At 44.0% G+C, this 576716-nt stretch overlaps 1 protein-coding gene across 1 annotated transcript; it reads right to left on the bottom strand.

Annotated features, from left to right (window-relative positions):
• Positions 1-177275: 177275 nt before the first annotated feature.
• KCTD3 (potassium channel tetramerization domain containing 3) lies at positions 177276-516873 on the bottom strand. Its single transcript, XM_078649783.1, has 18 exons — positions 516682-516873; positions 407235-407288; positions 401864-401909; positions 338953-339026; positions 326140-326198; positions 317162-317242; positions 305683-305859; positions 298844-298934; positions 277354-277544; positions 234134-234249; positions 223746-223833; positions 223520-223636; positions 220482-220652; positions 214676-214831; positions 193171-193267; positions 186062-186246; positions 185812-185950; positions 177276-178920 (listed from the first exon to the last, which is right to left on the bottom strand). The coding sequence occupies exons 1-18, from the start codon at positions 516771-516773 to the stop codon at positions 178341-178343; spliced, it is 2514 nt and encodes an 837-aa protein (XP_078505909.1). The 5' UTR covers positions 516774-516873; the 3' UTR covers positions 177276-178340.
• Between the last annotated feature and the right edge of the window lie 59843 nt (positions 516874-576716).

The following is a 576716-nucleotide window of genomic DNA, read 5'->3' as shown; positions in this document are numbered from 1 at the left end:
CTTGCCCACAATACCCTTGTGTTCTTGTCCCCCCAGTGTGTGAGTCGGACATAGGCTGGTGTCCCACTTGTATCACACCATGTATTACCTTTATGTTTCCATTATGAGAAATTAAACTGTCCGGTTGGACACTTGGAATATAGCACTATCTAGTCTATATTTATTTTGTTCTCATTCTTTCTTGTCTAGGGACCATTGTCTCTGTTGGCAAGTATCTACCCAAGGTCCCTAGTTTATTGCGCCCTGGGTTCCCTTGTAGTGTTTAAATAGTACGTAGCGCAATCTTTTGATTGCAAGGGTTAGCACCCCCACCTTCTTATTCAAGTGGGTTCCCCTTTCACGTCCCTCTTCCACCTCCCCTCTACCCTTGTGTATTTTTTATTAACTTTTTGGCTTGGGCATGTCAGACCACACGCCCCTATATAATGAGGATTACATCAAAAAACTTCTAGAAGGTCCATCTTTGCTTACTGAACCCCAGATAGCTCTAGCACACTCAACGTCCCTCTTGGTGACCAACTGGAGAAAATTAAAAAGAAGGTCATCAGATTACAGCTGATGATACTCTTACTTGCTGAGTACCTTAAAGCCAACATTATCCCACTGGGGTTGCAGGTCCGTAATAGACCAGGCGTCTTTACTGACAATCCCAAATATACTACGGGTTTTAGCTATATCAGCACCACTTGCTCGAGGCACTGGATGGCCTTGGGCATTGATATAGCCTCAGAGGAATTAAAGAAATTAGAAATTGAAATCGCAGATATAGAAAAACAGATCAATGATAAATGTACTGTGCCTGAGTGTAAAAAATTGTTGGATGAGATTGAGAAAACTGTAGGAGATTTCTATAGAATTGAGCTAAACAAAAAAGGAACTAAAGTAAAGAAAGATATTAAAAAAAATTCACAAGAGAGGGCCTATCCCTATCTAGCGAAAGACTACTATACAAATAGAATATACAGTGGTCCACAAAATCACACCCAAAGACCTTGGGGCAGATATAACAAACGACAAACCTTGGTCGGCTTCTCAGACATGTCGGCTGAGTCATCTGACAGCTCAGACCAAAGTGAAGCACCAGGTCCTTCTAATAGAGTTCCTTTTTTACCCAGAGGCCAACAGATCCCCCGAAGAGAGGGAAAACCAAGCAACCACAACGTTGGCCGTATCCACCGGGCGAACGCAACACCAGACGACAACACTACCAATGGTAGACCCACAGGTCCCTATAGATGCCTGTACTATGTCGGCACCTAAACCCCAACCTAATGATAATTGTCTTCCCATTTTTAATTTAACACAGTACTCGCTCACTATCAGTGAGTTATCATTACTTAGCAAAGGACTATCATTTGTCCCGACTGTTCGTCCAAACTATTTGGACGTTCAGACGGAACTATTAAGGTTCTTTAGGAAACTGAGATTACATGCCGTTTTTCTACTTAACCCTCAACCATTGTCAGTTGCCAACACACCTTTCCGACCAGCCTCTACCTTTTCACCATCGGGTAGTATGGTTCCTCCAGAAATCTTGACATTTGAGAAACTTGTCCTAAATGACCTTACAAATTTTGAAAAACGTCACTCTTTTATCCCATACAATATCTCCATGGATGAAAAGAAGGCAATTACTAGCCTTAAGTCCAACTCTGATCTTATCATTAAGCCTGCCGATAAGGGCGGTGGCATTGTCATGCAAAATCTCGAGATCTACAAGACTGAAATCCACCGTCAACTAAACAACCCTGAACATTATGTCAAACTCCCTAAAAATCCCATCTCAGATATACAGAAATTGATATGTGAGGTAACTAATGAAGGACTAGAGCTGGGTTTCCTCAGTAAAAAAGAACACATGTTCCTCAATGCCAAATCTCCGCGCACTCCGGTGATTTACACGTTCCCCAAAATTCATAAGAACGCAGAACATCCTCCAGGTCGGCCCATCGTGTCCGGTTGCGGATCAGTTCTTGAGCCTCTAGGTTTATTCGTTGACTATTTCATTAAGGAGTTTGTGCCAACTACTAAGTGTTACATACGGGATAGTATGCACTTGATCAATCTGATAGAGGAATATCCCTTTGACCCCACATCCAGTGTACTTTGTACTCTGGATGTGGAGTCATTGTACACTAACATACCCCAAAATGACTCCATGTTGGTCATCCAGGATGTTCTTAACAGACGTCCCCGGCCACACCTAATACCAACTTTGTTTATCATGCATCTACTCGAAATATGTTTGACCAAGAACTATTTTCTTTTCGATAGCCAGTATTATGGCCAGATTAAGGGTACATCTATGGGGGCTGTTTTTGCCCCCAATCTGGCCATACTGTACATGGACAGTCTGGAATGCGGCCGCATTCTTACCCGGTGTAACCCCTTCCTTAGTGGCATTGCCCTATGGAAGCGGTACATCGATGACATTTTCCTGATCTGAAGAGACTCAGAGGAATTGTTATCCCAATTCCTCCACTGGCTTAACAGCAATTGTAGTGGTTTAACATACACTCTTACCACCAGCCCCCTCCAGCATTCCATTCCTAGATCTTAATATACAGGTTAAGGATGGCCTACTCATCACGAGCCTATACAGGAAAACCATGGAACGGAATACCCTGTTGAGCTACATGAGCCATCACCCTAGGGCTCTTCGTGACTCACTCCCATACTCACAGTTCTTGAGGCTAAGAAGAAACTGTTACCTTAAGGAAGATTATTTCAGGGAGGCTCATACTCTTAGTGCCAAACTTAGCGCTAGAGGTTACCCACGCAGACTGATACAATCGTCACTCAAAAGGGCATGGTATTGTCCCAGGGAGGTGTTGTTGGAACCCAAACCAAAAAAAACACAGAACCGGCTGGTCTGTGTTACTACCTTTTCCCCTGCCTCCAACTCAGTATCTAAGAGTATTAAGAAGCACTGGCCAATAGTGAATGCAGGTCACCTTCAATTAGAAAAACCTATGTCCCCATTCAAGAGGTCCAAAAATCTGAGAGACCACTTGGTTCGTGCAGCATTGCCCGCCTCGGACCAAATGAACACATTGGACACTCTGTGGGATTTCCCACGTCTAACCGGGCATGTAAAATGTGGCAACTGTTCTATGTGTGACACCAATATTGAGGGCAAAGAATTCACTATCAATGACGTAAAGCATGTACGCAAGCAATTTTCTAACTGTAATAGTACAAATGCTATATATGCTATTGTTTGTCCATGTTCCAAAATCTATATTGGGCAAACAACCCAGAAAGTGCGAAGCAGAATGTGCCAACACAGGAGCCGCATTCGTTGTAGAACTCAGAATGCCCCGTTGGTGGACCATTTTATTGAACTCTCTCACACTGAACTGGATTTCCAGTGGACAATTATTTCCTTGATCAAATTACCTCCTCGAGGTGGGGACCTGCAACATCTGTTGAACAAAGAGGAACTACATTGGATTCTCAAGACCCAAAGCCTCCACAATGGTCTCAACCGGATGGAGGACTGGACTAAGCATGGGCGGATCTAGCGGATCTCGCGTACGCGAAATTGCGGATTTACGGATTCGCAATCCGCGAAGATACGCGAACTCTCGCGGATTTGCGGATTTTCCCGTTTTTTGTGTTGGCGCGCGTTCGCGACGATTTTGAGACAATTTCGCAATTGCGAACTTACTTTTCGGCACGCAACGGCCGCGACTATGTTGTTTCTACGTCTGGTTTATCATCACAGGTTCACAGCACCCTCTGTTTCACCACTGCCACCCTCTGGGACACCCATGCCACCCTCTGGTACATCCTCACTGCCACCCATTAGGTTTGTTTATCACTGTAGTTTATGGGGGGTGAAAAAAGCAAGCACACCTCCCCTACTTCAACTGCCATGAATTAATTGGGGGTTGATTAATGTGTCAGTTATTTAGAAAGTTCCAGTCTGGCTGGCACCTGCTTCCTTCCTTATCTGTAATTTGCTTTCTGTTGCAGTGAAATTTTTTTTCACAGGACCTTTATGGTCTCCTTGTAGCTATTCTATGAGCCTGCTGTTTGGGTCATAGCAGGGTCATAGAATAGTTGCAAACTCTGGAGGGGCCCCTCAGGAAGCACTGCAGTGAATGTTACAAATGTTAAGTTTGAACTTTTGCACCTGCTCATTGCTTTCAGTTTAGCAAAAACCGTTTTTTCTGCAATTTCCCGTGTTTTTTGGAGCGCGAATCCGTGCGAGATCGATTTCGGGAGCCGCGAATGCTTGCGAATACACGTATTTTTTTTTTGCGACGTGTATGTTCGCATGCTTTTGCGCGTGTTCGCGAGGCGCTTGTAGCTATACGTTTGCCAAGTTACCCTAGCGGTCGTACACGGGCGCGGCCGTCTTGTTTGCGTGACGTAATTCCGTTTCCGGCCGCTATGTGTAATCTCGCAAACTGTGCTGCTCGCTAGTACAATTTCGCGCGTGCTCGCGAGGAAAATCTCGCGCGAACTTACCCACGCGGTCGGGAACGGGCGCGGCCATCTTGTTTCTCATTCATTGCTATGGTTCTGGGCTTGCTTTCTGTATCCTCTCTGAATCTCTGCCATCCTTTGCTTGTTTGAAGTTTATTTAATCTATTTTACTTATTATCTATCCCTCTATTTTTCTAGCTGTATATTTTTGTGTTTTCTGCTACTTTTAGTTACTTTTAAACTACTTTTTTAAACTCTTTTCTTTTCTTCTTCACTATTCTATTTCTTCTTTATCATTTAAGTTTATTTCTGCCCAGACCATGGTAAAGGGAGCCGGGAAGCACCCTGAGAAGGGGAAGGGTCCCGCACCCCGTGCCCGGCTCCCGTGCGGGCGTTTGAGGGGGGAGCAAGTGGTGCCGCGGGAGATCTTCAGCGCGGAGGAAGTGGCGGCACTCATCTTCCACGTCCAGCGCCGCCTCCCCAAGACGATCCTGGGAGGCGGCAAGATCGCGACTGGCTATGGCATCCGGGAGCGCCGGAAGCGGTGGGAGAAGGTGTGCCGGGCCATGTATAAGCTCTCTGGGGTCCGGCGCACATATAACCAGGCCACCCACCGCTGGACCGATGTCATGGACCGGGAACGGGACTTGCTGGACGCGCTCGGCGTAGAGGTCCCCGGGCTTGGTGAGTACTAGTAGTAGTAGCTATTCATCACTACTCTGTTTTATCCGGCTCTGTTATTTGCAAATCTTTGTTCTTTACCAAGAGCAATAATGCTGCCGATTACATTGTAGGTAAATTATATTTCAAAATCTTCTATGCATTTCAGGTGCACTGCTCTCCTTCTCAGTAGCCTTGCTTGCTACTATGCTTATTTGTTTTGTACATTGTGTTCATTTCATTGGCCTGAGAAATTATGTATGAGTGTAGTGTAAAGATAAGAACTGCGTAATGCTAGACACTAAGGGTCATATTTTCAATTACCGGCGCATCCCTGCAAAGTAGCAGGGATGCGGCAGTAATTGTGTGCCATGCCACCACCACCCATTGGCCCAAAACGTCACAGAAGCCTTACGCATCTGTGCCGTAAAGGCAGCGCATTGCTGGAGTTGCGTGCCAACGATGGCGCAGCTCCAGCAATGCTCTGGGGTACCCTATCTCCCCAATGCTGCATCAAGCCGTACGTCGGCTTCAAGCGCGCAGGGTTTGACTCATGCATCATTGTCTTAAAAGTGACTGATTGACATCTTGTAGATTTCCCTCAGCCACTTTTAGGATTCGTCCCTGCGCAGGTACGCCCTCCCTTGCGCCGGAACGCCCCCTGATGGCGCAGGGCTTTACAACGTGATGCATCGCCCATAATTTCTTTTTTTTTAATATATACGCCGCACCAACACCATGGCGAGTCTTTTGTTCTGCCGCAGCGTCACAAAAGTCACGCAACAATGGAGGAAAATGAGCCGCAAGGGACTTCTAAATCAGCCCCAACAGACTGAAGTCCACTCCTTCCTTTAGACACATGGCTATAAGAAGAAATAGTGGTGGTGGTGGGTGGATTGATAGTTTGAGTATTCACTGATCTGCAAGCAGGATGGACTTTGTCTGTCACTTCGCGTGCTGCGGACTGCTGCCTGCAGTGCCAGGCCTAGGCAAACCTCTTTAGTAGTCTGTTTATTGAGTTACATAGGAACTTTCTAAGTCAACGGTCCGCAAATCAGGCAATACGAATAACGTAGTATACCACATGAGATAGATCCCGTGGAATAGTTGTCTATCTATTTGCTATTTCTCCAAAAAATGTTGTTATTGTTCTTTTGAAATGGTTGATTTGGTTGACAAATCTCATCCATGTTTTCTGGTCTTTCTTTCTTTCATGTTGTACATCAGCTCCCCCCAAGGGCAAGAGGACACAGGAGGAGGAGGGTGCTGTTCAGGATGCAGGCCAGGATCGGGCAGGCGAGGGCTCCTTTGCTGGCCCCAGTAAGTTTTAATTGTAATAAAGAGTACCTATTTTTTCCTAGCGTTCCTCATTCGATTTTTTCTAAATCGTCTTTGATCTTCTTGTAGACTGGATATAAATTCTTATCCTGGCTCTAATATGACTCCCTGTGGTATTACTAGATTATTCTTATTAGTCTGTCTGTGTAGCTAACTAAGATTGGACATTTGGCAATTCCATTGGACTCCCATTCTATTCAGCAATAGCTCTATGCACTGTCTCCTTACTGACTAGATAGTGTGGCAGAGTCATTCAGCTCCCGAAGTCACCGATTATTGATCCCCAATGATCTCTAGATTATCGTACGCAGGACAAGAGAGTACGGAGTCACAGCACAGTCAAGAAGTGTCAGAGGCACTCATGCTTGCAAAAATTCCAAAACCTTTAGCTCATCCACTCTAGTCTGGAGGACCAAAAACCACAGAGTCTATTTAAGTTTAAAAGCTTTATTAAAAGTAAACACATTTATTAAAATCTACTTTGTCATAAAACTATTTAACTGAAAACGGAAAAGTGGTTAGTGCTGACGATTAATTGGACACATTTCTTGTGGTCGAGCCGAGCTCTCACCTGGTTTGAACTTGATCCTGGTCGTGTTCTTAGGAGTCAAGCTTCTGTCTGTTAGGAGAAAAAGTGGTGCGTGTTAAAAATAAAAAGCAAGCATTCATCAGTTGTGCATAAAAGTGCAGCAAGACAACAGCCTTCCCTGGAAAAAGGGACATTTTTACTTTGGAGTAGACAGTCACAAATTATTACATTGTATTCTGTTTTTTTAACATTTCTCCTAGACCAAATATTATATAGTAGTGAGTGGTGTATTCTAACATTCTTAAATGTACTTTGTAGGTGTAACATCTGGTGACGGGGCCAGCGCGGAGGTGGCTGTGTTGGGCGAGGACTCGGAGGACTCTGGGGAGGAGGCGGTGCAAGAGCCGGCGGACGGTCCTGTGGGGGTTCAAACGGTGGTGGCGGAAACAGGTAAGCTATATATTCCTTACTTATTGAGATTGAAGACTGCATAGTGTGCTTTCTGCACGGGTGTATTACAAATCAACCAGGTAGTAGCCTCCTCGAAATGTACTTCGACTTAGCTGTGAAGTTTTTGGTGAGAAGAATCCCAATAAGTTCTTAGACGAACGTGATGGATGGGATGAACGAAAAGCGAAAGAAGGGTGTAAGTAAGTGGGACGCGAAATTGTATGATGGCTGGCAAAGAAGAACGATATGTGTTTGCTTGGCCCCCGAGGTGGCTGGGAAGGAAAGAATATGGTATGGTGCATGGCTGGGTCAATGATGAAGCAAGGATGGGTGGAAGGACAGCAGCCTGGGTGGGTGAAACAGAAACTGTATGTGTGCGTATACTTTGACTGAATGGATGCCTGGAGCATGGTATTCTCTGACTCTTAGATAGCACATGTGTATCTAGAGAGAGTAGATGGTCGCTGGATGAACTAAGTGTTACCTTGAAGAGCATGTACCACCGCACCCGCACGTCCGTTCCAGTGCAGGGAAGGCAAGGAAAAGAAATTGTAAATGTGTCCAATACTACCATGAATAGTAGCAGTACTTTGTATTGCGTCTGCAATCCCAGCATATATCTGGTTATTAGGGACACTCCGTACCTCTCTTAATAACTTTAGTTTACTTGTAGTACGTCATTCATGTGTGGGTGTATCACTGTTCACTCAATATTAAGCAAAGCACCTAAAGTCATCCCATATGTCATCAAATACGTCCCATGTGAAGTGATAGATAATCAAATTAGTTAGCTTCTTCATTTTCCTTTTCTAGTACTCATTTCCACTGTAGGGTGAAAGGTAAATTAATTAAGCAGTAGCCCTTGTAACAGAGTATTCTCAGTGCCACCCGTAATAGAAAAGTAATAGCTTCACCACCTGCATGTACTGGACCGGTACAGTAACGCACGTCTGTCTCACTCATCATGGTGTGCAACTTTTTTTCTCGGGTGCAAGTTCACTGTGCTGTCCATGTCATTCTGCCGGCTTGCATAGATAACGTACCAATTTTCCTAAACAAGAGAGAAGAAGAAGAATAAGACTGGTGTACTGTCATAGTCGACTGTAATGGAAGTCCATAGTGGTCGTAGAATTTGTTCATTAAACTACCACTAATGTTAGAGCAAGGATGCAGAAGTGGGAGGTTACATAGATACTGTCCTCAATAGTTATGTACTGTGCTTTCAATTTGCTACTTGTACTGTGACCCAACTTTCGGCTCAATCACTTTGTGTTATTAATGCTAAGGAGCATTGGTTACAGACTATGTCTTTCTTTCTTCATATAGTTGCTCCTTCCAAATCAACAACACGGAGGGAGCAGGCTAGAATGGCCCGGCAACGGAGGCTGGATGCCACTGTCGCCGAATATCGGCGGCTGGTGGCCCTGGAGGAGGAGGAGGACACGCAGTCGAGCGGTGCAACAACAACATCCTCGGCTGGGACCGCTGCATCCTCCTCCGTGACCCCACGGGACGCCAGCATGCGCAGTGCTCCAGCGGGACCGAGCCGGGCTAACAAAGCCAACCGCCACCGCCAAGCAACAGAAAAACCAGCTGCCCCCCACAGGAGCTGCAAGGAACGCCAACGCCGCCTACGAGTCCAAATGTCCAACCTGGAGCAGGAGGTCCAGAGGTATAAGAACTTGGTGAAGGGCCTCCGCTCCGAGCTTGCCACCCTCCGCAAGGAGTATGATGCCCATGCCGCAAAATGCACCAGCACCCTCCAGTAGTGGAGTGTCCCTTGCCCTTTTTTTATAGACTTTTGGGGGGTGGGATTTGGGAGTTGGGATCGTTTTGGGACGTTTCAAAGACAATCGTTGGGGTTAGGGTGGGTCTTGAGGGAGAATTTTTTGTTAGGGCTACATAAATATACATTTTTAAACTTTATCTGACCATACCTGTTTTTTACTGCTTTTCAGTCTGGTGGGTGGGGGACGGGGGTGTAACAGTAACTTTGTTTTCCTGAACAGTCGTAGGACTTTAGTAGTACAACCGTCAATCTCTTGTCTACTCCGAAGTAATACTCCATTATACTACCTCCCACCAAACGCTTATCTTACCTGTAATTTGTGTTAGAAATTAGGGCTAGGCCCAGGGCTGGCTCCACGTGAAATGGGGATTAACGTTGTCAATCCTGGGTGGGTGACATTTCCTCATTGCGGTGGTACTAGTGGTGTGACACAGTGGCAGTTGCATGCCTATGGAAAAAAAGAAAACGAAACCTTGTTTGTCCTTACTGTAGCATTACAACGGTTACGGTACGATCGAGAATATAGCAGGTGACAGTACACTAGAACAGTGCCATAATGTAGCCTAACAAATGGTAAAGTATTTGCTTGCAAGTATAACTAGTACTTGCGTTGAATTTATTTGACATTGGCTACTACTACTAGAAGATATAGTACTGAAGCTGAGTAAGTCTAGAAGATATCCTCGTATTCCTTCACCAGCCTGTTGCTATGACCTTATCCTCCCCAGCAAGTGTGTGGAATTATTGATGTCATTTTAGTCAGACATCAAGCAAAACAACACAGCCCGGGGGAAGAGGGTTAGGGTTTGTAAAATGGATGGGAATGGGGGTTTCTTTTTGGGTAGGTTTTGTTGAGAGAAGAAAAAAAAAGCAGAGCATGGACAAACAATAATTGAAGATAAAGACAATCTTTGGTTACAAACTAAAGCTAAGCACATGCAGTCACACTCATAGAATAAAACAATGGATACTGTATCTGTATTGCGTATGTTGTTGGAGTTGTCCTGTTGAATTTGGTAAGTAAGTTGCATGCAGCAAACAATTCCTCTTATTGGCGGCACTCCTCCATTCCAGCTGACGCTTCGTCCATCAATGTTGGTGACCACTGACAGAAGACACCCTGTCCACTGCCTGCCTGGCGGATGTTGACTGAAACCCGGCCTGTAATTATTGAACGGAAAACAGGAAGTGCTATTACAATACCACTGATAAATAAATAAAAGGTATGTACGCTGTGTGGTTCAAAAAGTGACACTTTGATTTCCCTAATAGACAGTACAATATTTTTGAAATTGCGTGCTCTGTCTGAGTCACCTTTTTAAGGATAAATAAGTATGGCCAAAATATTATAGCGGATCTTTCCCCTCAAGGTAGGTGTACTGTAAACTGTGTTTTAGAACAAAATTTGACCTTCCCAGCAATGCTCCCACCAAGACCCTTACTAAAGCCAGTCGCAAAAATGTAGAAGAACCCCAATCAGATCTCCAAAAACGATGCCTAGCAGAAAAATGGTTACAAAACGTACTTTGAAAGTAACAGTAGGCCCAAATACAGACCGTGGATTGTATTCAAACCACTTGCAAGCAAGCAAAAGTATCCATAGCCAGCATCGCTCCAACAGTGCTCTACAACACCAGAACTGCGTTGCAATAGAACCCCCCGAAACACATGCAATCCTGCTGCTAGGGCTAACCCTAACGAACCCTAACTTACAAAAAGTGCCAAAACTGGTGTTTCCTTATGGATTTTGTCCAAAACACTTCTAGCCGGTATTAGACCTTCCCAGGAATGCCCCAGGCAAGACCCGCCAACCCACCCGAAAAAAACCACCCGACAACACCCCCAAACAGCGAAAAAGCTAAATCTCATACTTACAATATCTCTCGGCCTTCGGTCCAAACGCGCCGCTGTGCAGCAAGGTCATCATCATCATCAATCATCATAACTCCTGTTTTCCACCACGGATTTCCTGAAAAGCAAATGCAATCAAGATTAGATTGTCGCAGCAGTGCTTCGACAGAGACCCCGGCCGCAACCCACCCACGAACAGCAGGAAGCCCCCCAAAACGCAACATTGAGCAAGATGACAGAAGAAATAGCAAAAAAAAGGCTGTTCCTTAAGGATTTTGTCCAAAACACTTCTATCCGGTATTAGACCTTCCCAGGAATGCCCCAGGCAAGACCCGCAAACCCACCCGGAAAAAACCACCCGACAACACCCCCAAACAGCGAAAAAGCTAAATCTCATACTTACAATATCTCTCGGCCTTCGGTCCAAACGCGCCGCTGTGCAGCTAGGTCATCATCATCAATCATCATAACTCCTGTTTTCCACCACGGATTTCCTGAAAAGCAAATGCAATCAAGATTAGATTGTCGCAGCAGTGCTTCGACAGAGACCCCGGCCGCAACCCACCCACGAACAGCAGGAAGCCCCCCAAAACGCAACATTGAGCAAGATGACAGAAGAAATAGCAAAAAAAGGCTGTTCCTTAAGGATTTTGTCCAAAACACTTCTATCCGGTATTAGACCTTCCCAGGAATGCCCCAGGCAAGACCCGCAAACCCACCCGGAAAAAACCACCCGACAACACCCCCAAACAGCGAAAAAGCTAAATCTCATACTTACAATATCTCTCGGCCTTCGGTCCAAACGCGCCGCTGTGCAGCTAGGTCATCATCATCAATCATCATAACTCCTGTTTTCCACCACGGATTTCCTGAAAAGCAAATGCAATCAAGATTAGACTGTCGCAGCAGTGCTCCCAGACACCAAAAATCACCCACAAACACCCGGAACCCCGCCAAAGAGCACCCCAAAGGCAAGCAAGTCAGCAAAAACGGCAAGAAATTTCCACCTCATATTTGGTCCAAAACACTTTTGTCCATTACTAGAGCTTCACAGCAATGGGCCCAAATCCGTCAACTCACCCGCAAAGAAGTACAACACCCCCACAAGTGCTGAGTCTTTCTTCATTGGACGTAATCCAGCACTCTGCTTTGAGGGAAATCGCAGTCTGGAGGAGGAGGATAGAGGAGCATGTTCTTCAGAACTTGTGAACCTGAGGAATGTAGACTGCGGCACCTTCATATCAATGAGCAAACAAGTGAAGACAGTTCTGCTGATGGTCTTGTTTTTGGGATTAGGTGATTAAAGTTTGAATTAAATTAACTGTGCAAAACAAAGAAAGAGAGACAAACAGGAATAAAAGTGAATAAGGACGAAAAAGAAAGTTATTGATTCATTGTCTCATTTTCAGGCCTCGGTGTCAGGGAATAAGAAGAAGATTTCGTCATCATACTCTGCGAATTCAGGCAGGATGAGGTCAGTGCCACCGAACAGAGAACAAATCCCCTCATCTACGTTGCCGTCCTCCTCGTCTTCATGCGGCGTGCTTTCTCGTACTTTGTAATCTGGTGGTATGAGGTGCTGATTCATCTTGATCATTGTCAGCCGCTCCACATTTTTGGGCGAGAGGCGGCTCCGTTTGGGAGTTACAATGCCACCAGCAGCACTGAAAACACGTTCTGAAGACACACTTGCGAGTGGGCAAGACAAATAGTTTATAGCCAGGTTAGAGAGGTGTGGCCACAATTGTTTTTTGCCATGCCAATACTGCAATGGCTCATCATTAAGAAAGACCTCTGTTGAGTCATTCAGATAGTCCTGCACCATCGACTCAAGGTCATCAACGGTTCCTCCACTTTCTTTACTTTTTGCTGTGCCTGTGACATTTTTTCGAGAACCATACCCAAGCAAACTTAGCCAATCCTCCACAGCAGCCACTGTTAGTGTTGTGTGTGGTGCAGATGATCCACTTGCCGGTGTCTTTAACGGCTGAGAGGTCACTTGTGCCCCAGCCACAGGTGCAGAAGTGGATTCTTGTGACTGGGGATGGCCTGCTGATGCTGATGCTGATGTACTGCCTTCTCCTTCAATAACCTGCCGTTCTTTTTCAAACCTCTTGGCTGACCAGGCTAGCCAATGTTTGTAATTTTGAACATCTTCATCAGCAAAAGGAAAGAATGCTTCACCTGCCAGCGCCTTTTTGTAGCGTGGATCCAGAATAGTAGCACAAATGTAATGCTGTTCTGACTTGATCTTTTGAAGACGTTCATCACCACGTAGGCACTCTAATAATTTCTCAGACAAAATAAAATGGTCTTTTTTTTGTACATCTTTTTCAAACTCAGAAGACACCGCCATCAGTTGGTGCTCCAGCATGCACAACAATGGGATAGCTTTTCCCAAATTACAGTCCTCCTGGCTGACTGCACGCGTGAAGAACTCAAAAGGACGAAGCATGTCTGTCAGGCTTTTAACTATGTCCCATTGCGCCGCACTCATCCGCAGGTCCTCCTTCTGAGATGTACCCTCTGTTATGTTATGTTATGTTATGTTATGTTATAGTGGCTTTTGTTGAGCGCACGGCTACTCAAAAAGAGTGTCCCGGCGCTTTTAATTAACGAGGCTGCAGTAAAACTAACATAACACATTAAAAAAGAGAATTACAGATACAAAATAACGAAACAAAACACAGGGGGCCTACTGGGAGAATAACCACGTTTTAAGGTCCTTTCTGAAGGCTAATAAACTAGAGGCTCCCCGAAGTGACAGGGGCAAAGAGTTCCACAGTTGGGGCGCCAGCAAACCAAAGGAGCGGCCTCCCAGGCGTGCTCGCTTCACTCGTGGAACGGACGCCAAAAGTAAGGATTCTGACCTCAGGGAGCGCGCCGGTTGGTAAAAGGTGATTCTCCTCTGGAGATACTTAGCCCCCGTCACATGAAGCGCTTTGTAAGTCAGAGTCAAGGTCTTAAAGGCGATCCGCTTACGGATTGGCAGCCAGTGCAAGGTCTGAAGCAGAGCCGTGGCACTGGCACGTCTGTTCAATCCGTAGATTGCTCGCGCCGCAGCGTTCTGCACAACTTGCAGCCGCTGTAACAGGTACTCTGGCAGGCCCAGGTATAGAACGTTAGAATAATCCAACCTGGAGCCTATCAGGGCCTGCACAGTCAGCCTCCTGTGCTCCTCCGATAGTAGGGGAAGAAACCTCCGGAGCATCTTCAGGAGGCCGAAACACATACCCGACACTCCGAGGATCTGGGCCTTCATTGTTAACCCCGTGTCCATCTTCACACCCAAGTTCTTAGCCAGTTGGGATGAACACAAAGGGGGGGACATGTCAATGGGCCACCAGGCCTGCCACTCTGGTTCCACATCGCACCCGAAGAAGAGTACCTCAGACTTATCGGGATTGCACTTGAGGCTGTGTAGATGGAACCATTGAAACACAGCCCCAAGGCAATCCCGGATACTCTCCCCCTCAAAGTCCTCTCCTCTCTTACAGGAGAAGAGGAGCTGGGTATCGTCGGCGTACGATACGATCCGGGCCCCAAACGACTCCGCCAATGCCGCCAAAGGGGTCATAAAGATATTAAAGAGGGTCGGGCTCAAAATAGAGCCCTGAGGGACCCCGACTCCCAAAGGCGGCATCACAGCGGAGTCTGGAGCGGCCCAGACCGTTTGCCGGCGGCCGGCTAGAAAAGACGAAAACCAGCTGAACACCGTTCCCCGAAGTCCTATCTCATGGAGTCTTGTGAGAAGACCATCATGGGGAACGGTGTCAAAAGCCGCCGACAAGTCCAACATCACCAGCATGGCTTTGCCCCCTGAATCCAAGGTCCCCTTGATTGTTTCGGAGACCTCGAGGAGCGCGGTCTCCGTACTAAGACCCGGGCGAAATCCTGACTGGGTGGCATGCAAAATCTCATTCGACTCTAGAAAGTTGGAGAGCACCGTCTGCACGTGCTTCTCAACAACCTTCGTCAGAGCCGGCAGCAGAGAGATAGGCCGATAGTTGACAGGGGCCTTAGGGTCCAGGCCAGGCTTCTTAAGCAGCGGGATGACCATCGCCTGCTTCCAAGCCTGCGGAACCACTCCCTGGCTCAACGAGAGATTTAGCAGCGGATTAGCCAGAGGATTAATAACCTCAGCCAGTTTCGCCAGAATCTTAGCAGGGCAGGGATCCAGGGGCGAGCCGGACTTCAAGTTGCTCAAAAGTGCTAAGGAGACGGGCGCCGAAATAGATGGAAATGCGCCCAGTGTGGGGCCCGGCATCGCCGGAGGCGATCGAATGGCCTTACTGACAGTCCGCTCCTCGGGGATGGTCACCGGGAAAGAGGCCTGTATCAGTTGGATCTTGCTGGTAAAAAAATCAGCAAGATCTGCAGCCCACGCGTCAGAGGACCTCTCCTCAGCAGTGTTTACCCGGGGCGATGTAAACTCCCTCACTATAGAGAAGATCTCCTTGCAGGAGTTGGAGGCAGCATCAATCCTTCCTGCCAGGTAGATTTTCTTACCTAGGCGAATGTCTCGGTGATACTCCTTGACCAAGTTCTTAAAGGCCACCTTCGCCTCCACGTCGTATTTTAGCCGCCAAGTTCTTTCAGCAACCTTGCACTGCTGCCGCTTAGCCGACAGTGCAGCGGTAAACCAAGGGGCGGAGACTCGTTTGGGAGTCAGACGGGGGACTAGTTCCGGGGCCAGGTCATTAAGCCTATCCACCAACCACACCTGCAAGGACTCCACATCCTTCGTCAGATCGCCGGAGAGAGGGCAGGGATGGTCCAGAGCTGCCTGAGCCAACATCTCAGGGGTCACTCGATGGTACGCCCTGTGGGGTAGGCCATGTCGCTGTGGGACGGCAGCAGCCAATTTAGCGGTGCCTTTGATCAAAAATTTAACCAGCGAGTGGTCTGACCATAGAACCGGGACAATCTCTAACCCCTCTAAAAGCGAGGTCGAGAAAACCTGATCAAGAGTGTGCCCCTTATTATGCGTCGGCTCATGTAAGTAGGGAAGCAAACCCAATGGAGCCGTAGCCTCAAAGATTTTAATTGCGGCCGCGTCCAAAGGATCGTCCATCCGGAAGTTAAAATCCCCGGCCACAATGCAGTGTTCTGCTTTCAGGGCCAGTCTCAGTAAGGCGGAATCTAGGTCTTCAAAAAACATTCCGGGAGGGCCAGGCGGTCTATAAACTAATAGCCCCTTCACAGATTGGCGCGGAGCCAAAGAAATAGTAAAAGCAAGGGCCTCCGAGCCACGAATATCCTCCACTGGCAGGATCGAACATACAATGTCCTTCCTCACCACAAGTGCCACTCCACCGCCCCTTCCCCCGACTCTGTCCTTCCTGAATACATTGTAGTCGGGAGGGATTGCCATAGCGACATCTGGATTCGACGCATCTCCCCACCATGTCTCAGTAAGCATGAGACACAGTGGCTTAGCCGTGTCCAGAAGCTCAAAGATATCTTGAGCATGTCTGCAGAAATAGTGATCGAGTACCGTATACTGCTCATACAGACGCTCAAGCATGTAGAAGGTTGAGTTCCAACGTGTTGCCACCTCCTGGATGAGTGCTTTCACTGGTATTCGACTTTGAAGTAGCAGCCTCCTCAGATGCTTCCGGGCCTTAAAAGAATGGCTGAAATGGTTGCACATTTTGCGGCAGGTGGCCATTACCGCGAACGCTGCACTGTCTCTATCACTCAAGAATTTTTGAACTACCAGGTTGATACAGTGCGCCAAACATGGCACTCTGAAATAGCCACCCTGCGACATGGCCTTAACTACATTGGCGCCATTATCCGTGGAAACATAACCAATCTTGCGTTTTTTGGGGGATAGCATTTTCAAGACCTTTTTGTCAAACTCTTCCAAAATGTTTTCTGCTGTGTGACTTTTCTCCAAGCCAAACATGGCTAGTGTTGCATGTTTCCGAGCAGCTTTGAAAACTTTGTCCGGGTCAACACCTGCGTTTAGCTTTGCTTTAACACCTGAAAAAGAGACCCAGTGTGCAGTGATGCACATGTAATCAGCGCCTGCGCCACTGGTCCACATGTCTGTTGTCAGATGTATTGTGTGAACAGCACTCTTCTGCAAAGCTGCCCCAATCGCCTCCAGCACATCTTCATGTAGTGCTGGAACCGCAACTCTGGCAAAATAGAACCGGCTAGGAACCTTCCATTTAGGGCAGAGCGTTGCCACTGATTCTAGAAAACCTACCGCTTCTACAAAAGAAAAAGGGAGAAGGTCCACAGCTAGCATTTTAGCCAGCTTAGTGTTATACAGACGCGTCAGTGGGTGGTTGCGTTCATATGGCACGTCTGAAGTAAGCATTGTTCTAATGTTGCCCTGGACCAAGCATTTACGGGCTGATAATGACTTCGTTGACCCAATTTTGCTCGCTGGTGAACTTTTGTGCGTTGGTGTCTCACTCGCTCCAACACTCTTAGTGTGCCTCACATTGGGTGTGCTGCTGACAGGGGTACTGGGTGTAAGGGAAGTGTTTGACACGTCTTCTTCCTCCTCGTCATCATCAGATGAAACATCAACGTTTCCTTGAATTCGGCCTTTCTTGATCGCATCTAGGTGCGCAAACCATTTGACAGTGTGCTGTCTCCTAAGATGACCTCTCTGGCCTCCGGTACCATAGTTGGTACCTGGCTTACCACGACTAACTGCAACCTTACAAAGGGTACAAATGGCAAACTTTGGATTTTTTTGACAAACAGTAAAGAAGTCCCAAACTGGGGACTTCAAGTGTCTGTGGGACCTGGAGGAGGCGGCGATAGTGGTGGTGGTGGTCATGAAGCTAATGCCAGATGAAGTGGAGGATCTGGATTGCCCAACTTTTGTACGTTGTGCACTTTCACCGTCACTAATTAAGGTCGAGGTGGATGGAGGTCTCTTCTTGCCAGAAAGAAATATGGAAGCGGGACGAGTTGGTGTACTACTTAACTCCAATGATTGTGGTGTTTCCACTGCCTCCTCATCGACAACATCATCATCATCATCACGCTCAGCAGCTCTTCGGGCTAGGGTCAAAATGTCTGTTTGCTGCATGCCCGCTGGGGCTGCAGTGACCTTTATGATGACTGGGTCGTCGTTGGCAGAGTCTTCATCAGCAGCAGTATCCGCCACTTCTTGTTGAGCCTCATCACACTCCATAACTCTGAGACTTTGGACGAGCTTCCTTTTACGCTTAACTACCTTTGTCGGATCATGGTGTGCCTCACTCTCAGACGGCTGTGGTGCTGGTTCCCAAGTTTGATCCGTATCATCAGAAGGAGGTGTGCTTGAAGAAGATGTAGACACCACCCTTGATCTCTTCCTTGCTAGGGGTGTGGAAGACAATGAAGGATCATCAGGAGGAGTGGCTTCCTCAAATGATACCTCGCCTTGATTGTCGATTTCCTGATGTGCCCCTACTTCGGGAGGAACAACTATTGTGGGCACTTGTGACCCTCCATGCACCTCTGCTTGCGCATCTCCTTGCGCTGCCTCTCCTTCCACATGTACTTGGGATTGTACTTGCACATGTGATTGTTGTTGCGGCTGTGGTTGTTCAACACTCGTCAGATGAGCTACAACAACCTGTGTTGATTGAGGGACATTGCTGCTGCTTTCTTGCGATGAGCCAACATCATTGGTCGATGGTGATTGAAGAACTATACTGGCTGCCTCTGCAGCACTCAAGGCCTTGGACTTAAGTTGGCCTAGTGGTGGTGGTGGCACTGAGCCCAATGGAGCGGGGGTGCTGCTGCCAGCTTGGTCCCCAGCAGATCCCGCTGCTGCTGCAGGCAAACTTTTTTTTTTACTCCCAAAAAAAGGGGCGGGCGGCACACCAGTGTCCTTGGTAACTTGCTTCTTCTCCTCCTTACTGGCACCTTTCTTGCTAGAGGAGCTACGGGTTACTTTTTTTGGGGCCATCTTCTTCAGAGCAGGTCAGCAGGCAGCAGTTGCACGAGTTGCAGAGGGTTCTGTGTCCAGACGTGACGTCGCGTGACGTTATGCTGCACACACACACCGCTGCAGGACTTCTTCCTGGCACTGGTGGTTCTCTTGAGTCTTCTTGTGCACCTAAAAGCAATTGAGCGCCTTGAGACCCTACGGGTATGTAGCGCGCTCTACAAGTGTCACTGATTGATTGATTGATTGATTCAGTTATACACCCCAAAAAATCGACAAAACACAGAAAAATGAGCACAATCCCATGCCATCCATGATGTTTACATTGAAGACACCCCACAGAAAGACTAGGGACATGCAAGTATGCAACACTCACTACCCCTGGGCATAATGGATGAAAAGTAGGCAAAATAAGTGCATGCCTCAGACACTGCCTCTCTTCAAAATGGCCCCTTACACCCCAAGCACATGTTGCCTGTACCAGCCAGCACTCAAGATGGCTACCACCACCACCCACATGGCCAGTCCACATCAACAGTACACCCCCAAAAACAGAAAAACAGCCAGAAATCACCACAATCCAATGCCATCCATGATGTTTATATTAAAGAGAGTGAGACCACACCACAGGCACACTCAGTCCATGCACCACCACCCCTGGGCAAAAGGCCACACCAGCAGCCCCCAAAAAACGACAAAAAACAATAAAATAAGCACAATCCCAGCCCATCCATGGCCTCAATTATGTTTAAATTCAAGAAGACACCCCACAGAAAGACTAGGCCCATGCAACACTCACCACCCCTGGGCAAAGGGCCCCACCAGCAGGCCCAAAAAAACGACCAAAAACAATAAAATCAGCACAAGCCCAGCCCATCCATGGCCTCAATGGTGTTTAAATTCAAGAAGACACCCCTCAGAAAGGCTAGGCCCATGCAACACTCACCACCTCTGGGCAAAGGGCCCCACCAGCAGGCCCAAAAAACGACAAAAAACAATAAAAACAGCACAATCCCAGCCCATCCATGGCCTCAATGGTGTTTAAATTCAAGAAGACACCCCTCAGAAACACTAGGCCCATGCAACACTCACTACCCCTGGGCATAATGGATGAAAAGTAGGCAAAATAAGTGCATGCCTCAGACACTGCCTCTCTTCAAAATGGCCCCTTACACCCCAAGCACATGTTGCCTGTACCAGCCAGCACTCAAGATGGCCACCACCACCACCCACATGGCCAGTCCACATCAACAGTACACCCCCAAAAAACAGAAAAACAGCCAGAAATCACCACAATCCAATGCCATCCATGATGTTTACATTAAAGAGAGTGAGACCACACCACAGGCACACTCAGTCCATGCACCACCACCCCTGGGCAAAAGGCCACACCAGCAGCCCCCAAAAACGACAAAAAACAATAAAATAAGCACAATCCCAGCCCATCCATGGCCTCAATTATGTTTAAATTCAAGAAGACACCCCACAGAAAGACTAGGCCCATGCAACACTCACCACCCCTGGGCAAAGGGCCCCACCAGCAGGCCCAAAAAAACGACAAAAAACAATAAAATCAGCACAATCCCAGCCCATCCATGGCCTCAATGGTGTTTAAATTCAAGAAGACACCCCTCAGAAACACTAGGCCCATGCAACACTCACTACCCCTGGGCATAATGGATGAAAAGTAGGCAAAATAAGTGCAGGCCTCAGACACTGCCTCTCCTCAAAATGGCCCCTTACACCCCAAGCACATGTTGCTGCCTGTACCAGCCAGCACTCAAGATGGCCACCACCACCACCCACATGGCCAGTCCACATCAACAGTACACCCCCAAAAAACAGAAAAACAGCCAGAAATCACCACAATCCAATGCCATCCATGATGTTTACATTAAAGAGAGTGAGACCACACCACAGGCACACTCAGTCCATGCACCACCACCCCTGGGCAAAAGGCCACACCAGCAGCCCCCAAAAACGACAAAAAACAATAAAATAAGCACAATCCCAGCCCATCCATGGCCTCAATTATGTTTAAATTCAAGAAGACACCCCACAGAAAGACTAGGCCCATGCAACACTCACCACCCCTGGGCAAAGGGCCCCACCAGCAGGCCCAAAAAAACGACAAAAAACAATAAAATCAGCACAATCCCAGCCCATCCATGGCCTCAATGGTGTTTAAATTCAAGAAGACACCCCTCAGAAACACTAGGCCCATGCAACACTCACTACCCCTGGGCATAATGGATGAAAAGTAGGCAAAATAAGTGCAGGCCTCAGACACTGCCTCTCCTCAAAATGGCCCCTTACACCCCAAGCACATGTTGCTGCCTGTACCAGCCAGCACTCAAGATGGCCACCACCACCACCCACATGGCCAGTCCACATCAACAGTACACCCCCAAAAAACAGAAAAACAGCCAGAAATCACCACAATCCAATGCCATCCATGATGTTTACATTAAAGAGAGTGAGACCACACCACAGGCACACTCAGTCCATGCACCACCACCCCTCGGCAAAAGGCCCCACCAGCAGCCCCCAAAAAACGACAAAAAACAATAAAATAAGCACAATCCCAGCCCATCCATGGCCTCAATTATGTTTAAATTCAAGAAGACACCCCACAGAAAGACTAGGCCCATGCAACACTCACCACCCCTGGGCAAAGGGCCCCACCAGCAGGCCCAAAAAAACGACCAAAAACAATAAAATCAGCACAAGCCCAGCCCATCCATGGCCTCAATGGTGTTTAAATTCAAGAAGACACCCCTCAGAAAGACTAGGCCCATGCAACACTCACCTCACCACCACCCCTGGGCAAAGGGCCCCACCAGCAGGCCCAAAAAAACGACAGAAAACAATAAAATCAGCACAATCCCAGCCCATCCATGGCCTCAATGGTGTTTAAATTCAACAAAACAGTTGTATCATGCACCCCTAACCAACCCTGGTCCTACTGGATACTGTGGCTACCCACAATATAATTTATTTAATGTTCTGAAAAAGTTCCAAAATGGTACTTGCAGCAACTGTAATGCCCCAAACAAACTTACTTGTGAAAGTTGATTTCTAATCCAAAAGTGATCCAAAGACAGTCAAAAAGGCCTCAAATCCAAATATCCAGCAGCACCCACAAAAAGTAATCCTTCCAGCTCCAGATCCAAATGAAAGTGACCAGGAGATGGACAAAGCACTGGGAGGAGCCTGCTGGACAGGAACAGGAAGTTGGAGACTGTGGGGCACCTCCTTCCCCCCCCCCCCCCAAAAATGGACTCCTTGCAAAAAAAAAGGCCATGCAAATGTCAACCTGAGGAGTGATTCTGATAAAATTCATAATTTTCTGAAGGTTTATCCTGTTTGCTGGTGATTTTCTTGTGCAGAATTGCAAAAGCTCTATTTCGCGAGTGCGAGATTGTTCCTTTCCGCCGCAACTACGTGTTCGCAATTGCGAACTCTCGCGAGGTGTGCTGTGCAAGGTGGCAAGCCGCGATTACGTATTCACGGGCGCCAAACTCCCGCGGGATCACGCAGCAAGATCCAAAATGGCGCGGCACTCGCAAAGAAAAACAACTCGGCAAACGCTAAATGACGGAAAGTGAACGCCGTGCACCACGCCGCGCGCCGCAACCAAGCAAAAAATCCGCCGCGAGCGGATTCATGGATTTTCGACAAATTCGCGAGAGTTCGCGGATTGCGAATTTGCCGAAAATCCGAAAAATCCGCGATCGGAGCGGATTTTACGCCCATGCTTAGACTGGACCTCTTTGATCTGAACTTCAGACCTCCCGTGTTGGAATATTCTTTATTATTCTAACAGTCTGACCCCCTGTGTGGTCACCGACTGGACTTATTTGTGCTAATGTACATTCATGACCGGTTCATTTCACCCCAAACAATGACTTCCTGATACTGATTTGTATTTTTATCAAGTTATATGCATAATTGTTACTTTGAACCATCAAATGTAATGCTGACGGTTGTTTGCATATATGTTACTTTCACTTTACCATCACACAACACTTTCGTTAGTCTGCCATTCCACTTCCTGATCACACTAGTATGTAAATATTCCTTTCCCATTCCCCTAGCCACACTCAATATGGCCGCCACGCTTTCCTGGTCTGTCCTTATTGGCCGGCTCCCGAACTTTCACTTGGTTCACACAGGGTGCCAATACCATGATGGCCGCGACCTTTCGCGGCCACTCCTATTGGCTGACCGCAAATCATCTGATTAGTCCGAGGTACATTACATCCGGGTCCCTACCGGTGACTACGGATCGTGCAGCACCAGCCACGACGCACAAGGACCCCGATTGAGGACCTGTGCATTTAACTTTTTCGGGTACGCGCGCTGGTAATTTTCATTCTTCCTGCTTTAACACTTCGCCAATATATCATAGCGGTCACGCCTTATTTATTGGGCTAATCCTTCCCGTTTCAGACCCTGTTGGACGGGACACCGCCTCCCCTGGTAAGCTTTTATATCATTGCGGCACACTTCACTTTTCTTCCCATTGCATCCCATTTACCCCCGTGTCTTTTTTCATAGATAATCGCTACTCCAGGCTTACACACCATTGTGAGCCACATTGATTCCGCCCGCCCTCCTGGTAAGCACTACCTTCCTCGGTCATTTGACCCGCTTTTGACGGCCAAAACCGCCGTCTTTATTCACCCGCTTTTTACTTAAACAGCACGACTTTCTACTTACCTAGTGTACACATCGCACTTGATCACACACGGTTACACAGGGTAATTGACAAGTTTATGAGTGGACCGCGCATGCACTACAGGTGATTTCTCTTACAACTCTCTCACCAGCATGTGGCAACTCTCGACGCGATAGTTTTTTGCACGTTTGGCATACGAACCATGCGCTCCTTAATATGGCAAACCTGATCCTTCTGTGTATGTTTTAGCTATACCGCCACTTGTCACTCTTTTAAACTACACTCTGGCATGGCACCTGATGTAAATAATTGCTGCAACCTATATAGGTTCAAAAAACTGACATGTCTTATCTTTTTATGTCTCCCCTTTTTTCCATTACCTCCCCCGTTTATTTCCCATTTATGTTGTATTTGTACTGGCAAAATACTCCCACAGTGTGGGCCAAAGCTATTATAATGTTTCTTTAGGCATACATTACTGTCCTGAGGATGAACCTTAGATTACGTATGGTTCGAAACGTCGTCGAACTAACGCACTAATTGTATAGTTGCTCAGTGAATTTGTGTATGCATATGTGTTTGCCGTGGATTGGCTGTATATGATTTATGATACTCAGATGACCCTACCTTGCCTACAATCCCCTTGTGTTCTTGTCCCCCCAGTGTGTGAGTCGGACATCGGCTGGTGTCCCACTTGTATCACACCATGTATTACCTTTATGTTTCCATTATGAGAAATTAAACTGTCCGGCTGGACACTTGGAATATAGCACTATCTAGTCTATATTTATTTTGTTCTCATTCTTTCTTGTCTAGGGACCATTGTCTCTGTTAGCAAGTATCTACCCAAGGTCCCTAGTTTATTGCGCCCTGGGTTCCCTTGTAGTGTTTAAATAATGAAAATGAAAAGGCTGCCAGAATGGGACTTTGGGGGCTCCTAGCAGGGCCCCATTCCCCCATTGGCTTCCGCTACGGGCCGAGAGGGGCACATGTGGTGCCCCACAATCATCCATGTGCCTGACTCCACACGAGCCTAGCGCATGGTGCATAGCACATGGTGCATGGATGTTTACAAACATGTCCTTTTCTATTGTGGCTTGTGCTGTAGCACTTTTGCGTGGCGCAGCACAAGGCGCAATAGAAAAGGGAACGTTTCCAACCGCCTCAATGGTGGTCACATTGTAATAGGGCAGGTGGAACCACCAACATATATGCGGTCGGATACCTGCCCGAAACGATGATGCTTGTCCGACCGCCATCATAATCAGGTCCATAGTTCCCACTTAAATTTAAACTCATGTTTCAAGTCACATTGCATTGGTTGAAAGTGCATTGCATGTGTAACTAACTATGAATTAATGTATCTATTTTTGATTTGAAGTTTTCTTTTTCTCATTTTTTCATGTAATTAATTTATCGTATCAAATGTACAAATACCAAATTGCGATTCGGTAACTTGTTTGCGACCAAAAACAGAATTGCTATTTGGAAAGGGTGTGTTCATTGCTACCTACCAAACAGGGAATCTAAATGGTGTGTACTAATGTTTTAGAACCTATTCAGAAATAGGAAAAGGTCCTCTTCCCATTGAGAATGTTTGAAAAATATTTTTAAGAGCAGCCAGCAGTCCTATAGACCAATGCCTGCACTTGAAAAATAAAAAATAAATGCTTCATTTAACCAAAATTTAAAAAAGCACGTCACATATTACATTAAGGAATTTTGAAAAAAAATATTACCTTATTGAAAAGTAGTCCTAGACATGGTGGCTTTTGGAAAGTGGGTTATTGGTAGGGGTAAATATGCACCTACTGAGTAATATGGCCACCAATACGGCATAGGTTGCAGAAAAGGTCTCAGTAAATTAGCCCCTTGCTCAACGCTTGGTAGCTGACAATGAGCAGACAGGCCTAACTTTGGAGACAGGAGTGTAAACCATTGAAAAATACTAATACATCAACTAACTAAGACAAATTACACAATATAAATTCCACACCAATGTATACAAATAGGAAATATGTTTAGGAACAAATAGACCTCAAAACGACAAAATTCCAATGTAGGGTGTAAGAGATATGAATTTTTAAAGATAAACCACTTTATAGTGCGTAAAAACATATAGACGGACATCTGGTTACACCTGACCGGGACAAAGTCAAAGTTCGAGACCAACCGCGATGAAGCCCTTGCCAGAAACACTAAGCGGGAAGCCCTGGTCAAACGTTTACCTTCAAACATAGAAACATTTCTTCCCACATCGCTCGACCCTTGGAGGTGCTTTCTAAAGGTATCTCTGTCTCTAAACCTCTCTGGCCCTATTATTTACTGGGGACTTATAGGGTTTTGTCATTGCCACTTGTAAGTGTACCCTATTAGATGCACCTTTAAAAACATATCACTGGCCCTGGTTAACAGAGCCCAGGATACAGTCAGAGTCAGTTACCCCCAGTATTATTCAGCAATATATTGGGATGAACAGGTCAAAAGGATGATTTTCTAACAGTGGTCTGCTGACCCACATCGGTCACCCTCCCTGTGATGGCAGCTAATAATAGTGGGCCATAAATTGCGACCTACCTCATTAATATTCATGAACTAGTTCTATTTGCGACCCACTACGAATCAGTAATTGGGAAAAAAAGGGCCTAATATATAACTTTAGTGTATGAGCAATAGCAATTAGCAAATTGTAATGCGATCAGAAGCTCTATTTGGTAGTCACTGTTACTAATATTAGTGTATCAGGCCCTTGATGTCTTTTATGATGCAAACTTAAACCTCAGTTTAGACATCCAAGCTATTATGAGATCTGCTAAATTTCTTCTTTGTTAGAACAAAATGTGAAACTAGCAATTGACATCACTTTAACCGCCTGGCTTGAGTACTGCTCTACCCTGCTCTCCGGCCTCCTGTAAACATACTTGCCCCACTAAGAGCTTTACTTTATGTTGCTGCCTTAAAGCAATGTGGTACAAAAGGGAGTGGTGATGGACGGAGCATCTGAATCAATCAAACACTCACACCCAGTCAAAAGATCTAGGTTTAATCCATCACCGTTCTTTAGCCCACTCTGCCACCCCAGTTCAGACATGGCTATATGCAAATCAGTCTGACCCTGTGCCTCATGGGAACAGTCCAGCCCGAACTGCCAAGCCATGTCTTCCCTGGACCGGAAGCAAGCTTCCGAGGACCGGTTTCTGGCATTCCAGCCGTCTTCAGCCCGGCTTGCTTGAATCCAGTGGCAAAGTGAGCAAGGGACCCACGTCTGAGCATACCCTGCCACTTGTAATTGTGATGACATTTTTATAATCTGCTCATAATAGAAGTACTGATAAAGTCATATATTTAATAATGTATGAGTCAAAGAGTATTTCATACCTAATGTACGACAAGCAACAATATGTACACTATACGCTTATTAACTAATGAGTAGGTATAACAAATACAGCAATTAAATTGATTTGCCATATGTGTCAACTTCCAAAAAGTATTACTCTGTTGCTCTCACCTTTTCATGCAGAACTCTAACTAAAATATTTTTGAAGATTTTTTGGGGAAAGTAAATTAAATAAACAATGACTTATCCTATCAGACAGAATGAATTATGAGGTGAACTTAACACAAAGAGAGACTCACATAAATGAGCAAGGGGTGGAATGGTGTTCTCTTATCCCAGCTTGATGCAGTATGTACATGCATTGCAGTCATCTAAGAAAAAAACTAGTTTAGCGACTACTCCTAGAATACAATGGTTACCTTAGTTGTCAATGATGATGATCTGCTCTCCTTAGTTTCCTGTCCCCAGTATCACAACGCGTAGAAACTAAGCATATCTTTGAGATATTGTGACTTATTCCACATGAAAATTAAGAATGTAACTGACAACATGTCGGTCTTTCGCAGAAAAAACAAGAACTATCTGAGATTAAAATTCAACCCCTGTTGTGTCCACATTTGATACTGAAAGTGTGTATGGCATAATTGTCGACCTTCAAGGTATAACCACGCCTGTAAGATTCTGGAAATAATTATTTGACTGAGATGTTCAACCAATATGGAAGCAAGGTATGGGGGGGCACCAATAAATAAAAATATTTCAAGTGAACACAAAGGAAAACATGCTCCTGCCACCCTGGAATGTCTTAAAGTCCCATCAATGCATGTTGAACAGTAAGAGGGTGATGGCATTACTGAGTTAGAAAAGTGGACCACAAAATTCCGGATGCATTTTAGGCAGCATAATTTCCAGGTCAAAGGTCTAACATCAAGTGAAGAATGTGCCGACTCTGCTAATAGCTGAAGAATGGATTCTCGTAAAAGCCGCTGAAACATTAATTCTTCAGAGAAACAACAGAAACTCAGGTATGCCAAGAGTCTAAACATCTTAATTCAGGGAGTCAAACAAAGATACAATCACTGCAACAATCATATATAGATACAACGCAAAATAGATAGTTATAAACGACTAAACAGGATCTGCATTCCTACAACATACCGGATCCCATTGCAGAGCCTTAAAATAGGCAATTAATGACCCAAAAGAGAATCAACAGTCACAGACTGGAGGTGAAAGCAGAGTGGCACAGAGAGATAAAGAATTTTTCTGCAGAATCACAGACTTCATGCAGTTTAGGTGAACATAAGTCCTGTCTCTCGTTTAAGACAACAGTGTTGTCAGTCAAGACTTCAGAAGGCTTGCCAGCTTTGACACCAACACAGACTCCTAAAACTAATAAGTAAATCCGTTGCAATCCCTTTTGGTCTATCACAGTATGGCAATGATTGCAAACCCAAAGGTCGTGCCAAAAAACATTACTGAATTAAAGTGAAGTTAAAGAAGCTCTTGAACCGACATCGGGAGTCGAAGCTGCCAGAACGTACACAGCATCAGTGTAAAGCTTCAGCAACCTTCAAGATGTGTAACTTACCACATCATCTCATTATTGCATTTATTTGATTTGAGTGATGATTTGGTTCACTTAGAAGCACCTACTGGCTAATTTAACCATTCATTTTGTGGAAGCGAAAACTTGTAATTGCTACCAATCAGACTGCTGTTTACTATCATATTATTAAGAGCACAGACCTAAAATTACAACTCTTTCATGTAAAACGATTCAGCCATTAAGAACTTTAATATATAAGCATCTGGCCCAATGTGTACAAAGAACATGTGTGACAGACAGTAAGGTGTGCAAACAACAGCACTTATCAACTGTTGGGCACAGAAGCTGTTTCACACTGAAAGTTGATGCAAATGCAGGTACAATACAATTTGTGTTGTTGAGCCGGAATGAAAGTGAAAGAAGTGGTCCCCCACCAATGTATGCAAAGGGAGCATAACGAGTGGGAACAGAGCAAACGCCCCTAGGATTCCGCATAAAACAAGATCAGCTCAGCTGATGTAGCCTAATCTGCCTTTGAGTGAAATCCTGGGACCCAAAAATGAGAAGCTGATATATGGCACGGCATTCACACATGTGACGTGTAATTTCTGCACATTTCTAGCCAGTCATTATTGCATCGAAATGTGTACTGGAGTATATGGCATCTGCATATTCCTGCATATTTCATGATTGTTCCTTGTGCTGCTAATGCAAAATCTGGGTCGATTGCTCATTCTTTCTAAGAATTTAGTATTGTTATGATGTGAAATCCAGTGTCAGTTGACAGCTATTTTTAAGTATGTTGGTATGCAGTATTTAACATTTCGCTCAACACAGCGCTGCAGATTTTCACTCAGCGCTTCACTGCGCCAAGATTAGTAAATGTGGGTGACTATTTTGTCAAACTAAGAATATTTTCCCATCCAACCTTCAACAAGGCACACAGAAAATACATACATTCTGGTTATGATCTGTTGAATCTGAATACCTAAACCTGACAACAAAGATGTAAAGGTGCATTTGTTTCCTCCAGCAGCATTTCTTCACAATTTAAGGTGCACAGACAGACAGACAGACAGACAGACAGATAGACAGACAGATAGACAGATAGATAGATAGATAGATAGATAGATAGATAGATAGATCGACAGATAGATAGATAGATAGATAGATAGATAGATAGATAGATAGATAGATAGATAGATAGATAGATAGATGTACAAACAATCCATAGAAAGTATTCAGTATTGTACGACGATTACATATGCAGAATAGGTTTATTTTCTTATCTTTCTATTTACACTAAAGGGGAACACATTTTCGCTTGTGAAAGTCTGTTCTATATGAAAGGCACACAGTCTGTCTTTTCCACTCACATTAGCCCGACTGCCAGGGGAAAATGCAGGCTGTGGATGAATTGATATGATTTGCTTGATTGTATCTTTTTATTTATGAGGCATAATTTATGAGCCCTGAAAAGCAAAATCACATGAGTGATGACTTGCTGCAGCCGGAGTCATAAATCAGGAGCAGTGAAAGAAGTGGTGATTCTGATCGAATCTATTGAATTAGCTGCTGCCCTTAGCCATTACAGGTATTGGAAAGACCTTTTAATATCTGCTTATCTCTCTCCCGGGAATGTGATAACTATCTCATTACACACCCATAGGAAGCAAATTATTACATTCCCATCTGTCACAGTTAAGCCAGTTTACAAGTCTTAATAACAGCTAAGGTATCAATCCCACCAAAGTGAGGCTTAACGCAGCGTTGTACGCAATCCACTTCCAATAAGCCACTTTTGTTGTTGACATCGTAACTTACATAAGTTATAGTTCAGTAAACTATAACTTGTGGATTTCAGTGTTTTTATATTTTTAAAGTTAGTTTTTTATCTCATTTAAACATCTAACTATAATGTCACTTTAAATTTTGTTTTTTTTAAAGTGGATTTCTGATTTTTTAAATAAACTAATAAATTATCACCGAACCTAACTTTAATATCACTATCTATAGCTCTCTATATATGTATATACATAAATATATATATCTATACATAAATTCACACGCAAAAATCAAAGGTTAAACATTATATATAGTTAGGCAAACTTTATTTATGTTTACCATACAAACCCAACTTAAACTACACTAACATTAGACATTGTACAGTTATAGTTATTCTGAAGAATGGAGTATCTGCAACATAGTGAAAGGGTTTTGCAATAGCCATAGTTGAAATATAGCTGACCAAACCCCAGAGGGGGATAGAGAAGCTGGTAAATGGAATCATTGTTTAACGTACGTTAGGTTGTGACTAATATATTTATATGTAGGATTCTGCGGTAAGAAACCCCAAAGTCTAAATACGTTATGAGTTATTGTGTTCTGTATTTATTTTATGTCAGAAATAGATACAACTAAAGAGCACCCGACACATGTTTCGCTTGTGTGGCCAACAGGCTAAGGGCTTCCTGAAGGCAAGGAATCTTGTGGATATATATTCAGTAGTCGTTGGATGAAACATTCTGTAAATGAAGAAACCTACATATATATACATATTAGGCACAACCTAACCTACATTAAAATAATATCTCCTAATTTGGTGGATCTTGGGTGTAGCCACCTGACAGGTATGTGCCACACAATTAATTGGGACCTGTCTAATTGTGCGTGAACCTCAGAAGCACCCACCCCCCCACAGAGCATACAATAGAGTGAGAACACACAAATTCGGTCCACAAATGGTCCCCGATTTCGCCTCTAATTCCGGCCACATTTCCACACTAACAAATAAAAGTTTGGGGAAGAGAGCTTCCAGCACTGTTGCCAAGCCCTTGTACACCACCCTCTTGTGTTGTCTCAAAGGGTGGGCAATCAGGAAGTTGATTAGGCGTGATGAGTTTCCAAGCATTGTTTCCCATCCGCAAGCCTAATATCCTGAGGCGGTTAGGAAATCCAGTGGCAATATTTAAAACAGGGTCTGGGGATGCACCTGGCCCAATATGTGCCAAGAGGAGCTTCATGATTAATTCATTGGCCGCTGGACACCTGAGGCAAGCCACAGTTTCCTATAGAATTATCTATGAAGGTCTGAGACCTTAGGGTAACATCCCGGAAGTGGTCCTTTGCATTGACACATATATCTGATAATGACACAGGTAGAGATTTACAGAAGTCAGAGCCAGTTGCGCCTCAAAGGATTTCACCCATCAATGCGTGAGAGTCACTTCAGTTTGGAAGCAGTGGAGTTCAATTTTTTTCATGAGTAAAAAGTATTCTTGAGCTGCCAGATAGAATTAGCCAAGTTCAGGGTGCACCATGTGGTGATGGAAATATCAATCCCACTTTGGGCAAGGTTTTCTCTAAATTCAATAGACTCCAGGTGTGAAGAATCAAACTAGCCCATGCCGGCAGGCACCCAAGCCACTTCAGGATGGTACTCCTGTTGAGTACTTCTCAATTGCCTCTAGAGATGTAGTGTGGATTGAATGAAACGAAATGACGGAAATGTGTAAAGTGCACTAACACCAAAAGAAGCATCAAGGCCTGAATGAAATCAAGCTTGTTTGTGGGGAAATTGCAGGTACGGGCTACTTTCTGCTATTTATGGGGAAATGGAGCGTTTGTCTCCAAGAGTGACAAACTATCCTCCAGCAAGTCAGCAGCATGGACTTGAGCTGAGGTGGTCATCATGAGACGACACGTTTCCAAGGGGCCAGAAATGGCATAAGTGCTTCCCTGCATAGTGCTAAGAGGTGCCTGTGAATCACCTACTGAAGGGCAGGATGCAGAATTCTTCAATATCCTGACCTTCCTTCCATGGATGGAGTTATTGGAAATTAAATCCATGATCCTGAGGTGCTTGGGAAGTGGTGGATTCATGAGTGATATGGAGGTATTTTGGCAATCTGGCACAAGTGACGTATAATGAATTATGGTTTCGCAGTCCTCAGTCTCAATGGCGGTGGGTGCATCTCTCTTAGTACGCGGCTTAGAGGCTTTATTCCCACACCCCCTTTTGTCAGCTGGCCAGTCCCCCATGTTCTCCCTGTACCCATGATGATGTGGGCTAACGTGGAGTGCCAAAGATGAAATCCAAGGAAAGAAGGACTGTGAGGAGGTATCTACAGGCCGATTGCAGTGTCGCTAAGCACGGTGCCTTAAATCTTAGTCTAGCGCCACCTCACTTCCCCAAAACTAAAGCAGTAAAAAAGGCATGGGGGGTACGAGCACCCTACACTTTGGAGCCCAAACTAGATTATAGAGAATTGTTCTTTTTCTTCCTAGGCCACTGCTCCTTGCAATGACTGGGAACACTAGCACCTGCCAATGGATGTAATCCAGAAAGTAAGTGAACTTCACACCATATTAGTGTAGAATAAAGGGCTCAAATTCAGACAGGATTGTACTTAGTGCAGGACGTAACGAGTGACAGAGAGCTGGCAAAACAAGTAATGGCAGGGGAGCACACAGCGAGCGTCAGACTGCAGCGGAACCTAGTCGGACCGTTTCCATCATGCACTGGCTCAACCCATGGGCGGCAGTGATAGTGCTGCTACACCTCACCCTGCTCACCTTGCCTTGCTGTTCTTGCTAAGAAAGTGTCTGGGACAAGATGCAGGGGACTCTTGAAGTCCTTGATGTCTATTCGGCCTCACTGCCATGGGCTACTGGTCATCCGACTCCCCGGATTACACGCTCTGACCTAGGCCCCCCAGTACCACCACTCTTGGCCACACCCACTCCTGCAAAACGCGAGAACACAGGAGACAAGGAGGGAATCTATGGGGCCCACAGGACTACAACACCAAACAAAGGGGTTGGGAAAGCGGGCAGTAGAAAGCACCTTGGGGGGATGATAAACCTAGCCAGGCCGGGCGTGGACAGCCTGGAATCCCAGGGCCAAAATGCCGAGACACCAAATAGGCATGCAGCTCGCTCACGGGTGGCTGCCATCAAAGCTCCTCCTCCTCTGACTGTTGTGTGCTAAGTTCATTACCATGGCAGGAAATTGCCTGCATGTGTCTTTTGATGCCCATAAATTAATAGGTCTGTGCATGTACACTGCAAAACGCTGCCAACCCCCTGGAATGTCCTTATTTCTAGTCCTGCTCCTTATGAATTCCGAAAATACACCATACTGACACATTTTTTCATATTTGTAATCAAATATACTAGAGTAGTATATAATGTTTTCATGCAAAGTGATCCAACATTAAGCTGTATATTCTAACAATATATATCATTTCAACCTTATAAAAGGACAAGTGGAGACCTTCTTCCCTTCTCTCCCAAATCTTGCTCCACTATTTCCTTTTGCCTCTCCAACTTTTTCACTTGACATTAGCAGCTTCTGCTTCTTGTTGGTGAGCGTCTTTGCTGTACACACCTTGTAGACACAGATTTGAGAGGCAAGTGCCACTGCTCTTCTGCTTCCAACATCCACGCTTCCCTGAAGCTCTTCTATTACCCTGGACTACCAGCACTGCACCTGAACCTTGGTTCTTCTGCCCCTCTTATCTGGGTGTGTTCCTTACAAAGTGTTGTGTCTTTAAATGTTTTGGGGTTCCTTTTGTTGTAAGTAAGCAGTACAAGCCTAGGAAAGGAGGTAAGTTGTAGAGGGAGACAGTTGGAGACTGGGAGCTGTGCTGGACATTGTTGATGGTGCCTTTTAAAAAATACTACAGACTCTACATCTTAACACAAAGTAAAGTAAGGTTTGCCTTTTCCTTGGTGTCTGTCTTTTTTCAGCGTTCTCACAGAACAGTAAGAAAATATTGCCTGTATGTGGTTATACATGCACAGCTTTAACGCTTTGGCTCTTGAAAGTTGTCCCGGGTTGTACGTAATGGCAGTGGTGGCCTGCAGGCTCATAGGTGGTGAGGCTGGCGTGGGAATCGCGCTGTGGGGGAGTAGCACGGGGTTGTGCGCAATGTAAAAAAATGTTTTACTTACCTTGTCGCTGGGTCCCACGTCTCTGCTCCTGTTCTCCTGCATCTACCTCCAGGAACAGGAAGCACATCCAGGCTCCCCTGATCAATCACAACGTTGCAATGCAGCAGTGTGATTGGTCTCAGCGCCGTGAAATGGCGCTCAGCCAGGAGCTGGATGGGTGGGCATGTTCTCCACATAGGCTGTAATGCAGCCTGTATGGAGAACAGGGAAAGTGCGCATGACTGATTTGAGCTGCCCAAGAGGGCTGACCAAACTGTCATTGCGCACTTAGGAGTGGACAAACCACTCCTCCCCTGCCCTGCTCCGAGAGCATACCAGCCCCGTCCACCCGCCATAAAGCAACACGAAGCATAAAATGATAATAACTTAAGGTTATTATCATTTTATGTTTGTACTTTTCACTGCTTAAAAGCAGTGGGGCGACGCTCCTCTCAACATAGCATTGGAGCCGTCCCTGCACAACGATCCCTCCATAATGTGCTACGGCCCGTCTTGCTGCAAACTGTTTTCGCATGGTTACTTGCAAGTGCACTGGATGAGTGAGCTTGTAGGAGATAAATAGGGCAAGCAAGCAGCTCTAGTCTAAAACGGGGGGTTGCTGTGCTTCTAACATGAGATGTGACTTATATCAAGGATGCTTAGGCCCCTATGTGAAAGTCTGTAAGTTGTTCTGGTCCTTGTCGCCCTGTACTGTGCTTAATAGTAGGGGCTCGGTCACAGAGAACAGCCCTCATGCAAGCTCCCATCACATGTATGAGTCATTGTGTGGGTGCATAGTTCGAGTCACTCCCTTGTTAGATTTGCATTATAAGGTACACTAAATTTCAGAAATCATGTTGATGTGTACTGTGGCCCTGCGGGAAATGCATTTCTCACCATGGCAAGAGTTTAGGAAATTAGTAGCTCACCCCAGACCGCCTCTGAGTCAAAGAACTCCTAGAGTGTTGTTTTAGGAGGAGGGTCCATTGATAAAATGGTGCCGCACTGAGGATTTGGTGTTAGGCTTTTGGTGTAGATTGGGATAATTTTTAGAAGAACAAAACTTCAGACTAAAGAAAAGTGAGGATCTATGCAGCAAGTAGATGTCGATATACAGTTCCACTCATGTGCTGCCTAATTTGCCTTCGTTTGAGCTGGTACTCTCAAGAGATACATGCAATTGAACTAATAATGATTTTTGTCGTTAATAGATTAGTTTACCTGTAGCAAACCACTGCAGGACCAAAACAGAGTGCCATAAAACTGATTCAGCAAGACACTATTAGCCAATGAAGAGCACAATGTGCTCGTTGGATGCATTCTTTTAGATCCAGTTGAAATAGGGATTCTGGAAATACTGTAGTCTACACATAGGTTTGCTGGAGCTCCTGGGGGAGCCTCTTTGCACAATTAAGGTGGATGAGTAGTAATGCCTGGGACAGTAGGATGCATTAGGGAAGAGAGTGGAAAGGAAAGATATGTCTTATTGTCTTGTCTTAGAAAGAAGTTGTCTTCATTACTGTATTCATTAGGAAAGTTACTTTAACTTGGCTTTAAAGAAAAGTCTACCTGAGTTTGACAAAATGGAGCAAAGGGTTACTGGAGATCAGGCTCTCAGTTTTGTCAAGTTTCAGGGTAAATTGGTTGATTATCATCTCTCAATCAATGGATCGTTTCAACAAGACACGTGTCAAAGATTTTGTAGATGGAAAGATTTTTTATGAGGATTTCAGTGTCATTGGCATAAATGAAGCCGGTTATATTGGAGGAGCCGATAACTTGTATGTCTAACAAATGGGGAATTTTCAGGGAGCAGGCAATTGTTGAGAGAATCAGGTGAGATACTTGAGGGCTGTGACTTTGTCTCCCAGCTGGAAGAGCCGTTCATGTATGATGAAGCGATATAGAGGGTTCAAAGCAGCAGAGATGTCACCTTGAAATAGTTTAGCTATTCCATCAGAGTCTGCTTGCATCTTGCTGGTATCCCAAAAGGATTTAATGGCAGATTTTCTGCCTGTATTTGGATAAATACACACTTGTGCAAAATCAAATAAGTTATTAGATTAAACCAACTCTAGGTGTGTAAGATAGGCAGCCCACTAGAGAGGTTTGGCTTTGAAATGCCCGTTGTATGTAACCTTGCACTGTTTAGGGTCTGAAAATCCCAGGATAGTTTTTCTAAGTGGCGGTTAATGTAAACAAAGTTAAGTTCCGCAGCAAAGTTCTAATTGTCAAAGAAGGCAATCATTGTGGGAAAGTTAGAGTTGCAGGTGGAGTGGACAAAATAATGTCCCTGAAGAAAACAGATGCACAAAGGTCTGTTGGATGGTCATGTGTAGTGGAGACAGTTTGGAAGATTAAGCCCAGTGGGTAGGAGACACAAGCAGAAAAGCGTTGCATACAGCGAAGAGAGGGAAACTAACTCCAGTGAATTAGGAGTTTGGGAGAGGTAAATGTGAACTTGGGTAGCAGAAGTGACAGTAGAAGAGTAAGGTAGGTGGGAGAGAGAAATTAATGGAACATAGGGGCTCAATGTGCAATTTGTTAGAGAAAATATCTGATAAGCAAAGGTAAGGCTATTGGAAGGTATGCTGGAGCCAAAGTGTGATTATTTGTAGAGAGTTAAGGGAGAAGAAATGAAAAAGGAGGAGAAAAGGAAAGCTTCAAGCAATTTATTGAAGTGTACTTGTGATGGGAACTAAAGCCCTCTTTGGGGTTTGATGAAGTAGGGGGAGATGAAAAACGCAGCCTCAAGTTCTCATGTGCTCAGAAGTGAGGACAATGGAAAAGTGGATGTAAATACACTTCACATGGATCAGGTCAGTTGACGTAGTGACCAAGTGTTTCAGGCCTCTGAGGTCATGTTGGGATAGGTTGGAGAACTAATTCATCCTGATAAAAGAGGTCTTGGAGAGAACAAGGGTAAGACACGAATGATGCGTTCTTGGGAGATTTAAACATCTATTGGAACAACACAGAAGGCACCTTAATCCGACTACACGCAAATCTCCTGGAAATTTAGAACCTAAATCAACTCTGTAGGGAACCAACTCATATCAAAGGCTCCATCGTTGATGCGATTATAACGAAAAATGACCTTATCTCCATCAGCACCATATTACCTATTGACTGGTCTGACCACCATCTAATTCTTTTCAACATCATTTCCCCTACCAGATCCCGCCCTGATGTTATAAAGAAACCAAAGCTGTTAACCAGAATTATCAAACCAGTCCGAATTCTTGAACTTGAATCCAAAATTTTTGATCAACTACAGGATCTCTCCTTCTTGTCCACCGCATAAGAGCTCACTCCACACTACAACTCATCGATATCGGATGTTCTCGACCAAGTGACCCCACCTAAACCAAAACATTTAAGAGCTTCAAAATCAAAAGCTTGGTTTATCTCCGATCTCAACAGCGAAAGATAAAAATTCAGGCAAGCATTAAGGACTTGGAGACAAAATCCCTCAACTTATCACCTATAACTACTTAGAACAACAAGGCTGTCTTACAAAAAATACATCTTTAGAGAAAAAGCCCCCTTCTTCCACAACCAACTGGACCCTGCAAAAAAAGGACCTAGGGAGGTCTTTAACATTGTTAGACAACAAACTATGTCAGCACCCCCTCCTGCTGTAATCGCCACAAACGAACAATGTGATGACATCGCTAGCTTTTTCGCTGACAAAGTCGCAAAAATTGAGCAAACCTCTCTTCCCTCCGTTCTTTCCAACTTCACCATCCCACCTCCCCTCATAGCTGATCTACCTCCAGAGCCCGATGCAGACCAAACAACCACGATAATAACCAACGACTTCCTGAATCTCACCAAAACTTAAAAACAACGCCAAATGGTTGGACTTCAAACCCTTGACTGAAAAGGAAGTCTTCAATATAACCATGAATCTAAAGTCAACGACCCACACCAAGGATCCCCTCCCATCCACGATGGTGAAAAATATCAACCACATCATCGCCCCGTTCTGGACTCTCATCATCAACACATCTCTCACCATGGGTTGTGTGCCAATCTCGCTTCAACTAGGACAAATCACACCCATTCCCAAAAATACCAGGGCTGACCCCAAAGATCTCAACAACCTCAGACCTATCTCCAACCTCCCGTTCCTTGCCAAGACTTTGGAAGAAAGTGTCTTACAGCAACTTAATGATCATATAAGAAAATTCTCCCTCCGTGACACTTTCCAGACCGGGTTTAGGAAAGGCTGTAGTACTGAAATGGCCATGCTGAAAATATCTGATGACAGCCACAGAGCCTTAGAAAAGGGTGACGCCTGCCTATTTATTCTACTTGACCTATCGGCGGTATTTGATACGGTTAATCACCCAGCCCTACTTGAGACTTTGAAGTTGTGTGTCGGTTTGAATGGCACTGTACTAAAATGGTTCTCTTCTTCCCTTCAACACCGCTTGCAATAAATCAAAATCAACTCTTGCCTGTCTAAACCCACTCGGATCAATCTTGGCATGCCGCAGGGCTCAATTTTATCCCCCTCCCTTTTCAAACTCTTTATGGAACCCTTAACGGTCATCTTGAAACAGGCAGAGATCAAATACCACCTATATTTGATACGGTTAATCACCCAGCCCTACTTGAGACTTTGAAGTTGTGTGTCAGTTTGAATGGCACTGTACTAAAATGGTTCTCTTCTTCCCTTCAACACCGCTTGCAATAAATCAAAATCAACTCTTGCCTGTCTAAACCCACTCGGATCAATCTTGGCATGCCGCAGGGCTCAATTTTATCCCCCTCCCTTTTCAAACTCTTTATGGAACCCTTAACGGTCATCTTGAAACAGGCAGAGATCAAATACCACCTATAAGCTGATAACACCCAACTTTACTACAAAATCAAATCACCCAGTGACATTCGACATCTCAACTACACACTGAACAATTTACAATCCTGGTTTTACGCAAATCACTTAAAGCTAAGCCCCATCAAGACAGAAGTTATTCTTTTCTCCCCTAAAGGTAACCAACTTCCAATACACAAATGTATCATCGACCTATATGCTTTAAAGTGCTCTCTTACTTTATCAAACTCTGCAAAATCCTTTGGCTTCGTCCTAGACAACATGTCAATGAAAGAGCACATCAAGAATACAGCAAAAGGAGCACTCTACACACTCAAAAACCTCAAGAAACTTAAACCATTTATTCCCGCTGATGATATAAAAAATGTGGTGCAATCTTTGGACTATGGTAATGCCACACTCACTGGGATGCCTAAAACTCACCTCACCCCCTGAGATCAGGTCTTAACATGGCAGCCCAGCTCATCTTAGACATTAAACGGTTTGAACACATCACTCCTGCACTCAAGAGCCTCAACTGGCTTCCTATTGAAGGAAGATGTACCTACAAGACTGCATGTATCATCCACAAAGCCCTTCACTCTCATACACCCAACTACTTAGTAAAACAAGCTGACGAAAGCAGGAACCACTAGATTATTGTGAAGCTCCAATGCTCTTCTGCTCCTACCTCCCACTCGAAAAAAGACAGCAACCAAGTCGCGCTCTGTTTCTGGAAATGCTCCAAGCATATGGAACTCCCTACCATGGGATCTTCGATGCAACCCTTCCTTCCCTTGCTTCTAGAGAAACCTGAAACTCCTCCTCCACAACAAATACTTTAACTCCTAGTTTACATATCTTAGTAAAGCATTGCTTTTTCAGACCTAGACCCTCTGTCTGAAGCAGCGTTTCTCTTTTTCTTATTGTGCTTCTCTGACTTTTAGATCCTCTTGAATTCTCTCTAGTATTGATCACTCTACTAGCACCTTTGATGGGTACCATTTGTTTATTGAACTCCCGACTCATATGTTCATTGCATGTCTGCATTACTGTGTTCCATCACAATCATGTAAATCATGTAAATCGCTTTGACACCATACGGGTATAGCTAGCGCTATATAAAACCTATATAAATAAATACGGGTAAGATTAAAAAAAGTATGTATTATTCAGTTGGGGTAATAAGCAAAGTAAGTGGAGGAGTAGAACTGTAATCAGGAGGCAAGTGTGTTGGGTGAAAGAGGGAAAAGTTGAAAGAGAGGATGGTATTAAGGGGGGTCTTAGTGTGATTGAAAAGGCTGGACTCTAAAAGGTGGAGATGGATGGACGAATGAGGGTTGCTGGAGCAAGACATTAAAAGAGTAGAGAGAGCAGGCAGATGGAGGTTAAAGAGAAGAATGTGGTTATGTGAAGAGGGGTAAGAAAAAAACGGGTGTTTGCTGGGAAAATGAGATGGGGTAACTAGTTCTAGAGGTATAACATGTTGGGCGTTGAACCGACTTAGGACAAGGAAAGGATCGAAGGATGAGCAAAGAAGATAAACACGAGGGGAGGAGGGCAAATTATCTGTCCACTGAGCCAGACATATTGTATGAGAATGGAGTGGATGTGCACTGGAAGTTGAAGCTAGAGTGTGCATGGGCAAGTGGGAGGTTGAGCTTACCGGTGAGATGACATTATGTGACGGAAGCCTGGATTTTCACTCCAGGGTTTATGTAAATGTTCAACTTTGGCATCCTCTATGCAGGTTGTTATGTGTTGGGTAGAAGAGAGAAGTCCCAAACATATACACAGAGAATTGACAGCTTTTTCTAAACTAGTACATGCTTCTGCAACATTTGAAGACAGGCAGCTTATATTCACTATATTCAGTGATACTCTTTTTGTCGATTTGAAATTGTAGCAATGATATCACCAGCAGTCTCAGTTTACCAAATTGCAAGGTTGCACAGGCTCCCAGTAATCCTAATAAAATGAAGAACTATTAAACATTGCGAGACTTGAGATACTAAGAATTAAGATTTGATATTTGTTGGACCAGGCCTTCTATGCAGCGTCACTCCAGTTTTTCTCTTCATTTACTAAACCTATTTTGTTGGCTTGTAGGACTCTGTGCACGTTATTCCTACTAATCTATGGTAAAGTTCTTTGCTCTCCCTTGGAAATGTGATAAAATTGGCAAACAACTGGTTGGTATGTTTAATTTACTTGTTATTTCCTAGTGCACGGTAGTGCATGTACCCAGTACCTGTCAGACAAATGCTAATTTATGGGCTGCAGCACTCATTGTGCCACCCACTAGAGTAGCTGTAAAACATCTCAGGCCTGCCACTACAGCTTTTAGTGTTTTAAGTGCAATTTTGACATGGCAAAAAAAACTTTTGCAAGTCCTAAAACATAATTTTTAATACTTACATGTCATCCCTAAGGTAGGTCCTAAAGGCTCATGGGGCAGGGTGCCATGGTATTTGAAAAGTATGGCATGTGTAATTAGGTTTTACATGTCCTGACAGTGGCAAACTCCTGACCTCTTTTTTCTTTGTTATACGGCTATCTCTCCCATAGACTAAAAATGGGTTTCCTTATTACTCTTAATAAGTGATAACTTCAGTTTGAGAACAGATAAAGAAATGTTGTTTCCACTCAAATTATTCATAATTTGAAAACCCTCTTTTATGGTAAAGTCCGATTTTAAGTTTTTTCTTCTGAAAATTACACTTTTAGAAACTTGCCACTTTTCTGCCTAAAGTGAATGTGCCTTCCCGCCAGTGTCGGGAGTCACAGGATTGTGAATGGCTCCCCAGTGATGTTTTATGAATTTCTTCCAGACATGGGGACAAAAAGGCCTTGGGTGTAGGGCAGGGTGTTTCTCTCCTGGGGAGAGTGTCCTGTGAGGGTTGCACTCCACCTTCCTCAACTTCAAAGAGTAACCTCAGGGCTTTCCTACCTCCTTCCTTACCTCTAAGGGTATCCTGCCCTACCACTGACAAATTCAGCTCACTTCTAGGCATGTCAGCCCTTTGTTACCCTAGGCAGTTTTGGGCCAAACCAAGAAAATGGGGATGGTTAAAAAAAAGAGGCTTCCCTACCCACAAGCTGGCACTGGGAATAAACGTGACACCTTCAGAAATGCTGATCAGAACACTCCGGGTTCTATGAAATAAGGACTGCCCTGCTGTCTGAATAAAGAAGATTGGACCTGCTTGCCTTGGACCACGACTCCCCAGAAGTCACTACAAGCATAAGTTAACTGATCTTCTGTTTGAGCTACAAGGATATAACAGGTCTCCAGAGGCCTCCCTGCAACTCCCCAGCTCACCAGCACCAACTGGACCTGTCTGAGCCCTGCTGGTCTCTGCAGGAGTGAGTCCTGGGCCTTTGGCAGGCATCAGAGTGCACCCTTCCTGAACTTGAGCTGAAGATACAGAACTTTTGCCCTGAGAAATGACCACCCATGATGACCGCCAATGCGAAGCTCCACCGGGTCCTTCTCTTCACTTCAACATTGACGGTCTGTGACAACTGCCAACGCAAAGCTCCAGCGACAACCTGCTCTTCTCTATACTCAGCTGATTGTCCTTGACATGCAACCGGCTGATAACAACCTCCTTTGAGCCAACGCAAACGGCAACTCCTCTCATGGACTTGAGAAGGTAACTCTTCAGTGAGATGACCCTGGCCCCTGTATCTGACCCATGCTCCATCGCGGTCAGCTTGAACTTGTAAATCCACCCTGATACAGTGCTACCAGATAACCGCGAGTGGCGCCTTGTGATTTTGGCGCTATTTTTCACCTAAATGTTAAAAACTCAAATATCCCATTCTACTGACTGTATTTTTGTATTTTTGGTGTAATTTTATTAATAACTTATACTCTCTTTTTCCTAATTGGTCACTACTGTTTGAGTGCTGCATACATTCTTTACACGTGGCTTTTAATTTAAGCCTGGCTGTTTTTGTGCCAAGCTACCAGAGGCTTAGGCACAGGTTTATTTAGTGGCTTTTGTGAGTCACCCAAACAAGGATTGTATTTATTACTTGCGTGGGGCTCCACCCACCCACCCGCCACTAATAACCCAATTTCACACAATGTTGTATAAAGTCATCAAGAACAGCCAATAATTTCTGGAATAAGCTGCAAGTCAGAATAGGCCTTGATTTCTAAAATTAGGAAGAGCTCTCAATAAGTAACCTTGAAATGTAATTTAAACTTGTATAAAGAGAAACGCATCGCATTGCTCCACTGCTGAGAATACTTTGGAGAAAAGGAGGGAGACATGGTTGGAAAAAACATAATGTGTGAAATCCTGCAGTCCCCTTCAGTGCTGGATATGAAGTGGTAAGAGAAAAGAAACGGTGTTGCGGAGAAAAATATGTGTAATTTAGACGTTTTGTGTTCTATGTCATCTACAAATGTGTGAGACATGTCTAGAGGAAGAATCTGGGTATCTTTCTTCAGATGTATGAGGTTTAGTAGTCTTTAAGTGCCTCTGGAAGAGAATGTACTTTTTCAGTGAGTACCCATGGCAGTGGATACTCATTATGGACATCTGAGGCCCTGCAGTAGGTATTAGTGGTGAAGGGTCATGTGATTACACTGACAGACAGGACTAAAGATGCTCCAGTGGATACCGCTGTCCATCTACTTCCCTTTGCAGCCCTGGATGTAGTTTCTGGGTGCAGCAAAGGCCCCTATTGGTGCTGATTATCAACGGGGTGTGCTTGGTCACTGTAGTGGTTACAGGTTCAACCTTAAATGGGAACCACAGTTTCAAGCACAAAAGTCTGGAGACTACATAAGCAAACCAAGTGACAATGGAAAGCTTTTTTGAGGGTTTGGATATTTTTTTGCTTTTCTATGCTAATTGAATGTTGAAGACTGGGTACTGCTCCAAAGTGTAAGATGTTATCTTGACTCTGAATACTTCATATTTTCCAAAAGGGTAAGCAATCAATCAAATGCATTTAAAATTACTCGCCCAGGATTACACTGTGTCTAGAAGGCACATATGTAGAATGAGAATTAAGTATGGTTGAATTTTGCGGATTTGCGGTCCTCGAAATCTCACGAAATGGCAAAAAAATCCACGAGTCGTGGATGTGCACAAATATATACTAGAGTACTGTCTGTTTCTACTCTACTGGCTAATCAGTAAATGCTACCTCGTTGGGTAAATGTATAGTGCTTTTCCTACACTACACCTGCGTAAAGGGCCAGAAGAGTTGTCTCCAGTGACCACGTGTGTCTGTATCTTTGCCACCGTGCCGATAGGCGCCGAGGTCCCTCGAGTGAGCTGTCCATCACAGTGGGGTAAAGGGCGGGAAGATGTTGCCTACCCTAGTGTGTGTGGTGCGTGGCCAAACGGGCGGGGCTTCTATGCGAGTTCACATGCCTCTTGTTTATAAAGGGTCAGAGGCCGATCAGAGCAGCAGATGAGGAGAAAGCCGCCTCCTGGTCACAGGAAGTACAAGGGGATTGCGCTCGAGAAACTTGTGGATGCAAAGACCTCCATCAAGGATTACAGCTAATTGTAGATTGTAGATCTGGGGAGAAAGCACACCTGCATAGCCTCGACCGTGCTCACTAGTTTTTTGGGCTGATTATAATGCATTACTGAATTTGAGATTCAACTCGGGCACCTGCTTTATTTATATCTGTAAGTGCTTCCTGTTGAGGTTTAATTTTTGTGACAGGAGCATCGTGCCAGAATAAATCCTGTCTGCATATTTATCCACGAAGATGCCACTGTGTTGTGCCATACCTCTACTCAACTGGAGTACTTTCTACTGGCTAATCAGTAAGTGCTACCTCATTGGGTAAATGACGTATAGTGAAAAAAAATAAAAAATCCACCCGCGAGCGGATTTGCGGATTTGTCTGCAATTTCGCGAGATTCGCGGATCGCGAAATTGCCTAAAATACGTGCCCATCCGCTGCTTCACCCAGAATCCCTCCCTCTTCCGCTGCTACCATGCTACAACCCACCATGACCTCAGCTCCAGCCACTGCTGGCTCGCTGCACCACACAACACTGAGAGAGCATTCTCTGTGCTTCTTGCAGGTTTTATGCACTTACCCACACCCAACACTCACCGCACTGACAGTACTCAAAACCCCACTCTCTGACACTCACACAGTCTTGCAGCCACCCACACAATAATCCACACATGCATGCATTCTCCTTAACACCCGCTCACTCACCAAACATGCCACAGAGATCTGAGACTTGCTGCACGACAAGGAGTAAAAGGATCTACCCACGTAACTGGACACCTCTAGACCCTATTTTCACCAACTTCGGCAATGTCTGAGACAAGAAACCTGCACCAGTTCCACGGACTGACCGCACCCTCATCCAGTTCAGCGTCTCTGTCCCAGCCAAAGCACATTCACCGTCACCAGACCAGCCTCCCAAAACTGGAACAGTATCACTGATCCCCTCTACCCCCACCAAAACAATGGCACAGCAACAGCCTCCCCAAAGCCATTAAGAACTTCAACAATTGGATCACCTCCTGGACCCCCCTAAACACAATACAACACGATCCATACGCCAGGCTAGTTGGTACATGGAAGAACTCAGAAGGAAGAAACACCTCTGCAAACAACTGGAACACAAATGGAGAATAAAGCAGGGCATTGCAAACAGAAGCATGTTCAAATCCATCTTGAGATGCTACCACCAAATGATTCGGACCACCAAACACTCCACTCTGACAGACCAAATTAATGCCCGCACCAACAGAGGCAAAGACATCTTTGCCAATGTGAAAGATTTCACCTCACCTTCAGCTGCCTCTAACTCGATCACTCCCTCACTGGATCTTTGCAGCAATCTCACTCCATTTTTCAGCAACATCACTACCATTTACAGCAACTTCAGCCTGCAACCGGACCCAACAGACCTCGCCAAACACGTCCCAATCTTATCCCAGATAACTAATGCTAGCCACATGGCATGTCATCATCCCAGAAGAAACCGCCACCACAAACCTTCTGGACACCTTCACTCTTCCAGTCTTCTACTTGCACAAATCCCATGCATATGGAAAACTAGATCAGGTTGTCGAACCTTCCCCTAAATTGCACCTAAAGTGTGGAATGACCTGCCACTACAGATAAGAGCCTCGTCCTCACTCCTTAAAGTCCACACAATTGGCTTTTTGAGTAGTCCCACTAGGCCCTAGGTGTGCCTAAACTCACACATGCTCAGCACCCTCCCGGGTGATATTTTGCTCTACTAATTTGCATAACATAACATAAAATACAAGCCCTGAGTCTGGGTGTCAGAAATTACATCTATCCACTTTCTTTATCATCTCTAAATGTGTTGCTACTGAAAGGCAACTGCTTCTGTATTATGACAGAAGAGTGGAATTTATTGAGAAGACAATGGTTTTTATCACTCTCTGATAGTTTGCTTCTTCACAGGAGAGAAGTGATTAGAGGGAATTACTAATTTGGTAGAGCTGCCAATAACAACTGATACCTGACTCTAGTGAAAACCATAACAATTCTCCGGCAAACCCACATGTGAGCATAAAACACCAAAAAGATGAAAGTAATTTTACTTTCACATTAACTGACATAAACCATTTCAAAATTCAGCTAAGTTTATACTGACCACGCACAGCCAAAAAACTAAATAAAATATCAGACAGAAGTTCCTCCGGTCCAGTTGGGTTCCCATATCCACATGAAAAGGTGGCCAAAATAAAGAAGTCGCTAAAGTGCCATACCAATGTTGGTTATCACTATAGCAATATGAATAACATCTGCACATCGGAAAAGGGAGTCACAGTTTAGGATTTAGGGCGCCATTTATAGTTAAGCAGAGCAGAAGCTCCTACATAAATTGGCAGAGCTTTCACCCTGCCAGACTTAGGGATCCCGTCAGGGAACTGGAAGGTTTCCAAAAGCAGGGTCCACCTTCAGAAACCCTTTTGAAGGAGGCCCACTCACCACAGGTCTACCAGGTCACAGCGGCAGGAACCTTGGGGCATATTACCAAGCAATAGCGATAATTATCGCTATTGCTTGGTTAGAGACAAAAATTTACCGCTGAGCTGCTGCGATTTTTATCGCAAATAAACCTTGGTATTACCAAGGTTTATCGCAAATGCGATAAAAATCGGCTGCAATGCATGAATATCGCTGAAAAGTCAGCGATATTCATGCATTACCGAGCTAATGCTCTTAGCCATGTTATCCACCTCCCATCGGATAACATGGCTAAGAACTGCTCAGGGCAGGTGTTAGCTTTTGGAGATATTCAAGCTTAGCGCGAATATCTCCATAAGTTGGTAATAGGAGATAGCGAAGTTAGCGACTGTTTCCAGTCGCTAACATCTTGGCACGCCCACTTTGCATGTCATTAGTGATAAATATCACTGACATGCAAAGTGGGGCCCAAGATGGTCGCTATCTCCTACTAGCTGTCGCTAAATGGTGTTAGCGACAGCTAGGTAATAGGGAGATAATTTTATCTCCGCTTTCTTGGCTTTTAAAGCCAAAAAGGCGGAGATAAACCCCCTAGATAATATGCCCCTCGTCTTTTTTTAGAGCAAGCTAATTGCACACATTTTCAGACGTTGGCATCATCCAGTATTGAGCTTTGCAAGAAGTGCATCTGCTGCGAGAGTAGATGATATTGGCAAAGAGATCCTAAGCCAGGAAGACAAAGATCTCTACACAGAAGGGGAATTTGGGGGGGCAGCTGACCGTAGGGAGGTCTCCCCACCCCCCGGCGGTTTGGGAGGCATGGGGAGAGCAGCCCCCGCTTCGTCCATTTTGTCTTTGGTCTCCAACAGAGGTGGAGACAATATGCTTTGCATGGCTCATATCGATTTATACAACGATTGAGAGCAGAATGGAGACTCACAGGAGGGGCTCTGTCTACTTGTTTTACTTTCAACCTTACGGCCGGTAGGAGACACCGTGGCGGAGTATGGTCTCTATGAATGGTGTGTTCAACTTTTGATGCAGTGGCAAGATAATCTTGGCCCTGAAGAAATTGCCTAAAAGTTCCTTAGGTAATGAAACATGTTGGCTTGCAGTATTGGTATGCATGTTTAGCAGCCACCCTTGCTTTTTAAACTGATAGGTTGCACAAAGTTAAAGAATAAAGTGTGACAGTGATGTGCATACCTATTCATTTTTACTACACGCTTTGAGAATTTTTCACTTTCTCACTCACTCACTGCACTTATTCTTTGTTTGGACACGTTTACTTTTGGCTTGATGACCGCCAATGATGATAAAAGGGCTTATCTGGTGAGTACCTACCAGGTATCCCGATGGTGGTTCGCCCGTGAGGGGTCATCTTGCCTACACACATTTTTTCACATTAGATACTCACTAGTTGTGTGTACATTCCTACAGACTGTCTTAATTGGGGTGGTTTTTATGGTAGTTGGCAATTAGACGTGGTACTCTCTACCCCAAATATAAAGAAGAGGGGAGATAATTGTAAAATTGCAATATGTTGTACACGTCTGAGTTTAAATAGTATTGCCTTTAAGTAACCGGTCATATTGCATTGATGACTATATGAGTGGAGGGCGACTTGGGTTCTGTTTTCCCTCTTTGCTCCTGTGTGTTTATATATGCTCCAAAAAAGTAGCCCATTAGTAGCCCAACTATAAGGACGGTGTGCGTTCGCTCCCAGCCACCATTTTAGGTTTGTTGACATGGTGGCTGGGAGCGTTGGTGGTGGATTAGTTTTCCCCTCCCTCCCTATTTTCCTTGTTTTTTTGGGGTATTTCTTCGGTTAGTTTTTTTTCATTTTTCTCCTTGGCTGGCTTTCATTCGGATAGTGAGCAAGGGGTAGCATGTAATGTAGCTTGGAACAGGTGCTGTGTGGGGATTATTGAAAGTTTGCTAAGGGCTGGCAGAAGTTTTTTGGTTATTGTTGAAGTTGGGTTTATGGACAGGGAAAGGGTAGGCAGGTTACTTTAAGTTCAGTTAGACAAGTTTGCGGATTTACTGTTGTAGCGAGGCAGGCATAGGATGTTGGTTAATTGAAGGGTATAATTAAAGGGTATAATTTTACTGCAATGCTTTGTAATGTTGTTTTAATGGTAATGTCAGGTTGGGGGCATGTTCAGGGGATCTTAGGGGTGGGGGCGGGATCAGGGGTCAGGCATTTGGAGTATTAGTGAGGCTTTAAGTTTTGTAAGGCCGTTGCCAGGGATTTTCATTGTGATGTTCACCTGTTTCAATAAAGCAGCCTTTTTCACACAACAAAATGGTCTTGTCTAGTCTGCTCCTCTCTCTCCCAAAGGAAACATCTTCAGCACACTCTATGGGAATATTCTCTTTGCCATTAATTTTCCTATCGTGTCCTTTCTGTCAACCTGCCTGACCCATGTCACCAAGATGCACATCTTTGAGCAGTATTATGTAACTCGAAAAGGGAAATCTCAGAAGACAAAATAATACAAAAATGAAAAAGGTAAACAACAAATCGAATCGTATTAAAATCACTTTAACTACCACCAACATGACTTTTGGAGTAGTTGCACGATGAGAGTTTGCACTGCAGCCTGTCTCTTACAGTGGCCCTGAATATGTGCAGCACCAGAACGTTTTTTTTGCAAGAGGTGATGAAATATATATATAAATGAGCTAAATTTGGTCAGGCGAGAGACACGCGGGGCTGTATTTTACTTCGGTTAGAGCTGCTCAGCATGAAAGCTTACTAAGGAATACGTACACTAAAAATCGCTCAGACAGTCTTCTTGTATTGCCATTTCGATCTATCATTCTGATTGATCACTGTGTAATTGGCTATTATTGAGCCTAATTTAACCCTATAGGCTCGCGCATCCATCTATTCTGTCTATTCCAGCTGACATTCTACAAATTACGTACTCATGCAAATGAGGACCCAAGGCAACCTTTTATGATATTCGTGTTTAATTATACAAATGGTTCTTGATAAATAAGATTACACTTGCTTCCATATGTTTGATGAATGCACAATTTAATTTTCATGCAGATTTGTTGAGGGGGGCATGCTTAATAATTGCTGGGTTTTTATGCACTTGGCAGCAGAACGGCCCCTTTTCAGAGGCTGGCAGAATTCGTGGGCAGAGTTCACGGGAGGGCCATTTTAATTAAGCTTGAATCCGGGGGCTCGATTGGGAAGTTGGGAGCAAATGCCTGTTGCTGCTTTTAACTGTTTCCTAATTACACGTTCTGTTCTGCTGGAGTAGCTCTATGCATGACTGTTTTCAGTCTACACACCTACAAGAAACACCTAAATCACAAAGCCCCTTTTCAAGTCAGAGGTGAGCACAGTGCTTGTCTCAGTCTTGCATTTCCTGCCATAGTTTTCGACTGACTGATGACTTGAGTAGTTCAAGAGCTGAGCAGCGGTACTTTACCACCTTAAACACAGGGACTATCAAGGCATGTGCAGCGCTTGGCGGGAAATTTAGCCAAAGTAAGGAAAAAAAGTAGCAAAATAACACACACAAACCAACCTAACAGCGCAATCAAAACATAAAGAGAGCATAATTCAACAAACGAGTCAAAACGTGAGCACAGAAGTAAAACACAACATCGCATTGCAATAATGCAGTACTGAGTACAACAGCATGCAAACAACAGAACACAGCACTGCCATAATGAAACGCTGCCCAGCAACTGTGCACAATTATTGTTGTCACATATCAGCAGCTCCAGAAACCTGTTTTGAATATACAGTGGTAAATGTTGTTTGCACTAAGCCCTAGTTCTTTTTAAAACAGTCAGCTCTCATTGTCTGTAGGTGAGACGAGCAAGCACAACTCACAATGTGTACTTGCATCATTGTGGAGAAGAGATGCGGTACTGCTCACCTTCCATGGAGAGCAAAGAGCCTGATGTGCGCCCCACATCTGGCTGTTTACTGCAGGCGGAGGTGCAGTGAATGTTATTTGCTTGACGCCCCTCAGAGCAGACATAGGGGATGAAGGATCATAATTTGTGCTTCTGCAAGCACATGCCTTAAGGGATTAATGCGACACTCAGATACTTTCACCTCGCCTTCAGGCTAGACATCGAAAAAATATTGGAATGTGCAGAAAGTATACACAAGTGGAAGAAAGTGTTTTAAATCTGGTCACGTATGGCAAGAAGGCACTAAAACAATTACATGTGCAAATTTAATGTGAAAACAGCAAAACACACTCATATTTCAAGGGTGTGAAGTTTAAAGGACTACTCCACTTGCACTAAGAAAGACTCAAGTCTGCTTGTAGCGTCATATATGGCTTGTGCCTTCCTGTTTTTTCTCGTGCAGATATTATACACAAATGTATTTAAACATTATACACAAATGTATTTAAACAGAACCATTGCACACATGTTAAATCAGTTAAGTGAGGTTAAATCTTGGTAACTGGTCTTTTGAGTTTGGGCCAAAATAGTTTCCTCTGTGACTGTTTGTGAGATGTAATAGGCAAGGCAAATAACACTGATGTACCCAGTTAGTGATTCTGTCCAAAAGTAATATTCAGCACAGCATTGAATTGCACTAGTACATGGAAAAGCCGAGATTTCCATTAAAGATAACAGAGCGGCAGAGGTCCAACAATAGATGATATGGTCATTCCGCTCCAACATACTGTCCAACATGGCTGTCTCCCTCTTTCTCTCACTTTGATTTAGAGCATTTTACAGTCAGCGGATTTAATGTTCTGATTGTATTATAGTCAGAGTCACTAGAATTATGCGGCAGGGGAGCACAAATTATGAGGCAGGGTTGACTGAATGATGTGGCAAGAAAAGGTAAATTATGCGGCATAATATGGCATTTAGATTGATATTATTGCTTCATATTTTGTAATTTTTACACATTAAAGGTTGTGTGCGTTCAGGATTGACTGCTCATGACAGGTTGGCCACAGGCAGGGCCCGCTTTAGTGCTGGTGCACCCTGTGCGACAATCATTTTTGGTGCCCCAACACCCCATGACTGCCTCCCTGGATTCTCTCACTACCACAGGTCAAAAGTGCGCCTCATCTCACCAATAATAAGTTATTGCTAAACACAGTGCCCCCTCCCTGAGGTCAGCGCCCCTCCACAGGTCAGCGCCCAGTGCGGCCGCACTAGTCGTACTGCCTTATGGCCGTCCCTGTCCACAGGGAGTAACTGAAGGCCACGCTATGTGGCTAAACCCACTGCACATGGACAAAGACCTGTGCAGAGGGGAAAGGAATTGACTGAAATACAGTGAAAATGAAATTTTGGTTACAAAGCAAAGCCTAAAAGCCACTGAAACGCACCAGTTATGTTTTGCCACTGAATCTGTAATTTCCTCAATAGAAATGCATATTATAACAAGCACACCAAATGCAATGTTTATATCATCTCAATATTTATATTAATAAGTAACTGCTAAAAGCATGACATCAATCAATCAAAGAGGTTTTCTAGAGCGCTACTTATCACCCTTGATAGTCTCCAAATGCCGGGGTGCTTCTCCGGGCCATCTGTTGAATAGCCAAAGTTTTCAGCTTCTTTCTGAACTCCTGGAAGGTTAAGACTATTTGGAGTCAGAGAGAAAGCTTGTTGCAGTGTTTTGAGGCTACCTGGAAGAAGGCGCGGCCACTGCTTCTACTTCTGAGCATGTGAGGTGTGTGGGAAGGGTAAAGGGACGAGGAGAGTAGTTGTCTGGTGGGTAGGTGGAAGTTGACTCTGTGGTTGAGGTAAGCTGGGCCATTGTTGTGGAGGGCTTTGTGGGTGTGGGTGAAGAGTTTGAACTGGTACTGTTTGTTTGCTAGGATCCAGTGCAGAACCAGTGCAGAGCTTTGAGGTGGAGTGTTTTGTGTTTCGCCTTGGGAGGTCGAGGATGAGCCTTGCTTCTGCGTTCTGTATGCTCTGGAGTCTGCTTAGGAATGGCAGGCCTGAGACAGGTTTGGAAGGCTGTTTGAGTGGGTGGCATAATCAGTGCTGCAGGCCCGCTAGCAGCATTTAATTTACAGGCCCTGGGTATATGGTATACCACTGAACAAGGGACTTACAAGTAAATTAAACATGCCAAACAGGTGTCAATCAATTATACCATGTTTAGGTAAGAGATCACATGCACTTTAGCACTGATTAGCAGTAATAAAGTGTGCAGAGTACTAAAGCCAGCAAAAATGTGGTCAGACAAAGGGGAGGAGGAAGGCAAAAATCTTGGGTGTGACCCTGCAGAAAGGGCCTGGTCCAACACTAATAGATTGTCAAACTTTATATTCTTGTTCCCTACTTGTATTATAATTTTCACTTTTCAGTTTCATTCTGGTGCTCCTATTTAATCTACCTGCCCATGAAACGTTACAGCACTTCGTCACAACTCCCTGTATGTTTAAATGAAGCAGGTGAACCAGTTCTTCCCTGAAGGAAGGGCTAAAACTAGTTGAATCATACCTTGTCTCTATAGGTGGAGAAACTTTTTCTCAACTATACCAGCAACATATAGTCCTGCAAAATGTATGTATTCATGAGAGACAGGTATTTGAAAACAGAAACTGTAACCATTGAGGGGGAGGCAGAGGAAGCACAAACTAATATCTTTCAGGTAACATTCAAGATACTGGAGGAACATTTTGGTGAGAGATTAAATGTAGTAGTAGAAAGACAAAAATTATTCAGCCGAGTACAATGTAAAAAGAAAAAGTAACCAGTTGCATTGTTGTTTTATGTGGGCTATCAAGAGCATGAAACTGTGCTGTACTATGTAGTTTTTAATTAAAGTCCAATTGGTGCAGTGCACAAATAATTTTTGAATTCAAGAAAATTACCAGCTCGCAATTCCGATTTAAGTGAAACAATCGATGTTGCTAAAAGTACCGAATTTACAGCCGTTTGTGTGAAAGAAATGAGGGTTACACCGGAAACAGTGAATGAAATTGAAAAAAAATGTGTTAGTGAAGGAAATGCTGACATCAAAGACTGAATGTTGTCCGTTAATAAGGATATTAAAGAGTTTTTCAAAAATATTTATGAGAATGGAGCTTAAATGGACAGTCTTAGCCTAGATGATATGGATGAAGGCGCAGCATTGTGTAAGATGCTACACAAACGTAGATGTGGGGGGACCCAGATAGTCCTGAGAGAGTCAAGAGATTGGGGTCAAGAACGGGAAGTAGAGAACAAGCTGGATGATGATGAAGATACCGAAAGAGGATGTTCTCTTCACTTTTAGGGGGTCCCATAAAAGAAGGACAAGATCTGAAAGAAACAAGAATCAACAATTCTGAACTGCATTGTGAACCACATTTTGAGGAATTGGAAAAACCTGACACAGACCTCAAAGATTGAATATAGAAGCAGTCATCAGAGCAAATGTTTCTGGAAACATTTCCTCTTGAAAAGCCAATATGCTAGGATGAAGAATTCTTAGGAATTCATATCTTATAAAGGGGTCTGAAAAGAGGTTGATCAAGGAGGCACCGATTGGATATCAAAATGCACTGTGACAAAATATTCAAAAACAACACACTCTGCAGGCATCCGCTCCGAGAATATGGCCATGGGAGTATGATTGTGTCCTGGCAGACCATCATGCTCTGGGACCAGCCCTTGTGGCTGAAGCCTATTGGTAAAAAAGAGTGACAGAATAGTGTGGCCATCCATGCTATCAAGACTTGTCCAAATACACCCTTGTAAAAAGCAAAGCACTTATCGAATGTTTCTGAGGGCAAATGTATAAGGTGGGGGGTTCCTTTTGCATTATGCTTCATTCTCTATGTATTTGGAATCGTTGCATGTGTTATTAAGAACCTTGGTGATACAATATAAGCCTTTCCATACAGACCACTATATATCCCATTCCCTTATTTTTTTATTTTTATTTTTTTTATTTAGATATCTTGTAAAGCGCATGACTCGCCCCAAATGGGGTATCTCCGCGCTAATGATTGTGTAGGCGTAAAGTAGGTGAGTTAGAACAAGAAGGTCTTCAGGTTCTTTCTGAAGCTTAAATATTTTTGGTTTAATCGGAGTGCCTCAGGGAGCTGATTCCACATTTTGGGTCCTAGGTGGGAGAAGGCTTTCCCTCCCCACTTTGTTTTCTTAAAGCGTGGAATTACCAGGAGGCCCTTGCCTTCAGACCGTAATTTTCGTGCAGGGGTGTAGGTGATCAGTTTGTTGGCTAGGTATGTGGGGCCTAGCTGATGGAGGCCCTTCAAAACTAGGCAGCAAACTTTAAAGTGAACGCGTTTGCGTATGGGGAGCCAATGCAATTTACGTAAAAGGGGGATAGATGGGGAGCGGCGGGGGGAATTAGTAACCAAGACGGGCTGCTGTATTCTGGACTACTTGGAGGGTCTGTAAGGCAGGGTCTTTGGCGGAGATTAGGAGGGCATTGCTAAAATCAAGTCGGCTGAGTACCAATACGTGTATAAGAGTCTTCCGGGTGGAGAGGGGAAGGAAGTGACACACTTTCCGCAGGCGACTCAAGGTGTGAAAACATGAGCGTTTTATCACTGTTTTAACTGTATCACTGTTTTAACTCCCTTGCTGAAGTATTTGGCAATATTTTGAGATAAGAATAACTGTTAAATTATAAATAGTCTGAATGAATGGCTATCCTTGATGAGTGAACTCTGCTACTACATCCATTTATTCTTGTTAGTAGTGCTTCTAAATAACTGCATTGAACGTCCAATCACTAATGTGAAATCCAGTTTTTATGCCTGGCTTAACAGCACAGCTGTTGCCAGACCTTCTGTGGTCACCAGAAAAAGAGGTTCAAGAATCACTACTTAGAGAGGGCCCTAGGCTCTTTACATGTTAGGCTTCCTCTCTACAATAACCTGATTGAGCAGGAGGTGTGTTCCACCCCAGAAAAGAGCGTTTGTTTTAGCTATACTCTTATGTTAAAAATAGTAGTCCTGGGTTTTTTAAGATGACAAAGCAATAATCACAGCTGGAGGCCTGATTAGTAAATTGAAAAACATTATGACTGATGTAGTGGGGCTTGTTTGTTTATTATGAAAAGATTGGCATGACTTATTTATTGGGAAAATCATATGCAAATGTCAATAGGTCTTTCAGGATTTATTGTTATTGCTTTGCTGTAAACCATTAGATAGGTATTTGGTTCCATGCAGTCTCATAGACTATCATGTTAATCTGTTTATTATGAAAAAATTATAGCAAAGGCAAAATGTTTGAGCTACTTGTTGTGAAAAGCATATATTAAGTTGCTACGCCTTTAACGGAGGATTGATATTAAACCGTCTTAAAACGTATGTGATTTGTTAGAATCTCATGGATTTCACCAGCAGGCAAGGATTTTGGTTTTGGTTCCTCTTCTGACAAACCCTGAGGGTTGGCGATTTTCTCTGTGGTTATCTTCTTGTGCCCATTAGCAGGAGTTATATATTCTTTTCCAACTGCAACTTTGTACATATCTGTAATTTTGTGATTGTATGGCTCATGGTTGCCTTGTGGGTGACAAAGCAATTGGCCTGCTTGGATTATTGAGAAACATTTAGCCTGGTGCCGCGGGCTGATCTGGTTATTATGAAAATCTGCAACAAAAGAAGTGGACCTGATTTATTTACTGTGAAAAAGCATATGCTAAAAAAGCCAGCAGACCTTTAAATGTGCATTGTTATTACAGGACATTATAGTTTGCAGTGAGATACTTTGTTACAGGAGTTTCCGGGATGACTTTTGTAGGCACAGCATTTGGTGTTGCTTACCCTCTCAGACAAACTCTAGGAGTAGAAGATTTGCACAGTGATAATTCTTGTCGGTTCTTTGTAGGGCTAGTTGGATATTTTTTTTATCATTTTTAAACAGACTTGTAATTTTATGACTGTTTGTGAAATGGTTAACTTATTGGAAAACTCAAGTTGAATACAGTAGGCCTGGCTGGCGATAGAAATTGGGTTCATGGTTGGCAGAGGTATGCACCCTATCCAAGCAGGAACCACAATCCTAGTCATGGTAAGTCAGTAACACACTTTAAATTACCTGTGCTCACACTCTGGTAGCTTAGCACAGAGCGGTCAGGCTTAATTTAAGAGGCAATGTGTAAAGTATTTGTTCAACACTTCAAACAGTAACAGAATGAAAACACCACAAAAAGACTCCACACCAGTTTGGAAAAATAGCTTCTATTTTTATCAACAAAATAAGACCAACAGAAATCCCATAAGTAGAAGTCAAGATAGTCATTTTTAAATAAAAAATATTTTTATAGTGCTTAGAGATAGATAGCCCCTATTGGGGCTATCTAGGCGTGCTTGACCGGGGCAAATCCAAATGTTCAGGCCAACCTCAATGGAGTGCTGGTCGGATACAGGGAAAAGCCTTGGCCTGCTGAACAGTACCGTAGATGCATCAAGGGTGATGCATGGAGCAAAGGAGGCGATGAGTTGCTGTCAATCCCACAGATGTAGGCGATGCATCTGTTCTGAGCTGTGCAAAGTCGAAGATGCATTGAGAGTAAAGATGCGATGAACATCAGGCAATGCATTCTTGTCGAACCAATGGGCTGCAGGCGATTCGAGCAGCACAAAGTGATGAGTTGGTGCAGAGCCGTGCAAAGTGGAAATGTGTCAGAAACAGGAGACAATGTGTCACAAAGTTGGCGATGCGGTGTCTGCGGTTCGTGCAGCAGCACCGATGTGATGGTGCCGAAGGAAATGGCCCGTTTCTGATTGGTGCAATGCCATCGATGCACAGATTGTCTTAGCATTCTGTTCTCTCTTCCAAGGGCCCAGGACTGGAATGGCATCACTTGGCAGAGCAGGACTCACAGCAGACAGAGTTCAGGTGCTGGTTGCATGATGAAGAAAGAAGTCTTTGATATCCCTTGAGACTTCAGAAAACAGGAGGCAAACCAAGCAGCCCTTCGAGATACTGTGGCTCTGGGATGTAGAGATGCAGGTCCAGTTCTTCTCACTGCCAGAGGCAGCAGGCCAACACAGCAAAGAAGTTCAGTAAAGTGGCAGTCCCTTCAGCAGCATAGCAGTTCTTCTTCCTGATAGAATGTCCTTAGTTCCAGAAGTGTTCTGATTTGGTGGTGTCAGAGATCCAGTACATATACCCAGTTGGGCCTTTGAAGTGAAAGAAATGTGTTGAAGTACACAGAGTCCCTTTTATTCCTGCCTTGGCTCTAGACTCACTATAGGGGGTACGCGACCCTTTGTGTGGGGACAGGACACAGCACTTTCAGGTGTAAGTGTCAGCTCCTCCCTCCCATCCTGCCCAGGTTGATCCATCAGCATGCAGATGGCCACTCAGTCACGCTTACCCTTCCTTTGTGTGTGGGAATACAGGAAGACAGCTGTCACCCACCCAAAACGTGTATTCTAGAGACGGGCAGAAAGCACCAAATGGTTACAGAAAATGACAACTTTATAAACGTGGTTAGTCAGAATTTCAATTTAAAAGCAATTTCACCATAAGTTGTGTTTTATTTGTGATTCCAAATACACTAAATTTGGGGGTCCCAACTCTTCCCATTTGGAAATTACACTCATAAGATGTAATAAGGCAATCCCAATGCTATCCTATGGGAGAGAGAGGCCTTGCAGTAGTGGTAGTGAAACACACAATTGAGACTATTTCACTACCAGGAAAAACTTGAAAGTACATTTCCCACTTTTTAAATACACTGCACCCTGCCCCTTAGCTGTCCAGGGGCCACATATAGGTAATAAAAAGGCAGGTTTAGGCCTGGCAAGTAGGTTAACTGGCCAGATTGACTTGGCAGTTTAAAACTGCACACACAGGCCCTACTGTGTCAAGTCGGAGACATTTTTCTAAAGGCTACTTAAGTGGGTGTCACAATCAGTGCTAACGCCGGTAGTTGTAGCAGGCCTTGGGCACATGTAGTGTACTTTACTAGGGACTTATAAGTAAATCAAATATGCCAACTGTGGATAAACCAATGTTAACATGAGTTAAGTAAGGAGTGCATGTAATTTAGAACTGGTTAGTCGGGGTAAAGTGCCAAGATTCCAAAAGGCAGCAAAAACATCAGTAAAGTTCGCGGAGTTGGGCTACGCAAAACTCCGCGAAGTGGTAAAAAAACCTCTGCCGCAGTACGCGGATCTCTGCGAGCGGGGGAGTTTCATAGAAAAATGCTGTTCACGGTGATTGCACAGTGCTGGATGCTTGTTTGCACCGTGTGACCATCGCGAAGCACCATGCACAGCACAGGCTTTCCTTTTCAGCCGCTCGAGTAGATTTTTACTCGAGCAGCAGCTATCTCAACGTGAACAGGCAGTTTCTCAATGCGAGGGGCGAAGAGCATACGCGACCACTCGCAACGAAAAACCTGACCCCCCTGCGTTGAGACATCTCACTGGGAGGTTTATTTTCCTCGCTCACGCTCGTCAACTTGGCGTTTGTGAATGCGAGCGAGGAAAAAAACTCCGGCCTGCGAAGCAGAGTTTTTGGGAACTCCACGATCTCCGCGTAACGCGGAGTGCAGAAAACTCCACAAACTCCGCAAGCAGAGCAGAGTTCAATGCCCAGGCCTAAGTAAAACCAGTCCAAAACAGGTGATAGGAAGATAAAATGTCAGGTGAAACCACATCAAGGATGCGAGGTCTAACAGTTGGTTATGTGACACATACAAAATAAAAGGCTATAGGCCTGCTTGGTTCTTTGGAAATTTTTAAATCAGATGCCAAAGCTCTGATCTGTTGATTATGGAAAGCTACAACAAAGGTAGCGAGACTAGATTAGCTTTTGTGAAAAGTATATGCTGAATTATATTGGCTCTTAAGGGAGGATTATTATTAAACTGCTTTAGAGTATGGAGTGTTGTGTCTTTTTAAAAGGAATCTCACAGATTACTATGGTGGGCAAGGGTTCTGTTGCTAGTTATGACATCTGACAAACCCTTGGGGTAGAAGGTTTGCAATGTGAAAATCAAATCCTTTTTTAAGACATCTTAGAAGGGGTGCATATTGTTTTGACAACTGTAATTTTTTATATGGTTGTACTTTTATGAATATTATTTAGCTGTTTTACTGTTTGAGGTCTCACTTCATAGCTTTAACTATTTGCCAAGACAGGGCTGGATTTAGAAACAAAAGCAACCCTGGCAAAAATATACAAACTGGCACTGCTTTTTTTCATTTCTCTTCCTTTCACTTTATCTTTTTCTGTCTGTTACTCTTTTCTGTCACCCTTTCGCTCGCTTTCTTATTATATGCTGAGAGTGCTTCCTGCAATAAATTCCACAGTGCAGGAGAGAGTGGCAGAGGCAGCCGAGGCCTTCAAAATGAGGCTTCCGAATGCTGTAGCTCCATGAGAAATGCCTTGTAATAAAAACAAATAATTAAAAAATAAATACATATGTATTCACACACATTGGGGCTTTGGTTCAGCCCTCTTTATCAGTTGGTCCCTTAGAGAGTCATTTACATTCTGCTTCCACCCATGAGTGCATTCACCAGGGATGGAACACTAGATCAGTCCACTTAAGCCCTTGGGTCTACTGTCCTCTGAGTGACAGTATTTTACATTAAATTCACAAACGCCTAAATGTAAGTGCACCTCAGTGCCCATGATGTGAGCCATTACTTTAGTTTTCCTTTTCTTCTTTTATATGTACCCTAGCAGTTCTCTCCTTCCACTTTTTGTATTTTGTTTTTTGTTTTAGAACACCCAGCAGCTCCTCAGACAGTGTTACGAGGGCACTCTCTTGCTGCTCGCTCCATCTGCGGTGCACCGCCTACCAAGCAACCACCACTTCTAAATTGGGTGACCTTCTTGGAATAATATTGTGCATAGTATATGTTCAGATGGAAATGTCCCTTTTTTTTAAAGAACAAACGTTATTAATATTTCCTCTGTCCACATGATTATCACTGACAATGATGTGATTATACAATATATGGAATTATATTGATCATCATGAGCTACAATATATATTTTACATAAAAAAGGATCCAAATATAATAGAAAAATTCAAACTAAACATAATAAAGAAACCACGGAATTACAAAACACTGAAGAATTTTCACTGGTATATGTTAGCGGTACTAATAACAAATTGTCTAATGTATCTGGTATTGTCCATCCCAATACTACAGCCGAGCAACTACGCATGCCTTTCCAAAATGTATCTAGAATCGAGCATGGCCACACTGTATTGATGAAAGTAGAGTCCTATATTCCGCAGTGGAGACATTGTGAGGAAGCAATAAGGCCTGCTTTATAAAGTTGCGATCGGGTGTAGTATCTTCTATGAAGATACTACACCCGATCTTCTTCTTGAAAGGATGGCAGCCCCACGGGGGGACTCCAGCGCCTCCCTCCGATCATCGCAGTCCAGGGAACCAAGGTCTGTTTGCCAGGCTTCCCTGAGGGACTCCAGTGTTGATGCGCTATGGGTAACCAATGTTTGGTATATTTTAGAAATGTAAGGGTCTATTAGGTCATCCATGAAGAGCTTCCCCTCTAGTGGATTGAATTCAGGAAGAACAGAGATTTCTTTAAGATGGGGGGTGATGGCGTGACAAAACTGTAGATACCTACAAAACTGGGAGTGTGGAATGAAATATTAATTTTGAAGATCAGAAAGGAAATGCCCCTTTTATGTAAACTGATGTATACCCCTGGCATGAGTAATCCAGTTGTATGTAATTTTCCTTCAACCCCCGGCACACAAAATTCTGTGCGCACACTGAGACTCAGTGCCTAGCACTGAGGTCAGGAGAGGTGCCAGTAGTGTACTCCTCAGCAGACCTAAGACTTCTGTGTGTCATTTGGACAAGAACTGTGAATGGTGGTGGCACCATACTGTGTTTGCTTAAATAGGATTGGCAGGCCTATTCACCAGTTGCAAGTGAGAGTATGATGCCCCTCGCTTATCTAAAGTTATGCTTACACGTCATGCTCAGATTCGGCACTAACAGTCCTGTGTTGAGTGCTTGTTTGTATATGGTGGATTGTGGCTGGACTCCATGTTTTTTTCGAGTGTGCTAAGTCTGATGCCAGTGGGATCTATTTTGAATTGCCCCTAGTTTGACATGGCGCATGATAGAGATTGTGATACAGCCTCCTCGTCCAGTGGAGGTGTATTGTCAGAACTACTGACCTAGAAGTTATAGCTCCAGACACTGAAGAGTGGGGGAATGGAGATATAGGTGTGTTTAGACATTCTGTGGTAACCTTTTTAGCAGGGGATTGGTGATTTATCCTGTTTTTAATTTGGTCTGTGAGAGACATTAATAAAGGTAGGGATTCTCATAGGTCAATTTTAATTCACATTTCATCTCATGCACTGCATTCTTTCCCCACACAATTTAACCGCTCTCATCTGGTAGTTGGAACAGGAGCTTAGTTTCTCTCTGGTCACTCTCATAAAACATCTATGGGCTCCCCCATCCTTCGGATGAGGTTGCAGCCCTTAGTGTCACTAGCCTGACAGCAAGAGAAGACCCAGATGATGAAGCATGTCACCTAATGGTGAGTGATGGAAATTCGTTGACCTTAATAGGACTCTCTTTTATAGTGGTCTTAATCAAGGAAGTTGGCGCATACATTTTGTTCTAGAGTTCACCGCGGTCAAAATATTGTTGTTAGACCCCTGGATATGTGTGTTATATGATATTTCAATGGGTGTCAATTAAATGAAAATTAATCAGAAATTCAAAGTTGAACATGGCCCCCAAAAATATGTTTGACCCAAATTCCCCCAAACCCTTGAGATGTCCCTGTTAGTCTATGGAACTTCCAGGCCTCACCAGAGTAGCAATCCAAGAATGTCATTGTATAATATCTCATCATCTCTTTCTCTAGCTTTGCCTTTTGACGTTATGTGTGTTTATTGAATTGCTCAAGGTTTGGGGAGTAAACTCAGCAGGCCGAACTGCCAGTTCCTGGAGTCGGTGTAGGACTGGACCCGCAGCTCCTGAAGGAATCGGCACCCCGGCGTTCCACACTGTGGCTTCAACTTCAGTGGTTGTGAACATCACTCCCCCTGTGAATCCCAATGGAATCATCACCCTCTACAGACTCTTCTCTACTACCAGCAGAGGCTCGCACACAGTGGTAAGTGCTTTAATTTCCATAGAAATTTCAAGTTGTATTCATTGTGAGAATGTTTTGAGATTTTTTTTGCTTCATGCTATCAGCTTATGTAAGAAGATTATTATCATATCATACATTAGTCTCTCTACTGAGTATTGTTGGAAATATTATTTAAAACGTGAATTTAACATATATGTATATATTACTGTAAGCATTCCACATCCGCTTTGAAAGTAAGTGTAATAATGTTGTGTTTCATTATTTACTAAAAATAGACTGATAAATAGAGATATGTTACACTTCAATAGGGAGAACCCAAAAACGGCCACTGGACCTGGGTCAATGTCAGTACAAAAAACAGGCGGTCCCAGTGGAGAGCCTAATCACCATTCAGCGCGAACCCTCAGCGTCTTGGCGCTGCAGGTTCGCACTGAATGGAGAAGCTTGATTTATTCTTCAATACTGTATCACATGGTTTCAAGTTCAAATCGGATTGAATTCAACTAAACACAAGCCTGCCAGCCAGCAGGCATTACGTCTTATAATTTGCACAAGACACAACGTGATTTATTCTGTTTGGGATCATATTTATATATGACCGCACTCACTGAACAGCAGCAGTCCACGGATGGGACTGGGTTGCGTCTGTTTTTTCTACCCCTCTGGCATAGGAGCTGAGTGGCCCACATTTATATCATGATACCACCAATAAAACGGTTGGATATAAGGTGTCTCCCTCAGTCCTGAAGAAGACACAGGTTTAAGGACTTAATTCACCTTGTTTATTGCCGGCGTCGAAACGGCGACTGTATTTCAAATGCCTGTAATGATTATGTTACACAGCGTGGATAGCAGTAATTTGTTACTGTATGTAATATCTGATTGTATATCTAAATTGCTTTGTGGCTTCACTGGCTATCAGACGTTCTTCTTTTTTTCAATAAGACACTGTAATTTTTGTATATACACTCCCCTTTTCACGCTTCCAAAACCTTCACAACGAGCACTTCCTTTGATCACTATTTATTTAAGATGCATGACTATAATGCAATGATAAAAAGAGAAGTGAAATTTCAAAATTGTTTTCCTTTAATTTTTAGCATGGGTGATGTGATGTTTGTGGATTAAGCTCTCCACCGGGACCACCTGTTTTTGTACTGATAAATAGAGATAGGCAGAAAGAACCACTACTGTGAGGCTCATTTGCAACTTGGGTGGCCAGTGTGTGTGGGTGGGAGTAGATCTAATTATTGGTCATTCAGCTGGCTTATCCGCTGCAAATTTCAAGTCGTTTGTGTGAAGACCACATTATATACATCAGGAATTAATTTTAATGTGTATCGTTATATGCTTTTTGAAGGTTTGCAATGCCAAAAGACAGTAAGTTAAGCAGATAGTCATTTAAAAAAGATGAGGACCCAGAATTTCCTGTTCATCACTGCTGTGTTCTTCCGTGCTCCCTAATCTTCTCTTGTGGACCATGTGCCACTGTATCTCCACTGGACTCTGCTCTCCTGCAGGACTGGGGGAGACGAAAGCCCCCCGAGTACTACAAGTGACTCAGGATCAAGTGTATTTAGTGTTCACGTGTACTATTTTAGGCCCTAAAGTAATCCGGAAATAGTCTAAAAATGAACATGTGTTTCACTTGGGCGAGCCTGGCCGTGGAGCTTTTTTCAAGGTAAATGTCTCAATTAAAAAGAAAAATAAGATCTTTAACCAGCAAATTAATAAGCAATACAATGTGAATGAATAGCCTGGAACTAAGCGAAGTCAGGAAGGCAGTTATGGGTCAACTTGTCAGTCCACACCCCGAAACGAAGTTCAGGTTGCAGGGATTATATTGTCTCACCCAGAATGCACAAACTGGATTTTCGTACCATTTACCAACACGATTCCTCACAGATTCTAATAGCTGTAAGCTTGAGGGAAAATAGTAGGGTCTGCAATTTGACATGCGAATAGCGCATGGGCAGATACTGTCCAGCATAGACTGCTTTTACAGAAGCAAAGAGGGACTTGCACCGGAAGCAATTAGCCCTGCCGTTCTAATCAGGGTCATAGCTGGTAGGAGAAGTGGGGAATGCAAACAGATCTAGGCAGTGAGGCAGAGCGTAGGCAAGGTGGCCGGGTAAAGTAGTGTGGAGCACGCAGGCGTGGAATAAAGGACATATTCAGTCATCTGGGCATGGAGGGACGGAAAGCAAGCACACGAGCTGGGAAAGGGTGCGGTTTTTGCCGCACCCAGTAACTACTAATAATTTTGGGTGTATATGGTCACATACCTTATGTTCTGAGTGTTCCTCTTGAAAATTAGGAATTAGCTGTGATTGGGTGTTTTCTATACAGAAATCCAGATGTATCAGAATACACTGCTTGTTAACTCCCCAACCCCTTTTGGTAAATTTCATCTGTCAAGATTTATCAGGAGAAAGTGGAGAAGCTGCTCTTGTTCACCACAAATCTCAGAATTGTGATCCCGCGCATTCACAGGTTTGCACAGAGATAGAATTGACCTATATCCCAATCATTTGTAATTAAAGGGACCATCCGGTCAATGATGTCACAATGCATTTCAACATCCCAGCAGTCGTCATTAAACCAAGCTCCATTCTAGAATGCATGTTGTTAATGATTGTTAGAGACGCAGGACTGCTTTTTCCCCCGCCTCACTTGATAGCCCCATTGAGGCCATAGTGGCTAGGAGATAGGTGGACCCTGAGAGGAAATATAACAATATCCCTTGTACGACCTAATATAGGATTGAGCACGTGCCAATAAAATAGTGCATCGAGCAGAGACGTGGTTTGTGACTGCTAATGCCTACTTAAACTGCAAAACTGCTTTCACACGATTACATGGCTCCGGAAAGGCCTCACTCGTGGGTCAGTTGTCTCTTTGCAGCTATGCTATTATCCATCTAAAAACCTATATCACGGAAAGTTTTCTGCAGCTGTTTTAAACCTCAAATAAGTACAGTTTTTGAAAGATGCGCCTGCTTCGCTGGACTTGCATCAGTAAAAGAAAAAGCAATGTTAATGTTGATGGGGGCCTGTCCTCACTCGAGTCTTTCACTGATGTGGGTGTAGTTCAGACGAAGATATCCATGCATGCATCTGAAAAAGACTATTCCCATTGCTAGAATGTTGTGGAAAGTATTATAAAAGAAGTGGAGTAAAAAAAGATAAACATGTTTAATTTGTACTTTTATGCCTAGTCCTCTGAATAAGTGAAAGAAAGTAGCATTTTTCCACATTTACTTTACAGCCCACTACATCTTCCAATAGAAGCAGTAATGTGCACTACACTAGCGATGGTCACAAACTTCACATCGAGTTTGGTTTGTGGAATATGCAATGCGTCCCTTATTGTTTTGTATCTCGTTCTTATTTTTGCTTGTTACCTAGGCACCTGTCTCTTTCTAAGGGGAGAGGGAATGATGTAGCCTAGACTCATGTTGTCACACTCTTCTCTGTTCTCCTCAGTTGTCAGAAGGTACCTCCAGTCAACAAACCTTATATGGACTCAGGCCCTTCACCACCTATTCTGTGGGGGTGGAAGCTTGCACCTGCTTCAACTGCTGCACCAGGGGGCCTGTGGTCCAAGTCACAACCCCCGCTGCGCCGCCTTCGGAGCAGGCGCCTCCACTGGTCAAAGCATTAACTTCGCGGTCTGCGACCCTTCGCTGGCGCAAGCCGGGGCAACCGAATGGCATTATTCAAAGGTACGCTTTTCTTCTTTTTTTACATTAGTGACATTTTCATCTATAGCTAATTAATGAATAAAATGTCATATTTGGCTCAAACTTTCTTCTCATTAATCTTATAAGCTGCCATGTCCATATTTAATCAGTACCTGCTGTTCCTCCGCACTGTTTGACTGGGGGTTGTTTGAGGTGATGGCATTTCTTTGCGCCGCAAAATTCAAAATTACCAGGAGATTGAATTGAGGATACAATAGATCACTGGTAAGAATTGATTAATTGAATTAATTGAAGTGTCTGGAACCTCTCCTTCTGTCTTCGTTCCAATAGCAGACGTTTTTCCATCTCTTTGGGTTGTGCACTTGCACGAAATGAGAGGTAGGAATTATTCAAAACACTTCATAACAACAGAGGTCGTAGACGAGACTGCGTCGATGCAAAGAGACGCAAAGTGACATAAAGCACCATGAAGCAGTGCATGCAATTTACTATTCAGGGCTAAAAGTGTTTTGCACTAGAAAGGTGACCTTTTGCAGTGAAAATACAGCTTTGCATGAAGATGACACCAAAGTGCATTACTGAGATATATTAGTGCAAACACCGATAGGTTTTAGGGCAAAACTTACATCCTGAGATAGCAGGGCCGGGCTTTGTGTCAAAAACTACCACCCATGTGAGGCAGGTGCAAACAAGGGAACATGTGCTCAATTCCACTGTATGGGGGATTTTGGAAGTTGTCTGTGCACAGGAATGTGGAGTGGACGGAAACACTTTCAGTGCAAATTCTATTCTCGACAGAGCACCTTCACCTCTCCATCACGGTGCCAGGCAGTGCGGTGCACAAGGCCGCCTCACCTGAGCCGTCAGTGCAGGGGATGAAAGAAAAAAGCCGTTCTTAGTAGGTACCTCTCGGCACTGGGTTTTCCCCAACAGAGAACAGCACATTTGGATGCTGTGCTGCTTTGCGTGAACAATTAGTACACCTGGGTCTTATTTCTTACATCTCCTCTGCCCTCTACTATGGAATGGGCAACAACAAGAGGAATAGTACCATGTGCACACTTTCCCAGAAAGGGCAAAAGCTATATGGCAAAGCTGGGTGGCGAGCACCAAAGCACTGACTATGGGTGGGCACTCTGAGATTCAGAGTAAATTAGAAGCCTGGATGTTAACTATTTGTCTTTACAATCACCCTTTTTCTTCAATCACATGAAAAATATTGATGTAGATATGTGATGCCTGTTGTATGAGGTGGTACAAAAGGGGGTGGTGGTGGACGGAGCATCTGAACCAATCAAACACTCACACCCAGTCAAAAGATCTGGGTTTGATCCATCACCGTTCTTTAGCTCACTCTGCCACCCCAGTTCACACATGGCTATACGCAAATCAGTCTGACCCTGTGCCTCATGGGAACAGTCCAGCCCGAACTGCCAAGCCATGCCTTCCCTGGACCGGAAACAATCTTCCGAGGACCGGTTTCTGGCATTCCAGCCGTCTTCAGCCCGGCTTGCTTGAATCCAGTGGCAAAGTGAGCAAGGGACTCACGTCTGAGCATACCCTGCCACACTTATGGCGGCCAAAAGCGGTACAAAAGGGGGTGGTGATGGACGGAGCATCTGAACCAATCAAACACTCACACCCAGTCAAAAGATCTGGGTTTGATCCATCACCGTTCTTTAGCCCACTCTGCCACCCCAGTTCACACATGGCTATATGCAAATCAGTCTGACCCTGTGCCTCATGGGAACAGTCCAGCCCGAACTGCCAAGCCATGCCTTCCCTGGACCGGAAACAAGCTTCCGAGGACCGGTTTCTGGCATTCCAGCCGTCTTCAGCCCGGCTTGCTTGAATCCAGTGGCAAAGTGAGCAAGGAACTCACGTCTGAGCATACCCTGCCACACTTATGGCGGCCAAAAGCGGTACAAAAGGGGGTGGTGATGGACGGAGCATCTGAACCAATCAAACACTCACACCCAGTCAAAAGATCTGGGTTTGATCCATCACCGTTCTTTAGCCCACTCTGCCACCCCAGTTCACACATGGCTATATGCAAATCAGTCTGACCCTGTGCCTCATGGGAACAGTCCAGCCCGAACTGCCAAGCCATGCCTTCCCTGGACCGGAAACAAGCTTCCTAGGACCGGTTTCTGGCATTCCAGCCGTCTTCAGCCCAGCTTGCTTGAATCCAGTGGCAAAGTGAGCAAGGGACTCACGTCTGAGCATACCCTGCCACACTTATGGCGGCCAAAAGCGGTACAAAAGGGGGTGGTGATGGACGGAGCATCTGAACCAATCAAACACTCACACCCAGTCAAAAGATCTGGGTTTGATCCATCACCGTTCTTTAGCCCACTCTGCTACCCCAGTTCACACATGGCTATATGCAAATCAGTCTGACCCTGTGCCTCATGGGAACAGTCCAGCCCGAACTGCCAAGCCATGCCTTCCCTGGACCGGAAACAAGCTTCCGAGGACCGGTTTCTGGCATTCCAGCCGTCTTCAGCCCGGCTTGCTTGAATCCAGTGGCAAAGTGAGCAAGGGACTCACGTCTGAGCATACCCTGCCACACTTATGGCGCCCAAAAGCGGTACAAAAGGGGGTGGTGATGGATGGAGCATCTGAACCAATCAAACACTCACACCCAGTCAAAAGATCTGGGTTTGATCCATCACCGTTCTTTAGCCCACTCTGCCACCCCAGTTCACACATGGCTATATGCAAATCAGTCTGACCCTGTGCCTCATGGGAACAGTCCAGCCCGAACTGCCAAGCCATGCCTTCCCTGGACCGGAATCAAGCTTCCAAGGACCGGTTTCTGGCATTCCAGCCGTCTTCAGCCCGGCTTGCTTGAATCCAGTGGCAAAGTGAGCAAGGGACTCACGTCTGAGCATACCCTGCCACACTTATGGCGGCCAAAAGCGGTACAAAAGGGCGTGGTGATGGACGGAGCATCTGAACCAATCAAACACTCACACCCAGTCAAAAGATCTAGGTTTGATCCATCACCGTTCTTTAGCCCACTCTGCCACCCCAGTTCACACATGGCTATATGCAAATCAGTCTGACCCTGTGCCTCATGGGAACAGTCCAGCCCGAACTGCCAAGCCATGCCTTCCCTGGACCGGAAACAAGCTTCCGAGGACCGGTTTCTGGCATTCCAGCCGTGCTCAGCCCGGCTTGCTTGAATCCAGTGGCAAAGTGAGCAAGGGACTCACGTCTGAGCATACCCTGCCACACTTATGGCGGCCAAAAGCGGTACAAAAGGGGTTGGTGATGGACGGAGCATCTGAACCAATCAAACACTCACACCCAGTCAAAAGATCTGGGTTTGATCCATCACCGTTCTTTAGCCCACTCTGCCACCCCAGTTCACACATGGTTATATGCAAATCAGTCTGACCCTGTGCCTCATGGGAACAGTCCAGCCCGAACTGCCAAGCCATGCCTTCCCTGGACCGGAAACAAGCTTCCGAGGACCGGTTTCTGGCATTCCAGCCGTCTTCAGCCGAGCTTGCTTGAATCCAGTGGCAAAGTGAGCAAGGGACTCACGTCTGAGCATACCCTGCCACACTTATGGCGGCCAAAAGCGGTACAAAAGGGGGTGGTGATGGACGGAGCATCTGAACCAGTCAAACACTCACACCCAGTCAAAAGATCTGGGTTTGATCCATCACCGTTCTTTAGCCCACTCTGCCACCCCAGTTCACACATGGCTATTTGCAAATCAGTCTGACCCTGTGCCTCATGGGAACAGTCCAGCCCGAACTGCCAAGCCATGCCTTCCCTGGACCGGAAACAACCTTGTATGAGGTGGCTATTTCTTAATACTTTTTACAGTCTGTAAATGCACATAAAACATATTAAAATTATACTTTAGCAGTATTTGTTTATGTAGAAAAATAAAATACAGTAAACAATAGTCATTTTCATAGTGTAACATTCAGTTGATTTAACGATAAGCATGTTGTTGTTCACGCTAAGCTACCTATCGAGAGAACATGCGCTTAACATATACACGTTATGTTATATTGTGCTGCTATGTTGTGATATGCTGTGTTATGTTGTGCTATGTTATGTTTGCTGTGTTAAGTTATGCTATGCCATGTTATGTTATTAATGAATCAGAGATCACACACAAAGAACTGGAACAATTGCCAACAATTAAACAGGCATTTCCAAATCCTGGTGTTGGCACAGTAGTCCCTGGCACTCAAGGGAGCTACTTCGTAGCTGTGCATCTTGTGAAGGGGCAGAATGTTGTCACTCACATTGAAGATATAGAATGACTGAAATGGGCAGACCCATTACTCGATGCTTTATGCTGTAGTGGGTAGAGCAAAAATGTGAATTACATCCCAGAAGTCAAATAGATAAAGACGGCTGGTTAAGACTATTGTAAGTAAGTGTATTACACTTAGAAGTTCAGTAAAATCAAAGTCTTGATTAACGTCCGATCGAAAACCTATTAAAAAAGTATAGATTGGACATAACTATTGTTTTAATTCTGTCTGAGAACGTGTTGCAATCTCGGATTATGAAGCAATCTTATTATATGCAATTGTGGATGCAGGGCCTGAAGTGTGATACTCATGCCAAATCTGAAATGGGTCCATCATCTGCATTGGAATTTCACATCAGGCAGTTACAACATATTTTCAACCACGAACCTGTGATCTAACATTAAGGAAGTATCAGCACAAATGTGACATATGATCGGATCACTGACTAAATATCGAGGGACAAAATATAGACTACCCAAAATATAGATTCCAAAATATCGACAGACAAAATATCGAATTCCTATTTCCAAACAGTAAAACAAAGTTCTGCAGCACACTTATAGAAAAAGTTATTTAAATGCAGGAGATGTCTCAATGGACATATAGTTCAAAGTTCATACGCGAAGAAGTGGTCCATCATAGTGTTATTCTTTCTTTTATTGTTCATACATAAGCCAGCCGACACGTGTTTCGTCGCAAGAAATCACAATATTTCCAGCGACTCCTCAGGGCTGTAGGTGGATGGCATAAAACTACAGGTCGCGGTGCCGGTGATAATTCCGACCCGGCTCCGCTCAAGACCGGGTAATGATGTAAGTTTAAAAAGGATTGTGCCAGTGTAGATCTTGAATATCTCCAGAATACGTTGTAAAAAATAGTAACTATAGGTATTTTTCTTCGGTTAATGGTGATGGTCACTTGGTAGTTGTGTGTAGATCGTGGTAATATTAAAGACTTGCCTGGAGATGTCCCCGAAGTGCGGGAAAAGTTACGCCGTGCACTACTTTCCAGTGCTAGCGTTTCAGTTCCGGGTGCGGTCACCCGGAACTGAAACGCTAGCACTGGAAAGTAGTGCACGGCGTAACTTTTCCCGCACTTCGGGGACATCTCCAGGCAAGTCTTTAATATTACCACGATCTACACACAACTACCAAGTGACCATCACCATTAACCGAAGAAAAATACCTATAGTTACTATTTTTTACAACGTATTCTGGAGATATTCAAGATCTACACTGGCACAATCCTTTTTAAACTTACATCATTACCCGGTCTTGAGCGGAGCCGAGTCGGAATTATCACCGGCACCGCGACCTGTAGTTTTATGCCATCCACCTACAGCCCTGAGGAGTCGCTGGAAATATTGTGATTTCTTGCGACGAAACACGTGTCGGCTGGCTTATGTATGAACAATAAAAGAAAGAATAACACTATGATGGACCACTTCTTCGCGTATGAACTTGGAACTATATGTCCATTGAGACATCTCCTGCATTTAAATAACTTTTTCTATAAGTGTGCTGCAGAACTTTGTTTTACTGTTACTTAATGTGTCCACAAAACACATTTTGAGGGGTTACAGGGTGTTGCCTCTCATCCGCATGCACCTTTTGCTTGAAGCATTCACTTGTACGTTAACCGAGTAGTGCGCCTAGAATTTCCCTCACGCCTGAAACCCTGTTCTTTTGAAGCCTATTTCCAAACAGGTAAGTACAAAAATATCGACCCCAAAATATCGTTTATATATATATATATTATAAAAATATCGAATTTCTTAAAATTAATGTAAAATTAAAAAAATTAATAAAAATAAATAGCTAAATATACTTAAAAATACTTAAATTACCTTAAAATTTTAAATAACTAATTTAACTTATATAAAAAAATACAATCATATCTGTTAAAACATATATAAATATATTAACATAATATTAATAAAAAATACACAATATTATTACCGTAGGATAGCGGAGGTGTAAAAATTACTATTCCCACTCCTGGAAGTGCAACAGTAGGGAAAGCGTTGGATAGCATAGGGGTAAAAATTACTATTCCCACTCCAGAGAGTGCAACAGTAGGGAAAGCGTTGGATAGCGTAGGAGTAAAAATTACTATTCCCACTCCAGAGATTGCAACAGTAGGGAAAGCGTTGTATAGCGTAGGGGTAAAAATCACTATTCCCACTCCAGAGAGTGCAACAGTAGGGAAAGCATTGGATAGCGCAGGGGTAAAAATTACTATTCCCACTCCAGAGAGTGCAACAGCAGGGAAAGCGTTGGATAGCGTAGGGGTAAAAATTACTATTCCCACTCCAGAGAGTGCAACAGTAGGGAAAGCGTTGGATAGCGTAGGGGTAAAAATTACTATTCCCACTCCAGAGAGTGCAACAGTAGGGAAAGCGTTGGATAGCGCAGGGGTAAAAAGTTACTATTCCCACTCCAGAGAGTGCAACAGTAGGGAAAACGTTGGATAGCGTAGGGGTTAAAATTAATATTCCTACTCCACACAGTGCAACAGTGGGGAAAGCGTTGGATAGCGTAGGAGTAAAAATTACTATTCCCACTCCAGAGAGTGCAACAGTAGGGAAAGCGTTGGATAGCGTAGGGGTAAAAATTACTATTCCCACTCCAGAGAGTGCAACAGTAGGGAAAGCGTTGGATAGCGTAGGGGTAAAAATTACTATTCCTACTCCAGAGAGTGCAACAGTAGGGAAAGCGTTGGATAGCATAGGGGTACATTTTACTATTCCCACTCTAGTGAAAATAAATTAATATAATTCACATAATCATCAATTAATCAATTAATAAAAATTAATTATTAATTAATTACCAATTAAAAATTAATTAACTATTTATTCAAAATAAATACCAATTAATTAATTAAAATATTTAATTAATTATAATTAAATTACTTCCCACCCTATTCCCCTATAATCCCGCAACCCGCTACAGAAAATAAAATAATTGTATTCACATAATTATCAATTAATCAACTAATAAAAAATATTTATCCATTAAGAATTAATTACCAATTAAAAATTACTTAACAATCTATTCTAAATAAATACCAATTAATTAATTAACATATTTAATTAATTATAATTAAATTACTTCCCACCCTATTCCCCTATAAACCCACAACCCGCTATAGAAAATAAATTAATTTAATTCACATTATTATCAATTAATCAATTAATAAAAAATAATTATCAATTAAGAATTAATTAATTACCAAATAAAAAGTAATTAACAATGTATTCTAAATAAATACCAATGAATTAATTAACATATTTAATTAATTGTAATTAAATTACTTCCCACCCTATTCCCCTATAAACCCACAACCCGCTACAGAATTAAATTACACAATAAATAAATAACATAAAATTAATTACTTAAAATAAATTACAAAAATATATACACTTTTCACACATATACTAACATAAAAAACACTTAAAAAATTGCAATATTATTAAAAATTCGATATTTTTAACAAACTATGTTATGTACTTCGATATTTTGACTGTCTATATTTTTAAAATCGATATTACATTACTTACCTTCAAAACGATATTTTTGATGTCTATATTCTGTCCATTCGATATTTTGTCCATTCTATATTTTGGACTCGATATTTTAGTTTGTCTATATTTTGGATTCGATATTTTGACCATTTACCATATGATCATATCAGCAGTGTTAGAGACTGATAGATCTACTCCTACTCAGTTGCCTTTTTCAGTTTTTTGCACAAGAAACAAACTAAGGAGCATAGGTACAAGCCCCTATCGCCATCACAACGTCACTTTCAGTGATGTTGTGGTGGCGATAGGGGCCTCGCCTTATTTATAAGGCAGCGTTAAGCCACTTAACATAGCTTAATGCTACCTTGTAAATATAGCTATGCTTAGCGTGAAAGGGATGGGGAGTGGGTGTTGCGGTTGGATTCCAAAGCAACGCCCACTGTTTTTGACGCTGCCCCCTATTTACAAGCACAGTGTAAATAGGAAGCAGCACCAAAATTAAGACCAGGAAAATCCTGGTCTTAAGTTGGAGAAACAAGCAGAAATTCTTTATTTCTCCTCGTTCTTGCTTTTTCCATCTGTGCTGCCTTGTGCAACACACATGGAAAAAGCAAAACGCCTTGGATTGTTTATGTGCAGGAAGGTGACCCTTCCTGCACATGAACATTACTAAAAAAAGACATTTTGTAACTTCCATGTGTGCTGCATTAAGCAGCACACATAAAAGTGACAAATAGCATTTCAGGATTGTTTAAGTGCAAGAAGGGACACCTTCCTACACATAAAGATTCCTCCCCTGCATACAGACACCCTTGCGCTATGGTGCAAGTGTGACAGCGTTGGCGCTTCACTGCTAAGTGCAGTGCCAGCGCAGGGGGAAATGCAAGGCTGCGAATCAAAAGGAAATCCCTGGGGAGCACTCGTTATTCTTTCATTCCACTATGGGCACACACACAAACCTGAATATGGAAGGCCCGTTAGCCACACTATAGAGAAAATATATTAATTTCCACAACCAAATTGAATCGTTTACAATCTATTTTTAATAAAACCATATACATGAAAAACATAAGCGCTTAGACATCATAATTTAAAATTTCAAAGAATTTCTTTGAAAACACAAGATAAAAGACAATTAATCACAATATTTCATCACAACGTGCGACTCAAAATTTAAAATTAAAAACAGAATAAAACACATAGGACATCTCAACAACTCATATATGAAAACGGTAAACAAGAACCTAATAATATACAACCCCTAGTTTAAATGTGGCTACTTGGTCTCTTTGCCACTACTTGTCTCTGGATCCAAGGGCTTGCAGTTTTTTCATCAATTTAAACAACAGTAACAGTAGTACATGTACATCAGTTGTTTATTGGGCCCTGGTTGGATTCTCTGTATATACAAAAATATACAAAAATGCGTCGACGCGTTTCGGTGCAGAACAAGTGATATTTTGGCACCTTCTTCAGGACTTCTTTAATCGGGGTTTCTCACTTGAATAAGTGGTGACGTGCACCCTCTCTGCGAATATATGAAGAGAAAGAATAGGGTGTCACTTACTTTAAGTATAGGTTATAAACCTCTAATGAGTCAAGGTTTTTTTTAATATAATAACATACTGTACAGTAATATCTCTCACATGTTCCCATAATGATGATACAGTTGTTCAAGTACATGCGTATTAACCAATTAGTCAATACTCGCTGGTTTTGGTTATATATGCAAGGCTGCACCATATCCTTGTGAATATGGTGCAGCCTTGGGTGTTGAAGTGGCAGAGTGAGGCGTCAAATCATGACTGCTATCGCCTCACTCCGCCACTTCCTTATACATATGCCCCCAAGAGAGTTACTGCTGTCGAATTACTTCTCAGTAACACAACCAAAGCTCTCTCTTCACACATGTCCAGTGCAAGTCTTGTGTTTCAATTATTGCGGATTAATTACAGTGACTCTCCCAATAAGTTGTTCTGATTCAGTGGCTTAATCTCTGAGTTAGCTCAAATCGTTAATGTGCTTGCTGCAACAATTTTGCCCAATTTAGCACTTTTATCCCTAATATTATTGCTTCTAACGTCAGTTCCTATAGATGAAATTAAAGCCACGTTTAACACAATATCTAAAATAGAGTTCATGCTACTGTATTTAAAAGAAGCTCATTTTGTTGGTGTGTGTGTGCAGTGCCTGCGAATTTATTTAAATTCACTTTTATAACTCTGCCTGTTCTAGCTATGAACTGCACATGCGCACAGCCTGTCCCCAACCACGGCAGCCTGTCATGAAAGCGTGTACACCTGGTCTACCGGAAGCCGTTTATAGTGGCAAGGAAGTGGAGTCCAACCTGACCATGCTGCGGCCTTACACCGGCTACAACACCAGAGTGGCCGCTTCTAATTCTGCCGGAAGTACAGCCTCGGAGTGGATCCATTTTGTGACTCTCAAAGAGAGTGAGTACTGCGTGCACGTAGAAATAAAAAAAAAAGGCTAACTGTTGCCTGGCGCCACAATGTGTTACTTCCTTTGAGGCAATAGGTGTGTGAAAATAAAAGCAAGTAGCATTAACATGTCAGTCGGGAGTAATTGGTGGATAAAAAATGCGCTGCATTAAGGTGTCAGAAGACCTGAAAAATGAGCGTGATGTTTAAAAAAGGTTAAAATAAATAAAGGAGGGACCATCTCAGATGCTCCAAAGATTTGTAGCCCCTTTTTAGAAATTTGACTGTACCCTATAAAGTGAATTTTAAGGACATATGTGTATATCATCCTAATGTAGAGAGGCCTGTAAAAAATGTCATCTTATACTTAGCAAAACAACGACCATAGAATTAACAGTGCTGTGTGCTATGGTTCGCTGCCAGGCAGATGAAAAATGGTCATGTCCTCGGTGTGAAAACACAGTTGCTTTCAGCTAATATAGTAGTAAAGGACCAGTGGTTGATGATATACTAATGTACTCAACTATTGATTGATTAATCATATAGGTGATTTATTGCACCTAAATTGCTGTTTATAGGGCTTTTTAACTATCTTTGAAAACAAACTAATGGTTCACGGAAAAGCTTTAAAATGAGTAGATGCTTAGGTGACATATTTCACTTTCCGGTTTGCAGAAAAATATATTAACTTCGTTCAGTCCCTGGGGCTTACTTGCAATAAATATTGATTTGATATGAAATACTACCTTCTGCTGCAGCCCATTAAAGACATTGTACCTTTTCTAAGTGGGGCATGTGCACACCCTGTGACACTTGAGATCAGGGAAATTACCATAGGCTCTCCCCGCCAGTAAACATCATACATACTAACAGAGTGTAATTTTGGAGAAAATCAGCCTGCATTATTCTGTTTATCATTCACTTAACCTGCTTTTGTTCATTGTTTGCAATGTTTTTTCATTAGAAATGAAGTCGTAAAGAAATGTGCAAAACTGCGTAATGACAAACTGTGCAAGACGGATTTCTGCACAATGTAATCATATACGGCCAGCCGCACACGCAGATAGTATTCACATGCCTGCTGGGCACTGTAAACAAACATTTATTCTGGTTTCCATGGGCAAAAGTTCACAGTGCTTAATTTGAGCCAGTGGTTTCCAGTGCTATGCACCAGCACTTAATTGTCAACACCAGTGCTTGTGACAGTCTGCCACAAGGTGGCGGTGTTTGAGTAATTTGACCACAACAACAGTTAATTATTAATTCAACATACCCTAAAATTTACTAATGCCTGGGCCTAAGCCATTCTCACAGCTTTGGGGGCCTGGAACAGTCTGAATTGTCACACTTGTAGGCGTGTGATGGTTAGTAGTTGTGTTGTTACTATCATTGGCAGTGATGGCAGGGGCAATGTGTGGTGCAAGCTGCAGTAGCTTCCTGATAAGAGACCTGGCACCTATTCTATTTTTTATTTTTTACAAATTATGCAATGTGTAGTACATCTCTCACAATTGTTATGGTCAACTTCGCCTATCTTTCAGCATCACAGCCCCTTGTAGTTGAAGCCATGGTTAATTCTTGCATATACTATAAACTTTGTCCTCATTCAGGGATATCTAAATGCTTGATTATAACGTGCAGATGGGTGGGAACAAAGGAATCAGGAAGGCTCTCAGCGGGAGTAATTTCAACCACATTATGGGGGGTGAAAACAGCCCGACTGGCATCTGATTCAAAGTTCTATGCCTAGTTTGTCAGTTCTTAGATGGGAAAAACAGGAGTTACCTTTGGGTGGAGTTACATCCGTTGAGCCACCACCAAGCGCTGGAATTAGCTGGGAAACCAAATTGCTAGCCCCAACACAATGACTGTCTCAGATCTTGAGTGGAGAGAAGCTTCTTTGTCTGGGGGCCACAGGGGCGGTTGCACCGGGCGCAAAATTCTTAGGAGCATTATTAGGGGGGTAGGCGCATTCTTAGGGGTGCAGAATTTTGAAAGAAAAGTGGAAGGATACTTGCCTTGCCCTGGACGCTGGCAAACCACGCTATGCCCCTGTCTTGACTCCAGGGTTTTGGAATGCTTTTCAAAATGAGGCGGACGCGAACAATGTGCAGGGGCTTTGTGCAGGTAAAGCAGGCTGATCTTTTGATCCATTCTGTATGGTGTGGTGGGTGGAAGCAAAATGTGAATGACAGTTTACTTGCCAGTGGATGAAGCTGGTTTGATTATAGAGGCTACTGCTTCCTCCTTTCTTTGAGTCACACCTTGTGTTTGAGGTGGAGGAATCGTGTTTGTGACAAAAGGCTAATTTTAAATATTTGAAGATCTCACATCCTTCCTGGTTTAAGAAAGTCAGAAAAAGGAAAGTCTTGGCGTGGACAGGTGCAGAAGGGCATAGATCAGCTTGCCATTGAAACCTCTTGGGCACACCTCTTGGGCACACATGCAGGGCGGCCACGCAGTTCTTATAATAATATGGATAAGTGGGCCTGCATCACCCACCCCAGGGCCTCCACTAGAGCGCCACTGACCTAAAGATAGCCACTATGAAATTGAAATTGAAATTGAAAAAAGAACTTGATTAAGCGCAATGCGGCCAAGCGGCTTCCTGGCGCTGGGGAGATGGACCAGACTCATGAGGAGGGCACGGAAGCACTAGCAGGGGAATGCTTGGGAGAACAGAAAAGTTTTGAGGGCTTTGCGGAAGTGGGTGTAGATGGGAATAGAACGAATAAACAGAGGGAGACTATTCCAGATCTGGGGAGCCAGAACCGAAAATCGTGTGCCTCCCGTTTTGGATTTGCGAAAGCGGGGGACATGAAGAAGAGAAAGGGAGGAAGAGCAGAGAGTGCGGCTGGGGGCGTGAGGAGTGATAAGAGACCCAATAAAGAGTGGGGCGGAATGAGTGTGAGCACGGAAGGCCAAACAGGCCAGTTTGAAAATAGATCTGAACTGTACAGGAAGCCAATGAAGAGACTTAAGTACAGGGGTAATGTGGCAAGATTTGGGAAGGCGAAGAATGAGACGGGCGGCCTGGTTTTGAATGGCCTGGAGACGGCGAGTTTCATAGGCGGGTATGCCCATGTACAGGCCGTTCCCATAGTCGAGGCGAGAGATGATAAGGGCCATGACTATGGTTTTAAGAGCATCCGTCGAGAAGTACCGAGAAATCTTCCGGATGAGGCGGAGGGACAAGAGGCAAGAGGACACTATGGAGCTAACTTGGGCATGCATAGTCAGATCACAGCTGACCTTGATGCCCAGGGTCCGGACAGAGGAAACCGGTGTAGGGGGGGGACCCAAAAGAGGGGGGCCAGTGAACCGCGGACCAAGGATTAGAGGGGCCACCCGTGAGGACAAGCTCCGTCTTGTCCGGGTTGAGCTTCAAATGATTGGAGCTCATCCACTCAGATATAAAAACTAAAGTAGAGCAGAACTTAGGAAGTGACACAGAGGGAGAGGAAAGATCAAAGACAAGCTGGAGGTCATCCGCATAGTTATAAACAGAGACCCCCAGCTTAAGAAGAGAGATAATAAGAGGGTAGATATACAGGTTGAAAAGAAGGGGAGAAAGTGAAGAACCTTGGGGGACCCCACAAGTAACCAAGCGGGGAGGGGCCGAAAAGCCTGATAGATGGACCGCTTGGGTTCTGCCCTGAAGAAAGGACGCAAGCCAGGAAAAGGCGACGCCCCGGATGCCCGCTGCGCTGACACGGCCAAGAAGGATAGAATGATCGACCGTGTCAAACGCAGCGGACAAATCAAGAAGAACAAAGGCCTGGGGAAGATTGATGTCTGCTTTCCCTTTGAGTTCGTCCAGGACTGCGATGATCACTGACTCCGTAGAGTGGCCTGGGCGGAAGCCTGCCTGATGGGAGGCCAGGAGGAGGTTCTCCTCGATATAGTTGGACAGGCAAGATGTAATATGGCTTTCCAAAATTTTCCCAAGTAGGGGAGCAAAGAAATAGGCCTGAAGTTAGATGGAAGAGTGGGATCCAAACCAGTTTTCTTAAGAATCGGGAAAACTATAGCAGCTTTAAAAGATGAAGGAACAGAGCCCAGAGCTAAGGAAGAATTAAGAAAAGCGAGAGGGGGAGCAGGGGAGCTGGTGAAAAGAATTTTAAGAATCCGTGCGGGAGCACAGTCCGCCGGAGAGCCAGATTTAACTTTTGTAAGTAGTTTAAGGAAGCAGTCCAGAGAGATGGGTGGGAAGTGATCCAATGAGGAAGGGGGCTTAGGAGGGGAACAGGGAGACTCAGCATGGAGCACTATGGGAATGTTGGCCTTAATGCTAATAATCTTATCAATGAAATAGTAATTGAGTAAGGAGCAAAGGGACTGAGATGGAGCAGGACTGGCATTAGTGCGGTCGGAGGTGGCTAGGTTGTGGACCAGGGAGAAGATTTCTCGTGGTTTATTGGCAGACTGAGCAACTTTTTCGGTGAAATAGTTTGTTTTTGCCGCAAGAATTGCTTTTTTATAGTTGTTCAGGAGGAGTTTATATTTAGCCCGAAGATTGGGGCAGTAGTTTCGTCTCCAATGGAGCTCCGACCACCTGAGATCAAGTTTAAGAGCTTTAAGCTCCTTAGTGAACCACTTGTGCGCGTCATAGGAGCGGGCAGATTTGATTTTTTTAAGTGGGGCAACCTGATCGCAGGAAGAGGAGAGCCAAGCACTGATGGAATCAGCCTGCGAGTCCAGAGAAAGGCCGGAAAGATTCGGAGCTGAAGAAGCCTAAGCAAGCGAGAGGGAATTGAGGTCAGTGTCATTCCAGCTGCGGGCTAGAATATTTTTGGGTAGAGAAAGCTTATCTACCGAAATCATATGGATAAAAAATGATATTGTGATGTATTCCTATAGGTACTGTATCGATTCCCCTATTCCTGACCCTGGTCTGGTTAATAATTAACTAGCAGCCATCTAACGGTGCAAAAACCGTTATCTGATTAAGCCACACCACGGCACAGAAGCACGTTATCTGATTAGGTCATAACGCATGCCATCTAATTAGACAAGCGATATTCCTCCAGCCCCTGATAAGGCATACGGAGTTCTCAAAACAAATCAAACCTACAGCGACCTGGGAAATTCCCATAGCCATTGTTTTGATTTCACAGAGAACTTCAGCACAAGAATGTGCGAACGAGCCCGTTCATATGACATCCTTATTGACGTATATATGTCCATCCTTACGTCAATCTCGGCACCTTTCAGGTATAAATATTACCGACATTGCCTTAAGCAAACACATGCGGTGGTGACGAGATCGGAGCAGCGAGACGTGCCGAGGAGCCCAGCAGAGAGCGAAGCCCACAGGCGCGGCCCCGCCTTCCTGACGCGCTGAGAACGAGACGCTGCCTTTCTCCTGCTGAGAAATCCAGCTCCGGCGCTTCCAAGCAGCCCTCGCAGGCAGCTGGAATATCAAGACCTGGGATAAGAGATACCAGCCCTCCATCATTCTAGATCTCAGGTACAGAACTGAATAACCCCTTGCAGAGAATTCTCGAATCAGTCCCTTGGCAAACAAACTTAACTTAAACTGCTACTTATCTACTCCCGCCCACGTATTAGGCTTAGGTCAGGTACACTGGGGTAGGCGTGGTTAGAAGCACCAGTTGAGTATGATTAGTCAAATGTATATATGTATGTATCTATTTTATCCATTTTAAAGTATCATATGGCTTAGAAACCATATCAATGCTTTTACAGTATTATTTTATAATTCTGTCTTTACTGTATGCACTTTACTTAACTATAAGTATTACAATAGTAGCGATTCATTTCTCTTGTATGAGAAAGGAGACTGATCAATAAATAACATCTTTTATTGAACACGCCCGTCTCTTCCTTTTCTCTACAATCTGGTGAAACTAAGAATGCACTGAACTGACTGAGTAAAATAAGTTGTCTATTGTTTTCACACGACTCTAGAGATACACTCTTGATTAGGGGAGAGCAAAGTTGTCATGTTCTATGGTTGTCAGAAACTAAATCCCTTCTTGTCTATCCAGGGAGGTTAAAATCCTCCTTGCCTATTCGAGAAAGTTTCTAGTGAACTCTGAGCTAGCTGGCAAACACAAAACTTTAAGTCTAATATCGTCGGTAGAAGACCTAGTTAACCTCTGCCCTAGGTCTATACTATTGAAGATATTATTCCAATGCGCAGAGCCTATTGGGATAATAGGAACTACACTACATGGCGCCCAACCGTTTGGATAGGCGATAAAACTAACGCAAGACATTAGAGTAACTCAGTCGTGCTTTTTCACACAGAACCCCTTTTTTCCCATAATACTCCAAAGACGTCTGGAGTGGGTGAAAGGTCATATCCGCCAAACCTCGCAGGAGGAGACTCCTATGTATGGTTCTTGGTTAATTCAACGTTGAAGGATACACTGTTCCAAAATATTGTGCATCTAATCTTTGTTTCCATAGAAACCTGATCTGCAAACAAACAGAATAACCTTCCTGTCAGTAAAATGACAGAAAGTGAAGAAGAAAGGGAGACAGTTAGACTAGCAGCTGAACTCCTAGTAGCAGACAATACTCTGCTGGAAAATGACCCAGATGCAATACTCATCCCGGTCAACATAAGGAAATCTATAACCCTAAAACTTATAGAAAATGGACTGACACCAAGAGGTGGTACAGTCATATTCGTAATTGAGGCACACGAATATCGGCAGACAGAGGTATTCTATTCATGGATAAACTTTCCAGCAGCAAACGCTGTAACAAAGGACTTCCACTATTACAAAATAGAGGAACCTCCTAGTGAGTACACTCCTTTCGAGGCAGTGGAAATACCACTCAAATTCCAAGAGCACCTGCTCTTGTTTCATGGCGCCCTAAAACATAATAATCACATCACCAGGCTCGGTCCACTAGGTAGACCAGGAGCAACGTGGCCGGTCCTAGCCGGATATACACCATATCCAGACATTGAAGAAATGCCTGCACCAGAGCTTTTAGCACAGCTAAAACAATTAATAAAAATACATAGACAATTAGTCCAATATGTAATGCGGACTTCAACAATCCAACCAGCAATTAAAATTCCACAGCTGACCAATCATCAGGGGAACACAAATAAAATTACACCTCAGAACATACAGTCCTGTCTAGGTAAAGTACCCGCAAAACGGGAACAAATTCCTTTCTGGCTAGCACAAAAAATCACTCAAATAGAGGCGGTGTTTCCAGATACCACCCCTGTTGAGAAACATAGGATTCTGACTATCTGTCTCCCAATGGGAATCGCACCACATGTGGAGGACTGTGACACTTGGGGAACAGTCTTTGCCTCCATTTACACAAAAACACATGGTGTACCATCCATGTCAGTAATACCAGATGTGCTAAAACAGATTCAAGATGAATACGGTCCAGAACCCGCTTTAACTCTCGGTATGAAACTACTGAAAGATTTCAAGCAGGTCTCTGCAATATTATTAGCCAACATAAAGGGAGAAGCAGCAAATGTGGTGATTCGCCAGAGGTTAAAAGAGACAAATATAGCAGACCAACCATCTGAAATTGCCAGAATCATAGAAAAATCCTATGAAGAACTAGGAAGAGATAGTTTGGGTGGAATACCAGTGAAACCTCAACTAGTTGAAAGTCCTGAAAAGGTATTTATAAAAAATAATTTAAACACTCAAAAAAAGAGCTGGGATGGAAATAAACAATCCAATCCTAAAGAAAAAAGATTCCAGTCCAGAGGAAGGTCTCCTCGGCGGAGAGAAAGATCTCCTGATCAAGGATGCAAGTCTCTCCAAAGGGAGCCCTCTGTGAAAAAATACAACCTTAGAAATAGGGATAATATAAAAAAACCTGATAGATATCAAGATATTGATACACGTACCTCTCAATCTTTTCAGACTTCCTCGCAGAAATCGGAAAGAAGAGGACGATCAGAACACAGGGAAGAGCACGTCAAGTCCAAAGACAAAGAACCTGCTCATCAGAATAAAAAATTACAATTTCCAAAAAAGAAGGTAGCCAGTATTAAAGTAATTAACAATGCCGAGAATACTGAGGACACAGCTGAAAAACGGAGAATGGGCTCAGACAATGCTAGACAGCGCAGCAGAAGTGAGCATAGCTCGCAAAGTCCTTATGAATCATCTGGAGACAGTGGACACAAATGAATACATTCAGGTGGAAACTGCAGATACCAGAGTTAGCAAACCTCATAAAACATATGAAATAACATTGCGTATAGAAGGGGATAAGACTAGAAAAATAAGGGGTCTATTTTGGGATAATCTCTCCAAGGGCTATGACATCCTTCTAGCTGAACAAGACTGGCCTCCAGAGTTTGTCAGGGAGTGCCCACATGGCGAAGAAATAATTATGCCTGCCTTCTCAAACCATATTCCAATTCATAAAAAATATACACTTGCAAGAAAGTGGGCAGTAGCTCAAGCCCCTGCCTTATATAAAAATCATGTGGGACGGGATGAGGACTCTCCTCCTCACAAAATCCAGTTAAAATCACAACCTACTGCACAGAGGCAGTACCCGATTAAGCAAGAAGCTAAAAAACAGGTAAAAGAGATCCTAGATCAACTTGAATACCAGGGGGTGATTGAAACTTGCACCTCACAAATGAACAACCCTTTGTTTCCTGTCTCCAAGCCAGACAATTCATATCGTCTTGTTTTGGACTACAGACACCTTAACTCATGTTGCAAAACATTTGCGGTACAAAACTCGCATAGTGCTGCACTAATGAATAACATAATGCGCAAAAAATACAAAACAACCTTAGACATTTCTAATGGATTCTTTTGTCAAAATATAGCACCAGAGAGCAGATATTTGACGGCGTTCTCAATAAATGGCACGCAAAAAAAATTCTGTCGTTTGCCCCAGGGGTTCAAGAACAGCCCAGGATTATTCTCAGCGAGAGTAACTGAATTACTACAAACATATGATGACGAGGCATTATCTTATGTCGACGACATCTATCTAACAGATGATGACTTGGATACTCACTTGAAGAGAGTGAACACCATAATACTTGGGTTCGCAGCAGAGGGTTACAAATTCAACTTTAAAAAGTCAAGAATTGCCCATCTAACAGTCCTGTTTTTAGGATATGAACTATCAAGTGAAGGCAAAAGCTTGGCTGACAATTTCCTAGAGAAATGTGCTGTAATCCAAGCACCTAGAACACTGAAAAACTTACAATCAATTCTAGGCTTCCTAAATTTCGGAAGAACATACATTATAAATTATGCAGAGAGAATTAAACCTCTCTATGATCTAATAAAACCAGATTTTAAAAGAATCAATTGGACTCAAAAACACACAGAAATTTTGAGATCCTTACAAACCGATATGTTAGTTAAAACAAAACTACAAACACGTGACAACACACGCAACCTTGTGATTCGAGTCATCCCAGGAAGATGCGGATTCACATACCTGACCTCTAATGAGGGAGAGAAGGTACCAATAGCATACAAATCACATTTGTACACAGAAGCTGAAAAAAGGTTCAGCATTAAGGAAAGCATTGTTCATGCGGTTCAAACAGCTGTATCAAAAGAAAAATGCCAAGCAGACGGTAGACAGGTTACAGTCAGAACAGCAGAATCAGCTTTTGAGGCATTAACAACACCATGTAATTTACCGACAACTGCACTGAATCCAGAATGGATACAATGGGTAAATTCTGTCGCTACAGACAAAGTAAAATACTATTTTGACCCAGAAATGAAGGAATTAAAATTTCTAAAATATGAAAGAGAATAGCCTCTGCCAATCGACATTCTGCCTTTACGACAGTACGCCTGTGTAATATATACAGACGGACATGCTCAACCCTCAGTTTGGGGAGAGCTGGCTTACAAAGCCACGTGCGAAATTGTAAAAGAAGTGTGGCGCGGAGGCAAATTAAGACCTCTACTACAAAAACACACTCAGTGGAAAATAATTCAGAACAACAAACTGAAATAATGGCATTAAAAATGGCGCTAGATAATGCCGATCGCGAATTCCCGACACTTATTGTGTGCGATTCGTATTACTGCGTCAAATCATACAATAACGATTTGCAGAAATGGATTCAAAATGGTTACAGAGATGACACAGGTGCCACAATAAAGCAGAAAGCGCTTTGGGAACAATTAGTTCTTTTAAAGAAAGAACTACCAAAAACTCACGTGATACATTCACTGAGTCATCAGCGTGATGGCGTTCACGTTGCAGGGAATTCATTGGCTGAGACAGCCACAGCGGTAGCAACTAAACCGGCCACCGTAGCTACAAAAAAGCGTACAGTAAAACACACTGACGGTGAAACTGTGCTGGCGGTGAAAACGTCATCAAAAGGCGACTGCTCAGCGCTACCGATCAATTATCCACTCAATTATACATACATAATCGATGCAAACTCAGTCCCTTTTGCTCGAATCCCTGGAGTGGGGGATAGAGTAATTCCAAACATGGACAGGAGAGGCTTGTTAATAGCAGACGCACATATGGGTGAGGGTCTCGGACACCTTAAGCTAAAAGATTCTCTGGAAGAATTACAATCAGTGTACTGGTGGCCAGGCATGAGCCTGCATCATCACATTTTTGTAAAAAACTGCCCAGACTGCAATAGAGATCACAGTGGCGAGCGAGGAGGACTATTGCCATGGCACTTCGCTCCAGAAAAAAAACAACAATAAGAATGTACCCATCACGAAAAAGCGTTATATTAACATAAGAAGACTAATTTTCACTTATGATGTAGACCCCAGCGCTCGGCTGACGTCTGGACTGTTATACAAGGATTTGCAAGTCTATAATGGCATATACGCTAGGAGCATGCTACGTTTTGAATACTGTGTTCCTTTTAGCCCTCAGGCTTAAAGGGAAGCATGACCAAATGAGCATAGCATAGCGGGACTCTTCTCACTTCCTTCCTGAGGGATACGGGATGGTGTAAAGAAAAAACCAAGACATAAAGCAATCTATAACGGAAAAGGTATTAGGTTCGGGTGCTGGGTGGGTCAAACATTTAATAAGTGTCCAACGTAGTCTAAATAACCTGCCAAGGAATTCTCTGAAAGGGTTCAGTCCGTACGAACTATTGTTCGGGACTAGAATGATGATCCAAGATCTTGATAGTCAGACTTCAGTGGTTAAAGACAAAAGCTTTGATATCAAAGATCGTTTGGCTATTTTACAGGACTTAAATGAAACAAGAAAAGACCTGAGCAACATAAAGTTGAAACAACAGCCAACAACCACTGAAGAGAAACCACCTGTCCCAGCAAGGCCTGTCTGGATTCCAAAAGTCGGGCATCTAGTCAGAGAAAAGATTGCGGTAAAGAAGGAATTTGGGCCTTCTTACAGAAAAGCAGTTCCTGTCTTGTCTATCAACGGGACAAGATCAGTAGTACTACCGCCCCTTGCTGGTAAAAAGGATAACCGAGTCATATCCATCGACCTGGTTAAACCACAATCATGTGGCATTAACAAACAGTAGGCCAAGTGGACTCCCAACAAGTAGCAGAACACCAATGTTTGCTACAAATACAGAGGCTCAAACTGGAAGACTGATCACATTTGGAAAATCTACAGTGAATCAACAAGGACTATGCAACAAAGCAATGGAACTTGAACCTCTTAAAACCCAAATTAAAACTTTTCATCAAGAAACAACAACCTATGATGATGTAACTGCAGACTTTGCTAATGAAACAAAGCAAAATCCAAAAACAATTGGAACAATTGACAGAACAGCATCCGGCTACTTCATCAACTTCGATGATTCATCTGAAGACCTGAGTGAAGCAAAGAAACAGCTATCAACAAAAACTTTTAAAGACAAAGCTAAGGAACTTTTTCAACAGCTGAAAGAAACCTATGTGATTTCTCCATGGATTGAGGTTTGGGTGGCCTTCGGTGCATTTATCCTCATTCTTTGGCTCATCATGGTACTATGCTTGGGACATTTCATTGAAGGAAAATATGCTAAAATGGACACAGCAAGCCAGAAAATCAACTTGGTCCTTAAACCACACACATCTTCACACATCGAGAAAAGAGAACTTTCTTCAGTGAACTTCACAGCCAATCCTATACCAGGCGGTGTAGCATGGGACAAAACTGATTATGAAATCTATGGTCCGGTTGAAATCCTGAAGTATCCACACCAATTCAAGATCTCATTGAGTGACTTTGTAAAACCGAGCTCCTTTGCTGATGATTGGGACTTTGAAAGTATTTATGATATGATGTCTGATCTTGTGATGTCTGCTAAATTTACAGAACATGATTATTTGCAGGGTTCGTCTAATTATGATCAGATGTTCTGCTACAACCAATATGGTAACCATTATCTACATAAATCTGCTCAACCTAGACATGTTTTAAATTATAACCAATGGGAACATTGTGCTACTCCTCCAAAAGACAGCTCAAAAACATTTTATGATAAATATTCATACTTTTCAGGGTTTAACAGAAGTAATGCAGAAACATTTTATTTCAAATTGTCAAATAAGACAGGTATGAAGACCATGCTTACAAACACAAAATTGATATATTCCGATTCATTCTTTGAACAAATGAATACATTTGGGTTTGATTTCTGGAACAATAATATTGAAGCAAAAACTGTTTGGGGTACAAGAGATTGGCAAGTACAAGGTATAGAATCATTGTTTAGAGCCTGCATGATCCCAGAACAAATTATATTCTTGAATGACACTATTCAACAAACTACCTGTCTTGGCTTAGCCAAAATCAAAGATTTGAACAAACCGTCTATTCCAAAGCCAACAATGAACAGTAATAGCTCTATAGATGATGAGATAGACGTAAACCATATATTAAACCAAAACAGAACACATCCTGAATGGAAAAAATGGTTGATCTGGCCCACAGATACAAATAACTGTCAAGACAGATTCCTGAACAAAAAACAGGGGTTCACATTGACTAGGCCAGACCCTAGATATTCCCAAAGACAACATCCAGGGATAGTAACCACCTACAGCGTGGGCAAGCTCTGCCTTCAATGGCTACAAACGTCCACACTGGCTGAAATTAAGCAACACCTGACTTTACTTACAGAAGGTGCTGACTTGCGTGATTTCATATTGGGACCACGCAAACAGCGTCAAAAACGTTTCATAGCGGCCTCTATATATGCAGCTTATAACGAAGTTTGGAAAGTAACTCAAATTGAGACAGCAGAAAAAATACGGGAAATTGACCGTATTAATTTGGAAAAATCACTTTCTGTGGTGGACAATGGGTTAATGACTCTGTCCTCCAGAATATATTCTCTGGACAGCATTGTGTCTTCAGCAATCGATATAATATCGCAAGACTTACTGATGTTACAACACGGTCAGTCCCAATTGCGTTCTATTGTACAGCTTGGCTGGACGTTACAAAATTTGCGTTCTGGCTATGTGCCTTGGCGTTTAATCAACACAACGTCATTATTTAATATCTTTAACCTTACTGATAAACAAATCAGTTTGGCACAGAAGGGTGCTGACTATACAATTCTGAGCATTGAAAAACTTGAGAGATTACCATTGACAATGTCAGAACGACCTGTCATTGAATGGATAATACATGGAATAATAAATATTCCGATAACTACTTTCCAGTTTCAATTCTGCCAAAAATATATACAGGCAGGCCAGTATGAAAGGTTGGGTAAAGGGTACATTAAGTCAATATGGAACTTGCCCTATACACACGAATGTGTCAGTAATAAAGGCCAAAAAGTGTTTCTCAGTGGCAATAATTGTGCAAGATCACTAAGTGGTACACTTCTGTGTCAGGGTATTAGCTTGCATGGAGCCTGTGAAGGGACTTCAAATAACCTTTCATGTTACCAGCTAGGCACACCTGCAACACAAATAGAACCATTCTTTAGGAGACTCTCGAACGGGAGTTACATTCTAATAGTGAATCGCAGATGTTGGAGTTTGCTGCCCGGAAAACCTTATCTCATAACTGTGACTAGGAACGTCATGTGCTGTGAACGAGTATTGTTCCCGAACGATTCTCCAGGCAGGGAGGCAAGGTTATGGCCCGATTTGAAAATTGCTTCTATTCGAATAGATACTTTAAGCAGAATGAAGACTGTGCTCCTACAGACGCCGAACAGGCTCGCGTCATCAAAAGAAACGTATGATCTCCAAGTTGCAAGGACAACAGAAGAGATTCATTCATTATTATCAACTAATTTCCCCATACATTTCGCAGAAATACTGAACGAAATCTTAAACATTTCTGATACCACTGGTGTCTCCAGTGTATTTAAAGCAGTGTTTTCGGGTGCTTTAACTCCATTCAAAGCCATCCTGGGTATTTTTCCAGACTTTGTCCATTCCATTTTTGGCGGACTTCCACTCCTTTTGGGACTAGTAGCGGGTATTCTATTTTTGATCCTGTTATTTCGCTATGGCAAACCATGTCACAGACAAAACACCTGCGACAAGGGAAGAAATGATCCTAGCCATTGGCTACCGGGACCGGGTAACTAAAATCCTTGGACTATCCCGGCTTAGAGACCTGAACATGACTTGGTCTCTTTCATTTAGACCAATGTGGCAAAGTTGTGTTATGCCTGTATTAAGGTGCTTGCTATGCGGCGAAGAATGCGTGTTGGACACCTGTCTGGCACTACAATCGGATATGCCAATGGACGCAGATACCTTGTTGGGTCCGGTAACGGCTCATGCATTGTGCTGTCCCCAGTGGCTACCAATCCTGATGACGGCATTCGTGGAGACTTCACCACTACGATTGAGGGGTAGTGAAGCACAAGATGAAAGCAACATCGATCAGGTACGACCTTCAGTCAGCTATGCTGATCAAAACATCAATGGAGGCAATCATGCTCAGGCTCATGAATGCATGGTAACAACCTTTTCCGAATTAGTGGAACTTACGCAAGAAGCTGTTGACAGTAGCAGCAGGAATAACTTTGAGCAAACTAGCACTCGGAGTTCCCTACATCCTGAATTTGGCCTTCAACATTTAAAAAGCGATATGAAAAATTCTTCTCATCAGTTTTTCAGACTGCAAGAACCTTTTTTCCCAATTCAAAAATATTTACGATTTTTGGGACACTTATCTTCTGCTTAAAGTAGACATTATTCTTAGAGAACTAAATTTCTATTTTAGGTAGTCACGAGACATTCGCTATCCTCTAGCACTATTATACATAACTTTATGATTGTGATGAAATGGTCTCGCACTTTTTTTCTGTATTAAGAGCCATTTCATGTGTGGTTTTCGCATTTATTCATGCTGAATTTAGAAAAATGCGTTATATGTTTAGCATTATTAGACTGCTTGTGCAGATAGTACACGTGATAGTACATGTGATTATGTTTCAAAATTTTCAGAATACATATGAATGTATTTTGGGGTGGTACGATATACACAAACGCTACTGGTTTCACTATGCCTAGATTTGTAAATATGGACATAGTCTACGTGGAGTGGGTGTGATGTATTCCTATAGGTACTGTATCGATTCCCCTATTCCTGACCCTGGTCTGGTTAATAATTAACTAGCAGCCATCTAACGGTGCAAAAACCGTTATCTGATTAAGCCACACCACGGCACAGAAGCGCGTTATCTGATTAGGTCATAACGCATGCCATCTAATTAGACAAGCGATATTCCTCCAGCCCCTGATAAGGCATACGGAGTTCTCAAAACAAATCAAACCTACAGCGACCTGGGAAATTCCCATAGCCATTGTTTTGATTTCACAGAGAACTTCAGCAAAAGAATGTGCGAACGATCCCGTTCATATGACATCCTTATTGACGTATATATGTCCATCCTTACGTCAATCTCGACACCTTTCAGGTATAAATATTACCGACATTGCCTTAAGCAAACACATGCGGTGGTGACGAGATCGGAGCAGCGAGACGTGCCGAGGAGCCCAGCAGAGAGCGAAGCCCACAGGCGCTGCCCCGCCTTCCTGACGCGCTGAGAACGAGACGCTGCCTTTCTCCTGCTGAGAAATCCAGCTCCAGCGCTTCCAAGCAGCCCTCGCAGGCAGCTGGAATATCAAGACCTGGGATAAGAGATACCAGCCCTCCATCATTCTAGATCTCAGGTACAGAACTGAATAACCCCTTGCAGAGAATTCTCGAATCAGTCCCTTGGCAAACAAACTTAACTTAAACTGCTACTTATCTACTCCCGCCCACGTATTAGGCTTAGGTCAGGTACACTGGGGTAGGCGTGGTTAGAAGCACCAGTTGAGTATGATTAGTCAAATGTATATATGTATGTATGTATTTTATCCATTTTAAAGTATCATATGGCTTAGAAACCATATCAATGCTTTTACAGTATTATTTTATAATTCTGTCTTTACTGTATGCACTTTACTTAACTATAAGTATTACAATAGTAGCGATTAATTTCTCTTGTATGAGAAAGGAGACTGATCAATAAATAACATCTTTTATTGAACACGCCCGTCTCTTCCTTTTCTCTACAATCTGGTGAAACTAAGAATGCACTGAACTGACTGAGTAAAATAAGTTGTCTATTGTTTTCACACGACTCTAGAGATACACTCTTGATTAGGGGAGAGCAAAGTTGTCATGTTCTATGGTTGTCAGAAACTAAATCCCTTCCTGTCTATCCAGGGAGGTTAAAATCCTCCTTGCCTATTCGAGAAAGTTTCTAGTGAACTCTGAGCTAGCTGGCAAACACAAAACTTTAAGTCTAATATCGTCGGTAGAAGACCTAGTTAACCTCTGCCCTAGGTCTATACTATTGAAGATATTATTCCAATGCGCAGAGCCTATTGGGATAATAGGAACTACACTACAATATGATAGAATGGTCAGACCAAATGCAGGGAAGTATAGAAGGAGATGAGATATTACAACAAGAAGACCAGATTTGGTCTAGGATATGACCCTGGATATGAGTAGGGGCCATGACGTAAGATGAAAAGTTCAGACTCTGTAGAGTGGCAGAGAAGTCTTTGGAGGATAAATCCTCCCTGGGGTCGCCTGGCCAGAAATTAAAGTCACCGAGTAGGACAACCGTAGAGTTGTTGACCACGAGTGTGGCCAAAAGATCCTGCAGAGCTGCTACAAATAGAGGCATAGCTTGGGGTGGGCGGTACATAAGAACAATGGTAAGAGGTGTAGGGAGATTAAGGGAGCGGGCCACTAAGTAGTCCACATTGGGTATGGGGGGGTGAGCAAGAAGTTGAAATTTCAAGGTGGAACGAATAATCATTGCCACACCGCCGCCAACCTTGCCAGCCGGGCGATCTGCCCGGAGGGCATAGTGGGTATCTGGGAGAATGGCTAGGAGGTCCGGAAGGGAATCGGCGGAAAACCAAGTTTCAGTAATAAAAAGATAGTCTGGGGAATCAGTGTTCAGTAAGTTGAAAAGTTCCAACTGATGCTTAACTGCAGATCGAGTGTTGAGCAGGTAAGCAGAGGCTAACCGAGGAATGGATGGGGAACAGATGGCGCCAGAGGGAGCGGTGGTGGGGGAGATGAGACTGCAAGTGAGGGGGGGTGAGTTGCGGGGACAAGAGGCGAGGATGCCGAAAGAGTCAAGGCGGCGCAATAAAGAAGATGAGAGAGGAGAAACAGCGGGGTGTGCAGAGAGTTGGGCTGAGGAATACACCAGGGAATGGGCAGGGTCCGTGGCCCCTGGTCCCGGCCCGTCGCGGACGGGCGCAGACGGGCTTGCCTTAGGCGCGCCCGCTGCGCCCGTCCGCTGCGCGTACGGGGGAAGCACATGCCTATGAGAGAGAAAACAGGGCGTGGCCTCGTTGCGGTGGGCGTGGCCAAGGGTGAGGCGTGGAGATGGCGGCAAGTGAGGGGAAGCCTGTTTCCGCGGCAGCGTTAAGCTCGGCTACGCGGAAAACAGGAAAACAAGTAAATGCCCCAGGAACACGGTAAGGATGGCAAAAAGTTTAAAATCACAATAGTACAAGTTTTAAAAACAATTTTAAATGGGTGCGCTAAGCTCCCGGCTGAGCCTCAGGAGTAACTGAAACAATCACCGAGCTCGTAGTCAGCTCGGACTAAGTACACAAGTGGGCGTGGCCTCGTTGCGGTGGGCGTGGCCAAGGGTGAGGCGTGGAGATGGCGGCAAGTGAGGGGAAGCCTGTTTCCGCAGCAGCGTTAAGCTCGGCTGCGCGGAAAACAGGAAAACAAGTAAATGCCCCAGGAACATGAATGCCCCCAGAGCCTGAGTTCTACTTAGGATCACAGCAATGTGCCCTCAGGCCCCAGTAGTCAATGATCCTACATGTGCAACAATCACCAGGGCACCTACCCTTGCTGAATGACTGTGTGTGATATGTTCCTCTAACTGACTGGCCATCTGACTGACTAGTTACTAGCCTCTAGTATGACAGTTTTGTGCTACTCAAGCATTACTCTATACCACTCCTTGGTCTTTTCGAAGATTCACGTTCAAGGATTTCTCAGACTTAATGCTTTACAGTGCTAGCTACAAAAAGCACAGCAGCTGTCATTCAACCCAATGCCCCAAGCATTTACTACACCTATAATACAATGAATACACCACAAAAAGACGGATTGGTGTCACTATATCGCGGATTATTACAACGCATTCCGTTACATCGGAATTTTTACAACGCAGGATCTATTACATCGGATGCCATTACAACGCATGGCATTACATCGCAGATGCTATTACAACGCATGGCATTACATCGTAAGTATAGGTAAGTATACTTTTTAAAAAAAATGTAATTAATTTAATTTAATTAATTTAATTTATTTAATTTAATTAAAATACATTTTAAAATAGTAGTTAATTTAATTTAATAAATTTAAATCTATTTATTTAATTTAATTTTAATAAAAATTGTAATTAATTTTAATTAATTAATATAATGAAATTATTTTAATTTAAATATGTTTAAAATTGTAATGAAATTAAATTAATTAAAATAATTTTTTTAATTTAATTAATTTAATTAAAAATGTAATTAATTTAATATAATTAATTTAATTTAATAAATATATTTTAATTAATTTATAAATGGTAACTATAATTTATTTAGCCCTAATCACAAACCCAACCCTTAACCCTAAAAACACCCCTGTACCCCAAAACCCAAACCCTACCCTGAAACCTAAAAACACCCCTGTACCCCAAAACCCAAACCCTACCCTGAAACTTAAAAACACCCCTGTACCCCAAAACCCAAACCCTACCCTGAAACCTAAAAACACCCCTGTACCCCAAACCCAAACCCTACCCTGAAACCTAAAAACACCCCTGTACCCCAAAACCCAAACCCTACCCTGAAACCTAAAAACACCCCTGTACCCCAAAACCCAAACCCTACCCTGAAACCTAAAAACACCCCTGTACCTCAAAACCCAAACCCTACCCTGAAACCTAAAAACACCCCTTTACCCCAAAACCCAAACCCTACCCTGAAACCTAAAAACACCCCTGTACCCCAAAACCCAAACCCTACCCTGAAACCTAAAAACACCCCTGTACCTCAAAACCCAAACCCTACCCTGAAACCTAAAAACACCCCTTTACCCCAAAACCCAAACCCTACCCTGAAACCTAAAAACAACCCTGTACCCCAAAACCCAAACCCTACCCTGAAACCTAAAAACAACCCTGTACCCCAAAACCCAAACCCTACCCTGAAACCTAAAAACACTCCTGTACCCCAAAACCCAAACCCTACCCTGAAACCTAAAAACACCCCTGTACCCCAAAACCCAAACCCTACCCTGTAACCTAAAAACACCCCTGTACCCCAAAACCCAAACCTAGCCCTGAAACCTAAAAACACCCCTGTACCCCAAAACCCAAACCCTGCCCTAAAACCAAAAAATACCCAAACACCCCAAAACATATACCTCAGTACACCAAAACATATACTCCTATACTCATTTAAAAAATTACTTAAATTAATAAATTTAATTTATAATATTTAAAAACATAAATAAATATTTTTATTTATTTTTATTTATAATTAATAATAATTAAATCAATTATATAATATTAAATAAAATAAAAAAAATGTATATACTTACCAATACTTACGATGTAATGGTATGCGTTGTAATAGCATATGCGATGTAATGCCATGCGTTGTAATGGCATCCGATGTAATGGATCCTGCGTTGTAATAGCTGCGTTGTAACAGCATTACGACGTAAAAGTTGCGTTGTAAGTGTGCATCACCCAAAAAGACTCCACACAAGTTTAGAAATTTAAAGTATTATAGTCTGCACAAAACAAGACGAAAACAATAAATATACAAGTTATGCAGTGTTAAACAAATATCACAGTAAATAACAGTGCTTAATAATTCTTGAGTGATGATAGAGCACTCACGTTCAATCAGACCAGTTCCTGCTACCTTAGTCTCAAGGCAGGGGCGAATTCAGAAGTCAGCCATAGCCGCATTTGCCAGAAAAAGTCCCCAGGAACATAAATGTGCAGCACGCCCACGGCCGGTTCGTGAGACCATGCTGTAAAGGTAATCCCATCTGATTTAGAGAGAGTACAGGGAGTTGCAAACACCTCTCGGGTCAGTTTTAAAACACAGTACCTGTTTCAGGTGCTCTGAACCACACCGAGTCAGCTGTCCTTGTGGCGCCAGCAGTGGAAGCAGAAAACAACGGAACAGAGAAGCACACTATCTCTCACTGGATCAAGTGCCCATGTAGACAACGGAACCGGTGGGCAATAGGCACAGCCTGCAGGGGTCAAGATGTAACTGCTTGAGTCATGCTGACAGAGTCCCACAGCAGTGAAGAGGTAGAGGAAGTCTTTGATAGCCCTCAAACTTTGGGGAACAGGGGGCAAGCCAGCAAGCCCTTGGAGAACAAAAATAGTCAAGCACCACACAAAAGTAATGCCGCTGGCCAGCATAGCCAGGCAGGTCACAAAGTGGCAGTCCTTCCTGCATCTTCAATAAGCAGCAGGACAACACAGCAGAGCAGTTAGGAGAGTGGCAGTCCCTCCTGGTAGCACAGCTGTTCCTTCGGGCAATGTGCAAATGTAGAGCCAGTGATGCCTGGGTACAGGTCCATAAAGTGTCTAATCTGAAGGGGTCAAAGGCCCATTACTTACACTCTTAAATGACATTTGTAGTGGAGGTGACTTCAAAGGAAAGTCTTTGAAGTACATAGTTCCACGTGAAGCCCAGTCCTGTATCTCAGGCTACCCCAGGGATTGATCTGTGCTTTGCATGAGCGCAGGACACTACCTATTGAAGTGTACCCAGATACAGCTGAGTGTCCTGTGTTTGGTGCTGTCTAGAGGGAATGTGCAAAGTGTAGCTGTCACCCAAACCCAGACGTGTATTGGAGACAGGCTGTAAGGTACACAAAAACCTAAGAGCAAAGAAATGCCCACCTCCTAAATGTGGCACTCCTAAACTAATAATGCCATATTCAACTTTACAAGTAAAGAGGCTTTGTAATTTCCAATCCAAAGATTTTAAATATCATGCAGCTACTCCTCTGCAATTAGGAATTGCAGCTTTAAAGTATTTTAAGGAATCCCCAATGATAATCTACGAGAGGAGCAGGCCTCACAGTAGTGACAAACAAAATTGGGCATTCATCCCCACCAAGATCTATAAAGCATATATAGGTACCTGTCCTACCTTTTACTTACATGGCACCCTGCCCTTAGGGCCACTTAGGGCCTACATTAGGGTTGACTGATATGTAATAAAAGGGGAGTTTAATGGTTGGCAAGTAGTTTTAAATGGCAAGCTGAAGTGGCAGTATACTCCACACACAGGCCTGCACTGGCAGAACTGAGACATGTTTGAAACGCTACTTATGTGGGTGGCACAATCAGTCCTGCAGGCCCACAAGTAGCATTTGAAATACAGGCTATGGGTATATGGGATACCACTTTACAGGGGACTTACTTAGTAAATCAAATATGTAATTTAGGTATAACCCAATTACAAACATATTTAAGGAGAGCACATGAGCTTTAGCACTGGTTAACAGTGGTAAAAGTGCTCAGAGTCCTAGGCCCAACAAAAGAAAATCTGCAAAACAGGAGGTAAAAGGCAAAACGTCTGGGGAAACACCACCCTAAAGATGCCAGGTTTAACACAGTCTAAATATTATCAGACTTAGGAAATGTTATGATTGAATCACTGTCATATCTGGATATCGCCACCAGTTACAATTTCCATTGGACAATACTGTAACAAATCGTTACTTTCAGCTCTAAGACTTCAGGTAATAAAACCTCTAAATTATCAGCTGTATCAGGCAGATTGGTCTAGCCTTGAGAATATTCTGTCACGTTGGAGCACGGCTCAGCTCCCTACCTATCGGGTGGCTACATCGTCTTTGGTATACACTGGGGATGGATCGACTGTCCCTCACCCTTTCAGCACATGGCACCTCGTACCCCAAGCTCTGGTGCCCTTTTATAATTCTACTACCGTGAGAATTCCTGCTCCAAATACCTCAGTCTTCTCCATTTAACAGAGGTTTCTCCCGATTCTCAACATGAGGGCTCTGGCTAAATTATGGTATTAGACCTTAGGAGACCCCGCCACTCTCTATCTTTAAAAAGCTGTGGTTTCCAGGGGGAGGGGGAAGTTTGGGGATGTTATGCTAAACCACACAAAAAGAGAAGACCAGGTCTAGAATGGTGTGCTGTCCTGACTGGTGCAAAAGGATCACACGGAAATGTGTGTGGGACAGTGTGTTGCGTTACACAGGGCTAGAAAAAGTCCCATTAGACCGCCCTCGTGGCGGCATATCATCATGTGGGAGCCGGGCAATAACACCGTATATTGCCCGTGCCATCAAGAGAAGGTGCCTGTAGTCACAATTCTACGCGATCTACAGTTTAGAGAAGAGGTGTGCAGTGCTTAAAGAAAAAAGTGCATGATTAAAAATGACTACCTGACCTGGAAAGTTTCCTTTAAAGGATAGGTGTAGGTGTCAAGATTAAAAACCCGCGCCTGGTAGTCTAAATGTAAGAGTACATTATGGCGCTATGCAGTATGGTCGGTCGACTAGTTTCAGCTAGATGGAGAGTTGCTCCAGCTTTCATCAGGACCTTGTGAGTTGATAAGCTACGGCAATAAAGTGTGAAAAATAATACAAAGTGCAAACACATTAGTTTCACACAGCAGCGTACAATATACTTCAAGAGGCAGAAACTTTAGAACCTCAGTATCCAATGTGGGCAGGAAGTCTTCTTCCCAGCTTTTTGTGGGTGAAGACCTCACCTCGCCCGGCAACCGCTCGGGAAATAGAGGCGTTGCTCTGTCCGTCGGTGCCCAACGCTCAAACTCGAGCGGAAGGGGAGGCGTTATGCTATTCATTTTTAGACACAATGTTAGACTGTGAATTTGTTGCTTTGTTGTTTCTGTTATGTTTGCTTGTACCCTCACGAGAATGTCGAACAATTTTAGACTTTGAATTTGTCGCTTTGCTGATTCTGTTGCATTGTACCCTGCATGCTGCATAATCTGTAAAGCGCTCTGATACCCTCGGTGGTCATGTTCGCGCTATATAAAACTTCCTGAATAAATAAATAAATTCCTGTGCTATTGATAGTGGGCCACTAGCTCACGCTACTGCTATTTTTCTGTGTTTTAAAATCAGTAAAGAGATTTGAACTCTAAATAATCAGCTATGCCCTGTAGAGCTGGCTATAGATCCGCTGTATTTGCATGTTGCTTCCCAAAGGTAGAATGCAAACTCTCCTCACATTCCATACATCATTTATGCAGGGAACTGGGTGTCATATCATACTTGCTGGCTTCTAAAGCAGACCAGAAGCTTCTAGCAGCAGAGAGCTTCTTTCAAATATAGCTGGGCCATGTAGGTCTGGGATTAAGTGAAAGCAAACAGGGTTGCTAAACATTTCTCCCTCAAGTCTGGCAGTCGAATGCTAAAGAAGCATTACTCTCCTAGGGTGTTCAAAGAGTATGTGCAGTTTTGTAAGCTCAACAAGCCTGTTATTGTGTGACTGTGTGATGGGTGAAAGCAGTGCTTCCACGGCCCCTGCCCTGATGTTGGGCCTGATTCACATAATGAACTTAAGACTCAATCCTAAACTTACTACTATTTTGGTATTCACAGAATGCACTTACTACTTTTGGCATTCACAGAATGAACTTACTACTTTTGGTATTCACAGAAGTTAGGATTTTGTCTTAAGTCTGTTTTAAGTCTGTCTTAAGTTTGTCACAAAATCCTAACTTCTGTGAATACCAAAAGTAGTAAGTTCATTCTGTGAATGCCAAAAGTAGTAAGTGCATTCTGTGAATACCAAAATAGTAGTAAGTTTAGGATTAAGTCTTAAGTTCATTCTCTGAAACGGGCCTGTTGTGTCTGACCAATCTCTATTATATGGGCAGTTGGCCCCATTTGATTGATCCCTACCTAACCAATGCCATCCCACAGCCACCTTGTTGTCATCCAATCATAGCAGCTTGCCATAAGATTGCCTCTTACCGCAGTCCCTTGCTCATTGAAAGATAGAGTGGCAACATATCCACACTTCTTTTTTCTGCTGCCAGCACCCTTCCTAGAGAAAAACAAAATCCATTAAGTACCACTGCATGCTGACAGCCCCTCGTGAAAATCATGCCTCCATAAATTCCCAAAGCTCCACCTGCCCAAGTTCTTCAGCCTGCTCTTCCTGCAGCCCAGGCGGTGTGCCTCTGTTACTGCCCCAATTCTAAACCCAGCCATCCTCCTAACTGTAAGCATCTCCACAACATTCCCAGCACCAAAGCTTCTGCCGCCATCCTCATTGATCAATGCTAACCCCGACGTTTCACCCCACATTTACTGGGAGCTACTATACGCCCTTACAGGACAAACCTCGTTCTTGCCTGACTTGAATAACCAGACCCATACACCCTCCGTATTCTTGTCTGTTTTTCGTTTACATTGTCTTATCTTATCCTGTCTGTAATACTGGTTCTATGGGGAGGACTTTGTCACCACTCTTATGGCTAACTCTATGTTTCTGCATTATGTTCCACAGGATGCCACAACCTTTCAAGCAAAACCCAAGTGCCCTGGTACTTGTTGCAGTGTCTTTCATTTCACATGTGTTTCTACTCATTGCATCCCACAGCACGAATCTCAGCACCCCTAGCTTGTCTCCAGGCTACCTTAACACCACTGCCATGGAATCAAGTTGTATGCCTAAGAAGGTCAAAGTCATCACTGCCCCCTTTGTCTTGTCCAGTGTACATGAAACCCCCAGTTCCTTTGTCACTTGTTCCATTGGTCCTATCAAGTGGGTACATTGGCTCTGGCTCCCCTTCCTTCTTACAAATATGAAAGAATCTGGGTCGTGCAGCATTTTGTCCGACAAAGCCATCATCCTCACCACCCATTCCAGGAAAGAATAGGCTGTTTTAAATACCACATAGACCACCGAGCGACTCAACACAACCCATCAACATAGCTTTGTCAACTAAAACAAATTCCATTTAACTGAATCCCCAGGAGACAGCAAGCCTACACGTCTTTCCCAGTTCAGCCCATACACTGCTGTTTCTATTCAAATCAATCACTTCATCCATACTTGTGTATAGAAATGAACAGTCTTCTTTTGAGGCATCTGAGGTGAACCAGTCTTTATTCCCCGTTTGTTTTCTTGGAAATGATCCCCAATAGTGATACCATCAGGATCAGTATGGGGATTTACTCAAAGGGTCCCACCTACTTTCTCACAACTCTTTCATCAGTTTGCCATGCTCCACATCATCTAATCTTCTAACAGACGTCAAGATGTCAGCCCAGCGTCATGGTCATGGCCTTGTGCTTGGAATCCTAAAACCACTCTGTGCCTCTGACATCCAGATATTTGAACTGCGACCCACGGCTGTCTGGATGCTTCTCATAGAATATGCTACGACAGTTCTCTTTCCTTAGCTTTAGATTCTTCCTTGCTACATACTATCCCGTGCAGCAGTTTAATTATATCTACTTTCTCGCTAGCACAGATCTTTTCCTTGATACTGGTCAACAAGTTACCACCCAAAGAGGCACTAAGCCGAGTTAGGGCAATTTTGTCAGCCCTGCTTCTTCTGGCTTTTGTTTTGCTATTCACAGGTCCTTGTCCGATACTCCTCAGCTGCCATCCCAGACTTAAATCTCTCCTTTCTCTTGCAGTGCTGTTTGTCACCTACATGTATTGAGTCTCCACGTACTTCGATCTCCATGTCTATTCCATCCAGCCTTCTCATGTCAATTTCCTTCACCTGTATCACATTTTTTTCCTTTTACAGTTCTCACCAAGAATTTGTACCTTGATTACCACTATTTTATCTGCAACCTCTGGAACTGGTTATCCTCCCTAACCCTTCCTTTGCTGTCTCTATGTCTGTCATAGTCTACCTTTCTCTAACCCACTTCCTCACCCTCACATGTAACCCACCAGTCCTCTGCATACTCACATTCGGTATCTAGAACCTGGGAACACAGAGACCCTGTCCACCTCAGACTTTTATTGCCTGCATCCTTTCTAACCCTGACTGCCCAGTCTCTCTGCTGTTCCCTTCATCTGATGGACGCAGTTGTAGCTCAGTGTTCGTCTCCCTTCTCTTCCTCTCCTGATAGCCACCATATCATCTATACCAAAGGGGATGATGGACGGAGCGCATGAGCAAATCAAACACTCACCCCCAGTCAACTGATCTGGGTTTAATCCATCATCATTCTTTAGCTCACTCCACCACCCCAGTTCAGACATGGCCATATGCAAATCAGTCTGACCCTGTGCCTCATGGGAACAGTTCAGCCCGAACTGCCAAGCCATGTCTTCCCTGGACCGGAAACAAGCATCCTGGGACCGGTTTCTGGCTAATCAGCCGTCATCAGCCAGGCTAGCTTGAATCCAGTGGCAAAGTGAGCAATGGACCCACGTCTGGGAATACCCTGCCAACTTAGGGCGAACAAAGCGATACCAAAGGGGATGATGGCCTGGCACCATGAACTGGTGACAGTAATGTCTTCCAGATTGTGCCAGGCAAAGTGGCATCAATTTAACCATTGGCAGTCCTGTCATTGTTGGCTGGTGAGAAGGTGTGAGCAGTACTTTAACTGTTTGCAAAGGGAAATGGGTCCTGTGACAAGGCCTTTCATGGAAGGTACTGCCTCCCTTATAGAACAAATCAGGGCACCAGGCATTAAAGTCATGGTTGGCCTTTCATACTGTTGCGGTGAAAGGAGTGAATCACCAGAGGGTGCATGCTTTGATGAACCTGTCATAACTGTTGAATTGTGCTCTAATATCTAAACAGACATTCATAACAAAAATTATTACATAAACATATCTCTTGGTTTTTATCCATACTGTAGAGTGTGCTTTATTAAATGTATTCAATAAATGCAAATTTCTATTACAAGCTAAGAAAGAAATTCAGATACTTTTTTTGTAAAATAGAATCATATCTTGCTACTGTTTCCTCATAAAGACGACCTGCACATTCCAAACAGTTCTGATTTTGAATAGTTCAATGCAGTTTAACCAAAGGCCTGTTTTACATGTATTTTGAACTGTTGATTTGTATGTTTTATTTTTCAGTGCCTATGTACAAAGCAGCATTTTCTGTCACAAGCAATGTGTCGACCATCTCATTGGACTGGAGTCACAGCTTTCATCTGAATGGACAGCTGAAGGAGTATGTGTTGACGGAGGGGGGACAGCGCCTCTACAGTGGATTTGATGGCACATTACACCTCCTTAAGACCTCTGATAAAAGTATGTTTGCTTTTTTGTGTCTGAGACTGATGATGGCCTTTATTTTCTATGAAAGGCATGCTCTTTAATGTAATCTACTCTCGGTATGTGAGCAATCATTCAGGTGTGGTTGGATGGGCAGTCAAAAACCCATGGTCTTTGAATTCAGGGCCATATTATGAAGAAAGGGCAATACATTATCGCCGCTTTTATCGGCAGGAAACTGCCGATAAAGCGGCGATAATGGGCTTGATAATAGGTCCTTGTGAATTCCCATAGAAGCCCAGGTTCTGGTGTTAACCTGGGCTTCTATGGGAATTCACAAGGGCCTATTATCAAGCCCATTATCGCCGCTTTATCGGCATTTTCCTGCCGATAAAAGCGGCGATAATGTATCGCCCTTTCTTAATAATATGGCCCTCAGTTTTTACAACAATGGCCTAGTGAGGTCTTTTTCCAGTGTTATCCCTTCATCTTTGAATAGAGTGGGGTGTAAATACATGCCTCAAATTTCAATAAATGAGAGTGAGTTTAAGGGGGTAGCAGGATAGGCTACTAACTGGAAGCACATTTTAAAACACCTCCAAACTGGAGCAGATGCTATTCATTTGCTTCATACATTAGCTACAAATTCAGAAGGTCTGGAGAGACAATAATGCAACATACCAGTAGTTCTCTGGTGAGCCAGGCAAGGCTTATCCCCTACAGACGTATTAGGAGTTGTCCTCCCAAGAAAAATTCAGAATCAATTATATAGAATAGTTAATTGTAGCACAATTTAGATAAAAATGGTTAAAGAGCTCTAGGTATAACAGGCAGTTAAAATCTGTTTGGTATTTACCAAAGACGCTCAATTCTTCCAAAAATATATATCGCAGTTTTTGCCACTTAACCCTTTCATATTGCACTTCAAAGGCGTTTTTAGCGACATTATTATGACACCTTAGTAAGACCTTCACTGAGCAGAGTACCCCAATACTTTTATACAGAGCTCTGTTGCCCCGACTAGGTTTGTGCTTTATGAACATGCACATATGCTCATGTGTAATCCATTTATTCATAAATACTTGGAAAATGCAGAGTGAAAATCAATAGTTATTCACAGATCCAAGATAACAGAGCCAGACATATCTGATTGGTGCATGCAGCATTTCCACTGTTCAATTATGTAGAGAATGTAGCATCAGACAGGTTTCACTAGCCTTAAATGTTCAGGAACCTGGTTGTATTAATGATATCCTAGAAAGCTGAAGCGTTGGTGTAGATACACCCACATCATAAGATCCAAAATAGTGTCTGCCCACTTGTACAAAGGAACCAAAATAAGCAAACTAGTCATTCAATTATCCCTCTGTTATAGATTTTAAACTTAGATTGGGCACCTCAAATAGTATCTTATGGACAGAAAACCATATTGGGAAGAGCTGGTTATAATATTGATCACACATCTTTTCAGAAAGTGATGGCGTTCCTTTGATAAATAAAAGAGAGACCCAAGTTTGACAAACTGCCCGGAGTGACAAGCACTAGAGGGCAGCTCTACTGCTGCCCTCTAGTGCTTGTCACTCCAGGCAGTTTGAAAAACACGCCTCCCGGTAACTATAAACATGGAGATTTCAGAGCCATCCAAGCAACGTGGATGTTTAGACATATGCCAAGCACAGCGTTCAGTAAAATGCTGGAAGTCAGCATGAGGGGAACTTTGTTCATCTTTGAATATGCACATCCTTCAATTAGCTCTTGACACTGCTGTTAGCAGGGATGTTGCAGGTTACCCTGAAGCTTCAGGCTCTACAGACTGCTGTAAAACAAAATCAATGAACTGATAAGGGTGCTTGAACAAAAGTACGCTCACTAGAAGGATAATCTTCCAATGGATCAGAAATTGAAGATGATCTTGAAATATCAGAGAATCACAAATTTATTGAGTCTCATTTCCTGATTGCCCTTGTACCATAACTGGTGGAGCATCAGATGGAAGTCACTCGTAATGATCAGGAAAATTTGACATCAGTTGGGATTCATGAAAACCAGCATGAATCTTGTAAGTATAAGGAAACTTCTACCAAAATGACACAGGATTGATTTGATCAGTTATCACAAATGGCCTTGGAATTCTGGTTGAAGTTTTACTGGCAGTGTATTGACCTAAAGAATGTGTGAAGATATTCAAACCTTTCTTTCAGGAACAAAAAGAACAGAATTTGATCTTGATTTGTCTACAGTTTCCTTAATCATGACTTTGGGCCAGTGTAACCTTTCTGGAACATGCTGCCTATGCTTCTGCAACTGGTTGAACTACTTAGTTGTTGATGGAACCAACAAATCAATACAATGAAAAGATGGAAGAAGTCCTGATGAAAATCTTTCATACAAATGAAAGGTGAAATCTTGCTAGTACTATGAGTTGAGTTATTATATGAACATTTTACAGTTAGTAAATAGGAAAAACAATTATCTTGAGTTGCATGACAGCATTGCATTGCATTACGGCAGCACTGTAAGATATTGCTCCAACATTTGATTTGTTAACTCATTTTGCCCATTTGGCTGCAGGTACTATCCTCAAAGCTTTCCAAATGCATGAAACATATAGAGTACCTCTATCAGAAATAATATTATGAACCAAACCAAGAAGATGAAAAATATCAGTAAAAAACATTGAGCCATTTTTTCACCTGTTGGTAAATTCAACAAACGAACAATCTTTCGAAAGGCATACATAGTAAGCATTATCACACACTATACTTCTGAAGGTGGAAACTACATTATAAAATTTGCAGGAATCACATACCACGGTTCAGAAACTACTGGTAATGGATGTAGTTATTGAAAAAGAAAGGGATTTATGATGGGTACAAAACTGACAGGAAAGCAATTATTGTTGGACATCAGCGCGAACAGTAGGACACCAAAACAAATTGTAAAACTCAATCGAAAGCAGTATTGACCTACGTATGATTCGAAATGTCAATGCTTACAGAAAGTTATTTCTAGTTTTGCTAATTTTATGTCAAATTTGGGTCTCACAGTCAACACCTCCAAAACTTTTATTTTAAAATGCGAACAAGGGAGTAAGAGTTCCCGCTCGTGTTTTTTTTTCTTGAGCAAAACCGCCTTGTATGTTCTAATACTTTTTCCTACCTGGGGGTCTTATTCGATCGTACTGGCGTATGGACCCAGGCTATTCACTCTAGGAAATTGTTATTTTTAAAGGCCTTGGCCGCTTTGACCAATTTTAGTAGGAAATTTAGTAAACGCCCGCCCCCAGAATTACTTAAAATGTATAATGCCAAATGTGTTGCTATTGCAACCTATGGGGCAGGCATTTGGGTTCACATCGATGTGAGCACTCTTCAGACGGCGGAAAACAAATTTCTCAGATTTTTATTGGCTGTTCCGGAATGTGTGTCCACTTTTAATTGTCATATGAAACTTGGTTTGCCGTATTTAACGGATGTAATCCGTATTCAACCAATTCTTCTCTGGTATCGAGTCTGGGCTACCTAGCAGACTGTCTTAAACAGCCAAATTATTACCGATTGTTGTGAGCTGGATGGAGTTTCTCGTATTGGTTGGCTGAAATATGTCAGAGACTTTTTGCACAGAATGGGCCATCAGGAATATTTTGACGACCCTTGTACTTTAGCCAACTTAGACAAGAAAGAATTTAAACAAAGTTGTTTTTACTATTTAGAAAATCTTAGATTTAATACAGAGATATCCAAAATCTCTGTCATTGCCCATCAACATATTCTGATCACTCCTAAGATGCAGCCCTATCTGAAACTGGCCACCTCTGATTACTATAGATTCTTGCTTACCCGCTTCAGGCTGGGCATTATCCACAGATCTCTCAGCTTTCCAGCCAGAAACGACTGGTCCAGAGTGTTAGTCAAATGTCCATGCGATGAGTCCTCAGCACAGACCACCATGCATGTCTTATTTTTTTGTACATTTTATCAAGTTCAGAAGTAGAGATGGATTCTCCCTGTTCTTAAATCCCTAGGTCATCGATTATGCCGCCCTGCTTTTTTGGTCATGCAATCGCTTGGGGACGAACTTTTAATTGTATCTATATCTACATTTCTAAAGTCGGTTTTCACCTATAGAAAGTGTATGCTCATGTGATACATGGTTTTAAACATGTAAACATAAAGATTAGTGAATTTATGCTGCAGTCCACTTAATTTTTACAGTGTTTGTATCTTTATATGTTATGTATGGTTTCCACTTGTAGAAAGTCTATGACCAAGTAAATTGTGGTTTTAAACCCGAGAATTGAATGACTAATCAGCATATGCTGATGTACATCTAGTTTTCGTTGTGAATGTATTTTTAAAGGGCATGTTTTTACTTTTTTTTCTGTATACGCTTTTATGATTATTCCACTAATAGTCGAATAAAGCTCGATTTGATTGATTGATTAGAAATGTCAAATAAGGACACATATTTTTGCCACTCAGCTGTGTTCACTTATTTTGAACACAAATAACTTTATGGTTGAAAAGTAATTTATTTGAACTAAAATAGTATTTAAATAAATGTCTAGCTCGTTAACTCTTAAACCATCTTAACTTTGTATAAGGACTGAACTATTCCAACTACTTGGGAAGAGGAAATTACTGGCTGCTCATGAGTAAGTGAGGATGGCAGAATAAAGCATACACCAGTGTACTATTTAAACAAGAAATATAGGTGATAGTGAAATTATGCTGAGCAAAGAAAACACATTTTTACTTAGGTACTATTTAAAGACTGAAGATTTCACAAAAACAGTAAATTCACAAAAACTGTAAACTCTGATGGTCAGTTTGAATTTAAGATGGTTTTCTAGTATCCATCAACAGATGTCTCCACTTGGTATGAGCCATCTTCATGGGTAAGTGTTCTCTTTCAGGTACTGAAAATGTTTGCTCTATTTCTGGTAAAACATGGGATAGATAAAATACAGGATGTACTTGTCTATCAACTTTTTGTTTGTGTATCAGAACTGCCCTGAAGCAGAACTACTGACGAGATTAGTCACACAATAAACTTCTTTGAAATATCAGGATGATATATTATTGGTGTGTGAATAAGCTTCTGTTTTAGCAAATAAAAAGCCTTTTCAAAGAATTATCCTCCAAGCTTAAGCCGTTCTTCATATTCTTCTTTATCACAAATTTTCTCAAACAGTTATTGATAAATTTGCGATAAAGGTTTGTGAATGCGAGGAATCTCTGAACCTCCTTGGTTTTAGTAGGTGAGGACAAATTAAAATTAGCAGATACATTTTAGGATCCAGAGAAAGGCCAGAAGCATTCAGTCTGAGCCCAAAATACTAAACGTCTTCTTTCTCAATCTCAACCTTATTAGGATTGCCAGATAAATGATCTTGCTGAAGTTTTGATATCACCAAACTCGCATATTCTTGATGTTAATTATGGGTCTATGAGAACACTAGAAAGGTATCCACGTGGAGAAATACAAACTATTTTAATATATATCTGATAATAATACATCCATGAAGGTAATCTATTTTAAGCCTCTAAAATCAATGCAAGGTCAGAGATCCTGGTCTTTCTTGAGTACTAAAATTAAAGGTGCTTCAGCAGGTGATACGGATGGTAAAATTCAGCCATTTTGCACATTTTGCTGTAAATAAGCCTTTAGAATACACTTCTCTCTCAGTTAAAGAATAAATATGCCCAAAAGAAACAATAGAAAAAAATAATTAGCATTATTCATAGAATTCATATATGAAAAAGCAACCAGACCCTTGTCTTCTCAGGAGAAGGTGTCCCTTCAAAATTTCTCTGACACTGTTTACCACAGGACAAATCATATGCCTGGGCCTTGCTTTGGATGCCCACAGATATGCTTGGATGCTAAAGGCACAGCCATCATTTTCCATGGTATAAGTTCACTTTTCCATGAACTGTGTCAAATGCACCTATATAGCATTAAATGCTCATAGAAAGCATACTATCATGTTATCAATCAGATACCCAGTACAGAAAAATATGTGCAGGCATAACTTTGTTTTCAGGTAATGCCCTAAACATTAAGTGCACTTTCATATTCACTAAGACCCAAAGGTGTAGGTTCCTTTGTTAATTTTCTCCTTATATGTTCATCTGCATAACCTTTGCACTAAGTGTAGCCCCATCTGCTCTGTCATAGACATATATGCTCATGTATAGCCCACTGTTACCTATTAAGCCTTATACGCACAGTTGTAGAGTCAACTGTTCAGCATAGCCAAATAGGTATAGCCCTTTTTGCCTATTATAGCATTGTGTGCTCAGTGCATCCTCCTATATTTACTATGAGCCTCAGATGAATATGTACAACACTCCGTCTGTTGTACTGGTATGGCCCGTTAAGAGCATGTATAGCCCATTTGTTAAGTTACAGTCTCATAGGCTCTTGTATAGATACACATGCTTAGTACGGCCTAAGTGTTAAAGGATAACCCCATTTAGTCCTCTACATTGAAGTTGATTATGCGTGCTAATACCATGGTCACTGTCTGCTCATGCATGAAGTAAGGTAACGAATGATGTATTTACAACTAAGCAGACATAAAATTTCATCTGAGTTCTCCCAAAAAGTCTATATGAATGTGAACTGCAAATAATACTTGAACACTAGAACATGAGTGTTTTTCAAAGCATGCATGTGGTTTACATTGTTACATGTGCTATAGAGAAAATCTGCACCTTTAGCAACAATAGTTTGAGTTCCTCTTTTATGAGCACCTTCAATTTCATCCCACACTACTCTGAAGGGGGAAAGTATAATACCTGCTCGCGGAATTTTATATTTAAAAAACATAGTTAAGATTTAAATTGCGAGAAATAACACTCAAGTAAGTGCTTCCTGCTCTTGCGGGACAAGTAGCCATGACTCTTCTTTCAAAATGAGCATATTTTGATGAGTATGTGTCAACTCAAGATTTTGGACATGTAGGATAATGACAATGAGAGGACAATGAAAATAGACTGCCACATAAATATATTTTATTGATGCAAAACAATATTGTGCGCCATCATTCTTAAAATATTCCCAAATGTTCTTTGGTTAGTGAGAAGCTATTGGTTGCTTCAAGTCGGGGTGTTTTTGAAACAGCATTTAAAAAAAATATGTTTCGTAACCTGTCAGTGTACTGAATAAAACTACTTTAAATGTGGCTTAAAGGGCAGGCATTGAACTCATCAAATGTTTTATTTAACACAAAAAAAACATACATTTAAAAGCTGAAATGTCACAAGATCCACTGAATATATTGATTAAAAAACTAATCCTGGATCTCCCCTCATCGACTCATTGAGGTCTAGTTGGATTGGCTTTTTAATGCGAAACATGAAAGGCTAAAGTTATCAAAAGTGGTTTGGCCATGCAATGATAAGTACCAAGAAATAGGTCTGGGTTAGGCAATCAGATGCTCTGGGGCAGTGATGGAATGCTAAATTAAACCAGAGGCCAACGAGGTAACACAGGTATGCAAAGATGAAATGTCTGATCACGTTTCCCCTTATACAATTGGTTCTCAGCAGTTGGAAAGCCAGGGTTTGAGCTGGCGATGCAGGAATTTAATAACAAGCATTGGCAAATCATATAGGTCTCGCGCATGCAAGACCTATTGGCTTTGCCAGTGTGTTTTAGACATAGCTTGGCTGCTGTTCAGCATGGCTAAAAGTTAGCGGTGTAGAGAAGAGAGACAGGGAGTTGCATAGAGTGGAATAGTGAAAAGTGGAGTACAGTGTTGTAGAGTGGAGCGGCAGAGAGTGTTGTGTATTGGTGTGCCATAGGGTGGAGCTGCGTAGAGTCGCATACACTGGAGTGGCATGGAGTAAAGTGGACTTTGTAGAGTTCATTTGCGTTGAGTGTTGCAGAGTATAGTTGCATAGAGTGCAGTGGCATTGAGTGCAGTGACACTGAATTCAATGGTGTACAAGGCAGCATCGTATCATGCAGTGGCATAGAGTAGAGTAGCGTAGAACCGAGAAGTCAGAGTAGAGTGATGTAGAGTTCGGTGGCATGTATTGGTGTGGCATAGTGTGGAGTCACATACAGTGGAGTGGTGTAGAGTGCATTGGCATTGAGTGTTGCATAGTATAGTGACGTAGAGTGCATTGGCATTGAATTCAGTGGTGTACAATGCTGGGTCGTAGATCGCAGTGCCGTAGATTAGAGTGGTGCATAGTGAAGTGCAGTGGTGTAGAGTGCAGTAGTGCCAGTGGTGTAGCAAAACTTGAGGGAGCCCCCCCTGCACAGTGCATAGAGGGGCCACCCTCTATGCAAACTTAGGAGCTCTCAGGCCAGGGTACTGCGCTGGGGGGAGCCTGGACCTGGGGGACCCCGCACTGCGGGGCTGTGGGGGCCTTTGTTACGCCACTGAGCAGTAGAGAGTGTAGTGGTGCAGAGTGTAGTGGCATAGAGTGAGGTGGAACAGCATAGAGTAGAGTTGCATAGAGGGCAGTGATGTAGAGTGCAGTGGTGCAGTGTGGAGTGGCATAGAGTGATACAGAGTAGAGAGGCACAGAGTTGAGTGATGTAGAGGGCAGTGGCGCAGAGTAGGGTTGAGTGGCATAGAGTGCAGTGGCGTAGAGTGCAGAGTAGAGAAGCATGGAACGGTGCAGAGTAGCGTACAGTGCATACAGTGGCATAGAGTGCATTGGTGTAGAGTGGAGAAGCGTAGAGTAGAGTAGTGCAGAGTAGAGTGGCAGAGTTCAGTGCCAGAGAAAGTAGTGTTGTAGAGTAGAGTGTCAGAGTACATTTGTGGCGAGGCAGTGGTGTAGAGTATAATGATGCAAAATAGAGTGCAGTGAGAGAGATCGCAGTTGTGTGGAGGTCATTGGCATAGAATGCAGTGGTTTTGAGTAGAGTGCAGTTGCATAGAGTGAAATGGTGCAGAGTGGAGTAGAGTGCCCTAGAGTTCAGTGGCATAGAGTAGATTGTTTCAGAGTAGAGTGAAGTGGCGTAGAGTGGAGTGGTGCAGGTTAGAGTGCAGTTGCATAGAGTGTCATAGAGTTAAGTGGTGTAGAGTACAGTGGCAAAGAAATCAGTGGTGCAAAGTAGATTAGAATGGCGTACAGTGTATTAGCATATAGCGACAGTGCTTAGAGTTGAGTGTTGCAGAGTAAAGTGAATTGGCGAGGAGTGTATTGGCATAGAGGGCAGGGGCGTATAGTGCCCTGTTGTACAGTGACGTATAGTACAGTGGCGTAGAGTGGAATTGTGCAGAGTAGATTTGTGTGGCCTAGACTGGAGGGGTGTAGAGGGCAGTGGAAAAGAGTACAGTGTATAGAGTGGAGTGGTACAGGGTTGAGTGAGAGGCATAGAGTGCAGTGGTGTAGAGTGCAGTGGCATAGAGTGAAGTGGTGCAGAGTGAAGTGGCATGGAGTTGTGTAAAGTGGAGTGGTGCAGAGTAGAATGCAGTATTGTGGAGTGGTGCAGAATAGAGTGGAGAATTCATGATGTGGTAGCAAACTGTCATTACAGAGAACACATTTGCAATTAAATTGACCATTACATTTGAACAGACAAACAGTTTTACTAACAAAACTATACAGTACACAGACAAAAATGTGTGGAAATTGCATCACCTAGTGTAATGTTTTGTTTTGATCATATTAAAGGATTTGTTTCCAACACACTTCAGAAATATCAAAAAATGTGCTTAATTTGTGTTCCTAATTCTGATATTTTCTGAAATACTTGCACAGTTTATTTAAATGCTGTCAAGTTCTAGAAGAAAACTCTTTCCTACCACCAGTTTCCAGCAGATGAGCCTGACATTTGACCTCAGTTTTTTAATGCACAGTACATGTGATGAGATATGTACAAGATTTACAGGCCTGTTTACAGAAAGGGAGCACTCGGAAGGATACTGTAAACAAGGTTTGGGCAAGGGAAGGTATGAACTCAAGCTGGACATCCTCAAACAAAGAAAGTCAGCAAGTAGAAAGCAAGAAAACGTAGGCTACAAAGACAATGGCAAGCAACGGGCAGAATGTATTTCTAGGCCAACTTTCTGAATTTCCCCTAGATGTTCTTTAGCAAACCAGACGCTACGCTGTCCGGTGGGCTGCAACACAAAATTTACTCTGCTACCAGAATCAAACTCTAAAATAAAAACTTATAAAAATGTTTCGAAACTAATATATGCATTTATTGGAATCTAAAACTGTGTATCTGTCTCTAAACTTTAACTGTCTCAAGCTCAATTTCCTTACTTATGTTTTTTAAATAAGTTTTTCTTCTAACTAGTTTAAAATCAATGACATTAATGTTACTTACAGTTATCCTTATTGTGGAACCATGCAGTAACACCGCGCCTGGTAAATATGGTACTTAATGGCATCCGTATTTACTTTGTGCAACATTACTGCACCAAATAACAGGACCGTGGAGGGACATGTAAAAATCAAAAGTTAATATGAGAGATTAACTAGAGGCATTTAATAAGTATTTGGTAAATATCCCTATCAATTCTGTTCTACCTTCCACTAATGTTTAGGATACAGTCATTATGGTTTATAATTATTTTCAGCATCACACATTAAATTAAGTTGCTTAATACAGTGAAGACACAATTATAAGAATTTGTGGGTGGTACACTGGGTTTTTGCAGAAATAGTCATCGTCTATCCATTTTTCATTCTCCATCTCTTTCAGTTCTTACTTTAATTCGCTCACTCTTACCTTTCTTCCATCTTTCCTTTTTTTCTCTTTTCCTTAACATATTTCGCTTTTTTGCTTATTTCCCAAAAGTTGTACACGTTTTCTTTATAATATATTGTTTTTTATAATTTCTCTTTTTAGAATTTTTCTTTCAAGTGACTTGCACAACTGATATAGGAAGCGTCAGCACACCTGTGGTCAAGTACAGCTCCTCAACAGGACTTGGTAAAGACATTTAATATTTATTTATGTTTGTTACTTAATACATTTGCAACAATATTTGTGTTCTGTTAGTATTCACAAAGTAATCGTGCTCTGCAATCAATTTAAAATTAAGTTTCAGGCATTATACCAATTTTCGCCAGGAGGCACATGTTCATGTAAGGGCACTGATGATGGTTTTTTTGTGTTTGTAAGTCTGGTCTAGATTTATGATTCTTGTGGCAATTCTCTTGTTTGAGAACACAATCTAAAACCTGGTGACTGCTGCATGCTCAGTACATATTTTCTACTGATAGGCAGTGAGGTTTCCTTTGTCCACTGTTTTGATATCTAAAGCAAAAAGATAAAGTATCTAGAAACTACATCCAAGGGAACCCAAGCAACAACCGCCCCACGTTGTTAAGTAACAGTTGCAACCTGCAAATGTTAAATTGTCAAAAGACGAAAGACGGTTCCCTGAGCATTACAAATTATTTCTGTTATATAATCAAATTTGAAATTGTCAGTCCATATATAATAATGATATCCAGTGTTAGTCCATAGTCTTTATTCTCATTTCTTGTGCTTTCAAGAAGACTTGTTTATACACAGTTTGGTTCTTTAACGACACAGCCAACAACCAACAGCCAGCACGTGTTTCATCTATGGCAAAATACCCAAAAGACTTCCTTAGGGCTGCAATAAACAGAGATAGTGCCAAATTACAATCTTCCACATCTATAAATATAAGTTAGGCCTAACCTCCACCAATAACGAGAAAAAGGGAGAAAGGAGGAAAAAGTGACTAAAGGGTAGAACTTTATTACCCTCTTAAATAAAACTTCTAAATTGATCCAGTTTCTCAATTTCTATAACACCAGAGAGAATTCCAAGTATAAAAAAGGTTTAAAATTCTTAAACACGTTTTTTCTATCAGCATAATCAACAACCGTCCTGCCTCATTAGACTAGATAAAGGCACAACATTCCTAGTTTACTCTCACAAATAACCAAATTGTTCTCTGTGAAAACACACTCACCCTGAACTGTTTCAGTATTGGGAATCATCAAAAAAGTCTCCAGGGAAATAGAACTAGTTACTAGCTCGGTCCCCCTATCCCCACAACTGTATATTTTATAACTTGATTAGATAATAACTATCTACAATAATTTCATAATCGCATTTACCAAAATCTAATTATTCTTATTGGAATATTCCACAAAATCATCAATCAGTAATCAATCTCTTCAAATTTTAGGATTCCCCTGTCAATTGTAGCCACAATAAAACCTAATATAAAAAAGAACAAAGCTTGTCATAAAATCTGTCCCATTCTCAGCGCCAGTGCATATTTCATAGGTCTATTTAGGACTTTTTCGGCTGCAAAATTTCAGCGTACACTTACCAGCATGACAAGGTAATGATTGAAAAAGTTGTCAGTCAGTAATACAATTCCTCAAATTGGATGTGTTTAAAACATGGAGATTAAAGGACCACATAATCATCCCAAAATAAATACCTTCTATATTCAATCAAAGCCAGAATTAAGAGAGTAATATATAACTCTTAACACAGATCATATGACCATATGCGCCTAACTTTCATAGTGAGAACCCTTTTAGCCGAGGCTAAAATACACCACTCCTCTTATAAATATCAATATTGACCTATTTGTCTCAATAAAGTAATGTCACATATTAAACATCTGATTTACAACAAAAAGAGGAGTGCCCCCTTACCGGCGTTTGCAGAGGATTTCTCTGTGCCAACAGTGAGAGGCTTGTGCCCAACCTGTGTGCAGGACAAAGCGTGTCCTTTTTGAAGACCCCTCACTCACCAACCTAGTTGGTGACATGCTTCATCATCGGGGTCCCACCCCGGAGGCCGAGTGCCAACGGGGTGTGCTTCGACACCTGAATACAGTGGAGCGGGTATTGTTTTTTTATATGTTGCAGTGAAAACAAATGATAAGTGGATTAAAAGGGGGCCAGTGCTACTCACCTCAAGACTTTATTCCTGAGTGACTGGGCACCCAGTAAAAGAAGTGTGACACCTATGCCTAATTAGGAAGACTCCGGTGTTCAAGACGTATAGTGTAATTAAAAAGCGACGTGTGCTATGTGAGATAAAATAGGTCTACATGTTTCAACCATCGTTCAATTGTGGGTTTTCGTCAGGACCAGTGAGCAACAGACCTGGGTGGTGCGCACACGCTAAGGTGCGTCCTGCCCTCGGTCAGTGAAAAGAAAGAAACAAAAATCTGTTTCTTAACAAAAAATGTTTCTTCTTCCCGGTCTGGAAGAAAAACCTGTGGAGAAAAACAGGTTGTGGGGGTTGGGATCACAATACAAGAGACAAACAATTGTTGTACATAAAACATATAATAAAAAGGTCGCGAAGGATACGGCCTAACTTTGTTCTAAACCTCGAGCTGTACGTCTACCCAAATAGAGCGGGGTGACAGTAGTAGGCTCAAAAGGTCGAATGACTGTGTGGTATTACCTCAGTCAGGTAGAGCGTATAGGTGCAGGGTATTAAAAATGGTTGTGTGGGAGATTTAAAATTTGCAGAGTTTAAACTAGCACATTAGAAGGTATCGCACTGAGCCACTAACTACTCGATTTACAGTCCGTGCAGCTCCCAATTATTTGGACATGGTATGCTTACTCAGATCGCGGAGAGATTCCGCTTCATGGGCGTCCGTGTTCCAAGGGCGATGCTTGCATCACCTGAGGAGTAATGGTGAAAGCGGGTACGAGAACATCGTGAGCAAACGGGGTGTCTACTCGAAAGGAGAGACGTTGTCATCCTTACGGATCACGTTTGTAAGGACTTACTTGCAGCTTCTGCTCCTCGATCAGTAAACCTACTTGGTTACCAGGACGGTACGCCCCGTGCGAATCCATCACCCATCTTAACATAATATGATGCGCTGCATGCTCAATGTAGTTCTCATTTCATTTCACTTGACATATCAAGTGAGATCGCACCTCACCGCATTATACCTTCCTGATCGATATTTTACCGATTAAAAACCCTAAAAATATATTAATAATCAGTTACACATAGCAGAGAAACAAAATTATTTCTAACTCTCACCTATATTGTAGTTCCAGAAATCACGGCGAGTACTGCCGATGTGTACTATGGCGTGTTGCATCGGCACCATTTTGCAGACGTTATTTATTTCCACAGGTTAGCAAACTCTAAGACTGACTAGAATACAATTGTCACCATCATGAATTCAGAAACCAGCGCCATCTATGAATGGTGTCATATTCAATATAATCGTATTGTTATCTCTGATGACCAAATATCGCTAATTTATCTCTACCGACCAACATAAATCATAAAGCGGGACCATATTAACTTATACTAATCATTTACTATGTTAAATTTCAACGTTCAGTTATTTTAGTAAGGTAGACCGACTACAGCGCCTAAAGCATCTCTATAAGCCGAGGCCACAGGTTCACCACATATGCCACCACTGCAAAGAAAATCCTATACTACAACAAAAGGTGTCACAATAACTCCACCTCTTCAAAATATAATAGCAACTCACAGAAACTCAGAGGGAGAGTTTGATTTAAAGATTTAGAAATATTGAAACGTTATAGAAGATTTGAAAGGAGATACAATACAACAACAACAAAAAAAAGAGAGAGAGGGGGAAATAAACAGAACAAATTAGATTCACTGTGATTCTATAACCTATTGATAATGAGTATTCAATCACTTATTTGCACATTGTGGCTACAAATCTCATTATCAAATTGATTATTTTCCATACAGTTATATGAATGACACTCAAGATACCCACTTCCATACCTAATACATGAATGTGATAAGTACACATTTCAAATCCACACATTGTTCACATTCCCATATTAATCACAGGTTTAGATGAAACTTTGTCACTATCCTTATTACATATATGTCAGCATTTCATAGATTTCAATAAGGCTACCCACTTGTCCCAGTTCTTCTTTGTACTTGGAGCTTTATAATTTTCCTCATTACATCAATATCATCATTTCATAGATTTCAATAAGGCCATCTGCTTATCCCAGTTCTTCTGAGTACTTGAGTATCAAGGGGCCAATAAAGCTCAAACAGCATTATACAGTAAGTTACTTATATTCAGCATCCCAGGAAATACTGTAACTCTGAATCAATTTTAGTGCAAAAAAGCCAATGAGCCAGTTCTCATGGTATATGTTTTTTCTCTCCAGTATTTTATGTTACAAACTAGCATTCAGCTTTTCTTAACACAACTATTGCATTGTTTTAAAAGTACATGCGGTTTTTAAAGGAAAGACATTTTTTGTTTGGGGGGTTTGCATGGGCCAACTGGCAAAACAAAGCTCCCTTTCCATCAAAATATTGTCCTGAAGAGTAGTCCTGAAAATTAAACATGTATTACCTTCTTTATAGGTGTATAGCTACAACATTTGTCTGTCTAGATTATGGCACTGTCTACAGGCATTGCATTATTGGAATAGAAGCCACACATAGACAAACAGTGAAATAATAATTTACCATCCATGCCCGTTGGACTTTGCCTGGCGGACTTCTTGTGGGTGCACTTTAGCTGTACCAGTGGAGTAGATGTCCGTGACAAGGGTGTGCGGAAGGCGGGCGTACCTGCAGTGGCGGTACCAGGTGTCTAGGTGAGCCCTATTCAAAGGGAGGGGACCTTGTTCTTCATTCTGGGATTGTGTTAGCCACTACTGTCTGGGAGATTTGCTTTAGGCTGTCAAACAGGGCTCTACCGGTCAGACTCCAGTGTGGTGCACTTCAGGTGTATCAGTCTAGGGTGTTGCCCTAGGTCCTCAGAAGTCTTGGTATGCCAGGCAAGGATTGGGTAGCCCTCTGCTAAGTGTGATGAAAGGAGGCAGTGTGGGCCTCAAGTTGACCTGTTGAACCTTTCTCTGGCACCTGATTGTCTTCCTGTTGTCAGTATGGAGCCTGGAAGTGGCTTAAGCAGGGCCTGACACAGGCATGTCCCACTCAGTGCTCTGCAGCATATCTGTTGACTAGTGGGGCTGGGGAGGAGTCCACAGGTGATCAGATCCGGTGGTGGAAACTGCCTGGAGTGACTCTTATCTTGGAGCACTCCGTAATTGGGCTGGGGTCCCCTAAGGGGGTGGCAGTGTAGACCAGACTAGGGGGTGAGAGTCAGGTGCTCGATAAAGGCTCTTGTGTAGTTATCCAGTTGAGTGTGGGTACTTGGTTGTGTAGTCTCAGAAAGGGGAGCAGCCAATGACTGATGGGACAGGATTTAGACCTGTCTGTGGTGTAGGCGTCAGTGCTGAGACACTGAACTCTTGCCAGGAATAGTGGGTGGACGAAGTGTTGTGTTACCCAGGGCAAAGATGGGCCTAGACTTGCTCAGACCATGAATGTGGTTAATATCCTGCATGCATCCGCTCTAGAAATATTAGTGTTCTTAGTGCAGGCTGGGTTCCCTGTAGGGATCGGTTGCCACATGGTTGAGTTAGGTGGATGGTCTTAGAATAGGGAGGCAAGTGGAAGGTCTCAGTGGTAGCGGACAACCAGTGAATGGTCAGAACCTATTGCCAGTTGTTACTACTGACTAGGTAAGGGTACCCATGAGTGATGGCTGTCCCTTCCCTATTTTCAGCTGGCATCTGTGTTTGTTTCAACTGGGTTCTGCCCATTCAGTATGCCTTTGATTTTTGGATCACCCGGTTTTGGACACTTTACTGTGGGTGAGTCTCACTACATGTGTCTCACTCATGGTAATTACATGGCAAATGGACTGCTTATTATCATCAGTGTCCACCTTTTAAGGTAAGGGGCTCTTGAAGGATTACACATGCACACGTGCACATGTGTTTGCACACATGTGAGGGCTGCATGTGGGTGACTACTGGCATGCACTGCCCAGTAACTGTGCCCAGGGAGCTTAGGGCCCGATGTAGGTAATTCTTATTTACCACTTCTTAAATACCGAATTTTACTGATTCGGTATTTAAGAAGTGGTAAATATGAAGGGGGGAGATGTAGGTATTTCCAGATGTGTAAATACCGAATCTTTAAGATTCGGTATTTACCGAATCTGGAAATACCGAATCGGTATTTCCTATTGATTCCTATGGGCTGTGAAGCCCATAGGAATCAATGGGCAATATCGATTCTGTAATTACAGAATCGGTAATTACCGATTTTAGCAAGGGTGCAGGGGGTGTCACTTTGACACCCTCTGGCACCCCAAAAATAGGCATGTGCGCCATGTGGCACACAGACATGCCCTAAGGGCATGTCTGTCTGTCACATGGCTAGGTGTACATGCACACATGTGCATGCACTCCTGAATTCGGTATTTTAACACCCAATTGGATTGGGTGTTAAAATACCGAATTTGTAGGGCCTTTGGGACTCTGAAGAGTCCCACCTACATCTGAGATTTACCGAATCGGTAAAAATACCGATTCGGTATTTTACAGAATAGGTAAATTTACCGATTCTGTAAAATTGTGCTCCTACATGCCAAATCTGTAATACCGGTCGGTAACGGCCGAAAATACCGATTTTCGGCCGTTACCGACCGACCTACATCTGGCCCTTAGTGCAGATGGGACTCTGCAGGATTAGATATTGACCTGGGGCGGGCCTTCTAATGTTAGTGTACACTAATAGGGAAAGTCAGTGGGATTTACTGTTTTGTCTATAGTGACATTTTATTATACACATAGGGAAAACTCTGCCTTAAAGTGCAGTTTCACTCCCCTTTGACCTATAAAGACCAGTGTCATATCCAAATGGGGAGTAACCTGTTTGAGAGCATCAAATCTGCAATTTTCACAAAGATAACTGTACAACTTATGGGTAATTCAGAATTGACACAGTTCTCTGGTTCAGCTCAGGATCAGAGCCCAGGCCTTTTGCTACCCTGCTGTGCCAGGTTAATTACATTTCTCTCCGACAGCAAGAAGAAAGACATCCCCACATAAAGGGAGCAATTAACAGTTATTCACTCAGTTTCTGAGGAGAAATGTAGTGGGATAAGGCATCTGAATCAATCAATCATACTGTACCAGGGATGGGCCTACCCAAGCCTACTCAATAAAGGTGGGAGCCCAGACCACTGGAACCAACACAGGAGTGGGCTACCCTCCGAGCTGTATTCTCAAAGGAGGGGACCAGGCACCCCCAACAAAACCAAAAAAGCATTTGGAATGTAATTGGTCTCGCAATTGCGAGATTTTGACCTATTGGAATTGTAAGTGACAATGTGCCCGATGTAGGTAGGCATTTACCGGTCGGTAACGGCCGAATTCGGCCGTTACCAACCGGTAAATCCCTTTTCCAATGTAGGGGGCATGTATTTACAGATTCTGTATTTTTACCGAATCTGTATTTACTGAATCGGTAAAATTACCGAATTGGTAAATACAGACTCGGTAAAAATACCGAATCTGTAAATGCAGATGTAGGTGGTGCTTTAAACAGTGCCACAGGCCCCTAAGAATTAGTTATTTACCATGTAATACTATTGCATGGTAAATACCAAATTCAGGTGTACATGCACATCTGTGCATGTACACCTGTGCCATGTGACACACAGACATGCCCTTAGGGCATGTCTGTGTGCCACATGGCACACAAGCCTGACATTGGGGTGCTACAGGGTGTCAAAGTGACACCCCGTTCCCCCTGGCAGGATTCGGTATTTACCGTTTCGGTAATTACCGAATCGGTATTTTCCATTGATTCCTATGGGCTTTAAGGCCCATAGGAATCAATGGCAAATACTGATTCGGTATTTACCGAATCGGTAAATACCGAATCTTACAGATTCGGTAATTGAAAAAGAAAAATTACCTACATCTGCCTACTTCCAATTTACCTACTCTTAAATACCGAATCGGTATGATTCGGTATTTAAGAGTAGGTAAATCGAGATTACCTACATCGGGCCCAAGTCTTTAATTTATGTGCTTAAAAACCTGCAATAATAAAAGGTATTGTCAATTACAATGCCAATAGGTCAAAGTTTCTAAAATGCGAGACCTATTGCTTTGCAAATGCTTGTTGTTTAAAGCTTTCACGTTAATAGAGGCCATGCCCCTTTCTTTAGACGAGCCATGTCTAAGGAAAGGTCCGCTGCCGCTATTAAAGTGAAAGCGCGGTATGGGGCGCCTTCACCAAAAAATCATTTGTTTGTCAAGTTCACAAACACATGCTTTTTTTTGCAAAAGTGGCCCGTGAAAGCGCGCATGGCGTGCTGAATGCTGCCGGAATACATGTTTTGCCCGCAGTAAAAGAAACTCATTGAAAGAACTTAGTAAAAGGGTCAGTCCTCATGGGAGGTTGCAAATGAAGACAAGGAGGTACTAAGGAGGGACATACAAGCCTATTTACCAATCAGAAGCCAGCATTTATGAAGGACAATGACACAAGCCAATGAAAAATTGGGCGGAGAGTGGGCGGGGCTTCACATCCACACTCGGATACACTATGCCTCACAGATCAGCACATGCGCTGCCCAGGCTCGACCTAATCAAGTCCAAGGGAGAAGGTGTGGCGCGGTGGCCAAGGCGGCTAACTCTGGAACCCGGGGGCTCACAGTCTGATCCCCGGCGTTGGTGGCAGATCAGCCCAGCGCCATGTGACTCTGGGCAATAGCTCGCTTAATTTTCCCGACGGCCCCCAGTGCCTTGACGTCCTCGGGCAATTGTTTACGCTTTACAAATACTGGATTTACATTTTTACATTTTACTGCAATACATCATGCCTCGCAGGGCAGCGCATGCTCCGCGTAGGCTCAACCTAATAAATAAAAATAGAAGACTGATGTAGTTTGAGAAGTTGGAAGTAGATAACAAAGGAGTAAAGAGAGGAAAAAATGGGAGAAAGAATTAATTATGGAGGTGGAGGACAAGATAATGATTCGAAATTAAACTTATAGAGGACATGGGACGTGTAGGTAACAGCTGACAGGAACTAGAGGAAAGGGAGAGGCATCACTTTCTTTTTAAATAATGTTTCAAGCTGTGGATAGAAGCATCACAGGATTTGAGCGAGACGTGAATGTTGTCCCATTTCCCCAGCTCTTAGCGTGTGCACTCTTTCTTGACATTCCAGCCTTGCGGACACTCGTGAGAGTTACTTGCTTTGAGTTTCATTCAAAGGCACAGTGACGCCGTCTACTTTGGTTTAATAGTACACATAGCCCAACTTTAATAACTCTGGCTTGTCCCCCAAAAATATGGCGGTTGTGCTGAAGAGCGAGGAAGGTGACTTGGTTCGTGTGCCAGCAGGAGAGGTCTGTGGTTGTGCGTCTCCTCCCACCTCAGCCGGCTTCTGGAGGAGGCTCCGCAGCTCCCTTGATGTCTTCGTGCAAAAGGAGGAGAGTGGGAAGGAGCCGGGGGAGGGAAGGAAAGGGCAGGGGGGGAGGATTTAACAAGCATTTGCAATGCAATAGGTCTCGCATTAGGAAAGTTTGAGGTATTGGTATTGTAAATGACACATTTTTTATTTATGTTTTGGTTTTGAAAATCGCGAAATTAATAGCTTTGTCATTTCCAATGCCAATAGTTTTAACTTTCGCAAACGTGACACTTGTAATGCAATATGTGTTGTATTTACATGACTTAGATGTATTAATATTACAAATAACAATGGCTTTTATTTTTTTTTATAATTAATACTTAAAAAGTTATTGTAATTTATAATGGCAATAGCTTAAACTTTTGTAAATAACTTTTGGGAAGATTATGTTTAGTGTATTTTATTGTGATGAAAATCCAAGAACAGATGTGAAATATTAACATCTTTTGTGCACAAATTGGTCCATGCGGCTGACCGAAGCATATGAACTGGCAGGACGGTAGCGCCGGAATCAGCTGTGCACATTTAGGGACATGCGGCGGGTAACTGAAAAGGGATGTGGCCGGCGGGATAGTAACGTCGGAAGCAACAGAGCCCGTGTATATGCTGCTAATATAATGAAGATGATACTAAGGCAGTAGAGGGGAAAGTAAGCCTGTGCCGGCCGCTGGGAGACTAATGACAAAAGCTCTTGGCATTGCTGTGGGGAGGGGGGGGAGAAATGCGAGACACGGCCTGGCGGCCGTGAGAAGTGTGAAGCAGGGGGCGGGGGAGCGGATCCCTTTGAAGTGAAGCTCTCGGAGGCAGGCGGCTCGGGGAGCAAATGTCGGCGTGCAAAGGGTGTATGATTCCTACTCTGCTATCGCGACTTTCAGCTGGACCGGCACACTATAGGGTTCGGTGTCTGAATGAGCTTAAATGTAGAAGAAACTGAGGCTAGGTAAAACTGAGGGACAATTAAATAAGCAGGGCAACTGCAGACCTATTCAATAAGAGCAGTAGTATGTCCATCCAGCGTGCCAAGCTTGTTAACAATGTTGGGAACAGAAGGACTTCTACTTAATTGACCCGATGTTCATTTCAGTGTTCTTGGGAGGATGAATATCGGCATTATCCCTGCCGCGATGAAAGCCTTTGGCCATCGGCCTTTCATAGATCTTTCTATTGACCTTTACTGAAGTCTTTTCAGATGTGAGTTTTGATGTACTGTGTGCACGTTTTGCAACGACTTACTCATATGCATAGATCTGTTTCCAATAAATGAATACTGAACAGTGGAGAAAAAGATGCAGGTGGCTAGTAGGAAGGATTTCCGCTGGTGAAAGCCAGAGCTCGGGGAACCAGTCACATTAATTATTTAAATGTACCAAACTTGAAACGTGTGAACATCGTATCATGAGAGCCACGTTCACTGGTTAGGTACTTAATGATGCCAGTATTACCTTAATTTAGTTAGTCCTTGATGCCGGTCCTGCTAAGGCTAATAAAAAGATCTGGGGTTTTCTTTTCACCTCCGAGGTCATTAAGAGATTTGAAGTCAGTACAGGGGACCCTTTTAGATTTTAAAAGAATATGTTTAACTAGAAGAGCATGTTTGACCTTGAAGAGCAAAGACAAAATGCTTAAACATATTGCAAGCTAAAGGGGCCTAAACTAAATACATTCTTCCTTACTGACTCGACAATTTTGGCTACCCCAGTTCTGGGTATGTAAAACGGAACAAATGTACACAGAAACACTGCTGAATCGTGAACAACAATCCAAGCCACGAAAGTGAAAGTTATCGGAAAGCAACTTAATGACCTGTGACTGAGGAGCCAGATGGCGACGAGTGCACGCACCCATGCACTCAAGCTTCAGTTCAGCTAAACTCTGGTAGGAAGCACTTTTTTTACCCTTTACAAAAAGTCAATCAAGCTGCTCTAAGCTCGACCAAAAAACGGGCCAAAGGCCGCGATTCCAATGGGTGCATGCGTACTGCCCAAAAAACACTGGGGGAAAGATAGGGAATGGCATGGTAACCTGAATGCAGGGGTGTGAGCCGTGTGAAGGGGGTCTGCGATGAGCACGAGTACCGGAGAAGCAGAAATGAGGCAGGAGATGCTGCGGGTAAGGGTGTGCGCGAGAGTGAACTGTGCACAAATTGATCCATGCGGCTGACCGAAGCATATGCGGCTGGCAGGACGGTAGTGCCGGAATCAGCTGTGCACATTTAGGGACATGCGGCGGGTAACTGAAAAGGGATGCGGCTGGCCGGATAGTAACGTCGGAAGCAACAGAGCCCGTGTATATGCTGCTAATATAATAAAGATGACCTAAGGCAGTAGAGGGGAAAGTAAGCCTCTGCCGGCCGCTGGGAGACTAATAGGACGTCACCTAAAAAGGACAGCAGGCACAGACAGCCCAGCTCTGCGTCAGAGGGAGACTTTCGGGATTATTATCAAACCCCTTGTGCCTCCGGTATGTCACTTTTTCCCATATTAAAAGTGATGCACCAGCAGCGCAAGAGGCTTGTAAATAAGCCCTTTGGAGACAATTTTTTTTGAGTTACGGGAAAAACAAGCATTGCGTAAATACACGCAGTACGTGAAGCGGGCACCATAGTAATAAAAAAAAAATTTTAACATTAAAGCAGGCACCGGACCGAAATACAGAGCGGTGCCCATGTATATAAAACAAGTGTGCATGACGGCCTGTAAAGTGCATGGTGTGCTTAATGTTGCAGGAAAACATGCCATGCCTGCAGTACAAGAAATTCATTAAACAAAATTGTGCTTACAGAGTAAATAAGACAGACCGTGTAACAACAGTGGTAAAAGGGTCACTTCTCATGGGAAGTTACAAATGAAGACAAGGCAGCAATAAAGGGGGACTAACAAGACTATTAACCAATCAGAAGCCAGTATTTACGATGGACAATAACACAAGTCAATGACAAATATGGGCTGAGAGTGGGTGGGGCTTCAAGTGCATACTCCAATACAGCCTGCCTCGCAGAACAGTGCATGCGCTGCCCAGGCTCGACCTAAAAAAAGCACAAAGAGGAACAGCCACACAGCGTAAGACTGTGCAGCAAAGGAGAAAAGGTAGTAGCTCTCCCCGGTGCAGCTGGATAGCTACTCATTATATATGCAGTGCCCCAGGCTGGTGCCCCCCCATAGTGCCCTGCAAGACCTTTTAATTTACCTAACTTTCTCTACTCAAGGTGGCCCCAGGATGGCAGGGGCACCACCCGTGCACTAATGGAAGTGTGGGGGGGGGGGTTGCAGCAGTGCAGCAGCTCCCTCCTACAGAGTATTTACAAGGGCCTGACCATATGTTTGCGGAGTCATAGAATCCAGGACCCCTCTAGGATTTTCTAATGTTTTTAAAGCACTCCCACGGCTGGAACTTCTGCTCTACAGCTGGTAGTGAACCGCTGTCTAGGGGCTTATTATATGGCAGCATTTATGGTGGCATTAAGCTGTTTAAAGAAAGTGCATGTTGTACAGTACCCTCTAGGGGCTAAGTCTATGGTTGCATGTTGAGTGATCAAATGTGACACCTTCCAGGGGCTGTTTTAATGGTTGTATTTTCATGGTTGGAAATTATATAAAAACATGCAGATACGTGTTGCTCATTTTAAAATGCTTTAGTGCTATAACAATGTGGATATGGATATGGATCACAATGACTAGGCTTTAAAACAGTTCTGAGTGGATTTATACATGATTATTATTATTGAGGATTGCATGCACATATAAAATGATATCTTGTGGTTTGTTGATCTTGAACCTTTGACCAAGCCAAGAGACTTATCTTGCATGTTTGTATGATCACTTTGGGGGATCTAAGGTAATTATGCAATGTTATATATGGTATTTTCTATCTACCTAATGTACATATTTGTAAATTGCTGGGTAGTATAAATACACTTTTTCTTTCTTTTCTTTTTCTTTCCCTAAAATCACTGACTGTACAATCATTTATTAAGTGTTATTATTCTGTACCAGTGAACGGTGATTACTAGCCCACACCTCCTCCCCTTAGTAGGCTTTGGACTACTATGCTTTGCTACCCTGAGAGAGTCATGCACTACAACTGGGTGCTTGATTCTCAATAATGAGAATTTGTGCTGTTATTACTCATACAGGCCACACAACTAATACCCCAATGTCCTTCACCCATCAAGAAAAAAATAATGGTAATCACTGTCACTGTGGGGCCGTAGCTTAGTAAGGAATAGAGAAAGTGCCTGATACCAGCCACACTGCTCCAAAGTGTGGCACTCTGCAAGAAGCATTCTAAAGACAAAGTACAGTGTTGAATGTTTCCTTTTTATGATAAAATCATGTCAAGTGAACCAATTGATCCAGACACCTTGAAATATATTAATGTGCTCACTGTTATGCCTGTTTTCTGACATGGTCTGTAAGCATCACCGTCACAAAATACTTCTACACTGAGTAGGACAATGATGTAAGTAGTACAGCATTTGGATTAGTAAAAACCATCAATGCACACCAGTAAGAAAATAGCGCTGGCAAAGCCAGCATTTATTGCTCTCAAGGAAGTAAAGTTCCATATATGATCAATGTATATATGAATTAAATTTGAAATCTGGTCAGCAGATAAGAGATTAGTAGTTTTCACCATTTTCTAAAACTTCTTTCCTATGCAAGAACTACTCTGAAACACTACGTATCCCTGACCTACTTCACATTTGTATCACCTCAAACTTTCCACATCAAAACTGGCATTCATTTTGGTTTTTAGCTGATCTTTTAATAACTTTGGAAAAAGTTTTGGAGTCTTCTAAATTAATGAAGTTATCAGTCTGTGAACTGGACATGGAAGTTACATTTCAATTTTTACTTTATAGAGCCTGAAACACAGAAATTGCGAAAATAAATGCATATAAGTATTTAATCATTTATTTAAATGTATCACTGTATTGATTTCCTCAGGTGAAAAAAATGCACTTCTCCTTCCAGTAACTTAACCCCTCCAGATAAAATAAAGAAAAAGGTGACTGTTCCAGTAAGTGGTGGGTGATGCAAAATTCGATTTTCTTTAACATTACCCCCGCAGGTGTGAGTTTACTCAAGTTCATGTTTGAGCAGTTCAGGCTAAGAGCCTTACCTGGGGGCATATTATCAAGAACAGCGTTAAACATTATTGCAGGTTTAGCGGCAGAAAACTGCAGCTAAAGCGGCGATAATGGGCTTGATAATATGCCCTTCAGAATTCCAATATAAGTCCTTGTTCTGATGTGAACATGGGCTTCTATTGGAAACCGGCAATAATTGTAATGCCGTCCTTGATAATATGCCCCTACAGGTGGTCATAGTTTGGTTCCATCCTGAAGCTTGAGTTTAGTGAATTCCAGTCTGTGTCTCTGGGTTCATAGAGATGTTCCTCCATGCTTATTCCTTCTGAATGCTCATTGAGTGAGGAGGCATGCCTGTCATTGCTGATCGCAGGTTTGTAATGGTGGGAAGTCACTGCAGGTATCCTGAACCTCTGCCTCAGCAAGTCTGCTGTATGACACAAACTGTAAACCAATTCTCCCATCATCTGGAATCAAATAGAGTGCTTTTAAGGCTGGTTTCATGTGATTGCCCTGTTGTGTAACCTGGTATATTGTGGCCAAGTGGTCCTGAGACCTTTGGAGCCAATAGAGCAGTTTATTTCAGAGCCCAGAGTTACATACACATAAATGGGCTCTCATTAACTCCACCCAGTGCAAAAAAGTGGAAGGATGCCATAGAGAAATATTTGGATGAATGCTGATTGATGTTTCAGTTTCAAACACTTTATTCGGAAGACATTTTTATCCATAAAAGTAACATACATATGACAAATAAACGTTTCCTAAAGTTAAAATCCTATTGATATGACAGAAATATCAAATAGCAGCGAATTTTAAAATTATAAAGTGCCACGTGCACTCACAGCATGTGTTAAAAATTAGCCTACATGTAAACAGGTTTCCATATCAGACAGTTTCATAACCAATGAGAACACAACTCTACACTGTCTGATATTATGATACTTCTTTTTAAAAAAGAGAAATTAGAAACAACCTAGTAAAAAATTCATTGGAATTTACAGAAGGATAAAAAGTGTATCATTGTTTGGCCAGTTTCACCATCACACGGTCACGGAATAGCAGCAAAATTTGACTGATACCCAAGTGGGACACACAATGGGTATTTAATAGTATCGGCTCGAAACCTAAATAACAGAGAGCGCTCCCATCTCCCACAAGGCTGTCCCAGATAAACAGGGGAGAAATTTAGGACTCTCGAGGACCGATATGCAGTGATCTGAGGTTTCCCTTCTGTACTTATATGGCGCCTTTCCCGCTCAGATTCATAAAAAATTGAGGCTAATTTTCTTTTGTTAGAACTTAAACATGAATTTTGCTCAGTGAAAGCTGCATGCCAATTTTGCCCATTTCTGATTCAACATATGCCAACCATGGAATTCGGAGACCCTTGTCAGATGAGATGCAATCAAGCATTATATCTCTAGTTAGTGGTGCCTTCTCGTTGCTTCAAATACACAAATGCTGATTGATGTGCTGCAGACTTCCACCTCCAATTAATATAGATTTATGCACTATTAATATTTCACAGAACCCTTGCATGTACATCATGGAAATCTCTGCAAATCGAACATTGCCACTATGCACACTTGTGACCTGCATACGCGGCGGACAATCTGCTAATGTATGAATGGCAGAAATATGCAAATGCATCCTGGCTCTCTAACAGCTCCATAACATTTGAGGGTGTGCCCATCCCTTACACGCACAAATAGGGGAATTACTTTTGCTCTCCTCGGGAGTAACTTTTCAGTGTGGAAAAAGACCTGCAAAACCATTAGAATTTCTGATAATGTACACATTTGTAGATTTTCGCCAATGTTTTCACTGGCGATCTGTCCAATTCCCTGGGCAATCTACTAAAAAGGCATGTTATCCTCAAGAGTAAACCCAGTTTTCTGGCAGAAGCGTCCACTCATAGGTCCGTTTTTAGTGTATGTAAATTGTACTCAAGTGCAAAAACTTTAAATCAGGCTTTCAGTATCAAGGGAGTAACTGCATTGTGTAATTTTTATTTACATCATACATATATACCAGGAAAGAAAACATTTAACAAATACATTTCACAAACCAAAGACATATTCTGATACAGCATATTATTTAGAAACGTATCCGAACATGTATTTTTAATAGCACCCATGTGGCACATTGCAGTCATTTCAAAACACTTGGCGGTATATACACCCAAAGAATATATGTATACTTTCTGCAACATGTCATCTGGGTCTGCTACCTGGAACTGAGCTGTACATAATAAAATGACTGAAGGTATATGTATAATGACTGCCTATCTCTGGAACTCCCTCCCAATTGCTCTGCGCTCTGTCCCCTCTGAACCGATCTTAAGCCATCACCTGAAAACTCTCATTTTTGCTGCTTAGGAATATGTTTTGTGATGCTTGTGGATTTGGGGTCATTACAGGAATCTTGCTGCTAGTGCCGGGACGATTCCTTGGAAGCAGCTGTGCGCTTTATTCATTTTATTGTATTGTATATAACCCATGTATACGGGACCCATTGAGACTAATTTCATGTCCGGTGGAATTCTGATTCAGTCACAAACAGGAGTTTGCTACCGAATTAGAACTCTGAGTTTTGTGGTGATTACCGCACTTCACCGGTATTTAGCGCGCTCTACGAATCAACATAACATAACATACAATTACATAACATCCACAAGTTTTTCAAAGCACAATTTGTTTCAGATAAAACATGGTTGAAAACAGCATCATTTTGAGTTTTTCCAGGTTGGTAGCAGGGATAATGTGGTATAGCTAGATTATCCCCGTTCTGAGGTTCAGAACCTGGGAGGGAGCAGTAATACTGCACTCAGTAAATACTACAACACTCCAGGACATTTGTACAAGCCCCTATCGCCACGGGAACGTCACTTTTTGTGACGTTTCCCCCGGCAATAGGGGCTTTGCCTTATTTACAGGGCAGCGTTAAGCCACTTAATGTGCTTTAATGCTGCCCTGTAAATAAGGCCCCCTTTCATGCTATGCTTCTCGTGAAAGGGGTGGCAGTGGTGTTGCGGTGGGCATTTCACCCCAACACCCATTGATTTTGACGCTGTCCCTATTTACAAGGGCAGAGTAAATAGGAGGCAGTGTCAAAATTAAGACCAGGTAAAACCTGTTTTTAACTTGGCGAAACGAGGAGAAATGCTTTATTTCTTCTCGTTTCTGCTTTTTCCATGTGTGCTGCCTTGTACAGCACACATGGAAAAAGCAAAATGCTTTTGATTGTTCATGTTTAGGTGACCCTTCCTGTACATAAACAATCCTTAAAAAGAATGACATTTTATAACTTCCATGTGCGCTGCATCAAGCAGCACATATAGAAGTGACAACATGGCATTTCAAGATTGTTTATGTGCAGGAAGGGGAAACTTCCTGTACATAAACAATCTTCCCTTGCATGCAGACACCCTTGCACTATGGTGCAAGGGTGCCTGCACTGCTAAGTGTAGCGCCAGCGCACGGGGAAAAACAAGGCTGCCCCACATCCTTGTAAATATGGTGCAGCCTTGCGTTTCTGAAGTGGCAGAGTGAGGCGATAAGCCATGATGGCTAATACCTCACTCCGCCACTTCTTTGTAAATATCCCCCTAAGTATCCCCAATCCTGGTGGTAGTATGAGTACACAAGTTTACCGCTGGAAATTTAGTGAACCCGTTTGTGTTTTATGCTTCTCTTTTCATTATGAGCTCCTATGTAAATGACGCCTTTTTACAGATTCTGACCTCAAGAAATGAAACCACTAACTTGGCTCTTGTGAGTTAACTGTGCTTGTCCCGTTCCAGGCCCTTTCCTGTCCGCGCCAGAAGCTAAGAACGGGACGGAGATCAGGAGGACCCACTTCTACACTGAGCTGTGGTTCATTATACTGATGGCTCTTCTTGGCTTGCTCCTGCTCGCCATCTTTCTGTCCCTGATTCTGCACAGAAAGGTCAGCAAACAACCTTATGCAAGAGAACGCCCTCCCCTGGTCCCACTTCAGAAGAGAACGTCTCCGACCAGCGTCTACTCACAAAATGAAACCTATACGGTACGTCTAACAAATTACAGCGGGTTTGACAGTACTGTCGATGCAATTATTTTTGCCTGGTGGGATGCAAGAAGTGATTGCACAATCATGGAAACCAATATAAGGTCAAGAAACTATGCGAGAAATTATTTCATGTTTCAGAGCCTTCAATTATTTCAGAAGTGTGACAGCTCCAAATCTACGCCTGTGCGTGCCCTAGGACAATTGCATTGTGCATCCTGTATGACAATCTGGAGCCAATGGGGTTAATAGTTGTTCTTCTATAATTATGCAAATGTTGCATGGATTGGCACTTTTCTTTGTGCGAGTCAGAAAGCTGTTAATGCACTGAAAGGAAAATACCATGGTTATGAAAGTAGACAGCCCTTCATGAAACAATCAGACAGTTTCATGCAATCTGAATTAGGGGTTATTAATCATATAGACAACATCTCGTGCTGTGCACGTGTGCTTTATGCGGAAGTGTAAGAAATAGAACAGCTTAGAAGGATTTTAACTTTCCTGTGTTAAAACAAGCTGCATTCATTGTACATGATAGTTAAGTAAAGAAACATATAGCAACATTTTAGCTCGAATATGAAAGAAATAATAGTTGACGAAAAATTGGAATTTGCATATTAATGTACATTCTTTTTAGAATTATTATGTTAGCTCTTTCCTCCAATAGTCTTCCTGGCCAAAAGTGCGCACACACGCATCCTGAGCGTGTTTGTAGAAGAAGCCTCCTGCAAGAGACCTTCAATATGATACAACAGAAGGAATCTTTTTTTGGGAAACGTTTTGAGTAGGAAGTCCCTGAATATAACTCCGTGACTGGTTATAGGCTAAGGGCCATTTGGACTGAAGCATTTTCCCATAGACACAGAATGGGAAAAAACCTTTGATACATCTGTCCCTAAATTCTTATAGAAATGTCAGCCAGTGGCAGTTCCTTTTTCACTCGGCACGGTAGCCACTACCGAATCAGACATCACATTTAAGATACATTATTGCTCAACCAATTCTAGGGCTAAATGGCTATTAAATAACAACAATACACCCAAATAGATGGAATGCACTCCTTTAGCAAGAAGAAAGTCCCAAAACATTCAGGTTTTGACAAGTGGTCAAACGATCCACAATGTTGATGATGCTGGATAAACATGTTCGAGGTTATTGATTGCAGTGACATGTTTGAGTATCAGAGTTCAAGCTATCAGCCTCCCCCCTCTCCCAATTACAGTATTCCTTGAATGCTGGCCATCACCCTCCCATGTAGCGTCCAGAGTACAAATGGAATGTAGCATATTTATCCAGTTGGAATACAGCAGTACCTATAGGCCTGGAAACCCCGTAATAAATGGAAGTACACAACACATATTATGCACATTAACTACTCACTGCAACAGGATCTAGATGAAATGCTTCACTGACCTCTATCCTTCACCCTGAACTGTGGAATACAGTGGTGGATTGTAATTTGTACGAATAGTGGGGAGGAACAGGTAGAGACACGCACAGTCACTTCCACTCATCAACCCACAAGCACCCACACATACTCATGCACATCCATTTACCAGCATGCACAGCCATACCCATGCACATGTGTGCAATCACACATACATTCATACATACTCATAGGCTCCCAAACATTCAAAAACAACATACACAGGTGACAGCAGAGGGAAGCAAGAAGGCACTAGAAGGAACTTGAGACTTCTGGCAAGGAAAGGAAAAATAGTAGATCCAATCTCTTCCTCTAATTGGCTAACCTCGTCATGGGTCCGCCAGAGAGTGGAGGAACATAGCTAACTGCTCACAGAGTGGGGTGGGGTCAGTGAGACTTGCTGACCACACTCCATTATGTGATATGGTGACATTGGTACACACTCACTCTGTTTAAACTTAAAGCACCCACAGCGACTCTATTGGTGATGCTCCATCTTGTCATGAAGAGGAGAACCTCACAGGGCTTTGCTGGGCAGGTATGGTCACTGCCCTCAGAGCTGTGAAATCTTCAGCCTTGCAAAGCTTGGTTCAGGTGCATTTGCATTAGCGCAAGCTAAGTGCCTGGCTCTGACATGGTGATTTATCTGTTAGCCTTACTTTTGCTGAGCCTGACAGACACTCATCATGCTTTGGAAAACGGAAGTGAAGGGATGGCAATTAGCAGGACATGCCTAGAATGACAACTCTTTTGCCTAAGTGAAGTTGTTCTGTAGTTGATAGCTTGGTTGTTAGAGTCCACAGGATCTGCCAGGGTCTTGGAGATTGTAAGGTGCGTTAAGAAATAATCAGTCAATCAATCAGATTACTTCTGAAGCACGACCACTCACCTGTAAAGGGTCTCAAGGAGCTGTGATTCAGTCGAATAGCCAGGTCTTGGGGTCCTTCCTGAATTGAGGCAGTGACGGTGGAGAGGCAGGGTGGTCCAGGTCCTTGCTGTGAGGTAGGAGAAGGATCTTCCGCCTACCGTGGTCTTGCGGATAGTGGGGCAGCAGCCGGTGCCAGTTGGGCGGAGAAGAAGTCTCTGGTAGGAGCGTGGAATGGGAGGCAGTGGTTGAGGTACGCCAGTCCCGTGTTGTGTAGGGCTTTATAGGGGTGTGGGAGGAGCTTGAAGTTGATTCTTTTGTTGATTGGGAGCCAGTGGAGGTCTCTCAGGTGGCCGGTGATGTGGCTGCCAAAGGGTTTTTAAGGATAAGTCTAGCAGAGGCATTTTGAATGTCCTGCAGTCTCTGGAGTAGGTTCTGGTTGATGCCGGCGTAGAGTGCATTGCCATAGTCAAGTCTGTTGCTGATGAGTGTGTGGGTTATCATCTTTATGAACTTGGTGGGGATCCACATGAAGATCTTTCATAGCAGACATAGAGTGTGGAAGCAGGATGATGAGACATCATTGATCTGGCGGTTCATGGTGAGCGAGGAGTCCAGGATGATGCCTAGGTTTTGTGCATGGTTTGTGGGTGTGGGTGGTATCCATGATCGGGGGCCACCAGGAGTTGTCCCAGGTGGAGGGGGTGAGGATGAGGACTTTGGTCTTCTCTGAGTTTAGCTAGAGGTAGCTCTCCTTGATCCATGTGGGGACAGCCTTCATCCCGCCATGGGAGTTGTTCTTGGCAACTGCGGGTTCATTGGTGAGTGAGAGGATCAGCTGGGTGTAATCAGCGTACCTAACGATGTTGAGTCCGTGGTTCCTGAAGATGGCGGTGAGCGGGCCGTGTAGATGTTGAAGAGAGTGGGGCTCAGGGAGGAGCCCTGTGGCACTCTGCAGCTGATCTGTGTAGTTTCAAAGTGGAACGCTACCTCTGCGTTCAGCCGGTGAGGAAGTAGCAGATCCAATCCAGGGATTTGAGATGGAGAGCTTTTGTCTTCCAGCAAATTTACTAGATACATTCCTGTCTCCATTTCTAGCCCTCTGTATCTCTCTTGATGTTGCGGTTTCTTGGCAAAAGAAATCAACAAAAAATGTCCATGCCAATTAACCATTTTCCTCAGATCTCAGCAGCTAAATAGGATAATGGAGATGGGCATTAGTGCAATTCATAAAGGATCCATTAAGAAATGCATCTCCACACTTAGCAGTGTAGCGCCAATGCAGGCATCCTTGCACCACAGTGCAAGGGTGTCTCGTGCAGGGAAGGATTGTTCATATGAAGGAAGGTGTCCCTTTCTGCACATAACAGTCTTGAAATGCCATTTTGTCACTTTCATGTGTGCTGCTTAAAGCAGCACACATGAAAGTCACAAAAGGGCATTTTTTGTAAAGATTGTGTATGTACAGCAAGGAGGATCTCATTGTACATAAACAATCCATGAAATGTTGCTTTTTCCATGTGTGCTGCACAAGGCAGCAGACATGGAACAAGAAAAAATGAGGAGAAAGAATGCATTTCTCTGCATTTTGCCAACTTAAGACCAGACGATAGGGGCTTGTACATATGCCCCATAGTTCCTAACGCTCTCTGAGCTGGTGCCTGATCAAGCTCTGAAAAGTACTTCCGTTCTAAAGTATGAGTCTGGAGAAAGAATGAAACGCTTTAATGCTACTCGAGAGAAAATGCTCAAACGCCCTCTCATGATCTCATCCCTCCTCTTTGAACCCTAGTTTGATCCAGTTGCTGAAATGTCGGAATCATCCAGTCACATCACTCTAAAAAGCTACACGGCGCACTCTGAGGTAACCTTGAGTAGCCCAGGAGGGCACAGACTGCAGTGTGCACCAAGAACCTTTGGCATGATCTGCTGTGTTGCATGACGACCTTCTGCATGGCATTTTTGGTGAATAACTGATGTGTGCAGTGGGGCACAGCACAAGTAACTGTTACACAAAAAAGTATCCATGACTCTGCTTAGAAATGTATGAAGGATAATCTAGACAGAGTATGAAAAATGGCACGTCGTTACACACAGAGTTGCATTTTTCATTGGCAATTGAGTGCATGTCAATTAATGAAATTTACAATTTCAAGCAAGACAAAAATGGTTGCTGTGCGTTTACATATTGTTTTGTTACGAAAGCTTCTCAACAGTTGCTTTAGTGATTTACTGTGATTTACTGTGCATCCAGAATTCCATCAAACGTTTATAACAAGACAGTTACTATTTGCATGGCATCATCTTTGTATATAATGTTCTTTTGAATTCTTGCCCCTTTCCTCAGTATAAAGAGCTCTCAGACACGTATAGAGGTGCCATTTTGGTTCCTTAAGGAAGCAGTTGTGACCTGACCTGACCTGACCTGGTCAGTGCCGGTCGCTCCACCCGCCGCATGGCCCACCTGCGTGTGCCAGTCCCCATTGCCCCCGCCACTGCCGCCACTGCCAGTAACTTTTGTTTGCTTGCCTGTATTCTGTATTGCTTGCCTGCATTGCCTGTATTCTGTGATAGTATTCTCTCTCTCCGTACTTGTGCCATTGTCTGTTGCCCCTGCCCCTGATTGTATTCTGCTATCTCCGTTCTGTTGTGCCCCCTGTTTGACTGTTGTGCCCTTGCTTGCATTCGGTCCTCTCCTCTCATGCTCCTGCTGACCCACCCCGCTCCCCGCTCCCTGCCGCTGCTCCCCCGCGGCCCCTCCCCCGCTCCTTCAGCCTGTCCTCACATCGCTCCCCTCCCCACTCGCCACCCCGCTCCCGCCTTCCAGCTGCTCCTCCCTCCCACTGAAGTACTTTGGTGGGGCCCGCGAGGCGGGGAGCTGTGACCTGACCTGACCTGGTCAGTGCCGGTCACTCCACCCGCCGCGTGGCCCACCTGCGTGTGCCAGTCCCCGTTGCCGCCACCACTGCCGCCACTGCCAGTAACTTTTGTTTGCTTGCCTGTATTCTGTATTGCTTGCCTGCATTGCCTGTATTCTGTGATAGTATTCTGTGATAGTATTCTCTCTCTCCGTACTTGTGACATTGTCTGTTGCCCCTGCCCCTGATTGTATTCTGCTATCTCCGTGCTGTTGTGCCCCTTGTTTGACTGTTGTGCCCTTGCTTGGATTCGGTCCTCTCCACTCGTGCTCCCGCTGACCCACCCCGCTCCCTGCCGCTGCTCCCCCGCGGCCCCTCCCCCGCTCCTTCAGCCTCTCCTCACATCGCTCCCCTCCCCACTCGCCACCCCGCTCCCGCCTCCCAGCTGCTCCTCCCTCGCTCCGCCCCTCCCACTATGCCATTTATGGCGGAGTCCACGCGTACGCGCGCAGCGTACGCGTGGCGTTCAGCGCCAGCGTTTGCGCCAATGGTGCCCCGAAGGCGCGCCAAAGGCAAGCCTGTCTGCGCCCGTCCGCGCCTGGACCTTGCCCAGCACCATACCCCCTGGCCAACGCAGATGCCAGCCCTCCCGCCGGACGTACAACGCCGCCACCCTCAGCGCACTCAACATCGGACGCCTCCCCGGATGCCACCAAGCCACACCAGGACGCACCCACGGACCCTTCACCTGCCAATCCTGCAAGTTCACCGGCATCCAGACCCGCAACCCACCCGCACCCACCAAGCCGAGCACCTACAGCAACCACCTGAAGTGCATCCTGCTGAACACCCGCTCCATCCACAGACACGCCGTGGAACTATGGAACCTGCTCGACACCACATCCCCGGACGTCGCCTTCCTCACGGAGACCTGGATGAACGTCTCCTCATCGCCCGACATAACCATCGCCATCCCGGACGGCTACAAGATCATCCGGAGGGACCGCGCCAACCAGACTGGAGGAGGAATCGCCATCGTCCACAAAAACACCATCCGCATCTCGTCCAACTCCGAAGACACCCTCACAACCGCCGAACATCTTCACTTCCAGATACACACCGACCCCAAGACCACACTCAGAGGCACCCTCATCTACAGACCCCCAGGACCCCGCACACAATTCAGCGAAGACATCGCAGACTTCATCAGCCCACATGCCCTCCCCTCCGCCGACTACATCCTCCTTGGGGATCTCAACTTCCACCTGGAGAACAACAACGACAACAACACCACCACCCTACTGGACAACCTCGCTAACCTCGGACTCAAGCAACTGGTGAACACCCCCACGCACTACGCCGGACACACGCTTGACCCAGTCTTCACTTCCAGCAAGCACGTCTCCTTCAGCCACTCAACCGGACTTCAATGGACAGACCACAGCTGCGTCCACTTCAGCTTCGGAAAGAACACCACACACCACCACCCGCAACAGGTTCCCCGCAGAAACTGGAACAAGATCACCACCGACCACCTCACCGCATCACTGAACCAGAACCCCCCCGCCAGATCAACGGACCCCAACCAAGCAGCCCTCAACCTCGCACAATGGATCACCAACTGCGCCGACGACCTCGCACCCCTGAAAGCCCACCCCAGCAGGCCCGAAAGCAAGAAAGCCCCGTGGTTCAACGACGACCTCAAAAACTCCAAGAAGAACTGCCGCACCCTCGAGAAAGCCTGGCGAAAGAACCCAACCACAGCCAACATGACCGCCCTCAAGCACGCCACCCGCAAACACCACCAGCTGATCCACAGCACAAAGAAGACAGCATTCAAGGAACGACTAGACAACAACGCACACAACAGCAAGGAGCTCTTCAGCATCATCAAAGAACTCTCCAACCCCAGCGCCGGAAACAACAACATCACTCCCTCACAAGACCTCTGCGACTCACTCGCCACGTTCTTCCATAACAAGATCGCAGACATACACAACAGCTTTAGCGAACAGACCACACACCAAACCACAGAACGAACGCTCCCCACCACCACCCTCCGCGACTGGACCCCAGTCAACACCGAAGACATCATCCGGACGATGAACACCATCCACTCCGGATCACCAACCGACCCATGCCCTCACCACGTCTTCAACAAGGCAGACTCCGTCATCGCACCCCAACTCCGGGACATCATCAACTGCTCCTTCAATACCGCCACCTTCCCGGAGAGCTGGAAGCATGCCAAACTCAGCGCCCTCCTGAAGAAACCATCAGCAGACCCCACCGACCTCAAGAACTACCGCCCCATCTCACTGCTACCGTTTCCTGCCAAAGTCATCGAGAAGACCGTCAACAGACAGCTGGCCGCCTTCCTCGAAACGAACGGATCCCTCGACCACTCACAGTCCGGCTTCCGAGCCAATCACAGCACCGAGAGCGCCCTCATCGCAGCCACTGACGACATCCGAACCCTGCTCGACAACGGGGAAACAGCGGCCCTCATCCTCCTGGACCTCTCCGCAGCGTTCGATACCGTCTGCCACCGCACCCTAGTTCAACGCCTCAGCAACGTCGGAATCCAAGAGAAGGCACTGGAGTGGATCATCTCGTTCCTCGCCGGAAGAACCCAGAGAGTCCGCCTCCCCCCGTTCAGATCTGAGGCCACCGAAGTCATCTGCGGCGTACCACAAGGCTCATCACTCAGCCCCACCCTCTTCAACGTGTACATGAGCCCCCTCGCAACCATCGCACGCCAACACAGCCTCAACATCATCTCCTATGCCGACGACACCCAGCTGATCCTCTCCCTCACCAACGACCCCACCACCGCCAGAACTAACCTACACGAAGGGATGAAAGAAGTAGCCGAGTTGATGAAGAACAGCCGCCTGAAACTGAACTCAGACAAGACGGAAGTCCTCATCCTTGGATCAACACCTTCTGCCTGGGACGACTCCAGGTGGCCCCCGGCCCTAGGCAGCGCACCCAAACCAACGGACCACGCACGCAACCTGGGCTTCATCCTGGACTCTTCCCTGTCAATGACCAGACAAGTCAACGCCGTCTCGTCTTCATGCTTCAACATCCTACGCATGCTCCGTAAGATCTTCAGATGGATCCCCACCGAAACCAGGAAGACGGTCACCCAGGCTCTTGTCACCAGCCGACTAGACTACGGAAACACCCTCTACACCGGAACCACAGCCAAACTGCAGAAAAGACTCCAACGCATCCAGAACGCCTCCGCACGACTCATCCTGGACATCCCCCGCCACAGCCACATCTCCAGACACCTGAAAGACCTGGACTGGCTCCCCGTCAGCAAAGGAATCACGTTCCGCCTCCTCACCCAAGCACACAAAGCCCTCCACGAACTGCGCCCCAGGTACCTCAACAGCCACCTGACCTTCTACACTCCCACCCACCAACTACGATCGACCAACCACGCCCTCGCCGCCGTTCCACGCATCCGAAGAACCACCATGGGAGGATGATCCTTCTACCTGGCAGCCAAGACCTGGAATTCCCTCCCTCCCCATCCACCTCCGCCTCACCAAAGATCACCTCTCCTTCAGGAAGCAACTGAAGACCTGGCTGTTCAAGCAGTAGCGGTCCCCTCCTCCCCCCCTCCCAGCGCCTTGAGAGCCTCCGGGTGAGTAGCGCACTATACAAATTCCTTGATTGATTGATTGATTGATTGAGTTGTGAAAATCCTAAATCTGAAAACCCATAATCTTTTGTAATGCTCATTAAATGCACCTCTGGGAAGCCATTGAAACTTTTGTTTCTCAACCTGAATCCATTTTAAGTCTACTCAGCTTCTCCTTAAAAACAGGACAGGTCTACCTCCTGCCAGGAATTTGAAATTCAACCTCTCACATTACATTGCTTGTACCTAACATAAGCATTTTTATCATTCCCAAGTACCTTCAGAGACTGCATAAGCCGAGGGAGTCCAACAGGTTAGAAACCTCACTAAACAGCTCAAGAGACCAGGAATACAAAACCAGGAATACAATAACCACTAATGTCAGTGTCTGTTTGCACCTAGAAAGTTTTCTTAACTGTGAGTAGCAATCCGGACAATTGAGCATATGATAACGTCACTGGGAACAACTTGCAATCAGATCATTGAATTACATTACCTTTCTAAAAGGTTATACATCAGAAGATATACCGCTCTACGACTTGCCTGCCAGGACCATTTTCAGCCTATTCAGCCCTTTTAACCCTGACCCTGTAAAATACCAAAAGGCACCACAATTTTTCTTGACCATCTGCCTGCTGTCACACACTATAAAGAGACCATGGGTTAAAAAAGTATTATAAAATCCTAACCCTAGCATATTTTAATTCCAGGAGGCATTGCTACTTCTTTTAACCCCTGTAACAATTTTTGAGGGTTCTGCTAATTCAATCACAAGGGTATTGATGTTTAGTATATCTGATCATAACAGGACCAATACACAAAAAACAAGCCTACATAAATGAAAGTGACTGCCATTTTACACATTTTTACACATTCTTCCTTACAATAAGATGTCGATGCTATTACGTATCCAGATACCTCCTAGTTTCTGTGAATTCTATCAGCAGCATCATCAGTAAACTCAAATCTTTACTACCCCTTTTGATATCCATTTAGGTCGGCAGTGCAAAAACAATTTAACTTGGCCAATCTGCCATAGTGTCATTCATTATAAGATTTTTCATTTCAACCCTGTCTGCAGGAGACGTTTGCGACATAGTTTAAAACATTATAGTCGTACCACTCTTCCAGAAACTACCACTGACCTGAATGTCCTGGCAAACTAAAAACCATTCTCTGGTCACTTTACTTTTGCCAAAACATGGAAGTGGTGGCCACCACATACTGCAGGCCTATTCAGAAACGAATGCAGGTGAATATACCTCTTTTTCATGCATTACTTTTCCCCGACCACGTTGTAACCACGCATAACATTACCCCAGAAGTCGTAACAATGACTTAAGGAGGGGGGGGCGCTGGATGTTGGAATATTATAATTTACTATTCCAACTCCAGTCTGTGAGGCCAGTAGGGAAGGTGTTGGATTTATTATCCAACACCTTCTGCCCACTCCGCAAGTCGTTGTTCCAACTTGCGGAGTGATGGTATGTGTGGTTACAACGCAGTTGTTGTAACAATTGCATTATATTTCCCTGTGGGAAAAACCTTTCGTGGCAAATGTTGTTTATCACCTCAGTGACTTACAGACCACAGAGAAACATGGTATTTTATGTGTACTTTTAAAGAGCACTGTCACTCATGAGGATATCCTGGCACTGAGTAGTTGTCTGTACCTAGCACGGCCTATGATAGGTTGTTTAATTAACAAGACAGGTCTTCAGATTCTTGTGGAATTCAAGAAAGGCTAACAGGTAGTGAACGAGTTTCTTGAGTTGGGGGTCTTTTCTGAGTGGGAGAGTATGAGTTGCGTGTCATCAGCATAAGAGAGGATGTTGTTGTGGGGTGCATGGATGAAGTTGGTGAGAAGGATCATGCATGTATTGAATAGGGTGGGGCTGAGAAATGAACCTTGAGGCAATCTGCTCATTAGTTTGCAGGCTTCCGAGGAGTAAGGCGAGAGTTTGTGTTCTATCCGTTAAGAAGGAGCAGATCAAGCAGCCAGTACGTCCTTGGTTGCCAATCTTTTGCAGGCACCTGATGAGGATGGGGTGTGAGAGTATATCAAATGCTGCAGAGAAGTGCAGGAGAATGATGACTGTCATGTTTCCTATATCCAGGATCATGCAGAAGTCATTTGTGGCTGTGGTGAGTGCTGTCTCTGTACTATGGTTGGGCCTGAATCTAGACTTCATTGAGGGGCTGGTGAGGTGCCAGTTGATTTGTTTCTCATAGACCTTAGCTGGGTATGGTAAAAGGGAAATGGGTCTGTAGTTGGAGAGCATTGCTGGGTCAGCTGATGGTTTCTTGAGGTGTTGTAAAGGTGCCAGTGTCCAGTTAATGGTCAAAGCTGCTCTATATGCAAGTGATTTTGTTGCAGAAGAACTCTGACAGGTTGTTGCAAAGATCTTGTAAGGGGCTGATACTGCTGCAGGTGGAAAGATACACAGTGAAATCTTTGATGATGGCAAAGAATTCCTTGCTTTTTTGTGTGTGTGCCTGTATCAATGCGGTTTACAAGAGCGGTACACTTGGTATTCTGTATCTGCTGATAGTAGTGCCTTAGGGTGAATTTGAAAATGTCTTTACCCGTGATGTCTTTACTTGTTCTCTGTTTGTGCTCCAGTTGCTTGTTTCATCAGTCTCAGTTCCTCTGTGTACCAGCTGGCCTTAGGGTTGGCTCTTGCTGCCGGGTTTTGCTCGAGGGTACCAGCTGTTAAGGTTCTTGATGGATTTTGGCAAGTTGCTGGTGTGCTTGGACCAGTGCATGGACAGGGCGTAAGTCCTGGTGTTGGTCTGTGGTGGAGCGGCCTGAGTATACTGAAATTGATGAGTGTGGCCTGTCATTGTCATAGTCGACTGTGATGTTACTGATTGAGGAGAAAATCAGATCAAGTAGGCGTCCAACAGTGTGGATGGGTTCGGTAACTTGCTAGGAGAAGCCAGGATTTCTGAGGTTTTCTAGAGATGTCAGAGAATTTGGGTTGGCTCGTGGTCTGCTTGAAGAAAATTAAGGACGCCAATGACAATGAAGGTATTGGTGTTGATAGTGATGGGGTGTGATGAAGTCTCTGATGTCACTGGTGACATTGGTGAGGGGTTATAGTGGTCTGTATGCAAGGGTTCTTCCTAGGGAACAGTTAACTGTAATGCATATCTTAAACTTCAGGTGTTCCATGTAAATAATGGTGGTGTCCGTGTATGTGGTGCAACTGATAGTGTCTTGGAATATGATTGCAACACTGACTCCAGGCTTGTGCTGACGGTCTTGCTTGCAATCCTGTAGCAGTAGGGATGGCTGTAGCAATGTCTGAAGCAGCAAGTGGGTTTAGCCACGTTTTGTCTGAAAGAGCATGTCCAGAGCATGGTCATACAGTAGGTCAAATATATCTGGGGCATGTTTGGTAAATGAGCAGATGTTATGGGGCGTACATGCAAGTGTGACGTGTTGCGTGAGTGGTCATTGGTTTGTGTGAGTGTGAGCAGGTGGCTGGTTTGTGTGAATGCAAGCGAGTGAAGTGCTGGGTGCTGTTGGTGCAGAAGTGGTGGATGTAGTTTATGGGAGAGTGCATGAGAACTTGAATGAGGTGCATGTGAACACTCCCTCAGTGTTATGAGGTGCGCAGAAGTAGCAGTGCAGTGAGCGATGGCTGGGTTTGAGAGCTTGGAGTAGCATAGCGGGTTAGCAGTAGGTATGGGGAGGACCAGGATTCCTAGCACTGGGCATGATATAGGTTTAGGTAGGCATGGTCAGGCTGGTCTTTGGCATACCCACTATGGGTGTCTGTGCCGATACTACCATTAAGTAGAGCGAGGAGTGCAGGGGGAGGTGTGCATGTGGATGATGGAAAATGAAGTCCTCCTACTTAGCTTGTTTTAAAGATGGTTTTGGCAGGACACCAGTGATATGACTTCCAGTGCAGATGAATGATGGTAAATGCAGGGATGTCACTTTCTGTGCAGATGGGTGATGGGAAATGAATTCCTTTTGCTTGGCATCTTCTTTCGATGACAATTTTGGCAGGAAACTATTCATGTTACTTCCCGTGTGTATGGATGATAGGAACTACAGTGATGTCATTTTTTGTGTAGATGGGTAATGGGAAATTGAGTCCTCTTGCTTAGCTTCCTCTTTTCAAGACGGTTTTGATGGGAAAACAGTGATGGCACTTCCGTGCAGCTGGATGGAGGGAAATCACTAGAATGACTGTGAGGAATTTAAAGGAAGAAATTCTCTCTGCGTGGGACAATGATCAAAAGTGTCCCTTGAGTCTGCAAGACCTGTCTACAGATTTTGAAGCAGTCCACCACAACATATTACCATGTCAACTAGATACTAAATTTCAGCTGAGATGTATCATTTGCCAATGGTTTAAAACATTCTTTCCAAACTACACCCAAGTGGTACAATATTCTACAGATACCAAAACCTATATTGCTCCATTTCTAGAAATCTTAAATAGCTACAATATTCAACTGAACTCTTGAAAAATAGAAGGAAAGTGTACAATTACATGACATACAATGCAAGTAATGCCATTCAGCTATGCCTGAACGGTACTAACACTGAGACACTTTTAACCATGTCTGACAGACCTGAAACTCTTACCACAATCTCAGCTCTTTCTCTCTACGCAAGCCTTCAAATGTAGACAGAAATCTGTGAGTTATCTTTGACACTGAATTACCTTTATTTACTTGAGTGAACTCTAGGTTTTTCTACCACCAATTTATTTAAAGTTCTCTAACTTCTGCATACATAGCAGTGGATCTCTCACCCATCAACTCCCTTGAATGAGTTTATGGGGCCCCCGCTAAAACCTTGAGTAAACTACACAAATACTTACTTCCAGCTCATTCTCTGCTTGAAAGGTTCCAATCACACCATACCAGCATTAAAATCACGCCGCTGGTTCCCTATCTAACAAAGGTTTGAATTCAATGTGTTTGCCTGGTGCACTTACTCTTCCTTGCCTGTGACAGGCCAAGGCTAAATTCCCAAACTATTTATTCAATACCAACTGACCAGATGCTTAAGGCCAACATCTCAGCATGGTCTCAAAGTGCTCCGGTTAAGCTTGATATAGTTTTGGGACAGGCCTTTGAATCATTAAGGCTCCTCTCCTGAAACTCTGTTACACCAGGTCTTTGCTATAAAACCAATATTTTAACTTTTTACAAACAACAGAAGAGCAACCTTAGACTCTCTTTGGTGTTCATTGATCACACTAGTGGGTTATATTAACATTCAAATAAATACGTGTCACAAAACTGACATGCACACTGAGAACAAACTTAGACATTTATAGTTTCTACAATATTAAGGCTATAATTAACAAATGAAAAATAGTTTTCTATGTGCCACAATCCATCCCCACCGCCTGAAGTAAAGTTCGTTTTAGGTACTTTCTCACACTCATTGTATCATTTTGACCTCTTTTTAAGCAAGCATATGTTTAAAGGTAGAATGGAAAAATACATCGAAAATGTTTGCAAATACCCAGAAAGATACAACTGCATGGTTGATTGCCACATTGGTAAGGCCAACACCCTCGTAACTTAAAAGGAAACGCACATTTTTTCAAACTCACAGTTACAATAGTAGAAATTCTGGCCACCTGGTGAATTGTTTGAATTCGTGAAAGTAATGTGCACCAGGAAGAAAATACCGTTACAATAGTAGAAATTCTGGCCACCTGGTGGATTATTTGAATTCATGAATGTAATGCGCACCAAGAAGAAAATACAACTTCTGAGAATCAGAATCTGTGATTTGAGATCCCAGATTACAGTTTAAACATTTTGCAAAACAGCCCCTACTTTATTCATTTTTTAAATGTACTTTACCTTAACTACCATAGGAATCTTGACTATCTGAGATAGAAAAGAAAACTGAATGGACTTACACCAAACATGGCATGAAAGTAGATTTTTACTCAAGGTAGTGCCTTTGATTGATTTACTCCTAAATCTGTTCAGTATGTTTTGAGAAATTAATGTTTTAAAAATGTTTCATGTTTGATTGAAAGTGTTAAAAAGAGATATCTGGACTGTTAGTTTGCCATGGTCAAAAAATCTAAGTGTGCTTATCATCCATGGATCCCTAAAAAATAAATCCGACTGGATAAGAGAGCTTTTTCTCTTGTCATCCATTTTGAGTTTGAAGACCCAAAGCCAAGTCTACAAACCCTAAGCCCTCTGACTGACTGGCAGCAACTAGGAGGAAATCCTGCAGCTGTCTATAAAGGACTTAAAGACTCGCCCCGTATTCTGAAACATCAAAGTGAAGGAGCCATAATGAGGCAGGGCAGCATCCCCTGACACCTTGTTCAGGTGTGAGGACATGCAAGGAAACCCCCCCATCTCTACTATTGCTAATGGGCTGTTATTTTCTTTGCACTTCTACTGGTGGAGAGGTGTCTATACAAAACTGTGTATCTGTCTCATTCATACACATAGGAACAGTTGTATGGCAAGGAAGTTCCAGGTGGTTGCCTTGAGCCGGGTTGCTTCCACAAACATGGCACCTTATCCAAGAGATCATTAAGAAGAACACAGTGTTCCTTTTGATTCATTAATCGCAAATCAGCATTCTTGGAAGTCTAAACACATGCTAAATCAATATCCCAAATTATAATCAATGAATTGGAGCAGAGAAAAAAGGCAATTTCATATGACATAAATGGACATATTGCATTGTCAATATTACAGTAGAATATCAACGTCCAAGCCAAAAGGTGCTCATGGTGGCGGCACAGTATAAGTGAAATTGTGTAACAGAAGTGAACACATGCACAAGAATAATTTATATACAAGCGAAGAGTCCACTGGTTACTGACATTTATCAATTCCTAAAGTTTATAACTTGTATGTAGACCAGTGGTGATCTGTCGACGTTTCAACCAACTAAAATGTTACACCAGGGCTTCTTCAAGACTAAGGAGAGGTAGCATCCTTATTCTATTGGCAATAATCACACTGTGCACCTCAATAAAGAATTGGCAGTGTTTCTAATCATATCTTTGTCATGTCAAATTCATTAAAGTATCATCGCAACTATGAACTCAGAACTACATCAGACAAAGTCACGGCCCTGCACCATTGTCCGCGGCTGGATTAATTCTTTTTAAAGCATTTGAAAAAACGACCCGCTATAGTTAATTTAAAAAGTTAGCGTGCATGCTAATTTTTGTTTTCATTAGCAGCTGTCAATAGAGCACCACAACCAGCAGAGAGAAAGAAGCAAAAATGTTTTGAAGGATACCTATTTTTAACTGTGTTTTATTTTGACTTCATATGAATATTTTCCCCTTCATGCAGATGATAGCAAAGGCGATCATGGAAAACGCGTCTCTATATTCTTGTTTTGACACAAACGTAAGGCTCCATATTGTCTACCAAAACGGAGTACTTGTTGTTAAGGAAAGAATGCAGAGCCCTCTCAGCTTGGACTGGTGAATCCAAAACTTATGAGGGTGGTAAACGTCACTACACATTCTTTAGTGATTATCATTGCCAAGAGCAAGTCACTGAATGAGATTTTCAGTTAAATCAACTAAATAAATTTTTTTACATGTTAGTTGGGCCTTTGCTTGCTTTATTAAGCATTTATAGATGGTTGACACCCTTCTAAAATACTTGTGATCTCCTTTTGAATTTGCTTGCTTAAGTTTACTTTTCAGAGGGAAAAATGCCAGTGGGTGCCGATTTTCCCATTTATAGGTCTGGCCTAGAGACAACTTTAGTTGCTGTGCCAGAGTAAAGTCATCAAAATATATTTAAAAAATACGTACACATCTGCATACATAAATATGAAGGTAGGGATGTTGGACCATCCCTCTTCATCCATTTTTGTGCTCAGCTGTCGTTCACGTTTTGCTTCCACCCATCACTGCATATAGCATAGGTCAGTGGGTCAGCCCACTTTTTAGCCATTGGCTTTCTTGCAATGTGAGTGATGCCATTTTGCTTGCTCATATATGCACATCTGTGTGCTACAGTGTCAGGCTATGTGAGTTGTCAGCATGGAGATTAATGTTTCTCCTCGTTACACTATCCCCTGGAGGCATACAGATTTGTTGCAATCCCAGATTTGCGTCAAATTCATGGATGGATGCATGGGAATGACCATGCTCTACCCATGGAATGCCTCTCAGCTCGATTAGTGAAGTAATTCAGCACAAGCAGCCGCTTTGTATTGCATTTTTTTCTCTACAATGCCACCAATTAAGGAATAGCTCTGCCTTGCATCACCGTGTGACGCAAGGACGATGCAACTCTTTAATGAATATGGCCCTACATCTTTTGCACCCTTGTGGTAAAAAATTGAGCTTTGGTAAAGAAGGGTGTGGTATCTCTATATTTTATCATTTAAAAAACAGGTTACTGCACTCTCTACCAAGTCTGCAAATATATACATCTTTAGGCTATGCCGTTTTTTCTTTTTATTACTTTCACACTGTGAATGTTTATTGTACAAATTTGTAAAAAGAAAATATATAAAAATCATTTGCTGGCTTACTAAGGCCAGACCTATAGGGTTTACTAATGCTTGTGCTAAACTTTGTGCTTAAGAAATTTAACAAAACGTTTCTGTTTTCACAGGCAATGCTTGACACAAAAATTCCCGGATCAGAAACAAACGCCCCTACTCAGAGTGAAAGGAATATGTCTGTCCTTCGAATTCCAAGCCAAGGTCAACTTAGTCAGACCTTTTCTCAGAATTCCCTACATCGTAGTGTCAGCCAGCTTCTGGATATGCCTGATAAAAAATCTGTAATTGATGATCCAGTGTGGGACACTATTCTTCAAGGTCATGATAGTGGCATGGTAAGTTACTGTTCTGCATGCGGTAAGGACACATATTTTAAACTGAACAATGGACCAGTCACAGTATAGCGCTAATTGTATGCTAATTATGTGTGCTTTAGTAAGAGCATTCCACAGTAATGTACACCCATGTGATGTTACTTTGTGCAAAAACTCCACAGCACAAATAATATTTGCGCTGAACTATAATGTGTTTTTGCGGTTGAGCAATCACTACAGACAAAGAAATGTTAACTGCTTCCCTTTTACACGTCATTACTTCTTGAGTACAAGTTTGATAGGCAGTTACCAATAGGTCAAACATGGTGGTAACCACTTGTATAGCACTAGGAGAGTGCAGTTTGGTCTCAACTCGTATTTTGAATTAATGCTAAACTATTCCCAAATGCAATTATTTTGGAGGGGTTATATTGTGTGTTTATATTTACTACTCAACTGGCATCAATTGTGTGTGGTAAACAGATTGTGTGAGAAATTGGGTTGCTTGTTTAGGGAGATGTGAGCCCTTCTCATGTAACTACCACATTCCTTGTCAGGGTGAACTAGAAAAGTCACTAAATTAACTCGAGCTTAAACTTCTGGTAGATAGGCACAAACGCAGTCAGGTTTATCTTTGAGGAAATGTGTAAAGTATTAATGTAGCACATAAAGTGAAAACAAAACACAAGAAAAATCCCATACCAATTGAGAAAAATGGTGTAAAATGTAATAAATGATTTGTCACCAAAACAACAAAAATACAATCAGTAGAATCTGAGATATGCAATTTGAAGGATTTTAGGTAAGTATGACACCTAAAAGCACAAAGCACCACTCACAGTTATGGTTGTGTGAGACCAGGTGAAAGTCATACGTTCAGGTTGACCATGACGGGGTGTAAGATGGATACAGGGGCCAAGGTAGTCCCGCCGTAAAAATTACATACTAGAGTCCAGCACAAAGAGTCCCATTCGCAGTTGAGGAGGCCAAGAGGAGCAGGGAGGGCATTACTGATGGTTGGTGCTTTAGCGCGAAGAGCAGGCCAGCATCGTGGACGGTCGTCGCTGTAGCTTTGCATTGCGGGTCACCACAGGCTGTCAGTGCTGTAGCATGAAGTGCAGATTTCGCATTGCTGGTCATCACTGTAGCGCAAAGGGTTGGATTCACCTGGGAGTGTTGGCGGACAGCAATATTTTGGCAAAACTGGGCCTGCTGCGGCTATGAAGAGCCCAAAACATCAGGATTTCTTCTTTTCTTGAGGAATGAGCTCAATTGATGCCACATCAAGGGTCCAGGACCTGGGAGGCACCTCTTGGGGTGATGAACTCACTCCAGTAGAGGTCAGCAGGACTCAGGCACGTCAAGTTGAAGGTCCAGTGTAGCAGGCCAGATAGATAGTTGCAGAGAGTTCTCAGGAGCTTGTTGTGTCCCTGTAGTTCAGAACAGGATGCCAGCTAACTAGCCTTTAGAGTCATGCAGTTAGCCTAGGATGAAGGGAGCAGGTCCTGTCTTCCTTCTCAGACAGCAGGGCAGGCCACAAGCATCAAGGCAGTCCTCTGGCGGCATGGCAGTTCTTCTATAGTGTCAGCAAGTCCAAGAGTGTACTGAAGAGAGAGTGGATGTGAGGGTCCCATTTTTATACCTGGTGCTAGCTTTGAAATGGGCGAAGCTTTTGGAGATGTCCCCTCAAACAGTTGTTTGGCATGTCCTGCCTCCATGTCCTTATCCTAGTCTGTCTGCAGTCACAATAGGCTAGTGTGAAGTTATTTTTATGTGAGCTGAGGCATTGTCTGTGAAGTGCAATAGTTACAGGTGGCAGTTTTGCACCTCTCATCAATTGTATGGCTATTTAGGAGGAATATACAAAGACCAACTGGCAAATACATCTAGTGAAGTGACCAAGGAAACAGGCTCCAGGCATCAAATGGTTAGCACAAGAAAATGCCAACTTTCTAAAAGTGGTATTTTCAGAATTGTAGCTTAAAATACAACTTTACCATTATAGAGGGTTTTGAATTACAATTCATCAGACACCAAACATGACATTTCTACCCGCTCCAAACAAAAGTTACCACTTACTAAATGTAATAAGGTAAGCCAATGATATACTATGGGAGAGGTAGGCCTCACGGTAGTGAAAAACAAATTTATGAGATTTTTAGTACCAGGAAATGGAAAACTTAAAAGTACATGTACAACTTTTTAAATAAAATGGACCCTGCAATAAGGGCTGTTTAGGGTCTATCCTGGGGCTATCTTATATGTATTAAAAATGGGTTTTTGCTTTACCAAGGTTGATTTGCCAAATCAAATTGGCAGTTTATAACTGAATACAGGCTGCAGTGGCAGACTTGAGGCATTTTTAGAAAGGCTACTTGAGTGGTAAAGGCCTACCAGTAGTGTTAATTTACCGGCCCTAGGTACATGTAGCACCATATACTCGGGACTTACAAGTAAATTAAATGTGACAATTGGCCTATTTTGGCATGTTTAGAAGAGTGAGCACAAGTACTTTAGTAGTGGTAAAGTGCACAGAATCCTAAAAGCGAACACAAACATATTCAGAAAACTGGAGGGGTGAAGGCAAAATGTTTAGTGTGTGACCCTGTAGGAGGGTCAGCTACTACAGATGTGAATACACAAATGTTTTGTATGAGGCACCCAGTTCCTATATGTACCAGCATCATTGCCTTCTGTTTTGTGGTTTCTGGTGAGTTCCCTCAAAGTATGCATGTACTACTAAATCCTCCAAAGTGATTCTTCAAGAGCACATGTTTTGAGAATTATAAGTCCTTTGTAATATGTCAGAGCCGCAAATTTAAGAGGTCCGGTTACCCACACATCCTGGCCAGAGTACTCAGGAGCGTGCTATGACCTTGAGCAATAAAATGCCATGCACTCAGAATGAAAATTTCGAACAGCGGATAGGAAATCTTAGAGGTGGTGTGAACGCCTGATTATAATTGCTTCGCCCTTTATTATGAGAAGGGGCTTCAGTCTTCGGAAATATTTAGAACTTTTGACACCGAAACCAAGGTTTAACTATCATTTATTGAACTAGTGTCAATAGTGTCCTCATAGAAAATATAAAGTGTAAGACTTCAAGAACAACTACAGCAAACAGACAATTGTTAATCACACACCACACAAAACATCTCACAGTGGCACAGTCCACTCACACAATTCCTACTCAGAACTTATGAAACAAAAACAAAGACTATGAGTGTTAGCTTGGGAAAATACGCTGGCAGTCAGTTGTCTAAATCCAATGTGACTTTGAACCCACTAAACGATACTCAATTCCCCCACCTTCAACAGTCCAAGCATAGTGACGTGCAATCCCTTTCGACTTTATATTCCCATTAAAGAATGTGTTATTCTATATAACCTTCTCTGCTTTTTAGGATAAATAATACCCGCTCAACTAGTATTTGCATACTGATATGTGTGTGTATGAAATAGGTATTAAAATGGTAAATAACCCATGATATAAATTCTAACCCTTTTTTCTTCTCTAGTACGCCGATGATGAAGACTTGGTAAGCACCATCAAAAGCTTCAGCTCAGTGACAAAGGAGCACACTGCGTTTACAGATACCCCGTTGTAGGGGTAAGATACACCTTGCAATATGAGAGGACTCAGCTAACATGCATTATTCAAAGTGCTTTTCCCTATTGCCTTTGTGCAATTTTTTAGCATGGCGTATGTGAAGACTTGTGCCTCAATATATGGTACCAACTTCAGCTCTTTTATTTACATAAACTGAACTTTAAGCCACAGATTCAATTTCAATGAATTTGTGACATGAGAGCATGTCACCCTATGATCAGTATTATTGCGTCTAAGTGGAATTTACACACCCCAGGTCCCATTCAAGGATCTGCACCTTGGGTGATCATTCACAGAATGCATATGAAGCAATTGTGGTACCTTTGACTCTCTCCCTGTTCACTGTTGACTGCTAGAAACAACAATTTGTTTCCCTTCGTGCAAGGTTAGTACCATCTGCAGCTTTATGGTAGGTTCACTAAAAATGTTATAAGCAAAATCTTAATTTGTGTGTGAGCACACACATACACAATTTACACCAATTCCATTTGTGTATTAATGGTATTTGTGTTTTGGAATCCAATCCTCAAATGTTTTTCAAATTACTGTTTTGGATCGTTATCAAGACGGAGCTTTAACATCTATCGTTTTCTGGATAAAACTTGATACAAATACTTCCTTTACAGCATTCCTTTCTCTATTAATTCCTTTTGAGGAGCAGAGTCTTAAAAATGATACTGAATATGGATCAATGATTTCTGGACGTATTAGTGTTCCTATTTAAAAAAAAAAAAAAATCTTATTTGCATGTCGTTCTACATATGATGTTTGATTCCTATATTGTGTGAACATTCTAAACGTTAGGAATACTTTATAATACAGAAAAGCATTTAGCTCAGAACTGTAATACCAGAAAAGTAATCGAAATACATTTTCAAAGTATTGAAAGCCATAAGGCAATATACTTGGTATAGAAAAAATTGGGTAACCCAGGTTTATAGTTGTGTTCTGAGTTAGGGCTTTCAGTTCCCCCCTAACAAACATGACAAGGTCACTTTCAGAAATATTTTTTTTAAAAACAATACTTCACTAAATTGTTAGATAAATTTATCCTGAAAAGCACAAAAATACTTGATCGCATTTTGCCTAAACTAATTCACTTCTAAAGGAATTCCACTTTTGTTGCCTACACCACCTAGACTTAGCATGTAACTTTTGGCACTACAAAAGAACACTCATTTGCAATTTGGTAAAGAGTTTTAAAGAGTGAGTGGTGTTTTGATTCTTCCTCATCAAACTCTGAAGCAGAGAACACATTTTACAAAAAAATAACACGCAGCCTTGTAGTCCAAAGTTCTCTCAAATCTTCTTCTTAAGCCATCTTTTTCTTAAATAGTCATTGGCAACATGGCCGACCATATGAAATATAGAGGTCTAATAAGTGTTGATTAATTAATGAGTTTGGGGGTTTCATAATAGATATCATTAATGAATTGATTGTGTACTGACCTAGAATGCAAGACAGAATATCAGAAATATTTCCCATATCATTTACATTATGAATGTACCTGGGATAACATCATTGTGGCTTTCCTTATCTTTCTACATTATTCCATTGAAAACATACACAGTTATATTTGAGTAAAATGGATTAGTTACCTTGTGAGGCAGGTTGCTTTTGACAATCCTTGGTGTTTGTTGAAAATTCAGAACCAAACTTGGACACTATGAAAAAGGAAGTCAACAGAATAGGACATTTCAAAATCTGTACTTCTTGGTAGTCCCAGAGGTACAGTGCCTTCATTTTCGACCAACACGAAACAAATCAGCAATTATTAACTCCTTAGCTATCAGCAAGCAACATCATTTGAAAAGCATCACTTCTGACTGTACCCCTACTATGTACAGTGGGTAGTTGTTGAATAGCTAGGCTTATGTTATACAAGTACCTTTCAAACATGAATAAATACAAACCCTATACCTACAATTAATTCAATTCTGCAACTTGGGGGCGTTTTATACAAGTGTCCCGGAGGCGCAACAGGTGTTTGTTCATGATTTGCGTGCCCCGGGGCACTTCGGTATTACAGAAGCGGACGCAGACGCTTGCACTACCGCTTCTGTAATACAGATAGTGCTGGTGCACATAAAGCGCGAGCGCTATCGTTAGAGGGTGTTCCCTCATTTGCATGGGGCGCGTACCCCATGCAAATGAGGGAATCCCTTTGCCTCTGTGTCCGCACCATATTTCAGATGCGGGCAGAGAGTCAAAGGAGCTCCCAGGTGGCGCACTGTCAGAGCGCCCCCTGATGTCAGCCCACTTTAACAGGGTCATCATCTTGCAGGCGGGTGTAGTCACTCACTGCACCCGCCTTCAAGGGGATATCTATTCCCCCTTCAAAGTGCCGGTGTGTTGCCGCCTGAACTGTGAATCACATAGCAGCTATAAAGGCAGCCTCTCTGTTTTTCACATGAATGCACTGTCCTGGGGGCAGCGCAAGTTCGCGGCTGCCCTGGGGGCAGCACATTCATCATAATACGTTGAATTTTCCTTCATTGCGCAGGGTTCACCTTTTAAAGGTGAATTCGGCGCAATGAAGGAATAGGCGGCACATGTATAATACCACCCTTGGTCTTTGTTCTGTCAAAATATAGTGCATGCTATTTAACATCTGCAGGCTGTTTCTTTGCATCCTTCAGTTGTTGGCATTAACACACCACCAATAATATCCAACTCCAACACCAATTTGACCTCTTATTACTTAAGTGCTGTGCAAGGAAAAGGAGAGGAAGATTGTGATGATCATAGGTTTCCCTTGGGCAAAATGCAATGCTCAAAATACATGAGGTGCTTTGCTGTCACAAAGGGATACCTCTGTTTTACCTCAAAACTGAACATGAGAGCATATACTGACGCAATTAGGAATTCAAAATGCATTGGGTGTAGATTGCTATGATGGACATGTAATCAAAAAAGAATAGATTGTTATTGTGCTATTTATTTATGTGTGTAAATTAATTTAGTGAATCATTTTTCTAAATAGTTTATTCAACAATGTGTTATATTAATTCTTTACAATTAAAAATATATTTTTAGACGCTTAATGTTGCCTTGTATATCTGATGTATGTCTTTTGTATGGGGAAAATGAATTTGTTTTTTCAGTCAATGTTTTTATAAAAAGTAAATGTGCTGTGAATTAGTCTGCCCTTGTAAGTTAATGCATTGTATGAGTCGAAGAAGTATTAATTCTAACTGATAACGCACAGAGCTTTGCTTTAATTATAATGCACATTAGAAATATGGGATACAGTGTTTTTTTGAGAATTATTTCTCCAGTGTTCACCACAAGTAGATACAATACTTAATGTTGTCTGTACGTAAACATTTTTGTATTGCAGAATATGTATTTCTTACATTTAGCTAAATTTGTATTTTCATGCACAAATAAAAAAATATTTTTCCTGGCACTTTGGTTCTTGAAATTTATATGATAATTATCAGCATGTACTAGTTTCAGTTCAGTTTTAAATATAGTTTATATGGAGAAATTAGTTAGTTAAACTTGTGCACTAAAATAAAATCTGCATAAAATAGAATTTGCTTACACAGTAGTATTAAAAATACATTAATTGAAAGACTGGCACTACCTTTGTGCATCAATTGAGCAACAGCCAGACAGATCGCCATATCATGAAAAAACATTTTTACCAACAAATTTATACTCAAATGTATGGTTTTATTGGTTCTTGCTCTGTCAGACCAAGAATATTAGAAAGTCCAAGGAGACATTACATTAGAACATTTACAATTAGGAGCACCATCATTCATGTTAATTGGTCAACCAGGGGTAACAAAGAATCTCGTCACTCAAAGAATACTTAGTTCAGTGTATATATATAAATATATATATATATATATATATATATATATATATAATGTATATATATATTTAATCAACTTGGCTCGTCCTTGTCGACCCCTGGCGCTTCTTGGACCGGTGCAGTATTCCTCAGCAGAGCCCCGCCGAAATTTATAAACACACCTCCTTCGCAGGAATGAATACACACTCGCAGGATCTTCCGTTTTAAATTTTAATCGTTCGCAATTTCCAGCATTATATAAATACCAGTATTGATATGATGCTGGAAATTGCGAACGATTAAAATTTAAAACGGAAGATCCTGTGAGTGCGTATTCATTCCTGCGAAGGAGGTGTGTATATATATATATATATATATATATATATATATATATATATATATACACATATATATATATATATATATATTATTATTATTTTTTTTTTTTTCCTGGAGATATGCAACAGTTCACTTCCAACCTTACGTGTTTCGGCTTTCTCAGGATCCTTGATCAAAGAGGACCTTCTCTCCGTTTTAGACTAACCATGTGTCCCTCGTAAATCAAACCACTTTTTTATCATAGTTTTCTGGTCATGTTCTTTCTGTGGAATGTGCACCGAAAACCATTAACGTCAATTAACTTTCAGAGCAGCATATTTGTATAGATCACAGTCCATTATTAAATGCTTCAATTATAATCATGTTTTCAAACAGTTCCAATGCGCATAAGATGTTTTTTGCCACGTAACTGGTGCCACTGCCTTGCTTTTACATCTGCTTATATGCACTGTTAGTCTCTTCAAAATCTGCGAGCAAGGAAACCAATATTCAAACTCGCTTCATTGTTCTTTTTACTTCTGATGTCATGGAATCTGCCCACTTGTAAGATTTTGAGGCATTCAGCTAAACAGTCTTATAGATCAAATGTGCCTTTGCCCATGATACAGTTGACATGTCACTCTGTAAAATATCAATAACAGACAACACAATGTTGTTTAAATTGTAAATGCAAGTTGATAACATATTAATACTATTATCTACAACAGCAGGAACTTTAAACAACGTACCTTGATCAATTTGTCTCAAGTGTGCAGCAGCTTCTTCTGGTATAATTTCCAAATCTTATTATATGTAGCATATATAAATCATTTAGAACATGGGGATTTGGAACCTGAAATAAAATCTGGTAAATGTATGTCTCCACACAAGAGAGAAAGGTGTTGCTTCACTGCAGACAGTGAATTTGAATGTATTTATTAACTGTACAAGTAATGAAAATCCTTAGCACTTAAAAAGTAAAAGGTAAAAGAATAGACAGAGTAAAAGTAGTGGAGCTTCAGATGGAATTTGGTTGATTTGCCGCCCCCCGCCCCAGGTGTTGTCGTGTGTCCTTGCACAGGTTTCTGGAGCCCCCTAATGCTTCGTAAGAATGGTCTACTTTTGGGTTCTGTAAGCCGTTCACCTTGGCACTTCAGTTAGAATCCATAATATGGCACAGTTTTAATGGGACGGGTGAGAGGGGACAAGGACTCAGTGCTTGTTGGGGGCCAGGCTGCTTTCTTCCCCTTGCTTTGCCTTGCTGTCACCATAGTTTGATTGTGCTCATTGGCAGTCTTTAGGGCGATCCTGATCTGATGCGTAGATTTTCCCAGTCTTGCTAGGGTTATCGTGGTTGTTGTGGAAAAGCACAAGGCTGACGCTTCACTGCACGACTTTGTTCCATTGGTGATACAAATTGAGCACAGAAGTTGCTGACGTTTGTTTATGAGATCGGGGCAGCAGCATAGGGATGCAGCCAAGATTCCCTCATGTAGGAGCACAATCTGCAATTTATGGATTCCCCCTGCGGGCCTAAAATTGGCAATTCCTAGTATAATACTAATATAATCTCATGAAAAGAATTTTGGTTCGGGCTTGTGGTGTGAGGGCCTCGCTTAGGTAAGGTTGTGCCTTACCTACAATATAGGAGCTGTTCAGCGGATCTAAGTGGGGGCTTGAGCGAAGGGATTTGAGATCAAGATCAAATGATGTTTCGTGCACTGGTCTATGTATAGCTTTTCTCCGGGCGTTCAATGGAATTTCCAGTAGCGGTATAGTCTCTTCCTCAATCTTCAGTGTGTTGATTGCTTTGCCAAGACTGGTGTGCCATGCCAAGCATGGCCCCTCGCAGATAGATCTCAATTGTTGTCTTGGAGAATTGGCTGGGCCCTTAGAATCCTTAAGTATAATTAAATGATCTCCCCTTGGTACATCAAGTTTGGCCTTACCAGGCCTAGATCCAGTCTTAGCCTTGACTTTCTCGCTGACCTTGGAATGAGGAGCACTGATTTATATGCTTTGACTTGGGCTGAGATGAGGCGGGCATCCTGTGACCCGGGGAAGGCCCGGTGGCCATAACTAATGACTGGTAGCAATTTCGCTTTTAAGGCGCTCAATATTGGTCCAGTAGTGGGGCTGATCAGGTGTTGACTAAATTGCTTTAACAGGTATATACCATTATTAGCCTTTGAAGACTGCTGTTTCAGGTGGACATTTGCCTTGGCCCGGTCCGTGAACCAAACCTCTAGGAAGTTATATGAAGCCACTGTGTTGATTTGCAGGTTTCCCATTAGCCACAGTGCTTTCTTTTTTAGATGGTACCTCCCAAAAATGACGACCTTGGTCTTCCCCAGGTTAACTGTCAGGTTGTTGTCATTGTTAAAGTGATTGTTAAAGTGATTCAGTGCGTTTAGGGCTCTTTGTAAGCCCACCTTCGTATGGTCCATTATAGCTGTGACATCGGCGTATTGTAGCACCGGCAGCCTCACGCTTCCTAGTCTTGGTGCTACTAGGCTGGCTCCTTTCAAAAAGGGTAAACCCAAAATACGTTGCTGGGACCTGGGTATAGGACAAGACAATGCAAAAGGTGGTCCCAGTAGACAGGTATTCAACATCAAAGATACAAAACAGTGAAAATGAGAAACACAGTAGTAAAAACATGTTGTGTACTTGACGATACAGTATTATTTAATCACACTGAATGTACATAAATTTGTAACAGTATTTAAATCAAACAATACCAAAAACGAGTGCCCCTAGGAGGGGAGTGGAGAGGGATGTGGGTGATAAGGTAGATATCTGCAGTGGAATATAAATGTGATTTATATGCCAAAGGAACTGTTTCACCCTCATTAAAGGTGACATATGTGGATCCAGCTGCACCCAGTAAGATGGTGAGATTTGTTGTATTACTATGTGTTTGCAAGTGTTGTGTTTCAAACAAATCAGATTGTAAAATTCGGAGTGCTTCTCTAAGTTCTGATTTCCAAAATGAAATGAAAAAATCAGGATGTATTAATGCATATAGGGGCTTTATGCGTTGTGCATAATCAGGTATGTTCATCCTGCCAAAATTCCCAAATCCCAGCAGAGACTGCAATTTTTTAAGTGTCTTTTGAGATTGCAATTGAGCAAAAATTCTCAAAACAATTTGTGGCAAGACTCTTTCCCTCATTGGTAAATTCATATCCTACGTAAAGGACACTGAGGAAAGGTATGTTAGATTTTTTTAAGTTGAGATTATATCGAAGTTAAGCAAATCACAATATAATGCTATCCACTCTTCCCAAGTGGAGGTTTATTTCATCGTCCGTCAGGTAGATATCATCCACATAGGACAGAGCATCAGGGTCAGTATCATGACAAATCAACACAACTAGACAAATAGGAAGTCGAGCATAGTGCATTTGAAAGCCTAAGGAGCTAAAGGTGGACCAGTCACGACTCTCAGGAGCTAAATTGTGACTGAAAAAAACCTTGGAAATATCCAAGGTTGCTTTATATTTTTTATGGACTACATAAATAATAAGAGCTGTACTATGTGTATTTTGTACTGCAAATGAGCGTGTATGACTGTTCAAATGTCTATAGTCTAAGAAAATGCGATAGGTCTTATCGGGTTTCAGAACAGTAAAAAGAGGATTATTGGTGCTCTAGTTGGGAAAGAATTTCCTTAACAGGTGCGTTAGCCTCATGTTTGAAAGGATACTGTGATTGTACTTGAGGTGTGGTCTGTATAGGATTGACATGGTAAGGGGAATCTTTATCCCAACCCGTATGGTTAAGATAAAGTACAGGGGCCAATGCAAGGGCCCATTCAAAGCATACGGTTAATTGGCTTCACCCGGCACAAGATGTGGAAAAAAAAGGTGGAATGATATCCTCACTCTGGGGGGGATGCAAGAACAAAAGGTGGGGGCCAATTGACCTCTGCCAAAAGTATGTTACAGCGGCTGCTTGTGGTCCGGTGTGACCCGGACAGGCCTGCCGCTTTAGAGTGGGGGATCGAGAAGCGGGCCCCTTCTGTCCCGATGGGGGTCCTTCCTCCCCTCCTTGCTTAACCAGCATGGAGTTTGGCCAGCAGAGTCTGTGCTCTGCACTGTGGAGGCGGAGGTTTGCAACCAGGACTGAGTTGCAACGTGAGCCTTCATGGCTGCTGATTCCTGCCAGAAGCTGGCACTGCAGAACAGCTGGATGTGGACTGTGAGACCTGTGGGACCATTTTTTACTGACAGAGGCTGGGGCAGGGGGGCCTGAGGTGGATAGGATCCTGACCCTCCGATGTGCCAGAGAGACCCTGAAGTGGGCGGTGACCCTGGGGAGTCTTGGAGGGTGGCAGCTCATGTGCCTCTGCCCCTCAACCGCTCACACCATAGCCACTGAGGAAAACATTTGAGCGTAGCAGAGCAGGTAGGTGGGAGTTGGATCCCTCTCTGTGCTGCGGCGAGGCCTGCTCCTGTAAAGGTCTGAGGTCAGTTGTTGAGGCAGTGGACTTGGTTTCCTCATTTTTCTGTCCCTCCTCCTGGCAGGGCTTGGAGAGTATGTGGTGAGCTCGGGAGGGATGCCATGGATGTGGTGTTGCCTGCTCTGGGGGCCCCCCTCTTGATGTTATAGTAGGGTGCGGTTGGCAGCAGCTTAGCTGTCCTTGCGTGTCGGCTCTGGGCTAGTGCACTGGCACAGCCTGAGGAGCAGGAAGATTCTGAACCTCCCCTGTGTCCCCGCCACTCCACCAATGCCAATGCTTGTGAACGTGCTTTGAATCTCTGGCTACTTAATCCCTGAGGGGGGGACTGAGATCACGAGAGTGGGGTACCAAAGACTGCATTGTTGGGCTGCCTAGAAGCACATCACACTGTGTGGCCTGTAAGTGGATTGAAGATTCTGCTGGCCCCTGTCAGCAGACTGGACGGATAGTCTGCTCTGGGACGGTACCCCTGAGTCATGGGGCATCATGGGGGATCTAGGCTGCATTCTCTGGGCCGCCAGGAGGTGAACCCCCCCTTGTGAGCAGGGAGATGGATCAAGTGAGTCATCCACAGGTGACAAATTTGACCAAAACAAGCGGACATCGCAGAGACATGACAAGACTTGCTCAATCGCATAGTCGCAGTGGTACTAGATCTGAATCTACCACAGGATGACCAGAAGAAGCTGGCTGGCTGAGTGACAGAGACAGAGGGTACCCTTGAGGAACAACCCAAGTTGAAGGCCATGGAGGGGCAATTTTGTACATTGATGAACAGTGTGGGACCTGGAGGAAAGGGCTGAAGACTCTGAGGGCCGCTCTCACGGAACAATATTCGGATTGTGGGGCTTCCGGAGAGAGCAGAGGGCTCAAAGCCAGTCTCATTATTTGAACAGTGGCTGGCACAGGTAGTGGCTCCATCGGTTATCACCCCACAGTATCAGATTGAGCAAGCGCACAAGGTCCCGCGAGAAGACTGCCATCGGACTCCTCCCTAGACAGGTGGTGCTTTGCTGTATGAACTTGAAAGACAAAGAGACAATACTGAGAGTGGTCATGGGCGTGGGCCCGCTGCACCACAAGAATGCCTGCATTTACATCTTTCCAGACTATACCCTCCTGGTGCAGCACAAAAGAGCATCCTTTTTGAGCATTAAAAAACGTTTGAGAGCGGTCGGCCTCAAGTATTCACTACTATACCCAGCGAAGCTCAAAGTCAATCAAACAATCTACTTCTTTACGGAACCATCAGATGCCTTGAACTGGGTTGAACAGAGACAATATGAATCATCCACGCCAAGCCAGTCAACAGGAACAGAGAGGAAGCAGTACACTAGATGGCGTGATCAGGGGAAGGCGAGATCCCGCACGGAGGGGGTTCCCTCACTGGAGCAGATGTGAGACCAGCAATAGTGCATGCTGTCGGGTGTGACACTCCTAACGATGGAACGCCGCTCCCCCTGTCTATCGGATTCACTTATGACTCACGCTCAGGCACCTTTTTTTTTTTAAAGGTTTTATAAAGCGCTCAAATCACCCTGGGGCATCATGGCGCTAACTAGGCAGAATACTACTGAGGGAGAAAGAACAGATAATAGAGGAAAAAGTGACTTTCAGCTGTTTCCTAAAGACATTGTAGCTTGTGATTTTGCATAAAGCATGCAGGAGCTGATTCCAGTACCTTGGAGCTAGGAATGAGAAGGCTCTACCTCCTGTACGGACAAGCCTGATGCGGGGAATCTGTAATAGGGGTGGGCGTAGTGCACGTAGCGGGGCAATGCGAAGCTCTGCGAAGTGGGGGCCCGCTACGCTCCCTCTTCCTGTTGACGCCGACTTCTTCAGACGAATGCACATGCGCGGGCGCCCGCGCATGCATATTTCCTGCGAGAAATGCGCATGCGCGGGCGCCCACGCATGCACATTCGTCTGAAGAAGTCGGCACGTCAACAGGAAGAGGGAGCCCCAGGACGCCGCATCCAAGGTAAGTTCCTTTTCTTTTATTTTGCTGTATTTAATCCTAAAAATATGTTTGCAGAAGAGGGCGGGAGGGAGGCAGGTGGCGGGCAACTTCGGGCCGCCACGGAGTGAGCGTAGTGTTGCCTACTACGCCTACTTTGTGAAGCGCGAAGTAGGCAACACTACGACCACTCCGTGGGCGGAGCGAAGTGCTACGCCCTCCCTTAATCTGTAAAAGATCCTGAGTGCTGGATCTAAGATTCCTACAAAGAGAATGTTTCTGTAGTTTTTCCGCAAATACAGGGGGCCATTCAGTGCATTGTATGTCAGGCAACAAATCTTAAAAAAGGATCTTTTCCTTACTGACAGCCAGTGCAGTTCCCTCAGCAGAGAGAATGAAGATGAGCCTGCAGGTTGATTTAAAATCATTCTGGCTGCTGTATTTTGCACTACTTGAAGTTTGGCCAGTACTGTCTCTCCTACTTCCACAAGCAGGGCATTTCTGTAGTCCAGGCGGCTAATTACCATGGCCGGTACTAATGTTCTACGATGAGGGATGGGAATGTAAGGTAAAAACTTGATCACCTGATTCACCCAGCAGCACCACCTCACTTATTCTGCTGACCGACAGCAGACTCTTTGGTCTTACATCCTACTTTTATTCAATTGACAGTGTTGCTGATACTGCCTGCCTTGTTCCTTTTGATGAGCTCTTGTCTATGGGTACAATTGTTGGCTAAGATTACTCTAATCCTTATTGCAAAATGTTGATGTTATGATGGATCGGACCACACTGACTGTGTGGATGGCTTATGGGCTTCCTGCTTTCCCTAACTTCTTTCCTCCTTGAAGGTGTTTGATCTATTGGTGTTGTGAGGGTTGGAGCACTGCCCTTCACAGCTGGTTGCCCCCCCTTTCTTTTTCTTCTCACCTATTTCAAGTGGTCCTATCCATCTCCTCTGGACTGGGGGATCTTGTGTGGAGTACTGGTGGGAAAAACTCTTGTAATGGGTCTGTTGGTTTATTGTTCGGGTGACTACCTATTTATGCTTACCCTGGGAGGGGAGTTGAAAACATGGGGGCAGATCTGCAAGAAAGTGCAGCAGCGCAGCACCGTATGCCCTTTGTCTGTGCCACGCTGCAGCACTTTCAGAGCACAGGAAAGCAACACATTTACAATGATTTGTCACATTCCTGTGCTCTCCCCTGCGCTGGCGCGCAAACAGCTGCAACGCACAGGTGGAGGCACCCTTGCACCATGATGCAAGGATGCCTGCGTTATGGAGAGATTGCTTTTGTGCAGGAAGGTGCCCCTTTCTGCACAAAAACAATCACTACAGGCATTTTCCTCTTTCAATGTGTGCTGTAGAATGCAGCATGCATTAAAAGAGGAAACAAATTAGGAGAAATGAAAACATTTCTCCTCGTTGCGCCTCGCTACGCCACCCCTAGGGTGGCGTAGCAAACTGACGCATTTCCAGGATTACAATTTCTCGTAAATCTGGAAATGTGTCTGGTTCCATGGGTATTGCATGGGAACACCCACAGCAACACCCATAGAACGCCCCTTTCACGCAAAGTGCTGCATGTAAAGGGGCCATATTTACAAGGATAGGAAAAGTCACGGATTATGGCTTTTCCTGTCCTTGTAAATATGGGGCAGAGAAAAGCGCTGCCAGTGCGTCACAAAAAGTGACGTACTGGTAGCGCAAGGGGATTGTAAATCTGCCCCTTGGTATTTTATGGTTACGCAGGGCATGAGACAGTCAACGCATGAGTGCCAAGCACTCCACTTACAGCTTATTATCCACAGAATGAGGAACCTTAGTGTCATCACCTGGAACGTACGGAGGATGGGGACCGCACGCAAGCGTCATCTGGTACACCAGTATCTGCGTCGGCATGAAACACATATTGCACTGCTGCAGGAAACACGTCACAGGTGAGTAGGATGTCCGCTTAAAAAAGAAGTGGCGTGGACAGTGTTACAGCACAACATACTCCGGATTTGCCAGAGGGGTGCTACATTTTCGTGGAGGATGACCGGACAGCCACTTGATATTCCTGGGTAGTGTCTGGGGGATGAGGCAGAGCTGGCCAGCTCTTGAACCTGGCTCCTGCGCAGTGTGAACCCACCTACACCTTTCACGGCAATACAACAATCCCCAATCAATACGGTCTTCACCCAGAGATATGCATTCACAACAAGCTACAAAGGGCTCTATCACCCATTTCCTGTTGCCCGTACAGTGCACATAAAAGCCTTCCTTGAGGACCTAGAGTTGCCCACTATTGTTTGCGTGGCCTGAGAGGAACTGCAGCTGCCCCTAAAGTATAAGAAGGTATACTAGTTCCCAAGTGAATGGAGATTTACCAGCCTTAGAGGGAGGACAGCTAGTGCAGACAGTTCGCGAGTCTCTTAAAATATCCCTCCCGAAGCCTTCAAAGACCCACTCGATGTGACACCCTTGTCAATGCTTTCCACAGATTATAAAATACTTAGTAAAGCAATCGCTGGTCGGCTAACAGCATATATGCTGATGTTTGTGCATAAAGACCAGAATGGCTTCATACCTGGTCGATCGACCACCCTAAACATACAAAGACTACATAGAGTAGGAGAACGGGCTCCACTCTATTGGCCTTTTGCCACCTGCTTGGTAATAGACCTAGAGCGTGTATTTGACACCACTGACTGGGAATACATGTTTGTGGGACTTACGCGACTGGGGCTCCCGAGGAGTCTGCTTCGACACATCAGCTTCTTCTACACAGGCCCTAACGCCAGGGTTAAAATGGGACAGCTCACCTCGGCCCCTTTTGTAATCAGTCAAGGCATGGGCCAGGAGTGTCCATTGCCCCTGCTTCCATTTGCAGGAACAGTGGCCCAGGGTCTGAGGCACTCGCGGGAGGAATGGGGCATACATATAGGCACTGAACTGCATGCAGTCTCCCTATTTATGGACAATGTCCTCCTTTACATACAAGACATCTGTCGGGACTTGGAAGCATTAACTCAGTGTTCGAACGCTTTCAGAATGCTTCAGGGCTGAGAGTGAACTGGGACAATACTTGCCTTTTCCCACTGAGACCGATCTGCCCGTCGCAACTCCTTATGGACTTCATGAGGTGCTAGGGAACCAACCGTGTTCCGATATCTAGACATTCGTATCTGCCAGCACCTCATTACGTGGTTTGCACGCATGATGGCCTCTAACTCCCAAGAGTTGATGAGGCCCACGAAACTGCATTGGGAGTGAGAAATCGGCCGACAGATCACACTTAATGAATGGGATAAGTTGCTCATCTCTCCCCGTAAGCATTCCTGCAATGCGAAATTTCAATATTTTCCACACAACATCTTATACAGGGCCTATATCACCCCCAAGCGACTGCACCAAATGCATTAAAACGTGTCTGTGTGACCTACATGTGATTCTAGCAATGCGGATATGGCACACACGTTCTGGAATTGCTCATAGGCACAAGCACTATGGGCGGGATTGCTTGGGATTTACCGATGGGGAGACAGTGGAGAGGCGCAACAACCCGGTTCATAGACTTAGTCCTAATTATAAGTAAGCGCGCAATTGCCATGAATTGAAAGAACGCCCACCTCCCGAGCATGTCCTACTGGTATGCGGCAATGCGGAAATGGACAGGGCAGGGTCCACAGCGCTGAGTAGAGTTGCAAATCTGCTCTGAGGGACCAGGGGAGGTGGGTCAGGCAGTGAGTTGTGACTCTCCTCTCCCCCCCTCTCTCATTGCACTCAATGCCATGCCTGGGATGCCCCTGCCCTTATCGAGCCTCGTTTCCCCTTGTGTATGTGAACAGAGCGGCGCTGGACTGTTGTATGTGCGCCTAATGCAGGGTGTGTCGGAATTGGGGAGCTCGATGCCTACTATGCACCTGCTGCATGGGACATATGGATATTAGATCACATTGCTTGGGGGCGAGGACATCAACCTTCCTTCTCCTTCAATGAAAGTCCTGATATCTCCATCCCCTTCTCTTCATATTCCCCACCCCTTGCTGTATCTCCTTTCACAACACATGTAGAGCACTGTGGTCTTCTTCCCAAACCTTGAGGGACTTTATCAGGTCACCCTTCCTTACCTTGTTTCTCAAGTGGATCCTTCTGTCCCTACACAGCTCCCGCAGCTCATCTCTTCTGAGGGTGAACAGATGGGCCATGCCGAGTTCCATGTTTTCCTTGCTTAAGGTGAGTTCCCCAAAAAACTTTCAAGACTTTTGGAAAACGTTGTCACCATTTTTTTAAACTTTTTCAGCAACTCTTTGACAACAGTGTCTCTGAAGATTTTGGAACTGGACTGCTGGTTGGAAAAAATAAGAATTACTTTTTAAGTGTCACATTGGGCAGCATCTCATTAGATTCCATCTCTACCAATTGTATGGTACTACTTAACAGAAGTTCTGGATCCCACAGCTAGCCACCAATGTGAGGAAAAGGGGTGTATTATATGATGTCGTTGTGTGACCTTATTGTGTAATGCATTACCATCCCCCTTATGACCAGTCAGGTATTGGTTGTTAAACCTTAGCTCTACTTTCAGTAGCAGTGGCTCTGAACAGTCAGGAACAGCCTGAAAAATCTGACACCAATTTATAAATATAGATTATATTGTTATGAATTTAAGGACATTAAAAATAAAAAGATCCACCAAAGGGTTCTGGAGAAATAGATTTGACAAAAAACAGTAAATCAACACCTTTCACTTAACTGAGAACAAGCATCTGGAACTTTCACGAATTTGACACCTAGAAAATTTTTCAAGGAAAACCTTTACAAGTTGGTATGGGGATTACTTGGAGTTATTTGACCAACCAACTCTATAAGGTGCCAGTGAAGGGGGCCAGCATGGTCCAATAAAACAGTTAAATCAATCCCGTTCCAGCATCAGTGGTTTGCCATTGACTTCTATGGAGTGGTCCTAATGTAAGGGATACAGAATGCTGAAATGCTCAAGGATGCTGAAGATGCTGCACAGTCGACAAGAGTCTTCCTAGGGCTACTCCTTGGTCCACAGTCCAGGTGACGGGATTCGGACTGTCAAGTTTATAGTAAACCCCAGCGAATGCGGAAGGTCCATCATAGCATGGAGGTGGGAGATGACTGCCTTGGACGGGCCTGCCTTCAACAGCTAATCGTCAAGGTAGTGGAAGACTGGGAACCTGGCATGTGAGCTGTAACCACCAACTTCACCTTGGTGAACACCCCAAGGGCACTGGAGAAGCCGAAATGGAGCGCAGCAAACTGCTGATGATTGTGGACCACTGTGAACCACAGATCGCGTCTGTGGGCAGGTAGGACGGGAATGTGGAAGTAGGCGGCCTGCAAGTACAACTCTACTATCCAGTCTCCAGGATTTGGGCAGACAGAACCTGAGCTAACATGAACATTTTCAATTTCTCCTTCTTCGGGAAGAAATTGAGAGGGCACAGGTCCAAAATAGTGCAGAGGCTGCTTTCCTTCCTTGGCACTAGAAAGTAGTGGCATTGGAACCATGCCCTACTTCTGATGTTGGCATCCCCTTGATGGCTTCTTTGGCCCAAGGAGCCTGAACTTACTGATGGACGAGGGAGAGGTTGCCCTAGTTCGGCCGCTTTGAGAAAGGTAGCATGGGAATGGAGGCATGGGTGGCGGGATTTCTAGCAAAAGGATGGAATAACCCTGCTAAACAATTTGTAGTGCCCCCTTGCGTTCTGCTTTGGACCCCCAGCAGAGCAGGTGATATCGGATCCTGCCTTCAACTGGGTGCCCATGATAGTACGAGGGCAAAATTAATTGGATTTGAGGCTACAGGCTTCCAAGGGGGGTTGCAGAAAGTGGACCTCATGCTGTGTGTCCCAAGAGGATTGTGTGGACCATGTCCAAGGCAGTACAGGGGCATCAGTTGGCCTTGTTGACTGAGAAGGTATGGATGTAGTTAGTAGCCCCTACCGTAGCCACAGAAGGGGAAAAACGCAGAATGAGTTTGGTTTGGAGTCATGGATTGGCCCAAAGACGTGCCATTGTCTCGGCTGTCCATAAAGCTCTCCAGCACTGAATCTGCCTTGTCTCCAATGGATGCACTCTAAGGTCATGTCTATAAGGGAAGCCTGGACATCCCCCAAAAAGCCAGTAGATCTCAGCCAGGCGTCACGCCTGAGTGCCACTGACAAATCGTTCTGCCTAGCGAGTCGTATCTAGTCTGCAGCAAATGATACACTTTGCTGTATCTCTGCAATCTGCATTAGCCTGTAACATTATGGCTCGGACCTCCTCCGAAACTATGGCCACTACTTGCATAACCGAATTACAAGCTGTTAGAACGGGGGGCCTCTAGTTGGCAATGGTATACACCGTAGTCCAAATAGGGGCCCTTGCTTCTAGTCAAGGAAGGGGGATACACTACTAAAAAAAAAACCTGCTCACCCTCTTGGTAGCTTGGCACGAGCGGACAGGCTTATTTCAGAGGCAGTGTGTAAAGCATCTGTGAACACCTACAGTAATACAGTGACAACACTACAGATGGACACCACACAGGTCGTGTTATAAAAATAAGTATTTTTATATAGACTTAACACAAGACAAACAAAAAAAATCCACAATACTGTACTCAAGATATGTTCAAAAATAGGTTATTCACTTAAAATCAGCCGTCCGCGAGGTGTGCGGCGTAGGACCCGGAGTCATACAGACTCCCAAAGAACAGTACCTTGCAAAAGAGATGAAAAAGAAAGACAGCTCAAGGCGTCGGGGTGGTGCGGCTTGGTTGGCGCAGCGTGGCGTTGTGACTCGTTTCCTTATGACCCCAGGGGAGGTGTAGACTTGGTTCCTTACTGCAGTGCAAGGGAGTAGAGACAACGGTTCCTCACTGCGTCGGGGAGGTGACGTCACAATGGCGCCCAAACCATGGTTCCTTACGATGTCGTGCTGTCAATGGATTTTTGATCACCCACGTCGAGGATCGGCTCCGCGATGTCGATGTCAGCTTCGGAGTCGATGCGGCCCAGCAGCAGGCGTCGGGACCAGGGCACAAGTCAGACCAGCGCTCCCGGCTTTGGTCAGGTTACGTCGTCGCTCCCTGGCGTCGATGAGGCACGGGGGCCGGTCTACGGTGCAAGTCGGAGCAGGGCTCACAGCATGGGTGCAGAAGACGGCATCACTCGCCGGTGTCGGTGTTGCAATTTCCTTCTGCAGCAGGTAAAACCGCAGTTCTAGATTCAGGCAAGCAGAAGGGGTGAAGTCTTGTGTCCCTGAGACTTCAGGCAGGAGGCAAGCTCAAGTTCAAGCCCTTGGAGATCTTTCTCAAGATGATGAAAAGCACACACAGTCATCTTCTCCTTTCTTTGGCAATGAAGCAACCACTGCAGGTCAACAGTACGCAGCATAGAGGTAGTTTCCTCCTTCAGTTCCAAGGTCCTTCTGCTCAGCAAAGGGTCGTCTTGATTCCCAGATGTGATCTAAAGTCCTGGGGTCTGGGCCCCACTATTTATACTACTATTCTCTTTGTTCTCTGAAGGCAGAGAGTGTCTGTGCCTAGTCCAAACCAATTCTGTGAAGTCCTGGAGCACTTTATTTACATGGGCTCCTCCTTTCCTTTGTCAGGGTGAGCCAGGGTCCTCAAACCCACCACAGGAGGTGGAGCCAACATTGCGGAAGGCAGGCCCAAACCCTATTCAGACCCAGGTGCTACTCATCCCACCACTCTACCTGCAGATGGGCTGACTAACCCTGCCTCCTGGAGTCCCCTGCCCCTGTCACTTACAAACCCAGACACACAATACACAAGCTAGCAGTGGCAGGCTGGATGGTTAGGCAAGAAAATACCTACTTTCCAAAAGTGGTGTTTTCAAACACAGAATGTTAAAACCAAATTCACTAAAAGATGTATTTTATCACTCTGCGTTCAGGCATACTAAATTCGTCTTCCTGCCATGTTCCCTGGGTCAGTTAAGATTATACGATGTTATAATCAAACTGCCCATTCTAGCCTATGGGAGCAGGTAGCCTTGCAATAGTGTAAAACGAAAATGGCTGTAATTCACTATCAGGACATGCCACACACATCAGGGCATGTCCTACCTCTTACTTACAAGCCACCCTGCCCACAGGCCTACTTTAGCAGTGACTAACATGCTGCAAAGGGAAGGTTTGGGAACTGGTAAGTGGGGGCATTTACCAAGTTGACATGGCAGTATCAGACTGCACACAGGCTCTGCAATGGCAGACCTGAGTCACTCTTTCCGCGCTGCTCCAGTGGGTGGCACACCCAGTGCTGCAAGCCCACCAGCAGTATTTGACTTACATGCCCAACATGTGCGGTGCACTGTACTAGGGTCTGACAGTAAATCAAATAAGCCAATCATGAAGTCACTAATCCATACATCAATTTATCATAGGGAGCACCTGCCTTTGGCACTGATTAGCCGTGGCAAAGTGCCCAAAGCGTCTAAACCAGCAAAAACATGTCAACAACAGAAGAGGCATAGCGAACAAATGGAAGGGAGCCCCACGCCAATGGTGCCAGGTCTAACACAAGCTATGTGGATGCATCAGCCCAAAAGGCATGTGATGTTCACCGACTGCATGCAAGGCTGGTGAAAGAAAATTTACTCTTGCTAATAGTGTCCAGCATCTTGCATTACTTATTCGGTGATGTGCAAGGGAATGCGCCACAGTAGACCTATGGACAACCCGACTCCCAGGGGTGGAGTGCTGTGTGAGGAATATTGAGTCTGCAATATTAGGGTGATGGAGGTGGCCAATTGTATTGTGCAGAGGCACCCTTGTGCACGGCTTGGCCCAGGTCCCGAGCAGGGCATCAGTGAGGGTTTGTTAAAAGGGAGTAGAGGCTATGAGGTGGTGACTCCTGGTGACTTCCTCTGTCAAGACATTCATCGTAACTGCCATTGAGGGCAGTGTAGGTCAGGACCTTAGCCACCCTTCTCACCACAATAGCAAATAAAGCCCCTTCCTCTGTAGCCATACTAACAGGAAAGACCAGGCCAGTGTTTTGGATATTTCCAGACCACTGGCATCTACCAGTTCCTCGTACTAGTTAGCTACTGCCTCATCAAGGGGGTTGATGTAACCATAAAGATCCTCTGATCCTTCACAATCATACTCCACTCCGGGCCTTTTGAAAAAGAAGGCACTGGATGCGACTTGAAAGGTAGAGTTCTGGCAGGAGCCAGAGTCGACGCCAAGCTGGCTCCATATCAGAGTTGGGTATGATTATGGGCTCACACAGCCATGGGGTGTCAGTGATGCTGAGAAAGATGCCGCTGAAACAGGATCCGGCGAACGGCATGGTGCCTTTATAGGCACCACGCATGTCACTCCAAAAGTAGATGAAGCCAACTCAGAGCCAAATGATACCACCTACCAGCACGCAGAGGTACTGCTGAAAAGGTTTCTGGATCCAGTCTGATGCCTGAGGAATATTCTAAGACAAGAAATATGCAGCTAGAAGTCTCTATCAGATATTATTTTTGATGATAGTCCTCACTATGTACTCTCTTTTTTCTGCAAATGCCACAAAGTCTAAAAAAGCTGGTTTTGGTAGAATCAGACATTCTGAAGTATTCTAGGATGTTAAGGGGTTTGAAATCCTCTTCAAATCCCATCTCATCAGTCTGAAAATATTCTGAATATCAACTTTTCTGAGCCAAGCTAAAGGGGACTCCTTTCACACAAGATGGGCCAGATTTATAAAGATGCCCAGCATCACAGCACCTAAAGTTGATGTGTTGCAATGTGTGAGAGGGAGAGAGGAGGAGAGCGCCTGGTCTACAGAAATCTGGCACTCTCCTCCCTTCTCCCTAGTGCCCACACACACACTATCGTACCATAGTGCAAGAGTGTCTGTGTGAGTCTGGCATAGGTTTTGTACTGGAATGGTCCCCTTATGTATAAAATGCAATGCTTAGACTGACTTAAAAACGTTTCTTACTTTGTAAGTGTGCTGTACAGTGCAGCACACATGAAAAGTCGGAAAAAAGGAGAAATAAAGGTAGTTCTCTTTTTAATGCCTGCTTTGAATTGGTGTTATTTTTTGGTGCAAAACCCTGTCTGCTAATGTTATTAGGTGTTTTGTGTCTAAAAGCATGGGTGGTAACACAGAACGCCCATGTATCACCCATGTAATGCCCCTCTTGTGCATAGGAATGCAAAGCTGTGGTTTCTGTTACTTTTAGGTAACTTTCTGGCACAAAAATCATACAAAACACGTTTTATGCAGGCTTGCACAACTTTTTTGATGCAAAGCCAGCGCAAAATGTTTGCAAATCTGGGCCGACGTGCTTTAAAAATCAAATGGATGGTGGCCTGTCTTGGTTTGGTCCTCAGTTTGTTTGCCTTTGATTGTCTGGAGTTTAGTTCTTTTAAAATGATGTGACTAGGTTGCCTAATAGCTGTGTTTTCAGCTTATGGGTTATGTCTAAAATGGCAAAACTATTATGATAATACTAAAGGATTCCCTCGATGACGGCATGATGCAAGCATGTGAATCTAAGAAAGATTAAATACCGTAGAAGTAGAATTTCCCTCAAGCTGGCTAGAGCTAGAAAAATCCTAGATCCCTCTCACTCATGGCCTCAGGTTGCATCTGTGCTGAGAGGCCACAACCCTCTGTATCACGGTCTAGACCCAAACACCATACGTTGCTAGCATCATGGTTTGTCACACTTAAGGGCCTTTGACAAGCATCACAGGTTCTTGAAACCGTAATTCAGAAAAATAAATCGAAAATACCCCAATATATATTGGTATCTGTGGCATCCGGAAAAAAAACCTGATAACACTGGATTGTACAGCACTATATTGGAGTTGCAACATTATTTCTGGAGAGGTTTTTTCAGCAAAAAAAGCTTTTGCGCCACATGGATACAAGGTAGGGTACTGCTTAAACAGTCCCATATCCTGCATGGTGAGAATTGTAAAATGAGGAATTTGTGGGAAGACCCATCAATTAGAAAAATACTTCGACTTTTTGGAGTAGGCAAACAGCTAATGAGGTTTCTGATTCTTTGAGCAAACGCTGTGTAGAGCTATGGCGCAAGTGATAGTTTGTGCTTTTATTTTACCAGCAAGACTTCTAACCAGTGGCCCAAATTTGCTGTACAGCATGAAAGGTAAGGATTCTGGCAAAACATTTGATGGAGTAGTTCGTGAAAGGCAAGCAGAGTAAGTAGTTCATTAAAAATGCAGCATTTATTTTTTATTTTCTGGTCCTTTAAAAGGTGTAAACATAGATTCATAGAATTATTTCATTTGGTGCTTGATTAAACGTTTAAATACAAAACCACTGTGAAAACGATAAAACCTGCAGACATTGTAATTTGTTTCGAACTATTACAAATGAAAGTTTGTAGTGGGGAGTTTCATGCTATCCAATGTTACAGTTAAATGTTTACCAACAAAAATATTTCACGTAATTTTTTTAACCATATGCCTTTTTCTCAAATAGCAGCTTTCGTTAAGTTAAATATTTTCTTATCGCAAAATCTCAATCCCATGCTTGCCATACTTTGTGCATGATTTTTTTAAATTCTTAAATATTTAACTTTAAACAATCGTAAAACCATTCACGACGATGACAACAAACATATCTATATATCTGTCTATATATTTTCTTAAATAAATTCTCATTTATACTTTAACATTAGAAGAACGCACGTTTTAAAAAATATGTTTTGCTGGATCTGGAGGCAACAGCAACTAGTCGTTTGGAAAATCTTTTTGGAAAATTGTAGCATATAAAATTAAGATATTTGAATTCAATAATATTAAAAAATTATAGATAGTCATCAGGAAAAGTAAACTCTCGCAGAAACAGGATCTGCCTTTAAAAGCATTTGAGTTAACCATTCTGATCTGTCTTCTATATGAAGGAATGGGTTTGCAGTTGCATATAATGTTAAGGAAAGACAGGTATTTCACAATAATTTACGACTGGGGAAACAATAATTTATCTTGTACACACACGTGTGCCGACCACACTTGCGCCTAGCATAACAAGCATGCCACACAGCAAATAGTTTGATGTCAGGTGCACAGCACTGGTAAAGTCTTGCTCATAGTAACAAACATACTTTAAGGGTTTGAGTTTAGACGTTCCATAAAAGGATTAATAAAAACAGCCTTATTGAAATATCAATTAACTTCTCAAGAATGGCATTTAAAATTCCAGTTCTTTTTCTTCCTCACTAAGTGCTGGATGACGAAATCATTGCATGCATTTTCGAAAACTTTTATAGTCACAAGCTGTAGTCCTGGCTGGAGGAGTCGCTTTTCTTGTGCCTTGGAGATGTGCTCGACTTTGTCGGTGATGGGGATGCTGTACCACGTGACTCGTTCCCCGCCTCAGAAGCACTTGGTGTTGGTGAGGCAGGCAAATGCGGTACGGGAACCACTTTTTTTCTCAGTAGGAAAGCGCCTTCAAATCCGCTTTTCTTTCTAGTGTCTGTTCTTCCTGGCTCACTCTCCTCCTCTGAGCCCTTTTTCCTCACATCAAGCATGTTCTCAGGTGTCTTTTGAGCTTCAGACCCTCCATTGGAGTTCCTGTTGGCCCTCACTTCAACAGCAGACATCTTTCTATGAGATGTACTCTCCTCCTGTCCGGGTACCCTCACTTCATCTTGCAATGGCAGGAAGCTGCTGTTTTCGGGAAGGCTGGGCTCAATCAAGTGCTTGCCTAGGTTAAAAGTCTGGAATTCTCTGTAACTGTGAAAGCTCTCTGTCCTCCGAGCTCTTGCCAGCAGAGGGCTCTCTCGGTATGGCCTTACAGAGCCATAGGTAGCGGTTTCATGGATGGTTTCATGATGCTGCAGTTGGAGGCTGAAAAAAAGAAATGAAAGTCAGGTAGATATAAAATGACCTCTTAAGCAATGATCTTGTTTTCCACTTATAGATACTGTACCGCAGATGTCTGACTGGCCGTGGTATGCAACTTTTTATGACTGAACAAATAAGGTATCTTTGCAAGCAGTGAGGTGGATGCTTCAAGTAGCCACAAATTGGCAACATTTTTAATAAAGAATGGGATAACGACTATAGACTGCTTAGATTAACAAGTTACTTACCTATGGAAAAGCTCTTTATGGTAGGGACGTTGTCTAACGTCAAATTCCTCACCTTTTAAATATTCCCCAGGAGTCAGACTGTCTGGATCTAGAAACCTTTCTGCAGTTCCTCTGCACACCAGTAGGTGGCACCATCAGTTACTTTCGATAGTGCCCACGCCCCCAGATGCAGAGTTCCAAAAGCGAAATTATGTAATCAGTGTGCAGATTCCTAGACTTGGAATCTTATTAATAGATAGAGTCCAACCACAGAATGGGGAGAAATGGTGAGGTATCTTGGGGTGGCGAAGTGGATTAGACAAAAGTTTTCTATAAGATCGAATGAGTAAAAGACTGTCACGCCGGACTTGAGTGTTCAGGCAGTAGAGCTTCCTAAATGTGTGCAAGGAAGCCCAAACTGCTGCCTGACAATATGCAAGGCAGGAACTCCGCGAGCTAACACAGTGGTCATAGCCTTGGCCATGGTACAGTGAACTCGCAAGCCGCCAGGAGGTTGCTTTATGGCCAAAGTGTTGCAGATTTTGATACAGAGCACTATCCATCTTGAGATGGTCAGTTTCTGCACCAACTTTCCTTTCTTGGCTCTGACGTACCCTACGAAGAGTTAGTTGATCGTCCACCTGGAAACGTTTTGTGAAGTCAAGGTAAAACGTCAACGCTCTTTTTGGGTCCAACTGGTAGAGTCTCTCCTCTTCTTTAGAGAGGTGAGGCCGAGCATAGAAGGTAGGCAGAGAGATAGATTGACCTACGTGAAAGGGAGTTACCAACTTCGGTAAAAAGGATGCTAGGGTGGAGGCTGTGCTGAGAGCACCTGTAAATCACTGACCCTCCTCGCAGATGTTATCACCACCAGAAAGACCATTTTGATGGTTAGGAGTTTAACGCCTTAACTGCTTCGAACGTTCCGCGCAAGTGCAGAACGTTCTAATAAACTTGCGGGGCCACGTCGGCCAATGGACGTGCGCAGCACTACAGAGGTAGTGCTCGCGACGGCCGTTGGCCGACACCCGCAGCGAACAGGTTAAGAACGGCTCAAAAGGAGCGCACATCAGGAATGTAAGAACTAAGCTCAGGTCCCACTAGGGCGTAATAAAGGGCGCTGGTAGAAACTTATGTTGGAGGCCTTTTAAGAACCTATGCAGAATAGGGGATTTAAAGTGAGATGACTGGTCTGGCAACTGCAAAAATGGCAAGATGGCAGAAAGATAACCTTTCAACTTGCCCAGAGCAGACATCTGCTGGGCCAAGGAAAGAATACACAGGAGGACTTAGGAAAGGGGTGCGGACAGAGGGTCAACATGTTGGTCTGTACACTATGCCTCAAACTTGCTCCTATACTCACGTTCAGACAGCCTGCCAGGTGTTGAACCACTAGGGATATGCCCTGGTGTTGCAGCTATGTACAGAGGTGCAAAGCCACTTGACAAAGGGTCTACAACCTCACTCCGCTTGGTTTGTTGAAATACCAAGTCGGTGGTGATGTCTGTGAACACCTGTACCAGCCTTCCCCTGATTGAAGGAAAAAAGGCTTTCAATGCCAACTGCATCGCTCGAAGTTCCAACAAGTTGATGTGGAGCCGGGATTACACTGAAGACCAGATTCCTCTGATCTCCACCTCTCTCAGATGGCTGCCTCCGTCCAGAAGTGATGCATTTGTCACTACCGTCAGCTCTAGCTGGGGAAGAGGGAGGGGTCTGCATCTGACCCAATCGTGGTTCCTCAGCCACCACTACAGGTCTTTTGCTGTTTCCTCCGACATCTAGACCATGTCGGAGATATTCCCAATGCTGTGCCCATTGGAAATTCTGGACCCACTGCAGAGCTCACACATGCCAATGGGCATGTGTCACACGCAGTATGGAGGAGGCCATGCAGCCTGAGTCAGTTGCACCAAAATTCCAGATAGAGGCTGAAACACTGACATCATAACCTGAATATCCTGGACTTCCAATGGAGGAGGATAGGTCCAAAATTGCACCATGTTAAGTACAACTCTGATGAAAGGGAGCATCTTAGAAGGAGTCATGCGGCCCTTCGGCACGCTGATAGTGAACCCCAGCAAATGCAGAAGGTTTCCCGGAGTCTGGATGTGGGACGACAGCCTGGGGTGAGTTCACCTTCAACAACCAATCGTCAAGGTAGGGGAAGACTGGAACCCCCTAACCTCTGCAGATGAGTTGTGACCACTGCCATCACTTTCGTGAACACCCGAGGGGCGCTGGTAAGGACAAAGGCAAGCACAGCAAATTGAAAACGCTCTTGGCTCACCGTGAAAAGCAGGTAAGGTCTGTGGCCAGGCAGGACGGGGATGTGGAAATATGTGTCCTGCAAGTCCAATGTTACCATCAGAGCAGACAGGACTTGCATGACTGAGCATTTTGAATTTCTCCTTTGTAGGTCGAGCCTAAGCAGTGCATGACCTGCTCTGCAAGGCATGCTGAATTAAGGTATGGTCGTGAAGCTCCGCCCACTCTCTGCCCAGTTTTTTTATTGACTTGTGTCATTGTCCATTGTAAACTGTGGCTTTTTATTAGTCAATAGGCTTAGTAGTCCCTCCTTTTCCCATTGTGTAACCTCCCATGAGGACATCCCCTGTTATGTGTGTTGTTGCTCAGTAGGCTTTAATTACAGCGCCCAAGCACTATTTTCTAAAAGAACTTCGTCCTGCGTGCTCTTGCTGGCAGGAAAAGGCAGGACACTCTCTCCTCTAACACACTTGCAATGCAACAGGTGTCTCATTTGCGAGAGTTCAAGCTATTGGCATTGTAAATGACAAGGCCCTTTATTTATCGTTTTAAAAAAAATCACATAAATAAAAGGCATTGTCATTTACAATGCCAATAGCTCAAACTCTCGTAAATGTGAGACCTATTGCATTGCAAATGCTTGTTAAAGGAGAGGTAGAGAAGGCACAGGTCTAGAACAGAAAAAAGACCTCCAATTTTTTGGCACCAGAAAGTGGTGTGAATAACAACGACCTACTTCTGATGCGGGCGCCCTCTCTGTGGCTCCCTTGATCAAGAGAGCCAGCACTTCCTTATGGAGAAAGAAGAGCTGGTCCACTGTCAGCCTGTCGTAAGTGGGTGTTGTGGGTGGAGGGATGGTTACAAAGGGGGGGAAGCCCTTTGGATGAGCTGCAAACCCAAAGGTCATATCTTACTGACCTCAAGTTGTGCAGGTGATGGAGTATTATGTTCCCCACTGGAGTCCCACGATGGTTGAAGGGGCAACTAAAGGGGTTTGGAAGCTGTGGCTGTCAAAGGGTGGGGGTGGTGGACTGGTCCAACTTGTGGCTACCTGTCCCACATGTGCTGTGGGAACTGTGTCTTCGGCCAAACAAAAGTTTGGGAAACTTGCTGGCTGTGGTGGCTGGGAGTGTAGAGACCCAGTTGAAAGCCTCTTCCATGGCCACACAAGGGGCAGAAGGCAGCCTGAAGTTGTTGAGGTGCCATAGACAGGCCCAAGGGCCTGGTTGTAGCCCTGCTGTCATTAAAGCACTCTGCCTTCTCTCCAAACAGACAGGAGCCATCAAAGGGTATGTCAATGATCGACGTCTGGACATCTGCCAAAAAGCCAATGGTTCTCACCCAGGGATGGTGCCTAAGGGTCACCAACAATGAAATCGCTCTGCCCAGTGAGTCTGTCATATCCAGCCCATATTTTATCTTGAACTTGACTGCATCTCTGCCATCAGCAATTGCTTGACAGAGTGTGGCTTGGGCCTCCTCCAAAACCATGGACAGCACTCGCCCAACCGAGTTCCAGATCGTATGTGAGTATCAGCCCAAGAGGAACATGGTGTTCACTGATCGCAGTGTCAAGCTGGAGGAAGGAAACATCCTCTTCCCTAGGGTATCCAGGCATTTGGATACCCTATCCAGTAGGGTGGTAGTGAATGCACTGGGATTGATTTTGGAAGTGGAGGCCTGGACCACCCAGCTCTTTAGGATGGCATCCTAGTTGAGGGAACTGGGGCAGGGTGATGACAGCGGGTAATCGTCCTATGCACAGTGCAGGGCTTGGAGTAGGCCCCGAGTGGACATCAGTAACCACTTCATTAAATGGGAGTAATGGTTTAGTGGGGGCATCTACTGGTTGAAGCACCTCAGTCAAAACGTTTGCCTTGACTGCCAATGAGATACCGAAGGGGATGATGGACGGAGCGTTTGAGCAAATCAAACACTCACCTCCAGTCAACTGATCTGGGTTTAATCCATCATCATTCTTTAGCTCACTCCACCACCCCTTTGGTATCACTTTGACCTCCAATGAGAGCAGCGTAAGGTCCTGGAATCTTAGCTGCCCTCTGCACCACCACTGCAAATGAGGCACCCTCCTCTGTAGCGATCGTAGGGGGAGTGTCTGGGGAGTTGTCCAGTCCACTGGTATTCACCAGATCCTCATACCAGGCATCCTCAGGATCTTCTAATGGCTGGTACACATAAGGGTCTGCAGTCCGCTCACAATCATCACCCAATCCAGGCCTGTCATAGGAATAAGGCACTGACTCTGACATGAGGTGACTACCCCAGTTGGCGTCAGATGATGCCTGTCCTGCTCAATGTCTGACTCAGAAATGACGATGGGGGCGGTTTTGGCACTAGAGCGGCTGCCGGGGAAGGTGGAGGTCACTCAACCAGTGCCGCTCCAGATTCGTCACTGCATCCTTGAGGCCCGACTGGCACCAAGAGCAAACCTGCCAGCATAACACCAGTGGTGGCCCCTCCTTAAAGATGAGATGCATGGCAATTCTTGTATTTGGGTGGGGGTCCCTCCGGCTTCCGGAAACTCAAGGAAGCATGGAAATGGCCCGCGCTCCACCACAGAGCTAGGCAACGAGTGCTGACGGCCCGCAACTCATCTGAAGGCCTCTTCCACTTTTTCTTTTTCTTGAGGGACTTACCTGACTTCCCAGGCAACTTGGAGTGCGACGAGGATTGCTGGGTACTACCCCTCAAATGATCTCAAGACCTTCCTCGCAACTGGGATCCTGAGTGTCGTGGGCTCGATCGGCAGCGAGGAGCATGAGGGACTACCCCCTCAGCTCCTTAGGAAACATGTTGCTGTAATCTTCTCGCATCTTGACACAGTGATTGCACTCCAGACATCAAAGGCGCACAGACTGCAGGTCTATCACCGGCATCTGGCGTTAACAGGCGCAGCATGGCTTAAAACTTGCCTTTTTGGTTGACATCCCTCACACCAGGAATTAAGTCTCGAAAAATATCAGTTACAAGGTTACTGGGGGTATCTCGCTCCAAATCTGCGCTGATTGTCGTGGAAAGAAAAGAACTACTGTCAGCACGGTGAACGTCACTTCAAGGCGGACGATGCTGACAATGCACGCAGATACGAACTATGCCACTTACCGGTGAGCAGGGGTACGAAAATTTTCAGATCCAGTCTGACGCCTGGAGAATAGTCTAAGGTACGGAATCTGCAGCTAAAAGTCTCTATCAGATGTGTAGAATTTATGAGTTTTGGTGAGAAGCGCAAATTAATACTATCATAGTTGTTTATGAAGCTGTAGGGTGCATGACCATGCAGAGCGCTCCTCCGCCTCTAGGCTAGGTTTGTGCTATTGAAATAACATATACGTAAATGCCACCATGCTGGTGCTATTAATCACAAGCCCCAAACATATACGTTGTATTCAGACCCACACATTTTTAAAGTGCATTATTGTTGAGACATCCTAAAGATTTTCTTTCCCCAATCACAAATGAATGGTTCTCTTTACACCTCTCACTGCAAAGAATTCACAATATTTAAGAAATATTGGAAAGTATATCTCTCCTGCCAAGCACTTGAATATAAATGGGTTCTAGCTAGTAAAGTGCACAACCACCACCCAGTTGTGAGACACCACTTGGAGTAGGATCAGGAAGCAACTACAATGTGCTTAAAGAGATGGAGCAACAAGGGTTCAAACAAATGTAATGTGGGTGCTACCAATTCAATAAAGCTACAAATTGAAAGCACAAATATATGCTTAGATTCTTAGATCGGTCTAACAGCCTCGACACAACAGCATGAAGAGACTGAGGAAAATGGCTGAACAACTAACCCTTCTGTATCAAAACTTTAATCGCCACCTCCCTATTTTGCTGTCTTCTTCTTCCTCCATCCTCTCACTGAACGCATGCCATACAGTATTTCATACATCAAAAAAAAACACACCATTGAGTAAGATAACAAGCGAAGAATGCTTTAATCAGTAATACAAGGATACTCAGAAGAATTAATCTATAAAAGCTTTTTAAGTTACAGCACCAAGATCCAAATCTATAACTTTGGACCTACTCTGCTACCAAAAACTTTTAAACGCTCACCTCTTGGAGCAGTACTACTGAACTGCTTCACGGTGTAACATTACAACTCTCTTGCTAATTTTCCTCATTCATTTGTTTTACCCTCAGCCATCCTTTTACAAAGTTGTTTTTTTTCTCTTTTTTATATTAGTTGTTTCAATTAAAGGTCTGTAATTCTGATTGATCGAAGGAATTTATCTGCCTCCCATAACACCAGAATTCAACAAACTAACAGTATGGTTATGCACAATTGAGAAAATATAATTTTCAAATATCTACAAGAAAACTGTAATCAACATTTCACAATACAGTTTAAGTAGCTTAAGCTGTTTACCTAGTGTTAGAATCACGTAGGTGACTTTGTTGAAGTACCGAAGTGGCTGGACTGATGTTAGGCGTGGCACACCGAGAAGTGCTCAGATCACACTGATCAAGAAGTTTAAGCAGTTCCTCTTCTGTAGGCCCCCCAACATCTAAGAAAAAAGGGTAAATGATGAATAAGTAATTGAACATCAAAGTCGCACTGAATGAATTCAATAACAACATGAGCAGAAAGGATGTGAAGAAATCCCAAATGCACATACCTTTGTCTTCACTTTTGCTCACCATGTCCATGGCGGTGGTCAGATCCCACATTTGAATACTTCCGTTTGAGTGCCCCGTGAAGAGGTAGCGTCGTGGCCTTGACCCCATTCTGCTAGAACCTTCACATTCTCGTACAGTAAACGAAGTAATGGTGGTGCAGTCAACAGCCTGGATCTCACAGATCCTAAAAAGGAAATCCAAATATTTTCATTATGGCAGCATTTGAAAGGCAGTTTCCTACATAGGGGCATCTAAGAGGATCACATTTGGATTGTATTTGCCTATTACAATAAACACATTTTTTAACATTTTATCTCCGAGCTTCTAGCTAATATGCCCCAATTACTCTTCATTTACTTGGCAAATAAATGTTTAGTCCATGTGTCCAATTGCTCATTAAATAACTTTCATTAAAAAACTGATTGGACCCTTTGGATCACTCAACCACAAACAACATATCCATTCACATAGTGGAAGTCAAATTTAAAAGGCATGAGAAAACAATGATAAAGGTACATGGGCACAAGATAAGGCAGAAACAGTTAAGGCGGTGCCACACTGAGAGACATGAATAGCACTCAAAAAGCATTTATCACTTGGAAAAGGAAACATCTGTCACTCATAAGAGTTGTGATGCTGCCCATGTGATGCAAATGTTCCACAAGTTGGACAGCAACAAGACAGATGTACTGGGATAATACCCAATCTCAAAGGTCGACAATAGAGTGGGAAATCATAGGTCTTGGTGTTTGTTCTAATAGATAAGTTACTAACCTTGGGCAACACTATTTCTGGTGAATACTCGATCCAATAGCAGAATCCTCACCTTTGGAATATTTACCAGACTGGATCCGCAACTTTTCATAGTTGTGCTCCTGCATGCTGCCAGATGACACTGTGCGGCTCAGAGTTAACTTTGTTCTGCCACTGAAGGGATGGAAAGGAGCCCCATATAAGTGCCTTAGATGCAGAGCATTCAAAAATTGTTGGTACGAGTGTGCAGGTCCCTAAATTGGGACCATTTTAGACGTTGAAGGCACAGAATGGGGAGTTGGGAGCGATAAAGAACCTCCAGTTAGAAAGAGTATCCACCAGAAAAGTGTTACAGAAGGTGAGCAACTTGATTTTTGAACTGCAGATTCCTCACCTTTAGAATTAATACCGAAGTAGTACTTCCCAAAGTGGAGGGCTTGTGTAGTGGGCTTCGATCAAAAAGTCCTTTAGGACAAAACAGGCAAAATGTCCTTACTGTTGGACCTGGCTGTCAAGGCAGTAGTGCTTTGTAACTGTGTGCAACTGATGCCCATGTGATGGCCTGACAGATGTAAAGAATAGGCACTCTGCTTGCTAATGCAGTGGTAGCAGTATTAACATTGGTGGAATGTGCCTCAGTCTTTCTGGAGGCTGCTTCTTGGCCATCACGTAGCATATCATAAGGCAGAGGACTATCTGCCTTGACAAAGTCCTTCTTTGGACCAACTTATATTTCTTGCACAACAGAACCCCTCAAAAAGCTGACCCATTGGTTTTTGGTGTGATCGATGTAAAATCGTAAAGATCTTATGGGGTTTAGCCGATGGAGTCTCTCATCCTCCTTTGAGGGGTGAGGCGGGACAAAGAACATAGATTACCCACTATAAAAAGGAGTGCCAACTTTCAGCAAAAAGGCCACCTTAGTCCTCAGAACCAGTTTGTCTGGAAGACTGTTTACCTCATCGCAGTCACTTCAGATTGACATCACAACAAGCTGAAGTGATTGTGATGAGGAAAACCATCTTCTGTATCAAAATATGCAATGAGCAGCTGTGCATCAACTCAAAAGGAGAACACATGAGAAAAATCAGGGCAAATTAAGGTCCTTCTGAGGCACCACAATCGGTTTAGAAGGGAACATGTGAGTTAAAGAGAGTACAACACGTTGCTTTAACAGGTGTGGGAGTAAATTTCATGCAGAAAGCACAATGATGTTCAACTATGCAACATTCAGGTTAAAGATTGTGAGACGCCAGAACAAACAGGAAGAGGAGGGTGTAGAAGAAGAGAGGGTTATCGGTTTTCCATGAAAAAAAGTGCAATGGTCCATTTTGCCTAATGACAGTAAGTGGGTTTGATCTACAGATCATAGCACTTTGTCGTCCTCCATATCAATTTGCATGGAGAAGCACAGATATATAAATTCACAGAGTTGGTGCTGTGGAGACACATGAAAAGAAATCTAATGAAGTTGTGGGAGAATTTAATGACAAGTTTATTAAGCTCAAACAGACTAATTGAGTTACGTATGTTGCTAATCATGGTTTGTTGGTTGGAAGAAGCAGAAAGGGCTAAACATTATCCTAGACCCATCACCAGAACTGGGTGTTGTGCGTTAAAGGAGTCAGAGGCATACAAAGAACCAGATGGGTGTTGTTCAATTTGGGGAACTTCAAATAATTAAATAACGAGATTCTTTTGAAAAAGGATCCAACAGCTACTGTGCAAAAAGTACAGAGGGCACTGGTAGAATTGAGGGTTTCGCACAGAATTAAACAAATTAAAGAATCAAGACATCACAGAGTAAATTGAAAGTTCACAATGGATGGCACCTGTACTTTCGGTGTGCAAGTCCATTCGGACACCTAGAATGGAGATAGACTTGCAAACTCTCAATGCCAACATTTAGGTAGATCACAATCCGCTTCCCAATAAAGCAGAAATCTTGGCATTACAGAACGTAGACCTGCTTTGCATGATGTTAGACCTGTCCTCTGCATATCACCAGTCACAGATCTACAAGAATTCATTATTTGACTTCATTGGGTCACGTAATCAAGCTTATTCTAGCTCATAACTTATAATTGTAACTGGATGCCTCTATGTTCTAACATCAGCAGTTTTTAGATGGCAATGCACAGTTACGTGAACTGATGTCATGACATATTTTCCAAGACAGGTTACAACAAGCAGGGGTTAACCCCATTTCCCAAACCTGGGGTAAATAAACAATATTAAAGCTACAATGGTTTGAGAACAAATATATATCCAGGAAAATAAGTTTGCAATCAATAATACAAAAAAATTGGTCAAATAAAGAAAGATTTTTTAAGGCAAACAAAGACTTAAAGAGGAGGGATACCCAACAAAAAGGTTATTACAAACATATATTTTTTACTGCAATAGCTTCTCGCATAATAACACAGAAAAAATGATTCACACCTAATATACTGTGTAAAACATAGAACAAATGACAAAAAAGAAGCACAATTAAAACAAACAAACAGTCCAACAAATAACAAGCACAGAAGATGGCAGTTAATGCTTCCTTATGACTGTATGCCAAGAATGGGCATCAATGGCGTTTCGACCTATGTTAATCTAAGGCGATCATCTGGACAGATGTAAACTTTAGGGGAGCATCCAATGAAAATAAATTTGTATATTGCCAGAGTGACATTCCAATTCGGAGTAGCAAGCTCATCCAAAACTCATCCAGAATTCAAAGTTGGAAAAAGGGAGTGAGACACACAATGTAAATAATGTGTCTATCCAAAAGGGCAGTGTAACATATCAACCCGGCTCAATGGGAATTCACAGCAAAAGTGTCTGATTTCGTTAAGGTGAATCATATGAAGAACGCATAACGCTCCGCGAGCATGATCAAAGAATAAGTCTTTGTAAAGTTTTGTAAAATTAACAAAAAGGATAATCAAAAAATAAGTTACTTACCTTCAATAGCAGTGTTTCTGGTGGATATTCTACCTGACAGATTCCTCACATTAAGAATACCCCCATGTGCCATAATGGATCAAGAGAATTTTTTGACAGCAATTCTTCACGCACTAGTAGGTGGCATCTTGCAGTTCGAGGTAAGGTTTGTACCACCCTAGAAGTGATGTCGAGTCCACAATATAACTGCCACCTCCATGCATCAACGTCAGTTTTTTTCTGATATTTATCTACATAGTCAGAGGCAGGACCTTCAATGATCAATTGTGCAGACCTCTAAATGAAGTACTTTTAATATGGACCAAAGGAGTCCATTCCAAAGAGCGGGGAGGTGGCACTGTCGGTGAGGAATCTGCAGATAGACAGATTATCCACCAGAAAGAGTATTACTGAAGGTAAGTACCTTGTTCTTCTGATGGACACTTCTAACAGCAGATTCCTCACCTTGTGAAAAGTTATCAAAACAGTACCTCTCCAGGTGGTGAGGCTGTGGAATGACTCAGACTAGAAAATCCTGCAGGGCTAAATGACCACAATACCCCTCCCATTGGACCTGGCTATCCAAACATTAGTACTTTGTGTAAGTGGCAGCCTGGCATATGACCAAGACTCCATACACCAGTGCAGTGGTGGCATCCTTGGCTTGGGTTGAATGGGCTTGCAGGCCCTCAGAAGGCTGTTTCCTGGCCAATCCATAGTAGATTTGTATGGCGATGGTTGGTTTCTGCACTGCTCTACCTTTCTTTATCCCAGAGAACCCAATGAAGAGCAGACTGTCCACCCAATGGTCCTTGGTGCAATCAATGTAGAAGTCCAGAGCTCTGTTTGTGTCTAATCAATGGAATCTTTCTTCCTCCTTGGATAGGTGAGAAGGGGGAAAGAATGATGGCAGAGTGATAGACTGCCCGATGTGGAAAGGTGGTGGTATATTGTTGCTGGACAGAGTGTGTTTGTAACTCACTCACACGACGAGCTGATGTAATCTATATGAGGAACACTGTCTTCAGGGCCAGTAACCTTATAGGATACAAGCATATTAGCTCATATGGAGTTCACATAAAAAATGTGACAACCAAATTCATACCCTATTGGGGCATCATAGACGTTTTAATGGAAATGTGTGTTAGCCCTTTTAGAAAACGCATCACAACAGGTGATTTAAACAGAGATGGCTAATCGGGAACCATAAAAAAGCAGATATGGCTGACAACCCTTAATTGTGGCCACCGACAGGCCTTGCTGGGTTAACGAAAGTTAGAAAAGATTAAGTGTCGCCAAAGCACAACACTGGTACCACCTGCCCTGACAATCAGTGGTGTCCAGAGCCTACCATTTCACATACATTGCTTTTTCTTAACATCATGAATTACTTGCTGGAGGGTGGAATTAAAAGTTGTCTGGGACAAGATATCTCTCCCCATGTCGCACAATGTGTTTGAGTAACGCCCCCGGAATGCAACTCGAATTTAAAGACTATAGGGCAAGGCTGACAGATGAGAACATATCTTTCCTGAAAGCCTCTATTTGGCGGCCAATCTGTGCAAGCCAGAACCACAAAGCTCTCTGGTGTTGGGTGCTGCAGGATGAAAGGCGGGTCCCCCCAGCGCTGGCTAGTGTCATTGGGCTATTTTTCTATTGACAGGCGGGCAAGATCCTGGCTTCACACAGGTGCCCAAAAGGGTGTCTGTGAGTGCTTTATTAAATGGAAGGAGTTGTTCTGAAGATGTCTGCCATGCAAAACTTCAGTAAGTACATTTGTTGTATCCTCCATTGAGAGAAGCTGGAGGTCAAGAATTTCTGCCACCCTTCTAATCACCATAGCGAATGAGACATATTCTTCTGTAAAGGGTCAAGGTGGAGAACTGGGGCCAATGTCAGATGAAATGTCAAGGTCACTGGTCTCTTGGAGGTCCAGAAGAAGTTTTTGATCATTCTATATTTGCGATGCATCATTGCAGTCATTATCTTCATGGGGCTCCAAGTCGGAAAATCGGTGAGGTAGCAGAAGCCTGTCAGAATCATAATGGGTTGAGCAAGAGATGGAGGTGGAAGTGACTTCAATCGAGGTTGCGGCAGATTTGCCTTCAAGCCTGACAATGGACATTGCCTCTGACATCTGCAGAATAGTTTTACTGGTGGCGTTGACGCACATGGAACGGACACGTTTTCAGCACCGTACATGGAGTTTGAGCAGGCAGTGGCACCAAAGTTTGGGTGGGCCCCAGAATGGGGTCAAGAACTACAGTCTGGGATGGATCTGCCAGCTGTAACGTGAATGGAGGCCTCCTCGGATACATGGGGTCTGAAGATGCGCCCAAGGGTTACGAATGGTACCAAAAACTCACAACAGGCTTGAATCTTCTGCGGAAGTGCCCATGGACCCAGAAACTGGAGCGGGGTTCGTTCTGTAGTGGATGACTGAGATCTGGAGGAACCCCGATGGCCACGCAAATTTTTTCTGATGCGAGTGGCAGGAAGAAGGGGAGCCATGTTTGGACCTTTTGTATTTTTTTCCATGTTGAACTTACCTGAGGATCGGGATTGGAATGATAACCTCCCATGAGAACTTCCTTGGGCCCAAGAGTGCATCAACAACCTCTATTTGGACAAAGAGCAGGCCTTCCTAGGGTTCTCAACAACATAGAGTTTGACTTTGCAGTCCTGGATCACTGTCAGATTCACCCAAGTGCTTGTGTTACATTACTTTGCATCATATGACGAGATGAGACATTAGCGATAGATCTTCTGAGGATCTGTTACTGACGTGTTTCTGGCAAACCTTGCAGGGGTTTGAAACTGGTTATCCTAGGGGCAGACATGTACTTTGCACCCTGTAAAATTTTTTAAGAAACATTCTCTGTGAAGGGACAGAGATTGAGGGAGCAAGCTCTAGATCCACATGTTGACGCTCAGAGGTTGCAGTTATATTGTGGCTCCAAAGTCACTTCAGAGGTAGGATGGATTTGACGCGGAGCTACATGACACCACCAACTGTCACACGAGGGAACTGCTGAGGAAAAAAGTCAGCAGACCTAGTCTAGTGCCTAGGGTTATTCACAAGGTGAGCAATCTGCTTTTAGAAGTATCCATCAGAACTACAAATTCATACTGTGAATCAAACACTTCATATCCACAAGAACACCTTGTTTTTTTATTGTGCCTCACACCACACTTGTACTGCTTCGATGCTCTACAAATAACAGATATTATTACACAATTTAATACCACTGTATTTATTAAACTCTGCAGGATGGAAGGGAGACTCTGCCTTGCCAGAGTTCAAACTTGTGAGCTTCACACCACTGCATCACAGGGTAGGAGGGTAAATCACTGAGCAATCCTAGTATGTACTGCAGTGATTGATCGCAAAAATTGCTATCCATGCCAGCACAGTGTGTATTACCTTTTCCCACTGGAAGACATCCTAACGAAGAGCTTGTTCGTCACAGGCACAACCTTTTGGATAAACACTTGTTGATCATCTCTTTCACCGAAAGGACCTGTAGAGGAAAACAATACTTTGCATTTTAATATTAACCTTCACTTAATAACTAAAAATGCTACAGGAAAGTAAAACAAACACTGCTGCTGCAGTAACAAAAATGTCCCCCGCCCGTCCAAAACCGGCCCTACCCTTCCGGATAAATGCTCGGTGCCCGCCACAGCCAGTCCGGCCCTGGCCTACATCATTATGATAGACACCTCATTGATCACTAAATACCATGGCTATTATATTTTTACATTGCAAATCCCTTGTTTTCCTTTTACAGAGACGTTATTGTGAAAGTTGAAAAATGGTTTGCATAGATACTCTGTAGTCCCTTTTGGGACCACATGGATATAACAAACATTGGCAAAGCCAAGAGGTCTCGCCGATGTAAGAGCTATTGGGTTGGTCACTGTCTTTTATCCATATTGCACAGCAGCACGGCTGAAATAAAAATAACGCAGTCAGTGCTGGCCTTGTCATAGAGCTTTTGATCATGTCGCTATAATGCAGCACCATGCAACAAGGCTAAAAGTTAAGGGAAAAGTGCTAGGACGGAGGGGTTGGAGGGGGTTAAGCACCATTGCACGGGGTGAGGGGTTGTAGGACGGTAAATGTGCACGAACAACGGTGATGGTGAGATAAAGCAGCACCAACAACTGAGGCAGGGCAGAAATGAAACACAACAAACAGGCAAGTGGGGAAGGTAGAAAAAAACACAAACAACGGGAACATATTATTGTGTTATTTGAGCAAAGGTCTGAAACTCATATACAAGTATATTCTTTTTCCATATTGTGACAGTGAAATGTGCGTACCTTCCTTTGCCTGCTGGTAAACATAACCTCTACACATGCACACAATGGACAGAAGAGAATGTGTATATATGAGCGCCTGGCATGCTTTGCAATATGAGCAAGACATATAACCTGGGGGTCAGCCGGCGAGTGGGATAGGCCCTGTTGCTGCCTCTTCTTTCTATTTGGAATCATTAGCCCGGTCATCTTTGCTGGACCAATATGCTCTCCTTTTCAAAGCTCCAGCCATTAATTATCATCTATTTCCTTTCAGGTCACTCCCCTCCCACCTCTGCCAACCCCCTCCACAAACAGTCACCCATGAATGCGGCTCTTTTCACCAGGCGGTGTCATGCACTACTACTGACGTGGTGTACTCAAGCCATGTTTTCTAAGGCTTCTCAGCTGGGTTACAAGTTGGAGTATCTCACGTACCTGACACACTACAACCATGCCTTATTGCACTAATGTCCTTGCCCCCGATAAGTTCGGCGCAGGCTGATGTAGCGAAAGAAGTTCTTATTGTGGCTCACCCCAACTGGCCATGTTTTAGCACTTTTTAAATGCACTCTAATGCAGCACAGCACTATTTTTTCATAACTTACAGCCATGCAAAGTGGCTAAAAGTTATGGGAAAAGCAGTACGGCAGAGGGATTAGAGGGGGTAAAGCAGCATGAAAAAGGGAGGTGGTAGGCGGTAAAGCTGCACGATCAGAAGTGGTGGGAGGAGATAAAGCAGCTCCAAAAACAGGGGCAGGGTGGACTGGATAAGGAAACACGGACAATTGGGGTTTGGGAATGAAGAAACACGAATAACGGGCGGGTGGGGGTATAAATAACAACAAGCATTTGCAATGCAATAGGTCTCGCATTTGCGAGAGTTTGAGCTATTGGCATTGTAAATGACAATGCTTTTTATTTATGTGTTTTGAAAACGTGCAAGTGGTGTTTAGAGTCCTTGCTTACGAGATGCAAGGCTGGCAGTAACTGCGCCTCTTTTACTGCCAGCCTTGCTTCTATAAGTACAAAGAGCGTATTTACACACTGTTTGCAAGTTTTCACAACACATAAATAAAAGGCATGGTCATTTACAATGCCAATAGCTCAAACTCACAAATGCGAGACCTATTGCATTGCAAATGCTTGTTTCTCAGAGTCAATGTGTAAAGCATTTGTACATAACACACAGTAATACAATGAAACACCACAAAAATCACTAGTAAATCGTATACCCCAATCATGGAAAAACAATCATAACACAATTTCCAGTGGGAGCACTTGCTCTTTAGTACTGAATAACAATGAAAAAGTGCGCAGAGATACTAAACCAGCAACAACGAAGACCAGCACACCATCAAAACCAGACGGTCAGAAAGCAAAAAGACAGGGGAAACACGCCAAAAGATGCCAGGTCGAACACTTTATGATACAGATAGGGTGCCTAGAACAGACATCTTTTCGGAACTGGTAGCCTGTGAGTGAAGAACACAAAGCTGTCCGTAAACGTGTGAGCGACGTTTAAGTGTGTAATATTTCGTTAATAACATATTTCTTGGAAATAAAGTACTTCTGAATCTGATTAAGCCCTGCAATTAGGGAGGAACATTTCTCCCAATCTATCTAACGTAAATTCACTACTAATGTGGGTTGTGACTAGGGAGTAAACGGTGCAATAAAAGAGAGGATCCCAGCCCTGACTTTATTCCTTCTATAGGATTACAATCTGTAACACCCTTTTTCATTGGTATTTTTGTTTGTTTAATGTCCTGCTCGGCATGTTAAGCACACAACGGCGTCTAATATGAGAACGGTACTGGGGCTCCTAAATAATTGGCAATGGTGGGGTCCAGAAGTAACAGTCACCTAATGTATGTCTGGAACAACAGGACCTTTGAGGCAGTCGAGTTGGAACCCCAGAATTACACCAGGCACACCAGTAGCAGTAGGTATGTGCAGATCCGCAGGATCTGTGAGGCGGGACCCAGGGACTGAGAGAGATACAGCCGTCCTATGCATCTTGGGATTACCCAGAAATGGAGGGAGCGGAACCCATGAAATACCACAAACACCTCCGTAGCATATATATATAGATATATTTACATACTGCTTTGAAAGGTTATCAAAATCACGATAAGCAAGGAAAATGAACGCGCATTTGACAATAAAAGGGGTATGAAAGAGAAAACGAAAAATTATGAAAATAACGAATAAAGAAATTTAGAAATAGAAGGAAAGAAAGGGGGATAGGGAGAACAAAACAGACACAAATCTCTGTGTATCAGCACACAACCGAATACACACAACCACAAACACCAACCGCCACAATTTCCGAATCTCTCATCTCACTTTTCCAATCCTCTGGAGCCCATCAGTCTTCGCCTCTCCACGCACCGCCGGCGCCGCTACAGGCACCGCGGGGCTCCCCGGCGGGGCTGCGGGCTGGGACAGGCAGGCTGCTGGGGGTCAGAGGCCGTGGACCCGGGGCTGGGTGGGGGGTTGAAGCCCGTTCTGCGAGGGTGGCAGGGACCTCGCGCTCCGCGGCAGGCTGAGAAGGCATGCCAGGTGCCTGACAGGTGGCATCGCTACTGCAGCCTGCCGAGGCCTAGGTTGGCAACCCCCACGGCAGGAAGTGCCCAGGAGTGGCCCGGGGCCCACCAGGGGGGTACTGTCGGGCTCCGAGTGTCAGCGATGGGGCAGATTTCACCAAGGCTACGGATGAAAATCAAAGCAGACTGCAATCTCTCGTCCCCCTGCTCGTCCCGTCACCCTCCTCCCCCACCCGGCAGGTGGCACTTGCCCCCATTCCCCCCTCCTCCCCACCGACCACCACACACACACACACACGTCTTCGGGCCCCTGTTCGCAGGACTCCAGGGCTGAGATCACATGATCTCTGAAAGAATTTATACCCACTTTCCACATCTGAACAAGATGCGTCACAGCCTGCAGCTCCTGACGCCAGAGACGGGAATGCCAAGGTGTACGCCGCATTGCCAGGTACACCACGTTCCTAGAGCCGTTTCGGTTACATGATAATGACGATGTCGTTTTAGGTAGTGTAACAATCCCCCTGTTTAAAGGTTCATAATATTTAAATCCCTTGGGAACCGGTGCTCTAACCCGAACTGGAAGCTGCACTGTCCGTTTGTCCCTCTTGGCATTTTATCAACATTCCTAGTGTGTTAAATGATTTTTTAAGCTGCTTAATCTGAGGGGCGCTGCTGGCAGCGTGCAGCAGCAGTTGGTAGCGGTGGATTTGCTCCTTCTATTTGCTCAAGCTGTGTACAAAGTGGGATTAGAGCTGCTTCAGACAGCCCGTGCCAGGGAGCCGGTGCTGCTGTCCCGCCACCGTCCTAGATTCCGGCTGCAGGAATGGCGCGCTTTTACTCTCCTCCAGTGCTGCAGTTCCAGGGATTCTAACCTCTTTCTTGCCATAAGCCTTCTTCAAGAAGTCCTGTTTAGTTTGCTGTTGCCGCAACGAAAATGTGACACTCTAAAAGTTGATATATATCATCAATAGCTTAATGTGAACAGCTGTTCATCATTCCTTATTAGTTTCATTACATAAGTTAAGTGTAGTCTATTTTTTTTTAGCCTTTAAATTACCGAATGTTCGAAAGCTTTTCTTCCCGCCCGCATGTGATGTTAAAAATAACCAGCACCGCCTCTCCCCTACCTCCTCCACCGCCGAGGAACGAGCAGGAATGACTGCAAAAATGCAAAAGAAAAAAAAATGGCCGGAAATGCGATAATGAATCCCGCCCCTCCCGGACTGGTGACCTGACTCATGGTTGCCATGGCGATATTTTAGAAAATACGCTTGCGACACCGTAAGTCACGTCACCCAGTCCTCGAGAGGCGGGATCACAGCCGGACAAATCATCCGAACATGGGCTTTGTCCAGTGGCAGGCCTCCGTTTGGCGAGGCTGGCCAATGGAAGAAGGGGCGTGGTTTCATGCCCCTTCTTGCTAACAAGAACTCTCGCCTGTGACAGCGCATGCGCTGCAACGCAGGCTTCGACCTAAAAAACAACTGATAAGGACCACAAATTAAGACATAAATTATTTAGTTTAGCAGCTGAATGTGCAATGAATAATGTAATATTCAACGCTGAAATGACACGCATTCAAAATGAGCTGATTTGCAATAGGCGGTCATAATTGTCTGTATAGACCATAGAAAAGCTAAAAAGCAAGTTTCCTTTAAACACAAGCAAACCTAAAATTGCTGAAATGTGCACAACTTGAACTAAAAGCTTGACCTTAATGTGAGATAGTTAGAAATGCTCGTCATAACAGCAGAATGTTCCGGTTTGACAAATGTATTACTTTTTATAAGCAACATTTTATTTGTAAATGACAAGAACTTCCTATTTATTTTCTCATGTCTCACATGATTCATGAATAGAATAGTTGTGCATTTTGAATAATAATCCTTATTCGTATTAAATAAACTACTTTACCTAACAGTCAATTTACAAATGGAAGCTTCATTTATTTAGTATAGTTATTTTTTCTCGTATTGAAACATTTGTTTTAGAAGGCTGACATGTGTACCAATGCCAATGGGAATGGAGACTTATGTGTCCAGAATTTAACTACGTAAGAATGTCTGTAGCTAACTTTGTGGTAAACTTTGCAAGCCACATGTATTTTCGTAGGAATGCAGGAGCTGGTACACAGATGAGCGCTGCCACTTAACTGGTCCAAGTTGGACGAAGCCAGCTACAATTTCTGCAATATGTATTTTTATCTTGTATAGTAATGTGTGTTTTCAGGTAGAGGTATTATGCTTTTTCCCATTTCCCTTCCCAGACTCTTGACAGTTGTGGCTACTGCTTCTTCTGTTTATTACTTACTTTATTTTAAGGCTTTATTTTTACATATTGCCACTGCAACTGTATGATGATTCAATTGGGTGAACTAGACTTTATAGGAAGTTCTGCTGCTTGAAATTTGACTTTGAGCTTCGTGCTCCTTTAATCTAACTATTTTTCCTGAAAATAGAACTCTTCATGAGAGCTAATAAACTCTAAAAATGCTGGGCCTCTTCTTTATAATAGGGATATATTCCTTTATAGAACAAACTTGATGCATTAGTTGATTACTGGTTTCAGCCAAAAGTTTTAATGAGATGTCTGTATACTTACTTGTTTACTTGACTAATTTGAATAAAGAATAAAAAGAGAAACTTATCCAAACTCTCATCATTAACTGAACTTATAACTGTGAATTGCGATCTAAATTTGCGATGTCGAATTTGCTCCTTGATTCATAATTGGATATTCAAAGATCCATCACCAGAGGTGAGAAGTGAGGACCTTTCCTGGGCAAACTGATAGAAAGAGCAGCATTCGCCCAGATGTCACAATTCATTTAAGAGAATGACATACTTTGAGATTTCCAAACAGGATTCTGACCGGGAAGAGGCATGGAATCTGCCCTCCTAGACATCTGGGATGACCTAAAGAATACAGTTGACCGCAACGGGGTTGCTGCGCTACTCCTCTTGGACCTTTCAGCTGCTTTTGACACGGTTGACCATGACACTCTGAAACAAAGACTTTATGAAGCTGGCATAGAGGGAACTGCTCTAGACTGGATTGCGTCCTAAATTCGAAACAGAAGTAATGTCATCCCCACCTTTCTTGTCCAAACCGTACTACACAAAAGCAGGGGTCCCTCAAGGTTCTATCATCTCGCCCATGCTTTTCAACATCTACATGAAGTCTTTACCAGTACTGATCAATAAATTTCACCTCACGTGCTACAACTATGCAGATGACACGCAAATACTCCTTCAACTGGAATGCCCCAAAGACATTGGAAAATCACACATTTTCAGCTGTCTCAGAGCCGTGGATCAGTGGATGACTTGGAGCCATCTCAAATTGAATGGTTCAAAAACTGAAATACTCACGTGTGGCGAATGGAAAAATTACAACCCGCTTGCCGCATGGCCTGATGAACTGGGATCACTGCATAAAGTATCAAAGGATGTAAGAAACCTCGGAATGACCATGGACTCTAAGCTGTGGATGAATGCCCAAGTGGATAAACTAGCAAGATCAAGCTTTGCTACTATAAAAACGCTGCAACAAATTTTCCCTCATTTGGGATTTCCACACAAGGTCCAAGCTACAATCTCCCTTGTTCTATCCAAACTCGATTACGCCAATAGCCTCTACCACAGATCACCTTTAACGACCATGAAAAGACTACAACGGATTCAGAACTCGGCTGCCAGACTACTCTTGCATATCAAAACGCGAGACCACATGTCCCCTGCCTTGAAAGCCCTGCATTGGTTACCGGTTGCCAGAAGATCTACGTTCAAGCTGCTTTGTATTACCCACAAAGCAATAGATGGAATAGGACCACTCTTCATCAGGAACAAAATCACCAAACACATTCAACAAAGGAACCTCCGCTCTAAAGGAGAATCTCGCCTCAAAATCCCATCATACAAGAAAAAAACCATGGGTGGCACATCCTGCTCTGTTCAAGCAGCCAAACTATGGAATTCTTTAACCACCAACATAAGATCCACTAACAACCACCTTATCTTCAGAAAACTACTCCAGATTTGGCTCATCCCCACATAAGCACCATACGGAAACAAAAATTTACAGCATATCCCTCTGTATATAAGCATTTGTTTTCACTATAGATATGTACCTATCTTTGTGTATTACTTTATAAAACATGTAAAATAATTGTTACGAGAAAAGAAAAAAAAGAAAATAATAATACTATTAATCAATAAATAAAAATAATCTTTGGTCTACATGTACATACTTCCATTGTGCATCTATGTACCTTCCATGTACTTGGATCTGTGTGTCTGTGAATTTTCGCCTGAAAAAGCATATCCAATGCACTACCATATTTCTCATCCTGTGCCTCTATCAATATATTTAATCTAAATATACTTACTTCCTTTATGTATCTATATACTTTCAATGTACTTATGGATCTATATATTTAACACTTTCTTCTAATTTTGCATTTCCAATGCACTAGCCTATTTCTCAGCGTATACTTCGCTCAATATATCTTCTAGCCAAACCTTCTGACTCATCTCAAACTTCTTTCTACTACTCCTTCCAATGCACTGCCCTATCTCTCATCCTATACATCTATCAATATATCCTCTACATCCACTCTCTCATTTATCCCAAACCCCATACCACTACTATGATCGCCAAAATAACCCTTTCTAGACTCTCTCCTGCTCTACCCCTCCTTGCATCATCTGACACCTCTTTTTACTACACCGATCCCCTAAACAAACCTTTCTAAACTCTCCCCTCTGACTCCTCCCCTCCCAAACTCCTTTTTACTCATCCAAAAGCCTCTTCCTACTGCTAAGACCTAAAACAAATATAATAAATCCTTCACTCTTTTATCCCTCCACTATCCTTTTCAATCAAAATTAACAGACTAACATGTTCACTTCTCAAATTCCATATTCAACTATACTAATATACTGCCCAAATAACTGAATAACATATCTACGACTCAAATTACTTCATATTTATACTACACTCATTTTCAACACTAATCCTTTATGGGTTCCGGAGTGGCGTGCTACTCGCCAGAAAAGCGTTTCAACACCCATCAGGGGTAACAAGTGCTATATGAATGCTAATCTTTCTTCCCCTTTTATCCCTCCGCTATCCTTCTCACTCCAAGTAACAGACTAATATCCACCACTGAAATTACCTCATATTTCACCATATTAATTCACCACTAATCCTTTATAGGCTTACTGAATAGCGTGCGTCAACAAGCGATAAATAAATACAAACCTTTGTCCTCCTCTATCCTTCTGCTATCATTCCATATCCAAATAACTGACTAACCTATCCTCCACTTAAAATGTACTTGCATGTTTCACTATACTAATTCAACACTGATCCTCTATGGGTCCCGAAGTAGCATGCTACCCCCCGAAAAAGCGCTTTGACGCCTCATCAGGGGTAGTAAGCGCTATATAAATGCAATTAAAATACAATACAATACAAGCATCCAGCGTGGAAACAGGGCCTTACCCTCTAAGTGATAGTAAATTAATTATTGAACAATATCAATATATTATTTAAGAATTTGGGGGACCAGTCTGCGCTGTCAGAACAATACAGAAAGAGGAACTACATATGGAAACACAATCAGGCGAGTGGGGATGCGGATACAACTGTGCTTGGTCCCTGCACCACAGAAGAAACAGTAAGTGACGCCAAGCCACCAACTGGCCATTTAGGAGGCAGCAAAGAAGAGTGACGAATAAATTGAAACTGCATTTATATAGCGCTTACTACCGGTGAAGAGGCGTCAAAGCGCTTTACACCAGACAGGATGCAGCTCCGGAACCTTTGTAGATATGGCTCCAGGTCCAGCCAATGCTTGGGCCCTGCTGAGGAGTTCAGCATGCCAGATGGGAGATGTGTCTCAGACTACTGATCAAATAGGACCTGGGATGTTCATAGCACATAAAAGCCATTTGTGATCTGTAGACTGCCAAAAGATGCACATAACAGATTCCATAAACATTTCTGACAAATCACTGAACTATGTGATTGTGTAATACAAACATCCCTGAAGCTGCCCACATCAGCTGTCTTTTCAGGACTGCAAAGAGGCTATAGGGCAACATCATATCACTCAACAGAATCTCCAAATACATTTACTCCACAATAATTCAATATTAATCAAAAGCCTATAAATCAAAAAGCACATAATACAAAGTTTACAGCAGAGTAAAAAACATTGTTCTTTAGGTTATTAGAAATGTGTAAGCATACAAGAACAAAAGTGTGGCTTAGAAAAACAAAATCCCCAAAACAGGGCACTTAGAAATAAATACAAACCTGATGGGTTGGAGGGTGATAGAAAAATACAATAGTAATGTTTATGTCACAAATGGTTCTAAATATCCATCATTAACCATATGCAGGAAAGAAAAACATCTTCCAAACCAAGCAGTTGAATAATTAAAGATACTTCAGCTAATGACCCTTTCGATACCAGCAACATTACTCCACATATGGAGCTTGTTTTTAAAGTTATTTTCTGCTACAAGCATCAGGGTCATATCTCCCAAACCCTACAAAAAACCTTACAGAGTAAGCCAAAGCCTCCAGACTACCCGTGCACAGCTCCAAAAACACCTCTAAAGGGCTCGATAAGATAGACCTGGAAATTAGTGTACTATTCAATCAATCAATTCTTCGTTATTCGCAAACCGGAGATATGCATAAAAGTCAAAGATTAAAACATTAAAAAGTTACGATAATTCATCAAAAATCATCAAGAACTAAAACCAACAGCTGCCAGAAATACAAATATACAAAACATGCATGATAATAAACTGGAATGAAATTTATAAAATCCGAAGGCAAAAATCCAAACAAGTAATACTTTTGAGACATGTTTAAACAGATCAAAAAACCTATACTTTTACTTGAGAAGACGGAACCTTTCAAAACAGGGCTGACTGCGAAAGAAGCTTCTTCACTCCATAGCAATTGCAAATAATGTAAATCCACACTGCATTGTGTAAAACAGAGTATCCTCAATAGTGGTAATAAAAACTGTCTAGTAAAAAACTTAAAAGTAAAAAACTTAAAAACATTTTAAACAAGACAAAAGGTAACTGGCTGTTCAGAATTACCATTGCAGAGACAGGCAGCCACATGAGATGCACCATAAAATCCCAATGAGAAACTAAGTAAGGGGTGAACACTGCCAGCCCTGAAACAAACTAAAAGCAATCTCTCACCCACCTTCTCATTCTCCAAAATAAATAAGGCTCCAGGCCAACATTGTCTTCCAAATTAGGATAGGCTTGCAATGTAACGTTACAACATTCAGTGCTCTCCCTTAAAGTTTGCCGTTTACACAAAAAAAGAGATTTCACTACTGTTTTATCCTTCTTACTTATGGAAGAAAAGCTGCTCATATTGGCTAAAGTACCTCAGGGTAGATTTGGTAAATGCGAGCCACAGGTTGGATAAGCCCTTGGGTAATAATAAGCAATTCTTAATAGTAGCCTTATTCACTTTGATTCCGGATTGGCACAGATCAAAAGCCATAATTTAATCTAATTTGACTTAATTCTCTAAATATGGCAAACGCAGCTATTCATGACAAATAAAATGAGAACTGCGAGGCAGTAAAAGCAACAAGCATCTACAGTTGATTTTTCTCGACCTGGAGAGAATATTTGAATAACCCCAAACTCCTGCGCCGTAACATTGCAACTTGTATACAAACAAAAGGGTTGTAGCCTTGTCGTCTGTGGGCCACAGAAGGCTCTAAAGTGCACCTATTGCCCAACATAGTTTTAGGACGAAGGCAGCAACATGGGAATCCCAGGTACCAGAAGTGTCAAACAACCCTCAAATTCGAGTAACTATACACACGGATTAGCCACTTGTTCCTGCAAGCCAGAGAGGGCACCCTAAATCTCTTGGAACCACAGGTCATAATCCGTGATTTGCTATAGGTGGTAGACAAATCTAATTCTGCCATAAAATTAACAAAAGAATCAATTAACTTCCATAGGGTGTTGGGTGTGTGGTTCAAAGGGATGGCAACGCCAGCGTACAACAGTGAAAAGCTGTGCTGCCAACTATAGGAACTTCCTTAGTAGCACTGCTTACAACAGAGCTAAATTTATTAATTTATAAAATAAAAAACAAGGAGGCTAACATGCACCCTTGCCTGACACCATGGGCAAGATTAAATTGTTCAGTAAGCTCCCCATTTCGCACGAACCAAACCTTAACCGTAAAGGTTTCATGTAAGGTATACAAGAAAAACACCAGTGCTATATCCACTCCAAATTCAATAAAATCTTCTACAACCTACAGTGATTCACACAACTAAATGCAGTGGAAAGGTCTATGACTGACAGATGCAGTGGGCAGCGTATGGTGATAGTGTACTTCCCTACAATGAGGTGCAAATTAGGGCACTGCTCAACTGTGACTGGTTTTTCCACACCCATACTGACTTGGCTGCAGGTTATTGTGTTCGGTGGTCTATACTCGCATTCTACTGAAAATCACACTTCCTATGATCTTAACTTTAGTATCAATCAGGGATATAGGTCAGTAACACTTCGAACTCGATCTGTCACCTTTGTTGAAAATCTGCGCAACTATTGAAAAGCGCCAAGTTTCAGGCAAAGGGTCAGTGAGAAGATTATTAAATGCATTAATACAACAAAAATGAAAAGTGCGCCAAGTCGTTACAAAGTTACATAGTACAGGATTTGTGGAAGAGGTGTGGCGCATCGGCCAGGGTGCCAGACTCCGAACCACAGGGTTCATGGTTCAATCCCCAGCACTGGCGACAGGTTGGTCCAGCACCATACGAATCTGGGCAATAGCTCGCTTAATCTTCCTGACGGTCCCCAGTGCCGAGACAGCTCTCCGGAGGTAGCTGTGCACTTTACAAATGCTGATATTTCAAGTTGCTAAAAAGAATAATGAGAAACGGCAACCCAAATGTTCAGGATTTGCAGACAACACCCCCAAATGCCATTGCAGACAAGTTTTTTTTCCTGAGCAAGTGTCCATTCGAAAACCAAGTCCACCAGTATATTGTGGTAAGAACTTCTTCACTTTATTTTCTGTGTTGCATTCCAAGGTCAGCAATATTACAGCCAGTCCAAACCACAAATGTAGCCAACACATGTTTCGTCTTGTGGATAATATCCCACCGACTTCCTACAAAAGGACAAACAAAACCCATAACTATGAGACAGGGAGAGAGTGCAAAGGGGATCCGGACTGGGGTGGACATATACCATGCTTTCAGGGAAAGGTAACCACTGACCAGGAGATACCTGACTTTCACACACGGTCTGACATGAGGGGGTACCATTCAGAGCTCTGGGAAAACAATTAAGACAGCAGTGCGGGTTGTGGAGGGAGGGGACCTAGTTAATTGTTCAGTTGGGTAGGGGGAGGAGGGAGGGCTAATGAAACATATGCAGCATTTCACATTTGGGCGCCGAGAGGAGACGACAGAAAAACAGACTCCAATGGAAAGGAGCCACGAGCTGGGTAATGGGATATATTGCCAATTGATAAAGCCAGAATGTATTTGTTTCATGATGTATAATGACACAGCTTGATATTAAATGCCAATAAAATCTGTTAAAACAAAAAAAACATAACTATCTAGGTTGCTTTACCTCACTGTAGTTAGTATGGTGTAAGTCAACTAAAGTAAACTTAAAGGAAAGGGAAGTCAAAGAAAATCGTGATTATGAGTAATATTGCAAAAAAAGAAAAAAAATATTAAGAGAAGAAAGGAGTAAAAACGTTTTCAATTATATACAGAGGGTCTAAGATAAATCTAGAGTACATCCCTTGTCTGGATTGTATGAGTCTGTCCATCATTTTATTCCCCTTTCTCTTTCTGGGATTTTAAAGACAGTCTAATTATGTAAACTTGGAATCTATCTGACAGATTGCAAATCACATATGGTTGACCTTTGGACGAAGCCTAGAGGGACTGTGAGTTTGGTCTCTGCAATTACAGATTATAACTACTAAGAGATTTACTATTAGAATGTTACCTGGATTTTTTTTGATCCAACTGTGACGGATTGTTGAAGGATTAAGACGATAATCACAACTAATTTACGACTGTGGACTTAGCTGAAATGTTAATGTACCTTTGACATTCTTGGATTGTAGTTAGACTGAGTTAGGCGGACATATCAATATAGTTTGCTGCTCAAGTGACAACACACGTCTTCCTGGGGTACTTATGTTATTATGATTTCTGATGCATGGATGACTTTAAACTACGATTCATGTACACCGTCTGTATTTGGGATAAGGGGTTTATATAATGGATTGTACACTCATAGCTCACTAGATAAACACATGGCAATACAGATATTTACATAAGGCATGTTGGTGCATCATGAGTACTCTCGGGAGCTAATTAAGTGTTGTGAGCCATGGCTGATAGGAATTATCAGTGGATACGATTTTTTAAACATTGAATATTTATTTTATTGTTGTCCTATTGGATTCACTACTTGGACTTCCTGATCAAGGTTTTAATTTCGAAATGGCGCGTACGAATACAGATCTCGGAATGTAATCTTCGTAGTCGGTTTATGACTACTAGTAATTACGTAATTTCATTATATATGGATGGTTAAAAATAGCGCGTATGCGAAACGCCGCTGTTCAATGAGGAGCACTCTCCCATGCAGCAGGAGGTAACACATTAACTCTTGAGCTGTATTAGTGCTTATTATGAGTTGCTTATTTTGGTCAAACTGCAGATTGGATACTTCACTGGCGGTCGCCCTTTTTTTCTAATTACATTTCCAGACGACTTGAATATAAGTTATGACTATACATAATTCATAGTCATGGGACTCTTTATTAATAGGAGAAACTTATTTGCTTTAACTTGAAAATATTAATGATCATTGGTTGCTCAGTGCACTAAATATATTCGAATGACTTGCGATATTAGAATGTGTGTCTTCGTTTAAATTGGTTTTATTTTGATTTTTCCTTAATATACCAAGTTGTGATTAAGTACTTGCTTTTTACAGAAAATCCACCATTAACTTGTCTAGCAGGACTAATTATAATAAACGACTACAGAATTATAGGTATGATACATTAGTATTTATTGATACTTGATTTGTGGTTACTTCCATTTTAACAATAAGTCTAATGATACACATTAATACCCAGGTGTTGGTGAGAAGTTATGGTCATAATTATTGACGGGGAAAATTTTCCTTTACCACGACTTATTTGGTCAGTTGGTATTATTACTTAAAATAGGGCTAAGTGGTAACTTGGAATCTTGCTACTTTTCACTTATTCACCTGCATCTGTGGTCTGCACTCTGGCACGTTGTCTGTAAGACGCACAAGGGATATACTCTAGATTTGCATTACACCCTCTGTATATAATTGAACACTTTTTTACTCCTTTTTTCTCATAATATAATTTTTATTCTTTTTTGCAATATTACTCATAATCACGATTTTCTATGACTTCCCTTTCCTTTAAGTTTACCTTAGTTGACTTACACTATACTAACTCAAGTGAGGGAAAGCAACGTAGATAGTTATGGGTTTTATATGTCCTTTTGTAACCATGAGGAAGTCAGTGAGATATTATCACCAACACGAAAATCAAGCAGGCTGCATTTGTAGTTTGGACTGGCTGTAATATTGCTGACCTTGGAATGCAACACAGAAAATAAAGTAAAGAAGTTCCTACGACAATATACTGGTGGACTTGCTTTGAATTGATTACTTGCTCAGGATAAAACATAATTTTTTTAAATACATTAGTAAGAAATCGGGCCCAAAGCTACGTTACATTTAACCAAATCAATTGGAAAACCATCAGTACCCAGAGCTTTCGACCCAAAAAATTAAAGAAATCACTGAATTTATTTCTCAATAGTAAAGGCCAATCTGGGGCGTTCCTATGTGTAATTTGCATTGTAATAATTTGGTATAGGAACTGCTGCAGAAGGGAAATAAATTGCTAAAAAGCGCCTAACCCAATTATTGGCATTTATGTTAGTAAACATCTAATTGTCCGGGGTATCCCTGGACCTACACAATTTAGGTGTGGACCAAACTACTCATGTTTTGTAGCAACAGTAAGGTGATCCCAATCACCCCGATTCAGCTCTATCTTTCGTCTCTTTAATTGTTGCTTGTATGGTTCTGTAGCACAAGCTAATTCCTGTGGTACTCTGGGTTTAGCTGATAAGGTTTCCTTGATCTAGCTATTTGTGAAAGAAAATTGGGAATCAAACCATCTAGGAACAGCTCTAGTGCTCTTAACTGGGCATAACAAACTTACTCTGGTACAAGCACACAAAGCCTCGAAATTACGCAAGATGTCAAATCCATCACTTTAGCACGTGCAAAGTTAGACCGAATAGCGGGAATGGAGTAACAAGCATACCCATCATGCACAACATCTAATATCCCATGGCTCCTAAAAGCAGTTAATGTCAAGTTTCTCAATAAGAGCCCCGCAATAGTCCAGCTGATTAGTGACAGAAGGGAGCGAGTAACACTATTTGGCACAACAGAAACAACTGAGCTTAAAGACGGTAAAGAACAAATTCCAGCCTGAACCTCGACCGAGGGACAGTAGGGACTGAACGTAAGTCAATCAGTGTCATCTAGGTCAGTAAGAATTCAAAACCGACTATTGACAGTAAATGGAGGGGCCGGGGGGGGGGGGTAACTAACTTACGAATTGAGAGTAACTGAATGAAGCACTGAGGAGGCATGCAGCTGCGGAATTGTTAGAGGTGCCGAAAGCACAGGTGCGTTGTAGAAGGGCCCTAAAGACAAAGATGTGCTGTCAATGTTCACACAACTTTACAGAAAAGTTAACATATTTCTGATAAAAGTGGGCTTGCTGAAATTTAAAATTATGGAATCACCCTGTATATCTTTTTTTGACTGGCCGATCCATCCCACTCTCCTGACCATTAGAATTTTTTAGCTGTTTGCCAGTGAGAAACCTATGTGCTTCACGGGCCAATGAAGGACTTTATTAAAAAGTTTGCTATTGGTTTCCTCAGCAGCCCTACAGAGTGCAGGTTGACCAGCCAAAACAGGGTCTGGCTGCCAGGGGAAGGTTGATGACATTAGAATTTGCTGGTCTTGTACTGTTACTGGAGTTTAACGTTTTTCCATTCACAGCGGGAGTTACTCATGAGACCCCTGCTTGCAATTCTGCTAACCCTGCATCAGACCCTGATAACAGGCCTCTGTGTGCATGCAATTGCTGTAAATGTGAAAAACTCACACCTGAAGGCATATGTTCCTTGCCATTATTAATATCCCCAGAGGAAGGCCCAATGACACCATACCTACCCATGGCTCTATCCGAACTGGCCAAGAAGCGGTCATTAAATTGGGGCACTGTGGGTAAAATAAATGTCAGGTTTGCAGTTAATGTTCCATCTTGGATAGAAGCAGAGAAGGGAGCTAGCCCAAAAGACTGATGTTGATGCAAAGCCACTAGCCGAGATTCAATTTGCATTAAATCCAATATTGGAAGCAGCTGTGACTGAAGAATCAAAGAGAATCCCTCTAACAGCCCTCTGAGTTCCTTATCATTCCCCTCCAGTTTAGTCGAACAGTCTTTCTCTAAATCAATAGTCTTTGGTGAGTGTGTCCGAGCCCCCTTTCTTTGCTTTTTGGTGCCAGGACACGTGCAAATGTTAGGGGCAAAGGTTCATGCTTTGGCTGACCTCAATTTAAGCTAACCAGAATTAATATCACTGCGGGCTTTGGTTAGTCCTGGGGGTGGAAGAATTGCTGATTGCAAGGTAGCAGCAAATAACAAGCGAGAATTAATATTTTCTCATTGATTCCTACATATTTTTGCCATTTCAATAGGAGCTTTCACTGGGAAATTTCCCCTCCTTTCAGCAGAGGTACGCTTGATTGAAAACCTTTAGATCTGCGCTTTTCCGTGGAACCTCTGTCACCGACTTTATATGGATTAATGGGATACTGAAATGAGGGCCCTTATGCAAAGTTAGCTTTTTTTTTTTTTTGCAAGACCCTACTTTCATTGACAATGGAATTAGGTCACTTGTGATTCTCTTTTCACAGTATTGCTGAACAGATCCATGACAATTCTTAAATCATGTCTAGACATATTTCCCACTGCCATACATAGTACATTAGAATCACTAGGCATACTGTTTTCAATGAAAAATGATTAGATGTTGATTTGGTTTTCTCCATTTTACTTTTTCCAAATTATTAGTGGCAATCACAAAACACACAGTTAATTTTACCACTGAGCCTTTATCAGAGGTAACGTTGTATTTTATTATCTCTTGTCTTTTTAGACGACTGCCCCCATCCCCCATCCCCCGACACCTAACACCTCCCTCAGAGTAAACAGGTTATTTAGAGTTTGGAGGAGCAGAAGTTCTACCGTAAATAACCACTTCACCTGCCCTACCAAATTCAATACTATTACAGGTCAGGAAAAGCAGTGGGTTTCCACCTGGTGAATCTCAGATGGTTCTGCCGGCTTAAACCTTGACCTAGTGGTCCAAACATCACAAAACTACTAGGTCGCACTGATGCTCACCCCCACCCTATTTATTGAGGGTACCCGTAACTTGGTAGGGAAAAATCACAAAGGTCTACGCATAGGGAGACAACTCTCATATGTTTTAGTTTTTTAAACAAATTCCTGTTTTTGTAATTTGTTATAAAAATAAACTTTGCTTAGCACGTGCATCACTTGACAAAGGATCAGTTCTTTCAATGGAGCTGCTGCAGCGGTGCCTCCACTGAAGCCATGGAGATCCCCGCATGCCTGCAGCGTGCCTCTATGTATGGCAGGCAGTCCTCTGTAGGTGAGTGACAGCCATGGTCTACATTCTTTAGGATTTTACTGGAAAGGAACATGCAGTAGCTCAGCTAAATCATTGGCCATATTTGATACCAGCTTGCATCAAAAAAAAATGTGTTATGTTTAGAACAGCATCTGTTTTGATCCTGAGTTTATTTTCTCTAACCAGTTTTGAAGGATATTTACTGTTCCTCCCTGTTGCACCCTCCAGCCTTCTTCTGGGTTTGAGCCTTAGAGGTTGTTGCAAAAGCTCAGATTTGCAGCATAGACATGTTTCCTTCTCTTTCATGTTTAAGCAGCCGTGACTTTCACATTTGTCCCTAACAAACATGCTCAATATATTTTTTGATATATATTCTACGTTTTTGAAAATTCACCATATAAACTGAAACCAGATTTTACTCAGAAACAGTGTCACAAACAAATGCCAAACATCTAAACCTGCTATTTATTGCATTTGAGCTCATGTTCTGAGGACCCAGTCATTGTTCTTCACATGGCATAAATGAGCAGATTCTCGAAGTTTTTGTGGCAGATCAATCCAGATGAAATCTGTGACTTGATACGTGATATACTGCAATACTTGTGACTACAACGGTCTGTCAACCTACTGGGTACAGAAAGAAATATGAATGTAATTTTGAGCAAGATAAGCTCCATATCATGGAGAGATCTACATCAGAATTAATATGTACTTTCGGTTCTTTGATCCCACCAGTATCAAACTGTTGACGTGCCCCTATGTTAGATCTGGGGGTCTCTAGTTGGCCATGCTATTCACCTTTGTCCAAATAGGGGCCCTTACTTCTACGTCAGGATAAGGGAATTACACTCCTTAATAACCCCTGCTCACCCCCCTTGGTAGCTTGGCACGAGCAGACAGGCTTATCTCAGAGGCAGTGTGTTAAGCATTTGTGAATATACACAGTAATACAGTGAAAACACTACAGATGGACACAACACAGGTTTTATAAAAATAAGTATACTTTATATAGACTTAAACACAAGACAACAAATGACAAAAATCCACAATACGCCACTTAAGATTACTTAAAAGATGGTTAAAGTCTCTTAGTTCAAGTTGCTGGTAGATGCGACAAAGTTCTCAACAAAGTACCTGGATGTGTAACGCAAAGTAAACAAAAGGCTTGCAAAAAGGGAGATGCGTCGGTTCCGTGACCCGGGGGAACGGTTGCGTCCTTCCTCAATGCTTGCGCTGAGTAGGGGACTCATCGTGAGCCTTAGCGGTGTGGGGGTGATGCATAGATTCTCGGCCTGCGGGCCCGTTGCGGTGCGCAAGCTGGCACCTTGAAGCGATGTGATGATCCGGTTGCGGCAATGCGATGACGATGACGCCCTGGCAGCCTTGCGACGACTCTGTACTTTGGAGCCACGACAGGCCCTGTGACACGCTTCTCCAGTGATGCTATGGCGACTCTCACAATTGCGTCCTGCTTCTCCGGGGATGCGACAGCAGACAGCTTCGATGAACACACGCTTCCAGGGAGATGCGGCGAAGGCTCGCTTCTCCAGCGATGCGATGATTTCAGCTGCGGCGGCGACACGCTTCTTCTCGATGCGTCGCGCTTCCAGGTCCCAGCGGCACGCAAGTGTCTGGAGTCAGAATTCCCAGCAAGGAAATTCAGGAGGGAGCTGGAGGTGAAGTCTTTTGTCCCTAGACTTCAGGAGGAGGCAAGCACAGTTCAAGCCCTTGGAGAATATTCTGTAGATGAAAGTCCTTACAACGTTCCTTCTCCTTTCCCTTGGCAATGAAGCAACCACTGCAGGCCAAACCGGCAAACAGCACACTGGCAGAGGGGCAGTCCAAACTCCTGCAGCTTCCTTTGTTCTTCTCCTTGGCAGAAAGGTTTCTTGTTCCAGAAGTGATCTAATTTCTTGGGATCAGGGTCCCAATATTTATATCCCAAAATCCTTTGTTCTCTGAAGGCAGAGAGGCCTCTGCCTAGCCCAAATCAGTTCCTGAGCACTTTGTTTACATGACTCTCTTCTTCCTTTCACTGTGCAGGGCAGAGACATCAGCCGCCCCACAGGAGGTGGAGCCAGCACAGGGGAGGGAAGATACAGCTGTGGAGCAGTCTGTTGACATGATTCCTCCTCTCCTTTCTTAATGGAGGGCAGAGACATCAGACAAGCCACAGGAGGTGGAGCCAGCATTGTAGAGGGAAGGCCCAGCCCTATTCAGGTTCCAGGTGCAACTCCTCCCTCCCATCTAGATGCAGATCTCTCTATTCACCCCTGGCCTGCCCCAGCCTGTCTCCTGGAATCCCCCAGCCCTGACACTCACAAACCCAGACAAGGAATACATAACCCAGCAGACGCAGGCTCAAATGGTTAGGCAAGCAAATACCTGCTTTCTAAAAGTGGTATTTACAAACACAGAATATTAAAATAAACTTCACTAAAATATGTATTTTTATTATTCTGAGTTCAGGCATACTAAATTCGAATTTCTATCATGTTCCCTGAGTCAGTTAGGATTATAAGAATGTAATAATCTAACTGCCCATTCTGGCCTAAGGGGAACAGCTAGCCTTCAATAGTGAAAAACGAAAATGACTGTAACTCACTATTAGAACATGTTACACACATCAGAGCATGTCCTACCGTATACTTACAATGCACCCTGCCCTTGGGCCTACTATAGGAGTGTCTAACATGAAACAAAGGGAAGGTTTAGGGACTGGCAAGTGGGTGCACTTGGCCAAGTCGACATGGCAGTGCTGGACTGCACACAGGCCTTGCAATGGCAGGCCTGAGACACACTTTACAAGCTGCTTCTGTGGGTGGCACAACCAGTGCGGCTAGCCCATCAGCAGCATTTGATTTACAAGCCCTGGGCACACATGGTGCACTGTACTAGGGGCTGACAGGTAAATCAAATAACCCAATCATGGAATAACCAATTAGTATATTAATTAAACATAGGGAGCACTTTGCACTGTGGCACTGATTAGCAGTGGCACAGTGCCCAAAGCATAAATCCAGCAAAAACATATAGGAGGCAATCCGTCAAAAATGGAAGGGAGACTCACGCCAATGATACCAGGTCTAACACCCTAAAAATTATTACCATTTTTCCATGGTGAACTCATAGAAATTGAACTATCATATTTGTTTAGTCAGGAGGCTGATGACAAGAACGTTTGCAAGTTTTCATCAATGTCCTCTGATAAACTACAAAAGGTATTTACCTACCTATGTCATTTCCGGAGGAATAGCTGCTGTGACTCTCTGTTTCCTCCAAGGACAATATTTTGAAGGAAGCTAGAGGAGTTGATCCAGGCTGGGTAGAAATCATCCCTCGGAAACGCGTCACTGTCCATGTACGCACATGGTTATTATCAGCGCAAACTAGAAAGAGAAAACAAAGGTACAGACAATTAGAATAATCAAATAATCAAATAAAGACATATATCTGAATGTTACACAGGTCTGTTGCCTTGGTAATGATCAAAGCAGGTATGGGCCATTCTGGCCAAATACACCTAGACCCAGATTATAAGTGGTCCTGTAAATCCAGATACTTGCTGAAACTACATGAAATTATGAGTTGATTGATATTCGCTGCAAATCCCCCCAGTGAAAAAAACATATAAATTAAGATACCCAATCAACTGTTGTAAGACTCCAATTGGCAGTACAGTTGACTTCATGAAACTCCCCAAAAACATTTATTACTTGAATAATAGATAGCCAGGTGCAAAACTCAGACATCTTAAATAACTTTCAAGAATCATGAACGTCAGCTAATTTAATGATCACTAAGGAATATTTCTAGATATGTTTTGGATGACCAAGTGGTAACGCCTTTCAATTAAACAACAAGCCAATGGTTTCAAGAAGGCACAAACGAACAATTTAATTACTTTTGGTAATGCTCTTTCTGGTGAATATTGTAACTGAAAATACTTCACCTTTTGAATTCCACCAGGCACTAGGCTGGATCTAGAAATATTTCCAGCAATTGCTCCTACATTCTGGTAGGTGGTACAATTGGGCTATGCAGCAGCCTCATCTTGTCTCCGGAAGTGACATCGCGAAATGCGTACATAGGTGCCACACTTCCATACTGCTCACAATGCATTTTGTAGCCTTATACTTGGAGTATCAGAAATGGACTGAGAACTGTGACATTGTGCAGAATCTAACATGGAACCTTATCAATACCTAGTCGTTCTCTCCACAGAACAAGGAAGGTTTGCAGTAAGGAATATAAACTTAGAGCATCCACCAGAATGGGCTTAAGGCCCTCACGAGGCTCCTTTTTGGTCAAGGCATAGCTCTTTTTGTATGCATAGAATACGCCATCTGGATTAAGTTAATTTCTGCACTGTTCTTCCCTTCTTAACACGAAAGAACACCACAAAACATTGATCATGCACACAGTGCTCCATATGCAATCGATATAGAAGCCAATGGCCCTCTTTGGCACCAACCAGTGTAGCCTCTCCTTCTGAGAGAGATGTGGCAGCGAGCAGTCGTGGAGCCTGATGGATTGTACCACATGCAAAGGTAGCAATACTTTTGGCAGAAAAGAGTGTAGAGTCCAAAGCAACAACTTGTCTGGAAAGAAATGGGTATATGACGACTGCATTAACAGAACCTGCAATTCACTGACATAGTGTTTGGAAGTCATCACAATAAGAGTTTTGAGGGTCAGTAGCCTCAAAGAGCAGCTAAGCGTAGACTCGAAATAAGAGCACATTAAGATAAGAACCAAATTAGGGACCCATAAGAGCCGATTTTAATTTAACAAAAAAATTGTTCTAAACATTATGACCATTTCTACACTAAAATGACACCACACCTTTGGAATACTGTATTTTACAGCGTTTGGTAACTAGGCTCAAACTCGGGCTCAACTCCTCCTTATTTTGTAAAGCAGCCTTGATGTGTGTTTTCACTTCTCCTCTCATCGCACGTAGCAAAAAAAGCATCACTATAATGCTCTGTGTGGAGACACTGTTCTTGAGGAATTCGAAGGAAGCCATTTCTACATTCAAGGCTCTTCCCATCAACTACACTCTTAATTCATTACTTCCACTGTTTTTGTAGCTAGATTTGCACTGCCATATCTGGTCATGTTAAATCAGAATAAGGCACATTAATATTCAATTAGGGGATAGTTCTAAAATGGTGGCAATAGGGGACTTCATATAATTCAGAAATGTGATTTGTTCATCTTTGCTCACCTTATGCTAGTTGTGCGATTTCCATGAATTTTTATTGAGAATGTGTCTATAAATGCCAGAGCATTTGGAGACGAGCCAGTCTTTTGATTACCCGACTTTGGAGACTGAACCCTTGTTGGTTTGTCTCATACTTTTGTCTTGACTTCATGCCATTTTTGTACTGTATCTGATTGAGCCTTATGCTACTTCCTTGTGCTTAATTACCAAACATTTCTCATTAACCATATATTTTTTCCTTCTGTATTGATCCTTAATTTTAAAAGACACCTTCATGGTTTCACCGGGCTCTATCCTTTTCGATTCAAAACGTATTAATTGATTAAGATGATTCATTTGCTATCAAAAGAGTTATCCGTTTGGACACTGACTCGTGTTCTTCAGGTTAACACAGTCTGCAATCCTGCTTAGCGCTTTATTTTAGATTATCTGATTAGGTAGCCTCAACAGTGTCACTGCAGTACAACAAAAGAAACAAGACGAAATATACACAAATTGCTTTAAAAAACACATCACAACTATGACGTGCATAGAAAGGCCTGATCTAGCAAATGCAAAAAGGTCGAGATTACAGACAAATAACATTTAATGGTGCCTGGCAATGCTTTGTTGGTTGAAAGAGGGGGAAACGGAAGAGTATCAGATCTCTTTGGCTGAAGCAGACTGACCTGCTAGTCTTCGCACCAGGCCACAAACTTTGACCAGAGGCCAACATAGATTGATTTTGGAGACAAGTGGGGAGAGGCCAAACTTAACTCTGCAGGAAGATCAAATCCACTCAGTTATTACAGCTCAATATTCATGCATGGAGGAGTAGGTTTGGGTGTAGCACTCTCCCTCGTTGTTTGGAATGCAGGCCTGTCTGAACAGGGAGACAGAGTGGGGGGCATTTGAGCAGAATCGGCAGGATCCGAGCCCAGTCCGGGGCTATGAATATTTGCTGCACATGGTCCCTCCTGACCATCTTCAGAACACAGGGAAGCAACGGCAAAAGCAGGAATGGAATGCATCTCCAAGGGAACCTTGAGGCGGTAACTCTAGAGCGCAAAAAGCTCGACAATAAGTATTCTTGGAGGTAGCAAAAAATATTCTACCATGAACTGCATTCCGTTGCAGACGCCACTTTTGGTCAGCTAGAGAGCGCCTACTGATCTCTTTAACCCTCGCATTTAGGGACCCTGCCAGATGGTTGAAAGTCAAGGAAACTCCTTGAAGGTCCAGCCAGGAACACAGCCTCAGCACCTCCTGGAACAGCACGTGTAGTTTCTTTATTCATCCACAAAGGTACCCTCAGACTGACTGCTACTGACCATATGGAGTTATGATATTCACCATGTATTTGTGTGTTTTTTTAAGGATCCACACCCACTCAATTAGAGGCATCCTTCATCATCGGATCCCATATTAGTATCCTAGAAACCAGGATGGAAACAATCTCAGTCAAAGGAGCACTTTATTTCTTTTTAGGGTCAAGTGTAGGATAAAAATACCTAGGGATTTCCCCAGTATTTCTTTATTTTGGGTGACCCTGGTATGGAAAAATAAATACATTTGGATGATCGTAGATATAATTATCCTGGCATTCGCTTAGTCACATGTTTTAGTCATTTATGGGGGCCACCAGGGGTCCACAGCTTTCATCAGGACTGCTAAAAACCACTATGCTTATGTTGCAGTCTTCTAATCCCTACTAGTCTGGGGTGTTTGGGTGTAGGAATACTTTGGTTTGGCTATAGAAATACGCAGGTTGCTTTTGGGCGCAGACATTGTTTTAGTCTTGGTGCGCTCGGACATACATTTTGTTTGCTCTGCTTTGCCCTGTTGTGGTGGCTGAGAGACTTGGTTCAAGGTGACCCTTTTTGCCCTTGTGAGCCGTGTAGAGGAGTCACTTTGTGATAGCAGTGCTCTAGTTGATCCTAGGAGGATAATGAATACTCCTATTAAAGAAAGGATGTGACACAGATGTGCCTTTGAGGGACTGTAACCTGTTCCACTCTTATTTTTATTGTTTTATTATCGTTTTTAGTTGAAACTTTGTTGACAGATATTGTATTTATGATGAGGTTTATGGGCGGAGGCACTGTTTTAGTCTTGCCGTGACCGTACTTACATTTTGTCTACTCTGATTTGTTGTGGCAGCAAAAGCCTGCATTTGAGGCCACCATTTTCCCCCTTGTGGGCCATTTTGAGATGCCACTTGGTCACAGCAGCACTCTAGTTGAACCTGGGAGGGTAATGAATATTCCCCTAACAAGTAGGGCCACGGCACAGATGAGCGCAATAGGGGTGCCACTGGACACCAAATGTGTGTCAAAGGCAAGCATTTAAGATACTCCATTCAGGAATGATATAATCTAAGACCCAGGCCAGATTGTAGGCACAAGCCTTCACCAATATGCTACCAAGGATTGCAGCGAGTGCACAATATCTCTTCCCACCTGGGAAACAGCAGAATTGTGTGAGGTCATAGGATTAATCTTGCTATAACTGACTGATTAATGTATGTAATTTGCATAGGAAAGCTCTTCATATACATAGTTCTCTCAGTGAGGAGAAGCTTGATATCCTATTTTTAACGGAAACATGGTTGAACAAATCAGCCCCAGACATTGTGCTTGGTTTCGCAGAGGGCTATTCCTGTGTGCATGCTGATAGAATAGAACATTGAGGTGGGGGAGTTTTCATTGTTTTTAAGAATAGTTTTAGATGCTCTACTTTTGTGCTACCTGGTCTTAAAGGAGCTCAAGCTTTAGGGTTTTGAATTGTAATTTCCTCATAGTTATCTAAGTTATCATAGTGAGGTGTTTGAATTAAGTGCATTTGTGTACTGGAAGCCAGTGTAGTTCAATGTGAGTTTTGTGTGGGATGTTGAGGATGAGTCTGGCTGCAGAGTTCTGGATGGTCTTTAGTCTTCTGGTGAGTTGCTTGGTGATCCGAGCGTAGAGGGTGTTCCCATAGTCAACTTGCTAGAAACTAGGGCATGAGTGACAGTTTTTCTTGTGTTGCGTGGGAGACATTTGAGGATCTTCCTCAGCATCTTCAGGGTGTGGAAGCATGATGCAGTGACAGCATTGACTTGTGCAGCCATGTCCAGTTTGGTGTTGATGATTATTTCTAGGTTCTGGGGGTAGGTCCAAGTGTGGCTGGCCACCTTTTGGAGTCCCATGGTGAGGTGTTCTCACATTGTTCCATAGCAATACTAAGCAAAGATTTGAGTCGTTGGAAGAATGACAAAGTTGAAGACCTGGGGTCGTTAAAAAGGCCAAAAGCGTTGGGGGTGGACCTGTAGCTCCATGTTGAAGGATGTGGAAAGAAAGGAACCAACATTAGTGCTCAGGAGTGGCACATATATGCTGCTCAACTCCTTCACTTCTGGGGCAATAAATAAGCCTGCAGAGCCATACAGCATAATCATCTTGCTGGACCATTGCTGGAAGAATTCTTGGATCCAGTCTGGCACCTGGGGATGTTCAGAAGGTGAGGAATCTGCTGTTAGAAGTATCCACCACAATAAAGAGGTATGGATGAAACACCAGGTAAAGAGGAAGAAGAGGACTGCTGCACTTGCTGAAAGACATGGCCTCTACCACCACTCTTGACCCCTGAAAATCCACAGAATTTTGGGTACTGCTGGTCGAAATTTCGTGTGTATTCTAGAGTGCTTTATATCGGGGTACAGACTAGTGCATGGCACCCTTCTACTCTGCTTATAAATGGCACTGAGGGCAGTATAGCATCTCTCTTGAAATACATCAAACAGTAGAGGAAATAATACAAAGGATAAAATATTACTACAAATTGACCTAAGATACCTGATACGAGGTGCTTCTCAGAGAGCATGATCTTTGTAACAGGACTTCGATGTACTGTGAAGGTTTGGAAAAGCTGAGGGCCGGACCCAACTGTCTCCGGGTGCTGAACTATCACTCTCACCGCCCCTGAGCTGGTACCATAGGCAATTTCAATCCAGTTACCACTCACACCTGCAGAAACCAAACACAGTAAGAACAATGCAATATACTATTTTGAAGAATTGTTATACTATTTTGAAGAATTTATAACTTGTAAGGCTTTAGCTACTTGGCACCAAGAATCAACTTTGAAATATACAACCGTACTGTACCTCACATGAGCAATTATTTTCTAGGAAATACACAAATACAGATATCTGGACCTTAATCACAACTGCCTTGTAAAATTCTGACACCTGAGCAAACTACGGTTTACAAGGGTGTCGACAGATTTTCCCCTCACTAAAATTGCCTAAATTTAATGGGTGATAAATGCTCGGTAAAGACCAGTACATGAGTATTTTGGTGCAGAAAGCATCAACATCTGCATGTTATGCCCCATTCTCAAGGGGAAACTCATAATTCGAGTCATGCATCGCTTCCAATAAGTAAATAAATAAACATTAGGGTATTGTTTTTTATCGAGTGTGATAAATAATGCACAATTACTCAGACACTTATCGTTGAGGTCTTCATCTCTGATAAATGATATGTTACACATACAGTCAGGGTGGCTGAGCACCTGAGTCATCAGCCAATAATTTTTCATCAATTAGTCAAGCATCTTTAAACAGATAAAATATGTTTTTAAAAAACACTAGGGGCCAAATGTAGGTAGCCTAATACCGGTCGGTAACGGCCGAAATTACCGAATTTCGGTGGTTACCGACCGGTATTAGGCATTTCAGATGTAGGAGGCCAAATTGAAGGATTCGGTAATTTACCGAATCGGTAATTTAAGGAATCGGTAAATTACCGAATTCTTAAAATACTGATTCTGTAAATTACCGAATCCTTAATGTAAGGAGCACTCAAATGAGTGCTTTTCTCATTTCAGAATTCGTTATTTACCACCAACTACAAGTTGGTGGTAAATATCGAAAACTGTTAAAAAAGCAATTTTTAGCAATTTTTAACAGTGCCATGTGGCAGACATACATGCCCTTAGGGCATGTATGTGTGCCACTTGTGCACCCATGCACTATTCAGGGGTGCAATAGGGTGTCAATGTGACACCCTGCAACCCTTGTAAGTCTTCCACCTATTACCGATTCGGTATTTACCAAATCGGTAATTCTCATTCATTCCTATGGGCCTTCAGGCCCATAGGAATGAATGGGAATTAAGGAATCGGTATTTACCGAATTGGTAATTACCGAATTTTACCGAATTGTTTCCTACATAGCATTTACCGATTCTAAAATACCGAATCTGTAAAATTCTGTATTTTAGAATCGGTAAATGTAGATTACCTACATATGGCCGTAAATTTTCTATAAACATAAATATACTTAAATATACTTCCGTCACCTTTTAACAGAACAGTGCCTTTTGTCCTTATGTCGCTTACCTTCACTTTCAATCGATACGGCCAAAATACTCCACTTATTTTGACTTTCTTGTTTTTTCCGAATGCAAGTACTGTTCATCAACATTTCTGTCACCAACCCACCTACTTAAACTACTATAGTCCAGAGATTCAAAGTTGCACTGTACCGGGGTAATGGTAAAATTGCAAGCAATTTTACTGTTTTTGTGTGGTAATTTCACGCCAGTACAGTGCAGTTTCAAATAAGACCAAATCGAATTAGAATTTATAGTGTGGGACTGATTTTTATGGTCAGAAAACCACATGGAATTCACCATTCCATGTGATTTCACCACATGTATTTACCACATGCTCTTAGCAGGTGGTAAATATACATGCAGGCCTGTGGGAGAATTGGGGGTGTAGAGGAGGCAAGATGAAAGGGTTTTTTTCTAGCAGGGGGATCATTGTATGCTCATCCCGGTTAGAAAAAAATGCAGAATGAGGTTTAGCTGCTGCTGCCAAAGACTCATACAATTTTTCCAGAGGGAATAATCCACTGGAAAAATCGGGTATGCTTCTCCCGCACCCGGTAAAACTGGGTGTAGAAAAGCTGACCCACTGGGACTCAGGCGCAGCTGAATTCCATGAGAGAATCCACTCCATCTGACTCCAAATCAGCCACTATATCTGCAAGCAGAAGAGCAAGTAAATCATCTCTAATGGTCTGATTCTTTGACCACACGTGTGGAATGTTGCCTATCTGACCACACCTGGGCCTGCCCCGCCGCTTTTTTTGGTGGAGGTTGTTAACTAGTTCTTCTAATATACCTAGTATTTTCTGCAATCACTCGAAGACCAGTTTCTGCCATGCACAGTAATCATATCAGAATTCCTTCATTATAGTGTCTTCTTGTTAGGAAGGGGTCCTCACTACAAACCTCAGATTGACAGTACACTTTGTTGATTTCCTTTCTGTGCAAGAGTGTCCCTGTTCGTTGTATATTCTGTAGAAATATTTGCATTTGTAAAACAACACAACACTGGTTTCTCACGTGCCGAGTCCAGCTGAAGCTCCCACATGGCTGTCTGTAGAAGCCAGGTGCTTCTGTAAGCCAATAAACTCTGCAAGTGGGGGCAGCAAACACCATAATACATAAATGAGTTATGTGGGGAGGTCTTGCTCACCCTAAAGCACCAACATTCATCAGCATAAGGAATCCGTTCTTGTGTTATGTGGTGTAAGAATATCAAATCACCCAGCAAAATCCATCTTACCCAGAGGGGGGGTTCAAGATATGAGCAAAGATTCTGGCAGAGATGTGTTATACCAGAAGGGCTTTCGGGATAAATCTACTTTAAGTAATAATTATTAACTATTTTGGCACATCGTTTATGCTATCTTTTTCAAATATTTTGATTTTACAATACTCTCTTTATACATCACCCCAGAGACAGTATTTGCATTTTTATATAATTATTTTAAACAACTTCCTATCGGAAGCACTGCTATATATGTTATTGCACTAACTTGTTTTCGGAGTCAGATAGACGCTGAGAGCGGTTATTGCATCATTCGAGGGGTCGTGATAGAGTTCTGTCACCAGAAGATCATTGTCCTTCATTCGCAGGGGAAATTTCTGCATATCTGGAAACAAAGCAGAAAATAGAGTACATGTGAAAAGAATACAGCCAGCACCCACACATGGTTATCACAAGTTGCCACCCATAAACTATAATAGTTTTGGTAACCTTACCTATGTAATATATAGATCCATTGTTACAGCCCAAAAGTAGAAAGGAGCCTGCGGTATCATAACTAGTTATAGGTACAACATCCTGAACCTGGAGGGATGTGAAATAAATACGTTGTATTATTTTTACAATAGACTTGTTGTAGGCATTCTGTGCTAATCATTTAATAATTGCAGGCAAGTGAACAAGAATTGGCGCTCTTGAGGCGAGTCACCACAGTGCAGCTTTGAATGTATGTGAGTCTTTATACACTGCTTAGATTACTTGTGAGAGCTAATAATATTCTAGTTCTTCTATTACAAGTAGGAGCATAACTAAATTAAAACTAAACTGAGGCCCATTTTTTCTTCTGATACGATACTGAGATTTTCTTTGGACAGTAAAGTTAAACCTACCAGTTTCATGAACAAGCACAGTAAATTAGTCAGGTTTTAATGTAATAACGTTTGCAAACATAGGCGTGCACAAATGCACTTAAAACTATTTCTTCCTTGTCTCAGTGCACCCTGTTTTTGCACAATCATTGTAAATATCCTTATATTATTCACCAAGCTTTCAGTGCTCCATGTCACCGCCATCACAAACGGAGGGAATAAAAAAAGATAAAAACATTAAAGCCACAGTATGGAGCTGTGGGGTGCCACTCAGCACATAAAGAAAATGCAATAGTAAAATGCCACATTAGGTGTGAAAGATGTGCACCACTGTGAACACACATTACTTCGAGCACGCTGCAGCAAACAATCATCGCACTTGGTGCATCATCGCCGTGTGTGGAAATCTTTTAAAGAGCATAATATGCACATTTATACGCAAAAGCATATCTTAGTGTACACTCATTTGGGTGCACATTCACCTCTGCTGTAAGTTAAGTAAAACTGCAGAATCACACTGAGAACCCTTGGTTCAACATCAATGTTTGCTCAATTCCTGAATTTGCTTTTCAACTTTCACTGTACGATTCTGAATTCTCTTTAATTTTGCTAAGACTTAAGCTAGCAGGTCAGGGTGCACACTCTTTCAGTTCATAAAACCTTCGACTCATTGTTTTTAAATGCTGTGCCCCAAAACAGTAGCAAACGGACATTAGTATCAACTCCTTTAGCTGGATATGCAAGCACAGGAACTCTCTTCTGAGGTAGATACAATGAGGTGGGTTGGACGGTTAGACTTGGAATCCTTTGCGTGGTTTACCCTGACTTTTTGCCTCTACCGCCTGCATTTTTTACTGTATGCTGGATTTCGTTTTTGCTGGCACTGATACTTTGGGGATTTTGCCACTGCTGATAGGTGTCCAAGTGCTCCCTGTGTAAATTGTGATTACGATCAGTTATCCAGGATTGCCATATTTAATTTACTGGTACGTCCCTAGCAAAGTGCACTGTGTGTACCCAGGGCCTGTTAATCAAATGCTACTAGTGGGCCTGCAGCACTGATTGTGCCACCCAACCCAATAGACTTTCAAATGTGTCTCAGACCTGCCACTGCAGTGTCTGTGTGCGCAGTATCTACGCCATGTCCACCTTCCCATGCCCTAACCTTCCTTTTCTTACATGCAAGTCACCCCTAAGGTAGTCCAAAGGTACCCGCACGGGCAGGGTGCAGTGTATGTTCAAGGTTGGGCATGTCCTGGTGTGTCCTATATGTCCTGCTAGTGAAATACTGTGTATTTCGTTTTATCGTTATTGCAAGTTCTAGCTCTCCCATAGGCTTTCATTGAGGTTACACTGTAACAATTTACATATGTAACTTTCAATTGGAAAAAGCTAGAGATTTGAAGTTTAGGTTCCCTGAAAACCAGAATTTAATGACACACCTTTTAGTGAAGGTTTTATTTAATAGTGTGTTTGAAAAAATTGCACTTTTAGAAAGAGGGCTTTAGATTACGTCTGGAATCAAGAGGAACCTCTGCCAAGGAAGAAGAGCTGAAGAGCTGTGAGGAGGAGTACTGACCCTTTGCTGTGTGTGTTTCGCTGGGTTGGCCTGCAGTTGCTGCTTCTGCCAAAGAGAGGACAAAGACTGAAACTATGCTGTTAACCTGCTTGTGAAGAATCTTCAAGGGCTTGTGTGTGCTTGCCTCCTGTTCTGAAGTCTCAGGGACACAAAGACTTCACCAGCAGTTTCCGTGAACTCTACTGCTGGTAGTACTGAACTGCCAGAAGTTGCCTGCTCCAGCTCTGGGCCTCTGGTGCTTGTTCCTGTTGTTGGGAGCTTAAAGAGCTTGAAGAAACCAAGAAAATAGACACATCATCCTTTCAGGGCCTGTTTTTCCGAAGCAGCACCGCCGAGCAGGAGAAATGTTCACGCTCTGCTGCCGTGCGGCCGCAGTATCGACACAGCGGCTGAAAAATCAACTGCATGCCGGGTCCTGTGCACTGATCTCCGAAGTCCGAAATCATCGCAACGACTCCAACACAGGCCCTGTTGTGCAACTGAAAGAATCAACACATCGTGGAACTGTGGCTAAAGAAATCTACGCAGTGCCTGTTTGCTGTCATCGTATCAACCTCTAACACGTCCTGGATTTCCACACATCGCACCTGTGCTGCAAGTTTTCCGATGCATCAACTGCAGACCAGAACCATCTTGGAATGGACGCAACACGTCCTGCTACAGTCCGGATTCAACAAATCACTTTTCCTGCGTGTAGCAGGACTGTCGCATCGCCTCCCCAAGGACTCAGGAACTGACGCATCGCTGTGCTTTGTAATGCTTACCCTCTCTGCGGCTGTTTTGCCTAATGGATTTTAATGCGTTTGAGGTACTTTGAGTAAAAGCCACATATCCATAATTTTCTTTGGACAGAATTGCTTGAAACCTTTCAAATTCATATTTTGAATTGTATATGTTCGATTTTTGTCATTTTGGTCTTGTTTGGTTTAGATGTAGATACTTTATTTTTTTTAACTGGTGTATTGTCCATTTGTAGTGCTTTCACTGGGTTACTGTGTGTCTGAGTGCAAATACTTTACACATTGCCTTTGGGATAAGCCTGTCTGCTCGTGCCAAGCTACCGAGGGGGTGAACATTGGTTATCTAAAGTGTGTAACTACCTTATCCTGACTCGAAGCAAGGGTCCCCACTTGTACAAGGTGCACACCTCTGCCATCTAGAGACCCCATTTCTAACAGATAACGAAAGGCATCCCTTATAGGTGCCGAGACACTAAACTAGCTGTGAAAGAGCACTTTCTTGTTTTTATTTCCCTTGCAAAATAACATCTATATATGGTATGACAAAGAAGTGTATGTCACTTTGGAAACAGAGATGACAAATGTATGTGTCTGGTAGTCTTTGTTTGATTTAAAGTACAATGTGACCTTCTGTGTGTGCATATGCATAGCTGCGTTTACTCATTTAAAAGACTGTTTTCTGTGCTTCATTCCTTTAGGTACTTAACCATTCAGACAATCCCAAAGTATTCCCCAAATTCAGCACATAGCATTCAAAAGCCTTTGATTGCTACTTCAAATTTTTTACTCATGGCACCAAATCCTGCAATGCCTTAAAAAACCCTTTGAATGCAGAATTCTCACATTTCCACTTCAGAAAACAGGCCTTTTTATGCTATTGTTCCAGTGAAACTTGCAACAAAAAGAGTGGCAAATCAAGAATGTTGGACAAGCTCTTTTCTCCTCACATTCAGTTAGATTCTAACTATGTTGCTGTTAACGCAGAGCCTCTCTGCTGCCAGCCTAATAACATAAATACATAAATGATGGTGGCCGCAACAACAGATATTACACCATATTGTAGCATAATCTTTCATCACTGAATGACACCATTCGAAGAGGCAAATTTCTGAGCAAACAGGTAACAAAAGTGCATTCCATCTGCTGAGAACACTGATTCGTATGGTTATGTATATATCTCTTACTCTTGGTACATATCTATGTGTTTTTTTTCTGCAACAAGCAGAACTATGAGCAAACAGTGTTTTTGCTACAACTGATCCAAATCATCTTAAGCCTTCATTACTGCAAAAACAGACCCTGATACAACCTACAACTGTGCTTCCTTCCATATGGCACAAACCTATCCCAATATTTTATACACGATTTTAAACAACTTATTTTCAATCAGAGCATAGTGAATAATGGATACACTGGAAAACATATGTTAGCAATATTGTTAGCATTTGGAATGGTGATGTCAGTGAATTGAAATAATCCTGCAGGAAATCAAATGATACTGGAAAAGAAGATCATTCAGCTTAATATTATGAATTATTTTCATATATTTTTTGGACACTGAAATCTTACTGGTCAGTAAAAATTCCTCACAAAATTATTCACAAAACCCACAGTTATTAATGCATTCCCACATGAGTAAAGTTTAAATCCTTAAAATGTATACAAGGCTTGCCCTATAGTGAACTCTTAGATATAGCAAGATCATTTCTGAGGAACTAACCTATAACACATCAATGAACCTTCTATATAATCAAGTTAAAGAGTGAGCAGAGGCATATAGTTAGAAGGCTGTAAAGAAAGATCACAAGTAATTGCTACAAAAAAAAAAAGAATATGACTAGTGGCATTGAGCAGTCAAATTTCCTCTTTATCAAAATAGATAAAATAGAATGTTTTTCAACATTGGGAACTTGTAAACTTGGACGAAAATGTGATTATGTTATGTCCACAACAGCTATTGTGTGTGCACCAACAGAGACTCAATATCAAGGATAAATTGAGGCAAGAGAGAAAAGATACAACAGGAAGGTCAAAAGAAAGTGATCTAAATAAAAAAGGCGCAACATATCAATGCATACACCGTTCTTATTCAAACAAAATCAGTAAGGTGATTGTGATTGATAACACTAGAAATATGATTACAAATATGAAGTACTAAACACATTGCAGGTGACTGGATAATAAATTCAACATCAGATTGAACAAGCATTTGCAATGCAATAGGTTTCGCATTTCCAAAGTTTAAAGTTATTGGTATTGTAAATGGCAATGTCTTTTATGTATTTGTTTTTAAAACCAACAAATAAATATAAGGTTTGTTATTTATAATGTCAGTAGGTGAACATAAAACGCTGCTAAAGGAGGAGCTCTTGCAGAATGCTCTGGTTTTTAAAGGGCAGTGTATTTGAGATGTTACAAGACTTGTCGCCTATTTCTTTGCAGCCGGGCTTCCTTTGTTCTTATTTTAAGATGTAAACGGATGCTGCCTTGATGTATGCAACAACAAAATATAGGCAGCTTAATTAAAGCACAATGGGAGGAGGCCCGGATTGTGTGTCTCGTGTTAGGAGATTCTCCCATAGTGAAAATTAACAAGCACTTCACACACATGGTATGTACATAAACTGACTTAAGGGTGGAGGCCCCCCTGTGCAGTCCATGGCCCTTTCAGATTAACCAAATAACTCTTTTACCCCCTACTAAAACACCTCACTGACTCACAAATTGAATAAGGTCACATGTTATACTACTAAAGGTCCCACCAGGTGGCAGATACATCGTTTTTTTCGAGCCTAATCATGTCCATGCTGAAAATGAATCACGTTTATTTTCCCTAGCTGTTTTTGTACATATGCTAACAAAAATAGTGAAAAAGTTATTGTTCTGTGTTTCGCCATGGTGCAAAGATCGTTTTCCTTCTTCTTCGTCTTACACAAGCATAAAAAATATTGGAAATAGAGTAGCTCCTTCATTGCATCTGTGCACAATTTCATATGAGCTGTGGTGTGTGAACCCTGTATGTGCCCACCCTCGGCAGAGGTCTTTGAAGAAAGCGGGCAGGCGACACAGTGGCAGGCCTACTGGTCTTTCAAAGGTAGCAGTCTATTCGCATAAGTCTTCGTTCTGATGTGCGTCTGACACAGATCCAGCCCACTGGCATTTAAAAAGCACTGACCTGTGTACTGTCAAAAAAGTGACCATGTCTCAAGAGCCTTAGATTCTTCAGGGGCTAGTAAAGATCTTTCCTGAGCCGGATATGGCGCTCACCCATTCACACCAGGATTCTGAGGCACCGACGTATCGGGATATATTACCCTGACATATAAGGCTAACGCTCTCACAGTCCCTCTGCCCTGTCGGAAAGCCTACGTGCTCCGTCGGTCCCATTTGTAAATGCGTCCCGCACCCGGCCTGGCCGTTTATCCTGTGAGGTGGATGGGAGCTCTGAGGCCTCAGGCCAGGTTTGAAAGCCCGGGGCTGCTGCTGGTGCCCCTAGCAGCTCGTTCCGCAGCTCACTGAAATGAGTAGCAGCAGGCACGCGGAGCTTCAAGGGAGCTTCAAGAAACCGAGAGAGTTCGAGAACAGGAAGGGAGGAGAGAGGTGCGAAGGAGACAGAGTATGATGGATGGAGGCAAAAAGCGGGGCTGGCTGCAGCAGGTTTGTTGGTTGCTCTCGGTTTCACAGTCTGGCAATGATGCCTGGCACTCTCCAGGAGTTGACCCCCGTTTTTATTGCAAAAATGAGCAATAGGTGCTCCAATATAAAATTTAAAAAAGTCAATACCTATCTCCATTAGGCCGGTGCCAGCATTAGCTTTACACCTTAGACCCGTGATACTTTCCATCTACCATGGGTGACCTAAAAGTAATTTTTTCTCTAGGATGTGAGGGTCAGCATTTTGTCACTGGTGCCTGCCCCTCCCCCCTACCTACAGTATGCCAGAGGCAACATTTTATCACAGGTACCCTAATACAAAGATTTACTGAAAATATGCCAAAACCAGCTGTTTGCTATGGGTGTCACTTATGCTAAAAAATACCTCTAGTGTGTCAGTAAATTGAGAAGGGCCCCTTAATCCAAGAATTCCATGTATACGCTAGTGCCAGCATTGTGCCATGGTAGCACAAATACCAAGTGTAACCCCTTGTATGCTAGGGCCACACACTCATGCGGACTCATGCTCACTCAGACTCCCACTTCTCCATTTACCACTCAATTACACTCCCCTCCCCACTCAATGCCCCAACACTTATTCACATTCATACAAATTCTCACTCACTTTCTCACTCTCACTCTCTCATTCATTCGCAGACTTTCCCTTTTACTCATTCACTCTCATTGTTCCTCAGTCTTGTTTATTCCCACTGACTCACTCGCACATTCTCAGTTAGTTGCACTTACTGTCACGCACCACTAGTCCTTACTTTTAAGGAGTGGGATTTCTCGATTAGAAACCGGAGCCCCACCGAACTAACGGGTCACACAAACAGTGGCGATCACCTTATTCTTATACTGAATATCAGATATGATTATCTTTGGTTTTTGTAAAATAGCTCAGCAGGTGGACTGCCTGCTGCAGACAGTAATGGATCTCCACGAGGCACTCTCCTCTATTCACTGCTCAATGGTTATGAAAAGAATGGCACTTGGATAATGAAAACCGACTGTTGATACTCAGGAAACATGATACCGGCGATAATTAGTGTTGATGTAAAAGTAACTGTAACCATAACGGTAAACTTTTCAAATTCCTTATGCGTGATCATCATCTTCCAAAAGAATAGCCCCAGGCTGTCCAGAGAGAAGGGCAAACTAATATTCTGCCAGTCTGACTAGATTATACCACACGAGAAATAGTTTACCCATTAATTAACTAATTTCTGTCACGTTTACTCACGAGAAAATACAAATATAAATTATACTTGTGATTGCTTTGCTTAGCACAAAATCCGATTACCAGAGCAAAGGCGCACACTTTGAGAGGTGTTACAAAACTACGGTGAGCAACGTACGATGGCGCCGATTTTATGCACCTCGGGAGAATGAAGGGCTGAGTCAACATGCCACATCCATGCGCCCGGATATGCACACTCAGCATTTCCACAGCACCTTTCGACATCTCTAAGTTCAGCCATCGGACCTTCGAGGAGAGATATTAAAATACTGAGCTCATGCGCCCCGCCTTTCCTGGAAACTCACAATTAGCACTCTTAAAAGAAGTTCGTGGGAATCTTGTGAAAATTAAAATCTTAATGAAGTTTACAAATGGATCGATTTTAAAAGCGTAGGCGCCCCTTTCTGAAACACAAGTGAAACTGCTCATCCTCCAGTGAAGGAAGCAGCTCTTAGATAGACGTAATCACAGCTGTTGTTAGACTCCGCGCTCAGTAAAGAGAAGACGCTGCAGTCTGTCCTGGAGACCACTGTGCCAGTTACCCACCCCAGGACCGGTCTGGCACTGCCCTCCTTGCTTGTGTCCCCAGCTCCCCCGCTACAAGATACTCCAGGGCGACTGGTGCAAGGGCCCTTACCTTAATGGTATAGTCTCCGTTCACGGTCAGGCGCTTTTAAGCGGTTTCCTCTCAGGCTTCAAGAGGTGCAGTCTCTCCTCACAGTCCGCAGCAAGAGAAACGAAACCAACAGGATAGGGTGGAGTAGTGAACAGACCATCGGAAACAACACAGAGCTTGCTAGATGAGTTTACCTCACTCAGCAGGAGGGGCGCATGACGCAGGCCGAGGGTCCATGGTGGTTGTGCAGTGCCAGGGGTTACCTGCCAACGATGGCCACAGGGCATAAAAGTAGGTTAGGCGCGAAACCGAAACCACGGTTGTAGCACAGGAGACGCCGTCGCCGTGCACGTGCACGTTGGCTGTCCCTGCGCTGTGCTAAGAAGACACGCCGAGACGAGGTAGGGGATGTGTGTGTGTGTGTGTGAGGGGGGGGGTTCTGTGTGTATGTGCGCCCGGCGGGGGGGGGGGGTTCTCTATGTGTGTGTGTGCATGTGTGTATGCGCAGCGGCGGGGGGCGGGGGGAGCGAGGGGGTCTGAATGTATGTGTGTGAGTCTGCTTCCAAGGAGCCATGGGAGACAGGAAGCGCGCGTGACCTGATCCGTTTACGAGCTCGTGCACATCACTTGTCTCCTGTCTCCCTTGACTCCTTGAAAGCAGAAACGATCACAATAGAGTTTCGCAGTGCGAAACCTAAAAACGAACATTTATCTTTAGTAAGACACTGGCACAAATGACAATGCAAATTGAAGAGCATGTGGGTAAACAGATGATCATAAAAGAAAAGTAATGTAGAAGAAGATGCTTTGACTTGACAGCGAATATAGTGAACTCCCAAGTGGAGTGAATTAGGTTGAGAACCTAGAATGCTCTTTGTAATATCGATTGAAAATACTAACGTGTTTAATTCTCCTAATCTCGGACGCTTGCAGCAAATAATGTGTTATTGGGCCTCATTAATTTTCAAACACACACACATGTAAATATCCAGTAGCTAAATAGATGTCTTGCATGGCCCTCTACACACTAACTAAAAAAGGAACTTTGCAAAACAATACAGCTGCAGTAACAATATACAGCAACATATAACTGGAGACCATCTTTTACATTACGAACCTCATAACGCTTAAAACAGTGGCACCTCTACCTCATTTTGAGTTTTGGTATCGAGGTGGAAGAAAACTAAAATCTTTCATGGGTTAGTATGCATCAAGATAATAGGTACACACTACAGAAATGTTTTTAACGGAGGACACATTCATAGTGGAATGTTTCATGGGTAAGCTAAGAAATTGGAATAACATAGGCATCCCACAAAAATGCGGGATAGGCTAAATTAAATATGGTTCACTTGCCATGATCAACTTACATTGAATACACTTCCTGGCAAAAATAGTCCTACTCTCATGTGTAACAAACAAAAGTCTACTGGTCGAACCATTTCTAATAACATGATTTCACAAGTGGGAGAAAATGATTCAGCTGAGTCTAAGAAGCATCCCAGATATAGTTCTCTAATAGCTGATTAAATGCACTACATCTAAGGGAGTGGGAGTTCTACTCCTTATAAGGGAGTCACAAAGGGCTGGTCTCCACATTGATGAGGCACTGTTGGCCCATAGGCAGACCCAGAACAATTAAGGTTTACGGGAGCAAACCAATTGATGACTTTAAAAAGCAGTTCAATCTGCCAGGCCCACATAGGAGTTGACTGAGAAAGCTTTAGCAGAGATCAAGAGAAGGCATTGGAATGGGGCAAGAGTATCAAAGGATAATGTGTATAGAGTTGGACACCATATGGAGCTCCAGGAAGGCCTATCATTTGATGTTCTGTCCTCGTGGTTAATATAAAATAGCTCGCAAATGTTAATAATGTCACACTAGTGCTGTACATGGATAGATGAGACTTGGTCATGCAACCTATCTCGTAGTGCTAAACAGTTACCCAAAGTAATGAAACTGCAAACCTTTCTAATTTGCTAATGTGTAACCAAAAACAAACTGAAAAAGACACAGCTGTAAAGAGTGGTAAAACACAGACTGATTATTGTAACAGGGCCCACAAGTGAAGGCAAATGCATCATTCAATGTAATCATTTTTAAGGTCTTCGAGGAGGTCTTGTGGTTACTGATCAATACGCAATGCCGTACGCCCATTCACATAGTGTAAAATACCATTTGTTTACCTGCCAATGTTGAGTCACAGCGTTCCACACTCCCACCTTCCCAGTGTGACTAGTAGCAACTAGCTGATTTCCGATGAAGAAGAGAGCATCCACGGGGACTCCAAGACTGAACATTCCTACAACAGAAAATACATATTCATGATTTACTGAGACAGAGAGAAAAAAACGCAATAAGTAACATATCTCTTTCTAGAAGTGAAAGAAAACATTCTTTATGTCAGAAAGAAGCTGAGAGTCAAGACAAAAGGGTATGCCAGAAAGGGACAAAAACAATTAGCCAGGCCAAGCAGGCCCGGAGGAAAGACTGTGACAATTCACTTACCATAAATAGTTATAATCAATCTGCTGTGCCAGTTTGGTTACATATGATTATCATCATCATCATTATTACTATTGCATTACTTTTATTATCATTATTACTAGTAGTATTATTATTATTTATATTGTGTTACTGCTACTTAAATAAAAGTAGGCATCCTGGGGCTCACTGTCCTATAAAGAAAGAAGGGGGAATGAGGGCCAAAAGTGAACCAAAGTTTAAATAGCGTAAAGCCAGGTTTAAAGGGATTTGAATCAATGCTTAAATATCGCGAATGGCTGGGATGGTGGGAAGGCAAGCTATTCCACAGTAGAGGTGCCTCTACCGAGACATGTCGGCCATCTGCTTGGGTCTTTTTGAACTAAGGGACCTTCAAAAGGTTAGCCATAGCAAAGCTTAGTGCTCTCTGAGGGAGGTAACAAAGTAGTAAATTCTGAAGAGGTCGCGAACCAATCTAAAGGATGGCTCTGTTGCGGATGTATGACGATACATCGCAAACTAAAACAACGCGTGCTTTTACAACGCAGTTTTTAGTTCGCATGTACTGTCACAACGCATATATTTACATCGCATGGCATTAGTTCGCATTTCCTTTGAAATGCATACTAAATGCCATTACTACGGACCCAAGTTTCCCGCATGTATTTAAAAGGCAAAATATCCCCCAAACACTAACACACTACCCTACCTAACACACAATCCACAGTAATACCCTACATTACAAAACAGTAAAGCACTCAAAACACGACCCTACCCCTACGCACAGTCTGTCCCCTTTACATGAAACACTACCTTACACAACCCTAAACCAATACCATACACTACAACCCCCTGACACTACCCTAATCCCTAAAGGCTTAAACACTAGATTACACTACAACCCCCTGAGACTACCCTAGGCCCTAAAACACTACACGACCCCCCGACACTAAACAAAGCTCTAAACCCTAAAGCCTAAAATACTTGCATACATCACCACCCCCTTTTCTGAATTGTTTTTGGCCACTATAGGTGTGGCAGGGTATACTCAGACATGAGTCCCTTTCTCACTGCTCCATCAGGATTCAAGCAAGCCGGGCCGAAGAGGCTAAAATGCCAGAAACCGGTCCCCGGTAGCTTGTCTCCTTTCTGGTGAAGAATTGGCTTGGTAGTTTGGTCTGCCCTGTTCCCATGATGCACTGGGCCAGGGACAGACTAATTTGCATATAGCCAGGTTCTGAGCTGGGATGGGGCAGTGAGATAAATAACGGTGATGGATCAAGCCCTGATCTTTGGACTGGGTAAGAGTGGTCTGCTTAATTCAGACACTCTGTTCATCACCACCCCCTTTTCTGAATTGTTTTTGGCCACTATAGGTGTGGCAGGGTATACTCAGACATGAGTCCCTTTCTCACTGCTCCATCAGGATTCAAGCAAGCCGGGCCGAAGAGGCTGAAATGCCAGAAACCGGTCCCCGGTAGCTTGTCTCCTTTCTGGTGAAGAATTGGCTTGGTAGTTTGGTCTGCCCTGTTCCCATGATGCACTGGGCCAGGGACAGACTAATTTGCATATAGCCAGGTTCTGAGCTGGGATGGGGCAGTGAGATAAATAACGGTGATGGATCAAGCCCTGATCTTTGGACTGGGTAAGAGTGGTCTGCTTAATTCAGACACTCTGTTCATCACCACCCCCTTTTCTGAATTGTTTTTGGCCACTATAGGTGTGGCAGGGTATACTCAGACATGAGTCCCTTTCTCACTGCTCCATCAGGATTCAAGCAAGCCGGGCCGAAGAGGCTGAAATGCCAGAAACCGGTCCCCGGTAGCTTGTCTCCTTTCTGGTGAAGAATTGGCTTGGTAGTTTGGTCTGCCCTGTTCCCATGATGCACTGGGCCAGGGACAGACTAATTTGCATATAGCCAGGTTCTGAGCTGGGATGGGGCAGTGAGATAAATAACGGTGATGGATCAAGCCCTGATCTTTGGACTGGGTAAGAGTGGTCTGCTTAATTCAGACACTCTGTTCATCACCACCCCCTTTTCTGAATTGTTTTTGGCCACTATAGGTGTGGCAGGGTATACTCAGACATGAGTCCCTTTCTCACTGCTCCATCAGGATTCAAGCAAGCCGGGCCGAAGAGGCTGAAATGCCAGAAACCGGTCCCCGGTAGCTTGTCTCCTTTCTGGTGAAGAATTGGCTTGGTAGTTTGGTCTGCCCTGTTCCCATGATGCACTGGGCCAGGGACAGACTAATTTGCATATAGCCAGGTTCTGAGCTGGGATGGGGCAGTGAGATAAATAACGGTGATGGATCAAGCCCTGATCTTTGGACTGGGTAAGAGTGGTCTGCTTAATTCAGACACTCTGTTCATCACCACCCCCTTTTCTGAATTGTTTTTGGCCACTATAGGTGTGGCAGGGTATACTCAGACATGAGTCCCTTTCTCACTGCTCCATCAGGATTCAAGCAAGCCGGGCCGAAGAGGCTGAAATGCCAGAAACCGGTCCCCGGTAGCTTGTCTCCTTTCTGGTGAAGAATTGGCTTGGTAGTTTGGTCTGCCCTGTTCCCATGATGCACTGGGCCAGGGACAGACTAATTTGCATATAGCCAGGTTCTGAGCTGGGATGGGGCAGTGAGATAAATAACGGTGATGGATCAAGCCCTGATCTTTGGACTGGGTAAGAGTGGTCTGCTTAATTCAGACACTCTGTTCATCACCACCCCCTTTTCTGAATTGTTTTTGGCCACTATAGGTGTGGCAGGGTATACTCAGACATGAGTCCCTTTCTCACTGCTCCATCAGGATTCAAGCAAGCCGGGCCGAAGAGGCTGAAATGCCAGAAACCGGTCCCCGGTAGCTTGTCTCCTTTCTGGTGAAGAATTGGCTTGGTAGTTTGGTCTGCCCTGTTCCCATGATGCACTGGGCCAGGGACAGACTAATTTGCATATAGCCAGGTTCTGAGCTGGGATGGGGCAGTGAGATAAATAACGGTGATGGATCAAGCCCTGATCTTTGGACTGGGTAAGAGTGGTCTGCTTAATTCAGACACTCTGTTCATCACCACCCCCTTTTCTGAATTGTTTTTGGCCACTATAGGTGTGGCAGGGTATACTCAGACATGAGTCCCTTTCTCACTGCTCCATCAGGATTCAAGCAAGCCGGGCCGAAGAGGCTGAAATGCCAGAAACCGGTCCCCGGTAGCTTGTCTCCTTTCTGGTGAAGAATTGGCTTGGTAGTTTGGTCTGCCCTGTTCCCATGATGCACTGGGCCAGGGACAGACTAATTTGCATATAGCCAGGTTCTGAGCTGGGATGGGGCAGTGAGATAAATAACGGTGATGGATCAAGCCCTGATCTTTGGACTGGGTAAGAGTGGTCTGCTTAATTCAGACACTCTGTTCATCACCACCCCCTTTTCTGAATTGTTTTTGGCCACTATAGGTGTGGCAGGGTATACTCAGACATGAGTCCCTTTCTCACTGCTCCATCAGGATTCAAGCAAGCCGGGCCGAAGAGGCTGAAATGCCAGAAACCGGTCCCCGGTAGCTTGTCTCCTTTCTGGTGAAGAATTGGCTTGGTAGTTTGGTCTGCCCTGTTCCCATGATGCACTGGGCCAGGGACAGACTAATTTGCATATAGCCAGGTTCTGAGCTGGGATGGGGCAGTGAGATAAATAACGGTGATGGATCAAGCCCTGATCTTTGGACTGGGTAAGAGTGGTCTGCTTAATTCAGACACTCTGTTCATCACCACCCCCTTTTCTGAATTACATTACAACCCCGACACTACCCTAAGCCCCAAAGCCTGAAACACTAAATGACACTACTACCACCTGAGACTACCCTAAACCTTGACCCCCCTTACCTCTCTCTCCTCGTGGTTGTCTCTGCTCCTGTTTCCTGTATTCCGGTCCCGTTCCCAGCATCGCCGTCTGTGCTCCGACGCCATTACATCACATGCGTTTTAAAAGGGCATGCGTTGTAATGGCCCGCGTCGTAATGTTTACAAGTTGTTACGTCGCATGCGTTGTAACGTATGCGACGTAACGGCATGCATAGTAACAGCCGCGTTGTAGTGGCTGTTTCCCCTCTGTTGCATATACAGATAGATTTCAATTGAATTCGCTTCAGCACCGGGAGACAGTGAAGAGAATGCAAAGTAGATGTAGTGGAAGAACCAGTGGTCGAAGTGTTTTGTTTTTTTGAGTGGCACGATGTGCCCTTACGTTTTTAATAAAAAAACTGTTCCTCTACTTTTTGTGAAAAGATTAGACATTTATTTCTGAGAGCTGAAATGCTTCAGCTGAAATGTAAGCGTCTGTAAGAGTCTCTTGTGCTTGGAAACTGAGGGCAGACAGCTGAACAAGCCTTCTTGCCAGGGTGGCTGCCTACCTGAAAGAAATGTAAACATACCCAACTGGTCTATCTGCAAACGTAAAGGGTACTTGGAAGCCAGTATTGGCTTTAATTGATGGAATCACTTTAAGCTTCCTGATGACACACCATTATTCGTTTTGACGGGTATTGTAAGGGAGATCCCAGCTAAGTTGGGAAGTGTGTGCTTTTAAAAGAAAGTTATAAAAAAATGCACTGTGTACAGTCTGCAAAAAATCTGTTTTGGAAACACCTTTTTACCCTTTGTGCAATTTGTAGCAGCTTATCTTATACTGTGTGTAATGCAAGTTTAGAATAATGACTTACCTGTTCACAGAGCTTTTGGTCACAGAATGGGACCTTGAAGCAATAAACATGCATATCACTATTCACCACTGAACCAAACGGGATTCAATCTGTGGCTCTCTCATACTGTGCACTAATTAACAGATGTTTTATAATGTACAATAGTGCATTTTCACTGATTAACTTAACTTGCATTTAATGTTCATCTAAACTGTGTGTTATTACATATGTAGCAAACACATGGAGATCATGGACGGAGTGCTGAAACTTTTCAGACACTCAACCCCAGTCAAAGATCTGGGTTGAATAGATCATCGTACTTTAGCTCACTTCGCCACCCTAGTTCAGACCCAACCATATGCAAATCAGTCTTGACCCTGTTCATGGGAACAGTCCAGTCTGAACTACCAAGCCAGGTCTTCCCTAGATGGACACAAGCATCCAGGGACCAGTTTCGGGGTAACGCTCCAATTTTAGCCAGTCTTGCTTGAATCTAGTGGCAAAGTGAGCAAGAGACCCACCTCTGGGCATACCCTGCCAACTTAGGGCGAACAAAGCAAACACAAGGAGATGATGGGTGGAGTGCTGAATCTTTTCAGACACTCCTTCCCAGTCAAAGATCTGGGTTGAATCCATCATCGTTCTTTAGCTCACTTTGCCACCCAAGTTCAGACCCAGCCATACGCAAATCAGTCTTGACCCTGTTCCTCATAGAAACAGTCCAGCCCAAACGGCCAAGCCAGGTCTTCCCTAGACCGGAAACATGCATTTTGGGACCGGTTTCAGGGTAACATCCCTCATCAGCCAGGCTAGCTTGAATACAGTGGCTGGGCCTGAACTTGGGTGGTGAAGTGAGCTAAAGAACGATGATGGATAGAACCCAGATATGTGACTGGGGGTGAGTGTCTGAAAAGTTTCAGCACTCAGTACATCATATCCTTGTGTTCGCATTATATATGTAGTTACCTGAAGGTGAAAGCCTGAAAAAAGTTATAGAATATTTTGTTTATCAAGCCACACCTTTGACAACGCACCCCGGCACAGAGCATCACAGTTCCCATACTGTTTTTGATGCACTTCGACCACTGGGAAGAAACGGTGGCAGAGTAAGAGCTTTGCAGCAGGTGTTTGAATGTGAAAAAGATCATTTATGAGGTATTGCGGGGCAACATCAAAGCATTGCCGTAATCCAGCCTACTCAAAATGTGACACTGGACTACAATTGACTATGAAGCAAAGGTAAGATTTTACATAACACTCGCATATGCGCAAAGCAAGTGGACAAGAGGTTGTTGACATGATTTGTGAGCGGAAGATCACTGTCCATGTGCACTCACTAATTGCAGACTATAGTTGCCTCCACCAGAACAGAGTTCAATGAGCCAAAATTAAATGGCAGTTGGGGCTTGGGATTCCTTGAGTATCAACACATAACTTCTATTTTATAGCCATTAAATTTCAGTGAGTTGGCACAAAGCCAACTAGAAATGTCCCGCATAAAACTGTGAAAAGAGGCCATTAGCGATGGTGAGGTATCAGCCATCAGACCAGATTTCAATAGCAGAGGCCAAGTCAGCATCGATGATTTCACCCTACCTTGTCACCATCAAAAAGAGAGAAATATGCTTGAAAATTGAATCTGGAGGGAAGAAGCTAGTCTGCAATGCCAAAGGAGCCAGCAGCACGCAACACCATTTGTAACTTCTGAAGGATGGACCTTTGTTGTGGTACTACAGTATGACAGGAATTCCTCACTGCACCAGATAGCTACTGCCTGGTCCTGAAGAGATATAGGCAAATTAATGGACCTCATTTATTCCAAGTTTCCTTGCGTTTATACCAACATTGAACAAACCCTGACAAAGACAATATGTCTCGCCTACAAGAGTATTTGGCTTTGGCAATGTTTTTTAGCCATGCTGTACAGCAGCACACATTTTTAAAAAGTGCTAAGATGCAGCCAGGGCTAATTGCACTTATTAATATTTTTGTTTAAAGTGCGTTAGCTCTGGATGCGTCATACTCCTTTTTAATTTATTTTCAGCAATGCTGCAAAGCAGGCACACTGCTATACAGCATGGTTACAAACCATTGACAACGTTGGCAGTGCCCATGCTGTACAGAAGGAACAAAAGGCAACAGTAGAGCCAATAGTTTCAAAGGCACGATCTACTGGCTTTGCCAATGCTTGTTGGGTATCGCCTCAACACCCCTGATTCTGAATAATTTGGTTAATCTCCCCATGTATGAAAAAGAAAAAAATGACAGGCAAAAAAATACTATCACATACAGAAAGCCATTGTGCCATGTCTTAGTGAAAATATGCTAGGAAGCAGATAACATCTGTTGTCACATTAAAATCCAATAACTTTGGTTGTCATAAAAAAACTTCAGAGTAGATAAGCATCGACAAACCTAGTAGGTGCAAGAGCTATTGACTTTGCCAATATGTTTTAGCCATGTTGTGCACCATCATGGATACTGTTCAGTATGCATAAAAGTTAGTGGGGTAAAAGAGAGCGACGTGTTAAAAGGTGGAGTAGAGTAGATTGAGGAGTTATTGAGTGGTGTAGAGTGGAGTGGAGTGTTCTGGAGGGAGTAGAGTGTCGTAGAGTGAAAGGGGGTAGAGCGAAGTAGAGTTGAGTAGAGTGTCAGAGTAGAGTGCAGTGTTGTAGGCAAAGAGTGTCGTGGAGTGGTGCACAGTAAAGTGGTGTAGAGGGTGTTGAGTAAAGTAGAGTGTTGCGTAGTAGAGTGATGTAGATTGGAGGAGATTGTTGTAGAGTCCAGCGGCATAATATGGAGTGGAATCCAGAGTCATCGAGTGGAGTGGCATAGAGTGGAGTAGTGTGTCATAGAATAGAGTGAAGTAAATTGGCATAGAGGGAGTTGCAGAATGTAGGAGAGTGCTGTAGAATGGAGTGGCATAGAGTGAAGTCGATTGACCTTGAGTAAAGTGGCATAAATTACAGTAGTGCAGTGTAGAGTGGCATGGCGCCAAGTGAATTGGTTTTGAGTACATTAGTGTTGAGTGCATTGGCATAGAGTGCAGTGACGTGGAGTATAGAAGTGTAGAGTGCACTGGAGTAAAGTAGCATAGAGAGCAGTGGCATAGAGTGGTGCATAGTAGATTGCATAGGCATAGAGTGCAGTGGCATAGAGTAGATTGTTTAAGAGTAGAGTCAAGTGGTGTGGAGTGGTGCAGGGTAGAGGGCAGGGGTGTAGCTTGGTGTAGAGTGCAGTGATGTGCAGTGCAAGTTGCAGAACAAGATTGGAGTGGTATGGAGTGGTATGGAGTGCTGCAGAGTGTAGTGGCAGAGTGCAGTGATGGAGAGTGCATTGGTGTAGAGTGCAGTTGAGTGGGATAGTGCTGAGTGGTGTAGAGTAGAGTGCAGTGGCGCAGAGTGTAGTGACAGAGTACAGTGGAGCAGAGTGGCGTACAGTGCAGTGACAGAGCGCAATGGTGTAGAGTGGCATACAGTGTAGAGTAAAGGGCCATAGAGTACAGTGGTGCAGAATACTTGGCATAGAGTGCATTGGTTTTGAGCAAAGTGGTGTTGAGTGCACTGGCGTAGAGTACAGTGGTTTAGAGTAGAGAGGCACAGAATAGAATAGCCCAGATAAGAGTGGCACAGAGTAGAGTGCAATGGTGTGGAGTGTAGTAGTGTGGAGTGTGGTGGAGTGAAGTGTAGTGGCGTGGAGTAGGTTGTTTCAGAGCAAAGTGGCGTAGAGTGAAGTGGTGCAGAGTAAAGTGCAGTGGCATAGAGTGCAGTGGCTTAAAGTGCAGTGTTGCAGAATAGAATGGCACAGAGTGGAGTGGCATAGTGGAGTCGTGAAGATTATAGTGGAGTGAATAAGACGGGAGTGGTGTAGAGTGTAGTGGCGAAGAAAGCATTGGTGCATAGTAGAGTGAGGTAGGGAGCACTGGCATAGAGTACAGTAGTGCAGACTAGAGTGGTACAAAGTAAAGTGGTTAAGAGCTCATTAGTCTAGAGTGCAGTGTTGCAGAGTAGTGTGTTGAGTGCAGTGGTGTAGAGTAGAGTGTACTGGCATAGAGTGATGAAGAGTAAAGTGACGTAGAGTGCAATGGTATAGAGTAGTGTAGGGTGCAGAGGTGCATAGTGTGGCGTAGTGCATTGGTGTGGAGTGCAGTGGCATAGAGTGGTGCAGAGCAGAGTGGTACAGAGAGCACTGTCATAGAGTACAGTGGTCCAGAGTGGCATAAAGTGCAGTGATGTAGAGTACAATGGTGTAGAGTGCAGAGTAGACTGGCGTAGAGTGCCTTGGTTTTGAGTAAAGTGGTGCAGAGTGTATTTACAGAGTGCAGTTATAAAGAGTGCAGTGGTGCAGAATGGAGTAGCACAGAGTAGATTGTTTCAGAGAAGAGTGGTGCATGTTAGAGTACAGTGGCGTAATGTGGCATGGAGTGGAGAGCAGATTAAAATTGTTTGGCTTGATTTGCAGAGAGTGCTTTAGCATAGAGTGGAGTGGTACAGTGTAGCATGCATTGGCGAAGAGTGCAGTGACAGAGTGCAGTGTTGCAGAGTAGAGTGGCATAGTGTGGAGTGGCTCAGAGTGGAGTGGTGTAAAATGCAGTGGCGAAGAGTGTAATGATGCACAGCAGAGTAGTGTGGGGTTGAGTGCATTGGTATAGGGTGGTGCAGAGAGGCGTAGAGGGAAGTGGCATAGAGTGGAGTGGAGCAGAATAGAGTGCAGTGTCGGAGTGTGGAGTGGAGTGATGCTGAGTGGAGTGACGCGGAATGGAGTGGTGCAGAGTGGAGTGGCACAGTGTGGAGTGGAGTGACGCAGTGTGGAGTGGAGAGATGCAGTGTGGAGTGGAGTGGTACAATGGGAGAGGTGCAGAATAGGGTGGAGTGGAGTGGAGCTGAGTAGACTGCAGTGCGGTAAAGTATGCAAGGTGTGGTGGCATACTACCATTACAAACAATACATCTTGACCATCATATTTGCACAGGCATACCGTTTTACTGTATAAACGTATCAAGCGCACAAACGATAATGTGTGGAAATGTCATCATCAAGTGCATCATATTAAAATATTTGTTTCAACCACAACCCCGAATTACTAAAAAAATGTCCTTGGTTTGTGCTTTTCTAATTCTGATGTATTCTGAAATATCTTCACAGGTCAATTACAGACATTAGCAAGTATTTCCGGCTGCTCTTTCAGTACTGGAGAACTCACATGTTGGGAAGGAAACAGCTCCAGAGCTTCTAGGGTGACATCCCACAAGATAGACACACATTTGATGTACTTGTCAGTCAGTAACAATTGATTGGTCCAACCAGAGATCCCATTTCTAACAGTAATGCTGAAGCCACCAGATGTATTACTGTAATATGTACGTATAAATATAGCTGCCATATTGATCTTCAGATCGCACTTGCATCATATTGATATGGTAAACAAAATAAATAACTAGGCTATGAGACTAAACATATCCTCTGCTTTTAAATGTTTAGTTCTAGCCCACCGTTAATTACTTCAACGTTGATAATCTGCCTTAGTGATGTTTAAACATTGGTGCAGGTGTGCATGTACTCAGTACTGTACACTGAATTACAAACCATGCAACAGTATGAAGTAAAATGCAATGGGAAGGGGCACACTTGGGGGCAGAGCTAAGTGCAGTTCTTCAGTCACGGGACAGGAGAATGAGTTTTGCTCTTTGACTAAACTAAATTAAATACATTTTATTTTAATTGATTTTGAGTGTAGTTAAATAAAAAGGCAATATTACCTTGACTTTGCCTGAACAATTTAAAGATATGCATTAAAAGACACAGTCTGACTATTCAAAATATCCCTCTAAACTCCTGCAGCTGGGAGTTCCCCGGTAAGAGATCCTTGCACATAGGGTACGAGGGTGTGGAACATGGCGCACCATGTTCAGGAGTCTGAGGCAATCTGGCCACTGGCGGGTCACTCGTTCAGGGTATTGGGAGCAAGGAGGCGGGTTCATGGCAGCCCACAAATGGCTTCTCGCCATTGCAAGTCACAGCAGCGTAAGTGCCAGCACCCAGGAGCAGCTTAAGTGCCAGCCTCTTTCAGGTCCAGTCAAACTGAACCCTATCTTGACTCCTGCAAGATTAGTAGCAGGACAGGGCTAGTGCCGAAATAGGATCGGGCATCCAGGTGTTTGTTCTATATGTACTGAACTGGGATTATAAATAATAAAACTGGGAATTGGATAACCAGCAGGGAAGGATCAGAAGGGACGCACTTATCACAGTTCCGGTTGAACAATTGTTACTCAATCTGCATTTTCCAGACAGTGGAGACTCGAACTATTTGACACTGCGTCAAGCCACAGTAGATGTTACAATTCTGCATCTCTTCTTTTTTTATGTTTAAGAGCTTTATTAAGTAAGTAGTAATAACATAAGAATTGGTCATGAAACAATAAATACCATAATATAATAGAAACAAGCATTTACAATGCAATAGGTCTCGCAGCATTAAAGTTTGAGTTATTGGCATTGTGTATGACAATGCGTTGCATACATTTTTTAGCAAACTTTGAATTGGTGAGCAGTGAGAGTGTGTGCAAGAGTATGCTGTTGCTCACAGCTGTTATTATTCACACAGCTCTGATGATGCACCTCACGCACGGGGCTGACGCAGTTATTATTCACACAGCTCTGATGATGCACCTCAGGCACGGGCTCACAGCTGTTATTATTCACACAACTCTGATGATGCACCTCACGCACGGGGCTGACCCAGTTATTATTCACACAGCTCTGATGATGCACCTCAGGCACAGGCTCACAGCAGTTATTATTCACACAGCTCTGATGATGCACCTCAGGCACAGGCTCACAGCTGTTATTATTCACACAGCTCTGATGATGCACCTCAGCATGGGGCTGACGCAATTATTATTCACACAGCTCTGATGATGCACCTCACGCATGGCGCTGACGCAGTTATTATTTACACAGCTCTGATGATGCATCTCAGGCACGGGCTCACAGCTGTTATTATTCACACAGCTCTGATGATGCACCTCAGCACGGGGCTGAAGCAGTTATTATTCACACAGCTCTGATGATGCACCTCAGGCACGGGCTCACATCGGTTATTATTCACACAGCTCTGATGATGCACCTCAGGCACAGGCTCACAGCTGTTATTATTCACACAGCTCTGATGATGCACCTCAGCACGGGGCTGACGCAGTTATTATTCACACAGCTCTGAGGATGCACCTCAGCACTGGGCTGACGCAGTTATTATTCACACAGCTCTGATGATGTACCTCAGGCACGGGCTCACAGCTGTTATTATTCACACAGCTCTGATGATGCACCTCAGCACGGGGCTCACAGCGGTTATTATTCACACAGCTCTGATGATGCACCTCACGTACGGGCTCACAGCTGTTATTATTCACACAGCTCTGATGATGCACCTCAGCACGGGGCTAACGCAGTTATTATTCACACAGCTCTGATGATGCACCTCAGCACGGGGCTGCCGGCAGTTATTATTCACAGCTCCCTCTCGCAGCGAGCCCGGGAGGCACGGCAGACAAAGTGATCGCTTTTACTTTCGCGATCACTTGAAAAACAAGACGTGCGCGTGCAATGACAACCAGCATGGGGGGTGTGTCTTAGCCCGGCTCACGTAGCCCCGTAGTAATCCTACACAATCCTGCTGTAAATCCTAATCCGCAATATCCTACCTGTCGTCCTGGTCACCACATACCCTGGGCTGCAATCTGCGACCTCCGGAGCTGCAGTGGACCGCGGAGCCCCAGCCACCCAATATCGGAGTGTTGCGCGTGGTCCAACCTGCGACTGCCGTTGTGAGCTGGTGCCAGAGTGTGGTATGGACCCGGAGTTGTGCGGGTGTGCGGACCCCAGCCCTGACCTGACGATGACCGCTAACTCTGCTTAGCAAAGAGAGTGCCCCAGGTCCGTGCCTCCGTGGGTTTCCTGGTTGCTGCCGGGTCCGCAGCTGAGCGCGGAAGCATTGTCCACCGCGACAATTGTATGCAGGAGCTGTTGGGCACCGATGAGCCGCGCGCGGCCTGTGAGCCGCGCTAGACATCGAGCGGCCGGCGGTGACATTTTTACCTCTCTCTGCTACAGAGAGTAGAACACAATTTGGAGAACTGGTGAGGCAGGTGAGGAGCGGTGGGGGCCCAGAGCGAGAGAGCCATCAGGGCACAAGACGGCTAGAGCAAGGGAGACCTTTTTGGTTGGTGCTCACATTTCTAGGCGGCGGCGGAGGGTCAGGGGGTTCTCGGTGCGCTCGTGTGTGTGTGTGTGTGTGCGCGCGTGTGTGTATGTGTGCGGGCGGGGGGGAAGTGTCTGTATGTGTGCGTGCGTGTATGGGCGCTCGTGTGTGTGTCTGTGTGTCTGCGCATGCGTGTGTGTTTGCGCTTCTGTAACGAGGATGACATGCCTCTAGTTCACTCTACGAACCCGACAACCCCGGGCAGGTATTCACCTTGTGACCCCCCCTCCTTTCATTTCAGCCGTCGCACCCGCCGGTCTGGACTGGGACCAACGAATTGTATAGCTGTGATGCCGAAGAAGAAGACTGCGGCCCCTTTAACTGGCCTGGGACCGGTGCAGAGGAGGAGCCCGGATACGCCACAAATACGGCAGGTGAAAGCACTCAGGTGTGCTTGTACACCGGAGGAGCGGAAGGCGAGTGGACAGGAGAGTCGTGGAGCGAGAGGAGAGGAGAGGCGTGGAGCGAGAGGAACCAAACGAAAGAGGCGAGGAAAGGACCCGGTATTCCATCTACGGGGGAAGAAGAAGATAAGAGGAGAGACCCGTCGGCGGTGCGGGAGCCTGGAGGCCAACGGCAACACGTGCCGCCCAGCCGCACGCCAGGAGGTGTGTGGCTCTCAGAGGTACGAAAGCGTATCACGGGCTGGGTTGGGAGAAGGGGTGGATCAGTAACGTGAACGGATTCCCTTCGCTTCCCGCATTACCCTCCCTACACTCCCTCGTTCCCTCACTTAGTCGAAAGAAGAAGTCACTGTTGGTGTCCCCTCACCTCCTTTCCTGATTACCTGGTGTTGGCATATGACTAGAGACTGATACGACCTCTCTTGTGTCTTCCCTCACGGCGGAGTGCAATTCACCACGGAAACTGCCGAGGAACAGACTCGACGGAGCCCCGTCCGAAGAAAGGAGGAGGGATCCAGAAGAAGACCCAAAGAACAGAGAAGCAGATCTCCGCGGAGGGCTCCCGTACGGAAGACGTGTACTGACTTTTTGTATCAGCAAATAAAACCTGCACGAACTAAAACTCGACTCCTGCCCATTACTACCCAACCCGCTACAGCTTCCCAGGAGACAGGAGATGGCCACAGCGAGCGCGTTCGCGCGCACGTGGCCCGCTCCGATCGCCATGCGCGTGGCCAGGTCCTGTCTCCTGGAAAGCTGTGTCGCTGACTATAGGTCTCTGGCGAGGCCGCGCTTACGCGCGGTTAACGCCACAAGACCTAAAAAGTGTACAGACAAGAATTATAAAGTAGAAAGACGTTTACATTTTAGTAATAATAAGGGAGAGAAGAGAAGGGAGGGGAGTGGAGGGAGAAAACGAAGAGAAATACTACAGTTCTAAAATTGAAGATCATAAGAATACATTATAAACATATTAAAAACTAAGCAGATACATAATTATATTATATGACTTAAACCAATGTTATCATAACTTATCTTATCATATCTTATCCTATCTTATCCAAGGGCAAATAGAAAAATTCTAGAGCAAGAGAAATGTAAACAATAATCAAGGGGAGAAAAAAATGTAGGGAAAAAGAGATAATGAACAAAATATCTAAGGAGGATAAAAATTCTCAGTACGTTTATGTGAAACCTGAAGTGAACAATGAGTCAAGTAATTGGTTAAAGATATCCAAAATAAGTCCCTGTTTACATAAGGTTTAACAGAAGAAGCAAATGCAATTTCCAACCTGTTATAGTGACAATCATTGTTCCACCAGGCCTTCACTAGTAGTTTAGAAGAGCATTTCCAATTAAGTGAGATTTTCTGGAAAGCTAAAGCCAACATCAAACCAAATAAACCCTTATCATGTAAGGACAACCCCACTGCATCTCTTATTATCCTTTGGTCACTACGAGTCTGATGATAATGTGTTAATGGTGATTTTAATCATCATATATTATAATAATAATAATAATCCACATTTGTAAAGCGCACAATCACCCGTAAGGGTCTCTAGGCGCTGGGGGCCGTCGAGAAGATTAAGCGAGCTATTGCCCAGAGTCACATGGTGCTGGGCTAACCTGCCGCCGGATCCGGGGATCGAATCCTGATCCCCCGATTCCAGCGTCAGTCGCCCTGGCCGCGGCGCCACACCTATTGTATTTGATATTTTTTTTTAAGGAATACAAACTAGCACTTCTGCGCGATTCAAACATATGTCTCTATGTTTCTAACTGCAATACTAGTTTGTACTGCCAAACACATCTATTTCGTAAGAGTCCATTATATAAAACACAATGGGCCAGATGTAGGTAATTCTATTTTACCGACTCATAAATACCGAATTTTACCGATTCGGTATTTATGAATCGGTAAAATAGAAGTACCGAGATGTAGGTAAATCCAGATGTGGATTTACCGAATCTTTAAAAGTCGGTATTTACCGATTCGGTAAATACCGACCGGTAATGCCCCATTCATTCCTATGGGCTTTGAAGCCCATAGGAATGAATGGGGCATTACTGGTCGGTATTTACTGAATCGGTAAATACCGATTTTGACAAGGGTGCAGGGGGTGTCACTTTGACACCCTCTAGCACCCCCAAAAAAGGTTCGGGGGCCATGTGGCAGGCATACCTGCCCTAAGGGCAGGTCTGCCTGTCATATGGCACAGGTGTGCATGCACACATGTGCATGCACACCTGAATCGGTATTTTACCATCAAATTGAATTTGATGGTAAAATACCGAATTTGTAGGGCTTGTGGGACTCAGAAGAGTCCCACCTACATCTCAATTTTACCGATTCTGTAAAAATACCGGTCGGTAAATTTACCGACCGGTATATTTACCGAATCTGTAAAATTACCGAAATGGCCTGTTTCCTGCCCCCTACATCTCAAAAGCCAAATACCGGTCGGTAACGGCCGAATTCGGCCGTTACCGACCGGTATTTGGCTACCTACATCTGGCCCAATATCTTCGTTTTCTTCTCTGAAATCAGATTAGTGTGCAGCTAAAAGATCCCCGAAATAGACCTGGAAAGCCAAATCGTTTACCTTCAAACGAAGAGGCCTTCAGGAAAATAAAAAAGTGAATAGTTACATTAGAGATTAAGTCCAAATACAATATTATTTAACACAAAGGTAAACCATAAATGTCCTAAAGATGATCTTTCTTTTACACAGGACCCCAGGAGATATCACGAGCAGAAGTCATATGTAGTTACACAGACTCGAGTAAAGATGTACCACCATGAGCAATGTGAAGGAAGCTGATTTCCATGTCTGTACAAGTTCCAATCAACAGAGTTAAGGACCTCGGCAGTCCTAACAGTGAGCTGGGTATGCACATAGTCAGGCGACACACAGAGGTCAACCGGTGTGGCACAGTCAACTAGCCGGATGGTGTGCGAGATAATGTCATCATATCGCATAAGGTATCTTGACTTATCGCAACAGGAGTCAGAAGGCGAAAGAACCAGAGAGGTACTAGAAAAATACATAAATGAGCAGATAATCGACGAAAAGGACTATTTATTATGGTAGCACTGGAGCGACTGAAACGTAGAAAAAGAAAACGCAAAACGCAAAATGCAAAAGCAGTGAATAATTTGCTAGTCTTCCCGAAAGCCAGAAAAGTAGCTCATTATTATACAGCAGCATTTTAATTATGCAAAATTATCTTTTTCTCTTGGAGCATGATCTTATCATCCCTGATGGCAACCTCTTTGAGCAGAACAAGGCATATAAAAGCAGGCATTATTAAAAAAAACAGGGAAACAACTGAAATTGATTACTCCAGAGGAGGACAAGAATCGGGGAAATCAAGGCAGACAGCTTGGATGGTCTGAAGGAATGTAAAATGTCACTCCTGCTTAGGCTCAACACTTTTGACGACCATCCACAGGGAAGGAGACGGTATATGGAATGACAGGCTGGTGTCTTAAGGGGCCCTCTCTGTGAAATCCTGCTTATAGCAGCAATCCGGCGCTGGTGTCTTGTGTAAGTAATATTGAAGGGCGTGCAGCCTCTGGGAGAGCTCTATCATGAGAGGCCAGTCTTTGTAATATTCTGTAGAAGGTGTTGTCGGGCTCTGAGGATTGTGTGTAACGATATATTGTTACATTTACCGGACATGGACAAAAATTACAACAATTTAAACGTTAAATTGCCCAGAAACCGCCAGTTTGCGAAACACAGTTATGTTAAATCACAATTCTCAAAAGCATTTATGCTAAGTTCTTTAAAGGTAGCTTTGCCAATGTGTTTTAGCACGTTGTGCACTGCGTGGCTGCTACTCAGCATGGCTAAAATTAAGTGGCGTGGAGTATCGTAGAGTGGAGAGGCATTAGAGTGTTGCATAGTAGAGTGCAGTGCCGTAGAGTACAGTATTGTAACACACAATGGTGCAGAGTATCGCAAAATGCAGTGTCATAGATTAGAGTGTTGCCTAGTAGGGTACAGTGCCATAGAGTGCAGTGGTGTAGAGTTCAGTACTGCAGAGTGACTTGGCGTAGGGAGGAATGATGGAGAGCAGAGTGGCATAGAGTTCAGTACCTTAGAGTGCAGAGCATAGCGACATACAGTGCAGTGGTGTACAATGGCATAGAGTTCAGTGGCAAGAAGTGCAGTGTACTAGAGTAGAGTTTCATAGAGTGCAGAGGTGTAAAGTGTCATCGAGTGTATTGGTGTACAGTGCAGTGGCCTCAACTACAGGGGTTCAGCGTCGAGAGCAGTGGTGTAGAGTGGAGAGGATTGTTGTAACTGGACTGGTGTACAGTGCATTGGATTAGAGTACAGAGGTGTAGAGTGCAGCAGCGTAGAGTGCAGTGACATAGTATTAATCAGCGTACAATGCAGCAACGTAGATTGGAGTGGTGTAGAGTAAAGTGGCATAGAGTACAGTGGCATATAGTGCAGTGGAGTAGAGGGTGAAGAGTGGAGTGGCGTACAGTGCAGGAGAGTAGAGTGGAGTGCTGTTTAGTGCAGTGTCGTACAAAGCACTGGTGTACAGTGCAGTTGCAAACACTGGAGTGGCACAGAGAGCACTGGCATAGAGGACAGTGGTGCAGAGTAGAGTGCAGTGGAGTAGAGTGCAGAGATGGAGAGTACACTTGCATAGAGTGCATTGGCGTAGAGTGTATTCGTTTAGAATAGAGTGGCACAGAGTGCAATGGCATAGAGTGGAATGGCACTGAGTGGCATAGAGTGCAGTGGCATAGAGTAGATTATTTTAGAGAAAAGTGAACTGGCATAGAGTGGATTGTGTAGGGTAGAGTGAATTGGAATAGAGTAGAGAGGCATAGAGTGCACTGGTTGGAGTGCATTGGCATAGAGTGCAGTAGTGTAGAGTGGCATAGAGAGCATTGTTATAGAGTGAATATGGCATATTGTACAGTGGCGCAGAGTAGAGTCCAGTGGCATAGAGTGCAGTTGCGCAGAGTTCAGTGGTTTAGAATAGAGTGCCGTGGAGTGCAATGGCATAGAGTGGAATGGCACTGAGTGGCATAGAGTGCAGTGGTGCAGAGTAGATTGTTTTAGAGCAGAGTGAACTGGCACAGAGTGGATTTGTGTACAGTAGAGTGGATTGGCATAGAGTGGCGTAGAGTGCATTGACGTGGAGTGCATGGGCAAAGAGTGCAGTAGTGGTGAGTGGCGAGGAGCTCAGCGGCAGAGAGTGCAGCGTTACAGAGTAGAGTGTTGTAGAATGCAGTAGTGTAGTGGCATAGAGGGCATTGGCATAGAGGGCAGTGGCTTAGAATGCAGTGGTGCAGAGTGTAGTGGTGTAGAATGCACTGACGTAGAGTGGAGAAGCGTAGAGTGCATTAGCTTACAGTGCAGTGGCCTAGAGTGTAAAGTAGTGTAGAGTGCAGTGGCACAGAGTGTAGACAAACAGAGTAGCTTAGCGTGCCATACAGTGGATCAGCGTAGATTGGCTAGGTACAGAGTAGAGTGCATTGGCATGGAGTGTACTGGCATAGCGTGCAATGTTGAAGAAAGGCATGGAGTGATGTAGATTTGTGTAGAGTAGAGTAGAGTGGCCTAGACTGGAGTGGTGTAGAGTGCAGGGGAAATGAGTGTTGTGGTGTAGAGGAACGTGACAGAGTGCACTAGACTAGAGTAGAGTAGAGTGGTGCAGAGTAGAGAGGCATGGAATGAAAGGGCATTGAGTAGAGGTGTGACGAGTGGAGTAGAGTGCAGCGGCATGGAGTATTGCAGAGTACAGCTCAGTGGAGTGGAGTGGTACAGAAAAGAGCACAGTGGCGTGGAGTAGTTCTTTTTGATAATCAGAATCTGCTTCAACAAAGTGGTGCAGAATACAGTGGGTGGCATAGAGTGGTGCAAAGCAGTGTGGAGTATGCATGGTGTGGTAGCACACTGCCATTGCAGACAACACATTTTTAATTGAAATTACCATTACATTTCCACAGACATACAGCTTTACTAATGCAACTATACTGAGACAACTAAACGATAATGTGTGGAAAAGGCATCACCTAGTGTAATGATGTGTTTAAATCATATGTAAGTATTGTTTCCAACAAATTTTGGAAGTAAAAAAATGCTTTATTTGTGCTTTCCTAATTTTGCAACAATCTGGAATACTAGCACAGTTCATTTAAATGTTGTTGTGTGCTAGTCAAAAAAACTTTCCTACCCCCAGTATCCAGCAAAATTGGCAAATACAGCCTCTCATTCAGAGAAAGAAAAGTAAACACCAAGCTTCTTTGGAAGACAGAGCCTACTATTTGACTTCTATCTTTGAATGCACATCAAATAATATAACATAAGAACAAGATTTACAGGCCTGTCTACAGAAAAGAGCACTCAAGGAAGAATACAAGGAGAGGTAGAATGAGAAGAATTTGCTCCTAAGGAGGCACAAACTCAAGCTGGACAGCCTAAAATAATTAAAGCCAGCCAAAAGAAAGCCAGAAAATGCAAGTTACAAACCACAAAACCAATGGTAAGCAACAAGCATGATCCATTCCTAGAGAAGCTTTCCGAATGTCCCTAAGATGTGTTTAGTGGCTTCGACCTAAAAATGAGTGAAATGGAGAAGTGTAAGTAACAGACAAGAGGGGGATAGCAACATGAATGGCTTAGGGCATGCGCAAAGTGAAGTAGAGCACAGGGGACAGTGAGCAGGAACAGACATGTAGTCTCATGGAGAGCCTAAGGGAAAGGAAGAGAGTAGTTTCCTGAATGCAAGCACGCCAACCAGTCAGAAAACTGTAAGGCAGAATTGCTCCTAGACGGGACAAACACAAGAATAGGGAGGAAAGCCATGAAATCACAAAAAGACAACTGAGACAAACCAAAAAATCAACTCACCGTGAGCCATGTATATTGGAAACAACCGCTACTGTCTGTAGCAGAGATCTAAAAAGTGGCAACTTATTTTTTTGATAAATGACCTATTAATTGTGTACATCATTACATATACACGACAACCCTATGATTCTGATTGAATCAAGAAATCATGAATAACTAACTCTATCTTCAGCAAAATCTCTTTTTGGTCTAAAATATTTGTCCAAACATGTTGATGCAGTATTTGGGTAGTTAATACAGGCACGCTAAGGGTGCCTGTAGTGGATGAAAAGTTCTGCAGTGTAGAAAACAATGGTGGCACTGCAGGCCAATCAGGAGGGCAAGATAGTGGCATATCACCTGCTTGTGAGAAGGCAACAGAGAGTTTAAAAGCTGAAAGCAAAAGCTTGGTGACGTCCGAACACAAAGGTCTGGTCCCACAAAACATGTCCTCACAGTGACAAAAAAAAGCTATTTTTACTGTATTAAAATTCAATAATGTAATATTTATTACAAATCTAATTGATCAGTAAATTTGGATTTGTACTTAATATCATTCGCAAGGCACTTTTAAAAAGTAACCTTGCCTGCCTAAAGCCTCCAGAAGCCTATTTACATGCACTTACAACTGTCACCTGGGAGCAATAGCTCCTTGATGAGATATGAACTAGCTCCCAGAGCTGAGACAAAGGCCTTGGATGTCAAGTGGTATTTGTTCCTGACAAGATGACCATCTAGGCAGCACCCACAAACTTAATTATCTTCAAAGAGGCTTTCCTGTCATAGGCATGCCTAGTTAACACCTGGACTTGTCCCCTATGTTGTCCTTCTAGCCAGCCAGGCACCAAATCCAGTGGGAGAGAAGCTGCCCACAGGACCAGTTTAGAGTGATCACAGAGGAGGAGTTGCTCATTTCCCTGGTCACACCTACGGTGGGCTCAGGAGCTTTGCACAAGCGAGTGAATATCTTACCATCTTGGTTGTAGGCAGCGAGAGGCACCGTGCGATTGTTTGCATAAGGGCACACATGAACTGCAAAAAATGTGGGTAGCTCAAGGGGTCCCAGGGAAAAGATTTCCTATTGGTTGGGAAAGGGCCATGAGCCAGCCCTACTCACAGGCTGGTGCCAGGCATACATGTGGCAGGCCTGGGCACTTTCATCAGAACACTATTAGACTTGTGGAAGACAGAAGTAGAAGTGAACCTGATGGTGAGACCTGTGAGGGGAACCTTAAGAGCTGGATCTGCGTCTACTTGTACTCAGGACAAAGAAGTGGACTCTAATGTTCTCTTGGCAGACCTTCTGTTAAGCTCCACGTCCACAAATGCTGCAAGAAACCCACTATCCTGAAGAGCCAAGCTGACCAGTTTCAACTGGACTGCCCTGAGCCCTGATGCTGGCTTCTGCTGGAGTGAGTCCTGACTTCAAGAGTTGTTCCTGCAGTTCTGCAACCCTTGACTGACATCAGAGACTACTACTCCTGCCAAATATTAAAAGTGGGGAGTTGGAAACTTTATGACAACTTTACCTCAGAAGCACTGACAAAGGAGCTGGACCTATCTGGCAGCTGATACACTGAGAGTTCTTCACCAATGGAATTGGACTTCCTGCAACTCCCGCTATGCTCTTCACTAAGACTGATCTCGAACCCTTCGCTGGCTCCAGCCTGCAGCTTTGCTCCACTGAGAGAATCTTGAGCTCCAGAGAAGAGCTAAAAACTGACTACTAGCAATTTCACTGGAACCGACAAGGACTGACACTGATCGGCGTCAAGGCCATTTTTGGCAAGAAATGTGAACTTCTCCTGCTCAGAGCCTTCCCTCCTTCGTTACTGACTGCATCAGGCCCCATCCTCCTGCAATCTGTCGCAGTTAAGCCCTGCCTCAACTTCAGCCAGCTGCCTTTCACTTGGATGAACACATCGATGACCCATCAACGTTCAGAACTGTTTCTAGAACAAGAAGGTAAATCTTTGACAGACACAAACCCAGTCCCTGTATCCGACCAGTGACTGATCGCAGTCTGCCTTCACTTTCTTACTTTGCCCCAGTCTAGCACAACCAGTTGCCCACGGTCGGCGTTTTCCGATTTTGGGCGCTATGTTTCTTTAAAACTTAAAAAATTCATCCCTAGTTCCCCTTATTGGATTCATGTCATTTTTATGTCATTTTATTCATTACAATATTCTCCATTTTCAGATTATGGGGGTAACTTTTATATTGTGCTTTCAACATTTTAACTGGTTAGGTACCTCTTAAGTCTTTAACCTTTTCTTAAATCAAGCCTGTCTGCTCTGTGCCTTTGCTACCAGGGGTGAGCCCAGATTTAGGGGCCGATTAGGATGGAGGATTTTCCGCCTCCTCCGGGCCGGCGGAAGCCACCGCCGGCCCGGAGGAGGCGGAAAATCCTCTGCGGAGTCACCAAAGACCCACCGCCGCATTACGATGGCTGGTGGGTCTTGGTTTCTGTCCGCTGCTTTTCCGCCACGGTCGGATTACAACCGCGGCGGAAAAGCTCTCATTTGGCTGGCAGTGTCTATTAGACACCGCCAGCCAAATTAGGATGCATTAGTAAACATGCTTTTCCGCGGCGGTTTTTCCGCCGTGGAAAAGCATGTGTACTTTTGATTTTGGGGGCCTGTTGCGGGCCCCCAGGGTGTAGGCGGGTGGGGGGTGCACATGGGGGGTACCTATGGTACCCCCCAGTATTTACATGCACAAAGCGGCAGGCACCGCGCGGTGCCTGCCGCTTTGTGCATGTAAATGTAAAACATGCACTTTTAACATTGCGGCGGGTGCTGCTTGAAGCAGCACCCGCCGCAATGTTAAATATCCAGGATGTGACCGCCAGGGTGGCGGTCACATCCAAATTTGCACGGAGGGACCGCCGCTGCCCCTGCGGACGGTCCCTCCACCTCTGGGATGGCGGACGGACGCAAGTCCGTCCGCCATCCTAATCGGCCCCTTAATGTATTAGACCTAACAAGAATAGTGACTTTATTCCCGGTAGTGCACTACCATTCACATCAATAATCCAATTTCTCACAGAAAGGGTATCTTAAAATAAGAGACCATGAGGAAAGAAGTCTTCTTCAGAGATAAGGAAGTTGTAATTTCTTGTAACCTTGTCCCCAACACCACACAACACAGGAGCAACATTCAGGTACATCAGCAAATTTCAATGTGACTTCAGAGGCAAACCTGTGGTGTGCTAACTTATGAAACTTCGAGTGTATCTGTGAAGATCATCATAGTTTAAATAGTACAAACATTTGTACTATACATATGCTATAAAACCAGGGCAGGAAAGAAAAGATGTTACCTCAGAAGTTAATTTACCCTCCACAGACTGTTGGAGTGCCAAGCTATCATTAGAAACTGCATGTTTACAGCAGCCAAAGCAAATTGTGTTCTAGTGTACTTTTTTCCATACTATGTCCTTACCAACCAGTTAGAAGGGAATGAGTAAAACTGTGAGCATGCTCAATGTGTAAAATGCAACCAAAACTGAGTCCGCAACTCCTCCCACAGAGATCCGAATAGGGAGATTGTTGTTCTGCGTAATCGGTCAATGAGTAATCATACAGGATAATGGTTATCAGATCTGAAACATGGTAATACCAAAAAAACTTGATATCGTAACTATCAAACTTTGTATTAATGTACAATGAGAAACACCCCAGAAACAGATGGGGGACACTCAGTCTTTCCAGGAACAACAATATAACCGTAAAGATGGGTGCTACATAATTATAGCTACTCTATAGCAACAACACTGAAAGCTGAACAATGCTTTCCTACTCAGGTGCCCTCTTTCCACATAAAAGCAGCATCACATATGCATCTTGAGTCAATATATCATCTTGGAATAGTTTTAATAATGGGGTGAGTAGCTACACAGAAACCTATCTTAAAGATCATTGGTGCAGACATCAAAGCATGTTTGTAGTTGCCGTTCTTTGTATAAGCCAACAAAGACTTTGTGATTGTAAACAATGGAAAAGTCAGTTGTAAAGCCCACAGGACATACAGCAATGTATCCGTGACACAGTGCGAGCTACAAGAACAACGTACCCAAAAGCACTATATTTAGGGTACAAAATAACACACAGAGAAACAAAATATCTGTGAAGGCACATTCAACAAGGCAACCAGGAGATGAACAGTACTTATAAGAAAGAGGAATAACAAGAATGTAATTTGGGAATTAATGACTGCTGTTGGATAAAACTGCAGTCCCTAGGTTGTTAACAGCAAAACATTGGCAATATTGGTTATTACTAGCATCCCCCTGAGCAGGTACATTTATCAGGAGGGTTTTGATATGATTCTTGGAAAGGGTACAAAGGGCGTCAAGATTATTAAATAAATCAGAATTGCCCATCATTGCACAAAATTTTGCTAAGTGGTTTATCCATGGAAGATAAGCAGCATGGGCTAGGGATAAACAGCCCTGAAGAACCAACCTAATAATTATAGGTTTGGGTTTAGTCTATATGGTGTGCCATAAATGGAGTTGGAGACTGATCAAATCTTCCAACCCATTTCCCTGGGGCATATATAATTAGAAGAACTGAGCAGGACCACCAGTAGTACCTTAAAAAATAGGCCTTTTTATATTTGAAGGTCGTTTGCATTCCTCAACTTCAGCTCCGCATTGTCCGCATAAGACAGAATTGAGATCAGCGACTTTCTTACAAGGGGCCTATCCTGACCTTTGTCAATCAGGTACTTTCCAGGTAGTTAATATATAAAGTAAATAAAAAAAGTCGCTAAAACGCACCTTTGTCTAACTCCCATCCCTATCCCAAATGACGTGGTATATTCCCCGCTTGGGCCACCATGTCCCCTAGCAGATGCATTTGAATATATTTGCCTCGGGAATAGAACTATACGCTGATCCACCTCTTTATTTACCATGATCATATAGAGCTTAGAAGGCTTCCCATAATCAAAAGCGTTGGCCAAGTCCATAAAGGCTAAATGCATCAATACTTATTTTGAAAAAATATATTTGCCTATTAAAATATGCAAATTTAGGAAATTTTCCAAAGTGCCCATCATGTAGATCTGTTAAAACCATATAGTATATCTGTTCAAACATTATTCTCATCCACCCAGTTTTCCAATTTTGGTGACAAAATACACCCAACAACCTTCACCAAAGAATCCAAAAGTGGTATTGGGTGATAACATTTTGTGTCTTCTCTGTTCCCTTTTTTAAATGGGACTATTATTGATTCGGACTACGAGCAAAGGGGACCACACTTAAGACATTGGTCAGTAAGGGCACCCAAAGTCAGTAGTAGATGTAAACATATTGCTGGGACAAACAAATCATCTGCATGGTTATAGATGTGCACTCCTGCTCTAAGTGTCCCAGCTGTAGCAATATCTGAATCATTTGTACCGATTTTGTCGTCATGAGTGAACACAGATCATGTGGGTGTTCCATGACTTAGCCCTGTCTCACAGACTGCTGTCTTGTTAGACCAGGATGGGGGCACAAAGAGCTACCCTGGAAGCGTAAAGGGCTTCTGCCCTTTCCTGGATTTAAGTCCCATGAGTGTGGTTGTGGCAGCATACTATTTTTGTGACAGTGTTCAGTAGAGCGTACAGGCCTTTTTATCGAAGTCACTGGAGTGAGGCCTACTGGCCTACTGATGTAAAGATGTGCTGTTCTGAACTTAACTCTCCCATGGCTTGCATCTTGTTAATATGTTGCTATGTATAGCGCACATGAGATTGCAAGTAGGTACTATGATGTATGTGTGCCTGTGTATGGGACAGTGCATGGAGGCCTTTGGGTTACATATTGGGAGCCGAGGGCACCAGAGAGGCATGTGGAGGTGCCATCCCAGACATATTTGTGTATTGCCTAAATTCCAGAGCACTGGGTGGGACACACACACTGCAACAATTGAAAGCCTGTCTTTCTTGTGCACTTCAAAAGGTTTCTTTGATTCTGTTACGGTCACTGGTAAGGTGGGCATAAGCACATCTCATTAAGGAGATGGAGATGATAAGGAAATCATAAAATAACCTTTTGATATGAGTATATAAGTGAGGCTGCCATCCGGGTGATATTCTCTAGTTACTTCAATGACTTGTGTGTGGGGCTATCAAGTTTGGAGTCACTCTTGCTGTGACAGACTGGTTCCTGGACAAAGGCACCGAACAGAGGAGTGGGCACTTCAAAGTTGGCAACCCCCACATCACACACTTCAAACTTCAAAGACTTAGACATTAATCACATCTGAATGTGGTCTGGAAATGGATTATAGAAAGGGGAGCTTGAGCCTCCCAAAACTTTCAAACTGGAGTAGAAAATCAGCATGGATAAACTCAGCATGACTACATCCCGTTATAACCAGGACAGAGGAATGATGTCTGCCAGGAGAGAGGATGTTGCCCAGGAGATTCAAGACAACTCGCCCTGGAGCACCAGCATCGGTCTGCCAAGACCCGAAGACCCTGTTCAGAGGAGTAAAGTGCCCGGAGGTAGCGAGGTCCAGTGAGTGTCCTGCCGATTGGATCCCTGGAGCAGAGTGTGAGATTTGGGTCTGAGATGAGGACCGTTGCACCATTTGGGCTGTCTACCTGAGGGCTGCTGTTGCAACCCCCTGTTTCCAGGTGGGGGACGCGGGTAAAAATAAGGGTTGTTGCCCTGGTACAGCTCAGTGGCAAGAAGCATGCTGTTGCCCGTACAGTGTTATGAGAGAGAAAAACATAGCCTGGAGTGTGCTGGTCGCAACCCCTATTGCCAGGTGAGGGCTGCAGTGAAGTTAATGGCCATCCCACTAATACAGTGTTGGGGCAAGAAGCCAGCCGTTGCCTGTGCAGAGTTGTGAGCCGTAGGAGCCATCGCCCGAAGTGCGCTGTTCGCAATCCCCACTGACAGGTGGGTGCAGAGGTGAAGATAAGAGCCCTCACCCCAGTACAGAGCTGTGGCAATAAGTGCGCTGTGACCCGCACAGTGTTGTGACCAAAACGGGCAGTCACTGGGATTGCGCTGTTCGCAGCCCTATTGCTGGGGTGGGTGTGAAGTAGAGAGCAGTTGCATTAAAGCAGCGCAGCAGGTTGTGGCTAGCAGGAGAAAAGCATCAATTCTATCCCCTGATCCCTGGAGCACCTAAGACGAGCTGCCAGACTCAGTAAGACTTAGAACACAATTAGAGGAGCACTGTAGAAGCCTGCCACCTCCCAGCTGCATTCAGTCTTCTCCACATCACTGGGCCGCTGACGTGTGATAAGGCTTGCCGAACCACAGATCCAATCGAGAGCAGGTTAGATTGAGTGCTGGGGCATCAAGCTTCTGGGCGAACTTGCTCTGACTAAAAGTGTGACTGTGCTGGAATCTTTGACTTTAAAGAAGCCATTGTGGTACTTCTGAAGCTTGTACTTTCTACTTATGCTAAGGCCCATCTCAACCCAGTGCACCTGTCACTGGATCATCAACTTCACAGTCAAGTTCACGAATGCTGGCAAGCTAAGTGCACATCTAAACAACCAAAACAAACAAAAAAACGAATTGTTAAATGAATCCTGACAAAGACTAAAGCAGCCCACAACTGTGAAAGAGACAAAATAGCTGTGTAGTCCATACTCACCCCACCAACCTGGACACAGACGTATCTAAGTGTGCCAGCCGCGCTGACGATGTTGCGTGTGGGGGCTCTCATGAACACTCACTCAGACACAGGTCTCGCTGAACCAAGACTAGTGTACATGTCGGGATCCTAACTATGTGACGTCTGCTGTCAGATCAGCCTACTTGATAGCACAAGGCAACCAACCATACTGTGGGGGACAAAAAGGGCATCTAGACACACAATCGCTCATACCCGCATTGCACTTGGAGAGATCCCCCATCATAATGGGCCACCAGAGTCAACGACGAGGGTGGGCGCCATATTAGTGTGTTCAACTAGTGTATGTTCTTGTCGCTGTATTACTCCCACCTACTGAGGAAAAATTAAAGATGTGAAATCATCACCCAATGTGCATGCTAATGTGATGCAGCATCTATAAGAGAACAAGGGGTCTGCGCTGAGTGCCATTTGTTGCAGTTAGAGAACTGTGTCTGGGGAATAGAGAACCCTTTGATCCAGTTGATATTAATTTATTTAGAATTCATTATGTACTGAAAAGCGGTGCACCCTCCACACCAGCAATGGCCATTGATTGGGAGTAAATTCAGTCAAACCCTTGAATCACCACCTGTGTAGTTTTTCTAGCTGCATGGACCTTACTGACTGACTAACACATGGATCTATCCCTACAGAGAACTCGTATTGCCATGTCATGCCAGAACCAGACATAGAGAAGACATCATGTGCAAACATAAAAGTATATTTAACAAGTACATTTCTTAGTACTTTCCCATACTGATCATGAGCAAAGTGGAACTGGCCGCTCCCCCCAAAGAGTCAACCCACACACCAATTTAGATGGCAAAGAGCAAAGTTTTACATTGAAATCCTCCACCAAAATTATACTACACTCTCATTTTCTTCTTGACAGGAAGGTCCTCAATGCTTTCTTGAGATGTTTGATAACATCGCGACTCCAAAGGCTAAAAAGATAATTATAGTAATTTATTACACGTGGATCTGGACCCCAATGGGATGCACCCACAATATATTGTGAGGTGGATTTGTAGCGAGCAACTTGTCACCCGTGTGGGTTTTCAGGTATTTTTCTTTTACAGCGAATCACTGTTTCAACATGAAATGTTTGAGGGCAAGGACCTCCTTTTGCCCAGACAACCCTTCAATAACCTTGCTATTGCAATTACAATTACACAAAGCCTTCTCAGTTAAAGTTAAACTGACTCTTTGTCGGGTGAAACGCGGGGCAGATTTATTTGTTTCTGCAAGCAGTGAGATGAATGAATTGAAGCCAGGGAGAGACAACTTCAATATTGAGTAGATCATGAGAAACACATGAGTTACAATTAAGGCTTACACAATTTTTGGCGACAGATAAGGTGTGACTTGCAACAGTGCAGACTTGCAAGAGTCCTAGGAGCAGTAAGCAGGCCATCAATGTTAAGAGCCTCAGTTTTAGATTTCTGGGTGGCACCACCCTCTCCTCCACATTAACAATGTAATTGTTTAAAACCCCCATGGCATTGTCAAATAATTAGCAAGGAAAATGCTACTTTCCAGTATGCATCTGTTCTTGGCATGTAGAGTTGCACACTGTGCATAGATCGCCACCTAGTGTTGGGCCCGGATGTTTGCAGTTTGTTTTTGTCCTGAAAAGTTCTTTGGAAGTCACGAGATAGGCGACTCCTCCCTGGACCATACTGCCCATGAACATCGGCTCAATCCTCAGATTGTTCAGATTAGGGAAATTATGGAGCTTTGCAAGAAAAGGAAGGATGTCCGTGTAAACTGTTTCTAATTAAGATAATACTGAAACAGACAAGGGTAGCCAGGGAGGCGGGTGGGCGTGTGCAACTCTGCAGCTCTACTTGCCAAGAACAGATGCATACTGGTAAGTAGCATTTTCCGTAGAGGCATATGAGCTGCAGATTGCACACTGTGCACAGATTGTATAGCAGTACCCACCATTAGCGGAGACCACCCCTATCTGTTGCAATAGTTTTAAATAATGTTTTGAGAACAGCCTGGCACACATTAGCTTGTTGCTTGGTTTGCACATCTACACAATAGTGTTTTGTGAATGTGTGCAGTGTAGACCATGTGGCTGCTCTGCAGATGTCATCTAGGGGAATGATCCCTAAAAATGCCATTGAAGCCCCTATTTTCCTTGAGGAATGGGCTTTAGGAGGAACAGATAACGTTCGTTTAGCTTTGTGGTAGCAAATTTGTATGCATTTGACAATCCATCTAGCTATCCCAGATTTTGATATGGGATTACCCTTGTGTGGTGGTGAGAAAGACACAAAAAGTTGTTTGGTTTTACGAAAAGGTTGTGTTTTCTCAATGTAGTATAGCAGTGCTCTTTTGACATCTAGGATATGAAGAGCTCTTTCTGCTACTGTTTGTGGTTGCGAGAAGAAAACTGGCAGTTCCACAGATTGATTGAGGTGGAAAGGAGAAATGACCTTGGGTAGGAATTTTGGATTAGTACGGAGAACGACCTTATTCTGATGCATTTGCAAGAAAGGTTCTTGAATGGTCAGTGCTTGTAGTTCACTAACTCTCCGTAAAGAAGTAATAGCTACTAGGAACGCAACCTTCCATGTTAAAAATTGTAGTTCACATTTATGAAAAGGTTCGAAGGGAGGTCCCATTAGCCGTGTGAGAACAATGTTTAAATTCCACACTGGTGAAGGTGGTACTCTGGGAGGAATTATTCTCTTAAGGCCTTCCATAAGGGCTTTAATAGCAGGCACTCCGAAGAGAGATATATGCTGTCTGTTTTGAAGATATGCTGCTATAGCTGCAAGATGTAGCCTGATAGATGTGTAGGCTAAATTACATCTTTGGAGGTGCAGTAAGTATCCTATGATGTGTTGAATAGACACGTCTAAAGGATTAATATTGTTGTTGTGACAATATATTACAAAACGTTTCCACTTAGCTGCATAGCATGCTCTAGTGTTTGGGCGTCTAGCATCTTTTATAACATTCATGCAGTCTGGAGGAAGTTTAAGATATCCAAATTCTAGGATTTCAGGAGCCAGATCGCAAAGTTGAGCTGAGCTAGGTCCGGGTGCCTGATCTCTCCACAGTTCTGTGTTAAAAGGCGTGGAGACAGGTATAGTTTTTGGTGTGGCACTACATACAGTTGTAGCAGTGTGGTGTACCACGGCTGTCTGGCCCACGTTGGAGCAACTAGGATGAGGGTCAGAGAATGCTGCTGCAGTTTGCGTTCTACTAGTGGCATGAGTGGTAGAGGTGGAAAAGCGTACGCAAATTTGTTTGACCAGTTGATCCATATCGCATCGCCTTTGGACAGTGGGTGTGGATATCTGGCAGCGAAGCTTGGGCATTTTGCGTTTTCGTGGGTGACAAAGAGGTCTATCAGAAGTTGTCCCGACATCTGAAAGAATGGTTGAAGAACGGTCGGATGAAGTTCCCACTCGTGGATCTGTTGTGTCTGACGACTTAACAGATCTGCTATGGTATTTTGAACTCCTGGGACATGCTGGGCTAAGGGGAATATGTTTTGAGGTATAGCCCACCGCCATATGTTTTGTGCTAGCTGAGAGAGTTGCAGGGAGTGTGTTCCTCCCTGTTTTTGTATGTAATACATAGCTGTCATGTTGTCCGTGCGGACTAACACAGCTTTGTTTAATATTTGCTGTTGAAAAGCTTTCAGTGCTAGGAATATAGCTAGTAACTCCAGATGATTGATGTGGAGTAACTTTTGTTGCGGTGTCCACCTGCCTTGCGCGGTGTGTTGCAGTAGGTGGGCCCCCCAGTCGGAGAGTGATGCGTCCGCTGTCAAGATTATCTGAGGAACTGGCTCTACAAACGGTCGTCCCTTGGAAAGGTTGTTGGTGTTCCACCACTGCAGAGAGCGATGAGTCCGACCGTCTACCAACACTAGGTCTGTTAATTGACCGTGAGCCTGGTTCCATTGACGTGATAAGCACTCTTGGAGAGGACGCATTTGATGTCTTGCATGGGGCACTATAAAAATGCAAGAGACCATCATCCCTATAAGCTGCATAAACACTCGTGCTGGGAGGGAGTGTTGTGGCTAAAACTTTGTGAGAAGAGTTTGCATGCTGGCTATCCTTATTGGAGTAGGATAAGCTAGCGCTGTTGAGGTGTTTATTGTGGCACCGAGGTACTGTTGTACTTTGGATGGTTGCAGATGAGACTTGGTGTGGTTCATTGTGAACCCCAAGTTGTGGAGCAGTTGGATTGTGGCATGGGTCTGTTCTAAACACTGGTTGTATGAGCTGGCTTTTAGGAGCCAGTCGTCGAGGTATGGGAAGACATGGATGTGCTGTCTTCGTAAATATGCCGCCACTACTGCTAGGCACTTGGTCAATACTCTTGGTGCTGTAGTGACCCCGAATGGGAGTACTTTGAATTGATAGTGCTGCCCATCTATTACAAATCTGAGATACTTCCTGTGAGCTTTGTGAATGGGAATGTGGAAGTTGTGTCCTTGAGATCTAGAGTAGCAAGGAAGTCGTTTTGTAATAGGAGAGGAAGGACTTGTTGGAGTGTGACCATGTGAAAATGGTCTGACTGGATGTATATGTTTAGCGGTCTGAGGTCCAGAATAGGCCTTAGAGAGCAGTCCTTCTTCGGGATAAGAAAGTATAGGGAGTAAACCCCCTTGTTTTGTTGGTGCAGAGGAACTGGCTCTATTGAACTCTTTTCTAGCAAAGATATTCCTTCTTGCTTTAGCAGTGATAGATGTTCTTGTGACATTGGGGATGTTTGGATGGTATGTTTGGGGGGGTAGATGTTAGTTCCAGACAGTAACCTGACAGAATAATTTGTCACACCCACCTGTCTGATGTGATGTTGATCCAGGCAGGAAGGAATTGCTGTAGTCTTCCCCCCACAGGAGTGGAATGTTGGGGGGAAGCGGAGGAAAGTCATTGGGTAGGGGTGGAGGCAGAGCGGTAGTTGTTGGTTTTGCCTCTGCCTTTGTTGTTGTTACCCCTGTAACCCCCTCTCTGGTAGCCTTTGGTGAATGTGGATTGGTTAGGGGTCTTGTAAGAAGTGGAGGGCTTTCGGAGGAGTAGCCTCTTGCGTTGCCTCTATATGATGAGCGACGAAAAGCACGTCTGGGAGCTTGCAGTTGCAAGGCTCCCATAGATTTTGCTGTGTTGGTGTCTTTTTTCATTTTTTCTAAAGACACACAGACATTAGGGCCAAATAAATGTTTTTCATCAAATGGCTGATTTAGGATGGAATTTTGTACCTCAGGTTTAAAACCTGAAATACGTAGCCATGAATGTCTACCCAAAAGGGTACTGGTATTAATTGCCATTGAGGCAGTATCGGCAGCATCTAGGGCACAACGAATTGAAGTAATATTTTTACCTTCTTGTATGAGTTCATTGGTCCTATTTTTATACTTGTCTGGCAGATGTTGCACTATGGACTCTAGTTCATCATAATGTGCCCTGTCGTATCTTGCCAACAACGCTTGAGTATTGGCAATGCGCCATATATTAGCTGCCTGTGACGCTGTGCGCTTACCAGAGGCGTCAAGGAGTTTAGATTCCTGTGAGGCCTTACCTGATGTCTGTGAATTGGTACGTGCACTGGATACTACTAAAGATTCTAATGGTGCTGGACCTCTAATGTAAACTGGGTCTGTAGGGGCAGCTTTGTATTTTTTCTCAATTCGAGGGTTGAGGACTCGAACCCAGACAGGATCTTTAAATACCTCTGTTGCGTGCTTAATGACCCCTTTAAGCATTGGCAAAATGGCAGTGGACCTTTGTGTGTTATCAAAAGTGTCCAATAGGAAATCTTTCTCCACAGTATCGGTGTGTAAATCAACCCCATGGTACTGGGCAGCTCTTTGAACTAGTAGGTTAAAACCTATAGTGTCCTCTGGTGGGGAAGGTCTGGAAGGATATACATCATCTTGTGGGACGTAAGGCACATCAGGGGTGTTATAATCATCCCATGGGTTAGGTGACTGAGGGCGACTATTGGTCCCTGCTGGGTCATGTGCACCCCCACCTGTGTCATCAGAGTGTGTATCTACATCATCGTCTGGGTTAGTGGATGGTGTAGGCGAATGATGTGGTGGAGGAGGTGTAGGAGGAGGAACAGTATGGGGAGGTAGTGGAGAAGGGACCCTTAATGTAGAGGTTGCAATGTATCTCTTATTTGGGGGAGGAGGAGATGCAGGCGCCTCCAGTGGTCTTTTCTTGGAGCTAAGAGCTAGTTTTCCAGTCTTAGGATCCTTTATAAGAGTCTTATGAGTAGGATCTGGTGTAAAAAGCTCTTCTGTGTCTGGCAGATCCTTTGGCGTCGAAGTTTTTGGATCCGAAGGTTTCTTTTGCACCGACTCAGGAGTTGGTCTAGAGTCTTTTGGCTTAGAAGTATGACCTTTTGAAATGTCTTTTACCGGAAAGTGTTTTTTCGGTTCCGAGAGTTTTTTTGGCTCCGAAGCGTGAGAGTCGGGACCTTTAGGTGGTTTTTTACTCGGCTCCGAGTGCGGTTTCGGCATCGATGAGCCAGAGCCAGTCTTTGGCGCCGAGTGCTTAGGTGTTGGAGCAGTGGTCGGCGTGGATGAGGAAGATGGCTTCTTTTTTGGTGTCGGTTTGGGATCGACACCGGGAATAGGCTGATTCGAGCCCGAGCCGCCTGAAGGCTTAATAGGCTTCTTTGCCGAGCCCGAATGCGGGGCGTGGAAAGCAGTCTCTCGGTGTGCACCCGAAGGTGAGGGTGTGACCGAAGCCTTTTTTGAGGGTGTCGAGGAAGGGTTGGGGTCGACGGTCTTACTTATGACCCGTTGAGCTGGAGTGATGTCCTCGACGTCTTCGGCATCAGAGGAGCTGGCACTTTCTTTGGCCTGCTGGTTTTCTGGCACGTCGACGCCCTCTGCAAAGATGTCGTCGGGAATCGACGCTGACTAGCGAGCCATTGTTCTTCGAGCTCGCGGACCCGAATCTTCGGAGCGGAAAGAGGCACAGGCGGAACAGTCTTTGGCCTCGTGCTCCGGTGAGAGGCAGAGGTTACACACCTCATGTAGATCAGTGTGGGGAAACTTCGACCCACTTTGAGGACACTTCTTGAATGGCATCCTTTCCATGAGCCAGAGAGTAAGGCCTAAGTAGGCCCGAAGGCCTTCGTCGATGACCGGAATCGAAGACTTCGCTGTGGTGAAGAATCGCGTCGATGTGGAGTGCGATCGGACCAATACCGTCGAACTGGGTGAGGATTGCGCGCCAAAGGAAATTCGGGTCCAAACCGGAGCGCAGGAAACACATTCAAGCCCAATGGCGGAAAAATACAATCTGAGGATGGAGCCGATTTCCATGCGCAGTATGGTCCAGAGGAGGAGTCACCTATCTCGTGACTTCCAAAGAACTTTTCAGGACAAAAACAAACTGCAAACATCCGGGCCCAACACTAGGTGGCGATCTATGCACAGTGTGCAATCTGCAGCTCATATGCCTCGAACTAGAGTATTTAGCGGAGCAGTCCTTGCCAACTGCGACAGACGCAGACTTATTTTTCCAATTGGATTCCTATAATGGATAATAAACCTTGCTACTCAATTGTTGCAGCCAAGAGGATTGCCCAGCTCAGCCTCTTCTGGGCTCAGATGGGTCCATCCTGGCCCGGTCAAATCCCAGGAGCATAAAGCACAGTGGGAGCTCACTGCATGTTATGTAGTACCAAAACAACAGCCTCTTCAGAGTGCTCAGGGCAGTGTAGGGCTCATAGACCTGCACAAGTACCAGAGTCCAGATTTCTTGTGTTCAAAAAATTGTACGATCTCATGGCGCACCATGTAGTGTAAAAACAACAGCCCCCTCTTTCAGAATGCTCAGGGCAGTATCGGGCTTGTAGTCCTGCACCAGCCACAGAAGCCGGATTTTCGAGTCCTGCACAGTGGGAATGCTCTGCGTGATATGTAGCAGCAAAACAACAGACCCCACTTCCAAAGTACTCAGTGCACTCTCGGGCTAGTCTTATACCAACTCCAGATTCCCACATCCCACAAAGTAGGATCTCACTTCGCTTGTAACTCGGGGTGCTCAGGGCAGTGTGGGGCTCGTAGTCCTGCAACAGCCACAGCCATAGATTCCAAATTCTTGTGTCCACACAATTATTTAAATGGATTCAAACACACAATGTTTCATGAATCAGTAGAGTAGTAACTTAAAAAGAGGAAACATACCCTGTGAAAACAGTCCAGCAGTGACTCATTGAACTCCCAAAATGACCACTCATGGGGCGCGGTAATCAGGGTATTGTAACGAAGGGGCCCTCCAGCATGTCGAAAATCGTTTCACATGTTGATTATTGTAAGTTACCAGAGGTACTGCCACTTTGATATGTCATAAGGGACAAGGGCTATCTCATTTGGAGGATTTGATTGGGCTTGCCCCTTTGCTTCTTTGGATTAGAAGCTGGTGCCCTCAGGCGGCGGCACTTGTTAAGTTTGTGTTTTGGATTGTTCATCCATAGATGGGGTCAATGAAATACCCTAGCTTGCCTACTTGAAGAACACCTTAAAAACTATAGGCCTTTCAGATTTGTTTAGTAATCCACACACAATATCATTCAAACAAAAAGATATAGTTAAGCACAGATATTTAAACCACTGCATGTGCTCGTGCCTGGAGAGGGAAGATTAAGGAAACAATCGTTAGGTACTATTCGGTATCAACATCAAGGAATCTGGAGCCTTACTTAGATTGAATAATAAACCACATCCACCATTTTTACCTGACACATTTTAGACGATGCACTTTAAGTTTGTGTTTTCACTACAAGGTTCATGGCAACACGATTCACCCTACTTATCTGGGTGATAACACCTCCAAGCAGGGCAAATCCCCTTTATACTGGTTTGCTTTTTGTATGCAGTTCCTTTGTCCTCTTTTTTTTCCCCCATCAAACGTAAAACAAATTTGAGACATTACAAAGAAGGGCATGTGCATTTACAGCGCCTATGCTCAGCGGATATTTGCAATGCATTCTTAAATTAGTTGTCTATTAGAAAATACTATGAAGATTGAATTTTGTGATGCTGGCTTGCTTTGCGTGTAACAAATGCCTGATATTATCCTGTTTTTATTCCTGTTGGTTTTTATATTCGCTGTATTTATGTATTGTATACTTTGATTCTCTATTATGGCTTTTGCTGAATGAAGATATTGAACTAAACTAAACTGAACTGACCACATAGAGTTTGGTATCATTGGTAGGACATTTGTTTCTTGGCCGCGTTCAAGATATTCTCAGAAGTAGTCCTTTTGTTCCGTGGTCACAGGTATTTCGCATACCTCATCAAAGCTGAACTGCTGTCATGTAAGGGAAATACTTTCCTTAATATTTGGCATGTCCCACGGTTACACATTATGCGTCCATTCCTGTGATTACAAGACATTCTTATGGTGACTAGGACAACAGATTTAGGCTTCTCTACTCCTTTAATTTTTAGAGCATTTTTTAGGTCGAGCCTAGACAGCACCTGGAAAGTCGATTAGCGACCTGTTGTATATGCTTTGTGGAATTTCAACTTCACCCATTGCTTGGATTTGCTTTTTGTTTTTCTATTTTAGTGTTCTATAACATCCTTGCTTGCTAGTGGTCAGTCCAGCCTCTTTGTCCCTCCTTTTTCTTTTCCGTTCCTCCCATGGAGCAGGGACTAAATATGATATCGGTACTCTATGGATGTTTGTTCTGCTCTTTAGGGGACTTCTTTTTCCCTAGGCTTCCTGCTCTGTTACTGTGTGTGTTGCTTTTAGGACATCAGGCTGTAGGATTTTGTAGCGATGGGGACATGGTGGGGGGGGTCTTGTACTCGACACGAGCCCCAGATGATTTCCGCTTATGCCGAGGGTGCCTGTTCCATCCCCCAAAATCCTCTTGCTTCGCAGTTTCACCTATCCCCCCTTCTGCATGCCCCCTTCTTGTTAAAACAAAGCAGATGTTCTCTAAGGTTGACCTAACAAGCTGAAGCAGTGAGCGATCCCAGACTCCATATAAGAAAAACGTTTTACTTTCCAAGCAAAAAGCTCAGAGTGACTTGAAACCCAAAACATTACCATAACTGTTGTTTTCTCTGCTCCCTCAAAGAGCGTGTTTTCTCAAACTGCTTTCACATTTTAAAATCAGCATGCAGCACAGACTGACTGACACATAACTGCTAATTCCAAACAGGACGCAAAAATGTTTAATGAAAGAAAAAATTACACAAGCAGTTAATGCGTTTGCAGAATAGACCAGACAGATTAAAACTAACTTGGATCGAATGCAGAACCAAGCCGCTTAACCGCTTGATTCTGAAGGAGATTAGCTGTCTGCAATCTGTCTGTTCCATCTGGAAATATATTTCACAATTTCTATTCTTTTAGTGGAAGAAGCTTCATTTACTTTACCTCCCTCTCAGTCCCAGCATTACGGGTTTGAACAAGTTCAAAGGCAGGAGAGTCTTTAAATACATATATATTGCTTCCTAGCAGGACAATGAGCCGATAACAATACTTAAAACTGGTTCTCCTAATTGCGAAGCCATAATCCTTGTGAAAGTCCTTGCCACTTCTCTATTACAAGTTCTTGCCCGTCTGAGACACCCGGACCAGTCCGGGTTTATGCCGGCGAGAAATACATCTTTTAACTTCCGTTGACTACACGGAGTACTCTGCAGGGCGAATACGATCAGAGAAGATGCTGTGGACGCCGCTTCACCTTTTGACACCATTGAATGGCACTACATGTTTGCTGTGCTTCACAAACTAGGATTTGGCCCAGCATTTATTAAATGGGCATGCCTCCTATATTGTCAATCGATGGCACAAGTGGTCGTCAATAACCGGAAATCCCCGGTCTTTTCTCTCTGTAGGGGCACCAGGCAAAGATGCCCCTGCCACCACTCCTCTTCGCCTTAGCCCTGGAACCTCTGGCAGCATGGATCAGTCAGGACCCCGCCATCAAGGGCCTCAAATGGACATATGGGTGGGAGGACCGTATAGCACTACACGCGGACAACATCCTGCTTTATTTGGCCTCCCCGGCAGCGTCTCTTAATGTGGTAATGGACATATTCGCAGTTTTTGGAAGGTTCGCAGGATATAGGATCAATTGGTCCAAATCGGTGCTCTACGTTCTTAGTGGGCAGTAGCCTGGGCTTTCCCGGGGTTGCCAGCTGACTGAGGCCGTGGAAGGCTTTAAGTATCTGGGGATCTGGGTATCCAAAGACTTGTCTGAATTCTATGACACCAACCTTCAGCCCCCTTTAGCACGTCTCAAATCTGATGTCCAGCACTGGAAATTGCTCCCCTTAACTCTCCTGGGATGTGCGGCCCTGTTTAAGATGATGTCCCTCCCCCGACTTTTGTATGCGCTACAGAATAAACCTCGTCCGGTCGCGGCATCGTATTTCAGGGAACTTGAAAGTACCGTGCAGGATCTGCTGTGGGAGGGAAAACCCCCTGCATCGCTACCCATAAACTTACACTGGGGTGGTTTGATGGGGGCATTTGTCTCCCAGACATGAAAAGATATTATTGGGCCTCACAGCAAGATGACCCGGCTTTTCGGATCGACTGTTGGCTCCTCCCGGCGGGTAGTTTTGAGGGTGCCTTGTACACGAAGTCTCTGAAACCTGTCCGTTCCGGCCCGACCAAACATGCCTTGCAAGTGTGGAGGGATGCTACTAGAAGCCTGGGTTGGGAGGACAAACTGACTCAAGCTACACCGCTCTGGCATTGTGACCAGCTGGGTCGGTTGTCGTGTTCCATGGGTTTCGATAAATGTGATATCAGTGGTATTTCCAGAGTGGGGGACCTTTGGAAATCGGGGGAAGTTATACCCTTTTCCCGATTACAGCAAGACTATGAAATTACCCCATCCGAACAGTTTCAATATCTCCAAATTAGGCACGCTTTGCTCGCAGTTCTTCCAAAGGGTACTGTTCTCCCCTCTGGAGGACAGGATCCTAGATGGTGACTTGCCCGAAAAAGCTATATGTCTTATATATAAGAAACTAATTAACAATATGACTGATCCCCTGACCCACCTGAGAGGTAAATGGGACCACCATGTAGCTGGTTTGGAGGATGAGGAATGGCGGGCTACGGTGGCTTCTCCCCGTGAGGTTGCCATTTCCTTCAGACTCCAATTGGTCCAACGAAAGATCCTCATAGGACGTAATTGTCAGGACCCTCATTGGTCCATATGGGCTACGCCCAAGATAGTGGCTGTGCATGGCTATGTGGGCAAGAGGGCACCTTTGTCCATACACTCTGGGAATGTGTGACAATTCAGAAATACTGGGAGGGAGTGGTACTCATGATGGAGGAGGTATTGGGACAACAGATACAATGCAACTTCAAATTGATTTTGTTGAACATATGGGATCCAACTGACCTTAATGCCAAGGAGAGAATTTGGGTCACCTTGGGTTTCATGGTGGCCAAGCGGAATATTGCACGTCTATGGGGGGCTCCGAAACCACCTCGGATTGCTGATCGGGCCAGGGATATGGACTGGTGTATGGTGACAGAGATACCCATTTGTGTCGCCAGGGGATGTCCAAAGAAGTGGTCGCACATATGGAGGCCATGGAATACATTCCGGGGGCATATATGTGAACCACCGAGGAGCCGAGATGAAACTGCTAAAGAAATTTGATAGTACGGAACTGCAGATGACATCCATATTGTATTGTGACAATGAGATTTAGATGTCTTACTGTGATGAGTGTTACTGACTACCTGAACAATGCCGTGTTCTAATTGTTTACCTGCCTATCTTTCAATAAAAAGAGTTAAAAAATAAACTGGTTCTCCAGTTCTGCCGCTCTGGTCACTGTGCTGCACCCTTCTTCCTCCTTTTACCCACTCCTCCATTTGTCTTCTTTGCTGCTTTCCGACAACAGCGCCCGCCCAGATGGCCTGCAAAAGGCAGGGAGCACTCTGCTGTTCACTTGTCACCTTCCTTGTCAAGGGCTGCTGCTCTGTTTTGCTCAGTGGAAAAATTACTTTGGTCGAACTGGAACAGAAGATTCAGGTGTTCCAAGTGTGTAAACAGATGCATTGGGAGGCGATATGTGGTGATTGAGAGCTTAGCAAAACAGTGGTACTAACTCAAAAGATAATAAATAACCTACAAAAACATGTAATAAATATGGAGCAAGTTAAAAAGATTTAGTATCTTATTTTGTAAGGTTCTCTGAGGATGTATGACACATTTCTTGTTTATTTAAAACATCTCTTTATTTATTCAATCTGAGTAACAGTCGTTTCTGCAAGGAAAATCTGAAATAGTTGTCTTACACATTGAGTTCAAGACGTACCTTTTGTTTCAGTGCTCTCACATGGAGAAGCGTGGCTCAGTGGTTAGAGGCAGCAGACCCGGATGCTGAGATCAGCCGTGGACCAGGGTTCGATTCCCCGCCTCGGCGGGTCTCGGGCTCAAAAATTCCACGGACTCGACAATTCTCGCTCCGGTGCCTACTCGACTCACGGGGTCACACTCTGCGACTCTGGGCAATAGCTTGCTTAATCTCCACTACGGCCCCTCGCGGCGGGATGCCTGGCTTTCACCTTGTGGATACCCTGCCGGGGTATCTCACAGGGGAATACCAGGACGGGTTCCCTAAGCAAGCGCCTTGATACCTTCGGGTGATACGTGCGCTATATAAGTCGCAATACATTTACATTTACACATTTTAAAAATAACGTGCTTTCCTTAAAGAAATTATGAAAAATACAAAACAAACTGAAGCAGCCAATGGCTAAGACACAACACTTAAAAAGAAAAATTCACCACTTAAAGCAGTACCTTAACCACAGTTTGGATGGTATGCTCATGAGGTGTTATACTATCTTTTTAAGTACACCTTGTATAATCCAGTAGGCCACAGATGAACCGGAAATCAGTGTTCTTGCACTGCATGTTATTCCCCATTTAGAGGGCTTTATTTCTTCACCACTTTTTCCCTGTTTTTATTAAGTGAAATTCCTGGGGCAGTGCTTAATCAACTCAACACGTTTCCATTACACACCACATAATTCAACAGAAAATCACATAATACAAATCAACAACACAATTACACAACACACCACATACATACAAACTACACCACATCCTTCCACAACATGCCACAAAATTAAACAGCACACCACATAATTAAATTCCACTGTTTAACTCTCCACAATACAAAATACCATACCGTATAATTACTCTCCCTAACACACAATCCCACACCACATAATTCCTATACACTAAATACCACATAATTTATATTCACATAATTCCACTGGAGAACATACCACATAATTCCACTACACACCACATATATCAGCTCGACTCCAAAAAGATAAGTAAAAAACATCACTACGCCAATAGCTCTAACTCTTGCAAATGCGAGACCTATTGCTATGCAAATGCTTGGTTAATATTTGTTACTGCAGCAGGTTAAACTGCAACCAACCAGGCCACAATGATTAGGCTAAAACCATATATAAACATCATCTACTGCTACCAAAGCGAGGTATTCCGCGAAATTGGAAAGCTGAAACCCCGCCTTCTCTATTTGCATGGAAAAATGGCCCGGACTTTAACATGGGGATGGAGATACCCATTTTTGAAGCATGGGGCTACCCGCAAAAACACCCAAAGATTTGGAGGCGGTGGGAGGAGTATAAAGGCATATATTTAGAGCCCATTCCATTCAGGGATGATGCAGTGTAGAAAGGATAGCTTGAGATTAAGATACAGGAGATAATTGGAATTGCTTTACAGTGAATTAGAACGCAAGTGGTGTTGGAGATGCAGAATTAGGACAGTGCATGGGGGAGTTAATTGGGGTATGATTCATTCTTCTTCTTCTTTATGTTACAACAGGGGTAAAGGTGCATATAAAATGTCAATGCAAATGTGTAGTAAATAAAATGTAGCAGACGACCTCTGATTGAAGGGGCTCTGCATTATATGTGCGAATTGACGCAATAAAATATGTTGGCGAAACACCTCAGAAATGCAACAGTACAATGTAATAAAGGCTGATAACCTGGGGAAAAGTACAGTTTCATTTACTTTATTTGAGAAAATATGAAGCACATTTGTACGCACCGATTTCACTACCACTTCCACCGTCTTGAATGCTCCACAGAATGATGCTGCTTTCTGATGCCACAGCAACCATCTTGTCTTTGTCTCCATGCGGACCACCAACTACTTTTGCATTCAGAGCAACACGCTCAATTGTCCAGTCAAGGTAGGGACTTGAGAATATTTGCTGCCAACCAGAGGATTCTTTAATTCTGTAGAAAAAAAAACAAATCCAGCCTCAGTCAACTGCAGACTTTAAAACAAAGCAAAGTGTATTGGAATGTGTGTTCTCTTTTTAAATTACTAAACTGCTGTAAGTAATATCCTAAGTGCATTCTTGATAAACTCCAATATTCTAAATGCATAAAAATAAAACATATTTTAACTGGTTTTTTCATGAAGTTTATTTACTTCAATCATAAAGGTTTGCAATCTCATAGAAACACACAGTGAATAATGAGATTATATTGGTGTGAAGCGATGGAGTTGCAGTACTTACTTACAACAGAAGAGTGTGAGTAAAACGAGCTATGAATTTAGAGCGATCTTAGGTAAAACAAAGTGCCATTTTAATCTGCTTTGGACAGGATCTCAAGTCTGAAATCATAGCTTATTACAAAACCATGTGCATCTATTAATGATTCAAAGCTGGAGAATACATACTTTGAATGAAAACTGAGCTCTTGATTAGAATTACACATTTTAGAAATCATATACAAAATAAACTGATACTGAACCTAAGTTAAACTCTCATGGTATTCCTCCCAGACAGACTATAAATGTGTATGTAATTGGTGTGATTCTAAAGGCAGTATAGTGTTTATATATATAAATATGTATCAACCTGCTAAAATAAGATAAAAACTAAAAACTGGGTTTTTACATCAATTATGACATTCAACATGTCATGAGTGATGTAAATTGTGAAGTCATATGCAGTGCATGATGGGGGCACATTTTTAAACGTTAGATTTTTTTATACTTTAATATTTTATTAGGCATTTAAATAGTACAAACAAGAGATACAGTAAACAAATGAAAGGAAAAGCAAAAAATAAACAATGGTACAATTTGTTCCGTTTATCACCCGTGAATAAAACATGAGTCAATACCAACAAAATCACCTATATACCTCAGGTAATAATCTAGTTGGAGGAATAGTGCAAAATGAGAGGAGCTGGGTGGCAAATTTATAAAGTCTTATTGATTGCCAGCAAATGCTTGGTGGTTGGCTGGGGGTCTAAGGAGATGGATGGAGGGAGGAGGGAGATATACATTAGGGGTGGGCGGAATTTCCGTAATCGCGTTACGCAAATCTCCGCGAAACGGTAAATATCTCACGGAATTGCTTGTTCGCGATGCCTTTTTACTGTTCGCGATAGCTGTTTTCGTGCTTGGGTGGAAATATCTCGCGAACACACATTTTGAGAGCGCGAACAAGAAAAGATTTTCACGAAGTCGCGGAACGCAGCACTTCGGGCAATTTCACGTTCTCCGCGGAACGCGAAATTACCTAAATTCCGCAAATTCCACGAGCGGAACGGAATTTACCGCCCAGACCTACAAGTGATTCGGTGCTCCATTCTCTAATTTGGAATGATGTCGGTTTGTATGAGAGCATCTATGGGGGACCAAAGTAGCCTCAGTTTGCCCTGATTGAAGTTTTGGTTAGGGATACCATTAGTTTTTAACTTATTTCACCACCTTACAATAATGTCACTTTAAACTTTGGCTTTTACAGTGAATGTCTATGTTTCTTTTTTTAAACATTAACCATTATTACCGTAATTTACTAAAACGCCACTTTAAGCTATGTTTATTTTTGGGATTATGTGTGTATGTGCATTTATTCATTTATTTATCGAGGTTGGTATAGCACGAACTTGACTCGAAGGCATCAGATCGCTTTACAGAGCACAGCAGCAATTACACGAGTTACATAAAAGACAAATAACAATACATGGTAAAGGCAGATAAAAGGAGAATACGTCAGACAGCACGATATGTGAACGATATAGCAGCAATTACACAAGTTATATAAAAAGTAAATAACTACATAATACCAGTATGAAGAGAAATGTACAATAGACAGTAGAATATGTGGACCATATAGCAGCAATTACATGGTACATTAAAAGGGTAAATAGTGCATAGTAATCGTATAAAAAATAAGTATAAAATAGACAGTATGATATGCAAACGATATATAGTTCTGAGGTAATTATGGTAGGGAGTTGCGAAGGAAGGATTTTACTGTAGATTTGAGTGTAATCTGCATAGAGATGATAGGCAATCCTAGTTTCTTTCGGGGTCATTGCAAGGGGTTCCATATAGAGGTTGACTAAGGCAAGAGACAGGATTGGCCTTTGCGCAACTCCTTGAGAGACTGGTGTTGGTTTTGAGGAGGAGTTGTTTCATTTGAGTAATTGTAAACATTCAGGAAGGAAGGAAGCAAACCACGAAAGGACAGTTCCATTGATACCGGCACATTTTGAGAGGGTGTTTAGGAGGATGTCATGGTTGACAATATAAAAGGCACCCAAGAGGTCCAGCAGTACTAGGCGGCAGGCCTGGCCTTTGTCCAGAGATCTGCGGAGGTCATCTGTAGTTTTCAGTATTGTAGCCTCTGTGCTGCATTCTTTCTTGAACCCAGATTGGAAGGTGTTGGGCAGGTTGTATTTTTCAATGTGGTTGTTGAGTTGTAGCAGCACACATTTTTTAAAGATTTTAGGCAGGAATGGAGGATGGTTATAGGTCTGTTATTGCTAAGGTCGATCCTGTTGGCGTTTGCTTTTTGATAAGGTGGGTTACTTGGCCGGTTTTGAGGGAGTAAGAGAAAGCGAGGGAGGAACCTACTATTCTTGATAGGGACAGGGTAAGTACACGTTGCAAAAACAAGAAGTCCAAATTAAGAAGGCTAAAGTCCTTTGGAACACTATCTAATCTAAACAATTACCATTAACAAAAAACAGGTGGAAGAGCAGAGTTATGTCAGCGAATAAATGGAAAATTAGAACAATACCAAATGGTTTAAAAAGTGTTCGTGTCTATTTATTACATGCACATGTTATCAAGAAAAAACTTTTCACAATTTTTTTTTTTTTTTTTTTAAAACACAATTCATACAATGTTAAAAACAATTCATACAGTTTGTACAAAGAAACATTTTATACAAATTCATTAAAAACAACAATAAAAAGAACACAGAGGTCGACGCAGCGTTTCGGTGATTCAGTAGATTTTCACCTTCATCAGGACAGTTTTCTTTCATGAGTTAGGAGTTTTTTATTATATCCTCCTAGTCTTGGTTTCACCGTATAGATTACAACAGGGAAAGGTGAACTTTTACGATTATCCTTTCATGTGGATTTGCGCTGGAAAGGGCTTTGGAACGGAAGGACCTTCGTTGGAGCCACCGTATTGTCAACAACAACTTACGACTTATGGAAGGCTGTCAAGAAGCCTATTACAGGTCATCTCTACAGTCACGTCTGGATGTGGACTGGGCTTAAAATCCGGATATATGTCCTCTTTTCATTCTTTTGGACTGAATGTCGTAGTTGTTGCGTTGTGCGGGTTTAAAAATTGCTTGACAGACCTTCGTCAGTGGAACGGCCTCGCTGCATCCAACGCGGTCCCGGCACAATCGAGCCGGGACTGCGTTGGATGCAGGGAGCTGCACTGACGGTGGCACAGAGACGCCCAACAGAACGGTGCCTGAGAAGCATGGCGCTCAGCCAGAATTTACCACACGACACAACGTTCTATGCCGCTGCATGAGGACTCATGCCCAAAATCGTCAGGAGCGCCCTAGCCCACACCACGACGGTACATCCATTGACCGTTTCTTCCATGCTCTCTACCTTGTCCTGATGAAGACCCCAACATGAGGCAACACTAACCCTTCAGCACACAAGGGGTCAAAACGTAGACTACGCCAACCTGACACACCATAGGATTTAAAGCAATGAATGTTTCTTACCTATGTGTGATGTATTTTGGGAACATTAATACTTGATTGTAAAGGCGTATTTGATTTTACTGTGATGTTTTCAATGTCACACCACCTTTACCCAGTCCCTCACAAACCTTCTCACTTCCCTTCCCCTCTACACTGAGAGCACTATTCCAATGTAATGAACTCACAATTAAATTGAATGAATATCAATCACAATATGATGAATTCCTTGTTTGAAATTTAAATGAATGAACTTTTGTGGAGAATAAATGCAATTTGACTAATAATATAATATTGCATCAGTGACTACATTCCACTGTACTGAATTATATGTGGTGTCTTTTGGTATGAAGTAAATACTTGTGTACACATATGATTGGTAACTCGGGCCACTTCTTTTTTTGTACTAATTCAAGGCCCAAGGTCCTGGAGTTTGCAGGGTAACCCATTTGTAACTCACACAGTGCTTGGGATGGATAGCTTGGGGAGAGCCTTAGGTTGTATGGAATTGAGATCAAAAAGGATTAGGTGCTGGTCAGTCCAGTCAGAGGCTATGATAGAGTGGAGGGATAAAGTGTTCTGCTTAGAGAGGATTGTGTCAAGGGTAGAGCCCTTGTTCTGAGTTTATTTATTGCAGTGTTGGGTGAGATTGTTTGCTTCCAAGAGGGAGGATAGGGCTTGTACTATTGGGTCTTCGGCATTGTTCAGGTGCAGGTTTAGGTCACCAAGTATAATGTCTGTGCTGTCTTTTAGGGAGTTTGGCAATCTTAGGTCTGTTAAATCTTCAAGGAATTGTGAGTTTTCCCCTGGAGGGTGAAAGATGAAATGAAATTTGATGGAGTTGGGGTATTTAGTGGAGAGCTGAGCTCCTAAATATTGAAAGGTAGGTTATTTGGTAATGCGGAGGGGAGTTTAGACAAATCACTTTTGTGTATGATGGCTATTTCCACCACCCTTGCAATTGCAGCAAATGATTGAACAGCCCGGAGGGTTGAAGAGATCAATAAAAGGAGATGAGTGATCATTCAGCCAGGTTTCAGTTAGAAACAGATGTCATTTTTGTGTTATATCAGTGGCATGCTTGACTGCTGACTGACAGTTTAGTAACATGCAGGAAGTGATATCGGACCAGGCTGGTTGGGTTGGATGGTAGCAAGGCAGTAGGCCTGGAGGGGCGAGTGGTGTGCCGGGAACTACTCGTGCCCAGGATGACTGGGATCTTGTGGTGACAGGGTTGGGAAGGAGCATTGTCATGAATGTTTCTCAGCATTTCGGCTTCCCGCTGCAACAACCTGGTCGTGCTGCCGCTCGGTGTGAGGTGGTGATGAATGTGGGGGATAGTTTTCCTAGGGGTGATGGATGGGGTCACAGTGTATGTTTGTGGCAGGATCGTTGTTCACCGTAGATGCTTGACGTTGGGGCAGGATGTAGCTAATCTTTGCTTCCTTACGCAGTAATGAACTTCCATCCAGAATAGTGTTCATTTTGTGTTCTAGGCCAGCTATTATAAGTATGATGGAGATCGATGGAGTCTGGGGTGGAGGCTAGGGTTGAATCCATCCTGCTGAGGTTGATGGGCTGATAGGGTTCGGGTGCGATAGATGAATCAAGCTGGGCAGTGGCGGTGTGCGATGGAAGGAGGAAGGTAATTCTGGTAGTATAAGTTACATGAAGGTGTTGAAGGAAGTTCTATCTCCGTTTGGCGGGTCTTTTAGTGTAGAAGATGAAGTCCATTTTAAGGCCTCTGTATGTTGGACTGTAGAAGACGTCTGTTAATAGTGTCTCTGGAGTTTATTTGAGGATTTTGTGTTTGAAGTTTTTAGCGGCATGTTTAGAGAGGTTTCGTGGAAATTTTATGCGGTATGAGTTGGGGGCTGTACCTTTCCATGGCAGTGTAGAAGAAGGGACCGATCCATCATCTGCCAAATTGTAGGGTTAGAATTGGGGTTCTGATTTGCAGAAGACAGGGGCGTGACCAGGTGTTGGCAATGGAAGGGAGGAGGTTGCTGAGTAAGGACGAATGATCCAGAGGTCAGTAAGTAATTAGTGGTTCATGAGGTTCATTATGAAGGGAGGCCGTAGTTATTTTGCAACTAAGTGGGGCTACAAGCCCATGGAAAAGACGATGGCCTATTTTTGAGGCCCTGCAGGAAGAGATCTAGAGTGAGTTTAAGTCCTTTATTTGTTTTTGAGAATGCATGGCCACGCAATAAAAACCCGAAACCCGAAATGGCTGTCATCCTAGGACCTATCACATTTGTCAGCGGAAACAGAGGTTATGTGGTAGAAGTCAAAAACCTGTTGAGGTCCCGGCCAACTACTCCTAAGGAAAAGGGAAACTGCAGGTAGGATGAGGCCCTTGTGCAATGCTTCAGCAGAGACACAGTGCAAGGAAACCCCAGTTCAAAGGCACAACAGAGAGATAGTTAGCATGTGCTCCGCGCTGGGCGTACCTCACTTAAGACTGGGATTGGTGAGTGAGCAATGAAGGCACTCTTCGGGAATGAGGGAGTCATCATGAGGATAGAAGTTGTGGAGAAACGGTGGAGTAATCAAGTGCTCCACGCTGGGCATTCCTCACTTATGACTGAGATTGTGGGTGAGAAATGAATGCGCTCTTAAGATGTAAGGGGTCGTCATGAGGACAGAAGTCATAGGGGCTTCGGTGGGCTCCACTTGGGAAGTTTTACATCCATATTTGTGGTTAGCTCACCATAAATAGATGCCAGCGTGTGCAGGATCTCACAAGAAGGAGGGTTAATGGATGAAAAAAGCATCTTCACAAACAAACTGGGCTCTGAGCAACATGAAGAAATGAAGGGAAAATGACAGGTAGTTCCAATGCAGAGACTATGTGCCATGCTTAGTGACAGTTCTGCTAGCATGACAAGGTGGTAACACAAGCCTCCCACCAGTCTCCTTATGACCTTCTTTGGCTGCAGGTTCCTTGCTCACCTTGATAGAAATCCGCATAGGCGGGACTATAAGATAAAATGTATGTGTGCGAGTATGTATATATATATATATATATATATATATATATATATATATATATATATATATATATATATATATATATATATTCACTGAAAAAAACACATGTTTCACACCAGTTATAGTTAGGTGGAAATTTTACTCGCATAAAACCATTGAAATTCCCACGTTATAGTTAGTTGGACTCACTATAACCTGCGCGTGCAATGCACTGCTGATGACGTCACATATTACATCACTCATGACATGGTCAGTGACATCACTCATGACATCACTGATGACATCTCAAATGACATCACTGATGACAACATCCTTGTGACAAAGTGGCAGACCTCCTATCAGCATAAAATAACCTTTGACACACACATTCAAAAATAGAAACTTACATTTTCTTGAAAAAGGAGCAACCAATACCAATTACAACAACTTATTAGGTAATTCCAACATCTACATACACATCCACTCATTCACCAACAGTTCTATATAGTCACTCATGCATGTACTTACTCATCATATGTACTCATACACCTATACATCCTGTTACACACTAATACTCATCCATATATATTTTTTTCATTTGGAATGGTGACATGAACTCTGCAAAACAGTTCATTGACAAACTGAATGTCAACACTTTGAACCTGGTCTTAACTGAACACATTAGTGAGACAAAGATGGAATTCCTGGATGTAGAAGTGGAAGTGGTCAATAACACCCTGACCACAAAACTCTTCAGAAAGAGCGCATCAGGAAATAGCCTTTTGAGAGCTTCAAGTTGCCATCCTAAGAATCTTGTTTACAGTATCCCCTATGGAGAACTACTGCGCGCTAGGCGCAACTGTAGTACACAAGATGGGTACAAAAGAGAAGAAGTTGTGATGTGTCAGAGGTTTTGAGAAAGAGGATATGGTAACAAAGTAATTGCCAAAGCAGTAGAACGCAGTAACATCAAAACCAGGGACGAACTATTAGCTCAAAAATTGCCCCAGACAGAATCTGAAACAATCAGATTCATTACTACCTTCTCGGGGCAATCTCAAGATGTGAGAAAGGTGTTTAAAAAACACTGGCATGTTTTAAACACCGATGAACATCTCAATAAGTATTTAAGCGACAATCCCCAGATCACGTTCCGGAAGGGTAAATCCTTACGGGATGAGCTCAGTCAAAATTATGTAACAGAGATAAGTCAATCAGGTCATGCTACAAATGTGGGGTTTATATGCTGCAGAAAATGCAAAGCTTGCAAATTTAGCAGAGACTGTAAGAACTTAACGATACCAGGAACATCTAGAGAATTCACAATCAAAAAGAGACTAACATGCAACACCCCATATAGTGTTTATTTATTGATATGCCCATGTAACAAATGGTTTGTGGGCAGCACTAAGCATGAGGCTAAAAAGAGGGTGTTGGAACATCTGAGAGCGATACGGAATCTCAACAGACAATATCCGGTCGCAAGACATTTTTTTGAGCACCACATGCAAGATGAGACCAAACTACGCATGGTGGTTATTGAATGTGTTGATCTGGGAATACGAGGTGGCAATTACGAACTTTCCATGAGAAAGCTAGAGTCTAAATACATAATTGACTTTCAATGTCTAACCCCTTCGGGGCTTAATACAAGTGAGGAACTGTCAGTACATCTGTATGAAGAATAATTATGTATAATTTATGTCATTAATTCGAAAATTTGCTGTCTGTATTTTAAATATTTTAATTTTATTCACAGGTAATGTGGGGAACTGCTGGATACAATGAATCTGTTGAATACTACCATTGACACCATATGTATACTAAGTGTAATGTGCATGATTTGCCCACTGGGGCGAGAACTTGTTCCATGATTTTGGAAGTATCAGCAACCGATAATGGCTCTCGTATTGAACTATGTACCTACGAAACCTGGCATTACAAACGTACAACTTTAGCCCACTGGGGCAAGGACTTTGCAAGCTTGCATCACACGCGATAACAAAAGCAACATGAACCAATCGAATCAGGCTTAACACGAGCCTGTTGCTGAATACCCAATGAGAACCTGGGTTACGTATAGATGCATAACACGTGATCGCGACTTACGAAATACAGTATCTGTCGGGTGTTGTGACAACTCTGGTTGCATATGGCATAACATGGGTCTATTTAACCAATTTACAGGCTTGAATGTTGCTTGGTTTAAATAGTAGTGACATTTACGAACATATCCTACAATTAGTACATTGTGTTTTATTTTGATTCGTTCAATATGATTACGTTATACTAACGATATAACTCATGGCACAGTGATTAACTATGATATGTACATATAATGAAGTAGTGAAATGTATTGTACAAGTATCCTTACAATATGGCAGCCCGCATTACCATGGTGGTGATCTGTATACACTTGGGGGGGTGTTTTGAGCACTTTAAAAATGGCCGTCAATGTAATCAAGACGAGCGTGAGCAAGCCTTATTGGCGAAACGCGTCGCACTTTTTCACTCTGCTGAATAAATTCTGCAAACAAACTCCGGGCGTCCTGGCTTACTTCTGAAAAGAGGAGGTAATTGGGGTAAAAAAATGTAAGGCCTGTCGGTGGCCTATCCGGGACCGTTCCGCGACAGCCCAAGGTGCGCAAACCGGCATTGGAGGAGAAAATATATATATATATATATATATATATATATATATATATATACATATACATATATTACCTACTGGCGGTCGCCAGTAGGTATATATAGTTAGGATTTTTTCCCTATGGGATTTTTGAAAATTCTATGTCTAATAACTTTGGCGTTTGTGGACGGAATTGGCTGAAATTTTCAGGAAAATGGCACATTTTGTTTCTGAGCAGCCCCTGAAAATTTTGGGGGGGTTTGTCAAGGGGGGGCCGAGAAAAAAGGGGGGTCCCAAAACGCGTTTTTCCCATGTTAATTTCCATAGGGCGGTTGGCCTCACTTTTAGCGCGAACGGCTGAATGGATTTGCACGAAACTTGGCAAAATTGTAGGGACTGGTAGCCCGATGTGCCTTTTGTAGGTCTCAATATATGTGCTCCAGTGGATTTTGAGAAATTAACGTTTAAAAAAAGATATATATCTGTAACAGCGGACTGGGCAGCGGCCCAGGACGCGTACTTTTCGCGCAACGGAGCTTTGTGAAGCGAAGCTGATTGGTTCTCCGGCGTCTGTCAACATTCCAAACAGTCCGTAGCGGCCGCCATCTTGTCTCTCGGTAGGATTGAGAGACAAGAGGAGGCCAAAGCGAAGGGGGAAATGACCATAAGGGGGCATAGTAGATCCTTCCTGACCTCTTAGGTTTGATGTACCATTTTGCCAAGTTTGGTGTAATTCCGTTCAGCCATTCAGGCTGTAGACGTATGTAAATGTCCTATGGAAAATTGCATGGGGAAAACACATTTGAAAGTGTTGAAATTTAGAACCAATTAAAATGTTACTTTGGTTTTGTACTTGTGTGTGATGAAAGTTAATTGGTTATGTATATATGTCAAATGAGAGGAAACCACAGCCATTTTGTGATACTACTGTCTGAGGTACATTTGTGAGGAATTTTTGGTGGTGAATTTCTGGTGTTTGATTTACACAGTACTAACACTTTTCCTACTTTTAAAAAGGTGAGTTGTTAATTTGTAAGGGGAACTATGTTGTACACTTGAAGATAATTTGAAAAATGTTTTCTGTTATTTATTTGCAGTCCTTCTGTTATACTAAATACTTGATAAAGTTAGTTTTATATTATGTATTACTAAAAACGATAAATGAAAGTGATTATTTTTTTCTGCAATTTACAGCAAGCAATTTCAAAATAAAATGGCTCACAATGAAGAGACCGTGGCAATTTCTTTTGAATTGTCCACTACATTGATTGAAATTGAGAGCACCAATAATGAAACATTGTCACAAGGAGGACATGACTTGTATGATTCCATTAGATTGATTGAAATGGACAGCACCAAGAATGAAATATTGTCACAAGGAGATGACTTGAATGATTCCACTACGTTGATTGAAATTGAGAGCAGCAATAATGAAATATTGTCACAAGGAGGAGATGACTTGTATGATTCCATTAGATTGATTGAAATGGACAGCACCAATAATGAAATATTGTCACAAGGAGGAGATGACTTGAATGATTCCACTACATTGATTGAAATTGAGAGCACCAATAATGAAATATTGTCACGAGGAGATGACTTGAATGATTCCACTACATTGATTGAAATTGACAGCACCAATAATGAAATATTGTCAGAAGGAGGAGATGACTTGAATGATTTTTTTGATCAATCTCTTGATGGCGAATTTATCGAGTGTTTGGAGACCATAGAGTTACAAGAATCATTATTGCAGACTTTTCATGAGGACATTGCTGATGAGGACATGTTACTAGTTCTTTCAAATTTAGAAAATTCTGAAGAATAAATTTATATTTAGAAATCAAAAATTGTTTGAGACATTATTCATTTTTATTTTTAATTTATGAGGTTGTAGCGAAGTGATTGTAGTATAAAATGAGACTTATAGTATAGAGTGCAACATTTTTATGTTACATGGTAAGTTTACTCATATTTACTTCCCTTCTGCCACTATATTATCTCCAATGTGTATTTGACATCTCTTCTTCATCTCCGGCCTCCTTTCTCTCACTGTGTGTCTCCGATGCATCTTATCGCTGGTATTTTGTGTAATTACAGAAGAGAGTAAAATAAAATAGTTCGGAACGTGAAAAGGGGGCAAAGTAGAGTACTCCTCACCCCCTAGGCCTTTTTAGGCGGTCCCAAAAGGATCAGTTTCTGCTTTCCTGAGAGATTATGGTATGAGTTCCATATACCACAATAACTTGCATTACAACATGCAAGATATCTATCTCCTATTACCAACTTTTGGAGATATTCGCGCTAAGCGCGAATATCTCCAAAAAGTAACACCTGCCCTGAGCAGTTCTTAGCCATGTTATCCAATGGGAGGTGGATAACATGGCTAAGAGCATTAGCTCGGTAATGTATGAATATCGCTGAGTTTTTAGCGATATTCATGCATTGCGGCCGTTTATTATCGCATTTGTGATAAACCTTGATAATAGCAAGGTTTATCTTCGATAATTTCTGACGATGCTTAGCGGTAAAAAATTCGTTGGTAAGCATCGTTAGCGATAAATATCGCTTAACTTTGGTAATATGCCCCAACGTCTGTTAACGTTCGATTCGAAGGAAATGAGGAAGTGTTGAAAAACATTGTCTGCGCCATCTTGCCTTTCTTGAAATGCCACACTTTTGTCGTGCACGGCAGCTATTTTAGATGTCTTGACCAGACCCACTCTCTGCACGCTGTCGATTCGTAGCATGGCTCCTCACCCTCGCAACCATCTTCCCCAGGCACTGGTCACCCCCGCTCTCTGTCTTATGCATGGGCAATAAACCTCCCCCCATCTGCGCTGCTCTTCCCTGAGAATCACACTCTGTGCCCGCCCGACACCTCCCTTTCGCCCTATTCACTACCGCACCCTCTGACACTCCTCTTCCTCTGTGTCCGATTGTCCAGGCTGGTCCTAGGGTATCAGCTAGCCCTGCAGATGTAGTTTATGGCCCCAGCTGTAAAGAATCACCCCTCTTCAAAGGAGTTATAGTAGATCAAGGCCCACACCCGATGAGATCCGTCACACCACACGTGTTCCTACTATCTGAAAACTATCCTGTATTGTGATTGGGGAGGGGACCGAGCCTGAAGCGGAAGATTCCAGGAATGACTCTTTGTACATCAAAGATTTTACAATTATGTGTCACATTAAAAATATATAGCACTCCAACAAAGTAGTAGGAATATAAAACTTTAATAACATATAAATATATACAACAAAACAAAAACAGTAAAAACATTTAAACAACGAAGAGACCGTGGCAATTTCTTTTGAATTATCCAATAGATTTATTGAAATTGACAGCACCAATAATGAAATATTCTTGTCAGTAGCGGTCTGTTGTGCGAATAGTTCCAAGGCAGCAGAACGCGCTGAAATCTAGATGGCACGAAAGTGATGTCTAGCAAGTTGCCGCCCAGCACATAACGGCGTGGGGCGCCGCGGGGGTGAGTGAGTCCAGTAGGCACCACAGCTATTCTTACCGGCATTGCAGAATTACTGCTGGGGACAATGCCTGTGCTGTAGCAGGGTCACAGCAGAAACAAAAAGGATTCTGTTGAAGATGTTGTTGGTTTTCAATTTGAAAACAGTTCTGGTGTCAACTGCTATGCTAATGTAGTGGTTAATGTTTTGTTTTCTCTCGAAAATGTAAAAGAGGGGGAGGCAGTCCAAAGTTCCGTTAAAAGGGCAAAGGAAAGGATCGGTGGTTTGAACTATCAGTCAAAAAGGGGAGGGGGTGCAACAATTTTTCCTACCGGGTCACACTGTGCTTTCACCGGAAGTGAGGTCTGCAGGATTCTAGTAATTCAAAGTGAGGCTGGCGCCGACGTCCCGCGGATACAGTTTCGTCACTCCACGGGTGATCATGGCAGTCATTCCCCATCGGGGGTCGGAGACTCCCGCGGCTCCTCTAGAATCTTCAAGGTCGTGGAGGACTACGGTGGTGGAGTCAACCAGTGACCGGGCCATTTCTTTATGCTGGGCCCGCTCTTGCCAGGTCGACCGCCATTTTGAGAGTTCGGTAGCTACTGGCGATCGCGGGGTCAAATGAGCGGACGGGCTCCACCCTGCCGGGCGAGACGTTGCAGCATGGCCACAGTGGAAGAACTCTTTTCCGGGCGCCTGGAGCGCTGAGGGTGCAGCTGGGAAGCCTCCACTGGGGAGGTGGGAGAGGCCTGTTCGCACCGTCTCTCCCTCTCAGTGCACCCCACGGCGTCTCGCTTGATATTTGTTATGGCCGGACCAGGCGATGAGGACGAGGGGGGGGGGGTCGGAGGCATGTGCAAGACATCCCCCCCCAGGGTTGTTGCAGCAATTATACAAGAAAGAAGAAGTGTCCCGTCCGTCTTCGGGCCGGGCTTCCGGTAGATGTCGGCCGGACGCCCCTGGCTCTGGCCCCATGAACGGGTTTCTTGGTTTATCGGCTGCAGCCGGATCCCGTCGGCCTCGGCCCCCCGACCGTTGGTGGCCGGACCGGAAGAGCATGTGGCGGGACTACCTGCAACTCTCAAGGGCCACCGCGGCCGGACTGGGAGAGAGAGGGGAGGGTCGAGGAGACATTCCCCCCCCTGCAACTGTTCAGCGTTGTAAAGGCAATCCCCTGGCCGGGTCCCGCTGGTCTCGGCCTCTCCTCCGGCTACACCCTACGTTAGGATCTCCTGGCCGAGGCGTGGCAGCAGGACCTGCCTTATATGGGCTGCTCCCGGCTGGGCGTAGCCGGAACCCTGCCCCACCTTGGAAGTTTCCAGAGTGGGGGCGGATGTTCTACTGACTTGCATTTTCCCTAGTCTATCGATTTTTTTGGCGTGGCAGGCGGTGGGACAGCGAGGGGTGATTTGGTTTCTCTTACTGTTTTTCTGGTCTCTCACCAATGGCATATTTTAACGTTTTCTTGTTTCTAGGACATTAATAGGTTTTATCATTACGTTATGTTATCGTTTCTTTGTTCGTTGTTTAATAAAAGTTCATGTTCATCAGTGGCCTACTGATTTTCGTTTTCCTATTCTTTTCTTTCCAGGTTGTTTCATGCTAAAGTTTCTGTTAACAGGATACAGTGATCACTTCGTTATTATTGCATATGTCCTTTTCACTAGGGGTGCTCTCTGGTCGGGCCAGATGACGTATGTCTAGTAAATGGTCCGGGTGAAACAGGTGCATCAATCAGTGGGGAGTAGATAGGCATGACAGATTACAACGGGGGAGAAAGGTCCGCATTACGTACCCTTTCACTACTTGCAAAGATTTTCCTACGTTTATTTGCAAACAGGGAATACCTCCAAAAAGAACTAATTCCCAAACAGTCAATGTTCGGACAATCAATCAATCAATGAGGAATGAAATAGGTACGACGTGTTAAAGGCTTGCGTTACCTACCCTTCACTATCTGCAAAGGGAGAGAGAATATTCCTATTCTTCCTCGTTTGCAGGCAGAGAAGATCCTTAAGAGAACCAACTTCGAACAATTCAATGCTCGATTCAAACAATCAACAAGGGGTACTGTGAACACAAATGAACGCCGCTTATGTACATACGCATTGCTATTTTCAACAGGTTGTTCCTAATGTTTCTATTTTAGCGAGGTCAAAAAGAGATCCCATTAGTGGCCTACTGATTTTGCTCGATTCCTTTTGTTTTTTTACACGGTTTTTCGCTATCTGCAAAGACTAAACAGAGTATTGCGACTCTGTGCTTGTTTGTAAATAGAGAATGAACCAAAGAGAACAATCAATCAAATGGAGAGAGAAGCAGGCACGACGGATTACAAAGGGGGCAAAGGGCTGCGTTAACTACCCTTCACTATCTGCAAAGAGAGAGTACTCCTAATAGAAATGAGGGGTGGGGGGCAGCATTCAAAGCAGATCAGTGTGCATAAACACGAAAATGTTTTTACTTACCACGTACTTGACATTCGACAGCTTATGATATTTGCTATTAAAAAACCATTGAAATTCACTGAAAAAACCATAGGTTATAGACCATATATAGTTAGGAATTAGCATTTACAAAACCTTGAAAATTCACTGAAAAAACCATAGGTTATAGACCATATATAGTTAGGAATTAGCATTTAAAAAACCTTATTTTACTCACACAAAACCATTGAAATTCCATATATAGTTAGTTGCACTAACTATATATCGCGCACCCGCAATCCACTGCTGATGATGTCACATATTACATCATTCATGACATGGTCAGTGACATCACTGATGACATCACTGATGACATCTCAAATGACATCACTGATGACATCACTGATGACATCTCATTTGACATCATTCGTGTGCTAATACGATAAACCTCTTCAGACTCTAATATAACCTTAGATACACTCAGTGTATACAGAAACTCACACACTGTCACTCATCCATGGAGTTACTCACACACCTAGTCAGTCATGCAAAGAAACAATCTCACCTCCATTTCCTCAACTATACAGTTATACACACCCTACTTATTCAAGCATATACTAACACATATTTACTCTCTTATACAATCCCTGATACAAGTTCACAATGATCCATACAGCTACTCACACATTCAGTGGCTCTCATGCACAGTTATTTATATATGCCAACTCTCACATGTACTGTGTTTTACATATGTACTTACTTTGACATGTAGCACTGAGATATCCATTCACTCACCAATGCACTCATGCACACAGTCAACCACCCATACAGCTGTTTCCACATGCACTTTTGAACCCATACATCTAGTGAATCAACTGCTCACACATCTATGCACAGAGTCATACACCTCCCAGCCACCCACACACACACTCAGTCTCCCATACAAATACTTGAGCAACCAATCAATAACCCATATACTTACTCATATAGCTACTGATCAACACATGCAGCAGTTTACAGAACAACAAACATAATGATGCACAAATTAAGACAGTTTAGTCACTAACCCGTGCACTCAGTGAGACACATTTAATCACTCACTCATACAGTCAGTCATGCACCTACTAAATCCTTCGTCCAGACACTTATACATCCACTCATTCTTCAATATGTAAGACATATTTAAACTTTACAGAAACAAAAAATCACTGGATGTTGTTATCAGTGATGTCATCAGTGATGTCATTTGAGATGTCATCAGTGATGTCATCAGTGATGTCACTGACCATGTCATGAATGATGTAATATGTGACATCATCAGCAGTGGATTGCGGGTGCGCGATATATAGTTAGTGCAACTAACTATATATGGAATTTCAATGGTTTTGTGTGAGTAAAATAAGGTTTTTTAAATGCTAATTCCTAACTATATATGGTCTATAACCTATGGTTTTTTCAGTGAATATACATATATATATATATATATATATATATATATATATATATATATATATATATATTCTCTGAAAAATCTAAAGGTTACCGGAAAGTTATAGTTACGCTCAGATTTCACTTGCACAGAATCATTGAAATTAAGCAGTTATATTTACCCGAGCTAAGAATAACTTATGCCCTCGCATTTCACTGCCTATGACCCCATATAGTACATCCCTCATGACATGTTCAATGATATCACTGATAAACACATCCATTGATTGCGAGTGTTTTCTAAAACTTCTGAGTGTTGAACACATATACTAAGATAACACAAAAGTTAAATTAGTAAACTTTGTGTAGTACTAATGAGTGATACTATTTCTAACATATATTATGTGAGTGACTGTGTGTGGGTGTGTGAGTGACTGTGTGTGGGTGTGTGAGTGACTGTGTGTGGGTGTGTGAGTGGCTGTGTGTGGGTGTGTGAGTGGCTGTGTGTGGGTGTGTGAGTGGCTAAGTGGGTATGAGAAGCTGTATGGGTAAGAGAGTGGCTGTGTGAGTGGCTGTATTGGTGGGTGAGTGCCTGTGTGAGTGACTGTATAGGTGGACGAGTGGTTATGTCAGTGGCTGTATGGGTGACTGAGTGACTGGGTGTGTAAGTGTCTGTATGGGTGAGTGAGTAGCTATTTGAGTGGGTGGTTGAGTGTGTGTGTGTGAGTGGCTGTATTGAAGAGTGTCTGTATGAGTAGCTGTATGGGTGAGTCAGTGACTGTGTGAGTGACTGCATGGGTGAGTAATTAGCTGTGGGAATAGGTATATGGGTGAGTGGCTATACGAGAGACTGTATGTAAGTGGTTCTGTGAAAGAGTAAGTGGGGGTGTGAATGGGTGTATGAGAGGTTGCGTGGGGGTGAGTGAGCCATTAATGGCCCTGGGGACCCCATTCTCTGTGGCTGGTTCATAAGATATGTGACATAGTGGTTTCCATGCCCATACCAGCAGGGACAGGGAAACCTGTGGTTGCTGTCACTTGGCGGGAGCATTTTTAAAACTCCCGCCAAACGTGAGCAAACACAAAGTCTGCTCACATATTACATCACTCATGACATGTTCTAGGATATAATTTATGACATCAGTGAATACATCACCAATGACATCATCCAATGAGTGTGCTGTTTTTTTTTTTTTTTACAGTTTATAGAGTGACTGGTATCTACAGTGTAAATTTTGCTACCTACTTTTCTACAGCCAGTGACCAGCTGATGGGAATAAGTGTTTACACGTAGGTGTGTTGAGGTATTGAACACATTATAAATATTTGCATTGAAGATTAGCCCTGTGTGTAGGTGACAGTTGACAACTTTTGTCCAGCATGTTCCACACAAGTTTTTAGGCTCTGCAGAAAAAGTCTACAATAGGGCAAAGATTCTACAGCTAAGTATTTTAAGAATCCTGGAATTATTAGACTGAATCGTCTCAGCATGCCAATTTCTACAAACCATAGAAGACTCTGTGCAAAAAATATCAAACTATGTACATGTGATTTTGTTGCTTCGGAATGCGGGCTACCTGTAAAAACTGTCACCATATTAAGTGTTAGAATTTAAAAATATGCTTCTGCATTGTTTTATGCAAGTTAGAATTTGCTGCACCATTTTGTATATGGCCACCATTTGGAATTACAATCAAAACTGGTCCTTTGCTATTTCCAAGACAAGACCTAACCTAGGTTTTGTTTCTCTGAGGCTAAGTTCTGCTTTACTAATGAATACACTGTTCTTATTAGTGCATTACTTTCTCATTAGATATAGGCCTTCTCCCACTTGTCTAGTGGTGGGCACAGGCAGAGTGACCTTGAATAGCAGATAACGTGTGCCCGGCGTCAGAATCAAAACTTACTCCTTTGTAATTTACTGTCCAGCTGCATCTGCTTGGAAAATTCAAAGGTGGGCGTGCTTTTACTGGTTTCGAAGTGTACAAAATGTATTGTTATGCTTGCTGATGTCAGTCCCTCTGCAGCACTTCCTAGAGACTAGGGAGACAGGGCTCCGCTCTGAGTGTACTCCGGATAAACAGATATCAGTTTGTATTCACGACTGTCTGATCCATTCTTCATTTGGTCTGGAAGGCTGAGAGGTGGTCTTGTATGACCTGGGTGACCCGAATCGGGTCACTTCCGTCATATGAAGGCTGCAGTTAGTATAATCTTAAGCACCTTCAGATGTTGTTGCATAGAGTGTACACTGTTCTTAGTAGATACTTTTTAATACTTTGCAGTGCATTTCGCATGAGTTTTACTGTCCGCAAATAGTGTGGTATAAGGTAACCTCTCTCAATAGAGTGAATACTGTGTACAATACCCACTTCTTCACTCATATCACTTCATTTCTCAATGTAGGTTTGGTGACTGTCCGTGATTTGACACAGATAAAAGTGGTCTGTAGCAGGGTATTTCTTTTCTCAAAAAGATGTTCAGTATTTTTAGGAACTTGGCTTTCTCTGAACAGTTGTATACAGATTGAACATTGTATGCAATGAGGGTTTCACACATATCTGTGGTTGACTGTGAATATGAACTATGCTACCCGTGAAGTGTATGTTATAGGTCAATGTGGCAACTAATCCTTGCTAACTACACCTAAGGGAGTTGTTTCTGTGCTGGCACTAATGATGCCTCAAATTCCTCTGAGCTATTTTGTACTTACTCTCAGAGCTCTAATGCTATACCTGTTAACAGAGTAATGGGTACAAATGAAACTTGGATGATGTCATCAATGATCTCATTTGAGTTGTCATCAGTGATGTCATAAATTATGTCACAGAACATGTCATGAGTGATGTAATATATGAAGGTGCAAGCAGTGCCCGGCAGGGGCGCAAGTTATAGCTAGATTTGCTAACTATAAGTAGTGAATTTCTGTGCTTTTCTGTAGTTAAAAACGTTAATGTGGTCACTGACAAATTCACTTAACCCCTTCCATGCTCATGACAAGCTCAGCTCGTCATGGCATATACCTCTCAGGTGCTCATGACGAGCTGAGCTCGTCATGACCACACCCGTTTTTATTGCTGTCCAGCACAGCAGGGGAAACTCTCTAGCAGCGATGAGGTTAACTATAACGGTACCTTAAAACATTTTTTTTTCAGTGAATATACCTATCACAACTAGAACCAAAATTCAGAGCGAGGGGGGAAACTAATTCTTCCAGCAATAGGCGGAGCGAGATGCAAGGGCTGTAAGAAGGGGTGAAAACATAAAAAATCCTTGTTAACAAGTAAATAGTCTTTTAAAGACCTCTGAAGTACTCGGGTGTGGCTGCAATAAGACGGTCGCCAGCCAGGGAAGCTGTCTCAACCCGTTCTGACACGCACAACAGGGGGATAAGGGCGCTTGGCGTACGGGGAAGTGGTGTAGAGTAGAGTGACTTACAGTGGAGTAGCCTAGATTAGAGTAGCATACAGTGGAGTAGCTTACAGTGGAAAAGCATTGAGTGTAGTAGACAGAGCGGAGTTACATTCAGTGGAATACAGTAGATTGGATTAGAGGAGAGGAGTGTACAGTGGGTGTTGCAGAGTGTGGAAAACTGTTTAAGAGTGGAGTGGTATAGAGTATAGCATTGTAGGTTGGAGTGAATCAGAGAAGAGTAGAATGTGATTGAGTTGGGTACATTGGAGTGGTATAGTGGTGTAGAGTCAAATGGCATACAGTGCCGTTGAGTAGAGTCGAGTAGAGTGGACTAATGTGTTATAGAGGAAAGTGGAGATAACTGTGGTGGAGTGGCATAGAGAGAGTTGTGTAGAGTAGAGTTTGGTAGAGTGGCATAGAAAGAACTGCAGTGTTGTACAGTGACCAACGAGAACAGTGATGTACAGTGGAATAGCACAGAGCGGAGTAAAGTTTGGTAGAGTGGAGGGGTGTACACTGGAGTTGTAAAGCGGAGTAGACTCGAGTGACAGAGTGGAGTGATGTAGAGTGCAGCATACATTACAAAAGTGTATTGATTTAGTCGTTTATTTGGGAATTTTATATAGTGCCAAATGATGCCTTATGGCCACAATTGAGTGCTTAATGGCACATTGTTATGTAAATGAAGTTATTCCTTAAGCATAATTCCATGCTGCATTACAGTTTTCTTTAATTAATATTTTGACGTTGTGATTTTGATAAATTGTTTCATTATGTACACAAAACATTGTACATGACATTGAATAGGAGCCTGTATTGAGTAAAGCTTGTAAACAGATTCCATTTTTTTTAAGTTTAAGAAAAAAGTAGCAGAAAACAAGAGTTGTTGATTGAAGCATATTTGATATAGGATAAAGGATCCCCGTAGTATTTTATATGAATATTGCTCATCCATGACCATACAGCGGATCGATAACGAAAGCAAGGAGCATGCATTATGGCTTCATAGTTCAACTGCAATGAATTTTTACAACTGAGCAGCAACATAATTTTTTTATTACAGGAAACTGAAGACACGAGAAATCACACATAAAATGGAAATTCGAGGAGTGTTTTTTCTACAGGGATTGCAGGCTCTCATGTTTTATAAAATGATTAGAAAAGGAAACAAGACAAAGGTAAATATCACATGACATTTCGAAGTAATGTGTACCTGTAACAAACAACAAAATGGGCATAAGCAGCAACAATCCAGTTGTGATGGCCGGCCACTATCAACACCTTGCGTGGATCCACCGGAAGACCTAATACACCAATGACAACAAAACAGATGCATCAGTCAAATCTGAGTGGATCCCTGTTCTTATACAACAAATTAGGATCAAAATGCATTTTATTATTTGCCGATTTCAATTTTACAATAGAATTGCAATCAGGCTGCTTTTGGCATACAGATGTCACTTTGCTACTTAAATAGAGACTGAAAAGATCATGATAGCTACAACTGTGATATCAGTCTCTAATCAAACTGACCTATGGGTTTCCTAAGGGAAAGAAACATGTTACAGGCCAACCATAGGACATTTACATTCTGATAGCTTCCAAGGAATTATTCTGAAAGGCAGGTCACCTAGGATTTTCTGTGTAGGGGCTAATACTTTCTCTTTTATTAGTGTTCTCACATGTTAAACTACTTTCAAAAATAAACTATTAACAGAAACCTATAATCCCATCCTACAAATACCAACGTGTTGAGTTTTCCTAATGTTCTCCAAGAGATTCCAGGGTATTCCTATAACAAACCCTTATAGAGCAAACAAGAATCACATAAAGCACATAAAGCACTCAAAACTATGAATTCTCTTAATGACAGAGACGTAGAACAATATGAATGTTCCTATTATCTATTTTGTGATAATTACACATGGTGGCAAAAGAAAACGAAGTGTCAAAACACTATAATGGATGATCCGTCTCTTCTCTTCAACCATAATTTAAAAAATAATCATTTGTATGCATAGTATGGATACTTAAATATTGTACTAGTTTAAATCCCAGTTGCTATACCCTAATATCAGGAAAATAAATGCTAACTGAACCCATCAGTCATACACTCTGCAAAACTCTGCAAAAAAAGTGAAATTCCCAATATATTATTCCTTCCCCCTCCCCCAGCCATACTAAAGACTGCACAGTACACTAAATAATCTCCAAAAATGAAGAGTCATCCTCTGCCAAACATAAAACAAAGCAAAGGATTATCTTGTTATGAGCCCCAATGTATCCAATATAGGCCTAGGTAGTTACACGACCTTTTACCAACATTTGTCCTACCTTGCTCTACATAATGGCTCTGGTCAATCAATAGAAAATGCAAGATAATGTGGCTGTCAACATCCTCTTGTCTATCTGAAAGCCAACTAGCTCATCTGAAATAATCATATGTTGGTAGATGCAAGGCCACAAACCAAAAAGATCTCTAATGGTAACACAGGTTTACTTTTTAGTATGATAGAGAATTGGACCTGGCCCTTTGCAGATGGTGAAAGATCTTGCGAGTAGCTCTCAGTCACTGATATGGAGCAATTGTGTTTAAGGTGACCACTCTGCCCCCCACCCTTAACTGGGGTAGTCCCAAAATGGAGGGGGTGTTTCCGATTCCATCAGTTGCAGCTACCAAGTAGTGTCTCTGCTGGTTAATGTGTTCATGTTTGAACAAAGCCACCATTTGATGATTGCGTGTGAGGAGCAAGGAGGGGCTCGCTGTTGCTGATTCAGCACTTAGGCGGGAAGGCGGGCGGATGGTTCAGCTTCTGCTGTCCTTCCTGCCAGAGGAGGAGGAAAACATTCAGGAGGAAGTGGGAAAATGCGAAAGCATTTCCAGCACTGGCCATGCCAGACAGTCGTGTGGCAGTACGACGGTAAGCACAATAGGCTGCGGGCACCCCGCGTTGCATGGAAGTGGGCGGCATTAGGCAGGTGGGGCTTCTGCCCACTCGAGGCATCCACCACGGCGTCCAAGTGCCCTTCCCCCGCTGAGCCCTGGACTCTGCTCCCAGCTCAGGGGCCCACATACTTATAAAGCTCAGACTTGTGCTTTTTTGCTTTCTGCGGTCTCTTCTGTGGTGGTGGTGATAGCTTTCGAGGTGCCACCCTGTGTGTTCCCTGGGAGGGTGACTCACAGATTGACATAGGTCACTGTGGCAAGGGGGATTGTTCCTTAGTTTCTACACAGGCACTGGTGCTCGAGGTCTAATGCAGCTGGCGGGAATTGCTTGGGGAGGGGTGGGGTCAGGCAGAGTGGGGATTGGATTTTCTTGTAGCCCTGGTGTGGTCACTTTAGGTGCCAGCATAGTCAATCCCTGTGGTCACCCTGCACCTGGTGCCCTAGGATCTCCCTTGGCCCTGCACCTCTGCAAACTAGAAGAAATTACCAGAGAAACTGGGGCTATGTCGAAACTTGTCAGCTGCGCCCATCAGTTATTGTAGGCAGTGCTTTAAATGGGGAAAAAAGTATGCAGGTACTCATTTAAATGTGGCGAGTGGGTGGGGCAAGGGACGGGGCTAAAGGCAAGACATGCCAAGCTTATTGACTTATATATTATTTGCAGCACATACCAAAACACAAGAAATGTGTTTCTATAAACAAAACAGATTAATTTGTCATACAAAACGAAAGTCAAACACTGAGGTATTTTAACAATTCCTTATTTTGTTTTATTTCTCTCGTTTCTCTCTCACAAAAAAATGCATACACAAGCAGGCAAACAGACAGACATAAGCAGACACTCACACCAAAGAATCAGGTGGGATTAAAGCCCTTTAAACCTCCTTACCTCCCATGGCTATCCTCATTGTGCTATCACTGGTCTGCTTCGATTCCTTGCAACACAGCATGACGGCGAGCGCCCAGATATCATGCAAATGATCCCATGCTGAATAGTTCAGCTGGGGCTCAGCTCTGGGCTCTAAAAGTGCTTTGGCTGTCATAGCGACAGGGTACCACCACTAGCAGCTAATGTGCCTACCCTTCATGAGTACCGGTACTCTACACAGCAGTAGAAAAGTGCCAGTACCCAGAGTGATAAAAATAAAAAAGTGCCGGTCCTCAGTACCTGTGAGCACCGGCCCGATTCGTAGGAGATTAAAAGCGGGATTAACCCCTCCGGCGCTTATGACGAGCTCAGCTCGTCATGAGGCACAGTGGAGCTGTGCCTCATCATAACAGCCATGGTTCGCCCACGAGGGGCTAATTCCCCTCCTGTGTGGGGCGTTCCATTGAGTGGGCGGAGTCATGAGCACAGCTCCGCTGTGCAGCATGACGAGCTGAGCTTGTCACAAGCACCGCGGCGGAGCGCGCGGCCCCCTCCCCCCGCACCATGGGGGAATCACGCTGGAACCCTACAGAAAATGTTAAAATAAACTAAGATCCACTGGGTTTTCCCACAAGGGGTCAGAAAATTGTAAGAGAGGTGAAACCCACCTGCAAACAAATCATTCAACCAGCTAACCCTGCCAAGCAATCCAGGGGGTACATAAGGAACCCTGCACATGACTGAAAGCTAAACAGCACAAACTGAGGGTGATGACCCTGCAGATGCACAACTGCCATAGGTCACAGGGGGCATGACCAACATCTCCCACAAATCCAATGTCTCTAATGAATCAAATGAAGAACATTAAAGCGGATATAATACTTTTATCTGTTTCACTCAATGGTCAGGAAGCTCAAAGATGAAGACACTGGCAAAGTCCCATTACAGAAATAGTAGTGTCCAAATGGCAACAAGAATGCACTTCAGTGGTCCACCACCAAGCCCAAGACTTTCAGAAGGTGTAAGAGTCAAGGCTACATCGGGTAACAACTGATTTTAACCATTCCATCAACAGTGCAATGGAGTGCAGGTAGGTAAGAACACCTGTCTGCACCAGTAAAGACATTTACCTTAGAGATTTGTGTGTTATTTAAGATTTGACTAATGTGGGACACGCACCAAAAATTGGGCTAGGTCTCAGCTGCATGATTTAAAGTATACAGCTATACACAATGTAATTTAAATGGATGGGAAGCAGTCCAATAAACTCCCAAACCCATTAGAAATGGAAAACGTAATTAAGAAAGTGACTATCCTAATTTGGTGAAGGGAACCAGAAGCAAGACTTTTTTTAATTTGCAAGTTAAAAAGTATCAAGAAATTATGAAGCACTGCTGGTTGTAGTGTACTGGGATTTTTGTGTGCTTATAGGTAGACTGCTATGGAATCGGAGTCGGGTAAAACTACGTGGTTCCACTGTCAATACATTTACCTTATGCCTTTGGGGGTTACTTGAAGTTTGGCAAATGTGGGACTTGTGCCAAAAAATGGCACATGTCTCATCTGCCCAATTAAAAGTGTTCAGGCAAACATACAAATGAAATGGGTGGGACATCTGCTAACATTTGGAATATGTCCACACAGCTGCAAAACTGTAAATAATCTCCGTTTTAAGAGCAAGTTCACTGTGGCAGGCAAGATGCTATAGCAGGTGCCAATCCCTTCAACAATGGATATTGTGTACCCAGGTATATATTAAACACTTCAATTTTGGAACCAAATTCTCTGACTAAAACTAACTTGAAAACTTGTAGCCACTAAGATGAGAAAACTACTGGGATAACTTTGCTGCCTTTTCCTAGTCACGATTGATACTTTTGGACTTAGTCATTTTTTTGGAGCTCAAACTTTAGCTGTTCCATAGTCGCCTCGATCCTCCAGCCAAAATGCTCAGTGAGACAAAGCAGCCGGTCTTTGTCATGAAGGGAAGGTCTTTTTCGGGAAGCATTAGCAAATTTTCCTGGTTCTACAGAGGTCCAAAAAATGGATGTATGACATTACAACGCATGCATTTACCACACATGCCTTTACAACACGGTTTTTACAACGCAAACCTTTACAACGCATAGCGCTTTGGGGTGCTGGATCGTGAATAGTTTAATTTACTATTCCAACTCCAGTCCCCGTGGACACTAGGGAAGGTGTTGGATAGTAAATTAAACTTATTTCCTATCCTAGAGCACCCCCCAGTGCAATGCGTTGTAATGGTTTGCGTTGTAAAAGTTGCGTCGTAAAGGCACTGCGTGGTAAAATTTGCGTTGTAAAGGATGTTTCCCCCCAAAAATATACTAAGTCCCAATTTTCAAGGATGCTGGAAAACATCTTCCTAGTGTAGCTCCTGTATCGCTGGGGGACACTTTTAGGAACCAAGCCATACAGTTCAGCAGCGGAGGCAAGCTCAGCCATGACCTCCAGCAAGGGCTCAAGCAAGGTTCAGTTCTATCACTAAAAACTTGTCAGGAAAGGTTCAGTTCCATCACTACAAACTTGTCAGTTGTTTCTTCCACAGAAGAACTCTTGTCTTCAGCCTTTTCTATGACAAATGCTACTGGAGGCCAGGTTGCAAAGCCTTCTAGAGCACTGCTATGGTAGCACCCACCACGTGTGCCCACCTCTTTTCAACACTTCCCACTCCTGCTTGTACTCGACCCTGTGGGCACTCACATTAGCCCTCTCACAGACCTGCAAAGCGCTAGGAGTTTGGATGTCAGCAGATGGCTCCTGAGCTCTTTTAGGCACTTGCAGTGGCTGGAGGGCATATCAGAAGCAAGTCTTGAGCGAGGTGTGCTCTGCAGAAAATGTGCATTACTTGCTCCAATCTCTGCAGTTCTTTTCTGCAGGCCGGATATACATAGGTGCCATGCCCTCATTGCTTTAGCAGTACTTGCCTTGTTCTGCTGGGAGCAGTGGAGTATTGATGGCTGCTGTTGTTCCTTGTTGTCATTTCCTGTTGCTATCTCCAAACAACAGAAGTCTTTTTAGGTGAGATTCAGTAGTGCTCTCATAACAACTAAGTTGTTTCTGGCCTGAGAACTTCGATATATGGTCGGGCCTGGGGTATGTATGCATTTCAGTATCTGAAGATAGAGGGTCTGTGAGGCAACAGGACTCCTGGTATTCTTTCTGATTTGTCATTTTTCAATGATTCGTCAGGTTTAGCGGTGTGTAAGGTAGAAGACATTTTAAAAACTGTCTAGGGGAAGGTCACGTCTCAAAATGTGTGCCTATTGTAAAACGTGAAAGGTACTAGATTGGTGAAAGGTACTGCGTTCTTTCAGTAAGAGGATGGTAAGGTCTCTTGAAAAGGAACAAGACGAGATGGAATGCTTTTTGCGCTCAAAGTAAGGACTAATATCAGTGTAAGACTTGAAGCAGTAAACATTGCAGCCTCAAGGGTTAGGATATGGATGCGTGGACAAGTGAAGCAGAACGCTTATGATATATCTTACCTTATTCTTGCAAGGATATCTAAATATGTCCATAATCTATGGGCTGTACATTATTGCAGATGATATCAGATAGACATACCACACTAATTCTTCCCATATTGTTAAATCTCTAACTCCCGCAGCATCCTTCCTAATTCCCTTCCCCCCGTTTTCTGTGTCTGAGCAACCACCAGGTAGTTTTAGGGTTCTTGCATCTGTAGTGAATGCTGATGTCTAAGGCTCAGAGTTCACACACTGCTTCACACTTCTCTCATCAGTCTGATGCGCTCAGCACCTCTCACATCCAACACAGGCATTCCAGAGATTCAATACCATCCCCTAATGCATCTACATTCGATACAGATACCCTGAAGCTACCTGATGGTGAACGGGCACAGACACAACCAGTCTCCCTAAATGTAACAAGTGTATTTATATATTACTCACCTTTTACACTAGTCCTGAATAGCTACAAACACGTTTTTTTCTCAGACAGACAACATTATTAAAATTAAACACTCTCCGAATGACAATAATGAAAAGTAGGAAGCACCACTGAGAATGCAAAAGGATGCTAACCAATAAACAATATTTATAATAACCAAATGTTATATTTTCTTACAGGATACAGCAATGTAGTGAAACAAGAACTTTTTTATTACATACCAGTTTATTTGAGAATAAGTATGTTAACTTAATTGTCAGTCAAGGTAAAACATGGTCTTTTGAAAGATGCTCTGAATCCTTACCGAGTTTAACCATGTCTTCTGCGGTGGCGGAAGCAGCAGCAAGTATTGTAGGTTGCACGGCATTTCCTCTGACTCCACCCTCTGAAGGACTCTGAACAAGTTTAGCTTCTGAGGAAGTTGAAGCAGCAGTTGCAGCGGCTACAGCCGCAGCACAACTTAGTTTACGGCTAGGAATACCTAAAAAAAGAAAATCAGTACACCATTTACTAATGAAAATGTAATGTACCTTTTTAGGTCGAGCCTAGCAGCAGCTGCTCCCTCTGCGAGACATGCTGAATGAGAGTATTAAATTGGAAACCCCGCCCACTCTCCCCCATATTTGTCATTTGCTTGTGTCACTGTCCTTTGTAAATGCTGGTTTCTGATTCGTACATAGGCTTGTTAGTCCCTCCTTGGTACCCTGTTGCCGGCATCTGTTACCACCTACAACGACTGGACCTTTTACTTGGCTCATTACATGGTCTGCGTTATCTACTGGGTGAGCACTATTTTCTTTAATGGTCTTTCCCTATTCCACCCACACAATGCAGCACTCTTTTACATTGTTGTTACGTTTTTGTTTGTAATTTCCAGCGTAGTCTGCTTTAGCGGCTGCGCTGCTTTGTTTATTAAATTGTCAGCGCCGCAGCCCGCTTTTACAAATTGTTACGTATTATTTAGTAACTTGCAGCGCGGCCCTCTTTCACTTTAGCGCCGCCCTGCTTTATTTAATTAATGTGCAGTGCGGTCCGCTTTCACTTTAGCGGCCGCGCTGCTTTATTTATTTAACTTACTCCACGGTCCGCTTTAACTTAGGCGGCTGCTCTTCTTCATTTAATTAATTTGCAGTGCAGCCCGCTTACACTTTAGCAGCCCCGTCCATCCCCATTTTTAAATCAGCTATTAACCAGCTTGATACTAGTGCTGCCGTCAAATGTTGTTTGCACTGCATCTCTTTACACAAGGTCAAAACTATCCTCATTGCATACGTCATGCCTATTCTAAATATGAAGCAACATAGCCTTAAGAATGGTCTACACAAGTATTTGGCCAAACGGGTTACCAGGGTTGTAATCAGGCCCTTTACTCTTGGGATACATCAACCTGCCAGAACATTGTGTTTTTTCTGTATAAGCAAGCACTTGTAACGTTGGTCACTGGATGGCAGCAGAGGGCTGCAATCATCTAAACAAAGATCAGCGCTGTGATAACCTAATTTTCTATCACTCAATCCATGCACACCAAAGTAATGTCCAGATCGTTACGTCCTAACTAAATATCGTGAGCAGTAACAGCCTGCTGTCGCTCGCTACAGGCCTCAACCCGCCTTTCAGGACACCATTTTAGAAGATCCAGTACAGACCAATAAGTCTGCAGGAAAAGAGTAATCCATGTACCAACAGTCCCCTCTCACATCTGCAGGATAACACTTCGGCCACAAACAGGACAAAAGTTCTAACAAGCATTTGCAATGCAATAGGTCTCACATTTGCGAACTTTTTAGCTATTGGCATTGTAAATGACAATGCCTTTTATTTATATGTTTTGAAAACCTACAAGCAGTGACTCACTAGAAGTACAAAATGCACATAAATAAAAAGGCATTGCCATTTACAATGCCAATAGGTCAAAGTTTTTAAAATACGAGACCTTTTGCATTACAAATACTTGTTAGCTATTGATGTAGAGTAAAGCAATTTTTATACGTCAGATTACAGTGACAATATTCTATAGAAACCTGGATAACCTCAATAACAAAAATATTATTAAAAAGAGTTTTTAAAATTAGTTTAAGTTTTAGGTTGCTATATTTAACATTTAAAAAACAAATGTTTAAAGATAGGTCTTTTTTAAGGTTAGGGCTATAAAAACACTGTTCAAACCAAGGCAAGGTACAGCGAAATAGGATTAAGATTTTCACGTTTGTGCGGGTGTTTCAAAGCATCAATTCAGTTTCTTTAGAGTTATGTTATAAGGATTTGTAAAGAGCGACTAATCACCCGAGGGGTATCCAGACACTGGAGCAAGTGTGAAGGTCGTCACCAAGGCCTTAGTTGAAGAGCCAGGCCTTCAGCATCCGGCGGAATTCCGGAAGCAAAGAGGCTGTAGCAGGAGGTCTTCCATGTTTTGGGTGCAAAGAATGAGAAGGCCAGCCCTCCTGTTCTTCTTACGTGGATGCAGGTGTGTGTGCGCGAAGGAGAGAGAAAGAGAGGAAGAGTGTAGGTGTCTGGTGGGCAGGTGCAAGTGGAGGCAGGAGTTGAGGTACGCTGATCCAATGTTGAGCAGTGCTTAGTATCATGTGTGAGGAGTTTGAATGGGCAGCGTTTGTGTACTGGCAGCCAGTGTAAATCTCTATTGTGATGAGTGATGTGGGTACGCCGGGGTGGTGCAAGATGAATCGGGCAGTGGCGTTCTGAATTGTCTGATGATAGTGGAGGAGGTGGAGTATGCTGGTGATTACAGCTTGAGTGACGGTACGTCTGGTGCTCTTGGAAATCCATCTGGTTATTTTAATAAAGATGCATAGCATGTGGAAACGGGAGAAGCTGACTGCGTTCACCTGAGTGGCCATGTTGAATTTGTCATCTAATCTGATCCCCAACCAGCATTCCCGGCTTTATTATATATGGGTGGTAACTTCAATTTCCTTCAGGATCCACTAGTTGATTCTTCCACTAAAGCCCGAAAACAAAATAAGCCATAGGTGGCCATTGCTGTGGCTAGCTGCAAAGGGGACCTAGACCTAGTAGATCCATGGCGCCTCCGGCACCCTGGGAAACATGCTTTTTCATGTTTCTCTGCAAAAATACAATACGTCTTCTACAATAGACTTTTTTCTGATCTCGCATGGTCTTAAAATGAGTACTCACGACTACATTCCAAATGCCCTTTCAGAGTATGCACTAGTCAAAATGGTAGTAGACGGCTAGGGCCTGAAAGAGCACCTAGGAGATGGAACTTTAATAAAATTAATTTAGAGAGAGAGGAATGGTGCACAGAGGTAGCAAACAATATCAATATTTGTTTCCTTAACAACATAGACACTGCCACACTAAGCATAGTGTGAGATGCCTTTAAGGCTGCACTACGGGGGATTATTACTTCTGAAGAAATCCCCCAACAAAGGGAAATAAGATATGAGCTTGAGTCTAGGCTTGAGCAAGCACATATAAAGCACACTAAAGATAGAGATCTAGCAACAAACCAGGAGCTGCTACAGGCGAAGCCAGAAATGCAGGAATATGACTATCTATAAGGCGATATGGCTAACATGGCCTACCTCTAGAAGACATATGAGGAGAGCGAATATACGGGGAGATTACTTGCGTGGCAGGCAAAGGAGAGACAGGTGCAAAATAGAATCGAAGATAGATGAAGATTCTAAAGTACAAATAACCAGTCCCCTGGAGATTGGGGAGGCCGTTTTTAGATATTATGAGAAAGTAGATCACACAGATCAACAAATAATGCCTGACTGTATTATAAGATTCCTAGACAAACTACCAATTCCATCCATGAGCAGAGAACATAGCGAAATAGTAACAGCAGAATTCTCTATTGAAGAAATAGATACAATTGTGAGTTCAATGGCTAATTGCAAAGCATTTGGGGAGGATGGACTGCCAGTAGAATTATATAAAAGGTTTGTCCCAACTTTAAATGCACAACTGCCTAATCTTGCTAATTATATACTAAGAGGGGGTGAACCTCGGGCCTCCTTTCATACATCTATGGTAGTTAGCATTTTGTAGAAGGGCAAAAACAGGAAAAACATTAATTCCTATAGGCTAATAAGCCTTCTCAACGTTGATTACGACATTTTTACAAAGCTTCTCACTAACAGGCTCAATAAAATTGTGGGATCAATAATTCACGAGGATTAATGCGGTTTTGTAGCAGGTAGACAAGTCTACTTGAATACAAAACTTCTGATATAAGCTTTGGACTATATTACTAAGAATAAAACAGAGGCACAGGTGTGGTTTTTAAATGCTGAGAAATCTTTTGATTTGGTGTCCTGGGAGTGTCTTTTTTTTTTTTAAATTCTCGCTAGATTTGGTTTTCCATAAAGTTTTATAAGTATAGTGAAAAGTCTGTATAAGGACTCAATGGCACAAATAATAATGAATTCTAAAAATGCAGGTAGCTGAAGAATAAGTAGAGGTACAAGGCAGGTGTATCCCCTATCTCCAATTCTCTTTGCCTTATTCAGAGAGCCCCTGGCAATAGCCATCAGTCAAAAAGCACTACAAACTGCACCTTTACAAGGCATGACTAATGTCAACTTTACGCTGATATTGTTCTATTCCTCAAACCTGGGGAGAACATTCAAAAGGAAATATTGGGGAATCTTTTCAGAATTTCAAGCACTGGAGGGGGGGCTACAAAATAAATAATGTTAAGACAGAAATGTTATTATGTAATTGCTTAGGTAAGGCCCTACTACCAAGTTTTCACTTATTACATAACTGTAGGCCAAGAGTTATTTCGATATCTATGTGTCGGAAAGAGTGGATGAACTATATATATATTACATTATGTGCCTTTAGTGAAAAAAAGTTAAGCATTTATTTGTGAAATGGAATCAACCCCCAATGTCAATAATAGGTCAGGTGGCCCTTTTACAAATTATTATGATTTATATTTATATGGCGCACAAATCATTCCCAAGGGGATCTCCAGGTGCCCAGGAGACAAACAGACCAATGTGCAGGAATCCTCATCTAAAATAGCCAGGTCTTTAAGTGCTTTTTAAAAAGAATCAAGGTAGTGCATGCCTGCAGATCTTCCAGCAGCGAATTCCAATAATGACAATTTTACCACAATTTAATTTTTTATTTTCAGCAATCTCATGTGCACTACAAACAACCTTCTTTTGGGTCTATTCTCATCTTTTTTATGGGCCACTAAGGTACCAAGACTAGCACAAGCCACTAAGCTACCCAAATGAGGTGGGAGGGTTAGCTCTCCCAAACCTGAGGGAATATTACTACGCACATTTTTAACATAATAAGCACAGATTCCAGAACCGTTTTAATTCGCCAGATATGGATAACTTTTTCATAATTAAAATAATAAATGAATACAAAATCGTAGATCCTATGAGGATAGTGAAGAACCCTAATAAAGTACAATACCAGGTTATCCAGTGGTTTCTAAAACAAAAAGCCCAACTGTCAAAGTACTATGGAATTCCCCGGAAAAATGGCTCTTCAAATTTGGCAGATACATATGCCGGGGAAGACAGGTTGTTGCAATCTAGCATTTTAAAGAAGTGGGAGGAGAATGGGTACAGACATGTCGGAGACTTTCTCAACTCAGATTCCTGGAAAAAATGGCCAGAGATAGAGAATGGGCTGCATCACTCTATAGATATGCTTACGTGGTTGTGTATTCAAATCAAGCACGTTTTAGAAAATATTGATTCAACAGCACTAAGAGCCGGATTAGAACTATGTGAGGCACTAATAGAAACAATGAACAAGTGGTCAATAAGTAGTTGGGTGAAAATGTTTAATAAAAATAATACCTCTACTGTCTGTGAAAAAGCCAGAGACAAATGGCATGAGAAAGAAGACCTCCAGATCTCAAGAGTGGTCTGGATTAAAATCAACTAATGTAATGTCACAATGATAAGATGCGCCAATTTTAGGAGAATGCAATTCTACACAAAATGGTTAATATACAGGACTCCATCCTTTCTCCATAATATAAACCCTCAGATTTAGGATAGATGTTTTCGTTGTTCTGAAGAGAGAGGAGGTACCTGGACTCATATTGTTTGGGATTTCCCAAAGATCAAGCAACTATGGGAAGAAATTGAGAAACACCTTAGAAAGATTATAGGTCCTACATTAACCATTGACAAGTATATTGCAATTCTGGGGTGTTCACCAAACATAACGACAAATAAAGCACAAGAGGAAGGTTTATATATATTGGCTCTGGTGGCAAGATCATTAATTCTCCAGAATTAGCGAAATAATATTGCACTAACTTTCCATGCCTGTCAGGCAAAATTGTACATAGTGAAAGAGCTGGAGAGATGCTACGCTCTAAGGTCAGGCACACTTACAAAACTTGAGTAACAAAGTCCATAGGAAGCTACTCAGTAAATTGAATAAAATGGAATGTTAAAGGGAAATTGTGCAATATGTGGCTTTTCTTTTTTAGAAGTGCTTTTATGTACTTTTTAATGGCCTTATTGATAGTGATATGCTTGGACCATGTTTGTATGAATATGTCAACCAAAATTGAAATTGAACACCGTAAGCACTTTATTCTGTATATGAACAACTGGGAATTGAATTCTCTATTTAAAAAAATCAAATCTGATCCCCAGGTCGCATGCATGGTTAGTGGGTGATGGAGTGGGACCAATGCTCTGAAGGCCACCAGGTGGAGTCCAAGGTTGAGTTTTTGTTCCCGAAAAAAAGCACTTCAGTTTTATCCGTGTTGAGTTTCAGGTAGTTGTTTCTCATCCATTCTGATACGTGGCTCATGCATTCAGTGAAGTGAAGTTGGATCTAGTTGTGGAGGATTTGTCTGACTTGAAGAGGATAAGCTGGGTGTCATCGGCATAGGAGATGATGGATATGGCGTGAGATCAGAGGATGTCCGCGAGTGGTGTCGTGTAAATGTTGAACATGGGGGGGCTGAAGGAAGATCCTAGAGGGACTCCGCAGATCAGGTCCTTTGGCTTCGATGTGTAGGGGTGGAGTCTGAGTCACTCTGTTCTCCTTGTGCGGGAAGAGCATATCCAGGGCAGGGCTTTGGATGCCTGTGTCATGTAATCGTTTGATGAGGCTGGAATGTAACACGGTGTTGAATGTTGGCAAGAGGTCCAGCAGTATGAGGGTGGCAGATTCTCCTCTGTCTAGAAGGTTGCGAATCTCATCTGTGAAGGCAAAAAGTGCGGTCTCTGTGCCTTGTCTGCTGAGGAATCTTGATTGGGAGCAGTTGAGATGATTGTGTAGATCTAGGTAGTTGGTAAGTTGTTGGTTGATTGCTTTCTCTATCACCTTAGCTGGGTAGAAGTTGCTAAGTTGGCTGGGGTCAGCTGATTATTTTTTAAGAAGCATGCTTCCACTCATCAATGAAGGTTGCAGATTCGATGGAGGAGTTGATGATGTGGGTGAGGAATTTCCTGAGCATGGGTCCGCCTAGGTTGTAGATATGGGGTGCACAAGGGTCTGTGGGGACCTCACAGTGGATAGCCTTCATGCTTGATGTGGTGTTTCCTCAGTGAGTGTCCTCCAGTTGGTTAGGTGTCTATCTGAGTAGTAGGTGTGCAGTTTGCTGATAATGTCCACTTTTTGAAGTTGTTGGAGATCTTCTCGATTTTGTTGCTGAAGTAATTTGAAAGGTCATTGCAGAGTTTCTGGGAGGGGGAGATGGAGGTAACTGAGACGTACGGGGTGGTGAATTCCTCGATGATTGTAAAAACCTCCTTGCTGCTTTTAGAGCTGGTTTTGATCCTACTTATGAGGACTCATTTCTTGGTAACTCTCAGGAAGTGGTGGTAGTGCCCGAGAGTGGCATTGTAGGTTGATCTTGCCTCGGCGCCCTTGTTGGTTTTCCACTTCCTCTCCAGCTGTTTGCAGAATCTTTTGGAGTCCAGTTCTTCTGTGTAGCAAAAGGCATGATTGTTTGAACTGCAGTGTTTGTGAGATCTGATGGGTGCAAGGATGTTGGCGCAGATGGAGATCCTTTGGTGGAAGTTGGTGAACTGTATTTAAATGTTAATGGCAAATTATGTGAACAAAGATTTCGTAGCTCCGGTTTCAGTGAGTATTCATTTCCAATATTTTTCATTCCAAAAGAGAGTTTAGGCTTTCACTCCGAGTATACGCTTAATTCTGCTAGACATAAGAAAAATAACAGTCTGCCTGTCAGAGGAAAGTTGAGTGTGAACCACTAGGAAAAACACAGGCACATTTCTAAATGGCACTGGTACCTTCCTAAGACTTTCCTTGCTCGCCACTCCTTAGGATCCCTTTACTACGGAGTATAAGACTGTGATACTGGAAGCTCTTAAATAAACAAATAACATTGCTGTCTGTTATATAATACTTTTACCCCAATGTGTACAGGTGCTTGTTCTTACAGAATATGCTGTAGCATAATTACGTGAAATAACAGCAAAATGATGTGTTATTGCATGAAATGCATCTCACACTGATATAATTACCCAAACAGTCTGCCTGGGTAAAAATTCAACAAAAAAATTGGTAATTTCAAGTTGATTTCTGGTTGCTCACATTCAAAACACTGCTCCTCGCATTGAGATGTGTAGTGTTGCGCTCAAAGATTACCCAAATGGTCCACTCTGGTACATAAAATCTACCTGAAATACCGCTCGTATTGAAAAATTACCTGTATGATACATCTTGCGTTAAAATTGCTCCCCAAAATTACACAGTGTGGCATAATGGCATTTGCATAAATTTGTTACACAAAATTGCACAAATCACGCCGGCGTGATAAAAATTCCACTCAGGCCTATATGCAAACTGCTCTGACTAGTGTGAAATATTCTCCTCGTCAGGATATACTGCAGCTCCCTTGAAGAATGTTGCGGGGCATTCGTGCAAAAGTAGTCCCAAGAAAGAGATTACCAATTACATTAGCAAAGGCCTTCAACACTATTTACAAATTCAGTACACAACATGGCACATTCATGAGCAAGGGCTCCTCTAGCTGTGGAGAAAAACCTGAGTTACATGTGATCATACCTATGACCTTGCTTCAGTACTAAGGTATTTACAGAGACCCCCTACTTGATAGACAGCGAATCAGGCACCTATTTAGTGGCAGCTGCCCCGCTAAGGAGGAAAGGCATCGCCCCACTTCTTTTTAGCAGTGTAAATAAAGGAAAAATAAAATGATAATAACTGTAATGTAATGTAATGTAAAGGCGCATTTTTATAGCGCGGCCATCACTCCAAGGAGCATCTTGGCGCTGAGTACCATAGCCAAATTGACCAGGTCGGCTGACTGCTGAAGTTGAGAAGACCTTCCCACTTACACTAAAGTTTTGTAAGCAGTATCCGTAAGGTTATAGATCCAGCTTTTCAGGGCTTTCCTAAACTGGCTCTCCATGGGGATTTGCCAGAGCTGTGGTGGAAGCTTGTTCCACGCCGTAGATCCCAACACAACAAGGGACTTTCCCCCCTTAATGACCAGCTTGAAACTTGGGATCACCAATAAATTCAGATTTGAGGACCTAAGGTTCGTGATAGCAAATAGCGTCTAAACGCTTTTGAGAGGTATTTAGGCCCTTGCAAATGGAAGGCCCTAAATGTGATAATCAATATTTTAAACAGGATGCGCTTGTGTATTGGCAGCCAATGTAGGGCGTTGAGCGCAGGCGAGGCGGACGAGCCAGCCAAGGACCAGGCGGGCGGCTGCGTGCTGGACCATCTGCAGCCTGTGGAGCACAGGCTGCAGATGGTACTCAAAGTAAACTCATAGTAATTATCATTTTAGTTGTTCCTGCTGCTGCAGCTTTGTGAGCGGGGCTGCTCTGGTGACAGAGGAGCAGGGGGAGGAGTGGTGGGCACTCTGAAAGTGCGCATAAATGTTTGGTCGGCCGCCTTGGGCAGGCCAAACATTCATGCGCACTTTGCATGTTCTCCACCCAGGCTGCATTACAGCCTGGGTGGAGAACATGCCCAGGCTCCCATTCTTTGCTAAACCACGTTGCTCAGCCCAATCACAACACTGCTCTGCAGCGCTGTGATTGGCTCAGGGGAGCCGGGGTGCTTCTTTCTTCCAACTGGAGTAGAGGGATTATAAGGAGGGACAACGAGGAGAGTTGTGGCTATCAGATAAGTTTATTTTTTTAAATCTTTAACCCTCCCCTCCCCGATCCCCGTTCCCACCCATTCACAGTCACTTACTGTTTGTGAGCATGTTCCATAGGCATTAACGGTCCAACATTTTATTCTATAACAAAATGCAAAATTAAAATTTAGGCTAAGCCTTGAATACCAGTCTTGTCAAACCTGTCTCTCAATTTTCTTTCAATGAAGCATTCAGTCTTGCCACCTAGCTGGAGTTTCAGGCCCTGGCCTTGGTCACTGAATGCCTGACCTGCAAGAGATGTCCAGCTCTAACGCCAGCAAGTTCATGACGCAGCCGTGTGCATGGAGAATAGATTTTTGAATGAATGAAAGGATTTCTAGAGTGATTGGCTACTGCAAGCTTCTTCTATGGGCCTAGGAACATCTCTGCTAGTATTGTCCTAAAAAGGTATTATATCCTATCAAGCTCGGCCACCATCCTAGCTCAGAGAAGGTGGAGAAGATAAATAACTTTGAATGGAATTATCTATTTAGCACCAACTACAAGTTCATTAAAACAAGCAAACCATCTTGGCAAAACCCTCCTATTATCAATCGTTTGCAGCATAAATCCAGGGGATTTACATGGATGCCTAGCTTCTACACACAGGAGATAAGAGGCCAAGTGAAAAGGAAAAGATACCAGCTCAGTTTTGTTTCTCGTGTGGGTTTAATGTATTAATGCAGATTAATTCAACAGACATGTCAATAAAAAGTAAATGCACTTGAGTTAATTTTTGATGCCATTTCTTTACGTGAATGTTAACACGTTGAGTTTGTTGTAGCTAAACATTTGAGAAATAGTCAAATAGCCTTTTTTTAAGTAAAAGCATTTAATGCTTCATACAAACATAACAGACATTTTACATTATGAAAATAAGAAGCTGTTTATATCGTATTTGTAGATTAAACGATTAGCAATCCCAAAGAGACAAACAGCAAGCCATTAACATCTGGAATTTTATAGAAAATAAAACATGTATCTGTGCAGTGGTTAGGTCAAGGCTTTTTTTCTTTAAACTGTACATATTGTTCCCTAAACGGTACTGATCTTCTTTAATAAGTTATATTGAATATGGTGAAAGTTGGCTTCTACACAGCAGCGTCTGACATCAGAGTCAAACAATTGGTTATTCTCAGTACGGCTTTAATTCATCCATTCTGCACAACAATTCTTTTTGCAACTCAATGTTGGCTCATGAATCCATGTACTGACTTTAGGCATGGCCAGGCTGGGTAATCTTACACCTAATTCAAACCATCTGATTTAAGTAGAAGTGTCTTTCTTTAATATACCCTTTATTGTCGATATGATCCCCAGAAGGAGTAGACTTGTTGCTACTGTTCTAGAGTACAACTGCATTCAAGCATCTACAGCAAAATAACTCACTATTGTTTGCATAAATGTTCACGTTATTCCAAATCAACTGCAGCTAAATATATCACTTCACAATATATATGTTAAATGGGGACTGGACAAAGCAGCTTTAAGAAACGTATTGTAAATATACGCATTTCCAAACAAGCGCCGAAAGGACCATGCATGTGCACTACTGTGAAGGCAGAATGAAATCAACATCTAGAGAGTAAATTCACCTATAAGTAGCAATTCTGTGTGTTCAGGAATATAAACTTATAATGAAGAATACCAGTACCTGGAGGAGGTAAGTAGCCATGAAAAAGGACACTGCCGCAAGACGAGCGCTCCAGTTCATCACAGAGTAAAAGTCTTCTCACTAAGCAAAAACAATGTAAATTAGAGGAGCAAGTAGATGCTAAAACTTGTTTTCCACCATGGTATATGTGCACATCTGTGCCGTTTTCAAGAAAGCATTCAATAATGAGTACAGTGCAAGCCTCACACATGCATGGCGAATGTAGACTTCAACAGTAAGGGTAGCTCTGAAACAAAAGCAATTAGCCACAAGTCTAGAAACAATGTATTCTGTGGCAGCAGGTAATTTAAGAGAGATTTGACAGACTGAGGTGCTCACCCCTGCACATTTAGCGCCTGTACAGCACCTGGATGCTTGACCTAAAGGTGTGGAGTGTCTGACAGGCAGACCTTGATCAGTCTGAGACATACTTTTCAGGTTCGGAAAAAGATGGGGAGGGTGTTGCCCTCCGCCCTTAAGAACGGGCAACAACTGAATGTATTGCTACTAGAGCCAACCATAAAATACCTTTCGTCCCTTTGCAGAAGGATATTGCTGATACCCCACCTGATACAACGCCCTGCAGGCCTGCATGCCTTCAATGAGACACGGAGAGCATCCAATACCGAAAGCTAAAGACATTCAGAATGTCTACATTCACTAATGAACAGGGCTGGTGTGTCCCCATGGTGGGGAAAGGCAGCCACTGTACAGAGACCCCATTAGGGGTAGGGCTGAGAGCAAGACTGCAGCTGGGAGATGCAAAACCAGGCTTGCTGCAGGGCAAGCACAACATCTTTTGCCTCATGAGCCAAAGTGCTAGCAGAGTTTCTGCTAATGAAATGTCGCACAGATTGCATAGCTGTCCTGGCCTCAGAATAAAAGAAGGTGCCACAGGTAAACAACACAGATGACACAATGCATGTAAATATGAGCTAGTGATGAGATCATGCAAAATTTACCCCGTCAATTCGGACATGTGGGGTTCTCATCAATACCTTCAATACATAACACTGATATTGCTATCCAAGTGTGGTAAGCATATCAATGTCATTCATGTAAATCAAGAAAATCCAACTCATAGAACACACAAATTAAAATACTCAAGGCCCCATTCGCATAGCTTTTTGAGCAAATAAGTTAGGTTTTGGAGCACATGTATATGTATTTGTGATGGTAAAATGTCACTCCTGAGTCACAGAATAGGGGAACGATGGAAATGCAACCAGTACAGGGGAGGGTTCGTGTCAGAAAATCTAGTTGTAGGCATGGGTTTCGTTTGAAAAAAACCTATAACTCAACAAGTTTGTGGGCGCTCATTAAACACTTGAAGGCAGTTTCCAAATAAAGATGACTGAAATTGTTTAACTTCTTTTTCGAAAAATGTCTCTAAATTGTATGAAATTATCCATGAAGAGGAGATGTGCTTATGACAGTAGCGCAGGTGATTTTCTTTTACATAACTACATAACTCATATAAAACAAGCATTGGAAATGCAATAGGTCTCGGATTTATTTGAGTTAGAGCTAATGGCATTGTAAATGGCAATGTCTTTTAGCCATGTGTTATGGAGTGTATGCATGTGGTGTGTAGTGGAATTATGTGGTTTGGATTGGAATTGTTCACCCTACACACTCACACACTGTTTACCCTGCACACTCACACACTGTTCACCCTGCACACTCACACACTGTTCACCCTGCACACACACACTGTTCACCCTGCAAACACACACTGTTCACCCTGCAAATACACACTGTTCACCCTGCAAACACACACTGTTCACCCTGCACACACACACTGTTCATCCTACACACACACATTGCTCACCCTACACACTCTCACACTGCTCACCCTGCACACTCACACACTGTCACCCTTCACACTCACACACTGCTCACCCTACACACTCACACACTGCTCACCCTACACACTCACACACTGCTCACACTCATACACTGCTCACCCTACACGCTCACACACTGCTCACCCTGCACGCTCACACAATGTTCACCCTGCACGCTCACACACTGTTAACCCTGTATACTCACACACAGCTCACCCTGCACGCTCATACACTGCTCACACTACACACTCACACACACTCTGCCCTCAACAGCACTCTGCCCTCAACTGCACTCTGTCCTCAACAGCACACAGCACTCTGCCCTCAACAGCACACAGCACTCTGCACTCAACAGCACACAGCACACTGCCCTCAACAGCACACGGCACACTGCCCTCAACAGCACACGGCACTCTGCCCTCAACAGCACACAGCACTCTGCCCTCAACAGCACTCTGCACTCTGCCCTCAACAGCACTCTGCACTCACACAATGTTCACCCTGCACGCTTACACACTGTTAACCCTGCATACTCACACACTGCTCACCCTGCACGCTCATACACTGCTCACACGACACACTCACACACTGCTCACCCTACGTAATGCGAAAAGACCTAGCTCTGCCCTTTGGCCTGTGCTTTAATCGTACAGTAGGTTGTGAGTAGTTGCGCTTGATTGGTTGAGGCGTCCCCTCCTTGCTGCTCCCCTCACAAAGGGCCGGCTGCCTCAATGAAGCTCCCAAGACACGTGCTCAGCTGTTCTTTGTTTGAGCTCCTGTGTGTCAGTGCACCGTGTAAGCGCACAAGCATACCCTGCTCTCTCTGGAACAGTCACTCTGCACTCTGCCCTCAACACTCTGCCCTCAACAGCACTCTGCCCTCAACAGCACTCTGCCCTCAACAGCACACAGCACTCTGCCCTCAACAGCACTCTGCACTCAACAGCACACAGCACTCTGCCCTCAACAGCACACAGCACTCTGCACTCAACAGCACACAGCACTCTGCACTCAACAGCACACAGCACTCTGCCCTCAATAGCACACATCACTCTGCCCTCAACAGCACTCTGCACTCTGCCCTCAACAGCATGCACTCAACAGCACACAACACTCTGCCCTCAACAGCACACAGCACTCTGCACTCAACAGCACACAGCACTCTGCACTCAACAGCATGCAGCACTCTGCCCTCAACAGCACTCTGCCCTCAACAGCACTCTGCACTCTGCCCTCAACAGCACTCTGCACTCACACAATGTTCACCCTGCACGCTCACACACTGTTAACCCTGCATACTCACACACTGCTCACCCTGCACGCTCATACACTGCTCACACTACACACTCACACACTGCTCACCCTACGTAATGCGAAAAGACCTAGCTCTGCCCTTTGGCCTGTGCTTTAATCGTACAGTAGGTTGTGAGTAGTTGCGCTTGATTGGTTGAGGCGTCCCCTCCTTGCTGCTTCCCTCACAGAGGGCCGGCTGCCTCAATGAAGCTCCCAAGACACGTGTTCAGCTGTTCTTTGTTTTAGCTCCTGTGTGTCAGTGCACCGTGTAAGCGCACAAGCATACCCTGCTCTCTCTGGAACAGTCACTCTGCACTCTGCCCTCAACACTCTGCCCTCAACAGCACTCTGCCCTCAACAGCACTCTGCCCTTAACAGCACACAGCACTCTGCCCTCAACAGCACACAGCACTCTGCCCTCAACAGCACACAGCACTCTGCACTCAACAGCACACAGCAGTCTGCCCTCAACAGCACACAGCACTCTGCACACAACAGAACACAGCACTCTGCCCTCAACAGCACACATCACTCTGCCCTCAACAGCACTCTGCACTCTGCCCTCAACAGCATGCACTCAACAGCACACAGCACTCTGCCCTCAACAGCACACAGCACTCTGCACTTAACAGCACGCAGCACTCTGCACTCAACAGCACTCTGCCCTCAACAGCACTCTGCCCTCAACAGCACTCTGCCCTCAACAGCACTCTGCCCTCAACAGCACTCTGCCCTCAACAGCACTCTGCCCTCAACAGCACTCTGCACTCTGCCCTCAACAGCACTCTGCACTCACACAATGTTCACCGTGCACGCTCACACACTGTTAACCCTGCATACTCACACACTACTCACCCTGCACGCTCATACACTGCTCACACTACACACTCACACACTGCTCACCGTACGTAATGCGAAAAGACCTAGCTCTGCCCTTTGGCCTGTGTTTAATCGCACAATAGGTTGTGAGTAGTTGCGCTTGATTGGTTGAGGCGTCCCCTCCTTCCTGCTCCCCTCACAGAGGGCAGGCTGCCTCAATGAAGCTCCCAAGACACGCGTTCAGCTGTTCTTTGTTTTAGCTCCTGTGTGTCAGTGCACCGTGTAAGCGCACAAGCATACCCTGCTCTCTCTGGAACAGTCACTCTGCACTCTGCCATCAACACTCTGCCCTCAACAGCACTCTGCCCTCAACAGCACTCTGCACTCAAAAGCACACAGCACTCTGCACTCAACAGCACACAGCACTCTGCACTCAACAGCACACAGCACTCTGCACTCAACAGCACACAGCACTCTGCACTCAACAGCACACAGCACTCTGCACTCAACAGCACACAGCACTCTGGCCTCAACAGCACACAGCACACAGCACTCTGCCCTCAACAGCATCTGCACTCTGCCCTCAACAGCATGCACTCAACAGCACACAGCACTCTGCCCTCAACAGCACACATCACTCTGCACTCAACAGCACACAGCACTCTGCACTCAACAGCACACGGCACTCTGCCCTCAACAGCACTCGGCACTCTGCCCTCAACAGCACTCTGCACTCTGCCCTCAACAGCACTCTGCACTCTGCCCTCAACAGCACTCTGCACTCAACAGCACTCTGCACTCAACAGCACTCTGCATTCAACAGCACACAGCACTCTGCACTCAACAGCACACAGCACTCAACAGCACACAGCACTCTGCACTCAACAGCACTCTGCACTCAATAGCACTCTGCACTCAACAACACTCTGCACTCAACAGCACACAGCACTCTGGCCTCAACAGCACACAGCACTCTGCCCTCAACAGCACACAGCTCACTGCACTCAACAGCACACAGCACTCTGCACTCAACAGCACACAGCACTCTGCCCTCAACAGCACTCTGCACTCTTCCCTCAACAGCACACAGCACTCTGCCCTCAACAGCACTCTGCCCTCAACAGCACTCTGCACTCTGCCCTCAACAGCACTCTGCACGCAACAGCACTCTGCACGCAACAGCACACAACAATCTGCACTTAACTGCACACAGCACTCTGCCCTCAACAGCACTCTGCCCTCAACAGCACTCTGCACTCAACAGCAGTCTGCACTCAACAGCACTCTACACTCAACAGCACACAGCACTCTGCACTCACCAGCACACAGCACTCAACAGCACACAGCACTCTGCACTCAACAGCACTCTGCACTCAACAGCACTATACACTCAACAGCACTCTGCACTCAACAGCACTCTGCACTCAACAGCATACAGCACGCAACAGCACTCTGCACTCAACAGCACACAACACTCTGCACTCAACAGCACTCTGCACTCAACAGCACTCAACACTCTGCACTCAACAGCACACAGCACTCAACAGCACTCTGCACTCAACAGCACACAGCACTCTGCACTCAACAGCACACAGCACTCTGCACTCAACAGCACACAGCACTCTGCACTCTACAGCACTCTGCCCTCAACAGCACTCTGCACTTAACAGCACTCTGCCCTCAACAGCACTCTGCCCTCAACAGCACTCTGCCCTCTACAGCACTCTGCCCTCTACAGCACTCTGCCCTCTACAGCACTCTGCCCTCTACAGCACTCTGCCCTGTACAGCACTCTGCACTGTACAGCACTCTGCACTGTACAGCACTCTGCACTGTACAGCACACAGCACTCAACAGCACTCTGCACTCAACAGCACACATCACTCAAAAGCACTCTGCACTCAACAGCACACAGCACTCTGCCCTCAACAGCACTCTTCCCTCAACAGCACTCTGCCCTCAACAGCACTCTGCCCTCAGCAGCACTCTGCACAATACAGCACTCTGCACTCTAGAGCGCTCTGCACTCAACAGCACTCTGCACTCAACAGCACTCTGCCCTCAACAGCACTCTGCCCTCAACAGCACTCTGCACTGAACAGCTCACAGCACTCTGCACCCAACAGCACACAGCACTCTGCACTCAACAGCACACAGCACTCTGCACTCAACAGCATACAGCACTCTTCACTCAACAGCACACAGCACTCTGCACTCAACAGCACCTAATGCTTATAGAGTGGTCTGTATTCCGGTTTGTACGGAGGACACATGGGTTGTCGACAAAGGGAAAGAAGGAATGGAAAGCAACAAAAGTGCCCAAACGCCTTGGATGGCATCCCTATGAGGCAAAAAGGGGCCTCGGAGAGGCTCTGTGGCACTGGCATACGTATAGTGTACAGGGGCCACTTTTTACAGACGCCTCACCTTGAATCCAACTGGTACAGAGTTTGAGGAGGATAGCATAACCTCACAGCGATCACACAATGAGCCAATGGAGAGGCCAGGATTGAAACTGAACATGGGGCCAACACTGGGGTTGAAGATGCCAAGGAAAAAGGCACAGGTGGGATTAAATGCACAGAATGCTCGTACATTTATTGTTTAAGCGCTGAGGTATTTCACAGGTACGGAGTAAGTGTTAGGAGGCTCAGGCAGGAAGGGTAGGGTTCACTTCATCCAGTGGGTTCTCTACTGTGTAACCCAGACACCAGGCTAGAGGTAATTTGTTAAAGCTTTTGCAATAAATTATAAGAAACACACCTCTGAGAAGCACCAACATTTTTTTTTTCATTTGAAGCACTGATACCCAGTAAATACCCAATACAGGAGATAACAACAATATTGAAGTAAAGTAAAGGACTGGGATGCGGCCGTGCAGGAGGGACTAGTACAGAGTTCAGGTCTGGGAAGGTTATTGACGGAGGACGAGTGTCTGCTCACAATTTGGAAGGCGTGTGGGGCCCTTGGGTTTCTGTGGCTGAATACATGATTTTGTTTAGTTGTGTCTAAATATGTTTTCCTGTCCGTAGAGCCTCCCCCTGCACCCGAACAACGCACGCAGAATAAATTATTATCTTGAAATAATATCACTGTAAGTAATCTCTGTGACCCCCCCCATTTCTCACATGTGGTCCTGTTTTAGATCTAAAATAACCTTTTTTTATGGATGTTACGTTAAAGCAAACATATTTCTCTGCAAATTGTCTGTAATCGACACTCACACACCACTCAGAAAATTAAATCAAAGGAAAACGCAATTGAAAACAATCTGTTTAAAGAATTTTTCTGGGGCATCAGGGCAAGGTCTCTGCAGAACAAAGCTGGGTGGAATCAGTGTGCGCAATATATAATTGTACTACTGTGACTGGTATGGTAGAATTGCTGCAGCTGATACAGTGGAATTCTTGATCCGGAGTTCGTCCGGCTTCTTGCCCCGTTCACCTTTTCAGCAGTGTTTAAAAAGCTCCATTTGTGCCCGTGCCGGGTGGCAGAGGGCATCTAAATACCACGCCTACTTGCCTCTGGCAGCTTTGCCGAGGGGGTTGTGTCTCCTCCCTGCTGCTTGTCGCTATCAGCTGCCATTTGTTGGAGGGCTGCCCACCCAGCTGTGCAGAACGGGATCTGACAAATTAGGCTTGGAAGGAGCCACTCATAGACGGCTGGGGGCTGCTTGCTGCTGGGCTCAGGCACACTGGGTGCGTCGGTGGAGCCGTGCAGGAGGGACTAGCACGGAGTTCAGGTCTGGGAGGGTTAGTGACGGAGGACGAGTGTCTGCTTACAGGTTTAAAGGCGCGTGGGGTTCTCTGCTTTCTGTGGCTGAATTGCAAGATTTTAAAACAACACAGTATGATAAAATGTAATCTTCAAAAAACCGATAAAATATAATCTCGAAAAACGGACATACATTAAGCAGCTGCTAATACAACAAGGAAGCTGCGTGCTGAGCGCTGCAGAATTGTGAACGCGCCCGTTCACTAACGGAGGCACCCTGACAGCTCCTAATTATAATTTATGTACTTCTTTGCGCGAGCACGAACGAAATATGCCCAAAATGGCGGAACAAAACTACATTTACCCTATCACTTCAAGCCTATTAAAACGAAAACACAAGGAAGACGAATCACTGACCAGATGACAGAAAACGCTAAGGAATGTGTGGAATTCCTCTCACCAAGGCCCTAGGAGATACTTCTTCTTTTTTTTCTCCTTTAACATTAGTTCTCGAAACTCCTCCCAGTTTCACTGGGAGGAGTCAGTCCGAGCCCTAAACATCACATAAGCCACTGTCAAGAGACTGGTTCAAGCTGCAAATGTTTCTCAGCAAGACAACTGCTGCACAAATCAGTGTTCTGCAGGCAACCTTTTTAAAATAACACAATGCGAAAGTTTGAGCAATTTCACACAATTTTACCTGTAAAACTGAAATTTTGCCCAGGCCGTTTTTCGAAAAAGCTGGAAAATGTATTCTTATAAAAGGGAGGAGTAAATGTGTTGTCAAGGTTGAAATGGGAAGCATATTTTCCCAAAACTGATAAGGATGAAGGGATTTTCATGTACGGAAAACAGTTTGCTCACTGGAGAAACAAAAGTGTACAACGAAAGTGCACTTTAGCTTGTCATTGCACCAGCAGAATGTACACCTCTAGCATTTCTGCATAAGGGTGCAATTCTGAGAATGTGCGACTATTGGACTTTCCTCAAATTATTGATGGAAATCTTTGTGAATTCCTAAAAGGTCGAACATTAACGTCGAGCAGATGAGTAACTCTACAAAGAAGCAAACCTGCAGGTAACATTGTACAATTAAGCCCTAAACCTCTCTCTCACTGAAGGCCATAGAAAATATATACATATAATCACCTATCAACAGCATTTGACTCTCTTCTATTAGCAATCACTCTTCATTGAGAAGTTAAATTATTTTTTTACAAATATTTCTGAACTGCCCATTGAGTGACAACTCTTTAAAAACGTCCTTGGACAAAAGTGCACTGAATCCAACAAACATTTATTTACCTAGAGGAGTGATTCCGTAGAATTCTGCTTCATGTCTGAGAACACTAATGCTCACGCCACTGCAAAACACAAACACAATATTAAAAACATCTGTAGCTCCACTGAAGAAAAGAATACAACACGTTTCAGGCCTGGTCTTCTAATGCAAAAGCACATTTTTTAATTTGTGTTTACTAGAGAACGATCATCGTTTGAAGGTTTACGAAAGTTACCTGAAACAACGGATATTCGAGGGACATTTTTATAAAGATACAGCAGTGCGACATTTGTGAAAGTGCATCAATGGGGAGCGAACAACATCAATTTTTTTTTAATCTTTTGAAACTGATGCTGGCAGTTTTCTTCTTTTGGTGGTAGGTTGTTCTACTGATAGCATGAATTCTGCACTAGAGACTGCAGATAACTACCTTACCTGGAATTGGAGTAAGATCATGAGCAAAACAGTATTTCACTGAGAGTTTGAGTGTAAAAGATAGAGTTTGTTGTTTTCTAAACAGCTTTACTCAAAAACTTGTTTTGCTGTGTTTATCTGCAAAGCTCAGCAGTGTGCAACATAAGTCCAAGAAGGATGTATGACATTACAACGCATGCTTTTACATCGCATGCTTTTACAACGCTGTTTTTACAACGCATACCATTACAACGCATAGTGCTTTTAGGCGCTGGCCGGTGAATTGTTTAATTTACTATTCCAACTCCAGTCCCCGTGGATAGTAGGGAAGGTGTTGGATAGTACATTAAACACATTCCCTATCCTAGAGCGCCCCCCCAGCGCAATGCGTTGTAATGGTTTGCGTTGTAAAAGTTGCGTCGTAAAGGCACTTCGTGGTAAAAGTTGCTTTGTAAAGGATGTTTCCCGTCCAAGAATGTTGGACCATGCCGCATTTTCAAGCGATTCACATGAATATTTTCAATTATTCTACACAGATATTAAGTCTGAAGTGATTATCCTGAAATGTTGGCTCTGATACAGCATTCCGGGACCTATGTTGGGACATCCATGGCACAGCTGGAGGGTAGTAATGTATATTGTTTCATTTATTTATTTATTTTAAAGGTTTTATATAGCGCTGGCTAGACCCAGAGGTATCAGAGCGCTTTACATGAGCATCAGATCATAGTTACAGGTTACATCGTTACAAAGGTTACACAGTTATTAGAGCATGGCAACATAGTTACTTGTGAGGTCAAGATAAACAATAGCACAAATACGTAAGGGGAAAAACAGGCAGGGGGATCGATTCAGGGGAGGCGGGAAAGAGCTGGGGAAGTAGACTGGTAATAAAGGCGGGAAAGAGGAGGGGAAGGGCGACGGGAACACAAACCGGTAGACGAGTCAAAGCAATGCCCAAAGTCCAGTAAGCTGTGATCCCAGGGGAAGTGGTATCACTTCCCTATCTCTGTTGCGGGAGGCTCCCTTTACGCAGTGGACTCTCTCATAGGGGTCTCTGAGACTCCAAGGCCTACAAACTGGATCTTTCCCCAAAAAGGGGAGAGGGAGTGCTTTGGCAAGGGATGCCATACCATACCTCAGCTGTGGGTGGCTCCCTTGGTGCAGTGGACTCTCTCAGCGAGTACGCTGAGACTCCAGAGTATAAGTATTGGATCTTTCCCCAACAAGGGGAGAAGGAGTGCTTAGTAAAAGGGCACAAAGTACAGGTGACTAGGCAGGCTAGCAGGCAAGGTGAGAGATTCAGGGGAGAGTGGATAGGGGAGAGTGGATAGGGGCTAGGAGCTATGGAGGTAGACAAAGGGAGAAAGAGTACTAAATGGGAACAAATTTAAATAATGAGTAATTATGTAGTGCTGACTAGACCCGATGGAATCAGAGCGCTTTACATGAGGGACAATAATGTTGCAAATTACATCAGTTAAAAGTTACATAAGTATCAAGAAAAACATTTAAAGAACATAGGGGACAAGGTGAATGGAGCAGGAAGGGTAAGGGGATAGGGTAAAGGGGTACGAGGAAGACATGACGTAGAGACGAGGGGAAAATCTGCCCAAGGTCCGGCTGGGTAGGTGACGGCAGGGAGAGGGAGTCCACAACCCATCTTCTCTTTCGCTATATGGTAGCTCCACTGGGCATCAGACAAATCGCTAGGTCTCCACAGTCTGGGGTAAGTTCCGTAGGTTCCAAGTCCTGATGTGTAGGCAGGTTAGGGGATAGGTTCAGGGTCTGATCAATGTCCAATTGTTATCCTAGGGAAGTAAAACAACGTGTAGGGGACCATTAAGGAAGCCATCTTTGGGTCAGGCAGGGGACTGTACTGTACACTGGTACATTGGTAGCCATCCTAAGGTTAGGCATCAGGCAGTTAAAGTCAATATCTAGGACAGCGGGCGACAAAAAATAACAAATCCAGCGTGCACACACCATCACACGCACAGACATGCACAAGCACACATCAATGTGAGCACACACTCTCATATGCGCACTGACGCACACAGACAAGCACATAGTCAGAAACATCCAAGAACACAAGCACACATAAAATCCCATGCTCCTTGGCGCCTTGAGACCCTCATGGGGGGGTAGCGCGCTATATACATTTATTGATTGATTGATGCTCTAATACAAAAACACCCAAATACATGCACACGCAAACACCATCACATGCACAGACATGCACAAGCACAAACAAATGCGCTCGCTCTTTTATACACGCAGACACGAAAATACAGAAACTATCAAAAAAACGCAAGCACACATACAATCACATGCTCCATAACGAAAATACCCAAGGAAATACACACAAATACATGCACACACACACACCATCACACGCACAGACATGTACAAGCACACAACAAAAGTGTGCAAACACTCTCATACTCGCACAGAGGGCGCACATACAGAAACATCCACACGCACAAGCACACATACACTTCCAAGCTCTAATACAAAAACATTCAAAAACATGCACACACCATCACACGCACAGACAAAAGCACACATACAGAAACATCTGCGTGCACAAACACAAGCAGACATAGAATCACATGCTCTAATGCAAAAACACCCAAATACATGTCAACACCATCACACACTCAGACATGCACAAGCACACACAAATGTGAATATAGTCTTTCATACACGCACAGGCGTGCACACACACACGTGCCCCCATGGCGAGGTCTCTAAGGGTGGCGGTGTAGGACCTATCCGGCAGTCAAAGCTTGAAGGCAGTGCAATGATCCCTGAGTATAGTGATGAATGGTAGGCCCAGTTAGGCTGCAGTTGGCCCTATCAAATTAGGACAAATTGCCCCGAATCTGGCAGTATTGTACATGGACAGCCTAGAATGTGGGCGTATTCTGACCCCGTCTAACCCCTTCCATAGTGGCATTGCCCTATGGAAGAGGTATATTGACGATATTTTTATGATCTGGAATGATTCTGTTGACCTACTACCCCAATTTCTACACTGGCTCAATTCCAATTGCAGTGGCCTGACGTATACTCTAACTACAAGCCACACAAGTATTCCTTTCTTAGACCTTAACATACAGGAAAAAGATGGTGTTCTTATCACTAGCCTCTACAGAAAACCGACAGAGCTTAACACTTTACTGTGTTACAAGAGTAACCATCCGAGAGCACTCCGTGATTCCCTCCCGTATTCACAATTCTTAAGGCTTAGGAGAAACTGTTATCTCAAAGAAGATTACTTCAAGGAAGCACAACTACTTAGCGCCAAACTTAGCGCCCGAGGCTACCCTCGTAGACTAATAAAAACTTCATTAAAACGAGCGTGGTTCTGTCCAAGGGAAGTACTGCTGGATCCTAAACCCAAAAAAGTACAGACCCGTCTGGTCTGTGTGACCACTTTTTCACCATTATCAAATCCCTTGACCAAGAGCATTAAAAAACACTGGCCCGTGTTGAATGCTGATCAACTTCAACTTGAGAGACCTTTGTTTGCCTTTAAAAAGTCCAAAAACTTGAAAGATCATTTGGTACGTGCAGCATTGCCCATGCCTGAAGAAATGACTACAATTGATACACTCTGGGGACTACCAAGACTCAGTGGGCATGCTAGATGTGGTAATTGTTCTATGTGTGAAAATACTATAGAGGGCAAGAAATTCGTGTACAATGACATCAAGTATGCACGCAAAGAATTTTCTAATTGTAACAGCACAAATGCTGCTGAACAAAGAGGAACTACGCTGGATACTGAAGACAAAAAGTCTGCATACTGGCCTTAATCGAACTGAGGACTGGACCTCCTTGATCTAAGTATTATGAACTAGAACTTCGATACATTTTGCTTTCATGGTTTGAATTTCCCTTCCCAAGATGCTCTGACTGGCTCATTCACAATTTTTCTGCACTGTATTTATGTCAACAATATAAAATTCGTAAAGATCTGGAATTCTTTAGCCCTCAATGTAATAATTGTTTTTGTACCCCTGTCACTGCATGTTGGGTGTGTGTGCCTTGTAAATACCCGTTATTCACTCGTTTATTTTAGCAGCACGTATTTTCTGATCACCATAGATTCACTGTGATTGTTCCTCTGATAATCTTTACCCAATCCAAAATGGCCGACGGCTTGCGCCTAGCACCCATTGGTCCATAGTATCCACGTGACCATACACTTTCATTACTTCGCGTCTTCCGTTTCGAGGAGACGCCGCGCTGAATCTTCATGCCCGCAAGCTCTCCCATTGTGGACTTGTTGTCTGTATTGCCAGGTAAGAACACCCCCCGCTTTCTGGCTGGTTATTGTTATTTTCCCTCGCTGTCCATTGTATCGGCATTGACGCCGCTCGCATTTTTCTGTTTCTCCAGACCCCGATACTGTAGGCATTTTTCCCTTGGGTAAGCTGTTTTCTGCATAGCGACTCACCTCAATTGTTGTTAGCATTATTCCACCTGATCACATTTCGTTCCCTCACAGATCCCTGTCAACCCTTGGAAACCTTTCCATGGTACGGTACGATATTGTTTGTCACGGCCACTGCTTTGGTCATTATCAGATCGGCCTGTCTGATTCTCTAAATAATTTCCCAACAGAGTATTGTCGAATATCATTTCCTGGGTAAAGCCCCCCCCCCCTTCCCCATCCTTAGTTTCACCCAACCGGTAAGCTGCCTATTACTGTTATGTGAGACCTTTACCCGTGCGCTCCTCCTCCCCCCCTTAGCACTGATATGTACTTCCACGGCCCTCCACCCTGCCGACGTCTTATTATTATTTGCACAGTCATGCACTAGTGTTTAATCTTCTCCTGGACCATTCAGAGTCATTAAAATTCACTAATGGGACGCTGAGCCACTAGCCTTACTCCTACAGTTTTAGACACTGCTTGTATGTAGCATGCAATACACTCCGCTGCCGTCGTCACTTTGGCATGGTATGAGTCCTGCATGGTATACGCAGTTGTATCAATGGATTAATGTTTTAATGATATGTTTCATTCTTTTTGTGTTTCCCTTTTATTTGCATTTTTTCTATGGTACGGCATATTTACGTCTACATAAGTGATACTACTGTAAATTTGAATTTCTAAGGCAATTACCCTCTGTCCTGAGGATTACCCGATAATCATTGTGGTTCGAAACGTCGTCGACACAAATGCACTAAATGCATAGTTGATTTATACTTTTCATGCATATGTGTATAGTAAAGATTGTCTGTTATATGATTCACAATAATCAGATGACCTGCTATTGCCTACTATTTCCTTATTGTTTATGTTCTTTCAGTGTGTTAGTCGGACATCGGTTGGTGTCCCACCTCTATCACACGCAGTGTTTTATTGTTTTATGACTATTTTGTATTATGGTAATAAATTGTCCGGCTGGACATTCCCCCAAAAATATAGCTCCATCTGGTCTATATTCATCTCTGCTTAAATTTGTTTCCTTGCCTAAGGACCCCTGTCTTTGTAATAAACTATCAAATTAGGACGTCAGCCTCTAGGCACTGTGTTCTAGCCAGAGGTCCGAAGCTAGTGTTTGTGTTCCCAACACCCACAATCTGTCTTACAGCGGTAATGGTATTGATAAATGTTAAATGTCGTATACTTATAAAGCGCACAGCTGCCCCAGCAAAGGGGCGTCCCGGCGCTGTATACCGCTGGGGAACCCGTCCTGGCTTTCCCTGTGGGATGGTCCCTACTGGGAATCCCCAAGGTGGAGCCAGGCATCCCTGGCGTTGATGGGGCCGTTGTGGAGATTAGGCAAGCTAATGCCCAGAGTTGCCGAGTGGGACCCCAGGTTAGAGTAGGCACCGAGGCGAGAATTGTCGAGTCCGCTGACCCTGGTCCATGACCCTGCCGCGTCGGGAATTGAACCCTGGTCCCGGGCCGACTACTGCTCCCGGGTCTGCCGCCTCTAACCAGTGAGCCACACCACACCACTTTATATATATATATCCACCACACGATTCACCTCCCACAAGAGAAAGCAACCAGAGGGACACAAGGGGAACCTTTGGAGAACACTTTTATTGCTGCATGGAGGGCATGACGTGTTTCGGGTTAGTCCCCTTTATCAAATGCCAAATCACAGGATACAGCTCCCTTTCGCCTTTCAAATATCCATTTTACTCCCATTGGTGGGAGCCCAGCAAAGTCAGCCAATTACAGCAGCACAATTTCCTGGTCCCGTTGGAGGAACCATGACTCCCAGAAAGCACTATTCCGGCTTGCAGGTATGTACTTGTTGTCGGCTGACTCCTTTTGACCCAAAGTGAGCGCTGGAGATGTAGAACAAGCGTGTATGGGTGCCGCTCAAAATCACAAGTGTCCTTGTAGCACAAAGTCCTCTCCCCGGTCCCCTAATACATCTCACCGCATTATGCAGGTTCAAGACAACTCGGAGATTCAGCAGCAGTGTGCCGGTCTCTCCGTATCATAACGGACTGTTGCACAGCGGATTTCTGCACTGTACCTGCTTGCGGTGGCCAGGATATCCAATACCTTGGGTTAGATAGTGCTAGGAGGCAGGTGCCCTTCTTTTCCTGGCCAAGTACAAGACGGGACCCTCTTGCGCGCCTGGGGCATTGCGCACTAAATATCCACCACACGATTCATCTCCTACAAGAGAAAGCAACCAGAGGGACACAAGGGGAACCTTTGGAGAACACTTGTATTGCTGCATGGAGGGCATGACGCGTTTCGGGTTAGTCCCCTTTATCAAATGCCAAATCACAGGATACAGCTCCCTTTCGCCTTTCAAATATCCATTTTACTCCCATTGGTGGGAGCCCAGCAAAGTCAGCCAATTACAGCAGCACAATTTCCTGGTCCCGTTAGAGGAACCACGACTCCCAGAAAGCACTATTCCGGCTTGCAGGTATGTACTTGTTGTCGGCTGACTCCTTTTGACCCAAAGTGAGCGCTGGAGATGTAGAACAAGCGTGTATGGGTGCCGCTCAAAATCACAAGTGTCCTTGTAGCACAAAGTCCTCTCCCCGGTCCCCTAATGTATTTATTCAAAGTTTTATATAGCGCGAACAAGATCTTTACAGATATCAGAGCGCTTCACAGAGACAGGGGTAGGGGCAACAGGGATGTGATTAAACAAACTATTGGATACAGTGTGATAGTCAGTAGAATAATAGGTTAGCAGTCATGTACAGATAAAAAAAAACAATAAACAATCAGGTAACCAGTAATATAAGATGGCGCAAAGTCATTGATCCAACTACAGTAGGGTTCAGGTGAACTTTGGCTGTATGGATGGCTTATACCATTTTCTTAGAATTAGAGGGAACAAGTGTTAGGGGCATCAAGAGGGTGATTCAACAAACTAATGTGTGGAATAAAGTGGTCGGTAGTAAGTGAGTAGTATAGTAGGATCACAATCAAGTAAGAATATAGTGCCAATATGCAATCAAGTAAGAATATAATGCCAATATACAATCAGGTAGCCAATAATAAAAGGCGGTGCAAGGTGTCTGATCCAACAACAATAAAGTTCAGGTGAACTTAGCCATAAGGATGGTTTTCACCTCTTTCTTGAAGAATGCAGTGGAAGAGATAAGCCTGGTTTCAGGAGGGAGTGCATTCCAGATCCTGGGTGCCATTCCTGAGAAGGAGCGTTTGTATGTTTTTTCCTTCCGGAATCTACGTGGTTTCAGGAGTAGACTTTTTGTACTTCTGTTGGATCTCGAACCTCCTGAGAAAGACAGCTTTTGAGTGAGGTAGTTGGGTGCCTTGTGATGTACGGCTGAGTGTGTCATAACGGCAATTTTCAGCTGTATTCTGGCTTCAAAAGGTAGCCATTTCAGAGATTTTAAGTCTGGGGATATATGCGAGTGTTTTCTTGAGCCAGTAATGAGTCTCGCGGCAGCGTTCAGGGAGGCTCCAAGGGGTGCGGTTGTTGATAGAGGGAGTCCGCTGAGGGCCACAATTCCATAGTCTATGCGGGGGATGACTAGGGCTTGTACAGCAGTTTGGAAGTCCTTGGCTGGTAAGAAGGGTTTAAGATTCCTCAATGTGTTGATTTGGAAATTAGCTCCTTTCGTTGCTTTGCTAACGTGCTGTTGCATGTTGAGCTTGGCGTCGAGTGTGATGCCTAAGGATTTCGCAGAATCCACGATGGTGGGTTGGACATTGAGTGCTGTTAGGTGATTGAGCCAAATTTGGGTGGAGGTAATTTTCGCAGGAGGTGAGATCAGAAGGAACTCAGTTTTCAGAGCATTTAGTTTAAGGTGGTTATCGGCCGACCACGATTGGGTGTTTCTAAGAGTGGAGTTCAGAAGTTTGATATCTTCCGGTGATTGTAGCTTTAGGTAAAGTTGAGTGTCATCGGCGTACATATGGAATTGTACATTGGATGCTTGGAGTAAGGTGGCGAGAGGTTCCATGACGAGGTTGAACAGTGTGGGGGAAAGGGAAGATCCTTGAGGGACGCCTAGATCTACTGTCACAGGTGAAGACAGCACATTGTTGATCTTGAACTTCTGAGATCGGTTATGTAGGAAGGAAGTAAACCATTTGAAAACAGTCCCGGATAAACCCATTCTGGTGTTTAGCAACTCCAGTAGGTTCTCGTGTTTGACCGTGTCAAATGCTGAGGAGAGATCAAGCAGGATGAGGAGGCAGGAATCATTGCGATCAAGAATTTGGAGGGCGTCATCAATTATGTGCGTCATAGCCGTTTCCGTGCTATGTTTCGCTCGGAAGCCTGATTGATGAGGGTTGAGGAGGTCAAACTGGTCAATGTGTTTTGTTAGTTGGAGTTGTACACATTTTTCCAGCAGTTTGGCCAGGGTGGGGATATTGGTGATAGGGCGGTAATTGTTTAGGTCAGACGGGTCAGCTGTAGGTTTCTTGAGTATAGGCGTGACTTGCCCCACCTTGAGGGTGTCCGGGATGAGACCTTGTTGAAGGGAGCTGTTGATGATTTTGGTCCAAAGTGGGAGGAGCAGGTGAATGAAGTCTTTTACAGCATTAGCAGGTTAGCTAATACGTCTCACCGCATTATGCAGGTTCAAGCCAACTCGGAGATTCAGCAGCAGTGTGCCGGTCTCTCCGTATCATAACGGACTGTTGCACAGCGGATTTCTGCACTGTACCTGCTTATATATATATAAGCTGAGCCGAGCAGGGAGGACTTGTGCTAGGGGAGGGCAGTGCACAGATGCAGCTTTTTGTCGAAGCCTGGGGGCTGCTTAGGGATCTCTGATGTGTAGGTAGGCAGCGGGCCCAAGGAAACTGTCAATGGGTGATAGGAACTGGGAATCGGAAACCTGCAGTCAGAATATCAGCTGCTCTGCAAGCTTGTGGACGTAGCTCTTCTTTTCCCCCCCAGGCCGCTCAGGAGCATCGAGGGCAGCAGAAGGCAGCGGGCACTGGGAGGGCCTTCAAACCAGGCAGCAATCTATGCACGGGCACCAGGGGGACCCGCGCCGCACCTCGCGTCCGCCGCAGCAAGCAGGCAGGGGCCCGAAGCAAGGCCCAAACCCGCCTCCGCAGCCCAGAATACCAAATAGTCTTAATGAACAAATTATTTACCTTTGGTAACGTTCCTTCTGGTAGATACTCTATCTAACTGCAGATTCCTAAACCTTTGAGTATCCCCAGGTGCCAGACTTGATCCAAGATTTTTCTCAGCATTGTTTCTGTGTACAAGCAAGTGGCATCATGAAGCTCTGTGTCAGCTTCATCTTGATCCGAAAGGGTTGCCAGTCACTTATATAAGCCACCCATGCACACTGATGTCACTTTCTTTCTTGACTCTGTCTGGGGCATCGGACGCGACAGTGTGTGGAACTCTAAACTGGGATCTTTACATGCATGGTGAAAAGAGTCCGTTTAATAAAACGGGAAGGATAGAGGAATCTTTGCTTAAATAGAGTATCAATAAGAAACAGTATTACCGAACTGAAAAGTAGCTTCTACTTCCACAGGATTCTTCTAACTGAAGATTCCTCATCTTGAGAATAGATACCAAAGACGTATCTCTCATAGTGGTGGGTCAGTGGAATGGCTTAAAACAGATAGCCCTGCAGGACCAAATGCAGAAAATGCCCTTCCTGGTCCTGGCTATCAAGAAGGAGTGCATTGTGAAAATATCGTGAAACTCCCGTCGCAGCTGGAAAGAGACTCAGAACAGGCACTCTGTGTGCCATTGCAATGGTAGGAGCCTTGGCTTTGTTTGAATGAGCTTTCAGATCTTTCATGGGCTGCTTCTTGGCCAATGCATAGCACATTTTTATACAGAGGACTTTCCACCTGGGTATGGTCCTTCTCTGCACTGACTCGCCCTTCTTCAGCCCAGGAAACCCAACAAAGAGGTGATCCTCATAGTAAGATCGATGTAAAAGCTGAAAGATAATTTTGGGATATTTGAAATGGCCTCTCTCTCCTTTTTTCAAGTAGAGAGATGGAGCAAAAAAATGGCGGAATGGCGAATGATTTTCCAACATGAAGGGGGGTCATAACTTTAGGTAAAAATACCTCCTTAGTATGGTACTCCCAATCTCCGGTCTGCTGCAACTACCGGCATCACTTTCATGAACACTCAAAGGGCACTGGTGAGGCCAAGGAAAGCTGAAATGCTCTTGGCCCTACCTCAATGGCAGGTAATGCCTTTGAGACTGCAGGACAGGGTGGTGAAAACAGGCTAGCTGCAGGGCTGGCACTACCATCTACTCTCCTGGATACATGGGAGACAGAACTTGGGCCAATATGAACAGATTGAATTTGTCCTTTTTTAGGAAGAAATTGAGAAGTCAAAGGTCTAAAATAAGACGAAGGCCTACGTCCTTCGTTGGCAACAGGAAATCGTCCTACTGGAACAAAATGGACAAATGGTTGTCAACAGTCGGTCTGATGTGGGTTGAATAGCCAGTGGGTCCAAAAGGAAAGGTAGGGCATAACCTCGCTGGAATATTTGAAGCACCTATCTGTGGTATGTGATGCTCTGACTCCATGGAGGTAATATTTTATCCTGCCTCCAATACAGTGATCATGTACTGCTGAGGGCAAACTAAGGTGGTTTGGTGGCGGTAGTAGGAATTGCGGGTAACTGAGCAGTGCACTGCCCTTGAGAAAGTAGACATTGTCAGCCGCATCCCCCGATCCCAGCCTCCAAAGGACAGGAGATGTTGCCGTGGACGTGGACCTTAATGTTGTCTTTGTGCCAAGTACCTTTCTAGGTCAAGACAGAGTTCTATCCGACTCACAATGATGTTGGACTGGCTGCGCTAGAGGTTTTGAAAGGGTTCTCCTCAGTCGAGGTTATGTCAGGTTTGCTTCCTACTCCGTTAAAACAATCAATTCTTCATCCTTCGCATCGATACACAAATGACAGGCGAGGATTGTGGCACCAGACTCAAAGTGAGACTGAGCGTTTGTTCTGGACTCGTGGTAGATCTCTCAGCGGAGTCATGAAGTGCAGATGGCGTCAAGGATGGATCCACTGATGGTAGCCCATCTCGAGGCTACCTTGGAAATTTGGAGTACAAAGAAGTGCAAAATGGCTTCCCCAAAATCCTCTACTTGAAGCAGCATAGCGGATGGACCCTTTCCATTTGGGTTGCATTGGTATGAGCTGTAGAATCGACCGGGGCTGGCCTTTATGCACCTTCTGACAGTGTTTGAAAAAGGTACAGCAAGGTTTCCCAGCCCCAGATCACCTTGGGATTCATCCAGGCGCAATCCCCGCAACAGTCAAAAATCCCCGCAACACCTGCAGTCATACGAAGAGCCTTGGCATCAGAGACATACGTTGTTGGGATCTGTCACAGATATCTGCTTGTGACAGGCAGTACAAGGTTTGAATCCTGTAGTTTTCGGAGGGGATATAATTCCTTGCACACTGAGAGAAAATATTTGACAAAAGGACAAGAAAAAGATGAGTGAGTAAGCTCTGGATCAGTCTCCAAATGTATGGAAAGAAAGGAATGGACATCACACGCAGGGGTGGTGTATATAGGTGGCTACAGTGTCATTTCCAGGGTGGAACGAAGCTGATGCTGAACTGCATGACGCAACCTAATGGAGCAAAGGAGTGATGCTGAGAAAAGTCTCTGGATCCAATTTGGCACCTGGGACTACTTACAAGATGAGGAATCTGCGGTTAGATGTACCCGTTAGAAAAACTGAATTTACATGACAAACATACTGGGTGATGAAAAGAGGTAGGGACAAGGAGGTAGTCCTACTGAATGGGAGCAATTTTTTTGCTGTACGGCAAAATTATAGTCTTATGAATCAACCATGAAAATCATTAATCCTTGACATGACATGCAAGGCTACGGAGGAGCAGCAACGTTAAGTATATTTAAGTTTCTTTAATTCACACGTTAATCATCACTAATTGTGATGCAAACAAAAACAAAAATCTTACCGCAAATCAAGTTCCTTTGTTCTGAGAAAATTTAAAATAGGTGCAAATGCTGTTGGGTCTCTATCAATAAATATCTGGAAATTAAAAAAAAGAAAAATCAGTTTTTAGTGCAACTACAAACTTTGTACTTACTGCAAATAAAGTGCATATTTATCTGTGTTGTGTTCCAGTGCATAGCCTTGAAGAGTGAATCTATGGATAATATGCTCAATGCAAACGAGAAGCTAAGTGGCATATGTGCATACCTGAAAGGCTCAAATGGAGCAATGAATGGTGTTACGCCTTTGGTGGAAAGAAGCAAAACTGTTGACTTAGAACTAAAGTACATTTTTATATACTACATCTTTTCCCCTTTTTACATGGGACCAGCAATGTATTTATATGAGATGGTGGGCTAGCTAGAGGCTTAATAGGGATCTCTGACATCTACACACATCCTGGAGGTCCTATTGTGTTACATAACAATAACAACCATGCTATCTATTCAAAATACACAATAGGCTTGAATGGCCAATTAGCTTGTAACACTCCAGCTTGGTCTGAAATAGTTAACATTGTCTTGAGTAGTTTTAGTTCTGTAGCATAAACCATTCAACAGTATCATTAAATACTGTGCGGAATAATCTTCTTGCAGTGTCTTTTTCCAAATTTACTGCAGCCACCAACACCCATATAGTGTTGCGCTATTTAAGCACCATTTTAAAATTCAGCAGATGAGGCCACATCAAGACCATCTTCCACGTGGCAGATATATGCAAATTCCCTTTGCACTCACAGTTTTTGCCTCGGAGTGTGGCATCAGTGTAACCAACATATACATATGATACATGGCAACCACAACGACAACGTTTAAGGAGATATAGTATCAATCAACATTCTGTTACTCAGGTCCGCTCAATGACATCCTTTGATGCCTGCATAAATAATACACAAGACTTTCTTTCTTATTTTCACTCTGGGACAGGGCTCTTAGTACAATCCACGTGCAAGTAGTTCTGGCCACCTGGGCATAACATTCTCTTATAACATTTCTCCTATTACCTGCCTTTCTAGCCATTTTATTGTTATACTTTGCTTTTCACGTTCAGTTACTCTGCCTTTATTCTTGACATAATTGTCCTACTTTGTCTCCACTTTTTCTGTCCCATAGTACACTCCTCATTCTTCGCTCCTACTCCTTATATTGCTTGATGTAAATAAAACAGACCCATGTCCTAAAGAGTTCACTACTTTGTACTGTTACTGTCACTTCCTGCAATATAGACGTTTTTACAGCCCAAAGATGCTACTGAACTTTAAGGTCACGTGTTTTGATTACTGACTTGATGCAAGAATTGTAATTGAAGATCTCAAGACTGCTAGGATTATCTACATAACTCAAAAAGATGATTCCTCTCCAGAACACTTTTCGTTACCTCAAAGAAATCCAAGAATGTATTAATATTCCTTCAATTAATAACCACCTCCCCAACCCCACCTCAATCAGCATCTTTCTAAAAAATCTGTGCCAATCACAACCCTTCAGCAAGCTCTTCAGCCACTCTTCCCCTTCTGACACTATAAATACTATACCTATGTATTTTCGTTGCTTACACAGAAAACAAACAACCACTGGCAATGATTATAGGTCTGGCTTTAAAACAATGTTGTATGGTAATGTGAATTATTACAAGTGGGTAACATAGGAATGGATATGTTTTTGTGTGGATACTGAACTGTAGGTTAAAAGGTGAGATGACAGTTCCACATGCAAACCAGATCTAAAAATCATGTGGCTTAATGACTGCCCTCCTCCCATCTGTGCTGCTGCCACCACAATGTATCTAGTTATCTAAGACACTTTAATCTCATTACAATGTCATGTGTGCGCCCCTGAAAGTGCAGCATAAGGCAGCTGGATAAATAAAATCAAAACTCATGGCTGTCAACATGTGGGAGGAGGCAAAGCCCATCTTTTGGGGATTCTCACATAACTGTGGGCTTGAAAATACATTTGGCTTTAAATAGATTATCTTAAAAAAAATGAGAGGGACCCTTTGTGATGCCTAAGGATAGGGTTCAATCTAGAAAAAGCAACAATATGTCCTTTGGTTGACCAATGCTGAAACAACTCTTATTCATTCAATCATCTGAGTCCTTCTGTAGCCTGCTTATAATTATGTAGCAGGAGGTAATACTCTCCAGTACATTCTTAGACACTTTGGCTCAGTTGCATGAAAGGAAAATCTGGTTGCAAAGGGGCAGATTCTCAGAATCTGCCCCTTTGCGACCAGTATTTTTGCATTTGGGATGCATCATCCCAAATGCACAAATTGCAATTTAAGGAATCTCTAAATTGAGATTCCTTAAATTGCGATTGCATTTAAGGAGTCTCAAATTGAGATTCCTTAAATGCAATGCAACAAAGTAAAAAAAATTAGCGATTTCGCTAATAGGGGGAGCAAATTACCATGAAGTTGAACTTCATGGTAATTTGCAAAAACTTTAAAAAATGCACTTTTGTGCATTTTTCAAAGTTTCATGTTGCGCACACACATGCCCTTAGGGCATGTGTGTGCGCAACATATGTGCAAAGATTAATTTCAGGGGGGCAACAGGGTGTCCTTTGGACACCCCTGCACCCTTGAAATTGCATTCTCAATTTGCGATTCGCTAATTGCTAATCGAAAATTGAGAATGTCTTCCCATTAATTCCTATGGGCCTCTAGGTCCATAGGAATGAATGGGGAGGTATTCCTTAATTGCGACTCGCAATTTGCGAGTCGCAATTAAGGAATATTAAGAAATCGCAATTTTTTTTGCGATTTCTTCATGCATAGCATTTTGCTATTCCTTATTAGCGAATCCTTATTTTTCGCTAATAAGGAATCGCAAAATGGAAGCTTGATGCCTCTGGGGGTATGTCACCTCTCACTTACTTCAGCGTATTCGCAATTGCAGAATTATGGGCATTAGTGCAGTCCTTGTCTGCAGTTCACCGACCTGAAACCACTATTTATTTTCCATGAGAAGTTGTGTCTACACGCTCAATGCAGAAATCAAGTGTAGGCGCAAACTTACACAGCACCAACTGAGAATGCTTATTGCTTCCAAAATATGGAGCTCTGCATCATTAAAACGAATCCCTTACATGTGCTGTCACACACCTCAGCACATGTATGTTTCAGTGAGAATAGCACTATTACTCACATTCACCAACAGTTCCATTCACATTTTATGTACATACAAGATTTCTAGTCTCATCGAATGATAATAACACAGTTTCCAAATATAGGCAATGTCACCCATGTGTTTGCACAGTTATTTTGCATCCTGATCTTGCTGCAGCTATTTATTTTGAACAGGCAAGTACTGCCTAAATTGCTGAAGCAGTTAACAGAGGCCTCACAACTCTGCAGTGGGTCTTATCCACACAGCTAACCTCACCAGGAAAGCATCTTTTAACACAAACTGCATGAATAAAAACATCTGTACATGTGCACCACCTGTAAAAAGTACATTCATTTTTGTCAAAGGACAGTAAAATATACTTTTGAGTACTGGTGAATCCCGGGTAATTCATCATATCAAGCTCACATACATGTAATTAAAAAATGTTATGTTAAAACTTTGTATAGAGCGCACGTCCATCCTGGGCAGTCTTGGCGCTAGTACTGCACAGCTTGAGCACAACTGGGAGAGCTATCAATAAGATTTAATTATTAAAAAGCCAAGTTTTTAGGAGCTTTCTGAAGGCAAGCAGAGAAGGGACAGCCCTAATATAAGAGGGAAGGAGATTCCAATGCTTAATACCCCCTGTAATAAAGCTACTTCCTCCCCATATATTCCAAAGCTTAATAGCTCCTGTAACAAAGCTACTTCCTCCCCATTTCACTTTATTATATCTAGAAGGCAAAACTTTCTTTGCTCCTCTGGATCTCAGATTTCTGCAGGGTTCATACCATGTAAGTGCTTCTTACAAGTAGTCAAGGCTAGTGCCAAGCAAGGCCTTGTAAATTAGGCACAAAGCCTTAAGTTGTATGCGATTTCTGACAGTCAGCCAGGGAAGCCCTGTGATTTCTTTAGTAACAGATTGAAATTTTGGAAAATGTAGGAATAATCTGGCTGCCACATTTTGCAAAGTCTGCAGTTTTTTGAGGTTTTGACCTTGTAGATTCAAGTATAGACCATTACAGTAATCAAGTGTTGCTAATACTAGTGACAGGATTACTGTTTTTTTGGTGCTCAGAGGGATAAATGGGAGGATGTTCTTTATTATCCTCAAACTGTTGAAGGACGAAGAGTTTACAGAGTTTATGCGTTTGCTAAAGTTCAGCTTGTCGTTCATTATTATACCAAAATTTATAGCCTTTTAACTGGAGAAGGGAGTGGTCCAAATTCTGAAGGGCAGCTGGAAGGGATCCAAAATTGTGGATTGTTTCCAAAAAGGATAACTTTGGTCTTACATGAGTTTGAATTTAAGCAATGCTTGCTCATCCAAGTGCCAATAGTTCTTATGCGGCAATGCAGCTGCGAGCTTATGATATTAGCATTGTTGGAAGCAGACAACACAAGCTAGTGTGTCTTCTGTGCATGACGTGAGGGAGAAACCAAAAGATTGAATCAGCGCTGCAGGTTCTGTGACATATAGGTTGAAAAGTGTAGGGCTGAGTGAGAACACCTGTGGAACCCCAAAAAAGTAAAATCTTCCAGCATCGCAGAGTTTGCTCTTCCTTCAAGAAAGGAGTTCAGTAGTTTGAGAGCTTAGTTTTTCATACCAATTGCCTTAAGGCAATGGACCAAGACAGAGTGGGTGACTGTATTAAAGTCCACTGATAAGTCAAGGAGAATAAGGGCTGCAGTGCTTCTCTTGTATATAGCGGGCCTTAACTCATTGGTGGCCTTGATCAGGTCAATCTCTGTACTATGTCCGGTTCTGAAACCAAACTGTGCGGAGTCTAATAGATAGTTAACCATTTTTCCTGGTCTTCCTTTTTGTTTTCCTCGTTTAGATTTTGCAATGGTAACCAAGACAAACACGGAGTAGTATCCATCTTCAACTACAGGGCGTGTTTTTAAACCTTTGACACTCTGACCTTTTTGAAATGTTCTTAAGGTTCAGTAGTTAATTTTATTCACCATTATTATTTGAGCACTGCACTTTATCAACATCATTACAGTGAGGAACATTGTACACATAAGTTCTATGCTACCCTGGCACTAAAATGGCCAGGTAGAGGTTTGGAATATGTCCAAAGCCCTAAATGATGAATCTCCGCCAAAGGGGCGGTCTGATGGGTTTTATTCAAAACCTCGGGTAGTCAACAGTATCTGGCACTACCTGCATGCTCACTCGATGGTTGCATGTTCACTTGCTCAGTTATTCACACCACCTTTTAGACTTGGTCTACTCTTGTGTTGTTATATATTCGTATTTTGGGGAGTGAGTAGACAGGTCGGTAAACTATCCCCTTGACCCTCCACACTGTTTGTTTTTTGAGTTTCTAGTGCAGCTTGTATGGCTGCGGGTCATTGTTCTGATGTATGCACACCCTCGCATACATATGTAGCTCACCTAACTTAAATGCGACAATACTCGACACAGTCCAGTTTAACCCTCCCTGGCCTTCAGACAATTTTGCACCACATTGAGGATTATCTTCGCAGCTAATGCGATCTACACGCAGTCCGTCCCAATCACCTATTATGGTATGTTAAATGTACACAAAATGACTTGCTTCGATCGGTTTCCAACTAATTGATTGTGGCACTTTCAGCCCTTATATATTTTTGGGTTTCTGGTACTTAGTTCATTTGGCAACAGTGCATTGCGGTTTGGACATTTTTGGCCCGCCGTGTAAATCAATGAGATCTGTTGGCTTGTTGTTTGCACTGAGCTTCCGCGTCCAGTGCGCAAACTCGGTCGAGCAGTGACTCCGGCCTTGCGCATGCGCAGTCGCGCTCGCCGAGTAAGGCAATGGTCTCCCATTCGGCGTAAAGGCGCTCTTCTTAGAACTCTTTGTACAACTAGATTTGGCGCTCACCATCTTGCCGTGGTGAGCAATTAGTCCCCGTGTGACTAATTAACAAATATTCAGTTCCTCTATAAAAAGAAGGCGGGCGGTAGGAGACACACCTCCACTTCCGCTCGTTTAATATCAGGGGTACCGACGGACAGGTAAGAAGTAGGTCGCTGTACTGATTGAGCTCACACTTGTTAGCTACGACTCGTTTTCCCAGCAAAAAATGCCCTCATATTCTAATGTGAGTCACTCGTTATATACTATAAGAGCTTGGTAATTTTTTTGACTAATAGAGCTCCCCAGTACTTATTCATGGTATCTAAGACATGGTGTATAGAATGATGGTCTTAATCTATTGTGCACATCTATACTCTATACCTGGGGTTATCTATCAAAGCCTCTTTTGTGATTGACAATGTGATTACTTATAGCTGTTCAGCAGTGCCTATAGGCGTATTTTGAAGCTTATCCTCTGGTGTCTGTGGTCCCTTGCGATTTCATGACTTCACTTAGAGCAAGTAACTCAGTGGGCTGATATTTGGGTTCTTGTTGCACGTCTGTTGGGTTTTTGTGTAGCGCTATTTGGCTGGACACAGAAGATGCTGTTCACTTACTGTGTCCTTTGTCTACACTGTAGAGCGGGGCCTCATTCTCCCGAGCGGTTGCCGGGTGAGGTGGGGTCGTCACCCACACAAAGCTGGGTGAGTATCACTAGGGGAAATGCCTCTGAGTGATGTGGCTAATATGCTTGTTTATCTCAGTAAAACGGGATATAATTTATTCTAGTTAATCGGAATATAATTTCAGGTGTGTGTGTTAATCTGGGTGGTGTATTTGTGATCATGGGGGTGCATGGAGATGACCTAATCCTGTTTTGATTGTGTGAACTTTTGTCTCACGATAGGAAGAAGTCCTGTCTCTCATCCTCCAGTGAATGTTGGAATGTAAAGTTCCTGGTAGCTATGTGACTTTTTACAAGCACTACTTTCTATTATTCCTCACAATCACATATTATTGTTTGTTGCAGTAGCAAGTTGACGTGAAAAGGTCCTGAAGAAAGCCGGGGTAATTCCCCTGTAGGCTGAAACATGTTGACCACCTTGCTCAGCGCCACGGAGTAGTATCCATCTTCAACTACAGGGCGTGTTTTTAAACCTTTGACACTCTGACCTTTTTGAAATGTTCTTAAGGTTCAGTAGTTAATTTTATTCACCATTATTATTTGAGCACTGCACTTTATCAACATCATTACAGTGAGGAACATTGTACACATAGGTTCTATGCTACCCTGGCACTAAAATGGCCAGGTAGAGGTTTGGAATATGTCCAAAGCCCTAAATGATGAATCTCCGCCAAAGGGGCGGTCTGATGGGTTTTATTCAAAACCTCGGGTAGTCAACAGTATCTGGCACTACCTGCATGCTCACTCGATGGTTGCATGTTCACTTGCTCAGTTATTCACACCACCTTTTAGACTTGGTCTACTCTTGTGTTGTTATATATTCGTATTTTGGGGAGTGAGTAGACAGGTCGGTAAACTATCCCCTTGACCCTCCACACTGTTTGTTTTTTGAGTTTCTAGTGCAGCTTGTATGGCTGCGGGTCATTGTTCTGATGTATGCACACCCTCGCATACATATGTAGCTCACCTAACTTAAATGCGACAATACTCGACACAGTCCAGTTTAACCCTCCCTGGCCTTCAGACAATTTTGCACCACATTGAGGATTATCTTCGCAGCTAATGCGATCTACACGCAGTCCGTCCCAATCACCTATTATGGTATGTTAAATGTACACAAAATGACTTGCTTCGATCGGTTTCCAACTAATTGATTGTGGCACTTTCAGCCCTTATATATTATTGGGTTTCTGGTACTTAGTTCATTTGGCAACAGTGCATTGCGGTTTGGACATTTTTGGCCCGCCGTGTAAATCAATGAGATCTGTTGGCTTGTTGTTTGCACTGAGCTTCCGCGTCCAGTGCGCAAACTCGGTCGAGCAGTGACTCCGGCCTTGCGCATGCGCAGTCGCGCTCGCCGAGTAAGGCAATGGTCTCCCATTCGGCGTAAAGGCGCTCTTCTTAGAACTCTTTGTACAACTAGATTTGGCCATCACGAGCTTGCCGTGGTGAGCAATTAGTCCCCGTGTGACTAATTAACAAATATTCAGTTCCTCTATAAAAAGAAGGCGGGCGGTAGGAGACACACCTCCACTTCCGCTCGTTTAATATCAGGGGTACCGACGGACAGGTAAGAAGTAGGTCGCTGTACTGATTGAGCTCACACTTGTTAGCTACGACTCGTTTTCCCAGCAAAAAATGCCCTCATATTCTAATGTGAGTCACTCGTTATATACTATAAGAGCTTGGTAATTTTTTTGACTAATAGAGCTCCACAGTACTTATTCATGATATCTAAGACATGGTGTATAGAATGATGGTCTTAATCTATTGTGCACATCTATACTCTATACCTGGGGTTATCTATCAAAGCCTCTTTTGTGATTGACAATGTGATTACTTATAGCTGTTCAGCAGTGCCTATAGGCGTATTTTGAAGCTTATCCTCTGGTGTCTGTGGTCCCTTGCGATTTCATGACTTCACTTAGAGCAAGTAACTCAGTGGGCTGATATTTGGGTTCTTGTTGCACGTCTGTTGGGTTTTTGTGTAGCGCTATTTGGCTGGACACAGAAGATGCTGTTCACTTACTGTGTCCTTTGTCTACACTGTAGAGCAGGGCCTCATTCTCCCGAGCGGTTGCCGGGTGAGGTGGGGTCGTCACCCACACAAAGCTGGGTGAGTATCACTAGGGGAAATGCCTCTGAGTGATGTGGCTAATATGCTTGTTTATCTCAGTAAAACGGGATATAATTTATTCTAGTTAATCGGAATATAATTTCAGGTGTGTGTGTTAATCTGGGTGGTGTATTTGTGATCATGGGGGTGCATGGAGATGACCTAATCCTGTTTTGATTGTGTGAACTTTTGTCTCACGATAGGAAGAAGTCCTGTCTCTCATCCTCCAGTGAATGTTGGAATGTAAAGTTCCTGGTAGCTATGTGACTTTTTACAAGCACTACTTTCTATTATTCCTCACAATCACATATTATTGTTTGTTGCAGTATCAAGTTGACGTGAAAAGGTCCTGAAGAAAGCCGGGGTAATTCCCCTGTAGGCTGAAACATGTTGACCACCTTGCTCAGCGCCACGGAGTAGTATCCATCTTCAACTACAGGGCGTGTTTTTAAACCTTTGACACTCTGAACTTTTTGAAATGTTCTTAAGGTTCAGTAGTTAATTTTATTCACCATTATTATTTGAGCACTGCACTTTATCAACATCATTACAGTGAGGAACATTGTACACATAGGTTCTATGCTACCCTGGCACTAAAATGGCCAGGTAGAGGTTTGGAATATGTCCAAAGCCCTAAATGATGAATCTCCGCCAAAGGGGCGGTCTGATGGGTTTTATTCAAAACCTCGGGTAGTCAACAGTATCTGGCACTACCTGCATGCTCACTCGATGGTTGCATGTTCACTTGCTCAGTTATTCACACCACCTTTTAGACTTGGTCTACTCTTGTGTTGTTATATAACCAAGACAAACAACCAGCATTCAAGTTCTTACTTCCAGGAACGTACTTGAGTGTAAATTCATATTCTTGCAACCTCTACCACCATTTTGCAATTCTTGGTGTTGCTTTACCTGCACCCTTCGTTATAAATATGTCAATTAATGGTCTATGGTATTTTCTTAATTCAAAACTTGCACCCCACACATATGTTTTGAAATAACTGATATCCTACCAGCATGCCAGTGTTTCCCTCTTTATGACCGAATATGCAGCCTCCTCCCCCTTGAGGGTACGTGAGGCAAATGCCACCACACGCTTATGACCATGCCTCCTTTGCATTAATACAGCCCCCAAACCATATGCACTTGCACCCACTACTACTAGGATTTAGTCACATGGATCAAAATGTTTTAAAGCAAGAGATTTCACAATCTCCAGTTTTATTTAATTGAAAGCTAGTTGACACTCATTGGTCCATTCAAACTTTACCCCCACTTCATCAATGATCTCAAAATGCGTACCTTGTCAGCAAAATGTTGCACGAATTTAGAGCAGTATTCGGTAAGACCGAGAAAAGAGCGTAATTGCTCCTTGTTGACTGGTGAGGGTGAGAGAGCAGAAATCTGAAAAAAATGTATAAGTGCACCATAGTTACAAGCACGTAGTTAGTTAACATATGCCTTGCACCAGAGTGTCTTATATTTAGTAGTGAAATGTATAGAGTGTTCAAGTAGGGTAACAATAATCATAACAGTGTGAGACTAATGTAGAAATGTTGGAATGAATATGAAAACCTCACGTTCTCATGTTAAAGGAATCATGTAAGAGTTGAATGGAATCTTGCAAACCAGTTAAATTGTGTAGGCCTCATGGCAATTCACAGAAAATCTAAACGTGCTGCTAAAATAATGTGAGGTGGGGTTAACGTGGTTCTTCCAAAATGTATTATCGAATTTAGTATTGAAATATATGCTTTATAGATGTGTTGCTTTAAGAAACGTATGTTAGTTAAGAATGCTGTTTAAATCAAGTTAAATGTTTTCAGAGTGCAGGGACCCGCTTCATGTAAATCAAGTAGGCCCGAACTGATAGTGATGCTCCTTTGATCTGAAATGTGCTTGTTAGAGGAGAAGTCGAGAGGCGCCAAGTACAGAGCTTTACATATGCTTTATGACCTATAGATATGGTGGAGCCTGGAATTTGAGGCCCACTGTAGGATGGCCTGTATGCAGGTGCGAGGGGTCCTAATCAGTCGAAATGAATGGAGCTTTGTTCAGTGGCGCTTGGCGCAGGCCTGTAGGAGTCCTCAGGAATTTCAGGGGGTATCGGCGCACTGGAGAAGAAGCCTGGGAACCAAGGTCAACTTTAACGAGGGTCTTGAAGAGTACCATTATGGAGTTTACCGCGCAAAGATGTACCACGTGAGGGGCGTCCCAAGGGGCGTTCCTATCGGAAATGTGATTTGGTATTAGGGAAAGCGACCCGGGAGGAGAGCAGAGCAGATGATTTTGGGAGCCTAAGGAAGCGGATGGGTAGGCAGATAGGCTGATCAGGAGAGACCCATTATCAGAGAAGAGACAAAGAGAAGTGCGTGATCTTCTTAGGAAGTCACCACGGCTGACACCTTTTGGGGTAAAGATCTTGTTAAGTAGGGATGTCACTTAGTCTAGTGTAGGGACAGACTAACTTGAATTTCTTTTCTGTAATGACTCTTAGGTTGCAACTTATATCGATCCTTGCAAACCTAATGATTTTCGAACTTGTACTCATTATTCTGTTTTGTAGACTCAGATTATTCAAAGAGTTTATGTTCATAGTGATACCAGTTTACCTTCTGAATCTCATTTTAAGAAGTTTGTATCTTCAGTTATCTTTGACTTTATATTAAATCTTTGAAACTTAATCGTGGTCAGTGGTCATTTAGAGTGGTGTAAGTTCTTAATTGATTAACCTATCGTTAGATTGCCTTTTACTCAATGACAGGTACCAACGATCCAGTCGACTTGGTTTGGGATCTGGTAAGGTAACTAGTAACCAGTAATCCCGCGTTAACAGTTGGTAGCAGTTAGGATGGTTATCTTCTTGAGGAAGGTAATCTAGAGAGGTTAGTTTACCCCAAGGCCCCTAGACATCGAGAGACGAGCAGCGGAAGAATCGTGAGCCGAAGGTGCAGACGGTGCGAGAAAAGCAGCAGTATCGGAGGAGAGTGAGTATAATAAGGGTCATGCGTGAACAGATTGCGGTGTTTTGTGTTGTATTTGTATTGTAATGTCTTGCGGAGTTGAATGCCTGTAGTGTGAATGAGAGAAGGTTGTGAGCGCGCGCAACCTGGTAAACTGGTTACCTGGTAAACGGGTGAACTGGTGAAATCTTAAGTTCAGGCCAGAGCTTAAGTGGTTTGGGTGTATCGAACATCCCGAGTAGTTGTCGACCACAGTACGGAGGTCACGAGGTACCATTGACCGCCGTGGGACCGAAATAGGGGGAGTGTAAGAGTGAACGTATGAGTAACGGACGCTGGTCGAAAGTTACTGTGTGTGAGTAACCTATCAGAGAGGCCATTGTCTGGAAACGGAAAGACATTTCGTCAAGTTAAGGTGACAACTACAGAAAAGACTGTGGGCGTACAGTCAAGAAAGGTGATCGCTTGGACGGAAGTAATCATTTTTCAGAGTATGAATGGGACGCGTGCATGACCGAGGAGACGAGCTGAGAAAGGAGGGGAACTGCTGCGAAGGGGGACGGGTGACGTCGGCTAGAGCCGCGCTGTGATTGAGCGGTTGGTGTGATGTTAGCTGGAGCCGCGCTCTGGTTGGGCAGCTAGAGTGACGTCGGAGGAAAGCCGCGCTCGGATAGGCCAGTTAGCGAGAACAGCACGGTGATTGGTGGATTGTCATCAGGAAGTAAACAAACGCGGAGAAAAGAGGTGAACATTATTACGGGGAAGAGGCTCCGCCGGAGGGTACACCAGCTCATTATATGGCAACGAATGTGGGGCTGCATACAATATTATGGATTGGGGCTTGGAATAAGCTTACGGAAGGGAATGAGGAAATGCAGTTCCCGAAGTACGGGACGTTTAAGTTAGAGGTGTTGCATCGGCTAAAAGCAACCATGTCCTCATTGAAACCCTCGCCTAGACCAACACAGTTTGAGGCCCTTAATGCATGGATTAGGGCTGCACACGACAGGAATTTGAACAGGCGTCAACAAAGACTGACGCGATCGGTAAGAGCAGTGCGAGATTCCAAATGGGACGAGGAGGCAAAGAGATGGAGGGTACAGGCTATTGAAGTAGAGAAATTGTATCCCATGAGGGAGGTGGGAGGAGGAGGAAACCTCATGGAAGAGGACGAGGAAAGTGAATCGGAAGACAACCTGATAAACAGGTTGCTGTTAGATAGACCACCTCCGAGAGTTGGGGAGATTGAAGATAGGGGACTCGCAAGGGAAGGTTGGACTGTCATAGAGGGGTATACACCACTCCCCGTATCAGAATGGACACCTATCAAAGGCGAGGAGACACCTCACAACAACACTGTACAGAGTGTAGTGGGAAGGTTTGTGGTGCAGAAAACGCCAACCACCGAAAGGGTTGAGTCTTTTGGATTGCCAGACGCTCTTCAAGTGCCTGTTACCATAGGACCTATAGTATCGATCTATAACCCTGACAGAGATAGAGAGGAAGAACAGAGGCAATTAGATAGAGAAAGGATTGAGATGGAAAGGAGGAATAATGTGACAAATGCATGGAAACAATTGCCAGGATCGGTAACGTGGAACACCCCATTAGATACAACTGAAGGTCCCAACGCAGGATAGGGAGGTCAGAGAGGACCGATGGACCTAAGGGGACCGCGGCCAAAGTCCTATACAGAATTAAGAGCTGATTTGAGGGAATGGGATGGGTCCGCAGTAACCCCGAGTAACAGGTCAAGAACAGAACCAGAGTGGGAAAACAGAGGTAACGGGACTGTATCTCATTGTGGGGCCAGTGAAAGCAGTCAGGGGCGGGAAGGCCAAAGTCAGGAGAATAGAGGGGTTACACGTCCTACGGATGAGAGGGAACAGCAGGAGCAAAATAGTAGGAGTGTAGAGTGTGAGGAGATGTCCCGTCTCTGGGAGAAAGGTGGAGATCAGATGGTACATGCTTTCCAGAATAGGTTTAGGTGCCTTCATCATGCACTCGGAGAAGACGTCCAACATTGGAGAAAGGAGAACAGTGATAGGTCCCGCCATGCCTCGAGTAATCAAGAATCACAGGGAAATAGTGAGGAAAGGGGGAGCAATGGAATGCCTTACTATACATCCAGAGAGAGCAGGCAGAACGGGGAAGGTGGGAATATGAGAAGCAATGAAGTATTTCACCATCCACCCCGAGAGGATGGAAAAGCATGGGATCTGGAGAGGTGGGAGCATGGGAGGACTCCGCATAACTCACCGGAGCCTAAACGTAGAACTCGGAGCTGGGATGGGAGAGATGTGGATGGAGTACCTAAATCTAGTGTGTTGAAAGCTGCAATTAAGACAAAGAGACTTGATGTCACCAGTTTAAAATCTGATGTCGATGAGATAATTGATGGTACGTTGCCTTTGGAAAGGATAGAATTGTATGAACAGGATGAGCTGTTGTTCATGGCAAAGGATATTACCAGGAAAGCTAGAGCGTTTCATGAGAAACTGACCAGTTTGGCAGACAGGTACGCCGTAGATTTATCCAGGACAAGGGCATTGCAGAGTAACCACAGATTACAGTACTCGGACCAAGACCTAGATGAGAAGAGAACTACCGGATTAAAAACACACATAAGAGAATTGGTATCAGGAATAAGGGTGTGGAGAGAACTGGACAAATGGGAAGAGAGGTGGTCGAAAAAGGGCACTGTTAGGCGGAGTACAAGTGTGATGACCCCAGAGGGGAGGGTAATGCAGATGGAGGCATTCCCTTTGCGAGAAATATCATACGGAAATTATGTACATGTGCCCTGGAGTAGAGGAGACTTAGCTGCATTTACCAACTCATTTCCGAAGTTGAGGGACAATCCAGTAGAGTGGTATAAGCAGGTAGAAAGGTTTGTAAAGATCTCGAAAGTATTGTGGATTGATTTGAACACGTTGTTTGACATCGTGGTCCCATCTGATTTGTGGACACCATGCAAGACTAGTGTTGAATGGCCAAATACTGAACCAGTGAGGGATGCTCGAACTAATGGACCGTCCGAGATTGTCATGCAAAAGTATGAAAGGGTAATAGCTTGGCTGAAAGATAAGGTACCACCACAGGACATAGATTGGGTAAAAATAGACCGAACGAGACAAGAACCAAAGGAGACCGTTCATGAGTTTTATGAGAGGTTGTTGAAAACATTCAAGCAATACAGTGGAATTGATGTAATGGATCCCAAAGATATAGGGCAGTTTGTGTCAAAGTTTGTTTTGGGGCTGAGACCTGATATTTGTCTGATGATTCAGCAACATTTAATATGTTGGCAAAACAAACCACTAGATGAGATCCTGCGATATGCGAGATACTGTAGTGACGAAATAGATTCTAAAGTCAAGAATCTAAAGGAGAAATTGATGGTGGTGCAAATGCAGTTAGCCGGGAAGGGTGGACAGCAGAAACAGGGAACGGGGACAATGGGACGGAAGTCAAGTGGTCAGAACAAGGATAATGAAGAAGGTCAGAGACCTAGGGTAGACTTTGCCACGCTTAAGAAGACGACAAAGTGCCACCAGTGTCACCAGGTGGGACATTGGCGACGCGAGTGTCCCTTTAATCCTGAAAATGGAGAGCTAGAAGTGGAAGAGCAGGTTCAAGAAGTCCCAGCTCCAAAGGTGACAGTTACAGGAAGCAAGGGGGCCAAAGGGGGGACTTCGGCTCCACGAGCCCAGTTCCCACAGCCACCGAAAATATCGACAGGGGGAAAGGTCTTCAAACAAATGCCTCTCTTTATCGAGGAAGAAAAGTGCTATTATATTGATCCATTGACAGGACAACGTGTGAGTAGTGAAGAGGACTGTACCCTCGGGGCAGTCCTAGAGGTGGATCAGAGGGGGCCGTTTGTTGAGGCAGAAGTGGCAGGGTGTCCTACAACGTTCTTAGTGGATACGGGAGCTACTCGATCAACTCTGAGATCAGCGGTGGTTCCAGACTTGCCGATGTCAGGGGAAACAATTCAGGTGGTAGGAGTCGCAAACAAAAGGCTGACTAGTCCCTTGACAGAACCAGTGTCTGTGAAGATAGGAAATCATATGAACGAACATCAGTTTGTGGTTTGTGACTCGAGTCCTGTATGTCTGTTAGGAAGGGATTTGCTGTGCAAATTGAACTGCACAATATACTGCACCCCGCAAGGAGTGGAGGTACAGACTATAGACGATGATGCCACTTTCAAGGTAGCCAATTCAAAATCTTGTGTAGAACTATATCCTACTCTGACAGTAGAGGATCTTCCCCAAGACTTACGAGATGCAGTGGCGTCAGAGGTATGGGATTTCACAGGAGAAGAAATAGGATTGATTAAAGGGGTAGAACCCGTAAAAATACTGGTAAAGCCAAATGCCGAGTTTCCAAGAACGCCTCAATACAAATTGTCCCAAGAAACGATTGCAGGAATAAAACCTGTGATCGAGTCAATGATTCAACAGGGAATACTGAAAGAAATAGTGGGTAGCCCTTGTAACTCCCCGATTATGGGTTTGCAGAAACCTAGCGGGAAGTTCAGGATAGTTCAGGATTTACGAAAAATTAACAATATAGTCGTTTCATGTTGTCCCGTGGTACCGAATCCATCAGTGATACTGTTTCAAATACCATGTCAAGCAGAATGGTTCACAGTGATAGATCTTTGCCAGGCTTTCTTTTCAATCCCATTGGATGAAGAGAGCAGGTATCTTTCGCTTTTAAAATGGAAGATCTCGTTTTAACATGGTGTCGAATCCCACAAGGATTCACAGACAGCCCATCTATCTTCAACCAGTTGTTGAAAAAGAACCTCGAGAATCTAGTACTGCCGCAGAATTCGGTTCTGGTCCAGTACATAGATGACCTACTTGTTGCGTCAGAGACTGAGGAAGCTTGTAAAGTAGATTCCATTGCCTTATTGAACCATTTAGCTAAAAATGGACACAAGGTATCTCCGAGCAAGTTGCAGTATTGTCTGACAGAAGTACAGTATTTGGGGCACCGGTTAGAAAAGGGAAAACGCAAGGTGTCCCCAGAGAGGATTGAGGCGATAATGAAGATGAATGCGCCTACGACACAGAGAGAAGTTCGGATGTTTCTAGGAATGGTTGGTTATGGTCGACAGTGGATAGTTAACTTTTCACTGAAAGCAAAACCTTTACAGAAACTGACGCACAAGGAGGTGAGTGATCCGGTACCATGGGACGACGAATGCCTAGTGGCGTTCTTGCAGCTGAGAGACGACTTGTGTCGTGCTCTGGCTCTGGGGATGCCCGATTACGAGAAATCATTTTCACTCTATTGCTGTGAGAGGGAGGGATGTGCTTTGTCAGTCTTGGCACAGACCCACGGAAATGCCCGTAGACCAGTTGCATATTTTTCGGCTACATTAGATCCGGTAGCCGCAGCGTTGCCCGGATGTCTCAAATCCGTTGCTGCAACGGGTGTCAGCATTGAAAGGAGCGAGAGTATTGTGATGGGACATTCGTTAGTGGTGTATGTACCGCATTCAGTAGAATTGTTAATGACCAGGACGAAGACGCAGCATCTGACCAATAGCAGGCTCACGCGCTACGAGCAAGTTATCCTTGCCGCGGAGAACGTGACCCTCAGGAGATGCTCTGTCTTGAATCCTGCTACTTTGATGCCATTACCTACTGTAATAGAAGGCGAAGGATGTGAAGACCACGATTGCCTTGATGTGACTGAACTATGCACGAAACCCAGACCAGATATTGTGGATGAACCGTTGCCTGACCCTGATGAGATTTACTTTGTCGATGGTTCATGTTTAAGAGACGATACTGGTCGGTTGAGAGCAGCTTATGCTGTTTGTACCATTACTGGAGTTGTGGAAGCCGCTTGCCTGGAAGGAGTACATTCCGCATAGGTAGCAGAAATTATTGCCCTAACTCGTGCCTGCATAGCAGGAAACGGAAAGAAAGTCACCATATACACGGACAGCCAATATGGTTTCGGTGTGGTTCACGATTTCGGGCAGTTGTGGTCTCAGAGAGGTTACATGACCTCCTCTGGTTCGCCCATTCGAAATGGAGAATGTGTGCGATTGTTGTTAGAAGCATTACAAGGTCCAGTTGCCATAGCGATAGTGAAATGTGTAGCTCACACCAAGAATACAGACTTTGTATCACAAGGCAACAGGTACGCTGATGAGGTCGCACGCTATTGTGCGGAACAAAATTATTCTTTCTCAAAAGTGGAAATCGATGGTGCTGAAGAAAAGACAGAATTAAGCATGATGTTAGAGACCGTGGATACCTGGGAAGATTTAAGGGTAATGCAGGAGAACGCACCGGAAACTGAGAAAAAAGCATGGGAAATAGCAGGTTGTGTGCGAAGTGAAATGGATTTTTGGGTTTCAGCAGATGGGAGGGCTGTGTTACCTGAAGAATTAGCTAATCCCATGGCAAGAGAAATACATGGTCCAGTACATCTAGGAAGAGACGCTATGATGAGAGTGTTTAGGCAGACTTGGTATTGCCCTAAATTTAGAATAGCAGCAGAATCAGTATGCAAGCGATGTGTTACCTGCCAACAACTGAACGTAGGCAAAAGGACACCAGTCACACTGAGTCACATTGGGAGGTCGGGGGGGCCTTTCAATAGAATGCAATTAGACTTTATTGAAATGCCAAGAGTTAACCGCCTTAGGTATGTGTTGGTGGTTGTATGTATATTTTCCAGATGGGTTGAAGCGTACCCTACACGTAGGTGCGATACACTCACAGTAGCTAAATTGTTGCTCAGGGAGCTGATACCGCGCTTCGGGGTGCCTGCCTCTCTGGAATCGGACAGAGGAAAACATTTTAACAGCGAAATAGTGAAGATGTTGTGCTCCACATTAAAGATTGATCAAAAACTGCATTGTAGTTATCGACCAGAAGCCTCAGGAATTGTGGAACAAGTAAACGGCACTCTGAAGAATAGATTGGCTAAAGTAGGTGCATCCACATCTTTGAGTTGGCCAGATGCTCTTCCTTTAGTGCTCATGAGCATGCGCAGCACACCTGACAGGAGGACAGGTCTCTCTCCACACGAGATTCTGATGGGGAGGGCCATGAGACTTCCCACGGTTCCAACTGCTGCCCTATTGAATATTACAGATGATCTGATCTTGGATTATTGTAAGGGACTGTCTGACGCCATCCATTCTGTGTCCCTTCAGGTGCATGCGGCTGAAGTTCCAGCATCAAGGAATCTGTGTCACGATCTGAACCCAGGGGATTGGGTGCTGGTCAAGAAGCACGTCCGGAAGAACTGCCTAGATGTACGCTGGCGTGGGCCCTTTCAGGTAATCCTGATCACGAACACCGCAGTGAAGTGCGGAGGGCTGCCAAATTGGATCCATGCATCCCATACTCGAAGAGTTCCAGCACCTCTAGAAGAAACAGCTCCTATCTCAGATGAAAGTTCAGTCGTGGAAGAAGAGTCACAAGAAGGGATCGGATCAGCTGAGGGGGTGTCGGAAGAAGTTGGGAACGCATCGGATCCAGAAGAAGAGAGAAGACAGGACGGCAGTGAGACTGAAGACGCAACTGAAGGAGAGAGCAGCACAACTCAGACACAGATCAGTACCAGAGCGATCAAGAACCGAGTGTGAGGACGAGAAATAGGAGAACAAGGCTTGGAGCTGCCACTTGGCCGGAAAGAAGAAGGAGGCTAAGTTTAAGGTCAGCTCAGGAAGAAACGCTTGCTCCTATATCCGAAGACTCGGATCCAGAAGAAGATACCCAGGATCAAGCCGAGGAAGGTCCTAGAAGGTCAAGGAGGGTGCGAGTGCCTAGTAGAAGATACTCAACTCCTGATTGGACCTACCTCGTTGCAGATGTCCGTGGGGCACAGGACCGGGAGGGTCAGGGAAGTGAACCTGATCAGAACTGACCCGATCATCACAGTGCAAATACGGTTCCTGCTACCAAGGGTGGAGGCTGAAAGGTTGCTGACACTCAACATCGTCTACCCTCCTCTCCTGAGCGGGATAAGAAAATTGATTTTAGAGACAGTTGATTTTCCAGTTTGCTGTTCACGATATCCAATATTGGAGGGAACTCTTCTTCGTTTGGAAATGCTTGAGCGAGTAGTGGAAGTTCTTGGAGCGCTCATTGTTTTGGACTAACACCTTGTTGCAAATATCTTCAAAGGGGCGTAGAACCGGGAAAGTGAAGAAGGTGATCCTGGTCAGAACGGACCCCTTTGTAACTGTGGATGTAGAACTGATAGTACCAGGAGTGGAGATCGAAAAGACATTAACTCTTCATTTTGTTCGTCCTCTTGTTCAGAGCGAAATAAGAAGAATAATCCTAGAGACAGTCGAATTTCCATGTTGCTGCAAGGAATGCCCAATACTTCAGGGAATGTTTCTTCGGGTGGACATTTATGAAGACGTAGTGTCACTCCTTGCAACATTCATAGATTCTGATTGATAAAAGACTTTGAAAAGGACTTTGTAAAAATTGCTGCAAGATAACCTAGCGCCGAGTGGAAGAAGAAAAAATGGTAGGGGTTTCCTTTTAGAGGATGGAGAAGGGCTAGGGTTGTCTATTTTCTACAGGACTTTAAACTGTTTTGCGTAGCAAATTGTCAGCTTCTAAGTGTTCAAAAGAGAGACATTGTTTGAAAGAAAGTCTTTGTTCGGAGAGAAGGAGAAGTGGATGCTGGAAGAACGTCCAGAGCTACACTGTTTGAGAACATGGAGGCCGGCAACCCGAACCGCAGGGCAAAATGCATAGTGGGCACACTTTTAGGAGTGGTGATTTCTCTTATAGCTTTAGTGGTTACTATTTCATATATAGTGGGACATGGGAGAGATGCAACTACAGTCAAGGAAATAAAGGGAGTGACAACACAGAGAACCACTACTGTTAATTATAAGGGAAAAATCAATGATAAAGACAAAGCGTTGTTAGATGCGGAAATAAAGAGATTACACACTTACGAATCACAGGGAAATTTCAGGTCAAATGCTTATGCCAAATTACTTTATGAGTACATTGATGTCATGGAGGCGAAGAATTGCTACGTTTGTATGCAGTTACCAGCTTCTGTGGATGAGGGTATCAGATACCATCATCTTCCATTGACATATGGAATCACATGCAGTTTGTTGTTGAGCATATTCTATGGACGAGAAGGATTCGAGTATTATTTCTCGAACTTCGACTCGACATTGCCAGAGGTCCCAAATTACAAGCATTTAAATAAGTGGGACTATTACAAGAGTGAAGACAGGTTACAGAAATGGTTTCTTCCATGGAGAACGTTAGACACATCACATGCCCGAAGAAATAATTTGACTTGTCAAGTATCAGAAATTGAAAAGAAGTTTATAGGGCAGGTGGATACTCGATACAGAAGGCAGAATATTCAGAAAGCTTCAGGACAATGGGAGACAGATTGGACCAAGGAAGAAAGGGAACACCAGAGGAAGGGTAGTAAGGGTCCAATTGCTTTAGATAAAGAGAAAAGGGGGAAACTATGTATACACAGAAGTTACTCCTATTATGAGAATTTGTTTGTAGGGGAAGTTAGTTGTGAACATGCTTTCCAGTTGGAGTATTACTCCAAGGACTTTTTGAAAGAAATGCAAGCCATACCAAATGTATATTTTGTGTGTGGAAGAAATGCCTATGTGAGGTTACCAGATAATTGGTACGGATCATGCTATTTAGCGATTGTCTTTCCCAAAATATACCATGCCGAGAATTTAGAGACAACAAAGAGAGGAAAACAAGCTAGAGGGAGAAGAGATCTTGCCACTGAAGAAGTGGTTGGAGATGTATTTGGGGTGGTATTTCCCTTTTTGGGATTGATATTGAATGACATCAAGCTTAGGAGATTAGCTACAGTCGTAGATAGGCTATCTGCCAGTACTGCTAGATCATTAATGCTGGTGGAAGGTGAGATGCAATCGATCAGGGCAATGGTTCTTCAGAACCGACTTGCTTTAGATGTTCTGTTAGCCAAAGAGGGAGGAGTTTGCAAGGCTTTGAAGGTCCAGGAGTGCTGCACTTACATTCCAGACAATTCAAAACCTCTAGAGAAATACATACGAAACATCACTGCAATTCACCATGAAATTGAGGATCTGGCAAGAGTCAACGTGTGGGAAAAAGTAGGTCATGGAATGGGTAAAGTTGGAGGTTGGTTTGCCAACCTAGGAAAGGGTATCGTTTGGTACATACTGAAACCCATCATCATAATTGTGATTTGTGTAATCACTTTGTGGGGATTGGTGCGTCTGTATCAGTGGTATAGAGCAAATAGGTTGCAGAGATCTATGAGAGAACAGGAGAGAAAGTTGACAGCGATGCAGGATACTCAATATAGGAGTCTGAAGGCATTGGAGACAATGAGAAGAGGTGGCACTGCCACGACTTCACTTTGAAGGGTCCTACATTTTTGTGATGGTGTTGTGATGGTGATGACCCCTGAAGGTCATCAAAGGGGGGACTGAGAGAGCACAAATCTGAAAAAAATTTATAAGTGCACCATAGTTACAAGCACGTAGTTAGTTAACATATGCCTTGCACCAGAGTGTCTTATATTTAGTAGTGAAATGTATAGAGTGTTCAAGTAGGGTAACAATAATCATAACAGTGTGAGACTAATGTAGAAATGTTGGAATGAATATGAAAACCTCACGTTCTCATGTTAAAGGAATCATGTAAGAGTTGAATGGAACCTTGCAAACCAGTTACATTGTGTAGGCCTCATGGCAATTCACAGAAAATCTAAACGTGCTGCTAAAATAATGTGAGGTGGGGTTAACGTGGTTCTTCCAAAATGTATTATCGAATTTAGTATTGAAATATATGCTTTATAGATGTGTTGCTTTAAGAAACGTATGTTAGTTAAGAATGCTGTTTAAATCAAGTTAAATGTTTTCAGAGTGCAGGGACCCGCTTCATGTAAATCAAGTAGGCCCGAACTGATAGTGATGCTCCTTTGATCTGAAATGTGCTCGTGTCAATCAATTAAGAACTTACACCACTCTAAATGACCACTGACCACGATTAAGTTTCAAAGATTTAATATAAAGTCAAAGATAACTGAAGATACAAACTTCTTAAAATGAGATTCAGAAGGTACCTTCTGAATCTCATTTTAAGAAGTTTGTATCTTCAGTTATCTTTGACTTTATATTAAATCTTTGAAACTTAATCGTGGTCAGTGGTCATTTAGAGTGGTGTAAGTTCTTAATTGATTGACCTATCGTTAGATTGCCTTTTACTCAATGACAGGTACCAACGATCCAGTCGACTTGGTTTGGGATCTGGTAAGGTAACTAGTAACCAGTAATCCCGCGTTAACAAGGGCACACATTCAATGGCTTCCAGTAAATTCTTCTTTGGCTTCACACCCTATCCCGACAATGTGCGCCGTAAGTAATCAACTTGCATCACCCCAAACATGCATTAGTCCTTGCTCACCCTCTTGAAATCTCCCTAATAGTTTGTTTAGAATGCTATCACAACTTTCAACATCTGCTCCCCACACCAGGACATCATCTTGAAATACTAAAACATTTGATTCTTTCTTCAATATGCTACTCATAAGTCTTTGGAAAACAGCAGATGCTGATGCCGGTCAGAAGGGCATGCATATAAATTGAAACACGCCTTCAGGTGTTATAAATGATGTGATGTGTTTAGATTCAGAATCTAAACGAATTTGATGGTACGAATTGGATAAATCCATTGTTGGAAAATACTTGCCATTCTTTATGCTGGAGATCATTCAGTTATTGTGATTACATGCGCAACTTGCCATTTGGTTTGCATGCTAAAACGATGGGACTAAGCCTTTATGACGATAATTGGCTCTATAATTGGCTTCACGCAACCTCTCCAGTTCCTCTTTCAGTTGCGCACGCAACGTGAATGGCACATTTCTAACTTTGTGCAAATTCGGTATGCTCCCCGCCTTCAAAATGATACGATGTTCAAACTTGCTTAAACACCCAAGTTTGTAGGCAAATAATTTGGGGTAATTCACACTCCATTTCGCTCTCTACGCATCCTCTACTAATAGTACTTGTTCTAGGTGATTGGGATCGAGTATAATGCTTAAGAAATTATGTTCTTTCCATTGCAAAATGGCTCTCCCTTTTTCCACAACACACACTCTGCCACATATCTTCCGGTCCTTGTAAGATAAGTTACAATCGAAGTATCCCACTATGGGAAGCTTCACACCACAATATCCTTCAGGCTCTATGTCTGGTGGAAACAAGTTGCATTCATCCAAACTTTCCCACACTTGTATGTTAATAACAGTATACAAGGAGCACGAGTCTGCCCAAATAGACACACATGTCCCATTAATCTTCATGGTACATTTGGATGGACTATACCTTCCCTTATTTCTTGAATTACATTCTCATTTATCACTAGCACTTGAACTCTATCATCTTCCTCTGACTATTCAGCCGAACACTTGTTAACAACATTTACTGAAAATTTCTAACCATCTTGCCCACCTGCTTTGCACATGCGTGAAAAATTTCCTAACTTTTTGCTTTTAAAACACCTTGCTTTTGTAGCAGGACACATTTCTGAATCCGCTGTATGTTTAAAGCTTCCACATCTATAGCACACTTGTTTGTCCTCAACTGGTGGCACTTTTGAAGGAGTTTCAACTACTTTTCTTGATTTTTGGACAACGTTCACATTGTTGAGTTCACCTTTGTCTTTGGCTTGATCCACCGTACTTTCTTTGCCATAGCTAGATGTATTTTCTACATGTCTAGAAACATCGATAGTCTTTTGTAAAGAGGGATCTTTCAGCTCTGGTAACCTTTCTCGGATCTTAATGTTATTAGTGCTGTTGCTGAACTGATCTCAAATGATTTCCTTGTGTAAGTCCTTAAATCTACACGTAGCAACTAAAGTTCTTAACACAGATTCATACTGCTCCACTGATTCCCCTTGCAATTGAGCTCTCAAAAAAATTGTGTCTTTCCACCGCTATATTGATTTTCTTCCCGTAATTGTACTCCAGTGCTTCCAGAACCCCAACATACTCATCAGAAGAAGTCTCCTTCTTGATTAGAGGATGTTGCCCTGACAGATTTGTGCAAGGTTTATAAAACCTTTCTGCCCTTCACACTTAAATTGTATTTTAATAATGCAACTTTTCATGATGACACAAAAGATTCCCCCAATTGCCTCTAGGTGCGTTTCAAAGGACTCACATCAATGTTCCCACACCATAGAAGGAACCCCATGGTTTTGTAAAAACTTGGGGGAAGCAGCTATTGATGACACATCCATATTCTTCAACTTTAAATGTGCACTATGTTAATTACTAATAACATATATATAATATATGCCAAAAGTGCTAGACTGAACAAAAAAACAGCCAACTACCAAATTGCACATAGTAATAGGCACTTAAAATAATAAACTAAAATAAACAAAGTGGCCACCGTCGTCTTGGAATGATTAATACTTGTACAACATCAAAACAATGAAACTAAAATAAATGAAGTAGTCACTGTTGTCTTTCAGAACTGATTCAACAGTTCACTGGTGATTTTCATTACTTATTATTTCACCGTTCGAGAATGGTTGTCCAAGTATGTTTGGTCCCTCCTCCTAACAGCCGTCAATTGAGCCATGCACACCGCACTACACTAAATACATGTCTATGTTATTGTCTCACTGTAGCAACACATGTCTCCGTGGTTGCCCTGCTTACAAAGGATATCCGTAATGTGCGTGATGCAAGATGTTGGGGCGCCACGTCATGATGTTGCTCCTGGTGCTCCAGCTTCTTGCACGCCATGTTCCCGACTCCCACACAGCCGTTCTATGGAATCTCCTACACAGCCGTTCTATGGAATCTCCCACACAGCCATTCTATGGAATCTCCCACACAGCCGTTCTATGGAATCTCCCACACAGCCATTCTATGGAATCTCCCACACAGCCATTCTATGGAATCTCCCACACAGCCCTTCTATGGAATCTCCCACACAGCCCTTCTATGGAATCTCTCACACAGCCGTTCTATGAAATCTCCCACACATCCGTTCTATGGAATCTCCCACACAGCCCTTCTATGGAATCTCCCACACAGCCATTCTATGTAATCTCCCACACAGCCCTTCTATGGAATATCCCACACAGCCGTTCTATGAAATCTCCCACACAGCCGTTCTATGGAATCTCCCACACAGCCCTTCTATGGAATCTCCCACACAGCCGTTCTATGGAATATCCCACACAGCCGTTCTATGGAATATCCCACACAGCCCTTCTATGGAATCTCCCACACAGCCCTTCTATGGAATCTCCCACACAGCCGTTCTATGAAATCTCCCACACAACCGTTCTATGGAATCTCCCACACAGCCCTTCTATGGAATCTCCCACACAGCCGTTCTATGGAATCTCCCACACAGCCGTTCTATGGAATATCCCACACAGCCGTTCTATGAAATCTCCCACACAGCCGTTCTATGAAATCTCCCACACAGCCGTTCTATGGAATCTCCCACACAGCCCTTCTATGGAATCTCCCACACAGCCCTTCTATGGAATCTCCCACACAGCCCTTCTATGGAATCTCCCACACAGCCGTTCTATGTAATCTCCCACACAGCCGTTCTATGGAATATCCCACACAGCCGTTCTATGAAATCTCCCACACAGCCGTTCTATGGAATCTCCCACACAGCCATTCTATGGAATTCTTCTCCGCGCCCCTTCCTTGCGGTAATATAACTAATAACAGCAGCTGCTTGCTCTTGTTCCTCGTGCCACAGATACTCAATTCATGTCTCCTGCAATGGCGCTTGTTAGTCTAAATGATTCAACCACAGCAGCACGCACTAGTCAAAAATCAACACTGCACCAAACACCAGCGCTACACTTGAGACAATACAGCTAGACTCACCGCATGGGAGGCGCTGTTTGTGGTCACTGCACCCTGATAACCAAGGAGTTGCACTTAACACTGCCTGCTCGCTAGAATCCTCCAACCGCAATCTTCATGTCATTTGGACTGCATATTGATTCCCATCCTCCGTCGCCACTTTTAAGACACCGACACAGAAGGATGATTAAGTGACGTTTATTGAGCGATAGAGCTACAGCCCTTGTCACGTTCTCTCACACCAACAACCGTCCACTCTGACCACCCTGGATTCCACAATCCAGAATCCAGAGTGATCAGCATCGGTTGACAGTCCAGAGTTGATGTGGGTTCAAATCTGATATTTAGCCAGTCTCTGAAGATAATGCCACCACCCTTTTTGATGGTTGATCTAGTCTGTAAAGAGAGTAACCTGAAAGGGTTGAAAATATTAGATCAGCATTAGAGGATTCATTAGCTCAGGTTTCCATAATAAAAATACTATTCGAACTGGTAACTCTCAATCAAATCGGCTAGTTCCCATGCATGTTTAACAAGGGAGTGAGCATTTAGGAGTGCACTGGGTAGCTTTGTCGGTGGGTTGCTGGGAGCGTTAGCTGGATAAGGTAGCTGAGGTTTTTGAAATGGGTCCGGTTCCCATAGCTGAAAGTTACAATTAGTGCATAAAGCCCCCTTCCTGAAGGGAGGTCTAGCAGATTATTAAAGGTACAGACTTGCTGAGAGGAATTAAAAGAGCACAATTCCCTTCTGGAGTAAGCAATCCTTTTGAGTCGATTTGGCTCAAAACTGGCAGGGGTTCTGGTGCTCGGCATGATCCGGATGCAGACGGGGTTGCCTCTGGCGTGCCTTCGGCATGCCAGTGGTACACCCAGTGTATGTGTCTGCTGCTATGACATGCTATGAGACGATTTAATATCCCTCCATGTGAGGGGACATGTCTAACACGGCGGCGCTGGAGTGCGAAGAACGTTCAAAAAGTGCGGCCAGAGTAAATGGGAACAATCCAGGCCCCACCTCCCTGCAAACACACACAGGATCCCCAGTGAGAGAAAGGTACTAAGAAAAGAGAATAAACAAAATAAAAGTGTGAATTTAAAATCAGAAAATGAACAAAAAAGAATCAAGCCCTTTCCAAAATGGTGGCTGATATCAAGGGAGCTAGGCAACTCAAACCGGCACTGAGTGCCGAAGACACCCAGCACCTACCAGGAAATAAAAGAGAATATTCTGTATTTTCAGTCTTAGTTGTGCTTAGGGACCTTTTTCTTTAAGAGGCATCCAGTCTGAACTATAAAATGGTTTGCTTTACCCATTCATACATCCTTAACAATCACCAACAATAGCCATTATAGAATGTTTGATGATGTCAGCTGGGGTTTAGAGATCTGCTGTGACATCATTTGGCCCCTTGAATGCTGGTCAGTTATGTGACAATTAAAAGGTACTGATATGAGGCAAACAATGTGGACAAGCCCACTACGTGTGTGCGATTATCTTAGTCACTGTTTAGTGGCCTGGATTATGGACCCATTAGGTGTTATTAAAAGACCCCTCACACACCAACCTGGTTGGTGTCATGCTTCATCATTGGGGTCGCAACCAGGCGGCTGAATGCCACCTGGTTGTGCTTCGATGCCTGACTACAGCGGAGCGGGTGTTGGTGCAAGAGTGTGATGTGGATTAAAAAATACCTCTGGGAATCCTTACCTATATTTTTATTGATTGTGGCCCAGGGTATAGGTTAAAAATATGTGTAATGCAACTACTAAGGGGGAATTTCGCTTGCATGAGAGCAGCGCAGGGATTGGATGGGAGTCCGTCCCAGGGGCTGTCTGGACCAGAAAGAGAAGAGGAAGAGTGACGCGGGAGGCAGCTTCAGGTAAGTTCTTTTATTTTTCTATATTTTAACGCCCCCACATGCTCCCTCCTCCCCGCACTTCACCTCTCGTCTTCCACCCACTCGCCTCACCACCCTATGTATGTGGCGGCCGCCACTGTTTGGTAGGGAAGCCACAATAGAAGGACGTGCAGAGATATCCTGTGCATGGGCCTGCTAAGTTTACCAGTGTGAGTGTTTGATTGGTTCAGATGCTCCGTCCATCACCACCCCCTTTTGTACAGGTTTACCAGTGGGCGATTTCAACCCTGCATGGGCCTAACGAGGAAAGGAAGGGGCCTGCAGGTTATGCAATTTAAGCACAAATTTTGAGTGCACCTCTTGTGCTGTTGTCCTCCACTTGACATCATCAGGCTGTCCTTGTTGAAACCAATCTACTTGACTTGAGTGGTTCGTACCAGCCTGGAGGCCTCCTCGCTATAATTCACCCAAACAGATGTAGGACCCCTGCTGAGGTGAGGGAAATATGCCAACTTCCACTCTGAACCGCAGCCTATCACCTTTACCCAATAAATGATGACAGACTTCTGCATGCAGAAATCCTGAAATAAGATAACGAGGCGGTAAGGGGTTTTTGGTCTAAATGTGGCAATGGATGCGGAGAGTGGTAATCAGCAGAACGACACAAGACTGATGTTCGAATATTTGAGCATTTAACAGTGTAAAACACTTGGGGCCAGCCTTCTTAGGCAGGGACGGCCGAGACTTTGCACCCCCGCCACTCATCTGTAGTTACATTTCAATACCATCTTCAAGCGGTTCAGCTTTTTGCTTTGTATGAAGCACTTTGTATGTATAACTGGGGGGGGGGGTGAATATTTTGTCTCTATATAATCCGGTTATTCTTCTTGCAATATCAAGGAGACAGCTCCGAGTGAAACAACGTTATGCACTATACAACACACTTTTCCTTCACTGCCCGTCCTATCTATGCACTTTAGTTCAAGGGGACCTTTTGCACACTGGTGCATGGGGAGGTGCAAGGCCTACCTTGAGTTGAGTGAAACAGTCCGTCACTGCTACAACCGAAGTGTCCTTAGATTTGCAGCTCAATTTGCGAGCAATGCCAACCTCTCACACAACGCACTTTAAACACTCAACATTTGGTTTTAACACCTCCTTTTGTTTATGCAGTTTCAACCTACGAGTTCTTCACTAAAACTAACTCTTACCCCATCCCCCTCTCTATGGAGTGGATCCTGTGTTTTTGGAAAAACTTTTAATGGGACAGTAAAATATGGCTTCTTAGTCATTTTAGTTGGATATTGTATTTAATATTGTATGTATGCAAATTGTGAATTTTTTTATTAACTAAACAATAAAATTACATTGACACATACATTTTAAAATCATGTGTTTTCTGCCTGCATTCACACCTGTGTATTTCTTAAATGCAGGTATAACACACACATTATTGTACGATTAATAACGTAATACCCCAATACCATCTGCCTTTCTAGGCTATTACTTTGAAAGTTTAACAGGGCTATTACTCAGGCCTTTTTTTTTATTGCCAACGCAAATATAGTGCCTACGCTGAAAGTTCACCTGTTGGGAAGACCAATGGGTTAGTTACACTTAGTTACGTACATTACTCTGACACTTACACCCATGTGATGGGTCACTGAGCCTGCTAAATCTATTACGTCGTATGTGACTGATGCTGCGTGTCAATATCTATCCTGAATGATTTGCCCACTTTGTGTAAACTAAACTGCATTGCTCACAAATTTACGATTTTGATGGTCAAAGCAAGCTTCTAAGTGCGCCTGTACCGTGTCATTCATAAAATACCCAAAGAAATAAAATGTGTAAAAAATACATTTATTTATCGTTTACGGTGTTGTTCTAGTACGTATATGGTATTTCAAATTTACAAATTGTTGCTACCATCTGTTGAGCTGGGGATATCTTGTTTTACCGTAGGCGGCGAACCGAGTTAAAACGCTTGGAGAGTTTATACATCTTCTAACAAAGTGTAATTTTAACATACGCCACGAGATGACGATCATTGCAAAGAAATTGCTACATATATTTCCGTATCCAAGTAATACTGATCATGTTGGTCTAATATTTTTTTTATCAAATGCAGGACGGATAATAGTAACTTATATGCGTTAAAAGTCAAACTATAAAACCGAACATTGGTAAAGCCAAGTGATCTGGGTTATTTACGGAGTTGATAAAAACAATAACGAAACAACCGCTGCGGGAAAAAAATAAAAATAAAAGATTGCTTTCTGCACACGAAGATTCAGGGTACTTCTGTAACGTTCGTAAATGCACCACACAGACGCTGTATACTTATTTAAATTCCCTTTATTCCGGAGCGCCGGGAACTGCCTCTAGCCTCAGCGGTCGGCGCCAACTAACAACATGGCCCCCTTCCGCTTCCTGTCCCCCGCACTTCCTGTTCCGTTCACCGGAACACTAGACCGCCACCACATATATCCCCCCTTTATGCAATGACCAACATTGTATAACAGAGTCCTTACTTCCAGTTCATGTCATAGTCCTTGAACTTCTCTGGTACCTTCACACTCCTTCCCGCTCTGGTTCTCACCACCTCACTGACTTCTTCTTCTCCCTGTTCCGTTCCTTTCGGCCATCTTCCTGCGTCTCCTCTTTCTCCGTTCATTACCTCCTCACTGCTTTCTTCTTTGCACCCACTCCTCGTACTTCCTCTTGCTCCCTCTTCTCCTTCTCTGTCTTCTACTTGCCGCTGTCCTTCTTCTACATTCCCTTCGCTCCTTCTGCTACGTTCTCTTTCACCTTCATCATCTACATACTCTGCTCCTTCATCCGTCTCATTTCCCCACTTCAAGATTTTGCTGCATTTAGCCATTCTGTCCCATGACCACACTTTCCCATCACTGAGCAGGGCCGATCGGGCATAGGGTTCCATCACTTTCAATGGTGGTGAAAATTTGCTTTCTCCTTTTCTCTTTAGGATGGCCAATTTTACTCGAACCCAGTCTCCCTTCTCCAGTCCTACTTCCTGAGCGTTCCGTCTTTTGTTGTAGTGTGTCGTGTATATTTCTTGTGCTTTCTCCAGATTTCTTCTGACCACAGCAGGTGACCACTTACTCTGTATCACTAAATTTCTCCATGCCATGTTGTCTTTGGTGAAGGCCTCTCTTCCTCTCAAAACTTTGAAAGGGCTGTATCCTATGCTTCCCGGGGTGATCCGATAGGCCCAGATCATCTTCTCCAATTCCTTTTCCCAGTCTAGACCATCATTAATGGCCGCTTGAATGGTGCCCATGATCACACGATTGAAACGTTCCACTTGCCCGTTTCCTGCGGGGTGGTAGATGGGCGTATGCTTCACTTCTATACCATTCCTGTCTGTGAAGGCAATCCATTTCGCTAAAGTGAATTGGGGCCCGTTGTCGCACGTGATTATTTTTGGGATTCCCTCTCTGACGAAAGTGGTGCGTAAAAAGCGCACCACCGCTTCCGTGTCCACGTTCTCCATAATCTCCACCTCGGGCCATTTGGAATACTTGTCGATGAGAACGACCGCATACTTCTGAGTTCCTGCTTTGTTGAGGATGGGGCCCATAATGTCCACTGATATCATTTCCCATGGTCCGTCTGGTACCGGGAATTTCCCCAAGGGTGGTCTTAACATGCTCTGTGATTTGTCCGCCTTGGCGCATGACTCGCATTGTCGCACATAACGTTCTATCTGCGCATCGATGGCCGGCCACCAGTATGCTTGTCTGGCCAGTGCTTTTGTCTTTGTAATGCCCTGGTGCCCTTCGTGTAGTAAAGCCATCAGATGATCTAGGATGCCCTGTGGTGGGACCACTTTGTCACCTCTGAGCAAGAAAATGGGATTCTCCGCCAGTGATAGCTCGTCCCTTACTTCCCAATACCTCCTCAGGCTTTCACGTTGGATCTTTTTGGTTTTATCCCAGATTCGCTCACCTCATGACCGAGGTACGTGACAGATTGCACACCCAGCTTGCACTTAGACCATTCCGCCGTCAGGCCATTGTCTTGCAATGTTCGCAGCACTTTGTGGAGTTTCTCGTCGTGGTCTTGTTTGGTTCTTCCCATTACCAGGATGTAGTCCTGAAAGAACTCTATATCTCTTACGTTCTTCAGCAGCCTGTGCATCAACTTCTGGAAGACCGCCGCTGCCGATGCCAGGCCAAACGGCATTCTCACGAACTCATAGCATCCGAAAGGCGTTATAAAGGAAGTGAGATGACTGCACGACGGATGTAGTCTAACTTGATGGTAAGCCGACGACAAATCCACCGTGGAGAACCATTTAATGTCCTTGGTTTTCGCCAACATCTCATTTATGCGCGGCAGGGGGAATTTATCTATGACAATGTTTTTATTCAGTTCTCTGAGGTCGACACACAGCCGTACCTTACCGTTGGGCTTCTGGGCCACAACCAGGGGCGAAAGCCATTCCGCGCTCTCTATGGCTCTGATTACTCCTTCCTTTTCTAGCCTATCCAGCTCCGTTTGCACTGCCTCCCTGCTGCGGAACGGGATGTTCCTTACCTTGTGCACAACAGGTTTCGCCCCTTCCTTGAGCTTTATGAGGTGCTTGTATTTTTCCAGTTCTCCTATTTGTCCATTGAATACATTGGGGTATGCTTTCTTCCACGTCATCCTTCTCCTCCCAGTCCATCAGTAGGATTTTTTCTATGCCTCCTGGGTTGAGTTGAATACCCAATGCCCCTTGGTCCTTCCAGCTCAAAACTGAGGGGCCTCTCTCCGCGATGTATAATTTGCAATAAGCGTGGCGGTCCCTGAACTCAAACCGGAGGGGGCAGTATCCCAGCATGGGAATTCGTTGTCCCGTATATGTGACTGGCCTCAGATCCATTGGGTGCAGTTTCTCCTCTATCATGGGTGCGAACTTGTCCTCCCATACTTGTCTTTGTACGATGGAAATGGGTGCTCCGCTGTCCGCAATCATCTCCACAGGTACCCCGCCGATGTGCATGTTCAACCTGGGTTTGTCCGTGTCCGCTCCTTCCATTTCCAACACTTGAACATCAATATACAGGAACTCTTCCAGGTCTTCGTTATCTTCCCGGTCGCTTGCCTCATCTCTTCGCTCTTGGTCCACGTAGCGAACTACTGCATTTCTGGGTTTCCGGCGGCACACTTTCTCATAGTGCCCGAAGATGCTGCAATACGAGCATTTCGCCCTAAACGCAGGGCACGCTTTGTCATTACCCAGATGTGCAGTGCTGCCGCACCTGTAGCAGCTCGGCTTACCCCCTTTATTCGTCCTATTGTCCATCTGGTGGTAGTTGTTGTTGTTGCTGGGTCTTCTACTGTCTTGATTTCTCTGCGCGTCCCTCTGTCTCGGCCGTTCACTCCTCGACGTTGCCATTATCTTGCATACTGTTTGCGTCTCTCCTGCCTCCTTCTTGGCTGCCTGTGCGCAACGTCTGGACAACTACGCCTTCTTGACCATGGCCCATATTTCTTTGAGTGGGGCGTCTCCATTCACCCACAGTTTCTCCTGGATGTGGGAGCTGGACGTGTGCATGATAATTTGGTCCCTTATTAGGTCGTCGTGAAGCGTGTCAAACTTGCACGTGAGGGCCAACTTCCGCAAGGCCACGACATACTCGTCCACCGTCTCTCCGCTCTTCTGCTTCCTCTGAAAGAAGTTGTATCTGTCGATCGCGACACACACTATCGGTCTGTAATGAGCGTCGAGGTCCGCAATAGCGTGGCTGAAGACATCAGTGTCCGTGGCAACTCTCTCTGCTTTGACTATGGTATCATACACTCTGATCCCTTCCGGACCTAAGTTATGCAACAATATTTTCTTTCTTCTCTTGCTCGAGAACAGAGTGTCGCCTTCTTCTTCTAGGGCTTCAAGATAGTTGAGGAAGTACCTCTTCCAGTCTTCCCATTTCATCTCCGGTTCTCCGCACTTCGTCAGAAACGGCACCAATTGGGTGAGGGATGAAGATTGCACCGCCATTTTGGGCACTCCTCTCCTATTGGCGGACACAGGGATCGTCCAACCAGGTGGGCTCCCCGGCGTCTGCTGCTCCTCTGTGACCCCTTCACTGCGATCGCCGTCGCTGTCTTCCTCTTCTTCTTCAACTGAGTGATCCTGTAGCACCAGTCGGTTATCCCTTTCAGATGGGACAGTCAAGCCAGACACCTCCTCTACCACCTGCTGTTCCGCCAGGTTGCCGGGCACACCACTGCTGCAGTCAGGGATGGGTTGCTCCTACGTTGTCCTGTGTCCTTTGCACCAGCCCTGTGTAATACTGCGCAACTTCGCCTTCTCCCAGGCTATGCCTGTCACGTGACGCTTCCAGGCCCGCCTCAGGGGTTGTGTCCGTGTACCTTGAATTGTCCGAGCTGCAGGAATGCTGGCGCTTTGCCGCGCTCTCCACTGGGCTTTAATTCGGCACCTCTGCCACACTCCGGTATGTCGGCGGTGAAAAGCTCCGTCGGGTGCGTCTTTGTGTGGCGGCGCGCCTGCGCGGGTCTAATGACCACTCCTCGTCGCCATTGTAACGTTCGTAAATGCACCACACAGACGCTGTATACTTATTTAAATTCCCTTTATTCCGGAGCGCCGGGAACTGCCTCTAGCCTCAGCGGTCGGCGCCAACTAACAACATGGCCGCCTTCCGCTTCCTGTCCCCCGCACTTCCTGTTCCGTTCACCGGAACACTAGACCGCCACCACAACTTCTGAGATAGAATTTAAAATAGACCCTAATGCATTGCAAATTGCACAGGAGACGAAATGAGGCAGCAAACAGTACGAAGGGAGAGAGTATTGCTGTGGGCGGGGCTATAGCCACTCCACGAGTATTTGAAGGAACCATTAGGCACCATGCACTGTAGGGCTCGGGAAAGCAAGAGTGTGTGTTTTTCCCGCTCTCATGGGGGTACGATCAAATAATGCAATGAGAGTATGGAATAATAACCACAGCAGACGTACAGTGGCATTGCAGCCAGCCAGTCTCACTGTGTGCACCAAATAGTATGTGTTGTCATCAACCATGTGGAGCAGTGGGTTATTGTACACAACAACAGCCTTAGGCTGCAGACTGCTCACATGCGCTTGCATGTAGTGTTGCCCTTGTACTGTGAGATGGAACTGGTACTAATCAGAACCTTGGACTCACGCTGAGACATGCAGCATTAGTAATCAGCATGCAGCAAGTTAAATATAGTCTAGCACAAAACCTGCCCAGTGACATAAATGGTACGCATTCTATGATGCAGTAGAATTTAGAGCAAATCATGGAGGTCATTATCTCGTGTTGGGCTCAACTATTCCATACCTTCCTTGGAGACTTTAACCTCCATTGGAATGACACCAATGATATTTTAGGCAGCTCCTTTAAGACTGTCCTCTCCGATCTCAACTTCTCTCAGTTTTGTAAGGGACCTACCCACAACAAAAGCGCCACCCTCGACCTCATTATTGCGAGAGACAATATCATCCAAATGAATGACATCCTACCTTGTGACTGGTCGGATCATCATCAAATTGCCTTGGATCACTGACATAATATCGACGACACAAATATCGAGATACACAAATATCGAGTCAAAAATATCGATTGACAAAATATCGACTCCCTATCTTCAAACAGGTAAGTACCAAAATATCGACTCCAAAATATCGACTTACAAAAATATAGACTGTCAAAATATCGATTTTTTAAAATGTCTTAAAATTAAGTTAAAACTAATATAGTAATAAATATATTTAATATAAACTTAGAAATAATTATTAAAAAAATATAATTTTAATAAATAATTTATATAATTAAAAAAATTATATCACCAAAAATTACACACACACATATATATATATATATATATATATATATATATATATTTAAACATATTATTAAATAAACATATATAACATTTTAGAAAATGTTTAAAATTTATTGTTACAACTATAGTGAGTTCAACATTAGCAAAAGTGTTGGATAGCGTAGAGGTAAAATTTACTACTCCCACTCCAGTGGGTGCAACAGTAGGGAAAGCGCTGGATAGCGTAGAGGTTAAAATTACTATTCCCACTCCAGGGATGTATGACGTTACAACGCATACTTTTACAACGCCTACCATTACAACAAAACTTTTACAACGCAAAAACTTTTACAACGCATACATTTACAACGCAAGATTTTACAACGCATATACCTTTACAACGCATACCATTACAACATAAGTATTGGTAAGTATATAATAATTTTTTGAATATAAATTAATAAAAAATATTATAATATAATTTAATATAATTTAATTTTATTAAATAAATGTAATTTAAATGTAATTTTACTTTATTTTTACAAAGTACCCCTGTACCCCAAAAACCCAAAACTGACCCTGAACCCTAAAAATACCCCTTTACCCATAAACTGAAAACTGACCCTGAACCCTAAAAATACCCCTTTACCCGAAAACTGAAAACTGACCCTGAACCCTAAAAATACCCCTTTACCCAAAAACTGAAAACTGACCCTGAACCCTAAAAATACCCCTTTACCTACAAACTGAAAACTGACCCTGAACCCTAAAAATACCCCTTTACCCCAAAAACTGAAAACTGACCCTGAACCCTAAAAATACCCCTTTACCCAAAAACTGAAAACTGACCCTGAACCCTAAAATACCCCTTTACCCAAAAACTGAAAACTGACCCTGAACCCTAAAAATACCCCTTTACCCCAAAAACTGAAAACTGTCCCTGAACCCTAAAAATACCCCTTTACCCCAAAAACTGAAAACTGACCCTGAACCCTAAAAATACCCCTTTACCCAAAAACTGAAAACTGTCCCTGAACCCTAAAAATACCCCTTTACCCAAAAACTGAAAACTGACCCTGAACCCTAAAAATACCCCTTTACCCAAAAACTGAAAACTGACCCTGAACCCTAAAAATACCCCTTTACCTACAAACTGAAAACTGACCCTGAACCCTAAAAATACCCCTTTACCCCAAAAACTGAAAACTGACCCTGAACCCTAAAAATACCCCTTTACCCAAAAACTGAAAACTGACCCTGAACCCTAAAAATACCCCTTTACCCAAAAACTGAAAACTGACCCTGAACCCTAAAATTAAAATATTTATCAATTAATCAATTATAATTAATTACCAATTATATTTTAATTAATTACCAATTAATAATTAATTAACAATTAATTTTTAAAAAATATCAATAAATAAATTAACATATTTAATTAATTATAATTAAATTACTTCCCACCCTATTCCCCTATAAACCCACAACCCGCTACAGAAAATAAATTACTAAAATTAAAATATTTATCAATTAATCAATTATAATTAATTACCAATTATATTTTAATTAATTACCAATTAATAATTAATTAACAATTAAGTCTAAATTATTATCAATAAATAAATTAACATATTTAATTAATTATAATTAAATTACTTCCCACCCTATTCCCCTATAAACCCACAACCCGCTACAGAAAATAAATTACTAAAATTAAAATATTTATCAATTAATCAATTATAATTAATTACCAATTATATTTTAATTAATTACCAATTAATAATTAATTAACAATTAATTCTAAATATATATCAATAAATAAATTAACATATTTAATTAATTAGAATTAAATTACTTCCCACCCTATTCCCCTATAAACCCACAACCCGCTACAGACTTATATTACACAAAAAATAAAAATTATTATTAACTTACCTTAAATTCGATATTTTTGTTGTCTATATTATGTCTAGTCGATATTATGTCCATTCTATATTTTTGATTCGATATTATGTCCATTCTATTCGATATTAATTTTCTCTAGTCGATATTTTTGTTGTCTATATTATGTCTAGTCGATATTATGTCCATTCTATATTTTTTACTCGATATTCTGTCCAGTCGAAATAATTGACTCGATATTATGACTGTACACCAATTGCCTTACATATACTGGAAACGACCACTAGCAGAAAGGGACAATCTCTTAAAGCTCGACAATTGTCTCGCAACAAGAGATGTCACCATTGATGCTCTTACTTCCATCACTACGAATAGACTTCAGCCTCCCCCTAACATGACCAACCTGGAAGATCTTTCTGATCATTACATTAGCACTGTGGCTAATATCTTTGACACCATTGCGCCGAAACTATTTAAAAGGATTCCTCTCAAACAATCCAAACCTTGGTCTAATGGTTCCCTAAATGACGAGCGCCGTAAACTTATGCTTTCAGAGAGGATCTGGAGAAACAAGCCTTCCACTACTAGCCCCCATCAGCTAAGGAAAATGAGAAGCGCCTACAATAAACAAATCTGCATTGCTAAAACTGGCCATTTCAGGGCGCAGCTGGAAGGCGCTAACAACTGACCCAAGATGCTATTTGAAATCATCAAACAGCAAGCAAACCACAATTCCAACCCAAACCTGTCTTCCTTGACTCCGCTTCCTAGCAGGGAGGACTTCACAGTGCACTTCTCTGAAAAAACTTGGTAACTGAACTGGAGCTGCAACCTGTCACTCCCATGGTGCCGCCTCTAATACACACCACATCTTCAGTGGTGCTTGTGGTTCCCTCGGCAGTCTCCTTTCTTCTTGGTTGTTCTCCCAAAAATGACGCTTCTTGGATTCCTTCATCCTGCCAGATCTCACAGAACTACTCCACGTTATGGCAACTCTAAAACCGGCCAATCACTTCAATGATCCACTGCCTGCTAAATTTTCTAAAGACCTCATCTCGGCCATTCTACCTTTTTGGTCGAGGATCATTCATGAATCTCTCCTGCAGGGGAGCATCCCCGATTACCTCAAAATTGGGCAAGTCACTCCCATCCCTAAGAAGCCCAACTCGGATTTATCTGATCCTAACCATCCCAACCTATCACCAGCATCATGACGTTAGCCAAACTGCTTGAGAAATGCGTCCACAAGGAGCTCTGCAACCGTATAGAGAAATTTCAACTACTTGACCTCTATCAATCCGGTTTCAGAGCAGGGCATAGTACTGAAACTGCACTAACTTACATTGTGGATGATGCCCTGGAATCCCTCGATCAAACTGTCCCGTGTCTTCTGATCCTTCTGGACATGTCCTCTGCTTTCGACACCATCAAACATGAAAACTTGATTAATCTTCTTCAACGTAGGATGGGTCTCGCTGGACTGGTTCTAAAGTGGTTTACCTTTTTCTTACATAACGGCACACAAAGGATTAAACTCAACCAGTCCCTTGCATCCAGTACCCAGGTCAGGATTGGAGTTCCGTAAGGATCTGCACTCTCGCTCTTCAACCTTTTTATGGAACCTCTCACTGTCATTCTGAACCATTCTAACATTCATTACCACATGTACGCGGATGACACACAACTTTACTTGAAGATCGCCTATCTGGATGACTTTAAACTTTAAATGAGGCTCTTTTGCAAACGCAATAATGGTTAGCCCAGAACCGTCTTATAAATTCCTGCTGCTTGTCCCCCACAACCACTGTGCACCTACCCTGGACTGGCTAAATCAACTCACAGCCCTAAACCACACCCCTCACATGGTTGATTCCGCTAAATCGTTAGGCATTACCTTGGAATAATACCTTAATATGCAAGCTCACATCAGTGCCACTATTAGAGGTGAGAACTTTCATCTTAACACCCTTACGAAAATCAAGCCTTTCCTTCCTCCTGAAGACATACAGCCTGCAGTACAATACCTGGTGATCTCATGAATTGAATGTGGTCTAGTGACCCTTGCGTGACTTCCAAAAGCGAACTTGGCCCCTCTCAGAACCACCGTTCAATGCAGTGGCCAGGCCCATCACAGGCTCGAAAAAACACAATTACATTACACCTGACCTTTTGCAGCTTAACTGGCTGTCTATTGAAGCAAGGATTTGTTTTAACCCGTTTGCTGCTGCTGTCGGCCAACAGCCATCGCAAGAATTACCTCGGTAGTGCTGCGCACGTCCATTGGCCGATAATAGAAAGGCGAACTGGCGAGGAACGTTCTAAGCAGCAAACGGGTTAAAATAGCTTGCCATAAGCATAAAGCCTTGCATTACAACACTCCGGCCTATCTGGCGAACAATCTTGTTCTTTCTGGCGCGGGTCGGAACTTAAGAAGTACGTCCACACTACTCTTGAAACCTCCCAAATTCAAAAAGAAAAGTACGCACAAACGTGCTTTCTCCGGCCTTGCTCCTAGAATTTGGAACACTCTTCCTACTGAGATTATAGCAAATCCTTCCACTGTCTCTTTCATGAAACAGGCTAAATGGCTTTTCCTGAGTGAACATTGACAGATTTGACATTTATCCCAACATATCGTTTTCTATTTATTTGATGTTTGGTTGGTAAATTGTTAGGTTACCCTAGGGCAAGTATAATAGCTGGGCCAACTACAGATTTGTCATTTATTGTATTATGTTTTGTCGAGTCACTATTGATTGTTTTGCTGAATGTTACAGGAAATCTTTGGCACTCGATGAGAAATTGAACTAGTTTGGCCCACTACCCACTACCCATTCATTCCTATGGGCCTCCAGGCCCATAGGAATGAATGGCAAATACCGAATCAGTAATTACCAATTCGGTAAATACCGAATCTTACCGATTCTGTATTTTTTACCGAATAATTACCTACATTGCACTATCGGTAAAATTCGGTATTTTCGAATCAGTAAATCTAAATTACCTACATCTAGCCCAATGAGAGGTATTTTGAACACACCTCGGAGGCAGGAAATATTTTAGGAATATACCTGAAAATAAAAAGCACTGACACAGAAGACAAGTATTGAATGAATGTGTCAGCTAATGGTTTTTAACACTGGAAAGGAGAAGTCAGAAATAGTTTGTTTACTGCTGCTGCTTGCACATAATACTAAACAACCATTGATGTAATTTATGGATTGCAGATGGTTGCGTCTACCACCCCTGGCTTGTCCATTGCGACCCCTGGCACTGTTCTTCCGACCCTGAGACTGTCAGGAGGAACAGCAGAGCCAAGAACAGAAGGGAAACAGTTTACTTTCTGCAACTCACAAAGTCACCAAGCACACAGGCTTTCTGTTTTCAACAAATTCTACCTTGCAACACACAGTCCAGTTAATGAAAAGGGTTTTTTCCCAATGCTACTCACAGCACTCCCTGCTGAAGGCAGTGCTGAGAGAACTGGACATGACCTGTCTCTTACACTGGACCCCTGCACCCAGACGGATCAGCAACCCCCATACCTCACCCCTAACGGCTTGAGACCTCATTCCTTATTTTCTGCTCATTTTTCATTAGTCTATTACTCACTATCAGTGTAAAAAAAAATGGAGCACCCTTAGCTGGAACTGGACATTCGGTGGCAGCTGTGATGAGCAAAACTGGTTTTAAATATTTGTTAGGCGTGTGCTTGCAATGACAGTGTGTTCATGTAACAGAGAGTACGTTTGAACATGTGTGTCTGTATGCATATGCGTGTGCGTGAGTGAATGTGAGTCAGAAACAGATCATGAGGGAGACTGTGTGAGATTGAGTGACTGAGAATGAGTGAGTAAGATTAAGAGTGAATGCAAGAGAGTGGGAATGAATAAGTGTCAGGGGGTGTAAGAGTGTATGAGTGAGAATGAGTGCAAGTGAGACAATAATTCTGACTCAGTGAATGTGAGTGAGGATGTGATGGGATGCTTGCAAGTTTGTCATTGGCCTTGGCTTACTGAAGGCAATTATTGTCCTATAGAAAGACCCAAAGCTAAATGCTGGTGCTGTCATACATGAAGGAATTCTTAGCATGACAGACAGATGTGACATGAGACTGGCACACTGTGGATACTTGTTGCCATAAAGGGCACTAACGGTAAAATACTAGGTGCTAAAAAGAGCTAATTCATGGCGTATAGGGCACCCATGTAAAAATATTCACATACCTGAGGACATTCTTAGCATGTTGACACTAGTGGCAAAATGTTGGTACTAGCGTTAGTATAATGGATGTAACTCTTGCCATAAAGTAACTTTTGACATATAAGGGTCACCTATGGTAGATGGGCAAAAGAAATTGCAAAATACTAGCACTGGCATATTTAATTTAATTTTTGGTATAAAAGGTCACCCACTGTAATATGATGGCCCTGGCGTGATGGAGGTACATTTTGACATATGAAGTTCACCCACAGTGCATACAAAAAATTGGGGTCAACTCCTGGGGAATGTCAGGTTTCATTGGCTTGGCAAACCGGGAAATGATTTCAAAATGTAATAAGTGCACTTTCAGCGTCTAGGGAATTTTAGCAAATGTATGTGAAAATGAGCTTTAAAATACACTCTATCATCCATCTTAAGATTTTTTTCTCTGGGTAACAAACACCCTTGAAGAGGTCTGGCTAATTCTCTTGGCTCACTCACTACAATTCAGGGACTTTCAAAGATCAAGTCAGCACACTAATTTAGTTGGTTTCTAAATTAAACCTTTGTTGGTGTTATGCTGTTATAATAATTATGCAGTTTCAGTAATGTCAATAGGTGGGATGTTTGGCTTATTTGACATGTCTTCCTGGGACAATTCAGGGACAATGGTCCTATGATGTCACTTCCTGGGATGCCATTAAGGTCAAAGGGTATGTGATGTCACTTCTGCCACCCCAGCCATTTTGTTCAATCGACGGCCATGTAAATAATGCGATGGCAATAGCAGACAACAGAACCACAAAGTATCTGATAATTGGGAGCATAGTAAGCAAAAAGAGCACACTTACTTTTTCATAGCTCATGTGGTCAATTCAGCAGCTAGTGAGAGAAATTATCTAAGATGGTTCTCTTCAATATCAATGCAAAATGGAAGAAAGTGGAGTTTAAACTTATCGTCCAGATCTGAGACACTCAGGTACACAAATGCAGCCAAAAAGCATACAGACACTTTAGTTAGAATACAACACTATTGTATTTCTTCCTCAGCAAAAGAAAGCATTCCATCAACTAAAAAATGGAACAAAATAACAGTCAGCACTAGTTTATTTATTTATTTCGTTTTTGTAGTTTTATGTAGCGCAAAGGTATTAGAGTGCTTTACAGGAGTACTAGATTACATTACACAAGGTCCGATTCATCATTTGTGTTAGGCACAGCAAGATTAAGAGATTTGCACAGAATCACAGGTTGTTTGTTGAGCCGATGGTCTCAAGTTGACAGCTCTGGCTTCTAGTTAACAACATTTCTTGTGTATAGTATATATTCCTGCAGATTCCCCACATTACAAATATCCAGGGGTGCCAGACCCGATTGGAAACATTTTCTCCTAGCATTAGCAGCCTTTCTGCAAAATGCATGGGCAAAGAGAGCTGCCAGTGATGAAATATTCTACACAATGATGTAGAATATCATGCACCTGCACCTCTGACCTGCTGCATGCGCTGCCAGTCAACTGGGGCCTTCTCCACTGTGAATCTGCTGAGAGGTCCTATGGAGGACACTGTGGATCCGCCTCCGGACCTGCAATGACCACCATATCCATGGGAACTTCTTGCCAAACTACCTTCCCCCTACCCCTCCTCGCACTACTCCTCTCCACTTTCCTGCTGCTGACCTCCACCTTCACCTGTCCTGGCACGTAGTCCCCACCCTGTCTATCTGCGAATTTTCCCTCGTCATTTGAGATCTAGCTATTTTGTCTGATGCCCGATGGAGCTACCTGGTTTAGCTATAGGGGAGACAGGTCGGGGATTCCCTCCTTGGACGTCACCTACCCAGTCGGTCTTCAGCCAGACTTCCTTTCGTCTCTCCTGTCGTCTCTTCCCTTATCCTCCCTCTATTTTTCTCTCTCCTTCTCTCCTCTCTCAATGTATTGAGACTGAACTATTCTGCCGAATGCCCGATGGAGCTACCTGGTTTAGCTATAGGGGAGATGGGCCATGGACTCCCTCCTTGGTCGTCACCTACCCAGTCGGCCTTTAGACCGACTTCATTTCGTCTCTCCCTGTTGTCTCTTCCCCTATCCCCCAAGCCCCCCCCTCCATCTTTCTTTAATTGTTTTTCCCATTGAGACCAAGCTATTTGGCCAATGCCCGGTGGAGCTACCTGATAGCTATAGAGGAGATGGGTTTTGGGACTTCCCCTCGACCGTCACTTACCCAGCCGGACTTTGAACAGACTTTCCTTTCGTCTCTCTCCCGTATCTCCCTCCTATCCCGTTTACCCTTACCCCCTTCCCCTCTACACTTCAATTTTCTCGTCTTCTCTACTCTTGCAATTATTTGTCTAGCAACTGATGTAAATTGGAGCTGATGTAATCTTGTAATGTAATTTTTGTGGAACCTGATGTAAGGCGGTCTGATACCTCCGAGTCTAGCCAGCGCTATATAAAACTCTTGAATAAATAAATAAATAAATAAATTAGCTCTCTAGTGCTGACAGGTGGTATTGCAAGACTCCAACTGATTAATCCTCTCTCCAACCCTTAGTAAGTAATAGTGTCACCTCGCGTGCTGGCATCAGTTTCTTATATTTCCTGTGCCAAACTGAGGTGTACAGAGGTACAGACAAATGCTTAACATCAGAATCGTCTTGGGGTCAGAACTACAGAAGGGGAGAAGGGGGATGAATTTGCAGACAGATGTAACATCTCCCGGAAATGTCAATGGCACAGGTAAGTTTTTTTCCTTCTCATGGATACTTCTTCCCACAGATCCCTCACCTTAAGAATGAGTCCAGGGAAAGGATTCAGGACACAGTAATGTTGACTAAACAAGAAAATCATGCAGAACTGCTCTGATAAAATAGCCACCACTCCTTGCCTAAGCCACCAGACAATAAGGCTTGGCAAAATAATTAAGCGAAGACTAAGTGGCTGCTTCACAAATATCAGCCGCTGGGATGCCCCTGGTCAAGGCAACAGAAGCTTGCATGGTCTTCGAAGAATGCAAACAAATGCCAACTGGAGGATCTTTCTTGGCCAAGGAATAACAGATTTTAATGCAAAGAGTGACCCAAAAAGAAATACTTAACTTTGTCACTATTTAACCCGTCTTCACCCCAGCAAAAAAATTATCATTCACCCAGTTTGAAGTTTTCATATTAAAGAAATAGGAGACAGTGAGTCTGATCTAGCCTATGCAACGGTTCCTCCTAAGAAGTATGAAGAGGGGGAAAGAAAATTGTTAGAGTGAACGACTAGCTCTTGTGGAAGACAAACACCGCCTTTGCAGAAAGCAGAGGCAAGATTGTAGGACTATATTTTCTGTGCAAAATACTGTAAAAGGTGGCTGGGCCGACAGAAACTGTAGCTGCCTAACTTTAAGGGCTGAAGTAATCAAAACTAGGATGGCAATATGGTGAGTCAAAACACAAACAGAACAGCTGTGCAATGGTTTAAATGCAGAACCCATACGTACCACTGGAACACATTTTAAATCTCACTGTGGAACAACAGATCAAGTAGGTGAAAACATATCAAGCACAACTTTCCTGAAACAAGACACCATGGGCAATTTGAATAAAGAAGGCTGGTCTAGAAGAGACAATAAATCATACAATATATTCAAGTACCCTTTCATGGGTGAGACTTCCAAACCCTGCTGAGTGTGAAAGTGACAGAGGAGCCTCAAAAATGTTGTAACCAGTCACCAACAGAAACATGCATCTAGTAGCCAGCTTATGAGAAGACAGAATGACATGAGCCACCTCCAGGGGGAGACTGAAGGCTTCTATTTGGAAACGGTCAATCCCTACAAATTGAGACATATTGTCCAAGGATTGGGGTAAAGCCATGTCAGAAGAAGAAAAGGAGGCCACACCTCAAGTCCCAATTGATCAGCATACCAAATCCTGCTTGCCAAGTCCAGGGTGATGAGAATCAATGGCGAGCTATAGATAAGCACTTTCTGCAGAACACTCAATATTTGCAGAATCAAGAACCCTCAAGTTTAGCAGAATCAAAGGGAAACAAAAAAAAAGTAGCCTCTGGAAGCTGTCCTGCAAAAAAAGTGCAAGGCACAGAACAAACGATACTTCCTAATTAGGGCTGTAATAAAGGGGTAGATGCAGGGAAGTTCCAACTCATCAAAGAACACACCTTTCCCATTTGTGAATGTAAGAAAGAGGATCATTATTTGGTGTAGGAGACTGCCCACTTCAAGGAACTAAAATATATCTTATCAGGGTCAAACCTCAAAGGTGCAAAATTAACCTGAGCTCAAAACCCTGGTAGCTATGGCGCAGAGCAGAGAGGCTTAACTTAGGGAAATGTGTAAAGTAATTATGCAGTATCAAAAAGGTAATAAAATCAACATCAAGCAATACAATACAGTACCATTAGTGAACGAAATGACACCAAAATGACAAGAATCCAATAAGGGGAACCAGAGATATGAGATTTTAAAGTTTTAAGTAAGAATGTCAGCAAACCGCGCTGAGCACTAATGATTGTGTCTGGACACAGTAGACCGGGGCCTAGGTGTGATTTCAAGCTGACAAGATGGAGAGAGTCGAATATACCAACCAGGTTCGTCCCAAATTTTCAGGGTTCCCTGAGAAGCTCCTCTGGGCCCCTTCTAAGGCTCAGAGGGCTTCAGGGGCAGCATTTAAGTGCCTGGACTCAGTACAACGTAGGCCCCCAGCAAGGGGGTCCAGTTGAAACTGGTCAACTAGTCACTTTAGGAAACAGGACTCTTGCAGCTAATTGTGTCCTTGTAGCCACATAGTAGGTCTGCCCATTGACATTTGGAGTTATCTGCTTTGTTCTGAGTACAAGAGGGAGCAGGTCCAGTTCTTCGGAGCTCTCCTCATGTAGCAGCAAGTAGGGTCCAGTCCTGTCCTGTTCTGCCACAGGTCCAGAAAGTGTTCTGAAGAGAGTGCCCTGGGGTACCACATTTATGGTTGGAAGTGAGTAGGAGAGCGTACCTTGGATTTCTAGTGTTCCCCTCATCTGACACTAAAGTACATTTGAAAAATCTTTGGATTTACAACACAAAATGAGGCAGAAGTCTGGTAAGATAAGGCAGGGTCATTCAGCAAACATAATGGGGGTACACAAGGATGTTGTTCTGGACCTGATGGATCCCTTTCATGGGTGAAAAGGTTTTACATGTGCCTCAGACAGATCTTTCAGACAAGGTTTGACATTTTAGTGCCAACAGGATGAGCAGCAACCCCCAACTTAAATGTCCACCTGTGCTCAGAAGAGTCTTCCCTGCCCATTTAGGTCGACCTGTCAATCAAGGATATCTATTGTGCAGCTCCTAGAAGGAAATGTACATCTCATTAAGGTCAACCACTTGGTTGACAGCTGCTGGGGAACTAACGCAAATCAGTTTCCAGGAACCTCATGCAGGGAAACCAAAATATTTAGTAAAAATACAACATCATCATTGAATTGGGCTTTTAATAATGTTAAAAGGAGAAGTTGGATTTTTTTTCCTGGTCCAAACTGGAAATACAGAATTAATATTTTAATTCGCACTGTGGTTTTCTGTCTAGGGCTGGCCTGGTGCATTGAAAATAACTTTTGGGGGCTTTATAGGTATGGGGACAGGGTGACCTTAATTATCTGCATGTCCCACTTTTAAATACCATGCACCATACCCAGTGGGCAGCAAGTCCATCAAAGGAGTGGCTCATTATTATTTAAAAGGGAGGTCTTTCCCTGTCAAATGGGTTCTTTTGATAGGTCAGACTGAAGCTGTTACACTGCAGGATTCAGGCTACAATGGCAGGCCTGATGCCATGTTTTATGGGCACATTCTGTGGATGGCACAATAGGTGCTGCAGTCTACAAGTGGAATTTAAGTTCCCAGTCCATGGTGCACCATAAAGGACCTATATGCAAGTTAAATGTGTCACTTAAGAAGAAGACAATTTACTAATGTTTAAAGGGGGTGAAGACAGGTCCTTTACTGGTTAGTGGGGGTAAAGTGCTTAATAAAAATAGGGTCCAGAAAAAGCCAACACAAATAAAGTCCAGAAAACGGTAAAATACTCTGGGGGTGACCATGCTGAAAATGCGAAGATCATACAGTGATCTTCCTTGAATAGACACCTCAAGGCCTCCACTGTCGTAGTCCAAGTGCCTGCCAGGTAAACTGTTACCGGAAATAGTCTTTATTTCAGAGTCCACTGCCACAAAATCATGACCTCTCAGAATGGGATCCTGAAACACAATCCCCCACATCTCTTGAAACAGAGGACACCACAGTGTTGTCTGAGAGGACATTCACAATACAGAATGAGAAGGAGGAAAGAACTAGCTTCAGGAAATAGTCAAACGGCCCACAGCTCCTCAGAGTGATGCTGGGGAATAAATATAGCTCAAACAAGAGTTTAAAATCCAATAACCCTAAGAACCAGGGCAGTTACACTGCATCAATAAAAATGGTTTACTCAGAGAATGGGGAAACAAAATACAATGAACAGATAAACCCAACAGTACAAAATACAAAACAAAAAGGAAGAGATGCAAGAATCAATTGCAAAGTAAATGTTTATCAATGTATCATCAATTACAATAATAGCCTATTATATCGACACAGTGCTTGTGCTAGAAGGATGCAGTGCAAAAATGATGAGATTAAGGTTCGATATACAATTGTAAAAGAACAATACATGAAACAACAAGCAATGTGCTGCATTCAATCCTTCGTAAGACTTCTGCAAAATTACTCTATGATACAGACTTGCAAGAAATTTTAATTTTAGAGTCAACACTCAATGGAGTCCATATCAGATACAAAGGAATAAATCAACCTTTTTACCCCAAAGGTTTAATTGACCAGGGCCATCATCAGGACAGTTGTCAAGTGGCACTTAAAAGACAAGCAACTAAAAAAGAGAGACACACTACTCACCAAAATTGTCCAAAAAGAATCAATAATAAGTGAAGCATCTACAAACCAGATGGGCTTACCTATAGTGTTCTGCTCACAGACTCAACTAGTTAAGTAAAAATATAAACCACGGTCCAAGACAACAACAAGACTTAAAACAAAATTATATTAAAGGAAGGACATGTGATAGCACACAATTGTTAAACCATCAATTTAATAGGACCAAACAATGAAACCTCAACACCAATCGCAGTACCTGGATAAAGAGGAGCGGCAGAAGATGTCCACTGAAACAGTCACTTGCAGAATTGGTCTATGTCTGAATATATAGTAGAGAACGAATGCCTTAGAAATGATCAAACCACCATTAAGACCCTTTAAAAAAAAAGGGATAAAGAATACTACTCCAAAAGCGAATGAAATGAAAAATATGCAGCAAGACAACATCACAGGACATCTATTGTGGAAACAATATCTGAGCCTTCCAACTGCACGAGGTCCAAAAAGGAACCTATTCCGCCACATAGGCCATCATATAAGTAATCGAATATAGCAGCTAGCAAGGGCTCAGCAATAGCAAAGGTACCAAGTTCCTTCAGTTAGAAATATTCACCCAAAGGAAAAATGTGGAAGTAACCAAGGAGACTGCCCACCGCAGGAACGCAAACCAGGTCGTAACTGCAATTTATTTATTTAATTTATTTTTTTAAACTTATAAGGCGCAAACAGCTACCCAAAAAGGGTTTCCCGGCGCCAAGACACAGCACAGAAAGGTGAAAAGGGTTCACAAGGGTCGTCCAAGATTATTGATCGAACAACCAGGTTTTTATTTCCTTCCTGAACCTAACATAACTCCCTTCCTTGCGTATATGGGGCGGAAGCAAACCACCATAAAGCAAGGGCAGGAGGAACCCAATCCTAGGAGGACTGAATTCAAATCACAAGAGCATAGGCAGGGAGGAAAGACTGAACGCCTGCAAGATCTGCTTACCGTTTGGCAAGAAGGCCATCCATCAGTTATCAAAGAGTGATGCAGTTACTTCATCACAGTGGTCGTGTAGCAGGAAGAGAAAGAGGAGCTTGGAATTGTGGTTCAACATAAAAAGTCTCAAGCAAAACTACGATAATTACAATAGATTCATTGTCACAGAGATTCAAACCATAATAAATATAAATAACTGGTGAGGTTAATTTCTAAATAGACAACCAACTTACAGCAATTAAAAAGAATAATGTCAAAGGGAATTAGTCTTAAGAGCGTGTGGGAACGTTTTGGAAAATAACTTTTAAAAGATAATAATAAAGGTAGGCATAGTAAAGGACAATATTATAATTTCTATAACAGCACATTAAAAAGAAATTAGAAAGATACTTAGAGAAGCAATATCAACATTGCTACATAACCAACCAAAGTATCTTAAGGAAAACATGCATTTGCAAAGCAATTGGTCTCGCATTAGTGAATGTTTGAGCTATTGACATTGTAAATAATAATGTTGGTTACATTATTATTTTTTATCAAAAAATATCCCAGCTGTATCATAAATAGTGAAAGAAAATCCATGACGCAAGTAAAGGGTGCAATATCATAGGCTGTTACTAGGTGTCCTTGTGGAGTTGTACAGGGGTCTCTAGTTGCCACATAAGGCACTGCACCTTTAATGCAATTATAAAAAGAAAGATTGCTGCTGAGCATATGTTTCCTTTTATTTTTATTGGAAGTGAGGTTTTTGATAGCTTGCGCTTTAAAAAAAACACCACTATTGTGTATTTAGCTAAATATACAACAATGGTACATTCTTAGAATGCAAGTGAGATTTGTATTAGATTGTTTTTTAAAAATGCACCATCTCAAAGTAGAGTGGGGCAGATTAGGGTCGAGTGGGGTGCAGTGGATAGGGGTACATTGGAGTGGGGTAGATTGGAGTGGGGTAGCTAGTAGTGGAATGGGGTAGATTGGAGGAGATGGGGTGGAGTGGGATAGAGTGGAGTGGGGTAGTTTGGTGTGGGGTAGATTAGAGTGGAGTGGGGAAAATTGGAGTGGAGTCAGGTAGACTGGAGTAGATTGAATTTGGACCGAGTGGTGTGGGGTGGGATGCGAAGGGGCAGATGGGTGTAGAGTGGAGTAGATTGGAGTGGGCGGACTGGATGGAGTACATTGGAGTAGGGCAGTTTGGGGTGGGGTAGGGTAAAGTGGGATGGGGTGGATTGGGGTGAAGTGGGTTAGATTGGACTGAGTGGGGTAGATTAGGGTGGCATGTGGTGGATTGGAGTGAAGTGGAGTGGGGTAGTTTTTAGTGGACTGAAGTGGGTAGACTAGAGTAGGGTAGAGTGGGGTAGATTGGAGAGGGGTGGAGTGGATTTGGATAGATTGGAGTCGAGATTCAAGTGGAGTGTCAAAGATTGTGAAGAGTGGAGTAGATTGCAGTGGAGTGTGATGAGGAAGATTAGGGTGGAGTAGATTAGGGTGGAGTGGGGTATATTGGAATAAAGTGGGGTATACTGGAATGAGTGGGGAATAATGGAGTGGAGTACATTGAGTGGGGTAGATTGGAATGGGTTGATTGGAGTAGAGTGGGGAGGGGAAGGGTGGAGTGGGGTAGACTGGAGTGTGGTAGATTCGGGAAGGGCAGATTGGGGTGGAGTGTGGTAGATTGGATTAGTGTGGAGTTGGGTAGATTTGAGGGTTTTGGGGTAGATTGGATGGAGTGGGTTAGATTTGGGTGGAGTGGAATGGATTAGAATTAGGTAGAGTGGATTGGAGTGGTAGATTGGAGTGGAGTGGGGTAGACTGGTAGAATGGAGTGGGGTAGATTGGAGTGGAGCGGATTTGGATAGATTGCACTGACGTGTGGAGTGGGGTAAATTGGAATGGAGTGGGATACACTAGACGTGGGAGAGTGGGGTGGATTGGAGTGGAGTCGGGTAATTTCGAGTGGGTTGGATTGAGGTACATTGGAGTGGGGTGAACATGAGTCAGGTGGACATGGGCAAACTGAAGCAGAGTGGGAGGGGTTGACTGGGTTAGGCTGAGTGGAGTGGGGTAGATTGGATTGGAGTGGAGTAAATTGAGTGGAGTGAAGTAGAATGGAACAGAGTGGAGTGTAGCAGAGTGTATTGGGGTAGATTGGAGTGAAGTAAATTGGGTGGGGATCATTGAGGTGGGGTAGATTTGGTGCAGTGGGTATATTGGGGTGGGGTAGATTGGAGTGGAGTTGGGTAAGTGGTGTGGAACTAAAGGCGTAGAGCGGAGTGGCATTTTGTGAGTCGAGTGGCGTGGCATAGAGTGGCAGAGCAGAGTAGTGTAGATTATGCATAGTGTGGTAGCGCACTGCCATTGCAGACAACACATTTTCAATTGAAATAGCCATTACATTTGTACCCAAATACAGTTTTACTGCACACCAAGGATAATGTGTGCAAATGTGAACACCTAGATGTGTTTTGATTGTATTTAAATATTTGTTTCCGCCACACTCCAGAATTACAAAATTAAAAAAAAAAAAATTGCTTCATATGTACTAATTCTGATATATTCTGAAACATCAGCTGTTCTTTTTTTTTGTGTGCTAGAAGAAAAAAACATTCTACACCCTCTCCTCTTGACATGGATTCTCAGCAGTAAACCCTCAAGCTACTACTAGGCCAAGTGTAAAACACAAAACTGGGAAAGCCTTTAGAAATAAAAAATAAAAAAAGATATTAAACCTTGAGTTGGCTGAGGGATAAAAAGCCATCATAAACTGTTAAACTAACAAAACTGTACATATTGAAAATATTTACCGTAAAACTGGCACGTAATCCTAGCTCTCCGCCCCCTGTCAACTAGATGGGAGGGGCAGCCACACACATCAGTAAGGGCCTATCCATTATTTGCACAGCCCCATGCACAGCCAAACAGCACATTTTCAGAGCGGATTACGATCATCAAGTTTGCCACAGTAACATTGATATAGAGAAATCCTCAGCATGACGGAAGCAGGAATTACATGAAAATATGTTTTAACATAACGTATTTATACAACATAACATACATTGCTTCATGTACTGTGGCTGCTGTTGGGGATCTCAAGATGTGTGCTTGCTTGCAAGTTATGGCAATAGAGTGCTTCTCTGCGAGCTCAGTTCTATTGTGACTTTCCACGAAATTTGTGCAGATGCGCCCCTTCTCAACTCACTGCTCGTATCTGTGCGCTGTGGCGTATGGCTATGGAGTATCCCAGTGAATGTCTCCGTGGGGGGTGAGAGGACTACCTCGTGGCCTTGGACAAAACCATACAGGTCGGTGTTGTTAGCAGCTCATTGTGAACATATTTATTTCACCTAACTATTAGGTAAAATGAATAAATTCAGCATTGTCAAATTTTGTCGTGCCAAACTTTATACCTAGCTATTAACTGGTTTGTACATGCTGTCAAACTGCACAGCAAAATATGTTTATTCAGTACACTTCAAGCTAGTCCATGCGATTTAAGAGTCCCATAGTAAAAGTCAACTTATGCAGCACATAAATGTGTTGCGTTTCAAGGCAGGTGTTGTTGTGGAAATAATTTTAAAAAGTCCTCGTCTCTCAATAAGGTCTCTAAAGCAAAGAAACTGCGCTTTGAAGGTGTGCTTGTAGAGATAGAGTTGCCAAAAACGCATAAAATATTTAGCGACCTGTAACCTAATAAGGGAAACTGCTGATAATCAGCTACGTATCACTTTGGGAGTTGGAAGCTAAGACAACTGAAATATTCTATTGAAAACACATCGATATTCTAGAATTCAGAGATCCGCGCTCTATTGCTTTTAAACGCAGTTTAATAGGAATTAACTTCATTAGAAACAAAAAGTCGTCCTATCTGTCAGGGAAGGCAAACACCAGAAGGCGGAAGTCCAGGCGGCGCACTTCATCATATGGGTGAGCGAAAGCGGACCCAGAGGCAGTCGGATAGCAGGGACAGCAGTAGGAATGCGGATTCAGTGAAAAATAAGCCTACAATTTACTTTCACAGCTTCTACGTCAGGTAAACAGAAGAGGTGCCATTGTCTCAGCCAAGTCCGTACCCCGAGATCCCATCTCCTCATGCCTTAGAAGGAACATCCAAAATGTTGCCTCCGGTCAGATGACTGATAGTCTTATGCATGGCTTTAAGTGAGGGGGGGTCTGTGTGGTCTGAGCACCCCCAGTTTTTTGGGGGGGGCTTCAAAAGGGGTCTCTAGGGGTCTCTATTTTTGGGCCTCAAAGGTCAAAGGTAGGGTGCCCAGACGTCCCGGTTTTTGTTGGTGTTTTGGGTGAGCATGCTCGCGCACTGCTTAAGGTGTGACGTCATTGTAGCAGGAAGGGAAATCCTTTGAAGACAGACACTTTCTCTCTGGATTTTTTTGGACTCCATTTTAAAACAAACTTTGTATAGCGTGGCGGACACGAAAGGAGATTTCTCGGCAACTGGGGAAAAGTTATAAGACTAACGGTCAGTAACAGGATGCCTGTAGCATGTACTGTCTCCATTGATATACTCAGAAGTATTTTATGAAATTAAATAATGGATACATAGTGGATATTCTATACTTCGTACTATTTTGACCAGCACTGGGGCAAGAAGCAGTACCATCGGGAGAAGGCACTGGGATAATTGAAACTTCTACCATCGAGCCAATCGTAGAATTTTAGAGAGTACGAATTGTCTTGTCTTGAGAAAGATGGTGAAACAATTTTAATCCATCGAAACGCGTCGACGCCAATTTTCATACATAATCTGTAACAAAGGAGGAGGTCTTCGAGTACTGGGTACCAGGACTTTTGCCACAAATACCGCTGCAACATAGATATGTAACAAATAAGGGGCATACTGAATTTGCCTGTGTTATGTACTCTCTTTTCTTAGTATTTTTATGTTTTCACTATTTGAATGTATTGTTTATCAACTGTGATCATATACTAGAGCAGATGTGTATAAACTTGATTTGACATTATGACATCTGGCATCTGTTAGGTACAGGGGTTCTCCCTAGTTTTATCAGTATTTTTTATTACTTGTATTTTTTTTAAAACAATAAATCGATTTATACTTTTGTAATTTTGACTGTTAATGATTCTCTGAGGGAGATGTATGGTACACTTTTCTTAAGTGCGTTTGTGATTATGTATGAATGGTGAGTACACACAAATTAGATTGTAAGGTATAGACGAATGGTTAATGAAGAGTTTTTACCTAATCCAAAGGATAACTTTCCTTTTCTACCAAACAGTGTAAACCACATTTTGAGAACTGAAATTCATATGACAAGCCAGTGTGAAATGCACATTAGAGTATGTAAAAACCTTTGTATTAACGGTATAATCACATACACTAGAAGAGCCACATTTTTATTATCCACTGCAGGGGACAAACCCCACCCCCTACCTGAGTGCTTTTGCTTTGTGGAGCAGAGTTAGTAGTATATGGATTTTAAGCTGTAACCAAGTGGTCTCTGATGGTCCTCCCTCGTTTGAAGGAGAACTGTGGGAGCTCTAGGGCCTCATTTAGAGATTGCAAATGTGTTAGTTTGAAAGGACAAAAACAAAGGCATCTCACCATCATCTTCTCAAGGTGAGAGGACTACATCTTGAGGCATCCATTAGAATAGTGGCCAGGTACTGCTGAACGCAGAAGGGGTGACATCATAAACATGGGAGAATACTTCTACCAACGTAGATCTGGAAAGACTATGCTGAATATCTCCACCAGAGCAGAAAGGTCTTCCTGATGCTGGAAACTTTGTCGCCTAAGGCACAACTGTAGGGGCGTCTGTCTCCATCAGGCATGTGGCACTGAAGGGATACAGGATGCCATCCAGCCCAAAAAGTGCAGGACTTTCAGAACCCGAAAGGGTAATAGAGGCTGAAAATTTGAGATAGTACTCTGAACCTCTGAGATCCTCTGAGGTGGAGGAAATACTCACATGCAACACAAATCTAGGATGGCTCTAATAAAGACAGCCACTGAACTTCAGGGGATGGACCAAAGTCAATGTGTGCAACAAAAGGTCCAAAACCAATGTGGGGTACCTGCTTTCACCAGCCAGTCATCCAAGTCCTGAAGTACATGGACTCCTTCTAAAGGAGGGTGACACAGCGCTCACTTTATTGAAAACTTGCAGTGATTCTTAAGGCCAAAAGGCAACACAACAATATTTATAGACCTAGGAGTGAAATATGAAGCCAAGCTCTTTTCAAGTCCGCGCTGCACTGCTCTGGAATACCCTTCCCCCGGCGATTCGTGCCCTTGGGGACCTGTTCTCCTTCCGCCGTGCGGTTAAAACCTTTCTGTTCCCTTAGTGCTCTCTTTTTATCCTCTGCTGCTTAGTTGTGTTATGCTGCTACCTTGTCGGGCGCCAGGACGCTCCTTCGCTGGAGCATCTGCGCGCTTAATAAATTCGCATAACATAACATAACATAACATAACACAGTGAGCTGGAAGAATTCGTATGTGAACAGAGGAATGCTGGAGATCCATGGATTCAATCCTGCGCCGTACAGGTAAAGTGGACTCATAGAGACAGCATCTTAAAACTTGGGTATGAGGAAGTAGAGACACTAAAGTATCAGGACGCTCTACTCCTGGGGCACTACATCAATGGCCCTTTTGAGCAACAAGGCCAGCACTTCCCCATCCAAGATTGTGGCATGGACTGGAGAATACTTAATAATAATAAATCCACATTTGTAAAGCGCACGATCACCCGCAAGGGTCACTAGGCGCTGGGGGCCGTCGGGAAGATTAAGCAAGCTATTGCCCAGAGTCACATGATGCTGGGCTAATCTCCTGAGGACTGGCCATAAGGGGGAGGGATAAAACCTTCTGTATCAAATGGTGCACATAGCATTCCACGGCAAGGACTTCCACTTGGCCAGAAAATTCTAGACCCTCCCTCTGACTTGAAGTTGAGGGTTGGGGAAGGGCAAATCAGAGTGGCAAGTTTGTGACAGAACCAGCAGAAAAGCAAACAGACTGCAGCTGGGGCTGGCAATCTGTTAGCCGATCTCTCCCATGAATGGAGTGGAAGAATTACTATGGATTCTTTATCTTATTCTAATTCTGTGTTGTGAAGGCCATTCAGCTATGTCTTTGTGTCTGTGCCTACCGAGACAGCTGTCAGTACCACCTGAATTCTTAGCATTCAAGGAACTTCTGAAAAGCATTGGGAACATGGATAGAAATAATTTCTACTTCCTTGCAAACCTTGTAGCTTTGCAAAGTGTAGGCTTTTATAGAGTGTGAAGTCTTTAATACAGCATACAACTGCGTTCTCATTAACTAATGACCGCATATGCTGGCCTATCGACACGTGCCACACTATGATGCATCTATCCCTAGGGATAAATAGGGTCAGCCCTTACCCAACGCACGTCGAACGCAGCACTAGGCCACTGGCTGCTCTCACTATGAGATTCCTGTAGGAAGGTAGATCCCTGACTATGGTTGCCCCCAACTTTTTGCCTGGTGTTTTGCTGGTTTTCTGACTTAGTTGACCTGGGGCCCTGCTATTCAGGACCCCAGGCCTACTGCTCTCTCTGTAAAATGGATTCCATGTACCCTAGGTACATATCTAATTGGATACTGAGTCACCTTATCAGTCCCTGTACAGTGTACCTTAGGTACCCAGGGCATAGGTGTACCCAGGGCCTACCAGGGGCTGCAGCATGTATTATGCCACCCCTGGCTGGCCATCCAAATCTGACACAACTGGCTGCACGACAGCTGGGGCAAGGTGGTGTAATCACCCTTTGCTTTAGATATAGTATTCCTATATCTAAACCTAAATGGGCACACAGATCTCCTATCAGTCACTCCTATGGCAGGCCTTAACAATCCTGAAGGCAGAGTGCTTGGAATCGTGTGAGATAGTGCTCTGGCATGAGCTGAGCCTGTCTGCGGCTTTCGGGATCCATCCCTTAGCCGTTTCCATGATATCGCATACCATATACTCTTAAGTGCATTATAATCCTCGCGGTTATGTGCCAACTCTGGTATCGCTTTATCAAAACATGTCGAGTAAGGTGTCATACGAATTGGAATACTAACCCCTCGCCAATTCTGGCGACGGGGTTAGCATTCCACCCTTCTAGAGGGACACGACATGCATGTAACCTGTAACCCCGGTTAAAGTTAGACAGAGCCTTAGCTCCACAAAATGGATGCTGCCACCGAGACACAAGTCTGCCCTCCTGCTGCTGGGAGTCCTCCCAGCCCAGGAGGCAAGGACAAAGGGTTTCCTGCCAGGGGCGGTGCCAGCACCGTCCCAGACAGGATTTTGTGTATCCTAGGTAGGCAGGGCTTTAGAGGAAGGTGACTGCAAGTGGCACCCCGGTGCTCACTGTGCATAGGCCGGCTGGAACCAGTTCCAGGGGCACTCCAGCCCCTGATCTGGGGAAAGCCCGCCAAAGGAGAGGGGTGTAACCACCCCCCTCCTAGTGCCACCCATAGGGCAGGACTTAGTCGCGTGCCAGCCCCTTTTTGCAGGATAAAGGTAGGAACTGGCCCCCTTCCAAATCAGATCATCTTTGAATCCTGAAACTACTTTCCACGAAAGGAACTCAAGACTTCTTCCCAAGATTCTCCCTTGTGACTAAGGAGTAGTCACCCTGCAGCAGCAGGCACCAACCAAGCATCGCGGTTTGTTGCCAGTCTCTCCTCCGGATCAAGACTGCTCCAGCACGACGAGAACCGGCTTCCCTGGCACCTCTGACCTCAACCTACATCATCAGCCCAGCTGTGATCCGTGGGTGCGACGAGACCTCGAGGGACCGGCCATCTTCAGAACTGCACGACGCTTGTCCAGCACGACCACCGAGTGACCCTCGACCGAGTGCTTTGGGGTAAGAGAAGCCCCGACCCTGAGCAGCTCCAGCACCGAAGTTCAGCCCCCCTGCATCCACGAGATCTGCGTGGGGCCCTTCTGCTCTTTGCTGCTAACCGCGTTGTCCAGGTCGCTTGCCCGTTGGCTAGTGGCCCTCTCACGACGCTCCACGACGACAAACACTGCTGGTCTGGTTGCTCCAGACTAGCCCTTGCTCCCCTCCAAAAGAGGAGCACCCTGGACCCTCCTGGTCCACTCAAGACGCCATTTTAGGTCCACCGCGTGGGCCTTGCATTTGCCAAGACTTGTTGCCCCAATCCTGGGTCCAGCGACGTCGACAGCAAGTACCTTCGTGGGACAGCTCGCACCTCCATCCTGGTCGCCGACAACGCCTCCTGGTCCGAGAGACTGCAGAGCCCAGCAGCGCCCACTCACCTGGCTGAGGTGACTTCGTCCGGTGCCATCCTGGTGCCCACTCAAATCACTGGCTAGTGATTCAGAACTTGGTCCCCTCTGCTTACAGGTTTCTTCTTCCCTGATCCAGGCTTGGATCACCACGAACTTCCTCACTGGTCGCCTGCCAGCAACTTCTTTCTTCAGGCTCCTGGATCTTCAACGAGGGTTTCCGACGCAACTTGAACCCTATGCAGCCGCAGCCCCTGGGCTAGGTAAACCAAGTACTCCGGTGCTTCAGCATAGTCCAACACTCTAAGTGTTCGGATCCACTCTTGTTTTCGACCCACCTAGTCGGGTTCGCCCGAGAACAGTAACTTTGTCTTTGCTAGCCTCCATAGACTTTTTCCCGCCTTACGCGTGAGAGTTCCCACTCTGCACACGACGTCCACAGGCCTCCTGCTACTAATCTAAGGGTTTAGTATTGTAGGCCTAGCGTTTCTAAAGTCTATGAGAATAGTTACTTACCTGCTAGTAATTCGCATTCCACTTCTTGTGTATATGGTTTTTCGTGCCCCTCGGGCATTTGTGTAAATTGTGCGACTTTCAGTAATTCTTCAAGAGTTTTGTTGTGTGCTTAGCTCCCTGTCTCATAAAGAGCCAGGGTAGTCTTGTTATAAATAAATACACTTTATTTTTGATAACAACTTGTGTGGTGTCCTTTCACTTGGTGTTCAAGGGGTAATGTGATGGTAAAACAGCTGGCTTAACACGCCCTCTAGAGTCTTAGCCTTAGACTGCTAGTATCCATGCTACTAGGATAGCTGGTCTATAAGGTTGACTTACAACCAATCATCAATAAGGGTTGTTTGGACTGATACAAAGTGCTCACTAGAATAGTGAACATTATATATCAGGCCAACTTCTCACAATTCCCTCCAGCTCTTCACACTCAAGTGCATGCTAGTACACTCAGCGCTCAGCTGTGCATGCGAATTCACTTGAATAAGTCCAATTGGCAGCACCTATACGCCAAGTACTGATCCTATTTATCCTCCCCCACAGATTAACCAGCCATTGTGCTGTACATATTCAGGCTAAAGCACCCGGTCCTGAAACTAGAAGTAAGTGTATCTGCTTCCCTTCTTCATAGGTGCTACTCCGAATGCCCCTACATCCTCTCTGACACACACCATTCAATTTAATTTCAGATTTTCTACAAAACAGCCCCCCCCCTCCTGTCTCAAAAAAGACCCGCTGTGACCACCAATTGGGGCACCTTAGGTTCGAAACGTCGATGCTTGTCCTGGGGTTCAGCACGACCAGGATTCCCACTGAAAGAAAAATAATCTTCGGCTCTAAAATCAATAGCTGGCCATCAACAAAAAAAGAACCCTTGTATATGTTTGTACATATGAAATTGTTTTCACTGTATATATCTTTCACGTTTTTGAGCACCGAACACAATTGTCACTCAACTGCACCTTGCCACTTACGCTGACAGTCTACACATGTACTGTATGACATCATTGAATGACGCAATTCTGATAAAAAGATAAAGTACAAACCAGTCGACCGTATGGCTTATTTGCTTAATTATAAATTACTTAAGAAAGTGTGTGTAGGAGAGTTTCTGCCCCAGATTGCATGTACCAGCAGTTTCAAAAGTAATTTCACTGCTGTATTGAGCTGCCCCTGATGCCTGCTGATCTCTGCCCTGCTGATGACAAGGAACTGAACTGAACCCATCTAACTTGAACCCAGAGTGACTCCAAGGACTTGCTTGCTTGCGTCCTGTTTTCTGTAGTCTCAGGGACACAAAAGACTTCTTGCAATTCTGTTGGTGCTGCTGGCTCTGCTATCTGTGATTCCTACCCTTGCCTGAGGTGCCCCTCCAGTCCTGGGCCTCTGAAGTGGATTCTGCAGCCGATTTGCTACAAACTCGATGAATCATGACCACTGCACCGATCAGAACCGACGCAGTGCTGATCCGAAGGCATCACTGCGTGGTTTGACGATGACATGGGACCCGACTGCGAGATTTAATGACAACACAACTCCAATCCAAGGGCCCGACTGCGGAGCTAAACTTTGACGCATTGACCGACTGCGTGAATCATCACCGACGCATCAGACTCTAGATGACAATGCTTTGCTCCATCCAAGGTACTTTTTCAGCCGACCCTGAGTAAGTCATGTAGCCGGCCTGACCTCCATCGCAGTCGGCCTGAACTCTTTACCGATTTACCCTGGTCCAGCGCGATTTCAAGTAACCTTTTAGTGCTACTGACTTCTACGCACTGTTTTGGGATTTAATCTTTAAAAATTCATATCTTAACTTCTACACTTCAGATTTTTGTCATTGTGGTCTTGTTTTACTCGGATAAATAGTCTCTATACTGCTAAACCTCTGTGAAGTCTTTTTGTAGTGTATTCATTGTGTTAATGTGTGTGTGTGTGTGTGTTGCGCAAATACTTTACATATTTCCTCTTAGGTTTAGCCTCCCTGCTCTGTGCCAAGCTTTCAGAGAGTGAGCACAGGTTAATTTAAAGTGTATCTAACTTACCCTGACTAGAATTGTAGTCCTCAATTAGACAGGGTGCACACCTCTGCCAAATAGAGACCCAATTCCCAACAGTATCACACAATGTTACAAAGTGAAGGCATAGTCTCTGTTTAGCCTGTGGCTGGGTTTAAATTCTGACAACAAGAGTGTCAATTTCTCCATAATTGCCTCCCTACTCCTCTATTCGTAAACAACACTGCTTAACAAATGTCATACTCCATAACATTTTGATAATCTGACAGGAAAATGAAGAGGATGTCCTCTTTGGAGGACGGTATATCCAGCAAAGGAGGGACATTTGTCAAAGAAAAAAAGCAGAGTGACTGAAATTCACTCCCTGCACAAAAAAGAAACATACTCAAATTCTAGTAACAACAAACGGTTTGATTGCAGACGGTGGAAATTGAAGCCAACTACTACTTACTCGCCGGCATATGTTTTGGACATTGTTAATTTGCCCCTAAAAACCAGTAAGAAATACTAAATACTGTGGCCTTCCAACAACGAATTTAATAGTTAGGTGAGCACAATGTGGTTCGACGGGCTCTACTGCTCAGCACATCCTTATACATCTTATATCCATATTAACATAGGACAGCATTGAAATTGTAGAGATTACAGTACCATTCTTTTCTGATTACTTGCATTAAATGGTAAACAAGTGGACAGTTAAAACAACCATAGTGTCCTATCAGAACTCAAATAGCTTCAGTGCTTATAGTGTCATCAAAACAATCCAAACTATTAGAGCATAATGAAAATACTTACAGCTCCAGTTTCATCCCGAAGTGTTGAAATTCTTCCACTCAACAAACTAAAAAATAAAGATGACATCATTGTTAATTTGACCACCATTTAGTGTCCTTTCTTGCAAGCTCTCTTTTCTAGTAATGGTATTAGATGAGATTAGTACATGGCTTCCGCTGCCACTTATGCTCTCTCCTCACACACTTTTGGTACAAACTGTGAAGATCCCACACTCCTGAGATAGTTATTTTGCTGTATTACTAGAAAATAATCCTCACATGCTTCTGTAGGAATAAAAGAAATCAAACTTTCTTTTTTAGGTCTGGCTTGAAAGAGAAGTTGTCTGCAGGATTCTATTGTTACCAAATTCCTTACAATAAACATAGAGACAGCTTTGGCTCCGCCCAGAGGAGTATTTCCTTCTCGTGTCATGCTGTTTGGTGTATTATTCCGCCCCCTATGCCCTATTCTGCCATCCCAAAGGTATTCTGAATTATAACACGTTTAGCTCATAGATGCACTGTATACAAAAAGTAATAATTTTGTCTTTACACTGCAGCAGGCTTTTTTAAATGTAAGTGTTTCTTAAGACTTGAAAGGAAAAACTAGATAATTATGGAGAAGCAAAGCAACTCCCAGCAAACACGGTAGCTCTCACTTTATCGGGGGGTAAATTTATGTAAAGGGAAGTAAATCATGTACAATGTTGCTAAGAGTCTGACAAACCCAATTCCATTTATTCACAAACAAAAGCTTTGCTGTGAAATAAAATACGTTAGTGAGTGATCAATTAATTTTTCAGTACTAGTCCAAAGTCAAGCCCTGCGGGGACATCATGGTAAGCGGCTTCAATGAGTTTGAACCCAAGAAAAGTGTTGCGACAGGTGCAGCAACTATTTTTTGCCCGAGCTACTGACTAACTCTATTTACAGGTATATGCCAGAAGTGTATGCCTGCAATGCTATCACAATTTATGATTCTCAATAGCAATAATTTGAAATGTATGCCGTCCTGGACATTAACTCTCATCTTCATGAATATTTTAAGTGCACTATTTATAATTTCTCAGAATTATTTGACCATTCTATATCATTTATTAAATGTTACAGAGTGCCCACAGACAAGCACTAATGGATTAATCATTAAAGTACTATTATCCTACTTCAGCATCGTGGTTAGAATAGTTTTTCAACCTGAGGATACATTAGACAGCGAGCAAAAAAATTGATGGGTAAAAAGAATGGGCAGCATTAGTCAACCAATGGCATAAGCAAATAATTGCATATATTGTCTTAGTCAAATAGTTTTTTACCTCAGGAAGACCCATCAATGTCTTAATGTCTGCAGAATACATGAGGTACTCCATTTTGCCACTCTGCTAATAGGCTCATGCGTAATGAGCCCAACTTAAGCTGCCTTCCTTGTGATTACTGTACTGGGGTGAATGTATGACATTGTTCTACATTCTGTCCATCAACTGTGTTTTTTGCAATTTCACCCCGAGTGGGCTGGGTATGCTCAGACGTGAGTCCCAGGCTCTCCACACCACTGGAGTCAAGCTATCCAGGCTGATGAAGGCTGATAGCCAGAAACCGGTCTTTGGATGCTTGATTCCGGTCTGGGAACGACATGGCTTGGTAGTTCGGACTGGACTGTTCCCATGAGGCACAGGGTCAGAGCTGATTTGCATATAGCCAGTGTCTAACCCCGGGTGGTGTGGAGTGCAAAAAAATGATGGATTTTGAGCCCAGATCCTTGTACTGGGGTGAATGTATGACATTGTTCTACATTCTGTCCATCAACTGTGTTTTTTGCAAATCCTTGTGATTAAATGCACAGGCAATGAACGCAAAAGAAGTATGTTGGTCAGAATAACAACGTTTTGCATAATAGATTATCCATCTGACTTTGATGAAGGTACTTCCTTGGTCCTGTTCACATTAAAACAGATTGTGCATAGCATTGTTGACCTACTTGATCGAAGAAGCATGAGGTTTCACAAAGAAAAGTGGAAGATAAATCCCCATGGTCATGATGAAAGACAGTGCAGGGTCTGAACCACACAGGGCTTTCACCTCACTGAAGTAATGGTAAGCATGAACATTTAAATGTATTTCAGGAAGCAGCCTCAAGTGAGTGAGGCAGAGGCATTACAAGTGGACTGATGCACATGAGGCATGAAAGGATAAATACTTTAAGCCCCTTGGAACCTCAATTTATCAGGGTGAACTTCTTGCAGCACTTGAGCAAATCAGCATCTAAAATATTGAGCCGTGTGAGCAGATAAATATCGCACAGACAGAGCCTGCGAAAGAGGCAGGTTTTTTTCTTTCATCACAAGTATTAGGAGTATAAGCCAGGTTGGTCAGGAATGCTCCTAGTTATGGTTTCCAGTTAGGCTTTCCAAACTTCATTTGTTTACTTGAGGACTTTGGGCTCGATGAGAAATCATGGTTTTGGAGGAGGAGGAAATGAATTCTAGTGGCACTGTCAAAAAATTACTGAAAACTGCAAGGTAGTTCTGAGCATGCTGTATTAGCTCTACATCACCATTACCACCATCTCCATTGGAATTGAGAAAACTGTTGGAGGCTGCAAGCCTCTGATGTTTGTTGCCCAGGGTGTTTTGGTGTCTGCAGAAGCATCATCAAGAGTGGTTAATGTCAGAAAGATACCAAATCTTGCAGGACCGGAAGGACTGGGACAGCATTCATTTCCCCACAGTTCTGTGCTTCAGCCAGACATAAATGAATCAGACACAAGACAGAATATATATTGTTGGCAAAGTCATTTTCTCATAGGCTTTGAATTCAAACTACTTATTAACCTCATGAAGTTAGTGGCTGCATGAACATAGTGGCCAACTGGGAGGTTAACTGTGTCAGGTAGTAGCAAGCCACTAGGGATATTTGCACCAAAGGAGTGTAGTAGAGGCAAACAACTGGGACCAGTGGAGTCTTGGCATACCCCTGCACCGACAAGAGGAACATACCCTGATGCTGAGTTGCCAGGTTATACGATATGCTGTCAGAGACGGATGGCAGTGACATATTTTCTTTAGTCTGCAGTTGTGGGCATGTCACAGTAAAACAAAAGACTAAAGGAGTCAGTCAAGCTATGTAGGTAAGCTTGAAGGAATCAGGTTTTTGTACCACCCAAATTTGTTAAAATGCTTTCCTGCTACTGGTGAGTTTTGGGCCGTGTTGGGAGTCTATGTGGGCCTGACCTCTTATGCTTCTCCATGTGGTGTGGACATATGGGGAAACTGCTACCTTCCTGTTAAAATGTTGCCTACCAGGAACAGGAGTTGGACTGTTGCAGAAGAGAAGGACAGAGCAAGGCAAATCTTACTTAGGAGATAGGAAGGGTGGCATTGGGAGCGGCTACATTTACTCCAAGGTACAATAATTTACTGCCACAGGAGTGATTAGAAGTTTGTTCCCTTGATACGCATCAAGGGATAGACAAATGCATGGCCAATTGGAGCAACAAACCAGTGTCACTATGCACTGAAATGGAAGTACTTTGACTAGGAGATGCAATTGTTGGCAGGAACCATCAAAAGTAGATTAGTTATCTTACTCGACCTGATAGTACACAAGTCTCCAGAGGAAGATATGTTAGGTTCCTTGTCGAGCTCTCAGGTTAATGGGCTTAGAATGCACCCATGCGCATGGCTTGCATACTTTTGACCGGTGCTGTCACCCATCTAGAGTTGGTTGCAACCATCCACTGTATAGGATCTGTGAGGGAAGCATCCAAAATGAAATTAAGTAAAGTTACAAGATAATATGCCTTCTTCCCCACTGTATTGTAATGTACTCCATATTATGCCATAAATGTACTGCACCTTGTCACTTCATCTTTAAAATAAGATCTAATGTTTCTTGTGTTATATATCATCCTTGCGCTGAAATCATGAGGTGGTTCTTCAGGGTCCTTCTAACAACCGTACCACATACAGCACATGTGAGCTGCAGGAGCATATTTCCCATGTAGAACATGCTTCAAGTGTAGAGCATAGGAGAAGTTGGCTTCAGTCCACACTAAAGGATGAGAAGTAAAGGAGCTGGCAAGTGTGTGCAAGAGAGTGGGGCAAAAAGTGTTGGCACATGTTTCGGCACAAACGTTTATACCATCAGCGATTCTGAGAAACACTTTAAACAGCTTCTGAGAACAATTTCTGGCCCCGCTACTCTGAGACCTGGCACCCACAATTTGGAAATAAAAGAGTTTAGGACACTGAAAAAAGCTGGGACGTAATCATATTATAGTTTAATATTCATTTTGTCGGCTTTCTGCCATACAAATATATACAATATAATCAATAAATACATAAAATCACAAAAAAAAGTTTCTTATTAATCAAATTAGCCTGCAAAAAACAAGCAATAAGGACAGTAAAGCCCATAGGCCCTGCAACTACAAATGAATGGCCCCATCAAGAACAATATGTATATACAACAGAAAATAATAATAAAGAGCATAAGCATCATGATATCCGAAACATTGTTCTGCCTTACAGTAGTATATCTGCCTTCCCCAAACTACATAACAAACCCATAAACCAACAATTTCCTACCAGTCATGTTGGGCAACAGGAAACAAACAATTGTGTCTATTAATGCAGCAACTACTAATGGAGATTCTCACAGGGTGCAGATACACACATTTTATATAAAGGGGCGTAAGCACTGTGATGTCCATGATTATATTCATTCCTGCTAGAACCGAATTAGCGTCATTGTACGGCGACCAACCCCCTCATACATGGCCAAGCAGCCTAGAAGTGTGAGGCGAATCAGTTACAAATACATTCATCATTGGTTCTAAAACAAAATGGTAATGCTGCTCCAACAGAATTAATCTCATACTTTCTAAAGAGGGGGACAAGCCACCTTTAACGTGCTAAAACGTGTTTAATGCAAAACGGCAGAAAGTGCAATATAGTATCCTTCCCCCCAAAATGACAGTCACAATATTCTTTACTTATGGGAAGCCTTGAACATTTAAATAGGTATTTTTCTTGCTGACAAGGTACACAATCTAAATTTGATATCAAGAGTGCTTTTGTTCAGGGTAAATATAGACCATATACAGCATGTCCGCGGGACCGTAACGATTGCTAAAATAGTGCCCCAAAAACTCCCAGGTCTCATCCGGGATAGTTTACTCCCCTGCCTGGACTTAAAGTAGCACTCCTTGACAAGTTTTACCGTGTCCCACCTTACACTAGAATTAAAAGAGTTTGGGGACATTGAAAAATAACCATGACATGTAATGGTTTGAAATTATTTAAACAGGCACATTATGATTAGAGATATACGGACTATGTTTCGATTTCAGCAAACACATACACTGACTGGGAACATCAATACATAAACTGCATTACCTAGAGAAAAAGGAATCTGGTATCCACATTAATGTTTGTCTTGAGGTACTGAACCTGCAGGTAGAAACAAAGAAACAACTGTAAGTACAGTGCTTTGTAACAATCATTTTTATTTTTTATTTTTTTTAATTTTTTGTAAACCAGGAAAAGCATAATACAATTTAGCAAAATTACAGAAAATAACACAATAAAGCTGGATCGTAGAGGAGGTAAGGCAAATTAATACAGACTAAGCAATTACTAAGACATTTAAATTCAGATTCAAAGTGAGAGCTCAGAGTTAAATTAATCAAAACAGAACTTAAAAACATTAATATAATCAAAAAAACATAATTTAAAGGTTCATAAATTTCAATCAACCAATGCCCGTGGCGATAAGTCCCGCTTTCCAGTTAGAAATTGGACGCCAGAGATCTTCTCCGCGCGCCCTAGTTTTTACTCCTCTTGTTTCAAATATTGCAACTTCATATCTACAAACCGCTAGAAAGCGTGCTAGCCACATCTGAAAACTTGGTGGATCTACTTCCTTCCAACGGGCAGATAGGATTAGTCTGAATACTGCTGTACCTATAAATATTAGATTTTCTTCAGGTTTAGTTAAATTTAAAGAATAATCGTGCCCTAGTAAAAAAAGTGTTTCTGATTCTGGTATTTTACGACCGAATATTTCTCCCCAGAAGGATAATAACATATTTTTGATCAACGTTAGTTCAGAACAATTATAAAACATATGAGTGAGGGTTGCTGGTCCTTGCGTGCATCTAGGGCATAAATCATTCTCACGTTTACCCCATGAAAATAATTTAGCAGGAGTAAAATAAAGATCAAATATGGTTTTATATAATTGCGCTTTAAGATTGCTAGCCATAAGTAACTTCTGGCCCAATTCTAGTACTCTATCGATATCTACATTAGGATTGTTTAGTTTTATAGCCCATTTTTTTCGGTTTTATCAAGATCATCTTTTTGTTTGTTCAAAAGAATATTATACAAAGTTCCAATCCTAGTGTTTCTTTTAGATATTACATCCATAATTTCAATATTATGTAGAGAAATTAGGGATTCTTTAGCTTTCAGCGTAGCGAATACCTGGGCAAATTTTAAAAAATCACCATTCGGTAAATTAAATTTGGCTTTCAGATCAAAAAAGGTGGTATTAAAGCCTTTTACTAGAAACTCACCAATTGATTTAATTCCCAACTTATCCCATTTCTTCGCAACTAAAGCCAGATCTTGACCTTGAATGATATTGGAATGCCAAAGTGGCGTATATCGGTTAATCTTTCCAATTTGGATATATTTGGCCACTTTGTTCCAAATTCTCCGTGCACTCGCCATTATTTCACCCTTAAAATCCTTATAATTTCTTGCCTCGGTCTTGCGGAGAAGTAAGCCCTTTGCCTCCTGTCCTATAAGAAGCTCATATATAGAGGGTATTTCTTCGAAGCTTTCTGAGTTCCCTAAGTTATAGTCAGTAATCATAGGGGTTAGCTGTTTTAATAAGGTTGCCCAATGGTCTAGAATTATATTGGGAACAGTGAGACCACCTCTGTCCAACGGGTTTGATAGAAGTGCAAGTGATCTCCGAGTCTTCCCATTTTGCCAAATGAATTTAGATATCAGTGAGTTAATCAATACTAATACTTCTTGATCAATGGCAAGTGGGATGGCTCGGAATAAGTAAAGGCATCTACGTAACGTATTCATTTTTACATAGTTGGCTCTTCCTATGATAGAGAGATGGAGGCTATTGACCCTTTCAAAATCATTCTTAATTTTAGCCACTAGAGGATCAAAATTGGCTCTGGGTAATTGTTTAATATTTGTGCACAGAACAACACCCAAATACGTGGCTTTTTTAGCTCTTCGCTGATCTAAACAAATAGTATTGTCAGTACACAGAACAATCGTTTTTCCTTTATTGAGAGAATAGCCCGAACAGTGCCCAGATTCAGAAGTTAATTTCTCTATTTCACAAATAGCCTCAATCGGATTAGGTGTAATGACCGCGATATCATCGGCATAAGCCAAGACTTTAGTTTCAAAATGGTAGCTAACAACTGGTTTGATAATATTACTTTCTAGTAACTTCAAAACAAGGGGGTTGATATACAACGCAAAGAGCAGGGGCGAGCAGGGACACCCTTGCCTAGTGCCTCTAGCGATATTAATATGTTGTGATAATAACCCTGCTGCTAAGATTTTGGCTTTAGGGCGGAAATACATCGATTTAATGGACTGGATAAATTTAGGGCCGAAATTGTTACGTTTCATAACTTCCCAAAGAAATTTCCATGAAACACGGTCAAACGCTTTTTCAGCATCAAGCAGGATCATCGACAATTGTCCCCCCGTGGCAACTTTGGCATCAAATAAGGCAATTGCCCTGCGAGTGTGTTCCGTGGTTCCTTTACCAGGTATAAAACCATGTTGCCACGGGGAGACAAGATGCTCAACGATCCTGCTAAGTCTGAGGGCCAAAACCTTTGAATATAATTTGGAGTCCGAATTAATCAGGGATATAGGCCGATACGAGGTTAGCTGTTCGGGTGACTTTCCCTTTTTTGGAAAAACTATTATAGTGGCCTCATCCCAGGAAGTTGGAGGAATACCATTATATTGAACCCCAAGAAACAAGTCATGTAGAATAGGACACAATTGATGAGCAAGAATTTTAAACAAATCAATCAGCAATTTATCAGGACCTGCTGCTTTACCTGATGATAATAATGATAATGCAGCGCTAACCTCTAGAAGTGTGATTTCTTTATCGAGTTCTTCTTTAGTAGCATCATCTAATAACTTCGTACCTTCAGGGTTAATAAGAAAATTGTCCAAATAATCAGTTATATCTTTTTCCATAGCTGGGGTTTCATCCGAATAGAGATTTTGATGGTACCTTTGAAATTGATAATTAATATCTTTAGCGTGGGAAAAGGTCTGACCATTATCTACTATTGAGGAGATATTATTCCTAACATTTTTATGGCGTGTAGAGAGTGCCAATTGTCTGCCCACTTTCTCCCCACTTTCGTAGATATGTTTCCTGTGTGCTTGATATGTTTGGGCAGCTTTCTGACTAAGTTTAGTATTAAGTTCTGATTTCAACAGCGTTACTTGCATCATCAGTTGGGTAGCTTCTTGTTTTTGTATAATCTTGGCCGTGTGTTCTTCTTCGGCTTTAGCTAGGGCCGCAATTTTCAATTCATATTCTCTTTTGATAATTTTCCCATTTTTATTTTGAAAACTGATAGTCTCCCCCCTAAGTGCAGCTTTATAGGTATCCCACACAATATTCCTTGGCGCACTAAAACGATTCATATTAAAAAATTCTTCAGTCCAAGTTTTAATATGATTAATATACTCATTGTTAGATAGCAGCTTCCTATCAAATGACCAGGAATTCTTTTGAATAGGGTTAGTGTCATAAGTAGTTAACAAAACTAAAGAATTATGATCCGAGATTATTTTCGGCAATTTGTTGTTATGTGAGTATGGTACTAAATCCGAAGATGTAAAGATATAATTTACAATCAAAGGCATAGTCATTCGTACAATAAGGCGAATTCTCATACTGTAATTCTGTAAGTACAGTGCTTTGTAATAATCAAAGGCAGAGTCATTCGTACAATAAGGCGAATTCTCATACTGTAATTCTGTAAGTACAGTGCTTTGTAATAATCAAAGCGATAAAATAATCAAAGGCAGTCATTCGTACATTGCTAATGCTCATACTGTAAATATGTAAGTTCATCGAAAGCAGTCACTCGTACAATAATGCTAATGCTCTTACTGTAATACTGTGAGTACAGTGCTTTGTGATAATCAAAGGCAGAGTAACTCGTACAATAATGCTAATGCTCTTACTGTAATACTGTAAGTACAGTGCTTTGTAATAATCAAAGGCAGAGTCACTCGTACAATAATGCTAATGCTCTTACTGTAATTCTGTAAGTACAGTGCTTTGTGATAATCAAAGGCAGAGTAACTCGTACAATAATGCTAATGCTCTTACTGTAATACTGTGAGTACAGTGCTTTGTGATAATCAAAGGCAGAGAGATTCGTGCAATAATGCTAATGCTCATACTGTAATACTGTAAGTACAGTGCTTTGTAAAAATCAAAGGCAGAGTCACTCGTACAATAATGCTAATGCTTTTACTGCAATACAGTAAGGACAGTGCTTTGTATTAACCAAAGGCAGAGTAACTCGTACAATAATGCTTATGCTCTTACTGTAATACTGTAAGTACAGTGCTTTGTGATAATCAAAGGCAGAGTAACTCGTACAATAATGCTAATGCTCTTACTGTAATACTGTAAGTACAGTGCTTTGTGATAATCAAAGGCAGAGTAACTCGTACAATAATGCTAATGCTCTTACTGTAATACTGTGAGTACAGTGCTTTGTATTAACCAAAGGCAGAGTAACTCGTACAATAATGCTTATGCTCTTACTGTAATACTGTAAGTACAGTGCTTCGTGATAATCAAAGGCAGAGTAACTCGTACAATAATGCTAATGCTCTTACTGTAATACTGTAGGTACAGTGCTTTGTGATAATCAAAGGCAGAGTAACTCGTACAATAATGCTAATGCTCTTACTGGAATACTTTGAGTACAGTGCTTTGTATTAACCAAAGGCAGAGTAACTCGTACAATAATGCTAATGCTCTTACTGTAATACTGTAAATACAGTGCTTTGTGATAACCAAAGGCAATCATTCGTACAATAATGTTACTGCTCATACTGTAAGTACAGTGCTTTGTGAAAACAAATGGCAGAGTCACTCATACAATAATGCTAATGCTTTTACTGTACTACAGTAAGGACAGTGCTTTGTATTAATCAAAGACAGAGTCATTAGTACAATAATGCTAATGCTCGTACTATAATACTGTAAGTACAGTGCTTTGTGATAACCAAAGGCAATCATTCGTACAATAATGCTAATGCTCTTACTGTAATACAGTAAGTACAGTGCTTTGTGATAATCAAAGGCAGAGCCATTCATACAATAATGCTAATGCTCATATTGTAATACTATAACTACGGTGCTTAGTAATAATCAAAGGCAGAGCCATTCATACAATAATGCTAATGCTAATACTCTAATACTTACATTCTCCAGAAAGGACTCCTAGATATGGGTGGCATGACATTATTTGATAGGTGAAAGAATTTCCTATGTAAGTGGCTCTGGTTTATGCAGTAATTAATGTGGAAAGTGCCAGCAACAAGGTGGTAGAATCCAGATCTCCATTAGCAGGCCCCATGGTCCTGCATGGGCGCTGCATGTGTTACCTGCAAGGGGGGGGGGGCATACTGGTCAACACCTCAGTAGCCACAGCACAAATGTGCCTTCAAAAAGCAGCAGATGCCAGGCATCGAGAAATGCAGGGCACACTCTACTACAGCTTAAATAAACAGCTGTTAGCGCAGGGCGATGGCATTACCCCCGGCTATTTTGCACCCTTTTCAGAGTTACCCTATTGTAAATAAGGCGAGGATCAGGTGTTCCAGACCAGTATTGATACATGGTATATCAGCATACCACATTGTACACTGTATACCGCAGCGGTGGCGTAATTTGCATAGAACTCAAAATTGTACAGAGGCACTCACAATAAGGTTGTAGATAGGGTCAGCTTTTAGTGATGTCTGTACACAGATGTGGCTTATGGAGGATACACCAGAATCTCATTTTCTAGTAATTTAAGTAAGAACCACTATTGGAGTTTAGATGAGATTATTACCTATTTGGATGTTTTCCAAGCAGGGATCTCTCCACTACTGCCAATCAACTTCCTATCTGATCCTTACTTAAGCCATCAGAGGGAGCACTATTGATCGCATGAGGTACCCTGGTGTGGGTGAACTTAGCTCAGCCCACTCATCACTGTACCTTAATAATGTGCAAGATAATAGTATTCATATTCCACAGCCATTAATGATGTACAGAAGTGAAGGCTGTAGAGGTGTCGTACATTAATTTCATAAATTGTAGACACAAATATTTATGAGAAAAAAATAGAAATGAGAAGGTAATAAGACAGAGTGGCGAAGTGTGCTAAATAATGATAATGGATTCAACCCAGATCTGTGACTAGGGTGTGATGGTCTGAAAGGTTTCAGCGCTCCGTCCATCATCTCCTTGTGTTTACTTTGGTCGCCCTAAGTTGGCAGTGTATGCCCAGACTTGGGTCCCTTGCTCACTTTGCTACTAGATTCAAGCAAGCCTGGCTGATGAAGGGTGTTACCCAGAAACCGGCCCCAGGATGCTTGTTTCCTGTTCAGGGAAGATCTGGCATGGCAGTTCGGGCTTGATTGGTCCCATGAGGCACAGGATCAAGAATGATTTGCATATAGCTGGGTCCAAACTGAGGTGGCAAAGTGAGCTAAAGAATGATGATGGATTCAACCCAGATCTGTGACTGGGGGTGAGTGTCTGAAAAGTTTCAGCGCTCCGTCCATCATCTACTTGAGTTTGTATAATAAGACAGAGTATGCCAATCCCTAGTTACAATGTCCTGAGCAGATACTGAATTTGGGATTCTGGACATGAGAATCTAGTAATGTACCTGGATATTTTTATTAGTGTTCAGTGGTTAAAATATAGCAAGCTTTGCTCACCAGGTCATTTTATCGGCAGGTGGCTTACCTTATACAGACTCTGCTTATTTGCCATCATGCGTACATGCTTAATTAAGCAAGATGGAGATATTACAGTATTAGATATTCTGACCCTACACTGCATGACCACAGACTGGGGAAGGGAGAATGATCTCTGCATAGTATCATTCCTCCCTTTGGTTAACAAAATCCCAGGAGTAGTGGGTGAAACCATAAATACCCTTTGGCCTTCCACCCGATGTCACCAGTTACATCAAATACCCATTAAACCCAGTGATATCACAGAAAATTGCACAGCTTCACCTTTAACCCGGGTCGATTTAGAAGAGGTGTCATTCAAGAATTGAATAAGGAAATTCTGTTGTAAGTGTACAAGTAACACATTAACCTCCAAATTGCACTTTAGACTATACAGACAAGCACAACTTCAAATAACTACCAAAATACCGCTGCATTTCTTCTCACATGTAGGGATCTGTATTGCTATATACATTATCAAAGTAAATATGCACTTCCAGGAAAATGTGATGAACACTCTGTCATATAGTGCGCTTCCATGCTCAGTATTTGGCACATTGGCCAAATGTTTAGTGCAAAATAATTAATCGCTGTTAAGCACAACGCCCCTGCTATATTAAAGGAAGCTACTTTAAAATATTTGTGAGCGTTGGTATCCCACAAGTTGTCGCATGGTACTGCAAATAGAGGCCTTGCGACAGGAGAGAACGTGCAGTGATCAATGATTTCAGGTGCACGCCTATCATCAGGGACGTGAAGGTGAAGGGGTAGGTCATTACACAAATACTGAGGCAACAAAAGAAAGAAAGAACTGGTAGATGGCTCTGTGTGTGTACAGTGACACCGGAAGTGCTCAACCATGTTGTGTGATGACGGTTTTGTCACAAAAGAGGGGTGGGATTTGACACTGAAATCGCAATAGCTGAGGAGTGCAGTCACACGCTGAGCGACAGGTAGGAACCATGGGCTGCTTTCATGTCATCAGAACACAGAGTACCACAATAATGAACTAAACAAATATTGTGACCAGAATATCATGTACCAAAATATTGTGAAGATAAATATATACCGGTAAAAACATATTTACTAATCTTAACTCTACATATGTACCCTGACACTATGTATGTCGTCAAAGAAGACACATGTGGAGATGAGTGTAATAAACCAATACTTACCTATATATACTTACATTTGTCATATTTTGGTAATTAATACTCAGGTCACACAATTTTTTTATTTCGATATTTAAAAATCCAATATTCTGATTTTGATATTTAAAAATCAATATTCTGGTTGAAAACTACACACATTAATTACCAGTGACCCTCTATCTCTACAGTAATTTGGCACCCTGACTCTGAAATTACTGTTATTGTGGAGCCTGGTAATTCATGGGGAGGCAGGGGAAGCAAGATTAAGAGGAATTTCAAGTTTTCAGGATTAATATAGAGGAATCAGACTTTCCATGCACATTCATGGTTCCCCTTCGTATTTCACCCAGACACTTCGCCTGCTTGCAGCAGGTTCAATCTGTGGGTGAGCTACCATGAAGAGGCAGTGTTCAGCATAAACCTATAATCCTGATGGGGTCAGTAACTCCTGATGAATATAACATAAAATAACGTGTATTTGTAAAACGCAGGTACACCCAAGGGTATATTACCGCTGAATGACAGATGTTTATTATTACCCAACTCAATGAAACTCATTTTATCGACCTCAGAAGGATGAAAGGCTGAGTGGACCCACCAGGATTTGAACCTGTGACCATGAGATCAAACACAAGCCCCTACATTGGACGTATTAGTCCCCTAAGCCACCAGACCCAGTATATTTGGAAAATGACTTATCCTAAATGTCACAAGTGTAACACAAGATAGGTACAACCTACACATATTACAGGATGAGCAGAAATATCAACTACTCCTGAGTTTTTCTTGTGCAGTTTCTTATAGGTTCTACTAAAAGGACTTTGCACAGGCAAAACTGTCCAGTGTTGGAACTATGTGGCAACAATTGGTTACAAAAGCTATTTTCACATGTAATGCCCCATTATGCAGGCAAAAGTTAGAATCTGTCCCGATTACAAGCACAGACAGTATTTGTACCGAGGTGGTTTGCCGTCCATTATGACTGCACTGCTCAGAATGCGATGGATAGACTTCTTGGAAGAAATGACTGGCAGGCCTGAGCAAATGATTTACATTTCATACATAGTCCAGGAAACAACAGCTGCTCAAAAAAGCCAATGTCACTTAAGATGTGTGGGAACACATATGCAAATGAGGTCCCATAATTCCTCCTAATACTTCATTAAACTTCCACCAGTCAATAAATATAGCCACAGGGGAAACATAAAAAGAAACCCTTTACAACACAAGGAAGTCACAGGTTAACCACAATCATAAATATGGCTTGTGGTTTTGAGACTACAGTACCATTATGGTGAAACATTTCCTCTGTCGGGGTATATACAGATAGTAAACAGATAAGAGTCAGACAGTGTTTCTATCACTCAGTTGATATATTTTGAAACAATTAACTGCAACAGTAGCCTCGTTTTCTCAGTTTTTAAAGTAGGTTATGTGAGGGCCAATGTGGGGCGCTTAAATGAATATGACGATATGCTATTTGTTTCGAATTAAAATACCTAACCTAGCTTATTGACAACCACAACAGTCAATGCTTCATCCTGAAATTACAATAGCAAGACACACACTATAGAAATCCTTCATGCGTTATGCATTAGATTTGCAGCTTTGATGCATTCATTGCTGGAAACAAAGTGGTTCTTTAGTTGAGGGTCAGTCCATTATAAAACCAGACTTTCAATGGACTATAGTTTGTTTTCTTTAGCTCAGTCTGCAACAAAGTGTACCAAAAGTTGCTTGGGTAACAAATAACGTCCTTGCCTGATTTGGAATACAGCAGTGAAACATGACTCAAGTGTAGATAGGACTGCCTCGTGGCAACTGGGCCCACCATCTTGAAATATGGGCTTCTGGGTAATTTTATAGTAAAATAAAGAGGAAGTGCTTCAAAAGGAAGTGCGAGACAACAAGTAAATTATTAGGATTGTGTGGTACAATTCTTCCAGTCAATGGCTAGTGCATAGTATACATCTGGCACCTGCACCACCATTGCTTCAGAACATTCCTAGACCTGTGATGACTCTATCTGAAGAAGAATCCTGACTCCTTACTCCTGGCTTCTGCAGGAAAACTTAGACAATGTCTGAAGGACTCCTGAAGTCTGCTGGCATCCAGGGACTGGAACTGTTCTCCCAGGGTGGAGTGGTTGGCCTCCTATTTACTTTTTTTCAGGGAAACAAAAAGCAAAAAGATCCTCCAGGAGACCTCACTGGAGAGAGACCTGGTGCCCAGAAGCCTGCCCTGAGAAGCTAGAGGCTGAATGGCTGACCGGAAGATGCTTTCCCGGCAGCTGGAGACTAAGCCTGAAGGTAAAATCTTTAACCGGGACAACCGGCTTGGCGTGTCCAAACTTCGCTTCATAGCGGTTGACCTTCAATTTGTGCCTAGGCTCTTGTTCACTGCTAAAAGGTGTTTTTTCCATAGTCCTTGCCTGTTCCCTTAAAAAAATTTAAAAACAAAATGTTAAAAATCCATATCCCGTTAGCATTTAGATGATCATAGTGTCTGTCTATTTGCTCATTAAAATTTGCTCTATTTTTCAAATATTGATTTGGGGTTTTTTTGTGTTGTGTTCTTTATTTTGAAATTGTACTACTGCATGTACTGATCATGTACTTCTCTTGAGATTGCCTGCTGTGTGAGCCAAAGATACCAGGGGTTGAGCAACAATTCTCTCTGAATAGTGTTTTGACCTAAGTTGAGTGGGTTTATTGTGTTGGTAGGGGTACCCCCTCTCCCAAACTAATAAGACAATTTCTGACAAACATCATGTCTAAGAACAGTTCTAAGAACAGTGCGCTTCCAGAGAAAGACTGAAAGGATTAAGGAGAAAAACCTAGGAATAAATCATTGTGGGTGTCCTCTCTGCCTTAATGGTGTTAATAATTGTATTCATGTGGTTTTTGTCTGCCAAGTTTTATGAGCACTCCAGAAAATTATTTTAGGATTTCTATTTTTAATATTCAATATTGAATCTTCAAAGGCTGCCTTAACTTTAATGCAGTCTCCTTTAAATTAATTAGCATAAATACTTAATTTGCATTTGTTTATGAATTATTAAATAATGTTTTGTAGGTCTCAGCAGAGGAACAAAACGGTGAAATGAAATTTTGAGTAGCAATAAATGAGAATTGACTGGGGAGAAAAGAAATTAAGTTTGCATGCTTAGAAAAACTTGCTAATAATCGGAAAAGGTAACGGTTTTATGTTAGGCAGTTAGATTATCTCTAAACAGTTTTAAATGAAAAGGTTATCTTCGTCTAGCAATGGCTCCTGCACTGTATCTGGGAGTTAGCATCCCACTGGATTTCTTCCTGGAAGCTGTGTGCATTTATATCGAAGTGTTTATTTTCCATGCAAACTAAGATGACCAAGTTTGCAAGCCATCAACGCTGCGTCATTGTCTGTTCACTCACCACTTCTGAAATTAGAATGTCTGCTCTCCTCCTCCACAACTTCCAATCACTGTTTGCTTTACTGTGTACAGGATATAACAGCTCCCGCCTCTCTTCAGTTCCTGATTTTCATCGCGTTCACTCTTACACAAAAGAATGGAAAAATAACCCATTGCCATACTCATGCCTAGCCCTCCCAGTTACAATTTTCTTTCCTTCCACACCTTGAGAATTACTCCCTTATATCTCATCTATTAATTCCCTTTACAATCTTCTCCCTGAAACATTTTCTTCTCCTAAGAACTAGAGACAAGTGTGCTGTGCTGAGCCCTATGCAGCGACTGATCAGTCCATGTACGAATGTGGGAGTACACTGCCAAAAGAAAGTTTTTACATTAGACAGCTTTCTATTTTTATTTAAATTTTTAACTATCCAATTGTTATGATCAGCTTTATTAAAATAAATCTAGGTTTGATGTTCTATTTCCATGGTACTGTGTCTCCTTAGACCACTGACTGGAATGGAATTGGGACACCACAGTGAAATGTTAACAAGATGTGAATTTATTTGATAAGTGTAAACATCTAAAATGTCCTTGTGGAGCTTAGACTTTGACTCATTGTTACAATCCCAATTAAAGTAGCCATGCATTTTGCACTGCCGCACAAGTAGATTTCTCCACTACCAATTTCCACTTTTGACTGAAAATATCCATAGGACCTCATTCTGGTAAACAATTAACTTAAAATTTGGAATGGTGGAGGAAGAGTTTTGAAAACCAGTACAGGTATCCAAATAAGTAGGTCTTTGAGAAGCTCAGAACTCAAGTTGAGAGCAAATCTCAAGAGCTCACTGCTCAGAAACCCATTGAAAAACGCCCTGGTCAAACAAGCATTAGTCATCTAAGAGTGGCGGGTTTATTTCCAGGAGATGCCTTTTGAACCTGCCCAAAAACAAGCCGTAGTCCAGGCCTGAGCATACATTTCTTTGACTATGCACATTTATGTGGAACTTGCTTAATATTGTAAGTTTTGGTTAGAATATATTTGCAGTTCTACACATTCAGTGTCTCAATGTGAGTCTCTGTATTTTTTGTAATTTAACTGTGGAAGTTGGCTCTTAGTTCAGAAAAATAAAAGCATTTTTAGCAGAATTAGAAACAACTGACTGTGGTGTACCAGGAATGCACTGGTACTGCCAAATGAGTTCCGAACAACATTAGCAAAGAAAAGCTCCAGTATGTCCAGAAAGAACGACATACAGAAAACAAGATTCCTTTCTGCTTACATAAACGGAACCACTTATACTCAAAATGTGTTTGAAGCTTTACTATCACGATCTGTAATCTTAAACATACACTGGAGTTTATTCTGACTTTTAGGCTCCAAGACATTGTTCCCTGTACCTTGTGTAAGCCTCCAGTACATTTCTGTGGAGACACGACATATGATTCCCAATGCCCGTGTAGAAACAGAAGACCACTACCAACAAAGCGGCTGTGCAACCCCGTCATATTTCCCTTGGCTCTAGGTATGCCCTGGATTGTTTCTTTACATTTTGGCAAGGTTTGTTGAGTTTGTACCCCAAGTTACCCATTTGGTGAACTGTGAGAGGAGAGACCCTCAGTGAAATACACACACCCTTTGCGCCAATAGCAGGTACAAATTGCTAACCCTGCAGGAGGGCGCTGGTTCATAGGTTTTGGGGTGGGGCATTTACCGTTCAAGAATATTTTGTTTATTAATAATGGTAAGGTTTTCTACATTGGTTGGAAGCCATCACTGACGTCACCCTTTGAAAATATTAGCGTTTAAACATACGATAATGATTCAAAAATATTACTTGCATGCCTAATTAAGGTTGACCTGTACATGTTTTCAAAATGTGCCATAATGAAAGAATGGAGTCTGCAACATGGAGGATGAGTGCTGAAACAAAGGATGACCAATTCCACCACTACTTCCCAGGCCCGTCCCTTCTCTACAGTAGTTTGAAGGAAATCCACCACACAGCTTCCAGCCAGAGAAACTAATGAAGAGTTAACCTAGAGTCCTGAACTAGGAGCAAACGCGTTCCCTAAGGAGGGAAAACCAACTTGGTCTGATTGGCTACTCTCTTACTTCTTTTAAGAAGCATCTATAATGACTGGACATTGGCTTGCTGACAAGTGTCCACCTTTGTGTAAACTGAAGCTGTCCTATTGATCATGTATTGAAATTTGATCTATGTGGACCCCTTGTTGCTGGTTTGTGTCCAGCCGTAGAGCTGGAGTACTGCTAATTTAATAACTGGCTGGAACTAACCCACAATCCAGGATAAACTTTGCTTGCCTGCACTACCCTTGTTCTGTGTGGAAGCCTCAAGTCAGCAAAAGGAGTCCTACAACTACGGAAACCTTTAATAAGACCTAAGCCCACTCTATTCCTCAAAAGAGACAAAAGTGGGCAGTTTTGAATTCAAAGTCTATGCACAACAACGTTTGTGAACATCCACAGAGCTCCTCTATGTCACACCATCAATATAGACAGCCTACTCTCAAGCTCTACCCAGAACCTGTAGCAGAGGTAATAGTACCTAGGCTTGGCAACCCCCCCCCACCCCTTCTCTTTGTACCACTTTTTACTATCTGTGCCAGGTTGGCTAGCCAGCTAGAAATTTAGAGACATTTATGACCCACCTTGAGCCGAACATGCTCTTAGGGTGTTGCCCAGTGTGCCTATTGGCACTTCCAAGGTCAGTATACTTCCACCACACCCCACGTATGACTGCAAACTTGAAGGCAATGTCCCTTTGCCTTGCAATTACCCGTGGCACGGATTTTGCATTTGTTGTTGTTACCTTACTGTAATATTCAAGAACGCTTAGGTTTGCCTGTACATTTGTATGTGGAATTGATATAGCACAATCTGAGCCAGAAGGCAGCAGAATGCTTTACAGGGTCAATGGCAAAGTCAGTTTGTTATAGGAGGGGCAGCTTGTTTCTGAAAGCAAAAGTGTACTGTAACTGCATCATGATGTAGTGTCCTTTAAAGAGGTATGTCTTCAGCTCTTTCCTAAATATGATTTGGTTGGGAAGGTCAAATGGATATGGTGACATCGTTCCAGATCCTGGGTGCACAGATGGAGAAAGTGTGCTGCTTTTTTAAAATGTTTGCACGTGTTTGCATCCAGTCTGGGAGTATCCGGGCTTTAGGTGCGCTGAGAGCCATTGGAAAAGGTGAGCTTGTCAGACAGATAGGAGGATGTACCAGTGGTGAAGGCTTTGTAGATAAGAAAGCTAGTTTTGAAGTTGGTGCAGGCATGCAAAGGGAACCAATGGAGTCCCATCAAGGTAAGCGTTGGGTGGTTGTATTTCTTCTAACCCATGATGAACAGGGGCGGTGGGTGACATTTCAAAGTGGTGGGGCGCAAAATGATTTGCATACAGCACCGTAGCGAGCGAGCGCAGCGAGCGAGCCCGAACCCCACAAGGGGGGTTTGGGGGGATTACCCCCCCATGAAAATTTTGGAAAAAAAGAAGAAAAATCGTGCATTTTCAAGCAAATTTGAGAAAGCAGGAAGGTTAATAAAGCAATTGTGAAAGTGCAGTTATTACATTAATAGATGGCATAACACAGGTAGCTGCTTATGCAGTATAACCACAGAGCTTCATTCATTCCGTCCTATTACGCTCAGGTGCTGAAAAAAAGACTATAAGACTTTCATGAAAATCTCAGCTCTAAGAGTAGAAGAAGTTGCACAGCAGTTGAGAAACAGCCTTCACAAAGCATTGGGAAAATGAGAGGCAATTACTTGAAAGCAAACTGAAAGCAATGCATCAAGTAGTAACTTAAAGCAATGCATCCAGCAAAACAGTGCATGCAGTCAACCATACAAAAGTAAACTAAAGCAAGTGTGAACCTGTGAACCTTCACTTTGAAAGCAGGGTGCTATTCAACAGGCCAGTCACATACATTTAAACTGAAGAAGAGTACACCTCAGCATGCAGGCACCAACATAAAAGCACCATGCAAGTCAAACAGTTTAATGAAAGAAAAATGAAAGCAATACATCCAGCAAACTAGACAGTGACTCAAAAAGTAAACTGAAGCAAGTGCACACTGAAAGGAATGCGCAGTCATAAGTTAGACATTCACATAAAAGCAACTTACCAAGACACCCAATCAATTACATGGGAAAAACTTGAGCCAATGCACCCAGAAAACCAGACCAGCACACCAAAGCATCCCACCCCTGATTGGATGGCAGCTGTGCTCTTAGGGTCACCCCTCAGTTTTTTGGCAGGGTTGAGCACCCCCCAGTTTTATGCCCTCTGCGTCTGAAGGGGAGACAGGCAAAAGGGGTCAAAATGGGACATCTGGCACAGCCGCTTTGTAATCGAGGTCACCCACCCAGCTCAAGACTGAGTTACAGGCTGATCTTAAATCTTTAAACAAGCACAAGGGTCTCCAGCTATTTGGTTCCTGAGCCAAAAGAGTCCTCAGCTCACTGGGAGTCTTTACATCGCGCCTGAGATGACATGACAATGTCCCTTAATCCGGAGCAACTGTGGGTACTGGTCTGGGTCTGGATCTGACTTGGTACAAGCAGGATACAAAAAGTAACGGGTAGGTGGTAACCCACTTCAAGTGAAGGAGCTGTAAGGAACCTAAGCGCACTGGTGTTGATACCACTAACAGGGCAGCTCTGGCTTTCTCAGGGTAGGTGTCAGCTGTGTGATGAAACCAGCATGTGAAGCAGTTACCTCAAACAAACTAAAACCAATGCACTCATCAAGACAAGGAGTTACATGAAATCAAATAGAAAACTACCATCAAGCCAGGTAGTCACCTAAAGGCAAATTGAAGTGACTGCACACTATGGGAAGTGCACTTCACCAGCCAGCCTATTACACTAAAGGAAAATAAAAGCAATGCTCCCAGTAAACAAGACAACATAAATTGAAAATGTTTCCCCGCAGGACCAACAGTCACAAAAAGTAAAGAAACAGAACGAAGTCAGAGGCACTCCAGGAATCCAGGTAGTCACACAAAATCGTAACTAATTGAGCAAACTGTGTACTGAAAACTATTGCAAATAAGAAAATTATATCAGAACAAACTAGTCACAGGGAAACAAACGCATGCACCCATCAAGCCGTGCATCACAAGTCAGCAAACGGAATCGAATTAAACCAGCAATACTTGGTGTCACTCAAAAGCAAGTATAACGTGCACTTCAGCAAGCAGGTCAGCCACATTAACAGGAAACTTTCGAGGATACACCCCAAAAAGTCATAGAATCAGTTGCAAAAAAAACAAATGCACTCCAGCAACATAGGAAGTCGAATGAACACCAATGTACATAACAGCACTGTACATAACGCACACATTACACAGAGACTAGCAATCATAGGTGTGTAAAACAGTGTATAGGACATGTTATATAAGACAAACGACAACAAGGGGTGAATTCATATGTCATCCATATTGATAGGCAGTATAGTTAAAGAGTACTTGTTCTGGAGAAGCACAAACTCTGAATTTAAAATGTAACACAATGGATTGATGCTCTCTTTAATAACAAGAACTGATTTGTACCCAAGTGAACCCTTTTCCCAACATTGGAATAATGACAGTCTGGGGGAAAAATCCATACACACTAATCTATACCTTGAAGTCTGCACGCAGTTCTTTGATGATGACAGTTAATAGTTCACTGTAAACTACAACTAACAAAAGGAAGTCTCTGACAAAAGCAGTAACACACTGACCTGTTTACATTACATTCACTGTTATATGCATGGTACATGTTCTTCGCAGCAAGCATATTAACCCTCTGCTCTGCACTACCTTACCATGAGTCAAAACTTCTATAAGACAAAACTCCGATCTCGCCTGGAAGAACATTAATCACCGGAGTTTTTTTTTACATTTTAATTGCTGTCTGGACATTGCTAGAGCGCGGCAGCAGGTGCATTTACGCACAATGTAAACAAGCAAATACCAAACAGGCGCCCCCGTTCTAAATCAGCACCCGGTGCGGTGGTACCGGTCGCACCACCCTAAAGCCGGCCCTGTGCATTATATAACGCAACATTATAGGGCCCCTTCTCTATCATCACCATCAATTCCCGCGTTGCCTAGGTCTTAGGCTCACTTCTCCCTCCATTAAATGTCTACCGCCGTCTCCTCTCTCCAGCCCTGCATTTGAGGCTCCCCTCTACTTCACTGAAGCCCACGCCTCTCAATATGAAATATGCCTCTCCGCTCATGTCTAACCCTCCTCTGCCGTTGCTCTTTTCCAGACCTCGCTCCACTCTTTGTGAATACGGCATCATATTGTTATATCTGAGCCCCCCCTCCCTAATTCCTTTGAGACATGCCTTACCCCCACCCACATACATTCATTATCTCGCCCCTCGCGCCCTTATTCTTAACCCCTTTCCACGACTCCCCTTCCTGAAGCGAACCGCTCACTCGATCCCTGACCCCCCTCTCCGAATTCCACCTTTTCACCCTACTCGATCTGTGACCATCTGCCGCCTACCTTCCGACCAATGGCCTCTACGTCCTTCCCCACTCTGTATCTTGGGCTGACATGTCCCCTCGTTAAAGTAGCCTTCTCCTTTCCCTCCCCCATCTCCTGATTTCTTAGGATCTGCTTTTACCCTACTAACTACCGAGCTCCCGTTATGAAGTCCACTACTTCATCTATCTTCGTGGCTGACTGCTTCGTCTGCGTTCTCCCACATTGCCCTGTCCCTTTTCTCCACACACCCCAAAATGCCGTGCTCCTTTTTCTTTTCTCGTTTTCCTCTTCGTACATTTATTTAGGTTTTATTATGGCGAGGTCTCGATTTTCCTTCCTATTGCTCTAGTCTACTGGCTGCCTTCCTCAACTCTTTGTGAAGCCAAGCCCTCCATGTCACCCCTTCTTACTTTCAGGGTTACCTCTGCCTTTTTCCCCTAAAGCATAATGAACGCATGCTCTCCCTATAACCATAACTGATGCCCGTCTCCCTTTGCCATTGACACAAGGTCTCCTTTCCATGGACCACTCTATCCATCTCATCACTAAAACCACTGCCCTCTCCCTGTGGCTGAGAACCCCATAAATCGCTGTAAGAAGAAGCAAGTCCACAGTCATTCATTGGCCACCGCTCTCTGGTCCTCTCTCTCCCAGCCCTGATGTCTTCATGCTTCATCATGATCTGCATTTAACTCAAAGAGGACATGTTCCTCTGCCCCTAGCCCCCGATTCCTGAGCTCACAATTGCAATGTTTGTAATTACCCACAATATTGTGAAATGCAGACAAAGTACATTGATAAAGAATTCTAAATGAAATATTGCACAGCTGCTATGTAGCTGCACGTTTACGTTCTTTAGTTCCGGATTTCCACATTTTCAGATCAAATTCAAGCAGAAATAAAAGGCTTATGTATTTTTCTGTTGTCAGACACGGTCAAGAGTAATTTCTACTTTGTGTATAATTTGCATGCCATTTCTTCCGTAGATTTGGCAGTATTCAACCCCCCTGTTAAGTATCCCTCCAGCCCCTTCCTCACCATGTGTGACTCTGGCATATGATGGCGAGTTGGGGTTGTATTTCCAAGGCGTTATTGTTTTTTAGTTGGGCGCAGGGTTCCAGATGCACTCAGCCGGTACCACAAATACTCAGATATTCACATAAGTGTTGTTCATTTCATCCAGCAGGACGCTGGCCCACACCGTGAGGCCAAGTCGCTTACTCAACAGCAAAATGAAGGTGGCATGCAGGGCCATATGTGATGAACCTTTTAACGGTCGCAAACCCTCAGGATTCCCAAAATAAAATGGTTTGCAAGCGCTAAAAAGTTATTTGGCATGGACTAAACTAAACCCACTTTAAGAGTCAGCAAACAAAGAATGCGGTGGCTGCTTATAGGCGAGATCCCCTTGATTCCCCTTTAATATGTGAGTAGCACACCTAATCCTGGTTTTAATTTGTAGTCTGGTGTTTGCAGTTGTACATTTCCAGTAGAAATGAAGCAGTGCACAAATCAAACTCCCGAGCAAAAAACATTGTTGGGTACACCTATGAACCCTCACACCAAAGTCCATCTGTATTTGTTATAGGTATAGATTGTACCTATAACTGCGGAAAACAGAAAGACAACAAAGAGGTGCAGTACATACTGATTATATAAAAGTGCATTCTATCTCAACCAATATTGTGCTAAAAATATAGTGATTACTAAAGAGGTCGTCATTTTGTTCAATATAATCTTCTGACCTCTAAATCGTTGTTATCCAATTTCTCTAACGATATTGTACAGTTGTTTGCATGTGGGCACTGATGGTATTAATCTGTACCATTCTACAGGATAAATCAAAATATATGAATGGTATAAAAAAGTGTGCTCATTACAGAGACCAGGTCTGCGGCTATCTTATACAAGGACTTCTCCTTTGACTTAGTTGGAGACGGAGTTTGTTAGGGGACACCATTATGTAATGCAGTGCTCTTTCTTTCTTATCTTAGAGAGCTGCTCTCTCTTCTCTGGGTGTAGTCGTATTTTATCTACTACTATTGGTTATAATAACAGAAGTTCATAGCGAGGTGGCAGATAACGATTGTGCGGGAAGCTGTGATCTCATCTTAGCCGCATATCGGCGGCTTCGTAAGTGCCAGTTCGGGGTGTGTTATTCCCAGATCATTTTTGCCTAAGCAGTAGGGGTTTGCTGAATAAATAATCGAGTATATGCAGAATATTTCATGCGTTGACTTTACGAAATTATTACCTTTTAAGGAGACTTCTGTGGCTGCTTTGGGCAGGGGAGCGGGAATGCGCACCCTTTAAAAGTAATGGGCCTTATTTATGAAGGCCTTGCGCCACCGGTGCGTCACTTTTTCCCATGTTAAAAGTGGCGCACCGGCGGCGCAAGGCCTTCATAAATAAGGCCCAATGTGCGGGAGACAGGTGAGTGAAGGAGGTTTGATTTGCCTTATTTTGCGGAAGTTATGTCTGATACCTTGTGGTGCTTCTTGCGTGTCAGTGCTAGGACACGTATTGTAATACTGACATACTTTCCATGGCAAATTCAAGAAGGATAGCATGCTCCTTCTGCAATATGGCTATCCTTTTTATTGTGCAGGTACACCTTAGACAGCAGTTGTTACTAAACGTACTAGACAAATACATTCAAGAATACAGGAGCCCAGGTAGGAGAAGCTGAAAACAGCACAGATAAGGGAATATTATTTGAGAGTTAAACAATAATGAATCTGCCTTTCCTTTGCACCTAAAATTCATTATTTATTCTAAATAGATGAAAAGTTAAGAACAGCTGCTGAACGTAACCAAAAAAACTTGTCAATGTCTTTGTTTGCTCACTGCAATTTCTAAAAATATGAAGATGCATGGCATACTTTCACTCCTCTGCCACAGCAACACATGCACACTACCGACAACCCACTGCTCAGAGCAGGGCAGAACACCACACAACATATATGTCCAGAGGCACTGAATGACAAATAACTTCATCCTCTGTAGGACATACGCCACCCACACATCAACATGAGGCACTTTCTTAACAGGAAACTTCCTGGTTTTGAAAATACACACTCTCGCAACAACGAGGGCTTCCAGTGCTTTGCTTATAGTGCAAGATTTTCATCTACTGTCTGTATTTCCTTATAAACACCAAATGCACATACACGCACGCTACCAACCTTCTCTGCCGGTTTCCGTCCCCTTGCCGCACTCAAGAAGAGCTTATCTGTGGAGTTCTTTAAAAAAGACAAGAAAAGTCCACTTGCCGCCTTAGGAGCTCCTCTCTCCACCGGAATCCTCTTCAACCAGAGAGCGCCGGTCACTCTTGCGGAGCCCCCCCCCAGACCGCGATACAAGCAGCACCTCTATGTCCGCTACCTTATCGACAAACCACCAGCTGCCTTTTTCTCATGTAGCCAGGACTGATAAGGATTCACACCCGGGGCTTGCAGGCTGTCCGACGTCAATGTCTGACCGAGAGTCCCGCTTCCTCCTGCCTGCCTGTAACTTAATTTATAGGCTGCGTGGTGACTGGACCAGCCAATCCTGGCGCCAGGGGGGCACATTTGCTGCTCGCCCTGTCGCCCCTGAAATCCCGGGCTGTGGCAGGCGAACAAGTACCCCTGGGTCCCGCTGGGGAACTTACAGTGCGCATGCTTGAGATAGTTGCCAACTATCTCAAGCATGCGCAGCGCACGGTGCACTGTAAGTTCCCCAGCGGGTCCCAGGGGTACTGCGCACTATGGTGAGTGTCACTCAAGCTGCAGGCCACCCCCCCTGCACAATTCCCGGCGGTGGGCAGAGGCTGATTGTTTGATGAATTTATTTAGGATTGCGGCCGGCGGCCGCGATGCGGGTCCATTGTGGCTGGTAGGGCTACGCCCCTACGCCTCCATGGACGCACCGCTGCTGATGATGATGAAATGTGCTGTTCTATGAAGAATGTCCTTAAACCCTTAGCTGCTGAGGTTTAGCCACTCCCAGTGCTCAGGCCTTTTGTTGATGCTTGGGGCACACATCACGCGTATGCCTTCATAACTGCTTTTCCACAAAATGTATTCAGGATGGATTTTGGTGTTTTAGCCCCACATCTTGAGGATGTAAAGGTACCCAGGGTTTGTGAACTCTCTTCGAGGGATATAAGAAAATAGGCAAACTATAGCCAATTGTTTATTTTTGTTGGAAAAAATGGTAAAAAAGGTGCTGTGCAGGAAAACGCATTTTGTTTCCTAAAAATGGGATCAACAAATGGTTTACTGTGCTAAGATCACCAGCTTCCACTAATATCCAGAATTATAGAATAGCAATTTTTGAGCACAGATTTCGAAAATTTCTAACTGGTAGTCCATTTTTCCTATTTTTGTAGTTTCAACCTACTCACAGCCTAAGTGACAACTGGTGTGAAACCCATAGATGAACGAGGCAAACGAAACAGCTTTAAACTCAAGAAAAAATTCCAATTTCAGAAACTGGTAATTTGTGTATAATGTTCATGGTTTTTACAAAGAAACTAATTGTAGATATAAAAAAAATCATGAATAAAGTAGGAAAAAACAGCAATTGGTGACCAAGGTTTCATCTGTCATTTGTTTGCCCCAACTGTCAAATTACAAAAATGACATACTGTCACACCTGTTAGCCCCTTCTGGTCAAAGGGAAATATAGTGTTTGTTCAAAAACCTGAGATACCCAAAGACAAGAATTGAGCTGCAGCTCATAATACTTTCTAAATGTTTTCTGATGATGCATAAATGCATGTGCTAAAATCTAAATGAACAAGCATTTGCAATGCAATAGGTCTCGCATTTACGGGACTTTGAGCATTTCGCACTGTAAATGTCAATAGCTTAAATTCTCACAAATGCGAGACCTATTGAATTGCAAACATTGTGTGTTTCCAAGCGCCTCATGCCATGCTTGCACAGAACAAGCCATGCCCTTTTCTTTAAACGAGCCGCGTCTAAAAAAAAGAAAAGGGAGATGGCCTTTAGTAAATGTAAGCGTGGCATGGTGTGCCTAGAAACAACCAGAAAATATTCTTTGTAAAGGAATAGGTGCTGCATCTGCAAGAGTTTAAGCTATTATCATTAAAAATACCAATTGATCAAACTCTCGCATGACGCATTGTATGTTGCTGTAAAGCACGTCGTGCCTGCAGTAAGACAAAACTCACTAAAGAAAGTGTGCTTACAGACTAAATAAAGCATCCTGTGTAAAAACAGAAGTAAAACAGCCAGTCGCCATGGGAGGTTACAAATGAAGACAAAGTGGTACTAAGGAGGGACTAATAAGTCGATTACCGAATCAGAAGCCAGCATTTACAAAGGACAAAGACACAAGTCAATAAAAATATGGGCGGAGAGTGGGCGGAGCTTTAAGTGAATAATCTAATACAGCATGCCTCGCAGAGCAGGCTCGACCTAAAAATTACTGTAGATGGTAGATAATGTGTAGGCATGGCTTCATTTCTGAAACTCCTTGAAACACATCAAATCACTAGGACCCGGAGACCTGCTCTTCTATCCTTCGAATGGAACATGGACATCTATTAAGGATACAAACAAAATATTGATGCAAGGAAAAATGCTTGAGTGCCCTTTGGTTTAAGGGCTTTAAAGTAAACAAATACATTTGGATCATAAACAGGGTGTAAAAGACGTCATCAATACGTGATGTAACTGACATGCACCAAGCCAATTTAATCTGTGCCATCCTCCAAAGTAGTCTCTCAAAGTTAGCACATTCCCTAGTCTTCTTCTTCTTATATCAGTGGAAAATGTTCAAGTAAGCGCACTAATCCGAAAGCTACATGATCAACCACTATTTTCTACACAGAAGAAATAAGTGCAGTCTAAGAACCAGTGTAGACTCACCCTTGATTCACTATCTAGTGGCCAGGAAGAAGCATTGAGGCGCACCCCCCGAATCCTGGTAGTCCCTGTGTAGTCTGGGAAAGCTCTGGTCCTCATTACTGCACCAGGGGTTTCCAGTAGCTCCAGGTAAAATTGGCACAGACTACTAAGGGACTTATACAGAAAATGTTGCGCTCTGTTGAGTCTTCCTAAATGAGGTGGATATGTCCAGATGCAGACCTTTTACTCCCTGCAGCTAAACATTATGTCTATACCTGTATCGCACAGGCAGAACATTGTCGTCTAGCTGCACTATAAAAAATATACTAAAATTAACTTACATGCAGAAGAAACACAAATGGAGCACCTGTGTCTTGTGTAGAGGACATGACCTTCCAGCTCAGACCCGTTGCCACAAACGAGCTCCTCAATGAGGACATACTGCGCTGCACTATATACAATACAGCATACAATATAGTATACAAATTGCTTATTCATTCACTCTCACCACTAGTGCAAAAAAAGAGGGTGTGGCAGCAGTACCGATACACAGTTTATAGCACAAAGAATGCACTCTCCAGAAAGGTGCTGGCAAACATGCAGAACATCTACAATGGAGCACAAGTGGACTCCTAAATACCTGCTTTACTGGTGTTAGCGGGCTTTGGCGAGCAGTGGCGGTACTGCACCCGACTGAGATTCAGTCACATCAGTACCCATCCCTATGCAGACTCCGGTATGCACTCAACAGCTTGGGCATGTGTGGACAATTCAGGAATCAGAGCACTTTCCCAAGAGTGCTCAATTATAAAGAAGCTATGACACCAGAAACAGTAAAGCGCAGTTGATTGTGGTAATCATATTGGAGTGATACACCCACTAACAGGGAGGTAGTCTATGAACATTAGGACAAGCTGTCTCCGAGTTAAAGCACACATGCATAGCTTCTGTCCCTACGCGTGCGTGTTACAATGGAAAACAAGCACGTGTCTGCCTGGTATAGCATGTGAGCATGCAGTGGGAGCGTGTGAGGCAGAGAGGAGACACCATGCACGTGCACATCGCCTGTCCGTGCGCGCACATGGTTTGTCTCCCTTCGCACACCAAAGAGACAACAATAGTCTCGCCAAGGAGACGCAGCGCATGCGTGGGTCCGCTAGGCGAGACCTAAAAATGGGTATGAAAGAAACCTATGTATTTCTAAAATGTGCACAAGATACTGAGTTTAGGAGCAGTGGTTAATTGTACACCTCTGAATTTTGGGTTACCCCTATGTTAGACCCAGCGGTTTCAGGCTCGCTGTAACGCATCAAAGCCAGGCAGAATCACCAGTCCAAACAGGATGCGTATGATACACTTGTCCAATAACCTGTGCTCTCCCTGTGGTAGCTTGGCACAGAGTAGCCAGGCTTATCCTCAGGGCTCGAGTGTAAAGTATTGGCACAACACCACCCCGCAACACACTCTATATGCCACAGAAAGATCCACACCGTATGTATAAATCAGTTGTCTTTGTATTACACCAACACACTGAAATCAAAACGAAATACACATTTTATATACAATCTACAGTTATACGCAATAGTCAAACTTCTCTTTTGAAATCAAAAAGAAACACAGATTGTATATACACATCGCAGTTATATGCAATTGTCGGACAATAGTATTTACTCATGATCCAGCCCCTCAGTCTTCAACTACACCAGCCAACGATATACGATGCCCTTGCTGGCGCCATGTTGACTAGAAAATCAGAACCACCGAACACGGAAAGAAGCAGTTACTCGGTTTAGTCAATGCGGATTTGACCTCCAGGTACCCAACGGCACCTGCACAAGTGTGGGATCACAATCCCCCCACCTCTGTAGACAAAAGGTTGTGACCCACGAAGCTAGCACATTTCATGTTTGGAGAAATGTTTTACCCTCAAGCGAAGTTGTGACCTGCTGCAACCTTCGATAGTCATCTGTAGGTGCAAACAAGGCACACAAAAACCCTCTGGCCTTGTCACGGTGTTCTCCACAACAAAGCACATTGTGTCCTGGGAACCAACGGCCTCAGACATAGCCTGCAATGTCAGGCATTGTCGTCCTCCCGATCCAGAAGCTGAAGACAGTCTCAGCTCCCTTCTCAAGTTCCCCCAACACACCTCGTACACCACACGCTCTGGAGAAAAAGTGAGCACAGGTGCCCTGGTTGCAAGCAGGGCTCTCGGACTCTCTCAGCTTCCTCCACACTTCTCACGTCCTGGCAATTCAGGTGGCAGCTGATCTTTAAACACACACTCCTGGTCCTTGTCCCAATCACACTCTCTTCCACCTGTCTCCGCCACACCCAGGGCACTCCTTACGATTTATTGGAGACAGTGATATTCTTTGTGTACCTGGGATCTCATGGCAAGGAGGTTCTTGGAAAGTACTTCAGGACCCAGGCCACGACAGTTGGCACTTAGTGGCAGGCCAGCAACTTCCAGGCAAAATCTACCAAGTGAGAGTCCTCTTCCTGGAGCGCGACAAGCTCCAGGTCACCACAAGTCTGCAGATCATCCAGTTAGTGTGCCTCCTGCCCTAAAGATTCATTGTGTCAATGTCCAAAGCTTCGTATCAGCATAGTATGGTTCCAAGTCTAAAAGTGTCTTGAACTGCGGAGACGAGAGTCCCAATAGTTATACCCACATTGGCCTTTGAAGATACGATCAGTTCAAAAGGCCACCTTTACAATACACAGGCCTTCTCTAAATTTTGTACTGTCTGCAATTCTACCCAGGGAGGTTTGATCATAATCCTTAGTGGAGTCAAGATCCTGCCCCTTGGAATGCAGTTGCCAAAACCACCCCAACATATCTGTCCCAGAAAGGCCCCTCAGAGTCAAAGGTCTGCAGTTTACTTTGAGGCCTTAGTTTGTGAATGTCTATCAGGAATGCACAGTTGTGGCTGTCCTCCTAGCACCCAGATGTGAATTAGCCAACAGGAACACAGAGCCACGAGCTTTGAAATGCCAACTTTCCCAAAAGTGACATTTCTTTCACCGTAATGTCAAACCCACTCCCAATACTGGAGAGGATTTGCCATTACGGACTCAATGATACAAAACACTATACGGTTACTATTCTGCCCGTAGGAAATACGGCTCGATAGTCGGTCTCTACACCCTCTCATGCTAACCCAAAGCGAGAAGCAGGTCAGTCGTACTGAACACACACCATGGTGCCAAATTCATGATCCTTGCATGTAACGCACACACGCACATGCCTTGATTACATCTGTAGGATGCCTATTATAGACTGCTCAAGAAATGGTATGGATCTTGTTTCATGGTAATAGTTTTTCAAAAGAAATATCATGTGGGTTGATCTAATGAAACCAACAAAACTTCTCACAAGACACAAGAGAGGTGCAAGTCCAGGAGAAGTAGTGCGAGAAATTTTTGGAGCCCTCAATACTATCTGCTGAGGGTGATACTGTGTTCACACAAAATACAAAACGGTCTACTGTGGTAGATAAGCTGTCTAGTGATACTGCTGGAGGATTTTTAGAAATAGATACTGAAATGATTGCCATGAGAGCTATGATTCTACAAAAAAGTCTTGCTTTAGACATCCTTCTTTCAAAGGAAGGCGGAGTACGTCGAATGCTAAAGGTGCAATATTGTTTTATGTCTATTCCATACAAAAGTAAAGATTTGAAAGGTTACATTCAGAACATCACACACCTTGGAAAGGACTTGAAAGATTCAAAAGCTGATGGTGCTTGGGAGTCAATTGGGATATGATTTTCTTCTATAGGTAGATGGTTTGCAAATTTGGGAAGTGGTTTGTTGGGAAAACTCTTGAAGGCCATCTTGACTATTACAATATGTATATTAACCTTGGTTGTCATCTTTAAGATTCATAGACATTTGAAAACTAAGAAAGGAACTAGGGGAATAAAAAGGAAAAGAGCTGAAATAGGATTGGATGATAGACAATGTGGTTACTACGACGAAAGGAAATCGTTTGGAAAACTCTACATTAAATACGATGAAGACTACAGCATTGTAAGGTGTGACATCAGAAGAGAATTTTGTGATGGCTTAATTCACCTTCAAATGGAGAATTGATGAAGCAGATAAACTGCTGAATCCCTTAATTGAAACATAAAACCAATTTGGTCACACCTTTGAGAGATAAATGACAACGTGCACAATTTGTGCTCACTATACGTTGGAGAATCTTGAGAAATAGACCATAAAAAGACTTAGTTACTGCATCGTAAAAGCATGCAGAAGAGTGTAGACTAGACGAAAATGCTTGTTTGAATAACATAGGCTCATGTTTTACTAAATTGCACTACTGTATTCTTTTAACATGGAATAGAAATGTGAATGTGATGACTTGCATTATAGAGATTTCATTAACTATTCTCGTTTAATGATGTGTGCGAAGAATTAATGAAACTAAATGTAAACTAGAAGACAATATGAATGTTTATTGAAGAGTTTTCTTTTAACTCTATCTTTGCTCATGTTAAAATATGTACAACAGAGCAAAAGAGAAACAAGTGCTGCAGATTTATAATAATTCCAATTAGTTTGAAACTTCTACAGAATAATCTTCATACATGTACTAATGAGAATTACTAGAAACAATATCATTATTTTATATATTTTTAATGATTTTATACATTGGTACTTTGAAAATGTAGTTGTCTGTCATAGTAACACTCGCTAATTTGAATTAAACTAAAACACTTTATATGTACCATAAATTGAAGAAAATGATATAAGGTTTTAGAAACTCTAAAATGTAACACATGTTTCCATTATTTTATATTGTGTATTTTGTGAACTATATTCAATTAAGCTTGCTTTTTCTTTTCTTTGCTTGCTTCTGTTCTCATGGAAAGGCTTCATAAACTTGCAGTGTGAGATAAAACTATCTTTCATAGAAAGAGTTCCGATGCACATACTAGGACTACTTGCTACTATTTCGTTACTTTGGGAACATCTGCCTTGAGAAACTGCCTTTCCTGAACTCACTCATGTGCCTTTGCTAATGGACTATTGTTCACAAACTTTACATTTTGAATGGTACGACAGCTTACGTGATGATCCACCTTTTTGCCATAAAATGTGTCTTCTTCGTGTTACATGACAATCGTCGTAAAAGTACTGACCAATGGACTGAGTGGTCTGACCGGATGAGGTGACCCAAGAAGTGTCACCCCGGTACTTGGAGTGATATACATTGTGTGATGGAGAGACGCAAGGTTGTCTGCTTTTTTTCTATCTTGCTCTTTGCGGACTGAGAGGCAGCTTTCAATCTTGCGGATTCTACTGACTTTCCTTGTGCTGCAGCATACTTTGAGTGCACTAGTCCTGGGACACTTTCCCCCTCATTGGAACTTTTCTTCTATAGCTTTGGTAATTGATGGGCCACAAGAGATAAATTCAATTATTCTGGATTTCTCAATTTAAATGCCTGATATTGATGTATTTACCCTTTTAAAATTTACTGATAGGGGCGTGGCCAAGATGGCGGCGTGAGAAGATGCTCGGATCTCGAGCTCCCGCCGACGGCCTATGATAGCACGGCCTGAGGGCCGGTATAGCAACGGTCAGCACCCCAGAGGCAAGTCGAGTGCCCCTGGAACAGCTGACCCCTGTGTGGAGACCGAGAAATCTGCGAAAAGAGCTTATAGCGGAGGCTGGCAGCTCGGGGCCTTTGAGGCCCACGTAGTGGAGGAGCGGGAGCCGCGGCTGGCCGGAGTGCACTGTCCAGCCGGATCGGGAGCCCAGTTGAGCCGGCAGAGGGAGCGGCTGCTGCCGGGCGGCGATTCGGCGGCCGAGCTTTGAGGCGGTCTCCCGGGATCTCCCGCGGCAGCAACGGAGGCGCTGCGGGGGATAGCTGAGGAACCGCCATTTTGGAAGCGGCGGAGCGGGAGAATCCCGAGGCGCTTGAGGAGCCGCAAAGATGACGTGGCGGATCCGGAGGCTGTTGCAGCGACCCAGGCGCACACCAGCAGGGGAGAGGTCCGCCCGCAGGGACCGGACAGAGGAGGGCGCAGACGGCGATCTTGACGGAAGGGGAAGGACCCGCCCTTTGGCAGTGGCACGGAAGGCTTACTAGCGACCTAGAGGCGGAGAGGGCATTGATACTGGAGCAGCGGGAGTGGAAGGAACAAGCAGAAGTGCTGGTGCCCTAGGTGAGGAGGCGGGTGGACGCGCAGCAGGGCCCTCGCTCCAGACCCCTGGCAAAGCGGGAGTGAAGGGAGACCCTTAGACCCGGGGGGGCCTCGTGACCCAGCTGGCGACGCAAGCCCAGGACAATTGCTAGACCCCACTACGGTAGAGACACACACAAACTTGCCGGGACCCCTGAGTTTATGGGTGCAAAGGTGGACTAAGTCTAGGGGACCACACTGTGCCGGGAGCGCTCCGGGGGTAACCGAGGTGGCCTGCAACCCCCCAGAGAGAGAGAGACACATGCAGTGAGGCGCCACGCAGGCGATTGACGGTGAGGAAGGAGACCCCCTGGCTGATGCGGAGCGGGCACTGGCGCAGGAGCAATACCTGGGGCCGCGGCCTTATTCTGGACAGGGTGCTTTGAAGTGTTTGGGGCCCGGGCCATCTACTGGAACTATCGTCGATAGGACAGGCGTAGTGAGAGGCAGCTGCCTCCGGTCCCCGGGGGCTCTCAGAGGCGCACAGCGAGGAATTGGGGAAGGACCCCCGGCCCGGAGGTCCGAACCCTCGTCGCCGCAGACGAGCAGAGGCCTACGAGAAAGGCGGAGATAGAGCAGCGGCGCCGCCATCTTACGCTGCGGGAGCCGGTGAGCTGTATCGCGGGCTGCCGGGCCGACGCAGCCGGGAGGTCGGACAGGGCTGAGGGGGTGGCCCGGGTCCCCACTGATGGACTGACACAGGCACATAATTTGATATCCATCTACGCGGATGATATCTTATTATATTTCAGTGACCTAGAGGCGGACCACACTGCTCTTTACGATATTTTTTGCCGATTTGAAGAGTTATCGGGGTTGGCTACCAATCCAGAAAAATCGAATGGCTTCTATTTTAGAGAAGCACTACGTCCCTCCTCCATCCGCTTTGGGATGCATCTGATCCCGGTGGCTCAGACCACGTTCAAGTACCTGGGGATACAGGGGTATAGATCGCCAGAGGACCAACTTGATGGTAATATTAAACGAGCCATCACACGACTTCGCAATAGTGTAGGCTTCTGGACTTCCTTGCCTCTGTCCGTCATGGGCAGAATTGCGATCTCCAAGATGGTCATGCTCCCCCGCCTGCTGTACTTTTTTGTAAACCTGCCTGAGATTATCCCCCAACATGTGTTTAACACGCTTAACACTATTTTGATTAGTCTTATTTGGGGAGCTGTTCGAAGACGCATTAGCCTACGTAAGATCCAGCTAGGGACCAAACTGGGGGGCCTGGGAGTCCCAGATTTCTGTGGTTACTATTATGCCAATCAACTCCAGTGGCTTTCATACGGGACAGCCGGCAGGAATCTCCACGAGATTGACTTCACTTCGGAGCGGCTGGCACGAGGGGAGCTACATTCACTGCTGTTACCGAGGAGTCGGCTCCCCCCGGAATGTCATCCGCTTCTGCTCACGGCCCTGTTGTGCTGGAAGAGGGCCCTGTCATACACCTCACTGGCAATACCATATGTAGCTAACATCCCCTTATTGGGTATCCCAACACCACAGGGAAGGCTCAAACGGCATGCACTGCGCCCCTGGGCGGCGGCCAGGATAGAAGAGGTGGGTGCCTTTTTCGGAGATGGAAATCTGTTGGACCATGAAACCTTCTTACAGATTACAGGTGCTCCCCCTAGATTTTATCTGCTACATGCCACAGTGTCACATTATATTCGGAATACCTGGGCACCACAACGACTCCAACCCACGCAACACGAATTGGTTCACCTGTTACATTACATGGGAGCGGCTGTTACATTACATGGGAGCGGAGGGACATCTGGTGCGCTGGCTATACACAGAATTCAGAGAACACGCAGCAATTCCGCTCACTACACTTAGGGATGCCTGGGTTCAGGACACAGACACGGTACTGGCGGATAAAGCATGGCTGATTATCCTTGAGCATCCCAAGCAGGTTAAATTTAGGTTTATACAAACAATGGTACTGCATAGGGGCTATCTGACCCCCAAGAGGCTACACAGAATGTTCCCGGACTCCCCCCATTGCGGTCCACGTTGTGGGGAAGACGAGATGGAACTAGTGAGGTGGGGCCGAGCAGAGGGGACAGCTCTTAGAAGGGAGGAAGAACGAGGTCAACGGAAGTATCCTATATCACAGGAATGGGAGGTCATGTTGGTAGCTCTGGAAGAGATAGACCTTATACCACCGCAGGGGGGACAGACCAAAATGACTACACAGTACGCAGAGCTTAGATGATGGGAAATACTAGTACCCGAGGCAGCGCACAGACTAATTGAAACCCTTACATGACAGCGTAAGTACTTGCAATGACCAGTAGGAGGTTGCCCATGGATGGTTCCAATGTGACCAGGAGGCGGGAGGGAATAGAGAGGGAGGGTTGGGGAGGGTGGGAAGGGGAGTTGTAAGTTTTTTTCTTGTTATACATGACGATATTGAAGGAATATTACTGACCCTTTTTACAGCAGGAAATGAGTAATATATTAAAGATGGATGAGGACATTATATTGTTTGTTCTGATATGCAAAGTGAAACTGTAATTACGGGAACCGTCAATGACACTTGTTAGGGAGAAAACGGGAACAAATGACTGATGGATGGATATAATAATTTGTAACTGCTGTATTTTGTCCTGAACAGTCTTGAAAAAAGTGCTTAAAAAATAAAAAAATAAACAAAAACATTAAATGGCACGCATGGAGATAAGAAAAAAGTGAGTGAACCTCAGACTCAATTAAAATTTCAGACAAGAGAGAATGATCACTATTGATGAATGTAAAATATTTAAGAAAATAACACTGGCTTCCTTTATTTTAGCATTTGCTAGATTACCTTCACAGGCTAACAGGAGATCCAATTTCAGAACCTAGAATACTGATTTGTCATACTATTTTAAAGGACACCCAGGGTCTACTAAACAGATGTGCAAGTTGAATTTCTTTATTACTTTATATTCTTTATTTGTTTTATCCGGCAACAAGGTAAATATCATAGCAAACAAGATACTGCTTTTCAGTTAGTCGGGATCATGCCCGTTGCTCCAGCTCTTCTTCGTAGAAAACATTCTTCACCATTCTTTTCCTGCCCAAGTAAACATTAACCATATCCACCAACTGGTAAACAAATAACTTCAAGCAACCCTCTGGTCTTTCTTACCTCACTATTCTATTACCTGATTCTGGACATAGATGAAACATGAAACGTGTTAAAACATTGGGGGCAAGGGGGCCTTGGAAAATGCTCTTCATTAGTCATTCACATTTCTCTATAGAGCATATCACAACACTATCCCCAGAACAACATTTCGATAAGTCACCTTGGCATGTGGATGTTGTCTCGTACCTTTACAGACCACAAACTACACACAACATTTGTATTAATAGATTGATAACAAAGAGACCACTATTGCATTAGCCCTGCATTTCTATGTAAGATGAACCTTACAGCCTACAGTTTCAAAGACCTGTCTGAAGTATACAATGTCCTGACAGTGGAGGCCCTTCTACATGAAAATGGGCATAACAACATTGCCAGCATAACTGATAAATACTTCAATGATAAGGCAATGTTGTCTGCCTATCCTTATAACAAGCACAGTACTACTTAAACATAACAAAAATCAGGAGTTCTTCAGTTGGAAACCTAAATAATCAGTAACAACAAATATTGGCAAAGCCAATGAATCTTGCCTATGAGACCTATTGGTTTTGGCCATTTTTTGTTTAAAGGCTATACAGCCATGCTGTACAGTGTGGCTTAAACTAATGTTAAAAAATGGACATGACGCAGCCAAGGCAAATTAGATTTTCTTTGTATTTAAAAATAGCCTTAGCGCTGAATGCATCATAGTGATTATTTTATTATTATGTTTAGTCACTCTGCATAGCAGCAACACTGGGATACAAAATGGCTACAAATCATTGCCAGTCAGTAATCCCCATGTTCTACAGTATGAACAAAAGGAAATAGCAGAGCCGACAGTGTCAAAGATGCGACCTATTTGCTTTACCAATGCTTGTCTGCTTTATAGTACAACATCCCTGTGATTCTGAGCAAATGAGTTAATCTCCCCATCCACGAAAAATAAAAGATTTGACATTTGGCAAAAAACCTATCAGAAAGACAGCAATTGCGCCCATGTCCATGTTTAGTGAAAATACATTTAGAGGGCGATAACATCTGCTGTCACAATAAAAGTAGACAATAGCTGTTGTCCAGAGCCACTCCCCCCCACCCCCTCCCCCAGGCGCCTTGAGACCCTCACGGGTGAATAGCGCACTATATAAACCCCCTGATTGATTAATTCATCGATTGTCACAATAAACATCCATTTGGAATAAGAAAAGGGCTTCTTTGATGGGTATGTGCTATCGTAAAACATAGCTTCAAATGGACAATTAAAAAAAGATGACATGGAAAAATAAAAAATAAAAGTAGTGCCTCAATCAGAGCGCAATCAGCAGAAAGACAGTGATCAAGCTGAAAAAATCCGTACTTGGTCCATGCTCCAGTAGAAAAAAAGGAAGTAAAGCAAGTACATGCTGGCAAATTATAAGGCAGCAAATAGGAGTGACAATGAAGCCAACAAATGCTAAGCAATGGGTGGGATGTAAGCCCCTGGTTGTATAGAATATCTTTCGCAAGCAAGAGCACATGCAGTGCAGACCTACAAATTAAATATACACAAACACACCCACGGGCACATTAACTACATACTTATGTCTTGAGAAAAAAGACTAACTTGCAGAAATTTGTCGATCTGCATGCCCAACCATCTGAAAGCATATCGGCAGGAAATTCAAAATGCTGGAATGGGATTCACATTCCTTTCCAGCCACCAAAGGAACCATTGAATCCAGATTGATCTACCTTTCAGTCTAGGAGCTGATGAGCCTCTTGTGAGAAATGTGGCTGATCCTGAATTTTCAAGAAGACCTCAGCTTTACATGTCATCCTCCACTCTATTAGGGACAGCAAGCCTTCCTATGAGGATGAACCTGCTCCATGTAACAAAACATTGAACAGAAAAATTCACATCACTTGGTGATTAAACATAGTTCTGTCTTTTGTCATCTGACCTGTAGCTGCACTCCCCAGATCACAATCAAGGGTTGTTTAAGGAGATTCCCAGATACAGAACAACAACACAATAAGGTGGCCAACATGTAATAAGTGGTCTTAATCTAGATCCCCAACCACATTAGAAGGAACCTTGTTAAAATAGCCTCTAGCATCTCCTAATACCTAACCTGATACACTTAAGGGATTTACAAAACAGCCGTCATCAAAAATTGAGCAGATACAAGTGAGCCCAAGATCCCCTGCCTCCAAAGATCTGAACTCTCATCCTGTCTCAAACACCCAAAAATGATTTAATAATTTACAACAATCCGTGCAATTCCACTGGCCTAAATACTTCTGAGCACATATAAAAACTAGGAAGGATCTGCAGCAATAGTTGATTTTGTCACTGTCTAAAGTAACATACTACCTGAAATCTCCGCTAGATTTTGCTGTTATTTTGACTGTGCATTAAAAATCCATTAATAAGGTTCTCATAGCACATGCCTCCCTTAAAACATGAAGAGAGATACTGAAAGACCACGATTTGAAGACGTGTAGCTGCATGGAAATGCAATTAATTTAGTTTCTCCCCTGCAGGCACACAACCTACCTCTCATCTGCTCAAAGGGAGTACCGCTGAGTGCTGTGGAGAGCGAGTCATGCCTGTTACCCGCATGAATGGTAGGGCCCAGGAATGGAGGAGATAGCAAAGGATTGGATAGGAAGGAAGGAGGCTGGGCCTGGCCTTAGAGAAACAGTATTTGCACGACTAGTAACTAGTTTTGCACAGTAGTCGGCGAATCTGCCCCACTTAATAATCCAGCGTGCTACACAAAATTCGAAAATATTTTGTAGAGATAGTAAAGTGGGTATGAACTAGATTCATAAACAAAAAGCAAAGCCACAGGGCAATTATGTGAAATAAATGTTACAGGAAGGTTCTATTTTAGAAATAGATGGCAACAGTAGCTTGCTGTTGATATCCACGCAGCACTATACAGAGCAATGGCAATATCAAACAAAATCTAAACCACTTTAGAGGTTTCTCAAAGAGAAGCATTAGCAGCATATCACCTTGAGGTAAAGATTCCTCATGTGAATGGCTCAACAGTTTAACTTTCAGGGGCATTCTTATGGAATTTACCCACCCCCAATGTAGCCATAACTGTTTCCCCTGTTTGAACTCTTGATTAGTTGTGCCCTTGCCTTCCTTTTGAGCAGCGTTTGCTGATCATAAAGTATGGATATTTTCATTCAATTGATGATTGATTTTACTCTTGAATAACTTAACTATTTATCTTTCTTTATTAATCCTACTTAGAACTTTAAAAGGCTTATTTTGAGTGGACAGTAGTGTAAATTGTGATAAGCACCACAATCCATTACCAAAGTTGAGCCAAGGATACGTTATGGGGAACCTATGAAACAGGACTGTGGAAAGTAGCCCAACAGGAAATTAATTTTCACTGGCATCTTAACTTAGTTTACTCAGCTCGCACAACCATTATGTGCATGCCTAGGACCATGCTGTGTGAAGGTTTCTGAGACCCCGAGTGTGGCTCTGTGGTCTGGAGGGTGCACTAATGGTACCTCTTTAGGAAACAGGACCACTGTATCTGTCCCAGAATATAATCATAAAGCAGTGATGGCAGTAGAATATTTTCTGATCTATAGTACAGGACAGGCCTTTTTCCTGTTTTTGAAGAGTGAGATGTCTACAAGTCATATTCAGGTACATTTCTTCTACGATGATCTGCCCAGACCCTGCGCTGACATCCCTGAATGAGTGTTGACTGCAGTGAGAGTATATATGGCGTGACTCCCTGCTTAACGCTATTAGATGGCTAATAGGCCCTGTTAAATGCGGACACAAACAGGAGGTTAAGGGACACCCTTCCCAGATTGGCAAAGTATATTCCTGGCATTCTCAAACTTTGGGTTTGTTATTAAACAGTAAGGTGAGGAAGAATGGAGACAGAGCTGCTTTAGTTATGCAGCAGAGAACTTTTTAGCAGAGACCAACTGACTGGTTCTTCCTAAACACTACTAAATGGCTTGATGCAGGGTGTCTGACGCCTGTCAGGGGCATCGGGGCAGGCAAGACTACTGGGTCTGAATCTTGGAAGCGGAGTTGGTTAACCATTAATGGTTTGGGCCCATCTATCTATGTCTTGGGCTAACTACAACCCTTCCCACGCTTGACTCTCAGAGTAGCCAGGGCAGGCAGTCACAGGAAGATAGTGTATGGATGCTTGTGCTCAGCACACAACAATCAACCATCAGACACAATAATCTTAATGTGTATTGTATTGTATTGTGGTATACTTATATAGCGCAACCTGTCACCACCAAGGGCATCCTGGCGCTTTTGACCCATAATCCAGTGAAAGCAGTAGCTCAACCTGTCCTGGGAAAAAGGTAGGTTTTCAAAGCCTTTCTAAAAGCTAAGAGATCTTCAAGGCTTCTCAAGGATATTGGCAGAGAGTTCCAGAGTTTGGCCGCCGCTACTCTGAACGAACGGCCGCCCATCCTCACTCTCTGGAAGCGCGGAACTACCAAAAGCCTGGAGGACGAGGAGCGCAAAGCTCGAGAAGGACAATACCAGGCAAACATTCGCCGCAAAGGAATTGGGCCCAGGCCATGGATAGCCCTGAACACAATACACGCTGCCTTGTAGCGCACCCGCAAATGGACCGGCAGCCAATGAAGTTCTCGCAGCGCTGCCGTAGAAGAGCTATGGTAGGGGCGAGAGAGGGCGAGTTTGGCAGCAATGTTTTGCACCCTTTGCAGCTTGCCCAGAAGTGTTACCGGGGCCTCCAGAAGCAGTGCGTTACAATAGTCAAGTGTAGTCCAGTGCTTGCCTTTAAAAGAATGTAAGTACTTTAATCACACAATGTCACTAACCACAACTCAATTCAGTGATTACACAACGTATTGCCTTTGAGTGCCATCCCCCTAGAAGTGCAACACCTTCCCATCTACCTCTCTACTCCCAGATAATCCCTTTAGCACTGTGTTTCCCTTCTAGTGAATTAAGTTGTAGCATGATCAGACCCAGCTGCAGTTTTCTTACATGCCACAGGAAAACATGCTTACTTTATTGGGGTCTTACCCCTTCAGGCAACATGGTACACTTAACTAATCCTGTCGGGTGGCCTATTGCCAGCAGTGTCCTTCCTTCTGATAACCCCCATACCCCAATATGTTGAACAGATCTGTGCACACGCACAACCATGATTGGAGACAGAGTAGCACTGGGATCAGTGCATTTGTGAGCCAAGCCGCAACAGGCTTATGTTGATGTGGTGATTTGGCTTCATTTTGGCCAAAACACATAGGCAGCGGATCAGGTGGCCAAGGAAACAGTCCCAAGACGTAAGGGAGAGATATGATGAATAGCCAAATTATTATTATTTTTTTGAATATACCCTGATTTAAGGTGCCAGACTATAGGTGAGTACACAGCACTCGTGAAAACACTGCCCATGTGCTTTTTAATGTATCTTTGTACAGGTAAACAGTGATTTTGCGGCGTGGGTGACATCATCATCAGATATTATGAATTAGTCTATGTGCTATTTTGAGAGGTTTTATTTCTTAATGAACGTGAGCATGCACTGGCTTGTTATAGCAGTATAAAGCTCTAGAGATACCTTAACATGTATCTGGGTTCTTAGGATACATTTTCAGTATTTTGTAGATCATATTCTGCAGTCCTGAAAAAATGCATGCAACGTGTTACCTCATTAACGTAGCTATCATTATTAGAATTAATAAAATGCAATCGTGCATTATAATTTATTAGCTCTGTCTTTCTGCTATTGTATATAATTTGTGTTATTGGTAAGTATGGGCCAAAAATCCGTTCCGCTCGCGGAATTTCGGCAATTTCGCGATCCGCAAATTATTATTTTTTTTGCAGTTTGTAAGTTGTAACATTCTGGCCCACAGGAAGCACTTACAAAGTTAAGGCAGGTGCCTGAGTTGAAGCAAACTTTGTAACCATTTTAGAATGGCGCCGGCAAGCTGCCAGAGGTGAAGTTGCTTACTTGCAAGTTGCAACTATTCTCTGACGCTGTCCTGACCCTAAACAGCCGGGTGCCTGAAGCACTATACATTTACCCAACAAGGCAGCACTTACCGATTAGCCAGTAAAAGAAGAAAGTACAGTCTATTTCTGCAAATCCGCGAGTTCGCAAATTTTTTTGCGAACTCGCAGATTTTTTTGCAATTTCGCGCGAATTTGCAGGCTGCAAATCCGCAAAAATCGCCCATGTTAAGTTATTGGTCTAGAGTGAAAATAAGATCAGCGTATTATTAAGTTCATATGTGCTTGACTTTAAATAAGGTCCAAAATTAGGCTGAATCATCCTCAGTTGGGCGTAAAAAGTGTAACCATATAATTGCCATGGTTATAGAGTACCGTTATTATTGGTAGAAAGATCGTGGTAACGAAATTCCAGTTTTAGTGGTTCAGAGTCAATTAACAGGATTATAACAGAGGAAAATAAAGCTATCAAGACAGTTAGGACAAATTAGTCTAGTCAATGAAAACCAGGTCTGACCGACGAAAATTATTGCTACCCAGATTTGTATGGCCCAGTCAACCCACCTCAATACAAAGGGACTTACCCGTCTCAGGCAAAATGCTGGTTTATTATCCCATCTCTAAGGTCCTGCCATGGTGAAAAGTGTTGCCGGCGTCAGGTACCATCTTTAAACTATCTACTACCTTAGCCCTACATTTGTGTTTGACTTTGTCTTACTGGGATAACTCACAGAGTTGGTAGTACCATCTTGAAATGGAACATCAAGAAGTAATTGTAAACAGTGGGGATGATATATTTGCTCGCTTAGTCCTACGTTTGTGTTTGACTTTATCTTACTGCAATGTCTCACATCGCTGGTGGAGCCATCTTAACATGGAACATTAATACGCAATTGTAAATGGTGGGAAGATTTACTTCTAGATTAATTTGACAATGCTTCACAGATGGTATAGTAAAAATTTCAGAGATGAATGAGGCTGGTTATTGGACGGCATCCTAAATAGGCGTAATGTTTACGCCTTGTTAGCCTGGTACGATACTAGTAGTAGTATTAGCATTACTAAATCTTCAGGATTGGCATAGGTATTTACACCATATTAAAGTGGTACATTCAGGTAATGGAAAATATTGCAAGATTTTATATTACTTGCTTTTGGGGACTGATTTATGAATATACTGGAAGGTTTCAGTTCTGCTGGGAGTATTAGGACGTGTGGAGGTATCCTCTTAATCTATTAAGTAATTCTACACTAGAATAGGACTGTAGTGACTCAATATACTATGTTAGGATATTATATAGTCAGAGTTACAGTGACAGAATTGCTACAATATAGGTTATTCTATCTCTTCATGTACAATTGCAAACAGAATTTAATCATATTCATTCACATTTGATAAATTGTGGTAAAACAGTGCCCATAATAATTAAGACGTGTCATATGGTTGTCTATTACCAGGAGTATCAAATTACATAAAGAATCCAAATAACTACAAGAGTGTGTTTCTGTTAACACTAGATACTAACTCAAGTGATTCTGTAGCTTACCTTTATGATATTCCAACTCTTATAATGTCATGTTTGGGAGCCTAGTTAGAAGGCTTTCTTTTGATGGTTCGTAAAACAAAAGTGTAAGGAATATGTATTTTTGCTCCTCATTGTTCAACAGTCCTTTGGGGAAGGATTTTTAGAGTGGGAAAAAGTGTACGAGTCAGTCTTCATATTAACCAATTATGTACCTCTCCATCCTTGTTCACTATATAAAAGTTCAGTATTCAGTTCACTCTCACATTTCTTGAGGGTCAGTTCTTGGTTTCCTCCTCATGGGATTCTCATTAATTTACCAATCCCGTAGAAAGCAAAGGTCTGTTGATTATGAAGATATTTTTCATAGTGTTCGAACAACGGCAATGTTTTATTGGATTTCTAGAAATTTCAATAATGTTTTTTAATCCTGTGTTTAAGCAGTCTGGTGGTGCTCCGTCGGTAGATTTTGTTACAAGAGCAAGTAATAGTGATAGTATATATATATATACACACATATGTGCTCCCACAGTTCATCCAATCATTGATGTAACGTCGATACTCTTTTTTTGTGAATTGCTTTGTTTTTTCCCCAAGTTTACCAATTGAACAGTTCTTGCATGTGAAGAATCCTTTTGGTTTATCCAAAAATGTAGCAAGTTTTCCTCTTTTGTCTGGCTTGCTAAAAGGATTTGCATACAGTCCCACGTCGACCAATGGTAGGTGGAGCCCCAGGGGGGCTGATGGCAATCGCACAGCTGCAGCCCTCTTCCGGGCCACATTAATAAAGTGGTTGCAGCACTCGTTTGGGCCTACCGCAATTAGGCAATTTAAGGCAAACATGCAGTTGCGTCCCTGAATGGACCAACAGAAACCATGCAGTAGAAGAAGCGGACTGGTACGAGGAGGAGCACAATGTGATAGTTCTGGTCAAGAACCAAGATGAGAGATTCGGGTTTGGGGAGAAATGGCCTACAGGCTCCTACCTAGTTCGCTCTCAAATATTCTACGCTTCCTGAATGACCCACAGCCACCAGGGACACACTATGTCTCGCCCCTCTAGGACAGTCTCGCCTCTTGCAAGGCAGACTCCTTCCCTCTCGAAGTAGGCAGGCTTCTAGGCATTTCAGAACAGATCCTCAATTCCACAAGTCAGACAGACGTCGACCCTGGTTGCAGAGCAGTCCTTTGAGTAATCTGCGGAGTACTTCGTTCCTTGGACATAAAGAACTTGGAACTTTAACATAGTGGGGTGGTTTGGGTCCCACTTTTTTACACAACCTCTAGACAGGGAATGGGGAACAACTGTCTTATCTCTAGACCTGGTTTAGGGGGGGTTCTCCTTTCAAGTGTCCTACTCCGGTCGTTCTCTGGACAGAGCCTTTGTGTAGAGTGATGCTTCTCACATCAGGTAGCACTGGACTGTGTGAATCCTGGAGCACCCCAAACTTGCATAAGGAGGTGTGAGGTTTCTACACCTGACTGTCATCAGCTCAAATGAAGTAATAAGGGACTGAAAATGGGACTAGAGAATTCATCACCTCTCACAACTGAGTCTGCAGTCCCTCCTCTCAGCTTACCATCCATCACATAGCAGCTACAGAAATATAGGCAATACACTTCTGCTGTGTAGGAGCACAGTTCTCACCCTCCATCTTGTGTGTAGTCGCATCAGGAATAAACAAAAATGAATTCCACTAGCCTCCAATACCTTGACTGACTCAGACAACATGCATGTAATACACTTTACATGGACACATACACTTAACACATACTCAGGAAGTCAGTGCGTTATAATAAACGTAGAAAATGAAGAATCATCTGCAATAATAGAATAGCCCACTTGGCTTCTGAGTTGTCACTGACTAAAGCGATTGCGCTCCGCTTAGTACCACCTCTCCGATACAGGGCTGAGCCACTGACACATAACTCAGCCAATGCTATTCACAACGAGCCTGCACCTTCAAGATTATTCTAAACCTGATAAGCTGTGGTCTATCTACTCTGTAGTAGCTGCTTCAAAACCCTGTTCCCGGAGGTATAGTCCTTGATTGGCATTTCGTTTTGGTATAACAAAGGACTTCTCTTGTATAAAACATAAGCACTGAAGTAGAGAATCATTTTGCCTTCTATTTGGTAACTGTAAGCTCAGTCTCTACACACCACACTACCTCCCTAAGAAGCATTGGCCTGCTTGCCTCACTACCCTATAAGTAAAGTGCTGAAGGGTTTACTGTACCATAAAAGATTATGCCCCAGTCCTAAAGCACCATGGCTGCCTCCCAGTAACTCTGGATACTCTGTAGGCCCCAAGCAGGTGACCATGCTGGTCTTAAAATGAGACCCTAATTTATAACACCTTTTCGTCATATACTGTAGGCAAAACTCTCTGTGAGAGATATCGTAAGATAGGAGAATTTTGTTTCTAGACCAAAAGTCATGGTCAAACAAAAGATCTGGCTAATGAAAGATCTTTGCAAATGGTTGGTATAATTCTGTCAGGTTGCTGATAACGGTTGCAGACAAATACAGATGGAAGCTTTTAAACATTACAAAATTATACGTAACATCTGCAACCTTCGAAATTTACCATAAGAAATATTAATTAGGAACAAGGCAAAGTAACATGCCTACACTTAAAGCCCAAATGATGGTGTTCATATTTTAATAACTGAACACATAGGTATTTTGTAACACCCATGAACGAAATTTTAAGAAACAAAGGGGGAAGGACATTCATTAGCTTCTGGCTTGGTGTTATACTTTAGAAGGAGGTGCCTCGACTAGAAAGCCGTTGAACAAAAGACAGAGCCACCCAATTATCCCTCGAGGACTGGGTATAATAATGACAATCTACATAAATGTCCCCTAAGGAATTATTTCACAATGATTTACTATTTATAAGCAGTCACATAAAGTGAACATATGTTAAACAACAGTTAAACAACACAAGGGATATATCTTGATTCTTATTTATTCAAGACAAGATTTAGTTATGGCAACGACAATACTGCTGACATTTCAATGTCTATTGTAAGCAGTATGTAACATCTTTTGCTTTCTTAGCATGGACAGATAGTATACCATACAACACACAAATTCAGTTAGATATATAGCTGTTTTCAAACTGACACAAAGGTACATTAGTAAGCAAATCGATGTTAGAAGCGTCGACGTTTATCAAATGGACCTCAGTGTCCAAAGAATTCAGCGTAGGTGTCCACAATAATTGACCGTGTTCAAAAATGATATTTCACTTTATCAGGGGCTCTGTGTCTTTACTGTACACTAGAGAAAGGAAGCAAACGCTGTCCTCAACATCCGACCGGTAAAAACATTCCCCAGGACCATCCACAGACGAGGATTACCGGTCGGATGTTGAGGACAGCGTTTGAATTCTTTGGACACTGAGGTCCATTTGATTAGACATATACTTCCGGCTGGAAGTATTAGGAATGTGCAACATTTGTTCGTCCTGAGGATGGTCCTGGGGAATGTTTTCACCATAGTGGACCGAAACGTTGACGCTTCTAACATCGATTTGCTTACTAATGTACCTTTGTGTCAGTTTGAAAACAGCTATATATCTAACTGAATTTGTGTGTTGTATGGTATACTATCTGTCCATGCTAAGAAAGCAAAAGATGTTACATACTGCTTACAATAGTAATTGAAATGTCAGCAGTATTGTCGTTGCCATAACTAAATCTTGTCTTGAATAAATAAGAATCAAGATATATCCCTTGTGTTGTTTAACTGTTGTTTAACATATGTTCACTTTATGTGACTGCTTATAAATAGTAAATAATTGTGAAATAATTCCTTAGGGGACATTTATGTAGATTGTCGACTAGAAAGCCGACACAGGTGCTAGCAAAGTGGTGGCCAATCACAAGCCAGTAGTAAGGCTTGCCACATGCCCCTGAGACACAAGCAGCTGTACTAGTTTGTCTGACCGTGCACCTGCAGTTGTTTTTTTCCCAGCATTCCCCTTTTATCGGTTTCCCTCGCTCCTGCAACCATGGCCAAGGACACCTGTGGAGATCCCAATAGTGGGGACACAGGGTTATAAGTAAAGAGGGGGTGGGGAGAAGAGAAGTAGTTCTCTCCAGCAGCAGTTGTGCAGTAACAAAGTTGCAAGTGAGGAGGTGAACTCAATCTTGGTTGCCACAACCAAGCTACAGAAACACTCCAACAGGGCAGCCAGACTGAAGGATGGACATTCAGGAAATAAGCTACCTGTAAAGATTCACGAACTCTCCATTATATAGTTCAAGTGAAGTTTATTCATTAACAGCATATAATCACAGCATCTCCAGCTGAGCAGTGCTTACCAGCTGTTGTGTCTTCAAATCCCACGCTTCTATCCTAGGTCATCAGTGACCTCATAACATTCTATGCTCAGCATCAAGTCCTTACATATCTTTCCCCTTATAATATTTAAACAAAAATCAAAAGTAACATACAGAACAAAGTAAACAATTTTGATAAAACACATTTACACTAATGATGATGAGGAACAAGAATAGAGTGATAACATAAGTGCATTAACCTTGGATCTTGCAGACATCACCCATACTCCTTGTGGCACCATTCTCCAAAACTACCAGACTACGCTTGACCTCTTTCACTATGCATGGAGCAGAATACTTGCTCTGACCCATACAAACAAATCCTCTTAATTTCACAACCGCCTCCAGGTTTTAGACAACACCGCTTCACAGACTTCTTCTCATTATAATACAGCATATTTTTAATTTGTGACCTTAGAACATTCCTTTGAATTTCTTCTCGATCGACTTTAACATTAGTTACAACTCCTTTCAGCCACACAGGACACTCTTTTACCCCAGGTTTTCTTCCTTTTAAGGATACAAAGGGAGAAACCCCAGTCACAGAATGAGGAGTTGTCCTATGCGCCCACATCATCCTTCTCAATTCTCTCTTCCATGGAAGATGATTAGCAAGGGATAGTTGTATGTTATCCATCACCAATCAGTTTATTCTTTCTCATGCATAATTCCCATTCCAGAGAGATAATCTTCCATCTCTCTAGATACAAATTGTACACCATTATCTGACACGATTTTCTTCGGTATTCCTTCCTCCACAAAAGCTTATTCCAAGGACTCAATAATATTTGAAGTCTTCACTTCACCAACATCCTTAAAAACAAACCACTTTGTATGGTAATCTACTAAAATTAAAACAAATCTGTTGTTCGATCCTAACTTAGATACAGGTCCTAAAAAAAAAAATAATAATAATAAATCGATGGCTAACTTTTCCCAGGGACTCTCTGGAAAAGTCATGATATCCAATGGAGGCTCCCGAACCACCTTGGTTTTATCACTATTTGCACATATCGAGCAATTCTTCACCTTTTCATCAACATCCCGATCTATGCCAGGCCACCAGTATGATTGCCTGACTTTCCTTTTCACAATACCACGTCCCAAATGACCCTCTTGGATAATATTGAGAATCCTAGAGCGAATACCTTTAGGAGGCACAAACTGATTTCTTCTCATTAACTTTCCATCAACTATACTCAATTCGTCCTTGACTTTGAAGTACTCATGTAATTCAGCATTCATTTTACCATTTTCACTCCAACCATGTACAACGTTCGCCTCAACTTCATTCATTCCGACATCCTCTTCCCTCACAACCATCCACTCCTCAACAATTATAGCCATATCTCCAATAGTAAACATTCCTATTCTGGAAACTTCTGCAATTTCATCCTCAATGCCCACGTCTTCAGGTAATCTTGATAAAAAAATCTGCCACCACATTTTTACTACCTTTCACAAACTCCACCTCAAAATTAGAATCCATAACTGAAAGCAACCACCTAGAGAAGCGCAGTCTAACATTTCCCTCCAGTCCTCTTCCACCTTTAAAAATGAATGTTAATGGTTTGTGATCCGTTCAAATTTGAAAGGAATTCCCCACACATAAAACCTGAACCTGTTGATTCCCCAACAAGTCAAAGCCTCTCTTTCAATCACAGAATATGTAGTCTCTGCTCCTTGCAATCTCCTAGACACAAAACCGATTATGTTATTAGTGCCATCTTTAACTTGTGTTAGCACAGCACCAATACCCACTTTGCTAGCATCTGTTGTGATATATGTCCTTGCCGTCACATCAAAGTGTCCTAGTATCGGAGGATGAATAATACCCATTTTTATAAGCAATAACGCAACTTCACATTCTGCACTCCACACAAACTCAACTCCTTTTTTTAACAATATCCTCACGGGCTCCACAATTTCCGTTAATCCCTTTACAAATTTAGACAATACTATGCTGGACCCAATAATGATTTTAACTCATCCTTAGTATGTGGTCTATTCACCTTCTCAATTACAGTCACAATGCGTTTCTTCAGAGTTATACCTTTGGCACTAATGTATATGCCCCAGATAAGTCACCTCATCTTTTCTATTTTGACATTTTTCTTTTTTTACAGTCATGCCATATTTGCGCAACCTCATCATCTCATCAAACAATTTATCATGTTCAGAAAATGTTTGCCCACAATAAGTATGTCATCTTGAAAACATAACACATGATTTAAATCCCCAAATATGTTCTTCATTATCCTCTGGAAAACTGTGGATGCTGAGGCTAGGCCAAATGGCATCCTTTTGTAACGAAATGCACCTAAGGGTGTTATAAAAGATGTCAAATGCCTTGATTGTGCATGCAAGTCCACCTGGTGATAAGCGGATGACATATCAAGGACACTGAATACAACTCCTCCACCATCCATTGTCAACATTTCGGATATATTAGGAAATGGCTGTCTATCCACCCGAATGGATTTGTTCAAATCGCGGAGGTCAATACACAAACAAATCTTTCCTCCAGGCTTAGGTGCCACCACAATTGGTGCCAACCACTCAGAAGCTTCGATGGGTTTGATAATTTGTTGTTCTAATAGCGTATCCAATTCTACTTTTAAGAGATCCTTCATGACATTAGGAACATTCCTCACTTTATGTACCACAGGGTTTCACTCCTTCTTTCAATATGATTTTGTGTGAGAAACCCCTTAATAATCCCAACATATCAGAAAATACATCAGAGTACTTTTCAATGAGATCATCACAATTGGTAACACTCACTTCTTTCACTTCATCGCGTTCAGCTAACATTACGGGTTCAGAGGCATTAGAATTGATGACTATGCCTAAGTCACGCTGATGACGCCATCCCAGTAAATTTGAACCATAGTCAGTAATGTACACCCTACTATACACCTCCAAAACCTTGAAGTTGATAGTTAACCATTTAATTCCCAGAATCTCAATCTTCCTTCCAGCATATCCTACGGCTTTTATATCCAATTTAAGCAAGCAATTGACATCCCTGTTGCTCTCAAACGCTTCTTTTGATAACAAGGTGAATAAACTTCCAGCATCTACTAAGACTTAGACAGACATTCCTTCAAGAAGTACTTGACAATGGGGTTTCTCTAATTTGTCAGTACTCTCAACCTTCACGCCACACTGGCCAGGACTTCTCACGTCCTTTCCACCTTGCATTTCACCATCCACCATGGAAATAATTTCCACTGTTGAAATTAATTCTCGAACACCATCACATGGATCATCCAACTGTTGTTCAACCCGTTGAACTCATTTTGAATTTGCAAACTCTATGTTTGTCCTACACGTCTTTGCGAGATGACCTCTCTTGCCACACTTCCTATAAACTGAACTTCTTGCAGTACATCTTGTACTGGATGCAATATGCCCCGGAGCACCACAACGAAAACATCTTATCTCTCTCCAATCTCCACTAGTTTGTTTAACCTGAATTTCAGTTTTGGGCTTTCCTTCAGTTGTCCCTTCCACATCACATTTCCCTTTACCATGTACCGCCCCCACTTCAGTATTAAGGGCCTCTTTTTTTTCACCGCTTGAATTGTCCATTTCTTTTAACCACATGGCTATGTGCTCCATCCCTTTCGCAATTTTGATAGTTTCATTTAAATTAGGATCTTTCATTAACAATCTCTTTAATCATTTTGTTATTTGTACATTTGACTATTTGATCCCTGATCAAGGAATCAGTTAATTGCTCAAAACGACATGACTATGCCAAACCCTTAAGGTAGAGACATAAGATCCTATGTCTTCATCTTGCTTTTGTACTCTAGAGAAGAACTTATGTCGCTCTAATATTAAGTTTGTTTTAGGAGAGAACTGAATATTAAGCATTTGTATAGACATATCATATACATTGTTTGGTTGTCCATCACCCATACCCAAAGATACTTCAGGTAAGTCTTCATATATCCTCCTCCCTTCGATCCCAAGATGATGAAGTAAAATCGCCTGTCACTTTAGCGGTCCAGCGGGGAGTGTGTGACATTGATCCACATTCAGTCCATCACTTGTTGTTTTTTGCAATTGCCGCCCTAAGTGCGCTGGGGATGCCCAGACGTGGGTCCCAGGCACTCCACACCACTTGGAGTCAAGCTAGCCGGGCTGAAGAGAGGTGTTACCTCGAAACCGGTCCGGTCCTCGGATGCTTGATTCCGGTCTGGGAAAGATATGGCTGTTGTAGTTCGGACTGGACTGTTCCCATGGGGCAACAGGGTCAGAGCTGATTTGCATAAAGCCATTATCTGACCCAGGGTGGTGTGGAGTGCAAAAAAACGATGGATTTGGGCCCAGATCTTTTGACTGGGGGAGTGTGTGACATTGATCCACATTCAGTCCTTCACTTGTTGTTTTTTGCAATTGCCGCCCTAAGTGCGCTGGGGATGCCCAGACGTGGGTCCCAGGCACTCCACACCACTTGGAGTCAAGCTAGCCGGGCTGAAGAGAGGTGTTACCTCGAAACCGGTCCGGTCCTCGGATGCTTGATTCCGGTCTGGGAAAGATATGGCTGTTGTAGTTCGGACTGGACTGTTCCCATGGGGCAACAGGGTCAGAGCTGATTTGCATAAAGCCATTATCTGACCCAGGGTGGTGTGGAGTGCAAAAAAACGATGGATTTGGGCCCAGATCTTTTGACTGGGGGAGTGTGTGACATTGATCCACATTCAGTCCATCACTTGTTGTTTTTTGCAATTGCCGCCCTAAGTGCGCTGGGGATGCCCAGACGTGGGTCCCAGGCACTCCACACCACTTGGAGTCAAGCTAGCCGGGCTGAAGAGAGGTGTTACCTCGAAACCGGTCCGGTCCTCGGATGCTTGATTCCGGTCTGGGAAAGATATGGCTGTTGTAGTTCGGACTGGACTGTTCCCATGGGGCAACAGGGTCAGAGCTGATTTGCATAAAGCCATTATCTGACCCAGGGTGGTGTGGAGTGCAAAAAAACGATGGATTTGGGCCCAGATCTTTTGACTGGGGGAGTGTGTGACATTGATCCACATTCAGTCCATCACTTGTTGTTTTTTGCAATTGCCGCCCTAAGTGCGCTGGGGATGCCCAGACGTGGGTCCCAGGCACTCCACACCACTTGGAGTCAAGCTAGCCGGGCTGAAGAGAGGTGTTACCTCGAAACCGGTCCGGTCCTCGGATGCTTGATTCCGGTCTGGGAAAGATATGGCTGTTGTAGTTCGGACTGGACTGTTCCCATGGGGCAACAGGGTCAGAGCTGATTTGCATAAAGCCATTATCTGACCCAGGGTGGTGTGGAGTGCAAAAAAACGATGGATTTGGGCCCAGATCTTTTGACTGGGGGAGTGTGTGACATTGATCCACATTCAGTCCATCACTTGTTGTTTTTTGCAATTGCCGCCCTAAGTGCGCTGGGGATGCCCAGACGTGGGTCCCAGGCACTCCACACCACTTGGAGTCAAGCTAGCCGGGCTGAAGAGAGGTGTTACCTCGAAACCGGTCCGGTCCTCGGATGCTTGATTCCGGTCTGGGAAAGATATGGCTGTTGTAGTTCGGACTGGACTGTTCCCATGGGGCAACAGGGTCAGAGCTGATTTGCATAAAGCCATTATCTGACCCAGGGTGGTGTGGAGTGCAAAAAAACGATGGATTTGGGCCCAGATCTTTTGACTGGGGGAGTGTGTGACATTGATCCACATTCAGTCCATCACTTGTTGTTTTTTGCAATTGCCGCCCTAAGTGCGCTGGGGATGCCCAGACGTGGGTCCCAGGCACTCCACACCACTTGGAGTCAAGCTAGCCGGGCTGAAGAGAGGTGTTACCTCGAAACCGGTCCGGTCCTCGGATGCTTGATTCCGGTCTGGGAAAGATATGGCTGTTGTAGTGCGGACTGGACTGTTCCCATGGGGCAACAAGGTCAGAGCTGATTTGCATAAAGCCATTATCTGACCCAGGGTGGTGTGGAGTGCAAAAAAACGATGGATTTGGGCCCAGATCTTTTGACTGGGGGAGTGTGTGACATTGATCCACATTCAGTCCATCACTTGTTGTTTTTTGCAATTGCCGCCCTAAGTGCGCTGGGGATGCCCAGACGTGGGTCCCAGGCACTCCACACCACTTGGAGTCAAGCTAGCCGGGCTGAAGAGAGGTGTTACCTCGAAACCGGTCCGGTCCTCGGATGCTTGATTCCGGTCTGGGAAAGATATGGCTGTTGTAGTTCGGACTGGACTGTTCCCATGGGGCAACAGGGTCAGAGCTGATTTGCATAAAGCCATTATCTGACCCAGGGTGGTGTGGAGTGCAAAAAAACGATGGATTTGGGCCCAGATCTTTTGACTGGGGGAGTGTGTGACATTGATCCACATTCAGTCCATCACTTGTTGTTTTTTGCAATTGCCGCCCTAAGTGCGCTGGGGATGCCCAGACGTGGGTCCCAGGCACTCCACACCACTTGGAGTCAAGCTAGCCGGGCTGAAGAGAGGTGTTACCTCGAAACCGGTCCGGTCCTCGGATGCTTGATTCCGGTCTGGGAAAGATATGGCTGTTGTAGTTCGGACTGGACTGTTCCCATGGGGCAACAGGGTCAGAGCTGATTTGCATAAAGCCATTATCTGACCCAGGGTGGTGTGGAGTGCAAAAAAACGATGGATTTGGGCCCAGATCTTTTGACTGGGGGAGTGTGTGACATTGATCCACATTCAGTCCATCACTTGTTGTTTTTTGCAATTGCCGCCCTAAGTGCGCTGGGGATGCCCAGACGTGGGTCCCAGGCACTCCACACCACTTGGAGTCAAGCTAGCCGGGCTGAAGAGAGGTGTTACCTCGAAACCGGTCCGGTCCTCGGATGCTTGTGTAGTGTAGCTCCTATTTTCCCAATAGGCTCTGCGCATTGGAATAGTACCTACAGCAGTAAAGGCCTAGGCCAGACGTTAACTAGGTCTACTACTGTCGATACTAGACTTAATTTTTGGGTTTGCCAGCTAAGCTCAGAGTTCGCTAGAAACTTTCTCGAATGTTCAAGGAAGGATTAACTTCCCTGATTAGACAAGAAGGGATTTAGTTTCTGACAACCATAGAACATGACAACTTTGCTCTCCCCTAATCAAGAGTCAATCTCAAGAGTCGTGTGAGCACAAGGCAATTATTTTACTCAGTCAGTACGTGCATTCTTAGTCTCATCAGAATGTAGAGAAAAGGAAGAGACGGGCGTGTTCAATAAAAGATGTTATTTATTGATCAGTCTCTTTTCTCGTACAAGAGAAATGGATCGATATTATTGCAATACTTATAGTTAAGTAAAGTGCATACGTTAAAAGCAATAGTACAAAATAATACTGTAAAAACATTGATATGGTTTCTGAGCCATATGATGTTTAAAATGATTAAAATATATTTACATACACATATACATTTGACTAAACGCACTCAACTGGTGTTTCTAAATACGCCTACCCCGTGTACCTGACCTAAGTCTAATGCGTGGGCGGGAATAGAAAGTTACAGTTTAAGTTAAGTTTGTTTTTGCCAAGTGAATAACTAAAGAATTCTCTGTGAGGGGTTATTCAGTTCTGTACCTGGAATTTAGGATGGATGAGGAATGGTATCTCTTTCTCTGCTCTCGATATTCCAGGCTGCCTGCGAGGGCTGCCCAGAAGCGCCGGTGCTGGGTCTCTCGGCTTGAGATAGCAGCGCGTCTCTCAGCGCGTCAGGAAGGCGGGGCTGCTGCCTGCGGGGTCTGCTTCTGCTCTCTGCTTCGGCAAGTGTGGCTGCTCCGTCTTGTCACCACGCGTGTGTTTGCATAGGGCAAGGTCGGCAATATTTATACCTTAAAGGTGCCGAGATTGACGTAAGGATGGACATAGGTACGTCAATAAAGATGTCATACGACTTGCTCGTTAGCACATTCTTTACTAAAGTTCTCTGTGAAATCAAAACAATGGCCGCACGGATTATCCAGGTTGTCATAGGTTTGATTTGTTATGAGAACGTCGTATGCCTTATCAGGGGCTGGAGGAATGTCGCTTGTCTAATTAGATCTCAAGCGTTATGACCTAATCAGATAACACGTTCCTGTGCCGTAGTGTGACTGCGTCAGATAACGGTATCTGCATCATGGGGGTTTTCTTGCCTCATGGGCTGACTGTTAGTTAACTAGCTAGTAAGTTTAACCAGAATAGGGTCAGGAATAGGGGGATCGATTCAGAACCTATAGAAATACACGACACCCACTCCACGCTAACTATGGTCATATCTACTAATCTATGCATAGTATAACATAGTACAACATACTATAGAGTATAGTGTATACCTTACCACCCCAAAATACATAAATGCATTTTGAAATTTTCAAATATACTGAAAAATTGCAGTCATATATATTGTATGCACTTAAACTATGAATTAAATGCAAAAGTAAACACGCATTTTATGCATTATTGCTTGTTGGTATATGAGAAATACACATAAAATGGCTCTTAATATCGCTATACAGAAAAAAAAGTCGAAACCATTTCATCACATAAAATATATTGTGAACAAACCAGCGGGCAGCTAAAGTCTATATAAAGTCTATAAAGTATCTAAAAAAATAGAAATCTTAGTTCTCTAGGAATAGTTTCTTACTTTAAGCAGAAGATCAGTGTCCCGGGAAAAAATATATAGAAAAATATTTTAGGGGCTTGCTGAAAAAAGTTGCTGTCCGTGAACTGGATTGTAATTGTTCATGTGACTTTATTTTTAAAGTTGAAGGCCGAATTCAGGGAACGCCGTGTGCGAGTTTACTCAAAAGTCTCTATTTCTGTTCCGGAGAGAACATCATATCATTCAGGCTTTCGAAAAAACTGTCAACAGCTTCATGGGAAAGTTCCTCTAAGTCGGAAATAGGGGTAACCATGCATTCGTGCGCATGATTGTCTCCATTGACATTCTGATTTGCATTGCTGACAGAAGGTCGTACCTGTTCGATGCTGCTTTCATCTTGAACTTCACTACTCTTCAATCGCAGTGGTGAAGATTCCAGGAATGCCGTCATCAGAATTGGCAGCCTTTGAGGGCAGCACAGTGCGTGAACCTTGGTAGGAACCAACAGTGTATCTGCATCCACCGGCGCATCCGATTGTAGCGTCAGACAGGTGTCTAACACGCATTCTTCTCCGCATAGCAGACACCTTAGTACAGGTAAAACACACCTTTGCCACATTGGTCGAAATGATAGAAACCAAGTCATGTTTAGGTCTCTAAGCCGGGAGAGTCCCAGGATTTTTGATATCCGGTCCCGGTATCCAATGGCTAGGATCGTATCTTCCATTGTCGCGAGATTTTGTTCTGTGACATGGGTTGCCATAACGAAAAATAAGGACTAGGAATAGGATTCCTGCAATTAGTCCCAGGATCAAGGGAAGTCCGCCAAAAATCGAATGGACGAAATCTGGAAAAATACCCAGTATGGCTTTGAATGGTGTTAATGCCATCGAAAATACTGTCTTAAATACCTTTGAGACCCCAGTGGTATCAGAAATATTTAAGATTTCGCTCAGGATTTCCGCGAAATGTACGGGGGAATTAGTTGATAATAATGTATGTATCTCTGCAGTCGTCCTTGCGACTTGTAGATCATACGTTTCTTTTGATGACGTGAGCCTTGTAGGCGTCTGAAGAAGCACTGTTTTCATTCTGCTTAAAGTGTCTATTCGAATAGAAGTAATTTTCAGACCGGGCCATGCCCTTGCCTCCCTGTCTGGAAAGGAGCTGGGGAACAAAGAACGTCCACAGCACTTGACCTTCGCCGTCGTAGTGACGAGATAAGGAGTCCCGGGCATAAGACTACAACATCTGCGGTCTACAATAAGAATGTAACTCCCATTATAGAGTCTTTGAAAGAATGGTTCTATTTCAGTTGCAGGTGCGCCTTGCTGGTGACATGAAAGGTTGTATGAATTCCCTTCACAGGCTCCGTGCAAACTAATACCGTTACACAGAAGCGTGCCGCTTAGTGACATAGCACAATTGTTGCCACTAAGAAACACTTTCTGTCCTTTGTTACTGACACATGCATGTGAATAGGGCAGGTTCCAAGTTGTTTTAAGGTACCCCTTTCCCAATTTCTCGTACATGCCAGCCTGTATATATTTTTGGCAGTATTGAAACCTGAAGGTTGAGATTGGAATATTTATGATTCCGTGGATTATCCATTCACTGACAGGTCGTTCTGACATTGTCATTGGTAATCTTTCTAGTTTTTCAATGCTCAAGATTGTATAATCAGCACCCTTCTGCGCCATACCGATTTGTCTATCAGTAAGGTTAAAGATTTGGAATAGTGACGTTGTGTTGATTAAACGCCAAGGCACGTAGCCTGAACGCAGATTTTGTAACGTCCAGCCAAGCTGTACAATAGAACGCAATTGTGACTGACCATGTTGTAATAACAGTAAGTCTTGCGATAATATATCGATTGCTGAAGACACAATGCTGTCCAATGAAAAAATTCTGGAGGACAGAGTCATTAACCCATTGTCCACTACAGAAAGTGATTTTTCCAAATTAATACGGTCAATTTCCCGTATTCTTTCTGCTGTCTCAATTTGAGTAACCTTCCAGGCCTCATTGTATGCTGCATATACAGAGGCTGCTATGAAACGCTTATGACGCTGTTTGCGTGGTCCCAGTATGAAATCACGCAAGTCAGCACCATCAGTAAGTAAAGTTAGGTGTTGCTTAATTTCAGGCAGTGTGGAAGTTTGTAGCCATTGAAGGCATAATTTGCCCACACTGTAGGTTGTTATTATCCCTGGGTGATGTCTTTGGGGATATCTAGGGTCTGGCCTGGTCATTTTGAAACCCTGTGTTTTATTCAGGAATCTATCTTGACAGTTATTTGTATCTGTGGGCCAGATCAACCATTGTTTCCAATCAGGATGTGTTCTGTTTTGGTTAAGTATATAGTTTATGTCTATTTCTTCATCTGTATCAGAGTTATTGCTAAACATTGTTGGCTTTGGAATAGACAGGTTATTTAAATCTTTGATTTTGGCTAAGCCAAGACAGGTAGTTTGTTGAACAGTGTCATTTAAAAATATCATTTGTTCTGGGATCATGCAGGCTCTAAACAAAGCTTCTATACCCTGTACTTGCCATTCTTTTGTACCCCAAACACTTTTCAAATCAACATTTTTGTCCCAATAATTAAATCCAAAAGTATTCATTTGTTCAAAGAATAAGTCAGAATAAATCAATTTTGTGTTGGTTATCATGGTTTTGGTCCCTGTCTTGTTTGACAATTTAAAATAAAATGTTTCCGCATTACTTGTGTTAAAACCTGAAAAATATGAATATTTGCCATACACGGTTCTTGAGCTCCCTTTTGGAGGTGTAGCACAATGTTCCCATTGATTAAAATTTAAAACATTTCTAGGTTGTGCAGATTTATGCAAGAAATGGTTACCATAATGGTTATAGCAGTACATGCTGTCATAATTTGTAGAACCCTGCAAATAATCATGTTTTGTAAATTTAGCAGACATTACTAAGTCAGACATCATATTGTTAATACTTTCAAAGTCCCAATCATCAGCAAATGAGTTTGGTTTTGCAAAGTCACTCAAGGAGATCTTGATTTGGTGTGGATATTTCAGGATCTCGACCGGACCATAAATTTCATAGTCAGTGTTGTCCCAGGCTACCCCACCAGGTATTGGAATTGCTGTGAAGTTGGCTGAAGAAAGTTCTGAAGAAAGTTCTCGTTTCTCGACGTGTGAAGATGTGTGTGGTTTGAGGACCAAGTTGATGTTCTGACTTGCTGTGTCCATTTTAGCATATTTTCCCTCAATGAAGCGTCCCAAGGTAAATACCATGATGAGCCAAAGTATGAGGATAAATGCACCAAAACCCACCCAAAATTCAATCCATGGAGAAATCAGATATGTTTCTTTTAGTTGTTTCAAAAGTTCCTTCGCTTTGTCTTTAAAGGATTTTGATGATGGCTGTGTCTTTTGTTCGCTGAAACCGTCAGAGGAATCATCGAAGTTGATGAAGTAACCGGATGCAGTTCTGTCAATTGTTCCAATTGGTTCAGGATTTTTGTTTCTTGCATTTTCACTTGGTACTTCTGTATAGATTGGTGTGTCTCTGCTAAATGTCTTTATTTGGGTTTTCAGAGGTCTTAGTTCTATTGCATTGTTGCATAGTCCTTGTTGTTCTTCTGTAGGCGTTTCGAATGTGATGAGCCTCTTTGATAGGACCTCTGTACTGGTAGCAAACCTTGGTGTTCTGCTACTTATTAGGAGTCCACTTGGCCTACCGTTGGTTATCGGCCACATGTTGTGGTTTTACCAGGTCGATGGATACAACTCGGTTCTCCTTTTTTCCAGCAAGTGGCGGTAGTACAACTGATCTTGTCCCGTTGACAGACAAGACAGGAACTGCTTTTCTGTAAGAAGGCCCAAATTCCTTCTTTACCGCGATCTTCTCCCTGACTAGATCCCCGACTTTTGGAATCCAGACAGGTCTTGCTGGGACAGGTGGTGAATCTTCAGTGGTCGTTGGCTGTTCTTTCAACTGTATGTTGCTCAGGTCTTTTCTTGTTTTGTTTAAGTCCTGCAAAATAGCCAAACGGTCTTTGACATCAAAGCTTTTTTCTGTTACCACTGAAGTCTGACTATCAAGGTCAGAGATCAACATCCTAGTTCCGAATAATAATTCGTACGGACTGAATCCCTTCAGAGAATTTCTTGGCAAGTTATTTAGACTACGTTGGACACTTATTAGATGTTTGACCCACCCAGCTCCCGAACCTAATATCCTTTCTATTATAGATTGCTTTCTGTCTTGGTTTTTTCTTTACACCATCCCATACCCTCAGGAAGGAAGTGAGAAGATTCCCGCTGGGCTGTGCTCATTCGGCCATTCTTTCCCCCCCCCCAGGCTGGATTGCCTGAGAAAAAGAAAAAAATGGTAGAACGTAGCATGCTCTAGCGTATATGCCATTTAGACTCGCAAATCTTGTATAACAGTCCGGACGTCAGCCGAGTGCTGTGGATCTACATTATAAGTGGGAACTAGCCTGTATATGTTAATCGCAAGCCATTCTTTTTAGTGGTGATGTTATCTGCCTTGATACGACGAGGTATTAAACTGCTTCTCTCCCCACTGCGATCTCTGTTGCAGTTTGGGCAGTTTTTTACAAACATGGTGTAGTGCAGGCTCATGCCTGGCCACCAGTACCGTGATTGTAATTCTTCCAGAGAATCTTTTAATTTAAGGTGTCTGAGACCCTCGCCCATGTGTGCGTCTGCGATTAACAAGTTTCTCCTGTCCATGTTTGGAATCACTCTATCCCCCACTCCAGGGATTCGAGCAAAAGGAATGGAGTTTGCATCTATGATGTATGTGTAATTGAGTGGATAGTTGATCGGTAACGCCGAGCAGTCGCCTTTTGATGACGTTTTTACTGCCAGCAATGTTTCGCCGTCAATGTATTTTAATGTACGCTTTTTTCGATCTACGGGAGCCGGTTTACTGGCTGCCGCTGCGGCTGTTTCAGCCAATGAATTCCCTACAACGTGAACGCCATCACGCTGGTGACTCAGTGAGTGTGTCACGTGAGTCTTTGGTAGTTCTTTTTTCAAAAGAGCTACCTGTTCCCAGAGCAGTCTCTGCTTTATTGGTGCATCCGTGTCATCTTTGTAATCGTTCTGAATCCAGGTCTGCAAATCCTTGTTATATGCTTTGACGCAGAAATATGAATCTGACACTATAAGTGTCGGGAATTCGCGATCCGCATTATCTAGCGCCATTTTCAAAGCTAATATTTCAGTTTGTAGTTCTGAATTAGTTTCTACTGAGTGTGATTTTGTTAATAGAGGTCTTAGTTTACCTCCGTGCCACACTTCTTTTGTAATCTCACATGTGGGATTGTATGCATGTTCTCCCCAAACGGAGGGTTGAGCATGTCCGTCTGTATAGATTACACAGGCGTAATGTCGTAGAGGCAGAATGTCGATTGGCAGAGGATACGTTTTTTCATATTTTAGATTTTTTAATTCTTCTAGTTCTTAAAAGACTGTCAACCAGGCAATACTTGATAATTCATATCCTCCGTACTGGATTTTCAGATGGGCAATTCTGGACTTTTTGAAGTTGAATTTGTAACCCTCTGCAGCGAAACCAAGTATTATGGTGTTCACTCTTTTCAAGTGAGTCTCCAAGTCATCATCTGTTAAGTAAATGTCATCGACATAAGATAATGCTTCATCATCATATAGTTGTAGTAATTCTGTTACTCTCGCTGAGAATACCCCCGGGCTGTTCTTGTACCCCTGGGCTAACCGACAGAATTGTTTTTGAGTGCCATTTACTGAGAATGCAGTTAAATATCTGCTCTCTGGTGCTATGTTTTGACAAAAGAATCCATTGGAGATGTCCAAGGTTGTTTTGTATTTTTTGCGCACTATGTTATTCATTAGTGCAGCACTGTGTGAGTTTTGCACTGCAAAGGTTTTGCAACATGTGTTAAGGTGTCGGTAATCCAAAACTAGACGATATGAGTTGTCTGGTTTGGAGACCGGAAACAAAGGATTGTTCATTTGTGAGGTGCAAGTTTCAATCACCCCCTGGTATTCTAGCTGATCTAGTATTTCATTTACTTGTTTTTTAGCTTCTTGCTTAATTGGGTACTGCCTTTGTGCAGTAGGTTGTGATTTTAACTGGATTTTGTGAGGAGGAGAATCCTCATCCCATCCTACATGATTTTTATATAAAGCAGGTGCTAAGGCCACTGCCCACTTTCTAGCAAGTGTATATTTTTTATGAATCGGTATTTGATTCGAGAAGGCAGGCATAATTACTTCTTCGCCATGAGGGCACTCCCTGACAAACTCTGGTGGCCAGTCTTTTTCAGCTAGAAGGATGTCATAGCCTTTGGATAGGTTATCCCAAAATAGTCCCCTTATTTTCCTAGTCTTATCTCCCTCTATACGTAATGTTATCTCGTATATTTTGTGGGGCTTGCTAACTCTGGTATCTGCAGTTTCCACTTGAAGGTATTCATTCGTGTCCACTGTCTCCAGATGATCCATAAGGACTTTGCGAGCTATGCTCACCTCTGCTGCGCTGTCTAGCATTGTCTGAGCCCATTCTCCGTTTTTCAGTTGTGTCCTCAGTATTCTCGGCATTGTTAACTACCTTGATACTGGCTACCTTCTTTTTTGGAAATTGTGATTTCTTTTTCAGTTGAGCAGGTTCCTTGTCTTTGGACTTGGCGTGCTCTTCTGATCGTCCTCTTCTTTCCGATTTCTGCGAGGAATTCTGAAAAGATTGAGAGGGACGTGTATCAATGTCTTGATATCTATCAGGTTTTTTAATATTATCCCTATTTCTAAGGTTATATCTATTCCCAGAGGGTTCACTCTGAGGTGACCTTTGTCTCGGGTTTGGAGATTTCTCTCTTCGCCTAGGAGACCTTCCTCTGGACTGGAATTTCTTTTCTTTAGGATTGGATTGTTTGTTCCCATCCCAGTTCTTTTTTGGTGAATTATTATTATTATAAAAAAACATTTTTTCTGGACTTGTAGTCAGTTGCGGTTTTACTGGTATTCCACCTAGACTATCTCTGCCTAGTTCTTCATAGGATTTTTCTATGATTCTGGCAATTTCAGCTGGTTGGTCTGCTATATCTGTCTCTTTTAGCCTCTGGCGGATCGCCACGTTTGCTGCTTCACCCTTTATGTTGGCTAGTAATATAGCCGAGACCTGCTTGAAGTCTTTTAGTAATTCATACCAAGAGTTAAAGCAGGTTCTGGACCATATTCATCTTGAATTTGTTTTAGCACATCTGGTTTTACCGAAATGGATGGAACACCGTGCGTTTTTGTGTAGATGGAAGCAAAGACTGTACCCCAAGTGTCACAGTCCTCAATGTGTGGTGCGATTCCCATTGGGAGACATATAGTCAGAATTCTGTGTTTTTCTAATGGGGTGGTGTCAGGAAACACCGCCTCTATTTGGGTAATTTTCTGTGCCAACCAGAATGGTATCTGTTCCCGTTTAGCTGGAACTTTACCTAGGCAGGATTGGATGTTCTGTGGTGTAATTTTATTTGTGTTCCCCTGGTGAGGGGTCAGCTGTGGAAGTTTAATCGCTGGCTGAATTGTTGAAGTCCGCATTACATACTGAACTAATTGTCTGTGAATTTTTAGTAGTTGTTTTAGCTGTATTAACAGCTCTGCTGCAGGCATTCTTTCGATGTCTGGATATGGTGTGTATCCGGCTAAGACCGGCCACGTTGCTCCTGGTCTTCCTAAAGGACCGAGCCTTGTAATGTGATTATTATGTTTTAGGGCGCCATCAAATAAGAGCAAATGCTCTTGGAATTTGAGTGGTACTTCCACTTCCTCGAAAGGAGTGTACTCATTAGGAGGTTCCTCTACTTTGTAATAGTGGAAGTACTTTGTTATAGTATTAGCTGCTGGAAAATGTATCCATGTATAGTATACCTCTGTCTGCCGATATTCGTGTGCCTCGATTACGAATATGACTGTGCCACCTCTAGGTGTCAGTCCATTTTCTATAAGTTTTAAGATCGGAATGAGTTTTGGCGACCGGAATGAGTATTATATCCGCGTCTGCTGCTTGCATGGTAGCATCAGCATCTGCTATTTCAGTAGCTAATCTAGTAACCTCTCGTTCTTCATCGCTGTCCATTTTGCTGACAGGATGGTATTATGTTTATTTGCAGATCAGGTTTCTTTATGGAAACAGAGATTAGATGCACAATATTTTGGGACTGTTTTATCCTTCAACGTTGACTAGACCAAGAACCATACATAGGAGTTCCCTCCTGCGAGGTTTTGGAGGATATTATAACCTTTCACCCACTCCAGACGTCTTTGGAGTATTTGGGAAAAGGGGTCTGAGTGAGAAAGCACGACTGAGTTACTCTAAATGTCTTACGTTAGTTTTATCGCCCTTTCCAAACGCGTTGGGCGCCATGTAGTGTAGCTCCTATTTTCCCAATAGGCTCTGCGCATTGGAATAGTACCTACAGCAGTAAAGGCCTAGGCCAGACGTTAACTAGGTCTACTACTGTCGATACTAGACTTAATTTTTGGGTTTGCCAGCTAAGCTCAGAGTTCGCTAGAAACTTTCTCGAATGTTCAAGGAAGGATTAACTTCCCTGATTAGACAAGAAGGGATTTAGTTTCTGACAACCATAGAACATGACAACTTTGCTCTCCCCTAATCAAGAGTCAATCTCAAGAGTCGTGTGAGCACAAGGCAATTATTTTACTCAGTCAGTACGTGCATTCTTAGTCTCATCAGAATGTAGAGAAAAGGAAGAGACGGGCGTGTTCAATAAAAGATGTTATTTATTGATCAGTCTCTTTTCTCGTACAAGAGAAATGGATCGATATTATTGCAATACTTATAGTTAAGTAAAGTGCATACGTTAAAAGCAATAGTACAAAATAATACTGTAAAAACATTGATATGGTTTCTGAGCCATATGATGTTTAAAATGATTAAAATATATTTACATACACATATACATTTGACTAAACGCACTCAACTGGTGTTTCTAAATACGCCTACCCCGTGTACCTGACCTAAGTCTAATGCGTGGGCGGGAATAAAAAGTTACAGTTTAAGTTAAGTTTGTTTTTGCCAAGTGAATAACTAAAGAATTCTCTGTGAGGGGTTATTCAGTTCTGTACCTGGAATTTAGGATGGATGAGGAATGGTATCTCTTTCTCTGCTCTCGATATTCCAGGCTGCCTGCGAGGGCTGCCCAGAAGCGCCGGTGCTGGGTCTCTCGGCTTGAGATAGCAGCGCGTCTCTCAGCGCGTCAGGAAAGCGGGGCTGCTGCCTGCGGGGTCTGCTTCTGCTCTCTGCTTCGGCAAGTGTGGCTGCTCCGTCTTGTCACCACGCGTGTGTTTGCATAGGGCAAGGTCGGCAATATTTATACCTTAAAGGTGCCGAGATTGACGTAAGGATGGACATAGGTACGTCAATAAAGATGTCATACGACTTGCTCGTTAGCACATTCTTTACTAAAGTTCTCTGTGAAATCAAAACAATGGCCGCACGGATTATCCAGGTTGTCATAGGTTTGATTTGTTATGAGAACGTCGTATGCCTTATCAGGGGCTGGAGGAATGTCGCTTGTCTAATTAGATCTCAAGCGTTATGACCTAATCAGATAACACGTTCCTGTGCCGTAGTGTGACTGCGTCAGATAACGGTATCTGCATCATGGGGGTTTTCTTGCCTCATGGGCTGACTGTTAGTTAACTAGCTAGTAAGTTTAACCAGAATAGGGTCAGGAATAGGGGGATCGATTCAGAACCTATAGAAATACACGACACTTGATTCCGGTCTGGGAAAGATATGGCTGTTGTAGTTCGGACTGGACTGTTCCCATGGGGCAACAGGGTCAGAGCTGATTTGCATAAAGCCATTATCTGACCCAGGGTGGTGTGGAGTGCAAAAAAACGATGGATTTGGGCCCAGATCTTTTGACTGGGGGAGTGTGTGACATTGATCCACATTCAGTCCATCACTTGTTGTTTTTTGCAATTGCCGCCCTAAGTGCGCTGGGGATGCCCAGACGTGGGTCCCAGGCACTCCACACCACTTGGAGTCAAGCTAGCCGGGCTGAAGAGAGGTGTTACCTCGAAACCAGCCCGGTCCTCGGATGCTTGATTCCGGTCTGGGAAAGATATGGCTGTTGTAGTTCGGACTGGACTGTTCCCATGGGGCAACAGGGTCAGAGCTGATTTGCATAAAGCCATTATCTGACCCAGGGTGGTGTGGAGTGCAAAAAAACGATGGATTTGGGCCCAGATCTTTTGACTGGGGGAGTGTGTGACATTGATCCACATTCAGTCCATCACTTGTTGTTTTTTGCAATTGCCGCCCTAAGTGCGCTGGGGATGCCCAGACGTGGGTCCCAGGCACTCCACACCACTTGGAGTCAAGCTAGCCGGGCTGAAGAGAGGTGTTACCTCGAAACCGGTCCGGTCCTCGGATGCTTGATTCCGGTCTGGGAAAGATATGGCTGTTGTAGTTCGGACTGGACTGTTCCCATGGGGCAACAGGGTCAGAGCTGATTTGCATAAAGCCATTATCTGACCCAGGGTGGTGTGGAGTGCAAAAAAACGATGGATTTGGGCCCAGATCTTTTGACTGGGGGAGTGTGTGACATTGATCCACATTCAGTCCATCACTTGTTGTTTTTTGCAATTGCCGCCCTAAGTGCGCTGGGGATGCCCAGACGTGGGTCCCAGGCACTCCACACCACTTGGAGTCAAGCTAGCCGGGCTGAAGAGAGGTGTTACCTCGAAACCGGTCCGGTCCTCGGATGCTTGATTCCGGTCTGGGAAAGATATGGCTGTTGTAGTTCGGACTGGACTGTTCCCATGGGGCAACAGGGTCAGAGCTGATTTGCATAAAGCCATTATCTGACCCAGGGTGGTGTGGAGTGCAAAAAAACGATGGATTTGGGCCCAGATCTTTTGACTGGGGGAGTGTGTGACATTGATCCACATTCAGTCCATCACTTGTTGTTTTTTGCAATTGCCGCCCTAAGTGCGCTGGGGATGCCCAGACGTGGGTCCCAGGCACTCCACACCACTTGGAGTCAAGCTAGCCGGGCTGAAGAGAGGTGTTACCTCGAAACCGGTCCGGTCCTCGGATGCTTGATTCCGGTCTGGGAAAGATATGGCTGTTGTAGTTCGGACTGGACTGTTCCCATGGGGCAACAGGGTCAGAGCTGATTTGCATAAAGCCATTATCTGACCCAGGGTGGTGTGGAGTGCAAAAAAACGATGGATTTGGGCCCAGATCTTTTGACTGGGGGAGTGTGTGACATTGATCCACATTCAGTCCATCACTTGTTGTTTTTTGCAATTGCCGCCCTAAGTGCGCTGGGGATGCCCAGACGTGGGTCCCAGGCACTCCACACCGCTTGGAGTCAAGCTAGCCGGGCTGAAGAGAGGTGTTACCTCGAAACCGGTCCGGTCCTCGGATGCTTGATTCCGGTCTGGGAAAGATATGGCTGTTGTAGTTCGGACTGGACTGTTCCCATGGGGCAACAGGGTCAGAGCTGATTTGCATAAAGCCATTATCTGACCCAGGGTGGTGTGGAGTGCAAAAAAACGATGGATTTGGGCCCAGATCTTTTGACTGGGGGAGTGTGTGACATTGATCCACATTCAGTCCATCACTTGTTGTTTTTTGCAATTGCCGCCCTAAGTGCGCTGGGGATGCCCAGACGTGGGTCCCAGGCACTCCACACCACTTGGAGTCAAGCTAGCCGGGCTGAAGAGAGGTGTTACCTCGAAACCGGTCCGGTCCTCGGATGCTTGATTCCGGTCTGGGAAAGATATGGCTGTTGTAGTTCGGACTGGACTGTTCCCATGGGGCAACAGGGTCAGAGCTGATTTGCATAAAGCCATTATCTGACCCAGGGTGGTGTGGAGTGCAAAAAAACGATGGATTTGGGCCCAGATCTTTTGACTGGGGGAGTGTGTGACATTGATCCACATTCAGTCCATCACTTGTTGTTTTTTGCAATTGCCGCCCTAAGTGCGCTGGGGATGCCCAGACGTGGGTCCCAGGCACTCCACACCACTTGGAGTCAAGCTAGCCGGGCTGAAGAGAGGTGTTACCTCGAAACCGGTCCGGTCCTCGGATGCTTGATTCCGGTCTGGGAAAGATATGGCTGTTGTAGTTCGGACTGGACTGTTCCCATGGGGCAACAGGGTCAGAGCTGATTTGCATAAAGCCATTATCTGACCCAGGGTGGTGTGGAGTGCAAAAAAACGATGGATTTGGGCCCAGATCTTTTGACTGGGGGAGTGTGTGACATTGATCCACATTCAGTCCATCACTTGTTGTTTTTTGCAATTGCCGCCCTAAGTGCGCTGGGGATGCCCAGACGTGGGTCCCAGACACTCCACACCACTTGGAGTCAAGCTAGCCGGGCTGAAGAGAGGTGTTACCTCGAAACCGGTCCGGTCCTCGGATGCTTGATTCCGGTCTGGGAAAGATATGGCTGTTGTAGTTCGGACTGGACTGTTCCCATGGGGCAACAGGGTCAGAGCTGATTTGCATAAAGCCATTATCTGACCCAGGGTGGTGTGGAGTGCAAAAAAACGATGGATTTGGGCCCAGATCTTTTGACTGGGGGAGTGTGTGACATTGATCCACATTCAGTCCATCACTTGTTGTTTTTTGCAATTGCCGCCCTAAGTGCGCTGGGGATGCCCAGACGTGGGTCCCAGGCACTCCACACCACTTGGAGTCAAGCTAGCCGGGCTGAAGAGAGGTGTTACCTCGAAACCGGTCCGGTCCTCGGATGCTTGATTCCGGTCTGGGAAAGATATGGCTGTTGTAGTTCGGACTGGACTGTTCCCATGGGGCAACAGGGTCAGAGCTGATTTGCATAAAGCCATTATCTGACCCAGGGTGGTGTGGAGTGCAAAAAAACGATGGATTTGGGCCCAGATCTTTTGCCTGGGGGAGTGTGTGACATTGATCCACATTCAGTCCATCACTTGTTGTTTTTTGCAATTGCCGCCCTAAGTGCGCTGGGGATGCCCAGACGTGGGTCCCAGGCACTCCACACCACTTGGAGTCAAGCTAGCCGGGCTGAAGAGAGGTGTTACCTCGAAACCGGTCCGGTCCTCGGATGCTTGATTCCGGTCTGGGAAAGATATGGCTGTTGTAGTTCGGACTGGACTGTTCCCATGGGCCAACAGGGTCAGAGCTGATTTGCATAAAGCCATTATCTGACCCAGGGTGGTGTGGAGTGCAAAAAAATGATGGATTTGGGCCCAGATCTTTTGACTGGGGGAGTGTGTGACATTGATCCACATTCAGTCCATCACTTGTTGTTTTTTGCAATTGCCGCCCTAAGTGCGCTGGGGATGCCCAGACGTGGGTCCCAGGCACTCCACACCACTTGGAGTCAAGCTAGCCGGGCTGAAGAGAGGTGTTACCTCGAAACCGGTCCGGTCCTCGGATGCTTGATTCCGGTCTGGGAAAGATATGGCTGTTGTAGTTCGGACTGGACTGTTCCCATGGGGCAACAGGGTCAGAGCTGATTTGCATAAAGCCATTATCTGACCCAGGGTGGTGTGGAGTGCAAAAAAACGATGGATTTGGGCCCAGATCTTTTGACTGGGGGAGTGTGTGACATTGATCCACATTCAGTCCATCACTTGTTGTTTTTTGCAATTGCCGCCCTAAGTGCGCTGGGGATGCCCAGACGTGGGTCCCAGGCACTCCACACCACTTGGAGTCAAGCTAGCCGGGCTGAAGAGAGGTGTTACCTCGAAACCGGTCCGGTCCTCGGATGCTTGATTCCGGTCTGGGAAAGATATGGCTGTTGTAGTTCGGACTGGACTGTTCCCATGGGGCAACAGGGTCAGAGCTGATTTGCATAAAGCCATTATCTGACCCAGGGTGGTGTGGAGTGCAAAAAAAACGATGGATTTGGGCCCAGATCTTTTGACTGGGGGAGTGTGTGACATTGATCCACATTCAGTCCATCACTTGTTGTTTTTTGCAATTGCCGCCCTAAGTGCGCTGGGGATGCCCAGACGTGGGTCCCAGGCACTCCACACCACTTGGAGTCAAGCTAGCCGGGCTGAAGAGAGGTGTTACCTCGAAACCGGTCCGGTCCTCGGACGCTTGATTCCGGTCTGGGGAAAGATATGGCTGTTGTAGTTCGGACTGGACTGTTCCCATGGGGCAACAGGGTCAGAGCTGATTTGCATAAAGCCATTATCTGACCCAGGGTGGTGTGGAGTGCAAAAAAACGATGGATTTGGGCCCAGATCTTTTGACTGGGGGAGTGTGTGACATTGATCCACATTCAGTCCATCACTTGTTGTTTTTTGCAATTGCCGCCCTAAGTGCGCTGGGGATGCCCAGACGTGGGTCCCAGGCACTCCACACCACTTGGAGTCAAGCTAGCCGGGCTGAAGAGAGGTGTTACCTCGAAACCGGTCCGGTCCTCGGATGCTTGATTCCGGTCTGGGAAAGATATGGCTGTTGTAGTTCGGACTGGACTGTTCCCATGGGGCAACAGGGTCAGAGCTGATTTGCATAAAGCCATTATCTGACCCAGGGTGGTGTGGAGTGCAAAAAAACGATGGATTTGGGCCCAGATCTTTTGACTGGGGGAGTGTGTGACATTGATCCACATTCAGTCCATCACTTGTTGTTTTTTGCAATTGCCGCCCTAAGTGCGCTGGGGATGCCCAGACGTGGGTCCCAGGCACTCCACACCACTTGGAGTCAAGCTAGCCGGGCTGAAGAGAGGTGTTACCTCGAAACCGGTCCGGTCCTCGGATGCTTGATTCCGGTCTGGGAAAGATATGGCTGTTGTAGTTCGGACTGGACTGTTCCCATGGGGCAACAGGGTCAGAGCTGATTTGCATAAAGCCATTATCTGACCCAGGGTGGTGTGGAGTGCAAAAAAACGATGGATTTGGGCCCAGATCTTTTGACTGGGGGAGTGTGTGACATTGATCCACATTCAGTCCATCACTTGTTGTTTTTTGCAATTGCCGCCCTAAGTGCGCTGGGGATGCCCAGACGTGGGTCCCAGGCACTCCACACCACTTGGAGTCAAGCTAGCCGGGCTGAAGAGAGGTGTTACCTCGAAACCGGTCCGGTCCTCGGATGCTTGATTCCAGTCTGGGAAAGATATGGCTGTTGTAGTTCGGACTGGACTGTTCCCATGGGGCAACAGGGTCAGAGCTGATTTGCATAAAGCCATTATCTGACCCAGGGTGGTGTGGAGTGCAAAAAAACGATGGATTTGGGCCCAGATCTTTTGACTGGGGGAGTGTGTGACATTGATCCACATTCAGTCCATCACTTGTTGTTTTTTGCAATTGCCGCCCTAAGTGCGCTGGGGATGCCCAGACGTGGGTCCCAGGCACTCCACACCACTTGGAGTCAAGCTAGCCGGGCTGAAGAGAGGTGTTACCTCGAAACCGGTCCGGTCCTCGGATGCTTGATTCCGGTCTGGGAAAGATATGGCTGTTGTAGTTCGGACTGGACTGTTCCCATGGGGCAACAGGGTCAGAGCTGATTTGCATAAAGCCATTATCTGACCCAGGGTGGTGTGGAGTGCAAAAAAACGATGGATTTGGGCCCAGATCTTTTGACTGGGGGAGTGTGTGACATTGATCCACATTCAGTCCATCACTTGTTGTTTTTTGCAATTGCCGCCCTAAGTGCGCTGGGGATGCCCAGACGTGGGTCCCAGGCACTCCACACCACTTGGAGTCAAGCTAGCCGGGCTGAAGAGAGGTGTTACCTCGAAACCGGTCCGGTCCTCGGACGCTTGATTCCGGTCTGGGGAAAGATATGGCTGTTGTAGTTCGGACTGGACTGTTCCCATGGGGCAACAGGGTCAGAGCTGATTTGCATAAAGCCATTATCTGACCCAGGGTGGTGTGGAGTGCAAAAAAACGATGGATTTGGGCCCAGATCTTTTGACTGGGGGAGTGTGTGACATTGATCCACATTCAGTCCATCACTTGTTGTTTTTTGCAATTGCCGCCCTAAGTGCGCTGGGGATGCCCAGACGTGGGTCCCAGGCACTCCACACCACTTGGAGTCAAGCTAGCCGGGCTGAAGAGAGGTGTTACCTCGAAACCGGTCCGGTCCTCGGATGCTTGATTCCGGTCTGGGAAAGATATGGCTGTTGTAGTTCGGACTGGACTGTTCCCATGGGGCAACAGGGTCAGAGCTGATTTGCATAAAGCCATTATCTGACCCAGGGTGGTGTGGAGTGCAAAAAAACTATGGATTTGGGCCCAGATCTTTTGACTGGGGGAGTGTGTGACATTGATCCACATTCAGTCCATCACTTGTTGTTTTTTGCAATTGCCGCCCTAAGTGCGCTGGGGATGCCCAGACGTGGGTCCCAGGCACTCCACACCACTTGGAGTCAAGCTAGCCGGGCTGAAGAGAGGTGTTACCTCGAAACCGGTCCGGTCCTCGGATGCTTGATTCCGGTCTGGGAAAGATATGGCTGTTGTAGTTCGGACTGGACTGTTCCCATGGGGCAACAGGGTCAGAGCTGATTTGAGCTGATTTGCATAAAGCATTATCTGACCCAGGGTGGTGTGGAGTGCCAAAAAACGATGGATTTGGGCCCAGATCTTTTGACTGGGGGAGTGTGTGACCTTGATCCACATTCAGTCCATCACTTGTTGTTTTTTGCAATTGCCGCCCTAAGTGCGCTGGGGATGCCCAGACGTGGGTCCCAGGCACTCCACACCACTTGGAGTCAAGCTAGCCGGGCTGAAGAGAGGTGTTACCTCGAAACCGGTCCAGTCCTCGGATGCTTGATTCCGGTCTGGGAAAGATATGGCTGTTGTAGTTCGGACTGGACTGTTCCCATGGGGCAACAGGGTCAGAGCTGATTTGCATAAAGCCATTATCTGACCCAGGGTGGTGTGGAGTGCAAAAAACGATGGATTTGGGCCCAGATCTTTTGACTGGGGGAGTGTGTGACATTGATCCACATTCAGTCCATCACTTGTTGTTTTTTGCAATTGCCGCCCTAAGTGCGCTGGGGATGCCCAGACGTGGGTCCCAGGCACTCCACACCACTTGGAGTCAAGCTAGCCGGGCTGAAGAGAGGTGTTACCTCGAAACCGGTCCGGTCCTCGGATGCTTGATTCCGGTCTGGGAAAGATATGGCTGTTGTAGTTCGGACTGGACTGTTCCCATGGGGCAACAGGGTCAGAGCTGATTTGCATAAAGCCATTATCTGACCCAGGTGGTGTGGAGTGCAAAAAAACGATGGATTTGGGCCCAGATCTTTTGACTGGGGAGTGTGTGACATTGATCCACATTCAGTCCCATCACTTGTTGTTTTTTGCAATTGCCGCCCTAAGTGCGCTGGGGATGCCCAGACGTGGGTCCCAGGCACTCCCACACCACTTGGAGTCAAGCTAGCGGGCTGAAGAGAGGTGTTACCTCGAAAACCGGTCCGGTCCTCGGATGCTTGATTCCGGTCTGGGAAAGATATGGCTGTTGTAGTTCGGACTGGACTGTTCCCATGGGGCAACAGGGTCAGAGCTGATTTGCATAAAGCCATTATCTGACCCAGGGTGGTGTGGAGTGCAAAAAAACGATGGATTTGGGCCCAGATCTTTTGACTGGGGGAGTGGTGTCATTGATCCACATTCAGTCCATCACTTGTTGTTTTTTGCAATTGCCGCCCCTAAGTGCGCTGGGGATGCCCAGACGTGGGTCCCAGGCACTCCACACCACATGGAGTCAAGCTAGCCGGGCTGAAGAGAGGTGTTACCTCGAAACCGGTCCGGTCCTCGGATGCTTGATTCCGGTCTGGGAAAGATATGGCTGTTGTAGTTCGGACTGGACTGTTCCCATGGGGCAACAGGGTCAGAGCTGATTTGCATAAAGCCATTATCTGACCCAGGGTGGTGTGGAGTGCAAAAAAACGATGGATTTGGGCCCAGATCTTTTGACTGGGGGAGTGTGTGACATTGATCCACATTCAGTCCATCACTTGTTGTTTTTTGCAATTGCCGCCCTAAGTGCGCTGGGGATGCCAGACGTGGGTCCCAGGCACTCCACCACTTGGAGTCAAGCTAGCCGGGCTGAAGAGAGGTGTTACCTCGAAACCGGTCGGTCCTCGGATGCTTGATTCCGGTCTGGGAAAGATATGGCTGTTGTAGTACGGACTGGACTGTTCCCATGGGGCAACAGGGTCAGAGCTGATTTGCATAAAGCCATTATCTGACCCAGGGTGGTGTGGAGTGCAAAAAAACGATGGATTTGGGCCCAGATCTTTTGACTGGGGGAGTGTGTGACATTGATCCACATTCAGTCCATCACTTGTTGTTTTTTGCAATTGCCGCCCTAAGTGCGCTGGGGATGCCCAGACGTGGGTCCCAGGCACTCCACACCACTTGGAGTCAAGCTAGCCGGGCTGAAGAGAGGTGTTACCTCGAAACCGGTCCGGTCCTCGGATGCTTGATTCCGGTCTGGGAAAGATATGGCTGTTGTAGTTCGGACTGGACTGTTCCCATGGGGCAACAGGGTCAGAGCTGATTTGCATAAAGCCATTATCTGACCCAGGGTGGTGTGGAGTGCAAAAAAACGATGGATTTGGGCCAGATCTTTTGACTGGGGGAGTGTGTGACATTGATCCACATTCAGTCCATCACTTGTTGTTTTTTGCAATTGCCGCCCTAAGTGCGCTGGGGATGCCCAGACGTGGGTCCCAGGCACTCCACACCACTTGGAGTCAAGCTAGCCGGGCTGAAGAGAGGTGTTACCTCGAAACCGGTCCGGTCCTCGGATGCTTGATTCCGGTCTGGGAAAGATATGGCTGTTGTAGTTCGGACTGGACTGTTCCCATGGGGCAACAGGGTCAGAGCTGATTTGCATAAAGCCATTATCTGACCCAGGGTGGTGTGGAGTGCAAAAAACTATGGATTTGGGCCCAGATCTTTTGACTGGGGGAGTGTGTGACATTGATCCACATTCAGTCCATCACTTGTTGTTTTTGCAATTGCCGCCCTAAGTGCGCTGGGGATGCCCAGACGTGGGTCCCAGGCACTCACACCACTTGGAGTCAAGCTAGCCGGGCTGAAGAGAGGTGTTACCTCGAAACCGGTCCGGTCCTCGGATGCTTGATTCCGGTCTGGGAAAGATATGGCTGTTGTAGTTCGGACTGGACTGTTCCCATGGGGCAACAGGGTCAGAGCTGATTTGCATAAAGCCATTATCTGACCCAGGGTGGTGTGGAGTGCAAAAATACGATGGATTTGGGCCCAGATCTTTTGACTGGGGGAGTGTGTGACATTGATCCACATTCAGTCCATCACTTGTTGTTTTTTGCAATTGCCGCCCTAAGTGCGCTGGGGATGCCCAGACGTGGGTCCCAGGCACTCCACACCACTTGGAGTCAAGCTAGCCGGGCTGAAGAGAGGTGTTACCTCGAAACCGGTCCAGTCCTCGGATGCTTGATTCCGGTCTGGGAAAGATATGGCTGTTGTAGTTCGGACTGGACTGTTCCCATGGGGCAACAGGGTCAGAGCTGATTTGCATAAAGCCATTATCTGACCCAGGGTGGTGTGGAGTGCAAAAAAACGATGGATTTGGGCCCAGATCTTTTGACTGGGGGAGTGTGTGACATTGATCCACATTCAGTCCATCACTTGTTGTTTTTTGCAATTGCCGCCCTAAGTGCGCTGGGGATGCCCAGACGTGGGTCCCAGGCACTCCACACCACTTGGAGTCAAGCTAGCCGGGCTGAAGAGAGGTGTTACCTCGAAACCGGTCCGGTCCTCGGATGCTTGATTCCGGTCTGGGAAAGATATGGCTGTTGTAGTTCGGACTGGACTGTTCCCATGGGGCAACAGGGTCAGAGCTGATTTGCATAAAGCCATTATCTGACCCAGGGTGGTGTGGAGTGCAAAAAAACGATGGATTTGGGCCCAGATCTTTTGACTGGGGGAGTGTGTGACATTGATCCACATTCAGTCCATCACTTGTTGTTTTTTGCAATTGCCGCCCTAAGTGCGCTGGGGATGCCCAGACGTGGGTCCCAGGCACTCCACACCACTTGGAGTCAAGCTAGCCGGGCTGAAGAGAGGTGTTACCTCGAAACCGGTCCGGTCCTCGGATGCTTGATTCCGGTCTGGGAAAGATATGGCTGTTGTAGTTCGGACTGGACTGTTCCCATGGGGCAACAGGGTCAGAGCTGATTTGCATAAAGCCATTATCTGACCCAGGGTGGTGTGGAGTGCAAAAAAACGATGGATTTGGGCCCAGATCTTTTGACTGGGGGAGTGTGTGACATTGATCCACATTCAGTCCATCACTTGTTGTTTTTTGCAATTGCCGCCCTAAGTGCGCTGGGGATGCCCAGACGTGGGTCCCAGGCACTCCACACCACTTGGAGTCAAGCTAGCCGGGCTGAAGAGAGGTGTTACCTCGAAACCGGTCCGGTCCTCGGATGCTTGATTCCGGTCTGGGAAAGATATGGCTGTTGTAGTTCGGACTGGACTGTTCCCATGGGGCAACAGGGTCAGAGCTGATTTGCATAAAGCCATTATCTGACCCAGGGTGGTGTGGAGTGCAAAAAAACGATGGATTTGGGCCCAGATCTTTTGACTGGGGGAGTGTGTGACATTGATCCACATTCAGTCCATCACTTGTTGTTTTTTGCAATTGCCGCCCTAAGTGCGCTGGGGATGCCCAGACGTGGGTCCCAGGCACTCCACACCACTTGGAGTCAAGCTAGCCGGGCTGAAGAGAGGTGTTACCTCGAAACCGGTCCGGTCCTCGGATGCTTGATTCCGGTCTGGGAAAGATATGGCTGTTGTAGTTCGGACTGGACTGTTCCCATGGGGCAACAGGGTCAGAGCTGATTTGCATAAAGCCATTATCTGACCCAGGGTGGTGTGGAGTGCAAAAAAACGATGGATTTGGGCCCAGATCTTTTGACTGGGGGAGTGTGTGACATTGATCCACATTCAGTCCATCACTTGTTGTTTTTTGCAATTGCCGCCCTAAGTGCGCTGGGGATGCCCAGACGTGGGTCCCAGGCACTCCACACCACTTGGAGTCAAGCTAGCCGGGCTGAAGAGAGGTGTTACCTCGAAACCGGTCCGGTCCTCGGATGCTTGATTCCGGTCTGGGAAAGATATGGCTGTTGTAGTTCGGACTGGACTGTTCCCATGGGGCAACAGGGTCAGAGCTGATTTGCATAAAGCCATTATCTGACCCAGGGTGGTGTGGAGTGCAAAAAAACGATGGATTTGGGCCCAGATCTTTTGACTGGGGGAGTGTGTGACATTGATCCACATTCAGTCCATCACTTGTTGTTTTTTGCAATTGCCGCCCTAAGTGCGCTGGGGATGCCCAGACGTGGGTCCCAGGCACTCCACACCACTTGGAGTCAAGCTAGCCGGGCTGAAGAGAGGTGTTACCTCGAAACCGGTCCGGTCCTCGGATGCTTGATTCCGGTCTGGGAAAGATATGGCTGTTGTAGTTCGGACTGGACTGTTCCCATGGGGCAACAGGGTCAGAGCTGATTTGCATAAAGCCATTATCTGACCCAGGGTGGTGTGGAGTGCAAAAAAACGATGGATTTGGGCCCAGATCTTTTGACTGGGGGAGTGTGTGACATTGATCCACATTCAGTCCATCACTTGTTGTTTTTTGCAATTGCCGCCCTAAGTGCGCTGGGGATGCCCAGACGTGGGTCCCAGGCACTCCACACCACTTGGAGTCAAGCTAGCCGGGCTGAAGAGAGGTGTTACCTCGAAACCGGTCCGGTCCTCGGATGCTTGATTCCGGTCTGGGAAAGATATGGCTGTTGTAGTTCGGACTGGACTGTTCCCATGGGGCAACAGGGTCAGAGCTGATTTGCATAAAGCCATTATCTGACCCAGGGTGGTGTGGAGTGCAAAAAAACGATGGATTTGGGCCCAGATCTTTTGACTGGGGGAGTGTGTGACATTGATCCACATTCAGTCCATCACTTGTTGTTTTTTGCAATTGCCGCCCTAAGTGCGCTGGGGATGCCCAGACGTGGGTCCCAGGCACTCCACACCACTTGGAGTCAAGCTAGCCGGGCTGAAGAGAGGTGTTACCTCGAAACCGGTCCAGTCCTCGGATGCTTGATTCCGGTCTGGGAAAGATATGGCTGTTGTAGTTCGGACTGGACTGTTCCCATGGGGCAACAGGGTCAGAGCTGATTTGCATAAAGCCATTATCTGACCCAGGGTGGTGTGGAGTGCAAAAAAACGATGGATTTGGGCCCAGATCTTTTGACTGGGGGAGTGTGTGACATTGATCCACATTCAGTCCATCACTTGTTGTTTTTTGCAATTGCCGCCCTAAGTGCGCTGGGGATGCCCAGACGTGGGTCCCAGGCACTCCACACCACTTGGAGTCAAGCTAGCCGGGCTGAAGAGAGGTGTTACCTCGAAACCGGTCCGGTCCTCGGATGCTTGATTCCGGTCTGGGAAAGATATGGCTGTTGTAGTTCGGACTGGACTGTTCCCATGGGGCAACAGGGTCAGAGCTGATTTGCATAAAGCCATTATCTGACCCAGGGTGGTGTGGAGTGCAAAAAAACGATGGATTTGGGCCCAGATCTTTTGACTGGGGGAGTGTGTGACATTGATCCACATTCAGTCCATCACTTGTTGTTTTTTGCAATTGCCGCCCTAAGTGCGCTGGGGATGCCCAGACGTGGGTCCCAGGCACTCCACACCACTTGGAGTCAAGCTAGCCGGGCTGAAGAGAGGTGTTACCTCGAAACCGGTCCGGTCCTCGGATGCTTGATTCCGGTCTGGGAAAGATATGGCTGTTGTAGTTCGGACTGGACTGTTCCCATGGGGCAACAGGGTCAGAGCTGATTTGCATAAAGCCATTATCTGACCCAGGGTGGTGTGGAGTGCAAAAAAACGATGGATTTGGGCCCAGATCTTTTGACTGGGGGAGTGTGTGACATTGATCCACATTCAGTCCATCACTTGTTGTTTTTTGCAATTGCCGCCCTAAGTGCGCTGGGGATGCCCAGACGTGGGTCCCAGGCACTCCACACCACTTGGAGTCAAGCTAGCCGGGCTGAAGAGAGGTGTTACCTCGAAACCGGTCCGGTCCTCGGATGCTTGATTCCGGTCTGGGAAAGATATGGCTGTTGTAGTTCGGACTGGACTGTTCCCATGGGGCAACAGGGTCAGAGCTGATTTGCATAAAGCCATTATCTGACCCAGGGTGGTGTGGAGTGCAAAAAAACGATGGATTTGGGCCCAGATCTTTTGACTGGGGGAGTGTGTGACATTGATCCACATTCAGTCCATCACTTGTTGTTTTTTGCAATTGCCGCCCTAAGTGCGCTGGGGATGCCCAGACGTGGGTCCCCGGCACTCCACACCACTTGGAGTCAAGCTAGCCGGGCTGAAGAGAGGTGTTACCTCGAAACCGGTCCGGTCCTCGGATGCTTGATTCCGGTCTGGGAAAGATATGGCTGTTGTAGTTCGGACTGGACTGTTCCCATGGGGCAACAGGGTCAGAGCTGATTTGCATAAAGCCATTATCTGACCCAGGGTGGTGTGGAGTGCAAAAAAACGATGGATTTGGGCCCAGATCTTTTGACTGGGGGAGTGTGTGACATTGATCCACATTCAGTCCATCACTTGTTGTTTTTTGCAATTGCCGCCCTAAGTGCGCTGGGGATGCCCAGACGTGGGTCCCAGGCACTCCACACCACTTGGAGTCAAGCTAGCCGGGCTGAAGAGAGGTGTTACCTCGAAACCGGTCCGGTCCTCGGACGCTTGATTCCGGTCTGGGGAAAGATATGGCTGTTGTAGTTCGGACTGGACTGTTCCCATGGGGCAACAGGGTCAGAGCTGATTTGCATAAAGCCATTATCTGACCCAGGGTGGTGTGGAGTGCAAAAAAACGATGGATTTGGGCCCAGATCTTTTGACTGGGGGAGTGTGTGACATTGATCCACATTCAGTCCATCACTTGTTGTTTTTTGCAATTGCCGCCCTAAGTGCGCTGGGGATGCCCAGACGTGGGTCCCAGGCACTCCACACCACTTGGAGTCAAGCTAGCCGGGCTGAAGAGAGGTGTTACCTCGAAACCGGTCCGGTCCTCGGATGCTTGATTCCGGTCTGGGAAAGATATGGCTGTTGTAGTTCGGACTGGACTGTTCCCATGGGGCAACAGGGTCAGAGCTGATTTGCATAAAGCCATTATCTGACCCAGGGTGGTGTGGAGTGCAAAAAAACGATGGATTTGGGCCCAGATCTTTTGACTGGGGGAGTGTGTGACATTGATCCACATTCAGTCCATCACTTGTTGTTTTTTGCAATTGCCGCCCTAAGTGCGCTGGGGATGCCCAGACGTGGGTCCCAGGCACTCCACACCACTTGGAGTCAAGCTAGCCGGGCTGAAGAGAGGTGTTACCTCGAAACCGGTCCGGTCCTCGGATGCTTGATTCCGGTCTGGGAAAGATATGGCTGTTGTAGTTCGGACTGGACTGTTCCCATGGGGCAACAGGGTCAGAGCTGATTTGCATAAAGCCATTATCTGACCCAGGGTGGTGTGGAGTGCAAAAAAACGATGGATTTGGGCCCAGATCTTTTGACTGGGGGAGTGTGTGACATTGATCCACATTCAGTCCATCACTTGTTGTTTTTTGCAATTGCCGCCCTAAGTGCGCTGGGGATGCCCAGACGTGGGTCCCAGGCACTCCACACCACTTGGAGTCAAGCTAGCCGGGCTGAAGAGAGGTGTTACCTCGAAACCGGTCCGGTCCTCGGATGCTTGATTCCGGTCTGGGAAAGATATGGCTGTTGTAGTTCGGACTGGACTGTTCCCATGGGGCAACAGGGTCAGAGCTGATTTGCATAAAGCCATTATCTGACCCAGGGTGGTGTGGAGTGCAAAAAAACGATGGATTTGGGCCCAGATCTTTTGACTGGGGGAGTGTGTGACATTGATCCACATTCAGTCCATCACTTGTTGTTTTTTGCAATTGCCGCCCTAAGTGCGCTGGGGATGCCCAGACGTGGGTCCCAGGCACTCCACACCACTTGGAGTCAAGCTAGCCGGGCTGAAGAGAGGTGTTACCTCGAAACCGGTCCGGTCCTCGGATGCTTGATTCCGGTCTGGGAAAGATATGGCTGTTGTAGTTCGGACTGGACTGTTCCCATGGGGCAACAGGGTCAGAGCTGATTTGCATAAAGCCATTATCTGACCCAGGGTGGTGTGGAGTGCAAAAAAACGATGGATTTGGGCCCAGATCTTTTGACTGGGGGAGTGTGTGACATTGATCCACATTCAGTCCATCACTTGTTGTTTTTTGCAATTGCCGCCCTAAGTGCGCTGGGGATGCCCAGACGTGGGTCCCAGGCACTCCACACCACTTGGAGTCAAGCTAGCCGGGCTGAAGAGAGGTGTTACCTCGAAACCGGTCCGGTCCTCGGATGCTTGATTCCGGTCTGGGAAAGATATGGCTGTTGTAGTTCGGACTGGACTGTTCCCATGGGGCAACAGGGTCAGAGCTGATTTGCATAAAGCCATTATCTGACCCAGGGTGGTGTGGAGTGCAAAAAAACGATGGATTTGGGCCCAGATCTTTTGACTGGGGGAGTGTGTGACATTGATCCACATTCAGTCCATCACTTGTTGTTTTTTGCAATTGTCGCCCTAAGTGCGCTGGGGATGCCCAGACGTGGGTCCCAGGCACTCCACACCACTTGGAGTCAAGCTAGCCGGGCTGAAGAGAGGTGTTACCTCGAAACCGGTCCAGTCCTCGGATGCTTGATTCCGGTCTGGGAAAGATATGGCTGTTGTAGTTCGGACTGGACTGTTCCCATGGGGCAACAGGGTCAGAGCTGATTTGCATAAAGCCATTATCTGACCCAGGGTGGTGTGGAGTGCAAAAAAACGATGGATTTGGGCCCAGATCTTTTGACTGGGGGAGTGTGTGACATTGATCCACATTCAGTCCATCACTTGTTGTTTTTTGCAATTGCCGCCCTAAGTGCGCTGGGGATGCCCAGACGTGGGTCCCAGGCACTCCACACCACTTGGAGTCAAGCTAGCCGGGCTGAAGAGAGGTGTTACCTCGAAACCGGTCCGGTCCTCGGATGCTTGATTCCGGTCTGGGAAAGATATGGCTGTTGTAGTTCGGACTGGACTGTTCCCATGGGGCAACAGGGTCAGAGCTGATTTGCATAAAGCCATTATCTGACCCAGGGTGGTGTGGAGTGCAAAAAAACGATGGATTTGGGCCCAGATCTTTTGACTGGGGGAGTGTGTGACATTGATCCACATTCAGTCCATCACTTGTTGTTTTTTGCAATTGCCGCCCTAAGTGCGCTGGGGATGCCCAGACGTGGGTCCCAGGCACTCCACACCACTTGGAGTCAAGCTAGCCGGGCTGAAGAGAGGTGTTACCTCGAAACCGGTCCAGTCCTCGGATGCTTGATTCCGGTCTGGGAAAGATATGGCTGTTGTAGTTCGGACTGGACTGTTCCCATGGGGCAACAGGGTCAGAGCTGATTTGCATAAAGCCATTATCTGACCCAGGGTGGTGTGGAGTGCAAAAAAACGATGAATTTGGGCCCAGATCTTTTGACTGGGGGAGTGTGTGACATTGATCCACATTCAGTCCATCACTTGTTGTTTTTTGCAATTGCCGCCCTAAGTGCGCTGGGGATGCCCAGACGTGGGTCCCAGGCACTCCACACCACTTGGAGTCAAGCTAGCCGGGCTGAAGAGAGGTGTTACCTCGAAACCGGTCCGGTCCTCGGATGCTTGATTCCGGTCTGGGAAAGATATGGCTGTTGTAGTTCGGACTGGACTGTTCCCATGGGGCAACAGGGTCAGAGCTGATTTGCATAAAGCCATTATCTGACCCAGGGTGGTGTAGAGTGCAAAAAAACGATGGATTTGGGCCCAGATCTTTTGACTGGGGGAGTGTGTGACATTGATCCACATTCAGTCCATCACTTGTTGTTTTTTGCAATTGCCGCCCTAAGTGCGCTGGGGATGCCCAGACGTGGGTCCCAGGCACTCCACACCACTTGGAGTCAAGCTAGCCGGGCTGAAGAGAGGTGTTACCTCGAAACCGGTCCGGTCCTCGGATGCTTGATTCCGGTCTGGGAAAGATATGGCTGTTGTAGTTCGGACTGGACTGTTCCCATGGGGCAACAGGGTCAGAGCTGATTTGCATAAAGCCATTATCTGACCCAGGGTGGTGTGGAGTGCAAAAAAACGATGGATTTGGGCCCAGATCTTTTGACTGGGGGAGTGTGTGACATTGATCCACATTCAGTCCATCACTTGTTGTTTTTTGCAATTGCCGCCCTAAGTGCGCTGGGGATGCCCAGACGTGGGTCCCAGGCACTCCACACCACTTGGAGTCAAGCTAGCCGGGCTGAAGAGAGGTGTTACCTCGAAACCGGTCCGGTCCTCGGATGCTTGATTCCGGTCTGGGAAAGATATGGCTGTTGTAGTTCGGACTGGACTGTTCCCATGGGGCAACAGGGTCAGAGCTGATTTGCATAAAGCCATTATCTGACCCAGGGTGGTGTGGAGTGCAAAAAAACTATGGATTTGGGCCCAGATCTTTTGACTGGGGGAGTGTGTGACATTGATCCACATTCAGTCCATCACTTGTTGTTTTTTGCAATTGCCGCCCTAAGTGCGCTGGGGATGCCCAGACGTGGGTCCCAGGCACTCCACACCACTTGGAGTCAAGCTAGCCGGGCTGAAGAGAGGTGTTACCTCGAAACCGGTCCGGTCCTCGGATGCTTGATTCCGGTCTGGGAAAGATATGGCTGTTGTAGTTCGGACTGGACTGTTCCCATGGGGCAACAGGGTCAGAGCTGATTTGCATAAAGCCATTATCTGACCCAGGGTGGTGTGGAGTGCAAAAAAACGATGGATTTGGGCCCAGATCTTTTGACTGGGGGAGTGTGTGACATTGATCCACATTCAGTCCATCACTTGTTGTCTTTTGTAAAATCGCCTGTCACTTTAGCGGTCCATAACAATCACCACCAATAGCCAACATATAAGTTATAAAAAGTTTCTTCCACTGTTTCCATGGTACAGGCGGGTCCCCAGATGATGACAAGAAGGGTGGAGGTGAAGACATGGACTGATCTGCCATGTTGAAATTTAACCAACACAATAAACTAAAATAATTATTTAAAATAAGAATCAATATAACAAACTAACATAAAAAGTTAAAACAAGAAATCCAAGCTCTTTATATAATTCTTGTATAATACTTTATGCTTTTACACAGCTTCACTTTCTTGAAGTCTTCTCTCTTTTTCCTTTTTATTGTGCTGGAGCAAGTTCCTTTCTCTAATGCTTTCTGTTGCCTTGAAGATATCACTGAAATGCGGTGAAAAACGAAGGAAGAAGGAGTAGCGAGGAGATGTCACCAGATCACAATAGAAATGGTGAGTACTTCATTTTCCTTCTAATTATTTAAAAGTCAAACGCGCCGATATATGCGTCGGCAGTAAACTCAGATGCTTATGCGCACCAATATACGTGCCGGGCACAGAGCCATAAACAATTTTCAGCTCGCGCTGACGCACGTGGTGGAGCTCGCGTGTCACAGAGCCATATACACCTTTCAGCTCGCGCGGACACACGCGGTGGCGCTCGCGTGTCACAGAGCCATATACACCTTTCAGCTCACGCTGGAGCTGGCGTTTGATTCAGTTGTTTGGGCTTGCGCCGGTTAACGGCATTTGTAAACCAGTTTGGAAGAGTATTTGACATAATATTTGGCATCGTTATTGTCACTGACATATAGGCTTATATAAAGTAACAGAACCTCGAAGTTTAACCAATTCATCAGCCATTAAATATTGCTCCCAATCAATTAACAATCCATTAAAACGGGGAAATTTGTAGTAAATGTCGCTCATCTGCTTTTCTAAATCCTTTCAGGGTAAGGTCACTTGCCTGAATTTCAGTCAATGTATATTTCCAAGGGTGAAGATTCGGACGATCTGTCCCTTGCACAGCTGCTTTAATTTCTTCCTTTTCTTCACCTCTTCACCTCGTCGCCAGTGTAAAGATTCACAAACTCTCCATTATATAGTTCAAGTTAAGTGTATTGATTAACAGCATATAATCACAGCATCCCCAGCTGAGCAGTGCTCACCAGCTGTTGTGTCTTCAAATCCCAAGCTTCTATCCTAGGTCATCAGTGACCTCATAACATTCTATGCTCAGCATCAAGTCCTTACATAACCCTATGCCTTCTGAGGGTGTTTCACCTTATACAGAACTAAGAACAGGGCACGTTTTTGCTTTTTCTACATAGATACTTGGCACAAGAAAGACCTAAAAGACAACTTTTTAGTCCAAAGTCATCTATTGCTCCCAATCAGAGAGGTGGATATATAGTCCCCAGTAACCGATTTACTGATTACCAACATGCTTAGACCATCAACAAGGAAACTTCCTGATGCAAGCGGTGGCAAAACTCTGAAATATGTAAACATGATTACTGTAGCACACTGAAAAAAAATGTTCTATATGCACTGTGATAGGCTGTGGAAGTAGGAATATTACAGGTTTTCGGAATGTGAGCAAGAGACCCCCAACTTTTCACATCAGTAATGAAGTTGCTTATGTGGACAATTGAGAATAGGTTACTCACTTAAGAATGCTGTAGACCCACTTTACCTTGTTACTGATGCTGACTTAGCATGCCAATTTTCAACCTCTCTAGTGTGGCTTGATGACTGTGCCACTTTTTACCAGGGGTTTGCAATTTTAATTTTCGTTATGTTTTTTATGTACGCATTGCATTCAAATTATTTACTGGTGGCTCGTTCCTGGCTGGGCCGGAGGCCCCCTCTATCTCTGAAACGTCAGTCTTGCGGCCTGGGTCTGCACATATCGGGGCCCTACAGATCCTCTCCTGCGCTGTGGCAACCGACCCGGGGGTACACATCCAATCCTGTGCTACCAGCCCATATCCCTGTGCGGCCGCAGAAACTTTAGACTTCCCCACGATGGACAAGGATAAGCCCAGTGTGGAAGGCCCCAAGCAGGGCACACTCGGTCAATACACTACGCCCACCGGGGGCTCCAGGGGCGGCGAAGGGACAAGATCAGCACCTGACAATGCGGCCCTCCTAGCGGCGATCAACAATGCAAGGGACATGCTGGACGCCAAGATCGAAGCAGTGGGGTCTGAGGTCTCATTCCTGCGCCAAGACCTCCGCAAGGCTGTCGATTGCATCATGGAGGCGGAAACGAGGGTTTCGACAGTGGAAGATGCAGTTTCTACCCTCCAAACAAAGGTGAACAAACTCACGGTGGTGTCGCAGAAGCTGGTTTCCAGGGTGGAGGATGCGGAGGGCTGAGCGATTCGCAATAACATACGCTTCGTGGGCCTGCCGGAGGGCAGTGAGGGTGTTTCAATGACTGGCTTCATCACTCGGTGGCTCACAGACCTCCTGCCGAAAGATCTCCTGTCCTCGGCCTTTGTGGTTGAGCGTGCTCATAGGGCCCTGACACAAAAACCTCCCCCAGGTGCGGCTACCTGGCCAGTAATCTCCAAAATCCTGAACTATGCCAACAGAGATGCAATTTTGTGTTATGCCAGGACTCATAAGGACAGTATCCAACACGAGTCCAGCTCCATCATGGTGTTTCCGGATCACACACGCCTGGTCCAACAGCAGCGCCAATCTTTCACCGCTGCGAAGCGCAGGCTTCGAGACTTAAACATAAAATACATACTGCTATATCCAGCCAGGATGCGAGTGATCTACAACTCCAAATCATTTTTCTTTGACACTCCTGAGGCCATCTTGGCTTGGACAGATGAGCGCCCCCAGCTCCGGTCGGGCTCACCACCATTAGTAGATTTGGATTCTTCACGCAGCTCACGAAGCCAACCGCCATGGCCAACCAAATCCGAGAAACAACGGGGTTCAGGATCGGACGGGATGTCAGTGAACCAGGAGCGGCCCCCCTGAACATTTAGGAGCAGCACAGGCCACCAATAGCAAGTTGACAGTGATTATTGTTTATTAAGACTCTATATACAAAGTTTGCTCTGGGTGGGCGTGGGGGCTGGGCCATGGGTCTGCTGAGCCACAGACTTATTATGCCCCTCTTGTTTCTAGGGTGGGTAGGGTCCTATTGGTGTGGGGGCGCAGAGTTCCTCTGTTGGGAGCCTAGTGTGCCTCACACCGCAACAGATGCTCGTAATTCATGGCAGTGTCGGGTGGGGGTGATGGGGTTTTAAGGGAACGTAGTCTTTGGATGTTTGTGTTTTTATGTTATATGGCATACAGGCCATTTCGGTTTTGATCTCTCCACTGTAATTGTTTTTAAAAAGCAAGGGAAAATGGTGCTAGGTGATGTAACCCCTTTTGGAGACCTTACAGTAGTCTCATGGAACGTCTGGGGCCTACTAAACAAAGTGAAATGGGGTGCCGTTTTGCGTCAGGCAAATAGGTATGGGGCAGATATTCTACTTTTACAAGAGACCCACCTCTTAGCTACTAAAGCCCCATGTCTGGCCCGCTTCAGCTTTTATCATGTGTATCATGCAGGCTTCACCAGGGGTTCCAGGGGGGGGTGGCTATTTTAATACATCACATGGTCCAGTTTCAGCACATAGTACAAAAGGCTGATCCTGGAGGGCGATTCATCTTTGTCACAGGCATGCTGTACGGGGAACGGGTCACCATTGGCAGTATCTACACCCCTCCCTCACTAGGGGACAGCCTTTATTGATAAGATCTTAGGAGTCTGGGGGGGACATACCTGAGGGCTTGACCCTGCTCGGGGCGACTGGAATGATACAATGGGGCCACTGGACCGACAACACAGTGCAGATAGCCCACTACTACCGGGCCCCACAAAATTGTATACGTTGGTCTCCACCCTGGGTTGGGCTGACGTCTGCCGAGAATATCACCCCGCAGAACATAGCTACACACATTTGTCCGCAGTACGTGGGTCACAGTCCCGTTTAGACTATTTCTTTGCCCCTCTGGTGTTTCTTCACCGATTCTTGCAAGTAACGCATCTGCCCCGCAGGCTCTCTGACCACTCTCCGGTCACCTTGCAATTCCACAAATGCTCCCGGAAACCCCCCTTCCGCTGGTGCATGTCTCCCTGGCATCTGCGGTGCCCTGCTTATCAGGATATGCTTCACACGGCTATCACCACCTACCTGGAAGATAATGGTCCCTCTGCCCCTTCTCTGTGTTTTATGGGAGGCCCTAAAGCCAACTATTCGGGGTACTGAAATCAGTTATCGCACCAAAGAAAAAATGCGCACGGCGGGAGCAACAAGGGGCTTTAGAGTTACGACAGAGGACCCTGGCTTTGCAGCTTAACTCGGACCCTAGCCCTACTATACGACGAAACCTGATACAGGTGCAACAGGAAATACAGCATTATCTCACGGGCGAGGCCAAAGAGATCTGGGAGGCGTCACAACATCGGGTTTATCAATGGGGTGACAAGTCCAGCAGGATGCTCCATCGACTCTGCCAAGCAGATATTTCCCCGGCGGTTGTACTGGGGAATTCGCGAGACACTTCCCAACTCTCTATGCACGACATGAACAAAACTCGCCCGAACTCATAGCGGAATTCCTAACTGACATTCTGCCGCGGCGGCTCCCTGATCATCTATGTGAGCAATTGGGGGCCCCAATTACAATGGATGAACTGACTGGTGCTCTCAAGGTGCATCATCCTGGGCACGCCCCTGGCCCTAATGGATTCCTTATGGAATTCATACGCCGAACATACACCTCTTGGGGGCCCATTTGTTGGTAGACCAAGTTACATAGATGTATGGGGACCAAGATAGCTGTGTTCCTTGCCCAGGGATGCCTTGCAAAACACCAGAAGATCTGGACCCGATGGGCGACATATAGAGGAATTGAACTTCCCCCCCCCTGCCGGATACAGCCCCTGAGTGGCGCCCCTCGATCTTTATTACGCATTACTCTCTACTTCACCCTGACCAGGCTATGCAGCTCTGAATATATATAAATATGGATGTTACTATGCCATATAAACTAGTATGGAGATTGAGAACTATCTGCATATTGTTTTTATTGTTTCACCTGTATGTTTGGCAGGTGTTGATTAATGGCAGAAATGTGGTTATTTTTGTGAACATCATCCTTTCTCTCCTACAGGTCATTGTAGGGCTATTGCCCATCCTCTCAAAGAATAACCCAATAAAATTTGCTGTTAAAAAAATGTCACAATCTGAACCGGCCATATTCTTGCTAAGTCTGTTCTTCTGTTTCCCAAACTCTAGTCTGAACAAACAGAAATGTTTAAAGTCTTTATTTTAGATTCAAAATGTGTTGTTTTGAGTCTCTCTATATGCAAAGCACATAGGCCAGATGGCCTAATGCTTAACAAATACGTTCAATACCAATATTTTAGGATAGAAAATGTCAAAAGAGAGAGAGAAAAATCCTACAGTTAGATCCGGTCACGTCCACCAGAGGTGAAGTTTGTGTGAGTAAGCGGGTGCAGGACCCGTTAACAATGTCCAAAGAAACCGGCGTTATGACTAAAACTTCAGTAAACTAGCCCTCCACATACATGATTTTCCAAGTTTATTCAGTCAGAATAAAGTTGGAAAATTGGATTTGTGGAATGTGAGTTTAATGGAGTTTCACTCATAACGCTGGTTACTTTGGACCAGTGCTTTAAATGGGCTGGTCCTCACCAGTACTGAGTACCGGCACTTTTATATTTTCTCCCCTTGAGTACCGGGACCTTTCCTCGGACACATGAAGGCGCGACTTTGATGCGGTTGGTGCTGGGCTTCTGAGCTCCATCCGTGGCAGCACTATCTGCATATCCTGCTTAGAATTAGGCGCCTTTCAAACCGAGCTGAAGCATGGGCTGAGCTGGTTCAAAACCCCCATAGAGCTGCGTGTGCCTCTCTGGAACTTAGGAGAGGAGAAGTATCACTGCAGGGTGCCTTTCAGAGGGGATCAGAAAGTGACTAAAAAACCTGATGGGCGTGAATGTGGGTCACATTGTTCAGGGCAATACAGCTAGTTAGCATGCCCATTGTTTTAAACCAACAGAAACCATGCAGTAGAAGAAGCGGACTGGTGCGAGGAGGAGCACAATGTGATAGTTCTGGTCAAGAACCAAGATGAGAGATTCGGGTTTGGGGAGAAATGGCCTACAGGCTCCTACCTAGTTCACTCTCAAATAGTCTACGCTTCCTGAATGACCCACAGCCACCAGGGACACACTATGTCTCGCCCCTCTAGGACAGTCTCGCCTCTTGCAAGGCAGACTCCTTCCCTCTCGAAGTAGGCAGGCTTCTAGGCATTTCAGAACAGATCCTCAATTCCACAAGCCAGACAGACGTCGACCCTGGTTGCAGAGAAGTCCTTTGAGTACTCTGCGGAGTACTTCGTTCCTTGGACATAAAGAACTTGGAACTTTAACATAGTGGGGTGGTTTGGGTCCCACTTTTTTACACAACCTCTAGACAGGGAATGGGGAACAACTGTCTTATCTCTAGACCTGGTTTAGGGGGGTTCTCCTTTCAAGTGTCCTACTCCGGTCGTTCTCTGGACAGAGCCTTTGTGTAGAGTGATGCTTCTCACATCAGGTAGCACTGGACTGTGTGAATCCGGGAGCACCCCAAACTTGCACAAGGAGGTGTGAGGTTTCTACACCTGACTGTCATCAGCTCAAATGAAGTAATAAGGGACTGAAAATGGGACTAGAGAATTCATCACCTCTCACAACTGAGTCTGCAGTCCCTCCTCTCAGCTTACCATCCATCACATAGCAGCTACAGAAATATAGGCAATACACTTCTGCTGTGTAGGAGCACAGTTCTCACCCTCGATCTTGTGTGTAGTCACATCGGGAATAAGCAAAAATGAATTCCACTAGCATCCAATACCTTGACTGACTCAGACAACATGCATGTAATACACTTTACATGGACACATACACTTAACACATACTCAGGAAGTCAGTGCGTTATAATAAACGTAGAAAATGAAGAATCATCTGCAATAATAGAATAGCCCACTTGGCTTCTGAGTTGTCACTGACTAAAGCGATTGCGCTCCGCTTAGTACCACCTCTCCGATACAGGGCTGAGCCACTGACACATAACTCAGCCAATGCTATTCACAACGAGCCTGCACCTTCAAGATTATTCTAAACCTGATAAGCTGTTGTCTATCTACTCTGTAGTAGCTGCTTCAGAACCCTGTTCCCGGAGGTATAGTCCTTGATTGGTATTTCGTTTTGGTATAACAAAGGACTTCTCTTGTATAAAACATAAGCACTGAAGCAGAGAATCATTTTTGCCTTCTATTTGGTAACTGTAAGCTCAGAGTCTCTACACACCACACTACCTCCCTAAGAAGCATTGGCCTGCTTGCCTCACTACCCTAAAAGTAAAGTGCTGAAGGGTTTACTGTACCATAAAAGATTATGCCCCAGTCCTAAAGCACCATGGCTGCCTCCCAGTAACTCTGGATACTCTGTAGGCCCCAAGCAGGTTACCATGCTGACCTTAAAATGTGACCCTAATTTAGAACACCGTTTCATCATATACTGTAGGCAAAACTCTCTGTGAGAGATATCGTAAGGTAGGAGAATTTTGTTTCTAGACCAAAAGTCATGGTCAAACAAAAGATCTGGCTAATGAAAGATCTTTGCAAATGGTTGGTATAATTCTGTCAGGTTGCTGATAAGGGTTGCAGACAAATACAGATGGAAGCTTTTAAACATTGCAAAATTATACACAACATCTGCAAACTTCGAAATTTACCATAATAAATATTAATTAGGAACAAGGCAAAGTAACATGACTACACTTAAAGCCCAAATGATGGTGTTCATATTTTAATAACTGACCACATAGGTATTTTGTAACACCCATGAACGAACTTTTAAGAAACAAAGGGGGAAGGACATTGATTAGCTTCTGGCTTGGTGTTATACTTTAGAAGGTGGTGCCTCGACTAGAAAGCCGACACAGGTGCTAGCAAAGTGGTGGCCAATCACAAGCCAGTAGTAAGGCTTGCCACATGCCCCTGAGACATAAGCAGCTGTACTAGTTTGTCTGACCGTGCACCTGCAGTTGTTTTTTTCCCAGCATTCCCCTTTTATCGGTTTCCCGCGCTCCTGCAACCATGGCCAAGGACACCTGTGGAGATCCCAATAGTGGGGACACAGGGCTATAAGTAAAGAGGGGGTGGGGAGAAGAGAAGTAGTTCTCTCCAGCAGCAGTTGTGCAGTAACAAAGTTGCAAGTGAGGAGGTGAACTTAATCTTGGTTGCCACAACCAAGCTACAGAAACACTCCAACAGGGCAGCCAGACTGAAGGAAGATGGACATTCAGGAAATAAGCTACCTGTAAAGATTCACGAACTCTCCATTATATAGTTCAAGTGACGTTTATTGATTAACAGCATATAATCACAGCATCCCCAGCTGAGCAGTGCTTACCAGCTGTTGTGTCTTCAAATCCCACACTTCTATCCTAGGTCTTCAGTGACCTCATAACATTCTATGCTCAGCATCAAGTCCTTACATATTGTGACGGGGTGGCGGGCTCTGGGGATGACAATGCTGATATGCCCTCGGACTGGTGGTCCGCAATGCCGCTGAACCCCCTTTCTGTCGTCCCTGTACAGACTCATGTCACAAGACTAGGGGACTGGTGTGCAACGGAGGAAACCGGTGTGTGGGACCATCCTACGGATATAGAGCACGGTCCCTTTAACCCAGGACTAGAGGTCGGCGAGGCCACGCCCACCAACAGCGCGGGAGAGCCAAAAGCCGGAAGAGCGACGGAGAGGACGGACGGCGTTTCCCTGGAGGCGGATGGTGTACTGGAGTGGAGACGGAGAGAGGTGCAGTCGGAGATCGGAGGAGAAGATTACGGAGAGAGCCCAGCGGTCGTCAAGCCAGGAGGCCACCGGTTTGGCGCTTCGCCCTGCCACGGTCCCACGGGAGGAGCGTGGCTGGACAAGGTATGGGGTGCAGTGGCGGGCTGGGTGGGACGGAGTGAGCCGTTGAAACCTCGAGACCCAGTGTAAATATTGTATAGCCGAGTTCCCTTCCCCTCACGAGCACCACGGTCGGCTGTTTGTAATTGTGCACTTGGTTTCCCTCACTCCCCGGGCCCCTGCAAGTCCAAGTCGGACGCCCCAGTGACTGTTTCCTTTCTTTCCTTTGCTTTTGGGGATTCCTCCGGACGGAGTCACGAGCCAGTCAGCAGACCACCATCCACTCACCTGACGACCGGAGCGAGCAGATCGACTGGTCTACAGCCCTGCTTCATTCTGGCTAGCCCCGGTTTCACAAGAGGAGTCAGAACGGAGACCTCTGAATTCGCAAGACTGAGAGTGACTACTAAGAGGAGAAAAGCCTATCTGAAAATAAAGCCTTCGCTTCGTGCACTATTTCCCGACTCTGCCTCATTATATACTGATCCTAGTGTTTCTGAACCACCATCCCCTGTGGTTTCCGACCCTGCCCCCGCACAACTGGTGTCAGAAGTGGGATCACAGTCCATCTGTGAATCCGAGATGGACGCCCTGCTGCAGCATCTCATCAAGGGGCAGGAGAAACTTGAATGGGCCGTCGAGAGGCAGATGACTTCGGCCCAAGCCGACAGGGACCTGTTTAAGAACACAATAGCCGCCCAGATGGACAACATGCAGAAAACTATGTCACATCCCACCGGGTTGGTTCCTGTAGAGAGTAGAGCCCATGTCCCTAGCCCATCCGGTATAGCGTTACAAAAATACGTGCACGGTGAAGACCCTGACGCCTTTTTGATGAATTTTGAGAGGGCGGCCAGGGCTCTGGGTTGGCCCGAAGAGAAGTGGCCGTTCTTCTTGGCCCCCCTGCTGACCGGGGAGGCCCAGTTTGCATACCAGGTTGCGAATCCTGCTGGGAACGCTCCCTATGCTCTGATCAAGAACGTGATCCTGGACCACCTAGGACTGGACTCCGAAGCATACCGCGTCAGGTTCCGCAAGGAAAAAGGGATCCCGGGAGAGAACCCAAAAACCCTCTTCTTCCGCTTGAAGATGATGGCCGACAAGTGGCTGAAATCTGGCTCCAGCACAAAAGAGGAAATCCTGGCACAAATATACTTGGAGCAATTCATGGAGGCGCTCCCCTATGGTTCCCAGAGGTGGCTGAGACAGCACTCGGGTCTCACGGTGGAACAGGCCATAGAGATGGCCGCCAACTATGCACGTGCACAGCCTAGGGGCATAGGATGGGAACCAGAGAAGGCCTCAAAACCACTGTCATTGGGAAGAGGGGAAAAGAAAACCAAACCCACCCCGGAGCCCTTCCGGCCTCGCCCTATCCGGATGGAACCGCCCATACCCAGAGGCCCTCAATGCTTTGAGTGCGGCGAGTGGGGGCACATCGCCCGCCTTTGCCCCAGGAGAAGACCGCCAGAAGAACCTATGGAGGTGGGGTATCTACCCAAGGCTGTCCTCTACTCCGCTGAGCTGGGAACATCATTCCATGTGAGTATAAAGGTGAACGGGTATAGCATCAAAGCCCTCCTGGACTCCGGGTGTAGGCAGTCAGTGGTGCAAGAAAGGTTTGTCCTGCCCGACCAATATGACCAGGATGCGATAGTACACATCCGTTGTGTGCACGGTGACATAAAGCCGTATCCAGTGGCCCAGGTGACCGTTGTCCCTAGCAATCACCCCGAACGTACGGTAAGGGTAGGAGTGTTGCAAACCCTCCCGGAGGAAATGATCCTTGGTGTAGACAATCCTGGCTTCCTGGATCTGTTTCGAAGAACGGTTTACGAACAGCCCCGCGACGAGCCCAAACCCCATTCGGCTTTCGTCACTGCCGAACCATGGGTCCTTGACCGCAGCTTCCGGTTCGCCCAGTCAGAGGACCGTACTTTGTTTAACGCTTGGGAGGCCGCGCAGGCCACTCAGGAAGGGTCCACTAACACCTATCCCAGGTTCATCATAAAAAGAGATCTGTTGTACAGAGAAGCAGCTGCAGGGAAAGAGTTACAACTCTTGGTTCCGACGTCCTTCCGCGAACAGGTGCTGTTCTTTGCCCATGCTCATCTCACGGCAGGCCATGCGGGTAAAGAGAAGACCACAGAGAGTGTCATACGGCATTTCTACTGGCCAGGGATCTACAGAGATGTGCAGGAGTACTGCAGGAAGTGCGACATCTGCCAGAGGAGGAACACCCACAGACCCCCGACGGCCCCCTTACAGCCAATGCCCATCATTGGCGTGCCCTTTGAGCGTGTGGGGATGGACCTCATAGGGCCCCTCCCGAAGACCCCCAGAGGGCACCTCTATGCGCTAGTGATCGTGGACTATGCCACAAGATACATAGAGGCCTTTCCCTTGAAAACCCCCACAACCGCCAATGTGGCTGAGAAGTTCGTAGAACTGTTTTCCAGGGTGGGCTTTCCAAAAGAGGTGGTAACCGACCAGGGAACACCGTTTACCTCACGACTCATGAAAGAAATCTGTAAATCCCTGGACATACACCATCTGAAGACCTCCGTGTACCACCCACAGACAGACGGCCTTGTGGAGAGGTACAACCAAACCCTCAAAGCTACCTTGAAAAAAATGCTGTCCTCCGAAGGACCGGCCTGGGACCGGTTACTCCCGTTAGCCCTGTATGTCCTCCGGGCCCAAAAACAGAGTAGTCTCGGTCACTCGGCCTTTGAACTCCTATACGGGAGGATCCCAAGAACCCTGCTAGAAATAACCAAAGATGCATGGGAAACGCAGGGAGACCAAGAGAGAAACACCCCCCTGGAATACACTGCACAATTGAGGTCCAAGCTGGGGAAGCTACGTAGCCTGGCCTATACAAACCTCGAACAACAACAGAAGAAACAAAAGAAGACATACGACAGAGGGACACGACTACGACGACTGGGAGTAGGTGACTGGGCCTTGGTGTTATTACCCTCAATCACGAAGAAAAACGAGTGGGTCGGTCCATACGAAGTAACCGAAACGATAGGAGAGACCACCTACAGGTTACGTCTCTCTCCATCAAAAACCCAGACCTACCACATAAACATACTCAAAAAGTGGATCGGTCCCACACCCAGGAGTGCCCACTTGGTGGTCCTAAATAAAAGGACGGAAGACAACACCCTAAGACACCTCGTGGTAAACCCCGAACTGTCAGAAAGACAACAACAAGACCTAAGGGAAACCATGTTGCCCTTCCTGTCTGTGTTTTCGGATTTGCCGGGGAAGACACACCTGGTGGAGCACCACATCGAGACGATCCCTGGGAAAATAGTAAGACAGCGGCCCTATAGGATCCCCGCCGCCAGGAGAGACGCCGTAAGACAAGAGGTGCGGGATATGTTAGAGCTGGGGGTGATCCGACCGTCCTCCAGCAACTGGGCCTCCCCGATAGTGATGGTACCCAAACCTGACGGCACAAAACGCTTTTGCATGGACTTCCGAGCCTTGAACATGATTTCCTCTTTCGACGCATATCCCATTCCCCGAGTTGATGAGTTGATTGAGAACCTAGGGGAGGCAGTGTACATAACGACCATAGACCTGACCAAGGGGTATTGGCAGGTACCCCTTAGGGAGGAGGACCGGAAAAAGACCGCCTTCATCACTGACGAAGGGCTATACGAATTCACAGTGCTCCCCTTTGGGCTTCATGGCGCCCCGGCCACGTTCCAACGGCTCATGAACCACATCTTGAAACCTTTTCCGTCTTTCTGCTCGGCCTACCTAGACGATATCGTCGTCCACAGCAAAACTTGGAAAGAGCACCTACAACACCTACAAGCCATCCTCCGGGCCCTGCAGGAGGCGGGCCTGCATGTCAATGCAAAGAAGTCTCGGGCTGCATTTACAAGGGTCAAATACCTGGGCTACGTGCTAGGCGAGGGCACCATAGCCCCCCAGGACGAGAAGTTCAGGGCCATCAGAGACACGTGTTTCCCGACAACGAAAAGGGAGCTCCGCGCTTTTCTTGGGCTAATCGGGTATTACCGAAGGTTCATTCCCCGGTTTGCTGAAGTGGCCACCCCCTTGACGGACCTCCTGCGCAAAGAAGTGAAGACCAAGGTGATACAGAAACCCCCTAGGGAAGCCCTGGAGGCTTTCGACCTCTTGAAGAACGCCATCACCTCGGCCCCCGTTTTGTTATCCCCGGACTTCAACAGGGACTTCCTCCTAGCCACTGACGCATCAGAGACCGGCCTGGGGGCCGTTCTATCGCAGTTGGACGATGAGGGTATCGAGCACCCGGTCCTGTTTACAAGCCGGAAACTCTTCCCTAGGGAACAGAAGTACTCCACTGTGGAGCGGGAGTGTCTCGCCATCAAATGGGCGATAGAAAAACTGCATTACTATTTGGAGGGTCGGCCCTTCATTCTGCAGACCGACCATGCCCCCCTGCGGTGGATGTACCGCAACAGGTCGCTCAACCCAAGAGTGCTCCGATGGTTTCTTTCTCTGCAGCCCTACTCCTTCACTGTGCTGCACAAGAAAGGGACCGATAACGGGAACGCTGATTTTCTGTCCAGGGTCCTCCCTCTCCCCGATCGGGAGAGTCCAGGGGGGGAGGTGTGTGACGGGGTGGCGGGCTCTGGGGATGACAATGCTGATATGCCCTCGGACTGGTGGTCCGCAATGCCGCTGACCCCCCTTTCTGTCATCCCTGTACAGACTGATGTCACAAGACTAGGGGACTGGTGTGCAACGGAGGAAACCGGTGTGTGGGACCATCCTACGGATATAGAGCACGGTCCCTTTAACCCAGGACTAGAGGTCGGCGACGCCACGCCCACCAACAGCGCGGGAGAGCCAAAAGCCGGAAGAGCGACGGAGAGGACGGACGGCGTTTCCCTGGAGGCGGATGGTGTACTGGAGTGGAGACGGAGAGAGGTGCAGTCGGAGATCGGAGGAGAAGATTACGGAGAGAGCCCAGCGGTCGTCAAGCCAGGAGGCCACCGGTTTGGCGCTTCGCCCTGCCACGGTCCCACGGGAGGAGCGTGGCTGGACAAGGTACGGGGTGCAGTGGCGGGCTGGGTGGGACGGAGTGAGCCGTTGAAACCTCGAGACCCAGTGTAAATATTGTATAGCCGAGTTCCCTTCCCCTCACGAGCACCACGGTCGGCTGTTTGTAATTGTGCACTTGGTTTCCCTCACTCCCCGGGCCCCTGCAAGTCCAAGTCGGACGCCCCAGTGACTGTTTCCTTTCTTTCCTTTGCTTTTGGGGATTCCTCCGGACGGAGTCACGAGCCAGTCAGCAGACCACCATCCACTCACCTGACGACCGGAGCGAGCAGATCGACTGGTCTACAGCCCTGCTTCATTCTGGCTAGCCCCGGTTTCACAAGAGGAGTCAGAACGGAGACCTCTGAATTCGCAAGACTGAGAGTGACTACTAAGAGGAGAAAAGCCTATCTGAAAAAAAAGCCTTCGCTTCGTGCACTATTTCCCGACTCTGCCTCATTATATACTGATCCTAGTGTTTCTGAACCACCATCCCCTGTGGTCTCCGACCCTGCCCCCGCACACATATCTTTCCCCTTATAATATTTAAACAAAAATCAAAAGTAACATACAGAACAAAGTAAACAATTTTGATAAAACACATTTACACTAATGATGATGAGGAACAAAAATAGAGTGATAACATAATTGCATTAACCTTGGATCTTGCAGACATCACCCATACTCCTTGTGGCACCATTCTCCAAAACTACCAGACTACGCTTGACCTCTTTCACTCTGCATGGAGCAGAATACTTGCTCTGACCAATACAAACAAATCCTCTTAATTTCACAACCGCCTCCAGGTTTTAGACAACACCGCTTCACAGACTTCTTCTCATTATAATACAGCATATTTTTCATTTGTGACCTTAGAACATTCCTTTGAATTTCTTCTCGATCCACTTTAACATTAGTTACAACTCCTTTCAGCCCCACAGGACACTCTTTTACCCCAGGTTTTCTTCCTTTTAAGGATACAAAGGGAGAAACCCCAGTCACAGAATGAGGAGTTGTCCTATGCGCCCACATCATCCTTCTCAATTCTCTCTTCCATGGAAGATGATTAGCAAGGGATAGTTGTATGTTATCCATCACCAATCAGTTTAGTCTTTCTCATGCATAATTCCCATTCCAGAGAGATAATCTTCCATCTCTCTAGATACAAATTGTACACCATTATCTGACACGATTTTCTTCGGTATTCCTTCCTCCACAAAAGCTTATTCCAAGGACTCAATAATATTTGAAGTCTTCACTTCACCAACATCCTTAAACACAAACCACTTTGTATGGTAATCTACTAAAATTAAAACAAATCTGTTGTTCGATCCTAACTTAGATACAGGTCCTAAAAAAAAAAAAAATAATAATAAATCAATGGCTAACTTTTCCCAGGGCCTCTCTGGAAAAGTCATGATATCCAATGGAGGCTCCCGAACCACCTTGGTTTTATCACTATTTGCACATATCGAGCAATTCTTCACCTTTTCATCAACATCCCGATCTATGCCAGGCCACCAGTATGATTGCCTGACTTTCCTTTTCACAATACCACGTCCCAAATGACCCTCTTGGATAATATTGAGAATCCTAGAGCGAATACCTTTAGGAGGCACAAACTGATTTCTTCTCATTAACTTTCCATCAACTATACTCAATTCGTCCTTGACTTTGAAGTACTCATGTAATTCAGCATTCATTTTACCATTTTCACTCCAACCATGTACAACGTTCGCCTCAACTTCATTCATTCCGACATCCTCTTCCCTTACAGCCATCCACTCCTCAACAATTATAGCCATATCTCCAATAGTAAACATTCCTATTCTGGAAACTTCTGCAATTTCATCCTCAATGCCCACGTCTTCAGGTAATCTTGATAAAAAAATCTGCCACCACATTTTTACTACCTTTCACAAACTCCACCTCAAAATTAGAATCCATAACTGAAAGCAACCACCTAGAGAAGCGCGGTGTAACATTTCCCTCCAGTCCTCTTCCACCTTTAAAAATGAATGTTAATGGTTTGTGATCTGTTCTGAATTTGAAAGGAATTCCCCACACATAAAACCTGAACCTGTTGATTCCCCAACAAGTCAAAGCCTCTCTTTCAATCACAGAATATGTAGTCTCTGCTCCTTGCAATCTCCTAGACACAAAACTGATTATGTTATTAGTGCCATCTTTAACTTGTGTTAGCACAGCACCAATACCCACTTTGCTAGCATCTGTTGTGATATATGTCCTTGCCGTCACATCAAAGTGTCCTAGTATCGGAGGATGAGTAATACCCATTTTTATAAGCAATAACGCAACTTCACATTCTGCACTCCACACAAACTCAACTCCTTTTATTAACAATATCCTCACGGGCTCCACAATTTCCGTTAATCCCTTTACAAATTTAGACAATACTATGCTGGACCCAATAATGATTTTAACTCATCCTTAGTATGTGGTCTATTCACCTTCTCAATTACAGTCACAATGCGTTTCTTCAGAGTTATACCTTTGGCACTAATTTATATGCCCCAGATAAGTCACCTCATCCTTTCTATTTTGACATTTTTCTTTTTTTACAGTCATGCCATATTTGCGCAACCTCGTCATCTCATCAAACAATTTATCATGTTCAGAAAATGTTTGCCCACAATAAGTATGTCATCTTGAAAACATAACACATGATTTAAATCCCCAAATATGTTCTTCATTATCCTCTGGAAAACTGTGGATGCTGAGGCTAGGCCAAATGGCATCCTTTTGTAACGAAATGCACCTAAGGGTGTTATAAAAGATGTCAAATGCCTTGATTGTGCATGCAAGTCCACCTGGTGATAAGCGGATGACATATCAAGGACACTGAATACAACTCCTCCACCATCCATTGTCAACATTTCGGATATATTAGGAAATGGCTGTCTATCCACCCGAATGGATTTGTTCAAATCGCGGAGGTCAATACACAAACAAATCTTTCCTTCAGGCTTAGGTGCCACCACAATTGGTGCCAACCACTCAGAAGCTTCGATGGGTTTGATAATTTGTTGTTCTAATAGCGTATCCAATTCTACTTTTAAGAGATCCTTCACGACATTAGGAACATTCCTCACTTTATGTACCACAGGGTTTCACTCCTTCTTTCAATATGATTTTGTGTGAGAAACACCTTAATAATCCCAACATATCAGAAAATACATCAGAGTACTTTTCAATGAGATCATCACAATTGGTAACACTCACTTCTTTCACTTCATCGCGTTCAGCTAACATTACGGGTTCAGAGGCATTAGAATTGATGATTATGCCTAAGTCACGCTGATGACGCCATCCCAGTAAATTTGAACCATAGTCAGTAATGTACACCCTACTATACACCTCCATAACCTTGAAGTTGATAGTTAACCATTTAATTCCCAGAATCTCAATCTTCCTTCCAGCATATCCTACGGCTTTTATATCCAATTTAAGCAAGCAATTGACATCCCTGTTGCTCTCAAACGCTTCTTTTGATAAAAAGGTGAATAAACTTCCAGCATCTACTAAGACTTAGACAGACATTCCTTCAAGAAGTACTTGACAATGGGGTTTCTCTAATTTGTCAGTACTCTCAACCTTCACGCCACACTGGCCAGGACTTCTCACGTCCTTTCCACCTTGCATTTCACCATCCACCATGGAAATAATTTCCACTGTTGAAATTAATTCTCGAACACCATCACATGGATCATCCAACTGTTGTTCAACCCGTTGAACTCATTTTGAATTTGCAAACTCTATGTTTGTCCTACACGTCTTTGCGAGATGACCTCTCTTGCCACACTTCCTATAAACTGAACTTCTTGCAGTACATCTTGTACTGGATGCAATATGCCCCGGAGCACCACAACGAAAACATCTTATCTCTCTCCAATCTCCACTAGTTTGTTTAACCTGAATTTCAGTTTTGGGCTTTCCTTCAGTTGTCCCTTCCACATCACATTTCCCTTTACCATGTACCGCCCCCACTTCAGTATTAAGGGCCTCTTTTTTTTCACCGCTTGAATTGTCCATTTCTTTTAACCACATAGCTATGTGCTCCATCCCTTTTGCAATTTTGATAGTTTCATCTAAATTAGGATCTTTCATTAACAATCTCTTTAATCATTTTGTTATTTGTACATTTGACTATTTGATCCCTGATCAAGGAATCAGTTAATTGCTCAAAACGACATGACTATGCCAAACCCCTTAAGGTAGAGACATAAGATCCTATGTCTTCATCTTGCTTTTGTACTCTAGAGAAGAACTTATGTCGCTCTAATATTAAGTTTGTTTTAGGAGAGAACTGAATATTAAGCATTTGTATAGACATATCATATACATTGTTTGGTTGTCCATCACCCATACCCAAAGATACTTCAGGTAAGTCTTCATATATCCTCCTCCCTTCGATCCCAAGATGATGAAGTAAAATCGCCTGTCACTTTAGCGGTCCATAACAATCACCACCAATAGCCAACATATAAGTTATAAAAAGTTTCTTCCACTGTTTCCATGGTACAGGCGGGTCCCCAGATGATGACAAGAAGGGTGGAGGTGAAGACATGGACTGATCTGCCATGTTGAAATTTAACCAACACAATAAACTAAAATAATAATTTAAAATAAGAATCAATATAACAAACGAACATAAAAAGTTAAAACAAGAAATCCAAGCTCTTTATATAATTCTTGTATAATACTTTATGCTTTTACACAGCTTCACTTTCTTGAAGTCTTCTCTCTTTTTCCTTTTTATTGTGCTGGAGCAAGTTCCTTCCTCTAATGCTTTCTGTTGCCTTGAAGATATCACTGAAATGCGGAGAAAAACGAAGGAAGAAGGAGTAGCGAGGAGATGTCACCAGATCACAATAGAAATGGTGAGTACTTCATTTTCCTTCTAATTATTTAAACGTCAAACGCGCCGATATATGCGTCGGCAGTAAACTCAGATGCTTATGCGCACCAATATACGTGCCGGTCACAGAGCCATAAACAATTTTCAGCTCGCGCTGACGCACGTGGTGGAGCTCGAGTGTCACAGAGCCATATACACCTTTCAGCTCGCGGTGGCGCTCGCGTGTCACAGAGCCATATACACCTTTCAGCTCGCGCTGACACACGCGCTGGAGCTGGCGTTTGATTCAGTTGTTTGGGCTTGCGCCGGTTAACTGCATTTGTAAACAAGTTTGGAAGAGTATTTGACATAATATTTGGCATCGTTATTGTCACTGACATATAGGCTTATATAAAGTAACAGAACCTCGAAGTTTAACCAATTCATCAGCCATTAAATATTGCTCCCAATCAATTAACAATCCATTAAAACGGGGAAATTTGTAGTAAATGTCGCTCATCTGTTTTTCTAAATCCTTTCAGGGTAAGGTCACTTGCCTGAATTTCAGTCAATGTATATTTCCAAGGGTGAAGATTCGGACGATCTGTCCCTTGCACAGCTGCTTTAATTTCTTCCTTTTCTTCACCTCTTTACCTCGTCGCCAGTGTAAAGATTCACAAACTCTCCATTATATAGTTCAAGTTAAGTGTATTGATTAACAGCATATAATCACAGCATCCCCAGCTGAGCAGTGCTCACCAGCTGTTGTGTCTTCAAATCCCAAGCTTCTATCCTAGGTCATCAGTGACCTCATAACATTCTATGCTCAGCATCAAGTCCTTACATAACCCTATGCCTTCTGAGGGTGTTTCACCTTATACAGAACTAAGAACAGGGCACGTTTTTGCTTTTTCTACATAGATACTTGGCACAAGAAAGACCTAAAAGACAACTTTTTAGTCCAAAGTCATCTATTGCTCCAAATCAGAGAGGTGGATATATAGTCCCCAGTAACCAATTTACTGATTACCAACATGCTTAGACCATCAACAAGGAAACTTCCTGATGCAAGCGGTGGCAAAACTCTGAAATATGTAAACATGATTACTGTAGCACATTGAAAAAAATGTTCTATATGCACTGTGATAGGCTGTGGAAGTAGGAATATTACAGGTTTTCGGAATGTGAGCAAGAGACCCCCAACTTTTCACATCAGTAATGAAGTTGCTTATGTGGACAATTGAGAATAGGTTACTCACTTAAGAATGCTGTAGACCCACTTTACCTTGTTACTGATGCTGACTTAGCATGCCAATTTTCAACCTCTCTAGTGTGGCTTGATGACTGTGCCACTTTTTACCAGGGGTTTGCAATTTTAATTTTCGTTATGTTTTTTATGTACGCATTGCATTCAAATTATTTACTGGTGGCTCGTTCCTGGCTGGGCCGGAGGCCCCCTCTATCTCTGAAACGTCAGTCTTGCGGCCTGGGTCTGCACATATCGGGGCCCTACAGATCCTCTCCTGCGCTGTGGCAACCGACCCGGGGGTACACATCCAATCCTGTGCTACCAGCCCATATCCCTGTGCGGCCGCAGAAACTTTAGACTTCCCCACGATGGACAAGGATAAGCCCAGTGTGGAAGGCCCCAAGCAGGGCACACTCGGTCAATACACTACGCCCACCGGGGGCTCCAGGGGCGGCGAAGGGACAAGATCAGCACCTGACAATACGGCCCTCCTAGCGGCGATCAACAATGCAAGGGACATGCTGGACGCCAAGATCGAAGCAGTGGGGTCTGAGGTCTCATTCCTGCGCCAACACCTCCGCAAGGCTGTCGATTGCATCATGGAGGCGGAAACGAGGGTCTCGACAGTGGAAGATGCAGTTTCTACCCTCCAAACAAAGGTGAACAAACTCACGGTGGTGTCGCAGAAGCTGGTTTCCAGGGTGGAGGATGCGGAGGGCTGAGCGATTCGCAATAACATACGCTTCGTGGGCCTGCCGGAGGGCAGTGAGGGTGTTTCAATGACTGGCTTCATCACTCGGTGGCTCACAGACCTCCTGCCGAAAGATCTCCTGTCCTCGGCCTTTGTGGTTGAGCGTGCTCATAGGGCCCTGACACAAAAACCTCCCCCAGGTGCGGCTACCTGGCCAGTAATCTCCAAAATCCTGAACTATGCCAACAGAGATGCAATTTTGTGTTATGCCAGGACTCATAAGGACAGTATCCAACACGAGTCCAGCTCCATCATGGTGTTTCCGGATCACACACGCCTGGTCCAACAGCAGCGCCAATCTTTCACCGCTGCGAAGCGCAGGCTTCGAGACTTAAACATAAAATACATACTGCTATATCCAGCCAGGATGCGAGTGATCTACAACTCCAAATCATTTTTCTTTGACACTCCTGAGGCCATCTTGGCTTGGACAGATGAGCGCCCCCAGCTCCGGTCGGGCTCACCACCATTAGTAGATTTGGATTCTTCACGCAGCTCACGAAGCCAACCGCCATGGCCAACCAAATCCGAGAAACAACGGGGTTCAGGATCGGACGGGATGTCAGTGAACCAGGAGCGGCCCCCCTGAACATTTAGGAGCAGCACAGGCCACCAATAGCAAGTTGACAGTGATTATTGTTTATTAAGACTCTATATTCAAAGTTTGCTCTGGGTGGGCGTGGGGGCTGGGCCATGGGTCTGCTGAGCCACAGACTTATTATGCCCCTCTTGTTCTCATGTTTCTAGGGTGGGTAGGGTCCTATTGGTGTGGGGGCGCAGAGTTCCTCTGTTGGGAGCCTTGTGTGCCTCACACCGCAACAGATGCTCGTAATTCATGGCTGTGTCGGGTGGGGGTGATGGGGTTTTAAGGGAACGTAGTCTTTGGATGTTTGTGTTTTTATGTTATATGCAGACAGGCCATTTCGGTTTTGATCTCTCCACTGTAATTGTTTTTAAAGCAAGGGAAAATGGTGCTAGGTGATGTAACCCCTTTTGGAGACCTTACAGTAGTCTCATGGAACGTCAGGGGCCTACTAAACAAAGTGAAATGGGGTGCCGTTTTGCGTCAGGCAAATAGGTATGGGGCAGATATTCTACTTTTACAAGAGACCCACCTCTTAGCTACTAAAGCCCCATGTCTGGCCCGCTTCAGCTTTTATCATGTGTATCATGCAGGCTTCACCAGGGGTTCCAGTGGGGGGTGGCTATTTTAATACATCACATGGTCCAGTTTCAGCACATAGTACAAAAGGCTGATCCTGGAGGGCGATTCATCTTTGTCACAGGCATGCTGTACGGGGAACGGGTCACCATTGGCAGTATCTACACCCCTCCCTCACTAGGGGACAGCCTTTATTGATAAGATCTTAGGAGTCTGGGGGGGACATACCTGAGGGCTTGACCCTGCTCGGGGCGACTGGAATGATACAATGGGGCCACTGGACCGACAACGCAGTGCAGATAGCCCACTACTACCGGGCCCCACAAAATTGTATACATTGGTCTCCACCCTGGGTTGGGCTGACGTCTGCCGAGAATATCACCCCGCAGAACATAGCTACACACATTTGTCCGCAGTACATGGGTCACAGTCCCGTTTAGACTATTTCTTTGCCCCTCTGGTGTTTCTTCACCGATTCTTGCGAGTAACGCATCTGCCCCGCAGGCTCTCTGACCACTCTCCGGTCACCTTGCAATTCCACAAATGCTCCCGGAAACCCCCCTTCCGCTGGTGCATGTCTCCCTGGCATCTGCGGTGCCCTGCTTATCAGGATATGCTTCACACGGCTATCACCACCTACCTGGAAGATAATGGTCCCTCTGCCCCTTCTCTGTGTTTTATGGGAGGCCCTAAAGCCAACTATTCGGGTACTGAAATCAGTTATCGCACCAAAGAAAAAATGCGCACGGCGGGAGCAACAAGGGGCTTTAGAGTTACGACAGAGGACCCTGGCTTTGCAGCTTAACTCGGACCCTAGCCCTACTATACGACGAAACCTGATACAGGTGCAACAGGAAATACAGCATTATCTCACGGGCGAGGCCAAAGAGATCTGGGAGGCGTCACAACATCGGGTTTATCAATGGGGTGACAAGTCCAGCAGGATGCTCCATCGGCTCTGCCAAGCAGATATTTCCCCGGCGGTCGTACTGGGGAATTCACGAGACACTTCCCAACTCTCTATGCACGACATGAACAAAACTCGCCCGAACTCATAGCGGAATTCCTCACTGACATTCTGCCGCGGCGGCTCCCTGATCATCTATGTGAGCAATTGGAGGCCCCAATTACAATGGATGAACTGACTGGTGCTCTCAACGTGCATCATCCCGGGCACGCCCCTGGCCCTAATGGATTCCTTATGGAATTCATACGCCGAACATACACCTCTTGGGGGCCCATTTGTTGGTAGACCAAGTTACATAGATGTATGGGGACCAAGATAGCTGTGTTCCTTGCCCAGGGATGCCTTGCAAAACACCAGAAGATCTGGACCCGATGGGCGACATATAGAGGAATTGAACTTCCCCCCCCCCCTGCCGGATACAGACCCCTGAGTGGCGCCCCTTGATCTTTATTACGCATTACTCTCTACTTCACCCTGAAGTGGCGCACCTTGATCTTTATTACGCATTACTCTCTACTTCACCCTGACCAGGCTATGCAGCTCCGAATATATATAAATATGGATGTTACTATGCCATATGAACTAGTATGGAGATTGAGAACTATCTGCATATTGTTTTTATTGTTTCACCTGTATGTTTGGCAGGTGTTGATTAACCCGTTCAGCGCGGCGCGAATTTTCGCGCTGTGCTGAACGTTCTGAAAAACGGGTGTGGTCATGACGGAACGGTTCCGTCATGAGCACAGCTCAACCGACGCTCATGACGGAACCGCTCCGTCATGAGCACCGAAGGGGTTAATGGCAGAAATGTGGTTATTTTTGTGAACATCATCCTTTCTCTCCTACAGGTCATTGTAGGGCTATTGCCCATCCTCTCGAAGAATAACCCAATAAAATTTGCTGTTAAAAAAAAGTCACAATCTGAACGGCCATATTCTTGCTAAGTCTGTTCTTCTGTTTCCCAAACTCTAGTCTGAACAAACAGAAATGTTTAAAGTCTTTATTTTAGATTCAAAATGTGTTGTTTTGAGTCTCTTTATATGCAAAGCACATAGGCCAGATGGCCTAATGCTTAACAAATACGTTCAATACCAATATTTTAGGATAGAAAATGTCAAAAGAGAGAGAGAAAAATCCTACAGTTAGATCCGGTCACGTCCACCAGAGGTGAAGTTTGTGTGAGTAAGCGGGTGCAGGACCCGTTAACAATGTCCAAAGAAACCGGCAATATGACTAAAACTTCAGTAAACTAGCCCTCCACATACATGATTTTCCAAGTTTATTCAGTCAGAATAAAGTTGGAAAATCGGATTTGTGGAGTGTGAGTTTAATGGAGTTTCACTCATAACGCTGGTTACTTTGGACCAGTGCTTTAAATGGGCTGGTCCTCACCAGTACTGAGTACCGGCACTTTTATATTTTCTCCCCTTGAGTACCGGGACCTTCCCTCGGACACATGAAGGCGCGACTTTGATGCGGTTGGTGCTGGGCTTCTGAGCTCCATCCGTGGCAGCACCATCTGCATATCCTGCTTAGAATTAGGCGCCTTTCAAACCGAGCTGAAGCATGGGCTGAGCTGGTTCAAAACCCCCATAGAGCTGCGTGTGCCTCTCTGGAACTTAGGAGAGGAGAAGTATCACTGCAGGGTGCCTTTCAGAGGGGATCAGAAAGTGACTAAAAAACCTGATGGGCGTGAGTGTGGGTCACATTGTTCAGGGCAATACAGCTAGTTAGCATGCCCATTGTTTTAAACGCCCGCAAATCTTCGCCCATCAACACTTTAAATGAAATGGATTTGCATGAAAGTAAATCCCTGCCCTCTAGACATAAATCAGTTCATTCATGATTTTTTTTAAACTGCAGCACTAGTATTGATTTGTTAGTTTGCCATTAATTGATAAGCCTCCTACGTATCTCTGCTCCAAAGAGACACACCTGTGGCAGTCTCTAAAAAGGTTTCAATATGCTGATTACGTATACCGCACAAAATGCGACCCCCAACTTTATGCTGCACCTGTTAACGTTTTTGAAGGCCTCCGCTGTGGGGCACTGCGTGCGAAAGACAATATGTGAGAGCCAAGAAGTAAATGCAATACGTATGTGAGTTTGCAAGCGTGGGTATGACTGTGAAAATGAAAAGTAGTACTGTGTGTTTGTGTGAAACTATGTATACAAAAAGGGGGGACGAGAGGGGAGCACAAAGAGGAGACTCCCTATGTGCAAGGTTTGGCGAAATCACCACTCGTTGGATAGAGTGGTAGGTCCGGCCCTGGTGTTCGCCAGAAGTATCAAGAACAAAAAGGGTAGCAGGACGTTCCTAGAAGAGTGCGTGTTCAGTCGGTGTCAGGTCAAAGATGCTGTAGGACACAATGAGGTACCTACAAACGGGCATCCATTTTGCTCGATGTAATGGCCTCACACACCCTTGCGAGTGTCATGCTTCATCATCGGCAATGATCCTCGTTGGGTCGGCGGTGCAATACCCAACGGGCAACACCTCAAAGAGGGGCTCTTTGGCGGAGATCTTTTTCCAACTGCCGTATGGGTGAAGTGCGGGTGTGGGTCCTGGATAGTGCAGATGTGACAGTGAATAAAATGGAGTCAAGGGTGCCAGGATCAAGTTTATTCTAAAGGTCCCTTAGCTCCAATTAAAATTGGACAAGGACTAGACTTGTAGGGAAATAATGTACCCTAGTACAAGGCTAACCTAGTTTGTGACTGGGTCGACATGTTTCTCGCCTATTTGTCAGGTTGACTGGCAATTCTTCAGGACCAGTGTCTAATTATGTTGGTTGGAGAGCATGAAATGGGCATTTAAGCGTGTGAGGGGGCGAGTATGTGTGAAAGGGGGCAAATGTATTTAGACAGTGTGTAGGGAATGAGTGTTAACAGTTCATCTCCATCTTTTCTAGAGAACATTTTGTGATTTTTGTGATGGTCTCTGATAATTTTGTGAAAGTTTGTAATTCTTTTTTTAAGAAAATGTCAGCTATGTGAACAAATGATGCGGCAGGTTTATTATTCAGAAGACAAATGTAGTGGTGGGTGAGCCAAAAAACCTACCCGGAGAGCCGAGCCAAGGGTCTGGATGGGCTCCAAGAGAACTTGCATGAGCCGAGCCTGGAACAGCTTGCGATGTAAATTATCCAACAAACATTACTTAAAATAGGATAAAGCCTCTTCAAAATAAAAAACAAACATATTTCTTTAACACAGTACAGCTTTGACATTAATAGGTCACATTATACAATATTGAGGTATAATGAAGAAAAAGGAAGATTTTTGAAAGAAAATATTTGCCTAAGATCACAGAGTTTGGTTAAGTGGAGAAGCAGGAACATAGCCCAGGTTTCCTTGTTTCACTTTGTACATATCAGCCACTAAATGAGTAACTTTGTGCATAAGGATACAGGGAGTGTAGCAGGTAGAAGCCACATGAAATGTTGGCTCTTTTTGGGCTCGAAGTTCCAAGAGAACCTTGAGTTGATCCAGAGCCAAGAATTTTGATCAGGCCTAGCTTGACCTGTAAGTGGCTCTCAGACCTCTAGGCAAATGTACTTTAAAAATAGCTACTCATGAGACCAACTCTAGCTTTATTAATCGGGCAAATGCCAAGGGTTTGCAGCAGAAAGTGGGCGCAGCCGCAAAGAGCAAAGTCTGAACGTAATTATTTTTTAAAACTCTGCCGCAAAGAATTTGACAAGACAAATGTGATAATAAATGTATTCTGCCTTGCCTAACTCAAACTTGATGTTTTTTTTCTCAATAGAAAGTTGCTAAAATAAAGTTACTTTGGTTAATATTAAGGACTTATTGGTAAGTACCATATAAATGGTTAGACATTCTTACAATGCATGCATATTCTTTGCAAAGCTTAGAAAGTTTAGAAACAGCTCCACCACTTGCCTTGCCCCCAAACTCCCCCACCCCCGTCAGCTGCTTATTTTTGGTGAGAACCTGCACTAATTTTCTTTCCATTTAAAGCACTGCTTTAGCCATATATAACATTTGTGGTGGAAATGTGGTGTATATAGCATGCATGATGGTCTTAATTGACAGCTTTCTGCTCAAGTTCCCAGCCTTGACTGTTCTTCCACATCATTCTACCTCTGTGAGGTATATTTAATCAGCAGTAGACAGCGTCTCCGCCTTTAAAAATAAAGAAATAAAATAAAAGGGACCACGGGAACACAACATCCCGTTTCCCCTGAGGCTAAGCTGGTTTGTCCTTATTAGAATTGTAATATGCACAGCCAGGTCTCACATACCTTCAGCCAACACATGGTTAGGCTTCCCAAAACACAATACCCGCACCTCAGTGGACCTCGCATATTACATAAATACACTTCTCATGCAGCCTCAAAATAAACAACACCCTTCCAACGACACACCCTGCACGTTATGGCTTGCTATCCATGTGGATAAGTGCTGCAGTGCACACATAAGCGCTATAAAAAAGCTACAATACAGCATACCTCCATTTTGCTAGAATGACATCTGAATAGTAGTGGGAGGCCAAAGGTAAGTGTGTGTGCCTAAACTAGGAGCTTCGTGCCAAGCCCGGATAGCTGCCAGCAGCCAAGGGGCACACCACTGCACTTTGAGCGCTGGCTCGGTGTTGTCACCTGCCCGTTACTTCTGTCAGACGTCAGCATCCCCATTAAACCCCTCGTCCATGTTTTTTTTCACTACTTGTAAACAAGATAAATAATGGATGCGCTCTGCCCCCTCGGGGGTGCTGGTGGACGTCCGGGGGCCCTGGCCGCGTCGGCCACATTGTGTCACGCCGAGCGCTCCCCGGAGCGGTCCCTGGCCCGGGTCCAGGTCGCCCGGAGGTGGCCAGCCTTGCGGTCAGATCAATACGCGCAGTGTCGGTCCCGCTGGTAATGCAGCGGCTGAGTGTTTATGGGCAGCTGTCAGGGCAGGGCGCCCTCCCGCTACCCCTCCGGTGCCTTCTCTGCCTCGGCCGGGGGGCAGCGGCATCCCCGGGCTGCTTCCAGCCAGAGAGCCGAGCTGCTTCCAGCCAGAGAGCCGGGCTCCTGCAGCCTCCTCCCGGCTGCAGCAGCCCTGGCGGCCCCGCCTCGGCCAAGCAGCTTCTTACCTGGTGCCTCCGACGTTCAGCTGGATGATCTCCCCGATGCCCGAGGCCAGGCAGCCTCCTCCTCCCGCCCCGGCGCCGCCGTTCTCGGCCATGGCTTCCCCGCCGTCCGCTTCCTGCTGCAGCAGCAGCCGCGGGAGCAGCCCCGGCCCGCCGCGGCCGCCTGAGCTCCCGGAGCCGAGGAATGGAGCGAGCAGGGAGGGAGGAGGCGCTGGGCGGGATCGGGGCCTGGGATAGCGGCGGCATGGGAAGGAGGGAGCGCCCTGAACCACATAGCAGCGGGAGACGAGTTTACAGTAGAACCCAAGAGCCAGTTATAAGAATTTTTTGCTCAACTACAATTTCTGAAGTAATAAAAACGTCTTTTGTCTCGTTATATCCACACTTTAAACATAAGTTTAACAAACGATGGGTACAGCTGAATTTGAATTTCTCAAGGAATAATCAATTCGAACCTCTGGTTTCCAGTGAGAATGTCTTCCAGACAAGTTTGACAGGAACTAGACAATTAGATAATAGTGCATATAAGATGGCCACTGTTTGGGTCTCCATTTACTATATAAGGCATAAAGTATCCACTGCCGATCATTATATGGGTATTCCAAGTAACCAAGGAGTTCCATAACCATATAGAGGAACGAGGCTAAAAGCTGTGTTGCTTTATAAGGTTATGGAACTCTGAGGTGACTTACAATATAAGTACACCAGGAAGTACCTTATCCCATATAGTACATGGTCACACCATCCCCTTTCCCACAAACCACTTAAAACTTTGGTGCATAGCTCTTTCGTATACCTGCTTGTGAGAGTGCCTACATTAAGTGAATACCTGTCCCAAATACATGATACACATGCAAGAGTGGTGGAATGGCCTGTTGCAATTGACCCTGAGGTTGCCATTCGGGAATCATGTCGTGTTTTGGTGGATCAAGACATATTTAAACAGTAGAGGCAATAGGTACGATTGTTACTAAATGATACATCTCACTGTATTCCAGATGCAGAGTGACTTGGATCCGTGGACTATTGTGCCACAGCAGAAGAAACTGGTTATAAAGGGCACAAGCAAAACTTTCTTGGGGCCCTGAGGCTGTGGCTGTACTTGGATAGACCTAATCAAGAGTATTGTGTTTTAATATCAATTTGAAAATACATTAAATGTGTCATGGCTTACTGTTAAATGTCCCACCACTGTGAAACCTGCTGTGAAATTGTAAAAGTAAAAAGTAGAACAAATCTGTATAGTGATTTTTTTTTGTTTAGTGACTCTATAAAGATGGAGCTTCTTGAATAACTGCCAATTTATGTGAAATATGGGTGTTGATTAGATTTGGAAAAAAAGCATTTGCCATCTGATGTTGAGCCCATCTAACCACCAGGGAAGCTAGATTGAGCTATTCCCTTTGCTACAACAATAGTTGCCCTGAAATGAATGTGCACAGCTGATTCCAAGAACTGACCCCACTAATGCCAAAAACAAAAGACATGAAGGGGAATAGCATTCCAAACCAATATGTGATGACCCACTCGTATTTTTGAAGCACAAGTACCTTACTCATAGTCCAGCATTACTTACTGCTATTAATAAATTAACCCTTGAAGTCCAGACCTTGACCAATGAGAACGCTGCCTGATGGCAATCCCTGATTGTCTTACAACAGGATGCCTCAGATCCACCACTGGCAGGCTTGGTGGAACAAAAATTCGACGGTACTCCTCAAACTGAAGGAATTCCTACATGTATCTTAAATTAATTTTACTTTCAAGCCACACATTTACACCAGCAACAGATTTGAGGTGAGACTGATTCTGAATAATATCACGGGAAATGCCCTAGCTTGACAACTCCTTTTGTTTCTCAGTCTCGCCTGCTTCTTGACAATTTCTGAGTTTTCCATGTGGAATTTAAGAAAGTGTTTGATTATGGTCAGACATTTTAAACTGTAGAGGAAAATTTGGAAATTTATACACGCACCTTTGATCTTCGTACCTACATCACTAAGTTCAATACTCTTGCTATAGAAGATGACAGACCAGAATCTGCCTTGTTTACTCTTGTTCGAAAATGTTAAAGGAAGAGCAGAAAAATGAGCTAACCAGAGCCGGCGGACTGGAAAATCTACAGGACCTTCTTCAACTCTATCCATATTGATAGTAGAATCCAGTAAACGAGATTTGAAGGAGGGAAACAATCTATGAATAAATTAACTTATACCCCAGTATTCAAACCAACTATTAAGGTTCTAGAAGCTGAAGAAAATCCTATGCATACTGTATTTGCTAGCAGTCCTTCTCGTGAAGAAGAAAGACTAGAAGAAAGAAACTGGGACCTTGCCTCTACTGTGGTCATACAGGGTACCTGCTTAATACCTATCCTATCCAACCCTCTTGTTCATCCCTAGTACAAGGAATTGAGACCAGTTCACATGAGACCCCTTCCACACCTTGAGTCATCCTCCTGCAAGGTGAAATAAACATTTATTCTCAGCTGAACCAATTTCTAATTTTATTGCATTGCAGAACCTCCAATGTGTACATGGACATTCGCTGGGCCTAACAACATGAGATTCCAGTTAAGAAAAAAAGGGTCCAAAAGTGGTGAAAGCTTTGGATGGTACTATAGTAGTTTCTGGCCGGGTGACAGAAGAGTCTACACTAGTGCAGCTCTGCATTGTAGCTCATCAGGAAACAATGCGTTTTTACCAACTTTCTATACCGCAATACCTTGTTATATTGGGTATTAATTGGCTAACAAATCATAAGCCTTACATTAGTTGGACTACTAAGATGTTATTACTTGGATCGAAGTTCTGTGTCAACCGTTGCATATTAAGTGGTCTTGTAACAATTGGAAATTCAAAAGAGCCTTGCCCTCATCCAGCCAACTCAACCCACAAAGCTTAAAATGAGTTCCTCAGTGGGTTTTTTCTGAAACTAAATAAAAGGAACTAACAACTCTCTGGCAATTGACTGTTCCATTCACCTGGTACCAGATGCCATTGTGCTGTCTGGTCAGAGTTTTTCACTGTCTCTCCTTGAGAAAACTGCTCTGCCAATTAAAATAATTAACTAGTTGTACTATCCAAATCTCCAAGAGCGGAACCATTTTTTTGTTCTGTAAATAAATGTAACCAAACTTCGACCTTGCATTGTATATTGTGGGCTAAATCAAGTCATTGCCATGGACCGATAGCTTATGCCCCTGATGTCTGACATTCTAGAAGCAGTCCAAGGTGCCAGGGATCTTCATAAAACTGGTGCTGAGAGAGACACATCACGACATTAGAATAAAACCAGGAGACAAGTAGAAAGATGTCCTTAGAACACTTTTTCATCAGTTACAAAGATCGAGGCATGCTTTTTTGTTTTAGCAATCCGCCAGCAGTTATCCCTCGTTGTATGAATACTATATTCTCTGATCCTATTCTCCATTGAATGGTAGTTTACCTGGATGACACCCTCGTGTTTCTTAAGATGCTAAAGTCCGTTCACATTATATTAAGGAGATCTTACTGTACCTAATGCAACCTAAGTTTCGGGCAAAATCCGATAAGTGTAATTTTTTTAAATGGCCTTTGGGTTATGTTCTCTCTGCTGAAGGTTTTTCAATGGACTCCCAAAAAAAGAGGCTACACTGGATTAGCCAATACCAACATCTATTAAAGTGACTCAAAGTTTTATCATCAGGAAAACTACTATTGCAAAATTACTTTATTTATTATTTTATTTATTTAGAAGCTTATAAAGCGCACGGCTACCCCCAATGGGGGTGTCCCGGTGCTACAGACAAAGGGCTACAGATAAAGATGGAAGCGGCTAGAGACTGGAGAACTGCCAGGTCTTTAGTTTATTGCGGCACAGTGATTCCAATGAGGGCAGCCTAAGCTCTAACGGGAGGCTGTTCCAAAGTTTGGCGGCTCCTACAGTGAAGGACCTGCCTCCCATTCTGGATCGCTAAACCGAGGGTGGCAAGAAGACGGAGATTGTTGGACCTAAGATTTCTGATTGAATGAACAGGTTTAAGCCTTTTTTGCAGATAGGCTGGGCCATGGCCATTGAGTGCACGGAAAGCAAAGACCATTGCTTTAAATTGAATACGTCGGGCCACTGGCAACCAATGCAGCTTCCTCAAGCGATAGGGGATGTTACCAATTAGCCTAGCAGCCGCATTCTGTACGATCTACAATCGATGGATCTGGTATGCTGGAGCCCCAACAAGCAGGCTATTTGAGTAGCACCCTTATGCGGTGCACAATATCAAATTTACGTAAAAGAGAACACATTTTAGCAGCACTGTGTGATGAGGGCACTAGAGAAACCCCAATGTTAAAAGGTATTGTGCTTTTGGCAACAATCAACGTGTAATGCGGTGCCACTGGCCAGTGTCGGGAGTCACAGACGGTCCACACACAATCACTCCCACTCAAACATACTCAGTCTGCACCACTACGCAGTGCAATAAGTATCAGCCATCCATGGGTCACATTCTTAAACACACAGACATACTCAACCCCCTAATGCAGTGCCACTGATACTCAGCAGGTCATGGTTCACCCTCTGCAGACTCCGTGGCCAATGCCTCTCTCCAACCTCTAGTTTTCCCCGCCTCCCATTAACTGGGCACACGTTGCTGAAATCACACTTAGTCTGGGTCCTCAGGAAGCAGGTTTAATAAGGAGGTAGACGTAAACAAGGGAGAGGTTAGCAGTCACAGATCTTGAAACACAAAGGAGTCACGCAGTCTCATGACCTGCTTTCGAACTGTTTCGGAAGCATTTCTTCAACCAAGTCAATCTCTCTCGCTATGAGCTGGCACCAAGACATCTTCAGAATGGGCGGGGTGTGGAGAGGGCAGTTGGTCCGCCGCAATGAGGTCAACAAGGGAACAACCAATCAATGGGGAGTAACACAGGGGAGCCTCTCAATAGGATGAGATGCCCTGATCGGTACATGATGATCCGTGCTGTGCCCAGGCAATCCGGTCACAGCACCTGGTGCGCGTTGGTATGAATCGCACCAGGCACTTCAAATTCCAAACACAATGACGGAAAGTAGTCACAATGACCGGCACATGTTGAGATGGAAAAAGAAAATGAAAATGAAAATCTGAGCGATTTACACCCGGAGGGAGAAACTGCCGAAGAAGAATTTGGACTTAATGTAAAAGACAATCTGGAAAATGTAAATATGGCCCATACTGTGTTATCAGGCCTACCTGTGAATAGTTTGGAGGTGACGGGTACCTCGAGCTCATCAATGCTCGAGGTTATGCTGATGCTCCAGAAAACTTTGCAAGGAATCCTAGAGGTTTCAGTGGTGAATAATGAAATGCTAAAAACCCATAGTTAACAGTTTAATAACATAATTGGGGAATTGATGCAGATTTATGCCCAAATGCCATCCCTTGTAAGAACTGTAGAGAACAAAGCTGACGAGGTGGGAGAAATAACAAGGGCAAATACACCTAATGAGGAGGAGCCCACTGTATATATCTCCCGCTGTCCCATGATTATAAGGAGATATGGTGAAAGGAGGCGCTGCTTGATGAGGAGAAAAGGGAAAAAGGTCCAACGGGTCAGACAGGCTGCACTACAGGTGAACAGGAAACAGGTACCCCATGACCTAAGGCCCAGGGGCAAGGCAGTGAGACTAGAAATGGATAATGTAACCCCAGTAGACACTGGGGCAAGCACCCTTGGTCCCCAGGAAAAATCATGTTGGGACCAAGGTAAAGGCTTGGACAAGAATGCAAGGGCCCCGAAGAGGATGCCCAGGGGGAGAAAAGAGGGGTTAGAACCAATATGGGAAATGGAAACGTCCACTGATGCAGGGCCCAGTAACTTATCCCCGGTGAACAATTGGATGAATGGTGGCAGAGTAGTAAGTAACTTGAAGAAAAGGGATAAAAGTCCAGAGGAAAGCCATAAGTCTCTACAGGCATCCAGGATTGTGGACACCTGGCTATACCTAGAACCAATGGGCCAGGGATATGGGAGGAAATGAGGGAAGAAATTAAAACCCCTAAACTGCTCGCCGCTACTATTCTCATTCACTAAATGCCCCAGCCTAAAATATGTCAGTACAGATGACTTAAAAGAAGTGGGGTTTTTGGTTAATGCTAAAGGTGAGGAAATAACAAAGGTCCTCCTCCACTCAGCTTTGATAAAAGTCGCAATGGAAAAAGCGGAATCTGAGATGTTAAAGGAAGGAATCAGAAGAGTAAATAGAGAGGTCCTGAAAATGGATAATCAAGGGCACCAATTCCTTAGAAACCATGCAGGGTTGGGAGAACAGCAAATAAAAATTATCTCACCTGGACGGAGTAACAAGGAAGGCCTGGCAATTACAATTGTTCCTAAAAAGTTAGGGTGGGGGTAGGAAGATGTCTTGGACGGGAACGGGTACAGAGAGCTGGCTTACTTAGACCAGGAGGAGGAGGGGAATCTGAGCAACATCGATTAGGAAACTGGGTCGTCGCACAGCCTGCGCATCTTGTCTTGGAATATTAATGGCTATAAAAGAATATGGCCTCAAGAGATTTTCAAAAATCTCCTTGGAAAGATCGATATCATGTGCCTACAGGAGACATGGCTGTGCGACAAAACCCCCGTTACGGAAGGTTTTGCGAGTCACATAAAACCTGCAAGAAAGAATAAAACGGGTAGGGCGTCAGGTGGCCAGATGACGTTGGTCTCCACAAGGTTAGTAAGAGATATCCTCCATCTCGACTTAACATGTATCTGGGCATTGGGGAGCAGAGTGCTGATCCTAAATAACAACACAAGGGGTGAAGGTTTTTGTATTATCAACGTGTACATACAGAAAGGGGAAAAACATGAGTATAAAGCAGAGCGGGATTGTTTAAAAAAAGGATCTAGAGAACTTACATGAACTCTATCCAGGAGATGTGATTTTAATTTTGGGGGGCTTTAATCATAGATTGAATCCCATAAAAACGGATGCCTGGAATAGCGACATACTAAAAGCGTATAACATAGAGTCCGCAATGTTTATCAGCACCGAGCTCTCAAATCAGGATGTGGAGCTTGGACGGCTGCTGGGGGCCATGGGTCTGGTTTGTGTGAATGGTAGGAAAGAAACAGATCGGCCCGCCAAGTGCACATTTAAAATAGGACAGCAATTGTGCCCGATAGACTATGTATTTATTCAGGCCTGGTGTTTCCACTCAATTCAACATTTCGAAATACTTCAAGTAGAGGGCAGTGATCATTTCCCACTATTGATAGAAATGTGTGTAAATAAGATCCCACCAAGACAGAAGGTGTTGCATGTAGAGGTTGAATATCCCAAGCGACTTACAACCCGGATAAGTGAAGTACATATAAATAAACTGAAGGACCTTCAGATAGTAGCTGACTTAGGAAACCTAGTAAAGGGGTAAGAGATACCCTGGTATGAGGATATGATAAGACAACTCGTAGAATGCCTCAGAATAAACATTAAACGGGGGAAGCATAGCTTGGTAAGGAAACTTCCACTACATGCAACTAGTAACCCATGGTTTGATGCAGATTGCCGTAAAGCAAAGGCCGCTATTAGAAAGAGTGAAAGAAGCCTTAGGCATAGCTATAATGAAGTAGAATTTCTAGCCCTTAAGAAAGTAAGGATAAAATATAAGGCACCAATTAGAGAAAAAAAAAGACCTTTTAAAGAAAACTGCTGGAAGAACCTACTAGCGACAATCGAAGAAAATAATGTCAAAGGCTTCTGGAAACTGATACAGGAATGTACGGGGAGAACAGCAGGGTCCATGCAATGTTCTGTCCCAGAGGATAAGTGGGTAATCTACCTTGAGGAGATTTACGGCAATTGGCCAAAGAGGGAGGCAGTAGTACCATCTAGTTGGACAGGAGTGAGGGAGGAAGTAATGGAGCAGTTCTCCCAAGGTCATATTAAAATCGTGATAGCCAACTTAAACCTAACACGAGCTGCTGGCCCAGACAATCTACCCGCCATTATCATAAAAACAAATATAGATTGGTGGGCGGATTTGTTCGCAAAGACGTTCTTAAGAATACTAAAAACAGGAACGTCACCAGATAGCTGGAAAGGGGCCATTATTTGACCCATACACAAAAAAAGGTGATGTAAACTCCTCTAAAAACTATCGCCTGATAAATCTCTTGGACATTGGGGAAAAAGTCTTCTCTAAAATTATTCTGGGCTTGCTAAAAGATTGGGCTGAAGATAATGATATAGTACCCCCCCCGAACAGGGGGGTTTTAAAGAAGGTCATTCAACAGTGGATCATTGCTTTGCCCTCTGGGCGGTAGCGCGGAAGTCTATAGAGCAAAGGGGTAACCTGTTTTGCTGCTTTGTAGACTTCCGCGCGGCATTCGATCTTGTAAGCAGGGAACAGCTATGGTCTACCTTGAAAGGCTATAAGTTACACGCAGACCTGTTAGCCCTTATCCAGGCCTTGCATACAGACAACTGGGCCCAGGTAGTCCTGGACGAGGAGGATGGATTATCTGGCAGGATCCAGATTGGAAATGGCCTGAGACAGGGGTCTGTATTAGCCCCTTTGCTCTTTTCTCTGTTTATAGCGGACCTACCTCGAAATCTAAAAGAGGTTAGAGGGGCTAGCCCAAAGCTAGGTGGTAACCATATATCCTGTCTGCTTTATGCAGACGACCTGGTGATCATGGACCAGACGGAGATAGGCCTGCAGAAGAAACTAGATATGTTCCATAAATACTGCTTAAATAAAAAACTGGTAGTAAATATGGAAAAGACCAAAATCCTATGTTTCGGCAAAAGTAAGACCCGTTTCCCTTGATATTTAGGTACGGAACTACTTGAGAAGGTAACGGAATATAGATATTTGAGAGTATGGTTCACGAGTAACTTGAACTGGACCACCCATCTAGAAGCTTTAAAAATTAGGGCAACAGCTTCGATAAACGGCTTAAAAAGGTTTAATAGATTCTACGGAGACTTGTCAGATGGGACGGTTATAAAGGCCTACCTGGCAATGGTCCCTGCGCAATTCCTATATGGATCAGAGGTTCTCCTCCTCAGTGGGAAAAAAGGTTGGGATAAAGAGGAGGGTATGATCCTGAAAAGCTTGTTCTCGTTGCCGAAATCAGCAATGGTACAAGCAGCAAGATTGGAGATGGGAGTCACTTCCTGGGCAATTACAACCAGGATGGCACTAATACGGTTTTGGCAGCATCTGGAGACAGGGGAGCCTCCCAGAAAAATATCACAGTGGTGTAGAAAGGAAATTGCCTCCAGTGAGTTATCTTGGGCTAAAGAAACAAGACTCTCACTAAAGGAAGCTTATGGGAAGCTAGGAATAGAACTAGAGACCCAGTTAGGACACACCAATATAGGCAAAAAATAACTACGGTCATTGGGAGCGGATGTGTCCCGCATATGCGATCAAGAGTATCTCCGGCAAAAAATATCGGTGTCCCGTATGATCCAAGTATGAATTTCAGAAGACCATTCCTACCCTTACTTGAATAGGTTGCCGAATCAGCACTTAAGAAGAGAGGTTTTAAAACTGAGAATGGGTATAAATCCCTGTTATGTAAATACCAGGGTTAAAAATTTCATGATAAATAGTAATGGCATTTGTACATGTACGTTAGGTACCACCTGTGATATTACTCATATTTTATTAGACTGTAGGATGACCCTTGATATACGTAAGGAGATTTTAGGCCTGTTATTCAAAAATTACAGGATTATGATTAGGAAGCAAGCTGCAGATCTCCTGGTGGGGATGGGAAATCTGGATATAGCCTGCGCTTTGGGGAAATACATGAGCCGAGTCAGGGGGTTTCTCCAGAGTACAGAGATATAGACGTATGTTAACGAGATTGCACTTTAATGTATGTATTGTGTTTGGAAGGCCTGGTCACATATGTTTTCTCATGTTTACCCTTGTGATTCTAACATCCTAGGAGGATACTGTTTAATAACAAAGTTATCGGGGTTATCCTCCGGGAAAAGACTGAATTGCAATTTTAAAACCTTTTCATATTTCGTGTTTTTATAAAGTTTTATAAATGTATAGTGTATACTTTTATGGTTGTAACAACCCAAATAACGTTTTAATGACTGACTGACTGAGTCACACAGTCTCATGACCTGCTTTCGAACTATTTCTGAAGCGTTTATTCAACCAAGTCAATCTCTCTCGCTATGAGCTGGCACCAAGACATCTTGAACCTTTTTTTAGATCTTCATTCCAATCATTGATCTTTTAGAAATAATACAATTTTAAAATGAATTCTCAAGCTGCTCTAGCTTTTAACAAACTAAAAGAAGAATTAGCTCAGGCTCCCATATTGCAATAAGATTTGTCCAAACCATACATTCTTGAAACTGATGCCTATGACCAGGCAATTAGGGCAGTTCTGATACAAGAAGGTCCAGATGGGATAAAACATCCAATTGCCTGTTTTTCTCAGAAATTTACTCCAGCAGAATTCAATAATTCTTTTTTTGAAAAATTACCTATTGGCCATCAAGGAGGCCTTTATTGAATGAAAACATTTCCTTCCGGGGGTTCAGTTCAAGGGTGTGTGTGTGTGTGACCGGACAGGTCTGGTACAGCAGTATCATCGTGCACTGGACGCAGTGCTTCCTTTCCAAGAAGGTACGGAATTGTATCTCTTCGCTGTGACTTACTGGAATTGGCTGGTGAAATCCATCTCAACATGCGCCGGTCATTGTGACTACTTTCCGTCATTGTGTTTGGAATTTGAAGTGCCTGGTGCGATTCATACCAACGCACACCAGGTGCTGTGACCGGATTACCTGGGCACAGCACGGATCATCGTGTACCGATCAGGGCATCGGGGCATCTCATCCTATTGAGAGGCTTCCCTGTGTTACTCCCCATTGATTGGTTGTTCCCTTGTTGACCTCATTGCGGCGGACCAACTGCCCTCTCCACACCCCGCCCATTCTGAAGATGTCTTGGTGCAAGCTCATAGCGACAGAGATTGACTTGGTTGAAGAAACACTTCCGAAACAGTTCGAAAGCAGGTCATGAGACTGCGTGACTCCTTTGTGTTTCAAGATCTGTGGCTGCTAACCTCTCCCTTGTTTACGTCTACCTCCTTATTAAACCTGCTTCCTGAGGACCCAGACTAAGTGTGATTTCAGCAACGTGTGCCCAGTTAATGGGAGGCGGGGCGAACTAGCGGTTGGAGAGAGGCATTGGCCACGGAGTCTGCAGCGGGTGAACCATGACCTGCTGAGTACCAGTGGCACTGCATTAGGGTTGAGTATGTCTGTGTGTTTAAGAATGTGCCGCATGGATGGCTGATACTTATTGCACTGCGTAGTCGTGCAGACTGAGTATGTGTGAGTGGGAGTGATTGTGTGTGGACCATCTGTGACTAGCGACACTGGCCAGTGGAACCGCATTACACATTGATTGTTGCCAAAAGCACAATACCTTTTAACATTGGGGTTTCTCTAGTGCCTTCGTCACACAGTGCTGCTAAAATGTGTTCTATTTTACGTAAATTTGATATTGTGCACCGCATAAGGGTGCTCTCTCTCAACTGGGGGAGGAGGGGTAGATTAGGAATTGTCCATAGTGTGCATAATGGGGCCAAGTATTGCTAGTAATATTTCCAAATGTGTTTTATGGCCAAAAGTATATGATGGTCATGTTACAAGGATTGAATATAAACATTTTTACATACATCCTGTGTGAAGACTTTTTTGTGACGCTCAGTGTATTTATCGTGAGAAGCTGCTGCGCCTTTCCTTTACACATTGCCTCTGTAGTAAACCTGACTGCTCAGTGTCAAGCTACCCAACAGTGAGCATGGGTTATCCAGTGGGTGTAATCCCATGCCCTTGATGGGAGCAGTAGTTCTCTTTGCTGGGGGTATCCCTTCAGCCAACATTGCCGGTTGCAACACTTGGAAAACAATTTCCACAGGCTTTATAGTGTATTTACCTGCACCTCAAGGCTATAAAACAATAATGATCACAGGATTTTTCCATAAAATGGGTAATGTTTTCAGCATTGCCGAAGTTTTCTTCTGCATCAGAGATGGCTCTGTTTTTTTTACTCAGAGATCTACAAGGTTTGACAGTTAAAATCATTTCTGAACAAGGCCCACAATATATCGAATTTTTTTTTTTAATGTGCGTGAAATTGAGCACTCAAAGAGCACTAATCTCTTACTTGCATCCTCAGGCTAATGGACAGACAGAGAGCTTGACTCACACCTTGGAAGAACTTCAACAATGTTAAGTTCTTTATTGTTTCAGCATAAAAGCTTTACAATACACAATAAATCCCAATTCATAAAAACAATAAAATACCTGTAAAAAACTACAAAGGCCCCACATACACAACACATAAAACCAAGTAAAAACAAGCACCTGTATCCAAATGGCTCTGTTAGGTGTTGCCAATATGTTGAGACACAATCCAATGTTTAACTTTTTTTCCCACACTGCCCATAAAAAGAACAATACTAAAGTATTTCCTCCTCAGTACTTAAGCAGAGGTTCATTGCTTCTTCCTTTGAATGCGTACCTTGTAGCCTACATAACAGGAGTAACCAGAGCTTCCATGCCTGGATGGCCTTCATACAGAATAAAATAAATTGTTTAATAGAATTTGCTCCCTGCATAGTGAAATCACAAACCATGCTCCTCTTGTGTTTTGCTTCAAACCAGAATAAGTAGAACTTGGTTGTAAAAAACACCCAATCTAAATCTTACGTAAAGGTACCGTTTCAATACTGGGAAGAGCCAGTCCTAGTATTTTTCAAAAACAGGCATCTGCTTGCTGATGAGATAGTTAGCCACTAGACTTCTGGCTAGAGCATTTTCAGTCAGTTCTCCTTCAACATGTGTCCAATACTGTTGTTTTACAAGTTCAATAGAGCCTTGATCAATACAAGATGGATCACTCAAGTAGTGGTCTAAACATTACACTTTTGATAGACTCCTAACATATCGTAGCCAGTTGCTTCCACCTTTACCATAGTAGGGAGACATTACTTGAATGGACTTCATATAAACGGATGGCCTTTGGTTTGTATGGACACACAAACAATAAAATAACTTAATTTTTTTAATAAATTGAATTGTATTGGTTTTTTAGAGCACTCAACAACCCACAACATTTCCACAGGCCGGAGTATCGAATAAAAACCACGAGTGTACATCAACACACCACTTAAGAGCATATACATAAAAACATCCCATGATATGCCATCCACTTTCTCCATACCGTTGCTTGTTTTTTGGGGCATCCTCTGCCTGTATACATAGCTTTCTCCTGCGTGGCACACTGGTCCATCACTTGTTTCCAGAGACCTACTGAAGGAGGAGAGGCCAACCTCCAGTATTTAGCAATATCTCTCTTTGCCAATGCCATCCAAATCCACATCAAAGTCATATCCCTAATGGTGTCACACACTCCCTCCAGGACTCCAAACAGAACAAGCACTGGTGAGCTATCGATAGGCCTTCCAAGCACCCTGGGCATGACGTCAAGTACCCTACCCAAATACAATGCAATCACCAGAAAGTGAGCAGGTGTCTCCGAACAGCGCCAGAATAGCAACGACTCCAGTATGCCCGTGCGCCAAATCTGCTCTGGTGTCTTATAGGGAAATGTGAAGATAATTGAGCAGGATGAGCCGCCGCTGTGAGGAAATGGCCTGTACCCTAGGAGCCATACGAGCATCCTTGCAGTCATAATCATCCAGGGGGCCACACCCACTTTTCTCATCAAGCCTTTAGGGTTGTAAATAAATCCAGGGAATACTCTATAAGGATTTATAAATCTGTAAAATCCCCTTCTCGTCAAGGATTCCCATGAAGATCTGCGACTTCAGCAGGCTGCATTCAGAAACATTTCCCAGGGAACCGCGGTGTTGCTCCAGGGCATGGCACCACTGCAGGTGTCTAAAAAACTGAAACCTGGGAAAGCCAAACTCTTCCTGCAACAGCTCATAGGACTTAAGGTGTGCCCCCTACTAAACATCACTCACAGTGAAAATTCATATCCTATCTCAGCCTCTAAAACCTGCTAGAGAGGAGGCCTGATGCAACCAGTGGGGGGTTGCGAGCGTAAACCGCCGATCCTAACTAGTCCACCGCAGTGGCGTATGCCAGGTCCCTAGAACCACCCATGTGAGCTTGGGGAGATGGGGAGGAATAGGATTGCCATACAAGAGCCCCTGAGTATTTTAAAGGCCCATCCTGGCCACCTCTAGCCAGAGTGCCAGATCCTCCTTCCCCTCACTCAGTCAATCATTGATGACCAGCAGCTGAGCTGCCCAGTAGTGGAGGTGCACATCCGCCATCCCCATGCGGACTGAGTGCATTTGCCATAAGCTATTCAGGGAGTCCAGTTGAGCCATAAGAAGGCTCAGATTTTGGGCTGCAGCTGGTGCCACAAAAGCTGCGCCAAAAGCAGAGGATAATTTCGTAATGTGTATATCAAGCAGGGGAGGGCGATCATCTTAAACTGTGCAGTGCGACCTAGGATATTAAGAGGCAACTTAGCCCACTAGGTAAAGGCTGTCGTGAAGTAGGACAATAAGGGTTGGATATTCAAGCTTCAAGTTAGACCCTGTTCCAGAGGTACGTACATTCCCAAGTAATGAAAACTCAGTTTGCGCACCATAATGCATGCCGACCATTCTGCATGAATTGGCGGCTTATTTAGGGAGACCAAGACTGATTTAGACCAGCTACTCTTAAGACCCGAGGCGTTCACATAGAGGCCAAGGATCTGCAGCATCTGAGGAATCATGAGCAATGGATGAGAAATGTACAAAAGCACGTCATCAGCATAGAGTGCAAAGTGATCTTTCATCCCTACCCCCCAGTCAAAGCCCCAGATCTGACCATCGCATTGAATCTATGCCGCGAATGGTTTAATCACCAAGGAAAACAAAAGTGGCGACAGTGGGCAACCTTAACGGGTGCCCTGGTCGATCGTGAAGAGGCAGACATTGTGCCATTGGCCTAAACCTGAGGATTAGAGAAAAGCATCTGAACAAAAGCCTGAAATCATGGCCCTAGGCGCACCCTAATCAAAACCTCCTCCAAGAAGGCCCGCTAACAGAATCAAAGGCCTTCACAAAATCCAAATGAAGAAGAGCCAATGGGTCCCCCATCAGAGAAATACACATTAGCGCCATGTGAACCTTCCGAAGGCAGTACCTGGTACTCCTATGGGACATACACCGCACTGGTGAGGGTGGACCAGCTGTGGGAGGACCACGTGTAGCCAGTTAGCCAGCACATTCGCAAAGATTTTGACCTCAGAGTTAATGAGCGAGATCAGGTGATACAACGCACATTGATGTACGGGTTGGCCAGGCTTAGGCGAGACCACAGTGGTCACCAAGTCGAACTCAGGAGAAGACTGAACCCTATGCCCCACCTCCTGATAAAGGCAGAGAACGTGAGGCATTAGGTGGGCCTGGAAGTGTTTATAATATTCCATTGGGAACCCATCGGGCCCGGAGTTTTCCCTGAGTTTACGTCTCGAAGGGCAAGAGCGTCATCCCCCTCCTTGAGGGAGTGATCCAGATCTGCCCTGTCATTTACAGACAACATGGCCATCGAGATGTCAAACAATAATGGACAGGCCGCCTACCTTGGAGGCTGCTCTCTAGGGGCATTTAAATCCCTATAATAAGCTGTAAACCTGGTCGCTATATCTTTGGACATCTAATTGAAAAGAGGGACCAATCCGGTAGGCCAGCTCCACCATTGCCAACCAATACAGAAGCTTGCCAGATTTATCCCTCCATTCATAGATCCTGCATTCAAGCCTTCCAGCATTGGTGAGCGTCTTCAATCGCCAATGGCTGAAGCGACTTCCTTTTCAAATCTAGTTGGTGTAGCTCTGCACAATCCATATTAGCATAGCCCTTGCATTCCAACCCCAGGAAAATAGACACTTCAGTAATCTGTTGCCATTGAGCCCGCCCATGCCCCCTCAAGTATGACCTCTCAGTTCCCCTCAGAACAGCCTTAACGGCCAACCAATCAGTTCTCGGGGATCCTATAGTTCTGTGGTTCAGACCAAAATAACCACTCAGCTTGTGATGAGGAAGTCCCCAGGTTCCTTTAGCTGCAGAAACTACACATTTAGACTCCACATCGGGTGAGCTCCCCCTGGGCTGCTTGCCAAAGGAGAGAGTCACAGGGCATGGTCCGAAATTCCTCTATGCAGAATGTGGGAACTGGAGGGCCAGGAAGACTGAAAGCTGGAAGAAAGATTAAGTCAATGCGAGATAAGGATATATGAGCAGTTGATTGGTGAGTATAAGTCAAAGTCCCAGGATTCCATACCCTCCAAGCATCACAGAGACCCAGGCTGTCTGACCAGCTGTGTAACCCCCTACTCTCTCTAGCCATGGCAGCTTCCAACCCCTATGAGTCTTCCATGGGGACCATGATATAGTTAGAATCTCCACCAATGAAGGTTGTCCTGTGAGGGAGTCGAAAAATCTGTGACTGCAGATCCTCCATGGTACGGTACACCAAGGTGGGAGGAATATGTACACTAATCAAGAGTTGTATGCGCCCATGCAGTGTACCTTCCACCACAACATACTTCCCAGAGAATGTAGGTGGCCTTGTGAAACAACTAGCTGGAAGGTTTTATGAAGGAGCACCGGTCTACCCCTGGAGTCCCTAGTGTGTCCTGCATGAAATATCCTATGAAACCCATAACGGGCCAGGAAGGGGCAATTAGTGCCAAATAGGTGGGCCTCCTGCAAGTGCAGGACCACGAGGCCCTGCAGCTTAGGAAAGTGGAGCACCATCCCTCGTTTGACATGATCGTTAAGACCACTAACGTTCCACGCCATCAGTTCGTAAGGAGCAATCACCTAGGGAGTGGACCTACATGGCTAGTATCGCCCCAGGTATGTATGTGTACAGGAATTGGTGGCCCATCCTTGATAGGAATGAAATATAAAAGCAGCGTTCCTGTGGTAGCCCCTTCCTTGCCAAACAAAAGACAACCAACCTGCAACATAACAACAAAACAAACATTGCCCACCCCAACAACCTCCCACCCCACACTTACCCCCAGAAGCATCTTTTGCCTCCCCAAAAACAAGAACTCAAACTTAGGTGGAAGTTTGAGAGCATGCTCCCCACTCAGTCCTGCTCCTTCCTAAAATGACTAAGGAGACAGTGGTGCCGACTTAAGTACAGTATAGAAGGGTCAGGAAGGCCTCAAGCTATGTCCATCGAATCCCCAGATAAGGCACAGATCAGTGTCTGCGGGGGCTGCTGCTGCAATGATGATAGCCCTTGGGAGCCAAGCAGTCATAACTGAGCCCAGGTCCCCCACCTCAGAGCCAGAGTCCAGTACTGATCCTGGTGGCCCCATCTCTGTGACTTCCGGCGGCGAGCTAAGAGCCTGCTCCTCTCACCTCCAGGGGTCTCTACCTTAGATGAGACACCCCGTTCCGGCACCAGGTTCATTCCCTAATGAGTACTCTATTGTTAGGAATGACAGGACCACTGGCCGAGGTGGGGGGATTGCTATTATATTTAGACGCACTCTCTGCGGAACGCTCGAGCCAATTGAGGCTATGGAGAGTGAGACAGGGGTATTTAGGATTAGAGTAAATGCTAATCTCACTATAACGGGCCTCTTGATTTATAGACCCCCCGTGTCCGCCCACCCGGTTTATTCAGAGTTTAATTGAAAGCCTTACCCTGAGAACCCTACGACATAACAGGTTTTTAGTCCTGGGCGACCTTAACCTCCATTTTGAGGAACCCAGAAGCGGGGGGGTCGAAACTCTTTGTCAGGAACTTTTGACGCTCCAATTAGGGATCGTCTCTGCCCTCCCTACTCATCAAGGGGGGCATACTCTTGACCCTATTTTTGCCAATTGGCATGACATCACTGTGAAGGCTCCTCTCCCAGTCCCGTGGTCGGACCACTTCCTGATTCACTTTGCAATTCAGGTATCCCGGCCCACTGGTAAGATACCTGTGCCTCGGGCAGATAGACAACAGAATTGGGTGGGATTCTCCCGAGCTAACTTTAATAGCGCGCTCATGGAGGGAGGTCCCCCTGGGGGACCGGACATTGAGAGTGCCTGTGCCAATTTAGATAAGCGCATTATTGAAGCACTGGACTCTACTGCCCCCTGGAAAAGGAGCAAGCTGCAGGGCAGGGTGAACAAAGCTGAGTCTTGGTACACCGGGGAGCTTCGTCTCGCCAAAAAGGAGTGTAAGCGCCGGGAGAGAAGCTGGAGAAAGGGCTTTAAGGAACAGGACAGGTTAGAGTACTGGGTACAGCTACACACCTACCACGGGCTCATTAGGAAAGTGAAGGCGCGCTATTACCAAGAGAGAATTGGGGTAGCAGGAAATACTACCAAAGAATTGTTCAAAATCTATAAAGAGATATCTTCCCTGGCCAATCACACTCCTTTTGTTGTGAGCTCCGAAGAGGCCTGCAATCGCATGGCCGATTTCTTCTCTAATAAGGTGGAGAAAATCTACTCCACCTTTCCTGATGCAGCTAGGGATTGTAATAGCACCAGGTTGAGGGAGAATGGTGTTCAGGGGAATGAAGGTTTGAGCAATTTTAGGATTCCCCTCCCAGAAACGCTCATGCAAATTTGCATGAGTGTGAAGTCAGGCTCGGCCAGAGACCCCGCTGCTCCTAAAGTTCTAAGGGAGAGTATTCCTGTGATGGAACCTTATATTAGACACCTCTTGGAGATTTCGTTTGGGTCAGGCGTAGTTCCTAAATGTTGGAAAGAAGCAGTGGTCCTACCCCTGCCTAAAAAACCTCACATCATCCCTGAGCAATTAGAAAACTTGCGTCCCATCTCTCTTCTCCCGTACTTTGCCAACGTGGCGGAGAAAGTAGTTAATAATCTCCTGACGACGCATGCAGAGAAATGCCATCTCCTTCACTCCTCACAGTCGGGTTTTCGGGCTGGGCACTCCACGGAGACTGCTCTGTTATATGACGTGGAAACTATTAGGCAAAGAGTGGATGATGGGCAAACTGTGGCCCTGATCCTGCTGGACTTCAGTGCCGCCTTTGACACTGTGGCTCATCACACCTTGCTACAGTGTCTAATGACGAGCGGTGTCTCCGGCCCTGCCTTGCAGTGGCTGGGTTAGTTTCTGTCTGAGCGAAGCTTCCAGGTGAGACAGGGATCTCACTACTCGAAGAGCATTAAGCTTCTGCAAGGGGTGCCGCAGGGTTCGGCTCTCAGTCCGACCCTTTTCAATCTGTACGTGGCCCCCCATGCCAACATTGCAGAGAACTATGGGATCAGGGTCGTGTCCTATGCCAACGACACACAGCTAGTGGTGTCCCTTACGCAGGATCCAGATTCAGCGGCAGTTAATTTCAAGGCATGCTTGTACGAACTGGCAGCCTGGATGTCCAATAACTGCCTTAAGCTGAACGGTAACAAGACCGAGGTACTGCTGGTTGGTCGGCACCATCTGTCTGGTCGTCCGCATGGTGGCCCCAGACCCTAGGCCCTACCCCCATTCCAAGTAAACTAGTAAAGAATCTTGGTGTTTGGTTGGACCACAAACTTGTTTTTGAGGATCAATCCAGATGAGTGGCAGGGATCTGCTTTGGGGTCCTGAAAGGCCTTCGTAAGACCTTGGACTTGCTGCCCATCTCGGCTAGGAAGACTGTGGTGCATGCCCTTGTGACTTCCCGCCTGGACTATGGCAATGCTCTGTACCTGGGAGCGACAGGGGCATGCCTAAACAGGTTTCATTGTGTGCAGAACGCAGCAGCGAGACTGATCCTCATGCTACCCAGAAGAGCATCGACAAAGAAGGCCCTAATTTCACTCCACTGGCTTCCGGTCAGAGAGAGGGTGATGTTTAAGGCACTCTGTGTGTGTCACAGCATCTCGCAGGGGAAGAGTCTGGCATATCTGGCTGATTGGATTTCTCACTATGTGCCCACTAGGCAGTTGAGATCCTTTGGCTCGGGTCTGCTGAAAGTCCCTAAGATACATAAGTCTAGAATGGGGGGCAGAGCATTTCTGTGTTTGGCCCCTCTTAATTGGAACAAGCTGCCTCTGAGCCTTAGGTTGGAGGCAGCGGAAACCAAGTTCAGGAAGGACCTGAAAACCCATCTTTTTGGTGTGGGCCTAGGTAAGCTCTAACTCGCTGTCCTGCTCTTCCTGCGGCTCGGCGGCCTCTCACTACAGCGCGGGGGACACACCAGCTGGTGTAACCAGGCGCTCAATAAATCTTTGTATTATTATTGTCAAGGCCCGATGCTCTGTCGCCCACTCGCAGGCTGATTCCAGGGTATAGATCTAGACAGTTTTGAAGTTATGAATGACCTTGGAGGCACAACGGGAACATCAACATGTCCTTCAGATGTAAGGAGCAGAGTTCCACCCCTTGACCATGTCGTAGGATTTCTGGGCCAGCTGTAGCTGGCGAGTATAGTCCGGGAAAATCAGGATTCGCTGCTCACCCTGAGCAGGATTCCGGGTATGTAGGGCCTCCTGCAGGATGTGGTCCCGATCCCTATTGTTGTGGATTTTGGCAATAAGCAGGTTGGGCGGAGCCCCAGAGGGCAGCTTGGTTGCCAAGGACCTGTCGGCCTATTTGATTAAAAAACAGGAGGATAACTGGGCAGATGGCACCCAGGATGCAATCCATTCTTCAAGAAAGTGCTCTGGTGTGGACCCCCGCAAAGCCTACAAAGTGTAGATTGCAGCGCCGGCCCTATTCTTTGCATCCTCTTCAGGTTCCTCTAGGAATCACGTCATGCCCACCAGCCTCAAGACCACAGTGGTCACCAAGTCGAACTCAGGAGAAGACTGAACCCTATGACCCACCTCCTGATAAAGGCAGAGAAGGTGAGGCATTAGGTGGGCCTGGAAGTGTTTATAATATTCCATCGGGCCCGGAGTTTTCCCCGAGTTTACGTCTCAAAGTGCAAGAGCGATCTCCCCCGCCTTGAGGGAGTGATCCAGATCTGCCCTGTTATTTACAGACAACATGGCCATCGAGATGTCAAACAATAATGGACTGGCCGCCTCCCTTGGAGCATTTAAATCCCTATAATAAGCTATAAACCTGGTTGCTATATCTTCGGACATCTGATTGAAAAGAGGGAACAATCCGGTGGGCCAGCTCCACCGTTGCCAACCAATACAGACGCTTGCCAGATTTATCCCTCCATTTATAGATCCTGCATTCAAGCCTTCCAGCATTGGCGAGCGTCTTCAATCGCCAACAGCCAAAGTGACTTCATTTTCAAATCCAGTTGGTGTAGCTCTGCACAATCCATATTAGCAAAGCCCTTGCATTCCAAACCCAGGATACAAACTAGCCAGATGCTGTCCGGTCTATTTTCGACAGCTCAGCAGGTTTTGTAGAACTGGGAAGTGACTCGATCTGTGGTATGTTCACATAGACATTATCAATTTTTCGAATTCAGATTTCTGTACTCAATGATTTTACAGGTCTAGTTGTTTCAACAGGAAAAAGCATCACTTCATTGTTGCTTACAGCTTCTCTTTGGAGAGCGGAATCTTCTGTAGTAATTAAAGCTTCCATCTGAACTTCCTGGACAGTAGTAAGAAGAGTATGGTGGCAACCCAGGAACCCACACAGCCTACTGTTGAGAATCGGCCACACAGTGTGGTTTGATCAGATCAATGGAGATAAACCTTTTGTGTCTGTGACCGGCAGGGAGCAGAAGAAGTACAGTTCTAGTACCTTCAACAGCCAGGACAGGTGGAGGCCTTCTCTAAAATGGCCCAAATTCTTTCTTGTCCACAATTTAATGTCTGACCAAGCCCCCAATCTTCGGGACCCATGTAGTTCTTGCCGGTTTGAGCTTCGCTTCTACAGTGGCTGTGCGTTTTACTTGGACGTTGCTTTTTGCACTCCGGAATTCATTGAGTTCCTGTAAAACAGCAAAAATTTTATTATTGTCAAATGGTGTTTCCGCAACCACTATGCTGACATAAGCAAGGTTTAGTACCCACATTCTCACACAAAACAGTTCATAAGGTGAGCGAACCCTCAGGGTTTTCTTGGCATGTTATTAAGTGCCCTCTGGACTTCATAAGGGTGATTGACCCAACTGCCATCCGGGCCTAATACCCTTGCTGTTAAGGACTGCTTTAAGTCACAGTTTTTCTTCTCAACTACTGCAGTTCCCTCGGGATGGTAGGGGGAGGGTTACCGCAAGGCCACACCCAAACTTCCCATGGCTTCTTTGTAAGCCCGAGAGCTATACCCCAGGCCCTGGTCAGAATGTAGTGTGCCAATCATGTATGTCCTGATGAAGACTTTCAAATCCTTTATAAGAGTTCGAGCATCAGCCGATGTGCTGTGGTCAAACCCACAGCATTCTGGAGCATGAATCCACTGCCACCAAGATGTACTTGTATGCCCCGTCTGAGAGTAGGGACCACAGTGATCCAAATAAATAACGGATAGAGGCTTATCTGAGATCAGTAGAGGTGTTTGCATGGTTGTGCTATGGTTAAGCCTTTCATCTGTTGACAGATGTCACATTTTAGGACAAAGCCCTTGGTTTGCTTTGTTAGATCTGACCATCAATTTCGCTACTTCAGTAACAAAACTGTAGTAGTAATCCCTGTGTGTGCTGAACCTAGACCCTCATGTGCAACCAGTATCAATCCCAGTCTTCGATCAGTGTTTGTAATTAAGCTATCTTCCACTCCTGGAATCTGAGCATACAGAATGTTTTGTGCATCTAACTTGAGGGAGTACTTGAGCGGAAAGCATTTCAGGAGGTGGGTATTACTGCTGGCCTCATTTACACACCCCAAGATGTCTCTGTCTAATCTCGTACTAGAATGAGTGATTGCAGCCAAGGCAGCAGTACGGACTGTTGCCTTAGCGGCTTCATCAGCAATAAAATTCCCTTCAACATGAATGCCAATACGTTGATGACTCAATGTATGGATAACATGGGCCAGTGGCAAGCCTTATTTCAGCTTTGCCACTTGTTTCCAAAGCATCTTGTGCTTGATTGTGCAACTCTTGGAATTTCATAATCCAGTTTGACCCTAATAGTGAAGATATTCGTTATATGACTGGGAACAGAAGTATGAATCACACACTATAAGTGTGGGGAATTCAGTATCTGTACTTTTTAGTGCCAGTATCAGGGCTTTGAGTTCTGCCAGCTGAACTGTTCAGTCCCTTAGGGACTGAGTGAGTGAGTGAGTGTTTTCTTCAGGACGAAACTTTCCGCCATGCCTGTGCCCCTTTACAATTGCGCTTGCTGATGAATATCGTTGTTGTGTTCCTACTGCAGACTGAGCAGATCCATTGGTATAAATTATGTATTCATATCGATCTAGAGGCATAAATTTATCCGGCAGAGGATATTCTTGTTCGTACTGCAGGAATGCTTGTGTTTGTAATGTAGAATCAAATCTGTAATCTACATCTGTTGCAGTTAGAGAGTTAGCCCATTGATTCTCGTTTGGATGTAATGCTTTGGCATATGGAATACTTGTTTTAGTAACAGCCTCTAAGGTCGGTACTGGGGTAACAGCAATTATGCGCTTACCCGCTTACCCTGAGCCAGTGCTCTCTCTCTCTCACTACAGCAGTCTGTACCATGGTGAGAAATTTCTCAGTGGGTGAAAAATGCATTTCAGTTTTGTGTGCAAAAGTAGTTTGTATGCAAATGGTACCTTTTCACCTTCATTAAAAGTGATGTAAGTGTACCCGGTTAGTCCAGCGACTATGCGGATCACCAGGTAAGCTGTGTTTATGTGTGTGTAAATGTTTGGAAGCTATTGTATCAGCTTGTGCGGAACATAAAATGTTTGTATATCCTGTATCTAATGGTTGATTGAAAAATCAGGTCTAATTAAGTCATAGAATGGTTTCACTTATTCTGGTTAATCCAAAATGTATTTTCTGCCAAAATGTAGGAATCCTAAAATGAATTGTAGTCTTTTTAGAGTTGTTGGAAGTTGGAGCTGTGCACATTTTTCTAAATATGTGCTGCCAGGCTTTTGCCTTCACTTAACAACTTGTATCCCAGAGGTTGAGGTGGGCAATTTTGGGGTTTTTGGAAATTAAATTTGTAGCCCAGGTGAGCGAACCCAAGAATTATGTGGTTTACACTAGCCAAGTGTTCCATTAGCTCACTGTCCATCAAATAAATATCATCTACATAGGACAATGCCTCCTCATCAAAAATTTGAAGTAACTCTGTTACCCTTGCAGCAAACAGTCCAAGCCTGTTCTTCTACCCTTGAGGCAAACAGCAGAATTGACCCTGATAACCTTGTGCTGAAAATGTGGTCAAATATCTACTTCCAGGTGCTCTATTATGGCAGAAAAATTCATTTGAGATACCTAGTGTTGTTTATGTTTCTTCTGCACAATGTTATTCATTAGTGCAGCACTATGTGTATGTGGATGTGTTCAAATGACTGTAGTCTAAGACTATACAGTATGAATTGTCCAGTTTATTTTAGGAAACAAGGGATTATTCACGGCAGAAGTGCAATTTTCTATTATACCTTGGTATTTAAGTTGATCTAGGATTTCCCTAACATGTTTTTTAGCTTCATGCTTTATTGGGTACTGTCTCTGAGGTTGAGGAGTTGATTTCGATGGAATTTCGTGATAGGGAGACTCATCAACCCAACCCAAAATGATTGCAGTAAAGTGCAGGAGGTAGGGCTAATGCCAACCCCTGCATGTATGACTGTTTTATTCTGGAACAAGGTCAGAGAAAGCAAGTTAAATTACATTTTCTCCCATTGGGCACTCCATTATGAACTCAGGTGGCAAAATCCTTTTCAGCAAAAATATTGTTGTAACCTTATGTTAGGTTCTCCCAAAAGAGAGTCTTGATATTTCTAGGTATGTCCTCTTTCAATTGGAGTGCAATTTTGATTAAACAATGGGGCACACTTAGCCTTGTATCAGGTGTTTCCACCGAGATATGCTCATTCAGCGCTACTACCGCCAAATAATTCATCTGGTTCAGGCGAGCTATTGTGACTTCTGCTATGCTGTCCAGCATCGTCACTGCCCATTCCCAGTTCAGAAGCAGAGTCCCCAGCAGTCTGGCCATTTCTTATTTTAATCCCTGCTACCTTCTTTTTGAATTGAGGTTTTTGAGTCTTTTGTTTGTCCTCTTTAAGGACGTAGTCTGAAGTGTGATGTGTTTCCCTTTTCGGCTTCATGCGTTTTTCTGATCTGTCCTCTGACCATCCACCTCTCTCTGAATATGTATTTGTTGAATTTTGAAAGGAATGAGAGGAATGTGTTTTAGTATCCTGTCAGGCTTTTTAATATTAACACAGGTTCTTAAATTGTATTTTTTATCAGTGGATTCCTTTTGAGGAGACCCACCCTGAGATTTTATTTTATTCGGTTTATTTTTTGGTTTCTTGTCCCATTTCTTCTTAGAAGAATTGGGTGCTTGCTTAGACTTATCCTTTTTTGAATTACTTGAATTTATTTGAATTGGTTTGGCTCCCAAATTATCTCTGCCTAGCGTAGTATAGGTTTCTTCAATACTTTTAGCAATTCCCGCTCCTGCTGTGTTGGTGTATATCCAATGCTGCTGCTTCCCTTTTTATGTTACTTAACATAATGTTGGATATGGTGACAAAATTGCCCATCAGTTTTATCCCCAAGTCCAGGGCAGGTCCTGCTCTGTACTCATTCTGTACTTATTTCAGTACCTCAGGTAAAACTGCTATTGAAGGGGTACCATGGGTTTTGGTGTAAACTGCAGTGAAGACTGCACCCCAAGTGGAACAGTGTTCCCCTGTGGAAGCCATTCACATCGGCAACCAAATGGTTAATATTCTGTGTTTTCCTGTTTTCCTGTATGAAGAAAAACTGCTTCAAGCTGGCTTGTCTTCTGTGCTATCCAGAACAGAATTTGCTCCCGACTTGTGGGAACGTTTCCCTTTACAGCATTCAGCGTTTGAGGGCTGATACCCATAGCAGTCAATTGTGGTTGTGCAGCCTGAGCAGTCCGTGCAGGGATAATTGTGAGTGGTCGTATAATAAACAGTTTAAGGTTTCTGTACATTTTTACTAGAATTTTGTATAGTATTGGTTTTTCTGCTGCATCTAAATTACCAAGATTAGGATGCGGTGTATAAGCAGCTAGGACCGGTCAAGTTGCTCCTTCTTTAGAGAGCGGACTGAGTGTCACGTTTTCTATGGTATGGGGAGGGCATCTTTAAACCAATTTATGTGTTCCTGGTAAGTTAATAGAATTTCTATGTCCACATATGGAAAGTAAGCCTCTGAGGTTTCATCTTCAATGCAAGTGTAAAACAATATGTGCGTGCATCCGCATGCAGGAATGTAACCCAAGAGTAGAATGCATTTGGTCTGAATGCTTTGTGTGCCTCAACCACGAAGGTTACCTCTCCACCCATTTCCGGGAGGCCGTAGTGTACTAATTTCATAGTAACTGCATGCCAGCAAATTTCTGTAATATTTAGTCTAACTTCTTGATCTGCATTATTATTTCCATTATCTCCGTGCTCAGACAATATTTGAAGAGAGTAGATTATTAGTAAATGAATATATGGAGATAGGATTAGCACAATTGTAGGAGAATTGTAATCCTACAAGCTTGAATAAACAACAGCCAATACATAGGGTATACCTACTCAGCTGAGACGGAAGTCTTTCCCACCACGGATGTCTCCTGTTAGAGGTGAGTAGGGCTTTCTGAGAAAAGCACAACTGAAGTACTGTTAAATAAGAACCCAACCAACGTTGGCAGCGCCATGTCATGTGGTTCCTACTAAACCATAGGACCTGTGCATTTGTTGAACAACATAAACTTTGGGTGAGGTGCCTAGACTGATTCCGAGCACCCCCACATGATTTGTTGGTCCAGAGACAGCTAGCTCACTGTGCCACCATAAGCCCTCCTAACCCTACCAGGGAGCGAATAGTTTCTGGCAACCACTGAACATGACAACCCTGACCCCTCAGGAATTGTGGAAACTGATCTGAACCTTTCGCTCAGTCACTCGTGCTTTCTTGTGCTCAGAGAAATATACACAATAGGCAGTGGGACATTTTCAGTAGTTTTATTGAACCATTGTTCTGTTATAGAATACATGTGCTGTGATAATCAGTAGACAGAAGCAAATAAACATGATAACAAGCACCAACAGCTTGAATAGTAGATACAGTTCTACCATGGTGCTAAAACAGTATATATGCAGGCATAGAAACAATGCAGTAATCAGGCATACTCCTTCTATGTAAAACCCTACTCTGAGTGTACCTAGAGTGTGTGTAGGTGTGAAGCGAAGAATCCCTCCAAGGGACGATCCAACCCCATTACCTGTTGGGAGAGACTGTAGGAGCCCATCTTGGTCACGAACTGGACCCCTTCACAGGGATGTCAGACCGCTGTGTGGTGAAGTCTCAGCATGCAGGGACCTTCAGTGTCAGCTGAAGTGCCTCCTTGGCTAATCTATCGGGATGCTCATTATTTATAATGGAATGCAGCCTTGAGATGCATGTGTAGATTAGAGATTTTCTGAATATCTAGTTAGCTCTGTCACCCCGTGGATGGAGACAGAACAACTTTTGTACCTTGTGCATAAAGAGGCCTTATACATGATGTTCGAGGCAATGTGATAATGTCGTGCGAAGCTAGATCTGTAAACAAAGTAGTTTCAGAGAAACTAATCCAATATTGTTGTGCATAAAAATATGTGCAAAAGTTCACAGCAGAAATGTTATTGTGAAAAAGAGGACAATGTAAGAAATTAGCAGCTTTGCTACATGGGCCTAACCCGGTAACATAACACAGGGAGTTATTTGATGATATAGAGAATCCATTCTTATATGTTTTCATGGAACTCATTGGTAATTTCTAAAATTCTCATAATGTGTAGCAGAAGATACTTTGTCCCATACAAACCTCACTATAAAATATACATTCTTCATGTAATAAATATACATTCTTATTGATACGTAGTATAGACAGCAGTAAAAGTCTCCCACTATTAGGGCAGGTAGCTCCTGAGAAACAGTTAATAGAAGAGGGATGGATGTTCTGTATGCTCTTATTTAATAAAATGATTGTCTTAGAATAGACATTCAGCCCTATAGCTCTACTTTGCAACCTAATAATATTTAGTTTCTGTCCTAACCACCCCGAAGGAGGGGCTCTAAACAACAAAGGAGGAAGACAGATACGTTTTCTTCTTATTCTTATTCTTATTCTTATTCTTATTCTTAATTTTATTATTTAAAATGTTATGAAAACAGTTACTGTCTGCTTCTCATATTACCTTTGTTCATTCATTGATAACTTTATTTCATCCACTGTGGGCCATAAAAGTGCATATGAAAGCAAGCATCATAACATTAAAATCGGTATTTGATTGATACATAAAATTAAGTATAAAAACACATTTCATATATATACACCTATTTACATCAAAGCCTATCATTTTTTTAAAATAGCATTAAACCGTCTGAAAATTTTATCAATGTGATTCCGTACATACTGTAAAAGCCATTCGTCTATTTTAAATCATTATGTGGGTTCTACGTTTAATCCACATACAGTGTAAAAAGCGGGAGACAGCAAATACAACCGGGGGATGAGTTTCATATTTTAGTACTCTGAGCGCATGTTCACACTTGCGAAATCCCATGATCTTAGAAATAGGTTTAACCCATCAGGCGCGTGACAACCCGTATACCGGACAGACAAAAAATACATGACTTTCATTTTCCAGCGGGTGTCCACACGCTGGGCACTCAGTGGCTTTATTAATATCCCATTTGCTGGTTACTGACCTAAGTGGTATGGTACCCATTCTCAATTGCAAGTACAACTTTCTTGCTTGGGCTGGGTGGATCATGTCAAGGAATTCCTCTTTCTTATGATCTGTTTTAATATCGAGGAATTGAGTTGTCAATCTGCCAACTGACCTGCTAGCGTGAAGGATCAACAAATTATGGGACCTGTACCTTTTTACCAGGTCCACCCTGGCATACACTGGGCAGGCTAACTCTGGTGAATCCCATCATTCAGGGAGACCAATCCTAGCACAAAAATCCTTAATATGGGACAACCAGGGTATTTTCTTAGATCTACCTTTGTCTTCTCTCCCAGTCTAAACCCAGCATCTTTGATGCCCACCCGTGAGGAAGGAGTACTTCATGATTATCATGTTGTAACTGAGCATGTCACTAACATATCATCTTTATTGATGTAACAGATGCACCCATACCAAACTGTGATTTAATTCATTTTTTGGATGGTTCATAGCTCAGAAATGACAGAGGTGTCCTGGTTGCAGGTTACACTGTATGCACTATCAATTAAACAGCTGAAACTCACTTCCTGCCCAATAGGAAAACTGCCCATGTCACCAAACACATTGTACTAACTTAAACCTGTATCCTGGAAGAGAAAATATTGTGAACGTGTACACAGGCTCAAAGTATGTGTTTGGATTGATGCATGATGTTTGGTTCCTCTAGATGGAAGAGATTTCTGCTGGTACCCACCCATCCCATTAAAAATGGCTTATACGTTCAAAAGTTGTTGAACATTTTAGCGTAGCCACAAAAGATTTGGGTAGTAAAATGTAATTCACACCAGTACCCACATGACAAATTGTCCTGATGGAATGCATTCGCTGATTCAACAACCAAACAAGCAACCTTATCACTAACCACTGATGCTGCTATGTATGTTTCACAGACTAAGGTGTTTCCTGTACCATCCACAAAAGAGTTGTCTCTGTTGCAGGAATGTGCCTCTGAGACTGAGAACGAGTATTGGATCAGGCAACAATGTAAGAAGGAACCTGAGGGAGCGTGGAGAGACAGCTCAAGACATGTGGTCGCACTGAAATGTATTCTTCCCAGCCTTGCCTTGCATGGTTGTATCCTGTAGCTGCCCATGTCACCATGAATGGAATGAGTTGTACTCCTGCAGCACACTGGCCTGTGCTCTTCCTACCTTCTATGGCCCAAAATCATTTGCATGTCTGTGTCACAGGCCAGTCCCATAATGCTGGGTAAAGGATTAATCCCCCTGCACACCATTCTCCTTGGGGACCCTTCATCCACCTGCAACTGGATTTTTTTTCTCCAAATGATGTGCTTCGTATTCTAATGTGCTAGTAATTATCGGAATGTCTTCGGATAGGAGGAGACTTATTCTTGCACAAAAGCCAATGCCATTACAGTCTCAAATCCCTTATGAAGGGCCTTCATCCCATGTTTTGGAATCCAAACCCACCTTTTTAGTGACCAAGGAACACACTTAATTTCATCCATAGTGACAAGATTCACAAACCTTTAGGGATTCCTCAGCAGTTCCACCTCAGCACTTCCACTTATACCTTTCACCCCATGTCAGCTAGCAAAGTAGAGAGAAATAGCGGTACGGCCAAAAACAAGATGGCAGACATACGTTCTGAAAACCAATTAAATGGCCTGATGCTGTGCCCCTAGCTCTGTGATCTGTAGGACCATACCAACACATAAAAGCAACCTGAGCCCTTATGAAATAGTTATGGAATGCCCTATGATGTTACTCTTTAACCTTCAGTGCCAGCATACTCTCCCGGGTGATTGTGCACTCTACAAATCTACATAACATAACACTTTCCCATCTCCGATCCCAACTTAGACTTGCAATCGAATGATGCTACTGCTCTCCAACAATGCAGAAAGCTTGTATGTTGCCTTTACAGTTTCCGTTCTCATTGTATAAACAATCACAGAGATAACAACGGCGGACTCAGATGATCACACCTCCCATAAAGTTTCAATCAATTTTGGTCCTGTGCACTTTTATTCTGGTACCTGCCATTGTTAGGTACCAGCATCAAATCATAAGTGGAATGGTGCACTCTGGCATATGAAAGTCACAAGTACTCAATATATTCGTTTAAGGTATCTTTATTCTTCTTTTGTTTCATAGAAACATTTATCCGTACTTATTGACACCCACAATGGATTAAAGCAGGGGTGTGAGTTAGTCCCAAGCCTCTTCAACTTGTAATTATCCGATCTTGAAGAGGCCTTCTGTGAAGTAAATAGCCATCCACTAACGTTAGCCAATGAGGAAATCAGGTGCTTACAGTATGCTGATGACAGGGTGCTTCTAAGCCAAACTCCATTTGGGCTTCACCATGGCATGAATGCATTAGCTAAGTACATTGAGCGGCATAGGCTTGAACTAGGGACCATAATATCAAGAAAAGGCGATACATTATCGCCGCTTTTATCGGCAGGAAACTGCCGCTAAAGCGGCGATAATGGGCTTGATAATATGCCCTTGTGAATTCCCATATTAGCCCATGTTAACACCAGAACCTGGGCTTCAATGTGAATTCACAAGGGTATATTATCAAGCCCATTATCGCCGCTTTAGCAGCAGTTTCCTGCCAATAAAAGCGGCGATAATGTATCGCCCTTTCTTGATAATATGGCCCCTGATCTTTCTAAAACAAAGGTAGTGTGGTTAGTGGATGACAAATACAAGACACACGTGTGGTATCTGGACGGGAAAAGAATTGAGGCAGTCACCTCATACAAGTATCTGCGATTTAAAATCGAAGAAAAACTGAGTTACAAGCAGCAGCTTTCAGCAATGAGGTCCAAAGCCCAACACCTCGTATACGGCTTCAAATTATTAAAAAAGAAATTAAGCTGTCCATCCTATAGCTACCTACTATCCGTCATGTCTGCACAGCTAATGCCTTCCCTGACGTACGGTACCAAAATAATGAGGGGTCATGAAATTTCAACTTTAAATAACATCCAAACAAAAGTTTTCAAAAACGTTTTCCTCATTCAGCAATCAGGATTACTGGCTCAAATCCAACTCAAGTTTTATTTGTCAAATCAAATCAAGGTGCATTTACCAAATCATGTGGGAGGCACAGAGCATCCGAAACAGATTCCATCGAGAACCTGTGCTGGAAAGAAATAGAAGCTCAAAGAGAGACTAAAACATAAGGTTCCTGGGTTTCCTACCTAAGCCAAGTTACAGCTGAGTTTTCCGCTCAAGAAATTTGGAACTCTGGCATGGGGAAACTGGCCCTCAACAAAGTAATTAGCCTGACAACAAAACTCCTGTCTCACTCAAGAAATGAGAACATCTTATTACAAAGACATTATGCTTGGACAGTGATCAAGTCATATGGTATCTGGAAACCACAGGACTATTTATCAGCTCCTTTTTCAACCGCCTTACAAATCAATTCAAGAAATGATGCTTTGGTATGTGGGAAACAAAGGATCTCATCCCCTCCTGGAAAGACCAGCATGAAATATCCTATCCAATAAAAATGCTGGGGAATGGTATCTCCCAGATGATAACTTTGTAAGTATCGAGTATATCCAGTGATGCACGCTACCAATGGCTATTGGAAGAAACCATTCCAACACGTTTTATTGGATAGGATTAATATGCCCAAATAAAGGGCATTTCTGTCTGATCACGAAATCCATTTGACCAAAAACACTGACATGCCTGGACCTAGAAAATGTTTTGGAATCTGAATTATTTTGAGCCCTGATGAAGTTTAAAATTTGTTTGAATGAAACTTATAGGCTCGATGTTCTTAAGTATGGATAAATGTTTTTATGAAACCAAAGAAGAATAAAGATACCTTAAAAGAATATTGAGTCTTGTGGATTTTCATATTCTCAAGTGCACCATTCCATTTATGGTTAGTTTCTGTTCTCATGTTCAAGTCAATCAATCAGGGGGAATTGTAAGCGTGCTACTCACCCATGAGGGTCTCAAGGTGTCTGATGTCGATTGGGAGCTCGTTCCAGGTCTTGGCCGTGATATAGGAGAAGGCTCTTCCACCTGTGCAGGTCCTGCGGATGCGCAGGGTGTAGGCGAGGGCGAGATTGGGGGATCAGAGGTTTCTCTTGAGTGCGTGGAAGGAGATTCTCTCATTGAGATATTGGGGGCTGGTGTTGTGGAGGCATTTGTAGGCATGGGTGAGCATCTTGAAAGTGACTCTCTTCTCGATAGGGAGCCAATGGAAGTTACACAGGTGTTGGGTGATGTGTTCGTGTCGAGGGATGCCGAGGACCGGTCTGACTGAGGTGTTCTGTATGGTCTGGAGCTTGTGGAGCAGAGACTTGTTGATCCTGGTGTAGAGGGTGTTTCCGTAGTCCAGTCTGCTGGTTATGAGTGTGTGGGTGATGGTCTTCCTTGATTCGGGTGCGATCCATTTGACAGTCTCTCAGAGGATGTGGAGGGTGTGGAAGCAGCTGGAGGTGATGGCGTTGACCTGTCAGGTCATGGAGAGGGAGGAGTCGAGAATGATGCTGAGGTTTTGGGCATGGTCCGTGGGGGTGGGGGGCTGCCGAGGGCGGTGGCCACCAGGTGTTGTCCAATGCATAGGGAGAGGGTCCGAGTATGAGGACCTCTGTCTTCTCCGAGTTAAGCTTCAGGCAGCTGCTGCTCATCCAGGATGCAATGTCCTTGATTCATTCCTGGAAGTTGTGTCTGGTGGTGACAGGGTCCTTGGTGAGGGAGAGGATGAGCTGGGTGTCGTCGGCGTAGGATACTATGCTGAGTCCGTGCTGTCTGACGGCAGTGAGGGGGGCCATGTAAATGTTGAAGAGCGTGGGGCTGAGCGATGATCCTTGGGGTCCTCCGCAGTTTATGTCTGTGGGTTCGGAGAGGTAGGGTGGTAGGATGATCTTTTGGGCCCTGTCGGTGAGGAAGGAGCGGATCCAGTCAAGGGCGGCTCCCTGAATGCCGGCCTCGTGGAGTCTGGGGGTGAGTGTACGGTAAGAGACGGTGTCAAAAGCTGCTGAGAGGTCTAGTAGGATGAGGTCATTGTGTGTCCTTGGTTGAGGAGGGTGCAGATGTCATCTGTGGTGGTGAGTAGGGCGGTCTTGGTGCTGTGGTTGCTGCGAAATCCAGTGTGGGAGTGGTCGAGGATGGAATTTTCGTCGATGAATTTAGTTCGCTGGGCATTGACGATCTTCTTGATGACTTTGGGCGCGAAGGGGAGGAGGGAGACGGATTGGTAATTCTTGAGGTCTGTGGGGTCTGCTTAGGATTTCTTGAGCAGGGGTCTGACTTCTGCACGTTTCCAGTGATTGGGAAAGGTGTCGGTCTTGAAGGTGGTGTTAATGGTGCGTCATAGTTCTGGAGCGATGGCGGTGGTGGCTCTGTGGTAGATGTGTGGTGGGCAGGGGTCCGTGGAGGCCCCTGAATGGGTGCCTTTCATGGTCGAGGTGGTGTCTTCAGTGGTGACTGGGGTCCAGGAGGAGACAGTGGTCAGGGTGGCATTGCTAGAGGAGGAGGTGGTTTCGGAGTCAGGTGTCTGCTTGTCGAAGTTGTCGTAGAGGCCCTAGATTTTCAGGAGTAGGATCCGAGCTTGACACAGAGGTCCTGGGACATGGTGATGTCCGTGGTTTCGCTAGCGGGTTTGGTGATTTCCTGGATGACTCTAAACAGTTCCTTGGAGTTGCTGGTTTTGGCGCGAATCATGTTTTGGATGTAGTTTCTTTTGGTGGATCTGATGCGCTGGTGGTATTCCGTCATGGCGTTCTTGTAGGTGGTGTGATCTTCTGGTGTTTTGCTGTTTCTCCAGTTCTTCTCAAGGTGTCTGCAGGTGCGTCTGGATTCTTGAAGGTCGGTGGTGAAAAAGGTGGCCTTACTGGGTCGCTGCCTATCGAAGTTTTATTGGGGAGGAGCAAGCTCGTCTGCGCAGTTGGTGATCCATCTGTGGAGTTCTTTGGCTGCAAGGTTGGCGTTGGTTGTGGTGGTGGGGGCATTGTGGTCATGGGTGGAATTGAGCTGCTCCTCGGTGATTTTGCTCCAGTTCCTTCTGGAAGGGCATGGTTCAGGTTTGGGGCGGTGGGTTTGTTGACGTTGAAGTGTACGCAGTGGTGGTCCATCCAGGGGGGTTGCATGGTGTGGTTGAAGTGGATGTTGTTACCTCCTATGAAGATGGGGTTTAGGGTGTGTCTTGCCTTGTGGGTAGGGGTGGTGATGAGCTGTTTCAGTCCGATGTTGGTGAGGTTGTCCAGGAGGGTGGCAGAGTTGGGGTCGTTGGGGTTGTCGTGGTGGAAGTTCAGGTCTCCGATGAGTATGTAGTCCATGGAGGCAATGGCGTGGGGTGCGAGGAGGTCAGTGATTGTTGCTGTGAACGTGGTGCGAGGTCTGAGGGGGTCTGTAAGTGAGTGTGCTGCAGTGTGTGGTTTTCTGGCTGGTCTGAATTTGGAAGTAAAGGTGTTCGGTGGTGGAGAGGGAGTCGATTGTTGTGGTGGTGGAGAATTGGAGGGAGTTCTTGTGTGCAATGGCGAGTCCCCCTCCCTGGCGGTTGGGCCGGTCTTTCCTCTGGATCTTGTATCCGTTGGGGATGGCTGGTGTCTGAGCAGGGAGCGCAGGTTGAGAAGGATGCACCTCAGGGTTTCGGAGGTGTTGGCGTTCGGTGTGGGGGTGGTGGCTGTGGGGGTGCTGATGGTGTTGAAGGTCTGGTGGCAGTGGAGGCAGAAGAACTGTCCGTGGGTGGTGCTCGGCGTGGAAAGCTGGCAGTTGTTTTTCCTCCCGGGGTTGAGTGCAAGAAGGGTAGCTGAGACTTAGTGGTGGATGGTTGGAGATCCAGCGTTCCTGGCGCTGGTCACAGTCGGGTCGTGGTCGGGTTGCGGACACACGTAGATGGGCTTGCCTTAGGCGCCCTTTCGGGGCGACAACAGCGCGCACGCAGCGCGCGGTCCCGCAGTGGGTGCCATTAAGTAGGGGAGGAGGGAGGGAAAGCTGAGCTGGGAGGTGGGAGCGTGGGCGGCAGGGTGGAGGGGTCGTGGCAAAAACAGGATAACAGTATCAAGATAGCACAAACAAATAAACAGCAAAAACAATACAATTTGGGCAAGAAAAAGACAAACTAGGCAAAATTAAACACAGGTGACACAGGAATATAAAACTGGCATAACAAAGCAGAAGTTTGCTGGGGCAGGCTCGAACCCTACCAGAGCAGCAGCAGCGAACGCAAAACGGTGGAGCTACTGAGAAAGAGAGCAGGTCACTGGCGGGGGTTCAGGGGTCTTGCTTGCTTGTCCCAGCAACGGCCGCCATTAAGTTGGGGAGGAGGGAGGGAAAGCTGAGCTGGGAGGTGGGAGCATGGGCGGCAGGGGGGGAGGGGTCCCAGCAAAAACAGAATAACAGTAGCAAGATAACACAAACAATTAAACAGGAACAGCAATACAATTTGGGCAAGAAAAGGACAAGCTAGGAAAAATTAAACACAGGTGACACAGGAATAAAAAACGGGCACAACGAGGCAAAAGGTCGCAGGGGCAGGCTTAAACCCTACCAGAGCAGCGGCAGCAGAGGCACAACGGTAGAGCTATTGGGGAAGAGAGCAGGTCACTGACCGGAGGTAAGTCTGCCATTCCCTCTAGCTCAGCGATTGGGTCTATATACAATCTCATCATCATAGTCCCTAACTGGTGCTGCTCATCATCAACAGAGGCATCAAGCGTTGTTGTCTGACAACTGGGTTCACTCCTCCCAGTAAAAGAATGTAGTCGCTCCCCGAGATGCCTGCTCACTGGTGCCTGCTTCTGGACCCGCATCAAGCCCCTGACCAGGATTAATGTTGCTCAAAAGCCATCTGCCAGTGGGTTTGGTCTCCATAGCCCACCTCCTCATCTGCATCACCACAGCAGTAGGATGGACCCATCACTCCTCATCATTACCATCTCTGTCTGACATTAGCAGTAGTCTCCTGGATGCTGGACCCCTTGCTGGGTCTGGCCTTCTATTTTTGTCACTGCCCTCTGTCTCTGGCTGCTGGTGGGATTTACAATAGCAATGGAATGAGGAGTAATCAAGAAACCTAACAGTACTACTCCCATTCTTGAGTGGAGCCATTGTACTGTGTATAAACATAACTCCTACCTGCTGTCACTTGAGATATATCAGCAAAGGACTAATCTTTTTCCTGGTGGATCTGCGTGCACTTGCCTGCCAACATCCCTGGGGAGTATGCCTTTGATCGTAGTGCCCCTCAGCAAAAACAGAACTTGCCATCATCTGTACTATCACACCACAGACTGCTGTAATGTGCCAGCACTTCCCTACAGTCTTTGCAGGGTCTTGGCGAGAACAACAATCTCACAGCTCGCTCACTCATTTTGCCTTTTCCGAAATGGGGCAGTTTTGTGAACATTGTGAATCAACTAACTGCAGTTTCTTTGATGGGCAAAGTGAATGGGACAGTGATGTAGAGATTATGCACCATGAAGCAACCACATATGAACACCTTCGTCTAAGTGGCATAGTGTTCCATAAGCTTCAACGTCACAGGGATCATGCACATTATATCTGTGGAAAAAGCACACCTGTGGCTGCCTCAAGTGTAAGCTTCGGTCTGCTATCCTGGTTGTGTTGTTCCTGCTAACAGACTCTGCTGTTCGCCCTCTCCAACAACGGTGGGGGTGCAACAAGGTCTCCAAAACAAACACAGGCTTCTCCTTTATATTCCCTATGGTGATAGACTGATCATCCAAGAGCCCGGACACAATGTTCACATACTGGAAGAAGCAGCCAACAACGTTTCCCTAGGTTTAGTAGTAAATCAACAAGATGCCCAAAATACCATCCTCTTACAGGATAGGATGGCCTTAGTTTATATTATTGTAGCAAAAGGATTTTAGAACATTGAAATGTTGAGCACTCCATTGAAGATAATTGGTTCTACTGGGCGGTTGAACCCCCAGAGAGCACATTCCAATGTTGTTTTCCCTTCACAGCTTCTGTGAACAAAGGCCTCTCCGATCTCAAGGGGAATTAAACCCCCTTGGACTCCGAGAGGCCTTTGTTTTTACTAATTAGAAAATTCTGCCCTCTAGGGGCGGAATGTTCTAATAGCCTTAGAGCACTCCAAGCGGGCCCTACCAGCCATTAAAGGCCCTCCCCCTTGTTAAAGACCCTCACCTTCTGCTTGGGCCTTTAATGACCGGTAAAGACAGCTAGTTCGAGCTCTAAGGTGCTAGTAAGCTCCGAGTGTTATAGTTACCTTTCCACCATCTCCCTTAGCATACAGAAGCAGGCGGATCACATTGAGGATAGTGTGGAGAAATTATTTGAACTTCAAAATGGGTTTATTTTCAATCTGAGTGGCATCTGGTTTTTGTTGTCAGCAATATTTGGGAACTGGAGAATGAAGATTTTTGAAATCACAATTGTAGTTATTCTTGTCATAATAACTATACAATCTGATTAAAATGACTATATGAATCCTTAATGGTGCTTGTAGTAATTAAGGCAGATCCCTGATGTATACGCTTGATACACTTAAGGAAGATGAGAGATATGACAAGAAGAATTCAAAACTGAAATTATTTGACTGTATGCAATTAATTTATTGTGGGAATGGTGAAAAGGGGGGACAGGGGAAGGGTTTGAGAAGGTGAATTTAGGTATGTATGTGCTTTAATGGTTGCTTACAGGGCCGGACTGGCTGTAGCAAGCATCAGGGTTTGCCCGGAAGGCTGGAAGTGTGGGGCCCAGTTTTGGACTGGTGGAGGCCAGTTTTGCAGCGATGCTGCAATATCGACCACCAGTAATTAAAGCAGCAATACAGGAGGCCAGTTTTGGTAAGTAGTAATTCTTTACGCTTGCCCCCCGAATCCCCTCTGGGTGGGGCCCGGTCCATGAAAATTGACAGGGCTGCTTTGGGTTCCCAGTCCGGCCTTGGTTGCTTATATACTAAAGGAATGCAAATCCCCATATGTGGCGAAACATGTAGATATAGTTTATTAATCAATTGCGATTTTGTTTTTGTACCTGCTTAAATGCCATTAAAGTGTTAGCATTATTGCACACATATGCACATTTTAAACAAGTTTTCATTGTATTATCCAGGGCACAAGTCCTAAATAGAGAAGTGGGGGGACGCTCAAAGACAGGAAGTGACGTCACAACAGGAAGTGACGTCTCGAAAGGTAAAACATAGAAGTGGGGGGACGCTCAAAGACATGGAGTGACGTCACGACCGGAAGTGACGTCACGTAAGGTAAAAAACATAGTCTTCTATTAATGGAGGTGCATTGGGGCTGGTAGTTCCTGGCCAAGGCAGCTGCGACGCATGCTTCTTAAGAGTGGGGAGGATGTGTTTATGTGTGTGGAATGCGTGCGCGCTTGTGTGCGTCTGCTTTATTTCTGCTTAAGCATTGTAATTAGGCACCGGATGTTTGAGCAAGAGCTCTCTGCTACTCTGGGTATGTTTTTGCATGCAGTTAATGGCAAAGAATACACTTTATTCCTCAGCAAGGGCATCTCTGCAGGGGGTACGGCGTCCACCCGGTAAAATAAGTGGGGGGACGCCGTCCACCAGCGTGGTACCCCGGCTCGAGGCCTTGTTTTATCCTTTGATATACATTCAGCGGCAGCCGATATGGCTCGCAGGCAGGGCCGGACTGGCTACCGGGCAGTTGTGTGTGCTGCCGTGCTGGGGGCTGATTTAGTTGATGGGGACCTGCGTGTGCAAAACGAAATTCGTTTTTTTTTTAACTTCAAATCGCACGCAGGTCCCAATCATCAAAATAAGCCCCCAACACAGAGAAATTAGCCCCTAGCTCGGCAGCACACACAACTGCCTGGTAGCCAGTCCGGCCCTGCTCGCAGGTGGGGGGCCCGGTAGTGGGGAGCGTGAGGGGGATCCGAAGAGGGGGGGTCGCAAGTCGTGTCGCACACTGGGGAGGGAGCAGTGTACTCCACCATGGCGATGTACATAATCCAACTGACAAACTCGATATGAGGCCCCCTGTGAGGAAACCGGATACTATACAATCTCTTGTTTCTTATGTATTTTTATCAGTAATACCTGTCAAAAGTTCTGTTAAAATTAATACTGCTGATATATGTCTGTTGCCACGTATGTAAAGCCCTCTGACGTCAACAATGTCATGGTGCGCATTATATATAAAACTATAAAATAGAATGAAAACTATGCAGAACCGCATGACCATAGCTAGGCTGTTACTCACATTCCTCCCAGACAATTTTCACATGGCTACCAGGCCCATTCAGCACTGAAATCAACCTCCAAAGCCCAATGCCCGCCAGGGAGTGACAGGACAGCACCCCCAATTTCCGTGCTCTAATTCATCTTTCCCTGCCCGTTACTTTCTCCCCATGCCCAGGGGTGGCCGGCATGGACCGCTGGTGGGAGGGGCGGACTGTATAATTTTTTTAAATAATAAATAACACTTACCTTGCCGCCGCCGGGTCCCAGGTCTTCTCTTCTGCTCGCCTGTGTCTGACTCCAGGTCAGAACAGGAAGCAGTCAGCCAGGCTCCCACCTCTAAGCCAATCACAATGCAATGCAGCGTTGTGATTGGTCTGAGCGCCGTGACACAGCGCTCAGCCAGAGGCTAGAGGGGTGGGCATGTTCTCCATGCAGGCTGCAATGCAGCGTGCATGGAGAAGGGGAAAGTGAGCATTACTGGTTTGGGGGGCCCGGCAGGGCCGACCAAACAGTCACTGCTCACTCAGGAGTGGGCAAACCATTCCTCCCCTGCCCTGCTCTATAATCTTAGCAGACCCCTCACCCGCCCGCTGGCAAAAAACCCCCAGAAAATGATAATGACTAAAAGTTATTACCATTTTATGTTTTTGCTTCTCGCACTGGGAGAAAGCAGTGGGCGTCGCTCCTCTGCCATAGCAGAGGAGCCGTCACTGTATACACTGCATATTTTAGCAAAGCCGTTCTAGTCAGCACAGCTTCATTTTGAAATCGGCACATTGAAGTGAGGATTTCAGAAAGTTAGTGCTTTGGTGAAACATGAGTTCCAAGGCAACAATGGCGGGCCTCCTATGCCGCACCTCGTGCCAGTTCCTATAAGTACAATCGCTGTGCAGACTACCCCTACGCCAGCCGTTGAATGGCGTCACTGTGCTCCAGATCAAGGAATCATGTAACAAATTGGGGGTGCGTAGCATCAAGAAGCCACTGGACCAATGTAGGTAGAAAGATAACTTCTTTATTCACAAAATGTTTTTCATAAAAATCATTGGGTTTTTAGACAATCCAGCCAACACGTTTCATTCCTATATAGGGAACTTCCTCAGGACAAACAAAATGGCCCATATAAGAGTACACTGTAAAACGTGTATCAGCAGCAGTAGGTAGAGCTTGATGCTGTTAGGATCGCTGACCCTTCCAAAAGACCAATAAGCTCCTGTATGGATTTGCATAGAGCAGGAGCAACTTACCCTAAATATCTAGGAAGAGATGGTCTAATGTTGGTGATATGTCCTCGCCAGACTAGACATTTTACAGTGTACTCTTATACTGGACACTTTGTTTCCCCTGAGGAAGTTATCTATAGGGGCATGAAACATGTTGGCTGGATTGTCTAAAAACCCAATGATTTTTATGAAAAACATTTCGTGAATAAGAAGTTATCTTTCTACCTACATTGGTCCAGTGGACTTCTTGAAGCTGAGCACCTCCAATTTGTTACATGCTTTGGTGAAACATATCTATCCTTCCCCAATACCTTCTCACACTTTTCTCATGAGAAGAGCCTGACACCTGCTCACCAGTGCCTGTCTGTAGTTTTCTGTATATTGCCTGTTCCTGCTTCCATTCACTTGCATTGAGAAAAAGTGAATAAATGGAGCACCAAAATATATGGATTTTAGCACTACATTCTCCAACTGATCAAATGTGAAGCTTTACTCCATTATTTAGGCAGTTATCTTGCTTACTTGCTATTTTACATTAAACACATGTTAGAATATTAAATGTAACCCTAACTATATATTTTCTTTTACAGTTCGTACTAAGAGTCAGAGCCTAGGGTACATACTACCAGGATGGAGAATGTTAAATATCGAGTTACGAAAATATCGTAGGAAGAATATTGCCTAGGAAATATTGTGAGGTTAAGTGTAAAAAGCTATGTGTGGATTTACTATGCTTAATTCCTCATATATTCACCTTGATGTCAATTATATATCTTCAAGGTCATAGATTGCGATATAAGAATATGAACTCCTTTGCTTGCAGTAGGATGGGGACACTGACAGTTGTGTTGGCACTCTCCATTAACATAGATCAGGTTCTTTATTGATGAGTAACAAGTAAGCAAAGAGACAGTAATCAAATATGACCACACTTAACTACAGCAATTCTAAAACTATTAATTGTAGATTGCTGCCTGCCATTGTTGGACATTGGGATATTATACCATCTGCCATTACACCAGAAGATTCGTCTTGATGATTTGTCGAAATGTGTTTTTGGACCCTCTCCTTGGGGGCCTCTAAAGTTCTTCTTGCCCTGATGATGACCCTCAAGTCTGAACACTTTTGACCATTTACAACCAGGAATCATATCCCTAGCTCATAACTTTTGGAACACATCCAATGACATTCCTCAGACTAATGATCTTGTGTTGTCTTATTGTATCAATATACATTCTATGCTTCGGTTTCACTTTTTCCACATCATGAGCACAATAAGCAGTTAACACATATATTTCCTTTCAAGCACCTATTTAAAAATTAAACGTATTCATTGTTTTTTAATTGAACTCGACTGTTTTCAAGTGTTAAAGCAAATACTAAATTGAATGCCATGGAGGGAAGCTGTTACCCCTACACTGATTATTGATGAACATCGAAGACATTACTTTGAAATACTGTTCCAGTGAATCATTGTGTGGCAGCATGAGTGGGACAATGTCTCCAATGTGGAATGTACATGAGTGGGACAATGGCTACAATGTGGAATGTACATGAGTGGGACAATGGCTCCAATGTGGAATGTTTATGAGTGGGACAATGGCTACAATGTGGAATGTGCATGAGTTGGACAATGGCTACAATGCGGAACGTACATGAGTGTGACAAGGACTACAATGTGGAATGTACATGAGTGGGACAATGGCTACAATGTGGAATGCACATGAGTGGGACAATGGCTCCAATGTGGAATGTACACGAGTGGGACAATGTCTACAATATGGAATGTACATGAGTGGGACAATGGTTCCAAAGTGGAACGTACACGAGTGGGACAATGTCTACAGTATGGAATGTACATGAGTTGGAAAATGGTTCCAAAGTGGAACGTACATGAGTGGGACAATGGCTCCAATGTGGAATGTACATGAGTGGGACAGTGGCTCCAATGTGGAATGTACATGAGTGGGACAATGGCTACAATGTGGAATGTACATGAGTGAGACAATGGCTCCAATGTGGAATGTACATGAGTGGGACAATGTCTCCAATGTGGAATGTACATGAGTGGGACAATGGCTCCAATGTGGAATGTATATGAGTGTGACAATGGCTCCAAAGTGGAATGTACATGAGCGGGACAAGGGCTACAATGTGGAATGTACATGAGTGGGACAATGGCTACAATGTGGAATGCACATGAGTGGGACAATGGCTCCAATGTGGAATGTACACGAGTGGGACAATGTCTACAATATGAAATGTACATGAGTGGGACAATGGTTCAAAAGTGGAACGTACACAAGTGGGACAATGTCTACAGTATGGAATGTACATGAGTTGGACAATGGTTCCAAAGTGGAACTACATGAGTGGGACAATGGCTACAGTGTGGAATGTACATGAGTGGGAAAGTGGCTCCAATGTGGAATGTACATGAGTGGGACAATGTCTCCAATGTGGAATGTACATGAGTCGGACAATGGCTCAAATGTGGAATGTACATGAGTGTGACAATGGCTCCAAAGTAGAATGTACATGAGTGGGACAAGGGCTACAATGTGGAATGTACATGAGTGGGACAATGGCTACAATGTGGAATGCACATGAGTGGGACAATGGCTCCAATGTGGAATGTACACGAGTGGGACAATGTCTACAATATGAAATGTACATGAGTGGAACAATGGTTCCAAAGTGGAACATACATGAGTGGGACAATGGCTACAATCTGGAATGTACATGAGTGGGACAGTGGCTCCAATGTGGAATGTACATGAGTGGGACAATGGCTACAATGTGGAATGTACATGAGTGGGACAATGTCTCCAATGTGGAATGTACACGAGTGGGACAATGGTAACAACGTGGAATGTGCACGAGTGGAACAATGGCTCCAATGTGGAATGTACATGAGTGGGACAAAGGCTACAATGTGGAATGCACACGAGTGGGACAATGGCTACAATGTGGAATGCACATGAGTGGGACAATGTCTCCAATGTGGAATTTACATGCGTGGGACAATGGCTCCAAAGTGGAATGTACATGAGCGGGACAAGGGCTACAATGTGGAATGTACATGAGTGGGACAATGGCTACAATGTGGAATGCACATGAGTGGGAAATTGGCTCCAATGTGGAATGTACACGAGTGGGACAATGTCTCCAATGTGGAATGTACACGAGTGGAACAATGGTTCCAAAGTGGAATGCACATGAGTGGGACAATGGCTCCAATGTGGAATGTACACGAGTGGGACAATGTCTACAATATGGAATGTACATGAGTGGGACAATGGTTCAAAAGTGGAACGTACACGAGTGGGACAATGTCTACAGTATGGAATGTACATGAGTTGGACAATGGTTCCAAAGTGGAACTACATGAGTGGGACAATGGCTACAGTGTGGAATGTACATGAGTGGGAAAGTGGCTCCAATGTGGAATGTACATGAGTGGGACAATGTCTCCAATGTGGAATGTACATGAGTCGGACAATGGCTCAAATGTGGAATGTACATGAGTGTGACAATGGCTCCAAAGTAGAATGTACATGAGTGGGACAAGGGCTACAATGTGGAATGTACATGAGTGGGACAATGGCTACAATGTGGAATGCACATGAGTGGGACAATGGCTCCAATGTGGAATGTACACGAGTGGGACAATGTCTACAATATGAAATGTACATGAGTGGAACAATGGTTCCAAAGTGGAACATACATGAGTGGGACAATGGCTACAATCTGGAATGTACATGAGTGGGACAGTGGCTCCAATGTGGAATGTACATGAGTGGGACAATGGCTACAATGTGGAATGTACATGAGTGGGACAATGTCTCCAATGTGGAATGTACACGAGTGGGACAATGGTAACAACGTGGAATGTGCACGAGTGGAACAATGGCTCCAATGTGGAATGTACATGAGTGGGACAAAGGCTACAATGTGGAATGCACACGAGTGGGACAATGGCTACAATGTGGAATGCACATGAGTGGGACAATGTCTCCAATGTGGAATTTACATGCGTGGGACAATGGCTCCAATGTGGAATGTACATGAGTGGGACAATGGCTACAATGTGGAATGTACATGAGTGGGACAATGGCTACAATGTGGAACGTGCATGAGTGGGACAATGGCTCCAAAGTGGAATGTACATGAGTGGGACAAGGGCTACAATGTAGAATGTACATGAGTGGGACAATGGCTACAATGTGGAATGTACATGAGTGGGACAATGTGGAATGTACATGAGTGGGACAATGGCTACAATGTGGAATGCACATGAGTGGGACAATGGCTACAATGTGGAATGTACTTGCAGTGAGAATGCTGGGTGTGGGGCCGGTTGGAGGAGAAACGAGGATTGATGCCAGGCGCCATATTCACTCTGTCCCAATATCAAGAATCAACTTGCTGGAAGATCATACCTGAGTGGATCCTTATTTCACATTGTTCTTCTGATATACCTTATTTTGTAGAAAGATTTTTTCCTCGATATTCTGACATACAACTACATGGGGTATATCAGTTTCCACATATTCACTTCCTCTATCAAAATCACACAAACATAGCATCATCCTCAACATTATGGTACTCTTTTGATATTGTCTTAAAAAATGTACAAGAGACATCCTAAGACCTGAAGCAAGCACACAGTGGCGCCTACTATGCTATGGGGGAGGCGCGTCACCCTACTGCATTTGTGCAGTGCACAGTAAAGGAAATATAAAATGATAATAACTTCCTGGTCCTGGATCTCCAGCAATCTGAACAGCAACAAACAGGGTAATCCTCTAACACTTCCTTTTTAACAAACAATTAACAGTTATCTCTGGGAACATCGCTGGGAAAAGCAAAGAAAAGTTAGGCCATATTCTTGAAAAATCTCCATCGATTCTTTTATTACAAGAAACCTTCACTCAAAAAAATTACTTTGTGTTTGACATTGCAGCTGAGGCCACAAAAAGGGGCCATGCAATAGGAGGCCTTGCAATTCTACTAAAAGAAGAAAACTACTGGGATCTCCAAAATGTTCAGTGTATTAAGGTGAACATTTAAACAAAAGTTTGAACATCATCCAGGATTTGCAATTTTTAATGTTTTTATACCACCGGGACTCCGTTCCGACTCTGTTAGCAAAAATATTTGAGATGATTGAAACAACAACTGCCCAAAAAGGGTACCCACCAGCAATATTTGCTGGAGACTTCAATGGGAAAATCTCTAACACATTACTGGATAAAGAGGGAAATTGCAAAAAAGAGGAAGCCTCTTTTAAAAAACAAAAAATTAACTAGGGGGGGTCAGAGGGAAATTTACCGACCCAAATGCTACGTCCCTCAAGACTACTAAAAACCAACTAACAAGTAGCATTAAGTCAAGAAGCCCTCTAAGTGAGGGTCGAGTGGATGTGTGTGCTGATGGCAAAATCAGTCATGGGGCACCTTCAAGTTTGTTACTGTGTTCCCATCAGAGTTCCATCCTGTACCGCCCTACATCATTTGGGAATACCACCATTCGTACACAAGGAGAGACCCAATGTATGATTTGGCGCAGCATTAGCCTGGTGGAGATCAATAACCCAATGGACTCTATACAGCAGGTAGGAATCAGGATGTAACTGATAAGCAGTGCTAAATAGTGTAGAAAATAAAGAATTTTTCAAAAAGTGGTGGTTTAAAAAAGGGGTAGAAGAAGGAAAATAAGTTTATTAGACACCTTCTGCTCCCACTATCTAAAAACAGTGCAAAAGGTAGTGTAAACAAATAGCTACCTAGACAGTTTACATGGTCATGGTCGACATGTTTCTGCAGCTTTACCTGTGCCCCGGGGTCACTTACTGCTTCGTCAGGACCTATGATGCTACTGCTTAATTAGTGCATAACAAATAAGGAAACTCAAAAGAATTAGATATCACCTTCGATTCTCCTGATGAGAGGACCGTTGGATTTCCCAAAACAGCACACACATAGAAGAAAAAGAGAACACGCCTATTAGCAAGTATCTCTGGCGAGGCTGGAATTTTACACAGTGTCTCGATATAAATGGTGATTTATCCATTACGTTCAACACTTATCTCGTACTTTCAAAAAGTCACAAAAGAGCAAAATTACCACTCGTGTAAAAACACTCACCCGTTATTAAGGAGAATGTTGCCCCACCTCACCCGGCACTAGCTCAGGTACTACGGAGCCCCGCTCTGTGTAAACAGCAAAACAAACACACAAAATGTACCGGTCAAAGGAAGTCTAGTCTGGCCGAGACAAGCCACTCGACATAACATGGTTCTTGAAAATGCTCGTTTGTATCTCACAACTCACCTATCCGTCGGTACTCCAGACGTCCAACTGGGCTGTCTGTGGGAGGTACCGACGGAGTGAGTAAGCACGCTTTTATAAGTATTGGTCTACATACCGAGAAAGAGACGCCGCGCTCCCACCTGGAATCGTCGTGCGTCGACTTCCGGGTATTCGGGGGTGTCTCCCAATCGGTCGGCGCGGCGCGATGACGCCTCTGCGTCGCGCACGGACCTCTGGGTGATGTAGTTCTCGTGAGGCCCGTTTTTGCTCGTATTCACGAACAGTTTACTCCGAATTCTTATGTTCAGGAGTCTTATGTTCTTGTAACCAGCTAGCGGCAGCACGCAACGTATTGTGGTGCCTTACTACAAAATAGGTTCATAAAATTTTTTTATTATAAAAATCTTTTCTAAGCCTCTTGGGACAAGCTAGGATGTGGCGCCAAATTTATCTTACACCAGACGCCCCAATCTATTATTAGGTAAATATTGGTGGCATATTAGTATATAAAGAGGCGAGGAGTGACATTGCAAGATCTTACATCAGATGTCAATACGTAATCTCACCACTCATGCGTTATGTCCTCTGAATGGTGTGAGGCGTGCTGGACCCTGCTCTTAGTCACCTATCAATTTAAAACGTATGGAGATGATCAACACTGTATGCCGTTTCACCTTATTAGTGGGAATCATGGGCAATCTAGTCTTGCTCAAGACGTGCCTCTGGAGAGAGTGCAATCTTTTTGTGTCGTTCATTATTTTGTCTCAAGCTGGAACTCAAGGAACACCTCTCGACAAGACTGTATGCGATGTCGGTCTGAAATCATGCCACTTCGGCATTATGTCATCGTGTTAGTGTGGTTTCATATCATACACTGCAAGATAAATCACATGGTATTTATGACAATGGGAGATGGTTCGTTGCTATTATCACAGAGGTAATTTGCTATGGGCAAACAACTCATCAATGTCGCAACATTGTATGTAAGGTGCATCCCGCTTCAGAGTGACATCCAAGGAATATCTTCGTTCAATCCTTGCTTGTCTGTCCCCAATTTGTGTACCCATCTCTGTTCACGCCGGAACAAAAAACTTTTGATGTCAGTGATATGAGTTGGTATCAATGGTTGCTCTAGCACAGTCCAATACAGATCGGACGGAGTGTGTTTAGTTAATACAAAATGGTTCGTCAGTCTGGTTGACTGTCTCGAGCACCGGATGGAGCTTTTATGTTCAGAAATGCGTGTCTTAATTTTACGGGTTGTCATGCCCACATATCTCTTATTGCATGGGCAGCTGATTAAATACACCAAGTTGGAGCTATTACAATTAGTAAATCTCCGCTGCTCCCACGGTCTACCAGTCCCTATGTCAATAGTCTGTGATCTGGTGGTATTGGGACAAGCTGCGCAGTTCCCGCAGGGATGGTGTCCTGTTGCCGGAGGCATGTCCCACAGTGTGCCCAGTGCTCGTGGTAATTCCCCTTTGGGACGAGTATGGACTAGTTTGTCCTTTAAATTCTGCCCTCTTTTAAAGGCGAACAGAGGAGCTGAGATGGTATCGCCTCCAGTATTGAGAATACTCCAACGTTTCTTTATTATTCTCTGGATTTCATTCGACTGTGTGGTAAACGTACTCACACATGTCATCCGATCTTGACGAGATTTAGGTGGCAGAATCTCCAATAACCCTTCCCGGTTATTGTTGGAAGCTCTCTTTTTCGATCTCCGGACTAGGCATTTAGGATAATGCTTTTGTACGAGATCTCTTTCTAGGCATTCGGCATGGTGTTCGAAACGGTCTTTGGTAGAGCAGTTTCTTTGAATGCGCAGGAATTGCCCGTAGGGCAAATTGTCCCGGAGAGATTTGGGATGACAGCTGTTATAGTCAAGTAGAGAATTTCGTGACATCGGTTTACGATATAATTCCGAGGCCAACCCGGTCGGTGTAGGTATAATCAGAATATCAAGAAATGCTAACTTAGATCTACTTTGCTCCATGGTGAAGCGTAGAAAGCGATTTCTCTCATTCAGCCATTCATGGAACATTGTTAGTTCTTCTTCACTCCCTCTCCAGATCACCAAGATATCGTCGATATAACGCTTCCACAGACGCACCTTGTCTGTGAAAGGATTGGGGTCGGAGAAAATATGGTCTGATTCAAATTTATGAACATACAGATTCGCTAGCGATGGAGCAAAAATGCTGCCCATGCTCGTCCCACTAACTTGGAGATAGAGCGAGTCTTCGAATTGGAAGAAATTTTCCGTCATGGCTATATTCGCCAGAGTCATTATTAGCCTAACTGGAGTGATGGAATCCAGATCCCTCTCTGTACGGAGTGCTTCAACTACTTCTAATGTCTCTCTCTGTGGGATTGAGGTATACAAACTCTCCACATCAAATGATACTAGGATGTCGGTTTTACGATCGAATTCGATCTCTCGCAACAATCTTAGAACATCCTTAGTATCTTTGAGATAAGTAGGCATTTCACTCACCATGGGCTTTAAAAATACATCAACAAACGTTGATAAGGGCTCTAAAAGAGAGCCGATCCCTGAGATAATAGGGCGACCTGGAGGAGGACGCTGGGGTTTGTGTATTTTAGGTAGGTGATAGAAGTAGGGAATTCTGGGGTTTGCAGTACATAGGAACTGCCCTTCTTTTGCTGTTATCCAGCCCTCACTGAGGGCTTCCTCCACAATCTGAGCAATCTGTCTGGTCAGTCTTTCAGTGGGGTCTGAGGTTAGCTTCTGATATGCCCTGGTGTCATCTAGTTGACGAAGACACTCTAACCTGTAGGCATCAGAGTCGAGTAATACAGTGGCCCCACCCTTATCGGCCGGTTTAATGACCAAAGATGGATTATTGGCTAAATTCGTGACTGCATCTTGTTCTCTTCGTGAGAAGTTCTGGAAAGGTCTGTGTTCTTTTTGAAAAAGTTCTTTCAGATCTTGGTCTACAGCTTCTTCAAAAGTGATAACTTTGGCTGGAATCCCCATTGTAGTGGGATTAAACGTTGAGGGTTTTTTTAAACCGGTGTTATCGACTCTCATGGTGGTTTGGCTTGGAGCCTGTTTATGCGCAAAAAGGTAATGGGGTCTAATTTTGCGATAGAACTTGCCCATTTCAATTTGGGTAATAAAGGGATCACTTTTACTCGTGGAGACAAAGCCCAAACCTTTGTTTAGAACTTTCTCTTCCATCTCTGTGAGTTGATGCGAGCTGAGATTTATTACGATGTTTGACCGCTCGACGTCCCTGCTTGGTCCTGCCCTATTACCTTCCCACTCCTCAGTCCCATTGCCTGGGGGGGTGGTATGTTCCAGCGCACTTGGCCCTGTTGCGTGGTCCGTTGACGTCCTCGCCCTCTCCGGCCAGACCCTAAAAAAGGCTGCTGACCATAAGTTTGAAAGGATTGATGTGGATCATATACTCCCATCATCGGAGGGTAAGCAGGTGGTCCCCATGGTGAGGGTTGCCACCAGGGGGGTGGTGGTGGTCCAAACTGTTGACCATAGCCTCTCCAATTCCCCCATGTTGTTACCTCTCCCTCTCTGTTTCATTGAGGGGTCTCCTTGTTTAGGGGTATCTGAATCGCTCGAGCTGTTGTCCGAGCCAGAGGAGCCATAATTAGAACTTGCTTTTTGGTTGTTTTTATTGTATGTAGGGGGAGAGTAATCATCACTTGTATACGGGTAGATCTTGCTAGTGCTAAAATTCGCTAGATCTTTTTTGAATTTCTCTAACTTCGTGAACAGAATTGAGTCCCGGAAGTCCTTGCTAGTCTTGTTCCCTTCTTCCTGTTTTTTCGAGAAAACTTTGCTAGATGATAACGTAGCTCTAATTTGCCCTTCTAGGGTCTGGATCTCTACCAGAATATTGTCCGCTGTTTTTTTGGCTGTCTTGATAATCAGGACGAGCCAATCGCGTGTGCATCTCCACGCTATGAGATACCAGTCCCTCAAGAAATCTTTGTCGTCCAAAAATAGGCGAGGTGCATTGTTAACTATCAGACCACTAGGTGCGCAATTGCCCCGTAGATACTCTGCCATTATGGTGCCGTGCACACATACCCTAGCTTGGTTCTTTTTAAGCACGAGAACTTTGGTCCAACCTTCGTCAGTATTGGCTTGGGCGGCTGGTACCATATCCACAATACTGGGATTCTCTAATAAAATGCTCTGTATTTCATCTTCATCAAAGGCTAAGCCTAGATTCATAGCCATTCTCCTAGAAAATCACGGTGTCTCAAAGCCTGATTCCTCGATCAAACATGTACCTCAACTTCAACTAGATCTATCTGCGTGTGTGTATGAGTAGTGAGTAATCATGAACTAACATGTACGCACTATCTAAAAGAGAAGAACTGACCCGCAGCCATGCAGCTGCTCAAACTACAAAATTAACTAGGGGGGGTCAGAGGGAAATTTACCGACCCAAATGCTACGTCCCTCAAGACTACTAAAAACCAACTAACAAGTAGCATTAAGTCAAGAAGCCCTCTAAGTGAGGGTCGAGTGGATGTGTGTGCTGATGGCAAAATCAATCATGGGGCACCTTCAAGTTTGTTACTGTGTTCCCATCAGAGTTCCATCCTGTACCGCCCTACATCATTTGGGAATACCACCATTCGTACACAAGGAGAGACCCAATGTATGATTTGGCGCAGCGTTAGCCTGGTGGAGATCAATAACCCAATGGACTCTATACAGCAGGTAGGAATCAGGATGTAACTGATAAGCAGTGCTAAATAGTGTAGAAAATAAAGAATTTTTCAAAAAGTGGTGGTTTAAAAAAGGGGTAGAAGAAGGAAAATAAGTTTATTAGACACCTTCTGCTCCCACTATCTAAAAACAGTGCAAAAGGTAGTGTAAACAAATAGCTACCTAGACAGTTTACATGGTCATGGTCGACATGTTTCTGCAGCTTTACCTGTGCCCCGAGGTCACTTACTGCTTCGTCAGGACCTATGATGCTACTGCTTAATTAGTGCATAACAAATAAGGAAACTCAAAAGAATTAGATATCACCTTCGATTCTCCTGATGAGAGGACCGTTGGATTTCCCAAAACAGCACACACATAGAAGAAAAAGAGAACACGCCTATTAGCAAGTATCTCTGGCGAGGCTGGAATTTTACACAGTGTCTCGATATAAATGGTGATTTATCCATTACGTTCAACACTTATCTCGTACTTTCAAAAAGTCACAAAAGAGCAAAATTACCACTCGTGTAAAAACACTCACCCGTTATTAAGGAGAATGTTGCCCCACCTCACCCGGCACTAGCTCAGGTACTACGGAGCCCCGCTCTGTGTAAACAGCAAAACAAACACACAAAATGTACCGGTCAAAGGAAGTCTAGTCTGGCCGAGACAAGCCCCTCGACATAACATGGTTCTTGAAAATGCTCGTTTGTATCTCACAACTCACCTATCCGTCGGTACTCCAGACGTCCAACTGGGCTGTCTGTGGGAGGTACCGACGGAGTGAGTAAGCACGCTTTTATAAGTATTGGTCTACATACCGAGAAAGAGACGCCGCGCTCCCACCTGGAATCGTCGTGCGTCGACTTCCGGGTATTCGGGGGTGTCTCCCAATCGGTCGGCGCGGCGCGATGACGCCTCTGCGTCGCGCACGGACCTCTGGGTGATGTAGTTCTCGTGAGGCCCGTTTTTGCTCGTATTCACGAACAGTTTACTCCGAATTCTTATGTTCAGGAGTCTAATGTTCTTGTAACCAGCTAGCGGCAGCACGCAACGTATTGTGGTGCCTTACTACAAAATAGGTTCATAAAATTTTTTTATTATAAAAATCTTTTCTAAGCCTCTTGGGACAAGCTAGGATGTGGCGCCAAATTTATCTTACACCAGACGCCCCAATCTATTATTAGGTAAATATTGGTGGCATATTAGTATATAAAGAGGCGAGGAGTGACATTGCAAGATCTTACATCAGATGTCAATACGTAATCTCACCACTCATGCGTTATGTCCTCTGAATGGTGTGAGGCGTGCTGGACCCTGCTCTTAGTCACCTATCAATTTAAAACGTATGGAGATGATCAACACTGTATGCCGTGTCACCTTATTAGTGGGAATCATGGGCAATCTAGTCTTGCTCAAGACGTGCCTCTGGAGAGAGTGCAATCTTTTTGTGTCGTTCATTATTTTGTCTCAAGCTGGTACTCAAGGAACACCTCTCGACAAGACTGTATGCGATGTCGGTCTGAAATCATGCCACTTCGGCATTATGTCATCGTGTTAGTGTGGTTTCATATCATACACTGCAAGATAAATCACATGGTATTTATGACAATGGGAGATGGTTCGTTGCTATTAAGCTATTAAGCTGATTAAGCTGCCCATGCAATAAGAGATATGTGGGCATGACAACCCGTAAAATTAAGACACGCATTTCTGAACATAAAAGCTCCATCCGGTGCTCGAGACAGTCAACCAGCCTGACGAACCATTTTGTATTAACTAAACACACTCCGTCCGATCTGTATTGGACTGTGCTAGAGCAACCATTGATACCAACTCATATCACTGACATCAAAAGTTTTTTGTTCCGGCGTGAACAGAGATGGGTACACAAATTGGGGACAGACAAGCAAGGATTGAACGAAGATATTCCTTGGATGTCACTCTGAAGCGGGATGCACCTTACATACAATGTTGCGACATTGATGAGTTGTTTGCCCATAGCAAATTACCTCTGTGATAATAGCAACGAACCATCTCCCATTGTCATAAATACCATGTGATTTATCTTGCAGTGTATGATATGAAACCACACTAACACGATGACATAATGCCGAAGTGGCATGATTTCAGACCGACATCGCATACAGTCTTGTCGAGAGGTGTTCCTTGAGTACCAGCTTGAGACAAAATAATGAACGACACAAAAAGATTGCACTCTCTCCAGAGGCACGTCTTGAGCAAGACTAGATTGCCCATGATTCCCACTAATAAGGTGACACGGCATACAGTGTTGATCATCTCCATACGTTTTAAATTGATAGGTGACTAAGAGCAGGGTCCAGCACGCCTCACACCATTCAGAGGACATAACGCATGAGTGGTGAGATTACGTATTGACATCTGATGTAAGATCTTGCAATGTCACTCCTCGCCTCTTTATATACTAATATGCCACCAATATTTACCTAATAATAGATTGGGGCGTCTGGTGTAAGATAAATTTGGCGCCACATCCTAGCTTGTCCCAAGAGGCTTAGAAAAGATTTTTATAATAAAAAAATTTTATGAACCTATTTTGTAGTAAGGCACCACAATACGTTGCGTGCTGCCGCTAGCTGGTTACAAGAACATTAGACTCCTGAACATAAGAATTCGGAGTAAACTGTTCGTGAATACGAGCAAAAACGGGCCTCACGAGAACTACATCACCCAGAGGTCCGTGCGCGACGCAGAGGCGTCATCGCGCCGCGCCGACCGATTGGGAGACACCCCCGAATACCCGGAAGTCGACGCACGACGATTCCAGGTGGGAGCGCGGCGTCTCTTTCTCGGTATGTAGACCAATACTTATAAAAGCGTGCTTACTCACTCCGTCGGTACCTCCCACAGACAGCCCAGTTGGACGTCTGGAGTACCGACGGATAGGTGAGTTGTGAGATACAAACGAGCATTTTCAAGAACCATGTTATGTCGAGGGGCTTGTCTCGGCCAGACTAGACTTCCTTTGACCGGTACATTTTGTGTGTTTGTTTTGCTGTTTACACAGAGCGGGGCTCCGTAGTACCTGAGCTAGTGCCGGGTGAGGTGGGGCAACATTCTCCTTAATAACGGGTGAGTGTTTTTACACGAGTGGTAATTTTGCTCTTTTGTGACTTTTTGAAAGTACGAGATAAGTGTTGAACGTAATGGATAAATCACCATTTATATCGAGACACTGTGTAAAATTCCAGCCTCGCCAGAGATACTTGCTAATAGGCGTGTTCTCTTTTTCTTCTATGTGTGTGCTGTTTTGGGAAATCCAACGGTCCTCTCATCAGGAGAATCGAAGGTGATATCTAATTCTTTTGAGTTTCCTTATTTGTTATGCACTAATTAAGCAGTAGCATCATAGGTCCTGACGAAGCAGTAAGTGACCTCGGGGCACAGGTAAAGCTGCAGAAACATGTCGACCATGACCATGTAAACTGTCTAGGTAGCTATTTGTTTACACTACCTTTTGCACTGTTTTTAGATAGTGGGAGCAGAAGGTGTCTAATAAACTTATTTTCCTTCTTCTACCCCTTTTTTAAACCACCACTTTTTGAAAAATTCTTTATTTTCTACACTATTTAGCACTGCTTATCAGTTACATCCTGATTCCTACCTGCTGTATAGAGTCCATTGGGTTATTGATCTCCACCAGGCTAACGCTGCGCCAAATCATACATTGGGTCTCTCCTTGTGTACGAATGGTGGTATTCCCAAATGATGTAGGGCGGTACAGGATGGAACTCTGATGGGAACACAGTAACAAACTTGAAGGTGCCCCATGATTGATTTTGCCATCAGCACACACATCCACTCGACCCTCACTTAGAGGGCTTCTTGACTTAATGCTACTTGTTAGTTGGTTTTTAGAAGCCTCTTTTATCCCAAAGCCATTATTTCCCACAAAGATAAAAGCTAATAAACGTGGGAAACTACTACTCTCTCATGTCAATGCAATGAACGGAGTAATTTTAAATGGTGGAGTAGAAGGGGCTATCCCGGCCACATACACTAGATCAGGCACGACTAGTTCATCTATCTTAAATTATGTGATCTGTAGCATTGACTTCTTTCAGAAAGTGCAATCACTAAATGTGCAGGGTATATACGAAAGTGATCACGCCTCTTTGTTTCTGGAAATAGAACTTTCACCCCAATGTACTACCCATGGCCATTAGGCTCTTTGAGCGGTCATGTCAATGTAGATCATAAAAACTGTAGGATCATCTGGAACTCTAAAGCAATAGAGAGAATGAGCATCGCAATCTCAGCTATACTCTTAAATCCACTTAACAAAGAAATAAACCCAATAATGAACTACGAAGATACAGTGTCCACAGTAGTCGCATCCCTTCAGGAATACTCTAACAGGCACGAAGAGAGAAGGAGCCTGCAAAAAGGAAAGAACAAGGACTATGAATCACCAAAATTAAATAGCCTGATTAGGTTGCAGTTTTTAAACTATTCAGGGATAAGACAGGAAGAAATCAAAAAGTTGAACAAATTACGTCAACGGAAAAAAGCGGAAAAAAACTGGACAAAAAAGATAAAAACTGGATAGACATTCAACTGGCAGTAAAAAGTAGAAACAGCAAAACATTTTGGAGCCTAGCTGCCAAACAAATGGGTATAAGGAAAACAACACAAGTACTTCCAGTGACAGCATTGGCCTGGGAAAAACACATCTCTACTCTGCATAAACCATTCACAGAAAGCGGAAAAATGGTACCAGCAGGCTCAAGGGAAGGGTCGGACAAATACTGATGCAATAGGTTCAACAACTAAACAAATAGCTTATTTTATAAAGGACGCAAGATCCATGGCAGCAATGGGACCGGATGAGATCCTGATTAAGGCCCTTCAATCAAATCCGGACGAGTGGAGCAAATTTTCATCCCCGCTATTTCTTTACTGTTCTTCAACAAGAGATATTCCAAAATCATGGCAGGGGAGTATTGTGGTTCCTATTGTGGTTCCTATTCTAAAATAAGGTTCCAGAACAGACCCAAAGAATTATTGGCAAATAGCCCTACTTGACGCAACGGGAAAGATCTTTGCAGCCTGTGTCTTGGATCACCTCAAAGATTGGGCCTTTTCCACTGGAGTAATTCCTATGTCCGAGGCAGGATTTCGCTCAAAACACTCAGTAATAGACAATATTGCAATTCTACAAATGATACTTGCCAAATATGTTGTGTCAAAATTAAAAATTGTATATTTTGTTTTATTGTTTTAACTACGGCTTTCGATAAGGTGTAGATAGGCCAACATTCTGGAAGAAATTGGTGAGGATGGGAATCCCTCAAGATCTACTTTTAATAATTAAATCTCTCAATACAGAAACATGGTGGAAAGTTCAAATGGGGGATCAAAGGGTTTAACTAGACCAATTCCCACATTACACAGTCTCAAACAAGGTTGTCTCCTCCCTCCCTTGCTATTCTCCCTGTACTTAAGCGACTTAACAGAGAGCACTTTATCCAAGTTGAAAATCTTCCACCGAAACTGGCATTGAGTGACATACACATTCTAATGTACGCGGATGACATCGTGATTTTAGACCTTACACCAATAGGGCTCCAAAGAAACCTAAATGCATTAAATTGGCAATGCAGATGACAAGTTTTTTAACCCCAAATATTTCAAAAACTAAAATTTTACTCTTTAGAGGAAAAAGCAACTAAGACTTTTTAATTGGTCATTGGGGGGAAAACCACTAGAATCTTTCAAAGAATACACTTATCTTAGCCACATTTTCTCCCAAACTCTACAGAATTACTCCCACCTACATCACATAGGTCGAAAGGCAGATGCCCATGTAGGAGCAACGCTAAAGCTATACTCCTCTTCCGGAAATAGACAATTCCAACCTCTGTTGGAGGTCTATTGTATGAAAATCCCCCACATATTAACATATGGTCTAGAATATATACACATAAAAACCTGGAAATTTGTAAAATCAAGAGAAGGAAATTCCCTACGGAAACTGACAAGAGTAAATCAAGCTGTTCCGGCTCAAGCATTACGCCTTGAACTCACCCTATCCAGCATATACTCAAGGGCTATGTTGAATATAAGAAGATGGGCTTATTATCTTTTGCATGCTGACCCTGGCTCCTTAAGGCACATTTTAAAATCTGAAACTTTTAGAGAAGAGTCGTCACGATACAGTTTTCATCGATACACTTTTAATAAGAATCTTAATATAGCTTTTAGTCAGTCACACTGCACAGTAGCACTTTTACAAAATGGGCACCTGCACTGTTGTAGCTCTTTTTAAAGAATATGGGGGCATATTACCAAGAGATAGCGATATTTATCACAAAATGCGCTTGGCGCATTTTTTTTATCGCTGCCTATCACTGGATATGTTAGCGGAGAAAACATGCTATTAGCAACGTTTTTCTCCATTGTGCTAAAATATCCAGCGATAGCGGCGAAATGCGTGAATATCGCTGAGAATACAGCGATATTCACGCATTAGCGACAAAATGCTCTTAGCCATGTTATCCACCTCCCATTGGATAACATGGCTAAGAACTGGTCTGGGCAGGTATTAGTATTTGGAGATATTCGCGCTTCGCGCAAATATTTCCATCGCTACGCCTGCCTTGCTAATAGGCGATAGCGATGTTAGCGACTGCTTTCAGTCACTAACTGGTTGGGTACGCCCACTTTGCATGTCATTAGCGATAAACATCGCTGACATGCAAAGCGGGCCCCAAACCGCTCGCTATCGCCTAAAAGCTGTCGCTAACATCAGTTAGCGACAGCTTGCTAATAGGGTGATAGAATTATTGCCGCTTAGCGGCCGAAAACGGCCGCTAAAGCGGCGATAATTGCCTATCGCCATGCTTGATAATATGCCCCATGGTCCCAAGATTAAGCTTCATTTTGGACTGATCTTGTCTACAATTAAACAGTATATAGAATATACAAAAACGATAGACTTTAATCCCCAGAGAAATATACATACTTCTCATTAGATCATAGGGTGCGGCGCTGTATTCTTCTACTGAGGCTGGAAATCCTCCCTTTAAAAGTGTATAAAGCAAAGCGGAACAATTCTGAAAATACAACTGTGCTTTGTGATTTGTGTAAGGGAGGAATACAAGATCTAACTCATGTTCTATTTGTTTGTCCTAACTCAACCCTAGTAGAAGCCCGGAGGAGGCATTTAAGACCTATGAAGTATCAGATACAGTGCTTTTTCCATACAAAGCCTAATTAAGCTCTGTAAATCACCAGCGGATGAACCTGCTTGTTATCAATTGTATAACTTTTTAAAGAGTTTTTTAAAGTTGTTTAAAGTCCATGACGATAATGTTTAACAATGATAAATATTTAAAGCTGATATTATGAACTATCAGCTTCAGATACATCACCTTTTCAAACTCTCTATCTAAGCTCTGGGAAACCTATCAGATGAATGTACCTGTTATTAGCCATACAAATATCAAATGAATCTTGTTTTAAATATGTCAATAAAAAATATGATGACATGTTTTAACTTTAGAAATGTTTAATGTTGATGCTATGGGTGTCATTATACATGTTTTAAAACTATGTCTGTGTATATGTTGACCTCAGCGGAGTCTATATCAAATTTAAAATAAACTTCAAACTTCAAGAGCTGCTGGTATATTGTGATGAAAAAATGAGGCGTGGCCAGAAGTTAGTAGGCTGGCATTAACATATCCATCACATCCTGCAGCCAATGTTTTCAACTCATCTGAGTTAATTTTCAATGACAGAAATAATCATCTTTGTG

This window comes from Lissotriton helveticus, chromosome 6 (assembly GCF_964261635.1).
Source record: "Lissotriton helveticus chromosome 6, aLisHel1.1, whole genome shotgun sequence".
NCBI classification, from domain to species: Eukaryota; Metazoa; Chordata; class Amphibia; order Caudata; family Salamandridae; genus Lissotriton; species Lissotriton helveticus.
This window is presented reverse-complemented; position numbering and strand designations above follow the sequence as displayed.

Coding starts and splice junctions, on each gene's coding strand:
- KCTD3 (XM_078649783.1), bottom strand. CDS start 516,773: ATGGCCGAGAACGGCGGCGCCGGGGCGGGAGGAGGAGGCTGCCTGGCC. Junction 298,935..305,682: donor AGAAGACATGGTTAAACTCG/GTAAGGATTCAG, acceptor TTGGTGTATTAG/GTCTTCCGGTGGATCCACGC. Junction 277,545..298,843: donor CATTTTGTTGTTTGTTACAG/GTACACATTACT, acceptor TTTTTTCTACAG/AATTAAAGAATCCTCTGGTT.